Source organism: Molothrus aeneus, chromosome 6 (assembly GCF_037042795.1).
Source record: "Molothrus aeneus isolate 106 chromosome 6, BPBGC_Maene_1.0, whole genome shotgun sequence".
Lineage (NCBI taxonomy): Eukaryota > Metazoa > Chordata > Aves > Passeriformes > Icteridae > Molothrus > Molothrus aeneus.
The window spans coordinates 30,159,462-30,682,070 of NC_089651.1; the positions used below are offsets into that span (position 1 = coordinate 30,159,462).

Genomic DNA, 522,609 nt, shown 5'->3' on the forward strand with positions numbered 1-522,609 from the left:
CTGATCCTTGAACACTGCAGTGACCTCTTGTACCTCCCGAATGCCTTGAAACAGAGTGCCTTTTGTGTCTAATTACAATCTTAGATGTTTATTTTATTTCTGACTACTTTAGCCACCATGACAAATCTGTTTAATATGAAGTAATATTTCAGAGAGTGCTGCTGTTCTGAAATAACAGCCTTTGCTGTACTGTCAGCATTCCATGACTCTCACTAAAATTAAGGTGATGAATGTGGGCAGAGCTGTGAGCTGTGATAAGAAATACAAGGTAGACTATAGCAAATAAACAAAAGCACTCGTTGCTATGCTAAGAGTCCAGAGGTCAGTAAGACTGACTCCAGTATCAAGGGGCACACTTTCATTCACCAAGGAAAAGGATCAAACAAATAATTTCTTTATACAGTTTTGTAACTTTTAGCTAGGAATAGCAAGACACTGAAGAATTGAAACCAAAATTGTGCTAGAGACAACCCAGAGAAGAGTCCTGCAGAGGCCATAAGAATACAATGGGTGACTAGCCACTGCTGGAAGTTAGAAAAATTGATTCTATATAAAGAGAAAACATGCTGGCTGAGATTTCAAAAGCAGAAGTTACCTGTGTAGCTCCTACTGTACACCTTTTGCCTCTTGGGAAAAGGCAGACAGCAACCAGGCAACAGTCTCAGTAAGTCATATCCCAGTATGTTTGTTCTTCAGTCCACCTAAAGTACAGTAACAGAACACTTGGAAAAGGACTTTGTGCTGCTGGTATATCATATTTTCAAAGTTATCAATGGAAATTTTTGTAGTTTTTAAAAATATAATTGTAACCTTAAATACAGAAAGAAATTAGAAATTAACCAAATGGCTTTTTGGTAATTTACATATATATATATATATTTGTAGATAAAAGCTGTATTCAGAAGCAGAATCTTGGGAAAAAAAACCCTGATAAAGCCAGCAGGAAAAAAAAAAAAATTCAGCTCACCATGTTTTGTACTTCAGAATTACACTGGAGGGGAAAAAAACCCCAAAAACTTGAGTCCAGGTTCACAAGAGACATTACTGCTGCATGCATTTCCTGGACATGCACTCTTTATATAACCAGCTTCAAGAATACAGTGTTCCACAGTTTGGTATTTGAGGTTTGACTTCACATTGTTCAGCTTGTTACTGCAGGCAATTTAGTCAAGGTGCTATTTCATGCTAGGGAGGACAGGTAGAAGCTTGCAGGGGGCTCTGGCTCAGACAGTGATCTCAGAATTGCTCCATAAGCAGTCCTCACTGAAGATCTGACAAGCTCCTTTTCTCCAGCATGCAGACCACCCACAACCCTGCAGACAGATCTTGGCAAAATTAACATTAGCAACAAAGAATTATATTGTCAAACTGCTAGTGAAATGTGAAACAAACCTTGATTCAGCTGGTCATTAAATAACAGGTTTTGTATCAACTACTTCTTATATAGAGCCTTCACTTCCTTCAATACCTCGACTCAAAAGTCTTTCTTCAGTACTTTGGATATTTATGATAGACACACCCCTTCCTCCCTGTCTCATTCTGTAGTTAATCAAGGTTGAAAAACTGCATCTGTATTGCTCCCTGGGGCTGAGTAAACACAGATCTTTCAGGGTCAGGTAGTATAAAATGAGTCAGTAGATCTGAGCTGTCGTATTCATGCAGGGGCCGGGAATGCAGGTTCTGGCATTGAACCCTTCCGGTGGAAAAGGCCATGCTTTATCTGGATAAACTTAGGGAGCTCTACATCACATCTTCTGTGGGCCTTAAAACTCACTGCAGAGAAAGTACCCATTTCCTCAGGTAGGGTCCCATTCTAGCATGCTTTCCACATCAGTGTAGTATTGTAACAAAAAAAGAACAGTTGAGTGCTTGACATTTTCTTGCCTTTGAAGTGACTCCCAAATTCTTTATATGCTATAGAATTTGGAATGGGATGGCCAGAAAGAGCCACCTTCAAGACCACAGGATGGTACTCAGGCACACAGGGGAGGGAGGAGCAGCCACCACAGTTCTGAGTGCAGGCTGTGCTGTTTCAGCTGGCAGACCCTGCTGGCACCTCCCACTCAGTCCTTCAAGAAGTCTCACACAGCTGATTCAGGGAACCTGCCCAAAGGAAAGCCCCATCCCATGCTCTGCCGTGCCCAGCGTGTTATCATCATGTCACACACAGCACTGGGGCACTACCGACACCACAGTTTTCAAAGCAGCTTCTCAGGACTTTGCCCTCCAGTGCAGCACTCTCAAATTAGTTCCTTTAGTGAATTAGGGATGAAATATTATGAAAACAAGCCACATCAAAATAAAGCATGATGAAACATTTCTAGATAGAAGTGAAAGACAACAAGCATTCAATAGTATTCTGACATAACAGCAATTTTAAAATTACTGTAGAAAGGTGGAAGTATCTGGAAACAGTACACACTTAAAAATCAAAGTGCAGGTTCTGCTATGAAGAGCAACACACCAGGTCCACTGCACCTAAAGAAAAAATCTATGAGCCAAAATCAGAGAGAAAACAGCAAGGATTTGTCACTTTATTAAAAACCAGACAAACTACAACCCCAAGGAAGCAGGGAACCCCTTTTTAAGAAACCACTATTTTCCCTCATTAGAAATGGGATACTGGGCTGTGTGTTACCAGACCTGAGCCAGTATACCCGTTTGGGTTGGATTTTTGCACTAAGTCCTTACTAGATATTATAAGTAAAACTGTTTCCAATCTGTCAATCTTAGAAAATCAAACTGAGGTAGGAAAGTCAAACTGAGATCCTTACAATGAACACATCAGGCTGAGCCCTGTCACAGGCATTCCTGTCCCCTTCCCTTCCATTGACTATGTTAGGTCCAAGTGGAGGTGTTGGCCTTGTGATTACAATTGTGCCAACAGCACAGTAGCTAAGGAACAGCAGGAATGTGCTGCCTGGATTTAGCAACTCAACAGAGACATTCATAAAAACCCCTTATTTTAAGCACTTGGTAAGCAAAGGCAGTTTCACAAATGGAAAAAGAGCCAGGTTGAGACACAAGGCATCAGCGCAGCAACTTCCAAAGATCTTTAAGTGGTGGAGCACAGCAAATCCCCAGTACTCCCTCACTAACAGGCCTCCAAAACACGCATCTTATACCTCCTCCTTCCTGCTTCTGCAATGCATGAGAAGGATCCACCAGGTTGTCTCGTGTCTTTTACTTATTCTTGGTTGAAATATGCTCAAGAGAACAAATTGGGAGAACCTGAGTTTTTTTATGCCAGGATGACAAGAGATTGGAACACATTTATCTGAACCTACTTTGGTATCATCCTCACCGTCTTGGTCATTTTTTTCAGGCACCCAGAACCCAGGACTCAGACTTTTACCCACCAGCACATTCCAGCTCTAATTAAAAAATGCTCTGGTAGCTACTGTAGAAATTTAACAAACTGCTAAGTTACTGACAGAAACAATGCTCACCAATTAACACAGCAAAACAGCTCTCACAGATTATACTAATTATAATCCCTTCATTGCACTCCTTCCTTCCTTGGAGCATGCATGGCTCACTTATCAGTCCTTCTTCCTTTACAGAATTATTATGGCATGGAGATCACATGGTGACAGAGTTTTAAAATACTTTGTTCTTTACTCCAAGTACCCACCTATTGTGTTTAGCAGAAGTCAAATCACTACTTTAGTGAATGGGCACAGTTGGAAGGCTGTCACACACAGCTGCTGAAAAGACAATTTGAGAAAAGGATTACAAATATTTGTTTCTTCATTTTGCGAATTTGCACATTCAAGTATTTCCCAACAATCTGTAAAGACTGAAAGTTGTTTACCTTTTCTGGCTTTGCTTTACTATCAGAGTTGGGTACACATGAACTTCTCTGATACCCCAGCATGGAAGAGCACGTATGCCCTTTTAGAATGCCTTTTGTGGCAACACCATGTAGCAAGCAAATAGTTTGTACCACGGCAATCATAAGAATGTCTAGTTAAGGCTCAAGGCCTCATTCTTCATGCATTTTCCCTCTAGCGTAACAAAGTATTAAGAAAAAAAATGGGCAGTATGGGATATGGCAATAACAAAAAAAATAGCAACACATTTAGAAATCTAGCAAGTTGGAAAGATTACTTAAAAAGCACAACTATTTCCCCTCAATTCCCACTGACAAGTAAAACAGGAAATTAAAATTCTTTTAACTCCAGTTTAGAAAACACATCTTGTTTCTCTTCTTCAGAGAAGATAAACAGTTTTTTTTTTAGAGTGAGTATCTCAGTTCAGTGTAAATGGCATACAGGGTAGGCAGAACTGAAGGTCATGTTGCAGTGAGCTCACAGACAGTGGCTGCCCATTTTGAACTATACAAGTTCACTAAAGTTCCTGCTATATTCACCCATCAGAGCAAAGTGCAACTATAAGTAGTTTTTCATTTATTAGCTATGTTTATTGGAATGGAAACAAGCTATTTTCAAAGTTTTCAAGTTCTCGGTCCCTAAATGCAGATGATAAACAAAGGAAACGCTAATTTAAACATGTGTGCACCAACAAACTTGCAAGGAAAACATTAATGTAAAACATTTTGTTCCACTCATTCTCAGCTTGATTTAAAGCAAACAGAGAAAGCCCTTTCAATGTTAAAGAGAAGTCACCCATTGATCATACTGTTCCAGGTTTTATATTCATACCACTCTAGGTCATGTGACAGAAGAGAAGGAGGAAAAAACCCAAAACCTCTGAGTTATATAGCCCAGAAATTTATTGAATACTTGCTCAAATACATTCTGTGTAGAACTGTTCCACTTGCTTGGTTTTGCTGCTCCCAGGAAAGATCATGAACAGATGCACTGAGCTGTAATCACCAATTAGGAATTGTTATGTATGAAAATGTTAAGTAGGGGGCTGAAAACTCTGTCTGGCCAGATCTGGGTCTTGAATTTGACTAGGCACCTTCCTTTCAAAGGGATCAATTTGTGTAAGTTGCTGCACCAAATGTTATTTAGAAGAGCCTTTTACATTTTGGTCTTTTTCAAACAGGAAAACACTTCATATATTTACTTCTGAAGTTTTCAATACTGAAATAATTTAGTCCAGAGTGTTTGCATGGGGTTTCTAATTTTTCATATGGTCTCTCTTCTAAGTATCCCAGAACATTTAGTCTTCTGTTTTGGCTTCCATTTCCTCGGCATCATCATCCCCATCCACTTCAGCATTTTCCCTCTCCAGTCTTTCCAACTGCCTTGCAAGCTCAGTCTCATCTGTGTCAGTGACCACCTTAGGCTGAAAAAAACCAAACCAGAACACACGGCAAACTGTCATAAAGAAGGTCACATCATTTGTAGACTCTGATTCTACATAAAGAGCAAGAGATAAAATACGTCCTGAAGTCACCCAGGAAAATTAGATTTTCTGGCCATTTGTTTATTTCAAGAACACAGAGGTCCTGATTTTTCTAATAACTTTTTTTTTAATAACTTAGCAACTTAACTTTCTGCTCAGATTTCTTGTAGCACTACTGATCTTGCTCTACTTTAGAAATATTGCAAGGAAAAAGGTTGTATTTTAGAATGTAATTTGTTCTTACCTCCATCTGTACATTAAAGACTCCTCTCTTCTCCTCAATTTTTTCTTTAATTACAGCCATGGCTTGATTCAGAACAGACAGTCCTTCAGTTCTCTCCAGTGTTGTAGTGGTCATCACATAACGAGGAGGGGCTATCAGATTAATCTACCACATTGTAAAGATTGGAGAAAAAAGCAAACTCAGTAACAAAGGAAAAGATATTATGCCTAGTTGGACCAAAAATTAAAAGCATTAAAACCTACATGTTTTCCTTTTTTGTGATGACTGAATAAGTAAAGCATTTCTTTTGCTACAAGAGACTATTATAAAAAGTAATTTTCAAAGGAGAAAGTACTACCAAGTTTTTTTAAAAACACTTACTCAGTAGTACACTTAACATCCAAAAACTGTTGGGGAAGAAAAACTAGGCCTGGGTACAGTAGTCATTCTACCAACACTCAAATGTCAGTGGAGCAAACTTTCCTTTTCTTACACAGTCTTATACCTGAAAATAAAATTTATTGCTCCCTAGTTAAGACTGCATAAAGGAACAGTGGGTATGTTCTGTGCCAATACTAGACTTTAATAAATTGAACAGAATAAATACAGCTTCCCAAACTTTGAAAGGCACTGCACAAGCACAGGAAGGACTGCCAGCACATGGCTGAAGGAGTGTGTTACAGCTCTGCCGGAGAAGAGCTGAAAATCGGGCACATGGCTTGATGGGGCAGAGCAATTGCAAACCCCTGGTCCCTGAGGGCATCAGAAAATTTTGCTTTTGATTCCATTATTAAGACTTGACACTTACTTTGATGGGCATGTTCTCTGTGGAACAGTTCAAGCCTGCTCTCAAAGCTTCTTTTACTGCATCTATGCCTTCATAACCATAACAGGCCACTTCAATATCTACAAGAGAAATACAAATAATAAAATTTTACCATTACCAAGAGCTGCAAAATATCTAAAGCTTAACTTAAACTTTAACAAATCTTTCTAGCAACCAATGTTTACCCACAATGAGAGCCTCAGTAGCTCCCAAGTCTGAGGAAGGCGTTACATTTGCTTGACTTTTAAGTTGAAATAAGAGTCTTTTTAAATTCTTTAGATAATGCAACATTTTACCTTACACTTTGAAAAGCAAGGATACAAAATTATACACTCATATTCACTCACTTCTCATCCAACAAATACAACACCAATAATTATGTACTTCACACGGGGAGATGAAGATATAAAAGCAATAAATACCAGGGAAAAGGCAACATCAGGAAAAATGAAACGTGAAAAGGAGCACATCCACAAAGTTACGGAATTCCATCAGCAATTACAACAGAGGCACAGAGGGATCACTTGAGGAGCATTAGAATACATTTTTATAAGGTTAACATATGGTTAGAATTATAGTTAGCTACAGCCTTTTGTAGGTATTTGAAAATCAAGGCATAAACTCATACTGCTGATATCTGTAATACCCTGACCAGTGTAAAGACAAAGATTTCTTGACCTGCATAGCAATGGCACAAGACTAAGCTACACAAAGGAGATGGTTTCACTTCTGGGTGACTCACAAAAACCTGCTAATTCTGAGCTATCAGGAACAAATTCACAGAGGAACATCCCAGTCAGCCTGAGGATGAGAAGAGAAGCCAATGGCAAGATTCTACACTTGTGCTGATGACAAAATTAATGACAGACCATCAGAACTAAATAGGCAGCATGAAGGAAGTAAGAAGACATGCTCTTTAACTTTATTTTCAAAAGTAATGAAGTGCTATTCATGTTAGTAAATGCACTCTTCATGGCAAGCACATCAAATTTTTGAACTGTTAACTCCTGGCAGTCTCAAGCAATAGGTAGAGGAATTTTACATTACCTTACTTTTTGTACTCTCTTCTTGATTTCAGAGTGGAAAAGGCTTATCTCGTCTCTCCACAGTAATCAGCAAGTGTTAATGCTCTTCAATATACACTTGCAGAGCAGAGGCAATTTCTCAATCTAGTTAAAAACATGATTTGGCTACACTATCTGTTTAATGGCAAGTGTGCCTTTAGGCTGTTCTGTAGAGCCAGATTTACAGTTTTGAAGTATGTCTTCTCAAGTCATGCAGTCATGTGCTTTTTCTGCCACACTAAATTAGTAAGAGACAAACTAGCTCATAGATTAGACATGTCCTAGGCTTGAGCAGATATATTATACTGAATTATTTGCAATCAATCTGTTAAAAATACTATTTTCACATATTTATGAACAAGTGACTAAGGTGCATGCTGTAGCTGTACTGACAGAGTTCAATTATCCTGTCAGGGAATCAATGAATGTAAAACTCTGAATAATGAAAAAGAATATTGTAGATGCAGTAATAACTATAAAATATTTAGTTTCATTGTGTGCCAATGCAATATGACGGACCACATTATCTATCATGACAACCAGTCCGTGTTCCAAGGAATCTGCACTTCGGGAGGAAAAATAAAAGCCAAACCACCTTGCACTTTGGGATAGAAGCCACACAGGCAATTTGAAAGCAATCCTTGATTAAGATGTCTTAATTCTGAACAGCTCCATTCAAATATCAGCATTATGAACCATTAGTTTTAACTGAGTTTATGGTTTGCAACAAGATACACTATCTCAACCTAAGGATCGAGACAGGTTCAAGGAGCACGTGGGAAGAACTCACCAGCTCGGATTTTGACTGCCTGTGGTGTCAGACGTCTGTTAATATTGTCAATCAACACACGCCTCTCTTCCTCTGTCAGATCCAGGCTATCCAGGATTGCAGGGTCTCTGAGCCAAGCAAAGCAACGTTACAGAACTTATACTGAAGAGGAATACAACACTATATAAACTTCTGGTACTATTTCTACTTCTTACAAATAATCCTTGATACCTACTAGGCAAAGAAAATGGAAATTTCTTAAGAACCCATTGAAACACTGCAAGAAAATGAACACATCTATTTTCAAAGCATTTTCTACTGGTAAACACAGCAGTTTACTCAATTTGTTCCTGGAAGGAATAATCGGAATGATTTAATTTTTTTTTTAAAGCAAAGGAATGGCTTTTCTCCTGCTCCCTCTATATGACATAAATAGAATGTGACAACTATCCAGCTTCTTGATATTTTTATATTTTCTCCAAAGTGAAAATAAACTCATACCACATAAAAGCAAATCCATGATGAATCTGGAGTTTTAAAATTATTTTAGTATTTCATTCAAACACAAGATATTTGTCATTCTACAAAGTAACCCACATTCATTCCATGTTATTTGGTACTTGTTTTTAACAGTATCTGTATCACAGACAGACATTTATCTGCTGGCTGCATTCTCAGCTAAAGCAAGGATAAAGGCTTTTTAAATCCCAAGCTCATAGTTTCAAACTCAGAGATCACAGAAGCAAACTCCTCTGCTGTTTACCAACATAAATTAGCAGTTCTCTTTTAAAGAAGTGGCATCAATTTTCAATTGCTGTATTAAATTTACTCCAAATCTATCTGAAATAGAGAACATAACCAAAAAGTTCATCACAAAAACACCTCCTGTTCTGCAGAGACAAAAAGTCACAGTTTTCTGAAAAAAACACCAGATCACTTACAATACTACCAGCAGGCAAACATGAAATAAAATGGCCCAAAAGCCAGTGGTAATACTAGAGATTGGTCTCTGCTGCTAATAAAACAGCAACCTTCATGTTTTTGTATGCTAAGTATAGAGAGTAGAAGGGCCAAACAAGCAAACAGAACCCAGAAACATGACAGGTTTTACAGATCAAAATATGAACCTGTATGGCAGAAGTGATTTAGGGTATATACAAATGCTGCTTTATTTCCAAACTGTCCTGTTAAATGCACCTGTTAAAGCATTTGTTAGGCTTTCAACAATAGGTTCTCAATATATAATTTTTACTGATTAGAAGGTAAATATATTGTCCAATTTCTGCCATAGGTGTCATGCTGTGTGAAACTCCAAAACACTAATCCTCAGTACAAAGAAAGGAATAACAAGCCAAATTCTTAGCGGGAATTCTAAACTTCACACAGTACTCCAGCAAAAACAGGAAGGCAGCAATATCCACATTGTTCTACTCAGCTGCTACACATTTATGTAGGGGCACAACAGGAAAAAAAATTTGCAGATCACAGTCAGAAATCTTAAGGCATTACTGATGGAAAGATGTTTTGAGAACAGACAGTTTCAGAAGTTTGTGCTCCAAATTGAATATTAAGTGAGCAACAAAAGGCCTGTGCTCAGGAGTTTTCATACGTATACAACTGAAGCTAAAACAGCCAGTGTAACTAGAGGTGTTTTTTTAAAAAAAATTCTATTATACAGATGTTTAACTAAGTATTTATCAGTTAAGAGCGATCTGGAATTCCTTTGACGCAGTATGTCCAGATTTGGCCTTTACCAGTAAATTTGCTATCACCAGAAAAGAATCATTACAATATGAAACAAAACACATTAACTCCAAACGAGGACACAAGCTGTTTCTTCCCTCAAAACGCAGAGCTGGTTTTCAGCTCCCTAAAACACTACCGAGTGCCCTGGCTCCTAGAGTCACCGCCACTTCTGACAGCATTATTACTGCCATCTAGCGTTCAGCTCCACCTCATCACGCACACACCTCGGTGCTGTGAGAGAACAAAACTGGAAATGTTCACTGAGAAATCCAGTTTAGGATTGACAATTTCACAGCAGGCTCTGTAGAGGGAAACCAAATACTTCGATTCTGAAAGCAAATTAAAATATCAGACTCCATTTAAAAAATAACAGCCATCTATCTCAGTGCATATTTCCTTAGCATGACAATTTCCACCTCTTTCTTTTCATAATTCCATTTCTAAGTTTAGGATCCTATTCTTTAAGTTCCGAAGTGGAGAGAAGTAACAAGTCAGCTTGTTGCATTTAGAAAAAGAAAAAAGCTGCCTGTGCAGTGGAAGAGTGACAATCAGCTCTGAGTAGAAATATCCTCAGACATTAAGCTAGGTATTTCTGATAAAATCTGCCTGGGACTAAAACCAGGCAAATTCTGACAGACAAATGAAGACCAGTGGTTCTTCCTCTATTAGACTGATGTCAAAGTTTACTAGATTTACTTGACCAGTATATTCTTCATACTGATTCTGGGAAAGAAACCAAATGATACAACCCAAAAGAATGCAGTGACAGATCTACTGCAGGAAATACTTGTCTGCAGTTTGAAACAAGCCCCTAGAAGCAAAGAAGTCCTTACGAGACTGCATGCTTGAATGCATCATAAGCACCATATCCAGGTCTTTTGTACTTGTCATCAAACACCCAGGCAGTTCTCTGGAACAGGCTCTCCAGCTGCTCATCCTTAGTGTACTCCAAGACTTCAGCAACGTGGCGAAGGATGCTGTAAACCTGCAACACCGGACTGGTAAAAACCCCAAACCAAATATTGAAAGTAGATGAAAATTTCTACTTGGAAGCGTTAAGACCACACAGCAGTAAGGATGGGAGCCTGAAACTACCTGCACATGTTTTCAATAAAAAGTTGCCCACAGTGTGCTAAACCTGTATATACTTTTGGATTTCTGACCATTTAAATATACCCATTTACATCATAAGTTCTCAACTTACACCTTTCTTGATCTATTAATTACTTAATAAGCAGCTTACCATGTAACACTCATGGACATAAGCTGGTTATATATCTCTGCAGGGGTAAATGAGAATCACAGTATGCCTAACACCTGGATGCTTTACTTTTATCTTACAGCTGTGCATTTTGGTTGCTCAAGAAAGAAGCTGGGAATACACAGGGCCTAAATATAGAAAGGCAACTTACAGTCTTTGATTTTGTGAATTTGTCTTCACATTTGATTGCCTCCTCTGGAGAAACTCTTCTTTTTGACAAATCAATATAACCTGTTGGGGAAGATGATTTTTAAAATGTCAGCCATTGTGCAATTGAAGTCTGACTCCTTCAAGAGAAACTCAAGAACAAACACAGTACTGCCTACAGTATCCCCATATTTTGCCACAGAGAGAAACAAGACCAAACCTTGATGAATTTCAGCAAATTATGATCCAAATTAGGATACAAAATTCTTTCAACTGTAAATACTTACAGTAGCAAAACTTATCTCAGCAACTAGTGATCTATTTTTATGTTTCTGTACACAGTTTGGGAAAAAAAAATCATTCCAGCATAGAAAGAAGCAAATTTAATGCACATTTTTGTAGTGCTCAACACAATTTAATTCAAGACTGGCACCTCATCACTTTAGCTCTGAACAGTTTCCTAATAAAACAGGCTCAGCCTGAAAGAAATGCTCATGAAAAAAATTCTTTTGAACTCTCTTCTAAATTGTAAAAGGCCTCCACCTATTTCTCACAAACTATATATTCTCCAATAAGTTCAATAAAAGACCACTAGATGAATTCAAGATGTATTCCTCTGTTAATATGAAAACAAGATTAATTTGTAAAAGTATAATTTCATTAGAGATGTTGGGAAACTTATTTCACTTCAGATTTATCTGCAGTAAGTTTATTCTTGCCCCTCTTTCATCTCTGCTTTTCCTTATTCTGTCATTCATTATTTATTCTCAGTTACCTGGAATTTCAGAAATATTCTAGAAAAGCATATAACTTGAAGAACATAATACCAACAATAATATTTCTAGGAGACGTGCTCAGTGTTTATTATTTCTGTATAGCTGGATAGAGATTTTAGAGATTGCATGGAACAGTATTATCAAAATCTGAAATGTTCTCAATAGAAATTACATTTAATAAACCTTCAAAGATTCAAACATTCAAAAGGCAGGAAAAACCAAAACTGCCTGTACAATCCTAACATGTACCCTACAGAATTCACAATGATTATGTACTTGCCATCACCTTTATCAACAATGTTAACAAACAGGATGGATGGTAAGCACTAAATGCTTAGCATCTAGATTTTTACTTCTATAGCAAATGATCCTTCCCTTCAGTTGACTTAGAAAATCTACATAACCATCAAAAGAAAATTCCACTTCACTATAATTCAGTGACCGATCTGGTGAGGACCCACTTAAATCTTTACTGATGTGATTTACTTTCATTAACCCAATTCCCAAAGGACACAGAGGAACAGAAGAACGATCATAGGTATGGCCAGTGATGGTCTATTTTATTTCAATGCTCAAAAAAAAGTAGCCCTGACAAAACCCACAAACACCTGCTTAGTTTATCTGCATTTCTGTCTACAAATTCAATCTTGACAGAGCCCAGCACACGCCCAGATACCTTTCTCTTTGTCGACCCTTATGACCACGACGCACTCGTTCCTGCCGATGCGGATGAGTTTGTTTATGGAGCGGATGCGCCTCCTGGACAGCTCACTGAGGAGGATCATGCCTTCAATGTTGTTGTACTCCAGCAGGCTGACATAGGCTCCCATTTCAGCAATGGAGCGAACGTTGACCATCACCACATCCTCCACCTCGGGGAATTTATGTTGGTAGAACCTACAGCTTAGTCCCGGCATTCTGGAATTTGAGCAGAAAAAACATTTTTATTTCACAGTATATCACTGCCTCCTCCTACAAACATGGCAAGAAACCAGCAAGGATTGGGGATGATAGAGAGGAACAGTGGCAGGAAATGTAGCCATTAGGATAAGGTTGTGCTTAGGTTTTAATAGAAATTAAATAATGAATTAACTTGTATTTCAAGTACTATTACCACAACCATTTCCTAAGATGCTATTTTTTTGCAATTCTGTAGAAAAAGCTTTGCTACCCAGACTTCATTACCCACTTCACCTGTCATACACACCACGCTGGAAAGGCTTCTTCAAGTGCTGGAAAGGTGGCACTGCACACCTCACACCCATCTAAAGTCATGAGTGTGTAACATTCTCACAGATTCACAGAATATGCTGAGTTGGGAGGGACTCTCAAGGATCATCAGCTGGACTGCAAGAGCAGGAGGACATAGAAGAGAAGCATGCAGCGCTCATAAAGTATTTTGTATGCACATAATAAGACAGCACGTAAGGCTAAGAAAATAAGAGGCAGATGGAAGCTTCTGTAGTACTGAGAAGGAGACTCCGTATGACTTTTAAACTCAGCACTGTATGTTCAGAGTAATCCTGCAAGACCTGCTCCAGACACCAATTGTCAGCAAAGAAAGCAAAGGCATTAATCAGAATAGAACTAGCCTGGCCTGAACTACCGAAAGGGGAAAAAAAGTGCCCCACAAGACTGCTAGTGTGGAGGGGAAAAACCCAACAAAATTACATGAAAAGCCAGAATTTCTTCATTATACATTCAAAATCAAAAAAGGGCAAAAGCAACATTTAATCAGGTGGTGCTAAGAAGAAATGCTTACATTGCTTTATTTTTCTGACAATGAATCCATATGCTCTTAAACGTGTAACTAGATTAGTTCAGTTGTCTATGCCTTGAAGTTTCACACAGAAAATTTTCTACAGCAGCAGGAGCCCAAGATGCCAAGTCAAAGGCATCACTCCTTCAGAAGATTTTAGTCACCTTTTTTAAGTTTTAGTCATGATCTTTACAGCAGCGCGAGTGCTTCCTAGCTATGAGAGAATTTAAAATCAGAGTAGGAAGGTAATGCCAAATGCTATGTACACATGTCCACATAATTCAGAAGGCCATGTCCACCCTTATTTCCATTCTTAACTTGTAAGAAGAGGAAATACAGAATAGCAAAACATTATAAAAACACTCTGAAGGTTTTGTATAATTCTGTCTAAGCTGAAGCTGAATAAACAACTCCAAGGTTAAAAGGGAAAACTTTACAGCTCGGCTTTCCAGCCCACTCAATGCAGCTCGGCTCGATCCCGCCGGTGCTTAATGGGGTACACGAGAAAGCTGCACTGCAAAGCGACAAACGGGAGGCACAGGGAGCAGGAGCGGACAAACACCGCTCAGCCCACGCAGCCCCTCACTCCTCTCCCACAGTCACAAGGTTTTCATTTCGGCCTTCTGGGGAAGGTCCCCAGGAGCAACACTACGCCCACCGCGCCGAAGCTGGAATTCATCTTTTCCAGAAGCTGGACACGCCTCAGCCCAGGCCCTCGCGGCCGCACAACGTCTGCGGAAACCGAGCCAGTCGTGACCGGCGCAGCCGGCATGGGCGCTGCCCCACGACCGCCGCCGCACCGGAGAGGGGGCCGGGCAGAGGCGCCGGCGGGAGGCCCGGGGAGGGAGGCCCCGCGGGCTGCCGAGCTGCGGGCGCGGTGCCGGTGCCGTCACGCCGGGCCGGGCCCCGAGCGGCGCCGCTCCCCGCGGCCCCGGGGCGCGCGGCGGTACCTGGCTACGACCCGGGGGGTCCCGCGCTGCGCTCGCGCCCCGCCGTCCCGCGCTGGCCCCTCTCGCGCCGCCGCGTGCGCCCGGCCTCTGCCGCCTTACTGCGCAGGCGCAGAGACGCCGCGGAGAGAGGGGCCGCGCTCCCCTCGATCGCCCCCTGGCGGCGGGCGGCCGGAACCGCGGCCTCAGCCAATCGCGTCTCCGCCTGTCGGCCCCGGGGGACACGTGACCACAAGCGGCGCCGCGCGGGCATCCGGGTTCGGTCCCCTGCGCGCGGGCACCGCCTCGCGCGGGGGCGGGGCCGAGTTACGTGACGGCGGCGGCGACAGCCGGTCCGGGCCCCGGCGGTGACAGCGGCGAGAGCCCGAGCCGGCCCCGCCGGTGACAGCGGCGACAGCCCGAGCCGGCCCCGCCGCAGCCATGTCGGCCAAGGACCGCATCGAGATCTTCCCCTCGCGGATGTGAGTGTCCGCCGTGACGGGTCGGGATAGCGCCGAGGGGGGAGCGCGGGGGCTCCGTGCCGTGCCCGAGGAGGCGGGAGCAGCAGGAGCGGCCGCTCTCGGGCGCTCAGGGCTCCTCATCGGGGCTCGGCCCTCCGAGTCGTTCCGCCGGTTGTGCTGCGCCGTCGAGAGGGGCTCCCCCGGTTCTGTGGCGGAGCCGCTGAGGGCCGCTGGTCCTAAACTTCACATTCTGCTTCCAGGCTCCACATCAGCTCTGTTCGTCCTCACAGGGCCGTGGCAGGGCCCCCGGCACCGAGATGCCGGGTGTGATGTTTAAAATCAAGTGATTACGCAAACCTGACTTAAAAAAGAATAATTTTTAGAGTGTATGTGTAGGAAAAATGGACAAACGGAACCACAGCTTCCTCTAACTTTGCAACAGAGGGTACTGCTTCGTGAGAGGTTGGCCATAGAGCGTTAAAAGAAGGAAGTAACTTGCTTCCAGTGTAGTGGACAGTCAGGTAATTTTCCAGCTCCAGACAGCAAACTATTTGTCATGAAATCAGATGTCTCCTGAGAAGGCTTAGAAAGCTGCCAACATTGGAACTAACACAAACAATTGAATAAATTGCTGTTTTAATAACACTGTTTAGTTTGTCTTTGGAACCCTCCAGGACAGACAAGACTTTGCTTAAGGTGAAAGGCTGTTTTAAATCTTCTTGCATAAAAGTGGGTTGCCTGCGCATAATCTTTATAATAAAAAGGATTCCTTGAAGGACAGAAAACCTCAAATATAAAATAATAATTATTCACTCTGTATGAGCTCAAGACATATAAAGTAACAGTTTATATGGAAAGATTAATACATTACATGGTAAATGTTCTGTTTTGAAATTTAGTTTGGAAATAAACTATTGCATACACAGTAATGAATTGCTGCAGACACTAAGTCATCTGGTCTCACTCCTGCTCTTTGGTAGTGCTTTTTTCGGTTCAGTTTAGGTGTGCAAGGAGAGGGCACTTCAATCACTTTTGAAAGGTATCTGGTTTTGTGAGGTGATGTGTCACTGTGGCGTGAGGGTGGTCATGTACAATGTTCACAAGGCTGTTTTCAAACAAGGTGACAGACAATAATGTGGGTGCTGTTCCCAAAGGAATGTAAGTTAGAATGGCAAAATAAAGATGTCCTGTGTCTGCAACAATTAATTTTCTTAACTGACAGAAGAGTATTTCACAAGGTTTACTTTTTATGTTGGTTTGGGGGTTTTTTTGTTGTTATAAAGTGGCTTGCTGGTATCAGTCTCTTCTGTGCTGGAAATCTTCAATTCCAGAAGCTGCTCGGTTTCCTTGAGAGTAAACAAGACTTTGTTTATTGCACTCTCAGAGCCAGTGAGATCTTGCTCGAACTAGAAGGCCAGCCAGTCTCTGGCAGGTGGTGAACAGAGCAGACAAGTCAGTCCAAGGTGATGACAGGCACCTGCTTGTTGGGAAAGTAAAGTTGCCTTTTTACTCTCTGATTTTTTTTTAAATCATAAACATTCATAAAGTATTCATGGTTTTCAGTTATACATATTTGGGAGATGTTAATGGAGCTATTCTCATCACATGTCAGTTGATGTGGCCAGTAATGGATTCCACTGTGTAGATAGAATCTTAATTATACTTACTTTTTCCAAGGTCAGAGAGGAAGTGTGTAAGAACTTGGCTTAAGTGGTGTCCTTTGTGCACAGTGGCTGCATGTAGAAAGTAGTACAGTTCCGAATTTTATACAAGAAACCTGTAAGTGTGCTACTGGATGTAAAGGTGAAAGCTACAACTAACTCACTAATATCCTGTTTAAATTGTTGCTGCTTTTGATTGTCTTCGATAGCTTGTAAATCTCCCATGCAGCATATGAAGCTAAGGGAAACCAGAATGTACAACTGCTGCATCTTCTTGCTCTGTAAAATCAGAACATGGCATCAACTGTTATGATCACATGAAGAATTTGCTTTGTCTGATTTTGAGAAGATGACGTGGCAGTAAAAGAACTTAATACCAGTGTCACAGTGACAGCAGATATTTGGAGTAGCTTGATTTCTGGTACTTCTAAGTCATGAAGAAAAATGAAAACTCTTATTTCCTATTATAGAAGCACTGAAAGATGTCTTGTCAATTTTCCTTGAGCTTTGATTTCACAGATAATAACCTTGTAGTTTTCATTGGTGATGGAGATAAATATAAATTCCCTTGATTTTAAATCGGAATCTAAAATTCTGTCCTGAAGTGTCCATCTTGTTTTACTGCAATGGTGTTTCATGGTTGCTTCATCATTTCAGTCATATGCACGTCAGAAAACTTCACATAAGTTTTTTCCTAATCCCTTCAGATGATGCAGGATGTTTTTTCTTTATTCCTCTGCTTACCAGGGCTCAGACCATCATGAAGGCTCGTTTGAAAGGAGCCCAAACAGGTCGTAACCTCCTGAAGAAAAAATCTGATGCTTTGACGCTTCGATTCAGGCAGATCCTTAAGAAAATTATTGAGGTAGGTAAATTAGAATTTTCCTTTGTTTGGCTCACTTTACCGTTCTGTCTGTTGTGCATTCCTGTTCTCCTAACTTCATTAGATAAGGCTGGAATACAGGATGACTTTCTGGCTAACCTGTTTTTTGTAAGTGAGACTACTGAGCAGAATTCTGTTTTTTTGGCTGCAATGATACAGAAACTTGGAAGAGTTAATATTCTTCACCTCTTTCCAGACAGCCTTAGCCTCTGCTTTCTTTTGTGTCCCAAGTTCCCTATCATGATGCTGCCAAATACTTTAGGATTGGTGTTAAAATGTTCTGTAGTCCCATTTTTATTGCTTTATCTGGCTTGAGGGGATACTGCACATCTGTAATGTTTCCTGCATGACTAGGTACACTAGCAAGCAGAAGTTCTGTTCAGATGGGACTTGTTCCTTTAGGAAGAAACAGAGTCCCACTTCTTCCTTTGTAACAAGGATGACAAATCTGAGATAGTCAGTAGAAAATCTGAGATAGTCAGTAGAGCCTACTATGTGTTGTTCTGCTCTGCCATATCAGACAGATTGAGTTGTACTGTTTGAGTTGCAGCTGCTGCAGTGTCCATGGTTAGCAGTGGTCCTTTGTTGCCACGCTGTAGACAAGCTCTCATCATCTGTCATTGCTTCCTGTACATTGTCTAACACACACAGGCTGGTGTTTCTCAATAGTTTTTAGCTACAAGGGCTACAAAGCTGTAAAAATTGGGAAAAAACAGAGTGGGAGGAGAGTGCAGCTTCACAAAGCTGTAAACATTTGTATGTTGAAAACCAACTTCAGCTGTCTCATAGTATTCCATACAATGTGAAACGATTATTTTCCTACTGAGCCACTTTATTGTTGTTATTTAACCCCCATGTAATAGAATTTCATTATTAAGACAGATCTTTTGCTTTTTTCTGTGAGTTCTACAGTGTGAAACAGCTGAATTTTTTTTGCCAGTCACCTGAGAATTACAATTTTCAGTTTGAGAGTAAGCTATGCATATAGGACTTTCTCACTCTCTTCAATTTCTTCTCCTTATGCTGCTAGTTATTTATCCTGGAAAAGGAGTAACAATGTGCCTTGTATTTGCTGCCATTTTTTTTTGTTAACAGACTAAGATGCTGATGGGTGAGGTGATGAGAGAAGCTGCCTTTTCACTTGCTGAGGCAAAGTTCACAGCAGGAGATTTCAGGTGAGGATTGCTGGGCTTCCATGAGCATATCCTACCTATGGGAAAGAGCTATCAACAAATTATTATTTTCTCTTTTGGAAAAAAAGGTAAATTCTTAAAGGCACCTAAAAAAAGATGACAGTGGAGGGGATGAACGAAATTCTGTTATGTAAAGGCAGGAGAGAGAGAACTTGCACAATGAAAACTCTGTTGGAAGCTAAACCAAGTGGAAACATTACCAAAATTTTTTGTCCTTGGTTTGAGAAGGTGTTGCTTTTTGCGCCTTGGAATAAAAAATGTAGGGAAGCAAGAATTTATATCAGAGTATTGGACAATTTGTTAATTTGGTCTTTCTTGAGAATTAGAGGGATAGATGTAATGTGTGCTCTTTTCTGCCAGTAAGTCACACAGTGATTTTACTAGTTGTTCTTATCTCCTACCTTGCTGACCTTTATCTCACTAAGGATAGAGAGGGCTGTATGCAAGAGGGGAAACAGATCCTTTTCTTCCAGCAGGATACTTTAATTGTATTTTAATAAATTACAGTTTTGTTTAGGGTGTTTGTGTAATTCATTCAGGTGTGCATGGGGAAGGGTTAAAGATTCATCTGATGGTACTTCCAACTAATGGGGAAGAGCCAAGTGATCAGACACAGTAGTAATCTGCGTGCTGCTAAGAAAAGTCTTTTTGCCCTTTCATTTGGATATAGTGCTGTTTCCTGTCCTAACTAGTCACTGTGTTTAGCCATAAACAAGTCAGATTCCACCCTGTAAGTAAACTGGACTTCAGCAGAGGAGTTAGCTGTAGTGACCTGTTCTTGGAAGACTTTAAGTTACTTTGGAATGCTTCAAGATGAATTGTGGTACAAGTCCAAGTTTGTTAATATGGTAGTGGGTGAATAATCTCATTAATGCTCTGAAAGAGCAAATACTTAGAAACTAAAATGAACAAAATGTTGTGGCTTCGGTTTGCATTTAAATCCTTGAAATTCCTTCTCTTTCATTGTGAAAGAAATCTTACAGGTCGATTAGACTCAATGGTATTAAAATAATTTGCCAGATAACTGGCTAGTTTTTTAGCTATGCTTTGTAAATTTGGTCTAAGACATTTTTAAAGTTATATTTCATAGACTCTGCATCTTTTCCAAACTTTGCTGGAAACCTGTTTCTTTCAAAGCTTCTGTGTTACCTTTGAAGACTTTGCAATGAATTGCAAGGAGAACTGAGCTGACAACACTTTCCAGGTCCTTGCAGCTATTTGGTAACTGATTCATCTTGTATATAATGATGAGTTAATGAACCACTTCAATTTTCCTGATCAGGATCTGTGTTTTCTTCCTTACAGTACCACTGTGATTCAAAATGTGAACAAAGCGCAAGTCAAGATCAGAGCTAAAAAAGACAATGTAGCAGGTGACTCCTTTCCAGGCCATGAGTACTTCAACTCATAAGGGAATTGTGGGAGGAGACTTGGAAATAGGCAGGAATGTATCCAAACACTGTCTCCTTTTTTTCTTACCTATCTGTAGGAACAATTGTAATTTGTTGTTTTTTCACATACAGCTTATGATTTTTATATTTGGTTACTTACCTCTCATAAAATAAAATGAATGTGTGTAAACTGCAGTCCAATTTCTGAATTTCTGGACAAAGTATAACTTCCATAGAGCTTTACTGGAAAACAGATCAGGAGTTAAGCCCCAAAGTTAAATAAATTTCAAGCAATTGTCTATCCACACAATTGTCTATAAAGAAAACAAGACAGATAAATCAGGATTGAATGATTGAAATGTTCCTTAAGCAAAGAGAACATAGTACTAAACATAATAAAATGGAATGAACCAGAATACTTCCCTGAATTTTTCATGGGTCTTGATCTCTGCAAACTCAACACAATTCTGAAGTTCCATATTAAATGTCAGAACCAGCATGACTTAATTGTTCCAAGCTATGTAGGAATATTTTGTAAACAAAGCTTCTGCCATTACATAATCAGAAGGAAATGGGGTAAAAGTGAGCTGTACTTCATAAATCTGTAACCCTTCATGTCTCTTACATGCATTTTTCTTCGTTCTCTTCAGGTGTAACCTTGCCAGTTTTTGAGCATTACCAGGAAGGAGGGGACAGTAAGTACAACCCAAGTATTTTCTGTTTTTATGTACTTACAGCCATTCCATGCTCACATAGAAATACTGTCATGTCTTAATGGTAAGTCAGTTTACATCACAGGCATAGGGGTACTTACCTCCTTTGATGTTTTGCCTGCTCCTGTGACATGGAGGGATTATTAGGAACTGCTAACAGATTCTGCTTTCGATAATCAGTGAGTTCTTCAGGTGAGGAGAAGACTTGTATTTCCAGATTTTGAGACTTCTAAGTGTTACTAGAGACATGTACAACATAAACCACTAAAAAGACAATTTGTTAATGGGCAAAGGCTTTAGCTTCTCACTTGATAAGCTCTTTATATCCCTATAGTGGGTAAAGTATTAATTTTTATCTAGTAAGGAAACACTATAAGTGCAATAGTAATAACAACTTTTGGTTTTTTTCAGGCTATGAGCTGACTGGCTTGGCCAGAGGTGGAGAACAGCTGGCTAAGCTGAAGAGGAACTATGCCAAAGCTGTGGAGCTGCTTGTGGAACTGGCCTCGTTACAGGTTGGTGAGAGTTAAAAAAGAACAGATCATTGGTTTCTCACTTTTCTAAAATGAAAGTATCATCTCTCAGTAGTTGTAGCTTAATATAGTCCCAGTGCTGTATAAAGTTGCAAACCTTTTTTAGCCATATTACTGCTTCAGAGAAATCCTTGTTCTTTAATGCTCAGAAGAAACTTTTTGGGAGAGTTGGTATTTGTAACTGTGCAGTATTTAGCATGCTAGTGACATTAGTAGAAAACATTCTACTTCTATCAAGAACATAGTTTTTAAAGCTACATTATAGACTTGGCTTTCAAGTGCTCTTTGATTTTGTGTACAGAACTGATAGAAATGTTGAATTTGTCTTGTTATATATTAACTACTTAATCCCATTCCATCAGACATCCTTTATTACTTTGGATGAAGCCATTAAAATAACGAACAGACGTGTGAATGCAATTGAACATGGTGAGTATTTTTCCATTTGGGATGCATAACATTTTCTGTTTCTATGTAAGCTGAGGAGCAGGGCCAATGAAGCCATTCTTTCTTGTTAGAATTTCTCACCAGTTCAAGAATGCTTTCTAAAAAGCATTACAATTAGGCTTATTGCAAGAAAGAAAAAAATTAAAAGCCCAGTGGAATGGACTGGAGGACACAGAGATAAATGAATAGGGAAACATGAGAAAGTAATCAGGAAATTGTATTAAGAACCTACAGGACAAAAGTTTAACAAATATTCTGCAGTCCCTGCTAGTGACTTTGACTTAACTGGTGAAGCCTGTTGACTAGAAGCAAAAGATATGATGTTTCTATGTGTTAAGATGTTCCAATAGGTAGCATAATAAACTTCAAACAACTAAACTATAGTTAAGTCACTCTAATGAATTTTGAAACTGTAATGGTGGTGCCCAGTGGAGAGGCTGGTGACTTCTTCATTTTGGATGGAACAGTCCATATGTCAATAACCTGGTATTTTTCTTTGATCTGAATTCTTTGTTCTTCATGTTCTTGTTTGTAAATTTGTTTCTTGCCATTTCTTAAGTACTGTTACAATCACAACATTGGCTGTGCTTCCTTTTGCCGCAGTGTCCAGAGTGCTTTGCTTTGACTGTTTCAAGTTGCTTTCTAAATTTTGATGTCCTGGATTTAGTAACTTTTGCATGTATACAGTAATGTATTTCAGTCCATGTTTCCAAATCATCCTTTTCAGCAGTTTTTCATAGACTGGTTTCTTTGAACATACAGGCCTTAACTGCAGCTTATCACTGAGAATATGACTTAGAAAAAGTTTCCTCTGCAGCCTTCCAAATAATTTTGGTAGTGCTGGTAACAGGTTTCTTCTTTCAACAAATGATTCCGATACAGAGCTTGTGCAGTTGGTGTTAAACCTGTATTTAGTGTCTTACCTTTTGTTTTGTGATTGTGTTGTATTTGAGTATGTGTTTTCATGATAGCCTTTTTAAATGGATAATTCTGAGTAAAGGTGGTATACTGAAGTTTCTGAAACAATGGAAGAATGATGGAAGAACATAGTTTTAATTCAAATTTGGCTGCTTGTCAGGAGTTTTTTATATTTTGTGTACTTGTCCATCAGGAAATAGTATGATCTTCCATGAAAGACAAAGATTTCCCCTAGCCAAAAGAATTACTAGATTGACATCAAACAACATCTGTGCAATACATTAGATACTTCCTGGCTAATATAACAGCAGTCCCACCTTCCTTATATTTTTTTTAGTGATTATTCCCAGGATCGAGCGTACTCTTTCTTATATCATCACAGAACTGGATGAACGAGAACGAGAGGAATTCTACAGGTAAAAGACTAGTCAAAAGACTAGAATGGTCTCTTCCTAACATAGACCATTCCTCAGAAGGGAGTTAAGAGAACTGTTCACCAAATGTGGAAGCAAGCATTGTTAAACATGACCTCATTGTTGCTGCACATGGAGTTTCCAGAGCTAGGCACTCACCAATTACTTGTCTGAAAGTTATAAATGAATCCCTTCCATTAATTTGTACATAGCTGTCATTGTTCTTCCAGAGGGAATGATGTGGTACAGTACCCTGAGGTATTCTGCTTTAACAACACCTTTGCCAATACAGTCAATGTTCTGGGCCGCCTGAAACAAAAATGTAAAATCTGAAATGAATGAAAGAGGAATGAACTTGATTAAATACAAGCAGGATAGTATAATGCAGTGTTTAGGGTCAAGAATATAATTTATAGTTTGGTTAAGTTTTCCAATTGCAGCAGCTAGCAATAAAAACCTTTTATTTTTGCCATTTTGCCAAATTTGGTATCTGTTAGAGAATTTTCGTTTCCTGTGGAACTTTTCCAGGTAGCTTTATCAAGTTCAAGTTGTATGGTATAGCTACTAACCTGTTGTATGAAAACATTTTTCATGTTGTATGAAAATTTGCTTCACAGATAAAGCTGCATTTCTCTTCACAGGCTTAAAAAGATCCAGGAAAAGAAAAAAGTCTTGAAAGAAAAGTCTGATCAAGAACGGGAGCTGCGGAGGGCTGCTGGTGAGGAAAGTGAGCCAGCCAATCTCTTAGCAGAAGAGAAGGATGAAGACCTTCTCTTTGAGTAACCCTGCACAGTTGCTGGGGGCAGGGGACCCAAAATACAGAATGTCCAGTTGCAATATAATTCAAGACATGTTGCCTCCAAGATACTTATGTGGCTTCTCATTTGGTGTCCAAGTCTTGAGTTGAATGGATTGTGGATTTCTCCTGGGAGATTAAAAATCTGGGAATTTGACTACAGCATAGGAGGGAAGGCAGAAATGGGTCAGATGCTTTACTATAAGGAAAGCCTTCTAGTCCATGTTCAGCCTGTTTGTTCTTAGTAGGAATGACTGTTGATAGTTGTATTTTTTTTTGAAGGATGCTCCTGGATTTGCCTAATAAGATTCATTCATCTAATTGCTCCCCTTCCTAGTACAAGCAGAGAAAAATGGTACTTAGGGAGGAAGATGCATGTGATGTTCTTTGCTGCTGAACCAGTAATGTTCAATTTGCTTAGATCCAGTATTGGCACAGCTGAAGTCAAATTCCCTGTAAAGGAAACTCTAGTTTTCTAACCTGTTGATGAAATCCACAGTCTTCTGTGATATATTTTTCTTGCACGATTGTTACCATTGGCCTAAAATATCTACGGTTTTAATTAGAGGTTCTGCCAACTTGTGTACTGTCTGTGCTAGAAACAAGTGTAAATTTTAACTGCTAAAATACCTGGTGTCTGGCTCGAGTTGCTAGAAGATGAATCTTAAAAGCTTGTTGTGTTGATTTCAAAATAAAACCTCTGCTTCATCCTTTCTCCCTGACATGGAAACCACACAGCATACATCTCTTACAGTCTGTGCCCACATTTCGTGATCTTTAGTCTTTAAATAAGTAACTGTGGAGAAGTGGCTCCCTCCTGCCAAAAGCACATAGAAAAAATCATCTAGCTACACGTTGCTGCAAATCTTCATTGCTTCAGTAGGCTGGCAAGCAAAGCAGGGTTGAATGCACAGCAGTCCATCCTTCCTGCAATTCTCAAGTCCAAGGTTGATGAGTGGAGTCCAGGAGACTGGCTGACCAGCAGGCTGTCACTAAACCCTGCTCAGTTTGAAGAGCTGTTTTCCTAAAGACAGAAGCACAGGATCATTTAGGTTGTAAAAGACCTCGAAGATCACCGAGTCCAACCTTTGACCAGTCACCACCTTGTCAGTCCACAGCCATGTCCAGTCATTCCTTGAACACATTGGTTGTGTTCTTTTTCTTGAAGGCACTGGTTTGCAATCAGCAAACTGAACACATGCCCCAGAACTAAGGCTGGGTCATAGTTTCCTAGTACATAGTACTAAAAGTCTAATCTATTCAAGGTAAGCATCTTGTTTTAAACACGACACTTAACTGCAGATACAGGGTAACTGCAAGGAATAAATGAACACCTTTAAAAATAATTTTAGACTTGTATGAATAATAAGGCCATTTCTTTTCTCTTGTGTAGAGAAAGCTGTAGACAGCACAGCTAAATGGTAGGTCTACAGATTTAGCTGTAGACAGCACAGCTAAATGGTAGGTCCATAGTCTGTTGTAAGCTTGAAAGAGACACTGGAGCTCTGCAGACCTGTTGTCTCTCCCACAGGATGGATGGTGTCAGAAGGTACACAGAACATCCTGCAGGGCACTGATGGGTCACAGCATGTTTCACACATTCAGCAAAGTGGCAAAAAGAAGACTCTCAAGATCCACTACAGGAAGTAAAATTGTACAGTGATTTATTTTAAATCTAGAAATATGTTACATTTTTACATTAGTGTGCAGTTCGTGATGTCTCAAAATAGAGAGTGCAGATATATGTAAAAAAGTAAAATATGGGGCTAACCACAGGTCTCAGTAAAGTTACCTTAATTATTTAAGGCATGGAACCCCCCATCTAATATTTTTAAAAGTCACATTTAATTACATTCAAAAATTCTTTATGCAATTAATTTAACATTTATTTGAATTAAATCAGGACTGGTAAAAACGCAAATACCCTCATTTCAGTCTGATACAGCTCACAACAAAGCCTGGGATAAGACTGAAGAGTTCTACCAGTGATGTCTATGTATTTTCTGTTATTCTTGAGGGAACTAGCACACATTCTTCATTAAACAAGACAGAATGATTTCTTACACAAGGTAGTTCCAGATCCAAGCTGGCAGCAGATGGACAGCCAGATACATATTTCAGTGCTGCTCAAGCTCTTCCTTTCAGCAGGAGGGAGACAAAGCTAACACTGCTTAAAAGCTATCATAGCACCTCTCCATGGATGTCAGCGAGTTCTGTGTGCCTCAGGAATTAGGAGAGTAGAACTCAACTTTAAGCAATATGCTTTAAGTCTACATTCACAAGCTCATTTGTATAAAACAGATTCTGTACACCATTTCAGAAAAACTGGGGAGACAAACATGAATGAAATAACATTAATGGCATGATTTGCTGAGACTGATGCTGCCTATAAACACTGAATACCTAAGGGGGTTCAGCAGCCACCTTGAGCTGATTGTGACTGGCAGAATTTTGGCAGCACCTACACAGCTGAGCTAGGTTAACCTTACTCAACATGTTTTACTGCTTTCCACCTTGTCCAGAAACATTCAATACCCAAAAGCCTAATGCATTTACAATAATCTTTCTTTAAAAAGGGTAGAATCAATACAGTTTTTCCAATACACCTGAACACTGTTGTTGTCATAAGCTATGGATGAAACTGAGAACATGCCTGCAATGTGAGGCAAAAAGCCACAATTTTGAATATCCAGCCCTTAGGCCAACAGTAGCACAGTATTATTTCTAATGCTGACTTGAACTAAGATACTCAAGTTTCACCCCATTTTCTTTCTGAAGCATCATTACTTATCCCCACTAATAGCTTAATTGCTTTTCAGCCCTATATATTAATTAAACCAGCAAATAATTTCCCTTTCTAGCAAGACAGGAATGCACTCTATACTTCAATTTTTCAACATAAAAGTGTACTGATTATTAGTTCAGTACCTAGGACAGTTATCTGATAATTTCTTTATATCTGCTCTATACTTTCAGCTCTTTAACTATGGGTGTGAATTTGTTCTACTAACATTTTAAGAAAGAATATATGCAAGACAGAATGGAAAACAGTAACTACTTTTTTATCCTTCAACATTAGACAGGATTGACTTACACATTGACATAATTCCAGTGTTTTACCTGTAGGAACAAAGGAACTCTATGGCTAAAAGAGATATTCACAGTTAAGGTTCTTTGTGCTACCCAAACCAGCCAAGATACTACTCATTTAGTGTCAGTAACAACAGCCCCACTGCAGATGCACAACCACAGTAGTTAAACCTCCACAGCCAGAATCATCTGAGGATGCAGAGATGTTCCCACCTGCTTTGCAGAATGCATCAGGATACATACCTTACCTTTTGTTCCCTTATTTCAAGTTTTTTGTTTTAACCATTAAAAATATTCCCCTTTCTTGTGACTTCTCAGTCAGTTACCAGTGTTTTACACATTTTCACTGCAGAACTGAGCAAATGCAGGGCAATAAGTTGGCTAGTGAATTACAATACTCATAACACAGTAGCTACATTCAGCTATTTTAATTCCAGTTAGTTGTCCATTAGTCCAACAGCCACAACATGAACCATTTGCAGAGATTAAAAAACCCCACTGTCTTCCAATGTTCAGCACATCAGTCTGTATTAGTCAGTATTCTGTTATAAAACATGAGAATTTTAGTTGACTTTCAAGCAGCATGTCTTATAACTATATATTTTCACAAAAATATAACCTCTGCCTTTCTGTCTCTACAAGTCTGTGAAAAACAGCGGCTCCAATCAGTCGGTATGTTTTAAAGAAAATACCGTAAAAATACCACATCTAAAAGTTCAATATAATAGTCATATTTGATTGGACCTAAAATTACTGTGCAGTCAAATCTGATTTTAAAAGTCTGACTAAAAAGACACAAGGATCGAAATATTTACATTATACACATTTTTCAATACAGTGCTATTAGAAAGTGGAATGTTTGAGAATTAAAATATTAACTCAAGCCTCACAGGGCAGCTCCAGACCAGAGCAGCATCTTCATTCTGTGTATTTTTTGAACAGGAGAGGTTTCTCATTGACATTTTTCATGTGTAGATTATTCCTCTGCCCAATCATCTGTAGAATTACGCTCCTGAACTAGCATCATGTCCCACAAACTCATTAAGTTAAGTGTTAAATAACATTCATATTTATAACTATATGACAGCATGGACTATATATATACATATACACACAAACACACTTAAAATCTTTGTCCTAAGGGTGATCCTAAGTTAAAAAAGTGGATTTATGTATAAAAGTAGTTGCTAGAAAAAAAATCTATGTAAAGCTTTAGAATTTAGTACTGATATGGTCTCCATTTCTAGACCACAGAGAAAGAAAACCTGGACAATCTTTAGATCAGTTAAACTGGCTCACAAGCTGGTCAGCGTATTTTTCAGTAATACGCAATTTCACTGGCAAAGGATGCTGCCACTGAGGTCTAGAGCTCACATGCATTTGTACTAGAATTGGGCAGACCTACACATGATCTGCCTGGAAAGGGAACTCGATTGAAGTCCTTTTGTCCCTTGGAACTGCTCTCATCGTAGCCAGGTGGAGGGCACCCACTGGGGTTCTGTGTCGAGCTTATTTATTAACCGAAGTAACTCTTGATATGCCTTATCAAGATCAGAATTCACAATTGCTGTATCAAAGTAGTGGCCATTGTTCTGTTCCATCTCCCTTGTCTTCTCTATGATTTCTCTTAGCTCTTCTGGCTGCAATCAGAAACATAGGGTTAGTGTAGGTGTGTAAGCCTCTTCCCCACAGTAACAGCAGGGAATGGGAACAAATCCATTTCTTTACACAAACACTCCTGGTGTTGCTACTGGCTTTTGAAAAGTTTACAGGAACACTTAACCATGGTCCATATTTGAAAGCTAAGGGCATTCAAGACAATCCTGACTGATTGGCTATGAGTGGCAAAGAGTAAATAACTAGCCAGGCTAAAGAAAATGGGGAAGATTAGCACTGCTCATTGCACAACACTGATCTCATCACTGAGGGAGACTGGACCCGTGCAGAACAAGGCAGCATTCTGCTGGGCACCACCAATACCTAACAGCCAAAGGAGACAGCTGACACTGGTGACACTGCTCAATACACAGCAGTGAGAGCCACACATTTAGGTTGACCAAATCACCATAACAGCAGGTGAATAACATTGCAGAAATATGGAAAACACCACTTGGGAGCTAGAAGAGCATATGTTAAAAGCAAGAATATTGCAGTGTAGATAAATGATATAAAGGCAGAAGCAGAAATGTTTTGATTTCAGAATTTTTCTTACACTTAGATTCTAAAAGTGTGTTTATTTTTCTCAACTTATTTTTGGATTGTGTGAAGAAATATTCAGGTTTAATTTTTGAGATAATATTCTAGGAAGGATATTTCAAAAGGAACTTCAGGCCTTCAGGATTTTTTTCTTAGTCATAACACACTCTGGATAAAATCAGAGCAACATTGGAGCATACATGCAAGAAATACCCTTTTCTTTATCAGGAAAGGGATTTAACTTGGTAGCATGTACCCAAATGAAATAAATACAACCCCAACACAATTAATCAGAAAGAAAATAGGCACAGTGTAACACCAAGAAATGCACCCCTTTTTATTGCAAATGGATTCCTTGACTATTGCAACAAAAATCCAGAACATAAGATGCAATATTTATATAAAATAAAGTTTTCTTCATGGCATAATCGTGAAGGAAGAAACACCCATTTAAAGACTATGATTATATTTGACGCAGGGGAGGAAAGGAAAAAAAGGAAATTTCTTCTGTTTCAACACTTGGACTTTAATGGACTTTTAAATCTTGCACACAAGTAATGAATCACCCTTGCATCAAACAAGGAGAGCAAAACAACACAGCCATAGAACACAGTGAGTTATAATTCCTGAGCAACAGCCATGTCAGGAATAACTGCGAGTTATCTTGGGAAGATTGTTTTCCCTTAGTATGAACTGCATTATGCTCAATTAGTACTTTGAAGATACTGTGGTGGCAAAGGGCACTTGCCAATCACTACAGGGTAGATTTCAGTTAAAAAGGTGATGATGAACCTATTCCACTGCCTGAGCAATAAGCACTTGGTATATCATAGCCTGATAAGGAACTTTTCTAAGCTTTCGGATGTCCTGGTTTATTTGGCTTTCAAGTCCATTCTGCAGAACTAACTTCTGAGAAATTAAATAATCTCATAAACTCAGATCTTTGACATGACTGGTTAAAAATGAAGAGTGATCCCACAAGATCAAGAATTAAAATAATTTTAGCTGAAGAGTTTTGGATTTTCAAGTAAATGCTTTTCCAAAGGCAGGTACATTCTGAAATGAAAACCAGTAATGCTTTGCTCCATTAGAATTACTCCCAGGTTTACCTGAGGACAAAACTGAGTTTTCCACAGTTTTGAAATGAAAGGTCATGTTTTTGTACCCAAATGCAGGGACCCCAATGCAGACACTGTACCCCAGGATTAATGAATTAGCAGTGCATTCCCTTGTCTAATACCTCTCACATCCCTTTATGCAAGAGCATCCTGAATGAACCCTTCCCTTAGCATTGTCTGCCTACCAACCTGGAGCACAACTACACTGGTTCACTGCAGTGCTAACTGCCAGTACCATCACCGTGACCCCATCTCAAGGAAGGGGATTTATCTGCATTTATTTGTTCACCAAACCCAGCATGGTTTCAGAAGAAGTGTAAGACACCTTACCTTAGGATTTTTCCCTTCTTTGGCCAATAAAGCACGTAGTCGTTCTTGTGAAGGTGGTGCAACAAATATAATATATGGCTTCAAATCAGAGTTACGTAGTGTTTTCAGTGACTGCAAAAACAGGTTTACATATTTAAGTTTCACCCAGGAAAAGGGCATTTATTGATGCACTATTCACATGCTATAATAGACAATACACTCTTCAAACACAACAACTGTACAATATATTAACAGCAACAGAATTAACTGTAACAGCATTCAGAGTTCAGACACCATTTCCTACGAAATTTATATTCCAACATTTTCAGCTTCATGAAACTGAAATATTTACTTTTGTTCAAGAATATTCTTCATAACTGAACTGAAGGAACAGATCTTTTGGTATCCAAAAACAATAAAAAGGTTAGCTATATTGAACTAGCTGTTGTACAATTCTAAGAAAAGGTATCAGCTTTGAACAGGGAGAAGAATCTTTAAGTATTACAGATTACTTGAAAAACTACAGTTTAACCTTTTCTGTTTTGAAGATTAAAATACAAGACATCAGATCCACTATTACTGTATGTGTAGCATTTTGTTTTGTCAGGTTTGTCTTGGAATAAACAACTTGTCTCGAGATAAATTTTTATAGGCACAGAATCAGCTAAATTTTAAGAGTTATGAATTTTCGTCTCATGACATGCTTTGCAATGTCCATGAGCTATGCTTGTAAAGTATCACATGGTCCCAACTGGTGATGACTAGCTGATGACTAACCATAGCTTCAATACTACCCCATCTTACTGATATGGCTGGGTTTTAGGGCTTTTTTTGCAGCATCTACAACAGCAGCAGACCTCATACATATCATGTGTATCAGGAAACAGGCTGCATTCCAGGACTCGGCCTCTTACCATGTTTGACTAAATTTCCAAATAGAGGTATGCAAGCATAGTTTTTCTCTTCATAACCAAAAGGTCACAGCTAAATGTTTTTTTCAATACTGTTGATGTGATGTACTTAATTTCTGAGCTGTATTTGGAAACGTGACAAACATTGCTGAAATGCAGTTTCCAAGTATAATCACAATGTCCTCTCCATCTTCAAAAGCCCCAGAGATCACAGAGTAATTGGAAGATGGAGAGACACAAATTTTATTTTAATTCATTTTTAATTTTAGATGGTTTCCAGATACTTAAAGCTGGTGAAAACTAAGACCCCTATCAACTGCAGCACAGATAAAGATGTGCGTATTTGCAAACAAGGAACTGAATAGAATCAACTGAGCATCCTGGCATAAACACAAATATGGATCTTGAAAACACACTCATTTTATAAACCAGAGAGACAGATAATTCACAGCAGCTTCTACAATGAAAACATGGCAGGCAAGAGCTTTGCCATACCTGGGTATGAAGATTTAAAAGGCAAATTTTGCCCGAGTTGATGACTTGCCGCACGGAGTCGATGCTCGTTCCATAGAGGTTCTTCTCAAACTCCCCATATTCAATGAACTTCCCTGCAGCTATGTCACTCTCAAATGCCTGTCGGGAGATGAAATGATAATCCCTGCCAGCTGCCTCAGTCTCTCGCCTACTACGAGTAGTATCTACAAAAAAGGAATTGAGACAGTGATACATGTATAGAACTGAAAAAAAGAAAGTTTTTTTCTTAGCAGGCATATTGCTTATCATGCAAACACAACCCCCATGCCCTCCCCAGCCCAACACAGGAATTATCCATGAAGTCTGTGTATTTTATTTTCTACAATAAATGTCCCTGGTCAAATTAAGTTGTCAGACTTAATTTAGAGGTCTCTTTTACATTAACTAGAGGAAAAAAATAGTAAACTACAAAAAGAATAGTTTTAACTGTGCAGTTGTGTTCTGAATGTGAAAACAGCTATTAGTTGTTTTTCAACAAATATGTATTGCTAAATGGTTTGTAAACATAATCTAGGGTACATTAGACATTAAAAATACAATATTCACTGAAATACAAGTAGTTTGGGAGGGCACTAAAGCCACCTAAACTTAAATTTATGCAGGACATTTGATTAAAAGTTTCTTGTCCGTTTATACTGACTTCTTTTTGAACTTCTGTAACTCACTCCAATTATATTCAAACCGATATAAATGCATGTCTTATAATGCCTCTGGAACACTGTGTTTGTAACGCTGGATTTGCATTAACTTCCCTTTTTTCAAGAGCACAATATATCCTGCCCAAACCCCCAAGCTCCCAAATGACTATTTCCAACAGAACAGGATTTCCCTGCAGCCCAGGCTTGGAACAAGGGTCCCCATGTGCCGTCACACTCACGGGGCACGGCGGTGGCAAAGCGATCCACTTCGTTATTCATCAGTCTCTGCCGCAGCTCGTTCTGCCCGCAGTTCTGGGGGCCAATCAGAACAATGGGACGTTTCCTATTTGCTGGCTGATGGTACAGTGACATTTCCTCGTAGGTCAAAATTTCCTCATTGTCATAATCTTGAGAGAGGACAATAAAACAGTCACAAAGTACTCTACTGCCAGTTTCATGTATTGCATGTCATGCAGTATCAGATTTCAGACAGTTCCTGAGTCTCTGCCCAGCATCTGAGTCACCAAAGCAACGGAAGCCCAAAGACTATCATGTGCCCAAGTATGATGAGAATTTTTTCCCTTTCTTGCAGGGAAAAAAAAAATTCCACTTATTACTCTTCATTACTCTTCATATAACTAGTAGCACAAATCTAAGAAACAACTTGTTTTTGCAGAAAAAAAAAATTTCTAGTACAAGAATAACACTTTATAGCCAAAGGCAGCAACTATCATCCCCATCCCAAAGTACTTTTGTAAGAACATAGCCTATAAAATCTGTCAAGAAAGTTTCCATTTATGAAGTTTAATTATGCAGAGTGAGATTATATTACAAAGCTGTAATAAATTGGTTCATCATTGTAAAATTATGACTGCTTCTATGCCTAAAAAGTTATCTGTTTTTTTCTCTTATTATCTGATCTTTAATAAAGACACTACAAATCCTTTCACGTCTTTTACATCTTTCACTAAATGCTACAATACAACATAGCATTGCCCTTACACAGAACTTACTGCTAGCATTTCTAACATCATATCTCAAATTCACTTCACAATCTTTTATAGTTGTTTATAATCACATACATTGTACAAAAGTTGTTCCTTACCATCATTTTTATTTGCATTGTATAAAACCTTTTTCCGTTTCTTTTTGTTCTTCTTTGCGCACCAGAGTTTTCCTAAACAAAATAAAAATTATGACAATCAAACACCCGTACAACAAAAATCTTCCTATTCTGCCCATGTTTTGGATGTTTAAAGTGGAGAATTTATTCTGCAGTTTTCAGAAGGCAAGATATCCTTTTATTGATTACAATCCTTTAGTGTATTAAGCAAATGTCAAGGACTTCAACCAAGTCACAGCAGACGAAGTTCTTTATGAAAAAAGGGGCTTTCCAAATTCTCAACATCATCCTAATTACAGCACACATAGCTGTGAAAAACCCACGTGATTTTTACAACAAAGTGTTAAATTCAGACTTTTATTTACATGAAGAATTTCAAAGAATCATTCCACTTGTATTACAAATAAACAAAAACTACACCAGGAGATTTTTCTACAACTCCACCATGACAAGATTCTGTGTAACACTAATTAACACTGCTACAAAAGATTTTTTTTTTTTTTTTACTTGGGAAGCATATATCCCACCTGATTTTTCAGGCTCCTTGTCTTCTTCTATAGTTTGCTTCATTGCTTCTCTTTGTTGCTGAAAACTTTTTCCTTGATGCATTAAAAAAAGCACAAGAGTCATTAACATTTAGAAACCATTTCCATGCTTTTTCATAATGACTTACTAACTTAACTCTTTCCTAATCTTTCACATTTCTGAAGGTTCTAGTAGAATGTAACATACAAAAGAAATTTTAAAAGAGAAAGCAAAATTGCTGCAAAACTAATTTATTACTTCAGAAATATATTCATCAAGAGAGACTTGCAGAGTATTTGTTGTATACTAGACAGTTTTGCCTGGAAAAGTGAAAGTACAGGAAAGACTACATTTCCCTACTATGATGATGTAATTTTATAATTATTTTTGTATGTCAAATGTGCTCTATTTATATTAAATATTTTGAACTTCAATTTAAAATAGATTAGCCAGTATTTAAATCAGTGTTTTTCTCAATTTATTCAAGCATCATAAAGTTACAGTGTGATATTCTATGGAATTTGAAAAGTCTTTTGTTCACCATGTTTAACAAAGCAGCAGGTCCTTAATGAACTAGGCTACAACATATATTGCAAAGCAAAAATTATGAACACATTTCAGCATCTGAAAATCCTGTTATCCAAAGGCCCTCAGCAGTGAGAAAGGAAGTCTGTCACAAATAACTGAAGCCCTTAGTTAAGCGAAAACATGCTGAAAAGTGACCACAAATAGGTACTGTGTCAAGTGGTTTATTTGGAAAAGGTAGGAAACCTCAGAGCAGCGCCCATCTCCTGAGAGCAAGTGGGCTGCAGTCCCACATCTCTGCTGCAGCCAGCAGAGGGAACTCTGAATCTGCTGAGTCCCCACGGTGGAGGAATAAGGGAAGAGGAGAGTAGCTCCTGAAAGGGGCAGTGAAAGCAGAAGTTTTGCTCTGCATTTAACTCCAGACATGGTGATGCCCAGCAGTAGGCTCTGTTGCAAATGGTTCAAAGACACAGATATATTTAAGGGAACAGATGTTTAAGGAGTACACAAGTCTTTGAAAACATGAGTATTGCTCCTGTGTGGCTATAATAACTAACTTGACTGAGCATCAAGCTTTTTCTAGAGCTTTATTTACCAGGGATAAGGCCTGCCAATGGCTGATTATCTTCATCTCCATCTCTGTAAGCCTGCCACCAGTTTGGATCCTCTTGACTAATCACATGGAGTATGTCTCCTTTTTGAAAAGACAGGCCTAACTCTCGGCAGGGGACGTAAGGATCATCAGAGGGATCGTAGTCAAAATGCGCTTTCACGTGTATCTGCAGGACATCAAATGTTAAAAAAAGGGAAAACACCCCAGCGACTTCTGAAGAATTAAACCTTCTCTTCCTGTGATTGCATTAGAGCTATGATATGTAAAAACTCCAAGCTTCTATAAAATGGAAACTTTATCTGGAGGCACTGGAATGGAATCGTTAGGTTAGCAATGGAAAAGACACAGTTGTGCTAGGCTGGACAGAAAGGGTTGAATTTAACATGCAATTTCCTCAGCACTGTAGGAGACAATCGCCCCAGCTACTGATTTAAGTTCTCTGCATTCAAAAATCATCAGAGGTATTGTGATTGCTTAAAGTATCTAATAAATACACAGACTGAAACTCATTTGCTGGACTTAAAGTGAAGTTTCACTTGTAAAGTGTTTTGTCACCAGTCATTTAAGTCTGGGCATTCTTTCTTGAAACTGTTAAAGCTATCTTTTCCTCCCAATGCATATTCTCAAGTTTCGACAACCCAAGTTTTTTTAATACAAACATACATATACATACATATACATATATATATATATATAGACAGACACAAAATACAGAAATTCAAAATAAGAAGCTCAGAACCTCAGAACCACAGAAGTTCTACTTTTACAACTTCTTTCAGAAATGGAGTTAAAATTGTACTAAGAGTTTCAGTTTAAGATCATTAATAATTTTCAACACTTAATTCAGGTGTTAGTCTGATCACAAGTAAAATCAATTTAAATGGCTACGTTTTGGGTTTGTTCTACAATGTAAAGGACCTTCAGAAGAACCTTTTACACACTACTGGTAAAACTAAGTACGTTTCACCAAGCACACAAACACCTGTAGAGCTACTTACAACTGTCTCCTTTGCAGGGGGTGGCTTGCTCTGCTGACTGGGAATCAATACGAAGGTCAGAGTCCCATGCATGTCAGCCTGAGAGAAAAAATAGGCTCTTCATATACAGTATCAAAATATGCCTTAAGGTTAAGAATTTTAGTAAATAATACATTTTAGAAAATGCTTTAAAAATTCCCATTAGAAGTTGTTCCTAACCATGCATCATCTGGCCGTTAGCTGGTTTAAAATACAGAGTACAGATAAAGATGCAGTGATTCAGTAAGACTAGAAAGCTAAGTGTTGATACTCAGATTTTAAAAGCCTAGCTTTCTCGAATATAAACTATTTCTATCTGAAATGGAGCAGCTGCTGTTCTGTCAAGCAGAGACGTAGGAGAAACGGATAATTGTTCTGTTCAAACAGAACAATTGTTATTGTTCTGTTCAAAAATACCAACAAATGGGTCTACTGGAATGTAAAAATATATTTTAAAAATTTAATTTTTCTAGAATTGTTTTGATGGAACAGTGCTTTCAAATCTAAACATTTCTACTATGATTTTATGCTGTTGACATTACTAAAGAATTCAAAACATTGTTTAAAGATTTTGCTAAGATACTCAAATCTTGCATATGTGAAATGTTCAATACCAACATTGTAGTCATCCTTGATAAGAAAGTAGAACATAATAAATGTCTTGTCTTCATCTTCTTTGTTTACATACTTCCACTTGCAGAATGTGTCTGCACACATAAAAAATATCTTGATAAAATGCAAGTGACAACCTGTGACAAGGTCTACAGGTGTTTCACGTCATATACACCATTCTGTGAAGCTTAACAAAACAATTTATCCTGTATAAAACAAGAAAATGCACGTATCTTAGAAAATTCAGAACTAAGGCTTAAATATAGTAAATGTAACTTGAACAAGTTCCATTGCCTGCAAGAAAGGAAAATTCATTATTTTCAGTCCACGAGGAATGTATATAATCTCACACTGATTATGCAAACAGCCTAGTCTAAAAGTCAGGTGTAGTTTAATATCACTTGAGTAGCAAGTAGTGAGGCAAAACTAAGGAGGGAAGTAATTTCTTCCTCCTGTGCTTGAAGTGTTTTGGGGTGTCTGAAGTATTTCTGAACTTCATTTCCAGATTACAAAATAAAAATGACAACATATAAAGGATTAAAAGTATTATTTTAAATTAGTTGCATTAAAATATATTCTAAAAATCCACAAGCTTGTGTTTATTTTATTTTTAATTTGCAGCAAATTGATTTTCTCTTATGCTAATGCATTGTGGCTTTACACCTTTTGTTTTTTAACTCTAGGCTGCAGGAGCTACTCAGGAGCAGAATAAGCTCTCTGAAGAGAACTAAACTGCCAGACTTGAACTACCTGTTAATCACCTCCAAAACACTCTTTTCAGGAGTTAGCCAAATATGGCTTTAAAAAAATACAGATGGCAATGGAGACAATCACAAAACATGAAAACTCTCAGATCTGATCTAAAAAAAAAAAGGACATTCAAAGCTTCTCAGAGAATTGTAACCATCTTTCTAATTGATTTAAAAACAGTAAAACAAAAACCCCCAAACCTCACACATTTCTGCCTCTACTTCCTTCTACTTTGATCTCACTGCATGAAATAGATGAAAAATTTTAACAGCAAATTTTAGGAAAAAGTCCAGCTGAAGATGGAAATTGTCCATTAAAAACCAGTGTCTAACTGTACCATAAGACAACTTCATCTATGGACATTGCTGTCTACTATTCCTACAATACACAACATACAGCCAAACTTAAGTCTTTGTCCTGATTCTGATTTGTCTCTAGAGCATAGATCTACTAAGTAATTTGAAGATATACTTAATATGTTTCTCCTCTTTTTTCCCCCCCTAAAGTCCCTACTGTGTAAGTCCTAGTTGATATTTCCAATGTTTTGTGCTAAAGTTATAAATTGACCTCTTAAAAAAAAAAAATTATGTTTCCACTTTGACAACATGGTCTTGACTGCTGCAATTGGATCAAAGATTCAGAGCTGGGTTCCAGGTGTCTTGGACACTAATCCAAAGCAGGTACCAAGGAAAAGCGTGAAAGAAATGAAATTGGGCAACAGAAAATACTGGCAGTAATTGCCAGCTTTTGACATTTTTCTCACAGGGCCTTTTTGAAATTGAGTTAATTTACTGATTCCTGATGGATTTTCTTGTCTAGCTGCTTTTAAACTAAAGTATAATTTTGCCATGAATGGTGTAATAGACAAAAAAATGTCTATGCAAGTAAACTGCTAGACAAAAGGGCTTTTACCAGGCATGAAAGAGTAGTAAGTCTAGTCACAAAAAGGTTCCATGTGATACAATTAGTGGTGGGTTAAGTCCGGCCAGCAACTTAAGCACCAGCCAGGTTGTAACACTCTCTTCCAGCAGGTTGAGGGAGAGAATTGGAAGACCAAATGCAAGAAAAAAAATCTCATAGGTCAAGGTAAAAACAGTCTAATAAATGAAGTGGGAAAACCCCAACCCAACAAGTGATGCAAAAGCAATCGCCACCCAGATTTTACTGCTCAGCCTGATGTTACATGGCCATTCACATCACTGTGGTCAATTTGGGTCAGCTGTCCCAGCTGTGTCCCCTACCAACACCTTGCTCACCCCAGCCAGTTGCAGCCAGCAGACAGAGTGAGAAACAGAGAAGGCCTTGACACTGTGCATGCACTGCTCAGCAACAGCTAAAACACTGGTGCATTATCAAACTGTTTCAGTCTAAACCCAGCACCATATAAACTGCTATGAAGAAAATTACCTACGAACCAGCCACACATTTATTACTTGTGGACTGAATCAGAGACAAAGATGAAAAATTACGGTTTTCAGAGCTAAACAAAGTTTTCTTAGAAATCATTAGAAGTAAGTGTAAAGATAACAGCTTGATGCTTCCACATTTGTAGGCTTCATTTTTGCAGGTAACTGCAATTATACTTGTCAGTATCATCCTATGTGTCAGAAAGAAAACTTGAAATGTACCTCCAGATGTGAACACCAGCTACCAGAATGAAAATACTTCTGAGGCTAAATAAGAGTAAAATGACAAGCAGAGTCAACAGGCTTGAGACTTATGAAATGAGTATTTATTGCAAAGGAAACAAGAAGTGTTCCAACTCACCAGCAAGTCAAAAACTTCATTAACATCTTTTCCACGGATCTCAATGCCATTGATCTCCAGAACTTCATCCCCTTCATGCAACAGCCCACTCTTCTCTGCAGCACCTCCTTTGACTATGCGACTGATGATAACAGAATCCATTTCATTGCGAACAGTAGCACCCTGTGTAGCAGAAACATTCTGAATTTATTACATATATGAAACTCAAAGCCATCTATTGTATATATTCCAAGCACGTGGAAAAACTATGCTGAAAAAGAATGCAAATAACAGCTTGGATGCATACACACAATGCTCCAGTTCAAAAAAAACGACTGCTTAACTCCTTCAACCTACACTAAAGGCTGAACAATTTAATTGCTCTACACCATAAGATTCATAATTTTTTTATAAAGATAGTCCTAAGAAAACACTTATTTGAAAGGTGCAAATAGCAGATGATAACTGCTAAACAAACTCCAAAACCAGAAACCAGCCAACCAAGAAAACCTACACCTGGTTGGCACAAGGTTTTAAGCTCCCTTGCAGCAAGCTTGAGATAGTAACTCTTGCCAAGAAGATCTTTCCAAACCCAAACTGATAGAAGTTGTACAGATTTTACAGGGTAGTATGGCTACTGCCCAATTCAAATTAAACACAAGTTTACTGTCTATAACTGTTTCTCATTTTGGAGGGAGGGAGAGTGTTTACAAGTTAAACACTACCTTGGCATTGGAATTCCTAACATTTCATAGCAATCTGGAAAGGACAAAAAGGGTTACTTCCTCTACATACAACTGAGTAAGCACCAGTACTTACCAAGGGAATATCCCGAGCTTTCTCAATGCGAACTATTTTAACCGTCTCCCCTCCATACATGCCAACATTCTCATAAATCTTTTCATCTGTCATAGGCTCTGGTTGCATTTCTTGTTCTGCAACCTTATCATGAGCCAGTAGAAGTGCCTAGTGTTAAACAAAATCAGCTCAGTTACAGAAAATATCACAGTTGATATGCATACAAAACAGCAGATGAAATTCTGCAATTTCAACAGTCTCTGCAGGTTATAGAACTTTGAAAACTGACTCAAACAATAAAAAAAATCATTTATCACAGCTACATAGAACCTATTTTTTTTCAGAACTTTCAGAATAGAAAATAACATAAAAGCAATTTTGAACACAACTGTGACTGTACTTCTATCTTATCTGTAGTAAACCAATGTCTGGTTTTTTAATATGTATGTGTCTGCAGACTCAGATTAAGTTTTGCAGAGAAAACTACTTTTACATCACCACCCCAGGACAAAATTTCCATTATGCACCTTAAGGTAAGCATGGAACAACTGCCAAAGGTAAAAACAAATAAACAAAGCAGCTCACGCAGTGCCCTGTTCCCACTGACCTACTGCTACATTGTTTATGTGTAAATCACCCTGTAATACATATAGACTGTGGCAAGGGCTGAATACAATCATGTACTACACTTCATTAAAAAGTTCCATTAGTTTCTGGAAATTGCAAGTTCCTTATCCTAGAAAAATTAGAGTTGAGGAATAAAATTCATACTTGCCCAGTCAGCAAAAAATAAGTTACACTGAAAACAGCATCAAGAAATAGATCCATTAGATTAGAAGTTTCATTTTGTTTTACCTGCATGTGAGGGGCATTCAGCAAAGCATTAAGCTCCTGTCCATCCTTATGGTGGCTGGGTTTCAAAACACTCTGTACCTAAAATGAAATCAAGCAGTAAAACTAAATCTAGCCAGTGATTTATCAATCCTCCCTCTCCTACTCAAGCACAACCCCCTACTTGCAATTACTCATTTTACTGAAAGCAAAGAATATCCATGTAGTTGTTACACTACTGCTAATTAATTAATCTGGTACACATTAGGAAAACATGCAATGAGATCACAGGACTAACCCAGCACATCTTGCCTCAGTAACAATCTACCAAATCTAACTTGGTATGCAGTACCTCACACAGATATCAGAGACTGGCAATGAGCTCAGGTATCACAAAAATGCACACAAAAAAAACCTCTAGACAGTGAAAGTTAGTGATTTCATGGCAGTGAAATCAGTCACAATGAAGTGTTTTATGAGACTATGCTGGGCTTTTAAATTGGAGTAATTTCTTATTAATGTTACTAGCCTTCCTCTTCCTTAAAAGTAGACTATCATATTCTTATTATGCAAACTATTTCCACCAACAGCAAGGCCAAAGATTCTGAGACAGGTTTTGCAATGCATCCTGGAGCCCTTCTCAGGAGGTGCGCAAATTAAAACTTCAAAAGGTCCCTCCCTGGAAACCTGATTTCTTTGGCTCCTTCCAAAATAATCCACACTAACACAAGGATAGTTTTTGCTCAAACAGCTTCAGCTGCCAAAATAAGTTTTCCTTCTCATACAGTTACTAAATGAGCCTTGTCATCATCTCTTGCAAATACTGGTATGCTCATACAGAGAGCCAAGACCAGGGAAGTGCTCTTACACAGAAGAGAGGCTGAAGATGCTTTCCAAAGCCATTATCCTCTGGCCTAATCTGACCAAAGGCACACAAGTGCAACAGCACAAATGAATCCAAAGACATCAAGAGTAGATTATACAAATCAGAGCAGCAGCTTTCAGAAAAATAGAAAACATTTTGTTCAAGAGCTTTTGACTCTTACAGATGAGGTAATGTGACATCAGAGAATCAAGAAACCAAAAGTTTCAAAGAGAAAATAATTCTGCTTTTTGTATGATCTAACAGTATATAAAGGTCAGAAAAGCATCTGTATTAGGAGCAATTATCTACAGAAATGCTAACAACTATCTTGGATGCTATCAGAAAACAGCACTGAAAACTTTCATGTCAAGACACTTTTAAATTCTATGAGAAACCACTAAACAAACGAACTGTGCCCATAGAGCAAGATCCTCATATTGCCAAGACAAGTGTCACATTGAACATGCTCCTGTGCTTTGCAGTAAACTTGGCACAATCTCCAAAAGCCTTTCTTCTGACATCTCTAGAGCATGCCTCATGGTGAGCAAATGTAGTATACTTTAAAACAGTCAGAGAAGAAGCCAGATTTACGTAGTTTTTTTAAGTGGTTTCTTTAAAATCATAGAGAACAGAAAGAGTTCAGCTTCACAAAGTCCATACTTCAGTCATATGTCTAAATTAGACAGGAAGCTATTACACCTGGCTTAAACTGAATTCTAGGATGTCACACAGCAAACAGAACACAGCAAAAGACATATCTCACTGACAAGTTTTCCTCTGTTTTGAAAGAAAAGATTATTCTATACAAAGGACTTTCTCATAAAGGTTTATTTAAGGTCTCTAGCTTTCAAGAGGCTTTGAAGAAGCCAAAAGAAGCCTTAAAGCTTTATTTATCAAATCTTTATGATCTTTTAATAGGAAAACCTACTCAGAAAGCAACTTGGAAGTCTTGCAAGGAACACAATTTTCTGAATGCTAGGTCAGAGGCTGGGAATTTGACAGTGGAAAAGAAAGTAATCTGGTTCAACCAGTTACTCTGTGTGCAGTAAACATTTGTTTATTCAAGTTGAATTTCTGCTTTGAATAATTTGATTATTAAAAATTTTAATATATCCCCCACCCCCTTTAAGAAAAACACAAAACTCTCATTTGTTTATTTAATGAAGCTCTAGGAAAGCTTCAGGCTGCCCTATAGACCACTTATTACAGCAGTAGTGCAGCTTGCCAGAGTCCTTTGTAACTCATGGTAATAAATCCCAGAGCTTTTTCAGACTAAGAAATTTGAAGAAGTCTGTCATTCCAGGAGTGACACACTATACACAGCACAGATGATTCACACTGAGCATGTGGAAATACCTGTATTTTCTTAACTCTTCAGACTAGATTTTATTGTTAATCATGTTACCTTTAGATCAAGAACCTCCCCCTCAACCCCCGAATTAGCCATTTGGTTTCATTACAGACACCACAATTTGTAGGCATGTATGATGGAGGCATGTGCTGGAGTAATATGAAGCATTCAGAAATTAACTGCAGCTGCAAAATTCTGTTGTTGCTTACTGGCATGTGAGCAGGACTGTCAGATGGAACATACACACACATTCTAGTGCACTTACACCAGAAGTTAGGAGCTTTCAGTGCATCCCCTCAACAGTATGGATCTAGTTCATTTGTCTGATTTTGCAGAAGAAAACAGTAGCACGTCCAAAACATTTAGGAACATAGTCTATATAAATTGAGCCTATTAAGTATATTTAATAGCAGGAACATCTTTAAGGTACTTGGTATGTGCTGTTACAGGCCAAGTTATAAGCTGTCTTGAATGCTGTATCAAATATTCTTACAAGGTCAAGATTCAGACCCTGCTCCCATAATCCATGCCCCCATCTTGGTCAAGTTTAAATGGATTTAAAATCAATTTAATTACACTTGATGTTTACCAGCTATTTTTATTTGAGACTTGGAGTACACCCCATTACATGAAGATAAGCTTTCTCAAATAAATTCCAAGTGCTTCATTCTGCCTTTTTAATTCAATTGAAGTTTCTTAAAAAGCTGAGAAAAAACTTGAGTTATTAGTGGCTGGTTATCAGAATTGGTGGGAAATTAACCATACATGTATACTACCAATTTTAAGAATTTTCTAAAGAGGACTAGAAAATTAAAAAACCCTAAATAATATTAATTATTACTTATTTTTAAAGGAAGACTCTTTCATGCTACATTGTGCAATTGTGTTGTAAAATGCCTTTTCCCATTAAGAGATGTTCTCTTCCACAGTATAAAGCCACAAACAAAACATGTCTGTAGCTTTAAACTGGGGTACACACTCCAAACAGTTTCAGAGCTGTACACTGTTGCTCATGACCTGTGCACTAAAATATGCACACTAGCACTACTTGCTATTTAAAATTAATGTTATGCATGTATCTGCTATTTTTCTTTCTTGTAATGTCTTCTGGCTTTTATCATCAAGATGTTATCAGTATCTTAAAAGCAGGCTTTTGCAAGTGTCTTTTCAAAAATACCCTGAAGTAAGTAAATGAGCTGCTTTCTGGGGGAGTTTCTTATGCCTGTGCTTAGAGGTAAAAAAAGCAAAAGACAGCCAAAAATGAGAGTACAAGAAAAAACAGACATGCAATATAAACACATTGTCAGGATTAAAAAACACCCCAACAACAAACTCAAAAAACCAAAACAAAAACATCACCAATTTTTCTAAAGCAGAAATAATTTCCTTCCATACTGCTACATAACTAATACAGAAACTTTTCAAAAATGAATAAAAGATCTGAAAACCAAGCATAAGATCTTCTACATAGGCAAGACAAGGAAGTACAAAGTGATGTGAACGGAGGCTTCAAGGTATCCTCTCGAGACACTTCTGTCAGACACAGAAATATTTGTCCTGAATTTCTGGCTCTATCATTTCAGGATGTTATTTAATATATTGCAAAATACAAGTCACTTAAATACACAAGAAGCTGAGTCACTGAGAAACTAGATTACATCTGAAAATGGGAACAGACATTTGCAATATATTGAGTTTTCAGGAATTTCAAGGCTGGAAAAGACAGGGATGGGAGATGAAGAGTCAAAATGAGCACAGTGATGTGTCTTTTATGCAATAGTCTTGTGGATAATGATCAAATTCTGTTCGTTTAAAAATTTTGGATAAATGAAAGATTTTCCTTTTGCTTAACCTTATTCATGACTGGTAAGAGACACAAAACTGGCTTTGCACCACCTTCTGATTTTAAGATTTACCAAATCACCTGAAAAAAAAAAAGAATTTGTTGGGAAGGTAAGGGGTAGTGAGAAATGGGGAGAAACACAAGAGTTTGGAAATAGACCTAAAGTTTTCCTAGGCATATTTTCTTATTGGAAACTTCTATTAAGTAGCAAATATTCATGAAGGGAAAGAACCAGCTTTCTTAAGGGTTACATCTGTAACGCCTTGTATGATAAAAGGAGGTTCAAAAATTCTAGCCTGCATCTGAATGAAATCCTAAACTAGGCCTATGTAAAGTGGATGTTTGGGGGAGCAGCTTACAAACAGAAGGTAACTGAAAAGGCTCCTTCAGACTCACAGACACAGTGAACAAGCCCAGTGAGGAGTTTGAAGTAGGCTACAGACTGATGAATAAGCAAGCCAGAGGGAAGCTCACATGTACTGCAAACGTATGATTACAGTGGGTTGATTAGAAGTTTTCACAGATTCACAGGATACTCTAAAGTACTTCTACCTGCTTTTGGCACAGTCTTACTGACAAACCTAAACAAGAAAATCCTAAGCTGAAATTTAATCAGCACCTGCACCTTTAGATTGCATTTAAATTATGTTCCTCCTCATCATCAAGAGTCAGTAATTTCTTCTGCAAAAGAACTTCAAGCTTGCTACAATGCTGCTGGGCTTACAAGATTAAAGTCTAGTAAAAGAAAGGAGAGTGGAAAAAGCTGTTGAAAAAAATGCTTCAGGAAGAAAGAAAATCAGATCCTAAACCAAACAAACTAACCAACCCAAAATCCCACCAACACCCACCACCTGCTGCCATACTGAAATACTCCAACCCATGTACCTGAGTCAGTTTGGTTTGCTGGGTGCTAAATGCTGGAGCCTTTATCCAGCCCCTGGATCTGGCTTTGCTGAACACTTCACTGCTAGGCTTGCACTGATGCTGGTATTCAAGCTACCTAGGCCAAAGCTAACAAAATTTATATGGGTTTAAGATGTAGACACCCTTCACTATTATATATACTTGCACCAGACCATAGAAAATTGTGACAAAAGTTACTGAGTGACCCTTTAGAATATTTTAACAATTTCTAAAAAATGCATCAGATCTTATAAAAGAGCTGTCATCTGTCAGACCAAAAGAAGTTTAATCACAGCAGTAATTAAAGCACTGAAATTAAGTATTAATGGACCTGTTGCTCACTTTAAAGGAGGAAGCTTGTTTCCAGTATGCTTGTATTTTCAGAGATGACTCCCAATCTAAGAACCATGGCTCAGCTTAGAGGAGAGTCACAATAAGAGAGAACTGTAACTCAGTTCCTGAATGCTTGAAATAAAGAACACCAACGGAAAGGGAGTTAGATTTTCACAACCACTCCCTTTTCCTATGTTTAAACATAGTACCTTCTCTATTACATATCCATCCATGCTAAAGAGGGAGTTCCTACCTCCAAAATATTTTTCTGGTTACTGTTTGCTGTATCTGGTTTTTCCAGATTTCCAATCAGTGGCTATTATAACCTCTTTCATATTCAACATTCAGTCAGTCAGACAAGCTTAACAAGTATGTATTTCAACAGTAGCTATGATTACAGGTTTCATGTATGTCACAGGGATGCATACTGTACATACCTCTTGTGCTAGTTCCTGTGCATTGGAGCTGAGAGGATATGGAGGGCTGGCTTTGTTCATGTGGACTGTAACAGCGTTGTGGATCTTAAATGCATTCTGAAAATCGCTATTTTGAACAAGCTGTAAAATGAGTGAGATATCCTCTTGACTCTGAGGGTCTACCAAAACGTGCTGGATATGCTTAAGAGAATTTAACAGTTCTTCCACTTCTAGGTAAGAAATAACAAAATACAAATAAGATATGAGTTAACAAGAATGATAACTAAGTAATATTTATATTAAGAGTTATACAAAAAATTTTTTACTGTTCGGTTTTTAAACCAGCAGTGATATATGCAAGTTTATTAGTTATCTGTTATTCCAACTTTTTTGAAGCAGAATGTAACTGAATTAAGAGTAAAAAAAGAAGAAAAAAAAAAGACTTCAAGTCAGTAAGAGCAGTAAGACTTTATTGCCAAGCTCATCTTGATGCACTGAATATTCACTGATACCTTGGTTCACCTTTCTGTGTGTACCTATAATATATGGTAGAAATCTATGTATCTCAACTATATATTGCTTACTTATAGAATGAATGTAAGATAAGTAAACTACAATCAATTTGTAAACATAAAATTATGCTCAGTCTTGGCACATTAAAATAAAAAGTATGAAAAAATACCATCTGTGAACATCTATGAGTTTTGAAAATTATCTACAGCAAAAGAAAGTCCACATCTTTTACTTACACAAATATGAGTTCTGCTTGGGCAGTAAAATACTTTAACATTTTAATAACCAGTTTCTATATGTTTGCAGAATACTATACATGTACTACATTCTTGAGTTTCTAGAACTGATCTGATGCTTTACAAGCACTTTTCAAAGACTTTTATATTATTTTAATATAAATATTTAAATTTCAATTTTTCAAATTTAAATTTTGAATATTTAAATATAAATATTTAAATATTTAAATATTCAAAATTTAAATTCGAAAATTTGATATTTAATATTTAAATATTCAAATTTATGCTAAATAGGTCACTTCTCAAAATTAAGTACTTCAGAAACCACCTAAACCAAGGAATATGAATCAAACCCAGGTAAGATATTCTGAAGCAGACAAAAAACCAATTCATGTTCGGAGCCTTAAATAACATACATGTTTTCACACATTATCTGAAAAAAAAAATCTGTTCAGCCACAAGAAGCTGGTCAGCAATCTAACATTTTAATAAATTCAAATAAGCTAGAACTTTTGAACCCTGGTACTTAAAGAAAACGAACAATATAGCAAACCCCAAATTTTAAAACTGTCAGTTGATACTGATACCAGAATACCAGCTTTGAGAATAATTTTAAAATTCTAGCAACCTTCATTTATTCATTATGAGCTAATAAAATCAGGAACACTATCAGCTAAATTGTATTTTTAACATGAAAAATCCCAGTAGATACTGATCACTAACATGATCAGTACACTGAACACAAGCCTAGACTCAAAATTTTTGAGCACAACATAAAAAATGGTTGATAAATGGACACATAAAAACCATAAAGCCTAACAAAATATGCATTTCCAAGAAGTTCAATTGCTTTAATTTCCGGCAAACCATATCTACATACAAGCTGTCTAGTCCGAGTCTGCAAGTTAAGTCTTCTGTACTATAAAAGGAAACAAACAAGCCAGGGCTACTACTCTTGTACGTTACAGTCTGAAGGACAATAAAAAAGTAATAAAACCCCTCCAAAACCATTTCACACATGCTAAAAACATCCTACCCACCAAAGGTCAAGGACTTCTTCCTGTAACCACCAAGGAAACAAAGGGCAATAGGACAAAAGCTGCACAGAAAGCTTGGATACTGGATGTGCAGGATATTCCACTGCTGATATCCAGTACAACTCACAACACTAATTATGGTAGCCAATGTCTCACTAGGAAACTGTATACACAATATACTGCTTATCACACTGGGAGAAATGCCATTTGGAGAGAAGGCTAAAGAACACTCCACAAGTGAGAATATTTGCTAAACAGGACATTGTCAGCTGGCAAAATTCTCATCTAATGGAGAATGCACAGTACTGAAGTATCTCTTCAACTCAATCTCCCAAGTCTGAGGAAGTGCGTTATTTTCAAGCATAAAGGAAAAAAAAAGTATGTGAAACAGATGTTATTGTATAGCTCCTGACACCTGCTTGGTTAAAAAAACATACTAACTCAAAGTTCTGCTATTTGTTATGGTTATTTGATTTAAAAAGCAGTGAGATATTAGAGAAGAACCTTGCTACTTTTATGTCTTCCTAATTATTTTACTCCATTATTTCTGAACTCTCTCTTACATATCTGAAAATTCAAATACATACACATATATACACACCCAATTCTAATACATGTTGCATGTAAGATACAAATTCATACAGAAAGACAGACATCTTACTCTCTATCTACAACAGACATCCTGTTCCTAGATGTCTTTACATATTTTCTCTTTTTAGCCCTTTGCTAGTTCCTTCTGTGCTGCCCTTTCTTACAAACTACCACAGTACTCTCTTTCCTGTATAATTCCCTTCTACACTGAGGCTTCATCTGCTGGAAACCAAAGGTTTATACCAAGTGATTTCCCCCCACCACAAAACTGTAAAAAAATACCCACCTGAACACAGTTATAAAACAGAAATAATGCTTCAAAGGAGTGAAGTTAAGTATTCGTCAAAAGGCAGCACTCCATTTCCTTGTCACTTGTTTTAATAAAAAACCACACACATAAACCCACACACAAATCCTGGCTTTATGCATGCCTAATTCTATATTCCTGCTTCTGAAGTCTATATCACAGATGAGATTATGATGCAGGGTTCGTTTTCTTTTTTTTTTTTTTTTGTTTTGTTGTTGTTGTTGTTGGTTTCAGTCTTTTTAATGTACCAACAATACAAAAAAGCACCAGGTAACAAAAGACTCCAGATATTTCCTATAAAAAGGGTTGTCTTGAAGAAAAATAAGTTCAGTAAGACCAACATCTGCATTTACTCACAGAAAAGTCAGGGTTCTTTTGCAGAACAAGTCCATTTTTTAATTGCAGATCAATTAGCAATCAAATACTGGGTTTTGTCAAGTCTTCTTTTACATGAAGTGCTGCAGCCTTTTTCCATTAGACTATGAAATGGCTGGAATGTGACTGAGCACTGTGAGATATACACATTAATCAAAAGACTGCCAGGGCAAAAGTATGCAGCTGCAGGGGAGGATGTGCAGTCACATGTTAGATTAGAAAACCAAGAAAAGAAAATAGATGTTTTTTATTACCTTAAACAAAAAGTTAAGAAGAGCAAACTTAAGAAGATAGGATTTATTATACCTCAGTACCAATGTCTTCATTTCCAAACTTTTCTATAGAGTAATCTATGTGCTGGTACTAGTACTTTAATGCTTCAAATAGAACATAAATCACATAGTTAGGAAAAGTAGTTTTGGATAAAACAGTATTTCAGAAAGTCTATTTATAACATATTTATAAATAAGTTTTGGCCAAGGTATAAAAGCAAAAAATAGGCAGCTTTAAAAAATAATCATCAATGTAGCCAGAAAGGGCTTACATATGAAAGGCTTACTTCCATGAAATGTTAGTTACTCATTTAACTGAATTAGCCGAATGAACTGCAGAAAACCAAAGAAGTCTGCATTTTATGGAAGCATATTGCTGTGAAAAAGCCAGTAAATACTTACATGCACATGTGCTAGGTGCAGAGACTATTACTTCCATTTAAACAGCTGTCTAAATCATATACTGTTTTGATAACAAACATGCCCTTTAACATTCTTTTGGTTAAGTCTCCTGTTTTATTTTGATATATAAATTCCAACTTCTTTAATCTAGTCTGCTTTCTTTTATGACGATAAAAACATTAAAGACTTGGCAATGATCTGCCAAATTAGACACTGGCACTTACAAAATATTTTCCAAACTAAAAATACAGACACATAGGTCAATATTCTTACTTAAGAGATGTATCTTCAGGAGAAGCTCTACGGATTAACACACACACACACAAACACACACACACACTCACACAAAAGAAAAATGAAAGTCAGTATTTTAAAAAATACCTAAGAAGGACAGTTGAACATCTCTGTCATTCACTAGCACCTGTCCAGGTTTATTTGGGGTTTTCCTAACTAATCTCAGAGATTTGTGAATGTGACTAAGCACTTTAACCTGGACAGTAAAAGTAGAAAGAGGGAAGAGCCAGATGCTGTGTTACAAATTTTAGAAAGATTAACCCAGAAACTGGAAAAAGGACAGGCTTAAGAGTAGAAGAAAATTTTGTAACAGTTCAAGTTACTGCAGAAGCACTTCACTGAATTTAAATTTTAACTGTTTTTGACAACACTAGTGACTGAATACAGATTCTTTAGGGACTATATAGGTTAAAAAACCACCATATTTTATTTAGAACTATTTTTTCCTATATTTGCAAGAATTCAACATCATAGGTGTGTATAATCAAAAGCAGTACTCTTAATCACAGAATCACATAGCGGGTAAGGTTGGAAGGGAGCACAGTGGGTCATCTGGTCCAATCTCTCTGCTCAAACAGGGTCCTCCTAAAGCACACTGCACAGGATTGCATCCAAACAGTTCTTGAGGACCTCCAGCGAGGAAGGCTCCAGAGCCTCTCTCAACAATCTTTTCTAGTGCTCTATCACCTGCACAGTGAAGAAGTTCTTCCTCATGTTCAGGTTGAATTTCCTGCCATCAGTTTTTGCTCATAGCCTCTTGTCCTCTTGCTTGCCACCATCAAGAAGAGCTTGACTCCATCCTCTGACACCGTCCCTTCAGATGCTCACAGACATTGATGAGGTCCCCTCTCAGTCATCTCTTCCTGAGGCTGAACAGGCCCAGCTCCCTCAGCCTTTCCCCAGAACAGATGCTCTCTTCTTGCACTTCACTGGATCCACTCCAGGACCTCCCTGTCTCTCCTGTCCTGAGGAGCCCAGAACAGGACACAGCACTCCAGGTCAGGCTTTACCAGGGCTGAGCAGAGGGGCAGGATCCCCTCCTTTGACCTGCTGCCACAATGCTCTTCCTAAGGCAGGATCTCATCAGCCTCCTTGGCCACAAGGGCACTGCTGGCTCATGGAATGTTGAACTATAAATCTTCTCTTCTTAAATCTTAAGTTTACTGATCCAAATGACAAGACCCAAATATTGATTACCGAAGTGGACCAAGTCACCTAGTAAGTTTTCTTCAAGATGCACCTCATACCATATATTATTTCCTAATTTATCTCTTTCCAGACACACACCTCTATAATCTTCTTGCCCCCGATGTCTGGCATTTCTCTTCTTACACCAAGTATTCAAAGAATCCTAGCTTCCATTCAAAACCAATTTCCCATCTTCTATTCCCATCTTCTGAGCCAAAACTAATTTCCTCCTTCTAGCTTTTCACAAATACTTGGACAATCCCTCAGCTTCTCCCACAGCTAGTACCCTTCTGAATTCCCCACTGAGAGATTTTAAAACCCATTCTTCATCATCACAGTAATTTATTTACTGTTATTTCTCCTGTTCAAACACCTTCAGCTCCTAGCTGGTTCTGAGGTGTGTCAGACTGAGATATTACTCACTTCTAATCCCTACCAGCTTCCATGGGTAGCTGCTTTGCCCATTGCTTTGCACCAATCCTCCTCCATGATCTCAGCACCTCCAGCATGAAACCTGGCCCCAGCTTTCTAATTCCAAGTCACACTTTCCTCCCTTCTCTAGTTTCAATTTCCAATTCCTTCAGCCGTCTTCACAGCTTTAGGCCACTGTGGCTAAACAACTCCGAACTGCAGACACTTTTACTGTTTGACATCTATTTTTGTATCTTCTGCTTTGTGTTCCCTCTAAGGAGAGAATTTTACAATCAAATACCTAACACTTCATAAAGTTAACTACAGAATCTGCTTCTTGCAAAGAGATCTCTCAGCTGACAAGCCCTGCACTAAAAAAGGTACACCCTCCTTGTTTGTAACTGACCCTGCTATCCACAGGAGGTTGAACAGATGACTTCCTGATGACCCTTTCAATCTAAATTTTCCTAAAGAGGGATTTGTACAATAAGGATTACCAGAGGTTATGGAGCAGAGACATGTCTTTAGCAGAATCGCTGCTCAGCCACACAAATATTAGAGATGAAGTAAAAAAGAAGAAATTAGCAATTTCATAGCTATATTTCACTCTGTATTCTCAACTAGCTATATTTCACTCTGTATTCTCAGCCAATAGGAAAGGAAAGAAAAAAAAAGAAATTTTGGTGCAGCCCAGAAAAAAAGGCCGCCTTTTTAAAGAAATCTGGATCTCTGAACAGGTATGGATTTTGAAATCTGAACAGGACTCTCACAGATTCCTAGTGCATCTTTTTCACTCCAATGTCACACATTTTATTTAAAATACTTATGTTTGAGGAAGAAAGGTTAGAAATTTTCACTAAACAACGAAAAATTTTAGCATCCATTTCTTAAAAAATTATTAACATCACATTTTCTTCAATGCCTAAGCAGATTTTCATTAGCAACACCATCACCTTAAGAGATGTATTGGTGCGACATTTTAATCAGGTGGTAATTGATAATGCAAGACAAAACAGGAAAAAAGCACTAGCATGTTTCTCCTTAAAGTATCAACAACTTCTTATTTTAAATGTCATTCTGTGTTTATTCATTCCTTATTCTGGTCTACAGTTCATCAAACATCATAAAATTGGGTATTACTTACATGGTTTTTCCCAGCCTTAAGAAGATAGAGACATTGACCGAATTAGTTATTATCCACAAGGTATTTAATTGTTTCCCAAATGAATCAGTTTTGAAAAGCCACTTGCTGAGGAACTTAGCCTGATGTTTGGCTAAATAAAAATACCCCAAACCACCACAAATCTGAAGAATAAGAAGACTTTAAATCTGTTTATGAAAGATTAGCTAAATTAGGTTTTCAGTGGCCTAAAAGAGTATTAATATCAAACAAATCTTTACTCCATTGGCCCACTCACTGCATTTTACCTACCTAGTGTTTTCACAGTGTAATGAGGACTCTCCAAAACAATCCCTTCTTCTGTGTCAAATATTGGATTATCTATTCCAGTTTTAGGAGGAATTTGTGCTAGTTTCTTTAGCCTCATGGAAGCAGTAAGGTCCAGTTCTTGTTTCCTTCCCTCTTCTTCTCGCCTGCGCCTCATGTCCTCCTGCTGCTGACGGATCCGCTCCAGCTGAGCACTGCGCCGCATGGGCATCATCCTGGAGCCCAAGTCCCCAGGGCAATCAACAGCCATTTCTCTGTGCTTCTGAGGTTCCTCAGGAGACATAAGATCCACATTTTTTGCTTCATTGTCAGAGTCTTCTGTGATATGTCCATTCATATGAGAAGTTGTCATGATTATCTGTAATTATGCTTATGCTCTTCAAACCAAAATGCTGCTATTTGCTATTAGGCCAGTTTGTGTTACGGTATTGTGTAAAATCCATTATAGATTCAAATATATTTCCCTTCCATCACAAGACACTCGAAGAGGCATCCAGGAGGAAAATCTAATGACAGATATTAAAAAAAAAAAAAAAAAGAAATTAGTGAGTAATTGGAAAATAAGAAAACACCTAAGGTCCCCAGGCATCAGAACAATGAAACTTTCCATCCAAATTTACATAGTGGTTCTTCCCCTACTAAGAACTACAGAATCCTCACAAATCTGTTTCACATATTTTGGTAGACTTCAGGTACCAATGTCAGAAAAGGAGCACTGTTCCAACTAATGTTAAAATCTCTTTTATTCCCAAGTGAAAACCGTGGTGATTCTGTACTTAACACAATAGCAAATAAGCAGTTTTCAGAGAGTTCCCATTCAAGTTTTAATTTGTATTTGCATTCTTAAAAATTCCAACACAAACCACGCTTACAATCCTACAGACACTAAATTTGAAAAACTTGTTCTAAACAACACATTCTTAAGTAGCTGAGTATGCTGAACACCAGTAAAGATATTTGCATTTATTGTTTATAAATTAAGGCATTTATATAAACATTGCTTCCTGGATTCAGAGAAGACAGGTCTGACATAGAGTTCATCTAAAAGATACTATCTAAAGCAGACAGGAGCTGCACTTACACAATTACAAGTACAGATAAAGTCCTAGGATAAGGGTTTGGACAATTCTGGTTAGCAGCTACTCTTAATACTTCCCATAGGTATGCATTAAAGCAGGAAGGATTACATACAAGAGTTAAAATCCTTGTGTGGGAGTACAGACATACAGCTTTGACAGAGAATAATAATTAATCTCCACAATCGACTATGATATTCCACTATACTACACACATTTTAATCTGGTTCTTATTCCTGATGATTCAGGCTAAAGAGCTTAGGTGTACTGATAAATATAGCCACTCATCTCTTACATATAATTACAATTAATGCACATGTAACAGAGTGTTTTATACCACACTGCCTTTCTGTCAGTGTTCGTTATCCACAATCTGTCCAATTAAAAGGTCATAAAATTAACAAACAGTTGCATACAATATCATCAATATACTTAATTTTTCAAGCTACATTTTACCACTTTTTTTTTTTTAATTTACTGAAAGGAAATAGTACGAAATATCTCTAAGTTCTATTACACACTGGAAGACACCAAGACAGAAAAAAACCCCAAAAAAACCAAAACCCAGAATCACCTACATTCTTACACCAAATGTTTGTGTTTGGAGGAGGAAGGGAAGGATGTTTATGCTGTAATTAAGTTGAAAATTAAATATCTATAGTTCTGTTTGGGAAGAGCAGCAATAGAGACTCCTACACAAGTTTTTGCCAGCTTGCAATTCTAAATATGTAGAGCTATTCATTTTCATGAGGAGTAGCACACAGCATACAGCAACAACAGAATTATTTCCTTTACTTGTTTCCTCTCTAGCCCCTGCTACTAAATAGTTATTACTAAAATCTTCCCAATAAGAAAATTAAATTAAAGCATTTCTGTGGTAGTAAAAATTCTTTTTTTTTGCCCTTATAAGCACTTAATTGTACTCCACTGATATGCTGAACATCCAATACTCAGCATTCACACATTCAGAAAAAAAACTAAGCAAAAAAAGCTGATCAAAACCTGCATCGTACTGGGGCTAGCACTGCAAGTACCCCACAATTACTCAGCGCCTGTAAATCCTTCAGTTACTGCCCAACTTAGAACAGCTTTTCAAAGAATAAAGCCACATAAAATTAGTATTTAAACAGAGTTATATAAAACACCTATATAAACAGAGTTATATAAGAAAAAGTTCTCTGAAATTCAGAAAAAGGTGGATAATAATTTAGCAAAATGATCCCCAGGAAGCTGCACTTCCCCTTCTGAAAAGGCAAATTCTCTGTACAGAAATTCCAATCCCCAAAAAGGAAGCCTCATTAGGAACAATAAAATTCCAAAGACCACTACTTTAACTGTGGACTGAAGATAATTCAAATTCTTTTAAATTCAAATTGTATTGGCCATAGCTTGTCTGAACATTGAAACTTTTCAAAGCTACATTCATATCTTTTCAACTCTGACAAGCAGAAAGAAAGCTCACATTCCTGAGTCTATAGGGTACAACCAATAGGTGCTGAAACAATGAATAAGGTGCTGAAGGGATGAATAACATCCATTTAATCAACACTAAAAATGTCAAAAACAGGGTGTGAGGACCTGTAAGAAGTAAAACACAATTTTATACTCAATATTCTGTAAGCTAAATGATGTCACACTCTCTAGTGAATCTTAATCAGAAAGATTTATCAGAAAATTGAGTTGATGGCCAATGCTTAAAAACTGGTCAAGAATATTTACAGTGGGATTAGCTACATATCCTCCATCAAATTTCAAGTGCCAGTTACATAAATGACCCACCAAAAACTCACAACTGTATATAGAGTGCTAAGATTTAAAATCTCTTTAGTTTAGTAACATGAACTGAAGACAAGAGAAACAAAAATATAGGCTGGAGTAACAGGCAACCTTAGTAACACTGCTCACATTTTCAGTATAAACTGTGTGCAAGACACAAAGGACATATAAACTCTTTGAACAGGGTACCAAGACATTTAAGTCACCTGTGATAATAGCTCTCTATTTTCTGTATGCAAGATCTGAGTCAATCAAGTAAAAAAGAAACAAAAGCTACAGAAAATCAGAGCTCTCTTGCAGCAACAGTCAGAAAACAGTGACAATTTAAGAATTTTGGAATTTTAAATAAAAAGTATTTCTGGTGTCCCAGAAAGCTAGATACTTCTAAAACCAGCAATAAACAGTACAGCAAATGACTCATGCTCAGATTATACAAAATATCATGTTATCAGGCAACATAAAATTTGACCTTATGGAAACACCAAACCAAATATGCAAAAACCTGACCCCAGATATAACGAGCTGGTAATCCATAAAAGCATAAGCATGCTGCAACTCTGGAATGCTGAACAACTTCCTTTAATCAAAGAACTTCTGACAACGGGTGACCCCTTCCAAACCTAAGCCCCTCTCCTCCTTCCTGTTGTCTCAGGTCTGCATCAGACATCACAAATCCTCATCTCCAACTGTTTTGGAAAAATGCTATTGCCCAACTGCAATAAATGAAATAAACATGTAAGGAAAGAAAAAACCCAGATCAGCTCTCAAGTCCCTCTACACAGTGGTCCTAAGGATGCAAAATGTAATATATTACACTGGTAAAACCTTTAATTTAGTTCTCAAATGAAGGTGTGGCATAGCTGAGATTAAAAATAAGATTCATCTTAAGGGAGGTACTAGGAACAGAAAATTTTATTTTAACTAATATGCATGGCATCAAAAGTCATAAGATGGATAATTCCAGAAATGTTCTCTTAGTTTTTCTTTCTGAAGGTTTCTTCTGCAATTTTAAAAATTCTGTGACAGCAACAATAATGGAAGGTTGTTACACCAAGTCTGTTCTTTGCAAATTGTGTATCCAATATTACAGATTTTCAGTCCAAGAGAAGCTTGTTTTGCCAAATTAATATTTAGTTCTATGGAGAAAAATTTGCAGACTTACTCAATAACAATAATTTTTACTAGTTCATATGTACAGTCTATATAACAACATTTGTAATTGAGAATTCCTTTCCACTTCGGAACTTGGTAGTAGCAGTTCCTGTACTTTCTAGATATGTACAAGAGTCTGTTACACAACTTGATTGCTCAAAGTTTAATGGGGTTAAATGATGGCTTTGAACATCTTGCTTTGAATTGCTGATATCTAAGTGGGGAATCTTAGTGTTTCCACATGACACGTAGAGCTTTCCAAAATAAACCAGATTTATGACTCTCTCAGTCCAGCTTCCTATCACAAGTCTTACCAACACAGTCCCGGAGAGTGTACGTGAAAGTCTTTTCTTCACAGATTACTCTCATTTTTGGCCTCCAGAGGAAGATTTCTAAAAACTGATAATTTTAGTACAGCTATTAAAAAACAGCACTTCATTCATTCTGGTCACTACTGGGCATCATATAAAATTCTGACTGGGATGTAATTATGAGCAGCAAACAAACAATATCTCTGATGAAAGTTCATAACAGCAAAATTAAAGAAAAAGCACAGCTACTGTTTTGGTAACTATACTAACTATTCTCAAAAATATTGTATTTTACAAGCCACCATTCTTCATTCTTCACAGCTAACAATGTCAGGCTTCTAACATCTTTTTAAACATACTGAATACACTAAACAAAGCACAGACCCCAAAAACTCTGTAAAAGAATAAACATACATAAATGCAATGATTTTGGTGTGCAAGGCAGACGCTAGAAAAAAATATATACTAACAGAGACTGAAATAGAAGTGCTGTAAGGTGGTTTAAGTTTTCATGTGCTTCCTGGGGACTGTGGCTGGTGTGCATAGCAATCCTAATTGCTTTAACAACTAAATTCTGTACAGTAAAATTAAATTTGTTTTGCTTCAGCAACTTCCAAAGAGTAAAAATGACATTTTCTGGAGGCTGAGGTTGTGTGTTACATTTCAGCAGTGTTTAAAATTCTTTCATTGCTAGAAGTATGATTAGACCTGATAGTTCCCGTTTTAAAATTCATTAAAGCTGCAAATTCTGAATGAGTGCAAGAAAGTTCAGTGCTTACCTCCAGTGAAATTTCATTAGTTTTGGCACAGATTAGAGTATAAAAGCCCAACCTACATTTGTAATTTTAATATAAATACAAGAAATAGATATTAAACATTAGCACAGTGCAAGGATTTATCATCAGCTTAAATCCATATACCACAACAGACATGGTATATTAAAATATTAATTAAAAACAACTGGAAGATGAATTCTAGGTTGCTGAAGTGGATTAAAAAGTAGATTAAAATCACATACAAGATGTTTCCCAATATCTGAACTACTAATAAAATATGAGCATAAAACTACGTTACAGATCTCTGCCATGTATTATTAATGGCTAACATAATAGTGTGTCTTCTGGTATTTTTACTCAGTACTTCAGATTCTAGGCAATCAAAACCTAAGCCACAAAAATCACAAAGTACCAAAGTAAAACACGTCAATAATTCTACAAATGGAAGCTCGGTGTAGGAAAATAAAAAATAATTCCCAGCTTTCCTTGCATCATCTCCTATGCACCACTTTTCCTTCAATGGGATTTCAGTGAATTTGCAAGATTAGGAAACTTGGAAAGCAATCACATAAAGAAAACACAACACAAATAATGTTGCACCGCATAAAAATGACTACCACTACTTGATGATAATTAATGATTTGCGTTTATGACAGAAAATACTTCACAGATATCTCCTGTGACTCTTAATAGTACCTGAAATAATTGATATAGCCTGGAATGGACTGATGTTTTGTAAAAATAAGTAAAAGTTACAAAATTTATGGCAACTTGATACCTCTTGTCTTTAGTTTACAAAAAAAAAATCTGTAATGAAAAAAGAATCTTTACACTAGCTTTGCAACATGTTCAAGAAAATTACTTTCTGGCATGGTTTGTTTTTTCAGTCTAATATTATTATTTAAATTATTCTTTCCTATAACTAGATATTCTAGCATAGACTCTAGTATTGGGAGCAAACTCTTCCTTTAATATCCAGCTGACACTTGTTTTAATAATTTCAAAACAAAGTTCATTATAACACCTGTCAAGCACAGTAACTCAGTACAACATGTGAATTTCAAAGGGCTGTCAGACATGCTGAGAGGTTTTAGCATTCCACACTCACTTAAACGTGCAAGATATGTGAATCAAGAGCAAAAAGGGCTAAACCCTCGAACTGATCATTATTTTCACTGTTAGCAGTTTCTAAGTCACATTGGTGATTTAGAAAAGAACAAAAAGCAATGTTAATTTGCAGCATTAAAGCACAGAGAAATTGAAATGAAACGGAAAATTCAGATGCTAAGGTTAGATTCCAGTTTTATAAATGGTATAAACAAATTGCACAGCCTGCAAACCTGGGACATTATAAGCACACTTTTATATCACACTGGTATTACATCTAAGAACCGTGGTCTATTTAAGACATCAGATTTTATTAGGCTTGTTTATCTCTGAATGCAATGTCACCAATCAAAAAAGTCACAGCTTGAGAATGGGCCTACAGTATCAACTTCAAAAGACACAAGAGGCGACTCCCTACAAAAGAGATATGAACAAAGTGTTTTCCATGAAAAACAGGCACCAACAGGACACGTACATCATGTCAATCAGCAACCACCTCACTCAGACCTCCTTTCAGTAACTGCACCTTTGCAGTAAAATACATGCAAGATCCCTCTTCATACAACTGCTGCAGAGGTAGGAACAATTAAGGCTTATTTAAATTCCTTCCCACCTCACTGTGAAAGACAAATGCTGCCTGTTCTATCAGCAGCAACCTTTCTTGGTTAACATAGCAACAGCGAGCTCCTTTAATCAGCTAAAATTGATAGCACAGGTCAAGCCACACACACGATAGCAGAGAACCACTCCACACAAAGCTTTCTCTAGTAGTTACACATCTTTCTATTGCATTTTTCAACATTTTTCTTTTCAGTTACACAAACAAAGTGCTTCTTAAGTTGACTGAGATTTGAAACAATTGTTGAAAACACTAAGAATAAACATATACCACGATTCTCTTTGTTTTAAATAAACACTACTACTTACATATAATTGATTTCTGCTTTTTAGATCAAATGAAAAATGGACAGGGAGGAGAATAAAGTTACAGCTGGGATGAGAGGGAATGACAACAGAAACAAACTAGAGTCAGTTTCAAGAAGCTTATTGCTAGAAGTCACAGATAGACAAAAAAAGTTAAAATACTTGTGGACGTCAGTTAAGCAATTCTGTAACATAGTATTTACGTTCTAGGTTCTGTTCATATTTTGTATCCTCGATAAAGCTTCAACACAGCTGTGCTGACAAGTCCTAAACCAGTGACAAGCACAGCAGAGGGCAGTCTCTGCAGCAATTAGTGAAAACCTGAAAAAAACCCCAAAGCTGCTTCAAAAGAGAGCTCACAGAAACATCCAACACTACAGGTCGTTAAATGGTCTGAGCCCACATCACCCCAAAACAGCACACAGATATACCACCCCAGCATTCCAGCAGGGCTTAGATTAATAGGCTACAACTATGCATACATTTGAATACTGCGTTCCAATCAGATCTTTAGCACCCATAATCCCGGTGAGAAAACCCCGTTTATTTTATATATAGATATGAGTGGATAACACAGATGCCTACAAGATGCAATGAAAACATGACATAATAGTATGAGAAAAAAGGAGTTACCTTAAGTGAGTAGTTTTTTAAATGTTTAGAAACCTTCAAGCATAACAAATGAAGAGAAAAGAAATTCCTAGAATTCCAGGGATTGTTAACAGATCTCACAGGACAGCCAGAAGCATGCTAACAAGTTGGTAATTTCTTATCACCCATTCACAGCTAAGACTTCAGCTTTCATTGTCTTAAAAGTAAATATGCCTGTCCTCACTTTAAATGGTGGTTATAGTCCCTCTGAAATTAAAAACACTGCTGCTATTTTAGTTTTCTAGTAAGATTGCTCCAGCCCCCTTCAAACTGTGTCCTTGTTGGCTCAGGCTCTTGCATTCTGGTCTCATTTTAACCCCTCATGTTTTTTAGCATGTTATTTTTAATGTCAATGCTTGCCACTGCTTCTATGTGAAACATAGTATTAATAGCAAACGTTCATGGGTACTAGTATGTATGTGACACTGTCACTTCAAAGAGGTGACTGAACCAAAGCTAAATTAATTAATCCCAAATTAAATTGAAGTTACAATGTTCCACAATTTACATCTCATCTGATGCCTAAATTCACACAAAATGGCATTAGTTTAGTATTCCACAGCAAGTTATTCTTAAGCCACATTTACAATACTCTAAAGAAAGTCTAACTTCTTCTTTACTCATTTTAATACTCCAATATCTGCTGAATTCAATTTAGAAATATCACCTAAAGAAAATGGAAATACAGCTATTCATCTAAACCTTCCATCCAAAAATGCCAAAATGTTAGCTATCTAATTCAACAGTCTTCTGAGATTATACTGGGACCAAGACTGTCTTCTAATTTTACATGATTCAGCTATAGGTTCAATCATATGAATAATTGAGCCTATAGGCTTTGGAAGTTCAAAAAAGCAAAATCTTACAACATTATGTAACAAAGATACATGTGCTAGCTTCTTTCATGTGGCCATCCTCCTCAGGCTCTCTTTTCAACTCTATTTTGCAAGATTAACTGGATGCATGTCAGGGATGATTTTAAAAGCTTTTTTAAAATGATCCCCAATGATATAACCTGATTAGCTGTGTCACTATGTTACTCACAGGTATGTGGAGGCAAAGGGGATAAGGATCTTCTGACTTTTTTTTCTGACCACAAATATAGGTTGAGACTTCTAAAAATTGACATTGTGAAAAACAGGACATCAATCACAAACTATACAATTATTCTCTCAGCTTCACAGGACTCACAATCACATACCACAAACTCAGAACAACGACATTTCATTTGAGCTCTTCTCTCGTTATTTATAGGAAAAAAACCCCAGTGCACAAACTATTTTAGCTACTCAGGTCTCTGATCTCACAAGACTTTCATTCCCAAATTCATCTGAGATGGTGGTGACAGTTTCACTGAGCTAATCCCTAAAAAAATGCTGCATAATTTAAAAAAATTTTCTTCCAGAAGTATTTTCTCTTCATGGGTGTAGGATTTTCTTTGTCTAATTAGCATAATCTGTAGGTGATTTTTCTGAAGGAAACTTTAAGCAAGGTGTACAAGCCATGGGAGTGTGTATGAATTTTTTTAGCCATTTCAGTATTACTAGTATGATGAGATGCCCTGCTAGACATAAATGACAGAAGCCCTTGCTACTATGGAAGAAAGAAACTCTCCTCAGCCAGGACAAGTGCAATGGATAACTACGGCAAATGTATCCTCTAAAGAACAGTGACAGTTGAAGATTCCAGAGGATTATGCTCAACCAAATTCAGGTCCATGAAATCTGCTGGGATGCTTCTCAGTTCTGAGAATACAAATGGCAAAGTCAAAACTCAACATTTTGAAGGCTGAAAAAACTGTTGAGAATTTGCAGTATTGTAGTTTCTTTACATTGTGTCAGTCACATTACTTAGTACTTGCAAACACTGCAGTCATTTTTTCAGGGAACTCACATAATTCATATGTTTGTGCATAACTAACTGCCAACTGCTAGAAAAGAACAAAGCTGACTAGGCTTTCAAGTATGCCCTACTTCTGCAGCCTTCCAAACACAATCAGTAGTTCATGAATTTATGACAAGAACCAAAAAAGAGACTGTCAGTATGATTCCTTGGACTGTTAAGCTGTGCTACTTTGCTGCTGCCAAAGACCTGCAGTCTCATTACTCTTGCTCTTGACTGCTCCCTTATGCTCTCCACTTTTGGGTTGTACAGCCATTGCCTTCTCTGACAGTTTTGAAGCCTGTCAAATCCGTCACCAAGTAATTTTAATTCAACAAGATTGCAGAATGTCACAACATACTTTTGTTTGGTTGGTTTTGGTCAAATTGGCATGCCAGAATAGATCACAATAATCTGAAAGGTGACAAGATTGGCAAAAGGGTCTGGAGCACATGTTTTGAGACCAGGAGGTAGAGAGGTAAGAATAAAGACAAGTATAAACTCCTAGCCCTGGCGGCAGGGAGACAAGTCCAAACAGGACTGCATCTTATGGGACCATATTCTGTGAGTTCTCCTCACCTCCCACAAAAAAATCTCATCAACACCTACTGATTCTTTTCATCCTAAACAGCCCAAACAAAATCTACCAAAAAACTCCCAAAAAACAAGCAATCAAAAAAAAAAAAATCAAAAAACAACACCACCACAAAAAAACACCACAGAAAAGCAACCACACACCTACAACCATTTGCATATCTTCCTGATGATGTAAAGAGGGCAGTTAAAAGGGAAGTATTGGTTTCTCTTAAAAAACACACTCAAACACTGTGGGTGTAAAGCACCACAAAATTTACATTTATTTTTGAGCATATTTCCTCCCAAATAAAAATGGTAAATTAATCACCCTAGTGTTTAACATGGTCAGTTTAGTATCTGAACATCTCTGCACATTCATTACTTGAGGATACTCACTAGTATTCTCTATTATCTTTTTGTAAATAGTATAATCCACAACTCAGAAGCAAGAGCTTTCCCCCCCCCCCCTTTTTATAAAGGACAGCAATAACACAGATCTTAATTTTCTGCAGCAGAAGGCATTAAACAGACCATCTACTGATTAAACAGTACACCTACTGGTCAGCATTAATACAAACAAAAGTACTACCTTCAGGCATACAACAGAATTCATATATGGATGACCACTTAGGAATGGACAAAAACTACAAAACACCTTTCCCAGTACTTATCACAATGATCTCATAAGCTTGCAGGAGCAATGCCAAGCATGACCAAGGAACTCATGCTGATTCCCGGGTCACACTATAAGGGAAACCTGCTGTACATACCTACACCATGCAGTAACTTAAAACATAGGCCACATTGAAAATGTGCAGAAAAATATTTTATGTGAAGTATGACCAAAATTTCACTATAGGATGTGAAAATCAAATGCTCTGTAAATAACCTACATTACTAGACTTCATAATAAAAATGCATAAGAAAACTTCACAAGCTAAAAAGACAACATTAGAGACCTTCTGTACCTTATAAAAACAGTCTCTTTCCTATTAGATCTAAGGGGACTCTTGGGCCTAATGTTAGCAATCTGTTTACACAAATCAAAATAAAATCCTGACAGGAACAAACTCACTTCTGCAAAGTGAATTCAAGTACCTAACTGACTGCAGAGCTTTCCCTAAATCAAAGAATGATCATTTCAGTTTCAGAAACTTTGTTAAAGCACATGTTCTTTTTATTAAGAAAACATTAGAAATTTGGGATAAATTCACAGGAATTTAAGACTCCTACATGAAGCCAGGCAAATCTTTTTAGTATCTAATAGTGCAATAATCCTGTCCAGAAAACTGTGACATCACTTAAGCTGTTGAACCGAGATATTAAAACATGACTGTGTAAGCCAGGGAAAAACACTGGCAAGGTTAAGTGACGTAACTCCCCCCATCAGAACCCTCAAATCATGATAAGGAACAAAATTTGAAGACTTAGGAAAGTGGAATCAGCAGAAACCTTTCTTTGCCTAGGATGATGGAGTGAATCTTTTAGTGTAATGAACTTCCAACACATCATTTGAACTTATGGAAGTATGTCTTCTCAACTGTTATACTAATCAAACTAAAGATGACTCTTTGAGCAATAGTGTTATAAACTTGGTTTAAAATGTTTTCTTTCTTTGGTAGCATCTTTAAAGCCATTTTCCCCACCCAACTCATGAGTTGAAAGCTGAATAATGAACTTTGGTTTTCATATAAAAAAAATTCCCAGTCATGCTTAATATCCTCTGCCAGTGAAACAGATGAACAGTGAAATGTATGTTAACCTGTACTTTACACTTGCTTATAATAACATATACACAATTACTTATTTTAAAAAACCCAACAAACCAACCCCCCAAAAACCTAAACTAAACATACTTTGCCACATAGTTAGAACGTTCAGAGGTGTCTGACAGCTAAAAGTGGTTCCATAAACTCATATTACCTACTATGACCCACTGTAGAAAAGCAAATGTTAACATTAACAGTATTAAAGAAAATGTTAATAGCAAGAGAAAATGGAAATCACAATACAACAGCTAGTCAGTCTCCCAAGTTTTATGTGCAAATTCAAAATTCACTGATTTGTCCTCACTTATCTTTCACAAATTTTTACTTTGTCACCTGAAATAAGTTTCTATTTCTCAAAAGAAAAGTATAAGAGAGGTAAGTTATTAGGACATCACTTTTAACTGAAGTGAGTGTGCACAAAAATTAAGTTAAATTAAAATAAAGTTAAGTAAACTTAAGCTAAGTTAAAAAAAAAATGGATGCAAGATAAGGAAGCTTCTCTTAAGGAAAGATTTCCTCCTGGTGCTTATGTCAGATCTCAGCAACTGAGATATTTTTTAACAAGAAAATGGGAAGAGAGGTAAGAATGCATTCAACTGATGAATGCAGGATATCTCTGCATCACAAACGGGCAGTAAACATTAAGAATACATTCAAAAAAGTTATTGAGCAATACCTGGAAGAATCTATCACACACCCAACCCCTTAAACAAATACCTAAAGATTAAGTTTGTACAAGTTATACATACCAGTGATGCAAACACATATATATGCACTACACCAACATACCTGATAAATCTCTCTAAAGAGAACATCACAACATTTTATTACCCAATATTTATAGCTTGGCCATCAGGCACTTCTGAATCAGAATGTAAGAACTCAGTGTCCCAAAATAATCCCAAAGACATAAACTGTAAACTCTCTCATTTATAGTCACTTGAAGTAACCGTGTCTTCACTAAGCATTCCAGAACCAGCAGAGCATAGACTCCTTTGGAACACACTTGTCAGAAAGCTGAAGCTTCATAAGAACACAAATGTTTGTATTCCAACTGAATACAAACTACTATTAAATTCAGAACTCAGAGCCAAATTTCCCTAATTAAGCTTATCTGAGAGTGTTAGCAACATATTTGGCAGTTCTTCTTTGGGTAAAGAATAAAGTCTTCTGTAAATAAGTCTTTGACTCCTTTAGTATACTAATACTTTGAATAAAAAGAGCCATAATATTCTGGGCATACTTTCTTAAAATCATGTTTACATAACTGTAAAAGTATCAACTTTTGAGTGAAAGTATTACTTTGTAAACCCTTCAGCAAAATGAGAATCCTGGATGCTGCCCTCATGCTGAGACCACACAGACAGGGGTCTTCCTCTAGAGGTGGAGACAAATCAGCAACCTAACACTAGTCAATGTACAAGACTGCAATTGGCACTATGATACTGAAACATTCTGGAAAACACTGTTACAATTATGAAGTCAGCCTGAGAAACACTGATTACAAAAACATGCCATAAATGATGGCATACACCATCAATAAAAGTCATAACACCTGGAAATATTCTCAGCACTTTTGACACAAAATTGTCAGTCTTGCCCTAATGCAAAACCAGGTGTCATGGCTTCGATTGCTGCCCCAGACTACAACCAGAAGCTGTATACAATATGAATGCTAAGGAGGACCCACCTTGTTTTTTCCTGAGAAAAACCGGAGAAAGGAATGAAAACGTAGAGGACAAAAATTGGGAGAAAAAAAGGGGAGAGTCTAGAACTAAATGATATAAGGAGAAGCCAGAGTAATTATCCATTCCAGCAATAATCAAACCAACAGCAAAGTCAAAGTACTCTAAATTCCCTGCTTGTATAAAAAGCAGAATCCCTTGTCAAGGAGCAAGGCTAGGATGACAGAACAAACAGCAAGAACACTAACTGGATATTGGGCTCAGGGCCAGTATCAGCATTTCTGTATGCTGCTCGGGAAGCTGCCACTGTCTTTACACAAAGTTTTTCAGATCAAAGAGGTCAGCCAAATGGTAACAGTAAAGAGTGAAAGTTATGGTCCACTGGAAGAGATAAACTGTGTTTTCTCTCTATGACAGAAGAGTAGATAGAAAGCAAGCATATTTTCTTTGATTCTGGTATATGAAATGTGATGAAAAGTCAACTGAAAGGGATATGTATGTAGAAATTATAACCACCCAGTCTGGTGCATATATCTTGTGAGCAACAGGAAAAAGCAGCAAAATTAGAAGACAGAACACCTAATATCACTGTGAAGCACCAGATCCATCACAGACCAATCTTAGGCCTTCACTGCAGTCATCCTAAGAGACAGGTTTATCCTGACCCTAGCCATGGCATCTGACAGGCTGCAAGCACTCTAGTTGCTACAGTTATGTACATTTGTCACTGTAAAGTTTGCAAATATTTGGTCCTTCTCTCGTCTAGCAATTTGAAGAGCTTTGACCAGCTAAAACAGAAGACTACAGTTTCCTAAACATACTTTTTTCAAGACTTCACAGCAGTAAATTCCCACAATGCACTGGAGCAGCACAGCTGAAAAACTTCAAGGTGCAGCAATACACACCACCCATCCCTCATCAAGTATATATATATCCATGTTTCAGAGCAATCAAGTTACATCCTCTATTTCCTCCTACCAGTTTCCCCACTTGAACTTAAGATATGATTCTGCAACATGGAGACATCCTCTACATTATATCACAGTGCACAAGAGCCAGCTTATCAGAATGAAGCGGCAGAAAACAAACCAAAGAGAAAGGTATCTACCATTCTCAGTAGCAAAAACCTCTGAGATCATGAGATCATCTGCATATAAAACAGTGGTCTCTCTTCATCACCAAAATGACTGCAATTTTTTATGAATTACAGATTTTTCAAAGTTAAATTGTAGAGTAGACCATACACCCAGAATAGGTTTTGCTCATCTTAAAAGAATCAGTACTGTCTAAAGACCAGTAGCGTAAATTAGAGAGACACGACATGATTTACACATGAAACAAAAAAATACACAAAGAGATGTAGAGATAAGGAACAGCCTACAGGAGTTAAAGAATTCATTTTTAATTAAAAGGCTATTTGACAAAAGTTAAGACCAAAAAAGTGGTTTGCTTACAAAAGTAATGAAGGGCAGCGCACAAAATGAACCAAATAGTTGCATGAACTGGAAAAGGCATGCAAATACAAGAGCATGATTTTAGTCAAGTCAAGCTATCACACACCTATAGCAGCTAAATAGCATTATGAGAACAATGTTGCTGGCTCCCTTCATCCCCCATGTCAAGGGGAGACATGTCAGGACCTCAGTAATTTTTGTCACCACAGAGGCAAGAGTATGAGGAGGACTGCCAGGACCACAGGTCAGTTAAAAACAGTCTTCTAGCAAATTTTCAAAGCACCACTCAGTACAATGTCTGGAAAAAAAAAATTGCAGTAGAGATATTTTATCAATACTCCCACTAAGCAGTAAGAGACTGGGAAACTGCATAACAGCAAAGTCTGCAGATACAAGTTTAGAAGACTAAAATCAAATGACATGGTGAAGTTCTTGGGTCCAGCACAAACAGCAGTGGCCTAAAATTAATAAACCATGATAAATTTAATTTCTGTCTCTGCTGTGCTAATTAGGCACTCCAAGTTCTTGACAACTTATTATCTCAGGCACCTGCATTTTAATCACAAGTATAGAGAACAGAGCTCTCAGAAAACAGATTGCTCCCTCCCTGGCATACCAGTGCATCAGGCAGTATGGCTTTGCAGGGTCCTGGCCAGGTGACAGGTTTTGTCTGGGCACAAATCTTGAATTCCTTCTTTATTCACTAGAAGATGTGACTGTTGTTTTTAGGGACACCAAAGAGTCTAATTATGAAGCCACTGAATATGGTCTTTCAGGCAAAGTCTGGTAGACTGAAAATACTTCTAGCAAAGAATTTTAACTGAGATTTGCAATGCCATATATAAGGCAAGTAAAATCAGTTTGGGAAATAGTTTGTCATAGTAAGAAAGTGCCAGAAGTAACAGTAGATACTCAGTTTTGTACCATTCGTCCCAAGGAACAAAAATCTTTGTGGCTTAGAGCTCCTCACGAGAGGTTAGCAGAAATGTGAAGCAGTATTAGTTGTCTGAAAAGTCCAATAGGTTAGCCCAACCTCTAACCCAGCAGATACACCATGAACAGCACCAGTTCCTCACTTGAAAGCAGCTCCTCTCATATTGTCTTAAAGCCTTACAGACAGAGGTTATTCACTAACAGCCCTGCACATTACTTTCTTTTTCAGCAGCCCTTCGGAACACTTGTTACATGCATGCTGTGCGATAACAAGAAACAAAGGCAAGGTTGTAAGAACACCCTTTATAGTTTTGCACAGTGAGAACACAGGTTCTTGCCCTAAGGAAGCATTTAATACCGAGATTTTTTCAGAGGTGGGAGAATTGAACAGACCAAAACCACCCAGATACTTTTTCTGAACAAGCCAGGAACACCATGGTGGCTTTACCAACCTGTCTGGAACCAGAGCATAGAGAGCAATAGCCACTTTTTCAAACAACATGGGAAAAGTACTGACTAGCTGAATAAGAGCTGCAGCACTGTTCACATAGAAGGGCAGGTACTGATCTCTTCTCTGGTCACCAATGAAGAACCCAAGGAAATGGCATGAAGCTGCATCAGGGGAGGTTTAGGTTGAATTTTAGGGAAAGGTTCTTCGCCCTAAAGGTGGCTGGGCACTGGAACAGGTTCCCTAGGGAAGTGGTCACAGCACCAGCCTGACAGAGTTCAAGAAGCATTTGGACAATGCTCTTGACACAGGGTGTGACTCTTGGGGTGTCCTGTACAGGGCCAGGAGCTGGACTCCATGATCCCTGGATCCCATCCAAATCAGCATGTTCTGTGATTCTACACGTGGAATAGCCAACAATCAATTCTGGTCACTGGGTTTAATCCTTAGTGCTGAATCAACCAACAGTATAAGTGAGGCAAATCAGAGCAGAGAGATGTGATTTTCACAGAGTCTTGATGAAATTTCTACACTTTATTGTTACTTTTCACCTTTGGCTACTAAGGAAACAAACTAATTTTGGGATGTACATAACCTGTTATCCATTATTTCTGTTTTGTCACTTCAAACTGTCACTTTCACACTTACTACAATGCAGTTTACGATGGGCTATAAATCCATTTGAAATTTTCAAAACAATCAATGCAGCAGTCATTGATGATTATCAATGGAAACAGACTAATTAGACAGGACACCCAATGTTTACAACAATTAATTCAATTTTTTTCAAGTCTGTGATTTTTGCTTCAAAGCTGCAGAAACTGACAACTTTTAAAATCAAATCAATTATTATATTCTTAGGAACATATCTGTTTATCAGAGACATTCTGTTAATAATATCTCACTTAAAGTATTGGAGTGTAGTTGTAGTTCTTTGGTCCCCAGAGACTGCAAATCATCTCAGCAATGCAGGCAGAGAATTTTGTTCCACCACTACCAAGGCTACAATGCTTGACATAACAAAATTTATTTTTGCAAAGCAGAAATAATAAAGCAAAATTAGAAAGGTTTAGGTATCCCATGGTTGGGTAAGTTTCATGTACCCCACAGGTAGTCCATCACTTCCAGGTGTTTTGAAACTTGAACCAAAAGCTTCACATGCCTTTTTCCAATGGACCAATTCATTGGAAGATACTTGTCTAAGATGTATTTTCTACCTGAAGCCAGCTCACATTTTATATTAAAAAACTCTTTAGTCAGATTTATCTACAGAACTTCCAAGAGAATTGGCATTCATAACCATTTTGTTCTTGATGAATTCTGAATTCATGGAAAGAAACAGTATTATTTCCATATATTTATTTATCATTCACAGATTAAAAATATGCTGAATTAGAGAAAAAAATAATGTTACAAATTAGGTACTGAAATCAGAATCTATTATTTGAGGTCAGTGAGATTTATGAATACCTTCATGCTCCACTAACTCAAATCATTCTAAGTATGCACCTATGCTCTTTCAAGACCAAGTTCTGGAATTCTGAATACAAACAAGGGGTATTTATTAGAGAACTTTAAGTTTTAGCAAGCTAAACCCATAAACATACTTTTAACACTTTCTTATTCCTCTAAACTTTAGAGCACCCATTCACACAGCTCCCATGCACAACATTTCAGTCTTAAGAGTAACAGGTCTTACACTTTTTACTGCTGTCATTATCTGGCTTTCAGTTCTGTACACCCTGTGGTTCTGTACATTAAACTGATGCAGTGCATTTCTGCATCGTTTACCTGCTAAAAAAAATGTTCAGAAATATACCTGCATGAATATACTAAAATAACAACATATGAATCCATGATACCTGAAACAGTGTAATGGTCAACAATAACAAGCTACTTATGGATTTCTCAAAGTAGAAGTCACAAGTTTAATGTGGAATTTGTTGTGAAGAGACCATAAAATAAGGTCAATTATTATTTCTCCTTGTGTTTTTCTCCCAAATAAAGAAAAAATTAAGACTTAAGATGAGGCTGAACTAAAAGAACAGCGAGCTTAAATTAAAGATGCTGATAGACAAGCTCTAGCAAATCTTGTTGTAGCAGATTAAGTTACTATCCTCAGCTGTAGGCTGCTGCCATCAGAAGTCACTGATCCCAAAAGTAGAATTGTCAGGGGGGAACATGTGCTGCCACCTCAGCCACTTCATTGCTAAGACTGGCATGGCAGTTTGCTTCAGATATCACACCATGAACCATAATGTCTGAGGAACAAGCACTTGTTAATTCTGCAAATGAACTAGAGCAGAGGACTTGAGCAGGAAAAGGTCAAAAACTGACATCACAAAATCTAGGATTCCCCAGAGCTGTAGCTGCCATCTAAATTTCTTCTAAAGCAGAAGGAATCAGCTGGGCCAATCCTCACAAATCCATCCAAGAATAAAAAACACAATCTCACCAGAAAGTATCAGAAGCACAATGTGAACTGTTGAACAATTTGTAAATAAGTTGAACAGGCAATGATTAATCATGTTAAATACTTTAAAGTCTGAATGTTCAATTTCAAATTAGGTTTAAGAAATCAAGAACCAAAGATTTGTATGGAATTTTAATTATCACAGGAAGTCCCAACTACGTAAGTTTTAGGGAGCACTAACACACATAGTATCAAATGAACAGCATTACATATCTAAGACTTGACAAGAGTATGCACTTAAGAGGGAACACAAACCAGTCTACATTTACTACCCAACCATTCAGGTATGCAGCTGCATTCATTAAATATTTGTATAGAAAAGGCTTCAAAAATATTGACATAAGGAGAAACTCTATGAAGTTCTCACCAACAGAGGTCAAAAACTGGCTTAGGGGATAAAGTATATATAAATTCAAGTGTGCAACTCAAGTTGTTAAATTTTAAAGAACATATATGCAAATATTTAATATTTCCCTACTACAGAAGGCTTCAAAAAGAGGTTGGTACATCATAAGCAGGTCTAACTTAATTTCTGCAGATCATCCCATCTCAACTTCAACTGAGGTATTTAAATTCTAAGGCTGCTTTCTCAAACAAGGACATCATGCTGATTCCAAGTTCAGCATCATACAGATGAATTTATAACAGAGGGCCCTACTGCTGATCAAAGCTAAGCCATCAACAGACTCATCAATGACATTTTAGCAGAAAGGAGTCCACAGTTTTGACATTATTATATTGTAGTATGGTTTTGTTAATATTGTTCAGTTATTCCAGTTCTTCAGTCCCCCCTTTTTGAAACCAAACCAAGCTCTTTACAATCTTGTAGCCCAGTGCAGCACAGCATCTAGCTGAGATAACCCACCACATTTTTACAGGACAAATTTCATTAAGTGCTTCCCAAGGAAATGTAGGAATTGACAAAGTAAACGTAACTTGTCCTTCTTCCCAAAAGAAAGCGAAGTAGTGTGATCCAACACACAGAACCTTTGCTCCCCTCCCAGTTTTGCTCATCTTCCCTAAGCAGAGGGAAGAGACAGACTCATGTTTGAAGGTCTGCAGAAGGAAAGAATGCAAGAAGACGAACAAGGGGCCAAAAAAGCATGGTCAGGAATATAAGTCCACATTAGGTCAGGAAAGACCTATGGAAAAACAGTATGACTTTTCAAAAGTGATCCTAAGACTAATCCCTAATAGCAGTAAGTGTACTAGTCTCAATGAATAGACACAAAACATTAGCATTTAACCTAAAAATTACTTCATAAGCTTTAAGCCAAAACCAATTCTTCACTGCTGCTTCAAAATATATTATTAGGTGCTGAGTTCCCTTTTTTCAGTTAAGAAAAAATAGCTCTCCATTGCATATCATTTTGACTTCTCCATACTTCAAAATTAACAAAAGCCTAAAGAAATAAATGACCTACAAAATACACAACAATAACCAGACTTTAGCTGAATAGCTTCTCACCTGTTATCTTAAAATCATCCTCAGTATTTTATCTTTTGGGAGGAAGTACAAGTGACATTTACTTTTTCAGTTCTTAGCTTTTCTTGGGATACACTTTCAGTCTTTACTATTTACATGTTGCTTGATGAGCTAATGAAGAAAGAAGAAATCTAAGTAGGCTGAAAAGCAGAAAAGAGTCTTCCTGACTGCAGAATCCTCAAACTGCTGCTCTCTTTCCACTGAAGCCAAGCAACTTGCCTCTTCAGAGTTCTAGCTGGCCTTCATTATATCAGCTTGAAGGAACACACTTCACCAGAAGTATTCATGACAATAGTTGAAATCTTGAGAGAAGATCACAACACACACTAAGTTAATATTCTCTGAACAGGAAAGAATTAAGTTGATAATTCTATTGAAAGAGTCTACAAATCTAACAAGAACTTAGGCTCAAATGGATTTTCAGTGCTGTTTATACTCTTAAAAACATAAATATGAAACAGACTATTCCACTTGTCAAGAAGAAAACCAATACCGTGAGGCTAGCACGTCATTTTAGTCAGTCAGCCCAAGAGGACAATGTTGAGCTGATCAGCTTTTACCTCACTTTGCACTAAGACACTGTGCTAATTCCTGCCTGTAAGTAATTAGGTTACTAATTTAGAACTTATCTTGAATACTGAAACAAAATTAAATGGTAAGAGTTTGTTTTATGTTGGTTTTAACTCTTGTACAACAATTACCATCTTTAAATATATGTACCCAGTTTCATTTTAAACCAATTTCCTTCTCTCTTGCATTTGAGAATTTTTAATATCACTCAAACAAAATGTAAATGTCATTGCACAGTGGCACTAAGCAATTCCATCACCACTTGATCCTACAGGAACTGATTCTGTGAAAGCACGTGATGTCCACTAATGCTACACTGTCCCAGTAAGAGAGGACTAAGTTTCTCTGCTGACATCACACAGCCTTGTAGACACTGGGAAGAAGAGATTAGTTCTCTGAAAACAATTATATACATTTGTGAGAAGTACAATCAATATCATACAAACCTATCCAATCCAAACCCTCACCCAATTCAAATCTCGATGTTTAACCCAAATGCTTGAGCTTTGCTTTCAGAGATGAAAGAACATTTAGAAAACAAGACATACCAGAGGAATTAGCAACATGCTCTCTTAGCCAATACAAGACTTGCCATTTTCTACAATGCACAACGCAGTTATCTATAACACAGTTTTTCTATAAAAGCAACTTTGATGATCTTAGCCAAGGTACACTGAATTAACCTATAATTAATCTGTCTTAAGTTTAATTAACAGTAGCTGACAAGTAAATGGCAATTTGATAAAACAAGACAAACAAGGGCAATCACAAGTTCTCAACCACAACATTGCAGGAACACTGCATGATCTGATATTAAGGTGAGGCCTTAGCTTTATACACAAAGACATCACATTCAAAAGAAAAAGTTGCCATGGTATCTGTGACAGTAAAGAATTTAACTCAGTACCACAAACACCATGCAGACAAACTTGCTTCCCTCCTTAGTTTTCTCCTCTGCCACACTAAAAACCAGTGATTTCTAAATAAGTGATAACAGCCAAAGCATTACCAAAACATACCACCTCCACTGACCTTAATTGTAAAGATCACCTCAGTTAAGAAACACTTGGGTTTACACTTGAATATTCAGGTTTGAGATCCAAGAAAACATTTAGGTTTTTACCTGAATATTCAGAGAGCTGACCCTGCTGATTTCTCTGCCACCCAAATCAAGATCAAAATTTGGCTCCAGAAAACCTCAAAAGCTAAGTAATTTCTCTCAATAGTGATTTTACAATGACATCACATCAGTTATATTTTATCTACCTTCAGATAAGCTCTTTGAAGTTTCATTCCTCTTTAGTATACACAAATCACTCCCATGACATCACACAGCTCACATACTCTTCACAATATACTATTAAAATGAGAATTGACTCCTTCGGGTACTAGCATACATTGTCCTCCTTTGAGCTCACACATTTGTACTTTGAACTCCACTCAAAACTACTGGTACCTAAATGAATACCTTTCCAGCCTCTCCTTCCTGACTTTAAAAATATACAGTTATCCTTGGAAACAGACTCGGAATGCATACCAGCCACCTCCCAGCACCATCACCAGGTCAAAGACCAGATGCTGAGGTTGCACTGGCACTTCCCAGTTATCAAAGGTTTATGGTTTTACTGAATTCAGCTTTCTAGAGAGCTTGAAGAAACCACTGAACAACTTCACACAAGACAATTCACACTGACTATTCAGTTGATGCATGTACTCAGGTTGATTTAGATCCTAACATACTGACTACTACCACACTCAAGTGCTCCAAATACCTTTTGTACAGGACCTCTTAACTGTCCTATCACTTCTAATATATCCTTGCCAGAAATAATTTCTGGTTTTAAACTGCTTTTCCCCAGAAAAACTCCCACATTTGAGAGTCTTCTGAACTATCTGTTAGAGCCAAATAACCACACATAACCTAAAATAGCTTCCCCAGAAGATGCATCCTGGTACAAGAATGAAAACTGTGGTTTGGTTTCTATCTTCTATTTCTTAAGAAAAGCTGTATTTTCCCAGATTTTCTGTTTAACATCTATTCTTTTCTTAGACCTCTGCAGGACATGAGGAGTTTACTGTCTATGCTGATAAATTATAGCAAATTCAGACTCTAAAGACCATGAGCTGTATTGTCACATGTATCAATAGTCAAGCCTTTTCTCCAACCATAGAATTAAAATTTTAACAATAGAACACTAGAGGCAAAATCAAGTATTAAAATGTTCAAATAAAACCTATTAGCTATTTCTTATTCTTTTTTTGTTGTTGTTGTTAAGAAAACAATTATTGCCAGAACTAGAATAGATACATGATGCAACAGGCAAATAATTTAAGGAAACACAAGTCACTGACCAGCCCTATTATAGCAGATAATAATCACAGGTATGTTGAAACAATTACATTTCTATATCTAATTATTTGGTGTCTTAGAACAAAGCAGAACTAGATCCACAAGGGAACATAAATGCCATGCCACCTACTAGACTCCACAACCCACAAATAACCAAGACCTGCTTTAAAATGAAAAGGAAGTGTTACAGGTACGGTTCAGATATTTAATATTCAACTTGAGTAGGAACTGGCCAAGTCAGATAAGAATAAACATAAAGATCAGAGATTTAAGTCTTCAAAATTTCACACCATGCTAGGGAAAAAAAAAACGTCCCCAAGAAAAATCCCTTTCCTTTACTCTTTTAACACTTTGTCTGTAAGAAGGAAAGAAGACCTGAATCCATATCATTATTTCGTACTTGATCAAGCAAGTCCCTGGGCTACATATTCACTCTCTTCCTGAGTGACTACTACTCCTCAAGAATCAAACCAAACACTCACTGGTCTGGCAGTTAAGGTATTCCTTTTGGGAATTGGCAGCTCCCCTAAAGAGTAGAAGGATTTGAATCCAAATCTCAATATGGTAGGTACTCAAAAAAATTTCCACCTCTTTAAGGAAATGCAACATTGCATCCTTTTTCTGCCAAAAGAGAAGTGTGCAAGATTAGGTCTTCACAGAATTGGGGCATTCCTTTTAGAAGTGTGCATTACTGATGGTATCTGTGTTTGCTTTCTAATTTAACTGCTCCAGCCTTTGAGAGTTACAGCATTTTTTTCTTCCCACACAGCTATGTGTTAGTGTGCAATTAGACAGCATTATAAAACAAGTCTTTACCAACAGATATACACAGTTGATCACCTCCTGTTAAAAAAAAAACAAACAAAAGCTTACTTTAAAATAGTCTGAGATATAAATTTAATTAGTTATAATTTCCTCTTTCTTCTGCTTCATACTTTAGCTTGAACTACACTAAGACATTTTGTCTAGCTTGTCTAGCTGTACTGGGAGTGAAGGAAAGGGGATGTGTACATAAAGTGCCCCTGTTGTCAGAACCACCATATTGAAAAAAGCTCCAAGGTAGGTAACCACACCAGAAAGCAGCAGACCTGATTTTAAACCACCACTTAAATTGTTTCCACCGAGTTTTCTACCAAGGACACACTGCAAACGTTTTCAAATACACAAATGCCTCTCTTTGCCCATTAATAAAATGAAAACAATAGAGCAGTATTTAATTAACATTTACAAAAAGTCTTGAGGTTTTCAAATGCATGATCAAGGCAGTAATTAGTCTTCCAAATACTGTAATGTCGAGCATTTCTGCAACACTGACTGAGAAAGTACTTTAAAAATGTCAGTTGCTAAACATTTAAAAATTTTAAACGTGGCACATGAATACAAACACAAATTCTGCTATCTAGGAAGTAGCACACTCTTTGAAATTTTAGCCTTCAGCATTCTAAAAGCCTAACACTGTAAAAGGACTGCACTTCAAAGTACAAACTGAGAAAAAAAACAGTAGCTGAAACAGTTAAAACAGTTAACTTCTGATGTTAAGATCCAATCTTTGAAGAGACATAATAGAATTTGCATCTAAAAATGCTGTAAATTTTTTAAAAGCCTGCAACTTTTAAGTACAGCAGGAGATTCTAATTAAAGCAGCAAATGAAGTATTAGGAAAATTTAATCTTTCTATCACAACAAATGTAATTATAAACAAGGGTCAATATATGGATGCACATAAACTTCAGACTACATTAAGTTTTCTGTATCCATAACTCTTGGTATGAATCCCAACCTCTGCACTGCATTTTCCATGGTTCTTTATCATATACTGTAGTGGTACTGAAAGATGCCTGTCACCCCTCAAAGGTCATAAGTAACTCCTGCAGATTGCTAAGCCAGATATATCAGTCTACTGATAAATATTTTGATGCACACTTCGAAGTCCAGAACTTTTGAGAAGAAATTCAATAAAAACTAAGTAAAATTATAGTCTTTACCAACAGCTACCTCCATACAGAAAAACATCACCATCCAGTGTTATTCCACACATTGCAAGGTAATATGACATACATTAGAAGAATGTAAACTCTGAAAAAAATACTTAAAAAAGAGTTCTGTGACCATGGACTAACATTTAAATCTCTATTACTTTATTAACAATAATGATAATTAAATGTAAAATGCTATTTTTGATGCCTTGTTAAAAGTGTCTACAATACTAACCATTACTTAAGCTTTTAATGTGTAAAATACTGGATTTTTTTTTAAGCACAGCATGTTGGAAAAGAGTTTACATGTGTATCATCCAGCCAGACTCTAAATTGTTTGGCATTCAGATGTGTAGTAACAGCTCTAATATGATCATAAGAAAAAATAATGTATTGTGAAAATTTGGACAACATGTCCAAACCAAAAGCTTGCAGACTCACATGTCTAAAGACAACACAAAGATACCTTATTTTTTTAGAAATTCATGAAAAACACCTCAATCCTCAAAAAGGACAGAGAGATCAGTTTAAGGCATAGGCAAAAGAAGCAGCAAACACATAGAAGATCACTATCACTATCACTTGTTAGAAGCCTGACTGCAGTCAGCTATATATCATCATGTATCTAGAATGAAAGTATTTTGCTCTATTCAGTGAGCTATGAATATAGTGTATGCCTAAATAATTCCAATAGAGGCTTCATTTTTAAAAGAAAATACCCTCATATCACTTATTTACCCCTTTTAATATTCCTCATGAAGTTATTTTCGTGGATCTGTCCCATGTGAGACATCTAACAACATTATTATTTTAGGCAGCCTTTGTTTGTATATAAATATCCCTCAGTAAGGTCAAATGCAAGTTAATTTAATTTTCTCACGCGGTCTGTCTCACCAAGCTCACAGTCACGGCGTCCTTTGTTGCCTGGCTGTAGTGTCTCTCCCTCCCACCACACAGGTTCGATGCCTCCGCTAGGAAAGCGGCAGCACCGCAAGAGCATTTCCACTCCAGCTCTGGGCAAACGGAGCCGCTCCAAGCGGGATGTGCGCTACCGACTGCTGACTGTAAAACACACTGCAAGTCGCTCACGCTTAACCTGCTTTAACTTAGCTCCGCAAAGCTTCATGAACCAATACGAAGCAGAAACTTCAAGAGGAATCATTTCCAAACACAGAGCTGCCACAGCATCAGAAGTGCACGGGAGGGGGGCCTAAAGTTCCTCCCTCCCCCTTGTTTAAACACGTACACAACCCACTACAAGTCCGCAGAGAGAGCACACAGCCAAGTGCGGGAGGTTTTCTTACAACTCCTGGGCCTAAGCTCCCGGGAGTCACCCCAAGAAAGGGCGGCAGGGAAGCCGCAGGAGCCGCTCTCGGGAGGCCCCCCGCGCTCCCGGCAGCGCCGCCGGCACCTGTAGCCGCCGCGGCCGGGGCCGCCCCGCCCAGGACCCGCGGCCAGGGTACAGCCCGGGCTGCCGCCAGCGGGGTGCGGGGACCGGGGCCGAGCCCCGAGAGCCGCCGAGCCCGGCTATGCCCCGCCGTCCCGCCCGGCCTTGGCCCGGCCGGACCCCGGGGCCTGCGCGGGCGCCGTGGCCGCGGGGGAGGCTCCGGCCAGCCGAGACTCGCGGCTCCGCGGCGGGACCTGTTGCTCGCACGCCGAGCACGGGCGCTCCGCTCACCGTTCGGCTCTCTCCGCCGCTGACACGCTCCGCTCCGGCCCGGCCCGGCCGCCAGCTGGAACTCAAGAGTCCCCGGCGTCCCGAGGCGTCCCCGCGCCCAGTCCGCGGAGCCGCCCGGCCACAGCCCCCGCAGCGCTGCGCAGCCGCCGCCCGGCCCGGCCCGGCCCAGCCCCGCGCCCGTCCCAGCCCCACCGCCCCGCCCCGCCGCGCAGGCGCGGGGCCGCCCCACGGCCACCTCGGCCCGGCGGGGAGCGCGGCGCTGCTGGTTGGGGCTGCCCTCAGGTGGAGGGGACACGTGATACGTGCACTGCTTCTGTGTCTCCTTCCTCGAAGAATCACTGAATCGAGTAGGTTGGAAAAGACCTCCGAGATCGTCGAGTCCGACCTATGACCGAGCACCACCTTATCAGCTGGACCCTGGCACTGAGTGCCACGGCCAGTCTTTACTTAAAACACTTCAGGGACGGTGACTCCGCCGCCTCCCTGGGCAGCCCATTTCAGTCCAGTCCATTCCCGCCGTCATCTCCCATCTCTCTCCCACGGCTTTCTCTGCGCCCCCGAGCGGGACCACCTCGGGAGCCCGTGCCCCGAGCAGACCCAGCTCGCCCGCCAGGCCACTCGCTCCCTCCTGCTCGCCCAGCTCCGGCTGCCGCCCCCGCCCGCTGCAGCTCCGCTGGGCCCTGGGCACACCGGGCCACTGCAAGCCCTTTGTCCTCCACCCTCCCTGGCATCCCCTCGTTCGCCTGCTGCTGCTGCCGCGTCCTCAGCCCGAGCTTGAATGCCCCAAACAGGCTGGAGCCTGTGTGGGGGAAAAAAGTATTTAATCTCATCGAGAGTCCACTCTGCCTCTGGGAGGCTGAGGCACAGAAGGTGCCCGTTACACACCGTCTGGAACGATGAAGAAAACAGGAGGTTACAAGTAGTTTTACCGGGTTGTTTATATTCTTGGCTGTGTTTTTCAGGAACAGGGAAACGTCTTTTCAGTGTGCCACAGCTAAGTTTGACTTTGAGCTGCAAACTGCACTCACCTCCCTGGTTTTTCAGGCTAGCCTGCCTAGATCATTGCTCAAGGCATAAGAAGAAATGTTCTCTGTAACCACACTAGTAAAGAAAGGCTTTCTTAGATAACTAAATCCTAAAGAGATACCTGCTTTAGTCCATCTCTTCTTGCTTCCATTTAAACCATAAAAAAATCTGCCATTTAATGCTATCATTCTTCACAGTGAAATCCACAATTTCTATAATGGTACCCTCTATATCATTCTTTCGTATTCGGATTCTTTCGGATCTGTTCTAAACACTGAGATACAAAAATTAATTTTAGAAGTCCCAAAATAACGTTCTTATGGTTTTTCTTACTGTGTGAAAAGGCTTAAGACACTAAGGTATGTCCTGCCCAGTTACCTGCAGAGGAAAGTCTGAAAGCCTTTTACCTATCCACATTGTGGCTCAAACTCCCCAGGGCAGTAATGCCTTGTAAATGCATTTAACATCTATTAACATCTATTAACATATTAACATCTATTTCTGTTCTGACCAATAATGAGGGGCTTTGCATCAAGTGAACACAACTGGAGCACTGCAGGAGACACAGATGTTTGTGGACCGCAGAATTATTTACTTGGGAAATAAAAAAGAGAGGGAAACCATGACACTGGTAATTTGTGGCTGAGCAGCACCAAGCGTGGTTCTTCTTACCTTCATATGAACATAGTTCATGAAAGTTCACATGAACCCTTTTTTAGAAAGCACTTTGACAAAGGACCTTAGAACCAAAGGGCATTTTCAAAATGTGATACTTTCCTAGAAAATATGGCTGCAAAAAGTAGGTAGGTTCATCAGCTATCTGTTCACTGTTGAACTGTTTTCTACGTCCAAGGTTGGGATGGTCAGACAAAAAAAAGGCACAAATTCTGCTTAGTTTCCTTCAGCTGATAGCATTTGTACATTCCTTTCCACAAAAAATCTCATTACCTCCAATTTGCATGTTGTCCAGCAGCCATTTTTAAACCAGGATAAGGGAATTTTCTTTAATATGGTGTATAATTTGTAATAAAATAAAGGAGGATTCTCATCCGGTCTAGAATTTGCATTTCTGTCCTTTACTGTCTTGTACCTGTAGCTGAAGTTTAATTTTTTTGCCAGAAGGGGTTACCAGACCAGGTTAAGACTGAGCTTGGGATATCTCTTGGATATATCTGCTTAAAGATCTGTTTGTTTCTTTGGTAACCAATCTCCTCCCTCTGGCTTTCGCAAGGCATCACAGAAACCCTAATATTAGCCCGCGCCCAGCTGGCAAATCCATTCAAATGGTGCTGGAATGAGATGTGCTTGGCTAATTCTATCCAACAGATTAAAATACTCTGTCCGGCCAAGAAGTGTTCATACCTGAAAACGATTCACAATAGAGCACAGGACCAGCAGCATTATTTGTAAAGACCCAGATAACCTTTCTGTTTTGAATCACTTTGGCAGACAGCTTTTACAGTTCATTTTGCCTTGTGGGTGCTGTTCGGTGATATGCTGAGAACACAAAAATTACTCTGAGAAAATAAACATTTTAACTTTAATCTTCAAATTAAAAAGAAAATATACAGAGAAAGAAGGTGAATGGGAGGATGAGGAATGACAATGGAATGATGATTGGGAAGATCAAAGCTTTTAATCTTCCTTTGTTTTGTCTTAGCTGATTAATCTTTCATATGAGGATCTACAAAGACAGCTTTTAAAGGAAATGAGAAAACTACTTACCAAAGTAGTAAAAAGCTTTCTGTTCCATCTCTTGTTCAAAGTGTTCAGTTATTATCTTTAAGTAGAAAGGAACTGAAAAGAAATATCCAAGTGATACCTTTTGTGAACTTGGATCTTTGAACATTTTAATTTTAGACAACATTTTTTCTATGTTTTTACTATCTGGGATTATGGAAACATTAAAGCCTGCTTGCAGCTGCAAAATCAGTGTATTTAGGCGACTTTATTTATTATAGAACTTTCTTTTAAGATTGGTACATTAACTCCACAGACAAATATTTTTTAACAAAGAAAATGTTTATCTTTGATGAATTGAATTTGACATGAATCGGTGTCACTGTTTGCCAGCAGGGTGCAGATATACTTGTGATCCATCTAAATCTGGCTGATTGCAATCAATAGAAAGGAGAAAAAATAAATTCAGACTCAAGCTGAGGAACCAGTCTAACATAGAAAAAAATGTTTTGTTTGAAACCATTGCCCTCTGGAGGGGAAATGAAAAATCACCAGGGGAACATGTAAAAATTCCTTTTTATGTCACTGTTTAACTATAGTTATGCTTTGCAGTCTATGAATGGTTCTACAGACAGTTGCAAAAAAGCAGTGCTGTCAGAAGAGCCTCACTGGCCCCAGTGCTTATGTCAGTGGGTTGGAGAAGTAATCCCCATCTGTCTGCCCCATAACTCTCCTCCCCTTTATCTCTAAACTCTTTATCTCTAAACTCACAGGAGAATCAATTCTATAGCAGATGTACTTTCTCTTCTAACTCCACCTTGGATCCCTTCCAAGCTGGTGTCATCCCTCTTTATTTGCCAAAATACTTTTTTTATGCAATCCCTAAGGCATTCTTGTCTGCCTGATGCCAGATTCTGTATTCCAGTCTCTTTCTTGACCTTTCTGCTGTTTGTTTGTTTGGTTAGTTCTTTTATTATCTTGATTATCCTTTTCTTCTTGATCTTTAATTCTTGTGCAGCTTTGAGAAATTGTGTTCTCTTCTTTTTATCTCTCTACTTTCATGTCTGACATCTATTGAAATAGACTTTTTTCTTCCTGTCTCTGAGAACTTCACAGAGATTTTTCCCTTGGCCTTCAGATATTGATAGCTTATATCTTGGATAATCACATTTAAATGTCACCTGTAATTGAATATGAATGAAAGTGAGCTCCTGCCTGCTCAGACTTTGTCTATATATTCTCCCTGTGTTGCTGGGGAAATGACAGTATCTGTCAGTGAACTTTCCAGTCTGATTTACAGCAATCTGATATCTCATGACTACAAATTTGATGATTAACTCTTAAGTGGACACATGCCCCAGCCATCTGAAAGAATGTAACAGCAGCACTAGTCCACATGTAGGGCTGGTTGCATTCAGTATCTAACGTTTTGAAGAAGCATGCAAAACACCAAAGTCCATAAGCCAAATTCTGCATTAGGCAAGAAAAATAAAATAGAATTCTTGGTCTCCATAACCCAGCAATAGAAACCCTAAATTTTGAAATCAATACAGGAAACCAATTTTATTTCAACGTTTTTCATTGTTCAGGACAACAAATAACAAGGATTCAAATGCCGTTACGTTTTTCTCCTTGATAGCATCTAGAATTTTTGCTTATTTCCTATTCGATAATCTCATTTTGCATTCACTTTCATCTGGGTAGGCAGAACATCTCCCTCTCTGGTTTCTAGTGTCCTCTGCCACTCCTTAAAATCCTTCAGATAAAAAAATTGTACAACTGCAAGTAAGGTCATAATATTTATGGGTCATAAACCCAGCAGCAGTTCAGCTGCAGAAAAAGGTTAATCTCCAGGAGAGATGTCTTAAATCTGGGAGTACTATCCATCCCTCAATGTGGGGTTTTAAGCTCAGAAATAGGAATGGTTCCCAGAAGATGGGTGCCCAAAATAAAAACTGGAAGTGAAATTGTTAGTGTAACTCTTTGGGGCACTATTTTTAATCCAGAAAAGAAAGAACAGGTAATAAAAATTATCCTTCTTCCACTCTTTTCCCCCACTAAGTTAGTGATTATCTGATCTCTCTGTATCTGTTTGCTGATTCTTGTTTTTCCTCTGTTTGTGAAGAAATAACAACCTATGAGATAGCTGAGGGATCTGTGAGAAAATAGGGGAAGAACCAACAAAAGTTTCAGCAGTTGATACTGCCTAAGGAAAATACTTATGTGGTAAATCCTATTGAAGTAAGTCATTTGAGGTTTTTAGATTCTTCCCAGGTACAATCATCTTTCCTGAAAGGCAGCATAGTAGTGGTAACTATGTTGAAGACAAGACCTTCCTATCTGATCATGCTGCAGTGTAAAGCTTGAGCTTTATATATTTGTCACTCAAAAGCGTGACACTACAGTTCACATATTCTGTAAACCTGAAATGCAATAAATGTTTCTCTTCAATGCAAACTAGATGTACAGTAGGACAGGTGTAAGATACTGTAAGACAAACACAAACATCATAATTCTCCTTGTTCCCTTTTTCTAAGTTTTCACTGACATAATCTTGCATGCTATGCTTTCTGAGACTTTTTTAGTGTAGACTTGCAGTTTGTGCATCCCAGTATGATAGCTCTCCTCTCCCTTAATTACTGACACAAGAAGATTTGTGGCTAATCTGTGTTGTACCTTTAACAACATGGATGTCTGAATACAGCATGAGGCAGAATCAATTTCAAAATTGTTCTTTTTAAAACCTTTGCTTGAAAATTCCTCTGTTTTTTCCAGCTTTCTTTCAGCAGATTATAAACAACATCTGGGTCAATTAACTGCAAGCCAGCATGTCTGTTGTTCCCCAGCATTAAAATTGTTGCTCAAAATCTGCTTTATTTGGATCCCTAATTCTGTAGGTTTTATTGAAAATATTCAAAACTGAGATCAACCTTTTTTTTTCTTTGAGAACCATGCTTAGAAAAATCCTTCTTATCTCATTTCATCATATGCTATAAAGCTGGAGTTCATGGCACTGAGGTAATTCAGGTATGGCATCCAGTCCCTTTGTAGAAGTCCATGCTGATTCCAATATAATGTCTTCCTTATAAAATGCCAGTTGATTTCATTTATCCATCAAGCAATGGAAGCATAGCTGCTTGATTTGTGATAGTGAATTATGGGGGATACCACCATGATATTCTTGTCATATGTTACAGCATATGTCTCATATGCCATAAACAAAACTGGTCTGCCTAATACCTTTAAGAAAGCAGTAGCAGCTACACAATTGCCTTTAAGGAAGGAAAAGGTTGTTTTGATACTAGCAGAACAATCCTTTCCACATAGCTGTGTCAAGCTATATGGATGGTCTTCATTACCCTTGGATAAATCTCTAAACTGCAGTGCCAATTCCATACCGTTCTCATGAAGCTGCATCTTGCCAGAAAGTTGCAAAAATTGCTTTGGAATATACTGCATGAATACTGCTCAATTTTGCAATATTTCCTAAAAAGCATAGTCAAAACCATTATGCTTGGTAGCTCTACTGCTTGCAGGATCTTCAATGACTGTCATTCTCCCAGCAGTAATTTTTCTTTCATGAGAGCTGATAGACTGTATTGGCTCGGTGAGCCAGCATTGCATGCCAGTCTACTGAATCAGCTCAGTATAGGACTGTTTTGGTATGTAACCCAGCAAGCATCCGTGCTGAGTTATTTTTCTTTGCTCCAGGCACAGCAATTAAGAGGTATTTTTTACTACATTTGCAATGCAGGCAATTCGTCCTTCTTCCCACTGTTGTAGTCTGGGAAACACTATACTCTGATGTTGTTTATTCTTTGCAGCATTGCCTGAGAGCATTTTAGATGGGATTCCAGTAAACTGAGGCTGAATAGCAGCTCCATTTGCATGGGGCAGCAGTCCTTTGCCACACTTTTCCTCTTCAAGGTCTGTCAGAGTGACAGTTTTAGTCAGCACAGGATATTCTCAGTGATCATGGTTTCTGCAGTTAAAGGACCATATCTACCTGTTCAGTCAGTCAGAAGCACAATGCTCAAGAGTAGTTATTCTGGTTTTGCTTTGCCAAATTAATGATTTCAGAACAAATGTCATGAGCTTTATGGTCACCGTTGTCACATTTACCACTGCAGAAAGTCTTTGTGGAAGTATTTTGTTAATTCTTCAGTCCTGTCTCGTCAGCTTATCTAGGGTTATGACATACTTGTAATTGGGGCAAATACATTTACTTAACAACAATTCAGCTCTCAGAATTTGAAAGAGTATATCTCATTAATGTAATTTCTCATGAGAACAATCACTCCTTGCTTGGCATCTGATCCCTATATTTTGATGGATTTACCATTTTTCCTAAAGATAAGGTTATTTCTGATGGCCCTGTCATTTGCATCCAGACAGGTTGTTTGAATGCAAATAAATGTTTTATTGTAGGCAGTGTGCAATGCTCCTCCAGATGTGGTATTTAGCTTATGAGGGAGGTATTCCTAATTAAATATTAAATTTATTGCATTCCATTAGTTACTATGTGCAGCATATCTTGGCATGAAATCATTCATACCTATTACCTCTGTTAGCAAAATGATAATTTCTGATTAATATAAACAGCTTTGCTCTATACAAGAGTACTCAAAATCCGTATACCAACATTGTACAATTTTCATCTTCTTCACTTCTAATGTGTAAGTTTATGTGAAGACTGATGGTAAGCATCTGCACCCAGTCTGTGCATTGATGAGTATGAAAATACTGTTACTGATCTGTATTTTTGCAGCATTTTAAATTTATACAGCAACACTTCATAAATTTTGTGTCATCCAAGTACTTGCTTGAGCAGAAGTACCTTGAGCAGAAAATATGCTGTTACAACCATTTTCTTTGGGACCACCTTGTCAGTAAGTGCTGCTTTTCTCTGTTGATAAACAGAATCTAGAATTATTTTTTTTCCCCCATGGAAAATAATGTTGGCATTTCCAGTTATACTGAATGCTATTTCACTCTTCTTCACAGTATGGATGCTATCAAGAATTTGAATTTTCCACTCACTAGTTCCTTACAGTGTTCCGGACTGGAATCTGATTACAAGTGAGCTGCCCTCAAAGAGTATAAAGTTAGTTTATATTCTCAAGTATGTTCTCAAGCAGGGAATAAGCACAGGGTATCTTCTAATAATATGGCCAAACAAATGCTGATCTATTGGCAATGAGTACATAGGAAAATTTGTTCTAAAGAACTTGCAACCCATGAAGTTTCAGCTTCTCTCATCTATTATTAAATTAGGAATAGCAATAGTGAATAAATAGCAGAAAAACTGTCATACCTCAAGTCTAATATTTTTTCCCACTTTTTCCTTCATTGTATTCGACCTAATAAAAGCAGGGAAAAGGATTATACCATTTCCAACAAACTCAGGAATAAATAAGCCTTACCCTAGTAATGTCATTATCTACCAGGATGAGTATGAAATAGGTGCTCTTTTAATCTCTTTTCTGTCTGCAGTAGAAACATGTATTGGTAAATTATGTAATAATCCTTGTTTTCAGGTGCAGGCACACTTGAGATATTTGAATGTTATGGACTGCACATATATATGACACATCTGAACATAATACACATCTGAGCACATCACTTGATGTGTACATGTAGCTTGGGAAGTGATAGTGGTGAAGCCTTGTTCTTTGCTGTGGTGCAGATGCTTATATAAGAGACGTTTTCATTTCCTTCTGCCATCTAACTTTTACTTGCCTAGTTTGTGCAACACCACCGAGAAAAAATCTGCTCCTTTTCTGCGCAAGCCAGGGTGCGTATGGCAGTGCAGGAGACACAGAAAAGACAGATTTCTGGTGCCAGGACATACTGCTGATTTTGGGCAGAAGGGAAACATTGAGTGAGCCTCACACTATATGATTCCTTCACATACTGGGAGTCTAAATCAAAGCTATCTGTATGCGGATCCTTCAGCATTCAAGGAGATCACTGGCACTTCAGTCACTGAATATTCATGCACTTTTGCTTGATTTCCCATCTTTGTGAACCCAAAAAGTTATTGCTGAAATGTTCTTTCAAAAGCCCTGAACATCTATCTGGGAAACCAAAGTCTGGAAACTACAACCTGTATTCTACAGTAAACCTGCAAATGTTTTGCAATAGCATCTTTTCTGAAGACAAAAATATGACACATTTTACTTTTCAAAGTCAGCAGCAGAAACTAAATATATTAGATTCATTTTCCAAACATACATACCTAGCCTTCATGTTTTCTGTGCTTTTGCTCTTCTATTTTTGCTCCTATTTGGAAACATAAGAGAGATAAATCTTTGCTCTCTGCCCATCCAGATTTTGACACCGATCCCTACTAAAATCTTTCTGTCTTCTTTCAAGCAGCTGAGGTAGGGATACCTGTGAATCTCCCATGTGCAGAGAGATTTCTGTCTAAACAGGAAGAGAACAGGGAGGATGTAATAATACAAAAGAAAATCCAAACTTAAACCCCAGCAATAAAGAAGACCACACAGTAAGAGCAGGTGGACAAAAAAGGAGGTTGATTGAACAAGGGCTCATGCATACTTTCATGACTTAGCAAAATGGAGAAGTGTGTGAAGGAAGATCATTAAAGTTGAGAAGTCAATAGTGATCAACACCCAACACTTCAAGCTATTAAAGCTCTACTGGAAGTATGACTGGAAAAAAGACATCTATTCTGTAAAGAAAAATAGAGATTCTAGTTCTGGATCTTGACTTTATTACATTGAATCACTAGTGACAATGGCTGTACCACAGGAGCTGACATTCATGTCAGGTCAGCTTATGTCCAGAAGTTGGTAAAGGATCCAGTCTTTGACAAGAGAAGAATGGTGGCTCTGTAGGTATAGTTGTAGCAGGAAAATATCAGCTAAGAAATTTTATAACCCCCTTACTTACTTTCTCACATTCTCTGCATTCTTGTCTCTACAATGCCTTTATTCTACTATCTTATTTCCTGAGAGTCCTATATCCCAATCTTGCTACCAGCTGTCAGCTTCTGATATATTTGGAGAAAGGTTTATTATGTATTAGTAGTGATTTCTTTATCTATATGAATATGGATAGCATTGGCCTGAAATGATTACTGGAATGGGGCCAAAAGGTGTGTTTTAAATTTGTTTCTCCTAACTTTATGGTGTTAGTGGTGAGACAAAGAGCCAGTGTAAATATGAGCTCTGTAGAAGCTGGCTTTCGTCTCAGGGTCACAAGGTCTGTTAATAAAGTCACCCTTAAAAGAAGAAAAACAGTGTATGGAAATGGGAAATACATTCATATTTCCTAATTAATCTTCAAAGAAATATTTAACACTTCTAGATGCTAACTCACTTGGTAGGTTCCACATATTTCATGTGGGATGGCCATTGTGAGAATTTCCAGAAGCTTTTCATGCTTTCCTATGGGAACATGGGTGTGCTGCAGTATCACATTAGGCATTGGTGAACTGGGATTGACAGCACAGGGATCAGTGATCACACAGTTGGGTCAGTTGTGGACAAATGGGTTCTATTTTTTTATTAACCTGAACAAAAAAAAAATAAAAGCTCCATCAGTGCTGACATTTGCCATATGGTCTATCAGAGACCACACTACCAATAGATTTCATAGTGGCTTGGTGGCCCTAGAGCTTATCTGCTGGGCTGGTAAGGAGAGAGGAGAATGTGGAATAATGAAACAGGACTATGCATAAATGAAAAGAAGGGAAAGAAGGTGAATAAGGATAAAGGATGATTGCAAATCACTCTTCATATGTAATTCAAAACATTGGATATCTGATTGCTCTGGTCAGAAACCTCTTGAGTACTATTATCAATAATTTCTCCTAGTATAAACATGATGGAAGAGACACTGTTCTGATGATTCACTGTCTTTCTAGCATTACTGTGATGTTAATGGTTTTGAACCAGGATCATGCTAAATGCTGTACTAAAAACAGACTGGAAAAATATCCCAGGTAATTTAGTGTGAGACATGAAATTACAGAAAGAGAAAAATGAGAAAATACAAGAAGAATAAGTTGGTAAGTATAACCATATGATTAAGTTGATAATGAAATCACATGTTATGTACCATTGCCAGAGCTTGGTTTTGACAGGGATCAGAGAAAAAATGTCCTAAGAAGGAATTTGAGGAAGGGAAGTGCTTTAAATTTCTGTATGTCTAGTAGAATCTCCTCCCAATTGTGAGACACAGTATGTAAAAAAGATCAAAGGCTACTTTTAAATTTTATTTTAGTGTAAATGAATCAGTAATGGAGCTATTTTCTTGGGTTGATTTGTTAGGGCAGCTGCCTTCTTTGTAGTAAATGAGGTCTGATAAATAAAGCAGGAATAAATCATAAAGTACCCTGAAAAAGGAGACTCAAAGCTCATTAACATTCTGCAGGTGTATCAACAATGCAAGATTTAATTAATCAAGGTAAGACCAAAGGATGTCATAATTATCACAAAGGGAGGGAGTGAAATCCTGTGAAAAACACTGTTGAGGTACAGCATGTAAATAGAATTCACTTATATTAGACACACTGTGAATGCAGAATTGTAGGGGTGTAGGCTGTTGCCAGGGTCCTGCAGGGCTTTGGCCAGTGCTGGATGACGGGCACGGAGGGTGGTTACACTGCAAGGGTAGGAGAATCTGCAAGTGGTGAGAGTTTGCCCAGGAAGGGCTGGCTTTGATTTTGACTGGGTTGAACTGCCATTGGTGGCTAACAACCTTAATGAGGTAGCACAGAACCATATTTTTTTATCTACAACAGTTCTAGCTGCTGCTACAGGAAGGAGTAGGATCTCATAAAGGAAAATGAAAACATAAATCTTTGTTCTTCTCTAATCTGCAGCATTGCTGTTGCTGGGTTTCTGAACTATTGCCTTTAAAATGTGAGCAGACTGAGTCTATAGAAGAAGGGAAATATGTCTCTATGTGTGTATTAAACACAGAAAAGCAATAGTGAGAATAACTGAATGAGGAGTACCTGTTGAGCTGAGGGAGAAAAAGAAAAATTGTAATAATTGCAAGTAATTTTATCTTTGGCATGCTAAATGCTTTCATTTCAAGGGCTTTTTACCTGGACAAACTTGCTTTTGAAGATGGGAGTAGAAATAAAAAGAACATATTCTCCTTTGCTAAGAAGTCTCTGAATGTCATGCATAATGGGCATCTGACTGCCCTGTACCTGTGTCCTCCGCTGTGCCTGCAAGTGATGGGCCTGGAGAAGCTTGGGCCAGGTGTTATTTGAGTTTGCCCACCCACCATCCTCTTTGTGATCATTAGTGTCTGCTTTTTAAAGTCTGTTTTTAACAAGTCCTTAACAGTCCTTAACAAAGGACTGTTAACTTGGCTTTTTGTTGGTGTTGTTTTGGTTGGGGGGTTTTGTTTGTTTGTTTTTCATTTTAGGTTTTTCTTTGGGTTTTTTGTGTGTGTGGGTTTTTTTTGTTTTGTTTTGGTTTGGTTTTGGTTTTTAGTTTTTGTTTTAATCTAACCCTAGTCACCACCTCTTAGCAAAAATCCAGTTAATGGAGAAAGCTGCAGCATGACTCCTTTGCAATGCAGACTGCCAAGAGCACATTAAATCCTATCTTCTGCTCTGTTCTCTGGCTTTTCATAGCACATTGGGCAAATTGATTGGATTTGGCCTTTAGGGAGTAAATTACAGAAAGTCAGTCATGGATATATGGTGTCAGCTATCTTTTAGTGAGATGGGCTCAAGTACCATTGCATCTGCATGTGTGCCTCTCCCCTCCTAAGACTTGCAGGTAAATAGCTCTCAGGCCATTTTTATTTTCATTATTCAATATCTTTTGTGATGAATAGCTATCTAGCTCTGACACAAAAGTCCTGGCAGGCAGCACAGTACACCACAACCAATGTGCTGTCATCAGCACTGGCTCCAGTTCACTCACCTACACAACTCCCCGAGCTCATTCTCTTGAGTGCAGCCCATGCCCTGAGCCACAAAGCTCTGCAGAGCCACATCTCTGGAGACTGATCATCAGCCTTGACCATGAACAAGCCTGTTCCAGTAGCTTCATCCAAATACAAGAAAGCTATAGGAAAATATTAAGCCTTTTTTTTTTTTTCTCTGCAGTATCTCCATGAATACGAGAGGATGATGGTCTTGGCTGTCTGGCAGTACTCCAAAGCAATGCAACAGCATCCTAAAATGAGCATAGCTGAAGAGACTGTCAGCAACAGCAAGAAATCTAGCTGGCAAGAAACCACAAGAAAAGATCAGGCATAATAAGGTAAAGTATCAATATTACAGCATAGTTGTCAAACCACCAAAGCAGGTCTTTCCACAAAACATAGAACAGATCCTCAGTGGAGGTAATCACTGCAGTCTTCATTATCAGGTTGAACTGAAGGCAGCTAAATTCCAGGAAGATACTCATTTACCAGGAGCAAGAACTGCACAGGGATTGCTCAAAATTGAGTGGAAGTGAGTTAAAACAGCTAAGGAAATTTAACACAGATAAAAGTAAAGTTACTCATATGAGGAAATTATTTTCTTAAACTGTAGTTATAATTACTGTTCCCAGGTTGGATACTACCAAAAAAACATGAGAATTTAAGGTCATCTCTTTTAAGAAAATAAGAATATTACCAATAAAGCATGATATTTTTAAAATCCATAAAAACATATCTATCAGAAGTACTGAAGAAGAAAAATATTAGGAAATAGAGAACAAACAGAAGTCGTCATGATGTGGTTAGTACGAGACAGTGGTGCCTTTTAACATGTATGCAATTCTGATCTCCTTGTTTCTGACAGAATATAGTAAACCTGAAGAGGGTGAAAAAGGAGCAACAGGGATGGGTGATGTGATTTAGGGATAACAGTGACAGTGCTGCGTTGGTGATTGGACTTGATTTATTTTGAAGGTCCTTTCCAACCTTGATGTTTCCATGAATCTGTGATGGAAATCATCCAATGACTACAAAGGGCAGACCACATAGATTAGGACATTCAATTCATAAGATAGCTATCTATAAAATTATGGCTGGCAAAGTGAGGGTGACTTCTCTTTGTCCGCTCCAACAAAAACACTAAGAAGCATCAAACAGAAGTAGGAGATGGCAGATTCAGAATAAAACAGAGGAGATGCTGCTTCACACTGTGAAAATGTGGGTGTTTTTCCCACAAACACTGGGTGTGGGTAGAACTAAGAAGCTGGATAATTATCTCCTTGCCATGCATTTATACTTCTCTGGAGGTGTGAACTATTGGCCAGTGTTTTGCAGAGGGCCAATTTGAAAAAAAAAAAACAAACCCAAAAACTAAAAGTGCACAGGCCACACAGTGCATGGATGATTCTGGTGTTATGTTCTTTCCTTCTCAGCAGTTTCTTAAGTAGTCCCACAGAAGCTTCTCCTGCTAGTATCAGTCATTGCCAGTGTAGGGAGGTGTGTTTGAAAACATCCATGTTGGCTTCTTGGCTCAAGGTCTGGTCTTGAGGTACATGGTCACAAAATTGGGTCCCCCTTCGTGGTCCAACCAGCACAACATTTCAAAATGACTAAGTCACTGGTTACTTTGCCATAACAGACAGACCTAAATAGGAAAGGCTCTTGTCAGACACATTAATGTGTTATATTGTCTTGGGCTACAGTAATATCTGCATGAGGAGAATGCCAGGTACTGACAAAAACCACTTTGCATGTTTCCTTGTCAGTCCAGTGGGGCAGTTTTTTGTGTGCTAATATATATGTGTGTGTATATATTTATATATACACTTACCTTTCATTTTATCTTACACTTTTCTTGAAGTAACTTTATTTTTCAATCCCTGGTTATCAAGGTCAGGGTAATACCTTTTTCTTCTGTGCTATGCTCAGATAATCTTCAGAGTTAGTAGAGTACAATAAGGTTTTTTCAGTTTTGCTTGTGAATTAACTCTGCAAAAATTACTTGGTTTCTTTTTTAAACACAACTTGGGTCCATGGAAATGCACAAGTCCTTGTATGAGGACAGAGCATGCTTGGTATTGCTGTATGGTGCTGGGATAGAGCAAGTCTTCTGAGCCAGATCAGTCTAAAACTAGAGAGCTACTGAGCCTCTGTGCGTCACCTTTTGAAGGCTTTCTATTCCAAGAACTTTATCAGCTTGTGTGCGATATTGCACAAATGCAAAGAGCAAGTCTTAACTGAATGCTGAATATGAGTCACTGAGCCCTTCCAGAAAATATGCAGCTAGCAGCAGCTCATGAGGCTGTAACATTTGCAAAATGTGCAGGCTTTTCCTCCCCACAAATTACCCCAGATTTCAATGCTGACTTTAAATCCAGCATGACAACTCGTCTCTCTGAGTGGAGGCTAGGATAGATTTACTAGAAAACAACAGTCAAGTTTGAAAAAAACCCAACCAAATAAAAAACCCCATAAGAAAACACAGAAAAAACACCAGTGTGGCTTTTTTCACTTGGAGTAAATATGGAAATCCAGCTGCTGACAGTATCATGCTGAAAATGCTGTGCTTTGTCTCTTGAGACCAGCTGGCACTAGGAAGGAGAAGGGTTATAGTTGCTAGAGATCATGTTCTTCGTTATGAGGATAAGGCACTTAATTGTAACTTATGGACCAAATACAGATATGGGAAGCTATACTTTGTTCTATAGACTGCTGCTTTAATGATCACCAGCTGCAACAGCTGTTCTGCCCATGCAAACCCTTTGTCATCAATAGTTGTGACTTTGATTGTCCTCCTCTCCTAGAGGAGTCTCTGCTTTTTTTTGGTACATGCAGAAATGCTCTTCCATGTCTAACCTGTAGTTCTTAGGTTTCACCTTTTACATGGGAGTAACACCAGCTGGCTTTAAAATCAAGAAAGAAGCAACTGTAGATACAAAGCATTCAAGCAAAGAGTTTTTTACCTGTAATTTTGGGAAATGTATAAAATACCCTCACAAAAGAAATGTTGGGTTGGGAATATATTCCTGAATTTATTTGGGATAAAAGTCTATCAGAAATGTTTGGAAAGCACCAGCAAAAATGACAGACAATTTTCATTATTTTTTTCCTCCGATACTAAAAACTAACTTCAATTTGCCAGCTAAGGCAAAATAAAGGTTTTGGCAAATTTTGTGCTTGAGCATTTCAACATCTACTCTCCTGTTAGTCTTAGTTTCCTGTCAGTTAAGAGTATAAGAATCATTAATTGTCAGGTTCAACTTTTGCTTGATAATGTCGCCTCATTTGAGCTCTGACTCCTCATTTTTATTTCCTCTGAGGAAACAGAGGTGGGAGAGTGTGAAAATGTCAAAGTTCTATATCCAAATGTATCAAATGCATGTACTCAAGGAGTAGACTTTGCCTTTAAAACTATTGAACTTGATTGCTAGTGAGACTTTATGTTATTTGTGCCCTTTATAAACTTCTGATTTTCATTAAACATGCTGCCTATAATAACCCTTAACTACATTATAATAATGCTTTGGCTTATAATGGGCAATGTTCTGCATTATTTCTCAGAAATGAGTTAACCCACTTCTCTCTTCCTTCTGTGGTTTAAAATATTAGTACAGTAAAAACAGGCATCCATGAATTTAATTTGCTACCACCCTGCTGCTACATAGAGAGATCACAAATGTGGACATGTAGTCCAGAACAAAAAACCTGTGATGAGGAAGTTGTGTTACTGTTTCTCTGAACAATCAATCCCTGGATTGCCTCCAAACACAGTGTATGCCTACCTGCCTTCAACCTTTGCAATGGCCCACACAGGGAGGCCATTAAGTTTGGTTTTAAAACCAGCCTAGGGACGCCCTCTGCAGATATCATAAAACTACGGCTCTGGTCCACTGCGGCAGTCAGGATTTAAATTTTCTGTATTCTCCCTGACTTACTCTTCCAAAAATACTATAGATAAATGCTCTGGCTTCACAAATGGAGTTGGTGGAATAGCATTTTACCCATGAAGTCCAAGAAACAAGGTGTTGTAGGGCACTGCTATGGTCTTAATCCCAGATGAAACGTGAAGCTACCAAAATACACCATCTGGTGGGACTGAAAAGTCCATATCTCAAGGGGAAGAAAAAAAGAAAAAGAACACTTTATCAAATTCCAGAAAGTGCAGCACAAGAGCTGTTTGTGAATGCTATGCAATTTATATGGGGAAAAGAAGTATTCTCCAGCTTAGATTAGTCTGATTGTAACCCCACCCAACCTCCAAGTGCTGCTTCTGTTTTGTCCCTTGGGAGGTGTGAGACAGAGCTCACTCTGTAGTTTCAGTTCACTCATGACACTGTACATGAGGGAAGGCCCTAGATTGGACATACTATTTCTCTTCCTCCCTACACTCTTCCCCCACCCCAAATACCCTCTTAAATCCCTGCTTTTTTGTTTCAAACAACAAGGCTGAACAGGTGAAATTTTAAATAATGATTGAGGATTTTTTTTTATTCATTTAAGTTTCAATATCATTACAGAAAATGTTATGGTACAGAGTTGTTTAACATTAGTTTTATTTCTTTGCTCATTTAATTTCCACACGAATGCTGGTAACACTAATATCTGTACAAGATCAGTCTTTGATTTTTTTTAGTTTTTAGTTCTGTACATTTTTAAATGTATTGGTTAAAAAGGCTGTCAGCACTTAAGGAAGCAATTTTTTTGTTTGTTGAAATAAAAGGTATCCAGTTACTGCCCAAGAGTACTGAGCTGGGTGGCTGCTGGGACAAGAGACATCCCTGAATGCGCGGCGAGGTGGGAGAACCTCGGGGCTTCATTGGGTTCCCAGCACAGCCACTCTGCTTTTGGCACTGTGCACATCAACACGAGATACAAGATAAAGAACAAGCAGAAGCTCTCTGTGAAGCGGTTATGAAGCATACTAATAAGGGAAATCCAAGTGTTGTCTACGCTAGTATAAATAAGCAGACAGCCTTGTTTTAAGAGCGTAAGTAGTTGTATCTTAAAGATGAGAAAAAACACAAGTTCTGCAGGCACCTACTGCTGTCTACTAAAAGCTACCGCTATTGGAACTAGCATTGAACACACAAAGCAATTGCAAGAAAAGGAAAAAGTTGCTTTGATATAATCAGAATAAATTTCTTTGTTAAGATTTGTTTTAAAGTTTTTTTTAAAAGGTATTTATTTAAATTCCATTTGAAATATATTTCAAGATGTTGACTATACTGATCAACTTTTATCCAAATCGGAAAAACTAGCTGTGCCGTTGCATATTACAGGATACAGTCAATGATATGTGGACATGCATCAAAGCTTCACTCTTGCTGGTGACATCATAGCCTTCCAATGACCATGACATCCACCACCTCCCCCTTGTGAAGCTCCACATACTGCTCTGTCTTTGGAGGTAGCATCAACAGTCCATTGGCACTGCGCATACTCATCAGACGACTGCTCATCTGATTCCCTACAGGAGAGAGGCAGAACAATTTCAGTGCAGTCTTCAGTTAGTTCCAAATGCTGCAACACGGTACAACAAACAAAAGCTGTTATGATGAAAATGTTTATGTGACTAACTTATTCATGTAGCTTGGGTCTTTCTATTCCAAGGTGGATGGAAACAGAGAACTCTGTGGAGATTTAGTCACTGCACTGGCTCTCAAAATCCTCATTCTCTTTTCTGATTGTTATCCTCTCCAGCCTTCCACATTATCTGTACCATGTATCTTGTCCTAGTAAATTGCTAATCCTATTGAAATTACTTTATTTTTCAATTTGTACACCTATTCCAGTTATACAAACATTAAGAGCAGCACAATCTAGAATGTTTTTCATATCCTCTTCTAGAATAAATTTGATTAACTCTATTCTCTTTGAATAGAATAATTTAGGCTGAAAAAACCTCCGAGATCATTAAGTCCAACCTTTGACAGAGCAGCACCATTTCAACTAAACCATAGCACTAAGTGCCATGTCCAGCTAGTTGCTCCTTGAACTCTTCCAGGGATGGTGACTCCACCACTTCCCTTGGCAGCCTCTTCCAATGTTCAACAGCCCTTTCAAGAGGCAATTCTTCCAGATGTCCAACCTGAGCCCCCACTAGTGCAGCTTGAGGCCATTTCCTCTTGTCCTGTCACTTGTTGCCACCCCCACTTGGCTACAACTTCCTTTCAGGTAGTTGTAGAGGGTGATAAGATCTCCTGGATTCTCCTTTATCCAGGCTAAACACCCCCAGCTCCCTCAGCCACTCCTCACAGAACTTGCTCTCCAAACCCCTCCCCAGGTTCACTGCCTGTCTCAGGAAATTCTCCAGCACCTCAATGACTTTCTTGTAATGAGGGCCCAGAACTGAACTAATATTTTCCCTGTGGAGCCTCACATGTGGTGCTTTTTGTTGAACAATTTGGATGTAGCAAAAAGACAGTTGTTTAAGGACCTAAATCTCTTGCAAAAGTGTCACAGTCAGCTTTCTAGCAATACATAGCTGAACCAGTATTCAAATCTAGTATTTACCTTAACTGCAGCTGAGTATTCAGAAGTATTCCTAGGTGGCAAACATGACTAATAAATCCTTACTCTGTTTTAGGAGAACATCTATAGCCTCTGCTATCTTTCCTACTTTTTCAGTTCAGCTAAAATCACATTTTTTATTTGTGTTGCTCCTACCTCTGCCCCAACTTGTGTACAACATGCACAACAGCAAAAGGAAGCAAGTGTGCCTGACTGCAAGTAAGCTTAGTGGAGGTTTAAAAAAAGGAATGTATGCACATATTCAAGCATACACACGTAGTGTGTATGTGTATAAGGCAGGTTATTCAAATAAAGGATGCTTTAATGGTTAAATTGACAAGCCATATCAGCACTGAATTTTGTACTAATGTATGTGTATGCACGTGCACAAATGTGTGAGTAAATCAGCCTGCATAAAGTAGGTTCTATGAAAAAAACCTGTGCACACTCTTGGTTGTTCCCAGACACCTCTTTAGGAAGGCAGGGCTGTGAGTGTCTGTCAGTCTGTGTAACTGGCACTGACCTGTACTCTGTGCCCAAGGTAGTGGCTCTTGGTGATGCCAAGTCAGAATGCACCGATGATATTCTGGGCGGGGGTCCAATTTTACATCACATGATAACTGTAGGATTAAAAAACAAAGGATGAACATGTCATGCATTCACATTGCACTGTCTTAGACAATGGAATAATCTGCTCGGTTGTTTTTCCTTAAAAACAGTCTTTTCAAAAACTTGCATTTTGAGGTAAGATGGTGTGTGCAAGATTAAAAGCTGTAGAAGGCAGAGACTACAGTATTTAAGAGACTGCAGTCTTTAAGGAAATACAACTGTGATATTACAGTATCAAAGTATCTGAAGGAGTCTCTGTGCATTAAGTGGAATATTCCTAAACTGTTCCTTTACTGAGAGTTTACAGATAGTATTTCTCTAGAAAAAAACCTGGTCTCTTTGGATTACATTGCAGAAAGATAAAAATGGTATTTGCATTCAAAATCCTCCTAGCTCTGACAAAAGGAAAATGGCCAATCTTTGAAATGAAAAGACATACGGGCGATGGCTCATAATGGAAAATACATGCAAAAGTGAAGGTCACTGCAAATTGCTCTCTCTTTTAGAATATTTTAGCCGTGAGATAAAATCTGGAGGCTTAAGGAAGGGCAAAAGAGAAGACACGGGATAAGCTGAAAGAGAGGAGTGCATAGCCAAGAACACTTAGAAAACTACAAAAGTTGATGTATGCCTTGGTACTTTATTTGAATCAAAAACAGAAGAAGACATTATAATAACATGCCTTAAATCTATATTAAATACAGTTACACTATCCATGATTTTTTAGAAAAGTGAGAAGAGTTTAAGGAATTTATATTTCTTAGGGTGGGGATCATGTGGGTTTCTTATATAAATAACTCAACAAAAAGGCTTTAAAGTTTGTATTTTCTATTGCTAATACAGAACTATCCAGCTCTAGATATTCACAGATTACTTTGCATTTTTTACCACAGCCTAAAACAAATGTCTTTTTTAAACAGGAGATTGTCCTTGCTGCCTGATTGGCAAATGGCTGCCTTGGCATCTATATATCTCACTCCATTAGATGGCAATCTAACTCTAAAACATTACAGGACTTAATATTACCATTAACAGAGACTGAGAATGTGCCTCTATTTGTGTGAACATCTTTCCACTGCCATAACTAGTCTAGGGCTCAGATTCCACAAACACAACAGTCTTTCAGAGCCCAAAGAGCTGGGCTTCAACCTCTTGTGAGAATTTTTAAATAGAGGACAAGCTTCTTACCCTGGCTTTGATGATGGTGGGCCGAGGATCCAGGATACCCTGCATTTTCCTCAGCGCAGGAACAACAAAGAGATTGCAGGTGACAACAGCTGACACAGGATTGCCTGTAGGACAAAGAACAGTTGGTGGTGATGCTCTCTTGGTTTACTCTGAAATGCTGAAAGTGAACTTATGTTTTATAGCAATTTCATTTTAAAGGACTCTACAGAGCTTTCCATGCTGCATACAGTACAGACTGCAGAGGTGTGTGGCAAGGAGCATGTGGCAAGTCCATCTGCTGAAAGCTACACCCTGGATGATGTGTGCTGAGGTCCTGCTCTGACCAGAATTGCCCCATGTTCCTCAGGCCCCACCATTTGCCTCTATTCTTCTGTTACCTTTGTCCTATGCCTACAATTGTCTGGGGCTGGAGCAGAGTTAATTGTGCATAGTTATTGGCTCTACCCTCACAGGGCTCTTTATTAATGACTAATGGTTCCCAGACACCAAGGGAAGAATAACTTTCAATTCCCTAACAGAGTAGCAAAATGCTTAAGGACAAATTCTGAGGAGAATTCCACTGATTTATATGTTTTCTGTTGACTCACAAAAGAGGTGTATGACCACCTGTCAAACACCACTGTCTTACATATCTGGTCTTCCCTAGACAACAGTTTTAAAATAAATACTATAATCAGATGGATGATCCACTGATCTCTCCCCTGTAAGAAAATGTACTGCAGCAACTAGAGCAAGAGAGGGTAGAAGCACTAGAGATACATCTGAAAACCACCAGCTTATCAAGAAAACAAGGATTGCTTGTGTAGTCAAAATTCATGGAAAGCCAGAGCAATAAGAATAAAATTAATTCCTCCTCATTTAGAAGGACAGAAATCCATAAGGAAATCTCTATTCTAAACAAGTGCTTTCCCAGGGCACACAGCCAGCAGTGGTGCAGCCGTGCTGCCCTCTTTTGGTTCCACAGCATGAGCATGATAAACAAAAATATTCCGTGACATGTTCCTTGGCATTCCCTCATTTTTGTTTCCATTTTCAGTATGTCAGAGTGGGTGCACTGACTTACACCCACAGGATATTTATGGTGAAGGTGCAGGGAGCTGTAGGAAAAAACACCCCTGTGAAAAATAGAAGAAAATTGTTGGATGGAAGAAATCCTAAGACCTGTACCAGAAAATCCTGAGGACACAGACAAAAAAGAACTCTTTAGCACATCCCTGTAAGTCCATATCTTCTGGAAATTTCTGAGAAAATCTTACAGGTACCTTCCTTAGGGGCCAACACCAGGCACAGGTGCTGTGAGGTGTCACTATTCTGTTTCATGTCTGACATCTATGCACAGCAATAAAAGTAATCCACAAAACATCTTACCTGGAAGCGCAAAGATTATTTTTCTTACGCCGTCAATATCCAGAGTTGCAAAAGTTGTCGGCAGGCTATGGAGAAAGGAAGATATTTAATATCTGCATTAGAATTTGACTGAACATTATTGTATTATTTAAAACATTTGCAAAAGAAAATAAAAAAAACAGGACATCTCTCTCTCAGCAGCTCATTAGAACCTGCTGGTTATTCCATACTGGAGGTATAATCCTCTCTTTATGGTGACAGAATAATTTTTCTTGATATGCAACTCTGAAGTTTTAAGTACACAAATTTGGAGAGGAAATATCTAAAAGGAAATGAACTAGTAATCAAAAAATCTAAATCTCGTCTTCATGCTAGAAGCCAATTAACAATGAAGTAATACTGGAATTATGCAATTACAGAGCTGTGTTTGTTTTTCATATAAGGGTTCCCAATTTTTTATAACATTGGTGACTCTAATTCTCTTACTCCAGTCTCTACAACAGTACTACAAGGAAGCAGTATTTCTGAGCAGCTAGTCTGCAGATGAACAAATTCAGATACCACAGGCAGAGCTGCAGCCAGGTGACTCCCAGGTCTATCAATGAAGAGCTCTCTCTGCCTTTCAGAGCTGCTCAGTGATTTTGGTGACTTGCTGTGAGGGCAACTACTGTTACACAAATAGGACAATAATGTGACAACTCAAGAATATGGCTGGCAAAGAGAAGGGACTCATCCATGAAAAAAGAATTTTATATTAGTATAATCCTTTCAAACGTTAGAAAGTATACTAGCAGCAATAATAAGGTTAGTTTCCTTGGCTTTATCTTGAGCTGACCATTTCCAGCTGGTCAGCAGATGACAGTTTACAACTTTGAAGACTTGCTGCACTTTGATCATTATCACCTAGTTTTGTATCTGTTAAGACTCATCAATATCCTAGTTTACAGGGGAAGTTAGTGTTTGATGTTCCTATTTTAAAATGCCTCTAACATGATGGGAACTGTGTGCCAGACCTCCAACTATTATAACCAATGCACAAACCAATGGACAAAAAATTGAATTTCTAGTTCATATTTACTAGAAACTCTGAATTCTTGTATGACACTTCAGCATCATCATTGGTAGAATTTTCAGTACTTCCTTCTGTCAATGCAGTTAGACAAGATAACCTTGCATGAGCTCAGCAACTTTCAGACCAAGTGGAGGGATGGCAAATCCCAAGCACCACCCTGCACTCATGAAGCACATTAAATACAGGCATACAAAAAATTCTGACTTCACTCTTGGAACTTACTCAAGGGATTTTTTCCCTATATAATAACTGCAATCTACAATCTTTTAAAATGCATTTAATAAAACCCAAGATACAATATTTTCTATTGCACTACAGCTAATGAAAAAGAGAGTGCTTACATTCTCAGTAAGAACTGATGAGCAAATGTTTTGGTAGCAATAAGAAATACCTTTCTTGTGGCATAAATTGAAAAGGGATATTTATGGGAAAAACCTCATTTCTTGAAGTTTGTCCAGCTAGTTATTTAAAGTTCATTGCTGCAGGTCTACAGAGGAGTCACCAGGAGAAAAAATTATGTTCTCTTACAAGTAAGCCAGAGCCAGAATTTAATACTCTGAATTCTCTAAATTGAGTTATCCATTTTTGTCAGCAGCAGAGACTGGAGTGCAGATTCTGCTTCTGGGGCTTCCCTACCTCGGTTGTAGCAGTATGACAGAAGCAGTGAGCAATTTCCATGCTTGGGCTACATCCACCACGGGAAGAAACAAGCTTTTCCTCACTCATTCCTTTTGTGGAAAGGAGGTGGTGGTAGGAGCAGCACAAGCAGCAAGCCCACACGCAGTTCTTTACCAGACTGTACGCAGAGACAGTGAAAGTATTTGTCTGTTTTCACAGCAAACACCCACTTGCAGCTCTGCTCTGTGACAACAGTTCTGGGCTAGAGGGAATCATCCTGCAAAGCTGTGCTTGATCTTGTGTAGCTGGACCATTCTGACCCAGCTTGCAAAAAGTCTGCCCTCCATGGGGAGTGAGGCAGAGGTGCAGACATCTTTCTGCTCTTGCACTGTGGAGAAATGGGAACTCTCTGTTTTCAACATGTGTGATTGTCATTCTCTCTGCAGAGCACACGTTCAGACTCACTGATGAGCAGTGCCACAGCATAGAAAAGTAATGTTGAAACAGTTTTCTGGAGCAAACTAAACACATAAAGGACTCTGCTTACTTTAAAGTTACTATGCTCAATATGCCAATTAGACAAAGCTTTGTCAATTACCTGTCATTCCACGTCTCTCAAGGAACTGCTTGTAGGAATATAAATTATGCAAATTTTGAAGTGAAATGAGATACTCTTTAAGCAAACTGCCCATTTAATATCTTTATATTTCCTGGTTATTTCATGGTAATGTCAATGTGAGCTCTGTGATCGCACTGAAGGCTGTGGCAATGTTTAAACCATGCTGGCTGCCCACCAGTCCCCAAACCTGATTTGCAACAGTTATCAGAGAAATATCTCTTACTGATAAAAAAAAAATCTCTGTTCCAGTTAATTTCACCCATAAAGATGATGACTAATCTGAAGAGCACTAATTTTGCTGCTTTTCCCTCATATATCTATTCTGTGGTTTATAATATATTTGGAAAAGTGAAATCTACTGAAGTACTTCACTAGGATATTTGGCCCAATGTAGCCCCTATCTAGGCTGCCTAAGCAGAAAGATTTCTTACCCAGGTTTCATAAAAACTCTGCCAAAGTGAATCTGTGCGTGAAGATCAATATCCAGCACCTGTTTAAGATAGTCCTGTTTAATTAAAAAAAAAAAATTAAGTAACATCAAAGTGGCTTTACATCATCTAAGCATTCAAAGCAATTAATTAGTATCAAGTGAAGATGAAAATTTGCATATCCTGAAAGCGCTACAGCCCAGTGGGGAATTTTCAGCATTTGAAAGAAAGTGTTTTGCAAAAGAAGTAAAGAGCAGACTCATTTAGGTGCCAAACCTGACTCCAGGAGAACATATATTTCCTTTAAATACATCTGCAGCATCAGAATCTTAGAGCACCCCACAAATACCTACTACTAAAACATTGTCCATGTCAAAGATGGAAAAAACCCTTTACAATTCAAAGCTAAGACTTTAAATGATCAAGTTATTTAAATTTTGTCATGAAAGCTATCAGTTGTAGATTTGGAGATCTCCTACTACTTTTGAAATCAATACTGTACTGTAGAAATCATAGTTTTCCAGGATACTGTAATTATTGTAATTTCTTGGCTCTAATGGTCTAATTCACTGTAGTTAGTTTTACATTACTTAGAAATAAAAACTGTGGGTGGTTTGTGAATGAGTTTAAGCTAAATGATTTTGCATAAACACGATTGATCCAGTTATTAAAACATGGAATTACTTGTTTAATGTTTATTGACAATTGCTGTGCCTAAAGATGTAGTACCTTATCTGTTGTGTTTAGGCTAAAGACTTGGGCCATAGTAGTCATCTGTGAAGACAGACTTTGAAAGCAGTAAATCTGAAACTCCCTGGCAGTTAGCCCTTTTTTTTTGTGCATGTATGTGTTCAAGTACTTGGAAAGCAGCAACTCATTTCAGCCAGGTGTTAACTCTCAATTATTAATTGCATTAACCCCTCCTTTACTTTCTGTTTACTGTTTGGATGTTCATAGCTATTTCATTAAAAATGAAGGAAGCTGCAGAAAGCTCAGTATCAGAGGGCAGACCATCAGTGGAATGTCGAGCCTACTGACTTTAGGCTGTTGCCTCAAATTCAGACTGGGGAGAAATGACCTGATAGTCTGAACGTCTGTAAGACCAATCAGCAGTTCAGCTACTTCTTAGTGGTATTGTGTCTATACTATGTTGCCACAATCCCAGTTTAAAGACCAGTACTTGTCCTTGATTATTTTTCTAGGCATACTAGAGACAATGGGAATAATTGAAATTTATTTGCACTGGTTTAATTAATTATCTATTTTCAGTATGTATCCAATGATATGATTTCTACCCTGAAAAGTAAACAAAACCAGCACTCATGTTTCCCACCTCCTAATGACCGTCTTTAGTATCTGTTAGTTATAAAAGATGTTTATTTTACCTGCCAAACTCACAGATTCAGCTTGGGATCAAAAAGTAATTTGAGTTTTCCTTCGCATAAGTCATGATTAATAAATGTCCTGCAGGTTCATCTATGCCCCACCAGCATCTGTGTATCCCTATTTTCTTTGATGGTTTTGGCACAGGGATAATCAACAGGAACTCAATCAACAATTCTGTTAATGATTCAAAAGGCAAATATATCAGCTCACTGGGTCTCATATGTATTCTCTGTAGGACTATCAGGTGCAAAATGTGATAAAACTATTTTTGTAACAGATAGAGCTTTGGCACATTCAGGAAACAGATGTGCTGAGTAAAAAAAATACTATTTATATACTCAGGTTGCTTTTTGAAGTACTTTCAAAGTACCTTAAATCTATCTACATTTTACCTGCTCTAAAAATAAAGTCTATTGTCTTCATGTGCTATTAACCCAGCACCTTCCTCATCTACATAAATCATCCCTTAAATAAAAACACATTTATAAATCCCTCACATCAAGAATTAAAAGCTTCTCTGTTATACTATGTCAACTACACTACAGAAACAAGAATGAACAGAATGAGCTTTGAAGATTATTTTCTTAAGTAATTCACATGTAAGTGTTCCAACAAAAGTAAGGTCCATTTTTAATAAACATTAATACAAAAGTAGTAGCTTGGACGACAGACTTTGGTTTGAAATTCTTACATATATTGTAGGAAGTCACTTAAATTTTGCATACCTTTTCCCCCATAGATACACCTCCTGATGTAATGATCACATCAGCACGGCTGATACCCTCATTCAGTGCATTCAGTAAATCATCTGGGCTGCAGGAAAGAACAGGCAAGCAGATTAGTGGCATGGAATTATTATGAGTTGTAATATAAATCTGTGTGCACACATACAGATGCATATACACACTTGTTTTAAGAGAATAAGGCAAGCTCTTTTCCTTCTTAAGATTCCACACTGTTCAATTCTAGTCAAGAGCTGCAATCTCATTAAGTGAACACCACACTGTTTGGCACCTTTCTGTCTAAAGTTTGCAACAGGAACAGTGGGATACTTTAGACTGGGGCTGAAGAATGCTATTATAAATGTCTAAGAGTATGCAATTGGCACAATAGGTAGTAATACAAATTGTGACTTAGATGAACTGACAGGGATATATAAAGGCACCTGACACATGAAAATTACTGACCACCAAGCAGGCTGCAGTACTACCTGTCTAGCTTATCTGATGTGTGCAAAAATGGGGATGAGGCTCCACTTCAAACTTTTGAAGAGTGGGAGTAAATCCTTTGTTTCCCTTCTCTGTTAGAGGGTTCTGCAGCAAAGCCACCTATACATATCCACTTCAGCTTGCAAAAACACAATCCATGCTGTTAAAAGGTCTATTCACCTTCATGAGAAACAGTGCAATGGGAGCTATGATATTCTCCTTACAAAGAGTATAACTGTGAAGGAAATTAGTGTCCTAACTCTTTTCTTTCCATTTTCGGTCTAAACTGGAAACTTTGAAGCAAGCATTAGATATTTAAGAGCAGTACAGATGCTAATTCAGAGCTTCAAGGCACGCAGTGGAGAAACTCTGTAATACAACTCACACAGGTCCAAAGGAATCAAAACCAATTTCCAATATATTAAATTCATACTTTGCATTTAACATTTGTGAACTGACCAGAAGCTGACCGGCTGCTATGAACGTATTGCTTCTTCAACAGTACGTTTTCAGTTCAGTGATCCTGAAAGTTTTTCATGGGAGGCTGTTCTTATTAGAATGCCATTGAAAGAATGGGCAATAAGGCTAGTGACTGTATGAAGGCCTTCAGCTGGAATACAGTACCTCAGGTAAATACCACACTACAACTACAAAACGCCATTGTGGGTGATGAATGCAGCCTGAAAATGGCATGAGGGCTATCCTTTGAGAGCTTGGGCTGTATTTCATCCGAAAGTAGATCTACAGCAGTAATTTTGGAGTTTGAGCTGAAAACACAAAAATTAGGAATATTATGCAAGTTCTAGTTGACCTTTCAGAGACTAGCAGAAACTCTGTGTTTCCAAATGTCTCAAAAAGAAAAATCCTTTCCTCTGAGCATCCTTCCTTTGCCCATGGTTCAGCGAAATACAAGCAGCAGTTAGCATGATGTGCTGCTGTGTGTACTACAATTTATGGGATGCAAGAATGAGTGCACTCCCTTACTGAGTAAATAGCTCAGCGCATGCAACCTTGCACATGCCTCATCTCACCAGAGAGCCCTCCAGCATCCTCTACCCTGGTTATGCCTTACAGGCAGGAAGACTCAAGACTCTTTCTCCACAATGTCCAGTGACTGAAGCACCATGTTCTTGGGCATCAAAGTGTAGTCATCCTGCACAACTTTATTATCTATGCTGGGTTACACCCCTCTCTAGGGTCAGATTGCTTTGTGAGAGGTAGGCAACAAGATGCAGCAGAAAGAAGGGCAGATTGCTGTAGACTGCAATCAATAGGATAGAATTATACACAATCCCTTTTTAAAAGGAAATAGTGGCTGCAGTTCTGTGGCATGCCATCATGACTATTGTTTTGGGTACTGGGTATGTTGAATACTCTTAATGGCCAACAAAGAATGCCTAAACTGTTTTCTTTGGGAGAAAAATAAATGGGCCCAAGCAAAACCATCTTCTTTGTTCTTTAGGAAACTGAGACATTTTATCAGCTGCCCCTTCTGAAATCCCAGGATCATTTTCTCCAAAATCCAGCACAAGTCTTCACTAGTCATTGAAGGAAAGCAGAAAGGAGCAAGTCTGCTGTTGGCTACTTCAAAACCAATTATCTCATATTGATCCTCTAAGTAGTATCTGTACGTAACAAGATATTATTTAAGATTATTATAGAGTTTGTACCAGGAAAAGTCTCTCAAGATCTAAGTATTCTTTAATCCTTGCCACTGAGGCTGATTGGAATGCAACAAGGAATACATATTCATTACCTAGGTCGATATTGGCATTCCTGAGGCACGGCAGTCAGACATATGCCACTATCGCCAGCCTAAGATTGCTTTCAGTACATTTTTCTCATTAGGTTGTGATGGAGCTGAGGACCTTATCTTGAACTTGCTCCAGGCTGTTTCATTTTATCTTGTTTAATTATTTAAAAGTTATTCATAGGTAGCAAGTCTACCTGTCTGGGGACATGCTAATTCTGGATAATGAAGTGGGCTTGCTTTCAGCTGTGGTTTGAGAATAATTGAAGGAACAATAAAAAGCAAACAAATATATATTTAATTGTTGTTAAAGTTAAATAGAATGGAAAGGCAACTACTTACATATGGAATATATATATATATATATGTATGTATTTGTATATACATTAAATCACTTAACAAAGGAAAAAAAAATCCCCTTCCCCCTCCAAATAAGCCTAAACTCAAACCAGGTGAGGACACAATTCACGTCTTTCCTTATGAGGACAGCATACCACTGGACTAGTTAATCAATCAGGTATTTTTATTTTGTCATGTAAAAAGCTGTATGTTACTGGACTTGGTGCATTTTTAGAATTTCCAGTGAATGATCTGTATAATATACTTTTCTTCAGCATTTTTAAATTCTTTTCTTTACCATCTGAACAGTGCAAGGCATTAAAAAATTCTATCATTAAAACTTATCCAGGCAATAGCACTGCATATCATCTTTAACATAGTTACAGAATGAATTTAATTATTTCAAAAGGAAAGATGGGATAGAAATTTTGTTGCAATAAACTGAATAATTATGTTAGCTTGGTTTTTATTTTGAAAAAAGGAGACATAATTCCCTCCCTTGCTGTTGCAGAAAATGTCTCTTTTTGGACATTTTTGGCAGACCTTTTTTTGTCACTCAGGTCTGCTTAACTTTATGTTGTACTTAAAGCTAGTAGTTCCATGACTCTGCAATTAGCACCAAACACTCCTTACAGGAGTCCCCTGTTGCAGTCTCCAATCAACACTGTGAACATTTCCCTCACCTTTAGTGGATTTGATGCAGAGAGTTATTACTCAAATTGCATATTAACACTGAGTGGATACAATCAGATAACAAGATACTACTTCTTGTTTCATTTGTTGTGTAACAGTGAGCAGCTGCTCCTTTAGATTGAAAAAGTATATAAAAGGAAAGGGAATAAATAACAAAAACAATTAGATTCTGAAAGAATAGATGACTTTGGCATCTGAGTATAGCATAACAAGATTGTTTTAAAAGGCAGGTGACAAATTGCCATGAAGCTGAGAAATAGCACTCACTGTCTGAGCAGGTACAAATCAGAAGCTATATTCTGAAGCAGGGCAGGATACTGGATTAGCTAGATTAAAGGTCTAATTTACTACAATAAATCCTTTAAAATATCCTGTCAAAGTGCTATTCTCGGATTTTTTTCCTTCATGGACAGAACTGTAACAGGTGCTAAAATATAATGGTGAATACCTTAATCAATATAAAGTAGATTTTGATGGGAAGTCTAATTTCCAGATGGCAAAATTACTCAATTTCATTTGGTGATTTTCAAAGTCAGAGTGACATTGTGCACAAAAAGGGAATGTGCTTTTCTAACATGCTGCAACTTATTAGAAAAGTTATACTCAGGTATGTTTCAGATCATATCTGATCATCTCTTTTTAACACCTCGAAGAAAATTTGTTATTTAAGGACTGCATACAGTTTATGAAACTATTCATATACATAAATAAGGAACAAATCCAAACTTTCTCTCAACACCTGGAGCAGATTGTGTCTGCATAAATATTATGTGTATTGTACATACATTTTTGAAGCTGCATAGTAATTTGCATAAAGAGTGCATGTATTTTTAACTACATCTTTATGTTCTCTGCTAATTTTGTCAGTCTGATAAACAGAGTGTCTACTCTACTATCCCAGTTTCCTGATCCTTCTTGTTCAGTTTGTGGAACAGAATGAGCAGTACAATCTGGAAATTGGTTGGAGGGTAACTATTGTACAATGGCAGCAGCAAAAATCCAGTAAGTAGATGTGTGACATTGCAGCTGACTCTTGCTTTCATTGATTTGAAGAGAGGACTTGCAGGATGGCAGTACAGCAGGAACACCTTCTGGGTTCATGAAAAATTCTGGTTATCAAAGTTAGTTTGTTAGTTTAAGGAAAACTTATTCAACACTTGAGCTCTCAATTGAGCTGTCTTTGAAATGAAAAATATACAAGAAAGCTTAAGAGCTTGAACAAGAAAATGATGCAAGCCTCATTAAAATAGACATCAGGCATGTAAATTTTCTCCTTTCTACTCTCAAAAGAAATAGCTACATTATAGTCAAGACCAAAGAATTCTCTGTGTTTTAAGTGCCAGTCTGAAGTACCCTAAATTACAGTGTAATTTTCTCTTTCACATAGAAATCAACACATGTTAATTCACTCTTGTTGATCCTATTGTTGTGCTTCACTGTCATTAATTATCAATCTGTCAGCTTTTTCTGTGATACAACCCTTAACAGCAGCAGTTTGATACATGCAATTATACCGCTCAGTTTTATAATTTAATATAGAAAACAAATAACAGCAAATGTTCAAAAAATCACCTACCACTCCGCAATAAAATGAGAGATCCCAGTTAAAATGGGACTAGAATCTTTAGTTAGGACTGACTTATCAAGCCATTGTCACAGTACAAAACCCATAGTTCATTACTAATTTCCAGGACCATTTCCACCACGTTCTTTGCCACAGGAGTCTCGTTCATTCAATGCAACCTCATTACCTGACAGTCACTGCCTGTCCTCGCTGCCCACTGCCACATACAGCTGCTGCTATTGGGTGACTAACAGAAACACTCGTGGTTGTTGCATTTCTCTATGCAGCAGCCTGGGCTTTTATAAACCCAGGTCTTCTGGTAACCTTTGCTTGCAAAATGTGTGCATGCACCATCACAGTCAGCACCTTGAACCTGTGTGCTTTACAAAGATCCTGGACACAGATACAGAAAGATACACATGCACCATAATGCACTAGATGCATGCACAAGTGTCTATTGTGAGTTCAAAAGCAGAGCTGGCCAACCTTTCTCGCCTGCTGTTTTACTTTATTTGAAAGTATCTCAACTGTTTTAGTTATATTCTGAAAGACATGATTCTTCACAAATTCTGAGGAGCTACAGATTCCTGGACACACAGTGAAAATGGAAGTGCTTAGCAGTGATCCTACACAATCACACTAGAGACCAAAGTAGTCCAGCTGCTCTCTAAAATACAATAGTTGACTGCAAACTTCAACTAGAGGTGCCCTGAGCTTAGCACATTCTGGATATGTTCCCACAAACTGGCAATAGTGGTTTGTACTACTTTTGCATCTTAGGAAGTCTCTTCCCTGCTAAAGAGATGTTCCAGAAGAAGAGGTTTAACTGAGGTACAAAGACCTGCTAGAAATTCCCATTGCATGCAAAGATCCCAGTTAAACTTCTAGTTCTACCTCCAAAATAACAAAGAATTTGCCAAATTAAAATTTTCATCAAATGGTCTACTTGTTGTATTCAGAGATCTCATCAAGCTCAATGACATTTCTTCTTGAGGAAAGATGGGATATGGATTTGATCCTTTAAGATTAACTTTCATTTTTTAACTGCTCATTCAGCTGAGGTGACAGATTTCAAAATGAATAGATGAATGCAGCGAGGCATAAAGACAGAGTCTGTCACCCACTTCTCACCTCATGGCCAAGAGGAATACTTTGCATATCAGTAATTTGCAGGATGCAGGATGGTGCATAGATGCCATTATTTTTAGCCAACTAAAATCCACCTTCTGTAGAATATAATATTGAATGTAAACCGATGAATACATTTCACTGAATGCAATTCAATGAATGAATATTTGACAGTAATAGGAATTCTGTGTTTTGACTTGTATGGTTCTTGAAAGCAGAAGAAAATCCAATTTTGATGGTGTATGTAGTAACATATGGACACACTTCTGAAACTGTATTTGTTTCAAAATTCTTAAGTGTATTTCATCATGTTCTCATAATGTATCTTCCTTTTACCTTCTGTGGTATTTCCCTGGATCACTCTGAACAGATGCAGTATGTTTTCCCTAGGAAAATAGGCCAGCTTGTGAAGAAAGCTGGAATAATTACAGCAGCTTTTGGCTTGTTTGACATAATTATCTAAGTTTTTTCTATTTGACAGAAATATTAAAGAATCTGTCTTTGGTACTTTTTGCTGTTCCTTTAATTGCTGCTGCAAATATAAATGTTATTTAGCAGAATATTCTTTTTCATGTTACATGTATGAACTTTTAGGGATTTTGGTTAGAGGCCTTCAATTAGAGGTCTTCAACTTTTTGCTGAAGTAACCATGAGAGCTGTCTAATGCCTTCAATGTTTTTTTCTATATCAGGATGATAATAAATTTTCTTCCACTGTTTCGTTGATCTGCTTCAGAAGACTCCCACTCATATATATGCCAGAATGACAAAACATCAGAGAGGTCAGAAAAACAGATAGCCATGGGAGTGCTACAGGAAAGTCTCATGCATAGCAGCCAGGTGCTTATGCACTGTGGGCACATTCCTGCATGAAGGGTCCTTGATCACATCCTTGTCTGCTGTTTGTGTACATTCAGCTGCAAGCATTTCAGTGTAAATTGTAATTTTTCCATAAATGCTAAAAGAACAAGACCAAAGCTTTGATAACAGCTGTCTTCAGTTGCTGTGCCATTATACTGACTCTTGAGCACTGAATTCTCTCTAAATCCAGTATAGTGTGTGTCCTTTGAGTGTGAGAAGCAGCCTGAGAACTGCCAGTTTCCACTAATTAAAAAACTATCCCTGGCTATTTTTGCTGGCTGAAGATAATGAACCTTGTCAGTACACTTACCAGAAATCCATTAGTTTTTCTAAGAAATTGGACGGGATTACACAGGTAAAGATTTTTAGTTTATCTTCCTTCTTACAAAGGAAGTGAGTCAATATGGAGTCACTGAAAAGTTTTCACTTTTTCAGTGCACTGGTGAGTCTGAAGGGCAACTGTGGTTCTGCAATTGTTTCATTTAGAGCACTCATGAAATGAGAATTGGCTTATTCTGACACAACTGAAAATAAAATATATGATGGATGTAATTAGTGCCAGTTGTTTACATTTAGCAAATAATATCACCAAATCTGACACATAGTGAAATGGCATTGTAATCACAGAATTTCTTACTTTTTCATTTTACTTTAGCTTCAACTGTAAGAGTAAATTTTAAATAAATTTAAAAGGTATTTAAAATTATTTCATTCTGTTTACCCCTGTAAACTGGTGTAACTGCTATTGATCTACAGTATGGATGTCTCTTGGACAGGTAGAAAGGCAGTCCCTAAAAGCAATGCCTCACAATGAAGCAGTTACAATGAAAGCTTTCTCTAGGAAACTCCAGCCCTTACGGAATCATAACTTAATCACTTGGAAAAATGTCTGTCTTCAGAACAAAAATGATTGGGAAGCCACAGGTTAGAGACAATATAAAAAGATTCTCTGACATCAGCTGTGTCCTAAAACAAGTAGTTATTTTTTAGAAAATACCAAATGAAATATGGCATTGATTTTTGTTTCCTAAAAAAAATTAAAATTCTCCATGAAGAGTAAACTAAATAAGTTAAGAGAAGGAACTGAGAAACTTATCCTGTTTGAGACCAGCAATTTAATTTTTTTGACAGCTGCTAGTTAGTGGAAGGAACTAGAACTTCATTTGTCTCTACAATACTGGATCATATTCCTTCAAGCACAAAGATGATTTAAACATAACAAAATGCCCATTGCCTTTTCTCCTGCTCTGGAAGCAGAAACATTTTTTTATTGCTCATGCTTTGGGTAGGAAGACTTATTCTAGGGTTGGTTTTTGTTGGTGCTTTCCCTCACACTACCTAGAAGAGACTAAAGGCTTATTTAATGTTTTATGCAGTAGCAATGAGTTGTGAACTGACTTGTATGAGGAATTCCAAGTCCATCACCTGCTGGTAGATTTCATCTTTTAAGTAATTTCAGATGAAGCAGACAGTCTGTATCACGTTCTTCACATTAATTTAAAATGTTTTAAATATAACAGATTCTCATAAATTTTTTGGATGTGTAGTATAGCTAAAGGTTTAGTCCATTACATAATAAAAACCTAGATTTATAACAACCTGGCTTCAGCATGAATAACTAATTGCTAAACAAGAATCAGTTTTTTGAAAGCCAGGGATATGGCAGATTGACTCAGTCACGAGAACAGCAATTTGTTTTGTTTTCCAGTATGCAAACATTAAGCTATAACCTAATCCTCCAACTTTTTCTTACAAAAATGAGCCCATTTACCCTAGTGAGGATCCTCACATGTGAAGTTTTCAGGTACAGTCTTCAATAGGATTTTCATTCCTTTTCTACCCGTTTTTATTTCCTACGTGAATGAAACTATATAAACTCATTGTTTCTGTTTGTTAATGGAGAAAATGACAGGTTGTTTGTTCGCCCTCTGTCATCACTCCTGTTCCTTAGGCCTGTCTATATTAAAGGGCAAGTTCTGAAAATTAATCTATATTATTAAATTATCTCCCTAAGTAAGACATAGTATATAATTGCATATGTATTTTGGAAAAAATGCATAGTGCATAGTTTAGAGATTTCCTGAGTGTTTCAGTTAGCCTGCTTTAGAGATGATCAGCATAGTGGTGGAAAACCAAGTATGCAGTATTACAGATTCACAGAACACCTTGAGTTGGAAGGGACCCACGAGGATCACTGAGGTCCAACTCCTGTTACGACTGAAGAATCACAGCAGTGACTTCCCTGGATTCCACTACTACCTTCAAGCAGGATTTTTCCTAATTGGCTCAGTTTTTAAAAGGGAAAAAACCTTGATGAATAAAGATGTTTGCTGCTACTGATGATTAATGTAAACATTTTCATTTTAGCAATGTTGTGGAGCCATGTAAGTCTACAGTGCGCTGGTGCATAAGAACTTAACTGAAAAGGCAGTGCTACTTAATGGAGAGAAATAACAGACCATCTGCTCCTGTAGGCAAATGTTGGTAGGAATTGTGCTCCAAGCTCTGCCCTGACAGACACCTGGCCGAGCCTGCCTGTGAGCATGCACGTGCCTCACCGTCCCAAGTGGTTCAAAAACAGTGCTCACCAATCTGGTAGGCCTGTCTCCGCAGTGTTCTGGAAGCTCTGTGTCCCTTCTTCTTTAAAAACATCTGGCTTCCTGAGGGTAAAGGAAGCAGAAGGGGTATAATAAAGAAGCCAGGGAAGGAGAGAGTCTCCTGGGGTCAAAGGGAAGCTCTGTGCCCAGCTGTGTCCCCCTTGGTGGCTCTAGATATTCAAAATCACCACAGGAAATGCTTCCTCTTTGCATGGCCAGCCAATGGGAGAGAAAGGGAGCGCACGGGAACATCTTTCCCTTACAGTTCGGATGGGCTTCTCCCAAGAAATGAAGAGTAAAGTTATGGAAGGATTTAGGCTCAACTGGGCATGCCAGCAAAGCATAGTTCATCTTTCCTTGCAGTGTCTATGGAGAAACTTCTTTACTCTTGAATTCAAAACAAAGCAAACTGAAGTGTTAAACAGCTTGACGTTTTGGAAGGAGGATTACAGATAATGGGAAAATATTTGGAGATAGGCCCCATTGAAACATTTTTACTCACACTTTTAGCTTCTTATTCAGCAAATAGGTCTCAAGGCATAATAACTGTCACCATCTTAACTTCAAGGGGGAAAGAGCTGTAATTATCCTAATTTTTTAACTCCATAGTCAATAAAGATGCCACTTCATTCATGAGAAGCTTCATACCCTGCTGCAAAAGGCAGGATTAGAAAAAATGTCCAAAACTGAGAAAGTTACTCCTATCAAGACCTTATTTAAAACAATTAATGATTTGTTATGAATTCTCAATTATGAAGGCAGCAATACCTTTTACATATACTTCTTCCAAGTCAGTTTTGCTGTGAAAAAACTATTTTTAGATAGTGTCCTTTGTAAAAGGAATATGAAATCAATAGAAATGATGTTTTTATACTCTTAAATGTAGGGCAATTAAATGCTAAAAAATCTTCATTAGACACGAAGATTTATAAATATACCTTTAAAAAAACCCTGAAATCAGATATTCATGATTGAAATGGACCATGACATCAGTCATCGCTGTGTGACTCTTGAGCCATTTCTCCATATCAGCTGTCTACACCGTTAACAACAGCAAAGTCAACCTCCCTCCCCAGACCAGCTGAGCCTGCACAAGGTGGCTTCAGTCTGGCATTTCAAAGATCATTTCTGTGCTGCAGACACTCATGTCCTGTCTGACTGGGGAATGTGAGAAGAAGATTGGGCCAATGTCCCTACACTACTGTTACACATGCCCAAACTCACTGCTAACACGATATCTAAAATCCTCTTTTGTCACCTTGTAAATCCACGCCATGTTTCTCCTCATAGTTCATAAAGAGGGTCTGTCAGATTGAATGTATACTAATGTTGATAGGAAGAGATGGAAAAATATTCAAATTATTCAGGTTAAAAGTTTAGATGTCTATTTCTTTCTGACAGGCTTCCCAAGAAAGCCATTTCCTAAAATGGCTTCAGTCTCTCATTTTCTCTTCCATTCATTGCCAGAGTAACAAAGTCAATCTCTGTTTCTCAAAACAGGGTTCCTGTGTGATGAAGTGACACATAAAAGACTTTGGGATTTCATGAATGATCCCAGATTCTGGTTTAACCACCAATGTTACAGACAGCAGTCTCAACAATCCAAAATCTTTTCCAGCATGATGCTAAGCTCTGTTGTGTAATTTCTGCTGGTACTAGTCTTCTGATTTTATGCTTCTACTATGTATTGTCCATTAGAATAACATAAAAATGAATTTAATTCTCTGAAATAATACTTAAGAGATTATTTGCAACCAGGAGAAATAACTCTCTTTTTTTATGATTTAGTATTTAAAATAGTGTGAGAACCTCCCTGAACTCGCTTTTGTTGGAATTGTAAATAAATATGCAATCTCACTTTGATATAAATATCAAAGCATTCGATTTAGTTTCCTAATAACTAATTACTATCACTGTTAAAATTATGCTTTACTTCCACTCTGAATCAGTCTAACTTGAATACATAGGCATTGCTGCTGAAATAGAAAGCTTATCAAGTTTGTTCTCCATGTGGCTCAGTATTACTGGAAGGTAATCAAGTGATCTTGTAAGAACATCTGTTGAACTAAACAGCCTGAGTTCTGAGTACTTTAGTACTCAGTCCATCTTTTAACCACTTGAGAAATTTAATGGTTCTTGTCCTGGGAATACAAAGGTGAGGGCAAATTTCATCTTCTAATTCTAGAGGAGATTAGCTCTTTATATATATATATATATATATGTGCTAGAACTTCTATTTAGATGATTCACAAATGTTTCCTTAAATCTTTACTTCTTAGGATATAAACCTCCAGTCTGTAAATCTTACTTATATTCTTTACTCCTCTATATATCAATTAATATTTGGTTGTATTAACAGCCAAATATTACTTAACCCAGTTTTGTAAGTGATTCCCATCACTGACACAGTGAGCCATCTTCAGTGTTCACCACCTCTTTGACCATTCTGTATCTACTGCCTTTATTAGTTTTCATTACTTTCTTCTAGGATATTAGTAAAATTTCAAGCCTCAAAAATTTCTCAGTGACTTGGAAACTCAAATTCCTTTTTATGCTCTAGGCATTAAGAAAGTTGAAAGTCATTTAAGTGAAGGATACTTTGGCCTCTAGAAGCTGAAATTCTCTTGAAAACAGAACTTATCTCTTCAAGGACTTTTAAAATTGTTAACTTAAGCCTCAAAAATGGACCATAAAAATAAGTAATTTTTATTTTCCTCAAACAAATAGATTCTCTCTGTTTTCAAAGATAGGATTTTCAAAGTGTTCTGTCCTCTTTATTATCTGCTCTTTACTGTCAATGTGCTACTACTGAGCTGTGATTCTAAACATGCTAATTCAGGAAGGAGCCCATGCTTGTGTTGAACACAGTTAGGAGAATGACACACTGCTGTGCATTAGCTTTGCACCAGTCCCCTCTACAGCATGAAATTTTATTACCTGACACACTATGTAGTTTCCTACTGGTACAGAAGACTCCCTAGGACTTGCACTGTCCCATTTCACAAGTTTTTTTTCACCTCTGTTTTGGCTGAGACATTCCTTTGTGGTTTTGGAAGATGTGCATTAGATGAGATGACTTGTCAATATGACAACTTATCTGAAGATTTCCCTAATGATTATCAAGAGTTGTTGTGACAGATATTAAACATTTCTGCTTGAAAAGGAGAATATTCTTGGCAGGGCGCAAGGAAGGAGAGGACATCTACATCTGAATCACCTTCAAACCATTACTCTGTGTTCCTGCATTCATTAGGCTGTGATCAAAATTTATAACAACATCATTTTTTGAGTAGAACTGGAAGTGAAGTCACTTTAGCAAAACCTAATACTGTGACATTTAATGTACTGTCTTTTCTCTAGCATGCGTTTTCTTACAGCCATTTGTTAAATGATACTACTACTACTAATTTGGTTCACAGTATATTTGCTTTTACCCAAGCTGGCATTAAGCTGGAGCAGGGAGAGACCAGGATTCTGTGCCTGGATTTTGCCCATAACTCATATTCTAACTCGCATGATGATATATATCAGGCTGATATTGCATGAAAAATTTTGGAGTTGGAGCAGTTTCTTCCCTCTCCTCCGTCTACTCCAGATGTTCCACCAATATTATAACAGTAGTAATTACATGCAAGCCTCACAAATACAAAAGATTTAAACCTTTTTTTGGGATGACAAACTTAAAATTGAAGCTGACTAAATCCTTCAGTAAGATTTCAGTAGCTATCTATCAAAGCTTTTATTTTAGGGATATCACAGAGTAATGCTGTTACAACAGCAAGGGTGATTTTTAATAGGTTTACCTGTCATTTAGGAGCTCTATGTCTAATAGTATGTCAAAAAGGAAAGGTAAACAAATAAGAAACGAAACACTTCCCATGTAGAAAAGCTCTCATAAACTGCTGCTTTAATAACTATTCAGATAAATCTTTCAAGCAAGTGATGAAATAATATGAATTTCCTGAATTTTTCTCCTAAAGAGAGTGTCTCTCCACTGTGAAATCACAGTTTCATAAATGAAACTGTAGGAAGCAACTAAATATTATACATGCCTCTGAGAAAAATGATAAGGGAATTAGAAAATAGGGAAAAGAATGCAGAGAAGGGGGAAATGCACTCAGGTAAACAAAGGTAAACAAAGCAGAGGAAATTGAATTCATTACATACATGATCAAAATTCCTTAGCAAACCTAATAAGTCTTTCATAGAAGAAAAGCTGTCAAAACTGAAGATGACTTTGTAAAACAGAGGCCCATACTGCAGCAGATTTTGCTAGGGCTAAATTTTACACTTTAAACAATGGAATACAAAGAACAACACAAATGAAATAATCAGACACAAAAATATCCTGACAATTAGACTTCTACAGATCAGAAATGCAACTTATTTTTATAATTGGTTTCCAAAAAAACAAATAAATTCATAAACTATAAGATAAGCAACGCAAATGAAAGCCTTTTTAACTTGGTCTTGTTATTAGGAGGCAACATTGAAAAGTACATTGGAATACCAACTTTAACTGGCCAGTTGTTTTTTTAATTTTAGCAAGTGTCAGTGAGATTCAGACAAGAAATGTAAGACACAACAGTAACAACAATATCAGAAGGTTCTTGCTTTCCTTAGTTTTGCATTTGTTTCTTGTGTTTGCAGTAGTTTTGGAAATGGATTTATCTTCCATTTCTACTCAGAGATGTGTGCTTTTGAAACAGCTTGGCTTTTACATGCTAAGAACACAAATAGAGAAAATTTTGGCTTCTGGCCAGACCTAACTTCAGCTGTATCACATTCCCAGGTCTGTTCCTTTCTCCTATTGCTTTCTTCTAGGATTTCAACGGTAAACTTTATCTATAGGTTTTGGAATGGCTGTTTTTTATTTTGAATATTGTGTGATATATACAATTTATGAGAACAGAAATGATGGTGACAATCTCAGAAGTCATTAAAATACTCCCCCAAAAAAATATAATATTGGTTTCAAATGAAAGTGCAGCTTTAGCCTAAGTCAGACTTGAGTGGTCAGTTCAAAATGTAACTTCATGTATGATTAATATGCAAAGGCATTTTAAAAATGCTTCTAACTACTCTTCAGAAACCCAGACATTCAGTGTGCTTCCCCATCTTTTCACACTCTCTGTGTTTACAAGTATCACAATTCTGGGCTTTAAAGCAGCTGGACAAGTTATTTTTTTACCTAAACACCTCTGAGTGATTTGTATGCTGAAATTATATATAGGAATAACCTCTAAATTTGTCTTTGCAAATAATACTCTAAAATTTTTTTATGCTTGAATATTAGAACTGCAAATATGATTGAAGAGGATTCACATGGTTGTTAGAAACCTGACCCATTACAGCAATTGTAATACTCAACTGTGCTCCCTATTAGCTTCTGTCTCCCACTCCATTAGTGCTTATGGTGCACAGGAAGTGATACTCCCAGTAAAATGAAGCAAAATTTGCTCCATGAAATTTGTTTTGAAAAAAGGAAATAGGAAAACAACCATCTAAATCTAAAGTATGGGAAGGAAGAAATATATACCATGATACATTAAAAAAATAAAAAGTACAAGTTTTCAACTTTTCCTTCTGAAAAGTATGTTTGCCAGTATTTTTACTACACCAGTAAATATTGCAGGCATATAAAATCTTCCTGTTTTTCAATGTCTGGATACATATTATACACACAAAATACACATATATATGAGCACACACAAACACACATAATCTATGGTTTAACTTCAGTAAACCATAAAACAGACACTGAAGGCTTGTTCCTCTCTTCAACAAATATGCTAACTCAAGTGTCAAAATTGCACCCTTTGTAACATCTTTCTGCTAAGTCTCCTGCATTTGTTCAAGTGCCACAGTACTCCATCAAATCAGTCATGTTAGTCCAAAAATATGTACTGAAATATTTGTATGGGCAACACTCTGTTAGCTTTATTACGTTATGAAATAACACCGTACTTCTTATCAAACTGATTTACACAGTCAGAGTTTCCCTTTGAGTGAAACAGAACTGCTGGTGCATTTTGCTGTAAAGATAAGGATTGGGCATGTGAGTGTGGAAGAATGGCAGAAGACTTGCTAGGACTGAATCCTGATATCTGGTGCAGAAGATTCTTAGCTAAGTCAACAGTGCTGAATTATTCTTTCAAAAGTTACTGCAAAGTACACTCTGTGATTGGAGGCTCATTATTTCTATTCTATGAGCTAAAGTAACTACCTCTGCAGAAGCTGCTTTGTTAGCATGGAACAGAAAAAAGCAGAAAACCAAACATTTAAAAAGAACTGTTACTACCTTTGCCAAGGTAATGCTATCTCAAGACTCAGAGATCATTTTAGTAGCTAAGATTCAAAAGAATCCACCTCTCACATAACAGAAAGCCAAGCTGCAGGCACTTTCTTAGACTGATATATTTGTTTGTTGCCTGGTGTTCAGCTAGCATCTGACAAGTAAAAACAGGTCATAAAATACATTTGTAAAAAATATAGAAAAGCAAAAAAAGTTCTCTTGGGCCTTAAATCTCCCTCACTGCAACAAAGACATTCCAAAGAAGAACAATGAAGCTGTTGAAGGATCTGGGGCACACGTCTGATGAGGAGTGTCTGAGGGACCTGGAATTGTTCAGCCTGGAGAAAAAGAGGTGCAGGGGAGACCTTATCACTCTCTACAGCCACCTGAAAGGAGGGTATAGCCAGGTGGGGATCAGTCTCTTCTCTCAAGTAACTTGTGATAGGATGAGAGGAAATGGCCTCAAGTTGCAGCATGGGAGATTTAGATTTGATATCAGGAAAAATTTCTTCTCTGAAAGGTCCTTCAAGCATTGGAACAGGCTGTCCAGGGAAGTGATGGAGTTTCCACCCCTGGAGGTATTTAAAAGACATGTAGGTGTGGCACCTGGGGACATGGTTTAGTTGTGGACTTGGCAATGCTGGTTGGACTTCATGATCCTAAAGTCTTTTCCAACTTAAATGATTCTATGATTCTAAAGCTGTTTGCTGTTTATGACTGAGAGCTTTCAAAATTATTTATCTTCACAGACTCTCCATGCCTAGGAGGTCACAGAAACAATTCCTGAAGGCAATGGAATACATAGCTACAGTTTTGCACAATGACCTTAAGTTAAACTTTTTTAACCTTTTTAAATTTTTGATAGTGTTGACTTTACAGCAAAGTTGAGACTATAGCTATTTGATTAGGACAAAGCCATAAAGAACAAACAAGCTTTACACTCTTTTTCAGAGGGGACTACCAGGGAAAGCATCTTTTCCACTGCATAAAGCCATTGGTAACACAGGATGTAAGATGTCATTGACAATAATGTTGGTAACAGTAGCTATTACTTTTGCTCCTGCAGCTGGTAAAAAGTTCCACCTACAGTATTTTGCTGAAGAAAACCTCTGACAATCCCTTTACACAGAGATGACTCCCAGGAGGTAAGAGATTTTTTGTGGCTGTTTTCTTTTTTCTTAGCTACACAAATATAGAACCTGATCTCTGGATATAATACTTTCATTTGAAAACTTCTCTACTTGTATTTACAGTTTAAAAAGGTCCTTATAATATGGAAAGCTCCAGTGATCCTGGAGCAATTTACCTATCTCATTTAGATACCACTCCTGGAAAGAACAGCCTCATGAGTTTAGACTCTGTATGGCATCACCACCTGAAACTGGAAGCATTCATGGGCGGGAGGGCTGGGTATCTCTTGCTGGTTGGAAATGCAGTGGTGTTTTGCTAGGTTACAGAAGCAAAAAAGGATACTTGGATGCAGTGAGAGTATCCAGAAGGGTTTACCTTCCCTAAGATCACAACTGTGATGTCACATTCCCTGTATGAGTACTTCAAACTCAACTGCATTTCCTGCAGCCACCATGCAAGTTGGTTTAATTATTGCAAAACCATGCAGGGGCTGGCCCATTCATATACTTTCTGTCAAGCTAGTCATGTTTTGTATTGAATACTGCTTTAGGGAAGACTGGGTTGGAAATTACCTGCTCTGTAATAGTAACCTGGTTGGATTCCCTTTTAGTCCCTGACTGGGACCTGGTCATCTGCTTTTCTTTTTTTTTATTTTTACTTTTAATTACCCACTGGGATGACCTGAACAACTCCCTGTCAAACCAAGCCTGTCAGTTGGTTTGATACCCCAACTGAAAAGTAAGAAAGACCTTTCAAAGCCTCCAGGTCGCAATACATTGAGGAAATACATTATGCTGAGAAATTCAAGCCATGGATAGCAGTCACTGCCCAGTCTTGGGAAGGACAGAAAGCTGAACACTTCAATCACTTATCCCAGAGCTCTCAAGAGATGTCACTTCACTACCACTGGGAAACAAGGAGCAATCACTGTCAAATGAACAGAAAGACTGATCAGTAGGGTGCTACTCTGGGGCAATCAAAGTAAAGACCATTAAAGTTAAAAAAAAAAAAATTCTTCCACATATTTCTGGAAATGATGACCAATATGCAGCAGTGGGTCCTTCTTCAAAAGAGAATTACTCAGAATATGACAAAATTGTATAGTCTAAATCAATTTTGGCATGGAAAATAAACTCTGAGAGAAACTTTCCTTCTCCCTTTATTTGACCAGAAAAAAGGGTAGCTGCTGTAGAATTGTCTCCCTTTATGTGTTTTAAGTATAGTGCTTGGAAGGATACTGCAACAAAAAATTCAATTTGCAACAGGAAATAGATTATCTGTTTCAACAAACAGAATGCAAAACAAATTAAACACCATTAAATACTATTTTTTTCAAAATATTTGTCCTAATATTAAAATAGATTTATTTCTTGCTATAATGAAAAGGATGAAATACTTTCTCCAAGATGTTCCTTGTCACAACACTGTGACATTTGTAATGAGTGACATTTTCTCTGGTATTTCTTTTTCCCATGGATGCCATGAAGTGCATCACATGAATATGAAGTGACATCTTTACTAACATGTGGTACTTACTTATCACCCACAATTCCCAGGTTGATTGTTGGATAGCCGTGCTCTTGGATTGTAGCTAGCAGAGTTGAACGGTTACTGTCCCGAATCTTGCCTGGCAAGAGGTCATCCTCAGGATTCAGCAGCTATAAAACCAGAAACACTCAGTCAGTCTCCTTGGAACACTGTGCTTTACACCAGTCAAGCGAGAATTATTTCTTCAGGTTGGACAGGATATTTTTAGACACATATCAGGAAACATATGTATAAAGTGATTAAGTGAATTTAAATTAATAAGATATGTAATGTGCTTGTTTAGTCCAATCCTCCACATTGTTTAGTTTGTTTCTACTGGTTCATGTCTGCAAAACATTCTTACTCCTTATGAGTACATGGCTTCTAATCTCAGACTTTAGCAATCAAACAAAACACTTTCAAGTTTTCACGTTATTCTTCCTCTTTAAATGATTCTAAGGGAACCTCATTGATGTTGTTAACCAGATTTAAAGGCATTAATGAGCATTTTGAATTTCCTTGTCTGCTCACCAAAAAAGATATCTTAAATACAACAGTCTGCATTGGATTAATGAACAGAAGCCTTGTGCTTAGTTCTTATATCAATTACTGTTTTGGATTAAGAACTTTCTCTTAAGATAGTCTGTTGTGGCAATTACCTCAAATGTGTCATGTATTTTGGAAGCTAAACTACAAAACATACATATATAAATGTATGTTTTATATATATTAGAAATTCTAATGTAGGGCACAAAAGGACAATACAATATTGACAAGAGGTAAATAATACTACTACTAATAAGAACGTATCTGTCAAAATCACAGCATTAGGTAGTAAGGTAAGAATAATGAGAAGTGGAACATGGGTAAATTTTATGCTTTGGCTTGCAGCTCTGTTTCTGTGAAGATTGTCATAGGATGTTAAAGAATGTTTTAGCATTTTACAAAAGAGAATGTCTACATCAGTAAAGGACCCTTTAATGACATGCAAGAATCTTCAATCATATGGAAGCTACCAGTCAGAAAATCACCACCTGTAATCCTTGTAGCTCTATGGATTTATTCCTCAGTTAGTGGTTTGGTTCCTGCATGCCACACCCTGTTTATGTTATGAAATCTGGCAATAATCTGTGCCCCAGATGACAAAATTTAACCTATGAAAAGTTTTCAAAGTCTTTCAAAATTGAACATATTCAAGCTGCATGAGAATACAGCTACTGAGTTAATATTTGAGGCTGGATTTCAATAAGTTTGTCTTAAAGGACAGTCAAAACTTCATGCTGTCTTAAGTCACATATCTCAACCCACATGTTCTTTAGATTCTGCTCTTCCTATTCTTTGTCCTGTTGCTGGAAGAAGTAAGAGGGCACAGTGGCTGGCCTGGGTCAACACACAACGTATGTAAAGTTAGTAAATTAAGTTAATCTTAAACCTGATTTTTCTGATGTAGTTAAAGCAATTATAAAGCTGGTCTGCAGTTCTACCAACAGGAGAGTGTCTGGATTTCAACATGTGCTACTATAAGAAAGAATATTGAGGCACAATACTGCAACAAGGCATTTGGTAGAACTATTGAGTTTTCCAAGTCAGTTTGTCTGCCATTTGTGTTATAGACATAGAGGATGTTGCTTAAAATAAATTACTCTTCAGTCAGGACTGGCAACATGAATTACAACCCCAACTACCCCACAGGTTCTTCCTTGCTGGCAGGAGGAAAACAGTTGGCACATGGTTGGATACATTACCAAAATTTTGGCAAAGAGAGTGTGAGACCTGTGAGAAAGCCCCTAAGGGAGAAAACACAAGCAGATTATTATGGGTTGATGCCTCACAGAAATAGCTCATGTCAGCATGAGTTGCTGTCAAAAGTGAGTCTGCTTGGGAGTAGGGTGGAAGTCACTAATCCAAAACATTGCCTCAAAAAAAAGACAGTATTTCAGACTATAATTCTAAACAAACTTTTCTTACCTCATTCCCTGTTGACATTACTGCAACCACTGGAAACTTGTTAACTTCTACTTCAGTTACTCCAACAGTTGCTAAGAGACCAATCTCAGATGGACCCATATGGGTTCCTTTAGCCAGCACACATTCACCTCTTTTAATGTCATGTCCTATGGGTCTGAAAATCAGGACAGAAAAACAACATGAAAGAAAAATAGGATGAGATCCAAAGTACCTTTCCTTCACTGGTCCTGCTCCAGTCTTAGTCTGACTGTCAAAATGTCAGTACTACTCATGATTAAAAAATTACTTTGAAATTCATTGGACCTTCAATTCCTAACAGATATTTTAATAAATACAGACCTGATATCTTGGCCTGGCCGAGCTTGCACCAGGATTCGAACTTCTAGTTCTTCAGTGCCCTACAAACACAAGCACATCACATATGGTCAGCTGAACTATTCAAATAAGATTAATGTTTAATTTCTCAGAAGTCTACACAGCACTCATTACACTGAGACATTATGGCTTAAGCATCATGTTGTTCTCCTGATTTGTTTGTAAAGGTTGTAACACAATGTGTGCTAAAACTGAAAAGCATTTTAAGAAATGCTCTTTATGATGAGCTCACTAGGGGAGGACCAGCACTGAATATGTAGTTTTAGCTTCCCTTTTTTTTTTTTTTAATGATACCTGTGTTTATATAGATTTCCTGTTTACCTCTTGATCTGGTATACTGAGTGGATTCTTTCTACTCCTCTCAGCCAACTTGATCTGGTCAAACCATTTCAAAGATGGCACTTCAAACAGACCATTAGTCTGGCAGACATTACATTAGCGGAAAGGTGGAAAGAAGCTGTGTGCTGCAGCTGTTTCAGGATTCTCATGTAGATTCCTGTGGTGGATACTCCTACTTGAGAGCCTTGTATGAATCAGAAAGGGGCTCATTCACCTTGTTTATTTACTGTGAACAAGAGACAGTGGCCTGAAGAGTCTGATGCATTTCCTTGCTCAGAATGTCAATGGTTTGGTGATTCATTCAATGCCAATAAATGGTACATGACCTCTATCATTACTATTTAAATTTAAGCCCTGCAAATGGGTTGATGATATATACACTCAGTTTTGAGATAGTGCCAGCCTGTCAGTACCACTAAATCTAAACTTAGACTAGAAAAAATTCTGGTTTTACATTATGATGTAGTGCTTATATTTGCAATGTGGTAGTCCTCTGAAGATGAGATGGGCAATGGCCACAAAAACTTGCTCAGTAAGGCTAATGGAATTGATTAAAAAGCAGTGAAGGCAATGGTGTACTTTGCAGGAAGACATAATCTATACATATACATCTGTAACCTCAAAGCAGGATTGATAATTTCAATAATTTCCCTGCTAGGAAGAAGGACATCTTCAACAGCTTGCTGAGTTCATTAGATGTAAAAGTCTATGCATTTAATAAGATTAATAAGGCATGAGAAAGGATCCTGAGAGTGAGTTTCAGTTTTTGCAGACTTTATCAGTTTTGAACACTAGAATTCATCTGCTTATACCCCAGCTGCAATTACAATGTTGACACTGAGCTGTGGTGAAGTGCAACAGCTTGTCAGAACAGCAGCAGTGGAGCAAAGGCTGATCTGAGCACAGAACCATACACATAGTTCATTCCAAAGCTGAACTTGGAAGTTGTGTCAATAAGAGACACATCTTCTCGCCTTGAAGTCTCTCAGATGACAGCAAACATGATGATTGTGCCTTGAAATCACAGCTGGGATTCAGAAGCAAACACAGCAACACAAAGGAAGTCTAAAATGGACTCTTTGGAATAAAGTTGTTTACAGAGAGCTCCTCTGCTTCATAAAAAGCACATTTCATATGTTGAGACAATGGTGCATACAGAATTAGTACTACAGTATTCATATTTTTTCTGTGGGTTTTTTTTTCTGTGTTTTCTTTCTGTGTTCTTATTTGCAGCACCTGTAAGGTAGTCCACTATTATGATGTAAAGGGAGGCTGGAAAATCTGTTCAAAAACAGGTTTATGCCTACAATCTGGAGGATTATGCACCTTATCCATTTCTTGGTTTTCAGAGGTCCTAAATTCAGTAATGTTCTCATTTTAAAGGAGCACAAACTGTATAACTGTCCTTATAGCACAGTTTAAAGAAATCCAAGTCCTCCCATAGATTTTGCAGCACTTAAAACAGAAGTGCAGAAAATCATATTCAGCTTTAATTACATCAGCAGTAATTCTATTCTAAGATCATAATGTAATTTAAAAAAATATTCCCCTTCTTATCTGGTGAGATTTCCACTAGCCTGTGTTTTAAAATGTAATTACAGTAGGCAATTGAATTGGACTGTGGGCATGGATTTCCAAGAGGCATCTGCCTTTCACTCAAATCATGCTCCCAAACATTTTAGAGTCAGCACTCAACAATTTTGATGAAAAATCAGTCAGAACAGGAAGGTCTGTGGTACTGTTATCACAGCCTGAAAAAGTGAGAATTGCCACTAGGAACTGATGCAAAAACCCTCAAACTTCTCAGATTACTGAAGCGCTTTTCTGTATGACTGACTTTCATATTTACAGGATTGTATCATGTGCCATTTGCTGCCACACACAAAAGAAAAATGAGTTTTTTAACTTGTGACTCACATCATCTGATTCCCTGATGAGCTCTGTATCTTCCACCTGCACCACTGCATCAGCACCACATGGAATTGGAGCACCAGTTGTAACTCGCATTACCTGACCAGGCATCACAGTCTGAGTTGGCTGAAAAATAAAAAAAACAGAAATTAATCTCTTTTTGATAAAAAAAAAAAATCAAGCCACTGGAACTTTATGCAAGTAATCTATCTGAAAGACCAGAATTCTTATTTGCTGCATGACTTTTGATATATTGTGAGCAATATCAACAGGTACAATAAAGTCCATTTCATACCTGGCTTTATTTATATGGCCACATATTAGGTGGTTTCAGGTTTTTCTCCTCATATTTCTATCACATGAACAACTTTCAGAAGAAGGAATATACTAATACTCAGAAAAATATTTGGCACAGAAAAATAACTGGCTTAAAAATTTAACTGTTAGATGGAAACTTCCATGAACAAAAATCTAGCAGGTCTCAGTACATAAATATTTTTGCAGAGCACTCTGGCTGCCAGGGCTGAAATTGCTTTGGTTGGATTTTTGTTCTGTTTTACCAGCACACTATTTATGAAAAGCCAACATATAATAGTAATGTAACCAACTGCTTAATTTTTAGGCACATTTCTTAACACTGAGACAGCTCAATACTAGTTCACAGACAATATCTATCGAGGGTCAATTTAGAATTGCCTAAAATTGATAATATTCTACAATTCTATAAAGTCACAAGACATTAAAAAGTTTCAGCAGAAGCAGTACAAAGAACAGAAAAATATCTGAACAACACGATAAAACAATTATATGGTTTTAATAACACTTCTCACCAGGCAGACTATTTTAATAAACATTTGTCAAAATCAAGGTAAAACTGTAATTTGGCCATAACTACTTAAGAAATAAATAACAAAAAAAATCCTAAAAAACGAAACTAAAAGAAGCTGATATGACGACTGAGATTTCATTGCTGGCTGCTCCCAGCAGGGCAGGAAGCCTGGCCTATCTAGGTTTCAGCGTTATAAGTGAACATGTGCTACACCGAGATCTATGCAGCTGTGATCAGAGTGAATACTCTGTACGTGCCACACGTATAACTCATGTGCACATTGATTCTAAACTCCATATGCAGCGCTGGACTTCATCCAGGACTTCTCTAACTGTAATTAGCACACATTTGGCAGCAGCCCACAGGCTGCAGGCAGTACCTCCCGGGACTGTTACCTGCTCCTGCCCAGCAGGAATTTACTCCATGACTTCTGCCAGGGGCTGACAGACACGACCAAACTCTAGACCAGTGGTCAGCACTTAGCTGCATAAAGCTCTTTGCCTTGCCCATTCTTCTAGTCCACTTCAGCACTGTCATAACCTCTGAAAGGCGAGTTTTACTTTTAAATGTGTGTATTTCACACATTTGGTACAGAAGCCATAGGAATAGGGTGGGATGGTTTTTATCTGGCTTACCACAGCATCACAGCGACCTTTGTATTCCAAGAAATAACTGAGCCTAGAACTGACTGAATCTTAACCCTTTTCTGCAGGTAATGGAAATCTAATATCCTTGGAGATGAGAAAAAATAAACCCCCACTTGCCATATGTCACAGTTAGTGTATTTTTAGGGCAAGATTCATGCTATCATGTAAGTATCTAAACCAGATGACATTAAAAAAAAACTTTTAAGGAAATGGCATTTATTCCTCACCCCAGACTATACAAGGAGTTGTGGATGGATAGCTGAAACACTGCCATTTGTACTAAAGCTGCTTAAAAGGGAAAATAATGCTATCTAGTGTGTAATTTTGATTTTTATGAAATGTTACAAAAGGCAAAGCTTACACCTTGGATTATTGCATATCATTGTAGATATAATCTAAAGATACATTACAAATAGATAATATTGTTTTGAACTTAGTAAGTATTGCTGGCTTAAATTTCAGAGGAATATATTGCATAAAAAATTCTGCCTATTAAAATGCATCACAAAGAATACAAAATGTCTACTACTGCCACAAACCACAGCCTATGGTGATAAAATGTGCTGTAACTAACCATATTTTTGGAGTTTATTGTTAGATGAGTTAATTTTTGAGATGCAATGATGCGATACATTTAAACAAATTCATGATACAATTGCTTTTAGAACTGGTCATGTTGCTCATAAATTTAATTTCATTTTTGTCTGCTGAGAATTTGATCAGATTAACTTTATGAACAAAAGTCAACCATTAGATTTATTTGTGAATCTCCAGGGCTGTGTTCCTCTATGATAGATTTTTTGGAGATAAAGAAATGATTGCTTCTCAGAAAACATATTAATGTGCAAAAATTTCACAGAAGCTCTTGTAAAGGCCTTTGAGATCTCACTTTTACCTGCAATGGGGCAATACTGGTTTCTGTCCTTTGCCTTCATTACTGATCACCTGCTCAATTTTAGTCACTGAATAAAACCCAGAAATAATTTACTAAGCACAACCCCTATCGCAGGCAATTTCTCCTGCACATGATTACCCCTCTCCTGTGTCATTTAGAATGATCCATGCTCCTTTCTGTAAAAAGGCACAAGTTAATGGAATAGTGGAAAATGCCTGCTTTTCATTCTAACATTGTAGCTGGTTAGTTCTAGTTCCTCTTACAAACACCTTTAGGAAGTCTTGCAGGAAATGCTATGGTCTATATGAGTGTACAGAAGGAAAACCATTTTTCCTATGCTGAGTGTTCTACACACAGGCCATTGTGGATGGCTCGTGACCAATAATCTCAAGTGTGCCCTAACCTTCCCAAAGCAGGGTGATGCCAGAAAGCTTTCCCTGATATACAAAAAAAGGGTTAACATAAACATGACCATCTGTAAATGGAAATCAGAAAACGTACAAATTAAAAATTGACACAGAAATGTCCAACTTGGCTATATGGCCTTCCTGCAATTCTCAGTCCCATCTTCTTCCTTGCTACTAGCATTTATGTAACCTTTTTCCCTACAGGAGGAGCCAAATCTAAATCTGTTCTGAACTCCCTGCTGTGAATCATTCTGTTAATTGGTCTGTAACATGAAAAGCAGAATGTTGCTGCTGAGAGTGACTGAAGGGTGAAATGAGACTGAGGAGCCTTCCAAGGCTATAAATAATTTCTTGGGAAGGAGATGAACCTTAAGATGTGTTTGCTCCAGAAAAAAACTTTGACCAATTATTCTGAGGTCAACAGCCTTGTTTTTCTAACTTGCCATTGGTATTTTCAGAAATAGCCTCTCTCTGCATGCCTGCTTCCCACCCAGTTTTTGCTCCTTGCCAGAGAGCCTTCCTATTCCCCGTAATCTGGGAGGACAGACTGTCCCTGTAGAGACATTAGTGAGCTCTTGAACTTTGTTGGAGGGAAGCAGCTTCCATTTGCCCTTTTATCTTTTGTACAAACCTGCTGAACTGATTAGGACATTGAAACACTTCAGACCTCTAATGGGAAGTAGTCCCCATTAGAGACAACTTCAGCAGTACTGCTTTTAAGCAACACTGTGCTGTGATATTTAACTAGCAAAATTATAATATTGATGACAGGGGAATAGTGATAGGAGTGAAAATTCAGTGGGTTGCTCTGCTGGTTCTTGCTATTTTATAGTGATCATAAAAAGGCTTGTAAAAATAGTTGTCTTTGAATCTTTTGGATTCTGGACCAATGCTTGAAAATGCTAAAAATACAAGGCAGGTTAAAAAAACTGCTGAATTAACTTGCCTTTGTTTTTTTAGAATTGAAAGTAATTTAACATATTTTTTGCAACTGATCCATTAATCTAAGTTCACATGAATATCAATACTGAGAAGATGTCTATTATACCAAAGTATAGTTCATGATGATGGATGGGACCTAAAACAAAAATAATTTTTACAGCTCTTCCTGACATGATTAGCCAAATTAAATGTCTATTACACATTTAGAGACAGTTCAAGCACATTAAAAAAAATTAAATCATCCTGCAACTGGTAATACTTCTAAAACCTGATACAACTTTTGAAATATGTTGATTTTACTTGGACTCTTTTGTTTAGCAGTCAAAATGGACATACTACAAAATCCTAATTAAAATTGATTAATTCCTTGTTTTGCCTGTTACTTATCCCTTTGTCCATCATTTCGCATACAATATACAGAATTATAAATCAGGACTTGAAACAGCTGGAAAAACATTTTGGACTAACTCATGTTTTCCTGAACACAGCTGCCAGGTATGATTAAATGGACAGACTAAGAGTAGTTGAACATAACTTTTTTTCCCATTTCCCCAGTATGAGTAAAGAAATTTAATGAAAAAATCTCTTGAATTTGAGAACAAATCACGCAATGTGTCTATTAATGAATATTTATAGAGCACAGCAGGTCACAAACAGGTCATGCCTCAACTTGCTTTTAAAATCAATCCATGTATCAGCTAAGTTGCACAAAGACTCTTCTCACAAACCAACCTCAAACCAGGCTGCTGCCAGGCTTCCTCAAGATTGTTCTGATCATTACCTATCTGCAAAAGCTTAATAAAACATTTATACACTTCATTTTGCAGCTATCAGTGTGCAAATTGGAAGCATCTTATGAAAACTGTTATTGGGATGACATCCTTAAAAAATCTGTCAGCAAGAGGGGGTTAAATCACTCTTTTCTCTGCTTATGAATTGTTGTACCACTAGAAATCTCATGTCCTCAAACATTGGACCAGGGCAGAACGTTAGTGTATGCACTCCTATCAGACATGTCAGCACAATGCTCTGAAGTATTTTGGGATATCCTTGTTAGCTCCTTATGTAACTGTACTACCTCACTTTCTGAAATCATGTCCCAAGGCACATAGCAGGAGGGTCAGTACAGCTGTGTCCTACTTCACACCACATCCAAGACTACTGAATTTTGGAGCACTAGCAAGGCTTGTAAAAATACAAAACAAAATCTTACAGAAGAAAAATACATTAAAAAAAGAGAAAAGAAGTTGTGCTCACCTGCTCACCAGCCTGGGATTCTCCTATGATGAATCGATCTCCTGGGCCATCAGCAGCTGTTAAGAGGGACAACATAGATGGTAAACACTGAACCAAAACAAAAGGTGGCATTATAAATAAAGAACAGGAGAAGAGCAAAGATGATATAATGGTCAGTTCTTCAGTGACTTCAGTTCCTCATGACTAAGGTTATAGAAGTTCTGTAACCATTTTACATTTTAGGTCCATTTGAGGTGTGTTTATTATTTTGAAAAACACTGGTTCTAGAAAACAGAGTATTTTTAACTGAAAATTTCTGGGCAGTATAAGGTCATGTAAAGGAAGACTAGGAGGAATTACATTAAAAACAAAGATTTAAGGGTGTTCATGATACTATTGCAATACTGAAAATTAGGAGTCTGAGATCACTAATTTAACAACTCTTCAGGACTTCCAATTTAGCAAATCTGCATTTTTACAGGGACGAGGAAGGCACAATTACTAATGACATTTAAACTCCCGCCTGCCTCAAAGGCCTTTCAGCAAGTTGCATTAGTAGTATGATAGGCTTTACCGTGGTGTAAAGCATGTGTGAAGCACAAGCTGCTCTGCCTTACCAAGCACAGCAGAGTGCTCAAGCAAACTAGGCTGGAAAGATCACATTTAAATCTCCATTATTACTAATTTTAAATCTGTAGCTGTAAAAAGTTGATTTCCTAGAGATGAAGTCTCACCAGTGACAACCTTAATCTTAATAACTTTGGTTTAACTTCAGGAGCCCTGAATGTACACCTAGGTAACCTTGTATCAAGAAGAACTACTTTAAGGAAGGATGTCCATTCAGTCTATGATTTATCACATTTGTACTCATGCACTGGCTGCAGCTTTGCAGATCATTATGGTACTTACCCATATTTGAAGACTAATAATTAACTTAGCTTTAAAAGCTTATCAAACAGACTAATCTATGAGCTTTAGAGTGAACTCAAAAAAGTAGAAAAGGACTCTTCAACTAGATAGCCTTGAATAATGCATGTAATATTACTAAAAACAGTTGTTAGGCCTGCACTGAAAAAAAAAAGTGCTTTTATGATCCAGCAAAAGAAGAGAAAGAAATCCCTAATAGCCAAATTATTTTAAACCTGATAAAATGCTACTGAATTAGATTTTATTCTCCCACTAATAATAATATGGAGATAAAGTTTATAGATGATACACAACTGATATAAATGAGAAAAGGACAGGGATTTGGGCAGACATGTCACTGAGAGCTAATCCTTATATTTTTGTAAGAAGCATCCATTAACGTAGTCAGTGTTATCTCTGCCTAAAAGCTTTTTTTTTTCCATATCCAAAGATAACAGGTTCACAAGAATAGAACAAAACAGTATAGAATAGAATAGAACTGCCTGATCAATTCAGGGCTAACCAAAATGTAAAACAAATTATTAAGGGCACCGTCCAAATGCCTTTGACACAAAGATAGGCTTGGGGCATCAACCCACTCTCTAGGAAGTATGTTCCAGTGTCTGCCCACCCTCTTGGTAAAGCAATACTTCCTGATGTCAAAGCTAAACCTTCCCTAGCGCAGCTTTCAGCCATTCCCACACATAATGTCACTGGACACCCTGTGCCCTTCCCCTCCACAGGGAGCTGTAGGGAGTCATGAGGTCACCTCTCAACATACTTTTCCTCAAACAAGACAAACCCAAAGTCCACAGCTGCTCCTCACTGGACATTCCTTCCAGCCCTTTCACCAGCTTTAGTGCCATTCTCTGGATGCATCCAAATATCTCAGTGTTACTCTGCTTGAATTCACCACCAAAATTAGGTTTTGTGTGTTGGTTCTGTCAGAAGTTGCTGGAAATGACATTCATGATCACTCTGCTCATTCTGTGTGTTTACTGAGATTGTACTCGTGCTTTGCCTTACCCTGCAGCAATCAGGTTGCAAGACAGCTTTGCCTTGATCCCAAAGCCCTTGTCACTCAGCATTCTACTCAGAACTCACTCTCTTAGCTTTTCTCAGTGCTACATTACCTGTATTTCTCTGGCTACATATGCACTCTCCAGACCACATTACTAGTCATTTTGGTCTGCCTGTTTCTCTTACACACTCATCTTTTGGACCTGAAATTTTATTTTTATATTGAATGTATGGGCAAGCTACTGGATTTCATCCGTTGCCTGGGTCTGCAGGCAGTCTATTTCATGGGCAGTTGCTTTCCATGGTTTCAACAGCCAGTAACAAAAAAGATATTTTAATGTCACTAGAAGAAAGTTGGCTATTGTGTACACATTTCAACATGGTGTTATGATTTAACCGCTACTACAATTAAGTCACTACTAGTATAATGTTTGATTCTGTACATTTTAAATTTCCTTCATAGACATATGAGGTGAGCATCGTTATTCTTACTTTACGAAGGGAAAAACTGACACACAGAGAAGCAACTGCCTCAAAGTGATGTGGCACCTAGTGGCAAAGCAGAGTGTGAATTCAGGTCTCCTGGGAAATCATATTTGCTGCTTGAAATGAATACAGTCATAAAGCTAATTTTATTTATATACGGCAGCTGCAGTATTTTTAAAGTAAGAACCTCTGCTTTTGAGGTGTCTCCATAAGAGAACATTATGGTAAGTTCTTCGAAAATTCTCTGATGTAATCAATATCTGTAACAGTTCAACAAAGTAAAATACATATAAAAAATCCTCATTAAATCTATAACAGAGGAATAGAAGATGAATCCATAATTCAGAACCAGATGTTCTGTTATTGTCCAGAATTTTAAATGTTTCCAAGTAATGCACAAGCAACAGAGGTGTACACACATGGGTGTACATTTGCTCTTGTACACCTGCATCCACTTAAAAGATCTGAACTCAGCTTTGTGGCCTTCCTTCAAGACAGTGCGTTTTATATAACTGTGACCCCAGCAATGATCTGTATCAAATCTAAACCAAAATAACCCTTGCTGGATCCCAAACAGGTGAATTAACATGTTATAAAGCAGCAGACACTATACTACATGTCCAGAAAGTGAGCGTTTACCTCTGACAGCGTAACCATCTTTTACTGATGCTGGAAATGGTGGCAGATTATCTTTTGCATATACATCTTGAGCAAGGACTCGCCCCATTCCATCTAGAAAAAAGAGAAAAGACTCTGTGTCATTACAGTGGGGGAAAGGGGGAAATGAAGTTAATAGCTGTGCCCTCCAATAGATGAAACGTATGTGTATGGGATAGAGAGATCCCTCAGGCTTTAGATTTTTGACCCTACATAGATAAAGGATTTGTTTAAGTCTGTGCTCCTGGTTATGGTGAAATTGCTGACAATAGATTTGAATGCCAAGTATCCAAACCCAAAGGTGATAGCTCCAATTAAGGACCAGACAGAAAAAAAAGTATTTGTTTCTTCAGGACAACTTTTCCCCCTAAGATCTCTTGAATATATGCATTTTCTTTATTTTCCTTTATTTGAATTTTTATTACATTAAAAAAAAAAACAAACTTGTAAAATGACATTTCAAAAGTGAATCCTGTGCACAGAAGGTGAGAGGTGATGAATTGAGAACATTAACAATGAACCAGTTTTCATAAATTGACAAAGAAGTTTGGCAATAGATTAGCTTCACCTAATTGCTGAGAGCATTTCTGCTAAATGGAGGGTGAGTGCACGTAAGTGTCAGAATTATTTATATAAATTTACAGTGTTATAGTTCTAAATATTTTAATAGCTGTTTCAAACATACTCTTTCTCTTCACTTAGCAACTATGGCTGCTGAGCTGTAATTTGGCTCAGCCTCGCTGTAGAGACTGATAGGAATTATTTCACCTTCAGTCAAGTGGCTGGTACTTTTATGGAATCAGCAAGAGCTTTATTTTTTAGTATGACATGCAACAGAGTGGAAAATATGTAACTTGGCCCTTGATATAGTGTGAGAGAGAAAGCAGATTTATTATATGTGTGATTAGATACTGGGAAGGGACACATGGGTCAGAACTACTGAGACTGGCTTGATTCCAGCATGTCTAAGTAAAAGAAAGGGAAGCCCTGCTCATAGTAGAGGCCTGCTCTTAGTGTGCATTGTGGCACTGGAAGGCAATATCCTGCTGAAAGTATGATGGAGTGAGAGAATGCATGATTATTTCTGCCAGGAGAATTTGCATGGATACATGCTTTAGGGATTATGGTCTTTGAGACATGCCAAAAAAGAGAAGTGCATAAAGTGTGGTTCTTATTTTACAGAAGAGCTAGTGCTGCACACTAAATGGGCAAATTTTGTAAAAAAGTTCACCTACTTGATTTGAAAACGTTCAGCTCCAGTGAAGTGGTATTATAATGAAGATTGTATTTTACTTATTAACACAAAGTGATTTAGTTAGCAATTAATTATTGTAACTATAAAAACATTGTGCTCACATCCTTATGTATCAACTTTCAGCCTGAAGTTACTGTTCACGCTGCATTGCTGAAATAACTATTGCCATGAAAATGCTGCTGAAACCTGTTAAAACAACTAGAAAAGCACTTTTGTAATGGCCATTAATTCACCTGTGCAAACCTGCATATCAGTGCCTGTGATACACAATACAGAAGTTATTAGAAAGCTCACAGAAGCTTGTACGCTTATAGTGAGTAAAAGAATGCAGACACAGACATTTTAATTATAGCACAGAAAAGGCAGCTATCAAAGGCCTAGTAAAAACACCCTTTGTTCATACATGCACGAAATCTCATACAAAAGTGATACTACCAATTTTAGCAGGCATGTTGTGCCTTCATTTTGCTTCTTGTCTGCATGCAAAATCACACCAATTAGAGCAAAGTTGAACAGTATGTTCATGGCTTACTGCCATGCAATGTTTGAAAGGAATAAATGGCTAACCAGTAATGGGAATGAATTTCATTACAAGAAGAAAAATGTAAGAATTATTTGCTGAAGCACCCTTAGGCATTTAAAATGAAGCAAGTCAGCAACTAGAGGGCAATCTTAAGTACCTCTGCAGTCTCTTTTAAGAAAATATTCTAAAAATACTGTTTGAGCCTATTTTGATTAATTGTAATTCAGAAAGATGTTCTGAATTATTTTAATGCCATCAAACTGCTCCTTATGATGCTCATGGCTTTCTGACACAAAATGGAGAATTACATTAAACTGACTTTTCAAATATGGGTATTTGTAAAGCTGAGGTGGTGAACCTGGTACAGTTCCATGAAGAACTTTGATTTCTCTGGGGCACAACAATAAGAGACATCTTGTACTAGGAAGTGATGGATTTTGTAAATCCTGCCCTGGTAGCACTGCAGTGTGATATGAAAAGTCAATGCTACTAAACCAATCAGTTAGGCTCTTGGACTAGACAAGAATAAATGTGCTTTTCTCTGGCTTAAGCTCATAAAATATAAATTGCCTCTGTATTTTAATTTTATTATCAATTAAACTTCTGCATCTTAGTTTCAGAATAATAATAATAATCATGTTGTCTAAAAAATTAACCTTATGTGTCCACAGACCTATACTCAGGTAATTGCATTTATTTGGAATAAAAGCCTAACTGGGGGCTTTGTACCAGATATCAATGATGCCAGGTGGGAAATATACTTCAGATGCCTTGGGTTTATGACACTTCCTTAAAATGCTTTAGGACAGTCCATTTTTTTAACATATGAAAGAGGTTAAATTATCTATATGGTCACTGAGCAACACACCAGTGTGAAAGTCATGTTTCAAAAGACAACTTTAATAATTCTCTCCCTTATGTTAGGAGAGAATAGGTAGATCTGTGAGACTACAGCCTACCTTGACTTAATCAAGAATAAAATCAGGTCTGTACTGGGTATTTGTACAGAATAACATTCAGCTGCTTTATTTATGAGGATGAATGCTATGAAATATGTTTAGTTTTAACTAAATCAGGTTAAATTATTTAGGCAATTAGGACTCCTAGAATTTTCACATTTCACTTTCCTTGGAGAGAAATTGTGTTCCTGAAAGATAGTTCAGAAGCTCAGTTGTAATTCAAGACACAAAATCACAAAGAAAACAAACACAGCACAATAGGGCTTTTCTAAGTACAGTTTCAGACCTCCAGAACTAAATTTATACAATTTTCTGAAATTTGATGTATATTAAAAAAAAAAAAGAAAAAAAAAGAACCTGTTACTAATTTGTCTGTATAACATTGTGGTGAACCTTTAAGAACTTCTGAAAATGCATTTCCATCTTGGGATTTGTAGATACAAATTACAAATCTACAATGTAGATTAAGAGAATTGAATTTGCAGTATCTCAGACACAGACATGTCCTTTAGGCTGTCTCCTATAGGCTCAATCCTGAAATTTCATAGGATATACTTGGAAAACACACAGTGCTAAAATGAGCATATACTACTTAAAAAATAAACTGCAAGATAAAATCTTGCTCTACAGTGCAAAAATATGAAGGAATTGTTGGTATAATCATGTGAACATTAAATCAAGAATCTGTCTCTGAACCTGCTCATAGTACCATCAATCTAATGCTTGTGTTTTGGGTGAGAGGGAAGAGGGTCAAAACTAAAGTGACTCAGCAGACTCAGTTCATTACTTTTGAAAGAATAAGACTGTCAGGAATAACAATACATACATTCTGGACTTAGAATCTTTTATTTTATTATTCTTCTTTTATTCAAAGAAGAATAATAATCCTACAGTACCTTAACTGTATCCGACATACCAAAATAAATATATGATGTGCTTATCAGGGAGGCAGATGCCAGTCTTTCATCCTTTATTTCAGGAGTTCAGGGTTGCATACGCATTTATTTGGACTAAATGTACCCAACACTGCAGCTCATCATATTGTTCACAAAGGGCTGTCTTAGAAAAGACATTTAACTGACAGCTACCCAAAAGGCCCAATAGTTATGCTCAGGCATTTATGCCTTAGTGCCTTCAAATCTGCATGCCATTATGAAAGTGCAGGATGTATTATGCATATTCCTTGTTGATCCAGTATTGGTGCTGCTCTGAATGCAGGGTATGGAGCATTTTCTCAGAAATCCTGCTGCCAAGGCATAGAGGAGCACTGAACTCTGCTTGGAGTCAGTGCACAGGTGTGATAATGCACAGGTGTGATATTGCATACAGTCTGCTAAATCAGTATGCCAATATGAAGACATCTTGAAGGCTTCTGGTACCACAAAGTTTTGGTAAAGAACATGAAAACTTTGAACTTCCAAGCCAGAAGACAGAATATTCCATTCAGTAACCGTTTGTGCCTCTCCGCTGTCTGTAGCGCACCAGTGTCCCAGATGTTTCTGCCTTTTGAGGTTTATAGTTCCACAATCTCTTCACTCACCACCTTACTTTTGGACTGATCTGAATCTGGAAGGATCCCTGGAAGAGGTTTCTGCTTCCCTACCTAGTTTAGGTTTACTTGCCAGCATGGTTTCTGGCAGTTTAGGTTTACTTGCCAGCATATTTCCTGTCATGGTTTTGTTATGTGCCAAGAACATCTCCCAGATAACGTCTAGGCTTGATGCAAGGAATAGCAGAAGCATAGGGAGGCACCTAATAGACATTATGAATACAGTATTTCAGGAAGGAGGATAGTTTAGCTGAATAAACATGAGAGATGCCTTGCTAATTCCTTTCAGGGCCAGAAAAATTACTTCATCTATCCCTACTTATTCATGAGTATAGATACAGTCACAAAGTCTGATATTTTGCTTGCTTTTTGGTGCCTTTGAAGACAATCTCACTGTATAAATCAAAACGAGTTACTCTTTAATTACAAAGTTTCGAATGATGAAACATTAAAAGGAAGTAATTTCAGAAAATGATCATGTAGTGTTAGATTAGAAAAGGAATTGTATTTATGAGAAGAAGAGGAAAATTCTGGAATGACTAGCAGGCTAACTAGAAACTGGAAAAAGAGACTGAGATGAACTGTTAAAGATAAAGACATGGAAAAAAGTGATCTGGAATCAATAATCACTTTGCTTTGATCATTAATCTCGGATAGGAAAGGGACTTAGTGAGAATCTTCCACAGTGAGACAACAGAGGGAACCAATCACAGTAAAGCTTTCAGCTACTCGGCAGCTACAAAAGTCCACTGAGGCATGTTCAGGTTGAGTATAATATGTTTCCTGCATATAATACAAACAGGAAGAAAATCAATTTATGTATTTTATTAGTGTTCCATTACAGACTCCTTCAGGGAGCACCACTGAATTCAACTAACATTCTCCTAACTTTGAAAGGTTTCCCCTATTTCAGGTAGTTCCTAAAGCAGTTTCTCCTGGAAAAAGCACTGTTTCAGACACCTCACAACATTAAGAAAAGAGAAGGAAGTTTGCCAAATAGGGAAGAAATCACCCTCAAGCTCACAAAGAATCCAATTTAACATACCTCTGTAATTGATGATTTCTGTTCCAAGCACTGGGGTCATCTCCAGAACTGTGATGAAGGCCTTGTCCATAGATGTCAATGGGAATGGAGACATGCGATGTCTTCTTGCTACCTTGGTAATGTCAACAGCACTGTGACCTGCAATGAGAAAGAACAAATTCATGTAGACTACAGTGAGCAGATTCATGTAGTGATGTTAATTTAAACCATTTTACTGAAACTAATCAGCACTTTGGAGCAAATTAAATGAGTTAGTTATCAGTATTGAGCTTGCATGTCTGACCCTGGGAAGACACTGTATTCAACTACAATCAAGAGAGTGTATATCCTTATCTGTAGTGAAGAACATACCAGAAGTCTCAATGAGCATAAAAAGACAGGTTAATGTACAACAGAAGCCCTGCCAGGTGATGCAGTATTTTACACTGAGGATGATAATCTGAGACTAATTCAGTTCTATGAACTCAGGACAATTCACTCCGTTCTGTTTGCACAAACACATCTCAACATACTCTGATAAAGCACAACAATGGACACTGTGCCAGTGACCCTACAATCCAAGAGTGAGATGGGACTCCAAAGGTTTGAAAGGAAGATAGAGAGAGCACAATGAAATTACTGGGCAGTCAAGGCAGCAGACAGTGTCTCCAGCTAGTGGGCGTCCTATCCATTGTCAAGGTTTTGTTGTCACCATAGCAAAGTGTTTAAATGTATGATTGGAGTGAAGGCAGTAGGACAACCTAAGAAAGCTTGCTTTTCCTGGATGTGAGGGACAGGTAGGGAGAAAATATGACAGAAATTGTTTGAAAATGAAACCAGCAGTGTGTTTGATTTCATGATACTTACTGAGAGATTAAACAAGGGGACAGCAAGCTTTGAAGGATTTGGAAGTGAAGATGAGCAACTGAAGAGAGAACTATTGCAGGAATATATAAACAAGAGCAACAGATATAAACTGAAAGATTCAGATAATTGCAATTGCAGAGTATCTTGAAAGGATTTACCTTGAACAAGAAGGTATTTATGAGAGCCAAAGTGGATGATGTTCTATATGTGATATGTAATGATATTCCTAAGTAACATAAACTACAGTACAGAAAGCATTAGATAATAGAAACTAATTTTTAATGACATGATTTTGCTTTGCAGTCACTACATAAATATCTCATTTGTTGCTGCACATGCCTTCAGATTCTGAAAAAAAAATTATTGCTTCAAGGGTAGTCTTCTAATAAAAAGCAAGTAAAAAGTAGCACAACAATCATGCAGTCTAAGCCCTTCCTTCAGAAGAGGAGGTTTCTTAATTAATCTATATATACAATACTTGTTCAGCACTAACACATGCTTACCTTTTCATGTGAGACATTGTTCACTAATTTTTTTTTTGCTATTAACAGAGTAACTACCTTTCAGAGGAAGAAGTAGAGACAAGTAAAACTGCCCACCTAATTCTTCCAGGAATGATTCTGGAAGAAATTCTTTGAACAATCTCTTTGTACGTATTTAGAAGATAACATGATGAAAAAAGCAGGCACTGTGAATTTGTCAAGCACAAATAATTTTTAATTGATTTAATTCTTTTCCTTAAGATAGCAGTTGGCATTCTGAAGAAGAGAGAAACAACCAATGAGACATTTTCTAACTATATTAAGACTTTGCAAACTCAAACCTAACTTTCACATAAGAAAACTAGGGACAAATGATCCAAATTAAACTATTGTAAGGTAAAAGTGTAGCATGGAAAAACTGCATTCCTGGTTTTAACAATGGGGATCTCCCTAGCAAGCTTACATTTCTGAGTTATCATGTCTGTTTTTTGTTGACAACATCATTAAAGAGGAAAAGGAAAGCATTTGTGAAATACAGTTAAACTTCCCACACCTGCCTCTGCATAGAGAAAGAAGCCCTGCTTTAACAGCACTGTAATTCCTGAAGGTCCAGCAGATTCCACACAATACATGCCGAAAACCTTCTCCTGATGTTTTAAGTTGGAAATTATGAAGGAAAATGCTAAGAAAAAACATGTCACAGCAATGAAAGCTGAGGGAATTGTGTGGCAGTGAACAACCTTTATTCTATTGCCACTAGATGCTTTTACTGCTTCTAGCAGTAATTTCACTGCTACTTAAAACTCACTGTTAGCTACTTCAGAAACTGACATTTCACCTCTTTAAACCTTAAAAAGTGATAGAATTCACAGGTTTTCAGTGCTTTGACTGGTCCCCAGAGAACAACCTTCAGATTTACAAGTCTGTCGCTAATGCATGTCATTTGCTTAAGTCAAAGGTTCTGTAAAATCTTCTGAGAAATGCATTATCCAACATAGACTTTTTGGAAATAGTTAAAATTCCCTAACCTCTGACATCTTTTTTCCAACACCAAAAGTAATACCCATTATTTCTGCAAGAAAAGTCAAGAAAATAGAGCCCCTTTAGGTTTAATATTAGCATGAATAGCCTTTATGAAGGAAGGAAGATAGATGCTGGTGTAACTACTAACCTTTCTCTCTCCCATTTCTTCCTACAAACAAATGCTAACACTTCTATTAGAGGTATCACAGATTTAAATAGACCCAGAGACAAACAAATGATTTTTTAAAACTGTAAAACTACTAAATGGCACTTTAATTACAAGCAAATGACATTAAACAACTCCTCAGACTTCACCAAGTTATCTTTCACTAATGTGAAATGTCAGATAGCTCTAAAAATAACTACTTACTTTAAGCTGCACTTTGTACAACAAAATAATCCTCTAGCTTTGAAGCAGCTAATTCAATTGGTTGCATAAGGTAGAAAATTCTTGACAGCCTGCTCTTTTACCACCAAAACAACTTCCTAGTCCTGTCATTATACATATACATGCACATATGGTGGATCAAATTTTAGACTAGAAAAGATTCTCGCAACACAAAGAAAAAGAATTGTGCAAATTAAACTAGACATCATCTGGATCAAATGTGAACTCTTAACCTTTGCACTTTTGGTTTGGTTCTATGTAATCCAGCATTCAAATTCATGTTTAAGTATGAAATAAATATATGTACATTCAAGTTGAGAATCTCCATTTTCATTGTCTTTGAGTGTTAATTCTTGCCCATAAAACCTGCACACACATGATCATTTACAACAAAACATCACAAACAACACAGACCTCCATGTCATTAGAAATACAACTTGAAAAATAAATTAAAAGGTGACTCTCCATTAATACATGAACACTATGAGCTATTTACAGTTTTACCTTTGGACTGGATTTCTCTGTCTTAAGCTACTAAATTTCTGCTGCAAACCCACTTAGTCCCACCTCTGACCTGACTATCATTTACTGTCTTCTGAGCAGTTCTAGTTTCTCAATAGAGCTAGGAAGATTCTGCACTTACTTGCTCTGAGGATGTTCTCCTTGCTGCTGCACCTAGACTGGACCTGCAGAGAGAGCACAGAGTCTGTGAGCTACAGAAGTTAACAAGAATGCAAAATACAGAGATAAAATGGGCAAGCTCCTGGGATCTAAGACAGAGGCTATACATATTTTCAGCAACATTTTTAAATATTTTGCATGAGATAAGTATATTTAAGCAGAAGGGTATATTTAAGCTGATGGTCAGAATCTGATACAAGTAATTTGATTCTACACCCCTCCCATAAGAAACAAGATGACCTAAGGACAGTAAGTGAGAAAAATCAAAGAACAGTCCTTAAGATTATGTGTTAAGCATCAGTTTTCAACAGAAAATCCACATTTTCTTATACAGCTGTAATTACAGTAGCTCTGAATCAAGGTCCTGTTTTATGATTGGATAGAATACTAACAAAACTATATGACCTGATTTAAAATTCTATAGCTAACATTTTCAGGTATTGAGAGTTTAAAATATTTAGTTTCAATTATGTTGATTCTGAAAATGTTTAGTAAGAAATCTTCACAATTGTATAAGCAATACACAACTGTCTAAAGGGCTCCTGGATGGAGCTGATAAATTTACTCTGCTGTTCCTATTTGTTTAAAAGAAATGCTATGTTCATTTTGAATTTTGTAGCAGAATTCTACTTTAAAAAGTAACTGTGTGAAAATGACATGGTTTCTCAACAACCCCTATTTTTTGATGCTTAGCTACCACTGTGCTATTCCAGATAGATTAGTCTGACTACAGGGCAATTGGGCCATTCACATGGGTCTAATATTCTAGTAACACTGGATATTTACAATTCTGTTTACTATGCAGATTTTAAAAAGATTTTTTTAAGGAGTATCAGCCCTGTAAACATCACACAGTTGAAACTTGTAATTCTTCTCAGGTTTGGAAAGACAGCACCATGTATAATAACCCTGAAGTTGCAAGTTTTCAGATGGACTACTCTCAGGCCAGATGACTGAACTGGCAGCACTTGAATAGAAAGCATTTTGTATGGACAAAACCCCAGCTAAAGTAAACTTCACAGTTTAGACAAACCTCTGAGATAGTAAGAACTGAATCCTTCTCTTTTTTACGTTATTGACAAAGGTCTTTTAAATTTCAATGAGAATAAAGTAAACGTGTGTACATGTAGTGAAAGATGTGGAATAGCACAGGTGATGCTGAGGGTGCAATTTCCCAGCAGAACATCTGTCTCTGCTGCAAAAGCAAAGGAGTGAATCCAGATTATCTTTCAGACCTCACTCTGGACTTGCAGTCACAGAAAAATTGCCTGGAAAGTGAATATATATTATCTATCAATTGATGAAGAATAATAAACCCCCAACCCCTCAAAAGCTGTCTTCAGAAAGGAACAGCCATTTAAGTCTGAAACAAATGGTGCCCCAGCTTCTAAACCTCTTTCTTCTGTTCCACAGCAGCTTGCCCCAGATAGATAGTCACATAAAAAAATTGGATTCTACAGCGCAACACAATCTACTTATTGTAATGGAATAACTTATGGAAAGTAATGTTGCAACTTAGAGTGGTTTATGGAGTCCTTCCCTGAAAAAAACTCTTGTTTAACAAAAACAAACAGAAAAACCCCACACCCTCCCCACTTCCCACCAAAAATACTATACAAGAAAACTGCAAACAAAATAGTAATGATGCCCAAATTTGGCCCAGAGTTGTTTTACCAGATTTCAAAGGCATAAAATGAACTCTCTTTGGAAGAAATAAATATTTACCTATAATTTACCAAAGGACAATTCTGGACCAAAAAGGTGGTATAATGGCAGGAAAGAAAACACAAAAGAAAGAGAAGCACAGTTTGAGAGGGAGAGAGAAGCAGGATGGATGTGGCAAGGCAGAAGATGGTGTATGCAAAAGGAGACATGGGCCTATGTGTGTAAGACTACTGTTTAAAATGGAAGAGGCTCTCTTATTTCTCACTGAAAAACATGAAAAGAGAAAATGAGGAATGGACCTGCTGCAAAATAACCAAGCGATTCAGCAACTGTGGAATGAAATTCAGTGAGATAACACAATCCTAAAGAAAAAGGCAAAAAACCAAAAATACAAAACACAAACATTTGAAACAATCTACTAAAACAAACTAAGTAAAATATGTGATCCAAAGGACACAGATAAAAGCTACTAGAGAAGGAGGAAAAATGTTAGCAGACAAAGACAGTGCTAAAGAAGTAAAATGGAAGTCAAGAAAGAGTCTTTCAACAAAGTGGAGGAACAGAAGGAGCCCAAACCCATAGCGCAAAGCAATGTTTGCGAATGGAAAACAGCTCCTTTGAGCAGTAATAGTTACTCTCGAGTTGTAGCCTCTATTCCTCCTCAGTTCATCTTTAAGCCCTTCCAACCTATAGTGGAGCTAGTGTATGGACAAAAACAAGAGATTTATAATGAACAGAGCAGCTGAGATTTGCAGATCAAATCTTCTAATATAAAAAAACGTGCTGACAAAGTTTTGCTCTTAAAATGTCCAAATGACAATGGTAACAAAAGACAGCTGGCTTCACATACAGCCTCTCACAGGTCATTTTTTTAATTCTGTGCACACAGAGGACTTCATATTTACTTTTTGATTTCTTACACCCAGCCTAAAGTTTCCATGTTATCACTCACCTGATGGGCAACATATGCAGTATGAGAAATAATTTGCTTCCCACAAATTTTAAAAGCAGCTGTGGAAGAGGAATCCATGATAATAAAATAAAAGGCTTGATCAGCTAGACTTGATCGTTTCCCAACCTATGCTCACAGCTGCAGAATACAAACCATGTTTTAACATAACTGACATCAAAATTAGTTATTACATAATACTTCTGTTTAATATGAATTGCACATTCTTATCCTAAATGTTATTTTTAATCAAAACTCCAGTAAAATGATTTTTAATAAAACCCACCAGTTCCCTAACACATACAGTTTTGGCAGCAATGGAGCTTTTTATAAACGGGGTCATGTGCTTTAAGTGCCTTTTAAAATATTAATTATTTGTATGTTTTACTACTTTGTTATTTGTGACATTTACAAAAAATCTGTATTCTTTTCACAGCTATTGTTAACTGAGGAAACTGTGCTACATTGCATATAGTACCATGACTGACTAGGGAGAATTATTATAAGGAGAATTTACTGTAATTCTTCTCATTCACAGGTAGTTACACAAATTACAACCTATGGCTGTCTTTTCTTTCACAGGGAAAGTATAGACTTATTGTTTGTCCATTCTACAGCCTCTTGGCTCACAATCTATCTTCGCAGAAGATACATTGGGCTACCAGCCAGTACCATTCCCTTGCATAGTTCAGACAGAATGTAACCAAACCCAAAGCATTCAGTTCACATTACTCTGTATTTTAAACAAATTGGATTTTATGTTCTCGAAAATGTAACTTCATCATGTTGGAATGCAGAGTAAGCTTTCTCCCATAAGCTGAAGTAGTAAATAGAATGTGAAATACAGTACTCAAAAATAAATAAAGGGAATGGTAAAAATAAAGAGTCCTGCTGACAACTTTTATCTATTGGTCATGATTGGTCTGAAAAAAAAACCAAAACAGTGGCTGTACTAAATTGGATTAATTTAAATTTACATAATATGTTTTGCTGCAAATAAAAATCAATCTAAAATTTTTTTTCAAGAAAAATAGAAAAAGACACAAAGAAAAGTTCATGCTACGAGTGAAAAATTCATGTGAAAAATAATGAAAAAAGAAAACTGAGAAACCCTTTAACACTCTACACCATGACTGTTAGGAATTGTTAGAGAAATTACTTACCTTTTTAAAGTCATAACAAGATTAGCACAGAGTATTAAGTCAGCTCTTCATTATGGGAGGTACAATTAAAAGCCATCGGTTATAATAAAACAAATTGCTAGACAAAGGTGAAGAGTTTCCAGCCCAATATGAAAAGCTAACTCTTACAGGAGTACATTTGAACTCAATACTACAACATGAAGAACAATTCAGAACAACGACATCAAAACATGAGTTACCACCAACAGCAAGAGCCCATTTCTCAGGAATACAGAGCCTGCAGGAGGCTGGCCCATAACCTTTAGCACTTATGGGGAAGCTCCACTCTGAGGAAAGCATGCAGAAGGTGGAACCACCAGCAGAAACCCAGACATAGGCAGACACAGAGGACTAAGGTACAGCAGCGGGAATGAGTTTGCCAAGCTGTAATGAAGGAAGCAGGGGAAGCAAAGCACAGCAGCTGTTTACAATTTCAGAACTGCATTCTCACTCTCCCAAACACCAGGCAGGCCTGAACATGAGGTATTGCACCTACTGCACTTTCTGCTGGCGAGAAAGTGCATAACTCATGCAGCCTTTCCTTAAAACTTCAGCAGCTTCATGAAGACAATGTATCTGCTGGGATGTGGGAAAGTTTGCTGCTGCTGCTTTTGTTCTGCATGTGATTTAGTATTTCATGACCCAAGTTCTGTACCATAGACACTGTGCACGTGCCATTTGAATGGTCTCTGAAATATTTGCCTGCTTTAAACAGATTTCAAATCACATGTGATCTGATTTATAACTGTAGGGGTTTGCACAGTGTCTTCTGCCTAAAATACCTTCTATCCTCTAAGAGTGCAACATACATTATTCACTGTCTCAAAATAAACAGAAAAAATAAACTAAACCATGAATAACAATGTCTGAAGCTGCTCTGATAATACTTAGACAAACTGATTTTGGCATGTTATTCTAAGCAATATCCATAAGGTTAAACTAGGAGAAAATAAAAAACCCAATGAAATAATTTTTGATTTCACTGTGTTAAATCTACCCTGATTTAACAGGATTAATCTATTAATTATTATTAATGATTATCTCTTCTCTGAAGAACAGAGAGAATAGCTTTGATTGAATTAATATGGAAGTTGTAAAAATGAAGTTGTAAAAAAAATATTCACAAGAATGCCTTGGGTTGGAAGGGACCTTAAAGATATCTAGTTCCAAAAAAAAGTGCATCTGGAATTGTGTACTTCACAAAACATTCAATAAGGTATGTGAGGTTTAAAAAAATCCTATTACAACATGCAATCTTCCAATTTCAGGAATCAATTCTTATTCAAACCATGCTTTGACACTGAACTGAACACACAAGGTCTTAAGAGAATGCTTTATGGCCATCTGAATTAGAGCTAAACTCAGTTCAAAACAACAGAATAATTTTTTCCTATTATACTGAGACTACTTTTGAGATGGAAAGAAAAATGAGCACAAGGAATTTGACAGCAGCAGACATTACTCATTAACACAATTTTTAAAACAAGCACTAGTGATGGTGGGATTCAATTCACCAAAACTTAAATATGAATATTAAATAATGTGGTATTCCACACAAGAAATCATTCATTTGGAGTGTGAAGAAATAAACAGAAAATTATTTGAAGCCAAAATAATTTTAGGAGCAGATTTTTACAACTTACTAAGTGTTATGTTTGGTAGATGGACACTGAACGAAAGTCAATTTTAAATTTTGAATATGTCACTATCTTCATCTATACATTACTGAGTTCTCTTTTCTGAGCCTTTTTTTAATCACCTACACTTTACATACAGATTTATTGAATTTGATAATTGTTTCCCAGTAGACTATGAGCACACATATGGAATTCTATGGTCAGATTAGGGCTCATCCTAACTACTATTCAAACAGGACAGTGGAAGGGGATTGATGAATACACTTAGAAACATAAGGGTTGAAGTGGTTCCTTTTACAGGAGCAGTGTTCAAAAAAAAGGTATTATCCAATATTTCAAACAATATGGATTGAAAAGGCAAAGAGCAGTTTTCTTAGATTAGTCACCTCTCAACAGAAATTGACATTGTCCTGGAGAGGCAAAATCAACGCATTTATTTATCCTAGAAGAAGATTCAGAGAAATCTTACATGCCAACTAAAATTGCAAGCTGAACACCTCACAATGAGAAGACAGGAAGAATTGTGATATATACAGCAAAAAAAGGAGACAAAATAGCAAACCACAGTAAGCTAACAGGAAAGCCAGCTGGCTGCTACAAACTGGCAATATAGGCTTCATAGTTGAGAACTAAAAAAAGCAAAGAGGGATTTCTTCAGAGCAGTTTTAATGAAATGTTTACCTTAGTATGAAAAAAATATATGAGCTGCATTTTGTGTTCTTAGGAGGGGGGACAGCATACAGATAATGCTGTATGAGTAACACTGGAAAGATGGCACATTTCAGTGATATTTTAGGGGTGGTTCAGAACTTGTTCAAGATCACACTGCTTTTTGTTCCCAGAAGCTGCATTAATTATAATACCTAAATATGAAGAGATCAGGTATCTTGTATAAGTTAAAGCCCATATTAATTCAAGTCATACACATTGCTAAATTTGTCCACAAACTCCACCATCTATTTCTAACCTGTGCCATCAAAATTCAGGCAGGATTTGTAAGACACAAAAAATCTCTAGAAATGCTGCACTTGAAAAAATGAAACATTCTACTACTTGTCTTACTAATTGTGAACAAAATCTTTTATTTTTTTGAATGAAAATCTTGAACATTCTCCAAATGCCCTGGAAATAGTCTCCAGTTTGAGAAGTAGATAGTGTAAGCAAAGGCAGAGAGAATAAGATGTATTTCCTAAGAGGTTCAAGGGCAAAAATAATCCTGTTATCCTTGTTGTTTGCCATCGAAATGGTATTTACTTGCCTATTCTCATATAATTTCACATCCTGGCAATTTGAGTGACAAATAACTTCGCCTTATGAGTATGCATTGGATGTCTGAGTTATATCCTATCTGACCAGCTTGAACTCCTTGTCCCAGATTAACCAACTTTTTAAGCTGTTTTCAATCAGATACATGAGTGATATATGGAAATTCTTTTCCTCAAGCACACCATAAATTACTCTCTCACCCTTGACTAGTATAGTTGACATTTAAAAAAGCTTCGTTTCTATTACAAGTATTTTGCTTTTCAATGAAATTTCAATTATTTTCACATTTTTATTTATTTACCCAACAACAGCCAATTTCAATGCAGCATTAAATAGTGAAATATCAACATTACTGAAAAAATGGGAACTACTTTTATTGAATTGCATGAACCTTAAAATAAAATTTTAAAATAAATTCTTTATTCAAATGTAGTAAAGTAAAATTGGCAAGTTTAAGTGAAACATTTAGGGCAGATCAATGTTATGTGGGCAACTCATTTTTCCTTTGACAAGAAGGCATCGTAATTTCATCATAATTATTTTCAGCAGGGTTTCTGCATAAGACAAGGCTACTTTATTTTAATCTCCCTGCTCAAAGATTAGTTTCATGTTTTACTTACTAAACATTATTCAAACTGTCTGCTAAATGGGTAATTATTTAATTCTGTATAGATTTCTCTGTTTGGCTTGGTTCTACTAAACAAAACCTTATAATATGCACAAAGGAATTTATTCTTGCACAATCTTTGTGAAGCAGGGGGATGAGTTGATTTTAGAAATGGGAAACTGAGACCCAGAGACATCTAGAGTAAATTTAACCTAACATGCCTACAGTAGAATTGCAGAGATTAGATCCTCAGTTGCCATTTATTTCAACTGCATTTGGAATGTCCGGTATAGAATCACAGAATGGTTTGCATTGGAAAGGACCTCAAAGGTAGTCCAGTTCCAACCCCCTGCCAAGGGCAGGGACACCTTCCAGTAGAGCAGGTTGCCCAGAACCCTGTCCTACTTTGCACACTTGCAGGGATGGGGCAACCACAACTTCTCTGGACAACCTGTTCCAGTGCCTCACTACCCTTAACATCTCATGTGAACCTACCCTCTTTCAGCTTAAAGCCATTTTCTCTCATTGTATGAGGGAAATATGCCATTGTTAAAAAATCTCTTTTCAGCTCTCTTGTGGTCTCCTTAGGTACTGAAAGGCTACAAAGGTCTTTCTGGAGCCTTCTGCTCTCCAGGCTGAACAGTCCCAGCTCTTTTAGCCTGTCTTCACAGGACAGATGCTCCAACCATGGAATCACCTCATGGCCCTCCTCTGGACCCACTCCCAACAGATCCACGTCCTTCCTGTGCTGGGATCCCAGAGCACATGGGATCCCACCAGAGCAGAGCAGAGGTGCAGAATCCCGTTCCTCACCCTGCTGCCCACACTTCCTTGGATTCAGCCCAGGATACAATTGGCAGTCTGGGAGTGCAGACTGCCAGTGTGGCATGACACGAAAATCAAATAATATGTGTCTCAAGAAGGACACACAAAAAATGAATACTCCTGAAAGTGCTGCAAGATGTTTTTCCAGCAAGAAAAATTAAGTCAGCACTAATGTGGAGGCAGAAAATGTGACAGAGGCTTCCTTGGCACCCTTTCAGGCCTTCCCGCTCCAAAAGGAGGAGAGACGGAGTTGCCATTCACCACATCTGCTACTGCTGGGAAATACAATTCTGTTTTCTTAATATCTAGTTATTGTCAATATCTGAATAAATGCTGGTGAGGAATTGGCAGAAGCATGTTTGGAATTTTTAGCATTACTGCTTCTTCTTCTATCTGCTTCTAGGCCTAATGACTCCATCCCTTTGATCCAAGGTCTGTGGAGCAAAAAAGCATCTCCCCACTGAAGTGTGACTCAAACTTGTAGGCTAACAAGCCTAAAATACCCATTTCATGCTTACAATCTGGTCTTTCTGAAGGCTGACCACACTGGTAACATTCCTTGTATTCCTATGTTAAAGGACCATGAACACACGTAAACAGGAACAAAGCAATCAAAACTTCTAAACTCCGTTCTGTGACTTTGTGGCTTCAAAAGCCACCAATCAAATGAGCAGTGCCCAAAGAGTCAGCAAAAGCCACCACCCAATTTCTTATATTTTTTAAAGCATCTTTAAAGTTAATTTTCATCTTTTTCTTGTTGGTGTTTACCAGAAATTTTGGTTGGAGATTTTTATAGTTATTATCATTCTAAAGTGAATGGTTGGACTACTTTTTTAACTATATGAGCAGGAACAAAACATGTTTCCCCATGTAGTATAATCATAACTTCTGTACTAGCATAACTTCAAAGAAGTTGATTTTAGTTAATATTTTTATTTGAGCTAGGAAGATTAAATTTGAAGGCGTTCAAGGACAAGAGCCAAAACTAGTAAACCCAGGGTAACAATAATCTTATATCTGGTGTATATTATAGTCTCCCATGTATACAATATTCAGTCAAAACCTCAGACTTGTACACTTTAAATAAATAAATATTTATCTTAAAATATATAAATATAAATATATATTTATATTTATATATAAATATTTATTTTAAAATAAAGCTCTTTAAAGTTTAAGATTCAAACTAGGGAACAAAAGCTGCAAGAAAAATAAATCTTCATTTCATGAATCCATCTGAATAGTAAATATCAGACAGGGAACTTGCTGTATGAAGAGGTAGATTTCTGCCTTTGAGCTGAGACAGAAATACAGACTATATTCCTCTGAGGAGAATCCTTAAAGTGAAATCAGAATAGTCATGGATGAATAACATGAAGAATTCAGAGTATTCATAAACTACAGAAAAGAGAGGCTAGAACTGAACAAATCTTGCACTAAAAACTATTATGAAACCCAAGTCAGAAATTATTTTTGAAAGTAACCAGAAATGCAAAAGTAGAAAGGGGATTTGCATTTCTGATTTTGCTTTGAGCCTCAAAGGCTCAACAGGATAGGATTCCTTTAGTGTTGTCTTGAATTTGGCAGTCTGGATTGCAAGGTCCAGCATAACAGCAATCATGCTCTCCACAGCAGATATGCACCTGAGAACACAATAATAATTGGGCTGGGCTTGTAGCAGCACTGAATTTTGGAAACTCAAAGATGACAAAGGGAAATAGAAAATACTGTGAATAAGTAATAGAAAATACTGTGAATAAGGACATTCATTCTGCCCTCCAGTTCTTAAAAAAACCCCAACTTTATGGCAAGAATGCTTAGCAAAAAGATTTCCACGTTAAAAGCAGCATTTGAAAAAGGGGAAAACCAGGAAGATAATTGAGGGAGCGCTCATAGGAACCCACTGACATTTGAGCTGTGCATTACTGATACTGACACTGCTGTGAATATCTAACTTGATTTCCATGCATTTAAATGGACTGGCCACTAGAGAAAGATGTAAATTAAATCACATGCGTGGCATTTTACATCAGCGATTTCTCCAGAAGCTTTAACAGCAGTAGAAGCTTTCCTCTACTTTAATTCATTGCTATTTCAGACTTTAGACTAATTTTTTTAAAGATTCAATTACTGAAGCTGACTCTTCAGAGTTAGATTGCTTTGGGAGCTGGAGCTAGAGAACAGTTGCACTAAGTGTTATTACTAGTGAAACACAATGCAAAATAATGTCTGGCTTCTCAAACAAGTTGATTTAAGTAGTAAGCAAATAAATTCTAAACACTGTATGCTGGTGAGCAGCACAATACTGGATTTAAAAAGAAAACAGTGGTTCTCTAGAAAAAAACCCTCACAGTTATATCTAATCAAGGCAATTTTATTGCCATACAGTCAAAGGTATGGTATAGCATAAGAAAATGGATAAAACCCCCTTTGGCTTAAATGGACATATTTACAGTGAAATAATGGCAAGACTACCTTCAGAAAATGTGAAGGAGCCTGTATAATCAAACAAAATGAAAATGACATTGATAGCTCTTTGGCTTGATCTAATTTGTTTCATAAAGCATTGCACATCACTACCATAAGGCAAGGTGAAATGTCTTCCTGTTTTGCGGTACAAGAAACAAGGGAGAATAAGAATTAAAAATTGAAATGTGAAGATTTGTCTTGAAACAAAAAGTAGGGAATTTTAAATTCCAGATGGGGAAGGACAGAAATTATTTATTTGCCCTTTTTCTATCAGAGCTGATAAATGCAGATCTGGAAAGCATTTCACCATAACAAAAATCAACAAAAAGTATTACAATTTTGTTAGGTTGAATAGATAAGGTTTAAGTCAAAATCTGCAACATTAAATGAGATGCTGTTCAAAACCCTATCTTTTACCACTCTCCCAAAAGTTAAATAGTTTTTTTGTAAATTAACTTAGTGCTTGAACTGAACTTATTAGTACTGAATGAAAGTGCAAAATGTTAATATGAAGGGATAACTTTATTTGGCAGAAGTCAAAAGCTACGTACCATGCACAGAGAAGGTGTAGGCTTAAGTAATATTTTGCTTGTATTTTGAATGTATGAACTAATAATGGATCTAATTTGAGATTCAGCAATGGCTGAGTAAAGATAAATAGCATTTAAAGCACAAATATAACAACATTGGTTAAAGAATTAAAAAAAAATCTGATGTCATTAATCAAAGTTATTAATGCATGTTTTGATCAGATTATTGCAATAACACACTGTCCTTCCTGATGTAAGTTTGAAATTTTGCCATACTCTATTCTTATATGATAAAGAGAACACTAGAGAAGATGTTCATAATCTTAATCCTAAACTAATCCTAATATCATGAATGAAGACAGCACTAGCAAAACTATTTTCTATGAATAAGGAAGATCGCCTTTTTCATATATTTTTGCATTTTAATGTGCATTGAGGAAACTGTGTTTCTCTAAAAGTAAGAATTTGAATTAATTTTTCTTAAGCATAGAATAAGGTGGTACTGCTAGCAAATCAAAATGCAATCCTTTAAATGGCAATTGCCAAATAGAAAGCTCTGAGTTCTTGCTCATGTTCAAAAGAGAAATACCTATAAATTCTAATTTTACTTAAAAACTCATTGTTCTATTTGCAGCTAAAAAAAAAAAATCAAAACCACAGAAAGCCAGGAGGAGATAGTGCCAACATATTTGGAAAACCCCCAAATGATTATGGGATTGTTACTGGCTCTATTGTGTTCATTTATTTCTTGCAAAAACATTATTTCAAATTGGAAAGAGCATCTCTATAAAGTATATGGCATTCCTAAGGCAACAAGATAGGGAATCTGAATTTAATGCAGAAATTTCTGTTTAATGCCTCAGTATATTTTTGTATGTCAGAGGTAATGAACCAAGTTCTCTATCTGCTGAACTTCTACATAAAATCAGAGAAAAGAACAGGGGACCTGCTTACATTTACTCAATTTGGGCTATGTAGAACAAATTTACAACAGATATCAACAGGGAACTTAGCATCCTATACCTAAAACTGAATTCAGGTTCTATGCTTGTGGTAAACATCTCCTAAATGACCTCCTGTTCATTCAGCACTGCCTTCTAGTCAAACTAGTCTAAGCAGAAGGAGAACCAATTCCTTACCTGGCTTTAATTCTGAAAAACAAGATTCAGTTATTTACAACATTTTGCAATGTACACTATATAAAATACTTTAATTTACAGCACTTAAAGATCTTCATGCGGTCTCGGAATGGTTTTCTGGAGTCAACTACCTATTGCAGAAAATGGTATTTCCTCTTGTTCTCTGAATACTGCTCCTTAATTCCCTGTACTGGTGACCCTCAATGAGATAATACAGGTCTCTGCTGTGTAATTAACAATGATAATTACACAATTAAATCCCCTCAGTATGCAGCCAATACATTTTTCAAACCTGTCTTTATAGAAATAATATTCTTTGAGGGAGAGAGAACTAACACAGTATTTTGCAGATCTTTCACAATAAAAGACAGCATGTTCTAAGCACTCAATAAGGCTAAACAAAATGCGTGAGATGCTATGGACCTGAGTGTCTTCCTCTTTGAAAGACTTTATTATTTGGAAAGAAGGGAGTAGCACTGCAATAAACATTTTGTTGCCACTATCCTTCCAACAAGCAGATCAAGAGGTTTCCTTCATTACGCTTTTAGCCAAACACACAGCGCATGCAAAAGCCAGAGGACAGGGAGAGAGAGGGAGAGAGAAACTGATGCTGCTAATAGAAAGTTTGAGATACAAATGAGAATAAAAAATGGTGCCACTGCATAACACTAACTAAATGTAATTTTATAAATTAGGAGACTATGGGCCTTTATTGAATAATCTGTCCAATTTAGATTGTGAATATTTTTGAGATTCATGCTGATGTCAGAGTAGTTCTAAAAATTTAAGTGAAGCTGATTTGATTTAATATCTTAAGTGAACTACTACTATTTAAAAATAAACTATGTTTTGTGACAACTGAATAATAAGTAAATTACATATCTATATTACACATACCATACTGTGCATCTGTTAAGTCATCATAAGTCCTACTTAATAATTTAACTCTTAGATAAACCATTTAAGTAGTCCTGCTAACATTCACAAAAATTACAGGCATGAAGCTAACTGGTTTTCATCAAGGATGAAAAATTCCATTACACACATTGAAATTTAAAGAGAATACAAACTTATATTTTATCATCATTCCATTTTACAGAATTAAAGCCTTACTTCTCTTGACAGAAGGAAATCTCTTTTTAAAAAAGCTCACTTCAATTTCACTGAATTGTACCAAAACCAAGACCTCATTACAGACATGTGGAATTGTAAAGGGGCTGACTAGGCCTAAGAGCGTGTATCATACTCCTATACCATAATGTCTGCAACTCTACAAACCTCTCTGTACATAAAAGTAAGTAGAAGTTTCTAAAATCTTTCTGTCCATCACTCTCAAATAGGCATCAGTTGACCACATTTGGAGTTCCACTCATGCTACTGGTGACAATAAAAAAGAACAGATGAAAAGAAGCTTTTTCTAATTATTGGACTCTGAGATGCAAAATAGCCTCTACAAGGATGTTTTCTATGAACAAAACAGGCAGCAAATTCTACCTCAAATACTTCACAATGCAGAATACACAGGTCCTGTTTGGCTTCTGCTGGAAGATCTTTTATTTCTTCATTCAAAGACCTTCTATGTGACAGGAAATCATTGATAATAGATTGACTTTCCTTTTTTACAATCTGAGCTCTACAAGTGCCAGTTAATCCAATTCCAGACCTTTGCTCAACAATTAAAATCACGATGAAATTTTACAATTAACCTAATACATCTATTTTCTGAAATGAGATTTCAGAAATCATTTATATGAGGTTATCTCTTTCATCTTTCATTGTACCTTTGTCAGAAGGCAGCTTCACCTGAAATCTCAGCACTGATTCCATTTCTCTTGCCATTTTGTTCCAGGTATCCTCTGAAGGTCCAAAGCTATCTGATGATGACTCAGATGCAGAAAATTAAGAAGCTCTTAACTTGGTGCTTTAAGAATTAAATTAAGAAAATTTTTTTTGGAATAAGAACCACAGAAATAAGTGTGAACACAAAAAAACCCCTTGAGATCCTATCAGAAGCGTGGTTCTTTTTTCCCCCAGGTTATGAGACATCATGTAATACACCATTACTAATTTTCTTCCCGTGATCGAAATTACTGACAGGCTTCGGGAGTTGATTTAACAATACTTCAATTTGGGAGATTTTCTATCTTATAATTTAGAAGTCAAGATGTTTACTCATAGCATCCTTTCCCATTTTCCAAAATAATAGAGGATGATGTTGAACATTGTTTGACGTGCATCCTGATATGAAACTGTATTTTTGAATGAAGAGCCTGTTAAAGATAGAAACTAGACTACAAATCCTTTATGGACCCCAGAGAACCTCCAATCCCTTCCTGCCTCTTCAAATAATTACAACTGCCACAGACATCTTTAGTTTCAATTGGTTTATAGCTTTGGCTCTGGTTAGCGGTTTGCAAGTTCTGCGGAAAAACACACAGGGTGGTAGTCTGCCACCAGAGAATAATGTATCCATACTTTTTATACCTTGTGCTTTTTATATCTTGTACTGTGTGTTTTGTGAGCATGAAATTCCAATCAGCTACTGCATCACAAGATCTGGTTCAGCAGACAGCCAGGCTATTTGTAGTTTAGATATGAATATCTTGCCTTTGGACAGAGTCTAATGGATGAAGTGCTTGCACAGTCTTGCAGTGCCACTTTGATTCTCCAGATAGCAGATTCTTGAGCACAAGTTGCAAGGCAGTGATAGTTTTGGAGAAGGCAAAAAAGTTTTTGGAATCTGATCAAGCAGGAGATCCATATATGCTGACCAGTCACCAGCTGCAATATGTTGGTTTGTACTTCTGAAGACAGTGATCCCCCCATAAAGTGATGGACAAATGGCTGAAGTTCCAGGCAAAGCAAGAAGACTCTAATTTCCCTAAAAGTGTGTCCTGGTTCAGGACAAATTTGGAAAGGAACTTCAAAGGGATGTCTCCTAAAGGGCAAAATTCAGTGGCCCTTCCCCTCATCCATTTGGGAGAAAAAACTGTGCTCTTCTTCTCCCCCTCACTTCACTGTAGGAACCAGCCTTAAAAGTGCAACACTTACTTTTGGGCTAAACAGATGAATGGGGATACAATTCGGCATCATAAAGTCGCCTTAGGACAAAGTGACTTATTGACTCCATCATGTGTAAGAGCATGTTCATCACTTTTGCTGACATGAACTATGAAATGCCTGTTGATCCACTCCTTTTTCTTAATTTCATTTAGAAAATCAGAAGAACGGAGTGAGGATGGCTTCTGTCTTGCACCCATAAGCACTAAACTTATTTGCTTGTTCTGGTGTTAGCTTAGAAAAAAGTGGCTTTGTACGCACGTGAGTCTAACATAACTTATTTATTCCATATTGGCGTTTTGATGATAATCATGATAAAAACAGTAAGGCTTTCATATAGTACAGTGGTGAGGCACAATGAACTGCAGAATACATATTAGGTGCTTTTAAGAACATGTACCTGATTATTTTTAAAACTACTCGTCTCCCAGTAGAGTCAGACAGATCTGACAGAAAAACTGGTAAGCATCTTTCTTCTTAAGAACTGTTCTATTACATCTTTTGCCTATTCATAGACTGAAACGATGAAAACCTTTTAGTACTAAGGATAAGGAAGTGGAAGGAATGATTATTTGAGAAGCTGAAACTTTTGAGAACAAATTACACACACAATCAGCAAGGTAGGGGTCTTTCTGCTTAGGGACAAGGTGATTGAGTAGGTGAGCTCTTTATGTTTGCATTTTTTATATTGCTCATGAATATAACATCCAGATCAGGTCTAGAACCTGGCCCATAATGCGAGGTAGAGCAAACTGTTAATTTCTTATTAAGATCTTAAGGGATCTTACTAAGATCTTAAGGGATCTTCTCACCTTTAAACGATTCTTTTAAAATACAGAATAAGTAACAATACGTGCTCAAGACTGATTCAGTATAGCAGGAAGCCTTAAGTCCATCTTTTTGATACTCATCCATTTATCAACTATAATAATATGCTGAAACCTAATCTTTAAACAGCAGGCCATGGAATTAATTTTACAGTATTTTATAAACTTTGTTTTATCCCATGATGTTGTGAATTCTAGTTTATCTTAATGTATTCCTTCTTTCTTTCCTATTCTAATTACAACTGAAAGCATTTTCATTTTTGATTCTTCTTAAGATGGTACTATACCTCATTATAGAAGACCATCATGAAGCTGATACAAAAGTATTTAAAATGGTACATGCATTTTGTCAGGTAGTGACTCGAGCCAGAGCATTGGAAATTAATAATGAATTTATGGTATCATAAACCCACCTATATCTATTCAGGTAATTAGCAATCATAACCTGATGGCCATCTTTACAGAGTCCTTCCAGTTTCACTGTCCGAAAATGGGTCAGACTAAAAAGTGAAGCATTTTACAGCCTCGGCATCTGTAAATTTGTTGTTTTTACTTAATGCAAGAGATAACTAAGGATGTTTTTATAATATCATTTATGCTCATATGCTATGTAGTAGTTGCCTAGCTACTGGACTATACATCATGGTGGTCTCAGACTGGTACAGTGATTTTAAAACCACGCTTAACATGGTTGCAGATTGATCATGCAAAATCTGCCCCCCCCAGCTGATTTTTCCCCACTTGTGCACAGTGCAATGCAAAAAAAAAAAAGAAAAAAGTAAATAAAATCAAAAAAGTGTGATGGGTGAGCAGGTCGACTGTGTGAGAGAACACGTGCAAAGTATACCTCAGAAACACTATAGGTGGATGAGCACGAAGGGAGTCGAGCCTGGTTGTGCAGTGGGGAAAAGAAAACATTGTTAAAAAAGAAATGGTGGCACAGTAAGGGTCTCAGAAGGTTTTCTGTATAGGTGGTGCCAGCACTGAGATAGTGGCAGGGGGTTCATAAAGTTTCCATGACCAGCTATTTCAGAAACTTCAAATTTATGCCTTTTAAGGTGGAAGCTTCTTTAAAAGGGGAAAAAAAGTACTCTATTTGAAAATAATTAAAACTAAAGATGAATTTGAAGACAAATATAAATTCTTGGTCCTCTAGATATCTGACAACACTATATTTAGGACAATAAGGTATTCTAGGACAAAACTTTACTGATCCGTTTCATTTAAAAGTATTAGTCTTATTCTAACTCTAAAAAGGACACAATCTTATGGGTGAAAACCCATAAGAGGCTGTGAATATCTTTATGTGTTGACATACCAAGAACCAGCATTGTGACAAGGAGGTTTTTCTTCAATCTCACTGCCCTAAAAACCAGAATAACTTGCAAAGTTCAATGACTAATGGCCAGATATAGGTCAGTAGAAATCTGCAGATTAGGCCCCTAAGCAATGTCATGTGTGTGATTCTTGAGGGACTCTGTCCACTGTCAAGAGCTTTCAGTGCAAGTTAACACAAGTTAATTGGTAGTCTTTAGTTTTATTGATTGCTTAAGACACATTTTGTTTATGCAAGATACCCATTATTCCAAACTAGTAATCACTCAGACATAACTCGAGTATTAAAAAAAAGACTTGCTAGTAATTTATAGGAAAATCCTTTCTTTAGGTGAAAATATTTCCTGTTTCACTGTCTGAAGTAGGGGTAAAAGCAGCCTAATAAACAAAATGTAAAAAAAATGGTTTTTATAAATGTACTAAGAATCATGTCTTGATTTTTTTATAGGGGTAAAAAAATAAATTATCAGAAGCGTTAGCAAAACTTCCTTAGACTTAACAAACCGTACAGCAGTTTGGTTACATTTGTGGTAAAGATGAATCCAGCAAGGATTTCCACGCAGGTTATTAGTGACCACTTGCTGACTTAGGTATATGATGGACTGAGCAGAGGACATAGTATTCACAGAAATTTCTCAAGAATATTTTTCAGTTTCAAAAGTGTATTTCATATTTTTTCACTGAAATAGAAAATATTACTTCCAGGAAATTTCTACAGTCACATTGGTCTATGCTAATTTGTGTTTCCATTAAATACACAACTTGTTTTTTCTTCCTCAAAAAGTTTTAATACTCCAAAAATATTTTTGCTCCTTTCTGGCATTCTGTATTTCATTTGCTCTTCTAGATAACATTGCTAAGGAAATTTGAATCCCACACACTCAGAATTTTCTTCAACTGATAAAATGTTTTCTTAAACTGAGATGAGTTGCAGAAGAATTAAGAAAAAAATAGAAAATTCCTTCAACAAACAGCATGACTGAAAAACACAGTTTTAAGAAATCAACTGTTATTCTTAAACAGTCTATTTTATAATTAGAGAAAAACAAGAAAAATGAAAGATCTTCTGACACAGCAAAAAATGTTTCTAGAAATACAGCTTTAAAATCTTTCTAAGAAAGGTAAGGTGTGCTTTTGCTCAGAACAGGGGTGCAGCTATTCACCTAAGACTTTTGCATGAAGCTCTAACCAAGATTTTCACAAATAATGTCCAGCCATTGTTCCCATGGTTTGTCTTTCAACAGCATGGAAAAAAACACTGGCCTCAGTTTTGCAGGTGAGGATCCAAAGAATGCATGATTAGCAAGAATCATCATGGCATGGAGTTTTTACATATCAGCAACTAGATACACAGAAACAACAATGATCAGAAGCTTTGGAACTATACTCCACAAATTTTCAATGGCCTTTGAACTCAATCTGGAAAGAATGTCTTTGCAATTCATTCTGAAATAAAGGTTCCACCTTAATGGTATTTTGCAATAGCATTTTGTTTTCACTTCTGGGGCTGGCCATCAGATACTACATGCTCCCCCTCCCATACCATTCAATACTTTTGCCACATTGTAGAAGTATCAAAAACCTACATCTAAAACCCTTTCCAAAAGCAGTATGGAAAAAATGAAAATTATTTTTAAAATTAACTATTAACTGATCCGTCTTTTTTTTTTCTCCAATTGTTCACTATTTCTTCTCTTTGATCAGTCATTTGTATATTGTCTTTTAAAATGATCTTATCTAAAACATCCATTATTCCTGCATGAATCAGAGGAGCAGTGACAAAGCAGCAAATTTTAGCAATGTGTTCTGCTTGTTCTAGGAAACTTAGAGGCACATGCAGAATACATGGAATATTTATTTATTGACTTACTTACATTCCCTACTAATTGACTGACTTCCATCATGGAGGATATGGTAATGAAATAACAGATGAAGTGGCACAGAGGAACAGGACAATTTCATGACAACTCATGTTGTCATGCTGCCATGGCTAATGTAGTCACAGCTTTTAGTTTGAAATCTTTCCCCATGTGACAATCTGTGAAATAATGTATGATTAGAGCATATTTTTTGTAGTACCATGTTTCATGGCATTCTTTTTTCTGGCTTTACATTTATTTTTAAGTACTAAATCAGGAATTTAACACAAAGTAGTTTAATATAACTTGCTTTGTCTTGATTGTGAGTTTTCACAAAGTCTAAAATATGACAGTTTCCCCCCAAAACTTGATTCCTAAAAGATTTGCCAGGATAAAGATATCAGATAAAGGATAAAGATATCCTTTAATTAACTTTATTTTACAGGAAACTGCAAAATATTAGCAGCTCAATTTCCTTGTATTTGACCTGCAAAAGATTATAAACTCAAGAATTTCTACTTGACAATAAGCCGTAATCAACTGTATGTCAGATACAAAGCTGTATATGCAAAAGCATCCAAAAGGGGCAAAAATTATCAAATAATTTTCATTACAAAAATTATCTTGCACTCTATAACCTTAGTGGATTATGCATTAGAATGATAGTTCTGAGGATGACAACAATCATAGTGTATGGAAGACATAGAGGACACGAATCTAAAGAAATTACTGAGAGACCCTTCAGTGGACGGATGTGCAAAGGGATAAAGTGTTATTAACTTTCACATTTACTCTGCTACAAACTTTTTCCTAATTTTCATGTTATGCAAAATACATGGCTTAAGGACACTTCTATATAGAATTGCTGAAAAGCTATTCTTAATTTATGAGGTGAACTACTAAACAAGAGGTACTGCTGTCTGTGTTGTTATATTGGATTTGACTTTATTAAATAATTCTGTGAAAACTGGGTGACTTTTATAGGGTGTCATGACTGATATACTAGATCCTAATTCTTTTTTTCAACTTTTTTCATTAAAGAACAAATGTGACACAGAAGAAACATGCTGCTGTATTTTTTGCATTATTCTGCTAAAAAAAACAAGCAACAAAATTTGCATAGGTGTCATTCAACCAAATATTGACCTATTTTGTGAGATAAAACAGGGACCCAAAAAGATTAATGGCAAAGACAGAGGTGCATGTGAACCTATATGCTTTTGGGTTACCTTGTATCAGCCACAGTTTTTGGTTCAGGTAAGACTATCACTGGCAGAAAGCCTTAATTTAAAGAATAAAAATACTATCTGTTTTATTCCTTGCTAAGTTTAATATTCAGGAAACTTTTAGATATGCGACTTCGATTTTGGAAAGGGATTTTTTTTTTTTTAGTTTCTGTAAAGTCAAGCAGTTTGATTAGCACTCATTAAAATGCAGTAGCATATTCTTTACAACAAACTGTCAATCAGGTCAGGTTTCTCACATACATTAAAATGAAACCCCAGCTAGAAAAGAAAGAAAACACAAAGGAAGAAGTAGAGAGAGAAAGGAAAAAGATGAGGATGAGAGGACAAACCAATCAGATTTGGTGTTAGCAATCAGTAGAGGTTTTTTAAAAAATGAGATCACCGAGTGAAATCATACATTTACTCGGAGAGAGCATCCTTTGACATTGCCTTCTGGGTGATCTCTGAGCTCCTCCAGCTTTCAATGGAGCTACATGTAAACATCAGAAAATGAATTGAAAAAGCAACCTGCTCTCTTGTCACAGTTGTTTTTACTTAATTTTTCTTTTGCTCTTTGTTTTTGTATTTTGTTTTTAATAAACCATAGCATAATGCATTTCTCACTGCCTCTGCCAAAACATTTCAAGATATCAAAGTGATTTGAACAACACAGACATACAAGGCTCAGTCAACTTGGTATCTGAAAGCAAGGTATCTTTGCTTAACATGGCTCTTTTTCACTACAGGCAAAAAAAAGAAAAATCAAGGGAACTATAAAGCTACTGAATCTCTGCTACATTGCCAGGGTTTTATTTTTGCTTATTTATTAGTAAGGATGTGTTCTAGAATTTATTTACATAAAAAGAATTTTAATGGAAAAATATTTTATTTAATAAAATATATTTTATTTTATTAAAATATAATATTTTAATTTTTTTTATTCCTGTAAAATGAATATTGTCATGTTTGGGATCCTCAGTTAGGATTTCCCATTTTCTATAGCGAAGATTTTCTGTCTACATATATATTTTAAGCCATGGCATTAAATCACAAAGAAATATTAATCCAAAATGAGCTATCAGCAGGTCTTCATAATAGCAGGTGAAACCCACCATCTAAGTGAGCTACATCTTCTGCATATGTGCATGCATTATGCATCTAGATCTGTATGTGATCACTGATGCCTCGAAATGCATGGTCACAGCAATCACGAACAGAATTTTCAAAAACAGCACAGAAACTGTGGCTGTCTTGTATTTTTATCCATGTAAATTCAGTGGTCCTGAATGTCTTCCCCTGAAACAGAGCCTTATTCACGTACACTGCTCTTCTCATCTACACTGTAATTAAAACATCTTCCCAAAACACAAGATGAAAAGATAAAGCCTCACAGACAGTGAGGAATGCTAAAGATGCCCCTAGCTAGAACTTGTATAAACAAGTAGCAACTGGCTCCTTTTTCTATGCTAAGATCAATTTAAATGGAGGCATTACCGGAATGAGGTGCATAATTAATCCTTTCCCTCCCCTTCTTTGTGCTCAGTGAAATAACATTTTCACAAAGAGCAGCTGTAGAACAGTGTTAGAGAACAGAGAGGATGGCTTGTCCTGGAACAAATGCAATACACTTACATACAAAACCAAAACAAAAGATCATAAACCAAGAAGACAGGAAAGGCAAGGAGAATACAGAATAAAAAATAAATAATTAGGGGTTGAGAAAGTGCTAAAAGGAAACAAAGTAGGAAAAAAGTGAAAAACAGGATAACTGAAATAGAGGCAACTCGAGATCAAAATGGGTAAGACTGCATATGGTCAGGCTCTTGGTTCAAAATCATTCATCAGGGTGCAACACTGTGTATGGTGGGTACTAGTTTAGATATCTGCCTGTTCTGTTAAGCAACCTAAATATTTCTGTTTGTTTATACAAACATTAAAAGGCAGAAGATACTATCAGCAAAACAGTGGCTCCATTCTTATTAGTCTCCTGTGACTATCTTTCATTTGATCTTTATCTACTTTTTTTTTTCTAATTTAAAGGCTATATATATATATATTTGAAATATTCAACTCTCTTGAAATGGTCTTTTGCAGTATTAAATGCAAAAAGTGTGAAGACTATAAAAGTTTAATTATGTTTCAAGATGGGAAGCAGTAGTTTGAAGATGAGTAAATCACTTCTCTATGTAACAGGCAGATCAGAGAAGTGGTTTAATCATGATCACCAAATTACAGGCACTTAAAAAAGATTGTTACTATTTCTCACTTCTAGAGACACCCAAAGCTACCTAACTGGCAGCCTGCCTTCAATTGGTTGTTCTATGTGTAGCACAGAAACAAACAAAATGTGACCCAACAGCAATAAGAATACTGAAATAAAAATGATGTGATGGTGAGAAATGGAAAAGCCCCTTCCCTCCCTCCCCACACCTCCCCCTTCAAAAGGAAAAGTGTAGGCTATAGAAGAAAACTTGCAAAATAAATGTTAGAAACATATTTACTTTGAGGGATCCAACTCTACTAGCAACTCCTTTGCTTTCATCCGGCCGTCTAATTTGCTACAATGGAGGAAGATGGGTAAAAAAGACAGAAGAATAAAGAAAAAGTGAACTTAAAAAAATTTCCACACAATCAGTTAGCAGTACATGCAAGACATCAATTTGACTCTCTGAGACACCTCTAGAGGACAAAGACACAGACTCTAATTTCTGTAATAAATGACGCTTTACCATGGCATTTTAAACTTGCTTTGTTGATCACTTCTTTCTTAGTATATTACCAATCTGGCACATTTGTTATATGCTGAATTCACTAACATTTTTGAAAGAATACATGTTACTTATCTGATTTGGATATTAAGAATAATGAAATTCTACAACTCTAACTGAAGAAAACCCCCCCCATACCTTCTATAAATTATATGAGCAGAGTATGCTATAGCTGGGAGCCTGCAAGTATCATGACTGATACCTGACAGAATGCAATACAGATTCCTATTGACCCAGGCCTAGAGATTTTAGCCACTGCTATCATGATTCCCAGTTAAAAATTATGCTGCCCAACCAGAAAATTTTAATGCCAGACCAATATTAGATTTTTATTTAAAATATTTAAATATCTGTGTATATGACCCCCAACATCTCCTATCTGATTACTTTTCCTTTATTATGTATGGTTTTTCCTAGATGATGCAGAGGATGTAAGAAACAAATGAGGTAGCTGCTCAAAAGGCTTCATATTTTTAGAAGCATGCAAAATAAAACATTCATTTACAGCAAAAGTTATTTTCAGAATTTCTTAATCTGGTAAATATACCTCTTTTACCACTAAAGTGAACATGAGTCATTTGAAGCAGAGAGGAAGAAGACAATAAAAATTACTTTTGTGACAACCTACTAGTCTGAGCCAAGACTGAACTGAAAGTTCTTATTATCTCAACTAAAACAAAATCCCACACAACTGAGGTGAATCTTTTCAAATCTCAGTAACTGGCTTGAAGAAATCTCAGCAAGGAAACCAAAGATTGAATGAACCATGGAAATTCAACTGTGCTTTATGCTCTCTGGAGCACACTAGCAAGGCACAAGTTAAATTGTCCTGTTTGGTTTTGCCTGACCCACGCAAAATAGAGAAATTCCTCTTCAAAAAACAGTCAACTAAGTGTTTTGTTTTTTCTACTTGTATTTGATTCTCAAGGAAACAATATATTAACAATTTAAGTATTTAATTCTGATAGTATGTCCATTAGCAAAATACACTGGAAACATTTATGTTAATTTTTGCTTTCCTTCCCTGGTCTTATGGCATTAAAATAGCATCCAGTTTGAACTCTCAAGTGAAACACTGTCACTACTGCTATCATGGGACTTCAAGAAAATCTCCAATCAATACTAGTATACAGACCAAAAAGAAACAGCCATTCTTAAATAAATTATGTCTCCTTTAGAAGACACATTCAATTAAAATATATGCAGTTGTAACTGAATTACTACAGTAATTTGTATTTCTACAAATTTCTAGTAATTTGAATTACTACAGCTTTGTATTTCCTAATTGAGGAAAAAAAAGAGCACCTCAATTTGGAAAAAGATCATTATCTGAACAAAAAACATTGTGAGTTAGAGCAAAGATGCTTTCCCCAACATCCTGGTTAGGTACTACCATCCCAATAATAAGACAATCTAGAAGAACTGCAATTCATTTTATCAATTGGAAACTTTTAAATGAATAATAAATTTAGGTTTGTTTGGAAAATGAGAAATAGGAAAAAATAAACACTTATAATCTCACATAATGACATGGAACTAGGGCATTAAGAAAAGTAATACACAACACAGAAACTTGAGGAAAAGTTGTGACAGCAATATGCACTGCCCTTAAAGGAAAAACTTTTTCTTGCATTATTCACCAATAGTGGCTGCTCAAGTTGTTCTGGAGGTTTAAGATTCAGTTAGAAATGAGACTGGAGATATTACAGGTGCATATATCTAATATTATCTGGTCTTTCTTCAAAATATATGTAGAAATACATACACAATGTGCACACCGTGAGCAATGAAGTTCTAAATGCTTGCATATATAAATTACAAGGAGACAGTCTAAGTCTTGTTTTACATCCATGGCACAGTTAATATACATGACAGCATGTTTTCTACAGGAACATTGCAGAGTGCAACTTGAATGCTTCTCAAGGGATGAATGAGAATTACATGGGTATTGCACAAACAATACCACATCTGTTCTGGGAGTTAAATAGGGTATTACCAAGGAGGCAAGGGATGGCAGGAAAAAACACCCATATCTTTTTCATGGCGAATACCACAAAAAGGAATTCAGGTGCATCCTTATCTTTCTCTGGTCAACTGTAGGAAGGTCTAGAAGTTATAATTCAGAAAATGGCATGGATTATTTATCCCTTGTTTTTCAGAAACTCAGCTAACACACACCCCATGACGGATGAACATTGGTAAATAGAAAAGATTATGATGAAAAATGTGTGTAAGTGATTTAAATCAAAAGTATCTATACCACAACACAAACTAAATAAGTGGATTAAAAGATGAGGCAGGAGCAACACCAAGTAGTCATGGGAAAAATGTGACCCAAAAATCCTAAGAGTTTGAAGGTGACAAAGGTTTTGAAGGGTCTGAAGGTGACAAATGAAGATACTTAATATAAAGAAGGAAGAAGGGTGCTGTGTGGGGAACATTCTAGGAAACTAGGAGAGTATAATGCACTGACAGCTCATAAATGCATTATATTTACATCCCTTTCTTATTCACAATGGAATAGCAGCAGGAGTTAATAGCTAAAAATTAGCTATAGCTATCTCTATCTTTATATCTGAAGAACAAGGTGAAGTTACAGTTGGAGCAGAATGAGATTGGAAGCCAGTTGAAGAATACTTCAGAAACAAGGAAACCAGAACCAAAGAGTGAGCAAAGAGGAATGCTCAAATATGGTTAGTGGATTTTTTAGAAGATGAGAGAACAGAAAATGTTTTCTAAGCAGAAGTCTCGTATGGTTTCAGTGTTATTCCACTACCTTCTATTTAATGAGAAATTAACCTGTTATCTTCATCCTTGATTTACTCCCTAAAACAGAATTTTGAATACCTTAACCTTAAATACTTATCTAATGTATCTAATCTATCGCTTACACTTGTCATAAAGGAAGAACAGCTCTGAACAATTACTTAATCTGAGACTCTGCCTTTGCTGGATTTATTGAAAGGAAGAATTCCACAAGAGGAGAAATAGCCTCAAACATTTAACACTATCCATCTTAGACGCCTTCTCCTTTCTGATAATATATTCCATTTGTGCTGCCCTAAAGTTTCCCTGCTCACATTCCAACAAAGAAACTGGAATTTTGTGGGACTCAAGTATTTCAGAAAAGTGCTTTCCTATCCACATTCACCAAAAAGCCATATCTCTGTCCAACTTTTTTCCAAAATCAGCATATGAATTGTTCATAGTGACATCATCTTTTTGATATGATTAAATTACTTAATTCTGAAATTGAACAAATGCAAAACTCGCAATAGAAATTTTTTACAGGAATAGTTTAAAAAGATGTCAAGTACCTTATTCAATGATCTAGGCAAGCAATGGTGGAATTACGGTAATCAAAAGTAAGAGATTATACTACACAACATCCAAATCAAGTTCAGATTATTTGCTGTACACATAAGAAAAACATAACTGTTCTCCCACTTGATTACTGCTGCAGAGATCAAAAATGAATGGTGAATAAAGAAAAGCATTATTATTACTTGTGGAACGTCATGGAGTCTGCAAAGAGATGTTTTGGCAGGTATGTTATACCACATATCCCTGACAACTTGTGATGACAAGTGTTTTCTGTTTCCTTCCACAAACACAGTCCCTGTCAGTTTCTAGCCATTGCCTCTTTTTGCTGCCTTAGGGAATGTGCACTGCAATGGAGTGAATATCCTCTACTGAATACCAAATCATGAAACTTGCTTGCATCATATTTGTCAATGTGAGTCCACATGCTGTTATGAACTATTTTATGAAGTTGTACATTCCATAAGACCTTCCTTGGTTTTTTTTTTCAGTTTTACCTGCCACGATTTGCTTCCAGTTACTGTTTTATCTCGAGGGGCAGGGCATCATGCTGAAAAAAGGATGATCAGTTTTGGAAATCCAGAACAAAATTGCACATGTGATGCTCCTACTTTGGTTCATTTCCTTCAGCAGAATTTCACAACATGCCCTGAAATTGCTTTTATTTTTTTTTACCCCCAAGGGCCATTCAACTAAGCAAGGAAAATATAGAAGAAAAACAAGAGAATAAGCTCCAGTCCAGCTTAAAGAGGTGTTTTGTGATTCAGTGAAAAAGTAGGTGGATGTATTAAAAAACATATGAAAATGATCCTAAAGATAAATGCATTAAGAAGATAAAAACCATACCAGAAGAGAAATTAAATATGAGTCAGCATATATTCAAACAGCCCCCACATAAAGGAGTTCTGAAAGAATACAACACATAAGGAACAGGGATTTTTAGAGGCCCTCAGGAATTTGTTATCAAAAGCTTGGAGATTTCTTCAGCTGATAAAGTGCATTCAACAAGAGAAGGAGGCCCAGTTGATGAAGAGAAACTACAAAAGCTATGCTATGCATATTATTATACCATTATGTTCCAAATAAATGTTCTTGAAATCTCTCACACAAGTTCTCACACAGTTCATCTTAACAGAGAAACATATCTCAAAAGTAACTCAACTGGTAATGATTTCACATCAGTTGGCCAGGAACAAAAAATCTTATGTATTCTTATGTATTGGCCAGATCACATAAGGGAGCTGAATACAAAGGAGATTAAAACTTGGGAAGATGGAAAATGCATTTTCTGACCCTAAAGAAGGTTAATCAAGTTCAAGGTATGCAACAAACTGAAAAGAAGTGAAGGGCAGTGACATCGAAGTAAAAAGAAAAAGAAAGAAACTGCTAGGCATATTCCATGCCTAGCAAGAAGTAATTTTAATTAGTGAAGTAATTACCTACTACTTCTGAACAACTTTGATGGTGGGGACAGTGACTGTCAACTTCTAAATATATAATACAATACTGGTCTAGGTGGCATGATTTACAACCCTTACTTGCCCAATCAAGAGTGGAAAATTCTGACAGAAAACCAAACTTCACCTTGAATTCTCTTCACTGATAAGAACGATGTTCTACATCAAGCGAGCAGTTTCTACTGCTAACAAAGAGCTTAATACATTTTTAATATAGCAGCAAATCAATTTAAGTTTAAAAATGCATTATGTATAACTTTTACATCCATGCATAAAAAATAGATTTGCACTTGAAAGTATTTTTACTTCTGCAGTTTTATGGCAGACAAACACCAATTAGAGGGGGCTTCTTAAATGGGGAATATTTCTAACAAAGGGAATACAGGCTCCTATAACAATGACATACATTCTCAACCAATAAACATAGTCATGTGTGTGCATTATACCACAGTTTGGCATAAAAGTTTTTATTAAGGTTGCTGCACTTATTGATAACATTAAGCCCCAATGTTAAACAAAAGTGTAATGTATGTGAATGCTAATGGATGCCAATAAAACATCATTGATCATACTATCTCAAAATTTTGTTCACACTACCCACAATTTTTTTTCATATGGGCACTACTACTCACACTGTTCCATGTGCACATGTAGGAATAAACATAGTGCAGATGGAACAAGCAGTTGTAAAAAATACAGCAATTTTCTTACTGTTTTCAAACTTGTATCATCACTAGATCGAATGCTCTGTTAACACACATAATGGCAAAGATAATGTAACCATGTCCTTACACAAAAGACTTTGTATACTGATAATTTTACACCAACATTTGTCAATTCTTTAAAAATATCTATTGACTTCAGTGAAATTTAATGTTCAGAAACAAAATCTAAAATTTGATAGGTAAATGCACAGCCAGGTCAAGACAGACTACAATAAATATAAATATTACATAATGTACCTCTATTTGTAGTGACCTAAAGTCCTAAATCTCATTCAAACTAGAAATCTGGGCATATGAGAGCTTGGTCCTTACTGACACTATAAAGTGAACAGTTGGACAACTCTCCTGTCACACAGCTAAGTTTTGCAAATTCTTCTACCAGCTCAAGGCTGCCTTTCAGACACTTCTTCCTGACCACAGCCCTTCCTTTTCTCATAATGCTATTGCTGCATCCAAGCTACTTCCCACTCTTCTCTAAACACTCGAAGTCCTGCAGTCTCATCACTCAAGAGTCACAAATACTGCACTGGTCTATTATTAGACCTTTACCATTCAACCTTTACATCCAATTTCTCCTCAATATTTTCAATCCTCTCATTTCAGACCCATTTTATCATTTTTTTACTGTCTGCTGGCACATTTTGCTCCTTACTTATGCCTGCAGCCTCAGTGATTCTCTAGCTTCCCTACAAAAGAAAGCAAAATTCACACCTCATGCTCTGGTAGAGTTTTTCAAACCTATTCCTTATATCAGAAATCTGTCTTGGCATGAAGGAAAGGTCATATTTAAGGCAAAAATAAAAACATTCTAGTCTTGGGTGGTGAAGATCTCTATTCTTTTTATACACCTTTTCCAAACTGACAATTCACTTCTGAATGTGCTATTTTGCCTTGCTGTCCTGAGCTGAACTTAAGTTTTAAAAGCTGCAGCAGATACAGGCTTATAGCACATACAGTGGTGGACGCTGTCCTTTAAACTCTTTTAGACACTAAGATAGCTCCTATCAAAGATATCATCATGGTCACTGAGAAAATTGTTGTACCAATGAAATCACTTAGAAGTGACCAGATGATGGGACAGGTAAAGCAAACCAGCTCTCTGGTAGGGTTATAAAGCAAATATCTGCTCTCTTTGACCACTTCTAGCACCAAAATTAAGGGAGAGATGTTTGCATTGGGGCTCAATGTAACAAGGAACCTTTCTGAAAACAGATGGGGCAGTGGGACTTTAAAGGGAAGAGGACAAGCACCTTTAAGGTTTCTTTTCAAATATCTGTAACAGCCTGCATTTTATCCTTTTGACTAGACAGGGCTGTGTGTAAACACATCTTGTCACATGTATTTCCTCATATTTATACATCCTGAAGAGTTCAATAATCAAAGAGGAGCAGAAGGGTTGATAAGGATATTGGAAAAGGGTGTACCTACTAAAGCCACAGGAAACAATTAAAGCAGTGAGAGAACAGTATCAGAAGATTAAGTTAAGGTGGAAAGATCTGGTGTGCAATTCGCTTTGCAGAAGCTTAAAACAATATGACCTTTAAGTGGCCAAGTACTAACAATAACCTGGTAAATGGCCAAGGTCAATCTTTGTCCACACTAACAGTGCTGCTGAGTGACACCATTGTCCAATGAGGCTGTCTGCAAACTTCATAAAGCAAACACCGTGTTGCAAAGGACTGCCATGCAAACACCTAAGAACTCCTTGCTCAAAGATGCTCCTCACATTTTGAAAAAACTATATATAAAAGAAAAAAAGGAGTTGTAAGAAATAAACTGCAATGGGTGGTGCAGATTTGAAAAAACACCAGCAGCTGGTTTGAAATCTTGCCAAACCTGTTACTGTTTCTTACAGAATGATTTCCATAAATCTACTGTGAGGTAATCAAATGGGAGGCCCTGTTTCCAACACAGGCATTAGAGAGAAATATGTTCCAGCTGTAAGTGCTTTGAATGTCTCACCTTAAGGATTTCTGTTTTCTCATAGACTTTTTCCATATAGACTTTACTATTGCTAGTTTAAATAAAAAGCAACACACTGAATTGTATGAAGGTTTCAGTAAATGTAAATATCAATAAATGCCTACAGAAATTCATATCCAATAATGTGCAATGATGGTGTGGAAGCAATCAGAAATAGAAAAAATCACTTCCTTTCAAAGAAATAAACATACTGTTGAAAACTAATTGAAGAAATCAAATCCTACGCTACTCATAAATGCCCCTTATAAAGAGATAATATATGTTTTGCCTTTTAAAATAAAACTAAATTGGTGAGCAAATTAAGGGCAATTAATTTCAGCATGTAAGACTTTGGAATGAGTTTGTTTAAAAGGACAAAAATGAGGGAACTTGACTTAGTTAATTAATGAAAGTAAAATCTGAACATTTTTACACATCCCTTTTGTCTGGCTGTGGAAAGAATACAAGCAAGGATCGTCCTATTTAAGTTAAAAGGCAAAAAGACAACTGAGTGCAGACTGACCAATGAGATAGTGAGATTAAAGAACAAGGCTTGAGACAGCTGTGCAGAAGGGAAAAACTATTTTTAGTTTGCTGATCTTTGATGGTATCACATATTATAATGTTAAATAATATTAGATATTGCTCAAAATAAGAGTTAAGATCATAGAACAAGTAGGTGCTATTTACTTTCAAATCCTCTATTTCATAAAACCCTTTTCCAAGGTGAAAATGGGCTTCAGAAACTATTAATGCACTTGCTAAAGAGCCTACCACTTGAAGGGAATTGCATTTATACATCACGAGAAAAGCAACATCTGTGCTTCAGATTCTTGCTTCCCTCTCAAATCTTGCATGAGATAGATGTTACTCCTGTGATGAAACAGCAAACTTTTACTGCAGATGATACATTAATCACTGAATGCTTTGAATGCATGCATTCTGTATGCATGCCTTGAAAGAGCTTTATTAGCCTAAATATCAGTTTTGGTTCCTGAGAACACATAACTGCCTGCTGCTAGACTACCTTCAGTTGCCTGTTGTGCTGGCTTTGGCTGGGGTGCAGATAATTTTTTTCACAATAGCTGGCACAGGTCTGTGCTTTGGATTTGTGCTGGAAACACAGTCAACAATACAGGGATGCTTTTTCTACTGCTCTGCAGTTTTTGCAACATCATCAAAGCCTTTTCTGTTCCTTCCCACCAGCAAGTGGGCTGGGGGTGCACAAAAACTGGGGATGGGACACAGTGGAACACCTGACCCCAACCAGAGGGATATCCCACCCCATATGGGGTCATGCTCAGCATGTAAGCCTGAGGGAAGAAGGAAGGTGGGGACATTTGGAATGATGGTGTTTGTCTTTCCAAATAACTGTTACAAGTGATGGGGCCCTGCTCCCATCGGTACAGCTGAACACCTGCCTGCCCATGGCAAGCAGTGAATTAATTCCTTGTGTTGCTTTGCTTGGGTGTCCTTTTGCTTTCCCTATGAGTCTTTGTCTCAACTGACAAGTTTTCTCACTTTTACTCTTCTGATTTTCTCCCCCATCACACTGGTTGGGGAGAGAGTGAACAGCTGCAGGGGGCTTGGTTGCCAGCTGGGGTTAAAATGCAAGAGTCCTTTTGGCACCATACATGGAGCTCAAAGTATTTGAGATAATGACAGATCTGACTGACATGTGCTAGATTGCATTTATAGCTGCTATTTCTGTTCAACTAATAATCAGGCTCCTGTGATTGTCATGGGGCTCACTTGCCTGACTATTAGTCTAGTGCTCCTTAGTGGCTGTTTTTTGGTTTTGCTGCTTGCTGTAGTGCTGTGTAGCCTCAAACCAGCTCTGCCCCAGCCAAAACCAGCACATGTGCATGAAATGTAGATGATGATGATGATGATGATGCAAAACTGTAGAAGGATGATACAATATCAAACTGTGACATGCTTGCTTCAATAGCAAGGTAATATAGACCAGAATAAGAACCCTCCTTGAATGTCTAACAGGTACATTAAGGGTGGCAGACAAAAGGAGGACACGTATGGATGGGGAAGCACCAGAAAGCATAGTGGAGGGAACATAAAAATGTTGATGGCATGCAGATTGGTAGTTCATTTAGTTCACAGCACTTCATGTAGCTTCTGGGGATACCCAAGCAGTAAAATCAGACAACCTAAAATAATTTACAGACCAAAACAGAGTTGAGCTGTTGAGATGAAATCAGAATGATAAAGAGCACATTTACATAAGGAGAACACAGTACAGCAAGAAAATCTTACATATTCAAGAGGTGGAACCAGATGGAGAGACAAATATCCCCTTTACTGTTAGGTTCTAAAGAGTATAAAAGATGCATCCAACACTGACTTAAAGGATACTGGCATAAGAAGGATGCTAGAGAAGAGTTGTAGAGATGCTAGAGTTGTAGAGAAGGTCATAGCTGATGCTCCACATCCTCTCCATCATTTCAAGCTATCCTGAACAGACCAGCTGGGTACACACATATAGATTCTGGACAGACTACTGAATGCATGTATCTTTGTGCCTTTGAATACATAGATATGAAAGGGTGAATTAAACCCTTTTTGTTCTAAAATAGCATCACCTATCTCTCCTATAACATCTGGCACTGAACTTTGCTATACCATCATTAAATTGTTTAATAAAAAAGGACCAAGAAAATTGCTGCTTATCCTTACAGGTACATTTTTAAAACTTCTGATTATTTCATCAGAAAAGAACACAGCAATAAATGATGTGGATTATTTATTACATCAAGAGTCAGTGAAGAAACAGAAGCTGAGCTGTTACTTAAATGAGATTAATGTATGAATGGACCAAGACACTAAAGAAGAGGAACAAAAGAAAACCAAATTCCTACAGACGTAAGACTATATGAAAATTCAGCCTATAGGATGCACAGTTTTCCTGCTGAAACCATTTTTCATGAAGAAACAAGTTTTAGTCAGTTGACATATGTAATAGGAACTAAGAGCCCAAAAGAAAAAAGACTGAATGGAAAAGGAAAGCCAATATTTTTCTGATGCCATCTTCAGCAAGACATAAAAATGATTTTCAGGTGCCAGCAAACTTAATAAGCATCAGTGACAAAACCAGAACTAGATATACTGAAAATGTAGCCTGAAAACAATTCTGTAGAGGTGCATTCACAGTAATTTCTAACTGAAGATGCTGGATAAAATCAAATGTAACAACATAGTTGTTGGTCAAAGAAACCCAAACTGTTAAACAAACCCTAAAATCCTCATCTTGTTTTACGTCAGAATTCAAACCAGAGATTTGTTTTGGATAGGAACTGAAAAGATCTCAGTAAGGCTTCTAATGTGAGAAGAATGCACATCTTCTCCCTATCTTAAAGAAATGACAAATTGAAGTTACCAGAACTTGAAAATAACACTTGGCCTTGGAAGACAGAATAGCAAGAAATGAAAACTCTTGCTCCCAAAGTTAATTGAAAAGAACATTTTAAGGAGGAACTGACAATCTGATGCAGTGCTAGCATACAGAGACTAGAATTCATGCAATGCATATGTGAGCCAGGATGTACTGAAAGATTGTTCTCTTCTGAAGGAATACATGTACAGAATAGTCACAATTTGAGAAGAAAAAGTATTTCTAGGGAAAGACTGAGTAACCTTTTCTGACATGTTTGAAATTTTTCAGTGGACTCAGGAAAAGAATGAAATTCTGTAGCTTAATAAACATGAACTAGTAATTAAGACATACAAATGTAGAGAAATTTTGCACATTAGAGCTTCTTTATATGATTCAATCTATAACAGGTCTGAAAAGTAGCTGATTCTGTGACTGCAGGAATTGTTCTGGATGTTCTGGATCTGAAGCTAATTCCCAGCTACTCTAAAATAAACAGTTCTTCAACATGACTACGGGAAGAGAACTATATTTTGGTGCTGCTATACTATTTAATACTGACTCCAGGTATGAATAAATAAAGTACTACTTGAAGCACACATATTCAATAAAGAAAGCTAAGACAAATAGGTAATTCTACTGAAAGCCAATGTTCAGCTTGCAGTTTACCCCAGTCTGTCTTCTCCAGAGTTGACTTGTTGATGGGTCTATTTTGGTACTAATAAAAATGCTCAAAAGAAGTTTTTGCCCTGAAGTTTTTGACCTTCCTACGAAAGTGTATCTTCCATTTTTGAAAGGATTTTAGTAACTATGATGTATTTGAGGGATTTTTAATATCCTAAGCAACCAGGTTGCTTCTTCCTTAGTTAAAATGTCTCACTCTTGAAGCTGCAGCATGCTGTTAACTACCAGGGTTCGTAACCAAAATGTAAACTAAAAATAAGACATGCTAGGTCTGCATTATCCACATGTTTTGCCAAGACTATACACTTTAAACAATGAGGGTAAAAGGTAATGAATATATGAAAATATTCTGGTATCCTGATTAGTAATTATCTGAAAACCACTGCTGCATTGTGCTGAGAAGAACCCAGGAGGATACAGTAGATTGATGTACCTTAGGAACCAGGATTCATCCTAAGGCAACTAGGGCCACTTTCTACTCAAATACACATTATAATAGCATCTCTTTTTACTAAACATGATTTTCTGTAATCCTGGAATGTACATTGAAAAAAACTAAGAGGAAATTAAACCTAGCAATAACAATTGAAACATTGGAAATTTTAGCAGGAACAAGTATCGAACTACATCTGTGTGTATTTTTAAAAGAAAAAGCAAGAAACCCTAACAGTGCTTGGAGTGTGATCTCACCTATGTAGATCATCCTAACAATTTGAAACATTCTTTGCACTTTTCTGTGCTCTTCAACCTAATCACAGCTAAACAGCCATGCCAAAGCACTTCCTACTTACTCAAACAAGTTCCTAGGAAGAATAAACTTCAGCTATGCAAACTTCAAAAATAAAAACAAAACAAAATTCACTTGGAAATTTAGCGTATGCATTCAAACTTTAAAAATACATTCACACACTTGCCATATTTCACTTTGATGACCACCTTAAGGAGAAAGAGTAAGTTTCAAGAAGAAAAAAATATTATGCACTCAAATGAACACAAAATACCTACACTGTGGATACCAATACAGCTTACTAAAACACACCTTCACCAGCATCTTATTAATAGCTAAGAATTTCTGGTAAGGAATCTGATTTTTCTTTTACTGATAAATATTGAACATAACTACTGAAAAATTTCTAACAAAAAAAATTGACAAAAACTTCTTGCCAACTCCTCCTGCTCCATTCTGCTAATGTGCTTACTTCACATAGCAATTCTATATTGAAAAAATAATAGACTGAAAACATAAATATTAATTAGATTTATCATTAATTTGTAACTCATTTGATCGTGTGGATGTCAATGTACACATTTCACATTAAAGTGGTGGATCATGACAGATAATTTTTTGTTAGCAGTAAGCATAAGAAATTACTGAAATCAGTTTTTTTTTTTGTCACAGAAACAACTTTCATCAGCATTTTTTTTCCCAAAAATGTTTTAAGTATTTTCCTAGGCTATTTCATTTCAGAAATTCTCTGCAACTGGAATATTTATATTTACATAAATTACATGTGTTATTCTTTCTACATTGGGAATATTAGGTCTTTAGATGAATATCTACTTATGAATGATAAAGACAATAGCTTTTCATAGGAGACAGAGTAACAGAAAGTGACCAACTAGCAGAATTAAATGCACCGTTACAAAGAAGGTGTTAATGGACGGAGCAGTGGATAGGTGAGATGACTGTTTTGCTAGACTTGAAAAAATTCTGAAAAGTAGCCTTGCTTTCTCATTTTAGCTGTAAAATAGAGCCTATAGACTTTTATTACACAGGAATCAAAAGTTATCTATTTCAACTACAAATATGTAAGGATCTAACTTACTACTGAGGGTTTTGTCTGGTTCAGTGTAACTAAACAATGGATAGCTAGGGAAGGGAGAGAAAACAAGCAAGTAGAGAGAGACTTTCTCTTAAGCAAAATGTAAGGAGTGAAGGGAATGAAGCAGCAAGATGGAAAAAACCCCACACTTTCATCTTAGAAGTACTATAACAAGTTCCTTAGGATCATTTATGATCAAAGATAACACTGGAAGAAACTTTGCACATTGAAGTGAAAGAACTGAACATCAGTGAGACTGATGATCTTGCAAAGTGAAATACTTTGAACATCTCTTGTCACTGAAATGAATTCCTGGTGATAATTAAAAACCTGTCCTTGGTCTGCTAAATCTACTTCCTTTGACTTTGACATGCAACATTGCCAAAAATTAAGTACTGATTACATCATATATGTATGGGAGAAGTGAAGACTTCAACTTGAAAACTGCAATTTTCTTTTATGCTCATATGAACCCCTTAGGAGTAGAACAAAATTCAAAGTTTGAAATAATGACTCAGTCATTTATTCTGGATATATTCTTTTGAGTTGTCTGAATTTATAGATCAAAGGTTTTATACTGTAAGCTTAAAAAACCCCCAAGAATCAACAGTAATGCAAACACTAAAAAAATTCTCCATATTTCTAAAAGTATTTTACCCTAGGTACCCCTACTGCTTTTGTGTCTGAAAAGAGCATTGCATTTTACTTAATGAAAATGCCAACCCCAAACGCAGACAAAAACATAGTGAGATCTTACAATCTGAGCAGCTTCTGGAATGACAAGAAAAACTTGTAAACCACACTGTGTCATCCTAAGCTTCTGTGAGTATTCAGCAAATTTATCTAATCATGTTAAGAAAGCTGTGTAACTTTTAAACAATCAAAACTATATTGAACAAGATAAAAATATGGCACAATCACTATAAACTTTATGGCTGAATGATTGAAAAGGGAGGAATGTTAGTGCAGTTTTCCTCTGAGTAAAACTTGATTGCCACTATATGTGAATCCACCTACTACAAATATGGTTTAAATGCTCTTTGTGCAGTGGTCGATGTTCTTTGAAACTCAAATACAATTATAGAGAACAAGAAAGGTGTTCTACAGAGATTTATTAAAAGCTAACAAAAGCTGGTTTGCTTACTCTTGGGGATGTACCTAATCACTGACATAGAGTAGTCCCAATGGCAATTTGTCTTAAAAAGTTCCTACCTACCAAGAAATATAATGACTTCTTTTAACAGAAAATTACATTTATGAAAACTGATTGAAATATCCAGGTTCCAACTCAATATTTATCATTCAGTACTTTGTTTGAAACAGAGATTTTCAGAAAACATGGATGATAAGTTGTAAACAGTAAAGCAAATTTGCAATTAAATGTTGTATTTTGTCTACATGATCTGGTTGTATACATAAACAGCATTAGGTTTTCCAAAATATGATAATGAAAATGTGCATTAGTAATCAGGAGCATTAGTAACCTGTTCTCCCATACCTTTTCTCCAATATGCTCATGCATTAGTAACCTGCTACTTACATTCATTTAACAGAGGTGCTCCCGTCATTGCAGAAGCTTGATTTTTTTTTTTTTCCTGAGACACACAGAGCTTTGTGTTATTTAGCAAATTCAGTAAAAGAGATGTAAGGGTTCATGTACACTTAGGACAAAAAAAATGCAACAAGAAAACGGTACAACAAAATAAACTGGAATATGCAGTTGACAAAGAAATATAGTGCCACGTGCTCTGTGGCTAGACCAAAAATAAGCATAATCAAAGAAATAATTTTTTTCCCCTGCCACTTCCTTTTCTTTGCTTCATGTCATATATCCATGTTTTGGAGCCCTGAAATGAGTTCCTAAACCAGCAAATGAGCATATTGAAAAGATACACACAGATTAAAGAAACAAAATCAATAACCTCAGAACATCACCTGGATGCTGAATTCTATTTATTTTTATTCTCATTACTGTGTGGGGAAGAGGCCAGTATAAATTTAATTCATATTGCATTACTAGAAAGCCAGGATCCAAAAGGAAAAACAGAGCAACTGAAGACATTTAGACACATTGATAATCTCGAAGAATCTGAATGAACCACATTTCTTGATAAATTCAGATGATGTTTGGAAACTTGGGGATACTGTAAATGACTGAACAAAAATATAATGAGTAGTTTCTTTGTTTTTTGAAAGTAATATATAAAATGAACCAAGAACTATCTAAGTGGTAAAGAAGCTTATGTGCAAAATCCAACCTCTAAGTAATAGGAATAGATGCCATCTCCTGTCAAGTTTACTTTCCAGTATGTTTTTTTAAATTTTTCCCTATATCGGCTTGTAACAAACCACCATCAAGTACACCACAGAAAATCTCATCTAACTGGCTGTTGCATGGCAATTCCTGTTATAAAAGTGGTGTGGTCTCACACATTTTGAACAAAACCTGATTTTGCAGTCATATGTGAAAAGCAGGTCTCAACATGAAATACCAAAGCATGATCTAATTATGAAATGAGCTCACCTCCACTAATTGCCCAAACACAGTTTCAGATTTTCAATCTGTTTCAAACTTCTAGTACATTCCTTCTATAACCTCTGAATCTATCAAGAGAGTTTAGAGGACTACATTCTGCTTCATAGCAGATAGACTTTTCTCCTTCCCACTGTGACAAACTTCCTGAAAACATATAGGTATCACCTAGAGCTATTTTCAGCAGAGCTGTCTCTTACTTATGCCTGTTACTTGGTCACCTTTGGTTTTCTTTGGACAATTTTGTTTTATCAACGGGCATAAGGCTCAGTGCAGTTTCTCTGTTTTGTCTTGCTCTTCTGCTCTGAGCATTGTAATGTAAAAAGTTCCATGTTTTTATTTTTAAGCTATCAGACAAGATACAATTTTTTAGGAAAAAAGTGAAGGAGATGCTTACAGATAGAATTCGCTGAACAATCTCTAAGAAAAGCAGACTATGTAATGGAGCTCAAGTTTGCTGTCCATCAGAATAATTTTGATTCTATTACAGTGAAGCTAAGTAGTGCATAAAACAATCCCATAGGTTAAACCAAAATATTTCTATGGGTGGTCGCCCATAAATCTTGTTTGCCGACAGAAAAGAATGAGACAGTAGGAGAGAAGAACTAGCAGATGCTGGTAATCATTTTAGCAAGCAGAATAATCTTCAAGGATCATGAGTTAGATAAGGAAGAATGTTATTATTTGCCATCTGCTACTGGTTTATTATTATGTCAGCATCTGGTGCCACAGAAAGATCTCTGTGATGTGAACACACAAAGCAAATTTAGACAGTTTTCTTCTGCTGAAAGGAATTCTGCTGAAGGTAAACATTACAGGCCTTGCCACTGGTCAATTTGCTTAGCTTTTGATGTATGCTATTTAAAGCCTGATAAAAAGTAAACATATAGAGTTCACCTCAGTGATTAAATAGTATAGTCTAATCACTAAGAACTGAATAATAATCCCACAAGGTTGGCATTAAAACTTTCTATTAAATTTTGTCTGGTTTTTGTTTCCAAATGTCAGGCAGCAAATATCTAAGTTTGAGCAAAGCCGGTTGGTTTGAAAGTCTTAAACTGAACAATAATAAAGTGGGGCACAGATCTGCCCCAGCCCAGGCTAGAAGTTTGCACATATATTTTTTTTATAAAATACTGTTTGCTTAATGTTGTTACTCAGTGGCAGGACTATCTATGTTCCTGGGGATACTGAAGGACACTAAATACATTCAAGGTGCTAACATTTCATATTCATGACAGGTATTGCAAGAGATAACATGAAACTTCAGTAACCATAAGGTGTTGGTGGACCCACAGGTTAAACTGTGCACCAGTACATGTGGAAGCAGCTACACTGTCCTGCATTTATCTGTTATATAGAATGACACAACCCTTGCATGCGAACCAACCTTGTTCAGCAGAGGCAAGACATGAATCTGATAGATTACAGGGCTGAGCATGGAGCTTGCAAGGCATAAATGTACTTACTTTTGGTGTTGGGCAGGATGCAGTGGAGAGGCGAGAGGTGGCTTGGGCACGAGGAGATTCTGAAGGAGTAGTACTGAGGGAGGCTGTATCACGTGGGAGAACCTGAACACCACGAGAGATGATGGAATCTGGAATCTTAAAAAGAAGAGAGATGGAATTAATAGCAAAAAATATACTGTATGTGAAACTTAAAACCCTACCTCAAAAACACAGGAATACCCCACTCCTCAGTTTGTACACCTCCTCATACTCAGTATTTGGCAGTGGTTAATGGCATACTCTCCTAATTTCAGTAACAAATGCCTAAGAAATATATAAGGTCACATTCTAATTGAAGTAGCACAGAACATACTAGTCTTTCTGAAAAAACTATGAATCAAACATACTACAACAAGAAAGAATAAGAAAATAATGGTTTCCTCTTAAATCTTTGTTTCAAACTCAACAATGATTTCTACCATGGCATGAAGGGAGGTAGACTTTCCATTCACTAACTAGGGGGAAATACTCTGAAAAGAAAACCATTTGCTAGAAATTTACTGAAGCCCTCTAAAGAAATGTCATGCAATGAGAAAACTTCTCACAAGAAATGTCATGCATTGAGTAAATACTCTTTATTCCATGAAGACTTTATTTCAGCTACAAAAATTCTAAATGTAAGGCTTGTGCTGCAAAAGCTACAGGAATGAGCGAAGGCAAAAGCATTAGAAACCACTATCCAAAGCCAACACCTGGTTTAAAATACACTCTGTGGGGAAAAATAAAAATTCAGTCTTTTTTTACTTTCCACATAATATATTCAAGTACCAGTTAGGGAAGCATATCCCTCCTGATGAACAACTGGCAAACTAGTAACAATGGACGAGGAAAAGGCTGGGGAAATCAACAACTTTTTGCCTCAGTCTTCACTGGCAACCTCTTCTCCCATACTTCTTGAATGGATGGACCTTAAGCCAGAGGGACGATTAAGCCCCACACTAAGGGATGATCAGGTTCCTGACCACCTGAGGAACACGAACATACATGAGTCTGTGGGACCTGATTACATGAATCCCAGAGTCTTGAGGGAATTGGCTGATGTAGTTGAGAAACAACTGTCCATGGCATTAGAAAAGTCATGACAGTAGGATGAAGTCCCAGGTGACTGGAAATAGGGAACACTGCATCCATCTTTAAAAAGGGTAGAAAGGAGGAACTACTGACCTGTCAGCCTCAGCTCTGTGCCTGGGAAGATCACAGAACAGATCCTCCTACAAGCCCTGAGAAGGCATGTGGAGGACAGGGAGGTGATTTGAAGCAGTCAGCGTGACTTCACTGAGGGAAAATCCTGGGAAAATTCTATCACAGCTAACCAGAAAATATAGACATTCAGATCTTTGAAGGAATATATATACACATGCATATTTTAAGATCTTTCTCCTCATTAAGAATTTCTTCATTCAGCCTGATGTTCATGTTCTAAGAGGAGCATCAGAAGAACCCTCGTGTCTGGGGAAAGTGTCAGTAGCAGACAATAAAAGGAAGCAAGAAAGGAAGATCCAATGACAAGCCAAATCATGAATGTTGGGAATTTCCAGGCAGGATTTTTTAAATAAATGGAGATGTTGTTACCCAGTCTGCATCTAGGCACTTTGAGCATTCTTGCCAACTAAGACTTTAGGGCAGATAGAAGCCACTGGTAAGTATGGCTTCCAGGAACAAGCCTGAATCCTAGCTTAAATAGGTTACATTTACATGTAACATGTAGCTGTTACATTTTTAAGGACATTAAGAGAGCTTCGTTGCTTGTCTCAGTATAGTTAAAATGACCAATCCTTATACTTGTGTCATTAAATACATGTCACTTCCCACTTCCTTGACTTCCTTGGTTCCCCTCCACAAATAATGACTATGTCTAACTTGGCAACCTTGACCTAGAAACACTGCGTTACACCTAGGAGATCTTATTTCACCATATACCACCCTCCTCCTGCTAAGAGTTTCTTTTGTTTCTAACTTGTTTATAAGTTGTGTGAAACCAGATTTTGTTCTCAGAGCGCCACAAACTGCCTCCTTTCTGCTCTACCATGTTTCTAGACTTTTTTTGCCAGTCAGTTTCTATCAGCTCTCCTCAGAGGATCTTTCAAGGCTAATACCTGATGCTACAATGTCCACTGTAAAATTCTGAAGTCAGCAGAGTTTCTTCTCACTGTGGACAGCTATGCTGGGGATATCTTCCTCTTCAGAAGCAGAGTCTAATTGGCCTCTACATGGAGTATTCTGACTTGCAAATCACATCTCAGAGATGTATCTTAGAGGTAAACTGAATCAATAATATTCCAAATGCTCAAATGGTTTGTAATAGAAGCATGATTTCCCTTCTGTTTACTTTTTCTCCTGAAATCCCATCTTAAATTCATTAAAGCCCAAAACCAGCTGACAGTCCCCAAGTTTTATATTGGCATAGATACTCCCTACAACTTTCAATGCTTCTTTTTAATGTCTATGGCTAAGGAAAATACAGCAAAAAATATAGTTTCAAAGGTCATAAAATAAAAAAAGACAAAATGAAAGAAAGAATAGCTTCAAGTCTTCAAATAAGGTAAATAAGGTACCTTTTTACTACTTTCCTTTGATAAAAAGCTGCATGCATCTTGATATGATTGTGTATGGGTCTATTACCCCTTTTATGTACTCCTAGACCCCACAACATGAATAACAACATTGCTTTTGGAAATGATATCATGATTCACTTCTCCCTAGGTTTACTCTGGGTACTCCAGAGTACCAGATACTTCATACCAGATACTCATACCCTTCAGGCAAGAAACATTTTTATTTCCCACCATATTGAGCAATCATTGCTTCTACAATTTTATCTGATATCACCTTTTTGTAATAAAAACCTCTCTCTGCGATAAACTGACTGATACAATCCCAGTTTTCCCCTGACCTGCATGTGTAGTATTAATTTTTGCCTGTGAGAAAATTAAAATTTAAGTAAAATTTCAGCCATGATATTAATCAGAAAAGAAGCTGAAGATAAAGGGAAAAGATGATCACAGGCACTTAATTTCAGTAAGAATTATTTCCAAATCACTACCTTTACATAAAGTGTAATTATCAGAAAATAATTAATATATAAACCTATCTAGATTGTAGAGCAAAATTTCTCACTGAGAGCATAAAGTTAGGTCACAGTTACAAATTTTGCTCTTTTTCTAATATGAAAGTGGAATGTGCTCTATTGCTAGATAAATTAGCACTAATATTTTCTTTGAATCACTACAACCTGCTGAATTTTGTGAATCTACTAGAATGTCTATTCCATTAACAGAAACATATAAAAAAAATAATGTGACATGGGGAATTTCTCATTTTTCTCACCTACATTTAGAGAGTTTTTGAATTTTAATATTAAAAAATTAAATTTAGGCAATATAATCCTCTAATCAAGCCAGCTTCTTGTTAACTCTGTTAAAGAGTTAATAAACCCATGAGAAATTTCTGTGTGTCCTGGTGCACAGAAACCTGGAATAAAGAAGGGCAGGAACATTACTGTATTTTAGATAGATTGTTCTTTTAACTTTCACTAAGGCACACTGAGGATTTATGATTTGTCTCCCTAATATTTTTATTAATTTTTCATTTTCAAATAAATTGAATACAGAGCAGATATCTCAAAACTTTAAATGGAGTACAATGAAATTCTTAGTTCTTAGTGAAAATTGTTTCTGTTTGTACTAGCTGGAGTGGAAAACCTGTTGCAACATACTGACAAAGACAGAAAGAAAGAGAAACGGATTAAAGTGATGGAGAAAGATATTCACCATATCCATCAGTCATGGCTTCTACAATTTTTATCTGACCTGGCCTTTCTCTGGTGTACTTTTGTTTTGGTTTAAATATTTCTGTTTTCATATCAGAGAACTTTGACAAGATCATTGATAAGAAAAAGGAAAATATATGAGTTCTTTGTTCTCTTTTACTCAGAACTGAAACAAATATTGACAATAATGGTGAGGTAAGAAAACACTCTGTAGATGGCAATTATTATGACTTTTGTACAAGAGAAAAAAATGCCTTAAAAACATACAAAAAGGACAGCTTAAAAACCCCAATGACCTGTCAAAAAACTAACCACTTTCTGCTTTGAATTTGAAGATCTGATTTGGATTATATAATGCATAAAACAATAGCTCAAGAGTCATCTGCAAAAGAACACAGAAACATGTATGACAGTTTAACAGTGTTCTTCCTAGAGGCTAAATTAACTGTTCTACTGGTACTGAGGAATTTGGCGCAAATTCTAGTTTAGTGACCTCAACTCAAAAAAAACCCCACCAAAAAACAACAACAAAAAAACCACCCAACCATGTATATGTACTATATAGCTTTATCATCAGGTGTATGAACTTTAAAGTTTTCACATTTCCTAAGTGACTTTCCAAGAGACACAGAATCATGTTTTAAATACAGAGGCATTAGGCTATTTGATTGATGGTTTAAATTACTATTTGCCTAAGGGAACAGATCCTTTATTACCATTCATTGGAATAGTTTTCTACTATTCACCAAAACCCAGTAATTTATAACAAGTCCATTGCTTCCTGACTCCCAGAGTCTTCTGTTTTTGAGAAATTCTACTTCTACACAAGAAGCAAAAATGAGGCAGAAACTGCAAGTCATGAAAGCAAACTATGAACACCCAGTGCAAATGCTGTATTATGTTAAGAAAAAAACTGAGAGAAAAGCAGCAAAACAAGACAAAGAGGAAAAAGGTATCATTTCATAGCTCTAAAGCAGTAATTTTAGGAGATTATTTTAATTATATTCAATTATTGAGTATATTTGATGATAAAACCAGTGACTAATGAGAAACATAGGCTTTATAGCAATTATTATATCTCAGCAGATAAATGATTCAAAGTGACAACACACATGACCTTTACCTTGTTTAGCCCTTTATCTTAAACAGATATTTTCTGTAACATGGGCTCTCAAAGACAGCACTGATGTGTCTTTGTTAGAAGAAATAAACAGCTTTGTCTGTGCATACATAGACTAGGAGGCAGGCAGAGCATTTCTGGTTAGTGTTAGTGCAAAAGCCTCTTGGAAGTGTCTCTTACCAGTTCTTCTGCACTGCCTGCTGTGTGATGGCAATAACTGATGAGACCAGGGATGGGCTGTTGACCTTTAGCCATGATAACAGCTGGACTGGTATAGGATGGATGCTTCTAATGCACAACACATAACAGCCATGAATAGAGTGACAGGAAAACATGAAACTGTACAAGCAAATGACCAAAAATAAATGAGGTGAAAACAACTGTGATACCAAAATGCCAAGCTCATATGAACACAGCCAGCTGAAATCTCAGGTTATTTCCTGCCTTTAAAAATGGCACATATTATTTATCTTTGCCTACATCAAAAGAAATTAAACAATTTAAAATTTGCATAATAAAAACTGATACTTGCAAATGATAATTACCTTAATTCATCCCTGCAAAGACATATGTAATCAGGATTTTCTGTATATTGGGAGATGATCTCCAGCTGCAGCTGTCTTAGAAATGTCAAGATGTCTCAGACCTGAATTCACATTTCTGGAGTTAGAATGTTGCTGCTTTGGTTTAGAAATTGTTTAATATAATTTTGAGATACTTAGACTTTCAGTTCTCATAGTAGGAATTAAAACCACAACTTTTGGAGTAGATATGGAATAACGCAGTTTGGAAAAAACTGTTTCCAAACACACAGGGATACATTATCTTTCCATTCAAAAACTGAATCCATAAAACTGAGGTAAATATTTATATATTGTTTCAAATAGTACAAAAATTCTGGGGAAGATATTTAAAATTTGAATTCAAATAATTTACAAATTATTTACAAATTTCAAATTATTTATTTTTTCTTCTTTTGAAGTTTGTGATTTATTATTTTAGTTTGAGTAATGCTGATCTATGATTACTGGTTAAAGCAAGGCTATAAAGACCTTATGATATTTAGTTTGTTGGCAGAATTTCACATCTTTTATGCAGACATGCACATTGGAATACAGTAATCAGGATCGTTTCCTACTTAAATTGTTACCTGTCTGTCATACTTTTACCAGTTTTCAGAAACTAAAATTTTAATTTCAAATTAGATACTATGGCTTGCAAAGTTTTGTCGTGATTCCTTAACATGCCGCCTACTGGACTTTGCATGTTCAGGCGTGTGAATACTTCGAATTATAAAAAGCCACTAAAACCAGTCTGTCACATCAGAATGGTATCATAAAACATATGTTAACACCAAGATAATAAATGATATTTCTCCCACTGGAATTTGAAATCACCTACCAAAACAGAATTAATATATTTTTATGAAGTTCTACTTCTACAAAATGTACCTGAAATAAATCTGTTTGAGATGAAGACATCAATGTAGAGTCATAACATGCAAATGAACATTGGTGGGAAGTGCCTGAGACAGAAACTGAAGGGTCTCTTAAGGAAAGAAGCTAGACTCACCTTAGCTGCAATGGCTGCTGCTGTTATATGTGAAGAAGAACTGTCCTCTGTTGAGGCAACTCCGCTATCCTTCTTCTCTTCCTCCTCTTCCTCACACTGCACTCCTTTGTCTTCTGTCTGTTTGTGAGGGCTGGTGGTTGGAGGAGGAGAAAGAGGAGGTGGTGGTGAAGGTAGATCTTCAAGCTCATCGTGTACCTCCTTTACTTTTACAATGGCATCCCGCAAAAGATCAATGGCGTGAGGTAGGGCTGGCAGTATAAACTGAAAGCATTCCTGTGCGGAACGAGAAGACAAACCGCTATGAAAAGCTACCTGCACTTGCAAACAGGCATTTACTCTTTCAATATATTTGGGATTTAACACATCTTTTCATGTGATCAGAAATAAAACCTACCATGTCCTTATGCAACTGGTCTTAAAAGATAAATGAACTTAGAAACAGATCTGGTGACTATTCTATAAATTTCCGCTTTTTTTCATGCAAATACAGTAAATTGCACAACAGGGCTATTGCAATGAGCTAATACTGAAAACAAGAGTTGCATTTCTGTGAATATGTAATACAGAAAACTGTTCACAGCAACTGGCAGAATGCTACAAAAATACAGAAGAAAAACATTAACTATATCCCTGCAGGGATATTAGCTTCAAATCCTTCCTATTATGCTCCCTCGCAATTAGAGAACAATTCATAAGGGTTTTCATAATTATACTTTTATATAATTATATCCTTTTTTATTCATGGATCTATTTTACATACTGGAAGAATGACAAACTACACTGATGTCATTGTAATGGCATGTAACTAAAAAAACCAAAAATTCATAAACAAGCTATTTTTTTAAACCTCTCCTCATTCTATAATCTTACAAACAATTAGAACATTTATTTTATATGGCTGGAGAAAGCAAAACTGCAGATGCTGTGCAATTGCTCTTGCTCCATAATGGGCATACATATAAGTACCATGTACAGCTACCTGTGCTGCTAAAATACCCTGGTGCTTCATCAGATCAAAGCAGAAGCTCAGGATGGAATGTGCTGCAGCTGCCTGCTCTGACCAGGATGAAACTCAGGCTTCTTAAGGCTTATTCAGTAAAGTCTTGAAAAACAATCCAACAACAGAGACTCCACAACCCTTGTTGACAACATGCTTTAATGCTTAATTACCCTCAAAGTGTTTGGGGGTTCTTTCAGTTTTGTTTTGGTTTTCCATTTCTTTTCTTTTTCATCTGGAAGCTACCTCATTCATTTTGTGACTATTGTCCCTCATTCCTCTGCCAGGCACCGCAAGAAAGTTTTCTTATGTCATTTGAGGAGACTGCATACAAACATTTAAATATTGGAAAATGATAGCAGGGTCACAAGAAATAATTGCCATGGCAATGCAGTCAGGAACACACAGGTTGACCGAGAAAGCTGGCAGTACTCCTTTTGTTGCCCTTCAGTTTTGTTTCAGGCATAGGAAAATTTTAAAATATGTATTCTGATATTTTAGATTATCCAGAAAATAAGTAATAATAATAAGTTCATAAATTGATAATGAAATAAATATTTTCAATAAATAAAAATAATAATGTAAACAAAATAACAAGCAAAGAATCCATCAGAAATTACTGGAGTTTACATATCCCACTTTGTTAGTAAAACATGACTCACAAGCATTGCAAAGCTTCTAAGTAAGAGCACATCTTTCAGTTGCTTCTTTACGAGGAATGAATGACAAGTCAGACTACCTCATAGATTTATAAATTCTTTAAACATTCAAGTTGGTAGTGCAAACAGCTGGAGTAAACCAGATGAGTACAAATGCTGTATATAATGAATGTATATTAAAACATATTTGTAAAGATAATAAAGATGATGACTTATAATGTAACTGCAAACTGCAGTTATTGTGCCTTTACAGTATTAATTTTAAAATGGTTTAAAATAATGAAGCATACAACCATCATTACTTTAGCAAAGAAGCAGATCTCAAGTAAGTGAGAAAAAAGAACAACTATTTCTGACATGACCAATAACTGTAATAATTGACTACTCAGAGAAGCACATTCCCCACTCCAGCAGTGAAATAAAGCCTTGCGGGCTTCAGTGTTAATGCCCAGATTCCCAGTAAGTCCTCCAAAAGCTCATGTTACATATGAAACTCATTGTTTTAGGCAACTGTTATTACAATTATAAAATGTCAAAGACTTAATAAACATCTGGTCATTTCACACTTTTCCCTCTTCCATAACATTAACTATATTTTGCAAGACTAAAAACAAGCCAAAAAAACCCCACAAAAATGGAAGATTTTTGCAGATCTGGATTCAATGGTACATGCCACACAGATGTTCTCCGGTGAAACCTGCATGTTTGGCATGCAGTCCATTTTTCAGGTGAAGCATTTACACTGCTGTTATTTTCCATCAATATTTTATTAAAGAAATATGTATACTGCTGCAAATTCATAGCTTTATATAAGCTTCTCATATGATCGTATTTATACAATGGAAAGGAAATTAGCAAGTGGTAAAAGAGAAAAATGAGGGAAATTCCTGGTGAAAATCTGTCCTTTTTGGTTCTTGAGATTCAGTCTTTTATGGGGCAATTTTCTCCACTCTTCTTAAAAGTCTTTGCTGAAATCTGAGACTTTACAGATGTCTCATACTAAAAGAAATCTCATACTAAAACGACAGGACAGATCATCATCATGACAGGAACAAATAAAAATCAGTTATTATTAGAAGCTTGCTTGTATGATGCAATCATAGGACTTTTTTCCAGCAGAATTACCTTTTTTATTACTTAACCCTATATCAAACTACTCTTAAAATACTTATTAATGTTTTTTTCATTTCTTTTCTTCATTCACTTTCTGCAATTTACCTATCTTTAAAGTGTGATTACTTCAGGACAATGACAATTGCTTCTGTGGGTTAGGAGTGCTCCTGAACAAAATAAAAACTATTAGAGATTGTAGGCTATTTCACCTCTCTCCTAATTCAGCAAAAGAAGTATTTACTTGTGAAATAACCTTCTTACTGGTACATCACTTCTTTAAAATGGGGGGCCATTGCTATGTTAAATACATGTACATACATATGATTTCTCATGTGTAACTGGCAGAATTTCAGGAAGGTATACACCCATCTCATCATCCTCCAATGCATCTTGTGTCTTTTGAAGGCTTTTAAATTTCCTTTAAGTCACAGTCTCACTAGATTTCCAGAAATGCTGTAAGGAATGGTAGAATCATAGGAGGGCTCACACTGAGTCCTTGAACTGAAACACATCGACAGTGCATCTGAAAACCTATGGTGGCTGCTTTAGACCATACTATTCAAAACATCTCCTCTTCAACTTCCAGGTGACAGCCCATATAAATGTTGTTTTTGTATCTCCAGACAGAAGTCTGAGAAACTGGGACTTCAGGGTTATGCTAAACACATCAGTACTGTCTGCTCCGTGCCTGGGTACTACAGGTTCATCAGACATGTACCAGGAACACATTTCTTAGAGGCCAGAGGTAAAGACACTTATTAACAAGGCCAGATGTAGTCTGAGTCTGGAAGAAATAGATTCTTGTGACTGATGGGGGACCTTCCTCAGCAGTCTTGTATCAGGTTGTACAGATCACTATTCAGCTTAGCAGCCATTATTTCTGTGGAGAAGATTGTTTTTCTAGCAGCCAACTACAAAGAAATTAGTGAAAGATCTAGTTTTACTAACACACACAAATCCCTGCTGGAGTTTAATTCTCTTCCTCTCAGCTATAGAGTCAGACAGAAAGCATGGATAAAGACAAAAATTCTAACTTCTCCATCCAAACAGAGCAAAATGCAGGAAGAAAACAAACTTTATAAAGGGTGAAAAGTCTGATATACCCATATAGAGAAGATTAAAAAACATTCTCAAACATTATTTCCCTTTCTTCCCTCTTGCTGATCAAAACCACAAATGCTCCAGTAAGTTCTACCATATACTATGCATTCCTCTTCTGTATAAAAGACAATGATTTCTTGGAAGCTGGAGACAACCCAGAGACAAGGTACAGCTTATTAGAGAAGAAAGGGAAAGTGTAAGAGATCATCAGACTCTTCACTGCCTGCTCAAGTGAGTGCCCTCTTGCACTACATGTAAAGTTGTCCTGGTCACACAGCACCTTCAATCAGATTGGAGTGGGATGGTCCTTGGCTAGGAGTGATGGTGTGGTAACTTTACATGAACATGCATTTCAATTCATTTTGGTGAAATTTGTTATAGTGGACACTTTCTACCATTTGGAACAAGGAGAAGTGCTCATGATAGTTCCTTCCTAGCAGATCAGTAAGAATGTTTCTTACCTGTGACCCTTTCTTGCTACCTGGAAGATTAATTATGAGAGTTTTCCCTCTGATTCCACACACAGGCCTGAAATGAAAGAAACACAGACTGAAATTCTTGCATGCAACTATCTCCACTATCAAAACAAAAGGAAAGCATTTAAGATAAATTCTATGATTTATCAGATTTTGTAAACTTAATTTCCAATATATTTGCTGATTATGTTCTCATGAAAGAACTTGGGAGAAGCTGAGGTGAAAAAGCATAAAACAAGATTGACAGGGTCTAACCTTAATTTGATATATAAACACTGGCTAGATTTCCATCTTTTTGAGATCTGTGTAGCTCCCTTAATTCTACTGTTTACTTGTGCCAATACATTATTAGATATAGTCCCTTTTTGGTCATACACATGGTTCCTTTGCAGTGTAGTTGACTGTGTCAAACATTATGTCCCTGGCCAGGTAAAAATACTAAGTTGTGCCTGTTGCATTAATTCAAATAGGTTCTTTCTATTTAAAGATTAAACATAAGAAAAGCAGAGAAGGAAGTTACTCTTAGGTGAAAATTTTATTTATGCAATTCATATATAATTCTTCCTAATAGTTTCCCCTCTCCCTCAAGAAAAGACAAAACTAACCATCAAAGACAGAAGCTTCTATTTTTTTTTTTTTTGGTCTTTTAGAAATCCCTTTGGTATTGATTTAAGGCTGAACACTCAAGTGCTGAATGTTTTCTGTTGGCTAGAGTTTGACTGGTCCACATTTTAGCTAAATATTAAAAAAAACCCCGAAACAAAATCACAGAATTTTGTGTTGAGTTTGTAAAGAGTGGCTTACAAAAGCCAAGGTGAAAATCCCAGGGCTGGGATATAAGTATAAGAAAAATGCAAAAGGACAAAACTAAACCATGAATATAGGGAAGTTACAGTTTAGAGAAACTATAGGACATTCTCTTTATTGAATTAAAACCTGAACTATAAGTGAAGACAGAACAGAAATGAAAATAATTTCCAGGTATGGCATTAGCAAAAATTTTGAGCCCAAGGACATGGCATGTTGGGTAGCCAAGTTCCCTGGATTTTTTCTTATACAAATAATTTTCTGTGATTAATGTCATTTATTGGTTGCATGGCGTTTTTTAGCAGGGTAACAAGTATTTCCATGACAGCTGGCACAATGCTCACAAGTAAATAGCACAGAGATCATCTCTGTGCCACTGTATGAACTTTTGATATCACACTCAAGCCAGCCTGAAGTGTTGTTTTCAAATGGCAGTTTGAGTATTGCCTGACTCCCAGCCTCTCTTTTCTCATATTGCCTTCTTTCACAAGATGTATCCCCAGTTTAGAAAGAATTCCAGCTGAGGAATCTCTACTGCAGCAGAGACCAGCCTAAATTAAAGAAATGTGTTCATTTACTCCTGTTGCAGTAGTCAAGTTTACAGAGTACAAACTCAATCCAGCAAATCCCATACGTGGGTTACAGTTTATGGCAGACTTAAAACAAAGGAAATAAGGACTGTCCACAGAGGGATAAAAATGGAATAGTGGAATTGTGTTTGGCAGACAGCTCCTTTAGTAGTCATCTTCTTGGCTCTCCTACTCTGCTTTAAATATTTTTTTGAGCGATATAAGCTAAATGTCCAGTACAACCAACCAATAATCAAAAAAGGAATAAACCAGCAGCCCGAAACTCAAATTTCAGCTGCCAATAATCAGACCTAGTGGCTCAAGAGAGAAATGGAGCTGTCAAAAATTCTCAAGAGAGTGTGCAATAGTAAAAGTGCTTAGGAACGGCATCGCTGGCAAAAGTATCACGTGCGCTTTCAAGAAAACCACACAGATTGTGCATGCATTGCAGGGACTTTGAGAGATAAATTAACAGTATTCCTCCAGAGCTAGGGTAGTACAAATCATTTGTCTTTACCAAAGGGATTTTTTTTTGCCAAAAAAAGCATCTTAATACTTGATGAACAACACACACAGAAAAATTCTTCACTCACCTCAAAATGCAACAGTTCTAAAATGAAAAGGCAGCTATTTAAGAGTGTGCATCAATATTACAAATTACCTGGCACAGAAAATACAGGAGGATACAGTCTCTAATACAGACAACAAAGGGAATTTAATGAGACAGTGCAATTAACATTATTTGAATTTGGCCCCTTCTCTGAAGTTAAGACTTCTGGTCTTGATAACAATGATAGTGTTCAATGATTTCTGCTCAGTCATTGGATAACAATAAGCAATTCTGTGGAAAGAGTTCACCTCCTCATATTTTGAAGGAAGCAGCCTTACCTAGAGAGCATGCCCAGAGGTGTAACATTAAGTGATCCCATCAGCATTGCCAGGGCCATCCCCGGGGCTTCTCGTTCTATTACTTCTTTAGTGGCCTGCAATCAAAGATTAAATAGCAAACTGAGTGAACACGTGGAAGGATAAGGCAAAAATGAAAAACCAGCTAAAAATTAAGTAGGAACATCTCATTTTTTTCTGCCAAGAAATGCTGTTGCTAAATTCTCAACTGAAACATTCTATAGAGTTTTCTTTTGGTTGTGTAAAAGCAAGGAGTTGGGATGAAGGACTGTTAGCAGCACTGTGAAGATTCCTACAGAAAGTTATGAAAAGTCAGGACCCTATAAATATAAAAAGTGTTAATCAACACCACAGAAATAACAACAGCCTCCAACAGAAAGGAAAGACTTTGAGAATAAACAAAGAATGTAACTGCCTTCTCTTCCTCATCAATCTTGTGCATTTTCCTGTTGAGATTTTCCCAGGCATGAGAAGGATGAATCAGTCTGCGCAGAAGATACAAAAAAAAATTTGCAAAGGGAAGCCCATGTAGCAGGCAGGCAGGAAAATAGTCAAATGGTAATGATAATGGCCAGAGGCTGAGGCCTTCCCTTTTGATCATGTCAGCAAAACAGCAGTTCCAAACAGGCTGGTGGCTTTTACTCATAAGCAGTCCATACACAGTGAGCATTGGAAAGTCTGGAAGCAGTCTGAAAATTCTTGTCTTTTTATCCTTTTCCCAAACAGGGAATCAGATGTAAAATCATGCATAACCTTCTCTCCTTACTTCCTAACAGAAATTTTCTCAAATACACAATATGTCCAGTCTACCAACATCTAACTTAGGACACAACATCTTAAAGACAGGTTACAGCCCTATCCCTCTCTTCATTTCCCCCACAGTAGCTGCTGTTCAGTGGATCACATTGCTTCACGCTCTGAAACAAGATTCTAACTTATTCAGCACAACTAAATTGATAGCAATAGTGATAAAACTGTGAAATCCATGGTAGAACACACAGCCAAACTACAATGCTTTAATGGTACAACTATCAAAACAGAAACAGAAAAGAACATCTTAAGTATAAGGACACCCTGAATAAGCTGAATTTTCTTTGCAGTTTGATATAGAAAAAACCAAGGCAAATTATTTTGTAGGAAAGATTCAATTATAAATCACATACTTGTACTTTTGTAAGCTCTGAGTTTCCAAATAGAAAACTAAAGCACTAGAGAAGGAAAATGACAGAATTAACCCAACAGCATCCCTTAAAGAAGGACGCTTACACATGTAAGGGTTCTTACATGAAACAATAAATGAAACAGAAAAAAAATCCATCAAGAGTACAGACATTCAAATGGCCATATTCTCAGACACAATCACTAGCTTTTGACATTTTTAAAGGAATATCAGAATATTAATTAATTAGAAATTAATATCAGTATTAGAAGACATCACACAGTGCTACCATGTAAACCTTTGAGTGCTCTATTAATAAACAAACTTGTGTGCTCAGTTATGGGAAGCTGGAACTTTGGTTTATAAAAACCAAGCAATTATAATTTAGTAGCTGACGCCACAGCCTCCTGTATTTCAAGCATAGCATGTTGGTTTTTGGATCTGCCATCCTCTATGCAGAAACAGAAAAGTCATATAAATACAACTCAGTGACTTTACACAGGGAAAATAAGAAGTAGTGAGCTTGGAATGATGTAGACAAAAATAAAACTCCTCCATGGAGAGAGATTACCTTAAGATACCTTAAGATTTCATACCTGCTGAGGTATGAAATCATCAATTACAATAAAAATTCTTAAGACATCCATAGACCTAATGATTTTTATAATATAGAAGATAAAGGCATTGCAATGGTGAAGAGACACTTTGCTGACCATGAAAAAGGTTAGTGAAACATGGAATTCTCTGAGTGTGCATACATAGCAAGACTGTATCTATGCCTTTTCATTTCAGTTAATACCATGCTTCACAGCTATTCAAAACTGTTTTTAAATATAAAGTGCATTTTGAGATTTATTTTCTGCCCTTGAGCACAGCAACACTTTGAAGATATCATTAGTTAAAATTCTAAGCAGGCTTCAAAGGTAGTACAAGATGCAAGACAGTCCATGAACAATGATCCTGCAGCTCAGGGATTCCTTCAATGAAATTCAAGTCCATTCTCCAACTTCATAAGAAAAATGACCTTCACAAAATGTCACTGCTAGCAGGCAATGTGATTATTAAAAATGTATAGACTAAGCAACAAAATCTGAAAGGGCATGAAGTCCAAGCAGCAGTACGATCCTCAACACAAGTTTCTAAAAATAGTTGTTTCAAAATATATATGCTTATGTTTATTACTGATGGACCTCCACAAACAAGGAAATGTTTCCTGTTTTCATGTTTACAGGCTGACTGGACTGGATAGATGTAACCAAAAAAAGCTGCTGCTAAGTAAACCACTGTCACAGTGACATCTGCTCTTGAAATTAGGCACTGTATAGTCCACTTCTGGGATGTCCTTAAATAACATGACTTAACATGTGCCCTCAACAGGAGCTGAAATCACCATCACACTGAGAAGCAGACTCTAAATTTGCTGTATGTATATGAATGAAATCTGCAATGCTGCAATCTCTTACAACTTTTTATTTTACCTAACAAGGTACCAAAGTCCCAGTGGCCAGGTTTTCTCATACTTTTTTCAGTATTTTTTGCTTGAAGGAAGGGTGGAAGAGAGATGTCAAATCTAGATTTTCATGTGTGTCCAGTTCAGGAGTTAACTGCTGGGTACCAACACCTGCCTCCACAGAAACTATTAAGGAATTAATGACTCAGCACCATCACATTTTACCAGTACTGTAGCAAGGCTGAATTAAGGCTGTTCAATCTTGTTTCATGGGCAATTTTTTTTTGTTGGTGGTCTCACCATCAGTCAGCTGTTGCACGCTGCAGGGGGCTATAGTGTTGGCACAGGATGAATCACAGATCAAGGCTGTTGCCCTCAGCTCTCTTACAACAGCAGTGATGACACTGTTGGGCAGATGCAGGAAAAAATGATGTTTCGTTCAGAGCTGTCACACTGATGTCTTAATCAGGACTGAAGCTTTACATTGATTCTTGGACCTGAGGCTGGTGACTCAGGTAGGTGGAAAATACTGGAGCAAAACTGCATAAAACACTAAAATGATACCAAAAAGCGTCCTCAGTTTCTGATGGACATGATGATAGTGCAAAGAAAACAGGTCCACATAGGAGGGAGGTGGAAGAGAGGGGTTCCACAGAAACAAAAGTACTTGAAAGTAAAAGCCAGAGCTCAGGAGAAAGACAAATGCAGAAAGTCCAGCTGGGAGGTTGCAAAGAAAGACAAGGTTTGTAGTTTAGATAGGACAAGGGAATGTGGGAAGAAGGAATCTAAAGTAGAAAGGCAGAATTGCAGGAAATCCAAGCAGTAGGATTCTCAGAAGGGGAGATATGAGAATAATGTGAAGGCAAGTGAATGAAGTGAATGGGATGGAGAACAGCAAGGAGGTTAGAAACTGAGAATTTTTAAGTTTCCTTCAAACCCAAACCATTCTATGGTTCTACAAAGAAAGACTGCCGAAGGCAGCTTTGACAGAAAATAGATGAGGGAGAAACTCAGGAGAAGCAAAATGGGAAGACAAGACATAACAGAAGTGTCAGGACGTGGGGGAGCCACAGAGAGAGACAATGGGATTGAAATAAAATGCAAGTTTCCACTCCAAAAAGGAGAAGTAGGGACAAACAATTTAATTATTTAGGATTTACTAAGAACATCTATGAGAGCAGTACTTCTTATATTTCATTGCTATATGAATAAATGCAATTGATTTTAAAGCACATTTTTGATTGTTTACAAAGTGCCTTTTTATTGGAGTTAGGGCATTATGTTCCCAAACCAACTGGTATATTTTTAGATATCTTTGACGTAGTTGCGGTTGCTTAACAGATGGCTCACTGCCAATTGGTTTCACAGAGTTCTCTGCTGCTTCACTGCCTTTCTTTACCTCCACATAAATTGTTAGTTCAGCTTCTAACCTGTGGAAATTCTCCCAGGCAGTTGTTGGAGGATATACCTAATGCAGACTGATTTAATTAAAAGACCTAGGACTACTCTTCTGGAAATGTTCAGAAACTCCTTATCTTTGTCTTTCAGGTATTAAGCATAGCAGAAGTTGACCTCAATAGTAAGCAATTATCTGAGACATTTCATATAAACTTCAGCTGGTTTTAGGCAGTAATATAGTTTTACTTCTTCAACTAAAATGCAAATATGAGACTTAGAAATCATAATAAATTCAATTAAATTAAGATGACAGAAACTGCCTCTTGGAAAATATTATTTCTGTTGAACAAGTTAAAATCTATGACTCTGCATAGTATATAATAGAGCTATAAATGAAAATTAATGGACAAATTTGCAGATAACTTATATTTAACAGACTACAGCATTAGCATCAATAGGATTTAATTATTTATTTGAGCTTTCCACTGAAAGCTGAAATCTTGGAAGGGCTTTACCAAAGAAATACCTATATAACCTCTGCCACAGACCTCACGGACCACAGAAGAGCAAAGAAAAACTAGAGAGATAGATCAGTCAAATATGCAACAAAAGGGTCGGTCACGTCTGTGTGCACTTTAGGAATAAAAATTGCATCTCTTAGCCTGGAGATAAGATACCTTCTTCAAAGTTATTCAGAATTCCTCTGCTGGAGACAACACAGGTACCAGTAATTTTTGTTCACAAATCAGCTATTTCAGCTTATTGTCTACTTTCCTAGTCTTATTTGGCAGGAAGAAAACAGAGCTTACATGGAGCTAGATTGATCAGAGCTTCTCACCAAAAAACTACTAATCTATTTCTTCTCCATGAACAATAAGAAATACAGGTTTCAGCAGTTGGCTTCTTTCAATACATTGGAAAGTTTTTTGGATAAGGATTTTAACTCATCTCAGTTTGACCATTATGCTGTCTTTCCTTGAATTCTTCCTGTTCTTTGCCACCAATAACATGTATGGTGATTTTCAGTATCTTTTTTTTATGGATAAGGCATGATAGGATTCGCAGTCTTTGATGTTTTCCAAAATTAAATTTCTTTGGCCAATTGCTCAGTTATCTTGACAAATGGATGAAACTGATCACAAATGCTAGTGCTGAAAAACAACCAAAATCAAGTAGGTTTATAAAAATATAATGCTAAAGAGTAAGGCTAAAGTGGTTGCTGTCTTTGGGCTCACAGGATGACTGGTGGTGACTAGGCAGACATGGGGACAGTGCTAACCCTGATGCATGTGTTTGTTCCTCCTCATGCAGTGAGCCATGCCAGCTTTGCCAATTTTTACTTTACTATGAATTTAAGAAACTCATACTGAGACTGGTAAGTCCTTGTTGGGAATTTTTGATGTTAAATGCAGCTATGTCTACACACATGAGTCTATAGACACATACTAAGAGCACTCTCAGACTTTTGTAGATTTTTTTTGCATAAAAGAAAACAAAACATGTCTAATCCTATTAGACATGTTTACCCTAGTGCCTTTCCCTCTTACCAGTGATAAACTTGATACATACTTCTCTGCTGACGATTCCATTTTCTTTTACCTTTTTTTCTCCCAGCTCAAACCTACAAACATCCAAAGTTGATTGGATCCTGATTAATGTAGCCAGCTAAAACCGAACTCTACAAACTGGTGTACCTCCACACAGTAATAACACATTTCCACTGACAATAATTCTGCAGCACAAGAATGCTGCTTGTCCTTTCAACACATCTGCAGTGATTCTGCTGCCACCCAGAACCTAAACATCACAGAATGACCCTACAAAACGTATCGGTGCAAGGAACAAAAATGTCACAGCAGTAACTACTGTTAGATTAAATACAGACTCGGTTTTCTCTATTTCTCGCAGTCATATCCATGACTCCCTCTGCCTGCAAACTGCCTCCTCTGAATTCTCTCACTCCTTCCACTGGGACCCACCGTACCATTTATTGCAGCCTAATGCCTGGCAGAGACCCAAGTGCCAGAAGCTAATTCAGTGTCTGCCTTCTTTATAGACTGGTATCAGCAAACGAGTCTGTCAGAACACTTCCACTGTGGAGATGACCACAAAAAACAAGTGGCAAATACAGGTACCTCAATGATTTATGCATGACCAAGCCATGAATATATTTAATTCCCAATAGCTGGATTCCAATAATAATTACTTTTATAAACAAATTATTATTAATATCATTATCATCAAATAAAGTGTATATTAATTAATAAAAAATCTTAGCGTTCATTGTAGCTTTCCTTAAAAGTCCTTGTTTTCTTCAATTGAAATCAAACTCATTAAAATATTTACTTGATAACACTCAGTTTCTTTTTTACAAAGAAAAAAGCTTGCAAAACATTTGGGGGAAGATGCTTCACCATTTATACACTACAGAGAAGCTTAAAATTTAAATTAATATGCTAGAAAAAGCAACCTTGTGGAATTTGTAAATTATTCGCCAACTTCTGCAGATCTAGATCTAAATTTTTAGCTAAACCTGATTGCATATGATTTATATAAACTTCATAGATCAGTGATTTGCTTGCCCCATTTGTGTGATTGAAGTGTTAATGAAATTGATGTATCCAACCATGCACATTTTCTAAATATCACTTCTAATATATATTGTGGCAATAATACCTTTTTATTCCCGATTGCTAAACAAAGTTTTAAGATCTGAAATGTGTATAAAATATTTACACCATAAAAACTGATCTTAATTTTATGATACTGCCTATCCCCATACATTGTCATAAACCCACTAGAACAATCATTTGTAGTAGCTGCTAAACAAACAAGACACTAAGTGCTTTTCTGTACTGTAAGGAATGCATTTTGGCTGTACAGAGTTGGACACAGCCCACCACATGCAGTACATTACAGCTGTCCAAAGGGGTGTGTTAGGCCAGCCTCAAAAGGCAGAGTATTTACAGTGGTGGGGACGTCAGGAGGAGCTTGGTAGAACAACAGCTGGAAACAAGCCTGCCCTTTGTACAAAGAAGGGCCAGGTGTCTGCTCCCTCTTTCAGCCCTCTTTCTATGTGCAAACTGCTGTGCTTCCCACTGCAACTCCACTTTGTGCAAGAACAAATCCCTTTCTGTCCAGCAAAACTAGTATAGCTGAAGACATCCTGGTAATGACAATAAAACTATTCTGCTATTCCAAAACTCTGTTAAAATGTTATGTGTTAATAATTACTATTATTTTAAGTTTTCCCTCAGTTATTTCAAACTGCTTTGTATTAATATAAAAAAGGAAATCCAGCCCAACCTTTTAACAATTCTCTAAAATTTGAAGAAAAGGAACAAAACATGAGAAGTCAAAGATTTTGTTCTCTGGAAAACAAACTCATGCAGCACAAATGAGAGAAATAAGCATGGGTATCTACACTATGCCAATAAGAATTCTACATGACTGAAGTGACAACATAATGAGCTTTAACTAATAGAATAACAGCTAGAAAACACTGTCTCATAAAAATATACCCTAGACAGTGTTTCTGGTTATGTGTACTATCTTCTAGACTATATTTCTATACTACAGTGGAGTCAGGCTACAGCCAACTTCATTTCAAAACTAGTGCCAAACTTAGATTCTTCTATATGGGAAGAGTGGGTGTATTTGTGGTTTGGGAAGTATACTCAGCAATTAACCAGAAAAGAAGTAAGAACCAGAAGTTTTAACTTGCAATTGCACTTCTATAAATAAATAATTTTGCAATGTTTTAGCTGAAGCATACTAGTTACTGAAATTGAAATGTGAAACTCTTCTCTTTCAAGGATCTCGTCTGATGTTTCCTAACATTTGCTACCTTTTGCCAAGAACAAATATGGCATTCAAAACACTTGCACTTCTGAAACTTCAGTCAAATTCTTCCACAGTTTAAGTAGCTCCTCCAAACACTTTGAGATCTCAAATCTTCAATGTTGAAGATTTAATAAAAACAACCCTTTCTAAAAACACCTTCTGTACTACAAAGGGCAGACTAATGAGTGAGAACTTTTCAGGAATACACCATAGCAACAGAAGAACTACAAAAGAATACTTTCTCTTAAGGTTCTCTTACACCATATCTTTACTCCCCAAGTAAATGATAAAGCATCTCTAATAACAGCAACTTTAAAGAACTTTTTCGATAACTTAAAAATTCATAGAAATTATTCTTTTGTGACATCCAGTTATGCAATTCATGTGTTCAGAGTCTGAGCAGTTGTCAGTTTTGGCACAAGCAAATGACACTTTCATTAGAACTGAACAAGCAAACACATTTTGAAAGCCTACTGTGACCTACTGTGCATTCTGTCAAATGATTTCCTATATAGGACTATTTTAACTTCTGGCACAAGTCACATTTTTTACCTCCAAGATTCTCATGGAAACAATTGAAACAATTGTAGTTTCTCAAATTGTTTTGTTGAGACCGCTGTAGCACAGAGCACTAAAGTGAAAGACAGTAGAATTCCTAATCTATATTGAGTGAGGAATATTAAATATATCAAGTTTACCTTTTCCTCTGGAATTGTACTATTTAATTAATGGCTTACAGTAGTTTATAGTAATAGGTAACTATATATATATATATATACACAAAACCCCCAGTGTAGAATATATTCTCTCTGTTGCACTGTCCCTAAGATGTTTACTATGCACATTTCCAAAATACCAGTTTTTTTCAGTTTTAGAAGATGTTAAAACATCTTTCATGCATTAGGTAAAACCAGTTGAATCATTTATTGACACTACTCAGCTGAGACAGAGCAACGCTTTCACATTATTACAACTTTGCACTGTATAGAAAAATTCTGCCAGTTTACTTCCCAGCTGCAGAACTCAATTTTGAAACCCTCAGGATTCCTATACCATACACAATTTTTCATTAATATAGATATAGCAACACAGGTATATAAGCACCTCCCCTCACATACTTTTCTGCTGTGCTTGAAGCAGCAGACCATGTTGTGCAGAAAAATCTTTTTGCTTTTTAATAAAATTCCCCAAGTCCAAACTTTTTCAGCACACAGATTTTTACACTAGCAGTGTAAGTGGATCACTGAGAAAAGGCAGTAGCTATTAAGAAACGCAAGGCGAAAGAGATTCTTGGATGGGCACAGTGAACAAGTTAGTTCTTGCTCTGTTACTCAAAATGTACCCAGGACTCCTGCACTGAATGTTAAGCATCTCACTACCACAGCGAATGTGCTCATGCTAAGTGTACAGCAACTACTAACATCACACCTCTAGGCAGACTAACTCAAGTGAAAAATCAGACAGTATTTCTGTATAAATTATATGGGTGATGCAAGACCATAATTCAGAATAACACAGAAATCAAATGCACCCAAGGTTAGCTGCCCAACACTTTGTATCTGATGAAACAAATTACATCCTAAATAATCATCTTTATTTAAAAGAAAAGATAAAAATGAAAATAAACAAAGACACAAAATATTTCTAGGAAAAATATTAGACTGTCTAAACAGTGTAAAAGCTATTGAGAAAATCCCACAGTTCTATCTAGACTGGAAAAATCCATCTTTGCTAACCTTGAAGTCACAGGAAAATTCTACTCTCTCTTTCTTGTAAAGAATGATGGCGATTTAACAGCAGCTTCTCATTAAGATTCTGCAGGAAATTAGATCCCTAGGAGACAAACACATCTAAAAGAATTTCATGCCCTTCTCTGTTCTTTTTCCAGGAATGTCCAATGCTGACCAGCAGAAATCAGTAAAATATGGATGAATTGTAAAAGAGTTTGAAAGACACCATAGTGTTAAGCCTTGCTGTTCATGGATTAATTCTGTATACCACTGGATACCTAAGCATTACTTGGTCTCAAAGGAAGAACTGGTCAGCTTACAGTAGAAAGTAACAATAAACCAACAATTTTTCACTCTTAAAAAGGGAGGTGTAGGCCAAAAATTCAGCCAAAATTAAAGGTGTAACACATAGGTTTCATTCAGCTTTGAAATCTACAAAATCTCCCACTTGAATGTGATGATGGTTAGTTCACTGGAATGAATGATGTATGTGATTGCAACATTACACAAAACATAGCTTATTTACTACTCACTCAGTCTATCTGCAGAAAGGTTGCAAGAAGAAAGCCTAATAAAGGTGTACAAATATTTATTGAAAGCAACCAATGAAGGTGAAAAAGATTGATTACTGTTGCTATGACGTTCCATGAGAGCAGCAAAGGCTGAATCAAACGAAAGCTTTGGTGCAGTCTCAGATAAAATTTCCAAACAATTATTTAGATCTGACTTCATTAAACTCCCAAATGAAGTGAAAGAAGCTCTAGCAAGTCATAGAATAGTCTGAGTTGGGAGGGGTCTTTTAAAGGCCATTTAAGTCCAATCTGCCCTGAAATAAGCAAGGATATCTTCAACTTGATCAAGCTGTTCACAGCCCCATTGAACCTGACCTTGAACACTTCCAGGGATGGGGCACCCATACTCCTCTGTGCAAGCTGTGCTAGTGCCTCATCACCCCCACAGTAAGGAATTTCTTCCTAATATCTAAATCCACCCACCTTCAGTTTAAAATAATTTCTCCTTGTCCTTCCCCCTTTATGTCCTGAAAGAATGCAATAGGGCCTCCCTGAAGCCTTCTCTTCTCCAGGCTGAATCTAAAACCTGCCTGAGCAGAAGAGCAACAAAATGTATGGGGGGGAACAATCTGCAACAGTCACCGATGCATTACTCTGCACTTGCATCTGTACGAATAAGGCCTAAAGCCAGGGGAGATGCTGTGAGATGTGTGGTGAAGGAATTGATGTGGGCATGATGGCCTGCTGCTAGGGGTGCAAAACCCTGCCTTTATATACAAACAGCTGCCCCTCACCATTGATGAAAGCAGCAACAGGATATCTCCACTTCTCCCCAAAGTATCTATTTTGCATTTGAAATCCTCTTTCAGAGGCAAAGGATGAGAACATGATCCCATTTTGCAGACAAGTCAACAGGCTTGCTCCTCTCTTCCTTGCCAGAGCTGGGGTACCTCTGTAAGATTTGTGCCTCTGCCTGCCTTGGACATTACATGTGAAGAGTTGTACATAGCACTATATGCTTACATTTTGTAGATCTAGTGCATCTATTATAGTCAATCTAACAAGAATGTATAACATGCTGCTTTAATGAGCTACACTATCTGTGAATCTGTGCTCATGAAAGCTCTTACTGAATGTGACCAGACTTAAAGTGCCATATTGGCTGCAGTCAGAGAGTTAAGCTGACTGCACCTACACCCTCTTGATCTCTAGCAAGGAAACAAGGGACTGATCTGCTGACAAATTTTTATACTCTAAATGCAACATCATCTCCTCATTTTTCCAACAAAAGCTATAGGCCAACTAAGTTAAGAGGCAACATCAGAAAGACACTGGAACTTTGTATCAATTAATTGCAACAGCAAAAGCCTTTGTCAGTGATGACAAGCATGAAGGAAAAGGCATGTATGTTCTTTAGTACAACATGTATCATTCAAAGCATTCTTGTCTAAAATTAACAAAATAAACTTTTCAATCTGAATCCAGAAGCAACATACACACATTATAAAATCTGAACTCCAAGTTGACACAAGTCACTGTCAGACACATTATTTTTAAGAGTGGAAAACATCAACTGAAAGTGAAGGCAGTGATTAAATGGATCAAGGGAGTGAAACACCTTCTGGAAATCCCAAGGTAGAAAAATAACCATTTATCTCTCTCTTTTTGAGTGCAAAAGACCTGTGTTAGTTAGGAATTTGTTTTCTTCTCAGAAACAACTGAAGAAATTAGTTGCTTAGAGACTGCAATGTTGCTATCATCAGAAAAGATACCTTTAGAAAACAGAGAAAAATAAAGAAAGTGAACTGTAAAAAAATAAATAGCAATTAAAAAATGCATTGAAGTAAAGAGAATATACAACAAACACTCTCCTGATAAATAATTTGCAAGATTTAGATATTTTAGTTCAGGAAATGACTATGAGAACTGTAACAGGGTTTTTATCAGAGATAATAAGGAAGGAAAAGAGTCTGAAAAAAGAGGAATAAAACAGAAATAAAATTGGGCTGATAACAGGAAATTTAGTTATTCTGGAAAGGAAAACTCTGTGAGCTGGAAAGACTCATACTGCTCACAACTGTTTTAGAAGCTAATTTTTAGTAGAAAATCAGCACAGGATAGGTTAAAGAATAATTTCAACCCCCCACCCCACCGAAAATAAGAAGGACAAAAGACTAAAAAAACCTCCCCAAAACCCCTATAAAAAAAAAAAGACAAAATCAAACTTTTCTCTAACCAAATGTTGACTCATTTATAAGACAAAACCTAAAATTTATTCTTTCAACTTACCACAGATTCTTTTAGAACTAATTTGAATATTTGTACCAGGCAGAAAACTGATTTAACTTGACATGTTACAGTGAAGCTGCCTAAGACAGCACTGCATCAGTTCTGCCGTAGTATAATTTTCAGTGAAGCAAATTCCATGCATTCAAGAAAAATCTCAGTGTTTATTTTTCTCCAGTTTCTGCTTCTTTTCTGTTTTAAAACTCATGTAACTCAAATATTATTTAAAAAAATCCCTGCGTATTTGAGGTAATATTAATTTAAAAAAACCCTATATTAAAAATAACTGAAATGATACACTAACAAATTACTTCTGTTTCTTGGGCTAAGAGGTGAATTCTAGTAGTATCCTGCAGCCCCACAGTGCTAGAGGGAATATTCCTCCTCCCTTCCAGCCCCTGCTATGCTTCTCAAACAACAGCCTAGGGAAGCATCGATGTAATACTGGGAGGTAAAGTTTGGAGAAAGAGATTTGCCATTGAGACCTGTTCTTGTCACCACACCCTTCAACAACATGAAGCTGGTGGGAAGTGAGAGACTGACAGCCTACCATCTTTAAGAGTTTATGAAGTTGTGCAAAAAATATTCTTGGAAAAGCAAGGGAAGGTTGGAAAGGCTGAGACAAGAGAGAACAGGAGAGCCCAGCAGACAGCAAAGGACTAAAATATAGGTGGACATTCACATCCTCCAGCTCCTTGGAGCAGAACACAAGTTAACTGGTTTCTAGGCATTAATGTGAAAACTGGGAGAAGGGTCCTACTAGCTCTTCCTCTGAGCATTCCCAACTGTCCTGGGAGCCATCCTCCACAGCAGCAAGCTGGCACTGGGGGCATGGGAACAAGGTGCTCCCTCACAGTGTCTTTATCTGATTCCACAGCTGGTCCCACACTGGGGAAAGCTGCTACTGATTCAAGGGATGCTGCCCTGCCTCTCTGCTTATGATGCCTCAGGTTTTAGCTTTTATATTTTTTGGATTCTCTGCTGCTTTAGTGTGTAGTTTTGAGCTTCAGATTAAGTAAGCTCTTTTCACAGTGTAGGTAGACGAAGCAATTCCTTCTCTACCTGGGGACTAAGGACACATGATCCAAATCTCAGGCCCAAGAGCATAAACAACAGTGGACTGAAGAGAGAAAAACAAGAAGGATGGGACTTCATAACCTAAAGCTGTAATTGGACAATTAACTCTAATATGCAAATGGCCCAGAACTTATAAAAGTGAGAGACCTTGTGACCGGTTGTCCATTTTGTGACCATTTTGGTTCATCTCAGGTGTAGCCCAGGCTGGGCTCTTGTGCTGCCCAAGGTGCATCCATTGAGGCCTTTTAATAAATCCCTACTTTATTCTAACTCTGTCTAGCCTCTGGTCTAGGTCAGCCTTCACAAGGCATCACTTAGACATAATTTCACATATTTAAGGTACCTTTGAAGATAGCAAAAGCAGTAATAATATCTCTGAAGAAATTAAAAGCTAAGGTTAAAAGAACATTACATACAATTTATTTAAATATAGTAAGAATTTACTATGAAATTATGACAGGATTCATAATGACAATATTTTCTCCAAGTCCTAGTTGCTACTAGTTTCAAAACCACAAATGCAACAACACTTGTAATAAACTAAAAACTGCGGAAGAGCTAGGAAAAGAGGTCAAATGAGTTGAATTAAAAGAAGAGCAGGAAATCCTGCTTCTTATTCTAAGATGTGACAATGATTTATTCCCTTACTATGGATCTTACAGATGTAGTCAAGTCCTTGCTCTTAATCTGAGTGACAAAAGGTTTCTGTAAACTAGCAATTGACCATTCTCCCAGTACAGAAAGAGTAGGAAGCAGCAATTAGGACACATTTCAGTTTGGCAACACTGTACTGATCCAGTGGTTCATTTAGATTAGCTGCAGCCCTCTGTTTTAAATAAAGAGACCTGTAAAATTTATTCAGCTTCTTTGATCCACTGTGTTTCATGAACACAGTTCTACATTCAAACTTTAATCTTTCTGAGCCTGAGCAAAAGATTGTTTTTCCCTCCTGTTATTACCTACCTTCCATGGATTCTGAGGTACCTTAGGTAATATTAGGGTTATAGTACTTAATTACTATTGAATTTAATACTTAATACAGTACAACTTAGTCATATACCTCTTAAATAAAGTGATGGAAGCAAAGACTAAATACAATTCAGTTTGGTTTGGGTTTCATTTCTTTTTTCATAAGATGGGAAAGGGTTTTTGAGTAGTTCTATGAAAAAGCTGAATGCTGGTACTGAGATCAGTTTTTGGCTGGTGTGTTAAACTGAATCAGACCATGAAGGAGCCAGACAATAGTTTTTTCCCCATTCCTTACAATTCTTCTTAACCTTTTCAGACTGGTGCATATTTAGAAATAAAATCTAGGCAGATGGATAGGACAATATGATAGAAATGCCAGGCATAAAGCAAGTGGACAGGACAGTAAAAGAGCAAGTATCAGTGAGTAAGCAGACTCAAGGAGCAGCAAGGGGACACTATATTCAAGGATCAGGTGAAAAGGCACGAGGAAAATGCCAAACATTCAGCAAGTTGCTAAAGCAGTACCAAACATTCAGCAGGTGCCAAGCAGCAGAAGAGCAATTCCACAAAGTCAGCAGATGCACTCAGCAGGAAGGCAATGCCAGGCACTTGGAGCAGGAGACAGGGCAGCAGGAAGCCAACGCCCGTGTACAATCCGACTGAAAGGACAGTGAGGAGGCGACATGTGCCGGTCAACAGATGGACAGGGCTGTAGGTAGTCACTGTCAAGCAATTAGCTGCTCAAGAGGCAATGCCAGACAGTCAGGCAAAGGGCCAAGATTTCTGCAGGACAATGCCACACAGCCAGCAGGTAGAGAGAATATAAGACAGCAGTGAATGCCAGGCAGTCCCCAGACAAGGCAGAAAAAGACCAAAGCCCACCAACAATCAGATGCAACTGCTGGCAAGAGCAAAACATAAGCCTGCCAAATGACTCACAGGGCAGTAGGGTGGCAGTGCTTTTTCAGCAACTCAGGATACCATGAGTAAAACAGTCCCAAGAGTCTAGATGCTCACCCTTTGGTAATATCATTGATCAGAGTGAACCATGAAAATCCACAGGAGAATAGCACACAAATGGAAACAGCAAATGAGTCTGACCCTAGCACTTGGGGAGGCCATGGGACCTTCCTATAAAACAAAAATATGAGAATCCACAAGAAAATCAAACAAATGGGAAAAATGTGTCTAAAAACTGTTTCTGATGATGATTTAAAAAGCAAAAAAATACTAGCAAAGAATTACTTTGGAAATGATTGGGTGGGATTGAAGATGTTGCTTACCCCTCTCTGGAGCCCACATAATGGGAATGTTGGGAATTTCTGCAGCAGAAAAACAGAAGAGAAAAGGGATTTCTGACTCCCAGTTCAAGGAAAGCATGTCAGTTTAGGACTGGGTAATCTCTTTGGGCAAAAAATAAGAATTCATCTGAATCTTTGCCCATCCCCAGATACATGCCTTTATGGAGGTTTGTGAAAAATTTGAGAAGCCCACATCACTTTCATCTCATGACCTCCCACCCTTGTTCCCCAAAACCACACTTACCTCTAGCACCTCTAGTATAAGAGTGGAAAGGGGTTGGTCTTGTGAGCTCATTCCCACATCCACTGCAAAATGGCTTGTGAAGTTGCACAGGAGTACCCATGAGCCACTGCTGGCCATTTGTGAGATAAACGGAAGTCATCATTAACTGTTACTCATTATTAGTGCAGGTTGGTGTTTGAATTATGCTTGGACACACCCACACTCTGTGCCTCTAATTAGTCTTATGAATCTTGTGGGGCAACCCTCTTCTAAGTATCAAACTTATCAGCACCTATTTGTTACCCTGAATATTCTCTTGTCTTTAACTTAAGCATTTTGCTATTTAACATGGTTGATTTTTTAAACAAATGAAACTGTTTCAGAAATCTTAGCTGCTGTTTTATTTCAAATACATGCAATGAACTCTGAAATGTAAGAGATGAGAAAATCCCAGCACTAATAAAGTTCAGAAATTTAACTCACCTGTCATTTAAATAATGAGACTTTTTATTCAGTATTCTTCCTAGAAACTAAAAGAATCAACTAAGAATCAAACTTCACTATTTCTGTCTACTTAGAAGTCCACATTTTGTGTGCATTTTTCTGGCTGCACATTAACTTTTTATTGCCAGCACTGAAAACCTGCACTTCACTTTTACAAGGCAGTAATATGAAACAAGAAGCCAACCCTTCCCTCTTCAAACTGAAGAGGACTTTAGATAATAGAAAGGAAGCATGAGCTTTTTTGTGCCATTGCTGAATCAGGATTTGGAAAGGTTGCAGAGACAATCTGTATGAACTTGCCATGCACTCATATGCAACAAAGTTTTTAAAGAATACAGTAGTGATAGGCTAAGCTGATGGAACTTTATTCATACTGATCTCTGGGTATCAACCACTCATTCTTCTCCTAGCAGAGCAAGGCACAAGAATAACAGAGGTTAATAGAACTTCAAATTTAGATCATAGAATAGGAATTTTTTCCATACCCAAACTTTCCCATATTGAAAACTACTATTTGGACTTAGAACAAAATGGCAAATAATTTAGGCAGAGAAGACCAAGAGACTTCCATCATATGATTAGTAATGGCATTAACCAGCCAGGAACTGCAAATACTGCCTGAACCAGAGATACCAGAGTACAAGGTAAGGGCACACATAGGCAGTTTTATAAAATCCTGTGATTTTGTGGCCAGCAGGAACTACAATTAGCTGCATCACATCAAGAACAAAATTGCCATCACCTTCTCTCTGAAGGCACATCTTTCAAGCTTAATGAAAATGAACTATGACAAACTGATCTCAGTGTACCATAAGAAAATGCTTATTTGTGGAGGAAAATATGGACTTTAAAAATCCAGTAACAGTTTAAATGTCAACAGTAAATAACAGTAGGTTATGCACCTCACGATTTAGGTATTCTGATGAAAGAGTAACTAAGAAAAGAATACATGCATGAAGGGACAAGAAACTAAAATATAGTGTAAATAAAAGTTAGAAAGTAATTATTGTCCATAACTGATAAGACTTCCATGCCTAAGTGTGACAATAGTCATTTTGTTTTCTATTTTGGTACTTATACTGAGTCAACATTTTGCTAAAGCTTCACTGCTCCATGTGGTAGCAATTAGCAGAAGCAGGAGAAGAACTAGTTATAATCCTAAGAATAACTCCTGAAGGCAGCTGCTTTCCAAGACTCTTTTAGTTTCTTTCCACTTAGTGGTTGGAAAAGCTCCTACACAGCAGGGAAGAAGTAAATGAGAAATTCTCTATTCTTTAATAAGTATTAGTTTTAATGATCAACTATTTTAATAATGAGTCATTTTGCTATTCTGGTGTGCTAATGTCAAAAGGACTAACTCATTCAATTTTTCATACATCTTAAATCCAAACTGGTATTTGCCATCTAGTTATTATGTCTTGAAGCTGCCTCCACAGGGAAGACTTCCTAACATGTCCACATTATTTTTTTGTTAATTTTCCCTGTATTTAGCTTTAACTAAACTCTTTGTAATAGACCATGACCAGAAAAAAAATCACACTTTAAGGACAAAAGTTTCAGGCCTGACACTATTTTCAGGATTATTTTGCTTGAACTTGATGTTTAATTTTGTTCAGTTTCCTATTATCTTCTCCAAAGCCATGCTTTAATGGAAACTATTTTTAAAAATGCCTAAGAGGAAAAAAAATTCCAAAAGTTCCAATTTGAAAATTTCATTATGCAGAAGTCCTATGGCAGGCCTATTTTTCTTCCCTAGTTACAGAAAGGACTGTAAGATACATTCACTGTTATGGCTACACTGCTAATAGGAGACAAGCCAGTTTATTTAAACTAGTAGAGAAATGTCTACATGAGCTGTGGGCTCTACAGTGAAAACACAGCTAACAGGCATCAGTAAAACCAAGAGGAGGAAAACCCTTCTCTTTACCCCATGCAAAAAGCACACCATAATCATATTGTTCATCTGGGTGTACTTTTGAAAGTGCTGGGCTTGCTCATGCAGGAACCATTTGCCCACTCTCAGGACATGCCAGCCTTCTTCCAACTGCCATTCCTAAATTACCTTGGAAAAAACCCTTTAATTTCAAAATTAAAAAATAAGTTGAGATTTCCAGGCTCATTTCTATGGCTTTGTTTCTCATTTTATGAAACATTCAAATTCCTTACTACTGTTTTACTGGTCTTTTCAGCAGAGCTTGCAAATATTTCCTACATGTTTGAAAGTCAAAAAACACAGCCTCTATTTGCTATTCAAAAGTATTAAGGACACCTTAAAAAAGGCAAATAAAAGCTGATCCTCAAATGAGCAAAAATAAGCAAAGGCTTAATGGAATTCTATTAGCATTATCTTTATCATTTGACAGTCAGACAACTTTACACAGAAGGTTAATACATTAATTAAGTAATTAAAAAGATATTTGCCCCAGCATTTTCAGCCAATATTAACAGGGTTTCACATTTTCAAAAAAGAGACAAAAGCAGTTCATTAATTCCTTTTGAATTCAGGAAATAAAGTAGTTTCATTATTAATTTCAGGATCCATTTGATTCAAACTATCTTCTCATCTAACATATACAGAACATAAGGCAGGACAACTCCTTTAACATCATCCATGATTTCTACAAGAAGTACAAGATAACTTGAGTTTAATAAGACATTTCTCCCACTAGCCAACTCTTTTGATTTGACAGAATTAAAATGAAGAATGCAGCTCTTTAGGAATTTGCTTGTGTGATTAATCTCTTAAACCAACAAACCCTAACCCAAACACATAAAGCCTTTCATTATGAGGATTTTTTTAGATTTTTCTGGCTCAAGATTTCTATTATCAGCTATTTTTACAATTCTCTTTAGTAGGTAAAGAAAGCCTTTGGTACCTTACAAAGCCTTTAGTATTGTACACCATTTCCCAAAGAAAGTACAGGCAAAACCAAAGTTATTTATCAGTGTTCTTCATGATAAACTAAACAGACTGAGTTGTGCAACTCTCACAGAAAGCATCTCTCTTTTTACTTTCATATTTCTACCATCTTTTTTTTTACCTTTTTCTATATCCACGGTGGCAGTTGCAACTTTTTAAAAGGAATGTTAATAAAAATATGCAGCTTTGCATTTTAGACACATCAATCCCATATACAGACAAGTATTATCTGTCTTTTTTTATGGTCTTTTTTTTTTTGATGACCTCTGATAGCTGAGTAATGTAGCTGAAATGGAATCTGCCTTTCTTGCCCCTCACATTTCTCACTAAAGGAGTCTGAGCAGCTCGCAGGTGTTTCCATGCAGAGACTGCAGTTGATGATAGCACAACCAAGCCCTTCAGTGATGAGGGTGTGCTACCAAGTTTCCCTGAGTAACGGAGAGGGAAGGAGAGGGGAGAGGAGAGAGGAGCTCTCTTCAGCCCTTTGTAAGTCAGCTAAATCAGAGTGGAATTTCTCAAGACACATGTACTTCTGTAAACTGACAGTGTGCTATGTGGTGCAAATAATTTGTATACTGCTGCTTCTCAAAGAAACTGGTAATAGATGTTTAGTGAAAACTGTTCTGCAACTAAACATATAAATTCTGCTATAATCAAATACATTCCAAGAAAGATTAAAAATCTAAACATATAATTTTAAACTGAAGCACTATGGCACATAAATATATTTGAATTTTATAACACCAAATACGGCATATCAAATAATAAATTTTAATGAAAAATAAAAGCAGACTAGATAAAGACCTAACCATATAAGCTAGGAACTGCCTGGAGGACTAAGAAAAAGGGGATGGTACTTTACAGAGTTGCTGATAAATTTCCAAAAGAGTAGCAGAGAATTTGGAAGGGTCTGTCACAGAGCAATCTGCTCCATTTAAGCACCTCTGTTTGATAAGATGCACGGAGCAAGGTTTCGTAATGTCAACCCTCCAGGAGCAAGCTGGGCTGGAAACAATTTCCTAAGAACTATGAAGGCCTCAAAAGGTCAGATGTCATCCATACACTGCACATGTTGTTATACAATAGCTCACTGCAGAAATCAAACTTAACTCAGAGCAAGACCTCTATTAAGAGATATAAAAAGCTACAGTTTTAAAAGAGACTACAGAAATATTTTCTTAAAATAGCTATTAAATTGGAGGGTACCTGGAATACTGAAGGGTGAAAAACTGAAACATTAGCCTGGGTTATTAGAGGTTGTACAATTTTATATTATTCCTACCATAAAATTACTTATGTCCCATGTGAGATGTAGGCTTCATTCCTCCACACTATGGAGCCATCCTGAAGTGACAGTTTGTAAAATAGAAATTATTTTCTTTTGGTCCAGTGCCAGTAATAATATATTGCTGAGGAAGAACAGAAGTAGTCCTATATCCACAATAAAAAATACTAGAAATCCTGGTGCTCTGGAAAGGCAGTTTTTGAACCAGGGAGAACAAAAACCTCCTATGTATTATTTCTAGTTTAAGTTGCTGCCTATTGAATGGAAAATGTTATTTGAAAAGTTTAAGTCTCAGTGGATTTGGGTTACTTAGATGGAATGTGTTGCTGTGAGAGTATGGATACAACATGACTATCCCATTGTGTCTTAAGCACCTCATTTCATTAACAAAGTTAAAGTGGAAGTGAACAAAGAGAAAAAAAAACCACATAAAAACTGAAAATAATAGAGATCAAGAGGGTTTCCAACATTACTTGAGACGGAGGAATGGAAGAGTATAGATATTAAAATAGTCTGCAGAAGTAAAATGTAATTTGAGGAAAAAATCCATGAGAGATACCTTAGATAATGGGGAAGAGTCAAATGATAGAAAATTTGCATTTGGCAATAATTATAAAAATGCTGGTGCAATTTTGAACTGAATATAAAAAGACATACTGCAGAAGAATTGAGACTTTCTTCTATCCAAACATGGCTTCTCTGTGGTATGTTTGGAGTATTTGTTCATCCTGAGCATGATTTTTCAGAAACATTGACAAATAGAAGGGAGTTCCAGACAACAATGATTTCTTTTCATGAGTTCTTACAGAACTCTGATGAAAGAATAAATAAGCACGCATATATTTTCAGACTAAATGAAAACAAGTATGTGTCTAAATACATTTTAAACCAGTCCATAAATATTGAAGAATATAAACAACAAGAACTGAAAGAAGATTCACAAATTTTCCAGAACACTCAAAATGACTGTAAGGAAACATCTGTCCAGTGTTACATGCTGGAAAACAGCTCTTCTGTGTTTTTTATAAAGTATTATCTTAAAATCTTAGGGCTCAAAATTACCTGCAGTGTGGATGAACTACTTGTGAATACACACTGTGACACAGTTCAAGAATGTCTGTCATCAGCTGAGGACAATACATTGATTTCCACTGCTATTATCTAAGTACATAAAATCAGTCTCATAGATGGGCAAACAAGACTCGCACAGAATCATACTAGAGACAAAGGATAGGACAAGAGCTAGAAGACTGTTAGCAGACAGACAAGTGAATTTCTTGAATGTACAATTTTGCAAAAGAATAAATGTAAAAATATAGAAGACAGAAAACTGAGCAGAGCACCCATATACATGAGATTTTTTCTTTCCCTTTGTACTGAGCAACAGCAACAGAGAAAGTACATTAATATTGCAGAAGGGTTCCTAGTGATTGATAAAAATGCTGCAAAATTACTTAATTTTTTTCACAAAAGTTAATGTATACTGTTACCAACATTCTGTAAGAACTGCCACTGAAGTACTGTAGTTCCAAGAAATAAATGTTTGCATATGGAAATACAAAATGAAAGTTCCCTAAATAAACTCAGGCCATACTTGGATCTCTGTCCAGCACAAACACTTTTAATATCAACAAGCAGACTGTATGAGCAAACTCCAGCAGAGATTAAAGGACTATTCCCATAAATTAGATGCAAAATTACCTTGTAAAAAAAAAGTGTATGTACAAAATTAGGCTTATACTTCAGCTTTAGTACAAATGCAAACTACCACCAGCTACCGTAACAGTTAAGAATTCCAGCATTCACTAGTAATGCCTATAACACACTAACTTTCAAATTCAGCCATCCATTGAGTGAATTTGGTTTTTTAAATATCCACATGCATTTCATCACTTCTACTTGTGCAATCAAGAAAGTGAAGGATATTCACACTGCTTAAGCAAACTGACCTTCGCCCCTCAAAATGTGAATCGTAGGAACTATTTCAAAAGCTCCTCTCCACACAGCAACTAGACTGAGGCTATAAATTTATGGATCAGAGACAGGCAAGGAAAATCAGATATGGTGAATATTCCTAAAATCTTCTATTCCATTACAAGAAAAGCTTTTACTACACAGGACTGAAACAACCTGGAATGGTTCTGATACAGTGTTCAAAAGACAAAGTGAGTGGGGAAACTACCAATTTTTTGGGATGCTTAATTACATATTTCTGAGATAACAAGAAGCCATTTTAGCTACATTATGCTAGGCACTTAGTTTGATTTTTATCAATAATTACAAAAGTCAATTAACATTAAGTCTTTGGTTGCATTATTATTGGGAACTACCTTTATTTTGTACGTACAATTATATATCTATAGAAAAGAAACAGAGAAACCTGCTTTCTAATCCAAAGTACAGGGAATTAAGGAGAAGCAGGACTGAAACATACCAGTGGAAGGATGATTCAACAGACTACTGTCTTTATTCTAAGGAAAAATATTAAAACATTTTCCAGTATCAAATTCAATTCCTAAAAGTTTTAAATTGACATCTTAAAGGTGACATCTCTATAGCACAATACCATGAGCACATCCTTTCATTGTCAGCTCAGTGATGAGAGCGTGCTGAACCAGCACCATACAAACAAAGGTTGAAAACCAATTTCTACATAAATGCAAGTCTTCCTAAAGGCTTGTTATTGCACATTTCATGTTGACATAATGAATTTTCCATTTTTGGTTTTCTCATTGACCCAAAAGACATAAAATATGGGGACAAAACTTAGGCTTCTTAGTATGTTTTTGGTATGACACATACTGGCAAACTAATTTTCCTCCCTTAAAATAATTTGTTTGACTGAATGATGTAATGAATCCTATCATAGGAACAATGTTTGTCATCACAGTTTTTTAATAACCTGGGATTCTATATCTCCACTGAGATTAGACTTAATCCAATTTAACAAAGTGAAAAACAATGCAGATTTTCTTCAGTACAAGTTATTAATGATTTTTATATCAATGTGTTTTTATTATACAGAGACAGTAACAACTCAGATAACTATCAGAATGGCTTACTCAGCAAAACTGATGAAAAAACATTCCTGTGTTAATTAGTATGAGTAACAGCAATGCAGAGTGAAGAAAATACTAGGTGTTTGTGCATAGAGCTCTCATTTGTTTATTTTTTGTGCCATATGCTGCTTGAGAATCTGTAGCTAATTTTCTGCACTGGCTACAATGCTTCGTCTGGCACTGCTGCCTAGGCTTGACCCTGCACAAAGGAAAACTGAAGCAGAAATTCATCCCTCCTTCTACACAGTCCTGGTTACACAACCTTCAAAAGCATTATGCTAGTTTGCAAGCAAGAGACAAATTTAACCAACTCACTTTTCACTTGTGGTGCCTTTAGCAAAGGGAATAATCTGCAAACTAATTTTCACTATGTACCACACTGTGTTCATCTTAACACTGTTCCCATTTCCTGATACACAGACTGCCCCCCCAGGTTTTAGTTACTCTAGTTACTCAAGGTTTCTATTTCCATCAGAAGTAATGAACAGGAGCATTTCATTTACATGTTTCTCCAGTTACACAAATGTTATACAATAAATTAAAAAATGTTTTTAGATTCCTAATGGAAAAAAAAATTTGAACTTCAGGCATGTGACAAAACACACTTGTAAGTGAAAAGCATTGTATATATGCTATAAAGAACTCAAATCAACTGGAGGGTCTAAGAAATCGAAAACATACATGAGTACTTAAAAGAAATCTAGGTAGGTTTAATTGTGCAAATAAACACAACTCACTCAATCTTAGTTCTGCCCTTTAGTGAACAAAATTACACCAAATGAAAGATGTGATTTTAAAAGTTCATGTTAATCTAATTTAGAACCATAAATAACAAAATACTACAAGAACAATCACACAGTCATTTCACATGACAACTCATGGCCATAAGGTCATTAGGTTAAGCTTCTCATTTTTCCCCCTTACTTTAGCTTCATGTAAGTGTAATGTAGGCAAATTTCCTGAGCAACATTTACTGGCGCGTTACCTCCACCTCTGTGTCTGTTTAGATTTTTCTGACAAGCAGATCCATCTCTCTTATGCCACTCTTCCTTGCACAAGACACAACAAAAGCCACACAAAATTTTGCTTAGCAGTGTTGTACTGCAGTACTAAAGAAAATGACGCCACAAAGCCATTAGAATTTTGTTTTGTGAGGGGACTGGAAAACCATTAAACTGTACCATATTATAGTTTGAAAATTGTTTTGGGTCAGAACCCAAGGTCAGAGTAATTCTCTTGTGCTATATTTTCTATTACTTTTTTCTGATTCCAAGTTGTGTAGCACTTGACCCAGCCACAGATACTGCAAAGTAAAGTTACAGAGAAAATAAAAAAAAAAATAACCCTCCCCTCCTCCAGACTCATGCATTTTTGCACCAAAGGGCAGATTTTTCTATTCCAGGACTATCTCACCTCTGGAGTAACATCTCGCGGTGCAAACCCTGTTCCTCCCGTTGTTAAAATCAAATTGAGTTCCTTTTCATCACACCAATCTATCAGCGTCTCCTGAAAGAGAACATGAATCCTGTCAGATCCAGCAAGAAATGGTTATATCAGATAATACCTGAAGACTTGAAATGTCTTAAAACCGAGTCATACACAATATGGGGAATTATAAACCATTCATGGCTTTTTATACAAAGATTTTAAACCAGTATTTATAGCCAAGATAAGACAGAATAATGCAAGTATCTACATAATATTATTTTGCATATGGAAACTGAAATTCAGTTCTCTATCTCTTGACCTGAATTGGAAAACAAGAATTCACAGTTATTAATTTCTACCATTGTTTATTTTGATATATAAATATAATATCCTTCAATACATTATCAAACTAATAGAGTATGTAAATTTAATTTGCATTACATAATTGATTCTTGTAATAGTAACTTTGGTTTACATGCTGCACTTTTTGATAGCCTGAAAAAACCAAGAACCATGGATCTGTAAGCCTAACTACCAACAGATTCAATAATGCACTTGATGCAGCAGGTGATGATCTACAATCATCTTTCCTACATTCCCCTAATAACAGGAGTGTGTATACCCATTCCAAAGCTGGACTGAGAAATCTGTCATTTAAATTCAATGACTTACAATTCTGGGAAACTCATGATACTAGAGAAGTGTTTAATTTGATTTGATATATTAATTTACAAAATGACTTTTTAAACTAGTTTTCAAACTATGACAAAAATTTGACATAAGCAGAAGACTTATTTAATCTCAATGTGATTATCTCACTTATCCTTCATATTCAACTGTGGGCCAGCACAGCAGGAGCATGTCTGCCTGGAGTGCAAAATTCACTGTCTTACCTTAAGTACACTCATTACACAGTAAAGTATCATCTACAGAGATCATATCTATTATTTAGACAGTTATCCATATTCTAGCAAAGAAACAACATTATTTGAAAATGTTAAGGACAAATTTAAGTTTTGGGAGCATTACATTGGGAAGGAAGGAAAAGTTTTGGAGATTGTTGGCTTAAAGCTTATTATTTATCACAAAATTAGCTCTGAGAAATATACTGGTTTAAAAAGCTTAAAATAAAATCTCTGGAACAACTGAAAAAGTACAACCAATTTAGGTAATCCTCAGCTGTATTTTTGCAGGCCTAGTACTCCTATGCAACTCCCATTTAACAGAAGGATCATATACAGACACTTAAAAATTACAGCTAGAATAAACCTATGTCTTACTGCAAGCCCCACCACACCAATACATCCAAGGATTACTTGAAGAAGTGGCAAAACCAAAGGTTCTGTCTTTATTTCTCCTTTCTTTACTCATTACTTCCACTTCCTCTTTTGTATTCTCTCTTGTCTTTATTAAAATCATATTAATCTTTTTACTCTACCCCTTTGGAGAATAACTCTCTAATTCACTGGGTTGTAAGTGAACATCCCAGAAGTTTGTTATATGAACATTTCAAATAAGCTTGAGAAAGGAACAAGGATAATGCCTCAAAGTTGTACATAAATAAAAGAACTAGTAACTATAGCTCTTGTGTTACATTTTGAAAAAAATGTGAATTATGGTAGTAAAAGGATTTTAGGTCTTAAAATTTTTTGCTTCAATAACACAGTTACACATTAGGAAATTTCTTTCAAATAGGTGGCATCTCTATCATCTAGAAATATATTTGTCTTGACTTAAACAGGTACACATTTCAGAGAACAGTTTGGAGAAGCTCAGTTTTTGGCAAAGTTAGACCTTAATATTGCAATTATTTTAAAAATTAATATGGTCAGGGAAAAATCTTCCTATAGAAAACAGGATGGGTAGGTTTTCGGCATTTGGTTTGGTTTTTTTAAAGCATAATTTAGCTTTGGATAAAATAAAACCTCCCAAATTTCTTTTAACAAGAAAATAGATCCTTCCTCTGTTCTCATTTTGCTACAGTTCAGTAATACTTGCATTAATGAGGGGAGAAAAAGTCATGTGATATCCTTCAAAAAACTAAAGAAATTAGCATCCTAACTCTTCAATTAAATCAAGCAATAATTAAGTGCCTATTCCTGCTACTGCATCAGTGTACCTAGGCAGACTCCTAGATAGAATTCTCAATTAAGTTCTAGTTATAGTAAAGAAACTTTCAAGCTTTCAAATAGAAGACCTTTAACCACAAGGCAGTGAGTTTGGGTTTCATTGTACTTTAGAAGTGCAAATTCATCACTTAGATATTTTAAAACCATGGAAAAATAGCCAAGGCTTATATTCAACTTATTTATTTTCTCTCTAACCCAAAAAAACTGTGTGCCATGAAATATTCTCATTGCGGTGAAAGTATCTAAAAAAGGAAGCCCCCACGCTCATCTATTATGAACAAATTGTGGACTCAGAACAGGTAGATTCTGTACTGGCTTTGCAGGGAAATGAATTTTCTCTGTCTTCAAATAAAGATTTCTCTAGGCAAGTGACCTGATATTTGGCTTTACTGACGCTATACAAGCAAAATTATTATATAACATTTCAACCAAAGAAAATTTAATTTAATATTTTTTATGCATATTTCTCCTCTTCTGTTGTTTCACTGATGATAAGCTTTCGAGAGAAAATGGCTAGGTCAACAGATTATGTAAAGCACTATTATTTCATTCAAGCCATTGGAATGATGCTGATGGATACAAAATACAGTAGCTGGCTCTGAAAACAGTCCAGTAAAATTACCACCAAGTTTTAAAAAGCCAGAACAAAGCTACAGAACTCCAGGGGGGAAAAAACCCCAATCAATAAATAGCTTAATACTTTTAAAAATTAGTATCCTAAATTAGGCTTTATCAGTTATTTTCCAGGGTCAAGGTGTAACAGAAATGAAGTCATTACAGACAGTTCCTCCACAAATAATTTTATTTCAAAAGGACACAACCATTTCAGATTTCACTGAAGTCCTAAAATAATTATATTAATTATGTCTTTCTGATGCACAGAAGTAAAATGTCAGGCCAAGTTGTCTCCTTAAGCTTTAGATTAGATCTAGTTCCCTGTCCTCTTTACCTAATTTCTCATATTTTCTCTCTCAAATACATTTAAATTTCCCTCATTCAAATGAGTAAGAAATCCTTAGGTAAAACAAACAACTTCTTTCCATCTCTTGCTGCAAAGAGCTGTTGCTACTATCAGCTCCCTCTCTCCCACAACCTGGAACTACTCATTGGACTTCCTATGCACTGCCCGGTATTGAAACTACTTCAATTATAACACTACTCAACAAAAACTTTGTTTATGATGCTTGGAATTGTCTCATGACCAGTGTTAGTTTTACCAGTGCAGAAAAATCCTGCCTCATTTTTTCTCTTAGTCTTTCACACGTGAATTTATTGATTTAAAGACCAATAAAGAGCCTACAGGTATGGCTCAGTGCAGACACCCTATGTATTTGGCAGGTACATGCTTGCAAATTCATAAAGGCACTACCACATCAGGATACACTAAGCCCAAAAACTGTACAGATGCATTTTGGTGGCACCATACTTAAGCTAGTGCTACCTGACATTTCAGTCAGGGAACAGCTTGAACACTCACTGACATATTTCCTTCTGTGGAGGTAACTTAAGCATCTCCATGTCCAAGATGCAAACCTGCCATTAGTCTAAGCTGCAATGAGCAAGCCATAAAATTTTGGTAATTTTCATTTTGTATTTAAAACTAGTTCCAGGGCTCTGACTCTTCCCTACACCACACCCTGCCTTGATCTACTGTGTTCAAGCGAGAGAAAATACATTATGCTTTAATTTGGTAGGGTTGTCCAGCAACTCTTCATGATTATCATTAGGTATTGTTGTATTTCTAGCAACTCTTCTTCACACATAATTTCTGTGGGATAATGCCCCACCACGATGCACAAGAAACCTGATCACAGGATACACAATTACAATAGACAGGGAAGTGGGCTATTTCATACCTCCATCCTTTAATCTCTGCATAAGTGAACTGGAAAAACAAATAGAGATTCCTTTCTGGAATGAGAGGAACAATGTCCTGATCTTTAAAGATAAATAAGGTTTGTGGATTACTTATCTTAGCCAGAAATTTAAACTTGAGACAGGCTGCAAGTCTCCTCCAGTCCTCCTAGCACTACTGTCTGGTGGTTTTTCACAGACATTGAGACTACAAGCCTTAACGGGAGCAAAAGCGCTACAAAGCACATGAAAATGGTCATTGTGCATCAGATTAAATGCCTACACAGAAAAGCTGAAGTCCTGATGACTTTTCCTTTTCTATGATGCTACAGTCTATGGCACTTCTTGCCTTTTTTTTTTATTGTCCTATTTTTGCCATCACTGCTCTGAGAGTGTGGTAGCACTCCCACAAGTTTATGCTTCCAAAATTACTAGAATATCTTCCTTCAAGTCAATATTCTGGTGCTTACCATTTAGATAAACACGTATATGTTTTTCTGATCGATACATAGTTTACTTCATAACACAAGGTTTGTAAAAAGAATTCTCAATACACATACGTATTTTCATATACCACAGCCACTAGAACACGACATGTACACTGCTATAATTTAAAACATCCAGAAAGAACAGGGAAATGCTAAAAACAGTATAAACAGGGCAGGATCCATACAGAATTCCTTCATTCTATATTCAGTATTGAAACTAGTTAAACAATTCTTAATTCCATAGTTAACAAAGATGTTTGACATTTTGGCCCATGCTAGATTTTTCCAGCACAGTGCAATTGTGAAGTTATTTCACCTTATATGCATCACTAATCACACAGTAATTAAAATATGTAAAAATTTAAACTGCTGAACAAATATAAGTGTTAAATATGAATCTTAATTATGGAAAAAATATACATTTATTTACATTGGATTTTGAAACAGAGGTAAATCAGTATAAGCTGGTTTACAGACATGCATACTTATCCAGAAGTATTCTCAAAACAACTTCATGTGACTTAAAAGATCACTGTGGCTCCCAGGACAAACTACTGACAATCTTCAGAGATGCAGAAGTCTGTGTTCTCCAGAGCAGACCTCAAAATTACAAGCTTTGTAAAATTATTTAAATTCTGTATTTGCAAGCAAATCCTGTTTACTTTAGGAAAATACATTTTTAAATGCAAGGAGAAACATAGAACAGTATGCTTTTAAATGAATAGTGATAGCTTTCCTTAGCAAAACAAGTTAAATTAAAAAAAATATTCATCTATAAAAAGCCATAATAAATATCAATCTATTTTTCTTTCACACTTTTTGGGCTCAAGCTTGAAGAGTGTAAAAGATAAATTTCATGTATGATGAGTTAACATCATCACAATGAAGAAACTATAATGAATGACAATATGACAAGACAGATCAAAGAAGAGAAATTCGGCATAGACACAGATTTGCTAGGAAAACTGGATGTAGTTTCAAGCACTAAGTTCCAGGAATATAAGAATTAGCACATTAAGATCTCATTACAATCTTAACTTAGTCATGTAGCTTGGACTACTCCAGAGCCCAGCTCACTAAAGTTAAGCCTGGTTCTACAACAGGAAAGAACATACATGAGTCAGAAATTCATGTCACAGCACACAAAGCAGGAGAAAAGAAGAATGAAAAGTTGAAGTAACCCATTTGTTCCTCATTGTATTATTCAGGAATTTGAATCTTCTCTATTCTGTGGATCATGGCCTGTACATTATTTTAAAATATAGACTGGGGACTATGCAAGAACACGAATACCCAATAAAGAAAGGCAATGAAGCAAAGAGTGGAGTACAACATTAAATTTGAAAAGCAGGGAAGGTCTTCGAAATGTCAGCGTATTCTTAGAATTAATTTCATATATTTTTGCCCTACTTCTTGTGAGGGTTTTATTTCTTATGCTAACAATCCTTTACTTATTGTTCAAAAGATTCCATGAATTGTGGAGGCCTGAAGATACTCATGAGTGGAGCAACAACTTTACAAGAAATCAATTTCAAAATTATTTAAGAATTTCATAAAATTAAACATTAAAGCAACATGAAAACATGTGTGTTGTTTTCTATTATCTCTATTCCTTTTATCCCTTCCTCACCAGCAGAAAGCAGAAGGTAAGAGAAATGTTAGGAATATGTTCAGTGTAATCACTGTAGTCAAGAGACTTGAATGAAATGCAATTATGTATCTCGCTGTGTCTAAATACAGCTTTTCAAATTTTGAGATTTTACAGAACACAGTAAGTCATCTTTCAAAAAATTCTACAGGTGAATTTCCAGTTTTCAGCATCACAGTCATGTTGCAGTTGTTTTTTTAAATACTAAGCTAATGTATTAAAAGATGTCATAAAAATGTAACTATTTTATTGAAATGCAAAACTAAAGGAGGAATGGAATAAAAATGTACTCTATAAATGGCTGACTTTTTAAATGGAAATTTAATTACAGGCATTTTCCATTTAAAGTAAATTGCAGCTATCAAGTATTTCAAGGTTCAACATACCAATGCAGTCTGTAACATACTTTTTAAAAGTACTTCATGTCTTCTAAAACCTACTATTCAAGGTAATTAGCCCTAAAACAGAGGGGGGGAAAAAAAGTAGGTTTTGAAGAGCAATCATCAACAGAGTTCATCTATGCAAACAAGTAAGGAAAGTCTAGCAGAGAGATGTGCAAACACTGAAGTGTCTGGTCAAACCATCATGACTGGAAGAGCCAACACTTTTAAGAGCTGAGACTGGCAAAAGAATTTCTCATTATTTTGATGGAGAGAGGTAAAGACAGTTGAGGCCATGTACACGGTTGATTTCCTCTCAGAAAAACAAAGGTAAGATTCTTATTGCAACCTACCTACCTTGACATACTAGTCTTAGTATGTCTATACTAAGTATGCCTACACAGTAATTAAGAAAAATAGTGAGTTGTTGTATGATTTAATAAATTGCATTAAAAACTACAAGTAGATTTAGGTCAGAACAAACCATGCACCTACATGCACACAAAGGCATAAAGACCCTTTTCCTTCTGTACAAAAATCTGCTCCCATCTAATGTTGGTGCCACCGGATCCTCCTAGAGCCAGGCTAAGGTTACTCACAGGAAAGGATTGGGCACTTGGCATAACAGCTTTCTACAGATGCTTGGAGGAAGAGATGGAACTTGGAATTAGATACTTTCCAATGTGTCTGTGTCACAAAAGACCTTTACTGTTGACTCTGTATTTGGCAGATATATACATAAGTGTAGGCCTATGTGCTCATTTTTATCTAATAAAAATGTATTAGCAAAAGCACCAAAGTTCAATGTGTCTCATTTCTGCCATGTATAAAAGGCATCTCTCTAAAATACAATATTTACTCACTAAAATAAATATTACAGAGTTATAAAAATTCTGGTTTTCTTAAGAATTGAAAACAATTAAAAACTTAAGAAAAGACAAGCTAACAACAGTAGAAGCTAAATAGCAACTGGAATGAAAAGGAAAAAGAAAGCATATAACCAAATAAATGAATCTAATACTATTTACTAGCTACAGATAGACAGAAACGTTCTCTCTCCATTTTTAAAATTTTCTCAAATTAAAACAGCACTTCAAAGACCTGTTATCACAAGAATACATGCTTAGTTTTGGAGCCATAAAATTCAGATTATTGGGCACAACAAGATGGCTTTTCCCACATTTTCTTCCCCTTTGCATACATAGAGTGTTCATCTAAGGTTGTTTAGAAAACTATTCTTTGGGTTTTCATCTCAGAATGTGCAAAGGCAACTTGATGTTACACACAAATCAGTTACTTTGTAAAACTAGAGCTCTTCATAATATTTTAGGTATGTGTACCAATACCTACAGCACATGTATCTCATGTACCACAGACCAGAAGCTTCAGCAAAGTTTGCAGGCTGTAACTAAGCCCAGATAAATTACACCTCAATCTTACGGAAAAGGCAAAGTGATAGAAAACCAACTGTAAATTTCTTTGAGCTGCCACAGCAACATTAATTGCTACAACCTTAAGGAACTGGTAAAAACACATCTACCATATTTGCAAAAGTGACAGGTCTCAGAGAAGTCCCAGTACAAATGCCTCAGAATCATATTTCTGTAACAGTCTTCAACTCACTTGAAAATAATCATTTGCAGAATTTGCATGTGAATATTTGCATGCACGGACAAGTACATCTCCAGTTTAAGCTAGGTTATACCCCATGTCTACTTGTTTAATTGGCAGGAAGTGCAGTGAATTAGAAAATTACTACAAGGCTTCTATGATTAAAAAGAAAAAAACACATGAGGTCAGCTGTGGAAAAAATGTTTAAACTCAAATGTTGGCTTTCCTGCAACTAAGAAATTTTAAAGATCAATACACTAGTATAAATAAAACGGATTCTTACAGAATCCTGTTCCATTTCTAGCCTCATTTTCTAATAAGAATCTTACATGTTACTTCACACACTTAGCTACAATTGTGAATGACATTATTTTATTTTTTAAATTATGTTACAACTTAGATGATCTCAAGTTTTCATGTAGCTTTCAATGGAAATGACAAATTGAATAGAATGAAGATATTTAAATATCTAAATAAGGTTAGGATGGGGGGAAAGACAAGAGATGAAACCATTAGAGAGATAGGGAGCTACTCAGTGTAATGCGGTTTGTGGTATAAATTTCCCCCCATGTATTGTTCATGCATATCATCCATGGAGTCAATGAATTAAATTGGTTTTTAAAATAAAATCTACTGCTTTACCTGTGAGAATACAGTAAAGAAAATTTACCTACCAATGAACAGCTGCAGTACTTTGAGACACTTAGTCCATACATATATTCTAAGAGTGGGTGGGCTTGTGGTCTGCCCTGGAGTGTCCCGGGAGGGGCACTCCCACTCCTCCCCTCGTCCTGCTTGAGGCATTGACACACTGCCACCACTGCAGTTCCTCTTAAATGCACAATCAAACCTGAAAGAGATTCAGAAAGAGGGGAAAAGCAGGTAGGAGACTAATGTACATGCAGACTATACCTCTCAAAGAACACCAGTTACTGATGAGTAACCTTTCTTCTTTGAGTCTGCATGTACATTCCCACAACGACTCACTCTGATCAGTTACCTTTGCCTTTTCCCATCCAGGAGAAGGCCTGAGGACTCCCACAAAAGACTGCAGCATCACTCCACTGAAGGCTGAAACAGCCCTGGATCCTATTAGACTAAGACAATGCTGGGTGAAAGCAAAGAGAGAACTCCAGGTGACCTTACAGCACATGTCTAAATACCATACAATATAGATACTAAGTTTATCCAGAGATCTAATAGAATTTGGTTTGGCCACATGAAATTCCTTGAGTCTACTCAGAGACAGAAAGGCGCCTAAACAATTATTATGTGAAGTCAGCCAAACTTTTTGATATTCCCACTGTGCAACAAGAAGCAAACTAGAAAACTTGGATCTTTGAAGAGAAATTATAAAGGCCTTATGAAATCAAAAATATAAAGTATAAAATTCAATCAAAGAAGGATAAGATCTGGAAATAAGTATTGAAGGACTAATTTTCTTGTTACTCTGGATCGTCAGCACCATTTCAAGAAGGATTCATGGATGATTGAAGAACAGATTTTCTGCCCATATATAAGTAGTATGTAAAATAGCAGCTATTAGGACCAATATGCTTCACTAGCTGGCTGAGAAAACTATTTCCAAATGTACCACTTTCCTAGACACAAGCAGAAGGAGTAAGCAGAAGTAAGAATTAAAGAGCTCAAAAGCAGAGAAGCAACCACCGTAATACAGTGGTTTTCCACTGCATGAACAGTGGGAAACTGTCATCAATCATGAACAATTCAATACATCCTGATCATCTCTTAGGAAGATGTGAATTGTGAAATGTGTGAACATCAGTGTACTCAGAGAGAGCGACCTGGTAACCTCACCAAAATACAGAGAGAAATCAAAGCAACTACATATCACAACTATTCAGAGAGCTGAGATCAAAGCAGCAACAAACATGTCATACAGACACTATCATTTTCTCATAGAGTATGCATGCCTAGGTTATACTTTCCTGCTACTAATTATCATCACTCTGGAGAGAAGCAAAAACTGACTGCCCTAGAGATTGATTAATGTTTTGGCTTGGGAGTCCCAAGATTATCACAGACTGAAGAGCGAGGGAAGAACTAAAATACAATTTCTATGAAGACTACAAAAGAAGTATACTCATAGCTGCCCATGATTATACCCACTATCAGAACAAGGTGAAATCACAAAACAAAAACCCCACAGTTTTGTCTTTACTGAGTATTTCTCATGTTTGCCAATCGTGATAACTTACAATCAATGCACATAAAAGGAGAATCATCTTACAAGTCTAATCCAAATAAAATTGCTGTCTGGATCTATTAAACCAGGCATCTGTATGACATGCCAAAACAATAAGTATATTTTCGCACAACCAAAGGCAGCATTGCAAAAACTGTAACATTCTCGAGTACTGAGAAATAAGGCCCTAACCTAAGATAATAGGTTGCTCCTGAGGTGAAATCATTGCTATCTTGTAGCATATGTAAAGGTTGTGGTCTCCTTCCTACCCAAAATGTTCTGTATGTTTAAATAGTCAAATATAGTGTTATGTTTCACTGCATGAAAAATGAAGCTTCAATAATGCCTGAGTCTATTAGTCCAGATGATCATGTGGGGGGGGAAAAAGGCAGTATGACTATAATAGATGGTTACAAGCTCCTGAATTCCAAGCACTGATACTGTTCAAGCCAGAATGGAGTGACTGTGGTGACACAGACACTGCTTTTTTCTAACCACAGCAGAGTTAAGGGTATTGATAGATAAGCACCAGTCTGAAATGCATGGAAATCAAAAGATATCTCCCTACCAACTCAGATGCTCTTGCCCTCTAGAGAAGACATTTTAATTTCTGGATGTTATGATAGATTAATTAATCCTTGGCGGATAATATTGTCAATACAATTGCCTATTTAAATATGTAGAGAAATTGCTGTTAAGAAGATGTGCCAGCATATTTTGAAGATCCTGAAAATCTGTAACAATTATTTTATGTCAAGCACAACAGCTCCATAGATGGAGTAATTTCATGCTTGCACCTCCATGCTTACTGCCACAGTGCACTATGATGGTGCCATTCACTAAAAAAATCACTGTTCTGAGCATCAGCGTATGGATCCTGAACAGCATTCTGATATTGCCTGGTAACTTTTATTAGAATCATAGAATATCCTAAAAATGCTGCTCTTGTGCAACAAAGAAGCCAGCCTAGCTGACATCTCTACATATTTGTAGTGGATCCTGCTACCAGCTGGGAGACTTAAAGATTACTATCTATCACCTATATTAATTCTCTAACATCATCAATGCTAGATTTAGCTTCCAGAAAATAATAAACCATCAGTAAGGAAGCCACCTCATTCAAAACAAAGAAATGTCTTTTAGTTCTCTAAATATAAGGAAGATATGGACATCCTGCTCTGATATATTCTTGTGATAGGGACACACAAACAAGAAAGAAAAAGGTATACACAACTAAAGAAAGAAGTCTGGAGTATTCTGGATCTGATTAGATTGTCTGCACATCTCCATTTTCTGTTGAGTAGGAGTAATACTGAAGACCCTGAAAATGATTCTCAAAAGCTATAAGGAAAGTATAAAAATCAATTGAAATTCATTGACAGTTATTAATGCAAAAAACATGTTAACAGCTCTTGCAGGCAATGAAAAATGAGTAACTATGATCAATACAGAAAAAAAAGATTTTTCCCTATGTGCCCTGGTTGTTTTTTTCTATAAAGATAGAGCACAATAAAAGAATCATAGAATGAACTAATAATAGGCTGCCTTGCTGATTAAGTTATTGCTTATTCCTAAGTGAGTGTAAGCATCTAAAGAGTAAAATGTAAAGAACCTTTTTACACTTCTAAGACTGAACCAAACTTACAAGAGTGACTGAATTACTGAACTGGAAAGGCCATTCTCTTGAAAGGAAAGACATTTTCAGAACTGAGTCCGTGCAGAATCTCTTTTATAGGCCCAAAGGATTATAGCTATTGCATAATACTGGGTGAAAGCTGTTACCATAGAATTTGATGAGCCATCATCTGTTTCCATTTCAGCTTGCAGAGCTGTCTTAGCATCAGCCAATCCCGCTGCAATCAAAGATTTCAATTTTTATACTCAGGAGAAAACTAATGCAGAACAATTAATATCAGAAAGACTTCTTTCCCTAAAAGCTGAAACTTTTGGGTCATTTCTCTTTTGGAATATTTTTTAAAAATGCTCATTTATTCTTGATTTTGTTCTTTTCAACAACAAAATTGCTTGCAATCAGGAGGCAATAAAAGCATTCAGAATACTAAAGAGATTTCAAAATCACCTTTGAACTGTTTCTGCAGCTGGTATAAATGAAACTAAAATCTGCCAGGGTACTAAGGTTCTTCAACCATGCCTGTATGGTATTGTAAATCTCTCAGGCAAAATAATATATAGAATTTCAAACAACTTACAGCACTTTTGAAAAATTCTTTGTATTCTTATCCTCATTGTTTCTAAGGTCCTAAATTCTCAGAAATTATTTTATGCTCTAAATAAAGATATGCTGTCACTGTTGTATAATAAAGACTATACGTATATAAAAATAAAACATATATTTTTCTCAGCCAACTAAACTGGAGACAAGTTTGTAAGAAGTCTTCCTAAATTGATAAAGTTGATGAATCTAGAGCAAACAGAAGCTTAATAAAGCAAACGCTTCACAGAACAGATCTAGCTCAACCTGGTTTCATAATGTTAGCAAAGCCCCAAAGGTTGACTAAGACATGAAGAAAGTTTAAAGAAATACATGAAAAGAGTTGGAAAAGATGATTCTTAGCAGAATCACTCGTCACCTCTTGTTTTTCTAAAGACAAATACCAAACTTTACTAATTAAATCATAAAAGAAATACTAATCATTAGTATCAGAATGAGAGAAGCATAGAATACTTTCTCCTTACAAATGTTTGCAGCAATCATATTGAGTTTCTTGACTGCTGCAGAGGTATTCAAGAATGACCTGGACAGAATCTTGTGCAGAGGAGGGAGTCTCCAACACCCCTTTGGGCAATCCCTTCCAATGCTCAATCACCCTCGCAGTAAGGAAGTTCTTCCTCATGTTCAGGTGGAACTTCCTGTGCATCAGTTTCTGCCCATTGCCTCTTGTCCTATTGTTTGGCACCACCAAGAAGAGCCTGGCTGTTGGTTATGGGATCAAATGCAAAGAAAAATCTAAATTTAAGAAAAAATCTAAATATAAAAAATCAAAATGTCGGTATCAAAATGTTGGCGAAGAAAAAACACACTGGTGCAGTGCAGTAGTTTTTAGTTCCATAGGTGTTGTTTTTCTCTTCCTACACTCTCTCCCATGTGAGCTCCCTTTTATTTGATTTCTTTACAGATAAACCACTGCTTTCTAATTGATCCTTAGGGCCTCTTGCTAATTTTGTAACACACAAAACATGTCTCAAGCATTCCATGCATGTGATTGTTTTCAATCACAAAAAGTGACATACTCACACAGTGGTTTTCCACCCAGATTCACACCATCCTCAGCAAACACACAAATTAGCTGGGCCTTTAGGGTTAACGTTCTCTTGTTCTGGGTGGTAGGGGTGCCAGATGTTTGGCACCATTCCCATATAAGGCTCCATCCTCAGACACCCTCTCTTCAGAGACTGATCGACATTGATGAGGTCCCCTCTCAGTCATCTTTTCTTGAGGCTGAACAGGCCCAGCTCCCTCAGCCTTTTCTTATAAGAGGGATGTTTCAGTCCCCTCATCATCTTCACAGTCCTTCACTGGACCTGCTCCAGGAGCTCCATCTCTTTCTTGTCCTGAGGAGCCCAGAACTGGACACAGCACTCCAGGCGAGGCTCACCCGGGCTGAGCAGAGGGGCAGGATCCCTTCCTTGACGTGTTGGCCACGGTCTTCCTAATGCAGCTCAGGATCCCATGGTCCTTCTTGGCCACCAGGACACACTGCTGCCTCAGGGACAGTTTGCTATTCACCAGGACCCCCAGACCCTTCTCCACAGAGCTGCTTCCCAGCAGCTCAGCCCAGCCTGTGCTGGCCCACAGGGTTATTCCTGCCCAGGTGCAGGACCCTGCGCTTGCCTTTGTTGAATCTCAGGCAGTTCTTCTCTGCCCATCTCTCCAGCCTGTTCTGAAGGGCTGCACAGCCCTCTGGGGTATCAGCCACTGCTCCCAGCTTTGTGTGCTCAGTGACCTCGCTGAGGGTGCATCTGCCCTTCATCCAAGTATTTGACGAGTAAGTTATTGACCACTGAGCCCAATATTGAACCTCAGAAGACTTCACTAGGACAGCCCTCCAACCAAATCCTGTGCCACTGATGAGAACCCTCCTTGTTAAAGTATGAGTAATTTCTAGAAGTAATTTCCAGAACTCATGGAAAGCCCTCTGGAATACAAGTACTTATTTGTTATTTCAAAGATTTAAGAAGACAAACACTGTAACCTTTACCAGAATCCAGAGTTATTTATATAGTTCAAAGAAGAGTTGCATAAGAAATAATGAGTCTTTTCAACTGTGTATCACCTGCTTTATATATCATTATTCTAACATATGGTCTGTTACATGAAAGTGTTTATATAAGTGATTTTTGGTTATTTAATTGGAAAACTTACCTTTCTGGACAAGGTCAAATCACATTACAGTCAACTGCTTACTGCAACTTAGTATTAAGGTTTCATTACCATAACTAAAAATAGCATATTGCCCCTTTCAAAGAGTTGTATCATCTCCCACACATCCTACTTTCGGGATTATGATGCATGCAGTATATGTTATCTCTGGACTACTGCTTTCCCTTGTAGAGACAATTGCCACTTTAGTGCTAGAGAGTGATGAAAAGCCTACACAGGCAGCACAGTCATACAGATAGTATTTTCAGTAAGAGAGAGAGTAGGTGGCATTAGTGGATGAGGGAGACAGGCAATAAATTTCATCTGTGAGCAACAGCTGGGCAACTCCCTCTGGAAATCAAGGACCACACACTGTTCTGTTGATAACATTTCTTATATTATAGTGCTCCTGACCAGGAGGCCATTGTACATCAAGGAATTAGCAATCCACATAACAGTTTCCTTGAAATTCCTACAGAAGGCTGCCCTGTGCTTTATGTTCAGCATGGTTTTCAGGAATGTGTTGTGCTACACAAACCTCTTTGGCCAAAGGACAGACTCATCCACCTCATTGTAATGGAGGAGCCTGTAGGCAACTCCAATTCAGTTCTGGTGATGACACCACCAGCATGGCTTTCCTTTATCTAAAAGAGTAGCAGAAATTTCTCACAAGTGGAGAAATCCATCCACATCTGATGCTGCATGAACATACAGTTCCCAGCATCTGAAGGGAGTAAGATTTATTTGCTACCTATATTCCTCCTCATCTTTTGCTTTATGAAAGCAGATATTTCATTCAGCTATTTGCTGTCAGGCCATTCTTACTGAGATACAGACAGAACCTGGCACTTCCCTCTCTCTTGCTTTCTGCCCCAGTACAGAAAACACACACAGAGAATTCCCTTTTCAAGACCCATCATTTCTAACTACAAAAGGAGAGGACTTTGCTTTTTTCTTGCAATTACTATTCAAGTCTTTTCTGTCCTCTAAGAGTTCTCTCTCCAGGTCCACTAACACTATGATATTTGAAAACATTAAAAAGAAATAAAAGATTTTTTTTCCTCTGCTGAGACTTATAAATCTGTGGTTAAATATCAGGTCTATCAGGAATCCAGTAATTCTATAGCAGCAATCTTCCAAGAGCCTTTACATTTGTACCAATGAGCCTAAGCACACTATGTTGTTTTTGCAGCTGTAACTATCTATACTGATCAACTTGAAAAAATTTAGCCAATTTTCAAGCCACCATAGCCATTCCTTCCTGAATGTCACAGATCATTTAGTAGTCCCTTAAGTCTTTCGCTCCTGTTTCAGCTTTCACTTTTGTCTAACCCCAAAAGCAGATACATTTAGAAGGAAACTCTATTTTTGTCTGTTACCCAAATTTCAAAATATCAGCAAGAAAATGTAGGACTACTGGCTACACTAAATATATTTTATTTGAATGAACAGCATACAGCTTAACAGTGATAAGATTTTTTTTTTCCAGACAACAACTAATCTACCAAATTTTTTGAGTTTGGGAAATTTTAATTTCCTGTATCTTTTGACCCTTAGGAAAGAAAAAACAAACATGATAATAAAACCATGATAAAACTGAGGCACAGGAAAATAGACTACCACTTCAATTAAATATACTCAGTTGAAGGTCTTAACTAGCAAGTTAACATCTGGCCATTCTAACTTAGAGTACTGACAAGAGAATACTATTTTGCTCAGGAAATAATTGCAGGCTAAAAGAATAAACAGACTTCATACCTTTAGGCTCCTTTTATTATAATGATGTTTTTGTAGGGAGATATTAAATTTCTCACTGACCTACTTGTACAAAAAATTTCATTAGTAATCTCTGTTCTTTGGCTTGATTTCAGTGTCTGACTGAGGTCTGATAAGAAAATGTTTAATTCTTTTGCAAACTCTGTACTTTGGATGTTTCCTTCAGTTCCCTGCAGATAATCTACAATGGCAAAGAGCAAAAAATTAGGCTTCCATGGAGAGTTTTGCATGTAAGAAATACCAGTGATCTAGAAAACCATTTAAAATTAACTGCTTGTACCAAAGTTTCAATTTTAAATTTATTTTGGTTTTTTTAAATTTTATTTGCATTACTAAGCTATTATTCACCCTATGTATAAAAGAAACTTGTTATTTGCCAGTGGGCTTGATGTCTTGCATCTTATTCCTGATCTTGAAACCTACACGTAGAAGTGATTTAAGTATGACATTAAATATGCAGTCAGAGAAAAACTTGTGCCCCGTGCATTAATTTAAAGAACTGCGTTGTGACTACTGATGATGTATCCAAAGACAGGCAATGAAGTTGGTGAAGGATCTGGAGCACAAGTTTTTGATTAAGAGCTGTTGCGGGAGCTGGAGGTGTTTAGCCTGGAGAAAAGGAGGCTCAGAGAGACCTTACCATTCTCTACAACCATTCTCCTCTGAAAGGAGGCTGTAGAGAGGTGGGGTTCTGTCTCTTTTCACAAGTAACAAGGAATAAAGAATAAATAAATTACATATTTATGTCATATAATATAAAAAATATTACATAAGAAGAATGGCAGCCATTTGAAGTTGTGCCAGGGAGGTTAGATTGCATCTTATGAAAAAATGGCTTCACCAAAAGGGCTACCAAGCATGAAACAGGCTACTCAGGGAAGTGGTGGAATTACTCTCTCTGGAGGTATCTAAAAGGCATACAGATGGGGCACTGAGGAATATGACTTGAAGGTGAACTTGGCAGTGTTAAGTTTTACAGTTGGACTTGACGATCTTAAAGGTCTTTTACAACCTAAATGATTCTATGACAGAACAAATTCTTAATTAAAACCACAAGAAAGGACAATATTTGAAAATAGCTGATCACATGTTAATTCCATGTTTCATACACATTCAAAATACATAATTATAAGGACAGTAAGAATATTGCCTTTGGTTTTCTTTCCCTATTATTTAGCCATTCTCAGAAGGCAATACACGTGCTCAAACATATCCAATAATCTTTTCATTGGTAGAGATCCAGCAGAGTGAATTAAAAAAGCTTTTCAACAAAAAGCTGCTCTGAAATTAGCTATTTATTCTACCAGTGAAGAAGGGCCTTTTTTATTTTTTTTCAATTTGTACATTATGAAATTGCCATGGTATTAGATGAACTGCAACATCATCAGCTGTTTTTCCTGTTGCAAAATTAGGACTCTGTTAAAATACTATTTCTCCAAATATAGGATTGATTTTAAAGAGTTTAAGATACTGAAATTGTGCAACCAAACATTGAAATGCAAAATATTCTGAATATGCACACACATACTAAAATCTATATAAAATTTTATATGTTTCATATAAAACATTTAAGTATAATAACACATTGTAAAAATGCCTGGCTGTCCAAATACATGAGGTCTAGCTCAGTTGTTTTAATTAAAGCAAAATGGCAAATGTAGGGAACTGTGTCATTACGAAAAAAGCTTCATGCTTGCATATCAGCTATTGGCTAAATGGTCAAAATGTTTGTAATAAGCACTTTTAATAATCAGGTCTGCAGAAAATATTTAATCCCAAGAAAACTCAGAATTTTGCATTATCTGTGAGATTTGATTTCTTAGTTCTTTTGCTGGTTGTCTCAGAAGTCAACTCTGTAGTGGGTACAGTGTTTGCAAAAGCTTTAATTACACTGAGAGCATACTACTTCACAAATATTCTTTTATTTTCATTTTCAAAACATAACAATCCATTTAGATTTCTCACCAACATATGCATTCACAGTTTGTAACACTACTTAAAGGCATTTGGAGCTTTTGTATGTAAAGCAGTTCTTTATAGCTCTCTGATTTTAAACTTGGTCATCTTTCCTTCAAAACAGCCTGACCATAATTGTGTGCTGTCATCTAGAGCCTCAAGATACTCCCTAAAACTCAAGAGTTAGCTTCAGTGTCCCAAATGACAGCCAGCTTTATTTTTACACATTGCCTGTTTTATGTAGCGTTATTTCTTAGAAATACTCCTTAAAATACAGAAGACAATCCAAATAAATAAAGAAGGGTTATTTTCTGCTTTTTTAAACAAGGACAAGAATTTTAAAACATCTTCATGTTAAGCTCTTAGCTTCCTAAGGTACCCCCAGATACATAGATACATAGTTTCATTTTCCAGAGTGATACATCTTGGGTAATGCTCACTCATGTTAAATTACGTTCAACTACCAAGAACACAGAAGAACCCTTTAAAATGATGGAACTGAGCAGTACAAATTTCCATAGGGGATCAGCCTATTTGTTAAAAGAGAGGTTTATGTCATCACGGCTACAGAAGTTACTCAGAGAAAAAGTTACCATATTCGTATTTTAAAATCAAGGGTATTTTGATAGAGCATAACAATAACAAAGCAGGCGATAAATAATTAGAGAAAACAGAAATGTCATTCTATGCAGAAATGATGAAAGAAGTATATGTGTTACCTTTGCAGTCTTAGGATCCCACCTAATCTTGTCCTAATGATGAGGCAGATGAAATTGAACGCAATCATTTTTGCCAGAACAATTCTAGAAATTATTGTGTCTTTTTAATAAGAACGTATTTTAAAAAGTGAAAAACTCTTCAACCACTTTACCTTTAACTGAACTTTGAAGATTGGATGGCATTCCCCCCCTTATACCTTTTCTTTAGGACAATTGAGTCACAGAATTCCCAAAATCCTACTATAATTGATAAGTACAGAATCAGTATTACACTAAATAATATCAAAATGCTTCCTACTTTATCATGGCAGAATCCAGAAAATGAGCATATCAAAACCATAGGGGAAATGAAAAGGAAAACATCAAGCTTTAATCTTACATGAGTCCTTAATTTGAAAAGAATTGTTTCCTTTGCCTAAATAGGTGCATGCTAAGACACACATCAGTAGGGTGCTCAAAGATAATTCAGAAGAGCAAATATTGTGACCTCAGACACAACAAATTACATAATTTGTCTTGCAATAGCAAAACATTCTGTTTGGTAAAGCACATAATCTTGCACCCAAATATAAAATACTACTGTTGTCCAGTCAAATACTTAGTGTTTCTTACACACATCATGGCAAAACTAATTGGTTTTTGTTAGAACTACAGCTCTGTGAGATAATTTGTCCATATAAATCCCACTTCCTTAAGGATCTGATGCCTCCACCCAAGATGAGTCTGCTCCTGTATCTGTCCTTTTCTTACATGGTGGCATTGCTTATTAGTTCCCTTAGGTAAAAACCATGATAATTAATAGTTCCACAAACTATTGACCACAAAAACTAAACAGCAGATAAAATATAGTGGTTATGAATATTAATGGACACGATAAACCTTTTTATCTTGGAAAAAACCCCAACAAAAAACAGAGGAAGTTCTTGGGAAAGCTTTTTTATCATGATACAGAAGCAAACTTCAGGGGAAGAATTTCTTTCAGCCTGATAACATATCTGCTGGACTTACTTCCTTAAAACGGTTGCAATACAGACCAATGTCTGAGGGACCTGGGGTTGTTTAGCCTGGACAAGAGGAGTCTCAGGTGGAATCTTACTGTTCTCTACAGCTGCCTGAAAGGGGATTGTAGCAAGGCGGGGACAAGTCTCTTCTCTCAGGTAACAAGTGACAGGACAAGAGAAAAAGGCATCAGGTTGCACCAGGGAAGGTTTAGATTGGCTATAAAGCATTGGAGCAAACTGCCCAGAGAAGCAGTGGAATCACTATCTCAGGAGGTGTTTAAAAGACATATACATGGGGCACATGGGGACAGGGTTTAGTAGAGGACTTGGCAGTGCTGGGGCTGATGTTTGAACTGGATGATCTTTGAGGTCTTGTCCAAACAAATGATTCTATGATTCACTGTAGTTCAGGGAGAAAATATTAGAATATACATTTTTGGAGGCTAAATGTTCAAAAATTCTTTACTGATGAGGTAGATGATCAAACCATTTGGAGACTACTGGTCCAGAAAATAATTTGGTTTTTTCTTTGAAGAGTCTGCCAGAAGGGCTGGCACTCTCTAAGTACTTAGCTCAGACAATAGAGTTTCACTAGTAACAAGGGCACTATATGATGAATCTCACATTTGCAACCTGACATGCAGTGTTATAGGAACACAAGTGCTGGCTGAAGGCTTGGGACACATCTACCACAGCCTGTTAGTACAAACCAGCCCTTTTAATATCTCTGATTAACAGACTTTGGCTCAGATTGCAGAGTAGCCTTTGATCATATGAACTGGAATCCTTTCAGATGAAACTTATTTGGAAGACGGACTTCAGCAGCATGTATAATCCACTCCAGCTGTTAACAGGCACACAGAATAATACCAGAAGTAGTGTGAAATAAAACATATCAAAGAACATATGATGTATGCTGGATCTCCAGCACCACATGCTTTACTTTATAGATAGATGTGTTTTATTGGTTTGCGTGACTTGGGAACACAGACACGACTCAAGAGAGACATTCATTTCTTGGCACCAAGGACAGTGTGGCTAGGGCTAAGGCAGGCATTTTTAAATTTGTCTCTACACATTTGGCTATGATTTTATTTTGCTGGAAGACATCCATTTCTTGAAGCCTTTAGGACATCAGCTAAGCCAACATTCCAGCTCTGTGCACTATCAGAGATGAGATGATCCACTTACCCAACATACTCAGTAAAACATAGAATTCACTTCTAATTTTTCATTTTACATCAGTGCTCAGACACAGCTAATCAGCACAAAATCTCACCTAGACCAATCTTGTGCAACTGATATAAGAAAGTATTTGGGCAAATAAAATGCCTGTAGCCACAGTTCAACATGTCAATACTTTTATACCATTCCTTTATGATATCTCCTTGAAGGAAGTTTTTGTTTGGTTTACCATTAAAAACATTTCATGTCTCATATTCTGTTTTAGACAGTGGACCTTATACATGACAGGGTCACTAATAGGAATAGGACACCACAAAAACCCTAATTAATTAGCAGAGAAGTTGAATGAGGTGCAATCACACACTGAAGTACTAAGCATCAGTCTATTCATACAGTTTACAAACCTGCATGTCACAGGGAGGCTTGTGCAGCTCTTGGTGTCTTCCTATTGTGCTTTCCAATCATTTCTTAAAACACAACCTTAACAATCATCTGAAAACATGTGATGAAAGCAAAATAAACTACGCTATCCTGGCAGAATTATTTACAGTCTGCCAGTTGCAAATCTTTTTCAGGAAAACACAGTGTATTAAACTGGTTTCTGCTGTGCTGTGTGTGTTCTTTCTTTTTTCCCCCCCTTACAATCAGTGTATTATCAACCAATAGAAAACACATAATCAAAACTTTGGCACCTGTTTTCAGGCAGTCTTAAAATTTGCATAAATTAAGAATGAGAGTTAATTTTAAATGTGCAGTATAAATAAGGAAGAATGTGTTTGAAATGCAACCAAATGTGCCACTTGTGAACATTTCTGTCCCGGTCTCTTTATCTGTTCCCCACATGAAAGTGCTTCTATAAATTAGATTATTTTTATAATCTGACTCTAAATATTTTTCAGTGCTAGTGTGCCATTTTTGTGATTAAAGGAACAGCCCCTTCACATTCCATTGTACATGCTGTGGCACCAAAGGCTCATGCACAAGAGAAAAAGTTCAGTGCTCTGGCCTTGGTTCCCTTCTCCTCAGTCCATCCCCATGACTCCCATGCCTCTGCCCCTTCAGTTGCCCCTGAACACTCAGCTAATAATAGTAACCACACTGCTCAGCACTCGCTCTTGGATCATAGTAGTCTAATTAGAGGCTTCTATTTTATATGCAAATTGGAATTGGGGATTTTTTCACATCTCCTATACACATAATTTAACATTAATCTCTGCTGAATTTTATCAGGTGGATTGTCACCCAACCACTCAGTATTTTAATGTCCTTATTTGCAGTAATATTTAATTTCTCTACAAATAATAATTTTCTTAATTCACTAAGATACAACCTGTAAATAGCTGTACAACTGAGGGTTATTAAAAAAAAAAAAAAAAACACCAAACCAAAAAACCCTAAACAACACTCCTGATCTCTTTTTCTCTATATACAAAGAACCAGCATAGAGAACGTGAAGGTTTGGGGTTTTCTTTAAAAGAAGCAAACCAAAACAATCCTGATGGCCTTCTCTCTTATATATATAGGTCTAGAATTCACCTCTTGTGACAATCATAAAAAGAATAAATTTCAGAAATAAATTTACCACATGAAATGAACCTAATATTGATCTCCCTCAAACTCAGTCAAGCCCCTAATTACTTATGACATTATTAGTTTTGATAGGATAACATTAAATTTTCTTCATAGACCTCAAATAAGAATCATCAGAATGCATTCTTACAGGGTAAATAAAACCATCCAAAACTTAATGTAACAGGTCACGTGGAAAATTATTAGGGCTTTTATATAAACTTGATTTACTTAAACACTTGCCAAAAGCTATTTGCTGCTTAATGAGAGGAGCATGTTTTCTCATCTCATTCATGCTAAGTGACATCCCATTTAAGAAATTACTTTTCCAGTGAGAACAGAAGGCACTGAAAACATTGCCCAGTATAAGGAGTCAGATGAAAAGTACAAGAGCTGGTCAGAAGATGCCCTAGGAGACAACTAGGTTTCAGCTGACGGCTGGGACAAAGATAGGTATTTAGCAAAAATGGAAAATGAAGGAAAGCCAGGAGGAATTTAGACAAAATCAGTTACTACAGCCACAGAGAGAGGCAGAGATTTTTTTATGCTGGAAAACAAGAGATTTCAATTCCTGTTTCTGACATATTTAATTAAGAAAGAATAAATAGACAAACAGGTCTGTGGAAATGAAAAATCTGATACACATTAATGTCCCCTCTTAAGGGCAACAGCTTAAATGCTGGGCAACCAGAAATGCTTAAAGGATGATGAAAAATAGGTTTGTCCTGTAAGCTAACTTACAGCTGTTTTTGTTCTCTATTTGCAGGAGAAATACAGAACTATTTTGCTTGTTTTAGAAAGCAAATAATAATATTTCTAAAGTTATTTTGTCTTGTTAGCATTGCATTTGAACTTCCATGGATGCACAGTCTTCCTGTCCTTCCCTTCCCCACGTGGCAATATTCCATGATCTGCAAATCACAGGGTAAACTTTTGTATGTTCATAAGATTAAACCACAAAATACGATACAAAATGCATTCGCTTAAATTCTACTCACATCAGGGGACAGGAATTTATAACAATGCTTCAGCATTTTCTATATTCAAGACGGCCTGGAAGAGTAAGATAACTAGGTAAGGTGGTCTCGTCTGTCATTTCTAGAGACATGAAGCCTCTGAAGCCACAAAGCCTATGCAAAGTAAGATGGAAGACAGCAGGAAAACAAAAAGTGACAATTCCTATTTTCATGTGGAAAGTTAGTGAGTATACTCTTTCTTCCAGAGTGTCTGGACATTTGATGCCCATGCCAGGAAAGCAGAGGAATGTTTTTGACACATTCAGCAGTCCTAAATCAGAGTTTGATAGACACCTCAGCCACCTCTCATTTTACATTCTTTCTGTAAAGGTGTTTTTTTTTGTTGAGAGTCTGTGACTCCAGTGAGTATCCATCATCCACAGAAGATGAGAGAAACAGATGAAAAGTCCCTTCAGTGAGTACTCCCCTAGGGAGTTTCTATACAGAAACTTGAGATAGCAAAAGTTATAGCATGGAGAACAGTCACATCCTCCAAGCAAAAGCAGTCTCAAACCTATCAGAGCAGAAACAATCCAAAAAGTCAAAACTGATATTCACAACTACTAATGGCTTCATAGGTGGGAGAAAAAAAAAATCCCACAACAGAAAAGGCATTCTTATGAAACACTCATATTTCACTGGTGTGAGACAGTGCCTGGACTAGTCAGGCTTGCACAGCCATGCTTGGCACCAAGCAAAGTCAGAATCCAGACTGCACCTTCCAGAAAAAGGTGGAAAATCAGTTTTAGAAGAAATAAAATGTAGATCAACAAAGGACTCATGAGAAGAAAAAATTACATAATAAAGCAGATAAGGAAATCACAGTCTAGGAGCAATATAATATGATTCAATATAATATAATCAACTGTGGACTAGAACTACAAGAGTGAAGCACAAATGCATGGCCATTATTAATGCTGCAGGGGTTGCAAATCTCCAGGTTGTAGCACAAATGCATACATGTGGATGAAAAATTAAAGCAAAGTAAGTTTTTGTTTTATATAAAGTTTTGGACAATTTTGTCACACAATCCCACACACAAAACTTTAGTTCTCTCTAGCATGGAAATAACATCTGTAACAACAGATTAATTATTAAGGATTAATACAGCAAGTAAAAACTCAGGTTTTTGTCATCTAAACAATGATACTTACTTGAAAAAGAACACTAGTCAGTGACTGACTCTGCTAATTCAGGATCTGGAAATTAACTCAGGAAGAAATTTGTGTGTTCATCAGGTGAACTTTGATTACAGGGAAATATGATGAGACAAAGTTGTTTTAGCTTAACACATCCCACTTCTCAATTGTCCTAGTTAGATTCATGTCCATAAGAAAGTCTACTTCATGAAAATCCAAGAAGCAAGTAGGAAAACCTAATCTGCAACTTTATCGGGGATTTCATACACTAAGTTGACATCTCAGTGTCAACTTTTTGTTACTGGTTAGGACACTTGCAAAAGGTTTTAGAAACTTTTCCTAGATGCAGGAGTATAATTAAGCTGTCTACTGGATGGTCAGACTCTGAGTGCATGTTAAGAGAGGTAGAAGACAAGTCCTCAGTTTAGTCAACACACATAACTAGCAATCTAATGGATGACATGTGACATGACCATCACATTTACCTTTTAAATCTTTTTAAACTTGTATCTGTAAGCTTTAGAGTCTATGGAGATGCTACTTAATACTCACTAGACATTCAATGGATAATACCCTTTTATGTCATGCTTAGTAAGAGTTCTTGTGCTGAGAGTTAGTAATTATAATTTGAGATGCAGAAGAAGGAAAACATGAGCAGAAAAACTGAGAACAAGAATTGCCATTCCTGCAAGGTAAATAGCAAAGTTTCTTGGTGCTCTAGGATTAGTGGGAGTACACACTTCAAACAGCTTGAGCCTCTTCAAAAAATTTATTCTGAGTGGGGAAACCTTTTTCTTTGTGCTGGATCCCAACAGATAAAGGAACAATAATCTCAGTATTATCATCAAATTCTGATTCCTCCCATCATAAACTTTGGAGAAACTATTTGTGAAGCACTTGGCCAGTGCTGATAAACTTGGCAAGTGAATATCCATACAGTGATGAAGTAAACCAGATCCAGGACTTAACCTCCTATGCAACACTGGGATGACAGCACACTTCCTTGTTCATGTAAAGCAAGGCTGATTCTGTAGAAGATGCAAAAGATATCTAAATACTGCCCCACTCTCCAGTGTGGAGACATATTTTCATAAATATTTTCAGGCACAACCCTGCTCTTGTGAACTATCCACCACAGTAGTTACAATAACATTTCTTTAGTGATTTTTTTTTAAATATGGGACTACAAACTGGCACTTACTGACAAATTACTACTTATTTTTGCCACATGTTGATAATTATGAAAATGCTTTGATAATGATCAAGGCCAGTATTTCTTGGCTGAAGACAAAGTTTGTGTGAGTTTCATCAGCTACTCTTATCAGCAAAAAACCCAGATTCTGGGATACAGCATTATGTAGGTATATGACAACACAAAGTGGGCAAACCAAATGATTTCTGAGAAAGTCTTGGAATAGACTGATTTTAATTGTAATCCTATCAAAGCTGCCAATTTTTGATGGCAGGGAGTACAGCTTTGCTCTGAAATACATCTTGCTGACACTGAAATCAACTTCCTTTGTTTCTAAGATGTTCCTAAAAATGACTGTGTGGAAAAGTTAAATCTTTTGAATTCCTAAGTCATATAGAGCAACTGACCTCTCAAGAAGACACAGCATTCACCATTTCTGGCTACTTCGCCCTCCCTCATAGGTTTTATCATTTTTTACTCTTGGATTATTATCACTGGAGTCTACTTTGTCAAAGACTGAAGACAATCTGAGAAGAATGTGCATAAAAATTTTCATGTATTAAACTATTGAGTTAACACAAACTCCTAAAGAAAAAAAGAGAGCTATACTACCATTACTCAGGGGAAAATGTCTGTAGTTCTAAATGCAACCTCTACTACTTTATGCATATATGTTTTCATTAAAATTGTATCTATAGAAGAATTATGAGTGTTCCTTGGGGAGCATAAAGTGTGTCTCTGTGAGAAAGGGTGGTTAATGGAATTAAAAACCCTCTCTCAATCTTGCTCCAGAACTGCTTTACATCTAAATTTACAATTTATAACTAACAAAATACTTCTAACAAGATTTCTTAAAACTAACTACCACAGGAGGGAACCACTTAACTTTATTCTCTACACTGGAATATCTGTCTCATGCCACAAATATTATAGGAATGAAATGTTCTGGCAATGTCTTTCTTGTGCATATTACTTTCATGAATTAAGGACCTGCTACAAAATCCATTTCTGGTCTTGAGATGAGATGCATGAATATGTCTACATGAAAAGTATATACGAAAGCACATAAAAACTCAACACAAAACAATTAAATTCCTTTCTGCTCTTGACTTGCAAATCCTAGCAAACCAAGTTTTTTTTTTTTAAGGAATCTATTAAGGAGTGGTTTTCTCATTCACTGAGTCTTCCCCTATAATAACCACCCTTCACCACATCATACATTTCCTTTGCAATGGCAGAATGTGGAAATCAAAAAGACCACATCTCACTATAAACCATAAGATTATACCGTTGACATAAATCTATAGGCACATCACATAAACGTTCCCTAATCTGTAACAGTCATAAATTGCTCTTTATTCTTGAGACAGTCTCCACGTTGCTCATCAAAACCAGTGTTGCCTGATAGGCTTGCCAGGTCCCATGCACACAAAATCATTTGGCTTGGAAGACCTCTCCTTTAGGCACATTCTATTACAGTAGGTGAGAAACAAGGCTGAAATCTGACAATGCTTTTTTGATAGTTTGAAAAGCTTCTTGCTTAGAGGATGAATATTCTGATGAGAATAGAAGTCTAGAGGAAGTTGAAACAATGACACTTTCTCAGAAATGTGCTGCAGTTTCTATATTTACTGTCTTCATCAGTTCTGGAAGTATTTTAAAACCAGCAGGTACTGAAAATGAAGTGACCTTGCTTTAACTGGTGTGGAGGAATGACAGGAATGCAGATGGCAGTATATCCATTTATGCATTCTCTGAAAGCTTCTTTTATTGAAGTAGAAGATCATATGATAGAGGACATACCTACCTTCTGGAAGAGTCTTCAGGGGGGAAACCTGAGATGGTATCTAGGTAAAGCTACCTGTTGAGTGTTCTCACTTTGGGAACCCAAGTACCTGTGACAAAAATCTAGGGAAGGTAGGCTTCAAGACACTTTGTTTCAGACTGATACAGATGTTGTGGAAGTGTAGTGGTGATTGGTTCCACACAATCCTTCCTAACCTTGGTATGCTGCATGAGATTAGTGAGGGTACATGTTATCACTTCTGCCATAAGTACTCCTCATTCACATGCCTGCAATAGTGTTCTACCTAGGATGAATTAATGAATTAACAAAATCAATACACTGGTTTTCCCCATAAGTTATTCCGAGCTGCAAAAGAGGTTAATCTACCACCTTTCCTAGAACACATGCAAATGCTAAGAGACTTATTTATTTGTCAAAATAACTATTGCTCTCTGTCTGATGAAGTTTCTCCTTTCCCATTTAAGAAAGCAGTTTACTTTTTATGGACTATCAGAAAACATGAAAATACAATTCACATAAATATAATTCAACAATCCATCAAGTTAAATCAGATTTTAAAAGTGAAGCTATTATTTTTGCATATTTCATCAAACTAACTTCCTTAATATTTCACGTTTAAATAGGGGAGAGGTAGTTGCAAGGCAAAATAACTGAATTAAGGTGCATGGAAGAAGATTCTGTTCTCTCTAGAAGCAAAATTCCAGTAAGCGGATTTGCCTTCTATTTTCTCCTCTCTCATTTTTCTACTCAAATCAGCTAGGAGAGCCTTTCAGATGTTAAAACTACCCCCTACATTTACTGCAAGGACACTCCATCTCGCTGTTTACCAGCTGCTATTCAAAACACATATGGACGAAATAATACTTCTTGATATCCAATATATATTTGTCTGTCTTGGTATCTTCCAGTAGTGCATTGTTTAATATAAATAACATATATTGCGGTTTGGGAAATTCAACCATTTAAGGTGTGGGAAGTGGCCTGACTTCTGATACAACCTCAAAACCCCACTACCTGAACAAGGCAGGAGAGCTACCAGAAACAATTAAAGGGAAGGATTCTTCCCCAGAACTTTAAATAGCTCTGACTTTGAACAACAAAATCCTTTTCCACACTTACATCCTGGCACAACTGAGACTAAGGAGTAACCCATCCTTTGATGCTTCTTAGGATCTCAAGCACTTAAACACCAGCTAAATAAGAAAAAGCTGAAAATTCAGAACAGGTGAAGATTCTCCTAAGCAGGTGAAGATTCCTGTGACTACTAATCTTGCAGTAAGTTCCTAAAAGTAAAATTATTTCCTATCTCCCAACATTCCATTTTTCTTTTTTCACTGAACTCAGTTTAGTACGATGAAGTCAGAAATATCAGCTTTCTTCAACATTAACAAAATATCAGTGGTATTGCTTTTCTTATATTAAAGTAAAAAGATTGTGGTTTAGGGTTTTTATAATTTTTAAAATAGTTTTGCAACAGTTCTCTGAGCATCATGAAAATACCCCTATTTAATTTTGAAAGCCTCTTTCTTTTATTCCAAGACCAAAGTTTGAATAGTGGATCTATCCAGTAATAAATCATGCTCCCCTTGATAAAATTCACGATAGAGAAGTCCATGAATCTTAGGTGATGAAAGTAAATTTTGATCATGATGGTGTGATAACTTTGACTGATGCAGACACAGGCAGTCACTCTGCAGTGAGTTGCTTGCAGTGGGTTTGATACTAATTGAAGAGGAATAAATTCTCACCATTTGCACACTGCAAAGTCATGTCTACATCAGATATTGCACAGTCACTTCCCTTCACAAGATTTTACAACTATTCTTAATTCTCTTTGCACAGCTGAAAACAAGTATGTGAAACAGTACAGTGGGTTAAGCAATCACAATGAGCAAGCAATATGTGAGACTGACCTACTAACAACCAAATGAGGAATCAGCTACACAAACTGTGCTATCAGGTACAGGCCAAATTCCCCCAGTACCCATCTTTCATTCCACTGAAAAACAAAACTGACACAAATTGCTGAAGCACATTTCAGGAGTGGACTTGGCTAAAGTGAGTTTTGTTACAATGCACATTACTTTGAAAGCAAACTTCAGTATTTATTGCTATCACTACTCAAAAACCAGTTTATTTATAACAATTTTTTTGCTTATAACAATTTTTTTACTTCATACTATCCCCTTCATAAGACAGACAATATTGAAAAATATGGATGTGCTTTAGATCTCAAAAGCAGAAGGACACTATATATATATTTTTTATGAAACTATAACTCAGTGTTCATCATAGTCCTCCATCTGTCTTCAGGTAGCAAAACAGAAATAGGTTGAATTACACAGGTTTCTGGCATCAAACAAATCCTGCTGAAGTCAGCTTAAGCTGAAGGTAAACTGTATTTGTAAAAATAACTAAAATTCTATTTTAGATGCATAAATATGGATCTAATAATTTTCCTTATGACACTTTCCTCTCTCTCCTATGACACACTTCAAAGCAAGGAATAACGTGGCTTTTTAATGTAACATTTCTGTAATTTTTCAAGGAAAGAAAATCAGTGTTGAAAAGCAGTAATACTGTACCTTGATTTCTTCTATTTCGTCTGGCACTATCTTGTATGCAGATATAGTCCCACCCAACCTGAAATCAGGAAAAAAAATTTCTCAAAATCAGTAACAGAAAATATAGTATGTTAAAAGTCTTATGACTTGTTCCAAAACATAACATTCCTTCTACCAATTTAGAGGTAAAACCTAGTAAGTCCCAAATCAAAAGCAAAAACCCTCCTTTCTTTATCCAACAAAAAATCCGCATGTGATTAACATAAATACTAGAAACAAGGTATCTATCACCTTAACAATTAAGTCAGCCAAGCAAAATTATCATCATCAGGCTGGTATTTTATATATTAATGGCAATCATCATATTCTATGATTTCTTGTTGATTGTCTGAGGCACATGGATGAGTTTAAGTGTTTGAAGACTGATGCACTTTGTGCTATTTCACTATGCTGCTACACAGTCTGAAATGCATCAAAATACCATTCTGGAAATTGAATTTTTTAAATTAAATGTGTATGTACAGACATCACAAATCACACAGACTCTATAGCCTCCATGTTTGAAAAAATGTCTGCAGTTAATGACTGGTCATAAAATTGGGTGATGAGTAATATCTGGCATTGACACAGAAAAAATAGAGTGTTTTGTCCTACATGAAACTCACTGAAATTACTTTTTGAAATCCTGCAAAAATCCTGGTAAAGAACAGCTCATATACTGAAGATGTATGAATAGCATGTACTATAAATGGTGGCTAATATTACATTTTGCCCAGAGACACGCAGACATGGCTTCTTTTATTTCATGAAGCAGTCTCATCGATGGTGACAATTCAGACCTAAAAATATAAGTGCACTAATGACCTCCTGCTGGCTCTACACAGCAATACTATTCATTTTCTGGATCCTACAAAAATAGAAGTTACATAAGAAACTATTTTTTGTAAACCAGTAGACACCTATCAAATGTGCATTTGAATTACCTCCCTCTTATTGGAATTTTTCTAATTGTCAGCATTTCTACACAGATGTATTTTCTTATATCTTGAAAATATTATAAATATTGTTTAGTCAAGAGAAAAAGAGAAGAGGAGACTAACACAGAAAACACATTAAGATTTTCCACGGAAGTCCTGCCTTTCCACACTTCTCCTGTAAATGAACTGTTTGAAGGTTTTACACAGAGGATGAAGTTGTGCATAGGAAAAGTCTGAAGTCCATCACTGCTCCAGGTAACATCAGCTGTGATTTCCAAGGTAGAGGCAGGGCTACATCCAAATTCATCATGGACAAAGAGTGTAGCAATTGCTCTCTCCCATTTCCTCTCCAACTTCCATTGCTGCCATTCATTAATTGAGGATAAAGTTGGAGAAAACTGAAACTTTTTTTGCCAGTGCAAGTACAAACATGAACTTTTATTTTTCATGACGTTGGTTCAACTGGTGATTCTAGGGATAGCTACAATAAATTGGCTTTAGCATCACAACGAAGGATTGCTCCATCAAACCGTGACAAGCAGTGGCTCAGGTGGCACGGTGACATTGCACCTGACCAGTCCCACAGCTACTGGAATGATGTCCATAAGAAAGAGACTTTTATGTGCTTCTTTGAGATCCATTCCTGGCTGCACTGTGAAGTACCCCAAAAATCACTGACTTTCTACCTCCTAGCGGAAGGAGAATACAGAACCTGTACTGCCAGCACTCCAGCAACATGGAATTTCCCCTGGCACATTCCTTTATTTGCCACCCTTGGCACAACTATTTAGAACTTTCTTGGAATATCAGAAAAAAAAAAATCTACTCAGTAAACTCATCTGACTCATACCATTAATTAGCATCACTACGCAAATAGTTCTGCAAAGTTTTGTGTTAAAAGTTTAACAAACTCTGAATCTGCCAAGTTGCAGCTCAAATTGTACCACTCTTAAAATGTAAAATGTCAGCTAACACAATTCCACATTTTTGAAAGAGAAAGACACATTAAAAATTCTGTTACTGTTTAAATAAACAACCTCTCACTGATAGCTCCAGCTCACATATCTCTTAAATTGTCCATTTACAATCCTACACTGACACCTTTATCTTTAAAATCCAGTCTACAAACATAAACAAATTTGAAGCTGAAAGAGAATCAGAGAACATTAATATACAATTTTATCAATGTCTCAGATTTGAAATGAAGTTTTTAGGGAAGTCTATACTTTCTTAATTTCAGACCATTTGACTGAAATCTATCTTATAACTTCTGAAAGAGATTCAACACAGCAGATTACAGTACCAGATTTAATTGGTGAAAGACATAAAAAAGACATTTCACTCTGTATATAAAGTTTGTCTGCGAGTTTCACAGAAGTTTAAAGGCATCTCACACACTGGGGGGATGCAGCTAACATAGTCACATCATTATTAAAAATCTCCAGCAGTCAGTTAAGTCTGAAGTGTAAGGGACTGGACAACATCGCACACACAAGTAACAGAGAAAATCAAAACCACTGTGGTGATTGCTAAGAAAAACCAGCAAAATCAAGGTAAATCAAAAATCAATGCAATAATGGATATGTCCAGCTTGGGGAAAAATTTCTATTTCAAGTGTTTCTCTGAATTACATTTAAGTGTAACCATCAATCGTGGCCTGTCTGGAAGCTTGCTTGTCATTTTGCAATTCCTTGATTTGATTACTGACATCTGAAAGGAGACCAGACAATGATAAACAGGAGATTTCAGCTATAGGATGATACAGAGACCATGACAGAGGGCTTGCACATGGCATATTTTTTCACTTTGTTGTGAAAAACCTTCCTCTTCAGGTTTCTTTTTTAGAATAGTTTACAGTACCATTCTTAATCACAATTAAGAATTAATTCTTAATCACATTTTCAAGAAGTAACTGTGATCAGAAGAGCAAAGGATCAGCTAGCCTGAGTGAGTATACACTGACTACAATGGACTTTGAATGCTAAAATATAATGGAGCAATGAACACATTAGAATGGCCAGAATTCAGATCACATTCTGATCTCTGTCTGAATTCAGATAGGGATGCAAATTTTGTGCAGAGTCACTCTTCATCTTTCACATATTTTACTTTTTTAACAGATTTTATTACACTGCTCTCCATTTGAACAACTCAGCATCCAGCATCCTCCAATAGAAATGGCATTTTCTCTCTGATAATACACACCCAACCAGGAATAAAGCTAAATACCAGCCAGTTACTTCCAGTACACTGAAAATATGGTCCTAAGCTTCACCCAGAGAAACCTCATGTGCAAAGTCTTTCTCTCCCAAACTGCAGTATTTTCACACTATAACAAGACATGCTATTTAACAGTGAAATTATTTTAAATACTAGTTACCTTTAATGTTTCACTTGTATTTGTGAGAGATAACCTCAAACATACCAGAATTTGTATTCAAACTTTGACAGACATTAATCTTATCAACTCTGTATCATACCTTGAATGTAATACAGAGAGCCCAATTCTCCAATATCTTTACAAAAGAGAAATGAAATTATTCCTAGATGTAGAAATAAGAGCTGACACAATAATAATGAAAAACTATCTCTTACACTGGGCTAAACTGGTGAAGGTGTTTGAGGCAAGGATCAGAAAAGATAAGATAGAAATTCCATAAAAATAATCAGGAAATAATAAATATAATTATTTTATCAGAGGTTTTAAAACCAATAGAAATGTAGTGGTTTATCTTTCCAGACTGGGCTTGTGAAAGTTCACAAAAAGGATTCAGGAGAACAACAAGGTTTCTATAGCAACCTAAAAAATTAGCAAAATACAGGAAATAAACTGAACCAAGGCCAACACAGTTGTATTGCAACAGATGGATGCTTTACTATTTCACAAATTAAAGCTGAACATGCGAAAAGAGAGAAAACTACATCCAAGTTAAGGGAAGTTGAAAACCAGGAGGAACTGTGCTCAAATGGAGACAAGAAACCATGAACTACAGCTCAAATAAAAAGTAAACTCATGACAAAACTAAAAGAGAAATACATTTACATTGTTACATTAATAAATTTACTCTGTTACAATATTTTAACAAGTTGACCTGTTTGCTATTTGTGTTTCATCCCAGATAGCGCAAGTTGGACTTCTGGCTGATTTTCCCCTGTGCCCCTCTATATATCCATGCTGGGAGGGTCTCAGTGGAGTATTATTGCACAATAATACTGGAGTATTATTCCATTTTGTGCAAGACACATGTGCACTTGGACTGAATCCATATGGGTCAGCTTTTATAATTTGAATTCTGACCAAAGGTATGAACACAATCTTTATCTACAGTTCCACATCAAGGGACTGCTATAAGAAGCTGAGCTATTGATTCATCTGTTAACTTAATAAATGAGTCATACCAAATGCAATGAAGTAAATTTTCTAAAAATAGCTTGTAACCAGCTTGGCTGCTGTCATCTGCTGAATTTCTCCAATGCCACTTTAATTAACATTAATCTTTCTTCAGATAGATCACTGTCTAAACAATATCAAGTTGTCACTAAGCCTCCCAAAGAAACTCTCCTTCATCTTTTAATGAAAGCAAAACTCAAAATTCTCCACTTGGCATTTTTTTCCCAGAACCATCTCACAAACATGTTTGTTACCTGCCATCAGGATATTCTGGTTTTTTGAGTGATTCATAAACTAAGCAGATTATTCAAGAGAGCCTGTTCTTGGGAGGGGATCAAATGACTGGCTATTTCTAACTCTACAGGCGTGCTCATTTCATCACAGGCTACTGGATGGATACTTCCTACAACACTTCTCCTGCCAGAGCAAACTGACCAAGTCAGCATTCTTAGCCTGCTTATCTGGACTACCTTGATGTTGACCCCTATGATATCAACAAATCAACTGGCCTTGGATCCTCACATCCTCACAAAGTACTCCAAGGACAGAGGTAGCAGGATTTGAAAGCATTTGAAAGCTTTTTTTCTCCACTACCTGCAAGATACATTAAAAGCAGAGAGAGAGCGCTCCTTTAATTGATAACTAGTTTCTACTGACCTTTGAGAAATTGTTAAAGCACCCTGAGGGAGGTAGTAAGAAGGCTGCTATTCTGGGCTCCTTCCTACACAACAGAACACTGGCAGCTACAGCAAGCTGGGCTGCAGCTCCTGGCGCTGGCTGCTCGCCAGCAAGGAACCGTGCAAAACAGCTCCCAGAGAGCATCCTCATGACAGCTTCACTTACTCAAAGGTATTAAACTATGCCATGAAGAGCCACCCCAGGTTTATTGTTTCTTTTGGGAATATTATTATTTTTATTATTATTACTATTACTATTTGAATGGATTCAATAATTAGATCCTTGAAAACTTACTTCCCTCCTCCCCCAGTCTTTGGCTAACTTCAACATGCTGTACAGAAAAACATCAAAGAAATCAAATTATTGCAGACATGCCCTCTGTCAGTTCATGTCTCTCATGAACAACAGCTCTGAGATTAAGACATCACTTTACAGGATTCTCCCTCTGCCTCACCACATCCCAAAGATTCCTTGCCCACACAAAAAAAAAGAGGGGGGAAGGCATTAACCCAAAAGTTTTTATTCCCTACCATATAATTTTTTTAAGGGTAACAAGTATACCACATTTTCTGTGGCTTTCAGGCTTTTTTTTCCCCAAGAAAAGCAATAAACAACATGAAAATATTATTTTTAAGGAGGAAAGCCATATTATTTTTCTCGTCCACCCTTCCAAGTTGGTTTGTTGCTTTGTTTTTTTCCTTTTTTTAAATTTTAGTACAGGAAAAGCAAGACTAAGTCAGAAGAGGCTATTTTTTCAGACACTTACGGCAGGAAAATATTATCACCTCAACAGTCTAATATTGGAAAAGAATAGAACAAGAATCTTTGTCCTCAACATATGCCAGAAATTAGTGATGAGGTCATATGTAGGTCATTTGGCAATCAGAGGACCAGGAGCCACTCTTCCCTTCTAGCAGAACTAATCTGACTTGATTTAATTTTGGGGAGGAAAGTTGGAGCTGTTATCAAGTGCATGAGTCTAAAATACACACCCTGTGTAGCTACAGGGCCTGGAGAGCACACACTCTGTGCAGCTATTCAGGCCCACGTGAGTTCAGAGCTTAATGCAGTTTTCGAGGGGGGAACTTTGCTTTACCTCAGCACATGGGGCACAGCCTTGTATGGCAGCTTGGGGTAACCCTGCTGCCAGCCTGAGACACATCCACAGATGGGCTCCTCCTCTTGAAAATGTTCATCAGCTTGATTACTGCCTAATAAAAACACACCAGGGGAGCGGGAAGGTACTGTCACCAAAAAGTTTTGGGCTCGCAGCACGATCACCCAAAACAAATTGGATGAAGAGAACACTTAGAATACTGGGAATACACTCAGAATACATACTTTTCAGTGGTGCAATTTTTTTTTTTTTTTTTAATCTCAGCATGGGGAGGGGCATTCTGTGCAAAATCAGGAGGACTGCCGAGCTTCCATGAGAAGCAAAAACTATTTAAGTTTTGATTTTTACTCAACAAATTAATTATTAATTGCTCAAAAGTCCTATCATCAATACTTACATGCTTCATGGCAAGAATTTGAAGCATGCAAATAGCAAATATTTTAATACTTTTGAATAAAATGAAATTAAGTATAAACAATATAGATATTTATAACATCAGACTTTTAAAAAAGATTTTAGCATTTAACTAGTAAATAAATACTTCATCATTTGTAATAGGCTATTTCGACCAGATTATAGCAACTGAAACGGTCTGAGAATAATGTACTGAAGACTAATTCTGCACTTAGGATTTTCATTAGAGATTCAAAATTTTACTTATAATTAAAACTGACTTATAAAGTCTTCCCAAATGCCAGCAGAATCTAAAACCACTCTTGTCATGTGGACCAACAGCAAAAGAGCCCACTTCCATGCAGGATGTATGCGTGTTTATAGTGCAAAGGGATGATTGTACTATGCTCCATCTGATTGGTGATCTAAATATGGAAATCATACATTAAATCAAACAGACAGAAATGTCAGCTAGATTAAGTAAAAATGTGCTCAGTGACTTTGAAAGTTCCCACCGGGGCATCAGATGCTTGACCAGCCAGCTCATTAAACAACATGAGCAAGATTTGAAATTTCCTGAGAGAAAAAATATGCAGAAGCAGACAAAAATCATTATCACAAAAGCAGTAAAATTCTCACCATTTAGACAAAGAAAAATATATTTAATATCCATGTTGGGATTTAGTCAGTAGACTGAGGACTCTAAAACACTGTATAAAAAGAGATATTTATAGTAAATGCCAAGACAATAATATATGTTGATCTTACTTTGTCCTGTAGGAAATACCATTGTAGGGCAAAGTATGTATTTGCATTTTTTTTTCCAGCAAGTAGATACCTAAGAGAGATACAGAGCATTTGCATATATATTGCTGGCAATTGCCTGTCAGAAAATCCTCACCTACCTCAACTGAAAGCAAAAATTTTGGGTACTGGAGAGTGACCTTTTGCCTACCTTGGAAGGCACTGCAAATTAAAGGATTTAGGTGATCTGATAAGGATTGCAATGATCTGCCTGGAAATGAAAGATTTCACTGGTAAATTACCATAGCAGTTTGTAGAAACCCATGCAGGAAGATAAAGCAATTTTTGCTGACACTCCTGTCATTGCAGTTGAGCTCTATTTTCTCCCACCCAAATGTAAAAGGGAGACCATTTGAATCAAATATGAAGAAGATCCTTCCTCGATAATAAGTTGACCCACAACTAGTAGAAACCATAAAGTTAATTTTTGTGGAAATTAACATTGTCCACCTCCCCTATGGATTTACCCAACAAGAAATGAATTTTAAAAATATGGCATTTCCCCACAAACTCCTCAGGCTTTTTTTATTTATATGCTGCTCACATTCCACTACAATATTATAATTTTTTTCCAGTAACTTTAGTGCATTTTTTCTCTTCCATTTTTAGACAGTCAAGCATTGAACATGCTTGTGAAGCCTGGTTAGAGGTGCTCCACATGTCTGTCTCCATGTGTCACTTTATGCCAAGGTTAAAAAAATTAAGTATTTATTTTAAAAAGAGGAAGTTTGAGATACGTAAAACCAGGAAATGGGACCAGCAAGAGAGGAACACTTGATGAACAGGCTGGAATGAATTGCAGACCACAGGCTGAAAAGTGCAATGACAGTATTTTCTATGATTAGGCAAAAAGACATCCAGAAAATATCTTCATTCCAAAAAAATCAGTAAGAATTGAAGGTGAGACCAGAATGATTAAAACTTGAAAAGAATAAAATGTGGAGAATATGTGGGAATGGTCTAATCGTTCCAGAGTCTAGACCAAATTTTTTCTTTACAATTTAAATCACAGGGCTTATGGACAACCATCAGAACTTTTAAATAACTTGTTTTTTAAAAAAAACCTTAATCCTACAATACTGAAATGACAAGAATGAGAGAGGAGTCTCAGAGACAAGCAGCATCCAGAAAGGCTAATAAACTTGTTCACACAACACTTCCCCCTCTGGAAGCTCTAACACCTTACTTTGCTCCACCACATTTCAGAGAGATGTTAAGTATGAGTATGATCCAGCATACAACCAGTGGCAGTCTTGTTACATCTGTATTTCTCCAGACAGTTAAATTCAAAAGTAAAATTTGCTGGTTTTCTTTTTTCTTCATACATTATTGTGCTCACATATATATACACATATATTGCCCTATGTGGCCTAAATGAGTGAATGAAATTCTGTTTAAAATAGTAATCTGACTCAAGGGGAGTTTCTTAGTGTATGCTCTGTGCTGGGAATGGGAATGGGAAAAAGAAAAATCAGTTTAGCCACAGAATGGAGTCACAGGAATAAAACAAGACCACATTTGATCTATCTGTCTTCATACCTAGAAGGAACTTTCTATAGACAAATAGTATTACTGACAATGCTGCAAGTGAGATTTTATTGCATGTCTCACACAGTTATCTCCATTCCAGATAACTTACAGTTACTTTTGACATCATCATCATCCATATTCTACAGTTGCTTATAAAATAGCTGTATAGTTCAAACTCAAGAAACTGAAAAGCACTTCTTTGTTATTCATATATTAGCTGTGGGTTTTTAGAACTAATTTTTGCTTTTTGTAGTTGTCACTCCCTTTTTCTTTGCATCTAATCATTTACATGTCAACAAAAAGTTTCTAGATTAATTAAAAAACCATTTGATCTATTGTCTCTGCTATTCATGCCACAACATACTACAACCTGACTCTTTCATTATTCAGAAACATGGGAGGCTGGGGACATGTGGATCTTGGACAACTTAAGAAGGCTTTGATTAAACGCATTTATGCATTTTGTTCCATTCAGGTCCCAGAAATAATTTCTACTTTTAATGTTTAAATAGCTCGCACAAGCATAATCCATTGGCAAAATGTAACTATTCACACCTCCTTACTTGCAGCTTTAATTTACCTTGTAAGTCCCTAACAGCTATGTTCTCCTTCCATCTATTCTGTACAATGTTCTCTTAAAAGCAAAAATAAGATAGAAAAATCCCCTCTGGTTCCATCTTCCAAAGCCCTTCTCTCTTCTTCTTGCTCCCCCTATAAATATGACTTTAGGAGGAGGCTGCAAGGTTACTGAGTACACCACAGCCCTTACTATCACATCCTGTGGGTGACAGTGACCATAACGTGCCCCATAACTTCAACATGCCTCCAGCAATTCCCGAGCTGAAGAACATGGATAAGGCAGAGATTTATCTCTTGGTCAGTTTCTGCCCCAACACAGGAGTGAAAACAGATAAGGTGAATCCTGGAGCTTACATTCCTGTAAAATAAGTAATTTTCTTTAGCACTGGCATTCCATGTCAGGAAGGCCGGGTAAATTTGTCTAGATAAATATAGCAAAAGTAACAGGAGGTGGATATCTTATCCAAAGCAGAGATTTAGTCTAGAAGTCTCTGCCACTTATCAGTGTATTGGGAAATTATAACCCCACAGATGTTTAAAATCAAAAAATTAAAGTAGGGATCTTTCATTTGCCAGAATGTTTGTGTTGGTCTTTTCTCAAATCAACTTCATGTATTTGGAGAGGAGTCTTGAAAAATGCTTGACTGCAGTTCTACCAGCAAGTACCACACAGAGCTTAGATGTGTTCCTAGGCATCTGAAACAGCGACTATGTAAACTGTGATCATAGAATCACATTGGAAAAGGTGAAGCACCGTGGATTTTGCTTAGACTATACGCAAAGAACCATGTTATATTAATTAACGCTGAATTCCTGACTAGCAATGGGCAAATGACAAAATGCAATGGGCAAAAACCAAAAAATGGCTAACACCTCCCACAGTATACTCACTGAGCCCTGGTGCAGAAAGGAAATCAAAGATGGTTATGGCAAACTGGGAGCGAGGACAGCACAGCGCATGCACAACTCTCGGGGATAATGATATAAAAACCAAATACAGGAGATTTGGGCTTTATGATAACTGGGCTTTATGAATAAACCACTGTAAGAAACTGCAATGTTTCTTGCCCAATCACAATTTACTACTTTACTCCAAACAAGCAATTATTATCATGAAACCTGCCTTTTCCTTCCAGAACTAGCAATAAACACCCTCACCCTTTAGACAGTAACAGTAATAACCAAAAAAGCTAGTTACACAAGCCCAGAAATAATCCCAATCTATACTGAAATAAGTTTAAGTGATACCCAAACTTAGGAACCGAGCTAAACTGCAGCATTGCATTAAGAAAGAACATTTAAAGAACTGATAGAAAAACCCTTACAGATAATGCCAGTACAATATATTTTAGGACCTTAACCTCTGGTTAAACTGCAAGATCATATTATGCTGGCAATGCCATACTATAATTACTTTACTAAGTTTTGTTCTATTTTAGAATTGCCTTTGTAATCAAAGAACTTAGAGGTAGGTGGGTGGTGCCATCAGGTCAAGCAATGGAAGAATCTCTTGTATTTAAAACATAAAAGGTAGATCTAGAAAGCTGGTGGAACAAAGACCATTTACAAACTTAAAAAAACCTCCAGATTTTTTATCTTATAAATATTCCCCCTCCTCTCCCTCCAGCAGAATATCATGGGTAGATTTTACTAGGTTATTTTAACATAAACTATATTGTCAGCTATATTTTCATCCAAACATGTCAGGACAAATAGTGATGCTATCCCTCCACAACAGCAGTCAGTGCTTGAGCTCCTATTTCCTCCAGCCACATCACCTGACTTTAAATGCTCACTGATGCATAATGTTACCCTAGATAAGTGTCAAGATACATTTCATTGCTGCAGTGCCTCTATACCTTAAGCTGCTAAGAAGGCCTGCTTCTACAAATTCAGCAGTGTTCTTCAGAGCTGAGAAACATGATTACCCAGTGCACATTTAGATGGCTTCATAAATCAGACAATAATTGTAATAAATGGCTTTTTCAAAAAAAATAGACTTTTCATGCTCTGAAGATGTTTTAGTATGAAAAGCAGAATATCCTCTTTCATCTTACTTAAGGAAAAGTAAATACACAGTAGAAGCATTCCCTCACTGCTTCACCTTTGCAAGTCTTATGTAATAATTTGTCCGAAATCCACTCACACCGAATTCAAAACCATTTTAATGAATAAATAAAATGTAGGAGAAGCCTTTTACAAATAAAAGAAAGTAAAAATTGAGTACCTAATACCTAAACATGTCCATTCCAAGGTTACTTTTCTGTCACATCTATTGATTAGCTCACAGTTCAGCTGATCTTTACAGTCAAGCACAGTGACTCCACTTGTTCCACATATGCCATTACAACAAAAAAATTCCACACTTAGATTTTAAAATTTCTCTTTGAGTTTACATTGATAAATTAATAACTGTATTGTAGCATTATTGGCATTTCTGCTCTTGCCCCAGCTCAGTTTCATCCTCAGAACTGCACTGATCCATACACGAGCAAAACACAGAACAAAAGTTTTCTCAGCATTTCCTTCCCCCCGGTCTTTCCACCTTCTAAAATCCACTGAGGAAGTACCTATAATACAGAACTATTTCAGGAAGAGCTTTCATATTATTGGAGAATTCTCTTTCACAGAGCAATTCAATCCGTGACACAGTTTTGCATTAAACCGCATTAAAAGAAGTATAAGGCCTAGAAGTCTTCTGATTTTACAATAAATTAAAATAATAACCCTAACTCTCAACAATTGTTAGTGACAGATACTTGAATGATGCATCATAATGCAAGCTTGCTACTTGTTTTTTAAAATGTTTACTACCTCTTACTGGCAGAATTCTCAGCTTTTATTAACAACCGAACTATTAAACGTAGGAGATAAAGGAAGAAAAAAAACCAACCAAAACCCTGGATCTATTTTTTATTTCCAGGGAGCTATACCAGCATCCCACATGAGATCACAGCCAACTCTGTACCACAGTGAGAGTGGCACTGAGCCACAGCTAATAAACCATGCTGAGAGGAAGAGCGTGTTGGCTTGTACTCATCACTGTGCTACAGACATCTCTTATAACCAGCCAGCTCAGAGTACTCACTTGTCCTTATTTGTCAAAAGCTACTAACTAGGGAGTAAGTAAATTACATTAATTACATAATCTAAATATAAAATGTATAAAATATGTTGCATGTTATAACAGTGTAATTAGAAACAGTGTGTTATTCCATGAGAATGATGCAAAGGAATTGTTCTTAGTAGCAAATATAACTCATTAATACCCATTTGATATCTTTCAAATTAAAATTGGGAAAAAGCTACTTGACAAATTTTCAGTGACTTTTTTCACTTTAAAATGTAATGCAAGTAAAACTAAAATAGTTGTGCATCATAAAATTTTATCAAAGTTCCTCATCGAAAGGTTCTATAAACACTTCAACATGAAATCAAATATTCAATTTTTTGGTTTGCCAGTTTCATTTCATGTTAAACTTTCCACTCCTTTTTACTGGCCAAGTACAAAATATTTATTGCTTAGTTCATCCTCTTGGACTTGTGTTTTCTCAGTATTTTTAGCTCCACTTGATCACAGGGCATCTCAAATTTGACTTAAGTTATCCATTCAGTATTTCTCCCTTAATTCACACCCACGCCCCCCCCAACCTATCCCACTATTAGACTTTTTATTAATTGAAGTAGTAAACAAACAGAAATATGTCTTATTTCATAGCTTTCCTTTTACAAATTAACAAACAGTTCCATGAGAAAGTTTTATTTTCTGCTGCCTGAAAACATGATCTGTGAAACAGGCTATTTAGAAAGGGTCTTGATTATTAGATTCTGGTTAGAATAACTCATTTTTAGCAATTTCACCAAGAGCAGTCTCTTGCCTCTGCTCAGCACAAAACCATCAAACTTTAATTTTCCTTTTCTCAAGGCTGAGTACCATACAGTACATCACTTTCCTGCAGTATTGTTCGATTTTCCTCCTGTAACTAGCTACTGCAGAAGATGGCTATTTATCCTGTAAGATTGTTACAAGAGCACCCTTAAAAGAAGGAAAAGAGGCTGACCTGCTGCTGAACTGAACACAGCATCAACACAGGCTAATGATCAATAACTTCAGTTAGCATTTTCTTCCATGGGTTTTAAAACGCAGCAGCAACAGAAACAGCTGTAAAATCTGAACAGTGCAGATGTATTTGAATGTCTTATTTCATCACTCACTCCTGTTCCAGAAAAATAGAATGTCAAAACATTTTCTGATAAAGCCTCTCCTCAAGAGTAGCTTCTGCTGAGGTAGAAAGGACATAAACCAGCATGGAGTCCAACTTTGGTGAAGGAAGGGACATAATTTCTGGAAGTAGTCAAATATGTACATACCTCCTTTTCATATGGCTGTCAGTGGTCTGATCCTTTGCATTACTCAGTATTCCTGTGTCTTAAGAAATACATTTCTTTGTGCCACTGTAATTGTAGAAACTACAGATGCTTACCTATTTGTGGATACACTTAAAGTCACAGTTCTTCTGCAAATACATTAAGTTTCAAAACTTGCCCTAATGAGCCTGAAAAATTTCTTATTAATGATTACTGATGTTTCATTTATCTCTTCTTTCTTCTCCAGTGATGATTTCAACATAATCCTTCTGTAAACTGAATAGAATTAACGAGTACAGAGCAACACAAAAGCTTGCTATTAGGGTAGCTAATAATCTGAGATTCTAATTTCTGTTCAAAATATTCAGTTAGTGTCCTGTGCAGAAGAACAGAAATAGTAAAAAGAAACTATCCTTTCATATGCCAAAGTAGCAACAAAAATTCATGGTCTTAAGAAGCCTCTGTATATATGGACCACTGCCTTAAACAAAGAGGAAAATCATGGGAGAGACTGACAGAAAGAAAAGATGTGAAGAATGAAGATGCCTCTGATAAATAAACAAACTCTTTATTAATAAGCTCTCATTTGAGAGCTGCTTTTCCACATAACACAAGATTTTGGACAGGAACAGTTCTAATTAGTCTCAAGTTAAAGGGTATTAAGACCTTGTTAAAAATGGAGGCTTAAATTAGTTCTTTGTTGGGTAATGAAAGTGATTGCTAAAATGACACTGAAACAAATTTTAAGATAAATTATTGCTGCATTAGAGAAATAATAGGAAGAAAGCATTTCTAAGTACTGCTAACTTTGAACAGATTATTGCTATCCCTTCACAGTAAGTCAGTGTATTAAGCTATACAGAAATACCCAAGAAGGCCAGCTAATTAAAAGCTTGGATGCTGGTAACAGTGTGTGACTGAAATCAAAAGTTATGACAAAACCTTCCTTGAAAGGCTATTGTTATTAATATAAGAATACTATCTGACTATTAAAAATAGCTTTTGTATATACATGCTGCAGTCATCACACTGTTCAAAATGTTTATTTCCTCATGTACACAATGAAAATAATAGTAGCAAATCAAAGATGATAAAACCCATGACTGAGGAAAAAAGAATTTCAATCCAATGAAACTTTTATCTTATATTAGAGGTCCTGAGCATCTTAAACATTCATAAACTGTAAAAGAACATAAGCAAACCCTTTAGTTTAGCATATACAATATAAATTACATTAGCATATACAATAAATTAGCTAAAAAGATTAAAAGGCTTAAAAGTGCAGATGGCAGGACAAGAGAAACTCCTGAAGGAAGAAAGAAAAAAACTCTCCTCCTAAATGTAGAACTCACTGCTATCACTGGGATTTCTGAATAAAACCTTGAGCTGATAATCTCTTTTTCTATTATATCTGGGGGCATTTTTGTTTCACATATATATCTTCAAAATGTTCTGCTCAACCATGCAGGCTGAAGCAGACACACTTCTCAAAGGTGTTTGAGACAAGCAAAACCAGAAGATTTTTGCTCAATTTTGACTTTTTAAAAACACACTTCCCAAAATATTTTAACAACATAAATCTGAATTTTTCATCTACATGCAAAATATTAGAATTAAAAATAAAAAATTGTTCTGAAATCTCCAAATCTCTATGAGCTCATCTATTACTAATGCCTATAGAATCATCAGCAAATAATGAAGCACATAGAAGCACACCACCTATTTGAACACAAACATTTTCTTTAAATTTTACTCAGCTTTTGAGCACAAATTCATTCCTTGAGGATTTATTTTTAAGGTTGGTAGCTTTTAAAAAAACGATACAGAGCACACCGTTAAAAATATGAATCAGTCTGCGAAGTGTGTTTCTTCATCCCCTTATAGGCAGAACTATCCTTGAAAAGCTATTTGCCTAAGGCTCATGGCAGGCAGCATTCCTTCTTAAGCCAGGGAAAAGTAGTAAAAAACCTAAAATAACTGGATTTCTTTGCATTTTTCTGCCAAATTCCTGTTTTTAGAAGGGATTCACTGCTGAAAGATTCTGAAAAAGTGCATTTTAAAGTAAACTGTACTAAAAGAATACAGTCTGAATACAGTATCATTCTCATAAACTTAAAATACTTTATTGTAACTCTACTTATGTCAGTTTTGAAAATAAAGATTCTGAGAACCATTTTAGATGGATTTTGGGTAAGGGTATTTATTGTAGCTTGGTGGAAAGCAAATTTTGCACTTATACACAAAAAACCAAGATGATCCACCCATGTATGGGGAAGACTGGATAAGCATCACCCTATTTGGGATGAGCATTTTCTGGGTTTTGTTGCTTATTCTATGAAAACTCATCTTAAGAGTTTTAATGTTTCAAGATTATTCAAAACTCAAGCACCTTCTGGAATTTTTCTTTATGGTTTGGACTTTGCAAAAGAAACCTGAAATACGATTGTATAATGCTCTTGAAGCCTCTGATCTTCCCCTGAAATTCATGCATGTTTAGATGAAGATGAGATTCTAAACTGTATAAAACTGTTAAGATAGGTTGAATTAAAATTCTTTCAAGTATTGTTCCCTAATTTTCACAGCACTGAAAACGCAGTAGAGTAGGCACAATGCAGAGTTTCCTGAACAAAATGCCAACGGTGTGGGTACAGCTCGAGCTCCAGGCACAAAATGGACACAACAGCTGCTCATGGTACCACACACTGCTTCTCAGTCCTGAATCCTGCAGCCATCCCAGAACTACAGTGCTACAAATCTCTCAGCCACATTGCCCTCTAATCTGTTTTTCTGGATGTGAAAACCAAAACAAAATTACATATTAATGTATTTCCGAGATTATTTGCAATCTATATAGTGAATGTCTTGCCTGGTTCTGTTAGAACAGTATTTTTTATATTAGCAAAAAAGGGAAATACGTTAAAGGAATCTTTATGTGCACCTTTTGGAAAAATGGAACACAGTAGACTAAAAGTCACCACCTCATAAATAATAATTACATCTTTTGTTAAAATGGAGAAGAGGTTCCAGTCATGCATTCCCACATTTAATAGCTCCTCCATGAACTATTCTGGTTTTGAACACTTGCCACTGAACATTTCCACACACTATATTAAGCTATAGAGCATATTAATTGTGTAGAATGCTTGTGACAATGACAAAAATACTGAATGAAGAGGGGTTGAGGAAAAAAAGAACCTGAATGTGCATTTTTAAAATAGGTGTTACAATCATGTCAGTCAAATGACACTCACTCCAGAGCAACCTGTATTTTCTAAGTCAATCACCTATCTGAAAATGACACCAATAACAAATTCCAAAAGGATGCACTGGATTTCCAACCACAAATGTAGACAGATACATTCTTGTATCTGAAACCAAATAATGAATACAAAATAGAATTTTAATAGAGTAAGACTTTTTCCTTATTACAATATAAGGAAGAGGATAAAAATGGAGGTAAGAAGAGAGATACTATAGTTAAAGAAAGACCAAAAAGCTTAAAACAGAATTAGTAAGGGTATATGTTTTAAATGGAAGCATTTACTGCTGTAGTATAACTGTGTTTCTTTGACATAGTCTGTGGAAAATCACTTGAGGTAACTTTTCAACCCTTGATACATCAGTTTTGAGCTCAATGCTGTCTTCATACATAAAAACTACTTAAGTCCTGGTTATACTCTTGTGGTGTTTATATGGTAGCATGGATAAAGGGCAAAAGAGTAAGTGAAGAATCCATGGTAAAATTCAAGCTGTAGTGAAAGAATGTGAGAAAAGCATACATTAAAAACCCACAAGATTTACTGTAGCATAGCTATACTTTTCTTTCTTAAGCCACCCTCTGTAGAGATTTCTACTGTACACTGCTAAGAAGTGATTTTACAGGAGTCCCCCACAAAAGTTATGGCAGGACAATTCTAATTAAGAAAGCAATCTAGAATTGAAATGCAGTGAATGTTGCATAAAAGCATGAACAGATCTGTGCATAGCAATTTTCTGTATATCAGTGTCAGAACCATTCCTAAGGTGTGCAGCAATGGCTTCCTTTACATCTCTATTCTATTACAATATTTCAGTAGCAGATGATGCAATCCCCCAATCTATACTGCAAAGAGGCACACAAATTTCACAGAGACCTTCTCTAAATAAGGCATTCCTTCAAGTCATTATAGCTTAGACAAAAAGCAGCCCCTCATACAAAGAGAGGCCAGGGGTCAGCTCACAATTGCTTTTCAGAGCAGTTCAGAAGATCATTTAGTAATTTTTACTAGTGAGATTAGAAAAGAGCAATTTTCTATCATGTAGTAAATTACCAAAAGCCACGTAGAGATGGTTTTGTTCCTCCATTTCTGGGAGTTCCAAACTTCAGTTTAGCCATGTCAGGGAAGCCTGCTCTACTTTGAGGGAAAAGTGTTTGCTCACGCAATGGAAAAATTGTTCAAGTTTGTGGGTGCTCCACTCTTTATGAAAGTACTACTCCTGAAAGAAGTATATAAAAATTGCCATAGCAGTTCAGTCTAAATGTGCACACAAGTCAGTATGATGTTTCTGGTGCTAAGAAACAAATACTTAGGGAATAAACACATGACACAGAACATGATTTGTTTCCTGGTACACACTTTTCACCTCTTGCTGCCTTCAGTTCAGGAGCTTTCCTGACCTAGATGCTGCATGCAGTTAAGTGGCTTTAGCAGCCACAGTAGGCCTATCAGCCTAATTCCTTTATTTGTATCTATCATTTATACTCTAGGCTTCCATATGATGTTACATCAATTATGAAACATCCAGTTCTGCTACACTTGTACAAGTATGTAATTTTATTAATTTTAAAACTGCTGCTCGATTTTTTTCCTGTCACAATTTGTGATCTGTGAAAAACAGTGAATAATTGCCTCTGACTTTTTTTTAATGCTATTCATTCTGTATGCCTCTGCCATATGTTATTTCTTCGTTAAAGTGAAAAATTCTAGTCTATTTTGTTTCTTTGTGTGGAAGCTGTTCCAAATCTCTGCTTAATCTTATCATCCATACCATACCCCCAACTAGAAGTTAATAAAGTAGTCAAGACTTGAGCAGATCTGAGGTTTATAGTCATATAAATAGGTCTTCTGTTTGGTACTTGATTTTTTTAGTAAGTACTGTTATTTTAAAAGTTCTTTTCTGAGTATACAGAAACACACTTAATGCACTATAAATCCTTTCAGAGCATTATCTTAGGAAATGCAGTTTAAGCTAAGATCAGCACTGGACCACTTCTTACCTGTAGATACATACACAAAAAGAAAAAGTGTAGACACTATGAGAAGACAACCCCCTTTAAATACCCAGAAAAGAACAGATTATAAATAGAAATAACTAAAGTGTGAAAGCATGAAGTCAGGTGAATAGCCGGGCTAGTGTGATTCGGATGAAGTCTTGAGGTGGCAAATAGGCTACAAGAAACTGTTTGAGTTTTGAAAGTCATAGATCCTCAGAGAGTGGAAAGCTGACAAAAATAGCAAATGCCATAAAAAGACCCCTCCAAAAGAAGCCTGAAGTTAAAAGTTCAAGTAAGGCAAGATTAGGTCACCAAGAGAAGACTAGAGAATACAGCTAGAAGCTGTGGTGGATTTGGGTTGGACAAGAAGAAAAAATGCAAAGCCAGAGAGGTGTACAGCAGAACGCCTCAAGGAAATCCCTATTATTACACATTAAGATTTAAAAATAATTTGGACTGTGGTTTTAAAAAATGGAATATTGACCAGGAAGCTGAGCTGCTATGCCATTATATTCCAAAGCAAATGATGGGCTGTAAAATTTTATTCAATCAAATGACCATTTTACATTCTACTCCCATCTATTCTTATTAATTATTAGTGCAAATGATTACAGAAAGAAGTCTTCTGGTACTTAATTCTGAGACTGCGACAACACTTGTACATACTCAATTTTCCTACTTCTTCTGTAAGTCATTCTGGTCTGGTCCTGAATATACCCAAACACACAGGAAGCTTGTCTATATTCCTTCCAAATGCAAAAGGAAAAAGTAATTACAAAAATTATTTACAATTTTTTTAATTACAAAAAGTATTAAAATTATAGTATTACTCACATGTGACCTAAATCTGATTGGGATGGAGTTGTCTTTATTCGCAGAAGGTGCTGCACCAGAATTGCTGTGTTATGGATTTGTGCCTGAACAGTGCTGATAACACACGAACGTTTTCCCTGTGGTTGAACAGTGCTTGTTAAACATCAAGACCTTTTCTTTCCCTTCTCTGCCACCCTAGTAAGTGAGGCTGGGGATAGGAAAGAGCTGGGAGTGAGCACAGCCAGCAATGCTGACCAAATACCATACTCTATACCATAACATTGTGCCCAGCAATAAATGCTGAAGGAAAGGAGGAGGAAGAGGAGTAACATTAGACATTGCAGTATTTGTCTTCTCATGCAATTCTTGTGCGTGCTGAGGCCTGGCTTCCCAGAAATTGGCAAAGTATCTGACTGCTGATGGGAAATATTAAATCTCTTTCTTGTACTACTGGAGAATAATAGTTATTAAGAAAACAGGATTTAAAAATTGCATTTGGAAAAATAAAAAATTGACATGGATTTGAAGTTAGAAACAGAGAGGGCAATTTTAAAATGAAGGTTTAAATCAAACATAGAAATAACTTTTAATCAACTGTGATACTGGCTAGACTAAAACTTGATCAAGATGTCTGAACCTGTGTCCTATGTATTTCTTTTCAGACATCGAAGAGCAAACATAATGGAACAGAGCAGGAAGGGCATAGTTTTTCTTTTGAATCCTTAAAAAATTTTGTAACATTTTCATTTATTTTCCTAAATGAAAGTTTAAGTACATTTAATAATAATAACAACAAACCTTAAATCTGAACATGAAGGATCTAGTAAATCTCCATAACCAATGATGAAGTTTCTTATTTCAACAAACAGGATATATTCTTACACATCCTATAAGCAGAGAAAATCCCTAAACTTGTTAAGATAGAGGTTCCTGGCAAGCAAGCTTGGAGTAGCGCATCCCTGCAACACAGAGAAGTACAATACTTAATTCTGAAACTAGTACTAGAACTGAAAAGAGAGATAGAATACCCAAGATGCAGCTGCCATGCAAACAACCAACCCTCTCCCCTCAAAAATACTTATCAGCCCAGACACAGTTCTGGGGCTGCACAGCCTCTAGTTCTAGAACAACTTATGCAGCTCCTTGATTAGCTCATAAATTTCTTAATTGCAGGCTACCACAGGGTGTTCCAAGAGCAAAAAGAGGAAATTTCCTTCTAAGAATTTGGTAGCTGTGTGATAAGAGAAGACATGTTTGTCGTAAATGTAACTACTATTGGTAGATAAAGCTGACATGGAGCTTTAAAGAGGTTACAGGAGACTGCTTTGGGCCAAGATCTAAAAATCATTAGAGTTGAAAGTTACTAAGTGCTTAAAAACCACATTTTCTTGTGTTCTGCTTTGCACAGTCTGCTTCTATGGGTTTGCTTCAGACAGATGAAGTTGTTGCTATAGGTTTATGAGTCATTAAGCTTAAACAGCCAAAGGACACAAAAAGGCTATATTAGCCTTTTTTGCTAGAAACTGCCAAGGAATCTTGTAGGTTGAGAATTCTTTTTCTTGAAGTGCAAGAAACAGAGAAAACATTTAGGGACTGGTTCATATGACTGGAGGTAAAAAAGATTTGGCAAATGAACAACAAGAACATCCTCTGTGATACATTTGGTGGAGGCTGGCTGGACTACAGAGAAGGCAAGCGGGTAAACTGGCTGGAGAAGAAACCCTAGCCACTTAAGGTCTTAACCATATTTTAATTATCTTGATGGAAGAGCAAATACAATTTTTTAAGGCACACAAAAACTCTGCTTGCAGTTGAAGCAGATAAAGGTTTGTCTCAATCTCTCAGATCAATGAGAAACCATAAGGATAGCATGAAGCCAATTTTATATATATCAACTTTTAAGAAGTTACTTATTAGATTAGACTCATCCTCATGAATTCCTTTATGCAGGTCTCAGATCTTTGGAAGTTTGTCAAGTACAACTTTTTTCATTAGATTCAATGGTTAAAATAGGCAGCACTTCTGTAATGCTCAGCATTGCTTCTCTGCATAACAGTCTGGGCTACCACAGACAGCTCTCCAGCCATCCTAATAAAGATAACCTGATAAAATCACCCAATGTTTAGAGATGACCTCAGGAGGCAAGAGAAGCAGAGAACTATTTTTGTAAGCCTATCAGGGAAAACATGCTAATACAGTCAAATAATGGACAAAAAACTGAGCATGAGCTCCCACTAGAAGGTTGCTGCACAGCAAGATAACTGTGGATAGAATTACCAAATAAATGTTTCCTCTCTCTACAGCATTATTGAGACCAGCAGTTAAGTAAAAGATACAGGCGTGACATTCATATATAGTAACAGGCATTGAAAAACTAGAAAGGCTGCACAAAGGGGAGAGGGTGTGAACTGGTATCCTCACAACACTGAATTTGCAATCTTCAGCAAGACAGAATATGTCACTGGTTTTAAAATGATGAGCAAAACACAGAAAGTATAAGCCACAATACTTCCAGTTTTCCTCAAAAATTGCTAGATAGGTTCCTCCATGTGAAGATGGAAACTTACTAATAGGTCTATTACCATTTTGGTTGTCTTTCTAATGCAATTACATGGAGAGTAAACAACATTTTCTTCTCACAATTTTGTCTTCTCTGTAGTACACACTCATTAAAACAAGTTCTAATTTCCTGTCAAATTTACCTGTTCTTACATTTTATATTTATCTACTCTCATAATCGGTATGAAGGAGACATGAAACACAGTTTAGATGTGATGCGATTTTGCCTAGAAAGAAGTTATTCAGAATCTCTTGGATATTGTTCATCTCAAAGAAGCTCTGAAGATGTTTCCAAAACAAATGCATCAGTGATTATCTGCAGCTGCAGCTACTGAATTGCACAGAAAGATTAAAAGCATCCTCTTTTCTGATTAGACAAGTATTTTATGAACTTTGTGTGGAAATACGGGCTAGAACTGAAAGGAACATGTTATAAAGTGATGCTAAGAACTAAAACTTTGGAATCTCTATACACAGAACTTCTGTTTGAAGTAGGTGGACCTATACACTTAACATTCTAATGATCTGATGGTTCACTCTTCAGGTGTATTTAAGTAACTTCTAGTGAGAAAAAAAAAAAAGTAGTAGTAAAAATCCTAGAAGTTTCAGGTGATAGACATATTGCATTGTACGTATCCCATTTCTCTCCTGAGCACAGATTGGCTATTGAGGGTGGAAAAGGACAGGAAGACAGAGGAGTGCACACACTTCTGTCTGCTCATGAGCAAGGGGTCAAATGAACTCATCAATATGTTTCACTTTCCTTGAGCATGAGCCTTTTGCCTTGCTAGAGAGCCTCAAAGATCTCCCCACAAAAGCAGGACTCTGCTAGCATCTTAAGCTGTTTCACTGCATTTTACTTCAGCTGATTAAAGTCTGAACCATCATCTAAGAACCAGCACCCTAGTCCCTCCAATTGCACCTGCTCTCTGCAGCTCTGCTGTTTAGGACAATGAATGGAAAAATATCTCTAGTCTTCTCCCACAGTCTGTAACTCCTCACTTCAGGTTAATTTGATATGCTTGGTGTTTTGGGGTTTTTTCCCTTTAGCAGAATTTTCATTTTTATTGACACACAGTAAATTGTGAGTTAATCGCATACAAGTATACGTGATCAAACTACTGATTTGAGCAGCAGAGCCTTTATTAGCATTGCTGAGAGAACTGAAAGCAGATTAAGTTTACAGTCCTGCTCCAACTGGGAAATCATCTGGAGAAAAAGGGCTACTCTGACAATTATGCATACTTGATATAAATCAAACATTAATGAAAAAACCAACAATGCTAATTTAAAGTTTCATCTCAATGTAAAGACACACTTTCAGCTGTCCAAAAAAAGGCCTTCTGCAATAACAAAACAGAAGTAGTCTGTTGCAGAGCCAAGAGTGGCAAACTAAGAGGGACAGAGCCATTTGCAGAGAAAGCATGAGAATTTATGTAAATCTAATGTTTGCATCTGAGATTATAAAGAAAAAGAGGCAGTGCATCTACAGTCAGCACAAACAAGCACTTAAGAAGTCCTAAAGTGTAAATATTAAACAGGTTAGAGGATTAATCAAATGCTATTTTATGATTCCAGGCATTATTACAGGTATCAATCATAGCCAAATAGGCATAAAATTTTAATTAAACTTTATTCTTTATTGCAAAAAAAGATTAAAACATCTCTTTGTCTGGCACTCCCCTGCTTCATCCCAGTGCTGTCCTTTGCATAACAAAGAATTAAGATCCCATGGGATCTTAAGAGTCACCCACAGAAGGCTGGGTTGGACAATATTGCCTTAGATGATTTCTTCATTTTGGAGATTCACACACACTATTACACATTTTGCAAGAACTCTTTATAGGTGTTCAGTCATAATACAGCAAGAATTTCAATTTGGAAAGAAACCCAAGTCTATACATTCCTAGAATTCGTCAGGAAGAGGACATTTTTCTTGCACTGTAATGTCATATAGCAAAGTATCATAAGCAGCCCTTGAAACCTAACATATATTGATACTTTACTTAGTCTTTCAAAGTGACAAAAAAACAAAAATACTCAAAAAACCACCACTCAACAGGAAAAATTCTGAAAATTAAGACCTTTAAAATAGCCTTGACTTCAGCACTTAAACAGTAACTATTAAAAACTTATCTATTGCATTCACTCTGTACATATCAAGCAACAATTATACTTGCTCCTTGTACCTCTATCATTTCAGATATATAAATCATCAGTTACATACACATAGTCAAAATTGCCCGAGAATGCATGTACATGTGCATATATGTCATTTACCTACAGGAACATAACAAAATTAATTCTGCATCTACCTCCCTCCCAAATAAGATGCCAAATACACCTTATTTTTCACCAGTTCTCAATCAATACTGAAAAATCTGCTCTTTCAGCAGCAAGGACCATCACATTAGATCTCACTGTGGACTGCACTGCCATTCATGTTAAAAATACGTGAATTTTTTTTCTCTTTTTCCCTTCCCTCATAACAAGTAGTACACTCACACACTAGCAAGAACATTTTCAGCTACTACTAAAGTTAACGGACGAGAAAAAACCTCACAAACCCAAAAAACAAACAAAAAACTGAACGACAAAGGAGGTCTGATACAATTTCAAGTCTGGCTCAGAGCTCATGAGATTGAATTTTATTTTAGAGAAAGATCCAATACTGAGATAAGGACCAGCAGTCTTGCGATGAAGCAAAATTTAGACCATGTGCACATATACTTAAATTGAAACAGGTAGTAGAGGAAGAAACACACATCAGCTGTATGAAATCAGATACAAAGAAAACAGATTCTAGATGTTAAGGTAATTAACAATAACTTCGTTACTCAGTAATATTCTAATTTATATGCAATTCCTCCTTAAAAAGGGAGGGGCAACAATGTGCATACAAGTCCTCTATAGAAATACCAGCATGCACAATCTGTTACCTCTGATGACTCTTAAACCTTTCACTGTATGTGCTCTCTGGATGTTACTTCAGAATTATATTAGAAACAAGGTGGTTTTAATAATACTTGCTTGTATTAAAGACTAACAAGTTGGCAAGCATAAACCACTAAAGCATTATGTGTACTTCATCATACTACTTCTGTATATAATTACAAAACTACTCACAAGGATATCAGGAAGAAGCTTTCTTTGCTTAGCAATAAGAGCCAGATACTCACAAAGAAGGGTCTTGGACCAGATCTTTAAGGTTTATCCCACTACGATCCTCGGCAAGGTTCCTGAAGCAACTGTCACTCACTAAAAAAAATAGAAATAAAATTTAAACAAAACAAAATGAAACAAACAAAATAAAATAGGAAAAAAAGAGGTGGAAATTTAACAACAGAGCACATTTATTTTGATTAACTAAAAATGCTTTTTGGCGTTGGCTGGAATTTGAACAGTCATATATAAAGTTTGATTTTCACTCAGGTTCCACCTAATTCAAAGAAAAGTCAACTCAATGGAAAGTGAAAAACACTGTATCACAGCTTATGCAGAAATAAACTGCATAAATTCCAGGTGGTGAACTTACTACTTGTCCACCTGAAGGCAAAGGAAATCTCAAACACGTGGATGCACAGGTACACACTTGTCCATACATTTAACAGGAGAGTCTTTAATGCACTGATCAATATACTTAACCAGAAACAGTGAGAGCTCCTATGTATTTAAGTTCATAGTTATTCATGGGTTAGCAAAAATGTTTAATATGAGCAATAACCAAAACAAGTAATTAAGAGCAAAATTTACTCAAGCAACTTATAAATAACTTATAAAGTTAATGTAAAGCAGCTAGTTACTGTAATAACTGAAATTACAGTAAATGTCACAGAAGTTCTAAAGAGTATTAGTGTGCTTTCATTTTCTTCACTAATTAAAAGAAAAAAACAACAGAAGAGACTTAAACCTCAAACTCCAAATTTGTTCTCTTGGCTAAGTCTCTCAGCACATGTACTCCAAGTCTAAAAGCCATCTCATTTCTCTTAAATAACATCACAGTCAGTTGGAGAGGTGGAAAAAGAGTAGTGGCACTAATACTTTTAGAACAACACAGTATCAGTTTAAAGGAATTACTTATTTCTGACTACAGCAAACTTTCTGAAGGACTCAGAGGTTGTGATATGGAGAAATCAGTGTAAGGATCAATTTCCCTTAATGGGCAAGGTAATCTGTGAGATAAAGTTTATGAAGAAATGCATTATTGAACATCTTACAACACAGAATACAGCTTCACATTTGGTGAACAGGGATGTGTTTAAATCACTGCAAAACACTGCAAAAACAAGTGTTCCTACTTTTTTCTCTCTAAATGCAAATTATTCTCTTTAATTTACATCTCTAAGTATTCATGCACATCACCAGCATCAAGAAAATGTAAATCATTCCCAAAATACATTGTTTTCACAGATTACAACACGTACAGTGACAGACCTACCTAACATACTACAAAACTGCAAAATGTTTCTACTAGTACCTCTCGTTGGCAATGCATCTCACAAGCGTGAAACCTGGTAAGGACTGGAAAAACTGGAAAGGACTGGAAACCTTTCTGCTGGAAAGGACAAGTCTTGGAAGAAAGCATCCCAGAAGAAGAGGCTGGGGTAGCTGATGAAACAAGTAGTAGTCCTGGCTCTCATACAAAGCCTGACAGCTTATGACTGTGAGAGAGGTATTTGTCAAGTGTTGAAAACACTCACCTCAACAGGGTAATAACCAAAGGCTATCCTAAGCTTCTCTCCCCCATTGTCTCTGAAAACTGTACCTAACAATTGCCTGCTGCACACAATCCCTAGGGCTCTCTTGTCTTTGAGGTACTTGTCTCAGATCTTCATTTTAAACAACAGCTACCTGTGCTAACTAAGCCCAGACTCTCAGCTTGTTCCTCCCATGACAAGTTCATAATTGCCTGTATAACAAACTGCAAGTTACCTGAACTGAGCTCACAAGCACTTCCCCCATTGCCAGGCAAGCTCTGAGTGAGCAGCTTGAGCCTTCGGGAATTTTTCATTTCCATCCCCACCTATTACACTGAACCCAAGACCCTTAAGTGGATCTCAACTCTTCAGTTAAAGGAGTATTTCCAAGATCAGCAGATCCACAAACAACCAAATGTTGGATTTTATGAGAGAAAAAATTCCCACCTGCATTGACATTTGATAGTTTATATTTGCTTCTTGTCAAGTTTAGCAACAAAACAGCAAACAGAACATTTTACCTACAGTCTTGTCCTAAATCCTACACTACCCTGTATCAGCACATCTCCCATGCTAACACAATACATCATGAATAAAAATTATGCTCAACACTGTTTTTTCACTACTGAAAAATCAAACATTTTTAAAGCATTAAATATTTAATCTAAATATGCTGCATTTCTCTATTGTCTCCTCCAATCTCCTCATGGCAAGCAATCACCGTGATAATTGAGGAAACTAGTGTCTTCATCTCAAAAGTTTTTTAAAGGGAAAATGAAAAATGACAACATAAAATTATCAGTAAAACTGGCCATTATTTATCTGTAACTCATGATGTTTAAAACACAAAATGTGTTTCAAATAAAAATGTTTAAAACTAATCCCTAAATTTGTCAGAGACAGCCTTTGTTTTACTTGTCTCAACATAAAGCCAATATTATAACACTCTTTTTATTAATGAATCTTAAAATTGCAAACCTTCCCTCTACTTAGTAGACCTTGGCAATGAAACCATTTGCTAGTAAGGCTAATTCAACATCAAATATCTACAAACTTTGAAAAATGTATAAATCTTGTCTCCCTTGTTTTCTTCTTTGATTGTAGGAGAGTTAGATTAATGTGTAGCTGCAAACTGGTAAGCAAGTCTCTACTTAGGGTACTGCTCTAGCTGGATTTAGAAAACACAGATGCTACAGATAAATGTAAAAAATTCCATATCTGGTTATAACAATCAAGAATTCCAAGAGTTTAGTTAATATTAACATTTGACTATAACTACTAATAAAATGACTAGTATGGATAGCAACAGGAGAGTTTCCAGTGAGTGGAAATAATTCATTGGAATAGGCTGGAATAAGCACTTGGTCTGCATACAAGCACTGCCTTGCTCCTTCACATCCTTGCAAACTCTTAGCATAAATAAATAAAACAAATGTTCAGCAATAAATGCAAGGTGGAAGCAATCAAGCAGAGCAGGTAGTCTATTTCTCACAGCTTAGAAAACTTTAAATCAACACCACACATATTTAAAAAATAACATATAACCTAACTGAAATGAGAGCTATTTATTTTAAACAGGAGAGTGAAACTGTGATGGTATGGCAGAAATATCAGGGTGATCAATGGCAGTTTGAGGGAGACATGGACGAAAACTTTGCATCACAGCCACAAATTGTACTACAGATGCAGTAAGGCCATGCCTGACTTCTCTTTGAAGCACAACCAAGGGATACTTTTGCATAGGATATCTATATGAACACAACTCCCATACAGGGTTTTATTGCCTTGCTCCAAAATTAAATTTTTATTTTTTAACCCTCCAAAACTTTATAAAAGCTAGTATTTTAAGCATTGTTGGGTGGATGGTTTTTGGAGAGATACAGAACTGTTAGCTGGTCCTCTCTACACACACATCAAGTGGCTGAGCCTCTGGTCTGCAGTACACCCCCACAGGTACTTCCTCAGACAGGTGGCAAATGACTACAAAAATAGCACCCTAAAGCATATTTGCTTCATGGAGTATTGCAAATACAATGACAGTCTGTGAGGTGCCAGAAATGTTCCTGATATACCAAATATCGGCACAAACATCACAGGCATCAACTGAACAAAACACATAGTCTCAAAAACATCACAGCGAGGCAAAATCCCTGAACATGCATTGCACAAGTTTGACTTCCAAGTGAGCTGTTACATGTATCAAAGCAAACAGGATTTAGCAATAGCTCCAATTTTCCCAACATTCATCCTACTTCCAGCTCCTGGTTTCCATTACTGATGCTCTGTTTCTCACCCCTGCCTAGTCTTGTGCCTAGGAAGTAACAGAGGTGGGAAGCTAATAAGGGAATATAGCTCTCACCTGTCAGTTACACGTACAAAATTCCCGATGGAAAGGTTAAAATCAGCATTCACACTCTAATGTGCAAACATCCAATTTACAACAGTTGTGAAGCCTTCCCACTTGGCATTTGTGAACTTCTAAATTTGTCCATGTGATTTTTTTTCCTTTGCTTTCTTTAGCAGGGTTTTAAATGAGACCATACTGAAGAGAAATAGATTATTAGCCTGTTGATTTCCAAAATGAGAAGCTCTGTAACTCTGAAGGCAAACTAATATTTTCTTCAAGTAGTGGCAGGTCATAATCTGTTGCAAAATGTATCCTTATTTTAATTTTATTTTTAAAATGTCCTACAATTTGAAAACCATGTAGCTCCTTAAAAACATCATTTAATCTCCTACCCCACAGAAAGTATTCCCAGTAAAGAAGAGGCCTCTTTAGATCAAATCAATTCCAAATCTACAGCTGATAACAGTGATTTCATATTTATATGAAAAAAAATGCAATAACCACCCTCAAAAACTGAATTTCTATAGTTTAATAAAGAAAATTACCTCCTGTTACAGGCCCCCAGCCAGGTAATAGCTAGCACTGACTCCATGCTTCTCAGAAGGTTGATCTCTCACTTTAATGTACTACACTTACCAAGAAGCCCATCACCCTTACAGACAGTCGCAACACAGATGGACCCAATTGGTCCTTCAATCCAAATACCATCACCACTGGCCAATTAAGAAACGACCCTTGGGTAAACAATTCTCTGTAACACATTCCACATGTGCACAACAACAGGTGCAGCAAGTGAAGATAAGAATTGTTTATCTCTTTTTTTTTCTGATCTTCTCACAGCCTTCCCCAGGACAATGCCTGGGAAAGTTGTGCATTGCTCTCTGTGGCCAGAGAGCTCTGCCACAACCTCCCCCATACCTAAATATGTGATTCCAGAAAACTACTACTACCTGCCAGATTTTCCTCTAGGTTCCCAGAATTCAGAACTACTTTTAGATCAGTTGTGACTGCCTGTAAATAAAAATCATCTTGACAACAAAATCTTGTCATGAAGACAGTCACCAATGCACTGTTAGTTTGAAAATACATGGACTACTACAACCTCAAACAGTATGGACTGAAATATAAGATATCAGTTTCTTACATTTTTGTCCTTTAGAGATAATACCTCCTAAGTTTACTTCTTTTTCTTAAGACCTCTTCATCTACCAATAGTATTTTTGACAAGACTTTACCTTACCCCTCTTTTTACAGGCTCATTTATGTATTTAGGTTTTATAACAGATTCAGTCACCAGTTAATAAATATAAAAATATATTTAGTACACTTGGGATGTTCTGAAAAGTACTGGTCTAGCACAGTGTAGTACTCCAGTCTGGATTAGCTTGCTTCAAGAATTATTCAGAAGTCTCGTTCCAGATTCAGGTGGTGCTGTTCCATACAAACGGTCCAGGATTGAAGTATTTTGCTTTTATGGGCCCAACCTTTTACACAAGGCAGCAAGCACCTTCTTTACCTATTATTCACATTGTTGACTTCAAGAAAAAACAAACTCTGGTAGGGAAGCTTAGGGTCTTAGGGTTTAGGATATAACAAGTAACAGAATTTTTTCTCAGACCTCAAAACATCTCCCCTTGAAACCTGTTTTCTCCTGCAAACACAGAATCCTTGTCCTATACATGTGCTATAGATGTCCTATAAGGCATACTTTATGGAAGGCAAAGGAAAGAGAAAGCACCAGAATATTGATTCTCTTAATATTAAAATGATTTTGAGGTATTTTATGGGTCCCATGGACAGTAACACCACAGATAAATAATGCTGCCTTTTTTCTCTGCTACTGTCACATTTTTCAAGTCAGTGCATGTCAACCAGAAAACATACACAAAACAGATGGCACATTACAGAAATTTTGTAGCACCTTCTCCAGATCTATCAAAGAAGACAGCAAATTAATTTTAAGAGGAGCATTTATACCATTTGTATATCTGCACACAAATCTCTGACGTATTTGCAGAATAAAAAGAACTACGATTCTCCATGCAAACTGCAAATGCTTAAAATTGCCAAGAAAATATGTTGTCTGTGAGTAGCAGAAATAAGGCAGGCTGATTTCCTAAAAACTCGTGATCTAAATGCCATTTGCTATCACCACATAAATCCAGAATGGTATCCTCACAGATTGACAAAGAAGTACTATCATAAAAAGGGAGATAAGGTACTGGAACAACAGAAGGGAAAGGTTCAGGTGACCTACTGAAAAACAGGATGATCATAAACCAGAAGTACAAGTTAGACATGTGATCCTATGATTTTTCTTTTTCTAGAAAACAGAAGCAATAATGTCACTTGTAAACCAGATGTAAAGGAAGGCTGTTGTAATGATAAAGAAAAGTAAGATAGCAGGGGAAGTGAAAAGAACTTGATTAGCTTAGCAAAAAAAATCATTAGATGGTAGCTGCTGGTGAGTTTATCTAAATAGAACAGCAAAATAAATTTCAGAAGGAGAAAAGAATACTATTGCAGAAAAAATTTAATTGTGAGGAAATCATAAGAAACAGAGCATAATTTTCAAAGAGTTAGAGAGGTGAACCCTCACTAAAAATCATTCAATAATAATAGTGAGGGCAAGGAAAGCACACAGACTTGTTCTCAGCAGATTTAAGGATAAATTAAATGACACAAATTGTTCTTGAAGACCTGAAGCATTCTGCACCACAGCAGCTAATGTTGTGAAATCTATGTTAGAGTTTCTCTGAAGGCTATGAACTTCTAAACCTCCCCAGGGTTTCTCCCATTTTCTAACAGCAATTAAATGAGGCATTTTTTTCTGTGTATCCATTAGTCTAGCGGGTTATGCCTCTCTCAAATGATTTATCATTTAAATTTTACAATATTTGTGCAGCCTCAGGCTACAAATTCTGTACTGGGTTTTAATCTAATATTTAACAAGCTTGAGTTTCAACTCCATAGCACTGTCAGTGTAATCACTGCAGTGATCAGGTGAACTTCAGAAGAAAAATATCAAATCATTGAAGACATTCAACTCTTTGGAGAGGCAGCATTAGCAATACATCTAATTGTTTGTACCCAATAAAAAAATTAGGTTCCTTGAAGCTATGAATACCAAGCACTTGATGAATTCTCTTCTTTGGGATCTTGTTGTTAGAGATAAATTAGTTTGTGTTTCATGTGGATTTTTTTTCCCAACATGTATTTCCAATAAGAAGTTTCCAGAAGTTACTATAAAACCATAAAAAATTCCAGGATGGGAAGGAAAAATATACAAGGCAAGCACATCCAAGAGAGGGGAAGAGAAGAATTAAATCAACAATAACAACTAAAAGCTAAGTACCTTTGAATAGTAATATCTCAGACTTCTGTGAAATTTTTAGTTCTACCACAGGTTAGAACAGCTGTACTTAGAGCAGCCATGGAGAATCCTTCCTCTAAAGAGCAGTCTTTACAGGAGATAATGATTTTCAGCTTTTCTGATTTCTTTAGAGGATGTCTGTCTCTAAACGTAGTTTTCTTGTATGTTATTTAGTTCAGGAAAAGAATATGTTTAGTTTTTTAGTTAACAACACTGGAAACCATTTACAGCACCTTATATAGGCCCATTTTAAATGGGTCCTTGGTTGCAGAGTACACAGATGAAGGATACTGTCAACCTCAGCTAGATGCACTTTTAAATATGACAAAGTATGCTGATACAAGATGTTAATACATTTCACAAATTATCTGCCAGCTTGATTAAGAACCACCAGAATAACATGAAAAAAATATACTACATTTTCCTAATGATATATTCTATCTATAAACACTGCATTTAAGTGAACCACTCCAGTATTAGGGACCGGTGACCACAGGCTTGCACCATTCAGTAATGACAGGATTTAAAGGATTCATGAAACTTCACATTGTGGCTTGGAACAACACCCCTCTTTGCACTGCTGCATTGCTGCACAGATAAATGCATACAGACCTGCTGATAAGTAGATAATCCTCCAGGACCAACCCACAGAGCCCAGGGCCTCAGTGTCCTGTCTATCTTCTGCTCACATCTCATACAGCCCCAGGCACCAGAAATCAGGTAACTCTTCCTCCTTAAGGAAACTGAGGTATTCTCTGCACTGTTCAACATAGCCTATCAAACACTGTCCAAAGAAGCCACCTCAGAAACACGTAGTAAAAAAAAGGGCAGGAAGAAACAGAAGTCACTTTGTGCTTCTTAAGACACCCATTGTGTGATGTCCACGTCATGCCACACTGGCAGTGTGCACTCCCAGCCCAGGAAGCCAATTGTATCCTGAGCTGCATCCAAGGAATTGTGGCCAACAGGGAAAGGGAGGGAAATTTGCCCCTCTGCTCCACTCTGGGTGGAGTGCTGCTGCACCTGAGTGCTGCATCCAGCTCTGGGGTCCCAGCACAGGAAGGACATCAACCTGTTGGAATGAGTCCAGGGAAGACCACCAAGTTGATTAGAGGGCTGAAGCACCTATCCTGTGCAGACAGACCAAGACAGCCGGGGTGTTCAGCCCGGGCAACAGAAGTTTCTGAGAGGGAAACCTTACAGCACCTTGTAGTACCTAAAGAGGGCTACAAGAGAGTGGGACAGGGAACGTTTACAAGGGCATTTAGTGATAGGCCAAGGAGTGATGGCTTTAAACTGAGAGTAGGTTTTAGATTGGATTATAGAAAGACATTCTTTACTGTGAGAGTGGTGAGATACTGGAACAAGTTGTCCAGGGAAGTTGTGGATGCTCCCTCCCTGGAAGTGTTCAAGGCCAGGTTGGATGGGGCAGCCTGGTCTGGTGGAAGGTATCCATCGCAGGGAAGTTGGAATGAGATGATCTTTAAGGTCCCTTCCAAATCAAACCACTCTGTGAATCCATGATTCCCCTAGTCATTGTATCTATGCCTTGATCAGATGCTTTCCCTGAATCCACAGGTACCACTATGCACTACAGGATTTCCAAGAAGGATTACAGGAAGGCACACGGGAAACATATAGACAAGGTATGGAGCTGGAGGAGATCCAGGATCAGACCACAAAGCTGCTCTCTTACTGAGGATTTTGGGTTCATCTTCTGAGTTGAAGTAAAAGCAACTAAAGGTCATCAACAGTACTGGACCAGGGGAGTGATGCAAGCCAAGAGTCACAGAAGTTAGGAGAAATTAGGAGAAAGCAGAACACTAAATGTACTAGTGAGCTAATAAAACTGCAGAAACCCCAGTGACAATCAAGTGCAACTCCAGACTGAATGGTGTTAAATCATATACAGCTATAAGACTTCAAAGCCTGAAGATGTAATCATAGCAAAATAATGCCAGTTAGCACATAAACCAGAACATGTATTGTAGACAACTCCACTACAGGCAAGGACTTAAAGAAAAAGACATTATCTCTTTTATTTTTTAGACAAAATTAGCACCTGGGCCTAGTCTGGTGTGCCTGTCCCCTTCAGTTTGCTTGATGAAGAAATCACCTGGGACAGAAGAGCCTCCTTTACGCAATTACACAATAACCATTTATTTAGCACAACTCTATGTGCAAAGCTCTGAACTGAGGCCCTACAAACACCATACTGAGGTATAAAAGGCATAATTTTGTACTGTTAGCAGAGATGATGAAAATATGTTGACATTAAAATTCAGTTGTAGGTATTTACTTATTGGATATAAGGATGTCCATTCATGCAAAGGGACCTTTAAATTATTAACTTTCACAAGAAGAAGATTAAATATTTAAGCAAATCAGTATAATTTAATAATGTAACATGAGAATATGAGTAGAAAATTTTATAAAACTACTAATATACTTTGTATAATTAAATATTGTTTAGATTACAATGTAATTGTTTTATTCTATTTTTCCCTAAATCTCATTATAAAGCAAATTATATCCATATATTTAGCATTTTCAATTCATTAAATGTGAATTCTTGACAGCTTATGGGAAAATTCTCATGAAAAGTGGAAAAAACCAGTATTATAAAAAGTGGTTGCAATAATCCTTAAAAATAGGACAGTTCCTCTCTGTCCAAAACATAAGCACTTCTTAAGATATCTTTTTTGTACTAGTACTCTTAAGCCTCCTTAAAACTAGTGGCAGTACAAAACAGTTTCAAAATAGAAACACTTTAAGGAGCGATTTTCAACTCTACCTAGAAAAGAAAAGCAATAAACACCCAATAGCAGAAGTGGTCAAGAAAAACAAAGGGCATTACAACAAATGCTACTGCTTGTTTAAAAAGCCTACCTATGGATCTACCTCCATATTGTTTTCTTTTTACAATCAACTTACCATTATCAGAAGTCAAATAACACCTCAGGTAGCGGAGGGAAAGAGCCCTGCAGACAGTTATCACTAAGCACGCATAACATAGCAATCAACAGAGCCTGCTCTCTTCCCTGGGTTCAACCCAACACTGTTTCTGGTAGGTCTCACTTACCCACATGCGGCATTTGACTGGCAAAAGAGCTCTGAATTGAAGAGCCTGGCTAAATCTAGACCATAAGGCAGAGACACCCCATTAGCAGCACCAGCTTGGATACAGCAGGACCAGCACTGGGGCACATAGATGAAATCCTGATCAGCACTGACTGACCCAGACACTCTAATTCCACTGTGTGGGCTTAGGTCAGGAAATGCCAAGACACACACACCCAAGCTAACCTCACATGGTGCCACCTCAGCCATGACAGGGTCTATTAGCCCAGATTCACAGTGGTATAAAGGCATCTAAAGAGCCTTCTAGTTCATGGAAGAAGCACGGTCACATTCACACAAAGCTGAACCAGTCATGCTGTTTCAGATTTTTGCTGGCTTCCCAGGGCTCCGCAATTATCACAAGCAGTGGGAAACTGTTTCTACAAAATGATCTGGAAATGTACCATAGGTCTTTCCAGAACATTGAGCTGCCATCCACAAAAAAGTGCTGATAATAAACCCTACACAGGAAAGTGCAGATTCTAAAAACCAATATTTTCAATATTGTTTACATTTCATTCACTGCTGTCTCTAGCGGTAGCAGTGGTGAAGAGCTCAGTGGGACAAGCTCCACTCAGGTGTCATGGGAGGAGAGGATATCTCACCAGAAAGCCTGTAGCTCATGGAACAGCTCTAAAAGATTTATCCCTTACCCCCAGTCTCTAAAATCTTTCCTTTTCTTTAGCTAAACTTCTTTCAAATATTTTGTTTATTTTAACATCATGCTTATAAACTGTGCCTACTTTAACAGCTCTGGAGCTGACCACTTTTCATGCAACTGGCTCAAAGACATTACATCATCAATCCTTCATCTCAGGGTTCATTTGTTTCCACATGTCTGTTCCTAATGCTTATTAATAACTTTGAAAATGGGAAGCAAAGCTTCTTGTCATTTCTTCCAGGCAGGAGGATGCTGAAAAAGCTGCAAATAGTTGGAACTAAGCCAATTATCTCAGTGAGCTGTGAAAAACCTGGAAATCAGTTTAATGCTAAGTGTTTTCATCATTCACTCATTCAACTAATTATTAAAATTACAATCTCAAATTATTCCAGAGTACTACAAGTCATGCTTCATATACCAGTTGAAACATATGCTCCACCAAACCTGAAATACAGAGAATAAAAATAGGGACGCTAAAAATAAGCTAAGAAATTATACCAGGAGTAAGCTTTACATTTGTGTACCTTTGTTGATGCTCAGTCACAGAGTTGCAATATTCAGGACTACAAAGTCTTGATGGCAGCCCTGATTACACGGTGAAGTTTGCTGTTCATTCTCTTTCTGGAATCTTGCTATACTTTTACAATCAGATATTTTAAACAACAACTCTATGTGGCAAATCATGGATTGCATTTTTTTTTGTTTACAATTTACTTACTTTAATAGCATGTGTAAGGCAGTAATAGAAGTGCTTTCCAGCCCTATGCAACCCACATCTGACATGAGCCCAGAGAACTGTAGCCCAGCTTTTCCCCCTGTGAATGGTCCTCCAAATGTTTAAGCATGTTTGTTCATATCATTCTGTTTGTAGTAGACTTTTTTTTGAGCTACCGTACTTTAGCCATGGTCAAAATTTCATTCCTTATTAGTTACAATGAAATTAGAAGTACTGATGCATTAGGTAGCCTCCATTATTTCTCCTATTTATCTTTGCTACCTAAACATAACTTTTGACATTATCTTGCTGCTGATTTACTTTGGTTTGTCTTTCAGGGACTCACTTTTATTCCTCAACATCTTATTCCTAAACACACAATATTGTCATTTTATTGCAGCCGTGTTCATTAGATGTGAATAAATACATCGTCTTTTCTTCACCTGAACAGGGAAAAAATTATATATTCTGGAAATAATCTTGTCACACTCATATTTTACTCCTTTTTCTTAACTTTTAGTTCCCTCTCTTTGCTGATTCCAAGTCTTTAACTATATTTAACTCTAAGCCTACAGCAAGCAACAAAATGGGAGAAGTCTTTAAAGCCTATACAGCCTGTCATGTCTCATATGTTTGCTTATCCGGGCAATGAATCAAATCAATCAATCAGCTGTCAGGACCATACCAAGCCAAGCTGGCATTTGTAGGAGAATGACACCCCATATGAACGCTCCATGTAAATTTCTTGCAGCTCAAAAGCAAGCCAGCAGTTGCCACATTGGTAACATGGCAACGTGGAGCACCCTGCCAAGGGTTCTCCCTCACTGGTTTCTGCCCTACGCCCCCAGCCCTGCACAGGAGAGCAGCAGAGCGATCCCGAGAGGCTCCCGTCAGCAGAGCCCACAGGAACAGCATTCCCAGGCAATGCTCCCGGGCAATGGCAGAGCCCTCCTGCTGACACCCTGCCGCTGGTGCCTCTGCCTGCTGGCACACCGCAGCACTGGGCACCACAGGCTGGGGTCCAGCCTCAGGCTGGGAATTTGTGTGCCTGGCTCAGTCAGGAAGGCTAAACAGGTCGTGATCCATTGTCTGGGCTCATTTCTTGCCACCATTACAGCCCTATCAAGAATAATGTTCTTGTGGGTGTTCTGAAACTCCAGCTCATAAATGTATACTGGTTTTCCTTATTTGCTCTGAGTTCTTCTTGCTTGATCAACAATGAGGGGAAGGATGACTAGAATGATAGGATTACCATTATTTTTTACTGCACCATCAGTAAACCTCATCGTTTACTCACAAATGGCCAACAAAAATAGATACAAATCATATATGCCATTGAAAAGTTTGCTGTCATTTTCTATCATTATATAATTACTTTTGTCCTTACTGAAACCTTTGAGCTGTTATGTTTTAAACCAGCCATTTGAAGATTATAAAAATAGAATGGACATCAGGGTAATTGAACTGGGACACTTCTCTACCAAATATTTTTTCCTTTTTTTTCTTAGTGTATTCTGAAACCTGCAACATTATTTAATTCCTCCTTAAATGCGCTGTTGAGTGAATGGGAGACCCAATGGATTGCACCTTAGTTTATTCTGCAGTTCTTCTTAAAATCAGTAGTCACTTAAAAAAAAAAATAAAAAGGTCTTAAAATTTATAGGTATGTCTGACATCCATGTTTGCCATGTAGTTTTCATGAATTCCACAAATCATTTCTGTGTATTTACACAAGTATAATAAGAAAACATAACAGATATTGAAAATGTTCCTAAGTACCTAAAAAAAATCTAAATATCTTACTGAAAACTACCAATATAACCACTATTAAACAACGAAAGCCCACATTTGCAACTTCGCCAGTTCATTGAGAAAGGCCATTTTACTCCTCCAAAGAACTGTTCCATCAATATGGAGCAGGTAAGCAACTAGACTTTTAAAATTGTCAACATGTATAATTTTCAACAGTGTATAAGGCTTTCAGCATTTCTATGACAGAAAAAAACAGACAGCCAAGCATATACACTAAATATTTTCTTAAAATTCTTCAGGAAGAATGCCTTGTTTTGCCTATAAAAATTACTTGAACGCTGTCCACCCAGTTCTCTGCCAAATTCCCCTTTCCCCTTCTCGTGTTTCCTTCCTAACACAGTTTTTCCAACTTGATGAGTAACTCCAAGTGAATTTTACAAAATTAGAGCTGTCAAATCTTGTAAATCATTACAGAAAATTAGAGACATGAAAGACAGTATGATAGAAAGCATGGGAAATCAATGGTTGGAGAGAGGAAAGTCAAAATGGCTATTTTGTTCCTCCTCTTTGTAGATAAAAATATTCATATATAACCCTTTTTTAAAAAAAAATCTCATTACTTTGCAAAACTTCATATACTTTTTCGATTATGTCATAAATATCAGGGAAACCAAGATAGGGCTCTTATCTATTCTATTCATCACCTGTCCAGCAGCAGACAATCATGCAACATGCACGTTGCCCTGAATCACTGCAAACAGAGATCAGTCTGGAATTACTGTGTAACTTTGAGCTACCATTTTCAGCTTGCTAGTGTATTTATAATTGAGTATTTGACTAATTCCAAATGAAGTAATACTCGAAACAATGCAAAACAATTACAAAACCAGAAAACACTGAAAACCAAGAATTATTTCTAATATTTGACAACTCAAAACGTTGGTGCAATTATAAAGCTGCTGTTCAACTACTTACTATATACATATTCAGCAATGCATTAAAAAACTCAGTATCAAAATGAGTACCATTGAAAGGGAAGTTAAAATGTATTATGGATAATGAGAAAAGTTCTAAATTGAGACACAAGCAGTGCTATATTAGGAAGTGAACAGATGGCTACAGAAGAGCAGACCTAAAATCAAGAACAATGTATGGAGTCAGAGCAGGGGGCTGGAATGAGGTATAACTGGGGAACTTGCCTTTCTTATTTTATTGCACACTTTTTGACAGGCTGAAAATACTACAAATCTACAACAGAGAAGACCTGGATCACTTTTTTGGGTATTTTAAAGACTTGCAGAGCACTGTTAGCTATTTTGTTCCTCCTCTCTATCCATACAAACATTCATATGCAACCATTTTAAAAAAAACCTCATTACTTTGCAAAACTTCATATACTTTTTCTATGATGTCACAAATACCAGGAAAACCAAAAACTAGGTCCAAAGCGTGGCTTATTTGCTTTAAAACATTTCTAAACAAATATACATATTACAAACTCCTAAAGAATTTGCTAAAGCCAAAACAGTGCATACAACCTACAATACTAAATTTTTACCCCGCTGTCAAATCTGTAGTTATCATCCTCTAAAATTTGTAAAAGATTTGAATATCAATTAAATGTGCAAAACCCCCTGTATGTCAATAATCTCATCTTACATTTCCAGAGAGAAAGGCAGCACTTCCTCTTCTTCCCAAACATGAGACACATCCATGTCTTATAAGGACTACAGGATATCTCAATGCATTTAATTTTAAACCCCAGTAATTAAAATTTACTTTTCCTGAGGAAAGGCAACAACTGCTGTTATTATTTTGTGGTAGTTATTAGTGTAACCTTAAGAATAACTTATTTCTTCATATTTATCAAATGGAATCATGAAGTATTTTAATTAGAATGGTGAAAATTCTTACCAAAACCAGTAGATCTTGGCTTCAGAGACAAGTTGGCTGGCTTATTTCTCCAGCCTTTTATAGTCCCAGATGGAGGTATAACCCTCTAACACAGCAACCACTCATCCCAGCTTTGTGTCATCTGCAAACCTGCTGCCAACATTCAGATTATCAATGAAGATGTTAAACAGGGCTGGAGCTAGTATTGACCCCTGGGGGATCACAAGGTCCTGTCATCTCATTGCAAAGCTCCCATACATTCTCGGTGATTTCTTATGGGCAGCTCCTCGCAGCACTGACTCCTTCTTCTTCACAGTACAGCCAACAAATTCCACCTCTCCTCACAGCCCAACCAACAAACTCCAGCTCTGTCCTCACCCAGCTAACCCACTCCTTTGTAGCACTCTTCTTCTTATTGGACAAAGCTGTGGCCTATTAAGGGCAGGCCTGTTCCTAATCTTTGGGGATTAGTACAGCTGCAACTCCTCAGGTGTGAGACTACCTTCTGCACCATCTTTATTTTCTCACATTCTATCCCTCCACAACTAAGTCACCAGCCTCCAACTGGATTTTGGGCCACAGACCACTACTCTCTGCATCCAGCCAGGAAGTTCCATATACTAAGGACAGTAGTTTCTGTGTTTCTATTTTAACTTTGGGTGAGGATTTTACAAACTTCACATATCTCCTAAAAGCTCTTTTTTTTTTTTTTTACAGAAACAAGCAAGACAAAATGGCTGTTGCCAAAAGAGATGTAAGAAATTTGTTCAAACTAATGTTCCCTAGGTGACTAAATGGAAAACTGCTTCTGGAACAGAAGTCCAAAATCACTAATCCTAATCCATGATCAGTATATAAGAAAACTAACCTGAAATATGTAAAAAAAAGCAAAAACAAAGCTCTGTACAGCACAGAAAGTCCTTTTGAAGCCTACTTAAATTTCTGAACAATGTCATCTGAAACCATTGACAATCTACAGTGTGTTAAATACCCATCAACAAAGGTTATCCCTTATGATTGTAAAGTTGAATTATTTTAAAAATCAGATGTAATGACACTAAAACAGTGCAGAAAGGGTTAAACTATCTCCCTGTTGATAATTGAAAATCAAATAAAAAAGATTAATGACTTTATATGACCACCCATACAAATGTATATTAGTCATACTTTGAACTGGATGGACGAAGCAAGACCTCCTCCAAAATCCAGCCAGACCACTGAAGTGGTGCTAAGCCTGAGCTGAAACCACACGTCTGCCAAGGTCAGTTCTAGAACTGAACAACCACATTAACAATGACATCAGCTACCTAGGCTGAAGGATGGGCAAAGCAACCCAGGTGTGTCTACAAATAAAAATCTAAATATATCCAGCACAAATATTCAGTATTAGAGTGACACTAAGCATATATCTGTTTTGTAGTTCTAAAGTAACTAAGTGCTTCATTTTTCCCATCCAGTGTTGTAATTATATTGCAAAGGTTTCATATTGTTGTCTCCTTAGTACAAGAGTTTCATACCTCCTTGATGTTTCTTGTGGCAGCTCCTCTAAGCACTGACTCTTCTCACAGTGGCCAACTGACTCCAGTTGTCCCTCAACCAACCAATCCACTCTTTTAGAACACTCTTCTTATTGGCTACAGTGTGGCCTGTTAAAGGTCAGGCCTGTTCCTCATCTCTAATAATTAACCCAGCTGCAACTCTTTCAGGGGTAAGATAACTTTCTATACTACCTTTATTTACTTATATTCTATCCCCCTACAATTAGCTATTTCCTAATGCAACAAGGCATTTCTCTTTGTGTTGTAGAAAACAATATGTTTATCTCAGCCTTGTGATTTCAGTGGCACATCCATGCTTGGAAAGAACCACCTCTAATTGTTATCAGAAGTTTTAAGGTTTCACAACTACCAGCCCGTTTTCTTTGTTTCTGTACTTAAGTACTTACAGAACTGTAAAGAAAAAACCCAACAGATTTACTTCCTCAGCAGAGCTTCAGAATTTCCATGGTCTTGGCGGTCCTTGGTGCTGGTGGGGAGCAGCAGAGCTGGCCCTGTGCAGGACAGGCAGTGGAAGCTCTCCCAGCAGGCATGGCAGGGGTTCTGGGGCACACAGCCGGGCACAGCCTCCCAGCTGATGCCCCTGAGCAGCCGGCAGCGCCTGCCACAGGAACCTCTTGCTGGAGAGACACCACTCTGAGACCAAACCCAACAAAATCCTGCCATTAAGCAGGGCTAAAAGAAAATGCTAAGTCGAGGAGACAGCTTCTCGCTTTTCCCATTTATTTTTGGAGGGCTCCTTGGCCTCTAGGGCCAAAGGCAAGGTGATTGCAGCATGCTGTGAAGTGAGACACCCTGGGAAGCATGAGATCATTAAAACACTCATTTAGGCTGAAGGAGAAAAGATGAGCGAGTACAAATTCTAAGCTGAGAAAAAACCCTCTTTGTATAACATCTTTATTACTGTAACAACTAGTCACTTTCCCAAAGTCAATTCAGTAACATGATTTAGATTCTTCCCATTTTAATCCACATTTTCTTTTTCTCCCCCAGACACTATGTAGTTTTTAGGATTTATTAAGATTACTTTGTTCCTTGTACTAATCCTACACTACAAAAAAAAAAAAAGAAACAGAATGCAGATGTTCATATCTGCAGCTCTCATCTGATATGAACTCTCATAGCCTTGGATAAGCACCTGAGAAAAGCCTGTGTGTGATAAAATAGATTTTATCCTTGCTGTACACACTCCACTGTGGCAAAGGAACAGTTACCAACCATACACATCATCTGTAAACTTCAGGTGAGAAGCTAGGTATGCTGAGCTCATTCTGTCTGCATCTTCAAGTTGTTAAAGAGCCTTTTTTTTGAAGACTTGTACAGAGAATAGACTGAACAGAATGACTGACCCTCACAGCCTTCACTGCATTATTAAAATGCTTTAAAGCAAACTTTCTTAAAGGCTTATGTCTAACTTTTCCAGGCATTATTAATGCAATATTATTATTTAGCTAAAAGGCAATGAATTCCACAAAAAGCACACTGGTTGCCATGATTCAGCAGTTTGCCCAACAGTGTGCTGTGATAAACACTAACATCTGATAAAAAAATAGAAATCACCAATAAGAAATTTAAATACCTCCAGCCTTGAACACTTGATGAATTTTGTATGTAGAATTCAGCCAATAGCACCTCCAGATGCAGGCTCCCAAAAGTTTTTGCTGCTCACAGCTTTTATATCATCATCTTGTATTCACTGTTTTAGCCTGCTGCTGGCTTTCTCTAATCTGTTCTCTACCACAATGAATTAGCTGTTTTCTAAAAATGTGAGGTAAAGGAAGAGGGGAAAAAACTGGAAACCCTGAAACTGCTACAGCAGCAAAATTGTTGCATAACAGAAAAAAAAAATGCCAGAGTAGGGCCTTGGGTTTGATAGTTGTGCTTCAGAAATGCCTTTAATAAATGATTTTGCAGGGATTGAAATATTGCTTCTGTACTGTTTGAAGAGCAGTAGTAGTCACAGTAGGACTTTAAATTCACCAGAGCTTTCAGAAGTACAAGTTCTCAAAAACAGCTTAGAAAATGCAAGTTGGGACACAGTTACTGCTTGTGTGGATCAATGTACATGTAATGAAAGCAGCAAGACCCTCCTTAAGCTATATGTTTACTGACAGGATCCTATCTAAGGCTCAGACACTACAATAAAATAGAGTGAGCCACATCAGAATCAGTGAGCTGGTACTCTTTGTTTTGGACTGAACTGCAAAGCTGCAGAGCTTTGTTTAAATCTGTATAATGTTAGAAATAATGCATATACCTGGCAGACAGGCTCGAAGCCTTTTGCATCTGTTCATAGCTGTAACTGAGTAGCAGCAAGGGAAAGCTACCACTGCAGGGCCAACAGAGGCTTTTTCATCCTCCTACCAACCAATGTCTAATCCACAGCAAAATTACAATCTCAAACTGCATTAGAATTGGCTAGCTGCTCCAAGGCTTTCACTTGGAAAGCTATCACCAAGCCTTTTTTCTGCACTTACTCCCCCTCAGAAGAGATCATCCTCCTGCCCATGTCAGGGGAATCAATGTGTTGGGAGCTCACTGTGCCTGAGGATTTAGGGATCCTGAGCTGGCAGTGCCCACTCTGTTGGGCCCCGTAGTCAAAGCCCAAATGCTGGCACAAGCAGCGCCGCAGGGACCCTGCTGGCATGGCCCAGGTGCCACTGGGGGATGGCATGACAGAGATGCCCTGCCAGATCTTAGGAAAAATGACTGCCTGTTACACAAAATAAAAGGCACTGTACAGGGAAGAGGAATCCATCCACAGGCAGCAGCTGCACAGCATGCTGTGGGAAAACCCACCTGGGCTCCATCTGAGGCTGTGCGATCAAGAGGTTCCAAATCTCTGAAGGGACACAAGATTTAATTGCTGTGTTTCTCTTTTTATTCTCCCCTATTAATAAGGCTACTGTATCATGCTGTTCATTGGCCAGTTTTTCTTGGTGAGATCCAAATAGAATTCTACAACATCTCCCTCAATCCCATAGTGCAGAATTAATACAAAAAGTGAAAAATAAAAACAGCTGAGCTATATGGCCCCCATGTCATCTGTTTCATTTTCATTAACTTTTTTCCCCACTCTGCACTCATTTTACTATTTTTAGGCTATCAAATTCATGTACAGCTATGAATGCAACTTTAGATATGCTATATAAATACAAACTTTATAAAAGCAATACAGTTTAATATATGTATATACTGTTTAATAGATCATTGTTTGGATCCTCCTGCTATTATGGAAAAAAAATTACAATTCTAACGACAGATATAATGAAGTTGGAAATAGCACTTAGTATTATCACTCTATATTAATAACATATTAAGTTATATGCTCTTTAAAACCATTAAAAAATACAATAAAATTATGTTCTGCTAAAAGAGAGGCTTACAATGATACATAACTGCTGATTAAATCTAAGTCCAAAGTTATCACCCAACAATTTACAAAGTATACCTTCTGCCAAGACATCTAGACTATGAACAACGAAAGGGTAAATCCAAGACAGTACTGTAAGACTTCAGCCAAAATTCCAACAGACACTCTGTTCTCTTCTTGTAAAGTCACATGTTGCAAATAACTACTTTCAATATCAAATGTAAACAAAATTTTGTGAGTAATCTTAAAAATATGTTCAACTCATAAATCAAAGTGTTTATTAAATCCTATGCAACTAATTGTAGACAACTGGTCATTACAAGCAATCTTAATTTTCTTAATAATGCTCATCAGAAGATCCAGAACACCTACCACTACAGCCACAAATCTAAAATAGTCATGGAAGGGAGACATAAGCACCTTTGCTTAATTATTACAAAAAAAGTGGAACACATCACAAAAGACAAATAAATTTCACAAGAACAACAACTGTAAAAGTAAATGACACAGATTAAAATAGGTTTCAGGATACAGGCTCTTCAAAAATTAAGCTACTAATGCTAACACTGTGAATTCAAACCTCACAAAAGTCATATCTGCAACCATAACTATGATTACAACCTGTGTCATCATAAAACACTGACACACAATTTTCAGTACAGTAATGAATAGTTACATATCTTATAAAGTGGTAAAGGGGTAAAAAAAGTAAAAAGAAGGCAGCAAGCTAGTTTCTAAAAAAACCCTACCCATAAGAAGAGAGGGAGATAGAGGAGAGGCAGGAAAAATTAGTACAAAGTGGGTAAGTCAAACACCAGAGGCTGTTTTTGCAGAAAAAACTCTCCCTTCTAAAGCTCCTCATCTTAAAATAACAGCAGAGCTGGCTTTCTCACTTCTGTATGAATGACAACATTTATAATCTTAATTTACATTAATTATCTTACCGAAGCCAATGGTAAGTGCTCTCTTCTCTCTGTAAGACAACTCACAAAGTCTGGTATTATACGTTATATTTATGATTACTCAGAAAGGGACTAAGCATTCACACAGGCACACATTCTCCAGTGTTCTGGAAATTAACATACTGCACTTCTGTAGTATAATTCTCTTCTAATTTTACAGTCTTTATTTCTTAGAACTTGGCAGGAAAAAAGGGGTAGATGTTTCCAGTCTCTCATTAGGTTCCAATCAATGGACACACCACTGCACGACCTGCTCCCACCCATGCAGCAGGTATTGACCTCAACTAGAAATCCTGAATGACAGAACAACTTCAGAGCATTCAGGCAGAGCCTGAAATAATAGCAACACACCATTTTTCTTCAAGCATGACTAAAGTAACACATGATTGGTTCAGAAGCAGAAGTTAACTTGATTTAAGGTGAAGTGTAAATGTAAAACAGAATAATAGATAAATCATAAGGAAAAATGAACTCTGACTGCATTGATAGTCATCTGGTAAAACTTGAATGTAGCAGAGAGTAAGTTATTGGTATGCAGTAATGCTAGCCAAAAACTAAAATAAATACTGTGGGTAAAGTCAATCCCGTCCCTCTGTTTTGAAAAAGAAGAAAAAGCCTCTTTCAGCTATTCCATTCCTTCCTTGTCCCCCACCTACCTGCTGTCAATTGCTTCTTCTTCTGGTACTTTCTTGCCTAAGAGAGATCATGAAGAGGGCAAAGGGATGAACACATTTGGACCCCCTCCCCCAGTAACCAGTCAAAGCCCTGCCTGTGCCGGTGAAGCTGCCTGCTGCCGAGTGCCTGCCAGGCACAGCTTGTGTCCCCAGGTGAGCCAGCCTGGTTTGCATTAGCTACAGCCCACAGGCATCCTGCCACACCGCAGCCAGGGATACAGCCCCACAGCACTTAATTATTCACACCTGACACTCCTCATCCTCCTTGGTTTGTTTGATAATTACAAACACATCTTCTTAAGGTTTGAGCCCTTTGGGCTTTACAAGTTCATTTTTTTTCTCCATAATATTAACTAGAAATATTCTAGTTTTATAGATCCCCCTGTACACAACCCCAGACTTAGGCAGTTAGAGAAGAACATTCCAGTATTTCAACAGTTTATTGCACTGAGTTACTATCCCAACGTCCAGCTTTTGGGATAGTAACACAGCCAGAAAAAAGCCCCTAAATTAATCCAATACTTAATAAACTTATTATGCTAATTTAATTTCAAATTACACAGTATCTGTCTTACTGTTTTTAATCTTTCCATATAAGCCTCAACAACTAATCAATCAGGAAAGCAATTTATCAGACCCAAATATTGGCCCACATTGCATCATGTCCAAAATCCAATGCAATCAGTGTCTCTACAACACATAGAATGCAAAGAAAGTACACGTGCAATTGTTTTAGCTGCACTGTAGTTCTCATGAAATAATGTTTGAAACATAATGAAAATGTTTCCATTTATAACCTTCAGTCTTTATATTCATATGCTAATAGCAAAGTCTACCTCAATTTTGTCTTTGAAAAGAGAACAGTAAGATTCAATTCACTACAATCTTTTGACTAGAGATACTCATCTCCTGAAAAATAAGACCAGCAAATAAGCAATTAAGAGGTTAGCTTTTTAAGAGTAATAGTTATTAAAGTCAACAGATAGCAAAGGTTAAAAACAAGCAGTCTACAAATCAAACTAAGAAAAACATGGTTACTGCTCAAAGAAAATGAATTCTTTATTCCAGATTTATTGTAAATACAGTTTAAGAAGCACATGTTTCTAATATACCAATTTGAAACACTGTTTGCAACACAACTTTGTTTTGAATTTCAGTATTTGCAATATATATTTATTATTAAAAATGGATGCTGTTCCTAGCAGAGTGTTTGTAAGGACTGGCACAAATTCTCTGTAGAAATGGGAGAAAAAGCAAGAAGCTGTGTTCAATTTACAGAATTAATATATAAAATGGAGATAAGATTGCTGTGATTGGAAATAAATCCTATGTGCTAATTTTATGTGCACTATTTAGTGTTTTTAAAAATCATGCCTGCTTCTCATAGCCTTGTCCATAATGACGTATCTGATGATTTCAAATTTAAAACTCAGATTTAAAGAACATAAATAATAATTTAAAAATGACACTTTCATCCAAGACTCTTAAAAATTTTAACAGGTAGACAAAGATAATATAAGAATGAAAGCTCAATGCAAAAATACACCACAAAAAAACCCCAATGCAAACAACCCTCCTCCAACATACAGCTTTTTCAGTTCCTGTTGTAGGATACTCCACAACTGCATAACCACAGGTACATCCTAAACTTTGAGCAATAAATATGCATTATTGAGAAAGGAAATCCAAGAGCAACAGACATTGTAAACATTTTTTTGTTTCAATGGTAGCAGTAAACAATTGTCACTGCAAGACCTTTACTCACAAGCTCATATACATCACTGTGAATTTCAGCAATCCAGTTTTCTGAGTGCTCAGTGAAACAGTGCAATAAACAAACTTGATTTTTATTAAATTAACACAAGTTTTCCAATCTTTGACATAATTTATCTTTTTGATTTGCACTAAAGAACTAACTTGAAAAACATAAGGAGCCTTTGCAGTATTTTGAAAAAGACTTCTGCAAAAGCAAGACATATAAATGTACTACTACATACATCTCTGTCTCTCTTACACAAAAACTAATTCATTATACATGGCAGTGATTTTCCAAGAAATAACAGGGAGGAAAATTTTTTCAGATACTCATTACACGACTAGAAGTCATTCCAGAAGACAGAATACAGTTATGAGAGCTATACTAGGAAAGTAAAAATGAGAGCTTCTTGCTGACCTTAAAAATACAAAATGTTCCTACAGTTTAACAGAATTGATGAAGTTCACATCTTCCAGTTACTCATCTCATTCATCCTCTTAATCTTTGCTTGCCACAGATATTTTTTTTGTGTGTACATGGTAGTAGCCACAATGTGCTAGAATTTTCCAGAAGAAAGGGATGGTCCATGCCCCAGGGAGCTTAGACTCTGAAGACAGCAGGCAAATAGAAGTCAGGAAAAACAAAATTAACAAGTCAAGCTAAACATCTACATTTGCTACTGGTATTGCAATGAAATTGACCTGTGAGCTGTGAAGGTGACAAGTTGGAAGGGTGATGTCTGGAGGGAAAGAACCAGCAGAAGAATTCTTCTAGATTGTGCCATGCACTGATGCTGCAGAGCAGAAAGCAAAACTGAGTCTGAAAAACGCTGACAAACAAGCAAGTAGGAAGCTTGACAGGAGAAGCATAAGCAGAAAGAGATAGTTTTATACTGTCTTTCATGTTCTAGTTTACCTTTTGTCACTTCTTAGCTTCTAAGTAATTCCTTTAATAAAGCCCTAGTAGTATAATAAATCTAAATCATTTGGGTTCTGTCAACATTCTCAGAACAGTAGTTCCTTATACCTCAACCACACAAAAATGGCTATTTCAACAGAAAGGCCATTCTGTTTCCTTCATTGAGGATATCCATCAGAGGATGTGCTGGACTTAAAATGCAGTCCTTGCTGTGAGACTGGAAATCCAAATTAAATTTGTATCTTATTTTTTGGAACAATTTTTTTCAAATTTAATATGTTGAGTGTTGTGCAAACATTGTTATATAATTCTATGTAGTGAATGATGCAACACATTGGGTTTTCACAAGGCAAAACAATGATCCAAGACCCTCAGAAAACTAGCAGAAGGGAGCTGCATGAAAGCCAGGTTTGTGCCACAAGTATGGACACCCTGTTTCTGTCCTTAATTTTTCCCTCTTAGTTGCCAATGAATCATGACTAAATTCTGCTAACACTTTTTTTTTGAAGATATTTTTTAAAAATAAATTTTTAGGAGTAAGATCAAGGCTCTGATCCAAAAATCTCTAAAAGCTGCTCAGATTTCCATAGTATTAAAAATGTTGTCATATCAACTTCCTGTTTGAATGAACTACAGATGTCATATGATAGAATCACAGAATGTCTGGGGCTGCAGGGACCTCTGGACATCACCTGGCCCATCCCCTTTGCCTCAAGCTGGACCACCTACAATCCAGGACCATGTCCACATCCCTTTTGATTCTCCCCAAGGATGGAGAGACCAAAACCTCCATGGGTAACTTGTGCCTGTGCTCAGTGTCCCTTACAGTAAAAAAGTGTTTCCTGATGTTCAGAGGGAACCTCCTGTGTTACAGTTTGTGCCAGTTGCCTCCGGTCCCATTGCTATGCAGCACTGCAAGAAGTCAAGCTTGGACTTCTCTGCACAGTTCCTTCAGATACTGATAAAAATTGAGCCATCTCTTCTCCAGGCTATAAAGTCCCAGCTCTCAGCCTTTCCTCATTAAAGAAATGCTCAAGATCTGTAACCATCTTTGTGACCCTTTGTTGGGCTCTCTCCACTGGACCCACTCCAGGTTCCCCCCTCACCTGTCTTCTACTGGGGAGCCCAGAAGTGGAAACTGCACACTAAGTGTGGCCTCCCCAGTGCCGAGCAGAAGGGATGGATGATCTCCCTCAACCTGCTGGCAATACTTTGCCCAGTACAGCTCAGGCACCACTCATCTTCTTTGTCATAGGGCTGCACTGCTTATTTCACCTTGGTGTCTACCAGGACCTTCATGTCCTTTCTGCAAAGCTGCTTTCCAGTGGCCTATGGTTGTTCCTCCCCAGCTGCAGGATTTTGCACTTCCCCATGTAGAATTTCATTACATTCCTGCGTGCCCCACTGTGTGCAGTACAATCCTCTGGTATATCAGCCACTCCTCCCAGTTTTGTGCCAACTGCAAACTTGCTGAGGGTACACCCCGCTCCCTTCTCAGGTCCTTGATGAAGATATTAAACAGGACTGGACTCCTGGAATACACTGGCCTCCAACTAGACTTTGTGCCACTAGTTACTGGCTGTTCTACCAGTTTTCAACCCAGCCACTTAATCACAAAATTTATCACTGGTCAAGCATTACTTCCCCTTGGTGAATCCATGCCGACTGCTCCTTATGACCTTATCCTTCATATGCCTGGAAATTTCAACTAAACTCTCTTTACAGACTCCCTTTCAGAAGGTCAATCCAGTTGGAACACTAATGTACACTAGATAGTTGTGAAGCCTTTAGAGCAGCTAAGTGAGAGAAGCTGCATGCATTGGGATGCAGTGAGCAATCTTAATGCCATGCTCCAAATTTCAAAGGATGATATTTCACAACAGGTAATTGGGCTGCAGTATTTGTTCAAATCTGACCAAAGCATTACAATTATAGACTTCTAACTAAGATTAGAAGCAAGCAAGTATATCCATATCCAAAAAAATCCATTTTTCAAAGGCAATGAGAGAACAAGACCTAGGAAAAAAATGTGTCTCTACATAAAAGAGAAGTAAGACCCTTTATGGAAACTTGTGTCTCTTGCTGGCTGTACCTCAGCTCTCCTGTAGTGGCTTAAAGACATCTCCCTGTTCTCTGCCATGGCTTCCCATATCCTCCTATTTCCATTCTATCTACTTTCAATTAAAGCTTTCCCAGCAGAGATCATGTGCCATGAAAGTTCATTTCTGATCTTAACTTGAACCACTAGGTGCTGCTGCAACACAGACAATAAATAATTACAGCATAAACTGTCCCATAAAATTATTTAGGATTTACACTGTATGTGACAAAACTGACCTTAAGACAGTATGTTAGAACTTTTAGTAATGTTATCCTTTTACCATGCTGCAACAGAAAATGAGCAGTTCCCAGCCTGGGGACTGGTCTTCTGTTTTTCTTGGACTACAAACTTTATTCACTGATCCAGGATTCAAAAGCAACACATGAAAATCAAGCATAGATCAATCTGTCTGCCACTGTGCTCTCCTTCTAAGCTAAGTGTATAATGGCCAGAAATACTTAAAAAGCTCACTCTCAGAAGTGAGATTTCCAGCAGAGCATGAAGCAAGTAACATCCTGAATATTGCTAGACAGGGTAAAACACTGGCAGCCTGGTCATCAGCCAGGACCTTTCCTTTGCAGCTCCAATCTCCAAGAAACCCTGGTGATCTAACTCTTCCCTAAAACAACATTGATCAGCATTACTAGCTTATCACAGGACAAGGAGTCCCAGGATGAAGAATTCTATTTGCATTCCCTCAGGCTGTATCAAGTCTATCTGGTTGTTAGCAAGTTTAAAAATCTAATAAATGGAGAATGGGTTTCCAGTACCAGAATGATCTGTCCAAGAAATTGATGAAATTTGATAGAAATGTTATAACACTAATCTATCAGGTATGTAAATATGATATTCTATGTACTGAGTAACATTATCACCTCTTTTTAGAATGACAAACACAACACCACCACTAACTGTAAGAGCTGAATGAATGTACTCCTAATTTCCTTGTAACATCATGGACTAAATTAACTTTTTTTTGGGGGGAGGGCTTAAACTTTTCACTGCTGCTACCAAGACACTCAAAATCATTCTATAAGGATAGGGAAAATAACAGTGGATTATGCTTTGAAACCTCTTACATCCCAGTGAAAAGGTACACAGCACATACTCATGCTGTCAACCTCCCTGCCAGTTTCCCTACAAGAAAGGAGGGGCTGGAAAACCATACAGCTTTGAGTTCAGGTGCTAGCTGAGACATGACCAGAAATACAGGCTGGTTGCAGAATGGATTGAGAACAGCCCTGCCCAGAAGGACTTGGGGGTGCTGGTGGGTGAGAGGCTGGACATGAGCCAGCCATGGGCACTGCCAGCCCAGAGAGCCAAACGTGTCCTGGGCTGCATCCAGAGCAGCATGGGCAGCAGGGCCAGGGAGGGGATTCTGCCCCTCTGCTCTGCTGAAACCCCACCTGCAGAGCTGCATCAGCTCTGGGGTCCCAGCACAGGAAGGACATGGAGCTGCTGGAGTGACTCCAGAGGTGGGCCATGAAGATGATCAGAGGGATGGAGCAGCTCTCCTTTGAAGACAGGCTGAGAGAGTTGGGGTTGTTCAGTTTGGAGAACAGAAGGCTCTGGGGATCTAACAGCACTTTCCAGTACTTAAAGGGGGCAAAACGAGACATAGAGAGGGACTTTTTATAAGAGCAAGTAGTGATAGAACAAGGAGAAATTGCTTCAAACTGCAAGGGTATTTCTAGATTAGATTAGATTTTGGGAAGAAATTATTTACTGTGAGGATGGTGAGGCACTGGGACAGGTTGCCCAGAGAAGATGTGGTGCCCCATCCAAGGGGGCCAGGCTGGATGGGGGCTTTGAGCAAGCTGGTCTGGTGGAAGGTGTCCTTGGCCAAGGCAGGGAGGTTGAAATGAGATGAACTTTAAGGACCCATCGAATGCCAACCATTCTGTAATTCTATGATCTTTCCTGCTTCCAACGTAAATTATTCTGCACAGAAGAGTTGAAGTCAGCTGTCATTTCTGGTCTTATATCAATTTTTATCATGTTGTTGACAATTTTTTGATACAATCTGAGCTATTTGGCCACATAATTTGATTCATCTGTCAACAGGGATGCATTGACTATTCTGAAGAATCTGATCCACAGCTCTTTTCCCAGGGAACAGGGAAGAAAGACAGGGAACAGTTGTTTAAGGAGTGATAAATGTAGATCAAACAAATTTTAATTTTTCTCCTGCATCCTCAGTCTGGGTCTTACAGCTGCTGAAGGACAAAGAGTTTCAGTGGAGACACCTACCCAGAGTCCTGAGATAAGTTATTTCAATTGCCAATTATCCTAAGTCTTCTGTATTTCATTCCTGAAACAGATTTATTTGCTTATGGCATTTGCTTATGTAGACTCCTGATCCACAGTGAATATGTTCTAAAGAAATCCTGGAAAGGAATCTGGAAATACTGATCCAGGAGGACCTGATTACCATGCTCAGGGTAATTGCCAAGTGTCTGACTTTAGATTTGGAGTTCAGCTCTTTTCCTTCCAAGACTCTGGGACAAAATAAACAGTGTTGACCTGAAGCAGACTATTTCTCAAGGCTTTAAAAAAAGGCTTACCATAGCCTAATTTTTTAGGTTTATTTTTTTTTAGCCACATCACACTGACAATCTACAATTATGTCACAATCAACACTTACTCATTTCTCAAACACACTCTTCTCCTCTGCCATTTTCAGTTGATAGAAGAAATTTATTGCAACATTTTTCTAGATATCAAGTACATTAACCTGCATTTTGCATTGCAACACCTTAACCTTTTATGCCAGTCCAGGAAGACTCATGCTCTTCTACACAATATTTTGCTCTATATCTGTGGTGTTTTCTGGCTATTTTTGTCCCAATGACAACACCATTATTGTACAGACCTAGAAGGACATCCTCCCAAATGTTCCAACCTCTTCTATTTGTGTCATATTCAAGTTCTTTCTACACAACAGGATAAACATATAAATGCAATCATACAAACTTTAAATTTTGTGCTTAACCAGTATAAAGACACTGTAACCAAGGGATGCTGCAGGATAAGGAGCAGTGGCCTACACCTGACAAATTTAACTAAGTTCCCATGTACTACCATTACTACCTGTTTGACTGAAGATCAGGCACATTAAATCTAGATTTTACTTTGCAGGAAAAAGAAATTAACAAAAGAAAGTTTACCCTTAGTGAAATCTAGTTGTCAATGCTGAATTTCATGTTACTTTTTTTTTGCCTATTTTAAAATATTCTTTCATTAATATTTCAATATTACTGCCCTTTAGTAAAACTAAAATGCATGGCAATTCCACCCCTAGCTAAAAATTTATTATTTTCTAGTTATATGGCTATGTGCCCAGCTTATTAAAAATCCCCACTACATACCTACAAGACTGAATGCATAAAAAAGATTCTTTCTCTACTCCACTTCAAAAGAAACTCCTGAGATAAAATTTACATGCTTATGCTTCAGACTGCAATCATTTGGATCTTAAGTGCGTCTTTCATCATCTTATTTTTGTCTAAAACAGTAAGTTTCTAAATGTGAGTCAACATCACCTAAATAGTGCAGAAGAGGTCTCCCGGATGAGAGAAGAAATGGCTTCCTTGGAGCATTTATTTCTATCCTTGCCACCAACTTGCTACAAATCACTGGGCCAAGTCCGTTCATGGGGTGTCTGACACAGGTCTCCCCCTGCCAACCACTCCTAAACGGCCATGCCCTTTCAGCAGCTACAGCCATCAAGAAGAAATCACTGAAGAAATGAAATACATTACTAATATGAAGAACTTAGAAAACTAGGCATTCTCTAAGCAAACAAACTAATATGATGTTTTTGACTACACAAACTTTAAATCTCCACTTCTGTGTTTGCCATTTGTGAAAAGGAGAAATACTTCCCTATATCAGAGATGACAAATAAATTCCACTTTCAGACAAACTGATACGCAGAAGTGAAAAATTATAGAAAACCTGCCAGCAAAACTTGTTTCTTTTAACAATGTAGCCTGTGAATGATGAAGCCTCATTGCTCACAAAAAATGATCACGTTATAAAGAAATGCATAGCTACTCATTTACAGCATTGATAAAGTTCACCAGGAAAGGAAAAAAATTACCATTACAGACTAACATGATATTCAGCCTTAAGGAGACAGACATTTTAAATACAGACTCACTGAATTTCATGCAATGAGGTTAAAAACTACAACATTTAACATAGCTTTTAAATGCATAACTAAAGGCTGAATAAGGCTTCTAGATTCAGTAATACATGACAGAAGTGCACATGCATTAAGTTTTATAGCATAATTTTGTTTTTTCTCTAATTAAGAAGATACACTTTGCATTATCTTTTGAGTTTATAAACACAAAGAAATCCAAAGAAGCCTTGCTGGTTTTGACTAACAACCTTCTAGGTAATTATATTTCTGGCGTTGACCATAATTTTACTTTTATGGACACTCCTTGTAAGATCTTCTATGGCAAAAATCATATTCATTTTGCCCTGATGAAAATTTTAATTTAATATTTAATTACACATATGTTAGAACTGTATACTGCTTTATAAATCAATTATCATAACTTTTGGAGAGGCATAAGAATAAGACTGAGTAGTCTTAGTTCAAAAATAACTCTTTGCAGTTTACAGTAGACAGCTGAATGAATAGGAAAGTGGAAAACAAAAGACTAAAGTAAAAGTAGCTGCTAAACACCTGTTATCTATATCCATACTATTATTTTCCCCATATGTCTACACACCTCTTCGAATGATAATTGGAAATATTCATTTCCTGCAGTAAAATTTTTCAAAGTACCTTTCCATGTCTTGAAAGAAATGTTGACATTAAAAGAAAATAATTTAAAACTATTCTTACAAACAGGCAAAAACATATTCCTTATTATCTGCCTAAATCCCTAACAGTTCCCCTATGTTCCTGAGAGAAACCACCAGGATTGCTTGTCCACAGAGAACTCTGCTTTTATCAGCTCCATCACCGTCACTAGCAACTTAGTGCATCCCTACTCTCATCTCATGCACACATCCCTGCAGATCAGGACTGCAAAGGCAAACACTGCAAGAACAGTGCAGCAGTTTTGTGTTAGGGACTGCAGGAGGGTTTCCCACCAACAAACATATCACCCTGTCTGAAAACAGCCTAAACACAAATCAAAGTAAAACATTTACTTGCAATATTCCAAATAAAAGCATCCCCAATCCCATGGGTTACAAAGAATGATTAACAGAAATTTTAGCAAGATGCTCACATCTCTGAGCTAAAGTAAGATTTTTAAGACTGTTCCTAGTCTTAAAGCAAATCTCCTTCTTTGCACAGTGAGTCAGATGCTGAGACGTTTCCCATCCATGGAGCTGATGAGTCTTTCCTATGTAAGACTTGCACCCTATGTTACATGAAGATTTGACAGATTGTGATAAACACACATCAGTTTGTCTTCTTTTTTATTTGGATTATAGCCCTCATTTTCTTTGTCCCAGCAAGATTATAGACCACCAGCTTTTTTAAAAAGCAGTTTCAAAGCACTTCTCCTGGATTACTTAGTGACTCTACCGTTCTAGAAAGAATAATTACCATTTGGAAGCCTGGGTGCAATTGCCTTCTGTCGTGACAGCTACCAGAACCTTTTAAGAAATATCCTGACATCCAACTAGATGAAGCTATAAGTGAACAGTGGCTTTGCATTGAAAGAAAACAGTTTTCTTTTCTACCATGGGCAACATTCAAAATTCAGTGCAAAGTATTTGCAGGATACAATTTCTAAAATTTGATATAGTTCATGTTTGCATTTCATATAAAATCTTGCACAGCTCATAAATTAAGAGACACACATTATACAACCTACAGGTGGGATTAATACATCCAGTTATCACTGGATTTTAATTTGGGTCAATACCAGGAAAACCCATAACTTTTGACTGATAAAGCAGAAATAGGCCTGAGATTATGCAAAACACATTACTATCTACCTTTGAAAGAAGGAGAAAGTGCCCAAAACATCTTTCAACTGTTTGCATGTTTTCAGAATGCTTTACTAAAAGTAAATAAATACATCAGAGGGCCACATAAAAACCCACTCACTGAGAACTTAAAATTTTATTCAGTAGTTCTAAACAGTCTCAGATATAAAACTTGCTATGACCAGTTACTGAATCTTCAAAAATGCAAGAGAGTAATATCTCAGACAGCTTAGATATCTCCACTGGGTAAAAGGTAAACATTCTTCTAATGTAAAATATCTACTCTGCATTAATAAAATGCTAAGAAAGCATAATTTTTTTATTAAGTATTTTATTATTATGGAAGAACCCAAATATCAATCTCTACCATTCAAAATAACATAATTATTATGTTATTATTTCAAAACATTTCCCACCTGCAAACTGTTATTCCAAAACACAATGGGTATTGAAAAACTGACACTTTGAGATGGTAAATAGATTTTTTCAACCATGTAAGAAGCCAGTATCTACAAAATCTTGCCTTTTTAAAAATCCTAGTCCCCTCAAAATAAGTTTTTTTCAGAAAATTAATAAAGTCAGTTGTGAAAGTAAGGTATCAGTTACAAAACATCACACATTACTACAAAAACAGTTCTTGGCAACATCAGAATTCTCTGAAGGAGATGGCTAAGAATGGAGAGCCTTTAGAGAGGAAGAAATATAAATAGGCAATAACTTTTTCTAAGAGAACACTACCACAAAGTCATTCACCTTCCAAAAAGGCTTGCAAAGTTTCTTCAGCTGAAAGAGATATGAAAAACAATGGCCCTGCCAGAAGTAAATATTCCTGAATGGCAAGATGCTGTTTCCATCTTCCTTGCATAGGTTTGCTTCCATGGAGCAATGGCTTCATAAGCAAATCCTCTCTGCACTGTGTAACACTGCACATGTGTAACACTGTCCCCCTCAGTCTGTGAAACAGAAACAAATTACTGCATCCTGTTAAATGAAAACCATCAGGCAGGAGAAAATATGGGTTTTTTACCTCCTGTATACTCACACACTAGTTTAACTTACACCAAGGGGAACTCTGAATCAAGTATCATATCAGATATGAGAGTATCACTCAGTATGGTGAAAGAAATACAGCTTTCTAGTTATGGGGTAGCTGAAACAGACATGAACCCATTTGGTAACTTGGACAAATTTTCTTTAAAATCATATTTTAAAAGTGCTGTGAACACTCAGGAAAAAAATATCACCCCAATAGTTTTAAATATGTAACAGAGGTAAGGAAATAGCAAGATCAGACTGAATTATCCCTGCAGATTGTCAGGTTAAAAAAATAGTAGATGACTCCACCACCCACCTCCTCATCAATACTTTTTACACTGAACAAGGCTGGGAGTGGAGGCAGACACAGTGTGTGTACACTGTGTATTCTGTGTTTGCTGACTAGAATAAACAGAAGGCCATTGCCTTTTCATATTTCTTATACAATAAGAGTACTTCAGAATAATGGAAGTAAGATTTGTTTGCAAAGGGTTCAATAATCAGATCCCTAGCAAAATTTCATTGTTAAAAAACTTACCATGATTACAGAAGAAGCACTAAGATCACTAAGAAGTACTTATTGAAGCTGAATGACAATATTTTATTTTTGTAATTTACTGAATGGTTGGAAGTGGGATCCACAAAAAACCCCAAATATAAAAACCACCCAGACTCAAAAGTTCTCATACTCTTCTAGAGCACATCGTAAATGCAAATAATTAATTAAACCAATTTCAAAGTCAGCCAATTCAGTCAATTTATGGAACAGGAAAAGAAATGACAATGTGAGTTTCGATAAAGCATTTGCTTCAGAAATGGCAAAACTATGTGTAAGGAAACAAAATTAACTTCATTCCTCAAAATAGCATACTGCTATCAGACATGTAGATCATAATTAACAACACATAAAGCCTTCTGGATGGAAGGAATTCAGGACTTTATGAAAAAGTAGTATCTCTCCCTCTCCCACCTTTAATTCATGAAAATTGGAATGGGGTATGTGCACTGCAGAGAGATACTGACTTTACAGGCTGATAAATTATTTTTAAAACAAAAGGAAAAGTACTGTCTTGTCAGCAACTATTAACTATTTTATTGGGTTTTTACAAATTGGACATAGTTTTTACTAAATCTGTATGATTATAATGAGCTTTCCACTGATCTAACTATAGCTTTATGTCAAATTTAGTTTTAGCTACCTTAAACTACTAGATTTAGGGTGTGATCCCACTCTTGAATCACCCAAGCAGAGTTAGATAGCAAACTTCTTTCCAAGTTTAAGTTTACAAAAATAGCACATCAACTACACGCAACTGCTTCTCCTGGGTAGGTCAAGCCTTAAAGGACAAAGCAGAAAAAGTGAAAGATGGATTTCAAATTAAAAACTGCATTGTTGGGAGGATATTTCAAGAAGATTCAAGTTTCACTTCAAATGGAACTGTATCTTCACCTGCAAGTTGACTGAAAACCTTTCCTTTTCATATTCATCCTTTTTTATTACAGACTGTTCTTGCTTTCCAAGTGTTTGGCCATTGTAAATCAGACATTATTTGTGGGAGCACAGCAAAAGCATACAAATTATTTACTTCTGATGGACACCAGTTATCTTAAAACAAGTGCTCATTTATGCCTTGTTCTTGTACCTTGATACTCCAGATACAAAGCAGTAATGGTTTACTTCTAAATTTAAAAACGTTGTATTTTTAACACTGCATGCATAGAAAACCTTGTGGGAAAAAGCATTGACCAAAAAATCCCCATAAGTGATCAGGAAGAATGTGAAGTGGCTCCCTAGCTAATCCTGCATGTGATCTCTTGGTTTGCTCTCACAGTGTTTTAATTGAACAGAATGAAGGATCATTATCTACGAGATGCACGGGGGGAAACCAAAACCAATTGCAGTTGCTAAATGAACTGTACTGAGAATACTGTAACAATGACAGCAGTAACTTTTTTCTTCTTTAACATCAGATCAAGAGCATTCCATAACATGAATGCCACTGCTGTTCCCCACATATTTAAGCAACCTTACATTAAGAACAAAAGAATGATTGTGCTGTGCTAGACAAATGTTTACGGAGCTCACGCTCTCTGACGGTGGCAAACAGTAGACATCTCAGTAATATTAAGCCCAGCATGCAGTGATATTGCTAAGGAAGACTATGTCAGGATCCGAGTTTTCAGAGCCCCCAAAGACCAGAAGAAGTATTTATCCTTATCTTCTCCAGTGAATGTTTCTTTCATCAAGTTGTTAAATGTAAAACACTTGGTATCCACAAGACCATACCACAAGAAGCTACATTCTGTGATGTATGCCAAGAACCATCTCCATGTGTTTGAGTACAACTATGCTAAAATCTCCTTTTATTTGATGGTCCCTACTTCTAGCAGTAAAAGTCAGGCAGAGCAATGACCTTTCCAACCCAGGGCACAGTCCCATAACAGCCAGGTTAGAGCAGAGCACATCAGGAACAACCACAATCCAGTGATCTATATCTCACCCAGCTGGCCTTCACCATGGCCAGCCATGCCAGCAGTGTCTTCATTTGCACATGATGCTTTCCATGATGCTGATGCAAGGAACAGGCAATTATGAAAAACGCTGGACAGAAAAAAACCAAAAAAACCAACCCAACAAGTATGGAGCTAGTATTGACTAATGTTCTTGAGCAGAGGGTTTTTTAAAATTTATTTTAATGCTCTGTGAACAATCATATAATTTGCAGAAGGAGTTGCAGAACCCATTCTTAAAGCTGGGGCTCCAGCACTAGAAGTAGCAGCAAAATCACTATCCTGCATCACTGAAAAATCATCAGGAAACAGTATAGCAATTGGCAGCCTGTAACAAAATGATTATAGTCCAAGGGAGCCAGGAGAACATAATTAGTATGCATGGTTTTTAAAGCTGAACTAAAAGAATAATTATTTAAATACCAGAAATTAAAATTCTTTTTATTGATTTATTTAAAATAAAACTTGTATCTTCTGTGATGTAAGAGAGGAAATTCTTACCTAGGAATCCCAAACATGCATTACAAATTATACAAATATAGAGACCAAATGCAACAGGAGGAAGACTGTCTTCAGGGAAATCTAGAGGGTAATTAATCCTTGAAATCCATGATACGAAAAAGCAGAAACTTCATCAGACTCCAGATATCTAGCGAGCTAGGCACCATGGTTAGAGTTCCTACTGAAAATTTCAAGGCAAAGCAACATGCATCACAGATGAAGCAGCATGTCTTAAAATGCTTTCTCCTTTGAGCTATCTACACTATGAATTTACTCTTGCTAACAGTATTATTAAGGGAAGTACTGCAGGAGAAAAACCACTAGGTGAACAAATTCTGGCACAAGGTTACATTCAGTCCACATGTTCTGTAGTCAACTTCACCACATCAATTCCAAGCAGCAAAGCTAAATGAAACATATGAAGCAAACACACAACACAAAGCCTCTTCGCTCCCCAGAAGGAAACCAGTCCATTCCATACAATATTTCAAAGGCATTAACATTTTTCTCAGTCCTTCCAATATTCGTCTCCATCCAGTGAGAAATGCTAGCTTACAGAGACAGAGAAAATAAATCCAAAAATATCCTGCTTGAATTGTAAAGTCAGGAAGAAAACTAGAGGAAGTATTTGACATCACCCAACAAAATCAGAAGTTTTCACTTAAACCAAAGCAGTATTCTGAGATTGAGATATTTAAGCAAATTTTGAGGAGGAATTTTAAAAAGCCAATGCAGTGACTAGATTTTCTTTCCATGCATAACTTCTCAGCAGATAAAATGTATTACAAGTGCTTGAGAGAGAATGTGACAGTTGAGTAGTAAAAAACCAGTAAGGTGGCACAAACAAGATCAGAAGCAGTGTCAGAGAATATCAGAATAAATTACAACGAAAGGAGGTATGAACCACAACGTTACTATGAAAAAATATGTACAAGAGATGAATTTGCTTATACAGTGGTGTTTCAGAAATGTTTGCTTTCCTCAACATAAAACTTTTGATTATCTTTTTTGTCTAGAGATTATGAAAAGTATAATAATTATTTAGAAATAGTCTGCTTTGATTTTGATTTCTGATTAAGTAACCTGCAACTTTTTGTAAAAATTTTAGTAAAACTGGCTGGCAGTCAGGCCTAGCAACAGTAACATATTAATTAAAATTATCTAGTCTCTCACCTGTCAAGACCTTAAGCGTGTCTTTAAAGTGATGATGAGACAGCCACAAAGATATTACATATACTGGCTTTAGTTTAGACAAATGAGTCAGTTCACCACTAGTATTTCAAGAACTGGCAGTATAAAGATAATAGCTACAGATATTTATATGAACATCCTTCCTGTCATTGTCTAAGATCAAACCTTGTGAAGAAGAAAAAAAAATTAAATTAAAAATACAAGTAAAAGACAACAACAAATCACCCAAGGATTTTAAGGAGAAGAGTTACAAAAGCATATGAAGCGCAACAGAAAAGCAGAAAATTATCACAAGATACAGAGAGCTCAAGGACAAGAAAGGGGTGAAATTTCACAGAGTAAAGGACAGCATTTTCAAGCTAATTGTTTGCAAAATTGCTTTTAGAATTTGCAATGCCTAAGCAACTGTTTGTGAAATTTTTCAGGACTGGTTTTTGATTAGTTAAAAAGCTAAAGGAATTAAGAAAATTTCTCTTTCTCCTACAGAAGTGGAACAGTACATTTGGGAATACTTTTTTTCTGGTTTAAGTGTTTTACAAAGACTGCTTTTACCATCAAGAGCTACTAAATGCATATGAAAGACTCCTGCCTTTACTAACAAGGCAGATAGAGCATCTGCTGCTACAACAGAGATTCCTTTCCCTGCAGTGAAATTTTAAAGATTTCTTCCTCATAAACAGCAAGATGACTAATTAGGAAATTTCTCAGTACAAATGCTAAACAGAAAATGTTTATGCTCTTACAATAGTTAACACTTCACTCCCAATAGGGTGTAAAAAAACCCCCAAAAATCCCTCAAAAAACCAAAACTCAACCAAAAATCTGTTTAGCAAATGCAAGATGAATCTCCTCTGCCGTGATTTTAGCAACTAAGTTACACAACAAATGAATACTGGAGTTTAGTTCCAGGCCCTGAACAGAAGATGGTTTGAGAGAGGCAGCTGTTGGACATGACAGCTCCCACAACACCCAAAGCAAGGCAATGAGCTACAGCTCAGATACACGATGGGGAGGCACACAATGCTCACTGAAAACACATGCAAAAACCTTGGACAGTGACTAGACTTGGAATCAAACTGAGATTAAATCCACTTTAAAAATAGACAGGAATATACAATTTGTGACTTTCCACATTTGTTACACTAAAGAATCTGATAAAAAACCCTCTGAACTGTGATGGCAGGACCACAAGCCAGCCAACACTTCAAGATATAACTTTTGAGAATTTTCTCCTTGAAATGAGAACAAAAAAAAAGAAAAACCATTGCAAGAGGTCTGCATCTCTACAGCTTTTTTTTTTCAAAGGAAATAAAACTATAGCAAGGAAGCTTTGAAATAATGAAACTCAGATCTGCTGGATATAATATATTAAAAGCAAAGGATTTGAAAACAAACTCATAGCCTGTGCCTTTGAGGGGATGGGATCTTCCTTTCAGATTTCCTCTCAGTTTGGCAACTGTCATCCATTTTCTGGACTGAAACAAGCATCGTGCAGTTCTTTGAGATCTTCTGGAAACTCATCACGTCTTAGCAGCCAAGCGAAGATTTGAGGTATTTTTCTGAGTCACACAGCTCACTCATTAGTGTGCAACTGTTCATTGCAATAAACAAATTGCTGTCAGCATTCTCAGATCTCCTGCAGCAAGCAAGTATGCAAGCATCCCACACATTGCTGGATTCTGAGCTGCACATTTATGAGGTTATCTTTTCATTTCAATCTAGCACAGCAAGACCCACTTCAATTCCACGACTATCCAGATGGGGCACTTATGGACTTAAAAACAAACTATTTCAGTAATGAATAAAAACATACACACACAGCATCTCCCCACTGTCAGCAAATTCCGTCTAGGCATGAGGGGAGTCAAAACAAATGAGAGTGTAATTATTCCTTAACTTTTGTAAGCTACTATTAATGGAATAATGCATTACAACCAAGATCATAAACTTTAATGAGGCATTAACACTGTTCACATAATATTCAGAGCAGCAATATTTACTTCATCATTATTCTTTTCATGAGATGTTGGTAACTTAACATGGGTGCCCATAAACTTATTACTCAGAATTCACAGTTCACAGCACTAAAGCATCAATTGTTCTCTTCACTACAAAACAAATTTATTAGCAGAACTCAAATACCACAAAAAGCTTTCTAGAGTTGCTGATAAGATTCAAAATAAATAAACAAAAAATCCCTTTGATCTCCACTGCTTTTAGAGTCAACCAAGCGTCACCATAAAACAGTGCTGCAGTTAACAGATACTAGAACTGTTACAATTCTCAATGAAACACTGAACTGTTTTCCAAATGTAAATTTTGACTAGGGGAAGAAAAAAAAAAGAAAAGAACACAAGGAATTTCCTTCTCTCTTAATGGGAATGATACTTTACCAAAACTCAGTAATTAACAAAACCAAAACAATACAATATAAAAACACAGTGCTGTTTGTTGCAAAACAGTATACTAAACTGTCCCCAATAAGAGAATCACTAGTTAAGACTGTATTTTTTGAAAACACTCTTATTCCTGCTACCAGCTCCTTGTGATAAAAGCTGCTGGCTTCACTGGCCAACAGTTTTGCTGAAAATCCCCCCAAAAAAGAGAAGTTGTGCCTAAAATCCAATGCACTTTGCACGGGATCAAAACAGTTGTATTTCACAAATGAACACTCTATGATGGTCAGTTTGCATTTCAAGCAAAAAAGCATACCTGCTAAACTGAATAAGTCTGCAAACCAATAGGCTTACTTTCTAAATCCTGAAAGAATTTTTAAATTTTTAGAATTCACATACCATTTGTGAGCCTAGGCATGGAGGCAAACGATACAGCCTCCAATGAGTCCTCCTCCAAAAGGAAAGATAGATTTTTTTCTTCTTTAAAAATCAGCTTGCACTAGGACTAAAAGTCAGTTCATCTGAACAACCTTACTCACCAGTCTTCCTGAAATAAAGCAACTAATACCATGCATTTCTTAAGATAAAATGATGAAATGCCATTTACAAATTATACTTATTATCTAAATTATCATTATTCTTACTGGAATAATTTTCTCTTTTACCTTACTGTTATATATGATTGCAAAGTCTGCCTTCCTGCACTTTTCCTTATGAAGTACATAAAAACAAGGAGAGAGCATATCTGGAAGGCACATTCACTGACAGGCTGGAGTTGTGAATAAAACATTGAATTATGGGGTACAGTGGAAACATTTCTATTACCATCCAGTCCTTAACTATTGCAACTAGACATATTCTTTAAATTATTTTCTTGGGTCATTATTTACTCCAGCTCTCTACATTGTGTATTTTATTTAAAACACTGCACAACCAAGAAGGTTCTGTTTTTACTGTGTCTTGGTGCTGACTTTGGCTCAATTCCAGCCTCCCCAACAGGAACTGGGCCTGGTAAGCTCTGCAGGACCTTCTCAGCAGGGAAGGAGAGCTCGAAGGCAGCTAAAGGGAGAGTCTTCATGCCCGTGGGGAGCTGAGCTGGGTGTCTGTAGCAGGTACACAGACTGGAAGACTCGCAAGAAAAGGCTGTTGAGGAATGGCCCAGAAGCACAGTGAATTAAAGTGCTCATGCAACCATAGCCTCCAGCCTCCATCACAGCGTGATTTCTTCTCTAAGAATAGCTGAAGTGGGCAGAGCAAAGGCTTGCCTGTGATTCAGTGTGATTATATGGCTCCTCAGACCCTCACCAATAACAAACACCTAGGAAGGTGTTACCACCAAAACCACTCAGACCTTTCCAAGGGTATTTCTGTACCTCCTGTTAGGGCTGCAAGAAAATGGCCCTGCTGCCAACCAGGTCCAGGCATGAGCTTAAGATAAATGAGCAGGACACAAGAAACTGTCACTATCTTAAAGCAGTACCATATAAATGTGAACTTCCTGTGGCAACACCATCAGTAATACCAGTTTCAGCACCCGTGTGACTAAGCAATCAGGGAGAAAGTAATTAGGGGTGAATTGATATCTTGGAAGAAGCCTGGGTTAGAGAAAGATAGGTGTAAAAGTGGAACAGAGGGTCAGAAAACTGTAAAATCTGTATCAAGGCATGTAAATTACATGATCACTGCTGCCTGGGAATATATGCTGGCTGGCTCTGCCGCAGCCTGAAGCTGCCAAACCAAACCATTGTCCACATGCAGTGCAACCTGCCTCTGCAGTCAGGAAGGAGGAAACAGGAGTTTTCCCTGTTTTGCAGGGTGGATCAAGCATCTTGACATCACTGTGTCATCATGCCATACCTCAGCCTGTCTACCCACTACATCCTAATGTTTCAAAGACCACACCCAGTTTCCCAATGTTCTGCTTTAAGGACATCCTGAACAAGAAGTGACACCTGTGTATTAACTGCACTCAGGGATTTTTCTTCCATGCTTTTGTCTCATGATGTCTCAAGGTGGCAGATGTAACATCCTGTCGCAAAAAATACCAGGAACTGAACCACAAGATCTACAAGAGCATCCTAAACCTCTAAGTAAGCAAGGTCTAAGCGAGAGCTGATGAATGCAATGCACTCTCCATACAGCAGACAGACTAAAACAATACTTTGTCCTTCAAACCTGTACAAATGCCAAGCCTATGTAAGAAATGCATACTGGATTCCATGTATATGCTGTGACAATCATCTGTGCAAACTGACAACTGCTCTCCTGGGAGCACCAGTCCCGTAGTGCTGGAAATACAAATCTTCCTTATCTATTTTGCATTCCACCTCTGCTATACTCTTCCTCCACAGAAAAATGGATATAAATATACCCTTTTAAAAAATATTCCTCCTAAAAATAGTTATGAGCATTTATCTACAGATTGGTGAAATGGCCCAGCTGTACAGTCCAGCTTGCAAAAATAACTTCTGATATGGTGTGAAGGATCTTGACTAGTAGGTGAAAATAGAAGCATGATATTTAGAAACCAATTCTAGTATTCTGAGTAACATGGACTAGCTTCAGGTTTTAGAAACTGCTAATTTAGACATTTAGAAATTGCGAGACATACAGCTAGGGCCTGAAAACTGTGCATAGTCTGGTCATCTGGAATAAAAATGAAGACAAGAGGCTGGTTGCCCCTGTTTTTTACAAGTATTAAAACTAGGGTGATTATATCCTCTACTAAACATCAAAAAATTTCTGCTATTAATTTTGCTCCCTAGCTCCTCAGCTCCTCTCCCTGTCCATCAGTGACAATACCAATACAAGCTTCACGTGCAATAACCCAGTCACTTGCTGGGCCAACAAACTTAACACAGAGTACTGTGGGTCAGGTTTTAGTCACATCAGCAGGAATGAAAACAGGCAAATGTCAGGAAAGAATGGGAGCCCTCTACCAGTCATTCAAATGTTTTAATACAGTGACATTTAGATTCAGTATTTCAGTTTCCCATTAATCATGCCAATCAACAAGATGTAAAAGTGAGTGTTCTCCCTTTAAACTCCCCATGAATTCCACATTTCATTCGCTGCATATTGTCACTACTCATCTCCATGGAAACAGTTGTGATGGGAAAAACTCACTGGTATATTGTATCACCAAGTGAATCAGACAAGACTAATTAAAGACAACTCTTTCTAAATATACATACAGCCTGCAAACCCAGAATACTAAGAAAATATTTTCAAAATGGTTTTACAGGCAGAGTTTTATTAAAACTAGTAGGACAGTCTTATGGACAGATGCACAGGATTACAGTACATAGTACCCCTATCAAAAACCTTCTTTACTTAAATCATAACAGTTCAAAATCTCTTACTGATATATAATGTCTGTATTTATATTATTTTAAATGGGAGATGGCAGTTAAGACCATTTAACCACAACAAATTTGTACAAAACTATTCATACAATGTACTTCACAAACCATCCACATACAATGAGTCTCCTACATTTTTTCAATTTTTGAAGACATCCCATGATATTTATTACTAAGAAAAATTGCAAATATACTGTAGAAACAAACTCACAAACAGGAAACAGGCCCTGGGTGCGATTACAAGAGAGCACTGCCAAAAAGTGACATCCATACAGACATCTTAGCATTTCTCTTGGTTATCTTCACAGCTACCTCACTGTTCTTTAAACCATTTACTTACCAATTCCTGTGGTAATCATAGAATTCACTAAATATGAAAGGGAATGAACTAAAAAAAAAAAATCACTGTAGAAATCTCCTATTACATTATCTCTTTTTCAGTTTAAGTAGTCACTCAGCATATTAAGGGTTACTTAGGGATGAAAGATATTCCACAATTTCAAGCTGACAAGCAATTCCCAAACAGCTTCATAAGCATTCAGTTAGTATTTTTGTTTCCATATTAATTAAAATTAAATTTAAAAACAATTGTAAATATAGATTTGGGGTTTTTTTACTTTAATTAATATAAGCATTAATGTAGAGCAAAGAAAAAGTATCTTTACTTAAATTAAAAATGACATCAAAGTTACAAGCCATTTCAAGGTCCAAAAGGAAATACATAAAGTTAGGAGAGAGGGAAGGCACCTTACACAAAGAACATCTAATTAATGCAGCCTAGTTCCTAATTAATGCAGCAGAACTTTGACAACACCTCTTCAAACACAAGCCACTATCTCTTCTGGAAAGGGCTTCTTACCTCAGGCACAGACCCAGCCTAATGCAATGGACTGATCCCATATCCTGTGCTATCTTGGGCCCTCATCTGCCACTTTCTGCGCCACATTTCAATGTACAACCTAAACATGTCCTTACACATCTGTAGACATTTTTAAACACATCCTAAGAAAACCAGGCATTTTAGATTATTGCATTCATAGCAGCAAAATGAAAAGCCACCTCCAATTTAAATTATATGCTATCAAAAATACACATTTGTGCTTCATATTAATAAAGATGATACTACAGAATACAGTATTTATCCAAAAATATATAGTATTTGGAATACGACATATTCATCTGATGCAAGACACTAAATTTTCATATCTACACTTATATGATAAAAATTTTGTGTAAATGGAAGCAAGTTGTTCAAGTAATACATGTGCTTCAAATTTGACAACCAGAAGAAAAGACTACTGTAAGATTATTTTTTCTGCTACCATGTTAGAAGGGATTTAAAACTTTTCTGCATGACTTACTGTCTTCTTCACTCAAAATTTTAAATTCCATTAATTTAAATGGCTCTTTTTATCAGCTCAAACGCACTCTGTGCAAATAATGCAACAAACACACAGTTATGCAAAATAAAATAGCTGATTTCATAACTGAAAAAAAATTCAAAGCAATTACCAATGACAAGCGCAACTATTTTATTGCAACGCCAGCATAAACAAGCCCTATTCAGAAGCTTCTTAAAAACTAAGCATAGGTTATCTAAGCAAAAATGTGTCAAATTACTAGGAAGATAGAGTTATTGAAAAGAAAATTAATAAAACTGTATTTGAACAAAAAGATAACAGAATAACTGGCATCTTAAGTGCTTCCCATTCAATGCAAAACAAGGCATTCATGAAGACAGAAAATTCATAAGCACACAAAGGAAATATACTGGAATGCAGTATGATACATGTGGGCAAACTCTCACAGCCAGGAACCACTAACCAAAAAGACAATCAGTCCAAAAGTAGTTTGTTTTTCCTTGTAACAGTCTCAAAACTAACACACAGCATTTTATCTTGACATGGGGCCTAGATGCTAATGTCCTACAAAAACATCAAGTTTGTGGAGAAGTAAAGAACCTTTCAACTTTAGAACACTTCTGCTGTCTTCTTAAGCACCTGTCATTGTGCTTAAGTGACTTGTCCCAGTCACTATCAGGACTGGGACAAGTAAAGTAGAAAGATGTGAGATTTGATGAAATATGAAGATTTTATGTTCTTATTTATTATAAAATTATGACCAACAGTAGCTTTGCATGACCTGCAAAATTAGCTCATTTAATTCTGATTTCTGTATTTTCTGACTTTTCTAAATAAAGTATTAGGCATATTTACTATGTACTACAATTTAACATGAATGCATGGCTCAAAAGAGTTAGCCTGTACTGTTAAACATGATGTTCTAAAAGAATATTCATTTCACAGTGAAATATGAGCACAAAAGAAAACAAACAAACAAAAAATATATAAAGAGAAACTAATCCCCAACTCATGAACAACAGTATGCAGAACGCTGTTTATGACTTTACTATCCTCCTAGAAGTCAATTATTTTGGATGCTTATGCAAATGCATCATATTTCTAAGAAAATACTTAAAAGAGGCCTTTTGCTTGACAGAAGTATGAATCACATAAAAATTAAAGATCCTCTTCTTGGCAACCCTAATATTAATTTTTCCACGTACCTTAAACATTTTAATATGAAATTCTCCTTGCAAAAAAAATCTAATTTTTTTAATATAACCAAAATGCTAATACTAAAAAAGCCTACATTATTAGAAGCCATGCACAACACAATGTAATAATGCACCACTGTATCTCTAAAAATGAGTCTCACTAACAGTTGCACTTGTAACATTTTTAGCTGTTCAGCAGCATTTGCAGGGTGTTCCATTTTTGGTAAACACTTGCATAAATCAACAGATTGAAAATCAGAAACTTAAGGAAGAAAAGTGGCAAATTCTAGTTAAATGGATCGGAACAGATTAAAAAAACCCAAACTATTTCCTGCATATCCAGAAGTTTGAGATATACTACTATAAACCCAAACTCATGAAGTTAATTTAGAACACACAGCAGTGATTCTCAAGGAAAAGAAATGAAGCTTGAAAGTAAATTTTTTTCCTTCTCTTATCCTGAAAATCTAGTGCAGTTTGCCTACATAAGTACTCCCTAAGAGATCAGCAACTGCAGGAGGCCAGTGCAATGCCAAACAGCCCCAAAACATAACCATATTTTCATCTTATTGTTTATAGAGATCATGTAAGACCTTCAGGTCAACATCTGCCTTTATTGCTTCATTTTGCACAAGCAAAAAGGGAGTTCTGTATCTTTCTTGATCCCTAACAGCTACAAGGACCATCATGATTTCTCAAACAGTCTTTTCCTCATACACAAAGCCTACGTGCATTATGAAATCAAGACATTCTCATTATTAAGTGGTATCTCAAATTTTACAGTATGCAAGTTAGCACCAGCACCAATTTTCAAGAATTTTCTCTGTGCCAAAATTCTGACATTTGATATACCTACAGCTTACTTTAAACAAACAAGTAAAACCTAAATATAAATATATGTATACACATAAACATATACACAAACACAGAACTATAACAATTATACCTTACAAATGAGAATCTGCGGCAAGTTTATTGATCCACAATCAAATAAAGGATTTTGGTTGTTTCAAACTGCAACTAAAGCTTTTTCACTCACTTCTCAAAATCATGTAGAAATACAGACATAAAAATAGATACCTTCACCCTTCACAATTAATCCATATAGCAAGCTGTATTTATATTTGTTGCAGCCTCTTTTTTAATAATTATGAATGACTCAATTGATAAGTTGCCAGCAAGGACGACTTCCCATTATCAGTCAGGTAACATCCTGACAGTGGCAACCATTACATTTCTGTGGAAATACAGCAGATCAGATCTACCTTGAAAATTCTTATATTGCATTATCTGGGTACCCAAAGATACTAAGCCTATGTAGCATGAAAGCGAGTTTGTTTTGTATCTGCTGTCACGCTTTGGTAAGATGATGCAAAAGCATCAAAAAAGCGCCCAAACTACATCCAAAATTTTGTGGTAGTCTTGTAGGTTGTGGCCCATTAACCTCTTTCAAAACTGCTCGAAACAAAATATTATTCTCACCCAAAACTTGTTCTATGTTACATATCTCAGTTAGGAGAATACATGCCATAGCAAATACCTCAAAGAAGTAAAAATGCATGTTTTAGCTGCTGCCAACATATGCATGGCTTGCTCAAAAAAAATTTACAGATTACAGGGAAGTAGAGATTAATAATTAAGAAGCTTAGCAAGGAAATAAAAAATTATGACAGTAAATAAACTACATAGGAAATAAGACTAACCTGTCAAATCCCTCAATCTCGCTTCTGAAATGGTTTAAGGGGAAAGAAGTAATATCAATGTCCTCTTGAGACCATCCACTCCAAAAAACTTCTCATTCAACGAACCCCTATCATGGGCAAGGAATGGAGAGAAAATGGTACCCAAATGGGTGTTTTAAGTAGTACTGAGGAGCAAATGTTTAATTTCCTTCTTTCTTATAGAACTAGTACTAACAAATTGAAAGCACCTTTCAATTCTAGGGATCAGAGTTTCAAGGAAACAAAGCAATGATGAAAACTAGACATATGCTGGAAGGAAGCAACATAATATAATGAAATACTTTTTCCTCGAAGGACTCATTGAACAAGGAGACAGACTGAAAAGATCCCCTGGATCAGAGAAGTCATGAAGAATACATGTTTCCACTTGAAACATTAGGCCATATGAGTGGAAAGAAGAGAAGGGGATAGGCGTGACTAGCTGAACAAACAGCTAGAACAATTTCTAGAATATCAGACTAAAAAGGCGTATCTCAAAAGTGAATTTAGAAGAGTAGAAAGGAAATGTCTTAACATCAAAAAGTTTCCATGGGATGCAGAGAGAAACACACGTGGGCTGCTATCTTTTTCTTTGGCAGATGTTCCCAAACATCAAGATGAAGTATTTAGTGTTTTGTGAAAAACCTGTTGAAGACAAATTTCTGGCACCAAGCATGAGGCAAAACTCGATTCATTTGCAATTTTTTATTATAGCTTCTGTTCTGCTTCAAAATCGCTTTTTTCTGATAAAAAGCCCTCCAATCCAGCATGCTTATTTATGTGGAACACATATCCTTGAAAGAATCACCAAGTACCCAGAGGTCACATACATGCATGTCCAGCAATTGTTTACACTTTTGTCCAATGGAACAGCTTATAAATATATTTTTCCCATTTACAGCCCAAAGATGATTTTCCTTTGGTGGGCAACCGATGTGCTTTTCATAAAGACGAAAGAAGTTTGTCACACTTTCTGAGATTCTTACATACCACATATGTTCCTAGGATTCACCATCACTAATGAATGAGTGGGCATTATTCCACAGTGGAGGTTTTCAAATTAAAAGAATTATCTCAAGAGACACTTCACTTGTCTGTATTTCAGATCTAAGAGAGAGACAAAGCACCATATATTTAGACTAGGTTTTACAAGGTACTCTTCTAAAATAAACTTCTCAATGGTAATTGAGTACTTTTAATAATCTTAGTCCAACTTCCAAGTTTGGTACTATTGATCTACCGCTAATCACGTAGCCCATGTAATTGTCTACTGACTTCTCTATTTACTTTTATTATTTTTACCCCAAAAGGAAAACCAGAAGTCTTCAAGTACTATTTTAGGTTCTGAATAAGCAGTTTGTTTTAAACATATTTTTACTACTGTACTTCAACCTGTTGTAAGCAGTCCTGATTAACTGACAAAAGCCTAGAGGTGTCCTGACCTGTTCCACCAAAAGGGAGATGGTCAGTGGGGAAAAGACAGCCATTATATACCAAGACAGACAACAACCACTACAGACCACGTACCAAATCACATAATGAAGCATCAGTTCTTAGAACAATTCAAAAAGTAATTTTGATGCATCTTGGAACTTCCAGAGTATTTTTAGGGTCATTTAGATCAGCTAGGTATTGCTAGGTCACAAGCCTCCCAGGAATATTCCTCAAATACATAGAGAGGTAAGCAGGAAACAAAAGACACTAGAGAATAGAATTCCCTTCAAGGAGTTTATTTCTTCCTGTCAGATAATGCAGATTCTAACATCTTTGCCAAGGTATTCACCTGGCAGGGTGGAAGAGACACCAGCATTCCAAATACATAGACACCCTTTTTGTCATATATTACCAAGGAAGATTTCATTCACTGATTAAGGCATTCAGGATGGCCAGGCACACAACAGATTTATGTGAAAGTTCTGTGGTACATTAATTTTAATCATTTTCTCTCAGGATACGTGTAGAAATATAGGTCTTTTAAAATTTGATCAGATGAAGGAAGTAATTTGGAGCTTAAAGGTTTCCACAAAATGTTTTTTGTTTGTATCTTAGGTTGCAATGCAAGATGCAACCAAAAGTATGTATTCTATCACCATCTGTTGAAACCAGGTGGGCAGTGTTCTTTATCTCTTCCACAATGCATCATCCCTTCAAGAGATATCTTCTGTTAATGGGCCATTGGGTCTCACTGCATGACTGATAAAATTACATCATCCCACTGTAAAATACTCCACCCAGGGGGAAGAGCCAAGCATTTCTACCTGGATATAATCTGAGATTTGGAACACCACAGGCAGCCTTTTTCCACTGGATTCCCAGAGGAAGACCAGGCCCATCTACACCACCACTGGACCTTCAGAAGAAAACCACACCCTTCTACAGGATCACTGCTTCAACAGAAGCTCATCTATCACTCCAGGAGGACTGCAGCCACCATTTATTCAGACTGCTACCAACACCCTGACCGACAGAGTGGCAGGCTGTATTCTGACTCTATCAGTGGTTTTGTACTACTGCATTTTATTTGCATTTTCCTATTAAAATTGTAGTTGTGACTTAGGATCTCCCACTGGTTTGCTTTTAAACCAGTACAGCTAGTTTGAAGAAATGGCTTTCAAGACCAAGGAATAAAGTCATGGGTACACTTTGTAACTTAAGTTTAGCAGAAATATCAGCTTAAGAGTGTCAAATTCTTGTCTCTTGCTCTCACCTTGACTGCCCCTTTTGCTGTGCCAACAGAACAATTTCTGTAGCAATTTTATAAACAACAGATAAGTCAAACACAATCATGAAACCATCAAAAAAATAATGAAGGATACACTAATCTAACTTACACTGCAGTTCCACAAACTGCTGTACTGGCACAAACAGGGAGTTGGACTTGGTGTACAATCACCCAGTAAAGGGGAGGGAGAACAACAATTGCTACAAAAGGAAACGTCCTACTTTCCTGTTCAATCTTTCTGATTTTGATGCTCCTTTATCTTTGAGACAACTCCTTATCAATTTTCAAGCAAGAATGAATACATTTTAATATAAGTAACACAGGATACAGACAATAGTCCATAATCCTTGTAATTAGAAGAAAAAAATTGAGTTATAAAGCTGACTTTACCTACTGTGGGATATAAGAAGCAGGGTGTGATATTAAAATATGACTCAGTGACCCAGGGGATATTCTGTATAAGGTATGTCATGTATGCTTGGCAATTCAGAGGAGAAATACTAATCTCCATACCAACATTAACTGTGCCTGGTTCATATCCCTGTTGTACAATTTCTAGAAGCATTGCCATTAAAAAATTAGTCATGCCTCTGGAACAGTTTGCAGGTTGCAAAGACTAATTTACTATCTGTAATTAGAGCTTTGCCCATGTTATCAAGATGTAACACCAGGCACAGGAAAACAATCCTGGAATAGGAAGCTTCAGTTGTAAAGTTCTCTGGAATAAAACAATCCACTTAGAATATTACATAAAAGAAAACAGCATCTGAAAAAACTGTTATTATTTCAGAAAAAAAGTAAATTTAAACAAGTCAGAGAACATAGCAAAGGCTGCTCTGGACTCTTCACAGCTCCCTTGAAAGTCTAACATCCAAGACCCACTCCTCTCTCTGCTCCTGCCAAGGTAATGTTCCACAAATCAGAAGTCCTTTTCTGTCCCTGCCAGCAATTTCAGTGAATGAAAAAGCAAAATACCTGGACTTATGAGGTTTTTTTTTAACATTAGAAGTTGAGAAATGGACCTAAGGGTGTCTGTCTGCTGCAGAAGACAAGTCTGGGAATTGCAATGTTTTAGGCAAAGCATAGCAACAATAAAAATGGTAAAAGCATGTCAGAGATAAAATTGAGTTATTTGATGGGGGTGGGGGGAGGTCCTTATTCAAAATTATTCATATCACAAAGGCAAATGCATATGCAATAGCAAATCATCCAATGACGTACTACTAAAAATAAGACTTTTATCAGAAGAAAATTTAGTTGCCTGACCACAAGCGTCAAATTCAGCATAACAAACCCAATTTACAGGGATTTAAGAACTTCATTACAGTAAACTATCTCCGTAAAAATAACTTTTTCTTTCACTTAGCAAAATTGAAACTAGTACTCTCTCACAGCTTGTCCCTTGAGGGCTACATATATGACCATCTTTCATACTGCATGAAAGAAATTTTCAACTCAACAAGTAGATCTTCTTTTTCTCACAGAAAATGTATACAGGTATCACTAGTGGGATTTTGGTAGTAGAGGATACTGAAGAAGGCAAAATTCAACAAAAATGCTATGTTAAGAAAAAAAAATAATTACTACTACTGCTGATGACTGTAAAGTTATGTTTAAAAAACCTCTCTGCTGGAAAGAAGATCAAAGGAGTTGTGTTGTTAGAGTAATTTTTGAAAAACAGCACACTATTAGCATTCTTAATTTGCTGCCACATAATATATTTTATGGCCATGTAAATATCATGGCTCCTAGAAGCACTGTTCAATTTCTGGCTGGGCAGATCTTCTTTTTGTCTATATAGAAAATATCAATTGATCCAATGCAGTGTGATGTAATACCTGTTTCAGCTATCCCAGTTCCAAGACTTCTCTGTCCATTACTAGCAGATAGGACCAAAGAAATACAAGAGCTTCAGTTCAGTCTAATGGAAATCTCTAGTGCTCTCACATCCCAAGTACGCTTGTTCTACTGGTGCCTGAGGCGTGGACAGGGAGTAGGCAATAATCAGAACAGGAACAAAAAGTCCACTTTGGAAAACAAAGTTCTATTTGCTTACTGTTATGTTCTACAAGGACAAATCAATAGCAAGCATTCTACTTCTTTTAATGGATAAATAACAGTCATGTGGAAGGGGAGGACTTAGGATTTTAAGATTGCACATTTCTATTCTCAGAAAGATTAAGTATGAAAGCGATTAATCCGGAAAGAGAAATCAATAGTTGAAGGAAGAATATTTAGATTTTATTAAAAGGCATATAATACATTGCCACTTAAAGCTGAAACCTCCTCCATAATGCATTTTTCTCAACTAAAATGTTTTCAAGTCTAATGATAATTGGTGCTATTCAGCTCAAACAGTAAGTTCAGACTTCTAGCCTGCAGAGGTAAAATGATGTTCACAACTGACTAGAAATACAAGTGTGAGAAGCTGCTTAAAACATCCTTTCCAAGCCCTTCACGTTGATAGGAGTAGGAAGGTTTATTGTGAATATTTTTCCAAATTCCTTTTACATTGTCACGATTTGTTTAATTACAGACAAGCCATATAAAAACACTAAGCCACATTAGAGTTCCATTAACAAAGCAAATCCTAAAAACATTCTCCCCTCTGCCCTTCACAGTAATTTGAAACATGCTTATCCACACAGTTAGGGATAGGATGCTCTCTTTCTACAAAATGACAAGAGTAGAACATACAAAAAGAAACAGGCAACAAAGGAGGAGAATAAAAGCATCACTCACTGACAAAACTAAGGAAGACTTGTTTTGCTGAATATAAATGACAACAAGAAAATATCCTACGGGTATTGTTAGTAAGAAAGAAAGTTCAGGAAAACAAGATTCTTCTGGTGGATGGGTAAAAACAGCCCAGTAATAGTGACGCAGAAAAGACTGAAATGTCTCATTTTTTCCTGTTCCATAGAGAAAGCTTGCTCCCAAATAACTTCAGGTACTGACAGGGTTTGGGAAAGGGCAGGGAAACTAACACTATGGGACCAACAGTTTTGGAATACTTAGTGTAGCTGTATTCAGACCCTTGGGGCTACAAGGCATTCACCTAAGGCAGCGGAAAAGGTTAGCCAATGTGATTACAAGATTGCTAATAGCTACCAAAAATTCTAACAGATGAGGTGTTGAGGGTTCCTAAGGCTTCAAAAAAGGCGGAGACCCACAGAACAGGCCAGACAACATAAACTACAAAGTAGCAAAGCCCATATGGAGGATGCCCTGCTAGAGTCAAGTTTCAAACACAAGATGGACAATAAAGCACCAGAAACAGCCAAAATTGTTTTACCAAGGTCAAATTACCAACCTGACAGCCTACTTTAATGATATCACTACTTAGGTAGCAAAGGGAAAAACTATGGATTACACAGAACCAAATCTCAGTAAGGTTTTTAGGTACCATCTCATACAGCATTGCCTGGAAGCTGAGAAGCACAGAGTGGAAGAGCAAACTGTTAGGTTAAAAATAAGGCATTCAGCCTAGATCAAAAAGCAACAATAAATTAGTCAATATTCACTTAGCAGCTTGTAAAGACCAGACTACCAAAGAGGTTAATATTGGGGCCCAAATGGTTGATTTTAAATTGTGTTGCAGTTTTTCTTTTTTTTTTCTTAAATTAGTACCCTGAATGATGAGACAGCCTGCACACTCAGAAATTTGTCGAGAGCATTGCATCACAGAGAGCAGCTGATCAGATCAACGTCAGAGCTTCAACCCAGACAACCTAAGCAAAATAAGAAGGGTACTCAACAGATCCAGGCAAGTTACTATTCCTTCCTGTTGTCATCATATTGCAAAAGTTCCCATGCCTTGTCAGTGATTTATCATGTGCAGCTCCTCACAGCACTGACTCCTTCTTCACAGCCCAACCAACAAACTCCAGCTCTCTCCTCACCCAGCTAACCCACTCTTTTGTAGCAATAGTCTTCTTATTGGACACAGCAGTGGCCTATTAAGGGCAGGCCTGTTCCTAATCTTTGGTGATTAGTACAGCTGCAACTCCTCACGGGTGAGACTACCTTCTGCACTATTTTCTTACTTTCTATCCCTCCACACCTTCCTACTCTGCATCCGAACAGAGTGTTCAGTTTTGGATCTCTAGCTGAAGAGTAATGTTGAAAAATTAGAGAGGGTCTAGCAGAGACCATCAAGATGGTCAGGAGCCAGAGCAAATGCACAAAGCTAGATTGTGGGAGTTAAACTTAGTCAACCTGGCAAAGATGAAGGTAAATGCTACCTAGTAGCAACTCAAAACTATCCAAAGTGTAATTCCAAATTATTGCAACTACAATAAAAATGTGGCTTGGCTATTCAGATTGAGCACAAGACCTCCAGAGGTTTTACTCAAACAATTTCTATGATTCCATATGACAGCTCATTGTTCTATAAATTCTAGAGAAACTGATGACTCATTTTTTAAGACAGGGAAAATTTTCATTTCTACAAATGTAAACTTGGGTTAAGTTACTTTAAAAGCTCTCCCATTATTAAAGAACTCAGTCATCCTAAGTAAATATCTTAACAACACTTGAGCTTAGGAGACTACAAAGAGATTTTTTTCAAAGCAAAGAAGCACATTTGTTACTTGTTAAGAGTCCTTATATTTGTCCTGGTTTCACCTGGGATAGAGTTAATTTTCTTCTTAGTAGCTGCTACAGTGCTGTGGTTTTAATTCAGAACAAAAATATAATGTCGATAACTCATTGATGTTTTAGTTGTTGTTAAGTAGTGTTACTCTAAATCAAGGATTTTCCAGTTTCCTATGTTCTGCCAGTGAGGAGATGCACAAAATCTGAGAGGGAGCATAGCCAGGACAGCTGACCCAAAGGAGTACCATCTGGCTAAAGGAATACCATCTCACTGAAGCTCATGCCCAGTATATGAACTAGGAGGAATCATTTGGGACAGGCTGATCACTGCTGGGGGACACACTGGGCACCAGTGTGCCACTGTATTGTGCAACACTTGCTTCTCTTCAGTTTTATTCTACTTGGAATAATCAGGAATTTATTCCCATTGGGACAAATAATATAGGAGGGTTAATGACTTGGGGCGGGGGGGTTGAGATTTAACAGCAATAGCTTATCAGGGCAGGCCTTGGAGAAAAGCCAAGTAGGAACTATTATGGCATAGATTGTGCTTTTCTTGTCTTTGTGTTTTGTTTTGGGAGGATTGGCAGTTGGATCCAATCTTTAACCTTATTATGGGGCAATGGGTTTGGTGATGGCCTCTGCTGCAGGGTCAGGTGGCTGTTGAGTTTAGCCTCCTTTGTATCATTAGTGTTACTTATGGGGGTTTTGGGTGGGATATTGTTGAGTTTTGTTAATTCTTGTCTCTTTAGCCATAATTAGTCATAATTAGTATTATTCTATTCTATTTTGTTTCAGTCATTAACCTGTTCTTACCTTAATCCATGAGGCTGTTGGGTTTTTTTTTCAGATTCTGCTCCCCACAGCAGGGAGAAAGGAGGGGAAAGCCAGCGAGCAGCTGCATGGCTACTTTGTTGCTGACTCGGGTGAAACATTAAGGTACTTCATTAAATAGACAAACCTGAGATCTGCAAGAAGCATTAATACATTCTGCTACAGCATGACCAAATTCCACTGAGACCTTTTCATAATCATTGACCTTAAAATTACTTTAAAAACATGCAAAACACATTGCAGCAAAAAAACATAACTTTGTTAACAACGGAGAAGTTACTCAGCACATTTAGATGGGGTTTTCCAGAATTTAGAGGTAACAACTGCTATATTTTAGAAGAATTTGCTTACATTCAAATCACTGGTGAGTATTGTGTCAACTGGTTAGAGTGATAACTATCAAGAGGTTTGAACAAAAGGCAAGGATTATTGCATTCGAGAAGCAACAAGACATATTCCTTTACCCTGAAAAGCTACTGAAAACAGAATGCAGTTCTGTCTTCAGAACTCTAACAAAGTTGAAGGAATAAAGTAACAAAAATGCACATCTGTTTTTTCTCATGGACAGTATTATATAATTGCCTCTTACCATCTTTAAACTATTTTCTTATCTTCCTTTACAATTTTAATTCAAGAAATTACCACTTCAAAAATCTAAAACGTGCCAAAGGCATTATAAGAAAATTTTTACTTCTAACACATGCACATCTCTCAAAACTCTTTTGATATCATCTCTCAGACTAACTCTAAAATTTGATATAGAACTCTAAAATTCTGAGCAGAACAACAGCCTGTGTTTTTTAAACCAAAGCCCTCCATCTGCCTGCACACTCTAGACCTGTTCCATGCATTCAAGTTGTCCATGGCGGCACAACCCCACCATGGTAAAAAAAACCCAGCAAAATAAATCCAGACCTTTAAAACAGACTGTTAAGTAAAATGAATGTTATTTGTTCAGTCAGTCACTTGCATAGAACTGCAAGCTGCAATTCTTCTTGAAAAGCATCAGCTCCCTTTCATAAAACTACCTACAGCCTGCCAAATTTAGGATGGCAAAGTTTCTTACTTTGTAAGAAGCAGACCAACTTTATTATTACTGATGGGGAAAGCATACCTTGACAACAGGCTGAATTAATGGGATTCTTGAGAGCAATGTTCAAGTAAAAATGCTGGAAATTTTTTTGATAAAAATGTTTATTTTGAAAATACTTAAACCTCATGCCCATTGAATAACTGGTATCTATTATAAATTTTTCTTTCCCATGCCTAGAGATCAAAATTGTAGTAGAATGATGGTTATACACAGCACAGGGAGCTTATATTGCCAAAATGTCAAGGCCAATATTAGAAGCAGGGGAATGGGTATCAAGAATACTGCCAATCCATCTATTACTAAACTGGCAAGAATTTCTACTACTTGATGAAAATAAAGCAGAACTCTTTTACCTCCTTGCCAAAATAAGGGCGAAGTCTTTAGCAGAAGGCAAGAAGTCAGTATTTACAGATGGCCAATGTGCTGGGCAACCCTGTTCTGGTTGAGATCTGCATTTTCCTGCACAACCCTATCAAAGAGTGATGCTACAGATGGACTAAATAAGCCAAGGTCTACCCTAGAATTCTGAAATGCAGAGCTAAATCAAATATAGTAGCTCAGGTTGTTATTTATTGACAGGTATTTCAGATGACATAACCTGTAAGGGGCTGGGATTGCTGAAGACACAGTATGCACACACCACACCACAGACCTTTCTGCCAGATCCAACTGGCTCAAATGCCTCATCAGCATTTCACACCTTGGAAAGTTATGGCACAGATTCTGCCCTCATCTCTAATGGCAAAAGAATGCATGGAGAATGCAGGTGATACTTCTGGCATCCTTCATTGTCACACTACATTCTTACACTGCCTGCACCTTTTTCTCCACTTTTATTAAAAAGAATTATATATTCAAAATCTTTTGTTTGGGAAACATAGCTCCCAGCTTCAACTTCTCTAGCTGTTCTGCAGCCCAGAATACTTTCTGGTTTTTTACCCCTGATTTTTGACCCTGATATATGACACTGTTTCTAAAAACTTGTATATACTTTTAACTCATAAATATTAATGAATGTAAATCCTATTAATACCAATCACAAGTAAGTAGCACAGCTTGACAGCAGAGTAACACTGTATGAGAAATCAGGGTACTAAACAAATAAGACAGAAGAGTTTACAAATAGTTAGCTTCTGAAGTATTTTCAGACTTTTATCTAATTCTCAGTAGCTTTTAAAACATCAACAAAATCCTAGTGTAAGTCATTTGCAGTTAATATCACACCTTTGTTATTTGCACTGAGTTCAGAAGATGTATGTCTATGATAATCTGAAACTGAACTTTATTTACCATTTAGGGTGCAAAATATGCTGGCTGTTTGCTCTGTCGTCCTGCAATGAAGATCACTTGCATGCTCTGACCACAGATAATTACGCAGGCAAACATGTGCTGTTTCTTTGCACTCTGCCAACTGTATTCACTTGTTCCCTCACCACCTAAAGCACAATCCTGTGAAGACTTACATATTCATTTCCACTGAAATGAGAGCACCAACATGTTTAATTGAAGTTAATGGGAAAACTCACAACAAAATGCTAAATATGTGTAAGTAGTAAGTCTTCACAAAGCTCTTCCACCCCTAAATTTAGAACATTTAAGCAGCATTTTTTCTAGTGTAAATATACTTACAACAGTATTTAAGCATCTGTAAAACAAATTAGACATTGATAGTGCTTCCTAATAATTCTAAATATGACTTGCATTGCAAAAGTAGTTGGTGGTCCCAAGATTAGGATTTCTAGTCTGAAAAACAGACACGACAAAGACAATTAAGCAAAAAGCGTTGTGTTACATAAAGACTGAATAAAGAGTGTAATGTTTTGCATTCCTATTAGCTTCAATGTAATGGTGCTAATTAGAAGATACTTCTGCAAGGAGCTTAGAAAGTAACATATTAACATTCACCATTCAATTTCTCCCAAGTCCTTGCATTCTATTTGTCTTTGGCACCAAGTATCCAGCCTATTCTTACAGATACCTCCAGTGATTCAATCCTAGGAAAGTGAATCTCATTCACAACTAAAGACTAAAGAAATACAACTTTTTTCAACCTAATCTGTTAGACAATTCCTCCCTGACCCCAAATTAATAACCCTGATCTTAAAACTAAGATTACTAGTAAGGCCATGCAGCTCTTAGTATCATTAAGAACAATGGGAAAATCTCAGTTTTAGTGGCAATCAATATGAAATGTGCTTTACAGAATAAGAAAGTGTTTTCAAAATCTCAGAGAAACCAGTAGAATCCCTAAGTATTTGACAGTTGCCAAATTATTTTTTTCATACTTGGGCAAATCTATGTAGTAATTTCCATAAAATTATGTAAAAATAAAAGTGGCATATGCTACCTTGATTGTAAAAATGGCAAGCAAAGTCTTCTAACAGCTACTGTAAAAAAAATTAATTGATCACTACTACATAGTAGAACTATAAAGACTAGAAGTACAAATTTTATCAAATATAGGTTAACTTTGAAGACATTGCAATGACCTGTATAATTAAAACTACTAATCCATAATTTCATTTATGCCTCCTGCAACTTGACATATGAGAAGCAATAAATAGTACAGAAGCTGGTTTGTATTATCTTATGTTAACCATCACAGCCTGCAGAGCTGATTCCTACATGATTCTGTTTGTAAATGCCTCTACTGAGAAGTCTGACAATTTATTCCTAAACTTTTCTAAATACTAACCGACTATTAAGTAGATAAGACTTTGCATCTTATTGCAGGACACTTTAATTTCTTTAAGAGCCATTTGAAGCATTCTGAAAATGCATATTTATATCATATGCCTCATATTGAAGGCATCATGACATATTTAAAAAACCCTCCGGCAGACTGAGTGAATTAACCTCAGGAAAAGCTGTATCAACCCTTCCCCAGTACACCAGCAGATATGCTAAAAACATACTAGTTTCTTCTATAGCTTCTGAAGTGTGATCAATGCAGAATCCAGACTTCTTGGCCTAAAGTTGCTATAATCACCATAAATAGTCCCTCAAGAAAAGCAATCAAACTCTTCCATTCAGAGTTCTGTTACTTCAGTATCAGTAACTCTTGCTAAAAACCTTCAAGGTGAAATAATATGTTGAGGAAAAAAAAAACCAAACCAACCCCCCAAACATACTTAACTTTTACATGACAGTTTTATTTTTTTCAACTGTTACTTTTATATCTTGATCAGCTACTGACTCCACCAACACTGATAAACTTTCAGCTCCCTGATATCATGAACATTAGTTACTATTAGGTATAATGCCTTTAGCAAGTTCATTCTCAACAGTCTGTTTTGGGCTTGCCTTCTTACTTTTGCATTTAACTTGACAGCCTCTCTGGTCTCTTTTCCCACTCTGCATTACATCCTTTTATTATGAACAACTTCCTTTTTCCTGAAGTTTCAAGGTGTCACCTTTAAGTTTTGTTCTGCTGGTACTGTATCAAAGCCTGGCAAACAGAGGAGTGCTCTGCAGTCCTTGCAGAGCAGCACTGCTGATGGCTACTTGCCAGTTCCATTCTGGGGGAAGCAGGAGCGCTCCACACCTTCACAGCTTGGTTTCCACAGAACAGAAATGCAGGTACTCAGGCTACAAGGGAGATGCAAGGCACAGTAATGGCCTTCTGACCTAGATAAAACCAACACTAATATATTGCACCATTTGAAGAAGCTAGAGGTCAGCCAATTGAAGCCTTTTCTTTTGCAGCCCGCATTCCGGTTCCGAGTCTCATACAATGACTTTAAACAGATTGCACAGCATCACAAACCATTCAGCTGCTCTTTCTGACTTCCCTTTAGCTAACTGCCTCAATTTATATATGCTCAGTATGACTTTTTGGGTTTTTTCCCCTCTTAAGCAAGCTGAACTTGACTAAAAATTACAGAGTACACCTTCTGTAATTAGCAGACCCTAAGTAAAATATTATTTACAGTTCATCAAACTGCTTCTTACTAGAAGCACTCACTTAAGCATCTAGAATTTTGATCTTTGCATTCTGCACCAATATGATCTTACCTCAGACTGCATGGGAATAACCCAATTTCTTTTTACAACTACTTTTTCTGCATGTTTCCCCCATGAGTAATTGTAGTGGGTGAGGGAGATGATGTGAGTGAAATGAGACATTATTGTTTAGGCTGATGTTGGTATAACTTGAATAAAGTAGAAAACCTCATCACTCATTTAATGTTATGAACTTCTATAACACTTTTTAGAACTCAGAAGGGTTTTTAGAATATCTTTTACAGAGAATATGACATTTTGAATAGCTCATTAAGCAGCTTATTGACATCTGCCAGCTGCCACTCAGTTTTTACCTTTGAGCATGGACATTGCATGGAAAATAACAGCTGAGTGTTATTTACAAAAATTAACTGTTTTCCATAGAAAAAAGTTTTTCATAGAGACAAGAACAGTATATTAAGAAATTCATAAAAATCTTGAGTCATTATTTAAAGTTTTAAAATGCAACATGTTGGGAGCAAAAAAGTGTCAGCAGATTTGTATTTGTATTTGGCAACTTCAAGGAAAAACATGCATAACGAATTGTGCAAGGAGAAACAAGAGCTAGAACACATGGAGTATATGCCTGGATTTGCTCATTAATTTTCTGTAAATTAATAAAACCAAAAAGAATATCCAATCTCACAGCATGGTTTATAATCCTTTACTGCCCAATCATAGATCAAACCCAATATTTAGTTTTGGAGGAAAAAAACCATTCAGCCACTTACTTTCAGCTGTCCTGTGCTCGAGTACCCAATGAAATTTTTAATAGGAACCTTTCTTTTTTAAATTTAATTTTCACCACTTGTGCAGAGACCTCCTTGCCTCTTCCTTCATGGTGCAATGTCTTCTCATTTACAACCCATTGTTCTTTCTCATTTTACATTGCAAGCTGATGAGATGCATTCAGTTTCGGTCACATATCTTTTGACAGCACAGTCCTGCAACTGAACATCCTATTCTAAAATAATAATTAACAGAATGTGTCACAGCAATCAAGAGCTTAGCAGGACTGAAACAGGCAAGCCTTTACTATGAAAAAGCAGAGAAAATAACTATATAACATATTGAATGCACACACTTACATCCTCCACTAATCTACTGTACTTCAGAAGAATGTTTTTTTCTGGATGTGAACTGGCAGTAAGTTTGAAACATTTTGTACTAGTCACTGTCCACTAGTAAATTATGAAAAATATTTATATCGTTTAAATTATGTCCCAATATGGTTTAAATGATGTCCCAACAAAAGGAAGGCAAATACATATTCAAATCCTCTGTGTTTCTACATTCAGTACAGTTCATTCAGTAAACTGAATTTCCATGGGTGATGAAATAAATGAAGTGCCATTTGTCTGCGAAGGGATGAACTTGCACAGAAGTCCTTTCCTTGCTGGATATTCCTTCTACCTTTCCTTCTGGATATTCCTTCTACCTTTCCTTGCTGGATACAATTTTCAATACTGCTATTCCTCTATCAAACTTGATTGAAAATAACCAAAGAGTTCAAAAATAAGATAACAGTTCCCACTTGCAAAAGCCTCTTCCATAGGAAACACAAGCTGAAAAAAAGAAAACATGCTGCTAAGTAGACAAATAGCAAGATTTTTCACAAATATATACATAAATTGATCAAAACATTACCATTGATATACTATTAAATGAAATTATGGCTACCAAAGTGTTACAATTATAGAACTATAAATACATTATCTAAAGATCTATTGACTAAAAAATCCTGAAAAGATATGTCTTATTTGTGTTTCAATAAGAGGTTAAACTGAGACACAAGAAAGGGAAAAGCAAAAATGCTACGTAACTAACTCTAATGCCTATTACAACATGGTAGTATGCAATATTGATTCTAGTCTGAGACAGTACTGGAATTACATTTTCCTATTGGACACCAAGAAAAGAAAAAATAAGTGTTCTCTGACCCTGGATATTAGTTTTATTTTTCTAGTCTAAATAGAGAAATAGAAAACATATCACATGGACATTAAACTATGATAGGACAATCCAATGAGGAGATTACTTATATTATTCAATTTAAAAATGGCAGGCTGGAAAACAGAAATTTATCCTATTAGTGGAAACTGAAATAAGTCAAAGTGCATGCTCAATTTTTTTCAGATGAAGAGGGAGACTTCTCAGAAGGCAATACTCTCTTTCACATTAAAAAACTGTACATACAAGAACTCTGACTTATTGACAGCTTGACTGAGATACAATGGAATCAGACAAACATTGTTAACTCACATTCAGGCAACCAATTCAAGAGGCACAGGTTAACAAGCTGACCTCACCAGGATTCCCTAGTTCCTGGGAAGTCCAATTTCCCACTACAGTCTGTTACACAGTACTCATGTTATCTGAAACTGAGATTCAGAAATGTACCCCCATACACAGTGTCAGTAAACAAGAAATGTTTTTCAAGCTACACTTCTACAGAAGATGAAAACAACGGCATTTCCATACCTCAGGTAAACCTTGAAAGATTAACTGTTGAACAGAACAAAAATCAATATCAACCATACTAAATAAAGCAAGTTATTGCACTTACAGTGTTACAGTGTTTCAAAAATCTTATCTCCAATATGCTTTCATTTGTGTTCTGCTCACTTGAATGCTCTGTCAGTCATGAAGGAAATGTTCCTCTTCATGTTTTTGGTATAGTTTTGGAGCTTTGTTTATTTGGGTTTTTTTCCTTTGAAGCTATGAAGTGAGTATTCTGTGTACAATGCACCTTTAAACAGAAACCTAACAATTAGCTTACAGGCTACCTGGTCACAAAAATGAGCATGACCAAAACACCATACTGTTTGGAGACCTGGGAGAAACTGCATCCTCCAAGTAATTTTCAAATTCTTGATTGGATTTGAATCAGTACACTACCTCCACCAGAATTACTAACATGTCAAGCCTGCTGCTAGGAAGGAGCTTGCCACAAAAATATGTATTCCCTATAATTATGTAGAATTCCAATACTTACAGAGAGATTATTTTATTACATGTATAGAAAAGAATGCTTTGCAAAACTGGTATATCTATTTCCAAAGAAAGAGCCCTTTTTTACTCACAGCAGATCCCCACTAATTAAACCTTAAAAATGTAATGCTGCTTTATAGGTCAAATTTCTTTCGGAAGTTTCTTTGTTTTTTAATCATGCAGTTCTTGCTACACACATATTCACTGCACTCATTCATTAAATACAGAATCCTAATTTTGTAAGTGAAGACTGCAGAGACCTAAGGATTTCTTACCTACATTTTGTTAATGCAAAAATAAGCAATCTAGGTGAAGTCAGTCCCCTTTGTGCTCCATTTTCCAAATGTGTTAATAGCACACTTGAATTACCTATATTCAGAAAATAGGAAGCTCATAGGAAAACAGCATAGAAAGAAGATAAAAATACTCTAGTCCACCAGAAAATGTTATAGCTCATGATTTAAAATATTTAGGTTTGTACTAGTTTTTCTTCTTGTATTAAAACTAATCTGTATAATGGAAGTACTCAGCTACTCTGTTTCCTAAGTGCAATATAAGGCTATAACAAAACATTTTCTATGTTCAGTTTACAGTGAATGTAGCTGAGTGATAGAGATCTTGGGTTAAAATACAACTAATCTGAACTAACAGGTTTATAAAAACTTGTGCTCACCTTATTAAGGCAAATTCAATGAACATTAATTTTACAGAGTATCCTCAAACACTTCAGGATCCTTAGATTCTGGGAAAACACAGTTATCCAAGAGTAGGTCAGTATTTACAGAATCCTGAAGAGTTTTCCTCTTAAGACTTGCCCCTTACAATCATTGTGCTCAAATGAAATACATTTTCTTGACAAACTGAAACCAGTATCAAAATAGGCACATTTAGCATAGAGATCAGATACTGTGTTACACAGAAAATTTAATGATAATTTCCAAATCACAGGCTGCAACTTCTAACGGCCACTACAGTGTTAAACATTAAATAGTCTCTGAAAGTTCTGCATAATTAAGTGGGACATGAATTTCCTTGAGAAAGTCTAGTATTTCTTCTGCTGTGTGAATCTGTTATATGGACAGATGTATAGACTAATATTAAAGGGAGAGATTATGCTGCTGAAGCTTTTTTCTGCTAAGTTTTTTTTTTTTAACTATACAGATTAAATAATTACTTTTCCATTAGTTCTCTTTTGATCTCCAGAAAGAACATTATTACTTTGTAGACTTTTTTCACTCCAATCCAGTATTTTTGAGTACGAGATTACTTATAAGAAAGTGCTTCTGTCCTTTCTTAAAATAGATTCTGAGTGGGAGCACATGCCATCATGATGCTGTAACTCATCAGGAAATTATGATGCAGTACCATCTTATTCTAAAGACACCCGCTAGCTAAGATATGGACAAGGTCATATCAGCACTTTTTGTATTTTTCAGGACTATTTTCCTTATCAGATTAAAAGAAGTCCAGCAAACAAGCAAAAACACAGTATGTTTTTTCAAGAAGAAACAAACAAACATAAACCCACCACCAAAAAAAACCCAACAAAACAAAACAAAAAACCAAGCAAACAACGACCAAAAGAGCCCCACCAAAACATAAAACCAAAAAACTTGACACCAATCACTTGGAGTAACTTCAATTTTGATTTTGCATACAACCATTGCTACCAAAAAAATTAGGATAGAAAATGATAATTGTGAAAATACTAAGTGTACATAATTTTAAAATGCCATGAACTACCATGGAATTATTTATCTAGGAAGGCAAACTAAGGGGAGGAGAACTGATTTCAAATATTTTTTTCTTTCTTCTTTTTTTAATCATATGGCATGTCAACAAGATTGTGGGGAAGACTGGTGGGAAGAGCAACCCAACATGTTTTTCCTACTTGCTACAATCTTAAAGTATACCCAAATAATTTTTTTATGAGAAGACACTGAAGAAGACTGCATCAGAGAAGCCATGAAAGAAAATCCTTAAGTAAAGCAGGCAGTTAGTTATTTCGATTTCATTAAAGAAAATTTTTTTATTATTATTTAACTTAAACAACTGAAAGGAAATCTAATTGTCCAGCAGCTTTACTCCTTCAGATGTGTTAATAAATCATCCAGGCTGGGTGTCCCCAGATCTTTCTAACTGTTAGATATTTTTACTTAAATGGCAACAAAAAACAGTGTTCCTTGCTATTACCATATCCAAATACTTGATAAGCATGATGTTTTCTCCTCATCTCACTGTCTGAACACTTGGCAGCATGTAATAAACGTATTTTTGCATATAAGCAAAATTCAGGCCCTCAAGTCCTTTACAAAGTAATCCAACAAACACCACAGGATTTCGCTAGAAATAGAGATGATAAATGCAGTTAATTTTTCTGGTGGAAATTTTAATAGAAGGCTGAAGCTGCACCAAGCCACGCTAGGAGGCTCATTCATGTGCAAGGTAACACAGAGGTGACACCTGAGGCAGCAAACACACCCCCTGGGAAAGGCACACGGTTAAAGGGGCTGTGGAACAGCACTGCAAGGTGCACAGGGGTCTGCAAGTGGCTTGGGACCACCAATGCACAGCTTCTCCTGTAGATACATACTGGATTACAGAGACTACCACAGAGGCAAGGAACTTGGCTTTAATTCCCTGTTAGCATATGGAGATTCAAACCCATGCATTTATTTCCCAGAAGAGCACTTTAATTAGGAAACTAAAAGGATGGATAGTAACAAGCTTCTTGTCTGCTAAATCTAGGTAGCTACCCAGCTAAGAATTAAAATGCTATGGCATCTGGACAATTAGCAAGGATCACACTGTAGCCTAATAACCAGGGTGCTCAAGTGGGAGAGAAGACCTAGATTCTAGTCCATGCTCCATGGACTATTTCTGTTTGTTACTTGCCCTTTAACAGGAGAAGCAAACAGGAGAAGCATTTTGATAGTTCAAAATGCAAACATCTGAACCCTGTTCTCTTCCCTCCCACCACATGCTCCAAACTACTAAAGTTTAAGGCACTGAAGCACCACCACATCGATGTCTCTCTTTGGATCTAGCCTGCAAAGTGTTACAGATACCTGGTTTTGATTGAATATTTATCTCTCTCTTCAGAAATACAAGATTTCATAGAATTTGGGCATCCTTCCAGCCATAAAGCTTTTTTTAATTTCACAAGTGTGTAACTAGGGATATAGCTCCTAATAGCACTGCTCCACAGAGAGAATAAAGGCAATGCATTCCATTTTACAGAATATTTAAAGCTGCTTCTACTTTTAATACAGCATTCCCTGGAGCAACCAAAATATCTCCAAATTACTGGATCAACAAAATATTCTCTGCTTAGGGAACACACAAACTCTAGTAAATCCACCTCACAAGTCTAAAACAATGACTTAACACCCTCCTCTGCCCCTGACATCCATTATCACACTATATGTTAACGCTAGCCACCTTCTTGTGTCAACTGCAGCTTTTCTTCCTTTTTTTTTTTTGCAACTTGCATCTTTTGGATCATGTACTATTTTTTTGTTTGTCTTCATTCAAAAATCTTCAGCCCACCCTTAAGACACACAAGAAAGGCAATGTTCACCTAACGTTGATCAATATGATAAAATGAATTGCGAAATGTTTGTTCATTTTTTAAGAAACTGTTACATACTTTCAAGTACCACATTAAGTTAAAACTACTGGAGCTTCTTTGACTTCCCATCTCAAATTCTTATCCCTGGAGCAAGAGCAGATGCAGCCAGAAGTAAACACTCAGATGTAAGAGGAAGGCAAAAGGTATTATTCCATGTATGTAATTTCCAGTAGACTACTAGTGCTTCAGTAAATTAAGAGGTTTGCAAACCTTAATTACCAAAGGAATACATAATTATTACTTTTAGAATACTCTTTTTAAATATCATGTCTTCCCTTTAGTTTAATGACTGCATTTTAGGCCTCATCCAGATAGGTAATGCTTTGGTAATATTAATATGACAGACAGTGAGGGAAAATCCAAAGCTTATTGACCCTCTTAGAGCAAAGTATACACGAAAATATACATTATGAAATTCAAATGTACAGACTATACTTCTCTGAATTAGCTAATTTGAACAGACTAGTGAGTTCATATGGGCATTCACTTAAAACAGCGTAGACAAACTGAGCAGAATATTAGCTATTCGGCTAACAACGCTATACAAAAATATTCAGTTAAAAAAACAAGGAACTAAAAAGAATAAGTCCAAGAACAAAGCTCTGTCCATGTAATGCTTTCAACACATCTGATCCTGGTTGCCTGATGTGAAAAGGCTTAGTAAGAAACTATATTCAAGCACAGAACAATCCTAAAAAACCACTCTCTTTCAAAACAGAAAAACTGAAATAAAAGTATCATGTGTGTTCTAAGAGCATCTCTCAACTGCTAAATTCTGTTTTTATAAATGATATGTAGGCCCTTGATACAGAGACTGTTATATATATATTTAATAAATGACATCTCATGTAATACTCAAATTGACTGTGTCCTCTAGGGATGTCTTAACTCTTACATTACATTATACTAGTTCTCCTGAAATTCTTAAATAACCAATGGGTGGCTTTTACCTTTTAAGATATATTTTAGAAGTCAGGCTGGAGTAGCCAAAGTTAATTATGAGTGAGTCCAAGCTAATACAAGAATCCAAGTTTATTTCAGGACTTTGCATATCAGTTGAGTGCTGGCTCCTGTCCCCAGAGATGTAAAAACTCTTTTTTTTTTTACTATGTAGTCTATGTAGCACATAAGTTTCAAGATTACCTCTTTACCTGAGCATTTGCAAAGTACTTACGTAAAAGTAAGTAATAAAGTAATAAAAAAACCCTGCATAATGTATAAATAAGTAATGTATTTTGGCAGAAAGAACTTAATGCACAGTGAATAATGTTATCAGTCACAACCTAGTATCTGAAATTGCATTTAATATAGAATAAATCACAGAACCATATCAAGCTGTGAAGTACTGTGAGCTTTAAATATCTTTAAACCACATCCTTACTCAAATATTCACATTTGGGCACTCAATGAAAGGATTTTCTTCAATTACATTCACTTACAAAATTTTAAAAAAACTCGTTTGTATCTTAAGATGCATCATCCATGCACGGTAATTGGCATTAGATAGTTGTGTAACAGATCAGGGGAACATTGCAAACATATAATATTGACTCAAATGTAACTTACACTTAAAATGTATATGTTTTTTCGTTATGAAGGAAACTCCTTGAAAGTATAGAAGCTGAATTTCCATTTCTGAATCCATTGAAGGGACAAGAAAAGGAGATGAATCACCAAAGCTTTTTCATCAACTACAAACAGCTCACACATGAGAGAAGTAAAAATGCTACTCACCAATTGTAGAAAAGCCAACAATGTAAACAGACAAAAAATGTTCATAAAAATCTTTCTTCATCCTAGAGGATGTGTACCAGATGGCAAAGCCATACAGTGGGGCATTGCCTCCTAGCACTGATCTACAAAATGCCTGTATTCCTGAACAAAGGGGGCAGATAGATTTGCAGAACAAGCTATACAATTTCTTATTGGAGCTTTTTGTCTGGTAGAAGGCCACATACAAAGGAAAATTAGACTTTTATAACTCTCTGGCTAACAGGTAGAAAAAAAATTCAGCAGAAGACAGAGACCAGCCTAACAAAAACTTTCCACCCGGAGATGACTGGCTTGGTAAATGGAGAGCAGTGGCTATGTCTGGCTTGATCTCAGTGAGGCACACACCTTTCCCTCACTTATTAAACTGCCTTTATCTCAACTGATAAGTTTCCACACCTTTGCTTTTCTAATTCTGTCCCTCCTCCTGCCTGGGGACAGTGAGAAAGCCCCTGGGTAGGGCTCAGCTGCTGCACAGGGTCAACCCACCACAATATTCTTTAGTGATTTCTTTCAATTACTTCCTTTGTACAGCATTAAAGCAGTACATTCTCCAGATATATCCTCCTGGACAACAGACTATTAGAAGGACCACTGGCTGCAAAATGAAAGAAAAGCAGAGAAAAAAAGCCTTGAAAGAAACAACCATGGTCAAAAGTGGTAATATTTACAAGGAATTATAGACAGAAAACACATTCTTCTCATAGCTATTCTAATACAGGAAAGATGGGCCACGGGAAAAGCCTTTCACAGAGTTGCCTATGAAGTCATTCAGGAATGTGAGGCAAAGTGGAAGAAATGCCTTGTTATCTGTCAGATTTAAGAAAAAAAAAGTAAAAAAGAAACGAGAAAACAAAGGTAATTATGACTGTTGACCTGATAATGAAATCCTGAGATTACAGGTGTTAATTCTGGCAGGTACAAATTTAAAAGTTGCAAGAAAATAAGCACTTTACATTTAATAGAAATTCTGTAAGAAAACCCTCAATCTAGTTGCATTCAAGAGGTTGACTTTTTCATCTAACATCAAAAATAATCTGAATTAGATATATGATGTATTTGATCAACAAACTTGGTATCAAGACAAATACATTCAAAAAAAAAAAACAAGAAAACAAAACTGCTGAGAAAGATTTCAGTATGACTTGTCATGTTACAGGCAACAAAAGATTTTACAGTTGGTCCCAAAGAAAGTATGCCTTTGTCAATTCACAAAAGAATAAAACTCGCACTAGAACAGAAATAAAAGTCTTTCCAATGCAAAAAATAGCAGAAAAGCACTAAAAAGCCATTTCCAATATTTAGCCAGCATAATCTACACCAAATACAAAGATGAAAAGTCAGAAATGGAAGAAAATAACAGCAAAGGAATCTGTTGGCCTCACATCTTTATCTTCCATTGTTTTTAAAGAAGAGCTAAGGTTTTTAATGCTTTCTTTTGTTGCAGTCATTAAGAAAGTAGTAACATCTTGCTCCATGTTGAGGAGATTTAGGGGGGAGAAGGAATGGCTGAAACTCTTCACCTTTTTTCAAAACTTTTCCCTTTTTTTATCAGTTGTAATAAGAGCTGTAACTAAATTCTGAAACCAAAACAAATATCCAGTAATTCTATACAGGTTAATAAAGAAAAGTAATGAAAATAAACAAAATCTGATGGTCTCCTGAAGGAAGATGAGACATTAGTAATGCAGGAGCAGATTCACAGATCAACCAGACATCACCAGAAGTAGCACAGTTACTTCAAAACTAGAAAGCCAATCACTTCACACCCCAAAAAAAGAAAAATATCCTACAGACACACAAACAGAATATGCTTCTGTGAGCATGATTAAGTGAATGACTAGTAATTGAGTTTTGGAGCATTGTATGTAGCCTCAGGTCACCGACTCTGAAACTGAAATCAGCGGCCAATGGGTGGTGCACAAGGCTACAAACTGTAATCGTATCCACGCAATCTTTCCAAAGAATGTAACTTCTGATTTTGATAAAAGTGAACTACAGTAAAAAAAAAAAGTTTTGAAGGCCTGGCAACAGTGTGCTTCCCAAATACATGGGCCACTAATGTCTTGGCAAAAGATCAGTTTTTCTCATGCATTATTAGCAAAAGAAAAAAAATCCTACTTTCTTTACACTGGCAGCAACTTGTTCCCTTCTCTACTGTGTGGGCACAACCATTTACTCATAGTAAATTGAAAGAAATTCACTGAAAGCTGGCTTGGCAAAATACTATCATCTGGATCAGTTCACATTTTGTTTACCATACATAGGAATAATTTTGCTGGGATAAATGAGAACTCGTGGACAGATGAGAGCTCAAGGTGGGATTAATTTCACTATTGGTACAATGGAGTAAAAAACATATTAATAAAGAATTGCTAAAAGATTCAATACTTTTCAGCTTTGAATAAGGCTCAGTGAAGGACTTTTAAGGAAAGGCTATTGGGATTATGAACATCTAGGATATTTTGTTTATTACTCTATTCGTCTCATAAAACCAATTTGCTAATTTTCCTCTTGTTAAGCTTTTTCTAGTGAATAGGATGCTTGCACATACCTACAGATGCATAATCCTTAAGCACACAAATGTTTTCCCTGTTGAGCTTGTCTGCTGTCCATTAACAGCCTTCACACCTCATTTGTATAACCCTGGTTTCTATATTATTTGCTAGAAGCTGTCCTTTATAATACTGTTTTGATTTTACATAATGTGGTTATCAATTCCTTCTATAGTTTCTTTTTCTCACACTTCCTGTAAAATTCCATTTTTATTATTAATCCTTAATTTTTTTTCCTAGCCAAACTGTACTTTTATGTTATGATTGCCTTTATGTCACCCTGAGTTTTTAAGATTCTCTAAGCCTTCTGATGTTGACATTCTTGTAGTGAATTTTCTCACACACTTTCTGTAAATAACTTATTGTTTTGCATTCCTCTATGGAGGAGGAGAGAGTTGATAGACTGTTAGTTTAACCAGTGGCATTGGAGAGGTGCCACTGTCACCCTCCAATCCACTGTCACTTTTGGAAAACTATAAATGTTGGAGTCAGAAAATAAACGGCCTTTTTTTTCTCTCGTTCACCTTGAGAACGGTGTGAGCGTGTGTTCCTTTGTGTCCTATAGCGACACCTTTACAGTGACTACAGCATTTCAGTATTTTCTGCTATTTCAAAAATCACACTTCCACTATAGATGTACCTTAATATTGAAGATGTTACTTACATTTGCAATTTACAAAACTCAGTTTAGCTAGCCACCTTTATCTCAAAACACTGCCTTTCAATACCAAAATCATGGTCTGTACATAATTAGTAGCCATGGAGACCATGAAAACACATATTAGACAAATGCATGGACCAGCAGGCTTCTGAGCTGCAGTTAAAGACTTAAATAAGTGCACATGGTCCACTGACCACAATTATACAACTAAATTATCTATCCTCATCTTCACCCCCAACCCTCTCCCATTTTAAGGGGGATTCTTGATATTTATCAAGAATCTCAAAGCCTGACTTACCTAAACAGCTGATGCCTTTGACTGGCTGGTCCAGTTACCTCCATCAATCACATGGATAACAGCCCACTCAAGAAAAAGGTAATGACTCTGTTCACATCAGCAAGAAGATATGCAGGGCAGAAACAAAATTACATGATGATCTTGCATGCAGATGTTTTAAGTACTTGGTATACAGACTGATGAAGAACAGAAGAAAAATAAGTCAGTAGCACATCATCTGCCATTTAGTACATATCAGGCCAGCAGCCTCCAAGTTAGCATAATAGCTAGACTGAGCTAGAGATAGGCTTAGAAAACTATACTGAGTGCAAGTAAGATGACAGATTGAATGGTGCCAAAGAAATCCCTCAAGCAAAAGGGAAATCAGAACTGGCAAAAGTGTGCCACTTTTATTTTTTTTTAATTACTGATATACACTATAATAAATGTTTATGTGGGTATGTATATTAATTACATGTATATAGTCTTCAAATTAGTTGTTTCAGGCAAATTATAGTCAAGATAATAAGTGAGAAAAACTAATGTTAGAAATTTTAACTATTAAAAAATTAATACCTTCATAAAATGACCTTCCATGCCTGATAATGTGTAACATAGTGTTTACCTTTTCCCAAATTTAACACTGCAGGAATCTAATGTTCAGCATTTCTAGTTACCCACCATGCAAGTTCTCAGATGTTCAGCTCTTTGCTAAGCATAAATGCCTAGCACAGCCTTCATATTCTCCTACTTCTACATGAATCAAATATCTTTACATACAAAATGGAAAAATATATCTTGACTTACCCTCTCTTCAAAAAAATTTCCTGTAACAGGCAAATCCTTCTCTTTCTTCACCATGTTTTTTTTACTGCTTATTATTGAGCAGAGGCAGTGTCTTTGCTTGTCCATGAGCACAAGCTAGTAAATACTACCAAGAGGACACCTGGCCTGACAAAGCAATATCTGCATGGAAGGAGGCAACACAGCCAAATAAAGGAGTGTCAAGACTGCCTTCCCAATTTATGTAAGTGAACTACACAAAATTAGCACATGATTACATCTGTTTGAGCTGTGTTGAGAAAACAGAAGTCCTATCTCCCACTTTTTCCTATCCTACCTGTACAATCCAGCTCCTCCCTCAAACTGGCACTCCTGAGGTCTCTTGCCAAGTTGTTCAGTCTGTTCCGGCAGCAGTAAACTAATTCCTCAAAAGAAGAGCAGTTTTTCCACTAGGTTAGCCAGTTAAATTTGTTTTGCACAGAGGAAAGAAATGGAAATGGCAGGATAGAAGTAAGACAGAACAGAATTGAAAAAAAAAAAAATTACAATAGAGGTAAAAAATTGCCAGCCTTGTTCACCATTCACCTCCAGGAGCAGAAGTCTGCAGAGCTCAGTGCTGAACCAGATCCCACAACTGATTCTGCTCAAGAAGATCCGGGTTTTTTTTTGGCAGGGTAGTTTTCAGCTGTTTCAGTTCCCTGTCTGCACAGCCACACAACAGGTTATGCCAGCACAGCACGGCATGGCAGTGAACAAGAAGAGTGATGATAGAATCATACCCAAGATTAAACCTGGACAGAGTCCTGTGGGGTTCTAAAGCAGTGGCCACTTATAGCAGACTGCCTGGTACACCAGATAAAAATTCTCTCAGTAACTCACCTTGAGATGTAGTGAATGCAGGAAGATAAAATCCCTGAAAGGGTGCTGCATGTATTTTCCTAACAGACAAGTCAGATACAAGGTACAAGAAGGGCCTGTTCAAACTAAGGATTAATTTAAATATACTTTTTCTGTCATTTCCTCAGCTATAGCTTTTATAAAAATTTGTAATTCTATTACTAGTTTTGGACACTTGAAATACTTCTACATACTACTGAATTTTGTGCTATCTTAAGAGTCATTTCAAGGCTAGTTAACAAAAGACATCTAAATTTCTCTAGAGTATCCAAATATTCAAAGGTTCTGCCCTCACCCACATCACCTTCACAAAATGCGCAAGAGCATTTCAAGAGCCAGCGTCTTCCTGGTCACCTTCCATTTCTAGGAAGCTCTCCTTATTGCTACCTACAGGAAGACCCCTCTGGCATGCACAAGAATTTTAAAAGGCACACACAACCCTGTGGAGGCAAAAAACAACAGTGTGTCTGTATTAGTTTTTTGTGGTCCAAAAATGTGGCTTTTAACTTGTCTCCCAAGAGTCCCCAGTTACCACACTTTGGTTCACACTGCAATGAAGAATCAAAGTATGAATGTGGAATTCACTTTGGACAAAACTAAACGAGATGCACTCCACAAGTGCACCTAATGCACTCCAACAGTTACTGAGTTCACTCCATGGGTTCTGAGCTAGTGTGAGGCAAAACACACTCAGCAGTCTGCAGGTGAAGCCCCCAGTACCAAGATCTGTTTCTCTAAAGCAGCAGCACTTGATATCAAAGATTTTACTTACATTGAATGAAATCACAAAAGGTAAATTAACCTACTAAATTACAGTCAAAAGTCTTACATAGGTACAGAACAAAATATTTTTTAATTGTGTACTTATCATTGAAGAATTGAGAGAGTACCTAATTATCCAAATATAGGGAATTTCTACATCTGAGGGGTTGTTTTCTTCAATGGCTGCTAGTTGGAATGTCAGCATCTAGGGGGTATTAGAGTTTAAATTTGTACTTAGAAGGAATGAGAATATGTATTTTACTATCACCTCAAATGGCTCCAGGCTGATGTTTTCCCAACATCTAAAACACTGAAAAAGCTCTTGAATGTGGCCTAATCATTAGCTGCTTTCTAGATGCTAATAAGATCTCAACCATTCATTTTAAAGTAGTTTTCATATGCACAGCTGAATTTACTTTCTGGAGGCTGAAGCAAAGGTAGAACATTTTTAGCGGGTGTTTGTTCAGTGCAAAAAAGGTTCCTAGGACTCATCTGAATGTGAAGACCTGCTAAAATTATTCTGGGGTATACTAAAAGCTGCTACTATTCTGGTAAGAAATACTGAAAATTATTACTACTTCACATCTAAAATCTCCCTTATGATTTGATGAGTCCTCACAGCAACTTACACATAACAATAATGGAATACAAGACATGCTATCAAGGAATTAAAAGATTTTTCTAATATTAAAGATAATCCATGATGTCCCAGTTTAATGCTATACAGAAATTTGCCTCAGATGGCTTTTCCAGAAAGATGTTCTGTTCATCAAAGCACTCACAGAAAGTCTACTTGAACCCTTTTCTGACATAACAATGGTGAAATGACAACTAGTATTTTCTCTAATTCTCTTTGATCAACTGCCAAGCCAAAGAGAAAAGTCATGTACTGAAACCATTGTGCATAAACTAGAGCTATACCCTTTGGAATAAAGAAATAGGAACAGGCAGGTGAGCTTCCTTGAAGCTTAACAATCACAGGAAATTCTTCATCAGTTGCTTTTTTCATCAGCTTTTAACATAAACTTTAGAGTTTCCATTTTGATTTTTGATGCTTAGGAAAAAAACCTGAGTCTCACTCAGATAAGAAGGTCCTGCACACTGGAGACATTGGTAACAGCTTTAATTCTTACCATGCTGGAATTTAACTGCAAGATCAGACCTTAAGGCTTCACAGCTTACCTTCCTATCTTCTACAGCTTACCTACCTCTGTGGAACAGAGCTCGTTCCTAAAAAATAGATTTCAAAATAACATTAGGTTCTGAAACATCAGATTCTGGATGGATTCAAACATACCCAACTTGAACCACATACATTTTACTAATATGACCATTCCCAAATTTTTAAAGCTCTGTGCCTTGCCTTCTTTCCAAAGGATTATGTCATACAGCACTACCCTGTAGTCACATTTACTTGAAAAAGTTTAGAGGTTTCTCTCAAAAGTCTCGAAACCCTCCTCAGTCTCCTGGTTTATTCTACATATCTTTTACTGGCTTCTTATTTTCTTTATTTTGTTAACTCAATGCCATGATATATGTCCACATGACCAGAAGGGTTTGGAATCTCTTGCAATAGAAGGTTAGGAGGGAAAGAAATTCCCCCTGCAGACTTTTCAGTCTGCTTGATTACAGCACTCATTAAAAAAGCCTACCATCAAGTACATTTTACTAAAACCAAAAGTACTCAGATTTAGATTCAGCTAAATTCTAGTTCTGAAGTATTAAATTTTGAAGTATTAGATCAGTGTACCAGCAATGAGAAGTTTTAATCAGCAGGAGTTACACACATAGGAACACCTGTTGCAACTTCATCTCAGCATCCCTGGAGCTTTGTGTGTATTATCTACAGAAACACTTTGTCCCTGTACTCTCTTTTAAAGGTGTTTCACAACTTTTTTCCTCACTATGCTTAATTTACAGCATATTTCTTCAAGGAAGTTGATTTTAAGAACCCTTGATTTGCTGTAGGCTTATTTAATTCTTGCCTTGAATATTCATACAACTAACACAAGAAATTTTGCTAAAAAAGAGGAAAGGAGAACTACATTTTCCCTTTAATCTTATGGGTTGTTTTTTTCTGGTTTGTTTTTTTTTTTCCTGGAAACAAGCATTTTTCTCACCAGATATGTACTTACTTTAGGCATCTTGCTGCTTTCTCCCAGTTTTTTCCAAGGTGAAGTTTCTGACAGGGAATCCATAGTAAGCCTTTGGTTTCTCACCATTTACACTGCTATGCCACTACTCTACATCATATGAAAGAGTCATGTCAGTAGGAAACTGTGTCATATCTGCTTGAATACCTGGAAATCTTTTTTTTTTCCAGAAACTTACTGCCACTCACACTTTCCCAGGACAGGATTTGTGAGTACCTAGTAGAAGGATACATACCTGCTCAACAACATCTCTTTGGCAGTCTGATTTGTCTTCCTGATCCCATGAGAACTGTTTTAAGAAGGGGTAAGAAATAGCAGTGTAGAAGTGTGTTGGTTTGCAGAATTTCTAACTAGTACCATATTCAATGTTTCTTCAAGAATTAATGGATTAAGATTTTACAGACTTCACCTCAGGTCTTGCTATCAATTCCTTCCTAAGGGGCCCATCTCATGGCACCAAAAGCAGCTTGATAAGAATAAAGGGAATTTCTTTTTTTTAAGGACAAGCATCATTTGTAGAGGTTCTAGAAGCCTTTCCATTCTGAGTCAGATCTGCAAGACACTTTACTGCAATTCATTTTAATTCCCAAAGAATGTGTTTTATTTTTCATCCATACAACGTCCCATAAAATGATTCTGAATAAACAACTAACTTCCTAGATTTCAGTATGCATTTAAATCCCTTCCAACATACATCTAAAAAAAAAGAAAAGCACCTATAATCCCACCTCCCAAAAACTCCAAACTATAATACCTGGAAAAAAAACCCAAAAACCACAAACCCAAATAAAACCACACCATATAATTTAACATATACTTTAATTCCTACTTCCCACTTTTAGATCTCAAAAGTCACATACAATAGCCAGAAAAACCAACAAAATACATGCATGGAAGATTTTTTTAAAGGAAAAATATTCCACATAAATTCCCTACAATATACAGGACAACAAAGAAAACTAACAATTTCATAACCACATAGTAAGTACTAAAAGCACACAAAAATTTTATAGTTCAAATCCCAAGTGTATTCTGCTTCTTCACGTTCTTCACTTTACTATATAGTAAGTGATATAATTGACTTAAAAAGGAAGAAGTAAAAATATGTATTTCTATACTTGTGATTGTAAGTGCATATGCAATTCTTAATACATTTACTTATTTTATAGATCTACTTATACAATCTGTATGCTGAATACATAATGAAACATCATAATACGTATGTAATTATTAAGATTACTGTTCTACCTAACATATATAAAGCTAAATTAATGTTGAGTCAGTTCTTGAAGGTCATGGTGTATATCAAAAAACATTTTACTGCTCAAAAATAGGTTTTGTTATACATAGCTATTCCCTAACCATTCAAATCAGACAGTGGAAGTCTTGTTGCTTATTTCATAGTATAGGGAACAGACAATGCATTTTATTCTTTACATCATTCACCCACATTGTAACTGTAGGATAGAGCCCTGTTTTGCAGGATATTGGAAAATGTACACAGAAGATTATTCTTAAAGGTTTATGCTAATTTTTTTCCACTTGACAAGTTAGGCATAAAATAGGCCTCAGTAAATTAGTTTGAAAACAAAACAAGTAAACAAAACATCACATACAAGTCTCTTACTTGCAAAATGAAATTTTCTAAGATAACTGCCTAATTAGGTCTATTTTACCCAAGCACTTTTTATGCAATTACTGTTCTTTTTAAATTTTAAATTATTTTTTCAATTGTTTTGTGATAAAATAAAACAGCCAAAGGCTATGCTCTTTTTTTATTAATTAAAAACACTCCACAGGAAAAAGGCTGCTACCTGCTCTTTTCCCTTATGGTTATTACCCTCCAGTTCTTCAAGGAGACCTTTTTCAGGCATTCTGTTAAACTTTCAAGAAGAATTCTGTCATACACAACACTACAAATTATAAGGCCATTTCTGTGTAAGAGTGGAGAGTTGCATAGTGCATCTACATATATGAACAGAATTTAAATTATTTCTTTTCCTTAATTCACACATCAAGACATTATAAATATCTAACAAGAACTAAAATTTGTTCTCATTTTTAGTTATTATATCATCTTGTTACATAAGAATCTCACAAATTGCAGACAACAGAATCTATTATTGCTTACCTACAAAAAATTCCAGACAGCTACGGCTAAATCAACATTAAAGGTGGAATTCTGTGTCTGTGTATCAGAATTTTGTATGCTAGACTCTCCAAAACACGGCCTGATGATCACATACTCTGTTACTGTCCAATTAACAAAGCCAGCAGACCAACTAAAGGTTATCCCAGAACTAAGCTGGTCCTCATGAAATTCACAATCAGTAATTTTTAAGGTAAATAACATGGAAAATTTTCCTGCAGTACTGGAAAAGGTGACAAATATAAACGTAGAAAAGCAAATGAAAACATGCTGTAATGGGTATGCTCTGTGCTGCTAAATATGAACCACAGACATGGAGCGTGGGTGAAGATGGAAGTCTTTCAACTGTATTTGGATAAGTAAACTCCAAATCAAGAAACACCGAGTACACAAGACTTCTTACCCCTGATCTATAAAAACACATAATTCTCCAAATTAATGCCCATTTCTTAAGCAAGTAGGTATTATTTCCCAACTACACATGTATGACTTCATCTCTTTCTTTAGGTGCTTTTAGTTTCAGTGTTTCTACCTCCCATTCAAAAGAAACAGTACTATAGCAAGCAAGTTACATTTCAAGTACAAGAGTCCACTGTATCAGAGAGATTTCAGCCACCTATTTTTGTTCCATGCCATACACTAAAAAGTGTGTGTGGGGGGGGGGAAGCAAGGACTTTCTTCCTCTAAGTTTAAAAGGTAAAGCACAGTTAGACTACAAAAAGGAAATGAGGCAATTTTACTCATCATGTTCATGAGATTAAGCTCATCATCCTAGCCATATAAAGTCAAAAAGAAAAATGTACAGCTACAAATGGCAAATGGATCTCCTAGTTTCTATGGATAAACTCAACATTAGGACAGTTTTACAGGTGAGAAAGACTAAAATCAATGTTACTCTGAATCCAGAGTGTTTCAATGGAAGCACAGCATTTCTCTAACTAAGGCTCCCAGGAGAAGGTACTGCCTTTAATCTATGTTTTGAAGATAAATGCCCAATAAGGTGTAATTCTGGACAGAAGTCAGATCACAAACAAAAAACTAAGCAACTTCAATTTAGACAATTAGGGCAATTTGACGATAACTCCTGGGAAACCTAGTGTCCGTCCTCCTCCTCCCACAAGCACCTCTGTAAGAAAGTTTCCCACTAATTCCAAAGCATGAACAGAGCCACCATCACTAAGAGACCTTGCAACTTGCATGTTATTAATGAACAGTTAGAGGAAAGTCATGAGAAGGTACCTCATAAAATAAGAAAGAGGCAAATGACTTTTCAGTTGGGAAACAGACAGCCTATACATTTCTAAAACAGTCTGACCAACATATAGTGACACCCTAAGTATTTTGTCACATTCCTCAAAGATAATTTTTACAAAACATTCATATCACTGAACTTCAGATCTGCCCAGGCAACTTCTTTGGTTGCAGCTGTCATGTAGATAAGGGCCTAACCATCTCAGAAGAAAGCTTACTTCAAAGTGATACATTCAGACACAATGTCCATGCTCAGAGTCATTTCAACCAACTAAGGAGTCTCAGACACAAAGGCAAGGCTGTAATCTTCCACACTACAGGGTTACCTGGACATCAAGGTCTGAGTCACACATTCAGAAACATTGGTCTGCTTTACTGTGTAGGTTATGGCCACAGTTATCATTGAAAATGTTTTAATCTTTACACAGAGGAAGAAAGGAAGAACAATGTATCTGAAGAGAAATTTGCCTAAACTCCTTACTCGCTTTATGAAAGGGAAAGGCTGTACCACATTGAAAGCAATACTGAACACAATAAAACTGGCCTGAAAAAAAGTTAGCCTGAAAGTTTTTTCCTAAACAAGGAAGAAACAATACAAAATGAGGAGCAAAGACAGAAAATGGTGTTTATGTCTGGTGAGGACTTTCTCACAGATCTGCCTCAAAAGCAGACAACCTGAATGAAGAATTATTAGCCAACCCAAAATCTGACAAATTTTTATCACTAATATTCTGAAAAAACCAAACATGTAACAAGACCTTGAGTTTTGGCCAGCTACATTAAATGCTTACTGGAGAGAAAACAAATAGAGAAGCAAATAAGAAGTTAATGGGGACGGAGAGGAAAAGAGCACAAAATAGGAACTACCAGAGAGAACCAGAGTATGTTTTTTTCCATTGAGCTAGTGGAGATGGCAACATCATTCAGAACTCTCTGGATGGTTCCAGTCAAGGGTCTGCTTTAGTCACTGACAGAACAAGAAAGGTCACAGATTATATAACTGTTACCGATGCCACCACCAGGATGAAGGATGACCTAATATTGATTCAACTCTGGCCAGAGCACACAATTTCTCCTCTTTTCTAACCAACTTCAACATTACAAAATTCTGTACTTAGTACACCAGGTCCAGCAGCCTGACACCACTGGTAACTGATTAACAACTGTTCTGTTAGAGATATCCCAAACATGAAAGGCTTGCAAGGGGCAACCAGAGTAATTCTGTACGTGTACTTTACTAAGGAAGCACTGATGCACAACAGTACACACAAAGCATGCATAGAATCCAGCCTTTACTGTAAATGTGGAGATCTCTCCTCTTTTTCATTTATCTACCCCACATTTCTTCTTTCTCCATGACTGTTTTATTTTTAAAAGAAGATATCCAGAACACTTAAATGACAAAGCTTTGGATATTGTTCATCCAACTCTGTTATTCCATCACAAAAATCTCCCAATCTGACATTTAGCATCACAGCCCTTTTAAAATGCATTTTACCATAAAAGTAAACTCACAACAACAAAATACTGAAGCTCTATTAGTAGCTCATGTGCTTGCACTACATATCAGAGGTAGCAGAGGGAAAACCTAGGTTTGGAACCTAAGTGAGCAGTATCTTTAATCTGAACACTTCATTAAACCCTGGTGCTGAATATGACACTTTCACAGTTCCACTCTTCACTAATTAGAAAACTTATTGAAATGATAACACACAAAGATTAGAATTCATATTTCTATCCACAAACCAGTGAGGCTTCCTATGTGCATAAGACATAACCCTGTATTTCGCAAGTTTCACAGTTTTGTAATCAGTCAGTTGTATTTTTCCTCCTGTTTCAGTAAAGAAGTCTAACTCTACAACTTTCTATACAGAGACTCAAAAATAAGCATGAGTGTCATCTTCAACTCCATAGATGCTGTATACACCAAAGTATTTTTCCTGATTTCAGGAAGACAGTTCTTTCACGTTGAGGAAACGTCCTAATTATGGATTTTGTTCTTATCATTGACTCTTAACGAAAAGACCTCCACAGTTTGGGAATAAGAGAAATTAACAAGTAATTTCTGTAAAAAAAAGCCCAAGGTGCTACATTCTGCATAAATTTGCATTTGAACACAGTTACTTTAGTAAACAATAACCAAGATTTCTATTTCTCTAATCCACTATACCTGTCCAAATCTGCCACAAGTGAAAAAATAAACATTTGTTTCTAGATGAAACTAGAGATACATACACAATCACAGAGGTCTACCAAGCAAAACTAAATACAATAACTTAAAACAAAACAATGTAATGAAACTAAGCCTTATGACAAACATTACTCACTCTCAGTATTCTCTGGAGCCATGTGCATCAGTCTCTACAACAGATAAGAATAACAATGTGCCCAAATAATTTTTATATGTCCTCATTTAAAAATAAACACACAACTTTACACCAAATTAACTCAACAGTTACTCCTTCCTAAATAAATTTAAATTCCATCTGAGTATGACCATAAGGTGCAGTACTGATTATTTTCTAAACTGAGCATACCAAGTCTAACAAGAGCATAAATCTGTATGCCTGTGCTGATAAGACCACAAGTATATACTGCTAAGAAAACAAACATATGCCTATGATCTTAATTAGAAAAGCTAAAGGAGTCATGTTATGTTAATGATCTAATTTCTGATCACTAAGCTATTCTAAATGTTAAAAAAAATAGTCCATATACCTAACCTTTTCATTTCTACACTTATTCCTCCATACAACAGCATGTATTATTAGTTCATTTCTATGAGAAAAATTCAGAAGAGTACATTTTTAATTTGTCTTTTCATAGCTGAAACAGCAGAAATAGCAGAAACAGCAGAAACAGCTAGGGGGTCCAAATCCCCTCAAAGTACTTCTCTTTCCAGGTTAAAGGAGATGCTGGAGCAGAAAATAATATTTTATTTCAGGTTTACAAACAAGGAAAATTGTAAGAAACCAAGGTGTCCCCTTTCAAAATAAAAATAATTATTTGCAAAAATTGTTAGCCTGAAATTCAGAACAACCACATTAAGGTGAAAAAAACTAAAACTGTTCTGTTTGGCTATGCCTCTTGGATTTCCTCTAAAAAAATACTAAAATTAGGCCAGAAGCTCTTCTCAATGAAATTACAAATTATGATACAAAGTTAAAAGAGTTTAACAATGATCAAACAGGATTTACAGTACAAAATAAGTGTATTCTGAAAGACTATCTGAACCTATTGAGAGACTAAATAGTTATTTTAATTATTATAACACCATATGTGCCTGGTAGTGCATTCGATCAAAAGAAAATAATAACCCACGTTACACACCATGAAGTTGCCCACAAAATACAAAGAAAAATATGCATTCTGCTTGCACTCCCTCCCCACTTTAACTTTTACAATAATAGGTAGCGGCACACATGTCCTATCCTTCAGGGACAAAGGGAACAAACCCCCCCATGTGACTTTTGCATCTGGTCCAACACGCTCTACCCATACAAAGGATCTGACTGCCTGGAATTTACAAGCACGCTAAGGATTTCCACTTGCATCTACCGTGCTTTTCTAGCGGTTTATCGTCACCATCACCTTGCGGCCGAGCGCTTCCCAGGAAGGGAAGGAGGGGAAGGGCTCCAGCCTTCGCGCCATCCCTCGCTCCCGGCAGCGGGATCAGCACCGGGCAGAGGAACAGCGCCGGGGGCTGCCGCGGGCTCGGAACGCGCCGCTCGAGTTAAACACCGCTAGCGGGAATAAATAACTTCAGGGTTAACTCCAGGCCTCCTCTGCCGTCAATGTCCCCTCTCTCACTCCAAGCATCCTCCTACTCCTGAGCGAGCTCACAACGCTGCTTTCCATGAACAATCATGTCTTCCCAGGCTCCCGGTGAAACCTACGGAGCTTGACGCCTAAAAAATTTCGCCGGTATCTCTCGCCCCTTCCTCGCACGGAAGAGGCGCTGACGCCCGTGTACACCGGAACCCCCCGGGGCTCCGCTCCTGGGCGCGCCGCCCGCTGCGCCGAGCTCCGCGGGGCTCCGGGATCCGCCGAGACCCCGGCAGAGGAGCCCCCGGCCCGTCACACCCGCACCGACTCTGGGAGCCCTTCTGTGCAGCCACCGCAGGTCATGTGCCACGGGTTTATTAAAGGATCATCCGTGCGCTATGAGAGGCAGCATCATAAATGCCCTCCTCCCCCTCCCAACAGAGAACACACAGGCACAAGCATCCCCACCCACCCCCTCCCGATCCCCAAAGTAAAGGCCAGGGAGGGGGAGGGGAAGGAGCCATCCCAGAGGAGCTGCCGTGCGGAGCGTGCCCAGCTCGGGCATTCCCGCGGCCGGGAGCTGAGGCCGCCTCCCGCCCGGGGAAGGCAGGCCCGGCACCTGCCGGCCCGCAGCCTGCGCCGGCCGCGGGCTCCCTTCTCCAGCGCCTTCGCACTGTCGGCACCGCCGCGCTCAGAGGAAGCCCGGCCGCGTCCCGGCCCCCCATCCCCTCCGGCATTCGCCCACCCGCGCACTCCGTCCCCTTCGCGCGGGTTATCCCCGGGTCAGTCCCCGCGGCTGCGGCGCCCGCCCGCCTGCGGCAGCGCTGCCCAGCGCCGGCCGGCCCTGCTCACGCTGTCCGCCGGCGGCCGGAGCGCCGCCCCCACGCCCCGACCCCGGCTCCGGGCTTCGGGTACCGCACGCACGGCGGAGGGGCGCTCCCTGCGCAGCGGCGGCGGCGCCGCCACGGGAGAGACGGACGGCCGGCGGGGCACCCCGCGGGGCGGCCTGAGGCGCGCACCGACCCGCGGCCGCCCCCCGCGCGTCCCCAGCGCCGTGCCCGGCGCGGCCCGGTACCTGTGAGGACGCCGACGCGGATCTGGTGGTCGTGGTTCGTCAGGATCATCCCCTCCGACGCCATGTTCGCGGCGCAGCACCGCACTGCCGGGGGGGGGGGGGGAGGCGGCGCGGGAGCGGCGCGGGCGCAGAGTGGGCGGGGCAGGGGTAGCTGGGCGGGGCTAGGGGCGGGGCCAGGCCGGGGGCGGGGCCAGGGCTACGACGGCGCCGGGGGGGTGCGAGACTAGCGCGGTGCGCGCGGCGCAGGCAGCACCAATCCAGCGCCGAGAACCCAGCCCGCCCCTGGGCGTCCCTGATTCCGGGCGCTGGCAGGTTCATTCCCGAGACTTCGGAAAACGGGAATAGACAGATAGCACGGGTGGTCATCATCCCTGCTCTTGGTTAGCGTGAAACCACAGAGCCATAGATTCAGTTTGGCTGGAAAAGACCTGTGTGATCGTCAGCTATGAGCAGCCTTGTCGAGTAGAGCATGGCCCTGACACCACATCCAGTCCTCTGTCAAACCCCTCCGGGGACGTGGCTGCACCTCCTCCCTGCGCAGCCCGTTGCCACGTCTAATCTCCGTCTCTGTGAAAAATTTCTTCCTGACATCCAGCCGGAGCCTCCTATGGTGCAGCTTAAGACTGACAGACTGACAGACTCTTGTCCTGTCCCTGGTTGCCCGGAGAAGAGGCCGACCCGCACCTGGCTGCGCCTCCTTTCAGGTGGTTGTGGACAGCGAGGTCACCCCTGAGCCTCCTGTTCTCCAGGCTGGAAATAAAGACATACATTTTTTCCTCCCACCAATTTCCTCAGCAGGGCTCAACAGGATGGTTTTTTTACCTTTCCAGGCCTCTTCTCTCACCTGGGAGTTCTTCCCCATTACTCTGAGACTAAAGTTGTTGTTACACAACAAAGCAACAGTTGTTTTGACAAAGTAACTTACTGTCATCTTTTTTTGTCTAACTTATGTTACATTGGATACTCTCAGGAAGCAAACATTTAAACTCGTTTTGAATAAATATGTGGGCAAACGTCTTCCACCTTGATTAGCACCATCATCAACTACAAATGATAATCCATTGTCAAAATTCAAGTCCTCCGACTTCTGCAGATCTTTGTATTTTTGGGTATTCCTCTTGCATTTTCAATGCTATCTTACTGATAGCAGACTTTGTATTAGTCTCCTTCTGACTGCCTACTAACAAGGAATTGTTGAAAGCATTTGTAATGTGTATGTACATAAATGAACCACTTCAGTTTTCTCCTTAGCATATCACTTTCTTCGATGAACAACCAGCACCAAAAAAAAAAAAAAAGAAAGGGCTGAAGAAATATCCTCTGTCTATGGGGAAGTCGCACTAGTAGCACTTTGGTGGGGTGTGCAGCAGCACACGATATCAGTATTTCTGTATTGGCACAGCAGTTGCAGTGTGTGCAGCCATAGAGACTGAGAATCCAGGCTCCAGGGATCTCTGGTTATGCAATGGTATAATACAACATATGTGGGTGGGTGTAAGCCTGAACCCAAAACAGCATGGTTACTGAAGATATACTGCATCTCTGGTGCTCATACTGCTGTTCCCTCACGGGTTCAGACACTATTTGTTGAATATTCTGCTGTAGACAAGGCAAAAAGATTTTTTTTTTGCAAACGTATCTGAAATTATCTAAAGTGAGAGCAAATAGCTTGACATTTTGTAGTTCCTGCAGAGGATTCTCACACCCTAAAAACAGTATTGTTTATTCAGAGCATCTCAGTCTCCCTGTGTAGCCTGTTGATTTGTTGCTCTTGTGGATGGTAAGAAGAAGAAGAAGCAAAATTCAGATTTCACTGGCAGCGTTAGGTGTATTATTTCTGGACTTATAAGTACCTACTAGAGGGATTTGTATGAGAATTTTTTTGTACAGACATGATGATTGTATTAAAGCAACAAAATAAGTTTACAAATTTTTAAAACACTGAAATTGATGAGAAGCTGAAATTTACAATAGGGGTTTTGTTACTGTGATGTGAAAAGCCTTGTAAACTGGTTGGTAGATCCATAATAGTTCAAGAGAAGGTCAGTGAATGGGATGATGTCCTGCAGTCAAATTTGTGACACAACAAGAAAACAAGTGTGTGTGATGTAGAAGCCTTTTACTGCAGGGACATATTCTAGGTAGTTGTGCTAGCAATCCACACTGGAGTTCACATTGACTATCCAGAGAAAAACAAGTTTTGCTCATCAAAGTCAATATAAAACTGATAGTCACATTTTGCCCTGGTCATGTCAGAGTTGAAGTATACTCAATTCAGTAACCTCTCAGCAAATTTTTTACATTATTTTGTCTGCCAGCTGGTAATTATCAGTATCTCTCTGTTAACTGAAGCACTGCCTTTTCATCAAGCTGGCTCTGCCAGCCATGCTTGTTCCGTGTGGTCTACTGGGAAACAGAGTGGCTTTCTCAGTTTATCATGAGCACCACTGAAATACATCTTTTACTCATTTGGGGAAAACACTTTGAGCAGACAGGAGGCTCCCATACTAACCTCCATAGTGACCTGTAGAAATCTTAATTATTAAAAAAAGGAGCCTTCAGTATGATTACGGGAAGATTGCAGTTTGTTTTCTTCATTACACTGTGGGAAAGGATGATTTAAACTCTCAGTGAAAGTGATCAGACACTTCATATTTAGAATAAGGATTCAGTATAATTTCTATAGTTTTGTTCTCATGTGGATCCGATTTTTTTTTAGTAACTCCTTAACTATAACTTCTTAACTCTATTCTGTTTTGTTTACAACTGGTTGGATGTTTGGATCAGCAGTAGGACGTGGCTCTTCAACTGTGTGCCATTGGTGCAGATGCTGCTGAGGACATTAAATGGCTGGTTTAATAAATCATTAATCAAATTTAAAACATTTTAATTTGTGCCACTGGTGCAAGTCCAAGTAAGGTCAAGAGACTAGCTGGCTCAATGGTTAAGTAATAGGAAACAAAGTTGTATCTCCAGCTTATTCATGTGAGTCTATAAAGAGTCAGGAAACTAAGGCTGAGACTTTAAAATAAAAAGATTTTCCAATTCAGCCATTGTTTTAAAGTCAGTCTATTACAGGTTATTACTTTCTGATATGTTTACATACTCTGTGTTGATCTACAAATTTTGAAAAAGAAAAGTAAAAACATTTTATGTGTAACTACTGTCACTGATATAGCACAATATTCATCACTCTAAAAGATGGTGCAAGAAGTGATTTCTCCAAACAATCCATTTCCTTGGGCAAGCATCTAGGAAAAATACAGAACATGCACCACATTTTAGCTATGTAGGGTTAGAAAGGCATCCAAATGTCTTCATGGCCTATACCATAGTCCATCCTTGCCACCTGAACATTGCCAGAGGCCTTCTGAGAATCCTTTCTGGATTTCTGCCTCCAGTCATGAGTAGGAACCCAATTTCAGTGATTGCTCTATCTATTAGTGGGAAGCAAAATGTGTTTTGCTTACAGTAAAACTTAATTACTCCTTGCATTGCACCAATACTTGCAAGGTCAAATTTGTCTAATAAGCAAATAACCTATGTCTGTGAGACTACATGATAAGAGAAGCTGTTAACTCTTCCACTTGGTAACAAACTACATCACAATTTAGCTGATTCCTGTTTGCAATGTGGGCATTTGCAGCAATGACAGGCATGTGGAAAACTCCAAAGGAAAGGTGGCCTTGAGAGACATCCATGCATACTCTCTCCCTTCCTGCCTCCTCCCACTCAGCTGCCTACTGTGGTGCAACTTTTGAAATGGCACCATATGCTCTAGGATACAACCTCACATATATTCTTAGAAACAGCAACATCTGGAAGAGTGATATTTACTGAGCTTATGTGGTATGACTTTGATGGCTGTGGTAGTGACAGACATTTGAGCTGCCTCCAATTCAAACCCATTGCAGCCTTTTTTCTCTTACTCTCATACCAGGTCAGACCAAAAAAGCTCTTCCTTTCCAGTCATCCTTCCTGTGATAAAGGTTATAGCAAACCCCTGTATTCTCATTATTTAATGCACAAAGTAGGTCTATCCAGCTTGTCTTTCTTTATCTGAGGTTTCAGATGTTACTGTTTTGCTGCTCAGTTGAATAAATGTTTCTGTTTCTATGAGTCTCTGGAAAAGAGTGTTCTGTAGATCTTTGTCCAGGACATGTTGGACCACTGTGGTTTTTTTGCATTATGCAGACACACAAATTTTTGTCCAGACTTTCCCAGACAGAATTCCTAGGCAGGGAAGTTCCAGATTGAAGTATATCCTCAGCATGGTAACAAGGTTTGAATCCTTCTGTAAGGAGCAGTGAAGGTCTTGCAGATCCTGTGATAAGGATTATCTTTTGATTCATCATCTTTATCTTTTTGTCTTTATCCATTGAGCTGGTCCTACTACTTTCTTGGTTCCACCTTGAAAATTATGCACCAGATATTTTGCTGTAGTTATTCTGTGTTAATCTGACAAAGTAGGCTTTTCTTGAATAGCACTACACTAAAACAGGGTTTCCTTTCTTCTAGAATAATTTGGAAATGGGGCCTGCCAAAGGCAATCTTGATGCTCCCAGGTGCCAATTCTCCTGGGTCACTGCAGCCCTTACTGCGGTGTACAGCCCATTAGAGAGAAGAACCAAAGCCTTTGAGATAGGCTTGCAATATGTGTGACATCTGACTACAAATGCAGTGCCATTGATTCACTACTAGTATGGGTGCCTGACAAAAATAAATGAATCTTAGCGTGACTCCACGAGTGGTGTTGACACATTCAATTGTCTGTGCTTCGTTTGCTGCAAAACAGTAGCTATTTTCGAAAAGCATTTGATGAGTTTAGCATACACAAAGAGTAGACAGATTTAAAAGACATCTTACTGGAACATTCTATTTTTGAGATTTCACTTTGACAAAACTGCCTCATTAAGGACTTGGATATGAAAGGCAGGAAAATGCTTTTGGATCTCATGTAAACTAAATTCAGAATTCTGATGAGCTGAATCAGTTCTTTCCATACATTATTTTTCTTTATCTGTATTTCTCCTTGTTTTTTTGTAAGAGATGACATAAAACCTTAAGGTATCTTGATCTTGATTAATGAGCAAGATGACTCCAAACTGTATGAAATAAGGGAGAAAGAGGAAAGAGAAGGTATTTTGAACCCAAATTAAATTATGATGTTTTGGAATGAACTAACCACAAATAATCATCACATGTTGTGGCCAAAAATGAAAAAATGACTCTCCTGCAGGAAACCTTGCTCTTTAGTTTCCTTTGACTTAGTAGAAGCATTAAAACTATTAGAATAGATCCTCTAAGGAAGAAAAGGATTCTGTATGGCAAAGGGCAGCTGCAGCCTCCTGCCAGCTTGGCTGAAGGCAAATTCACCAATGTGCATTTTCGAATATTGGATTTCAGCTCTGAGCAATGTGACAGTGGCTTTCAGAGGGTCTGTCCACCTTCAGACATATGCAACTATATAAAAAAATAAAATTCAGGCAAAAAGCAAGTGGCCCTGCCCTCTCCAGCCTTGTAAATCCTGATTTAGGTCATTTATGTCATATTTATGGTATAAAGTGGTTGGCTTGTAGTCAAATTGCATACAATGGGACACATGAGACTCCTTGTACCCACAACTGCCTTTGTTCTTTGATAAATGAGTCTTGGAAAGAACACCTGTTTTTCATGTGTTAACCCCATGATTGGTGTGCATCATTCTCACTAGGTCACTCTGCACCTTTGTGGGTTTTTTTGCCAGAAGAGTTCTTGGCCCAGATGTGGTTCAAGCCTTTACCTTCTTTGAAGTCTGTACCAAAGAGTTGTTTGAGTTGCCACCTGTGTGACTACAAAATTACCAAGGGACACAAATAACATAGTATATTTGCAAGCCATTTCATGTAGTCATATTAAATGCAAAAAAAATTTAATATGCATCCTCTGTGTATTATTAGGGTTTCATATGTTTTTGGTTTAGACAGGGCTAAAAATAGTTGGATATACTTTGTAGTAGATCACTTAGTCTTGCTCTAGAATTCTTTTTTACCTCAGGTTCATCTCAGATGCTTCCTAAACTTCCAGTATAGTCAGTCTGTGGTAATCAATAGACTACTACAGTTAATCAAAGTTCAAGCAGAAAAACACATAGAGAAAATAAGCTTTCTGGTAAAAAAAAAACCTTTATTTTTTGTATTTGCATTTCCATGACAGTCTTTAGTCCTGTATGTACTTATCTTCCCTCTGTCCTTCTGCACAGCTTGTTTAAAATGCTGGTGTAATAGCCATTGCTTGAGTATCCAGGTATATCACCATCAGTGTGTTTATCCTGATTATCCACTATTACTCTGGTTTTACAGAGAGGAGGGTAACAGAGCTGCTGGCTGCATCACAACAAGCTGATGGATGCTGTGGTATTATGGTTTCCTGATTAAGGATCTGCTATAGTCTCCTTGGCTCCTGCTGAAGCAGCATATGGACACAAACTTGGGCTTCATATCAATAGAAAGACAAGCCATTCAATTGGGACCTGAGAGTTCAAAAGTGTTTCAGCTCTCCAGTCAAAGAGTGGCTGAAATCTGAATTTAAATCTAGAGCTCCAAATGTGCCAGGGAGCAAGCTGTCAGCTGCTCTGGATGTGTAATGCTTCCAGGTCCTTCTTGTTTACAGAGTTTGTACTTTGAGTAAGTAAATAATTATTCTTAAGCCAGAAGGTGAATACCCAAGCATGACTGACTATTCAAGGTATTAAAGAACTCGCCTGGGAAAAAAGAGACTTGGGTTCCAATCACAATTTTAGTCAACATTTAATCTAAAACTGGAACCGAGACTAGAAGTAAAGTGTTTCTGTTTTAAGGTCCTTGCTTCTAAGAGAACTATGTTAATGAACTAAACAAATTTTTTCTCTCTCCCCCAGTTAACTGAAATCCTTCTTGTCCCTTTTGAAAATGTTTTTTGAAAATGTTAGCATCTCAGGTTCTAGTGTTGCTGTATCTGAGATGGGATTTATAGCTGCAGGTGCATCGCTGCTTCATCCTATTCCACTCTTCCTGCCCCCCACACCCTCTCTCCACACCTGATCCTCACTCCTCTCTGGCACTGCATGCATCAGACTCCTCTATCAGCCAAGGCATTTCACTCCTGTGGCAAAAATCTGGGCAGGATTTAATATGGTCTGGCAGAAAACTCACTCACAGATGGGTCTGAGGAGTGCCAGAGATAGCACAGCAATCAGTGTGAATGGGAGGAAGGGACCAATGAAACTTGGAAAGGGGAAACAATCTTCCTCTTTGGTTTCTTTTATTGGTTTGCAAGACTTCAAGGAATGACATCACAAAACAGACCAATTATGGGAAAAAGGTGGTATTTCTGACTACACTCAAAGTTTGCATGGTAAAACTCTTGTTCCTTTTAGCCAGTTTTATTAGAAACATTGGTATTTTACCACTTCATATTAAACTTGTCTCATATTTAATTACAATATTTAAAATTTTTGTCTATTTTTCCTGTGGCTGTAGCTGTTTATCAAATTTGAAACAGAGGCATCGCTTGAAATTATATTTTAAAACATGTAACTTATTCATCTATAAACAGGAGTTTCAAGAAGTTACTGATGTGCATATTTACCTTTATGGTATAGTTCTGATGTATCAATTTTCACTTGTATGTTTTGAAATGTTTAGAAATTACTGAAATTTATTATCTGTCTTTAAAAGATTAAGAAACTTAGTCAAAATTATGTGTGTCCAGAAATCTTCTATCCCAGTTCAGTAGCTGTTTAGGCAAGCTGACTCTTAAAACCCCTTAGAGAAGGCAATACATTGGTACTAGGAGGACCTTTCTGAATGTTTGTCATAGTCTCAAACTAAATCCAAAATATGGCACTGTACCAGCTACTAAGAAGGGAATTATTATTATTATTATTATTACTATTATTATTATTAATCTCCAGGTTAAACAGGAAAATATTTTACTACATTGTCTCTCTTAAATCAAGTAAACTATAATGTAATTGTCAATTTCTATTTTGGCTAAAAATAATTTATTTTTAGTCTTACATACTGACAAAATAATGCATTTTTTTTTAGTTCTCAGCAGCAAAAAGCTCAGCCTGTCTTTTGATGTTGGTCCTAGAGTTTCCAAATGCTTACTCTGTAGCAGTGTAGCTCATTTCTGCCAGGTAGCTTCCTCTCTGATTAGTATTAGCATCCCAACATCCATCAATCTAGCAGATTAGTTTCCTAGAGCAAGAATTTGTTTCAGCCATTTACACAGTACTGTCTATTTTATTGAACATAATATTCCCAAGCTACATTTAGTACAGAATTTTCCAGTTCTTAATATGAGATATACTAACTTCACTTTGGAGATTGCTTGAGTATTGTTTTTTTTTGGGAAACCAACAGGAAAATATTCTGCTGACAGAGTGGAATTTTATCCTTTCCACCTGCTCTTTCCACCAGTAAGTAAAGCCAGTTGACCTAGAACTTCAAATTCAGTATTTAAATATAGCCAAGTAGTTCATATTTATTTTATTTAGGATCCTACCTCACTATTTGAAAATACACTTTTCTTAGCCGTACTTGAGTGCAATTCTTTCTTGAACTTAATTTTGTAAGAGATTGATACCAGTCATGTTCTGAGTATTTCAGGAGAATATCTTCATATCTCTGTAACTCCTCTTCTGTCTTCAGTGATCAGGCTGCAGTATAACTGTTAAAAACTGCTAAGTATAGAAAAATATCTGTTTAGTAGGTGAGACCTCTGAAGGATTTCCATCTTTATTTTGTAGAAACAAACTGGATATTTTTTTTCTTTTACTGTTATATTGCTAGGAATAAAGGAGCTAGCGTTTCAAGTAGGAAAAAACCCTGGTATTTCCTCACTGTGTCATCAGCTATACAAATAAGATGCCTTTACAGATGCCCACATAAGAGATCTTCTAAAATATGTTTTGTATATTGATACAAAGTATAATTAATAATTATATATTGTATATACAATTGTATAATTAATGTTAGAATTCAAGTACAGTTGTATAAGCTCTTGTGTTACCTGACACTACAGGTTCTGGTAAGGGCAAATACTATATGCAGTCCTGAGTTTTGTATATCATTGAGTTTTGGAATTATGGATAGGTTTTTGCCATCAATTCATATCAATTCACATCCATTCGTCAATTGGTGTTAAATTCACCAGTTCACCAATTCACACAAAGTACTTTTGTGCCCTTCATTGCCTAGGTCTTTTAGGGATTCTCTGGGCCTTGATAGATATTGTCAGTGACTCTGTTGCGCAGTGCAGGGTAGAACATACTGCCTTAGGGTGTGAGGTGATAATGCAGCCAGGCTGCCTGATTACAGCAATAACTCACATGTAGACTAGACTATGTAAAATAACATTTTCTTTTTCATGTCTGATAAATTGCACTGGTATCCAATTGAGCGTGGAGTTATTGTATCAATGAGTTGGTATAACTAATGATGGCAGTAATTAGAAAAGAATAGAAAGAAGGAAAAGGTGTTGGAGGAGAAGAACAGGCTTGTCCCCTTCATTGGCAGCATAATGTGAAACTTTACCTCTAAGAAACCTTATGACAGTGGTGTTATTTTTAAATGTAGAACTGTAATGTGAAACTGCACTCTGTGTCCACTTTAACATAGAGCTCCTGTGACCTTTCTTGGTTTAATCTCTTTTTCTTCTAATTGTCCACTTTTCTTTTGTTGTGGGAGTTCTGATTTACTTCTAGGATGACTTGCAAGCTGTAACTCCCTTTTCACTCCACAGACCCTATAAATGGAGAATTTTTGCAAGTGCTTGGCCTCTTTACTCTCCCTTAATTCAAATTCTAAAATGAGATTCTTTACACCTTTGAACAGAAAAGTCACCATCTGCCTTCCTAAATCAGCATGGCTCACTTCAGTGAACTAGAAATCTGTACTCCACTCTTACGACTCTTGGAACTATAGAATGTTCAAAGGCATCTCTGGACATCATCTGGTCCAATTTTCCTGCTCAAAACAAGATCAACTAGGGGAGGTTGCTCGGAGATATGTCCAGTCACATTTCAAACATCTCCAAGGGTGGAGACTCTGCAATCTCCCTGGGCAGCCTCTTCCATGTGCTCAGTCAGCCTCACAATAAAACATCTTTTCCTTATGTTTAATCCTTCTGTACTTCAATTTGTATACTTGTCCTTTCACTGGGTACCACTGAGAAGAGTCTGGCTCCATCTTCCCCCATATGAGAGATGTTCCAGCCCCTTAATGATCTTCATGGCACTGTGCTGGACTCTTTCCAGCATGTCCACTTCCACTTCTGTCTTGTAGAGAGGAGCCTGGAAGTGGACACAGCACTCCAGGTGTGTCTCACCAATGCTAAGCACAGGGAAAGGATCACCTCCCTCAGCCTGCTGGCAATGAAATGCTCTGCCCAGGGCAGCCCAGGATGCTGTTGCCTCTCTTTGTTGCAAAGGTGTATTGCTGACTATGTTCATCTAGCTGTGCCTCAGATCTCCCAGGAGTTTTTCTGCCAAGCTGCTCACCAGCCCCTCAGCTGTCCAGGTACATGCAGTTAGCTGAAGGCCTCATGCAAATCTTTAATTAAAAGATGAGGAAAAATACTTAACAATTAAGAGTCTTTTCCTTCTTGTTCTCTGGGTCATTGAAAGAGAGTTGCAAGCGTGATGATGATACTCTGGAGGCAAACATACTTCTGTAAATACTCACAAGTAAGAAAAGCAGGCTAACAGCAGCAGTTAGCTGTTCTGTGCCTCAGAATGTAGCCATTTCTAACAAAAATTATTCTCTAAATGTATTCAGGGATATATTATACATAAGTTTTAGAGGTTTTTTAGGCAAGAGTGTTTTCTGCCTAATAAAGTATTCAATAGCACTTTGTCTTTCTTTAGCTGGCAAATAGATATAAATACACTTGGTTTCAAAGGGAAAGCATGTCTGATATGTATATCCTGTATAGGATCAGGAACACTCTCATGAATAAGCCAACAGATCCCAACACAGCAATTCATATAAATGAATGCTGTTCTGTTTTGAAGACAGTACAGCAGCAGAGATGGCAGCCATGGTTATTTAATCACAAATCGTGTGATATTTTATTAGATTCCCTGCTCCTGGAAACTGAATCTCAGTTTGACTTCCAGCATTCTTGGCTGGAAAAAAATTTGAGAAATTGACATGACATTTCGAAAATAGAATCAAAAGAAAAAAATAGCTTAATTTTTCCTTCAAGGTGTCTAAACCAAACTCTTTCTCAGATTTTGATGTCTTAGTTTTGAAATGTTCAGACAGGTACTACTGGGCTGAGATTGAAGGGTTACCTCTACCCAGTTCTGTGGGACCACATGCAGCAGCCCTCTGTGGCCAGATTGTCTGATCCTGAGCAGCTCCACAGGAGTGCTCTAACTGTTGTGACGTATGATATATAGTGTTTTTGTGTTAGGCATTGGCACACCATTTTCAGAGAAAGGGACTCGATGGGGATCACACAGTTTGAGGGGAATTCTCCCCACCATACCGACTGGCAGAGGAACTGATCTCAGGCTTGGTGTACACTAATGGTCAAGATTATGATTACAGCTCTAAGGAAGGGAAATCTAAGACTATTGCTCAGAGGAGGTTGCTAGTATAATTTAAGGCTAAAAGCAAAAGAAACTCATTGTTTCTTACATGTGCATTTATAACTTTCACAAGATTGTCAGCAGATCTTTTATTCTTATATTTTCTTCCTTCTTTTGCATTGCATGTCTGTACGTGATAGTGCATGGCAGGTTTTTTTCAGTTATGAAGCTCAAGAGTCACAGTTCTGATGGATCACAAACAAAGGACCTAGTGTGGGCCAACTGAGAACTAAATCCATCTTGCTTGTTTCAGATGGGTAAAAGAAATTGTACATCAGTAATTAATTCTTACTTTTTAATGCAAGGCCTCAAGGACTTGTGTGAACTTTACTTACAGAGATTTCATCTACCTTTCAGTGGTACGTGCAGGTGGTAAAACAACTTTAGGAAAATGAGGCAGAATTTTTCATAGAATTTTTGGAATGTACATGTCCTCCATGTACAAAATGGGCAAGTTGTATAACTTTCATTTTACAATTGAGGAAACTGAAAGGGAAAGTTCAAGTGACTTATCCAATGTCATAGAGATAAATAACTTTGGAAGTGGCTGAAGAAGTTCAAAACTCTGCTGTTCTATTTTCTTTCCTATGGACAGTTTTTACAGATAATAGAACTATTCCATATTTATGAAAGAAAAAGGGGTTTTAGATATGCACTACAGTCTTAAGAGAGGAAGAGGCTTCTCAAATCAAAGCTTGAATTGAATGGATTTGGGTAATACAGGCAAATCAAGGTATTGATTATATGTCCACAAAGATGTAGGGTACCCTTTCCCTCCAATGTTATAACACAGTTTAGTTGTTTCTGACTATTTTTGATCATCTTTAGAGCAGAGGCAAATGGTGGAATGTCAGTATCATTCCTTCATCCATTCACATAGCACTATAAAAGAAAGCAAAACTAGTTCCAAGCACTTCAATATTTTTATGAGAGGTTTTGGGTTTTAGGTATTCTAGTTCTTCTTCATCGGACTAATTCCCTTTCAAATTTTCCTGGAAAATTATGCCCACTAGTTAAAGTTTCAAAGTTTTGAAGCCCCAAACTAATTAGACTAATGGCATTTTTCAGTTGTTTCTAGAAGGCTATGGATTATGGAGAACTAGAAGTGAGGAAACAGGCTATATGATTTGCATATCCCAAAGGAGGAGATAGGGAGCTGTGGAAAGGGACTTATGATACAATTGCTCTGGGGTAATGGAGCCTGTGATCTGCTTAAAGGTAGAAAGGAAAGAACCAGGAGAGCAGTACAGGATTGAGAATGAGAGAGAACAAAGTCATGAGGATGGCATGGAGCTGTTACAGTCAAAAAGTCAAAAGACCGAGCAAGAGAAAAAATCATTACTAAAAATGGGCATGGAGGGAGGGGTAAAGGGATGGGAAAGCAGTGAAAGTGCTGAGTGAAAGAGTGGGAGAGTGAAAGAGAATTCTGCTGTTGCCTTCTGGTCAGAAAGTAATGTGAAAGGGAAGTAAACAAAAGAAGATGGTTAGGATCTGGAAAATGTCTGAAAATGCAGAAGAGGCTACAGTGGTTAAAGACAGGGGAATATTACCATAACAGTAATTTTGACTTTGGCTCTGTGAGTTGTAAATAATATATAGCTTCTCTGAGTGGAAGTACATTACTTCTTATTGATGGCATAGAGGATCTGCTTCTGCAGTTACTGCAGCCATATATGAGAGGCAGTTTTTTAAGTTATCCCTTTTCTTTGTTATGCTCTACTGCTTTTTCACATTTACAATTTTCCAGATGCAGGCATCCCTTTGACACAGTAAAGGAAAAAAGACATACACAAGGATTTATCTCTCACTGATTCCTTCAAGAATTTTGATGGATTTTTCTTTCTTAAGAAAAACCCTTGTTAGAGCACTTTAGATGGAAGTGTATGGATGCTTTGTAGTAGTGATTAAACCATGCCTGTCAGCTATAAAAAGCTTTTTTAACTGATGTGGCATGGGTCATTTTGCCTGTAATTTGAGGACAGAAGCAGATTATACTACCCATTTAGTGCTTTTTTTCATCTGTAGAAGAGAAATCTGCAACAAGCCTCCAGTGTGGAGGACTGTTTGCTATACAAAGAAGCAAAGTCAGAAGGTGCTTGACACTGCAGACTAATTTTGCTCTAAGACATAAAATGAAAATCATGATAGGGTGAGGCATGTATACAGCATACACCCAGATCCTGGATCAGAAACAAGTAATTATAAAACATTAATGATTTTCCAGGAAAGGAATATTCTGAAACAACTAGCAGTGTTCAAAGTGGAGATTTTCAGAAGAGCCTTGTTCCCACACAGAGCATGAGCTTTGGTCGTTAATGATGTGCCCAACTCACAGTTCTGTCTTCAGTAGCCAGGAGCCTGCTCACTCCGAGGGCCCCTAAACAGCACATTCATTGCCCGGGCAGCTCACATCAGGCCCAGTGGCCATTGCAGATGAGATGAGCTTCCTACTCCCTCTAGTGCAGCAATTGTGCACTCAGGCACTGCCGGCTACAGCTTTTAAAAAAGGTTCAGTGATATGAATGAAGTTAAAGAATAACCATTTTTGTGATAGAAGTTGAATCAGTTGGTGTGTTGATTTACAAAAAATTCAGGAATACTGTCAAAAGAACAATATTTTTGTCAACTGATTTGATTGACGTGGTCTTTAAAGGTGCTTATGGGCTTGAAAAGGGGAGCTATCCTGGCTAAAACCAGATCTGAATAGTAATGAAGGGCTGGAAGTTAGAAGTTGTGTTTCTATGGTGCCATAACGGGGGAATTGCAAGTCAGATGCAGATATCTCAATCTCCTGTACAGAAAGTAAAGGAGAGGCCAAAGCTGAAGCAGCTGGACTGGGGAGCTGCCTGCAAGCAGCAAATATGGATTTGGATCTTTAGGAAAGGGAAAATATAGGCCCAGAGTTAGCTCCTGTCTCTCACTTCCCTGTACCCATGCTGGCATCACCTGTGTAAGTGGAACTGGAGCATTTTTGTATGCAGATGAGTAAATCTCCCCTCCAAGTTATTACTGGACCATGAAAGAATAGGGTGGTAAATTAAAACATCTTTTAAAAGGTGATAAAAGTGCCTGGTAGTAGCTCTAGAATCCTACTCCATTCCTACTCCATTCTTACATTCAGCCTTTTGAAGACTCCCCTCTCTGCTAGTGCTAGTATCAATACCTTCCCTTTCCACATCACCTGCAGTCCTAAAAAAGGCCCAGAATTGGTGGTATGACAGAGTGGGCTGCAGAAAAGCCAAGAGAGCACTAAGAAAACCATTTCCTTTTTTTATGTTCTGGCAGTACATTTTATATGGACAAAAATTTGTGTGGAAGAGGTATTACAGAAAATACTGATACCCTTGAACTGCCAGAAATATTTTACATTTCAAATTGAATCAGTGTTATTATATTCTTTCCCTTCCTTGGGTTATTGCTTGTGTGCTTCTTTATAATTCTCTTCCAATCAAATATTTTTTTCTACTTCCAATCAAACTCCTGTCATCTCCCTGGCATCTGGTGGCTGTCTATTGTGGACACAGCAGGGACAGACAGATCTTATTTTGCCATTAGCTGTGACCTTAAGGGTGATTACATTTGCTTTCCCTTCTATTTCTAAATTGTCCTTTGTCAGGCTGTTTCTGTAATTTATGTATTTAATCCCTTCTTAGAGATCTATTTCTGAGTGCTTAGTATCATATAAGACATTTTAAACATATATTCTGCTAAATAAATGATCTCCAGCAAAGATCACACATCAAGCACTGGCAACATGGATGGCCTAATGCTTACAAGATTCTTTGCTTGACTGTTCTCTCCCCAGCTATTGTCAGTAAAAGGGACTCTTTTACTCCATTCTCCCTTACAGTAAATATTTTATTACCTGAGGCACCTGTTGTGTCACCTATAAGAACGTGCCCTGGAGGGTGTGGGGATATGATTCTCAAAAGTCCCTGTACATAGCACTTCGCAGGGATTCACTATCAAGAGGGACACAAAGTGAGGCAGGCAATCATAACTTGTCATCAGACATGGCTTTTGGACAGCAAAACAAAACCAAACAAAACAAAACCAAAAAAAAAGCAAAAAAAAAAGAAGATTTTTTTTTTTAGTTATAATGTTGTGATGATCATAAATGCCATTAGTTTGGTATCAAAAAGTAGACCATAAATGCTATTACTTTGGTATTATTTTGGTCTTTTTTTACATTGTCACTATTTTCGCACTATCTAGACAGATACTAGCAAGTCCCTGAGACTTCAAAACTTACCAGGTAGAAGTTATTTTGTTACTTTCTTAAAAAATACTTTCCCTCAACTAAACAAGGCACAGTATATGTTCTGCACTTCTTTTTTCCAAGTTCATACACCAGTTAGTGGTTAGCATAAGGTTGTTCTAACATTTGAATTCTTTGCACAGTATGTGTCATCTGGCTTAGCCAGTGAATTATGAAACATACAGCATTTAGATGGTTTGTCCTGAGCTGGTCCCACCCCAGTACAACACAAGCAATAACTCTGGGCCATTCTGAAGATCTATTATACGTTTTCTTCCTTGCCACTCTCACTCCCTGACAGGCTCGTCCCTCTTGGGTGTTTTTTAAAACCTGAGAAAAACTTGAAAGTCTCATAAAAGTTCCATACAATGTCACTCCTGTCTCTCCACTTTTTCTGTACAATTTTCCTGTGTCTCCATTGAAGACTGTGGCCAAATGTTTAAAATTGAAAGGATAGCATACATCTACAAGTTCCAGGTGTCCCCAGAAACCTCAGGTACTTAACATCTCAAAATCTGGGCCATGATTTCTATATTTATGAGATTCAAAATTTTCTCTGAGTTTTTAACAAAACTAAATTGTGTTTTGCTGCCATCAGAATCCACTGTGATAAAGTGAGATCTGATAAAGCACTAGGAAGTTTTCTCATTGTGTATAAATATTTATGTATGTAAATAGGTGTATGGTTAATTATAACTGACAAGAACAGACTGACACAAACTCAGATCCTCTGTCCCCATGGACAGATACAAGTTGCTTGTTGAAGTGTTGTGGCATATCTCATGGGCTGTGTACTGAATCATTGATTAAATGCTGCAGCATGTGGATAGCTGAAATGCCAGTGACTCTTGAACAGGGAGGGAGGAAGGAATGTGCACTGAATAAGAACACAGAGAGATCATCTGGTTTGTATTTCTTGATTTTTCAGAAATTGGTCAAGAGCTGAAAGGTTTCCCTTTATATTTTACTAAAGTTTGGACAGAAACCTTTACTGAACACTGCACAGGCTGTCTAGCTCACATATGCATACGGAATAGAATTCCTCACGCAGGAAGGAGTTAGAAAAGGATTTAATAGGAAGATAGGACAAGCTGCACTTGAGAGGCACATCAGGGCAGTTTGAAAACAACCCTCAAATCTGACTCTTTCAGCACAGGCAGAATCCCTGAATCTGCTTATATATTTGGAAAATATTTGCATATAGCTGACTTTTGAATGAGGCTTGCATTTTTTTTGTTTCTGTTTTGTTTTCCTTTTTTCTTTTTTCCCTTCTAATTCTTTTTTTTACTGCTTTTTGCTTTTTTTTTTTTGCAGGTAAGCTTATATCTCTTCTGCCAGGTACATCAAAAAAAAACTCCATTGTACTTCTGCTTTTGCCTTTTAATAGATTTACAGTGCTAGTTGAAGAGAAAAGAACTGTTTAGATTAAAATTACAGTGCTGCTGAAAATCAGAAATGTCTATTTAATTAAAATATATACCTATTCAATAAAAATATAAGTAAATGTGTAATAATGTGTAGCTGAAACCACAATTCTTCTGCTTGACAATTTGGGACATAAAGGAGGGGTATTTCCTTTTAGTACTTCAGCTTTTTTTTAGCATGGCATCATGCACTGCTTATGCATACCTTGAAACAGTATTGTTTTTAAGTGTGCTTTTTTTGTGGGTTTTTTTGTCATTTCACGATGAAAAGCTGCATAGTTATGATAACAACATACTATCATCATTTTACATGTTTTCTGCATGACACTGCTTTATTGGATGAAGGCTGTTAGATTGGCATTTTTTGAATAATGGTGTGCCATGTGGTCTCTTCCTGTTTGGGAGGGAAGTCTCAATTTTGTCTTTGGAACCCTGCTTCAAGGAAACCTGGAAACAAAAATGGATCATACCAAAACATACACTGGCATGAAGTTTTTTCTGGAACTAAACCTCTGAAACTGTTTTGAAATGCCTTGTTCAATAAATGTACTGCATGCATGTGTAATATATGTGGATGTAAGGAACCTGGTAGGTAATTTGCCTTCTGTATAGAAGCAGAGATGTCTACTGATCAAGTGCATAGCATTTTCCCTTCCCTTTCCCCGTATATTTTATTTCTATATGTGGCAAGAGACAGGTTCATCAATTACTTTTCTGAAACAAAATAGAACTAAAAGACCTCCAAGCAACAAAGTCAGCTTGTGCTCTTAAATATCCAGCATTTTGCCTATACTGAGTTATCAATCTACACAGTCTTGGGTAAACAGAAATTGGTATCTGAGTGCTAACAAATCTAGAAGTGCCTGACAGGAAAGAGAAAAATATTACACTGCAATTGTTGTTCAGTTTTGTAGTAATTAACTAGAAAGATGTCTCTAAAAATTTTTGCAGCTTACTGGTAGGTATATTCCTGTATTGCAAAGACATTGCATTAATAGGTTCTTTGTTTTACTCATGGAAGGCTTAAGTATAACAGCCTGCACCTTCAGACTTTGCTGAAACCCTAGTGAGCCTAGAGAGGCAGAGTACCTCAGGTGTTACATTCCTGCAAAATTCACTTGTCTTAAAGCCAAATGGGTTCTTAATGCTAAAAATTATTTGCAAGGATGATGAAAGTGCACCTGACTTCATGGCCCTTATTCCACAGCCCTTCTTATTGCCACCTATACTTGGCAGTGCACACTTCATGTCAGCTGGGCTGTCAGTCTGTCTTTTTGTGCCCTTCCAGAAAGTCCTTGCTGTGCTGGGTTCCTTGGGTCACTCCTTTAGGTGATTTTCAAGTCAATCTCCCATTTGTCCTATTGCTGCTGATGGGGAATCTGCTGCCATGCTTTTACTGTGTTCTTCTCACTTTAACTCCTATCGCCCATATTTCTTCTTACCCTCCTGAGCAGAGGTAGCTGATGGCAAAAGCTTTTATTTTCTTTCTAGTCCCTATCTTCATATTCTTTTGCATGTAGCTTGTCTGCTTCTATCACATAGCTGTCTTCTAGATCTTAGCCTCTTCTGCTATCTTTAATGTATAACCATTCCAAATGACCTGCATTCCAGTGCAGCTTGAATATTATACTGCTGGATTAAGGGGCTTAAATGAGTTCATGGAATCATATTGTCTTGTGCATAATTTATTTTAATTGGAATCCATGACAGAAGATGCACACAGGGCAGCTAATGTTGATTTTTCTGTTGACTTTGAAGCCTCCATTTGCAATCTACTTAAGTGCTCTTTTTTGCATACAGGAGTGCTGAAGAAACTTATGCACTGGGTATAGCCAAAAGGCCTTTTGCATGTTACACATTTTAGGAAGATGCATTAAAATATTTCTATGGAAATTCAGAAATAATTTTCTAGAGTAGAAGATTATGCCAAGATATTTGAAGACTTGTCGAGTCAACTTCAACTTCTTGATTTCACAAAATTGGTTCTCCATTGGCCTGTATAAATCCCACACTGCTTTTAGAGCCAGCTCTAAATGTATGAGTGTTACTACCTACATGCCCTCATAGATTCAGTTGCAAATTACTGCCCAAGGGAAAAAGAGATAAAGGCTCATGAGGTAAAATCATTAAGTTGGGTGCACCTGTTGGACTTCACTTGTAGAAAGCCAAATTCAATACTGTTTTGACCATAGATTCAGGATTGCAAATACATAACAGCTGAAAAAGGAGAGGGACAGCTTAAATTAGCAGCTAAAGCTTTATAAGATGCCTAGTATTAGATAATAGCAAATACTGCCAGTTAGGATGGAGGTTTAATATCAGAATTGGGCTATGACTGTAGCTATGCCAGAGGAAATAAGGATAGATGAAACTGAAGAGCATTGGTAAGCAAGTCTGGAGATTCCACAAGTTGATAAGCAGGAGTCAACAGATGAGAACTGAAGCAGTGCAGCAGATGTAGGTAGAGGAGGAGCCTCTGGACCCCTGACCAGAAGACCAGAGATTGTTGTGAGTTTCTTTAAGATGCATTATTAGAAAGTAGTTTTGTAACACCTGCAAGTGAGAAGTACCAGTTGCGATGGCTTACATTTCAAGTTTCAAATTTAAGATTTTTAATCCATCCTTTTTGATGGAAGAGGAGGTGATTTCAGTCTTAAAATTGCTAAACTGGTTGTTGCTGCTCCTGTCTAGTAGCAACAATGGAATACAGAATCTTGCATGATCTTACTATTTTTTTATTTTATTTTTTATATAAACCTTCCTAAAAATAGAAATAGAAAAACTGAATTTGGCTTTCACTGTTCCTGTTTGGAAAGTTTGGTCAAAGGCCTATGGCAGAACTGTGCAATATCCTCTGAACTAAAAGAGCTGTCTATTAGAGTGGTTGAACTGCTCTTTTCTCTTACAGAGGGAATACTTCTTACATAGGTTACGTCTGCTTCAGTATCCACAGACAGTAAAATCATCCATGTTTTTTATTTTAAAAACAAAATAAGTAGTCATTAAATTTACCTGTTAAATTTACCTGTTTTGCAATAAACCAAGATGCAAGATATTTTGACAGATGTGACACTGATTACATATGAAATGGTGCCATGTAGGCTTCTCTTTAGTGTCATTCCAGATGAAAACATATGGAAGAGGTTTTTATTATTATTTTTGAAACACATAATTTTTATCCCAAACCTGGATAAGGTTTTTCACCCTAAGAAATTTACAGATGTCAGGAGATGGACAACTACTCATAACATTATTTTCTCATGTTTGTGCTATCAGTTTTCCATGAATAAAAGATTCTCTGAACATCCTTGGGAAATTTATCACTCTCTGGTTTTTTGTTGTGGATGTATTTGTAATGTGTGTTAAACACGATGTGGAGTAATAGAGTTTGTTTAAACTGATCAGTACTTCTCTACAATTTTCTATTTTGTGCTCTGAATATAAGACAGACCAAATAAGTCACTTTACAAAACCAAAAGACTTCTGTAGTTTGTTTATGTGTGAAGTCTGTGCCTGTCTTGCCTACTACCCATCTCTTTTAGACTGGCCCGCTATTAGATTTCACCAAGTAAAGGATCTTGTTTCAGCTATTTTGTGAATGCTATTTCAGTTGTAACAATAGGGATTAAGCTCTTTTCAGAACAGAAGGAAACAGCCTTTTCCTCACTGGCTATGCAGCCCTTTTCTCACTAGAATAGTATTTAGGACATTAGCAACCTTGGGTATTAATGTATGCTAGTCAGCTAAATAAAGCTTATCTTTTATAATGGATTTTAGACCACCTAACTTTTCAGTTACATGATATGCTGATTTTTGTACTTAATCCCATGACATTTTCTGCAAGAATTGGATCACAACATAAAAAGGCATTTCAGATAGATAAGTTAGTCACATATTCTTTTCTTTCTCCTGCTCTCAACATGTTCAGATTAATTTACTATAGGTATTTGTGAATTTATTTGGAAAATATTTTCACTGCATGAATATCTTGTGAACAGTTTGTTGTGAATATTTATTATCTAACATCTATATTAATTCAGTGTTGGTTAGTCATTTGACAGTTTCTCTACTGAGTTACTTTGAATCTTACAAAGACATTTCACATTCAAAGTATTGTGAAAAATCTAACTCAACATACATTTTGCTATTACTTAAGATTTTGCTTAAATTCTCTATGGCAAATGAAAGTAAGCCTTGATTATTTCAGAACTCAGGTAAACATCAGAGGCACTTTTCTTATTGCTCAAGCAACTCCAGTGATTGCAATCTTCTGACCCAGATTCTCCCTGCAGACTCAGGTCAGTACAACCTTCTTCACTTGGTCTCTTACACTGCTGTGCAAAGTCCCCATGGGCTGTGAAGGAGTTGTCACAGTCCACTCCAGAAATGGTTTCATTGCAGCAAAAGACATTTATTAAGTCTTTTGGGATCCTTCCATGTAGGGCCCTGAGATGTAAGGTTTCTTTCACATGCTTTGTAACTAAAGAATACAGTCAAGCAATATTAAGCCTAAGGTATTACTTCAAATCAGGCATTTACAGATGGATTTACACAGTTGAAGAGAGTAGCTTCATTTGTCTATCTTTGTGTCACCTTCTGGTTTCTGTAAATCAGTGACAGACATACATTTAACACTTACTAAAATAAATAGGGCTTCAAATTGTTGTATTTAATCATTCATGCTTGATAATTTTGGCTCTATCTTATCAGTGTTTCTGTTGTCCTAACTGTAAACACTACAATTCTATCATTACAAGGTGTTGTGAGGGTGATATAATTGTTTAGAAAATACTTTAAGATAATCAAAGGAAAGAAAATTACACCAGTGCAAGGCATTTTAATATGGTTTCTCTAAATATTGGCCATGGAGGCTATGCTATAATAATAATTTTTCATGGACAATATCTTGAATAAAGTTTAATTGAATCTACTTTGACTTTTAATTTAATTGTTAGTATCTGAAAAAAAGTTTGTATTTAGGGACTGTAGATGGGATATCCAGTGGTGGTATCCAGATAGCTGTGAAGGATTTCTCCTGAAGACATGGTACAACAGACTCTGAGTGATGACCATTCTTGTATCCAAGGTGGCCAAAGTCATAACTGCCAGCCAGCACTGCTGGGTTGTCTCTGTGAAGTTAAGAAACCTTTCTCTTGGGACAGGAATATGAAATTAGCAATGCCTTGGAGTTGCTTTCTAGATGTTGGAGGAACCAACAGGGAAGGCAGAGTAAAGAATTTGGCAGCAAAGGGGAGGGAGCAGAGTACTGAAGGGGAAGACTCTGGTGTTTTCAGTGGAAGGCTCCCAGAAAAGAATAAATGAGACACACAAAGGCATCTTGGCTTTTTAAGGCTGAAGTATCTCGGGATACTGAAGCTCAGGAACCCTGAGAACAAATTTTCTGCATACAAAATGAATTCTGGAGCCATTGATTATTTCATGTCTGAAATTTTGTCAGCAAGAGCATCAGAGAATAAATATATCAGTGTTCTTGTAATGTCACTAAATATTTTGTATTTATGAATGAAGTCTCTTCCTCTGATGTTCTCAATTGATATATTCACTGCCTTTTATTGTCATATAGGAAGATTATGCCATTTATGCACCAACCTGCATCTCATCCATCTGCAGAACATCAGAGCATCTTGCCAAGATGCATCTGACACACACAAACATGTGATTTCACTCCCTTTGGTTGTTTTACTATTTATTACACAACTGCAGCAGCAATTTTTCCCTCTGACTTACTTTTTATCTATAACCATTGGGTATTCTCCTGGATATTGCTGCTGCTTTGCTTTAATAGTCTTTAAGAGTCAGAAGAGAGACTGAAGAAGATACCAGAGCAACTTATGTTCTCTTGGCAGATTTTTTTTTTCTGCATGAGGACATCCATGGCCATTTTAAAAATTATTCAGGTGACTCATGGTATTGAGTAGACAGAGAGCAATATGGTGGAAATTTTTACTGAGGTTTTTGCATATTAAGACTTTCAATGGGAGTCTTTCTGTCAACCTGCAGTCCTTTTCACTCAGATTCTCCCCAGATATTTCTTCATGCCCTTGAGTTTGAGTGTGTCCAATGTTGAGGGGATTTTCACAGGACATCCCCATGAGGAATTGATATCCAGAAGTTGACTCTCCAGTTGTTAAACATTAATACACAGTGTTCAATACATCTATAGCTCACTTTTATAGCATTTGTATACCCCTTCTTATGGATACTTTATGCAATATCACTTCCACACCACCCCTTCCAGTGCTGCCTAAAATTCAGTTTTGGTTGCCAGTCCCAGACAACTGTTTTGAGAACAAATGCAAGGATGTGTAGTTGTCAGTTTTTGATGATTTTTCCTTAAATACATCTCTGTTTCCATTTTGTTTTTCTCCACGCAGTTTAATTCCCATATTACAAACACCAGTTTTTCCCAGCCTTCTTGTTTCTACACATACAGAAGAGCTGCACTCCTAAACATTTTGTCCTGGGGCAATTTCATCCAAGCACTTGATATTGCTGGGTAGTTTGGAGTTGTAATTTGAGAGGACCACCATCAAATTTGAGTGGATGAGGAGACATGAGACATTCCCATCAGCCTCTGTGTGAGAGAAAAACTTGGATAAGAAGGAGGAAAGCTGGCAGCCAAGTTAGTGTGTGTTGTCAAGTTACCTTGTTGGAGCCTATCAGTGTCAGCCTGTGCACAGAAATAGAAGCCCCTTGGTAAACTAAATCTATTAAAACAAAATAGGTTAGAAGTAAGGGGCACACTTAACCTCCTGAACCTATTCCTTAATTTTAGCTCAGTCTATTTTGGACAAAGCATTGTTTTTCAATGTTTCCATTAATTGAACAGCTGTGTAGTTTATTAAGCTAAGAAAAATAGTTGAGGTGAAGATTTAAACAGTTTAAGAGCTGCAAGTAGTGGAAACATTACAAACTAGGAAAAGCAGGAGAGAAAAACTAAGAAGAGAGTAAAATGGAAACAAGAGACACATACCACTCATTTTCTGCTTCTATACTGAATAGCTTTCCCTTATTCCTTTTTTGTTTTGTTTGAAGAATTGCAGTCCATCTGGCAGAGAGGTGTATCTTCTCTTTTTGTGGCTGATGTAGTATGAAAAAAATTTTAAGCCAACATCAATATTTTAGGAAGTTGAACTAAGACAGCATGTGCCCCCATCACTCCAACACTTGTTTCTTTTACCAGAATATGTGTAAATTATTTTAGAATGTTTTATGGCCAGTGATTTTATTTACATAAGAGCCTATGCAGTTACTGATGCTTGGCCTGATCTGGTTTCTTGGGCTCTGTGCCTGTTCACTGAAGGGAAGAGACAACCAGTAGGCAGCTATTGGCAATGAAACAGGAGCAAGGAATCCTTCTGTGAGTGGAAAAGACACACTCTTGAGCCTCTGGAGGCTGTGCCCAGCTGACCACACTGGGGATAGAGACAGCAGCTATATATAGGTGTGGCCTGAGGCTGCAGGGGACCACACACAGGCACAGCGGCACTCCTAACAAGACAAATAAAGCTGCTGCTGCCTGTGTGAATCAGCTGGTGAGTCAGCAAAGCCTGTGCCAGGAGAGCAGCAGGCACAGAAAAAGGAACGCTAACTGGGTTTCCTAAGTAATAGCTTTTTGTTGTGCCTTTTGGGTCTCAGAAAGTGAAAAAATGTGCACAGTCTGCTGTTTCACTGAGTGATTTCACATTTAACCTGGCAAGTTCTTCAAAAACATGAGAAAAAACAAATGACAGAGAAATGTTGCAGAGCTATTGGGAACATCTGAAGGCATTTGAACAGTGCCAGACATGTAAGGTTAGATGTGTTTGGCTTTTGAAATTTGGAAACTGTTGTCAGAGAGACATAGGAGAATCGACTGGAGTGTTCTGGAAGTATCTACATCCAGGGCAGATGAGAGAAACTGACATCTAAGAACAGATTTAGGTGAGAAAGTTGGTTTTGGGGAAAGCAGCATTTTTTCCCAAGGCAGATGGTCATGATATTGGTTTTTCTTTATGGTCATCTGGTCATGGTGCAAGGCCAGTAGTGTTCACCATGTAGTTGTGCCTGGGTTTGGCAGGTGCAGAAGTGGAGGAGCTTGCCTTGAGACATGCAAGGTGAAGAGGAAGCAAGGCCAGGTTGTGTGGGACAGGGCAGCTTCTGCAGCCAGGATGCGCATCTCACTGGGGAGCACAGCTTCCTGGAGCCAGGGGAATGGCAGGCAATCAAGCCTACAGATCCGAAGAAGGATTATGGTCATAACTGGTAAAGAAACACTGATGTGAAAGAGTGGGCTCTTAAATATGTCTGTGAGAGTAGAAAACACTGTTTCGCTCTCTGTCATGCACACATCTTCCTGGAGTATCCCATGCACATCTCTGCATGGAATAAAAACATACTCAAGAAAAATCAGAAGAGCACTTTGCATCTTCTTAACTGTGCTTGCTCAGTCTTCTGATTTGGTGGTATGTATGCAGCTCCTTTGCATTATGGCTTAGGACCTTTGTTCTCTTTGATTTAGCAATACTGAAATAATTTCCCAGCTTACACTACCTCAGCTGCTGGGGAGTGGAAGTGATATTGGTAACTGACATTCATCCTCAGGGACAATCATATGACCATAAAATCAGAGCCATTCCTTCTGCAAACATCTGCTGCCCTAGCAGACCTCTGATCTATTTTGTCCCCACAGCTTTAATTCTAACAGGAACTCAGAAATAAAACAAATCAAATAATTAATTTTCATAGTGATCCACAAAAATAATAAGAAAAATAAGAGCTGTTGTACTTAAATATTTGACTACAACAGTTCTCCTGGCAACATGAGGCAGCTCAGTCTAGATCCCATGGCTGTAAACAGCAGAGTGATTCCCCTGGCTCTTGATCCCCTTTTTCCTCTTTGCTGTTCCTGGGAAAGCAGCTAGAGAGCAGGCAATTGTGGCTGGCAGTAGCCACCTGTTCTCAGCTGTTATTTTGCCAGGATGCCCAGCTGCTTTCCCCAGCACACTGGACTCATTGTGCATGAGCAGAGTAGTACATGGGCACAGCTTGTCCTCTGCCTCCTAGATCACAGAGTGGCAAGCAATTGCCCACAAAGAAGAGAGATTCGCAAAACCTCCTCTCACACCTCTTTTCCTTGGTCTGGGCAGGGCAGATTTGTTGAGGACATACAGAGTAAAGGGCACACATACCAAAAGCAGTGGACACAGTCCCCATGTGGCAAGCTCAGGCATATGGTAGAGGGGGGCAGTATGCATGAGGTCCACGGCCCTGGATCCTCCTGGATAAATAGTCAACATAGGTTAACAGAAAGCTAATAATTTTGCTCTTTCTGTGGCAGTGGTTGCAGAAAAATGGAATTGTCTTGCTCATGAGTCGTGTCATTAGCAAGTATTTGAGTGTTAGCAGCATGTACTGAGAACCTTCTCAACCTCATTAAACTAGACCTAGGACTTGCATAAACATTTGGGTTTACTGGAAGCACAAGGGCCTTAGTTGGCTGCAAAGTGGTAAATTAATTCAAAGCTGAAACTACCTTTCAGCTGCAGACAGTGTCATTTGCATTCAAAAACAATGTTGTAAATAACACTCTTCCAATGTTCTTTACCAGCAAATGTGTGATATTATTTTAACTGAAAAATTGGGAAGCCTTCCCAACATGAAGCAGCAAACCATTTCTGTCTGAAATAGATTATTCTTTAAAGCTCTGAAGATTGGAAAGAGATTTATTTTCTCTTGAACAGCTGCTACTAACAACATGGATGGCAATAAATTGCTTCTTTATTTTTAGAAGAAAATTATTACTAAACAGTTGTAAGCTTGAAAAAATAGAACCGAGGTCTCCAAGTATTTGAATTGTCTGACCTGAATGATGTAATTTTTCTTAATTCTGGTAAATTCTTTAATAGCATTATTATTATTTAAACAAAAGTCTTAAGACTTTGAGTTTTTCTGCCTGCTGACTTGTAAAAGGGATGATGTTTTATTTGGCTTTGAGATTTTAAAGAACACAACAAAAGCCTTGGACAAATTCTGCAGAGCAACTAAGAGATACCTATGCCTGAGCTTGGAAAAGGTGTGGGAAGTGGATGACAGATGAACAAACATCCCTTAAATTGTTATACTGCATGAGGAAGTAGATAAGAGCAATTAAAGGTGGCAGGGGATTGCAGCTGAGATTGTGAGGTAGGAGAGGTCTGAGATACAGGACACAGATATGGGAATACTAACAATAGATACCCAAACTACTCATTGTCCTTGGACTAGAAGTCCAGTTGTGAGCAGTCCATGGGCAATCTACCTGAACTGCTGTTTAAACTGGAGATTCAGAGGTGCCACAGCTGTTTGCAAGCAGAGCTGGCCCAGGTCCCCGGGGTGGGTTAGCTCCCACCAGCACCACATAAGCACAGCACAGCTGTGGCCCATGCACTGGTGTTTGAGGAGCATCACTTAGTAACTGTATGGCAGATTAAATCCATTTTTCCTGCACAATATATAACCACGTGACCATGGGGCTCTTATTTCTTCAGCTTATTTCCATTGCACTTGACTTTCTTTCTCTAACAAGGCAGCCACACTGTCCCCCAGACAGTGCTTACTTACTCTGCTATATACTGCATCATCTCCAGAGCAAAAGTGCCTGTGGAGGAAAAACTAGGCATAAATTAATTTTGTGCCATTTATTTTGCAGATGCGTATTTGCATGTTTCATGTATAGATGAAGTAAACTTTATAAGGGATTTAATGCAATTGCCTGTGGCCCAGCTCTTGGAAAAAGCTGAAGTGACTGGCTGAAGCATCCAGGAGCTGCATTTACGAGTTTGCAGTTTCAGGCTGGCCTCAGTCAGATCTGGAGAACAGCATGTGTTCCAGACACTGTCAAAGGCAGCAAACTGCTGAAAAAATCCTGCCAAAGTAACAGCTGAAGCAATGAGAGCTTTCAGTTTCTTACAACTCCATTTAACTGCGTGCTTAGGAGCAACTCATTAAGTAGCAAGCAACCATGTGAGGGGATGCCAAAGATTAAAGGAATCTTGTCATGAGATAGTGGTGACATTTGCCTGCTGCTTTCCAAGTGACAGTGCTTGCCAAGCCCGGGGGAAGCCAGTGACAGCCCACAGTAGCAGCATCAATTTAAGCAGCAGATTGGCAGGAACGGTGCCTGCTTTGAATATGAATGCTTGAGCCATGCTCATGGTAGGTCCAATTTGTGAATCCTGTCAAGAGACAGAGTGCTACAGAAACCAATTACCTTTTACACACATTTTCATGTGTGTGCACACATCCAGGTGGATCTAGCTCAAACAAGACTCTTGCACTGATAAATCAGTGCCTGCAGTGGCAAGCACAAAGGGACAGGGGCTATTGTGCCGCTGCCTCAGAAGTGAGCACAGGGAGCAGTTCTCTTCTACTTCACAAGTTCCTATGACTGTTGTGACCTGATGGAAACAAAGAGCAGCTCTGAATTTCCCACCTGTGGGAGGTTGGAAGGCATTCAAGACACCAGCAGACTCATCAGGACATCTTCAGCCCTCTGAGTGGCTTCCCTGTGCTCTCCGAACCCCAGAAATTCCAGGCTTCACTACCTCTGCACCTGTGTGACTTGGCAGAAGGATACCGATGTCTGTGGAGTTCACTGGCCATTCTAACAATCCTGCAGGCTTGGTAATCACCTCTCATCCAGGAAGACTGAGAGCACTGAAATGGACTTTAGCACAATTACAAAAATTTTGCAAGAGGTTTCTTTTTGTGGTTGTTTTTCTGGTTGTTTTCTTTTTCCCCTGAAGTACTATGCTGCTACTACACAGAAAAGCCTTGCTGAATTTATAAGAAATATGCCTTACTGATGTTTCTTACAGTTAGCCTCAGGAAAGTGGAGCTTTTTTAGTATTCTTATTGAGATGTACTGCTTGAGAGAAATAACCTGGAAAGGCCATGAATGCTATGCAACTACTTATATCAAAGAGCAACACTGCAATTAATAAATCCCTATTAACATCTCTAATTCTAATAACTTTCTAACATTCATAGAAATCCCAAGCCTTCTCCTCCACTTACTGTTTTTATGTACTCTCAGTTATTTTAAGGAATTTCAAATGCTCAGTCCCAAAGTCCCAACATTGTGTAAAAAGTCCTTGTTCTTGCTCTGTGCAGCAGAAAGTATTAATTTAGCTTAGAGCAAGAAATCTTGTGAAGAACTGTAGGCTGGAAAATAAAACCAAATTGCATGGTTGCTCAGAAAAGGGTAACAAGGTCTTTGGAGATTATACTACCACCTAGAGAGTGAAAGCAGCTACTTGAAACAATATGTGCATAGCACAACTACAAACTCCATTTTTTCTTCCTGGTACCTATTTGTCCTCTAACTTCTCTGTCCTGTTTGTTACATCTTTGCCTTGTATTCTCAATATAAAGATATGCCCAATGATGTTACAAAATTGTACAAGCTAAAGTAGTTGCTAGAGACCAAGCAAGGGGAGGTAGTTTCCAACTTCCACAGCTCTTTCTGTTCTGAAGTCTCTAAAGCCCTTGTTTTGTTTTTTCAGCTGGTTGCTACAGTTGTCTTGAGCTTTAGTTAGATTTTTCTGCATATATGAAACAGAGATAAGAAAAAAGAACACATTTTTCCTGTAAGAGCAAGAAAGAATTTTCTCTCCGTCTCTAGCAGCATTAGCATAGATAAGTACTTGGGTTTTAAAGAAATCCCAGAGTATTGCTTTGGTTGCTCAGATAAGAATGATTTATCTTCTTAGATAATAACAAAAATCAATATATAGTGTTGGTCTAGAGAGCACTTTTCTGAAAGTGGGAGACAGCTCATCTTCTGGGTGACAAGCAAAACTAATATGGCTTCCAGAGTAATAATTCCCTTTAAGTTTACATAAGAGAGAAGGCAGTTTGTGATTTGTTTTTCCATTTGCCATAAATTTCATTTGACTAAGAATGGCTCATGGTCACTTGTCCCAGTCTAGCACTGAATTTGTATAGTTACAACAGCACTCCAGCTGACAAATTGAAGCTGTATTTCAGCTGCACTTCAGTAGTGGCTTTTATTCCCATTCAGGAATTAACCCCATCTGTCTTCATGCAGCACTTCAGTGAGAGCACAAGATGACTGCAGGATCAAGATAAATACCCTGTACATCCAATCTCTTTTCAAACACTTCTGAGTGCAATTGCAACACATCCATCTTTGGCTGCAAATTCACCAGCTAGGCATCTAAACACACATAATGGCAAGCACGTACTTTTTTTCAAGAATGTTTTACTTACCTTTATTAGAGACAAACTGGTCTGGCCTTGTTTTGGACTCAGGTAGGATTTTATGATGAAGGCTCAGTAACATTCCTGCATTTATGTCAATCATTTCAGGACTCTATTGACCATATTTCACAGAATCACAGAATGGTCAGGTTGGAAGAGACAAAAGTGATTCATCTGTCCCAACCTCCCTGCTCAAGCAGGGTCACCCTAGAGCACATTGCACATTATTGTATCCGGATGCACATGATTGTATCCCCTCCCTCGACCTGCTGGCCATGCTCTTCCTAATGCAGCTCAGGATCCCATGGTCCTTCTTGGCCACCAGGACACACTGCTGGCTCAGGGACAGTTTGCTGTTCACCAGGACCCCCAGACCCTTCTCCACAGAGCTGCTTCCCAGCAGCTCAGCCCTCAGTCTGTGCTGGTCCACAGGGTTATTCCTGCCCAGGTGCAGGACCCTGCGCTTGCCTTTGTTGAATCTCAGGCAGTTCTTCTCTGCCCATCTCTCCAGCCTGTTCTGAAGGGCTGCACAGCCCTCTGGGGTATCAGCCACTGCTCCCAGCTTTGTGTGCTCAGTGCACTTGCTGAAGGTGCATCTGCCCTTCATCCAAGAAATCAGTGAGTAAGTTAAAAAATTTCCAGTAAACAGGGAAGGATAATGAGGTTTGTTATGAAGTTTGTTCTGCAGTTCAAGATTGCAGTGCCTAGTGATTACATCACACAGATTTAGAGCAGGAAATTATTCCTTATCATGAGCTTCTAAAGCCTTTTTAATTTCAAATATTCTTATAGCTCAAGTTTGTCACAGTCACAAGCTGCTGTTGTTTATAAAATTATAAAAATAAATTTAAATAAATATTAAATAAAGCAGTTTTAAGAAGAAAAACCCAGTTATGAAAGAAAAATTTAGAGGTGAGAATTACTTTCTAATTCTGTCTTTTCAGTTCAAGGAAAGAGAAATCTTTTTCCTCCTATCCTGAGCAATTGTCTCTGATGTGAAAGTGTGCTTGTACTGAATGTACAATAGATGGAGAATCCTTTCAGAAAATATCAGGAGGAGACACAAAATGACCTGAAACTGAACTCCTCAAATTAGAAGCAAAACAGTCTGTTAGATGCCAAGAAGTCTACAGGGAGTCAGTAGTTCATTTGTCTTCTGTGCTTGTTGTTCAAGATAGGAAAAATGGGATCTCTTCAACCATCACTTCCACGGTATAAAAACAGATACAAAGCTAGAAGTGTTCTTATTTGCCATGCAAGTGGGGGATCTCCATCATTTGTTACATCTTCACAACTCAGACACAATGGGGTCATATTTGCAACTCATACTCAGCCAAGTGTTTGACCTCATTACTTTTAATTTCTTTTATGAATGCCTAGAAGAACTCTGACAAGGAACTTTTGCCAAGTTCTGTAATCCCAGGGTTTGAAGGACTTCATGCCTAGCATCTTTAACTCTCTGCTACATGTTATAGTCCTGAACTGTGCTGCTGAGTCTGCCCCAGGCCCAGTGATCTTTGTACCTTTTCAGTATGCTCAGTTGTTCATCACATTCTAGTATCCAAAAGGTTCACACCTAACTCCATATCTGATTTATGTGCAATTTCAACATCAAATACTCAATATATCCTTTTTCCCTCCAATTATCAAGTTCTCTCTGCCTCAACATGACCACAGTTGCAATTCTCATGCCAATGTTTCTAATTGCTTTTGTTATAGGTTGTATGAGTTACATCTTGCTTTATGCTCTACCAGTATCAACCTTTCTAATAATGTTTGATCAGATTTACAAGGTTTCATATTGACCTGGTAGTGGTCTTTTACAGTACTAGAAATAAGTTTACAGGAGAGATGAACCTTATAAAGAAGGAAATAGAATAACACATGGCAATTTCATTATGACTACAGATGGAAAGAATCCCTTTGAAATATATTTTGAAACTTTGGTTTGGAGGTATTTGGCCTTTGGAGCCTATGAAAGGACAGTACACAGCAAAAAGCCATCACTATGGAGTCTGACATGTCTGATGGGCAAGTTTCTGGAGAATATTCTGTTTCTGATAAGCTCAGCAATAAAGCAGGGACATGACATCAAGTCCTACCCCTGCAGATGGCAGCAGTACTTCAAATTTCAGTTCCACAGCACAGGATGTGGGAGAAGCTGAGTCAGATTTCCAGAGTGAACGTACTGTTGACTGTCAGGCTCCTAAAGTGATGTGTTGCTACTCATCAGCAGGTCACTGACAATTTTTCCAGTTGGAAGATGACAATTTTAATATTTGACAAGTAGCAGAAAGATGTTCCTGAGCTTTGTGGAACGCCTCTTGGTTCCAAGCATAATCAGCTCTTATTCTGCTTTATCTCAAGTACTGCAGGTGTTATTTTAAAGCCAATTTATATTCTTCAAGCTAACAACAGCATTTGGCTTTGTTGGCTTGGAGGAGCACAGCACAATAATAAAAGGAATACTTCAATAATAAATTTAGCTGTAGCAAGATGTTGCTAAAAGAAATCCTTTCAGTGGCAGATAGCTAGCCCTAACAACTGCAGGATGAAGCAGGATGATCAAACAGAACAAGATACCTCTTTATTCATAGCATACGAAAAAGGTTTGAAGTACTATAATTCAGCCATCTGGAACTTTCTGTGCTCTGCATGGATCCTGAAGGGTTTGAATTTAGATATAAACAACTTCACCTCACATCCCCCAAGATTAATTGTTAACATTAAAATATTGACAGTAAAAAAGTTGTTAATGTTAATAAAAATTAACATTAAAAAATTTCAGTCAAAGCATCCAACAAATTGGGGTTTGAATAATGTGAGAGGTTTGTACAGAGCCACATCCTTATCAGCACAAGCAAAGGGAAGACCAGCGGTACATACTGGGATAACGCTTTCAGCAAGGTCCAAACCAGGTACCTACTCTTGTGTCTGTTGAGGTGTCTGGAAAGAAGGACAAGTGAAGAACTATATTCTACCTACAAATCTGAGAAGCAGCTGCCCAAAAGCCCTCAAGCTGTAGAAAATACTCCTAAGTCAGCTCCACACCTGCAACTTCCCAGTCCAAGCCTGAAAGTGTTGCTTAAAATTTAAGCCTGGGAAAAAGTCAAACTCCCAACATTCCTACTTCCCAGTGACTTGTGGAGACTTCACCTGGACAGCATAGTCTCAGCCATATGAGTCTGTCAGGCAGAAACCCAACACCCTTGTCCTTGTGCCCACCCTGCAGCCAATAAATGGAAAGATGCCAGCAAGCAAAAATAACACAAATTTCTGCAGTGGTTTTGGAGAAGAACCAAGAACTCCTGTGTGAATTACCTATAAGGCATGATGTGAAAAACAGTTCAAATGAGCTAAAGTTACTGGTAGTTATCCATATGCACCAGCTTTCCAAGTCCCAGCAGCCTGTGAGGCACATCTTGGCAACAAACACTTCATCCTCCTAAATTGCCATGGGCAGCTTTCATGGCTGTCTGTTGCTATTAGAGAAGAAAAGACTGTTTCAGTTGGAAGGGACTACAACAATATTAGTTTTCATTCAGATACAGATAATGAAGGCCCTGCAGAGCAGTACAAAACAGAAGAAATCAGTGTTTCAACTCTGCATTCCTGACAAAATATCTCTACTTATTTAGAATATGAAATAGTTTCCCTTTCTTTTTCTAGCTTTTTTGACCTAAGCTGACGTTTTCAGCTTTTATGATTACGTGGGCTCTTCTTCCCTCTGATGTGTCTCTCCTTTTATGTCATCATCATTAGAGATGAATAAAAATTCATCTGTAGTTTTTATTTCCTGCATTTACCTCTTCATCATTTCTGCAGTTCCTAACACTAAATTTTATTTTACAAACAATCCAGATATACAATGAGCAATCAATATCATACAAGTAAACCTATCTAGGCAAGCTTACAATTTGTTTCACAGGAGTTCCTCTAACTTTAGGGCAAGGATTAGGAGCTTATTACATTTATTATTTTATATCTATTCAAGACTTTGGCTGTAAGCTTTGGTTTTTCATCTACCTCTGCTACCACTAGTTCATTGCTATGAGCTACTGTTTTCACAAGTGCATTGTTTTGTGTTACCTAGTGTCTTTTCATTTTAAGCACATTTTGCAAGTAAGCACGATGGTGTGGCTGATCCTTAGTGGAGAGTTGTCTATTTCAACATCATTACTATAGTTCATGCCATTTCCCAGCTTAAATCAGAGGCAACACAAGCACAATAAACATGAAATCATTTAGTAGCAGTTTAAGTAAAACATGGACTGTGAAGTCTGAACATTAGATTGTTGTGTGGATTTCTGCAGGACAATTTCAAAATGGATGGGTTGGATTTTTTTTGGTTATTCAGAAGATTTGTGACTGAAGCTGTAAATTCTGCCCACTGCTAAGATCTGTTTAATAAAGAAGTAATTGCTAGCCTAGTTTAGACTCAGCACTTTTGTGTTCCATCTCCTACCATATACCATTTATAGGATTGCTGGGTGCTTTGTAAGACTGTGCTTCAATAGGAGGGGAAACTATCCCTGTAAAGCCTTGGCATTCATCAAGTGAAAGGTGCTATGTAAGTTGCTACTGGTTTTCCTGTTTAATATTCTGTGAATTGATGAAAGAGAACAAGAGAGTGATGGTTATCTCTCAACATAATATAAAATTTGCCTTAGGTGGAGACACTATTTACTGAATACTTCTTTCACCCAAAGAGAAAAACTAATGATGGCATTTGCTGTTTTCATAACAACCCAGGAGAGAGCTGACTCTGACAGGCTGCTATTCCCTGATGGCTAAATAGCTAAGGAGAAGTAACGTGAGAAACAACTCTGCTGAAAATAACTCCAGCCATCATCACTGAAGCACATGGACTCATTCCTGCCATAAGCTTGTTTCCCCTGCAGCAAAATCCCTCTTATTTCCCTCCCATGGTGGTGGTTTGCTGCTCAGGCTGCCTTTAACATTGTCACTTTTGGTTTTTTCCTTTATTCCACTGTGTAAACCACAGGACAAAGGGGAAGGGAGGAGCTGTCAAAACCAATGTGCCATGCTGCTGCTGAACTACTGAGCAAAGGGGATATTAGTAAAGAAAACTAAAACTTAGGTGCCTAGGTGTTCTGGGAACTGGATTCTGAACTCTGCTTCTGGAATATTTTCATTCTGGAAGTCAGTGAGAGAGAACAAGAACTGCACTGTAGCCACCTACAGTGATGGAAAGGCAGGTGGAAAAAAATGGAATAAACAAAGTCAAGAAGAAACAATTACATTGGAAATCTACCTAGGATTAGTAGTACAACCCCAATAGAAGACCTCACCAGTATACATTTGCAACAGTTGATTCCAGGGAAAGCTATGTACTGTCCACCCTAGTCAGTCTGCAAGTATACAACTTGATGAACCACTGGCTATGTTGACAAGTGGAAACTTACTACACATGGACACTTGGATAGTCTAGTATTAGTGGGGTAGCTAATTGGCTAATTGTTTCATAATCATCCAAACTTTAACATACACTACAATTTTTGGAACAAAAAGCAAAAGGATTGATATCAACAAAATGGCAACAGGGTGAAGCATTTGGTTGAGAATTCCAGTAGCTGCTGGTGACCATCCAAAAAAGAGTGTCCCAACATCAGTGTTCTCCATCTTTCTTCACCTGCTCCATCACACAATGCATTTCTTCCATATTGTGAAGGACAGTAATCAGAAAGTTTTTGTTTCTAGGTTTTTATTAGGATGAATCTAAAAATAACAAACATTTTGTTCAGTATCAAGACAAATGTCTTGAGTTTTGATGGTGCTACTTTCACAATGGAATCCTTTTTGCTCTCATATAGTCTGTCACTTTCATCTTTTTGGGCCCATACTCCATGCTCCAGAGGACAACTCAACTTACTTGAGGAACCATGTTGGGCTGAATAGCAGCTGCTGTTGACCTGTTTTTTTGATTAAGTAGGGAAAATGTTGGAGATGTGAGGAGACAATAGGAGGCTGAGTTATTAAGTAGGGCTCTTCAACAAAAATTTCAAATTGAAGGCCCAAGTTCAATCAAGAGTCTAAAGACACACCACAAACATTGGATGGGGTATTTTCAAGGTATGCCAGAACTCATGCTTAAAAGACCAGGTATGTGTGTTGGTTTTCCCTTTGGCATAGTTTACAACACTTATTTCCTCGACATATCTCACAACAATGTGACAACAACAGTTGTCTGGCATTTAGTATTACTTTGAATTAGGCATCCTATCGAGGTGATGTCACCTTTCGTTCCCTTTAGAGATGGGATGTGTTGATTTTCACTCTTATCTGTGATGATCCACTCTAGCTTATAAAAGAAGATGTTATATTGCAGTGTCATTGCAAATAAATTAGGCCAGGCATAGATATGTCTACAAGTACATATTGTTCTATCCATGGCTACCCTGTTATACATAAATTTCACAGTTTGTGTTCTACAGTTAGGAAATCAAGTGACAGTTCTACAGCCCGTTTTTCCCATAACAAAATGCAAGCACATGCTGTGTAAAATTAAAATTGTAACAGGATTTCTTATTGTTACTTGGTTTAGTAAAATCAGTGTGGTATATTTTAATTTCAGTGGGTTTTTCATGAGTAGACCCATTGATTCCTCTGCACCCTATTTTTATTTCTTCCCCAGGCATTGCTTGAAGCGCTGGTATTTCAGAAATATCATGGTTGTCATGAGTTCCTTTTCCCTCCCACTCACTTGTGAGATATAATTAATCTTCATGTACAACCACAACAAGGTTCAGGTTGGCCTTACTTTTGTGTGGGATCCCAACTCTTGCTGTATATTTAACATCAGCTTGGGCACCATTGCCATTCTGTACCTTGATTATGAGCCAAGAGGAATTGCATTGTCATTATGAATAGAATAATATAATAAATCCAATCTATTGATTTGCTATCCTCAAAATTTAGGTTTCCATACAACTATGCATAGCAAAAATAGTATTACAGCCAAAACTAATGACAGTATTCCTTGTAGACATTCATGGTTAGTGTTGGCTAATCCAACTGCCAGCACCCGTGAAGGTCTCACACTAAAAGTTTACAGATTAACTCTCTTTATTAATAGAAAATTGTGACAGGTAAAGATTTGAGGATAGTTAGTGGTAGTATCTGACTGCAAAAACATATTCAAAGCAATACAGACAAGATCTGGTCCCCCCTAAAAGTATTCAGCACATATAGATCATGGTTCTTATCCAATGGGCACCCCTATGGGCAAGAAGACGGGTTCAGCCTGTCAGCCGATCCCAGTAGTTACAATGGAGTCTTCCCTGAATTCTTCCCATTCTCAACTTAGTATTATACTATTTTTTTATGTTTAGATGGAGCTTGAGTGACTCCAGTCATATATATATTTGTTACTGATTGGTGTAAAATTCTGTTGTTTCACTGCTAAAGAGCCAATAAAATACAGGGCACTTGCTCAGTGAGGGGTGAGTAACTTTGGCATGGAGGTGTGCGTTAATGTTACAATTAGGTTCCAATGAACCAGGTTCCTCTGAGGAGAGCAATTTCTTCCCAGCTGTTGGCTCAGCAGCAAGATATCTTGTCCTCTCTGCCCTGGCTGACAGGTGCTATGCAGTTCATGAGCTAAAAAGCACCATCCATTCCCCTCCCTGCAAGGCTTTCTGTAGAGCCTGGCCACAGTATCTGCGCTCTGCTCCACCCTCGTTCTTCTCCCCTTAGCAGGTGCTATGGTTGCAGATTGTGTGTATGGGCAATCATTACGGAATAGGTTTCAAGGAATAGAAATAGGTTTTGAGCATGCCAACCACATTCCATACAGGGAGCATCAACTGCATTTTATCCCATAATTTCCATACCATTATAACTTCTGGTAGGATATGAATAGAGCTCCTAGATTTTCTCTGATTTTACCCCCAGCCATTTTTCCACAGCCACAAAACCCAGGACCTCCTACAAAGTAAAACTGTGCTGTGATAAAGAAATGTAGCAACAGCTGCCTGAGATGAAAAGTTGTCTGAGTAAAACCCTTTTCAGCCAACAATAATGGATAAGGCAGACAGGGAGATTACTTAGATTGGGTGGTTATTCTGCAGTAGTTACATTGAAATGTGAGAAGACCTGGTTATCAGGAGTAATAAGAAATTCCAGATGCATCAAAAAAGAGCCATAAGAAGAAACCAAAATAGCCTCCACTGCCTCTGAACAAAGAGTTTCTCTTAATTCTGAGAGAAGGAAAAAAGCTGGCAAGTGTGCCCAGCAGCACTGAAATATCTGAAGATATTCCTGTTAAAACACCTGTCAGTAGGGGCAAGAATGATTAAACACAGCTAGATCTGAGACAGGAGTTTCAAAAACCTGAGCAGTCAAATTTTGCAGACTGGTGTATATGTGGTTGTTCACAGTTATTTATATATATTATTCAGCATAGCATAACTGGATGCAGCCCTAAAATGCACTGCACTCAGAGTCAAGAAATAAAGCAGAACTGGGCTATTATTCAAGGGAATAACTTTCTAAATGACATTTCCAGAGTTTTAAAAGGTGCCTCCTTATGCTCAAATTACAGTTGCCCCTCTGTATGAATGACTGTGTTTTGCCACAGATACTTTGAAAAACGTTGATGGAAGGGAAATTGCTATACTGGTAGACTGGTTGGGGGTTGTTTTTAAATGACTATTAAGAATTTATATTGCTTCATGCAGAGCAATAGGTGCAAAAATTGCAAAAATTGTATTTTGGCTGCTGAGTTAGTCCAGGAACTGAATTTACAGCCAAAGGATAAACCTGCTTCAGGAATAAGAAAGAAAAATCCCTGAAGTTATTTACAGTGCACATTTCCAAGCCAAGAAACACAGATGAGCCTGATACCGGCCATCTGGCATGCTACAAGAATTGTAAACATTATTATAGAAAACTGTGCACCTGGGGAACGGTTGAACCTTTTGAAGGGGCAAATGGCTTCCCACCAAATAGAGGGTTAAAAATCCCATTGCTGGACTGTTGGTCCCATCTGAATTTTCTCAAAGTTGATGGGCTAAAGGCTGCAGAATGAACACATGTTCATCAAAATGGGAACAGCTTAAAATTTGAATCCATGTGTTTTCTAGATGCGATAATGATCAAAGCTGGAAATCTGATGAAAACCTAATTTGTGCTTTTGAAGGTGTTAGCTGTTCAATCTGAGACAGCGGGGTATGGCTGAACCGCACAGTCAAATTGATAGGCTCATCCATTACTAAGTACTCATATTTTCCATGCTTTCCTTGCATCAGCACTCCTAGGATTTCTGTAAAGGAAGCAATGAGGGCACCTAGAAAAGTGTGAACAGGTTGGGAAATAATTGCAGTGACTGAGCTGAAATTATTTCTGAGTAAAAGTACTCAGCATGCCAAAGTGATAGCTAATATTTAACTAGTCTGGAAGTTATTTAAGAGAAATCTGGTGATGTTCATGGCTGCAATATCTCTGTCAGAAATATTCAGTTGATGGGGATTTCTTGGGGAGAAATGATAACTACACAACTAGGGGATAAATACACTTCTGCCTTGAACAAAATATAATAAAACTCATGCAAGGATATATGAATGCATTTTAAATACTGCAATTTTGTGTCTTACAATCAACCATAAATAGGAAAAACTGAGAAGGTGGCTTGGTGCAGTGCAGGCACAAGTATGCTGCTAGAGACTCACTGAGGATGTACCAGGGGACAGAATCACAGAGGGAAGAAAAGACTGGAAAAGACTGGGAGGGAATGTGGTGCTGAAAAAGCTCTGGCCAGACAGCACAGAAGGCAGAAGCTATAGGAGTCCAAGACCCCTGGGAGCTCTGCTGCCCACAGCTCATAGATGCTCAGCCATGCCTCAGCATGTTGCTGTCCCAAGGCTCCTTGGGGGATGCAGTAATATTTATTACAGCTGTGGGTTCCTTCTGCTCTTTGCCTTTCCCAGTTTCTCCTGTAATAGTCTCTTGTTTCCTATATCCTTCCCTAGTCTACAGATTCCCCTTGGTTGCATTTTTCTTGCTCTTATGTCTACCTGCCAGCCATTGATCTAAACTTTTTGGGAATAGAATCATACAGTATAAAGTATTTTCAGATCCAATGGATTTCCAAATGTCATCAGATTGAACCCGTTGCTCAAAGCAGGGCTATTTGTGGTCAAGTAGCTCAAAGACTTAATCTCTAGCAAGGGAGATTGGACCACGTGGCCAAAGAAGCTGCACAATATTTGATCACTCTTATTGCAAAGAATATCAGAATTTCCCTTGTAAATGTGGCCCCTGACTTTCACCCTGTGGTGTTTCACAGAAACTTTTAATGGAAGAATCTGATGCAATCTGCAAGTGTAATAGACACAAATAGACAGTTTATTTGTTTGCTATCTTTTAAAGTTTGATGAGCCATTTTATAGAGCCTCACATTGATTTGGACAGCTTAAGTATACAGTATAGGAAGCAGGGGAAAAAATATGGCATATCATCCTTTATGCAAGTTTATCACAGTTGCTTTAAAACTTGCAGAAGATTTTAGATATAAGGTGAGGCTCTACCTAGACTCTTTTCAGGCCCCTAGAAAGAGACTAGAAACATGGGAGGGGTTATTGTCTCAAAGTGCCTTCTTTAGCAGAGTATAACATCTTAGGCTAAGCCAGACCCTCAGTAAGGAGCAGAGATGAAAACTTCTGCCTGACCTCCTTCCTTGTCCACTAGTTAGCTACAAGAAGGCAGGGAAGATGGGCAGGTCTAATACAAGCATGTCTGGAGACTGACAAGGATGCTAACTGCAGTTTTCTCTGTGGGATGATTATGGATTGTGATGGGAACAATGAGTGCCAATTTTAGCTGGCATACTAGTCCTTAAGCTTCAGGTAAAGGTTTTCACACAAAGCAGAACTTCGTGTTCGATTTTGTGGAAGGACAGAAATTCCTTCTGATGCTGAGAAGTGTGGGCATTTTGAAGCAGGTAATTAAGTGTTACAGTCACTTAGTGGATGCTATGGTGAATCCTAAAAAAAAAAATTCAATTCCTTGCACTGATATTTTTAATTTGCTTGTATGTTCATGAAGCTCAGGTCACCTATTTATGTGCCTCTCATCTTTCTCTTCCCATTTCAGGGATTAGCTGCCCTAGGAAATCCACACATTTTTCTCCATTTTTTGAAGTTTTTAAGACAATCACCATAAGCAATCTCAACAAGAATTAGGTACACACAGGATAATTTTAATCAGTCAGTGAAAGCTTTCAATAAGCTGAATTTGAAAGACCTAACAACATTTTTTTTACTACTGAATGGCTCTGTTGCCTTAGCACAGCTCCCAGGAGGATCTGTTCTGTGATCTTCCTAGGCACAAAGCTGAGGATGACAGGTTGGTAGTTCCCAGCTCCTCCTTTCTACCCTTTTCTAAGATGGATGCAATGTTCCCTACCAGTCACCTGGGACTTCATCTTACAAGACTTTTCCAATGCCATGCACAGTGGTTTAGCAACTACATTAGTCTATTCCCTCAGGACTCTGGGATTCATCTCATCAGGTCCCGCAGACTTATATATGTTCTCCAGGGTGTTTTTATTCTACTTTGAGCACTACCCTTCACAGGTTTTAACAGGCAAAGCTAACATAGGCATGAAACTACTGATAAAATCAATACCTCACCACCTATCCCCAGGCACAGGGCTCTGGACTTTGGTGCTGCTAAGACCTTTCTTCCCTCTAATTACCAGTTTCTGGGGTATCTAATTTAGGAGAGCTTCCTGAGTCCCACCCATCTGAGATCCTAATTGAGTCTATTGATTCATCCCTTTATTACTTGATTCATTCCTCTGAGATCTGAGATATATGCTAAAGGCCTGCCTACTTGCAAATTGGTCTGAGCTCTGCATCTTACTGCAGTTAGGTTAGAGGAGAACACAAGCAATAAATATTTAGCAGCTCATAGCTATTTCAGCTTCTGTTGTCCTCAGTGGTAGGTTGTCGCTGTTCATCCCTCAAACTCCTTCAGAGTAAGTTGACTCCCAGCAACAAGAATGCTGCAGAGATCATCCACATCAAGAAGCATTTGCGAAGTTTCTTTCCCATGCTAAGGGCTTATCTGTGAGTGGAAATTTACTATACTTGGACATTCTGAAATGGCTCTTGGTGTGAATCTAGGCTTGTAATAGCTCTAGGCTTATACCAAAGCAGTTATTCCCTAATGCCTGTCGTGATTATTTTAAGTGCAGACGAACTGTAGCAGTAGCTGAGGCAGAAGCAGCAGCGAGTGTGCTGGAGTAAACACAGTTCAGGCAGCTGCTGGTGTTTTATAGAGCAGGTCACAGAGCCCTGCTTTGAGGCTGGACTGCTTTAAATATTAGTTGCTGTCTGGAGCACTGTTTACAGTAAAGCTCACTCCTCTGAGGTGAACTGCTGTTAGCAACAATGGAAAATTCTAGTTGAAGAAAAAATTAAATATTATTAGACACAGCAAAAGAAAAACCATTAAAGGAAATTACAGTAGCACTTTTAGAGAAACACTGTTATTTGGCAGTGATGTTTGCAAAGATTAGTTACTACTTAGATTCAATTATGTGACCTCAGCTATTTATTTCAAGGGCGAGGATAATTTTCTATGTGTAGTTAAACTACATACATTGGCTAGAAAAAAGCCATTAAAGATGCAATTTACATCAGGTAAACATTGTTTTGACATTCTCTTTTCCCCCTTTCTAGGTTGATGACTCTAAGTCCAGATGCCTCCTTAGCAGGGAAGGGCTATTAAGCTGAAGGCAAAAAATAGTGTCCCTGAAGTCCTACCCCTGAGCCTTCCTATCTCCCAGAGCTCTAAATTCAAGGGTAGTCACTTGTCTGGGGTCCTCAAACAGCCAGTGGCTGCTAATGGGCCAGGCTGTCATATGTGACATTTCAGAATTTATTTTCTTGAAATACAGGCACTGAGAATCTTCATCTTCCCCATGCACAGAGGGGCTTGCCCTACAACTTAAGTCTTCTCTGCCTTTTGATGCCAGACCTTGTTTTGACCCTCACACTGAACTGCAGTTCTGCTCTCCCTGAATGACTACCCCACTACTTGCTCTGCCCCCATACTGAATGCTGCAGTGAATGTATACATTTGAAGGTTTATTGCAACAAAACTGTTTTGAAGATGTGGAGTTTGAAAGTATTAAATTACAAAGCCACCTACTTTCAGATGAGCTTTCAATAAAGAAGCTTATGTTAGAGAATCAGCCAAAAGAGAAAGGTGTACTTCTACAGGAAAGGAAGGGATGAAATGTTATACCTTAAAGCTTGAAGCAGGAAACAAAGGACTTTGAAGATCAGGAGGCAGTTTGGAGGCCTCAAAAATCCAAGTCCCTGATGGACAGTATCACCCTGCATGTGGACATAGGTTGTGACACTACAGTTGCTTTCTTACTATAAGTGTTATCCAAGCCAAGGGTGATTTAAAATCCTCTTACCCCAAAGGAGTATTCAATTTTCACCAAGTAAGACACTTAATTACAGCTGAAAGCCAAGCTGCACTGTTATTTTTAGAATCTTTCACTATTCAGAAATACTGAACAAATTCCAGAGCAAGACCTCCTAATAAACACAGAATTTTCTTTGAACTTCTCACATTTTTGAAGACAGCTTAAGCAGATTCAAGCCCAGACATACATACTTATAAATGTATAGGCCCTACATACAAGTGAAAAAACCCCAATATTCCTCAATTAGGACATTAAATGCTATATATCTTGAGTGTTTCTCTTTTGTAGTGTGCTGTAAAGTCTCCAGTAAGTAACACAGATGAATCCTACAAAATTATCCTAGACATAAAGCTTAGTTTCCGTGGCTATGCAGAGAGCTTTTCTGGAGTCAGGTAAAGAATACACAGAACTGCAAGTAGACTATAGGTTGCTCAAGTTGAAAGTGCCCTGTGATAAAGGGCTTTGGCATCTCTTTTGCCCTTTAATTACAGAAGGATGGAAATTATGTTTCTGTGGCACTATAAAGCCTGGAGTTCTCTTTTAATGCCTGGCTTGTTCTCAGCTGCTGACCCTACCTGGCAATATAAATTTGATGCAAACAGGTCAAGCTATGTTTGTGCCAGCTCTACACTGATGGTTTTGATATTCTTAGACCACTGTATCACCTGATCTGGCACACAATGGCTGGAATAAGTCAAATCCAAGCCAGCATGATGATTTGGAGAGGCTTATCTTCAGTGAACCAAGACTGCAGTCATAGCTCACCCTGTCTGCAGCTGGAGCTGCCTCTGCCTGCCTTTAACCACCTGCTGCTTGGCTTCCTGAGTCACAAGAGAAGCCACATGTTTTCTTCCTAGCCTCCCCCAGCTGGGGTGATCCAATGTTAAACACATTTATGCTAGCCCAGGTCATTTTGGCTGAAGGTGGTGAGGGGAGCAGTACTACAGGTAGATAGCAAAGGAAAGTAAGGCTAGGAAAAACACATATAGAAGTGCAGTACTTGTTTGTCTAAGACCTAATGTCTTATTTAGAAGACCTGCTGAAACAGCAAGACAAACAAAAACAATTGCTGAGTGAGTGTTCAAGGTCTAAGCTGTATTGCACAGAGAAAGAGCAAGACTTAATACAACTATTAAATTATGTTTACTTTTATTATTACAATTAATAGGTTACTTGGAACTTAGCTATGGAGCTTATAGGACTTATAGAAAATAAAACCACTGTTATAAAAGGTTACAGAAGACAGGTCTGTGACATTGCATATTATAGAGACAGGGAAGTTGTTCGGTTTTTCTGGATCTTCCACTAAACATCACCCCCTTGTACTCAGAATTCAATACAGTTATACAGAACACAAAAGGTCTTCTACCCAAACCGGCAGGACATACTACTGGAATGAGAAGAGCTATTTTGGAAGACTGACTCTGAATGAGCTCAGGATCATATGGCATGATCTAAAGGGGACCAAAAGTAACCATGTACCACCCAACACAACTATGGTGTTGCTACTACCACAAAACAGGCAGAAGAAAATAAAAAATGTTAAGGCACTGACCAAGTAGGATAAGATGCCTCTTCGATCTTCCAGATAAAGCTGCAACAAAAATTCATTCAAGCACATCAGGTTGAATTCTTTAAATCAAGATAAGACCTTTGTGGAAGGTGTACTAAATTCTGGTAAAAGTTGTAGGCTATCCAGATGAATTGTTTAATAAAAATTACCAGACTATCATACACAAAGTATGACAAGATTATCACAAGTCTTCCATCTAAAGAGCTTCATTGGGTGGGTTTTGGTTTATTTTCTTGAAGATTTTTTAGGCAGGGTGAGGATTTAGTTGCAGAGCCACAGAATATCTCCAAATGTCACAGCCCTGGGGACTTGATCTATGTGATGTACACATAGCAGATAAACCAGGCACTTGTCTCTGAAACAGAAGGAGGTGTATTAATTGAACTACCATTTACACTACCCAACATTAGACAAACAAGACAAGGCCTGTCTTCACTGCAGTTTAGTACCTGGTACAGGCCACTGAGGCAATGTACACAAGACCATTTTAATGTTGCAATGCATTTTCTTAGCACCCACATAGAAAAAAAGTGATTTTACCTATGATTATACTTGCAGCCAGTAGGTAGTAAATAGTGAGTCACTGTGCTCTCTCCAGCTGCAGCTTCCTTCCCTTCTCTGGCCTATCATCTAGGCTTACTCTGCATCCAGTGTTTTTCTCCATTTTCAATGGAATTAGCACAAATCAGGCCCTTTGTCAGCAAGGGATTGAAGACTTGATACAAAATTGGTATTTCATTTCCACAGCAGCAGCCCAAGTTTATTTTGACAGGGGAATCAAATCCCTTGTCAGGAAAGGGCAGCAGGCTGGGATGGCAACAGGGCAGTAATAAACACTTCCCCCGGCCCCCAAAAAGGGTTCTGCCATGCTGTATCTGAGCAAGAAAAGCCAGGGTACCCATGGCCAGCAGTGTCAGGGTCACTGAAACCCCAGGACAGCACACAGACACTCCTGCTCTAGCAAGGTCTAAACCCCCATCCCCTGAGGTTTGAATGCAGCTCCAAGGCCCAAGGGTGGCTGGTGGATCAGTGGGGACTCACGTGAGGCTAACCAGGTCAATCAGTGCCTGCTGACCTGTTCAGGGCCCTGTCCAAGTCACAGCCCCCTCCACTTCCTGTGGGAAGAAAACAAATCCCATTTAGGTCTGAAGGGAGTTAAACATGTTTAACCAAAGTTTATGCTTTACTGCAGATTAGGCATAAAAACATTTCTGAGGTGTTCCTTTATAGATATGCTTGTGGAGGTTATTGGTGTGCTGAACCTCACGAGTGAAGAAAAATAATAAACGAATGCCACATTTAAAAGCTGAAAATACTTAGACATCACTTTTCTTCTACTGATTATGCTTTTCATGTACCTGTCTTCCTGCTTAAGGTTATAATCTGTTACAGATTCACAAAGTACTGAGCACAGGGGAAAAAAAGTCATCCATAGGTAGGCAGCTGGCCCTGAGATGTCAAAGGCAAGTTTCCAGCTGCCTAGATAAGATTCTCCAGACTTTTAAGAAGCCATCCAGTCTATGGAGCATGTGTTGATGTCTGTGCAGTGTCCAGTGCATGACTGTTTTATGATAAAATGCTTGATGTTGGTTGAAAAAAAAAAATCAGAGATTTATCTATGAGCACTTTTATCAGCTTAGCCTTAACTTGGGAAAGGAATTACAGCTCTAGGTAAGGCACTATGTTGACTTTTCTGGTTGAGTCTTTATTGAGCGACTGTTTTTCTGGGCTGAAATACTGCTGCATTGACAAGTTGACTTGAAACACAGCCCATCTGCCTCAGCACCCTCAAGGGAATTTGCTGTAGCTTGAAGCTAATCTTTGCTCACTTCTTTGAACAGCATTGGAAAGATGAGCTGACCCTCATTTTCTGCCTTGGAGACAGATGCTGGTTAGTAGTGCTGCATAGAATTTGCTGTAGTGCATTACATAATATCTGCAACAATAAGGTACAGCCCCTAAACTATCAACCAATAATTATGCTAACAATAACAGATAACAGATTAAACTGAAATAGAGGTAAACCATATAGCTATATAATCATGTATAATGCATACTTATTCATGTATCTCTGATAATATTTATGGATAATAATTTTATAGATTAAGAACAGTATCCTATATAACAATGTACAGATATAATTCTGAGAATCTCTGTCAAGGTCTATTTTATATTTAGATAGAGAGCTGAAGAACTCTTTATCTAGAGATGTATAGATCTGTATGTACAAAAATTGTATTCAGGATCTTCTTCAGAGTATTGGTTGGCAGCTTGCAGTGAGAATATCCTGTGTCCTACAGAAAATATCCTGTATACAAGAATTTCTACCTCTTTTTACCTGTATAAATCATCTTGTCTGTCCCTAGGAAAAGAATTAGAAATTACTCATTTTATCCTTACCAAACAAATTTACATTATGGAACTCATTCCGTGTTATTTGGGCAATCTACTAAACCATCCTTTTATAAGACCTGTGTGCTGAGTAAGAAAGTCAGGAATCTGGTGGTTGGTGGGTTTTATGGATTCTAGCAGGTGATTCACTTCAGTTCTACTAAATCTGGTAAAGTCTCTATATCACTACATTTCTGAAGAGGAATGACATATTACACTGATCTAGCAGTTCTACCTTGGGCAATGGCAATCTTAATGGCTTTTTAAAACTATCTAGAAAGTCTTGTAAAGGTTGATATGAAATTTTGTGCTCTTACTGGCTTGTTTATTTTACCAAGCCAAATGATTCAAGCTAGATTTGAACCACCTTGTGCTTGCAAGACATTCTGTCTAATTATCTAGCATAATATTAACTACCAAACAACTTTGAGACAGTCATGAAACATCATAAAGCATATCAGAAAGCTTAATGTAAGGACTGATCTCTGGCCTATCAAAAACCTTTTGAAATTTGAGAGTATAAATGGCTATGGCTCAGTCTTTGGAGGAAACAGGAACATATGAACCTCTCTTTTGCAGCACTTTCCTTGCAAAGAAAGTAATTAGATGGCAAGAAATTGGGTTGCACTGGCTAAGTCTTATTAAGACTGTCAAGAGAGACTGGCAAGCAAGGCAAACTTAGTTTCTTGGGCACAGCAAGAAACATCTTGTGCTGCAAAGCTACTGACCTGATTTCAGATGTTGATTGCTAAAAGTGAATTGGCCTTTGACAGCTCCCCTTCATCTGAGCTGGTGATGGCTTGGATTTGGAGGTGATGGCAGGTTGCTAATTGCCCTCTCACAGTGCTGTTTGGCAAACCTGCACTGTCCTGGTGTCAGCCAGATTGGCACCCCCTTGTCTCCAGCTTTGAATGGGAGTTATATACAGGAGGCAGAATCCCAAAGTGCTTTTTTGCCAATTTAGTAGGCCAGCAAGGATTCACGGTAATGTTGTTTCTAGAAAAAGAAGATACAAGAAAGGATGTAGGACAGGCTTGCACAGACAGTAAGTTCCTGCTTGTTATTAATTTTTTTATAGTGGTCGCTCAAAGAAACTGCAGTCAAGAGAATTAAACTCTCCTTTTAGACCTGCAGGTGTACTCCTTCAGCTAGCAGCCTGAACTAAAGATGCCAACTGATTAATTGTCTCATGGGCTGGATATTGTGTACTCAAGCATATTCAGAATTTCCTTTGAAAGGAAACTTTGCAGTTACTGAAAAGATTATCTTTTAGATATACACTCACTGCCAAGTGGCACAGAGTTCCCTTCCTAAAGCTACAAACTAGATTAGATAGGGACTGAAAGCCATGAATCTCTTATCCCTTATTTAGATAATTGAATTATAGATGTATGCCCCTATATCCATCTACCTCCATGTAGTAACATCATGCTTAAGTAGTCATACTGCTTAAAAATGATACTAGTGTAGGTAAAGTAGGTCTAATCTTGCTTCTCCTTGATTTTGAGTGCAGTGGGAGAACATAGCAATTTGTTACTGCAAATTGCATCATCCCTAACTTATATCAGGTAAAACAACCATTTCTCTTTGGTTTAAATATTCGCTCTGAGAGAGAAATTCAGAAGCGAACCCTAACAAGAACCAATTAGCTATGTACCTCTAATGAGTTTCAGTAACATCCTAAGAGTTATAGGGGCCTAATATCCTATGGGAAAGAAGACAGAGAAGAATCCTTTGGCAAAGCATAAATCTCATTTTAAATGAGATCATAAACATGCTGACTAGCTACCCTAATTTTACTTCTGCATATAATACTATGTGCTTTTCCTTGCTTATAAATCTTAACTCCTGTTCATGTCATCAATAGCAGTATTTAGTTTATTTCTAAAGCAAGAGAAGCCATTTTTTGATACCATTGTTGCAAGAAAATTCTGCAGGATAATATGATCATATTTAAAACAATAGGAAACTAATAAGTCTAGGGAATAAACACTTCAGGGATAAGGAAAATATTCCACAATTTAATCAGTCGGGTCTGAACATCTACATGGAAAACACAGTTTCTAACCTGTGCTCTGAGGGAACTGGGAGGGGCGGCCAGAGAGAAGTTTTAAAACTGCCAGATGAAGCTGACACCTGAATGCATCTCTTCTACTCTGTTGTTGTGGCCACTGGTAAACTAAAATCATGTGTGATACTTAGGAAAAAACAACATTGCATTAATTCAGTTTTTTCATTTATCATTCTCAAACTGTGGCTGCTTTTTTGAATACTTTTAAAAACCTTAGAAATTTTGACTTTTGTGATAATACACTTTATACTCCTTCAGATTTGGATTTTACTTACTACCATTTCTCCTGCTTTTTTCCCCCATGCTTCTACCTTATTTGTTCCACAAGTATTATCTATCTGCCTTTCTTCCCTTGCTTCCTTTTCTAAGTGGAAACAGATCCACTATGTCTCAGCCTGATGATCATCTCTGCTTTTATTTTTTCCACTCTGAGATAGTACTTATTGCATGAATAAGAACCTGCCTGTAGAATTATTTCATTTAATTAACAAATAAGGTTACTAAATTCCTCGTGTGATTGAAAAAGACAGGGAAAGGCAGAGAAAGCAAAAATAGAAGTCTTGTCCGGAGCCGTGCAGCGCTTGTGAGCTGTTATCATCAGTACTGGCGATGTGCCCTCTCGTGGTCATACTGCTACAGGAGCAATGCCTTGCTTTAATTAAGAGCCGCCTACTGTTCAGCTAGTACTTCAGCATTTTAGTTTGGTGAGACTGGTTTTAAAACATGTCAGTGCCTAAAGTGTGAGCTGGCTGGACAGTACAATGTTACAAGCATAGAAACAGTTAGGAAAAAGTGAAGTTGTGTGTTGAACTGTCTGCACAGTATTGGAGTACAGTTCTTGTGGCAGTATTCTGGAAATACAGATCAACTTTCCCTGCTGAGAAATACAAAGACCTTTATCAGATTATTTGATGCCTGATGTTATGTATCATAAAGCACAATAAGCAGACTTGGAAGACCTAAGACATAATGGCAATATTTAAATTCTTTCCAAATATCAGATGTCATTTCTGATCTACAGTTGAATATAGATCAGAAATACAGATTTAGTCTACAGGTAAATATTATTGATTATTTCCACAATTGATTCTGATTGAAATTAACAAGGTATTCTTGTTTTCTAGGATAAGGTACTCTGATTTAATTAGGAATATGCAATTATGTTACTTTTTGCATTTGAATAGATAGTGCATTCATTTTAGAGACTGAATCCAAAATTGTCCACACAAGATGAAATAGCTACCTCCATTTAGTCTGAGCTAGGCATTACAACCCTCAGTCACTGCAGTTTCTGCTAGAATCCTAGTCCCTGGTTGCTCTTGTACAAGTGTGCTGAATGATGCAGAAAGCAACATTACATCTGCTATTACACTACAAATTAAAATGTATTTTAATCCCCTAAAATATTTTATCCTCTGTGCTTACACATACCAATAGTGCACAGACAAGAGAAGACAGTTTTATTTGCAGCATAGTATCTCTGAAAGTGATCACTGTGATGTACATAATTTCACAGAGCACCTTTTGTGCCCATTATTCAGGAACTTGGCCTTTGTGGCTGCTGCAGTCACATACAGGAAGTTGCAGTGGTTGAAACGTAATGGCCTTTATGCTAGAAAGTGTGCTAAAGGTTATTAAACAACAAATACATAGATAGTCACAAAACACAAAGTCAGAAACTCTGTAATTTCATTTTTGTCCATCCCATGTGAATTTCTTCCAGGAGAACCATATATTTCTTGTAAACAGTGTCCCAGTCTGGGCACAAGAGCAGTAGCAATACTGCACTCTCCCTCTTAGTATTAGGATTATATAGCAGGAAGACTTCCACTCAGTGTGAAATCCACAACAGCACAATGCCATTTTCTGCCTATTATTACCCCCATTATATGATTTGTTATTCTTACTTCAGTTTTTTTTAGCCAATGTTTGTCTGTCAGATTTCTCTCTTTTTTTTTTCCCCAGAGCTTATCTCCAATCTTCTAAATGACTTTGATGTCTGATTCTGCCATCCAGCATTTTTTTCCATCAGGATTTAAGCTCAGTCATTACATCAACCCATGTACCATGTCCACATAAATGTATATCAAATTAATCAAAATTTTTGTGGTCTGGGGAACTCCTAGCCACTGTTGCTGGAGATCATGACCTCACTGCCCCAGTGAAGTAGATAACTCCTTGAGTCAGTGTCAGCACAGCCTTTTTTGTTCTCTTTAAGAAGTGTTTTCTTCAGGCTAGTGTGCTCCTGCAGCTCACCACTGTACATAAGCTCACCATATGCACACCAGTGCTACAGCAGGCTGCTGACACTGGAGCTTAGGGAGTCCTCTCTATATTTGCTGCTGCCCAATTGCCTTCCCTGCCAGCAGCCTCAAGGGGAAGAGAGAAGGGTCTAATGCATCTCTTTTTCCATGCCAGTGCCTCTGGAAAATGCCTCCAAAGCAATCCTATGGCTATTTCTAGCAGCTGTGAAGCTTATGTCTTTACAGTACAAGATAGCAAAAATTCCTTACTTCAAGGAGTAAGGAATTTTCTTGCTGAAGCAAGAAAAATTATGATAATACAAATTGTCTACTAAACCAAACTTCCATTTTTCATAAATATATCAGTAAAGCAGCTTGCTGTCGGTGGCTGGATTACTGCAATTACCAAATACTTCTAAAGAAAAATGTCCCTCTATAGTTCTATTACTAAGAATACTTTTTTCCAATAGAGTAAAACAGTTTAGACTCACAAATCAACCAAAAAGATTTAAATAGATGGATTTAAAATAAGACTGGAAGATAAGTGCATAAAACAGTTCCAGAAAATCCAGGCCATAATTCATATATCTTTGATTATGCACTTCTAAAGATGGGAAGTGCTCATTGAATTTAATGAATATTTTGATTCTTTATCAACTTGTGGATCAGAGCCTTGATATAAACACAGCTGGTGTGTGTTCAACGACATCTTCTACTGCTTTTCCAGTTATAGGATGTTATTTAATGGGATCTTCTGAGGATGTTTATCAAGTTAGCTTGAGTTTGGCAGAAGTAGATTATGTAAGCATCTTGCAACAGAAACATACACAAAATATGCCTAAAGCTTTAAAACTTCTTCCCCAAAAAATGCAGTTGTATATTACATATTCCATAAAATATCATCATACTTATAAATTCCATGCAAAATTTCTGGGACAAGGTTCATCTACGACAAAGAAATAGCTAAGATTTATATTTAGTTTCACATCATAGTACATCTGTTTGATTTGATTTTTAAATTCTCTTACTACAGATTAATATTTGATGTTTATCTAAGTTGTCCATGTGTAACTTCAACGGGGACAGTGGCCCCGCCTAAGATATTTCCATGCTGTACCATGTGTTGCAGTGAAATGGATGGCTAATACATAAATAGTTCAATGCTTTCTCAAAAGAAAATAAATTAACATACCTACTTATGGAATTTCTGGAAAAAATATGGAGTTTACTTAATCTCAAGGTTAGGCAATATAAAAAAAGTATGAAAAATACCTTGGATTGGGGTTTAAGTGGCTGAAGTCTGTTTTCATCACAGGGTAAATACCATTTGATATTTATTTTAGGAGCACACAAAACAAAGGATAGGGAGATGCTGCCACTGGTAGAATCAGCTGATGTTAGAAATTTCCTGTGCTTAGGGGTTTCTGGCATCCTGTACAAAGGTGCTGCCTGTCACCTTGGTGCTGCCTCACCAAGGCATGGCTACTTGGTTAGCTTAGTGATGTTAAGGTGAAGGAACTAATGCATCAAAGGTGATTAATAAAACTTGCTGAATGCTCTGACTGGGTGACCTGTGAAAAAGAAAGAAAGCTCACTGATTGCTCATATGTAAAGTGCAGAACTAAGGCCATTTCTGATGGGAGCACTGATTTTAGTCTCGACTGAATTCTGAGCCTAATATCTGATGTTCCTGTTCTTGGTGTGTCTGGGTGAATTGGCTAAACTCCCTGTTTAGCCCTTGTAAGGCAGGAGGAGAAGGGAGTAGCTGTTTTTGTGGGCAAGAGACAGTATCAAATTGTTTTTAATATTACCCATGGCAGTTAGTGTTGGTTCTATTCATCTGAATGAGAACTTTGACTTTCAGGGAAACTTGGGAAGGTTGTGCTGAGTGTGTCTGAAAATCCCACTGACAGTGTGACTGTTCAGAGTGAGAAATGATTTCTATGTATATGGTATCTCTGCTTCTGCATTACTCTCTTCTCTGGAAATGCAACTCCAGTTGCATTGCCAAGTTCCTACAAATCTGGACTGGAAGTGATGTTTGTAAATTAAATTAATACCATACCATCCACAAATAAGTCTCCTTTAAGGAAATATTGATAGCTCAATATGATAAAATATAGTCTAGCTGTTCTTTCTGTTTCCTACTTGCCACTGCAACTTCTGAGAAAACACTAATGGATGACTCAGAAAAGAGGAAAATGAAGTTTTATCATATGAGAGGTGAAATATAGGAAACATTTCAATAAGGCAGTATTCCAATGGCAACTTCTAAGCTTTTCTGTCTAATGCAGAAAACCAAAGTGATAGTTTCAGCACGTGCACAGGAAGGAGTATGGGGTGGGACAGAAAACAGGCACAGATATAATCTGATTTTAACATTTCATTGTCATCATTCTTATAAAGTAATAATTCTTTTATTCTCAGAGTGAATGCCTGACTTAAGTTTGCTCATTTGCTTCCGTAGGTAGGAACTTTACTTTCTCTTTGAGGGAAACCCCAGCCGAGGTTGACCTGGCAGTGGAGTTTTCCCTCAGGCCAGGGATGCTCACACAGCTCCACAGCTCTGGATGTTCCCAGCCTCCAGGCAGGAGTGGGCTTTTTTACATTAAAAACAAAACAAAGAAAAGGCCTTAAGCTAGAAGAATACCAGGGGAAAATTTAAAAAAAAAAATCGAAAAAAAAATCAGGAATTTCCAGAATCAAGTCATGTAGGTTGATTTGGTCCATATGTGTGCACATGATGACACTCATTAGATTAATAATCAGACTTTTTCTAAAGAATGTGCACATTTGGTGCACATAAAATGTTAGTTGTTTATTTTTCTTCACTTCAGCACATATATTCTGCATTATTTATTGTATAAAGCATATATGCTCTGTTTTCAATATAGAATTCTCTGTATCTCTCCATAGCATCTTCTGTGTTCACAGTATCCTCATTTTCTGCCTGGTTAATAAACTTTCCACTTTTCTGGATAGCACCTAGAAGGCCAGATGATCTTATTCTGATCTCTGGATAAGAAGCTGAGCCATGGAGGGTAAACCCAGCATTTCTCAGTGCAACTGTTTAATCTCATATCCAGTACAAGAAATCAGTTCCACAAACGTTGGTGCTCTAGAGCTCTAGAACATGCACCCTATCTTCAAAGCCCAAGTTGTTTTGGTTACTGCAAGGGCTCAGTACCTTTGCAGGATGCATCCCAGATTTGGGAGCTGGAAGGAACAGTGTTCGTCCCTCTGTGATGCTGAACAGATGGGGTGGAATCTGTTTCTCCAGAGAAGCCCTCAGTGCTCTTGGCTAGTCCCTTCTAGCTTTTCTTGACACCCGTGGCCTGGCCTGTCTGTTTGGGTCCTTCTGCAACAAATGAATTATAGGACACATTCCTGGCACGAAGGCTGCTCTCGTTGCCCAATTTAGAGGTCTCGCTCCGAAGCAGCGGCATAGCAGGAACCGAGAGCGGTGTCAGCCCTGTGCTACACCACGATCACATCACCAAGGGGCACTGTTGCCTTTGCTTAAAGCAGCGGCCCTGGAAAACGACGGCTCGGTGCGTAAAGGATCTCCGTCCGTCCCCAGCCCTGGCGCTACTCAAACAAGCTGCCCTACTCCATCAAGAATGCGCTACCCTGACATCCAGGAATGTCAGAATTAGAGAAGTAAAGCCTAGTGCTTGGGCTTTTTGCTGAGATTACCTCTCACTAACAGCTGGGAAATTGCTGCCCAGAGTTATGCACCGGGCACTAACAGAGACCAAGTCACTTTGCATTCCGTGAGTACACGGTATGATTCAGCTGATCTGAATAAAGGTAGAGTTGGCAAGCAACATCTCATTTCCAGGCTCTCATACGTTCATTTCTCAAAGAGACACCAAAACTTTAATTTAAAAAAACCTGATTTATCCATATAATTTCAAACACCTTCCATGAATGCTGCAGGCAACTGCAGCAATCAGATCCTGATCTTGCTTGCTGTGATTGTAGAGTGAGAAAAACACCAGTAGCTTCAACAGATTTTTATTAGATTAGTTCCATTTGTGCTGAACTACCACAAAACTGTTTTAGCCTTGGAACTGGCAGCTTAGTTACATGACTGTGAAGGTCCTGGTCACTACACTAGAAACAAGATTACAGAAGGCTTTTCCATTTAATGGCATTTCTGCCAGTTTGTACTTCTGGCATGAATATTCTTTTAAAATAGCTCTCTGAAGGCAATTAAGGAAAACAAAAAAAAATAAGGAGAATAAAGAGACTGTCATTAGTAATCCAAGAAGGGTTTCATTTCTGAGAAAGGATTAACAATGAAGACAAAGAGCAGAATGAGAAAGCAATTGCTGTTGTCATTATCAGCAATTTCTTAAAATTAAGTTGGCAAGTCTTGTATTCAGTGTGCAATATTCATTGTGGATTGGCATTTGAAAAGATTTGTAAGAATTAAAAGTAAGTCTTTAGAGCAAAGCAGCAGCAATATGGTCTTGGATTGTGACCTTGGGTAAATTCCATCAGGACTTCAGTGCAGCTCTAGCCATGTAATATATCACTTGGTCCTGGGGAGATCCTGTATCTTTTCACTGTTCTACTGATCCCTTAGAGAAAAGTTAAGCACACAAAGTTTTTTGCAGACCAGCCAAAACTTTGCTTTCTGCTTTGCAGATCTATGTAGAATCAACATAGCAAATCTCTGCAAAACTAAATGAGCAGACTGGTTTAGAGTGAAGGAAGCATTAATAATAATATTAGGGTGAAAGAAATTGAGCTGGGACTTTCCTTCTTTGCAATAGTGCAGAGCTTCACCATGTAACGGTGAGTCGTAATAGGGATGGCTGAAGAACCCCAGCTAATTTATATCATAATAGGATTTGCTTGGTGGGGAGCTCACTCCAGTGGGAGGAATGAAATGTCACTGAACATATGTGATTTCTAAACAAAAAATAGTAACCAATGCACTATGGTGCAATATTAACATTGATTCCTTCAGCTCATATCATCAAGCAAGTATCATCAAGGAGATGGGAAATGTCAGGGTGTGGCCTATACCCATCCTTCATGATCTAAGATACTGCCCCAAAACAATTAGGCTGGCGGTTCCTCAAATCTGCCTTTCCCTGGCTTTGCCAAGAATGCATTGGAATACCTTGATTTCACCTGATGCAGAATGAGAAAACTGCATAAAGCATCCCAGGCTGTGACATTAGTTCAGATCATGCCATCAAGAAACCTGATGCCTTTGTCTCTGTCCTTTAATGTCTTCCATCTTTGCTTAGCCAAGGCCACTGTGTTCACAAAACAAAACGAGACCTTGCTATTGTCATTCAGCCTCACAATTGCTCCTTGCAGTGTTTCTCTTGGCATTTCCCATCATTCTTTCACGTCCTGCATCTCTGCTGCTCCTGCCTCTTTTCCCCTCTGCTTTCCCTGCTTTATCTCCTGCTTTTGTCTGCTGCTCCCCACTGTGCCTCTGTTAATCCTTTTGTTGTGTCCCTCACGTCGGTGGTGCGAGCACCACTCCTCCGTCAGCCTCCTCTGCTCTTCCTGCTTCTTCTCGCTGTGCATCCAGCCACTTCCCCTCGTCTATCTGCCGCTCTGCCATACACAGCTGCTGCTCTTCTCCCCACCTCCACCACTCCCGCTGCTGCTGCTGCTCCAAAAACAGTTTTGACCAGCTCTACTTCCAAACAATGAGGCTTTGACCTCTTTCCCCTGGGAGAAGATTTCACAGCCAAACACGTCTCACTGGCAGGAGCTTTTCCTGATATTCAGCCTGTTTCCTTCTCCCATTGCTCCTACTTAAATCTCTTTATATTGAACTAACAGCTCATGCCCCAGGCTAGGTGTTTTACCCCTCCTCTTCTGGCTGTTGCAGAGAAGGGCTGGATACAGATAGTGTCGCCAAAAGGAACAGGGACACCCTCCTAATATGCAGCGCTGTCTGTCCAAGTAAGCAAGCTCCTGTTCTACCCAGAAGGAACTGAACAAACACTCTTACCATAATGAAAAATAGGCCACATGCCTTACAAAAATTCACCAAGGGCCAAATCTTGATCAGTTTTTATTCATCTGAAGGAAAGACACTCGTACGGACAGCTGTGTCAACAGCCTGTGAGCCAGGGGCTGACTGAATCTGAGCTCCTGAAGGGGAACAGGGATCTGAAATAGGTGAATAAGGCCCAAACAGAGTACATTTGGACATGGGGAGAGAGGTTTGAACCCAGGAGGCAGAGGAGAAAAACACTGAGCTCGCACAGAGTGCAAAAGCAGGAGACACCAAGTTTAATTAGTGAAGAAAAAAAAATGAAGAAATAAAACAGACCATATATAGAAGGGAGAGGGGTGGGAGGGGGGTTCAAGCAGCTGGATGTGGGCTGAGGTGCATTAGGTGACCTGTAGTGGGATGAGAAGGGTTGAGTAGGGCTAAAGGTGAACGCACCCACACACAGAGCGAGAATAACAAATTGTGGAATGACTGAACACAACTGCAAAGAGACTTGTGTTTTAAGGGTGAAGACTGTCTTTTAACAAAGTATCAGAAAAGTGCTCAGTCAAAGAGGAGATTAAGACTGATCGTAAAGCTCCACTTAGAGTCTAAGTCAGCCAACTGATGTCTAACACAGCTCCATGGCTGGTGTGAAACAGAAGTGGTCATCTATCCGCACAACCACTGAGACTCCTCCTTGCTAGGTTCAACACACATACCAGGGATAGAGAATGCAGTTTTACCGCGCAGAGGGAGCCAATTGAACTGCTGAAGAAAGGGGGAGATTTTCTGTTCCTTCCTACCCTCCCAGCTGCACCTTCTGGACACTTTCTGGGCTCTGGCACTTCTTCACACCTTTCATCTACGGATCTCACTCACTAAACTATCACAAACATGTCCATTTCTTTTTTTGGGATCAATTTGCTGCTGGCTTAGTGAATTGGTGCTAGCAAGGGTTCAGAGAGTACAATTTTAAAAGCACAAATCACAGCTGTTTGGGCACAGGATAATGAAGATGAAGGGAAAATGGAGCATTGTTTTTCCTCATCAGAGTCAATATTGAATCTAGCTGAGTGTACACGGCACTATAACCTAAGTGAACATCTTCCTTTTCTCAGGTGTTTTAAAATGTGCCAACCGATATGTTCCCATTAGCACGTTGTAAGGGCTGCTCATTTTCCTAGTCTAGACAGGCCTTTCAAGCAGACATGCAGATCTGCCTTCAGGCATTTTGTCAGGGCAATCCTCAAAAGCACCTTTCAGAGGCTCAACAGACAACTTCAAATGGCAATTTGGAATCTTATTCTTGGTGGTTAAAATAGCTTATTTTGGCCAGTCCAAAAGCTAAATTGTTAATACCAGATGAATTAATAGCAGTGAAAACTGCTCATTAGAAATTATAATGGCACTGAACACCATAACAAATCCCCTATAGTGTAAATCAACCTGGTCCCATTTATTTAATGAAGCTACAACCACTTACAGCAGCCAAGGACCTGCCCTAACATTTTCATGTACCTAACATACCATTGCAACCTTCTCCCTCAATTTTTCTGCCATTCTTATAATTTTTCCCTTAGAGGGCTTCTTTAGACATAGCAAAGACTGCTTGGTAATTTTTCTGTCTAGCCTCCTATTTCCCTTGCTACTCTCCCGCACAGTAATTTGTGTGAGGAAAAGGTAAATCAGAGCCACATGTTCCCTTTAAAAGCCCGAGATAAAGGACAGCAGCAATATTGTTTGCTGTGAATTCACTGGGATTAGGCAAAATGCTGTTTACTATGGAGAAGACCACAGTATCAGCATGCTTCCTCTGTTTTGCATGTTATTTGTTGGGACAAGCACAGTTTCTTCTATCAATATAAGAGGCAGCTGAGGGTGGTGCATCATGTCCTGGACTTTCTAGGCAGTGTCCCATTGCCCTCCAACAAGCTGGCACAATCAGATATCCCACACTTAGCCACCAAACAAGCTGTACCTAGTGAAGGCACTAGCTGAAGGTGTGGAGAACATACAAATATTTTAAAATTCTTGATTACTCCCAAAACAAAAAGAGCTAGTCAAAATCAGAGTTTAGTTTGTTAATGAAAAAATAGGGGAGGGGGATTACTTTGAGATTTTTTTCCAAGTAAACTGTAATACTCATGTAAATCTGAAAACATGACATTTTTATTTTGAAATGCCACCACTGTAGTGTGAATGTGTGTCCTAATCTGTTTTGTCTCCTGCAGTGGAGAGGGAGTTGTGTATCACTTACATCACTGGTGACATCCCAGTCAAGGGGATATCAGCAAGGGAGATACAGTCCAGTCAGTTTCTGCAGCTCCAGAACAAAGATGGGCATTATTACTGGATCTAAGAAAAACCTCCTTAGTTAATTATCACATCTAGGGTCTGACAGTCCACCAGGCCACAACACAAAGAACCATGACCCATTCCAATAAAGTCAAGAGCATCACTGTGGAATTACATTTACATGAGTGCAGACTAAAACTCTTGTTCTTATTCTGGCTGTTTTATCTGTTCCCAGTTACACTAATTAGCAATTCCCTGAGGAATGATTAATCCACCTATCTCCAGCTGAAGAGTGCAAAGCTGACTATTTGAACATAAATTTAATGCTTCCCACCAGATATTTTTAGGAACTATTTATTTCATGCCACATTTCCTTAGTTTTGCATCTATGTTGGACTTACCTATGTGCAAAAAAGTGTGTATGTCCTGTGTTTACATCTATTCTGGAAATAAATTAAATCCACAAATGATTTTGGCATTTCAGGTAATGGTCTTGCACTAGAGCTGCTGGCCAGTGCTTGTTTGTAACAATTTGCTTAAAATCAGTGTTTTTCAGCGTGTTTCAAGAACTAGTTACCAATAACATTTAATGAACACTCAGCAGTCCTGGAGTACTCAATTCTATCACCTGTAGCCACATGGCTTCAAAGCTGACTCTTCTGCCACATTTGGAGTGTTGGAGGCACTTAGGCATTGTTGATACTGGTACTGGAGCAATTTAGCCCAAATCAATGCTGTTCTATTCATCTAAAGCTTAAAGACTTGGGGGGTGTTTTCTCCCACTTCATTTTGGGCTCTAAGCCATGCAGTCTTTCCTGAAACTTCTAGCACTAAATCTCAGCAAATGATACCTGGATGTGTTTGCTTTGAAGACAGAAGAAACTCTTACATACAGTGGGACCTCTTAATACTTCTCTAGGGCACTTCCACCACCTGCCATAGTTTTGCTCAGAGCCATGGTTTGCTGTAGGCCTTGTTTGATGGAAGATGCTGCACCAGAGGTACAAAACCATAAAACGTATCAACATAAATATCCCCCTTGCAGCAGAAAACTAACCATAACTGCTGTGTATAACTGCAGCAATATTCCCACCAGCTTGCTGGTGTAAATGAGGATAGGGACATATCTATTTACAGCACAAACTGCTGGGCTCTGAACAGAAGGGTACCAGCACCATCTGCATGGTTCTTACCTGTCCAGCAGTCACCCAGCACAGCCCAACATGAATGTGAGGTTGCTGCCTTTCCTCCTCCTCCCAGGACCCAACAGTCTCAGGTTACTCCATGCTGGCTGTGGGCAGGAGAATGTCTCTGCACTGGAACTTTCACAAGCTTTGATGATTTAATGTGTCTGTACCCTGAGGACAGGACTAGGTATTCCTGGTTTTCAGTCACAACCTCTGATCTTTTTAAAACTTGCTTAGCTCTTTTAAAACTTGCTTAGCTCTTCTTTACTCATTTCCTTTCCACCTTGCTGGCTTAATCCAGGCTTTGGTCAGGTGAGATGGCTCTGGGAAGCTTTCCCACTGTGAGATAGCTACTCCATTACCTCTGTTACTGTACATTTGTTTAATTAATTGCTCATTTTGTTCCTGAGCTGTTGTGCTGGCCCAGTACACTTACTGTATGCATGAGTGCCTAAAAGGTGACGAGGCTCCTAGGGATGACTCTGTCCCTTTCATTTATTTATGGAAGTTGGGCACATGATCCCTTATAAATTGCAGGCACCACTTGCTCAGCCTGACTGTAGATACAGTGCCACAGGCTCCAGCCCCTCTCAGCTGGCACTGACAGCAAGCAAGGAAGGCAGCAAGGACTGTGCTGCAGAAACCAGGACTGATCAGCCTGGATCAGGAAAGCAATTAAACTTTATGTGGCATTTGAACTGTGGACCTGGAGGTGCACAAAATAGCCTTTGGCCACTCTAAGATCTTTTTTTTAAGTGCTGTGACTACTTAACAGAGGTAATTGTAAGAGCATAAATCAAGGGTTCTGTTATTCCTCAAGAGGCAAACATTTATTACAGCAGACTTTAAAATTATTTTGAAGCGTAGAAATTATGAGAATTTAGATAGCAGATTACTTATTGTCAACAGGCAATGTAGCAGAAGCTTCAGCAACAGCAGCTGAGACAAGCAGCCTCATCAGTATATGGGCTTATATTTAAGCACTGAACTATGATGACAGATGTTCCTTCTGGTAGGAATGCTGGCTTAAACAGCCCAAACCAATGGTTCTGATCCCTGAGCTGCCTTGGTCAGTCTGGGTCACCATCCAACCCCACAAGCAGCTACAATGAAAAGGAGGAGGGGGTGGCACATGGTGGGAAGGAGAGAGGGTGTGAGGGCTTATCTAAGGGTGACTTGAGCCAGCAGTGCTGCTAAAAGCCATCCTTGTCAGACTAGGTTCCAGCTGTCTGAAGCCCTGGGATCTTTGCTTCTTTTCTGCCTAGAGACAGCTTTGAAGGTTGCTCAAGTGTCAAACTGGGTGTTTCCAGGCCCACTTCATCCACCTTCCCATCTCTGGTGTGTGAGCAGGGAGTGTGTACAGTGGGATATTGTAGGATATGCTGCACCTGTGTAAAACAGAGTCAAAGAGGTTTCACTTGGAGGATGGGATGAGGGAAGGTACAAGCAGTTGTCCTCCGCAGTAGATCCGTGTGTTGAGGGAGTCCACTGAGGCATAAAACCTTCCTTGCCAGGCTACCTCAAGTCCAGGGCAGAGAATTTATTGTCCTGTATCCAGGGCCAGGAGTGCAGCTCTGGCTCTGCTGCGATTTGAGTAGTCTGGGACCAACAATTTACCTGTAGCTCACTTTTCACCATCTGTTAAACATCTTAAGACAATTGTGCTGAATGTCAAACATGTTGGGTTCTGTATCAGCTGGGTTATAATTGATGAGTGGCTATGATGTGGCTGTTGGAAGACTTCCACAGAAAGTGGAACTTCTTTTATCCACAACTGTGCTGCCCCCATTCATCCTCTGCACTTCCCCTGTGGGTATGTGTAGCTGAATCACTGAGCACTGATCTGGTTTTCCTTGTTCATAAGCACTGCTTTTTTTCCAGTACAAAAAGGAGACACCAAAGAAGTTGTTGACTTCATGTAATTTCTCTGAGGTGCTCAGATACCGAGTTGCTGCACACACTCTTGATAGATGAGATTAGATAAAGGAATGAGGTCAAATAGCAGTTTTCTGCTGCTATCTTCCAGGCAGTGGAGATGGAGCTAATATGATGGGCATCCTGGGAACACCTAAGAAAGATAGGTCACTGGGAATCAACTAAATAAACCATTTTCTTCTCCTAGAACTGCAACTATGCAGACACTGCCCCCCATCCCATTCAACTCTTCCCTATTCTTGAGATGCAGCAGTCTGAGTCTCTAAGTACAATATTTCTGGATCTTTTTTTTTCTTCTTGCAGTGACTGTTGGAAAACTGAACGTAAAAAGAAGTATGTAGCAAAAAAGCAAATTTGTAGTTATGAAACTTCAAAAATTCACTAGCAAAAATGCTATCCTTTTTTAAAATTAGCAAGTATGATTATTCTAATTCCAAGATATTTGATTGGAGAGCTAGAAAACTTGCAAAGTATACTTCTGCTAGTGGATTGAACTTGACAATGTTTTGTGAACTAATCCTATGCCTTGGAAAGGCTTGGATATATATTTTGTTCAAATGAATTGATTCCACAGAGCGCAAGTTGTCAGTAGCCTGTTAACAATAAGTAAATTTAGAAGAGTACTGTTCTATTGGGATTTAAATCTTTATCTCAGCAGTAACACTTGCCATCTAATTTTGATCAATGGTTACAAAGCCATTACTTACTTCCAGGAAAAACTTCACAAAAGCTATCACTGGAATTACTTTTTTTCTGAAACGCTTGGAAGAATTTTTGGGAAAGACATGAGGAAAAGATCGAGAATCTAGTCATCCTGCACAAATACAAAATATTAGAGAAGCATTTCAAGCAATTTCATTCAGAGACTTCCCAGGTTATCTTCCTCCTCTTTCCTTTTCCCCTTGTTCCCCAGTAAACCTTTGACACTGTCTCCCATGGCACCCTCCTGGATACACTGGCAGCCCATGTCTTGGAGAGGTGTGCTTCTCACTGAGTTAAGAACTGGCTGGATGGCCGGGCCCGGAGTGATGGTTAATGGTGCTGTATCCACCCAGTATCTGGTAAACAGTGGTGAAACCCAAGGCTCAGTGTTTGGGCCAGTCCTGTTTAATATTTTTCACAACCACCTGAAGGAGGGGACTGACTGTCTCCTCAGTCATTCTGCTGGTGACACCAAGTTTGGCAGGAGTATTGATCTGCTGGAGTGTAGGAAGGCTCTGCAGAGGGATCTGGACAGGCTGGATCACTGGGCTGAGACCAGTGGTATGGGGTTCAACAAGGCCAAGTGCCACGTTCTGCGCTTGGGTCACAGCAACCCCAGGCAGTGCTAGGCTGGGGGAAGACAGCCTGGAAAGCTGCCCAGCAGAAAAGCAGCCGGGTGTGCTGGTTGACCCTCTTTGCAGAAGTGGTTGATTACAAAGGCTTCTGCTGCCTTCTTGAAGAAGGACACCTTGTGTGCCACAAACTTCTCTTCAAGCTCCTTCTTGACTGAAGTCTCTCTGATTTGCAGTTTAGCACACAATAGAGGCCATGCCAGCAGCAGAGCAAAGAAACATTCCCCTGCACTGAGCAAGTGCAGTACCCATGTCACTAGTTATTTGAATAAATTGCCAGTCAGGGTAGCCGTACATCTCTAGGCTGTGACACTTCTGAGGCAGTATTGCTGTCTGTACCATTCAGAGCTGCAGTGCCAAAGAATAAAAATATCTCTAATATCATGTCATCCCGCTCTTTTCAGGGATGCTCAATACTGAACTGAGCAAGAGGAGATTTCTAGAATCTCTCATCTCCTGTGGTATCACAGCTTCAGAAATCCTAGAATCTTTTCCTCTGGAGGAAGCTTCTGAATGATCCCTTTGTGAACTTGTGTCCAGGCCCTGGACCAGTGCCTGGTTTTCAAATCCCATATACTTTGTGCTATGAGGGGTGTCCCTTTTGACCCTGGAGTCTCTGTTCCACCTCAGGCTGAGACTACAGAGGGTTTGGCCAGAAACTTCTCCATTACCTCTCCAGTAAGAGTCAGTTCTTCCGATGAGACCTGGTCTCCAGAAGTTCCCGATGTGGTGGTGTGCATTCCAGATTCCACTTCAATTATTCACACGGGACTGCTCTGTGCTACTTGCTACTCAGACAGCCTCCCTCTCTCAGTTTTCTTTTAAATAAGACATGCTCTCCTCTAAGCACAGAGAAAGGTCTCAGGAGCTGACATGTATTTACTCTAGGTGGGGTTCTTGGTCCTACCCTTTTGAAAAGGAAATCTCCTGTATCAGGTGCAACCCCAAAGACAGTTTTAGTGGAGCAGGAAAGACTAGGAAAGACTTTCACCACTTGAATTGATTCATCAATTAAACAAGAGCAAGTCTGTCCCTCAGACTTTGGGGACCTTGGGGCTTTCACTTCAGCTTTGAGGCATTTATGTTCTGTATGTTTCCTATACAGTGTTTTCTGTCTTAAGAACATGGGGCCCTGTCCTTGTAAAGCTGCTTTTTGTGCTGAAGGATTTGCTGTCCTTGATCCTGAGAATCCAAACCAAACTATTCCAAGTCTGGTCTTAGGAGTGCTGCTAGTTCCTTGTGACCTGTCAGAAGCACTTTGCTCTTGTACTCACACACCTCAGAGAAGATCAATGATTGGCATCACTGCACAGGAACCCTGCAAGCAGCAGCCAGCTCTGTGCAGCACAGCTGGGGTTATTAAATGTCCAAATGGTTAGACAGAAAGTCTTCCTGGACTACTAAAAATTATGTGATAGATTAATTAGAGATGACATTTAGAAAGGATCTTCAATTGTAGTCCCAGAAAGTCTCAAATTTCACCTATAAAAGGGATGCTCTGACTGGCAGCTCAAGGGCCACACTTTGCCCAGAGAAAATTCCTTTGCTTTGCTGGAAATGGGGAACATCTGCTAGTACTGCACATAGGGCCCAGCAGCTGAATGACCCCTGTAGTGCCTGTACATAATCAATTATTAAGAGTCAGGGCCTGCCATTCTTGTAACCACATGACCAGCAAGACAGGTTGTGGGGAGAGGGGCTGAAGAGGGAATTAGCCAGGATCACCTGGAAAGGCTCCATTGTCCCACCCATGGCTAGCATGTGTGGGGGGAGCACACAGTTTATTTTACACTAGGCTGCTGGGTCAGACAGGGTCAGCAAGACAGTAGATCATACAGCTTTTAACTGTGTTCAAATCCTACAGAGCCTTGTAGGAGATAGAAGGGCAGGCTGTATCAGTGCTGATAGAACACGCTGGCTTTTTTCTGTGTAGTAAGGGATTGTTTGCACTAAGAGCAGCTATTATACATAAGCTGGGAAAAAAAGGTGCATTTTAACACACCAAGCCCAGACACAGTAAGTCCTGGTTTTGCCAAACATCTTCACAGCTGCTTTCCAGGCACTTGCTTTTGAGTTCCTGAGCCCCAATTAGATGGCCAACGCCCCAGAGCAGCTGATAGCTGGAATGAGATTTACAGCAGCCAGGGTGCTGAGCAGGGGAATACCAGAGGAAAGCAGGAAGGCTGGGGTGAGCGTGGAGCCTTATTGTTCCCTAGAACTTAAGGATTTGAGTAGCCTTGAGTTAGGTACCTGCTGCTTACAATGGGTATTTATGGCCACCGAGTTATTTCCTTAGAGTAGTCATCCCTTCGGACACGAGTGGCTCATCAGGCACGTACTTGACATTGTAACCAACCTTATCATTAGAGCAAAGCACAAGATAGAGCAGCTGTAACCACTCTCATTCAAAAGCAAGGCTAGAAGATGAGAGAGCCACATGCCTCGTGTGTCATTGCTGGTGGATAGCTACTGCGCCGGGAAGTGTCAAGAAACAAAGAGGCATCCTTGAATCCTCATCCTGCTCATCTTCACAGCTCCTGCAAATTCTGTTACATTAAGTATGGTGTGGCACGAGCCTGGCAGTGACTCAGTGTGTGAAAGCCATCATGCTGTGTGAAGTCCTTATTCATGTCCCTTCCAGGACATCCGTAAGTCAGTCACACTGTGACCAAAGGCACACATAAGAAACATTAAACTCTTGGAACAACTTTTCCTTAATTTCCATCTCTTCAAAGTCTGTGTGTACAGTCAGTCTTGTTTAGGTTATACATGAATAGCACAGACTCATTTGTAACACTCTGTACTCTTTGTAACCCTTTGTACTGCACACCTGCCTGACCACACAACCTCCTTGCACCTCTGCTCAGGCCATCTCTGGCTGTTCTAGTTGAATCACAGCACCAGCTTTGCTAACAGTATGTTTTCACTGTGGTTGTGGGAGAGACTATCAGTACCAGCAATGCCAAATACCTAGCAGCCAAGAATCAAGCCACAAAAAAAAGCCAGAGTTTGCTTTAAAACTACATTTATAAGAAGTAATAACAGCATAGTAGGATTCATTCTACCTGACTTCTTGCATTTCAGTATTGAGACTTCCTTCCAAGTTTTCTCCTACATCACCATGGTTAGAAATAATATTTTGGTCCATGCTCTGGGTGTGCCAGAAACCACTAGATAGCTAGAGACTCACAATGGATTGTTTGAATTGACAATGTTGTTCAGGTGTTTATAAGACTATCTGGCATTTAAATACAGTGCATGAAAAAATCTGAAGTGGGTAGAAAATGCTGTCAGATTGGAATGGTAGCTGACTTTGCAAAGGTGTAAAGTGCAGTGAAGGATGAGTGGTGCCAGCTGCCTGCATGGTCCCTTGCCTGCCATGGACTTCCTGCATGGCCCTGGGCAAGTCACATGGCTTCCTTGGGCCCAGCTCCTCATCATTGCAAAACATAGAGCATCTGCTCACTGCACAGAGGTGCTGGGGAGATCCATACTTCAAGGGAGACGTGCTGAGGCAGTTGGGTTTCTAAGATTTATTCTACAGGGTCAAAGCAGTAGAGAGACTCCAAAGTTTTGGTTAGCCTCCACACAGAAATGGAAATTGTTTATCATGTTAAAACTGTTTCAGGAAAGAAAGATATTAGAGTAAAATACTTCCCTTCCTCCCTCTCCCCCCCCCTCCAAAAAAGCTACAATTTGATACTACTAAAACAGCTTATAAAATCTCACTTGTCTTTTTCATTAGCTTTCCCTTCAGTCTTTGCACTTCAAGGGAGATAGCTCCACAGGCCTGTAGCACTGCCTTAATTCAGGTGAGATGTGTCAGTTATGCCTTCAAACAGTCAATCTGGTCTCGTGGCAGAAAAGAGAGGCCAGGCTCTGCCAGTGAGACTCTGCCCCACGAGCCCCAGCTGGGGAAGTAGCTCTGTCTGAGCAGTACCAGGGACCCTGTGCCTCAGAGCACCACTCGTGGTCTGGCTGCCTCGGAGCTCACCTTACCTCCTGTCAGCGTCTTTCACTTCTCACCATGGGTCGGTAACAAAACTGAGTTACAAACACAATAAAGATGAACTTAAAGGACCGTGTTTTGTAATCAGCCCTCCAAAACTTTTGTGGGTTAACAACACGGTTCCACTTTTGACTCATCTCTAGAAATGAGTCTCCTTTCTTTCTGCCAAAAAAGGTGACCTGCCAGCCAGTCTGACGCAAGGTAATTTGTCCTGTTTATCTGATGACTTCGATAAGGCATAAAGATTACTGCTCTTCCTTCATCCTGAAGTACCAAGTTGTTTATATACTGTAATCCCGAGTGACTTTTTTTTACAGTGAGAGCTTGAATGTGACCATTATTTGGAGAAAAATCTTTGTTGTAAAACTAAAAAAGCACTTTAAATATGTTCTTGGTCTATTTTCTTCCAGCTTGCACATTATCCCTAGTCCTGGCCCCTCTCAGCAGTCACGAGATAAGCTTCGAAGAAACAAGGTTGTTGATTGACGGCTCATTAGAAGTTGCAAGAGCAACAAAAGGGAGCCTGCAGCAGCCGGAGCTCACCGCCCGCCTGGCTGTGAGGACGCTGGTCAGCACTGGCCTGAGAGGAACAAAGACCGCGGGAGACACTGGAGGAAAACAACATGAAATTTTCATGGTGTGCGAGAAAGGCCAGGTGTAATGGATCAGGGCCAAAGCCTCCCCTGCCCCCACGGCCCCGCCGCATAGATTGACTTTCTATATTTAGGCACTCACGGAGAGCATAGGTTGTGCCACACGGCACGTACACGTGCGCACAAATCCAGGGTACCCTGGCTTCTCTGTGCCAAACTGAATTATCTGTCAATCCATTCAGCATGAAGGGCTCCAAGTACATACAGTGTTAATATCTGTACATATTAGATGTCACGGCTCCAGCCTTAGATAAGGTCACACACAGAGCCAAACTCACCCCTGCAGTGTAAGCCAGGCAAGGCTTACGAGGAATGAATTTGGCTTAATGTGCCTGCCTGTAGCTATGTTTGTTTTTACAAATCTTGTTTATCCCTGGCGTAAGCATTTCCTCGTAGTGTGGAGACTTCTGCCAGGCACACGCCAATCCACCTCCAACCCACAAACTGGCGTGTCTGCTTCTTTAGCTTCTCACAGGGGTCTTCCAAGCCCCCTGATCCAAGTGCTGAAGGGCACTTGCTCATCAGACATGCTGGCTGGTGACAGCCTTCCCTCAATCCTCTCAGAGCTAAACAGCAGAGACACGTTCATAACAAATGGATGCAAAGAAAATTAGCCTTTGCTCTTTGTATAGTGTCATCTGACAAGAGTTGCAAGTGAGTTTTAGTTAAAATTTTTCAGTGGAATCTTTATGCTCAAATTCCCTCTTTTCCATGCTGAGGAGAATTCTATTTGAGGCATAGGTAGGTGTGCTTGATGTCAAAAATAATATTTTAATTCTAGTAGGTCACTTAGACTTCTTCAGTAAGTACTCAAAAAAGAACAGTTGTCTGCCTTATCTAGTAGTTATCTAACTTTCAGTTATGTGCTTTTCATGAATAGTCAAATACAGGGCTTTAAATTTATCTCTTGTAAGATTTCATACTAGTACAAATTCACTATGAAAGTGGATCAAAATTCCTGGATCATCCTTTTTTTTTTTTTTTTGCATTTTAATACATTAAATACATGCAGAAACATTTGTAGGATTCTCCTAAATGTGGAACATCCAGTAGAAACACTAGACTTGAAGAGAAAATCAGATTGTAGAGGTGTGCAATAAGGTGCCATTAATTATTTAACTTAGAAACTCACATGCTGCTGGAATTTAGGTAACACTTCTGGTTATATTAAGACTTTATAGGTCGAGGAGAGCCAGTGTTTTGTGAAATGGATAAAATGACACCAAAGACATTATTCTGCCATGGGATTTACTGATAAAACCTAAACCTATTACCTCTGCTCTTCAGTAAGCATAAATCTAGTATTAGATTTCATAAATTTAGTAGTGTTACGTGAGCATAAAATTGGGATAAACACAGATGTAATTTGCAGCTTGACTTTAAATTAATAAAATTCCCTGTCCTATAACACACAATAACCATTTTCATATCTTTAATATGTTTTCTCGTCAGTTCCTGAAGAGCTATGAGGGTAATGCTTAAAACGGAATCTTTATTTTAGCAATAGAGAGTTTGAGTCCTGAGTCCAGGCAAGGTGATTTGCCTAGGATTGCCTGTAGATTCCTTTTGAGCCATCTTTCATTCCTTTGTTCTGCCTTTGGCTCATGCCAGATCTAATTTTGCTTTCACTTAAGGATTGAATTTACTTGTAGTTAGCTCTTCAGAAAAACTTCCAAAGTGTTATCTGCTGTAAACCACAATAAATTACTAAGGACTGAAGTTTGCATACAGAAATCTGCTGATTTCAGTAGAAGTGTGGGGATGGGGAAAGGGAGCCCTGAGAGAATCACCTAGCACGCAGCTATAGCAGAAAGCCCGTACAAAGTTGCTGTCGCAGCACAGCTATACACAAAAAGGCATGAGATGTAACCTTTCTCCTGTATTGTAACCCACCCCTTCCCAGAGTGGTCGCAGTGAATTGAAAGGAAATATTGAAGCAGGCTGTGCATTCTTCAGCCGTGGGGCCGTGTGGGCTTCCTCGGGCCCTGCCCACACAAAGGCCAGCGCGGCTCTGTGGGGACCCAGCGGTCCCGGGGGGGCCCTGTGCGGGAGCTGCCATATCCCTCCATTGTGATTTCCCCTGGAAAATAGTCCTCTGCTTTACAAAAAGCCCAAAACACAATAGTGTGACTCAGCAGTTCGGACCTGCAGGCCAGCAAGCCGGCTCTGTAAAGGTGTTGTTGCTTGTGAGGGAAGGAGGGAAGATTCCAGCACTGCCTGCTTTTGGACCTCGCTTTGCTGTCAGCCTTGGGTAAAGGTGACTTCTGTCAGTGCTGTGCTCAGCTGCCAGGGGGCCGCAGACACATCAGCCTGGGAGATGCTGGAAGAACAGGCATTCAAGGAAAACTCATAGAAATCACACAATTGTCAAACCTGCCCCGGGATTTTGGAAAGCCAGCTGGCATCTCGGACTGATACCACAAATCATACAACAGGCAGATGAGGCAGCTATCTCGGCTTTGCTGTCAATAAAGTAGGTCAGACACTGGCTTGCCAGCCTCTCAGTTACCATAACAATACTATTTGTAACACACTTCGACAACAAACAAAAAGCACAAAAGCTAGAAACTACAGCTAGTAACACTCTGTGGCCATGCTTGGGGTCAGTCGCTGGTCCCCTTCCTGGGCAGGAGAGAGCAAGAGAGAGACAAATGAAAAATGAGACCAGGTAGTGGTAGAAAGCAAAGAGACTGGCAGAGCAGCAAAGCAGATGGGAGGAAGAAAAGACAAGAGGGGAGGCAACATCAGCAAATAAGCAGAGAGGTGAAAAAGTAGCAGAAAACTTTAACAAAACAAAGGGGGAAAAGAATATGAAAGTCGATTTAACCAGAAACAGTCCCTCTGGCTAGTCCCCCTAGAAGGGGAGTGATGACTTAGGTCAGAAGAGGGGCTGTGCAGCACCAGAGGGGAGGGCAGGGTGTGAACAAACCCACTTCCCCAGGGAGTGAACAAACCAACCCAGAGTCACAAATACAGAGAGGCAGGGTGCTGCCTGCCCATCTGCTCAAAGCTTCCCCCTGCCCCTTGCCTTGCAGCCACTGAAAGGTGGGATCCACGTCTCTCAGACACTGCCTGCCTCTGCTCACCCTGGCTTCTCCCCACTTCTACACCCTCTCCTCCTGCCGTTCCTCGGAAGCCAGCAGTGAGCCTGCTCTCTATGTGAAATGCTCAGGAGAGCTTCTATTGCCTCAAGCTTCTGCACTGTTGCCTGATTACCTTTCAACCTCCCCACTTTTGTTCCCCACTTGTTTTCCCCCTCAGTTTGCCTCTAATCAGAAGTTCTGGGCAAGATTTTAAAATCTGAGGCAATGCTCAGATGGGACTTCTGTACCCAAGGTCAGATGGGCATTTAAAAAGCTGACCATTCAGGATTTGGGACTTTTCAGTAAAGCAGTCCTTTGAACTGCTGTGCCATTTGTTCAGTTGCAGACTGTTGTTAAAAGACATTATGATTGAGTCTCCCTTTTAAGAGCAGACAACTCTTGTACTTCACTGTTTTTTGGGGATTTTTTTTTGTTTGTTACAGACCGCTCCATTTTCACTGAGCACCCCCCAACATTTTTTATTTTTCTTTTCTTTTCTTTTCTTTTCTTTTCTTTTCTTTTCTTTTCTTTTCTTTTCTTTTTTCCTGTTTCCTTTTTTCTTGTTTCCTTTTTTCTTCTCTTCTCTTCTCTTCTCTTCTCTTCTCTTCTCTTCTCTTCTCTTCTCTTCTCTTCTCTTCTCTTCTCTTCTCTTCTCTTCTCTTCTCTTCTCTTTCAAAAATAGATCATTCAAATAATTGGAAGTAAGTAATGAAAACTGGTCCAGAGAGTTTCATGTTCTATTATGAGTTTTCCACATGTGTCAATCTGCTCTGCTGCTGCAAACCCTCAACACCAGGCAGGGAGGGAGGATGGGAATTTGAAGGAAGACAACCTCCCTTTAACAGAATGGACAAAAGTACTACTTGCCACCTGCTGGCACCTTTTGAAGGAACTCAGCATGTTTTCCCCCACAGAATTGTCCATCTACTACTGTACACCTGTAGAACCTGAAGCACAAAGCATGTGAGTGGATCCCACTGCAGTATTGTGTCTTTTGCAGAGGTGGGATGCAGGCATCTCCTCACCATTTCTCTGCCCTCTGTAGCTCTTCCTCCCCTGTCTGTCCCAGCAGTGGATGGCTTGCTGGACTTTGATGAGGTAGCCACAAAAATGAAAAAAAGATTGCAAAAAAGAAATAGCAAACACCTCTCCAGATTTAAGGAGATACTTTACTGTAGTTTTGTAAGAGGATCTCATCTATCTCTTTAATAAGTAAAGAATTTGGGTGACACAGGACCTTCTTGTCTCCAGTGGAGAACATTTTTTCCCAGGGAACCTGAAGCTCAGTTATTAAAAATGAAAATCTGTCTCAGCCTTTCAACTCTGTTCTTGGAAACACCAGCCCTTAAAAAGGGGAGAGTTAAGAAGGAGCCAAACAGAGGGACCTTTTCCAGATAAGCTTTCCTGTGATCTTGGTATCGGGACGGACGGCAGCACTCGGCTGCAGAGAGGAGAAAAGGTGAGCTGTGTTGCTTTTTACATATCACAGAAAATGCTGTGTTTCCTCTTCAGAATTGCTGCCCACCTGGAGTGCTGAGCTGCACATGCACAATTAAAACCCAAAGAAAACCCTTTTCCCAAAAGTGCCTTATGCAACTCCCCAGGCTGGTGTGGGAAAGGGGATTTCATGAGCATTAGAGATACTGTGATGAACTGGTGAATCGTTAGTTGCAAACATTCCTTCAGGAAAATTGTAAAGCAGCATCCTGTTCTGCCAAATTCTTTTCAGACTTGTTTTCCAGAGTTTGACATTTGTCAAGAACTGTTTTTTTTTTCCCCCACCCACATTGTAAAGTCTATCCATTCTAGTTGTACTGGCATTTGGAGATGATTTGCCAGTGGATTCAATGGAAGAAGAATAAGGTCCTCAGTTTTGTTAGTTCTCATAAGTATACATTAAAATATACTGCATTTAAAATGAATACAGTGGAAACAAAAATTCAAGGCAGCAAAAGGAATTTTTTCTACAGAAAGTAGGATTTTTTTGCCTACATAGTAAACTTAAACTTTTGGGGTTTATAAAAAAAAGTTCCTAACGCGAGGAGAGCATATTAATGTCATTAACTGAAGAAAATAAAGACAAAGATCAAAAATTACTTGAAGAATATTCTCTAGGTTGTGAAACAGGGAACACCATAGATTTACATAGGAAAATAGAGGGTTGGGATTTGCAAACAAGTGTCCCTAGACAGACTCTTCATAAACGTATTCTGAGCTGACTGAATATTCAATGTCCTCTAAGCCCTTAAGAAACAAAAACCTGCAATTGGAGAAAAAAAAATATTTTTCTATTCTATATTTTTAATGTTTATCTTTCTTTTCATATATTTAAATACTAACAATGTGAAGTACTCAGCAGCTTCTAACACTAGATCCTCCTTTTGAACTATTGACAGAATTAGGCAATTCTGTTTTTATATTCACTTTTACTTTCTAGTTTCAGTTTTAATTTTATTGCATCTAGGACTTAATGCTCCAGTGTGCTGAACACCCTGAATGGTCCTGTATTGCAACATAAACAGTCAGCACTAGGCGTCAAATCTCTCTGCTTTACCGTCACATTCAGGATAGCTGAGTGCTACTTTTCCACCATTTTCTATCCAAATATGAATGATTTTGAGGTCAAACCTCAATAAATAACACTGAATATTTACCAAAATAAATGAATTCTCTGCTGGTTCCAGCCAAAGGTCCACACAGCACAACACACAGTCTCTGGCAGTTGTTTGCCAAAACATGTGACACACGTAAATGTGATGTTCTTCTTCTGCATGATGACAACAATACAACATCTACAGGATGACAATATCTGTACGGGGATCGTGCACAATGTACTTTGTTAGGACCTGATACTGCAAGGACTTCTCTATTTGATGACCTGTGAGTAGCACTGAGAATAATGAAAAAGCTGAGAATCTCGAATCTGTGCATGTGCCCCTAGATAGGAACAATCACTGTCATTAGTTTTAAAATAAATGAAAGAAATAGATTTGGGAGTTTTTAAAGGGTGTAATAAAAATGTGTCCCTTAGGTATTTTAAACTTAGAATTCCAAAAGAATTTTCCACCCTAGCTGATTTGCACTGGCCCAGGTTGGTAAGGGAGGTAATGGAGTTTCCATCCCTGGAAATAGTCTAAAGGCATCTGGACGTGGTGTAGGTTTAGGTGGCCTTGCCTGAGCAGTGGGGTTGGACCAATTTTCTCCAGGGACCCCTTCTACCTCAGCAGTTTTGCAGATCTGTGATAACTGAGCTCCAAAATCAAATAGTCTCAACCAGGCAAGGAACCCTTGCAGGCAGTGAAGTGTGGTGTCAAACCCCAAGCTTACACATGACCCACCTGTGACATTTGGCAGCACCATAACTTTTCATGCAGTGAGATAAAGATCTGATTCTGCCCTGCCCTGAGTATATCTGGGGAGTCCTGAGTATAGTCAGTGCTCATTACCAATCACAGTCAAAAATGTTCTTGATCTTACCCCTCTGAAGTCAAGTTTGTCTTTGCAAGGAGTGGATCAGGCCTTTACAGAATGAGGCTGCAACTCTGTAAAGATCAGATATAGATTTTCCTTTAATATAGCCCTTATGAAATCCCAGTAGTGGAGTCAAACATCTGAGGAAGTTTATGCTGCAGGAGTTAGCCCAGAATCCAAGAAAGGAAGATGATGAAGAAGAGAAGTCATAAGAACGAAATGGGAAAAAGAAGGAGAGAGTGCAGAGGAGTACAGAATTAGAAAGAAAAACATGGGCAATGGAAGAAACCCAGAGACAGGAGAAAATGCTGCTGTGTTTGGTCTCTCTTTTAATTTTTTTTTTTTTTCAAAAAAAGGGAAGAGAAATCTTGGGAACTTCCCCCTACATCATTAGCAGGCAGAAGAAATTCTATTCTGTGCAAAATCTCTAGAATTGGACAACTACTTAGAGAAGATGAAAGTGTATAGCAAGTGCTTTTGAGAGGAGAAGAAAGGAGGAAGAGAAAGAAGGAAAAGAAAAGAAAAGAAAAGAAAAGAAAAGAAAAGAAAAGAAAAGAAAAGAAAAGAAAAGAAAAGAAAAGAAAAGAAAAGAAAAGAAAAGAAAAGAAAAGAAAAGAGAAAAATTCAGACTGACTCCAGTATACAAGAGCATGTTCAGTAACACACAGAAACACAGACACCTCAAGCCTGGTTGTCAGTGTTTCCCTTAGCCCAATGTCTCTAAGGCATGGCTGAATTTGCAGAGCTGACTGTAGAAAGGCTATATGGAAAATGCAAACTCCTGTCTTCAGTGTTTGCAGTAGGAGCCAGAGCACTTCAAGAGAGGATGAAGCCTTTTCCCAATCCAATGACATTATCTGGAGAGAAAAAGTGGCCTCAGTTTTGGTTTCAGAAAAGCAAGAAGGAGTAACCTTGGCAGGCTGCCTTAAACTTTGCTCCCTTCAGAAGAAAACCCCAACAGCAATATCCTCTCACTTTTATTTATAGACAGCAAGCAATCCTGTTCTCACAAACACTGATTGAAATGTGCAGCACTTTCTCCTACCAGCACTGGATGCTGAACACAGGGAGCCCTTCCATCAGGACGCAGGCCAGAGTTCCCTCAGAGTCTGGCTTATGTGAGAAATACACAGGGATGGTCAAACATGAAATTCAAGACTTTTTTTCTGCCTCACACAACAATAAATTGTGGCAGAACACATTTAGTAAAGCCACTGATATGTGTCAGGGCAGAAGACACCGTTTTCCACTCCTCTGCACTCAGACTGAGCCCCCTGAAAAATCACCCCATTGACCAAATGTTTTTAAGATAACAAAATAAATAGAATCAACCCCGTATGTTTTTCTTGTTCATCCTTTGCTTTATGATCCATGAGACTACCCTTAATTTCCCTATTCCAACCATGAGAGCTACAAAAATAGAAAAATAGAAATGAAAACTGAGCTCATCAGACAAGACTACCCCCACCAAAGTCAAGTTGGCCCTGTGTGGGTTTTGGAGCCCACCCAGGCAGAGCAGCTTGCAAGGCCTGTGCCTAAGATCACAATGTACTCTGCAATTACAGCACAATGCTGACAATAGCATTTTGTCAGTAAAATAAGAAATAGTTGTGAAGACATGTGAGGAGTACGTAGGGCGGATAACTAAATAAAAGAAGCAATTTTGTTCACTATTCTTTTGAACAGTAGAGCAGGCTGACAGAAGGGTTACAGGATGGTACAGTATTTCCATCCACAGATGTCACAGGGACACTGCTGCACGTGATTTAAGATTAATCTCTTGAATCAAAATGTCACCATGTACACTAATGAGCAAAAACTCTCTGGCAGAGAATCTGTCCCTTGGGCTCCTGTTCCCAGGTAAGAAGCTTGTCTCCATACTATTGTAGAAACTCTCTCAGCTGAGAGCAGTGAGGTTGGTGGTATAACTTGCCCCTGGTTCACAATTTTCCATTTCAGACTCGCTGTCTCTGTCTTGGTTTCGGTCTATTTACTCGGAGCCATTTCTTAACAATGTCTAATTTCCTCAAGGAATCCCTCTGAGTCCCCTCTCTTAGAAATGCTGCCATATCTTTTTTTTTAATCACTGAAAGGCACAAATATCCTTCCTGAGCCCTCTTACCATCCACCCTGATTATACACATAGATTTCAGTTTCCATACATTTTCTACACAGTAGGAGTTCCCAAAATGCAGCCTCTGGGGATATAAAGTGTGGCCCCAACTGCAGCTCAATGAGATGAAAACAAAGCCGATCAGGTACTGTTCTTACTGTTAATGAGCCTAACCAGCAGGCAGTTATTACTCAGTCTGGAAGACATAAGTGGTTGGAATCATAGCACATTCATTTTTTATTTATAGTGATACACATTCAAATTAGAAGTAGCCCTCCAGTAGCTGGCATTTTGTCAGGGTCTGACCATCAGTGTGATAAAATTTGACTATCTTGATGATATAGAATGCTTTTGTTGCCTTTTGTTTTTTTTAAATATCAGTTGCCTCTTCTCCTACTTACAATTCCCTTGACTATCAAAAGCGAACAATGAGGCTTAATTACTTTAAGAACCTTATCCTCTTGTCCTTTACTGAAAATGAAAGAAAAGAGTATTTTTTCTTTCTTATTTGATGGTGAGATACAAGTCAAACATGATCTGACCTTCTCGTAAATAAGTAGACTCAAGCCTTCTGGCAAATAAAAGAGTTGAAATGAACACTTGGACGAGAACCACAAAGAAATGGATTTTTGGAGACAATGAACATTATTAGCCTGTTAATCTATTAATGGCAACTGTAAATACCTCACTCAAAATCATAGGGACTCTGAAACATTTAACTGGAGAGGCTCTGTGAGCCTGCCCAGGACAATGTGATACGAGGAAAACGTAGTAATTCGCCTCACCTTGCTAGCCATCGGTTTGCAATCTAACCCCTCCCCTGAGTTTAAGTTACAAACCTCAGTAACTGTGTGGCAGACTTGACAGCAATTAACATTACTCAGCTGCCAGCTGGGTTTTAAAACCTCCTTTCCAGGCGATCTTGTTACGTAGGTTTTAAAAACAGCCTGACAGGGTGCTGCTCTGCGCCAAGGAGTTGGGTCCTACCTCTCTTAACATGGTGAGATTTTGCTACTGATTACAGGGGGAGCTGATAAATCATTGGCAGAGTAAAGGTAAATGCACCGAGCTGTTGTTCGCAGCATGAGGCTTGGGGGTTTTATGCTGATCTCATCGAGGGGGCTTCACAGAAAGCACTGTGAAGAAATTATCCTTATTAGTTTGATTCTTTAGTCCTGTGCAGTCCTGTAGTCGTACTCATCTACAGGAAAGAGCACAACACACTGCGAAGAACTCCTAGACCTTCACACCTCAGGGCTCAGACTTTACAAGCCACGAAGAACTTTGTAAGTCATTGAAAGCCGAAAAATCAAAGTTTTGTTGGAAATCAACTACCTGGAGTGGCACTCCCATCAGATTTAAAGCTAGCCCAGCGCGGCTACGGCTCAGTCCCGGCTGGGGCTGCCTGCCGAGCTGCGGGAGCATTCCGAGGTGCGAGCAGCGCGTCCCGCTGAAGGCGGACAGGCACCGAGCCCTCGCCGCTGCACCTGGACCGGGCCGGAGTGGGCCCGCGCCGCCCCGCCTCAGCCGCGCGCCGGGCCCGCCCCTCCCCGCCCATTGGCTGGCGGGCGGGGGCGGGGCGGGGCGCGGCGGGGGCGGGGCTGCCGTCAGCTGTTCGCGGCGCGCCCGACGGCGCTGGCCGCAGTTTGGCGGTGCGGAGGCTGCAGCGGAGGCGGCGGCGGCTCCTCCCGGGACGTCCCGTCCCCGAGGGACGCCCGTCCCTCTTCTTGGTGAGTGTCCGGGAAGCGCCTTCGCCACTGGGGGCCGGCTGCTCTGTGCCAGGTTGCCGGTGAGGGCGGTGCCGAGGCCGGGCGCGATCGTGACAGGGAAGGGCGTTCGCCGCGGGGCCGTCCCGGCCCGGCCGGTCCAGCCCGGAGTCCCGCGCCTGCTGGGGAGCGGGAAGAAAGAGGGTGCGGGCGAGGAATGAGCTCGGTGGGCGCTGAGAAAGCAGCTGATTCGCTGATGTAGGCGATGGCTGATTCCACAGCCAGCGCTGCCCCTCCCGGGCCGCCCCGCCGAGCTCGGGAGTCTCGTCCCACGGCGCTGCCCGGAGAAGCCGCGTTAAACCTCTTGGCCGGGGGCACATCTGCGGGGCTAGAGTCCGGGCGGGGAAGAGTTAAAGGCGGCCAGCGGTGGCGAAGCGAGGCCGGCCAGCTTTGTTTTGGGATGCTGGCACGCACGTGTGCGCTGAGCCCTCCCTCCGCTCCCGGCCCGCCGCCTGTCAGCGCGGGCGTGCGGCTGCCCCGGCCCGCGGCTGTCCCCGCTGGCGTGTGCGAGGAAGTGCCGTGGGCAGGACACGGCACCGGAGACGCGGGGGCTGCCCGGGCAAAGACCCGTAGCCCGAGCTGTCCGGTGTCTGTGGCTCCTAGCGTGAGCTGCGTTTGGAGGTTGTAGAAGGAGTTCCAGTGAGTAGTAGAATGAGCTGCCCTTCGCGCTGCATCGGCATTCTCTGAAAATCTCTGCAAAAGGGTCGGGCCGTATTGCAGGAGGTCGAGTTAAACTTCTTGCTCTTTAAACCCTCTTTTGTTTGGGGTTTGCTCTGTGCCTTTGCTGCACTTCCCTTGAGGAATGCCCGTGTCCCAGTGAGGCTGACAGATGAGATCTGGCAAACTTTCCTGCAAAGACAAAATACATTCCCGCCTGCTTCTCTGTCAGGTGACTGATCCAGCAGAAAAGCTGGCAAGGAGATCATCCACGGCTGCCTCTTGGGGCCCATAACTCCTTTCAGTGTGCTACTTTAAGCCATGGATGAGAATGTTATGAGTGCTCTACCACTGTTGTCATCTAGCAGAGTTGCATCTGGCTGTGGGGCTGGTACCTGTTCTGCCCTGCAGAAACTTCTTTGGGAGTTGTGGCTCAGTTGAGTGAACTGCTGAGATGCAGCAACTTAAATAGCCAGAGTGCCCCCCAGCCAGAGCCCTGCAGAAACAGTTCTTGCACTGCTTGGTCCTGTTGTCTCTAGCTGGTGTGCGGAGTGCTGCTCACCTGGGGGGAGATGGGAGCACCAAGGGCAGCGCTGAACACATCCTTATAAAGTTATTATTAATGTCTCCTTCAGGCCTGAAATTCCTCTTGCTAGTCTTCCATTCTGTTAAATGCTTCGCAAACCAGAGCAAAGGAAGAGACATGAAGAGTTGAATTTCACTGCCTTGTTTGGAACTGGGTGGAAATCCTGGAGATGGATCTCTTAGGAGTCTGTCTTCCAATTGGGTTAGATGCACAGGTAACAGTAAAGGGACTTGTGGCATTTTTGGTAATACTGCTTCTAATTGCTTTATGTTTGCAAAGAGCTCTGAGATAGTGATTTAGGGTTCATGGGGGTTTTTCCCCTCTACCATCTTTGTTCAGCTTTGTGCTGTAACAGAGCTCAGGAGTGTTTACTGTGGCAACTACAGAAATCCTGCTTTAAACACTGACACCAGCCATGTTTTTCTGTAGTAGTAGGGATGAACCATTGCACTAACAGTGCATGTAGGCTTGAGGGTAAGCAGGATAAGGAAGTGACTACATTGCCAAGTTTGGGACATGTCTTAGGTTGAGCTGAGGGGAGAAATGAGAAGTTTAAAGGAAAGTTGGCCCTCATAGGGAGAAGTAATGGAGAGCTTCACAGAAGTGGCTTTGACAACTCTTCAGTTTTGCAACCACTTGGGTTTCTTAAAAATCTGGCCTTGCAGCCTTATGATTACAAGAGCTTTTCTTTATCAATAAGAAATAGGTGGGAAAAAGTGAATGGGATATACCATAAAGTTCAAGTATAGCCGGCCAAAACAAAGCAGACCCCAAAGAAGCTGAGTGGCCATGGGGCTATGAGAAGAATCTGGGTTGCTTTTTGAAATGTCTTTTCAGTTTCTATGTGCTGAGGTTGGGGCCTGGCTCTCTACTTGTGAGCAGGTGTGGAATTGGAGCTGTGGACTTATACGCGTGTGAACTTTGTCTCTCTCTGGCCCAGCACCTGAGGACTTTCTGCAAAGCCTTAACCTTCACCACAGGTCGCTCACCTCTCCTGTCCACGCAGATGGGCAGCACTGGGAAGTGGGGAAGAGGGAAGGTGTGGTAAAATCGGTTGTGTTTTACTGTTGGAGCAGAAGGCGTTCTCTCCTGGACAACATTCTTGCTGTGTCTTAGCTGTTTCCTCAAATGTCCCTTTATTGCAGGAGCAATGGATCGCCCCAGCTACCTGGAAGAGGACTATTCTAGCCTGGATGGGCTGGACGATGACGTGTTTCACTCTGATGACTTTGGACTTGCAGGTCAGCCTGGTGAGATGACTGCAACTGGCTTTTTCACACAGAACCAGTCCTACAGCTGCCTTCTGGGGAGGTTTCAACTATTCCCCCTCACACACTGCTGTGGTCCCGGTATCAGGCATCCTGAGCAGCAGGACAAGGCAACTCAAACACTCAGCCCATCCTCTTCCAGTCAGGATGTTATGTTGCCTTGTGGAGTCACTGAAGAGCCACGGAGACTCTTCTATGGTAAGAGCACTCCAGTGTCACTAGCTTTGCAGCAAAGAAACTGTCCCTTTAGCACTTCCCCAATCAAGCAAAGTCTCTTTCATTAGGGTGTTTTATTAAAGGACTGAAATTATTTTGCTTTAGTCCTACTCCCTCAAGAAAGACAACTTGTATTTTCTTACCCTTGCTTGTCCACTGCAGGAACCAGACACTTGCTCATTGCTTCTGCTGTCTTTAATATTCCCTCTTTCTCTCTCTGGCTTTATTCTGTCACATTTGATTTTACTGCTAGATGTCTAAATGTTCACCGTACTTCATATCCTACAATTTGCCTACATTTTTAACCACCAATGGTCTGTCTCATCCACATAGGAAGTGGAAACTCCTAGGAGTTTTCAGTGGAGAGAAGATGCAAAAAGTTACAGCTTTTAGGCTCTTCACTGGAGTTAAAATTTCTGAATAAGTAGCATGTCCATCCACTATTTTACTAGTAACTGATGGGTCACCACTCAGCTTTGTGTATCCAATTCAGCTTTAATTCAAATCACTAAAATCACTAAATGACAGAAAACTGAGAAAAAACTGACAAAAATGTACTTCTACCTTTGAGGGGAGACAACTTGAGGCAGAGATCCTGTAAAACTGCAAAACTGTCCTTAAAATTCCCAAGCCACAGCATTTAGCTGAGCTGTAAACAAGCAAAAGGAATCAATTTTAAGATCCTGCCACTCATTTGACTATGGGAATCAACACATCAATGCTCTGTTTAATCAATATAAGTTTATTTGAAAGCTGGGCAAATCTTTTACTGCACTGTGTTACAGAATACACAGTCATTCTTTGGCCTTCAGAAACTAGACTTCAAACATCAAAAATGTAGGACTATGTACAGCTCTTTCCTCCATGAAGTGCACTGAGCAGAAAAGATAATCTTTGCACTGGAAGAATGACTCTTCTGCTCTGTTTTGTAGGGAGTGCTGGTTACCGTTTACATGTCCCTCCAGCTGGCTTTGTGTTGGATCCGCACCTCCAGGAGGAACCTCAGGAAGGTCAGCGGGAAGCACGTGCTGAGGTGCAGATTGCACGGAAGTTGCAGTGCATTGCCGACCAGTTCCACCGGCTCCACATACAGAGGGTAGGGTGTCTCTGGAGGGGAAAGTGGGCTTTACCGGTCCAAGAGTGCTGCTCTGAAGACTGGCTCCAGCCATCAGCTAAGTGAACTGTTGTCTAAGACAGCAGACTGCCAGCAATGATAAAATGGCAGGAGTATCCTGATGCATTTTGCTTATGCTAGATTGCTTACTCTTCCTAAAGACTGGCAGGTGGAGGGAAGAGAATATGAGGGAATATGAATATGAGCATTTACTGTCCAGGAAGGGAGCTCTTCTGTGTTAGCTGCTGCTATTCCAGCTCTTCCTGTTCGTCAGCAGTGGGTTTGAGGCTTTTCCCAGGGATCTTCCTCTTGCTTTTTATTACAGCTTTTACTCTTCGCCATTCTCCTCACCACCAGCACCTTCTCTTCTGTAGCACATGTAGCCATCAGTGGCTTATGTCAGCTCATTGTCTTGGAGATAACAAGCCTGGAGTCTGTTCTGACACTCCTTGTTGTCCAACGGTAGTTCTATGTAATGTTGTAAAGAATATTTAGATCATACTAGACTTACTAGCAGCTACTAGTAAGACAGTAGTAGCTAGTGTCTCAGACTTGTGACTAACTTCCTCACCACAAAATACACCTGCAAGATGCTATCAGGTCTGAAAAACACACTCCAGATTCTTGGTTTCTTAAAAAAACAAAACAAAAAGAAAAAAAAACCAAAACCCAAACACTGCTGTTCAAAGAAACAAAATAACCATTACCCCCAGAACCCTTGATTCTTTCTTCCTTGCTCTCCTTCCCCTTTGACTAGAGATAAAATGGAAATCTCAGCCCATACAGAGATGGTCAGAGGTGACAGAAGCTTGGCAGTAGGCAGCAGTTTGCCCCTTCTATGCAAGCCCAACAAGGAGGGTGTGCATCTGCTTGTATATGAAGAAATTTTGCTGACTTCAGAAAGGGACAGAAAGTTTATCCTACTCCAAGTGAGTTTGTCCTCTGTTAACTGTGGGATCGTTTGCAGCCCCTCTCTAAGGTAAGTGAGGATCTCTGTCCGGGTCAGGGTGTGTGGCTTGTGGCTGGGCAAAAGCTTGGTCCTCTCTGTGTCACCTGAGAGATGAGGAAATTCTGGGATTACTCATCTCCTAATAGGTGGATGATTAAAGAAGGAAAAGGAAGATTAGGCTGTAGAAATGTAGATGGGGCTATGAATGTCATTTAGCAAACTGCAGGAATAAAGAGCTACCACGAGATTTTTAACGTGTTGTTTGTGGTTGAATGGGGTTTTCCCCGGTGGCGCCTTTTCGCCAGCGTTAGCTGCAGGCCCCGCTCTCTCGCCAGGCTGTCTCTCAGGAAAGGGAAGGTTTAACCAACTTGGCAGAGGAGCCCTGCACTGAACTGGTGGAACTGGTTGTAACTTGACCCCTTTCATCTGGGGGGAGTGTCCCTATCTGATGCCCGTGCCTTGGAAACGCGTCCCGGAGCGCCCCCCCGCCCCGGCCCCAGCAGGGCAGGCGGGGTCGGGCTCCCGGTGCCCGGCCGCGGCTCCCGGTGCCGGCCCGGCCGCGCAGCCCCGGCCAGCGGCCAGCCCGGCGTGTGGAGCCGTAGTAAACAAAGGCGTCCGGCTGTGCTGGGCGGCGCGGCCCGGCCCGGCCCCCGGGGCCCGCCAGAGGAGGGGCTCCGCGCTCTTTGTTTGAACTGGAACAGCAACAAGTTGTAAAGGGGACGGGAGCCTTCAGCCATTTAAATTTGAAAACAAAACGGGGAAAAAAATACCAAAATCAAACCAACTCGAAAACTTAACCCGAGGACAGAGTAGTTCAGCCAGTGGTTATCCACAGCCTGACCCTGGGATAGGCCTTGGCATTTGTATCTGCTGAGGGATTCTTTCTTGTTTGTCAGGAAAACTGAGTATTGAGCCACATACTGGTGTCCAAAGCACTGATCCCTGTAGAGTGTTTGGTTGTCATGCCCAATCCCTTCCCTCCTAGTCCTGCATGGAGGATTTCCTTTGGCTTTTGGCATGAATCCCCCGTGGAGAACCCCCTCTGTCCTATGTGCAATGTCTCTGCCCAGCCCGTTGCTGAAGGAGCAGGCGGTCTGCCCCTGGAGACACGTGAGCCGTTCTCAATGTGCTGTGGTTTGGAAGGGGCAGTCTCTGAGGCATGGAAAACTGGGCTGTCGTTTATCTTGCTGTGAAACTAACCCCTGATTTGAAAACCCCATTTCAGCTTGTCTAAAACATTTGGTCAAAACCAACTTTCCAGAGTGGTGTCTTGAATCAGATTTAGAATACCACAAAGTTAGTCACACCAGTGTGGTCTTGTGAAGTCCTGAGAGAGAGCAAGCTTGGTTTTCAACAAGCTGTGCCTGTTTTCAGAGCCTACAAAACATTTATCTGTGAACCTGTAAAAAGAAAAAATGTGTGCCCTTTCAGTGGAAGTTAGGAAAGGCTTTTAGCATTGGAATGGTGCATCCAGCTAACTCAAGAGCTGCCTTCCCACGGCTCTTGACTTCTGTGAGACTCTCCAGCAGTTCAGGTATCGCCCCCATTCTGCTGCTGCAGCAGCAGCAAGGCTGTGTTGACACAAAGGGTGCTGGTTAATGTACATCCCTGGCTGAGAGAGAAACTGAGCAGGCAATTGCTGCTGAGGCTGACATCACTGAGTTGTCATTGGACTCTGCTGCATGCATGGTCTAACCCCATCCTACACTTGGAGCTCTGGAGAGTCATTGTTATCTCTTCTCTGGGCTTCTGGAGCTAAATGGTATTTATTCTGTGGTTCTTGGCTATACAAAAGATTTTTGGGTATACATCTAGCAAGAATAAGAAAATTGGCCGCACCTATACTTGCTTTTGGAATGAAAATCACTTTCAGAGTTTCATTTCCTATTAATATGTTAAACAGAAAACAGTAATATAAAACCTGGCTATTTCATCCTTAGAACAGTGCTAGAGCAATAACACATCATTCCCTAGAACTCCATGTCTTTCATCTCCTCAAGATGCTGAATTTCTTGTAAGAAGACTTGAGCAACGTTCTATGTTCCTGAATAGCAGAGCCTGCTACAGATTGATCTAGATTGCAAGGGCTCTGCAGAATGACTTGTGAGACCCATATAGATGGGGTTTTTTTGAGTTCTTTACTGTCTCTTACTTGATTGAGGCTGTGTAGCTTCTAGCAGACTTCCCTGTTTTATTTTTTTCACCCTGCCCCTGGAAAACAAAGGTAGAGGCAAGCCATGCTTTCTGCAAGAGAAGCCAGTACCTGCCACCTCCTCCTTGGTTTGAAGCAAGTATGTCTTTGCTATGGAATCAGTGAACTGCTGCTGTAGCTCAGCCTGTGGCTGAACTTCAAGAGCATGCTCTGAGGTTATGGAGAACAGAGCTGAGCTTATGGGTTGGTTGGGATATGTTTCCCACACCCCACATGTCCAGGCTGTGGCAACAAGTGCTTGGGCTCTGCTTCAGGTCCTGAGTGCACTTGGGTTTCCTTGTCTTGAGGAGGGGCTTTGAGCTGTGCTGAATGGAGAGTGTATTTCATGACATGAGGGGCTGTTAGATGGGGTTGTGTGAGTACACAACCAGGAATGGTGGCAGCAGCAAAGCCGTCCCAGAGGAGTAGGGGGTTATCCAGGGGTGGGGTGGATGACACTGTATATCAGGATCACACCCCTTCAGTTTGATGGGCTCCAGTGAGGCACTGGAACTCTATAACTTTTTCCAAATAAAATAACTCTTTTTAAGCAGGCTGCAGCTTTGAGGGGACTGCTTTTATCATATTTCTTCTTCGTGGAGATAAGATCACTTCACAGGGGATAAAATTGTCTCTTTAAGAGCCAAGGAGTGGTAGCCTTGAACAGTTCTGGGCTCAGGTCCAAGCAGAGCCACTGACTTGCTGTATGACCTCAGACAAGTCTCTTGACCTCCTTGTGCTTCAGTCAACCCATCTGGAAAGCTCAGTTTAAAAAAAGCTAAGCCTCAATGAGAACCAGATGCTGAATCAGAACTGAGCTTTCTTGAGTAAATAAAGTGCGTTACAAACAACAACAAAGTCCCTTTCCAACACATCAGGAATCCTGCAGTTGATTTAGATATGCTGACCATGCTCAAAAATCCTCGGTGGATCTAGCTATAGAAAGCTTTGTTTCTCTAAATTCCCCAGTTGGTTCAGCAAGTAAGTCTTACCATCACTGCAGCAGGGTTCAGCAGCCCATGGAACACAAATGCCTGCATCCACACTGGCTGTGGGCAGACAGCTAGGCACGCACCTGTTTGCCTCAAGCTAATGACACTGAAAATGTCCAGAAGGAAATGTTATTTTCCTTTGAAAGTGAAACGTGTTATGTTTTGCATACTTCTTCCTGTCTGTCTCTCATAAGAGTTATCAGGGCCTCCTCTGAGACACTTCTACTTATGCAACAGGGAGCCTGCATCGCTTGTTGGAAACTTACTGGCGTGAGAGAATGGGTACATAGTACTACATGTGCATCATTTATCCCAAACTCCGTCAGGCTTTTTTCACTATTAAGGATATTCAGGGCATTTTTAACAGTTGCTTTTTTACATTGGAATTGTTTGCAGAAATCTGTTCTTTATGATGACCTTATATTTTAGGAAAAATGGTCAGGAAAGCTTCCTAATAATAATGCAGAGATTCAGACTGTTCTGCAGCTAAGCCTGTAGCACCAGCAGCTCCATTCTTCACTTGTATCTACAGTCTCTCTGAGACCTGGGGTATGTGTTTTTGTTCATTTGTTTCTTGAGTAGGTCAGTGTGTTTCAGGATCTTCCCTGCTGGCTGGTCCTTGCTGCTGCTCTGCACAACAGTGGGTCACCTCTTCGGCTCTGCTTTCTGTGCATTGCCCCACTGGTGCAGGACTCGAATCTCCAGCTGAGGATGCACTAACATGGTGAGGGAGAGAGCTCCTGAAGTGAGTGAACCCAATTTAAAGGGCAGGGGGTAGGGTGGGTGTGAGTTTGGGAAGCTTGAGATGTAAAACAAAGTTCTTTCAGGGCTATGGAACTGGAATCCTACGCTCCATTCTTATGGTCAGCGGAGTAAAAAATTTCATATAAGGAGGTAGAAACAGATTTTTTGCTTAATGTTATTAGATTTTTTTCCCCCTTTATTTTCATTTTGACAAATGACAATGAAGGAAGAGGTGGCCTTGGAAGTGTACCTTCCCCGTGCATACAAATGACAGAAAAACTTGCTGCCCCTTGTCTATCACCTGTTTTGAAATCCTGCTGCCCATGGAGCTGATTACTTGACATGTAGGTTAACAGAAATGTGCTGGACCATTTCACATCTTGTCTGAAATGGTATTCTCTGGTATGTTAAGAAAAGACACTGAGAACAAGAATGTAATTATGCCACTGTATAAATTCATGTTTCTACTGTATCTTGAATGTTATATGAAGTTCTGGTTTCCTTCATCAAAAATGATGCAGCAGAACTGGAAAAGGTTCAGAGAAGGGCAAGACAGATGATAGAACTTCCATATGAAAAAATGAGCTAAGGACTGCTAAGCCTAAAAAAAGATACAAACCAAGAGGGAAGCAATATTAAACAGAAATCAAAAGTGACATGAAGGAGATGAATAGACTCATTTCTCCCAGTACAAGAACTAGGCAAAATCAAGTCAAACTAGTGGGAGCCACCTCAAAGTAAATGAGGTCATTTTTCATGGAACAGGTGAAAGCTGTGGAGCTCCTTGTCAAGGCATATTGTGCATCCTAGTGCTTTATCTGGGTTCAAGGGGAATTGAGACAAGTTTATGGCCATTGAAGCAGACATTAAATAAACAGAAACCAGATCTGACTCAGAAAATCCTAAGCTCAAACTAGTTAGATGCTGAAAAAGAGTACTAGTGGAAGCTATTGCATGTACTTGCCCTTAGCTTTCCCTCAGGCAGTCATGTAAGGCTGCTGCTGGAGGCTGGGCTATACAAACTCTTGATGCAAGCCACATATAATCATTGTGTATCAGTTTAATAAGACCCACAAAACTTCTACATCATCCTAATCTAGCCTCTTCTATGTTTTCAGCTGACAAAGACTTAAATATATTACATGTATGTTCCTGCTTAAAATAGGGGATAATGTTAAAAAGCAAAACTTCCTGCCTAGCTCTGATAGAGAAGGTGGTTAGAGGATAAGGGAGCTGGGAGGGAGCTGGGTGGCAGGAGAGCTGTCTAAGCTCTGTGCAACTGTGTGCCATGAATCCTGCTGGACACTGGACTGTCTTGAGGCAGTGGGGCCACGACCTCAAAAGACCAAGATTGCCCAGAATAAAGAGCACAGAACAGTTCTTTGAGACAGTGCAGGTGAATTGTTCTGCAGTATTTCTAACATCAGTGTTCAGTGCTGCTGTCTCTCCTGTACAACCCCTTCAGTCTCCGCAGGTTCTTCTGGATCTCCTCAGCTCTTGCAGCACTGTGACAGTGGTAACATGCTTTCTGCTTGAAGCAGTGTGACAGCTGAGAAATTATTTTTGAATTAAGAAATAATTGTGGTAATGCCCCACTTATTTTTTATTGTGGGAGAGTAGAAAATGCAGGTTATAACTTGACTGAGATCATACAAGGATTGCAGATAGGAACCTAGTTGTTCTGCCTACAGCCCTCCGCCTAAGTTGTTTGATCTTATTAAGATAGTGCCATCTCTGAGGGGGATGATGAGATATTTGGACTGATTATTTACAGAGAGGAGTGTACATGTTTGTATTTTACTCAATTAAATTTTATTGTGGAAGGGCAGGAAAGCAAGTGCCCAAATGCAGAGTTCTCTTTTGTTTCAAGCCACTGAGGAGGAATGTCCTGCCAGCCTTTATAGTCTCCGTTTGGATGTTGGGTTTTTTTTGTTTGTATGTTTCTCCTCACTAGCCGCCTTGCCAATTGAAAAGGAATTCTTCCGAGGACCGGACCATGGCAGAAAAAAATAGCTGTCCAAAAACAAGCAGTGAGGCAACTCCTGTTAACCCCAGTGGGGTTTTCCGTGATGGGATCCAGACCCGAGGGCGCGCTGGCAATGGGGCCGGAGCCCCCGGGGCCAGCGGACCCGGCCGCCGGGCGCGGAGGAGCGAGCGGTGCGTGCGAGGGCCCGGCCGGCCGTGTTTGCGCTCGGCGGCTGTGTTTATATCGCTGGCTAAATTTAGCCTCTGACTCATCGGCGCTGCTGACGAGAGTTTGCGCTGCCCACAGGCTCCAGCCCTGCACCTGCCCTCCCGCCGCCTCCCCGCGCAGCCGGGCGGCCCCGCGCCCACCCCTTCCCCCCCGCGCCAGGATATTTTTCCTGTAAAAACTTTTAAAGTGTTATTTTAAGCAAACCCCGAGGCAGACTTTAATCACTAGGGGGGGTCTCCGCAGCAGTGAGCAGTTTTGGGAGCGCCTCCCTTCTGCTGGTGAAGCAATGGATGCCAAACACAGGTCAGCAGGTCCCGCGGCCCGCGCAGGGCAGGCACGAACACCGGGAACTGTGGAACAGCCCTGCCCCATCACACGCAGGTTCAGTCAATAAACCCTTAAAAAGGTCAAAAACTCTTGCAGCTGCCGGCTGTGGCTGGGCGGTGTGGGGTGTTCTCTCCTGGGTATCTCTTCCAGCACTCTCACACACCCCACACCCAGAGCATGGGACCGAGCCGTGCCGGACCCCGGGCCGCAGGTACGGAGTGGTATCAGGCACGGTTCTGTGGAAATGCGGGACCTTTATTTACCATATTTGTGGAAAATAAGCCAGCGTGCCCCTCGGGATGGGGAAGGAGGGGAAGGCCGAGGGCCTGGGAACGCAGTGGCCGGTGGTTGCCCTTCCCAGGTTGCCGTCAGCTGGCTGTTGCCATGGCGGCTGTCTGCTTCCCCTTCCTGCCCGCGCTGGAGAGGAAGGCGCGAGTGGCTGCGTGTTTGTTTTTAAACGCCGAGAAGGCTCAGAAAGGGCTCACCTGCGCAGCTGCGCCGGCAGCGGGCTTGGGGCAACAGCCGCTGCTGTTTGCTACTCTGTCCATGCCCTCTCCCGTGCTTGGGCTGGGCAGCCCATGCATTAGTTTTGGTGTTCCCCTGCACCCTACGTCCTTTTGGCTTTGCCCAGTATTGTCTATCCTCTCTCCATAAACACACGCGTTGCTCGTCTTGTTGCAAAGTCTGATGGAGGCTCATGAGAAAGGAAGCAATACTTGACATGATGCCTCCTTTTACTACAAGTTGAGTCCCATGTAAGAGTCATTGCAAGACAGAAGGATGGAGTTTCTGGAGGAAGAGCTCTCATCCTCTTTATTGTGTTACCATGAGAAGCCATGTGGCTGAGCTCCTCTTTCATTTTTTTCCTCTATTACTGCCTCCTTTTTTTCTCTGCTGGTTCTACACATGCATTATACTTTGGTCATTAGGAATCACAGCTGGAAAGATTTGTATTTGACTTCCAATGGCCTGCATTTCTCTCTCCAGTGGGGGACACCTTCTGTAACCTCTGTTGCCTTGGGGACTGTGACTTTCTAGTCTTTGTAAACTGAAGCATATTTTGTGGTAGCACAATATGCCTCCAGCCACCTGGCAGCCAAAACAGCCTTCAGCGATGAGTCAGCAACTGCTCCTGGTGTGGAAGTATTTTTGTATTCAGTGAATAAATACAATCCCAACAACTTGTTGCTGATACTTGTATTAGTCATTAAAAGAAGAATAATATTTTTATGTACACATATGCAATTATTCTTCTTTTGCTCTCACAGCACCATTTAGGTCCATATTAATCCTTCTAGTTAAGATGGGATCAGAGTATGACCCTTAATTGTCTGGAAGCTATGAAGCAAAGTCAGAAGCTGCCCATGAGATCAAGAGGGTAGATGGAATGTACCAGACAGACCCCCATACAGCACATGCATATGACAAGCATATTTACTTTTTTAAACAGGGCTGTTAATGGCACGTGTATATCAAGTGTAAAAATGAGTCTTATTAATCTGTTAAACATTTATGCTCATGGATTCAAGGAGCTGTGTCAAAGAGACAGCATTTTCTTTGAAGTGCATCACCTGTCCTGATCTTCCCTTTGATCACCCTGTGCAAAGGGTTGGTAGGAGTACAAAAGGTTTTGACGTCTGGGGTGCTATTTGCCAGATATGTATCTGTATGCTTACAGTGTGAAACGTATTAGGAATTAATTATGGGGAAGGACTAAGTGTCGGGTCAGTCATGTTCCTCTTTCATTTGCTTCCAGTAAAAGTCTTGCATGTTTTTTTTGTGTTTGTTTACAAGTAGTCTGGTTTTTAGTTCAGCACAGTTCATGGAAGAGGCTTCACTAATGTACTGTTGCTGCAGAGAACACTTTTCCTGTAAAATGGCCTTTTCTTGTGACTCATTGAAGCATTCATGCTAACATTTCAGACAGACAGTCTCTTAAGGATATCCCCTTTAAAAAGCAGCAGCTGCAATAGGAAATGGTTTTATGTGTTTCCAGCTTTGTGTTGACTTACTGTATTCACAAGCCTAGTCTTCTTTAGTTACAGTTAGTGTGGAGGGCAAAAGGGGCTTCTTTCCTTCTTGGGAAGGAAGCCTCAAAAGGGTTATTTTGTTGCTCCCACATGGAGGTGGCAAAGTGTTCATCTCTGGTATTTTTGTGCAGTAGTGATTCTGAGGATTGAATTATTTTGATAAAGGGCAAATCAGCCTTGTGAAGCTTAGGGAAATGATACACCAGTATCACAGTAGTTATGAATCTTAGAAAAATGTCTCAAAACATATCACATTTTAAAAAAATATATATGCCAAGTTCATGGAATCACTGTTCTGGGTTTTCTGTCCATCCTGAAAGCTAAATTATACCGCACCAAAAACTCCTCAGTCTTGAAATATTTAAGAATTTTGGTCTTGGCTGAAGCATATCTGGGGAAGAAGACACAGAAGCTTGTGAAAAGGGCATTTTTTAGTTATTTCCATAAATTGTTTACTGCAAATAATGTCTGCCATTCCATTCTGTGACTCTTGTCCCATGCTGAATTAGTACCACAGAAAGCAGATCAGCCCAGAAGCAGAGGTGTTAACTCCAAACCCCATTAGCTAGGCTTGCTGCTGAAGCATGGAGTCCCAGGTTGCTCCTCTTCACAGGTCATCATCTTTCTGTTGTCCTGGAGCAAGCATCAGTCTGAGTACACCATGCCATGAATCAGATAGTTTAGGATGACCTGTTAAACAGTAAGGGCAACTTCTTTATCGGATTAGTTCTGGCCTTGATCGTTGTGCTGCTCTAGTTCACTTTCCAGCACTGCTGTGGGGAGAGGACATCGTGAATGAGCTGCTCCAGTATGTGGGCCAGTGAAAGTGTGTGTGGGACCACACCACCACGGAAAAAAATGCTGGCTGGATACAGACCTAGGGAAATGCAAGCAAGCCCTAGATCTAGGAATAAAACCTGGAAAGCTGCCCTCAACATAGTGCTCTATTTTTTACTTCAAAACAAAATGGTGTCAACATTCTTAAAAAAGTTATTTGAGATGATATGCTTCTTATAAGCAAGGAGAACCAAGGGTAAAATATTTCCTATTCTGCTCTTGCATGGAAATCTCCTTGAGTGTGTTAGGCAAATACATGAAACAATTTTAATTGGAAAAGGACAAAAATGCTGTACCATAAGTGACTTCAAGAGGCAGTGAAATAAACATAAGAGAATATAAAGTAAAATATATATTAGAGTTCTTCTCAGTATTTGTCTTATCACATCCCACTGATTCTCTTGCAGGCCTGTAAACCATCATAAGGTACAGTTCTAAAACTCTTATTTACCAGATAAAACCAAAACTTAATACCTTCCTCAAAAAAATTTAAAAAAAAAAGGCATACGACCTTCTTGTGAAAAAACAGTTCTTCCACTGTTTTTTCCAGAACATGGCCTCCTTTACCTATCACTGGAAAGAGCAGCTAATCCTTTTCTCCTGAGGTGAGGTTTAAAACTTGAGGAGCCAGAATAATTAGAAATCTGCTATTGTATGAGAAACACAAAGCAGCCTCCTACATGAAGGAGACATCAATATGGGGGTTCTTACATGTGTTTATGCTCCCAACAGTGTGAAATAGTAAAACTGTACATGCCAGATCAGGACTCCTCTTGTGTGCCCCCAAATTAACCCACTTTATAAAAATTCCATAAGAGTTTCCATTAGAGAGGGTCTGCCAATGAAGCTGAGATGTATTTCAAGCTTAGGATTTCTGTACCAAGTTTTAAACATCCTTTTGCCTTTCCCTTACTAAGTCTCTATAAGACAATTTTTTACCCTCTTGGCTGCTAATAGAATAAAATAATCTAACAAAGCAGATTGTCTCCAGAGCATCTGCAATATGTTTGTCCAGTATGCTCTCCTAGCATAGTTCCTGGCTTGTGGAAACTGCAGGAGACCACTTTGTCCTTGCACACCGCTTCGTTGAGGTCATACCCAAAGATCTCTGTTTAAGGAATCTGCCTAAGCTGTAATAGCTTGATAAAAACATGGTATCTACATGTCACAGGGACGTTGTGGTTCCCTGTGCAGTTTGAGCAGTTTTAGGAGTGTGGCTGTGTGGAGGAGAGTGCTAAGAATCTCTGGAGTTTGATGAGGAAGGGAAAGCCTGGTCAAACTGAGATGCGAGTAACAAACCAAAAACTTTGCTTTTGCTTTTTGAGACCAAATTAGTGTTTTTTAACCCAGTCCTACAGGACAGTTTATAAAAGATTGTTTTCCCCTGTAAACCTAGCAATGCCTGTGCAATCAGTAAGGACTAGTTACTTTGAAATAAATAATAGCAGGCTCTAGAGCCACTTCTTACAGGTTATGCTACAAACACAGTGCTCTTGAAATGTGTGATGAGATCTGTGTGAACTTTTTCAAATCCATTTCTTCTTCTTGTTAATTCTTGAGGGCAAGAATAATGACCCACTGCTAAGATGCAAGATGAACACAGGTTTTCTGGAAGGCTCTTTTGTGTGTGCTTGTGATTCAAATGGCACACATCTACTCACTCTGGAATACGAACATAATTTAATGGCTATCTGGAAGGGCTTTGAAGAGCTGTCTATTGACACATCTCCAATACACCAACTCCAGTTGCAACTCTCTCATTTGTGATTATGTGAAAAATGCCTTGCAACTGTGTTGTTCTGCCCTGTTGGGCTAATCTGAGTTGAAACATCTTGTTCATATAATGTGCTTCAGTGCTCTTTTATGAACTCCTGTGTACTGAGGCAAAGTTGTGGGAAGCCAATCTTCTGTTTCCTCGTCTGCTGGGGATTGGGGAGGGGGGTAGGGGGCGGAGATTTGGGCTGGTTTGTTTTGTTTTCCAGAAATGATCAAGTCTGCTTAGCAAATATGGAATTCTGGATGAGAAAATGAAGACTGACTTCTAATAGAGAGTCGGTTATTGAGGTGAAATAGTATCCCAGACTGGGCAATGTAAGGAGAAACCCACCTGTTTGTACGAGATGCCATTAAAGTGCAGGAGGGTGGGGGTATAATCGGAGCCACTTTTGCAGGGGTGATTACTTATAACAAAAGGAGGAACAGCGTCCCTGTCCCAAAGCTGCATTATGTAGTCTGGTGTCCCCCTGAAACTCAACTCCCATGTTTCTTCCTTGACAATGGGACCTGAAATAACCTCTTGGTTTTGGTTTTTTGTGTGTTTTCAAGTATGTTCTTGCTTAAGGTTTAATTGGCTCCAGTCAGTAGGAAAGGGCTCCAAGGCTGATTATTTATGGCTTACTGTCAAAAGTGGCTATAAAAAGGGCAGTATTATCTTGGAGATGCTGGGAAGGAAAATGTGGTGGGGGGAGGGTGGGGGAGTGTGTGTGTGCACGAATGTGTTTTCTTGTACTAGATGAAATCAGAGTTTTGCTGTCTCAGCAGTGTGGTTTAAATTGAAGATTAACCCTTTGACCTTCACGGTGTCAAATCACTTACAGATGGATCACCAGTTATATTTTTTCTTTTTTTTACTTTCGGGGTGAAGGGGGGCTTTTTTTTTTTAAAAAAAAAAGGTTGTTTGTTCATGCAGCTGGGGCTTTTGAAAGGCTCAGAAGCCAATCTGATTAAAAACAGCACTTGGCTAAACTCTGCGAAATCCTACAAGCAAAAAAAAAAGTTTAATCCTCTTGTGCACAATGCATAAAGGGCCTGCTCTTTTCTTTTTGTAATGTTAGAGCTACAATTATTTCTGGAGAACTTATCATTTCCCTCTCTCCCCTCATCCCTTGCTGCACCCCCTTGTTATGCTGATGGGATTAAAGTGTCTGCTCTTGAAAAGTGTAACTGAGTTGTTATTGGAAAAGAGAAGTGGTATGTTGCAATTTTAGAAATATAAATAACCTTGCTTTAACTGTTCTTCTCTACAGCATCAGCAGAACAGAAATCAAGTGTGGTGGCAGCTTTTTCTCTTCCTACACAACTTGGCCTTAAACACAGAGGTGAACAGGAACCACACTGGGCAGAGGTGAGCTTCGCCTGCCTGTTTCAGGCCACATCCAGTCTGCAGGGAGCACTGAACAAACACTGGTTCGGGGGCGAGACGTTGCACACCGCCGGCCGGATGTGAGGACTCTGACTTTCTGATACTTGTCTTCAAGTCTGGGTGTTTTCACGGACTCTTCTTTGCTGCTGCCTGCCTTGTGAGGCAGGGAGCTCTTGTCCAACACTGTTGAAGGAAAGCCAGAATGTGGGTGTGTTTGGTAAAGCTTGCTGCTGGCTCCCTGCACCGGTGACCTCTGTGCAAGGGAGGCAGGTATTAGACTGACGGCTTCCTCTGCCCTGCGTAGTAGGGGATGGTAAGAGTGCAGGAGTGTCATTTTGGCTGCTAGTTAAAAGTGATGCCTGGGATTGATGACTAAACATACTTGGAGTATCTTTTAGAGCAGAGGTGCTCAATTCCTCCACATTTTTAGCAGTGAAAAACATTCAAGTAGCTTGGTTCCATCAGGTTACTTGTTTTATTCATTGGTTACTGTTTATTTCATTGTGCCCTGTGTAAGAGAAAATCACAAAGAAATCTGACCTTTTCGGCCATTCCATTGGGCACCACTTGCAGCGCTCTCACAAGAAAAGTTGTTCTTTGTCATTGCCATCAATTAAAAAAAAAAAAAAAAATCAGTAGAACAGGCTGAAAAAGAAACCTTCTTGGGGTTGCTGGTGGCTACTAGCTTCTGCCTGCTTTCAGTTCAGTGTTCTCAGTGCCCATGAGCCAGCAGGAAGCCAAAATCCATGGAATATGGCATGTGTCATTCTTCTACAATGCTAATGTATATGTTTTTAGTAGTTTTATGATGGATGTTTATTTTATTTTGGTTTTCTTTTCTCCTACTATATAATGTGGTTGGTCAGGAAGGCTTAGATCCCAGGCATCCGATAATTTTGCTTCAGGATTTGACAGGGAAATAATTTAGCATCTAGTCTGATATGAACACTGTACAAGCAGTCTGTCCATTACTCTAGTGTGTAGTATTTGGAGGCTGCTGTAAGCCTATACTGACTAGCAGCAGTAATGTTATTTCAAGGGAGATCTTCTGTCAGTTTGTATGCACTCAGAGGTTTGTCCGTATGGCTGACACTATTGGACCAGCACAGGGAAACTACCCTACCAAAAGGAAGTAGCCTTAAATATTGATGGCTGCTTCTCTGTAGCCTTAAATATACTTAGTTCACAGACCCAGTGACAGCTAGGGTGAAACATGAACAGGGAAGCAATACAGACCTTATTATTTTTTCTGAAAATTTCCATATTGCCACTGTACCTTGTTGTAGGTCTCAAATGATACAACCAACTTGAGGAAGAGCTGTCCAGAGAATTGCTCTTCAGTTGTGTTAGAAATGTTCAGCTGCAGGTGTTGAGAAATTCTTGATCCACTCTGAAAAATACTCATTACTGTAGGGAAGAGTAGTTTACTTGCACATATGCTTTCCTTCTCCACCCCTCTTTGCATATTTGTCTCTAATTCCTGCTTTCTCTGGAATTTGTAATCTAATCATTGCACTGTAGTGTCTGGTAACAGTTTGCTGAACAGAGTTAAATTTGGACCTTCTTGCTTTCTCTCAGACCCACTCTTTTTGATTTTCATCCTGCGTCTACTGCGGCAAAATGTACTTTAGCTCCCTGAAAGAGGTTCCCAAGCCTTTTTCACCCTCCTATATTCACAGTCACTCTCTTTAAACATAAGGAGAGCGTTTATGTGAGAAAAGCTTTTTTTCTCCTTTTGTGTTATTTTTCTAGCTAGAGCTAGAGTAATATGTTTGTCCATGATGGTTAATAATTCATATAAATGAATCTCAAGTAATATTTTCGGGGGTGGGTTTATGGAGAGGGAGGGTGGGAGGTTTTTTTTAGGACGGGGAATTGTTTTTGGTTTTGTATTGTTCCTTTAAGCATGTGCACTACAGAGTTACCCAGAGTGATCTAAGTGATAGCTGTTGCTGACTATGCTGCAGCAGGATGGAAGCTGCTCTCTGCCCATGCTGCCAGAGACGAGGCTTTCCATACTTTGCTTTGCACAGTCTGCTTGATGTAAATGCTGGTCATTGGAGAAAGAGGACTTAAATGGTGGGGAAAGCCTGAGGTGTAGTGCAAGCACAGATTGAGCTGGCGACCCCTGAGAAACCAAATATTAAGGAGAAGACTCTTAAATAAGAAGCTCTTTAAGAGGCAGTAGTGGAAGTGTGGAGGCTCAGGAAGCAATGCAGCAATGATGCCTCCCCTTGTGGCATGCCCTTGGATGTGATGCATGCATTTCCCTCTGCTTGCCAGGACCTGTTTATCAGGAACAATCAATGCTACATCATAACCCTGCAAACTACAAAAAATTCAGCAACTGCTTCTGACATTTAAAAATCATTGTGAGCTTTCCCCTTTCCCTCTGCCTTGACTTGATGGTCAAACAGGCTAATAAGGCCTGTCCTCTGGATGCATAAGCTGGAAAGATAAGTCTGGTACTGCCACTTTCTAGTGTTAAGATCTGACCAATTTATCTAGGATGAGACTCTTCTTAACATGGAGAAGCAAGTACCTGAAATGGTTCCTCAGTCAGGCTGCTGGCCTCAGTAAAGTCATTTGGCTCAGGGAAAGACACATCTTTGCCAGTCCATATTTCCCACTGCAACAACAGACTTATCAAAATTGGTCATGCCAGGGTCTCAAAACCTCCTTGAACAACAATACTTCATTGGAGACATAGAGCTAATGCTAGACAAAGGCCGACTTCCTGCAATATGTGTGTTGGTTACTGGTGCCAGAGATTTACAACCACTGATAATATATTTTAATTATATTCCATATCTGCGTATCTCAGAGAAAGGAAATATGCTCTGTCAACCCAAAAGTATTACTTTGCTTCATGTAGATTTGGAGGGGCAGGCTGGTTATTTGCTTAGGGAAAAGCAACTACTTCATACTTAAAGTCTCACCTGTTTGGGGAAATGGTTTCACACATTTAGCAACAAACACATGGATGCACAGCTCTCATGCATGTGTCACCCATTCTGTGTTTGTAAGGCCCCTTTGAACACCTGCTGGGGAGATCTTGCCGCAGAGTTGCTAGCTACTGCAGCATGGCCAGGGACATACATTGATTATTTGGAGAAATGGTTCTAAAGAACATGATTTAAATCCTGTGCTGAAGGATTATGCTCAGGTTTTTAGATATGAGTTTGTTCTGGTGTAAGGAATGGGATGCTTTCTCTCTGTGCTGTTAAACTATAGTCTAGCAATTTAGAAAGAAGAGTTGGATCTTTCTCCTAAAACAAATTCCTGTTTTTAATGAGCAGTTCTTAAGAAAAACTTGAGCTGCTGCTCATGGTGCCAGCAGCCTTTAAATATCTTATTTGCCTTCCCCAGATCTCCAAAATGGCTTCAGAACTCAACTGTCCTTACTTGAGGGATGGAGTTCTTTCCATCCCTTCCCAGCTTCCTACTCTTTTGATTATCTTGTAGCCTGCTCATCCTAGGATCCAGCAAGCCTGGTGCTAGTAGGGAATAGTTAGCTTTATTTTTGTTTCCTGCAATTTTTGACAGCTGAGCCAGTAATCACAAAGTACTGCCCAGGGATAGCTGCAAACTGCTGCAAATAGAATACAAAAAAGGCAGGAAAGGATGAAATTGCATGGAAAATGCTGCTGCTGGGTCTATATCAGGCTGCAGCCCTCTCTCAAGGTGCTGATGATCCCTGGTAGCATTGAATTCCTGCATAACTGATCACATATTTCAGTTTAAATAGGTTGTTACTAAATATTTGTTGGCTAAACTCTTTGAGGAGTCCTGAAAGAAACTTCCTTGTCAGCCTTTGTTTTGGAGCTGTGTATCAGCAAGAAAATAGAGGCGAGGAACCCAGCCTTTCTTGGTGTAGAAAGTGCGATTGCAAAGACATCTTTCTGTCTACTACTGTTTATTTTGTCCCCTCAAGCCTGGATTAAAGGTATAGGCAATGTGTGTATGTGAAGTTACTAGTCCTCGAGTTGCTCCACAGCAGTCACTGGAGCTGTACCCAAGGTGGAACCTCATTTGGTGTGGCACTTGGCACTCTTCTGGGAAACAGCAGATCCTGACCATTAGTAAACTAGGAAGAAAGGTTGGTTTTTTGGTTTTTTGTTTGTTTTTTTTTTTTTAAGAAAAAGCAAAATTACTTGAGGCAGTTATTACAATGTGACCCTATCAACTGTACAATGAATTCCACCCTTCTGCTGCTGGTCCTGACCCATATCTCTGCTGAAGCTGTGGGAGTGGTGAGACTGTGACATGCTGAACGGTGTGATATTGAGGGTATTTTTAAAGGGAAAAATAGGGAAAGCACTCAGTGTATGTGCTAGAATCAAACAAGAATGCAGATTTGTGGAGCTTTGGCCTTGTTCTACCAGCAGTATTTACTGCGGGATCATAAATAAAAGAATCATAGAATGCTGGTTCATATTAATGGGAGGTCTGCCCATGAACCAAGCACTGTTGAGTATTAGCATAATTTGACAACAAAGGTTTTTATAATGTCCTTCAAGAGACTCTGTCTTTCAAACTGGCATTTGTGATCGTTTGCAAAAATGCCTACCTGTTGCCTTTGATCGTTTTAGCAAGAAGAAATACCTCAAGGAATTGATAAAAGATCCTAGGACAATCTTTTACAGTTCCTAAAGACTTCAGTGGTCTCTGTTTCTTTGGTTTGCATGTGTTCACACAGGTGTTACACCTGTGCTCAGCTCTTCTCCACCAGGAAAAGCAGAAAAGACCAAACACATCAAATGCACTGGAATGTAATTGTGTGGGTGTGCGTGAGTGTGACTGTGTGTGTGTGTTCTTGAACTGAATGCAGTCTGACATCCCCTACCCCTTCTTTCTTCCATGTGCCTCACCTTCCCCCTTAGCCACAGAAAGGAGGGTCTCTTCCTGCGAATCCCATGCTGGAAGTTGGTTTCTGGGAAGCGAAACCTAATGTCTGTGGGCTGTTTTTTAAAGCCATGTTTCAGTTCTGTCTTCAGACTTTTTTGCTGCCTTTGGGGAACAGAGGGGTGGGAAGGGTAGATTGTTAAACTGTTTTTAAAATCTATTATGGAAATTTTGCATGTATAAAGTTATTCTTAAATCTAAAGGAGTCTCCCCAGTTTGCGGACATGGCTCCAGGAGAGCATCATCACAGATTCCTCGACTCGGTTTTAGATGAGACCATCTATACTCAAATAGTCTATACTCCTGAAAGTATAGATGACAAAAGTATTGATGACAAAAGGAGGACGGATTGGTGTGATGGAAGGACGACATTGTCAGTATGTCCTTAAATACATATCAGAAGTTAGGCTTGTAAAAGGGAAATTTTAAAACAATCCACAGGATATGTATGTCTATTTCTACTGGGTGCATTTGAAAATCCTGCCACTAAATTTGATTTTGGGTATGTAGATATTGGGGTTTTTGGTTAAAATAATTGTGGCTCTCTTCTGTTCTCTTCCATGGTATGTAGTACAGTCTCCCATGTTTCTAGGTGAAATTCACTGATAAAAATACTGTGAAATGTGGATTCATATTTTCCTCTCTTCCTTCCCCCCCTGCTTCCTGCATCACTGTTCTTTGGTGGGATATTAAACAAACAAACAAACAAACAAACAACAGCAAAGTTGTTCAGAGTCCTTCATCTGGAAAACAAAAAGGGTAAGACGAGCTAGAATTTGCAATGTACTTAATAAATTTCCTCTCAGTGGAGGGTTTCCCTATGACTTCTAATTTTCACCAGAATATGATACTGTCCTGCTGCAGAAGTAAACCCGATGCTCTCCTGTGAGATTTCTGTCTGGATTAGTCCTGAAGTGCACACACCTTCTTTGCCATGGACTGAGACCCAGTGAGAATGTAGCATTTTGTTTATCCTGGTTGTGTGCCTCCAGGACTCCTGCCTATACCAATGGTGACTGGGCAGAGCTCCTTTTTGTATCTGTGCAGTATATTTGCTTTCTGCTTTCTTCTTTGGTGCTTTTTAATACTTTAATACTTGGATTTTTTTTCTAATAACTGGTACAATTTTTAATAAAATTGTTAAATTTGTCTGTGTTCCTTGATTTATTTTTTAAGGGATGGAGGGCCTTTACACAGCTGACCTATGGAGTTACCTAAATCAGTGATACAATTTGGGTTGTTCAACTTTGAAAATATCTGGTGGGTCATTTTATGTGCACCCTAATACCAGGCCCTGGAACAAGGACAAGATCTGCTTTTGAGATTGGACTGCTTTCCTTGGGCATAATTTGATTTATAAAATAGTTTTTCAATAAGATATATTTCCATGCTTCGACAGAGAACTGCTGCTGCTTGGAACTGCACAGTTAACCCACTTCAAATCAGGAAGATCTTGTTAAGATACATGAGGTACATCCTCCAAATTTGCAAAACGTAAATTTTGATTGATGACCACTTACCTACTGCCTACACAGGTACATTCAAAGGCACTGAAGCCTTAAGAATAAAGACTCGTTGCTAGATAATCCTGTTAAGGAAATATGGTTCTCACTGGTCTTCTGAGGCAGCAGAGGAAGGTGAGAGTGTTTGTAGGGTGGTAATGACTCCTTCAAACACAGACTTGTGAATGTCTTGGCCATCCCAAGCACAGCAATGTCAGGCCTGTCTTCAAGTTTTCCTCTGCTCCTATTGGGAAAAACTACCTCCACTAAGTAAAGGTAGCTAAAATGGGTGGAGCAGCAATCACGATATGTGTTTTGTGAATTATTTGTAATATAGCTGGTCAAATTCCTTCAACCCCATTGTTCCTCCAGTGCAATGCTGCTGCAGTGAGCATAGGAGGCTTAGGGAACCAAGTTAACAATCCTACCCGATGTTAAGTTGCCTTGACTGGTGTCTGCATGTTACAAAAGGGCCTTTCATTCCAAGAACACATGATGCGTGTGGTATGAAAAGCCACATGTGCATCTAAGACCACAGGGGGAAAAAGACAGTTTTTCTTTTCATTGTATTAGATCTAGTGAGAAGTGTGTCCCCTGGTCAGCCTCATGTGACCGTGAAAGAGTCTGTTGTAACACACTGATACAAGGGGACAGACGTGAGATTGACTTCGATGGGTGGGTTTGCTCAGAATTCCCTCATTTTCATGGTTAAGTTCTCACCGTTAATTAAACTCTCACTCTTAGACGCTTTAATAATTCTTGTACCAAAGAGAAGAATGGCTTTTAAAAATGAATGGTTTGTAATGCTACCCCAGAAGCATTTGCCAAAGCAGCAGCATGCACTGCACCTTGCTCAAAGTAAAGGCAAGCGTGCAGATGTATGATCAACCTCCCTTCCTCTGAGACCTGCTAAATTACTCTTGACTCTTTGGTTTGGCTCTATCATGACCTGCTGGCTGTTACTTGCCTAAGGCAAAGTAGACTCAGGGTGCATGGAAACATCTTCAGGGTTAGGCATCAGGACCAAATAGTACAGGCTGGAACATTCCTATTGCACATGAATACTTTTTAATTTATTTTATTTTATTGTTAGTTTGAAAGAAATTGAATATCCTAGAAAATGTGCTTTGGAAAACTTTCTTCTTAAAGTACTAAGCCCTGCATACTAACAGGGCAGCTTTCAATTTATTTCCAGCCATGGCCCCTTTCATGACAATCACATGTCCCTCACTTTCTATACTAACATGACTAGCACTTTAAAGGAAAATGAGTTCTGTTATTAACTTCCTAGCTGCATGCTGTAGGGACAAGGTAAAAAGTTTAAGTAGGATTACTGCTTCAAGGAAAAAATGTTTATCAAGAAGTGCTCAGCCTGTCTCGTTAAAAATAATAAAGCACTCTGAGGACAAGAAAGTTCTTTGGTTGCGCAAGCTACTGCACAAAGCACTCTATTTTCATGACTCTGGCTGCTGAAGTTTAGAAGCCACTATAGTGTATTGATTGGGGAATATTTTTCAAGCACTCATAACACTGTTTTATGGTGCAGTAAATGTGCTTGTCCTCAGTCTCCGCAATGTATAGGCAAGCTTGGAAACAACTCTACTAACCAGCTTTCTCCTTGTGCTCTCATACTTAAGTAATTCTGACATGATACAGCCCCATTTCTTTAATTTGCTTGCACCCCCCCCCCCCCCCCGCCTCCTTGTTTCTGGTTATGAAGAGATGGGGTTTGGGGAGGAAAAAGCATCCTGAAACCTTTTGACAGCTTTGGGAGATTGGTGTTAAAATGCAAGAGCTACAGTTGTTTCATTGTTCATATTACTGGTTTCTGTCAAAGAAACCTGTTTCCAATGGGAATCTAAAAACGAGGTGACAATAACTTCTGATAGTGAGTTGTCTTCCACCTGACATGATGCATGATGCCCTAACACAGCTAGAGTGTCTGACAACAAACCACCAGGCGTGACACACTGACATCAGTATTCATATTGCCCTCTATAAGTCCTTTAAATCTTGATTTCTCTTAAATGAATTATGTTCTCTGTAACGTTCATAATGGACTCTTTTCTTTCTCCATTAAAGTCTGTGTCAGCATTCTCCTTCTCTGTGTTTTGCCTTAGGGCTCTTGATGTATACAAAGACTCCTCTGTTTTCTGCTCTTAGTCACACGCTTTCACTCTTAACCTCAGCGCTATAAACTAAACATCCACCCACTATGGCTGGAGATGACCCTGTTTACGTCTGCTGCTGAAATCACGACAGCAGCAGTCATGAAACTTTCTTTTCATGGAGACAGCTCTTAGTAAGAAGACAATAAGGCTTGACTTCAACACTGCAAGTTTTTGAAAAAAATTTAACAGAAATAAATAGCCAGGAAAGATTAATGGAATATATAAAGAAATTGGTTGTCTCAATCATTTTACATCACCAACCTTTTAAAATTACCGTATCTGAATTGTTGTAGCAGTCTACTATGGTATTGGAACACACCAACTCAATCTGAGACAGCAAGGGCACAAGCAGGAGAATGGGGCTGATTTTTACATTTCAGGGCTGGTTATGATGATCAGCCTGAACCATGACTCTCTGCAATCCAGCAGTGAGTGTAGAACAGCAGGGGCAGCCACACCACTGAGAAATTCCCATTTTCAGACACCTGTGCTACCAGACTTACTGCCATGACTACTGAACAGAGAGCTGCTTGAGAGGATGGCTCTTCCTAAGGAGACCAGCAGCCCCTTAGTAAACAGGGTGACGAGTGACCGGTTTGAGAACATGAAGGAAAGTGTAAGGAGCACTGCTAACTCACAGTGGAGTATCCCCTCCCTCAACCTGCTGGCCATGCTCTTCCTAATGCAGCTCAGGATCCCATGGTCCTTCTTGGCCACAAGGACACACTGCTGCCTCAGGGACAGTTTGCTGTTCACCAGGACCCCCAGTCCTTCTCCACAGAGCTGCTTCCCAGCAGCTCAGCCCTCAGCCTTTGCTGAGCCATGTGGTTATTCCTGCCCAGGTGCAGGTTCCTGCATTGTTGAATCTCAGGCAGTTCTTCTCTGCCCATCTCTCCAGCCTGCTGAGGTCCTTCTGAAGGGCTGCACAGCCCTCTGGGGTATCAGTCACTCCTCCCAGCTTTGTGTGCTCAGTGACCTTGCTGTCATCAGTTAGCAAGAAGGTGTTGAGATGCTCTCAATAGAAAATATATTTCAGTGTCTTCCAATGAGTCTTCCCTGTGACCCTGCTCAACATTTCCACTATTGGAGCAGCAGCTTCCCAGAGCTCTCCACACTACTTCCCGTCACACAGGGAGGCTCAGGGCTCTGCAGCTGGCAGCCAGCTTGCCCAGTCTCTTAGGCATTTGCACAAAGCCCTCCTTCGACAGGACAGGGTCACAGAGCTCATTTTGCCTCAGTGCAAGCATGCTCCCTATGGAATCTTTGCTGGCACTTTCATTAGTCTAATTTTAAATATCCCAAGTGAATGGCTCTCTACTATTTCCCTTGAGAGACTGCTGTACCTACTAATAAATCTTACTGACAAAAGGTTTTTCCCAATATCCATCCTAACTTCTTTCTCTCTTAATTATATTCCAATACCCCAGTTGTATGTCCTTGTGTCACTTTGCAAGGAAACCTTACCAAAGTCATTTCTATAACTAATGCAGCACTCATTGAACTCCTTGGCAAAAGCTCCTGCTGACTTCAAGGTACTTGCAGCCAATTTTTGGGCAAAGCTCTGCGTTCCCCCTCAGTGCAAGCCTGTAATCCTAGAGCCAGCACGGTGTGCCATAGCAAGGCTCAGTTAGTGTTGCTACCCAACCCTTTCACTGCTGCCCTCAGTCTTTCTGCCTGAGACCACCAAAGACTTCAATGAGGGTAGGAAAGTAGACAAGATGTATAACCCAGGATATTCTTCAGGCTTTCTGAGGTGCATAACTCCCCTGCTTGCTGGCACTGGCTCCCCCAGTGGGGCTGGAAGCCTGTGGGATTCAGGGCTGAGGCTCCAGTAGGATGGTTTGGTATGTATATATTGGGAGCAGCTCACCCGGGAACAGAAACTTGGCTGCACCACCCAAGTTCTGCTGGTCTGGCAGCCTGGCTGTGTCCCTGCATGGCAATATCCCTGCCTGGGGTTACACTAGTAACAACAACATGACATTAATTCCTGCATGTTGGATGTAGTAAAGCATTTCCCCTTCACTTCCTTCCCTGTATGATTGTGAGTCATGGTTCTTGGGAGCCGATAACATGGGAACCCAAACGATGCTTCGAGCTGTGCCCAAACACGAACAAATACTTGATCAGTCAGGGAATTATCAGAAAAATAAATGTTTGTTGATGTAAGCTGTTATTTGGAGCTCATGTGCTCATGTCATGTTATGTGGTCTTTATGCCTCCATCTGAACTAGGCACTTTTCCTTCAGGTAAAGTTTCCTTCCTCATCCAGAGAAACAGAACCAATCCCCTCCTCACTTCTGCTGCAGTAGTTTGCTTGCCCTTTGCAAAAGGAAAACCAAAGCAGAATATCTATCCAGCTTTGTACCAGCTGCCCGTGAGGTTGGCCAGAGGGAGTTTCCCTTGCTGGAGGAGGGATTACCACAGGCCACAGCTACAGCTGAACTCTCCTTAACATGGTAGATATGGTGTGTAATTGTAACATCCCACTCTGTTGTGATCTTTAGTTAAAGGTGCATGGAGTCAGTCAACCATTTTGACACTTTATTGGAGTGGATACAACAGAGAATGATGGAAGGTGGGCAAAGGGATTTTTACTCCTGGTTGTTCTCTTGTAACATAAGGCACAAAATCAGATCCAGCAAGGTGCATTGGTGTTTACCTATCCCTTTTGAAACTGAAGTCCAACCCCAGAGTCTCATCCAGCTCCTGCCTAACCCTGGAAGGGATTTTCACATTCCCCACCATCCTAAAATTCTGCTGGAGGCACTGAATATCTTAGGACCAATCCCATGCCACAGTCCTGTGTGATCTACCAAGCTGGTGCTTTTCTGGCTCTCTCATTTGAGATAGCTGTTGGGGCAGCCTGTTTCAGAGTGTGCCACCAAAGCAAGGTTGACAAAAGATGCAGAGGAGGGTGATCCTTCCTCTGCTGTGAACCAATCACTCTCATTTGAACTCTCACCCAGAGTTGCTGTCTACTGCCAGACAGGATCTGGTGCTCTCTGTTCCCAGAGGAAGGCCCTACACATGTGAGGATGAGTTGCTCTAAGCTCCTTCTGTCACATCTATAACACATTTTGGAGTCCAGAGAGTGAGAAAAGAGAGTGAATACAACCATCTTAGGGCTAGGAAAAGCAAGGTGTGACTGTGAATTCTGTGTTTCTGTTTACAATCAATTGAATTTGAGGGTTCAATCTTTGAACCAGGTTGAGAGAAGTTCTGAAGACCAAGGTTTTGAATACCTTGTGAAGTATTCAAAATCTGGAGAGAAGTGTTTTATTGACACTCTTCTCATGATCTCTGTGCTTCAATGGCCTTCCCAGCTGTCTCCCTGCTGAGGACACCAGTGGATGTTCTCTGCTCTTAGACAACTGCTGCTTCCTACATTGCCTGAGGGGCAGCTCAGGCACCTGGTTCAGGGCAGTGGAGCTGATGGAGGAACCTAAGAGTTGGTGCTGTAGAGCTCAAAGTTAGGATGTTAACTGCCTTTTATGCTTCTCCTTGATCATTACTGCAGAAAACAGGGTAGTGCATTTTGTTAATCTCAGAACAGACACAGTTCTATAATGGGACATTACTTTTGTGCATTTCACTTCTTTGTCTGAGATAAGATATGGTCTCTAATGTCTCTTTTTTTTTCCTTTCTTCGAGTTGGTACTTTTCCAGAGCACTTCTTCATCTTGCCAACTAGTGATTAATTGGCTGTACTGAAAGGTTCAACACTTTTCTGTACGTTTACCAGAGGAGGCAGAGGAATGTGTGCTCTATCTAGAGTAAAAGCATGCCCTAAGTGAATTTAAAAATGGGTCATCACTTGCTCATTTTAGAATCTGTGGCCTTAAAGCACATAAGCAGAGATGCCCTACCTTTTTGATACCATTTAAAAAAAATTCATGGTGAATGGGAATGTCAGTGGGAAGTTCCAAGACTTCTGTTTATCTTCAGTCAAACACCATACAAGCAGCTCAATCACAGACTTCTTTGTGCTATGCTGGTGTTGCCAGCTGTCACATAGAATGTGGTTTTGTCCCTTGCTGCTGGAATTTCCATGCTGATTATACAATTTTACCTCCTGACAGTCCAGGGGGAAAAACATTACTAAAAAACATCAGCCTAGGCAGGGTCTTGTCAGCCCTAGTTTCAGTTCCAGCACCTGGTGTCTTTCAGCATTTCCAGCCCTACAGTAAGGCTTTGGAGGGTTAATGGTCCACTTAACAGAGAGACTTGAGAACTCTTTGAGCAAAGCTTGGAATGGGACTCATTTCTCTGTTTCACAGAACTGCATCTCTGCTACTTGCTACATATCCTTTAGAAAGGAAATCCCAAATTAGGGCCTTCTACAATTTGTGTTGTCACCCTTCTGCAAGAGAGCTTCATGAAGCAATTTGACCTTGTTCCTACTTCTGTGTTAGCATCTGATTCATTTGCCCTTCAGTTGGAAATTCATGCTCTTGCAACCAGACATCCATGGTTCATGTCTTACATATGACCCAAACATGGGTGTGTTTCAGCTGGCCATGATGCTTGTAACCACCAGACCACAATCTGCTCCCAGAGCCAAGAATAGCAGCAGGATTTCTGATGTTCAATTTTCAACAAAGCTGTCTCCCTTGCAAGACATTTTGGAGTGTTAGCAATGTTGGTAAACTGACAAGGACCCAGGAGTGGGCAGGTTGAATTGGAAATGAAAAGACAAAACAAAAAAAATGGTATTTTTTAAAACATTCTCTGTGGCTGCAGCTCTCTTCACAGAGAGCAGCAGGCACAACTCATTCTCTAGTCTTGTTTTTAGTGTTTTGGTTTTGTTTTGTTTTTGTTTTTTTTTTTAAGTGACTCACAATTTTTAAATTTGTGGTGGGTTATAGTATTGCCAAATCTAATAAATCTTATCCTTCATCTAAACCTCTCTCCAAAGTTTTCATGCTTATTCAGTCCTTGATCTGTCTTTTGGGATGGCTTCTAAGGACACCAACCAGTAGCAGATGTGATAGTATTTTTATTTTTATTGTGGACATCTCCTGAAAACATTGTACCAAAATAACAAAACAGCAACAGCTCTTAGGGGCTACCAGATAGTCTCCAGCCAGTCACTTCTTTTTGTCCTTGCCAGCCTAATTTGATTTGAACAGACAACTGATAAAGGAATGCTATCAAGCCCAGGCAAGTCGTGTTTCTGCTTCTCCATCTGAATCATTTCTTGATTGCCTGTTGAATGATTGAGAGCAAGTTGGGGGCCTTCCAAAACAAAGCAAAGATAGCCTCCCTGTCCCAGAGAGGTTACTGTGCAAACAGAGACTGCCCAGCATGTAACAGCAGCCTCATGTGCATACGGGAAGCAGTGGAGGCAGTTGATCATATGGATTGTGTAGGCAGGACTTAAAGATAGATGTGAGGCCATATGAGTTGCCTGTGTGTGCTGTTGGCCTGCTGGAGCTCCCAGGGTGCAGCCCTGGGCAGCCCTTCCTCCCAGGGGCAGGGGGAATGCAGCCCAGGCAGGTCACTGGTCCCAGACACGTCCCACTGGGCACACTGTGCTCATGTGTAATGCTTTAAACTGAGCTTAAAGGGGTTTGCACGGATATCCCACGTGATCCAAGTGACCAAGACTAAATTGCCAAGCTTTTCAACAGGAAAGGAGGCTTCTAGATCAAAAATTATAATGTTTCACCATACATAAATTACAGGTTCATTTCTCTACGTACTGACAGTTATAAACAACACTTTTTTGGCCCTAGGTCAGAGGTATGGCTTTGACCATAATTGTATTCTTTGTAGATAACTTATTTTTGTTTTGGTTACCAGAGCTTTTGCAATGGATCAGGCCTTTGCATTACTGTTTGTGTCCCATGGTTCCATTTTTCTGCTGCGACAGCCACCTCCTGTCACCAACACTACCTGGGTGCTGGGCACAAAGGTGGGGCAGCATGGGTCACCATGGGTCACCATCAAGGGGAGGGGAGCTCAGCAGAGAAAAGCTCTTCAGTTTTGAGCAGGACCTATGATGGCAGAGTAGTGAGAAGCCCTGGTGTGGTTGTGTAGTGCAAGGTGCTTTGCCCTGCCAGAGGAGGAGGAGGAGGAGGAAGCAGTGTTCTTTATCACTTTTGTTTCCCACTATCCTGCAGTCAGATTTTCTGCTTGTTTTTCACTGTGCCCTTCATGTGTTTTCCATCTCTCCAGAAATCACTGGCTTTGTTTAAAATAGACTTCAAGTGGCTGCCAAGACTTTATCCAGAGAGGGAGAAAAATGCACGGACGCCAAGTTCCTATAGAGTTATCAAAAGCTTTCACTCCCCATCAAGAATACACCAGAAGCCTGGTCTTCTCAAGAAGAGTTCTGAATACTCACTACAAGTCATCCTGCAAGAGCCACCAAAGCACTTCTGCCCAGGAGAGCTATCCTCAGATCCCAGTGGTGTCTGCTGAGATCTGCTTGCAAGTGGCCTCACAAATCACTCACATCCTGGGATGTTTGCAGTGTATTGAATCTACAGAGAAATATCACAAAGTTAGAGGAAAATGGATTAAGGATTTTTGATTCAAAAATATTTAAAGGTACCCTGTTCATAAAGTCATAGATTTCATCAGAGCACAACTTTGTGCTATAGGCTTGCAGCCAAGGAAGATTCACCTTGAGGGGCTTTGCTGGCTGTATTTGCTTTCTCTTTATATTTTACCACCTTTTTCTAACCCAACCCTAAAGGGATTTCCTGCTCTGTCTCCAAAAGGAGATGCTATTGTTAAGTAATTCCCAGCTTAGAGCTTAGCATCTCCTTCTCTCAGCAACAGTTCAAGTCAGCAAGATAAGTACGTGTAAAATTGAAAACAGGATCAGCTCCTTCATCACCAGGGCAAAAGGTATTGAAATAGAGACAAAACCAGATATTCTTTGCTTTTAGGTAGAGCAGTGTGATTTAACTCTGGCTTTTGGACTTGATTCCTAATATTTCTTGATTAGAAAAGCTTACTGAAAATACTTGAGATGGCTGGTGGGGAGAGACTTTCTTGACAGAAGCAGCTTTCTGACAGAACGTAAACAATCCCAGAGCAGGCTTCATGAACAGTACTCCTCCCACCAGGAGCAAAAACACACCAGCTCAAAGCCAGCAGCTCTGATGCTTTGGTTGCTACAAAAAGCTGTGGTGTGTGTCTCAAAGATACCAGGAGCAAAGGGCTGTCCTTGCACACTTTGGTTTCCAAGGGGCAGCAAGGTCTCATTTTGACTAAGTCATGCAACAGCCTCTTGTCACCTGCTCTTTTACCTCCCCAAACAGCATCAGGGAGGGAAAGCTGTCTTGGCTGAAAGAAGTGTGTAGTGAATGCCAGACTTCCTGATGTTTTAAAGGAGGGAGAGACTTACAATTTTAGATGAAGTGAAAAATGATCTCCTGTTTCTCCTATTGCTCATCTCCCTGCTCCCCTTAGAGGCTGTCCTCTGCTCTCTGCTTGGTCACAGGTAGTCTTGGTTTGCTGCAGCTGCTTTTGTTATGTTCCTCCTCTTACTCTTCCTAGGAAAATAACATCAACTCATTACTTTTTTTTCCTGCATGTTGAAAGAGACTGATACAAAGTCTTCTACAAATCCTGGCTGTAGATTAGTGAAAGCCATGTAGGTCTTTCATGAAGCCTGTGGGAGCTGGATGCTGAGGTCCTTCCTCACTTCACCACCAGCATGGATGCAGTGTTTTCAGGGAAAAAGGAGTGTCCCTGACTATGCTACCCCTGTACACATGTGTTTCCCTACTGTGATTAAGTCTGCAATTATGGTAAGCACACAGAGAACTCAATACACAAAATATGAACTTGTTTTGAAAGTCTGGGCAATAACATCTTGATAACTGACTTTATCTCTTTAAATAATGACTGAGAAATACTCCTTTCTCCATAGTATTGTGACAAATCACAATACTCTAGAAAGCATCTTGGGGGAAATTGCTGCTCCTATCCTATTTAATTTACTATTGTAAATTAAATATTTGGTCATTCACCTCATTCATGGTACTGATGCTCCGTAGGGAAAAGAGTAGTACTTTCACTGCTTTTTTCCTAATACTGTTTTACTGCCACTTCCTGTGTAAGCAGGGAATGCTCATAGAGCCCAAAGCAGTCCTGCATTACAAAATATCTTTCTATCTAACCTGGTTCACTGAATCCCAGAAAGCTGAGTATCCACTGCAGGAGTTAGCCTTAGATGTTGTTAAGACACACAGCTACTCCCCAGTTCATAGTGGGGAGGGGGGAAGGAAGGGGGAGACCGAGTAACAGAAAACCCCTGGTGCTGTGAAAAATGGAGTGAGATGTAAGAGGGAAGAGATGCAGCACCCAAGTAACCAGCAAGAACAAAGGACAAATTCAGCCTTTGCACAGCAAGCAGAAATTTATAAAAGGCATCAGACCAGGATGCTTCTTGCTTAGTTCCTTTTGAATAGCTCTGAAAATGAAGTGAATTAATAGTTTCCAAACCTAACAGGTAAGTTTGTAGCAATCAGAAACATGAGAATAAAAAGGGTGGTGAAGCAATATTGAGAAAGAAGATTACATACTGGAAATTGGGCTCTGTGCAAAATCTTTTTTCTGTCTTTTTTTTAGTTACTGTAACTATAAGCAAGAAATGTGTTCCAGAGGAAATGAGAATTTAAGAAAATATGGACAGTTTGGCAGGGCCACAAAATGAAAGCTTTAAGGAAAGAACATTTAGAGAACAGAAGGAAATATTAGTGGGAGAAATGATAGCAGCATAAAAACATCACCTTTTGAAAGATATCATTTTACACCCAACCTTTTAACATCATTTAACATGCATATGGTAAGTTTTATCATATTGATGCTAGAATGGGAAATTATGAGCATGTGTTTTTTTTAACCTGCTGGGAGAAAAAAGTGCATACAGAAAGGCAGGGAAAGAAAAAAGCAATTCCAGCAACTTAATAGTTAAGGTGTTGGAATAGTTACCAGACACTGTTTCTGTAGGAATGATGAAGCTGAGATTTAGAAGACGTTGAAAGAATTGTGATTCTGAATGGCCAAATACACATTAGTGCCCCCACCTTGACACAAATAAACCACAGCTGCCTGGACAGCATAATTCCCTTTTGGCTTGAAACTGTATATGTTATTTAGAAGGCTCTTTGAGAATAGAAGTAGCCCAGTGAAAGATTCATAGAGAAGCCAGGGATCTAAAGCTGACCCAGCAAATAACTGCTTCTTGCTGTCTGTGCTAGAAAACTAAGTCAGTTGGATCCCTAGCAAAGGTAGCTGGAAATACAGAAAAATAACTCCTGATCCTTTCCTCTAAGAAGATAACAAAGAGATAGCAGGTGCTTGGAAGTTGTATCAAAAGGCCTCATTTTGAATGCCTGCGAGCACGGAGCTTGTGCTGCCATGTTTGCCTTTGGTTGGATGTCAGCAAAGAATGGAATTTGGCTCCTCCTTATTCTGCAATGTGTAATTTTTATCTCTCCAATATATGAAGTCACCAAACCTTCTGATCTGTTTACTCAGTGCTTCCAGAGGCCGTTCATTTCAAAACATTACCATGTTACAGGTACCTGGAGTCCCCAGTTCAACCCTTTTTAGCAGTTATTTATTACTCTGCTTTGGTCTGTAAATGCTGAAAGCACAGTTTTTTCTGCCCCAGCTGGCCCATTGCAGGGCTTCACCCTCTTCAGCCTTTGCCACCCAAAACCCCCTGGTCCTTGTGCAAGAGTAGCTTCAGCAATCATTCAGACAGCTGGTCCTGGCTCCACAGCCCTCAGCCTGCACATCCACCTGCAAACAACGTGCTGGCCAGACAGGAGCATCCATGGAAGGCATCATATGCATCATGCCAGAGGTGTGGACATCAAACGTTCCCCAAGGCCAAGGATGGAAAGGGCAGCCTGCCTGTGGTTGCTTTTCATGAAACTTCACCAAAAGTTTCTGTAGAGCATACTCAAGAAAAAAGGGGAAGAGCTTGGTGGCGTGGTGGGAATTTTGGATTGTTTTGTTCTTGTTCAACTGGTATACCAGTTTCCAATCATTGATTGAGAAGTGAAAGACTGAACAACTCTTCTGTTCCAGGACAGTAGTGGAGTTTGTTTAGGCGGGATCTGTCAGAACTTGCAGTCTACCGATAGTGAGACTCAGCCTTGGATGGAAAACTGGCCCAAGAAAACTAAATATTTGAGCAGCTAATCTGTGCTGCATTATCAGTATACCTGAGATAAATAATTAAAGCTGGCTCTTGCAGAGCTACAAAGTCTCTGGCCATGCCTTTATGTTGCAGTGTTGGCATCCTCTCAGGTGCCTGAGAAGCTTTGCTTCCAGCCTCCCTTTGGAATTACTTAGTGCTAAATGCACCACATATGGTGGTGTTTGTTTAGTCAGACGAAAATATCCCTGTGGATATCATGGAGACCATTCCTTGATGCAGATCACTGCCATTCATGCTTTGGGATATTATAATCCAAGATGCTGCACTGTGCTGGGACAGGCAGGTCACTGCTTTCCAGAAGGATGCAACCTCAAATGCACTGCACTCGCCATTTGTCCCTTTTGTTTGCCCTTCAGGCTGCCAAGTGCTTTGGTAGCCTCACAACTGCAGGCATCACATGAGCAAATCTTTGAATGTTTGCTCCTGTCAGGACTGTTGGTTAAATATTTGGGAAAGGTGGCTACAGTGTGCAGGTCACTGAAATGCAGGAAGGATCCCAAAGTGTTTTACAAATGGTGTTTAACTCATGGTTCATCCCATCTAATGTAAGGGTTTTGCCTGGAATACTTAAATTGAAGCTTTGTCCCTCTGGCTTAGTTTCTGTCATCCAGAGAAGCCTTCTAGTTCCTAGCAATTCATAACCCACTGATGGGATGCTGAAAACCCAGCCTGAAACACCACCTACATCCTGTGTGAAGAGGATGAGGACCAGGAGGCACTCATCTTCATCCCACTGGGAACTCCCTTGCTTGCAGCAGGGTGGGTGGAGGAGGGGAATGGTGTCTCATAGAATACCCAGGATATGGGCAAACTCCTCTGGCCTTTACTGCTTCACATCCTTGTCAGGTGTGATCTAGGGCACAATAGTGTGTATTCCTTGAAATAGTGTATATTCCTGGCAGCTCTTACAGCTGGAAACTCCCTGGGATGTTGGCTTGCTTAGCCAAAGCTGGGAGAGCAGGTTGTTCTTTCACAGAAAGCTAGGGAAACCCCTGACTGCAGAGGGAAGGGTCAGAGGTGCTGCCAGTGGAAGCTACAGAGATGAGCCTGGGTCAGGTAAACCCACTGGCCCATGCAGGAAGGTTAGAAAAATGAGTCAGGAAGTGAGGAACATGCTCATGTAAGCTGTGGCACCAGTGTACAGAAAGGCTCTGTGATTCACAGGACAAACTATGAACTTTTGGAAACGGGTTCTGGACCTCCTCCTTCTACCTGAGCCCAGCTCAGAGCTTCTTCTGCAGTGTAGTGGGGAGAAATGCTGGTGACATTCACTACTGTCACCAAGGCCTACATATTGTGCTGTCACTTGTTTTAAGGTGCTGGGGAAGGTCTGCATGCTATGTGCTGTATTCAGTGTGTGCTCGGTGAACATTTAAACCATCCTGTGACACAAGCCGGGAGGTTTGGGGCAGGGTATGCTGGAGATACCATGGGTCTCTGGAGAGCTGGACTCATCCTTGAGGCTTAGGGCAACTGGAGGTACCAGAATTTCTGCCTGGAAGAGGGGAAGAGAGAAAAGCGAAGCCAGAAACAGTGCTGTGGCCATTTCAATCACAGGATTCATAGATGAGTGGATTACAGACCAATACAGCCACCAGGCCCCCTTCTGGTCTTACTGCAGCAGCAGTGCACACCAAGCACGCCTTGCTCAAGAGAAGTGAGTCCTCTGTGCTCTTTTATATGGAGCTTGATGGCTGCTTTGGGACTGCCAGTCCTGGTGGGCACACGAGGGATGCCCTGTCCTTTCAGACCCTACTGGTCTGGCAAAATGCCCCGCGTTTGGCATTGTGTCGGCACATCTGCAGTGAGTGTCTGTGCCTCAGGAGGGATAGAGGTGACTTCACTCCCTTTAGTGCCGTGGTGGCAATCCATTTTCACCACTGCACTGCTGGTCCAGTGGTGTGCTGGACCACCTAAGCACTGCCTTTATTTTTCAGATACAGTATGAAATTAATCAGCAGACTTACTGCCACATCACTGTGTCCAAGAGTGAGTAAATGAAGCTAGATGGTCCTGTGCAAGAGCATTGATTTGCAACATTAAATTAGAGAAGTGATATGAAAAACATAAATCAAACTCTTGCTACTGGTAACAGAGAAGCAATTTTCTCCAGGACAGATCACTATAGAAGATTTCTTGCATCTTCTGGAAAAAAATGTTGGCTGCTGCCAGAGAGATGATACAGAGTAAACAGACTGTATGGCAGTTCAGGCCCCTGAATGACTGGGCCACAGTGCCAGCAAATGGCTCCCACCCACTGCACTGCCCAACACACTTCTTCAAGTGAGAAACAAATACCACTGCCTGTGTCACCAAACTCAGAGGTAATAAAGATCAGCTGGCCAAGTGAAAAGCTACTCTTGCTTTTTCCTTCCCCTATCAGCAGCAAACAGCCTGGGCTACGTGCACAGGAGGGCAACAGGCCCCCTGTTCCTCAACACAACTGCTGGGGTCCCCTTACCCCCAGGTTGCCTTCTGCCCCCATGGCCAGGCTGCCTTCACCAGCCCCCAGGTGAGGGGAAAGCTCGGCTGTGAGTAATCTTTGATGTGATACAGCTACAGGCCCAATTAGCAGGTACAAGCAGTGAAGGTGAATATTAAGAGCTGCTTAGAGGATTGATTTTTCATTAAGATGAATCTATTGTAATTAAGCCTAACAGAGATGTTTGCGCTAATGCTGCATTATTAATTGCCTGAATTCAATCCTTCTTTTTTTTTAAGTTTTTAAGCACATGAAGTTTCTTTACCTTTTTTTTCTTTCAGTCTTGTATTACTTCTCCCTCTAGAATATATATTGGTGTGTCTTTTCTTCTTTCAATGTCTGTTTTCTCTCAAGACCATTTTTTTTCTGTTGTGTTTAATTGTTTTTCTCCTGATTTATTATTCCAAGCCCATGCTAGGCAGTCTGTTTATTTATAATTTGGATTATTTTAAAATGGATACAGAGCTCTAGGTCAGTGTTTAAAAATTAACTAAAAAAATACACAAATGAGGCCCAATGGTCAACATAAGATTACACATCCTCTAGGATTCACATGCTACTCCAAATAAACCACTGGGGAATACCAGCCCCAGGCCCCAAAAACATGGAAAATTCCCTAATCTGGACTGAAGCGGGCTGCTATAGAACATATATATGGGGAACCCCTCACAGAAAACACCAGGCCACTCTTCTTACAATTGAACCAGCAGGTGTTAGTGTGAGCCCTTAGGAGGAGTGTCAGTGATGGTGTGCTATGGCAGAGAAATGCTGGGCTCTGCCCAGCCCAGGTACCCACTTCCCAAGAGCTGATCCTCTCACATTTAGGCATTTTGGGAGAATGCAATTCCAAGAAGAATAAGATGGCCCTCACAATACATATCAAAATGACCAGAGCATCCTGAACTTCTACTGTACCTTCCTCCTTCCACCATGGAGGCTGCCGATTCCCAGTGGAAAGGAAAACCCAGGGAAGGTGATGGGTGTTGTTCTGCACAGAGACAGAACCCCCCCATCAGCTCCCCCCTGCTTTGGCACTACCCCACGTGTGGTACCCTGAGGTTGTATCCCTCTCTTCACACTCCATTGCAAAACTTCTCCAGTAAACAAACAAACGTTGTCAGCCACTGTGTGTGTTTGAGAGGCAGCGCTGCGTGTGGAGGAGGGGCAGCAGCCCCAGATGGCAGCGTGCAGTGCAAGCAGGCCTGGATGGCAGCAGGCAGAGGGGGCGGCCATGCTGCGGCCTGCAGAAGGGGCGGCAATGCCATCACACCCCCACGGGGCAGCAGTGCCGTGGTCAGCTGGCCACAGAAACACCATCACCCCCCTGCAAACAGGGCTTCCCACGGCTGCTGCCGTTGGTGCTCTGAGGTCCCTTGTCCCTGCATAAGGAGTGCAGCGCTGAGGGGTGGCCTCAGGCAGCAGGGAGCGAGCAGTGCCCTTGTTCATGCCCGGAGGGGCCTCGCTGGCAAGGCCCAAAGGAGAAGCACTTTGGGCTTTCCCGTGCTGGCTTGACAACTGGGACATTGAGTTGGTTTGCACAAAGGTATGGAGCAGTGGCATGGGGTAGCCAGTGCTGTGTGTCCTGGTCATCCCCCTGCAGAGGTGAGGGCATGTCCACCAAAGACAAGAACACTGGAGATGCAGGAATGAAATCCACCTGCTCTGTCAGTCACAGCCTGGGCTGCTGCTTAAGACACTCAGATCTTTCACAGTGGTGCAAAGAGGGAGCGAAACCTTCCCCAGGGAGGGCTGTACCGTGTGCCCAGACAGAGGCAGGGCCGGTGTGTGGAGATGCTGGTGCTGGACACCAAACCAGCACCGCTCCCACTGCAGCACAAGGGTGATTTAGCTGTTGCCCCAATGAAAACAAGATCAGGCTTTTTAGTGCGGTGTTAACAGCTATGTTAAAATCCTCACACTTTCCAACAAAAGAAAGGCCCTCAGAGAAACCCAAACAAACACTCACACAAGCAACACTGGAAGTTGGCTTGAGTTACAAACACAGGAAATTAAATACAAAACCATGTTACAATAGCACTGAGAATCTGACTTAAAACAAGCCAGACTAGAGCATGCACTGTTCAGATGGCCGTATTTTTCCCTACCCCCACTCCCAGGGGGATTGTCTCTATAAATATACGCATGCATGTAAGTAGCTGTATGTTTGTATATGCACATACATGTATGCGCAATTCCTACCACATTGAATAAACCAGGGAATTAAAAGAATACAGTAGCCTTTCCCTGGACTGAGTTGGCCCAGTATACAAATACATTAAGGTGTTTCAGTCAAGACTGCAAACATAGTATATTATGGGGACAAAGTTTGTTTGGCTTTTTTTTCTTCATTCCCAAATAGAGATTCTTGCAAAGATTCAGTTCACAGCACAATTTCACAACAAATGAAGGTGCAACTGAGAACAGTGTGAAGGTGAGAGCAAGAACAAGAAGACAAGAGTTCCTTAAACAGGTTTTATTACTGAAGAAAACATCATATTTAATCATCAGTTTCAATTACATTAGCAGAAGACACATTTATTCCAAGAGAAATTCACACCAAGGGTTATGCCACTACAGCAGGATTACCTGGAAAAAATACTCTCCAGACTGACAAAGCTTTAATGGGCTTTACAATTGGTCCTCTTGTGTGCCCCTTGGTATGACAGCCAGCATGCTGCCATCAGGTGCCATTCCATGTCCTCAGCAGGAGGCTCTTCTCACCTCCAGTTGCAGCCTCACGCTGCTGGAGGCCGGTGGAAAGGGGAGGGTGGCCTCAGGTTAACATGTCTTGACTTGTCCCTTTCTGTAGGCAAAGCCCTTTCCCTTTGCTGCAAATCCCTATCTCGTGGCCTCAGTCCTAAGGTACATGCTTGTTTTTCTGCTTTTATCTTCAAAACACTCACAAATGTATTTCAAATGAGAACTCTATTATGTTTTCCTTTCCTTTATTACACTTTGCTACAGTTTGTCAATACTGGCTACCGGTGTTATTTGAGGCCACTCTTGAAAAAAAAAAGAAGGTCCTTCCCGAGCTCTGCACATTTATCTGAAGTTCTGCATAAGGTCACATGTCTCCTCCAGCAGAAGGTCTTGCAAAGTTAAACAAAGTCCCCTCGCTTGCTCTGTCTGAGTAAATACAGACCATATTGGAGTAAATAAACAGCCAGGCAGTGTCCCAGACAATGGGCCTTGGCGATGAATTAATAAACTCTGCCTCTCGCATTAGTAGAGTGTGACTGGAACTGGCAGGAGGCCCTGGCGGCGCTCCAGAAACGATTATTACTAGACAGAGCCAAAGGAGACTTGGCACGGCGCGGAGCCCACAGCTGGAGATTAGGTAACAGAGTCCGCCCGCTGGCCGAGCTGCCAGGGCGTTGGTTACCCTGCCTGAGGAGAGGGTCAGGGCTCTGCTTTTGTACTCGTATTCATGTTGGGTGCCTATCTCTGAAACTCACGCTGCTCCAGTCTGTAATCCATGGCTTTATTCTACAGGATCAAACTGCCATCCCAAACCCTGGCAGCTGACCAGATACCTGTCTGGTGAAACTACAGAGGATGAGCCTGCACCATCCCTGTCCTGTGCAGCACCCAGAGAGTCTGGTACCTGTGGGGAAACAGGGCTTGGTGGCACTGCACAGGCAGCACAGCAGGGCAGCGCTGCTCTGGGTGAGGAAGCAAGAATTGCTTCTGTGGAGAGAAGCCGTATCTAGGCTTGTCTTTTGAGCTGGAAGTTGAATCCAGAGCTGGGAGGTCTGCTGAGGATGTAAAGTCCTCCTGATGGCTTGCTCTGGGGGCTGGCTGAAACCCATGGGCAGCCACTGCTCTTCCTGAGCTAGACAAAATTGTCAGCCAGACATACTGATAAAGGAGTTGTAAATAGGAAGGGACCATGGTAAGCCATCCCCTCTGTTCCCACCTCCAAAGAAAAGGTGTCCATGTTGCTTCATGAACTGTGGTGTTGCAGCCCCTGAGCTCTCTCCCAAACCCAAAGAACCATTGCCTTGGAAGCCTGGCAGCCATGTTGGATGAGCACTGCAGCAACCTCAGGTAGCAGGTTTATCATCTGGGCTGCCTCCAGCATGGATGCCCTGCTGACACAGCTCTTCTGCTTCCAAGAGCTGAGCTACTTTCTGCACCCAGGGTTATCCTGGTTTATTTAGACCTGCTTCTTGGATCTCTGACATGGGGCTGCTCATTGCCATGCATAGACATGCCTGTGTTTGCAACTCACATCCCTGCAATCAGCTGTCAGCCTGTTAGCAATATATCAGGTAGGCCTGGCACTAGTGTTCTGGAGTATAGATGGAGGGGGAAGTCATACCTGCTCCTGCTAGGAAGCATTTTGAGAAGTATGAATGCAAAACTCAAACTTTTTCAGTGTCTGCTGACCAAGAGAGGCTGTATGCTAAACTACTCTCTTCTCATTCATATATCCATGATGAGAAGATGGTGGTCTGAACTCCATCCCTGAGGGCCCCACACTATTCTGATGACCCTAATTTCAGGAACATCTCTTTTTGGTGCCCATGTCTTTTACATCTCAATGACTGCAGCTCTGAAAATGAAAAAGTATAAATCAGCCTTTCTGAGAGCCATTAGCATGAATAGAACTACCTGGATTACCTCGGAAATACACTTTGCCAAATATGAGGTGGTAAGAAAAGTTACCAAAATGAAGAGAATGAAGTCTTTTATTTCACATATATGCTATGGTAAATGGCATTTTCTTATCCTCATTTACTGCTGAACTCCAACCTGTCCTGGACTGAATGCCCCCAGAGAAGAACAATAATAGTTCCCAGCTCTGAATACTGCCTTTTGTCATCAGGTTTGAAAGCCCTTCACAAAGGAGAGGAATCTCATTTTCTGTGTTTTTCCACAGGGAGAAAAGGGGTCACGCAGGCAGAGCCGGAGCACCGCTGCACTCAATGCCAGCCCGCTGTTGTGCCTCCTTCCCAGGACACGACCGTGCCCTCGGCTGCCACCCCGCTCCGGAGGCTGCAGTGCTGCAATGCTGCAATGCCCCTTGCGCGGGCTTGTCCGGTAAACATTCGCTATCTGCGCGGGAGACTGCGAATGCCCCTGGTGTGAGTGACTAGCTGCTGGTCGAATCAAACGGAGCAGTTTCCACTGAATGCGGACCAGGGCTAATGTAAAACCGATTCCACAGCCCTTTGCTCACTCTCCAAGCTCCTCCTTCCTCAGCAAACAAGCGGGTTTTTTCTTTCATAACAAAACTTGAAGCGAAGACTTGCTTTCCGTTACCTAAAGTGCAGATCTTGTCCTTCTCCTTAAATCACCTTCAGCTTGATGAGCGTGGGCACTCCTTGCTGGTGCCTCCAAACATCGCCTGGAGAGAAAACCTCTGCGGAAAGTGAAATTCAGAAGAGCTAATAAAACATTTTCTGAAGAGTTTGAATCTCTCATTCCAAAGAAAACAAAAAGGTCGGCTGACCTTTCAACCTGACCCTTTTCTCTTTTTTTCTAAGGCATTAAGAAAAACATTCTGCAAACAATGAGTGCTCGTGGTAATTGTCCCTCCCCTGTGCCCCAGTTCTTGCCAAAAGCAACATTTCAATGGCTATGGGGGGTGGAGGTTGAAAGCAAATGAGTGAGCAAGCAAATGCTGGCTTTCACACATCAGTGGCTGGCTACGCCCTGACCACATCCAAGGAGGTTCAAGGTGAGGGAGTCAAGCTCTCAGGCTGCTCCTCACTGAGTTTTACAGTTGCAGAGTCTGAAATACTGCGTTTCAAGAATGGAAATCTGTGTCGGAAGCATTCAGAAAGTCCAGTCAAAGGGTAAGAAAAAGGGTCATATAGCCTTAAAGTGAAGTGTAATTTAGATCAACATCTCTTCCATCGGCTGTTGAATTCCACCTTCACATCACGTGCCACATCTACTCATTCCTCAGTTTGTCACTAGTGTTAGGGAGAGGCCTGTGTGAGAACAATTTCATGTTAGAAAAAAAAATGTGTTTTTTATATGAGAAAAGCCTTCTTGTACCATTTATCTCCATTGTTTTCCAGCACTCGGACCTGCGGTGGATCCTGCTGTGACATGTTTCCAGCTGCAAAAGGAATCAAAAGATTTAGGGTTGAGTTCCCTCCTGATTCTGGAACATGTTCCACTGTGCAATCTTTTGTAATATCTCTCTGCAATAAAAGCACTAATGCTCTCCAAGAGGCCTCCCCCTTTCACTTTCCTCATAAGAGGTGATGACAAGCTCCCAGCCCAATTGTCTGCGCACATCCTTAACTGTGTGAGCCAGAGATTTAGCTACCTTTCCTGGTTCTGACACTAACCTGTACACAAGTCCAGGGCAAACCATTTAATCTTTACCCCACCCCGGCAAAATGTCCATAGAAATCCCTTTTTGCTAGTACCAGAGCAGAAGCATTAGCACTGCTGGGAGATGGTTTTAAACAGGGGGTTTTCAGCTGCCTTTGGGACTCAACTGCCAGGAAAAGAGACCTGCCTATGCCAGGGCTCATCTTGCTAATTCTGAGGCAGCTGAATCCATTCTGTAAAAGCACACTGGTAGTGTCAAGGTCCTGCCTTTGAACGTGTTTCTCCAGCTGTAAAATGTGGATAGAAACACTGAGTGAGCTCTGTAAAGGTCTGCTGAGATTTAAGCTATGTTGGCATTCTCCTCCTCAGTGTTAGTGGAACTGGCAAACACTAGGAGAGAGCAGGAGGGTTTCTACTTTTCTCTGAATCGTACTGTAAATCTCCACAGCCCTGAGAACAGACCTTGTAATTGCCAACAAGCACACAAGTGGGTTTAGGTGCTGGTGTGGGAGGAAAGAAGAGGGCCGGGGGGGTGGTGGTAAGGTGGGGGCTGGGGGGGGTGTGTGTCATGACACGATAAGTAAACAGTGCATCCAGAATCTCTTCGTTACCATCCAGATTTACTTCTCCTCTTCAGTAGGGGTTTGTACAGCAAAGTACAGTTTTGTGGCTCTTCTTCAAGACCATTAACTCAATATAAAAATATCAGCACTGTTTTTATTATCTGAAAAAAGAGCTCAGAGCTGAGTTTTTGTGAGCAATGCTTGGTTCATTATACAATGACTCAGACTAGGTTTTGTGGTGGAGGATTCAGCTTTTCCTTAGTGGTAGGATCAAGATGTTCTGTTTCCATGATAATCTACCTTTCATCTCTCTCATGTTGCAAAATTCATTTTTACCTTGATCCCACACAAACGTCTTAGTTTCTTGCCTTTGTTATTGTAAATTATTTACTTTAGAAATGCTGAATCATGACACTGAGGTTAGAGAAAATTGCCCTTGTAATTTAAAGTAAGAATTGTTCCCACATCTTCTGAAGATTCCTGGACTATTATTTTTGTGTGTCCTTACATTTTATGGTTCAAAAAAGTTCAAGTGGCACTCGGCTTGACCCCCCTCAGAGAGGTCCAAGCCTGAACCTTTTACCCTGGTGGAGATATTTAATTCTAGCAAATGATGCCTCCCCAATGCTACGTGGGAGAAGCTGTGCCTGTGTATCCACAGAAGAGCTTCATACTCAGTGACAGTACTGACTTCCTTCAGCTTTCCTCGAAACCTGGGTGGCACTGCACCACCCAGGTGGGTCCTGGGGGCAGCTGTGTGGGCTCCTGTTTCTGTGAATGGTGTGGCACCTGAACAAAGGCTTCCTGCAATTCAGAGAAGTGCTCCAGAGTTTGTGTGCACACCTGAAGCTTACATTCACACCTAGAGCCTGCAAAGATTGGGATAAATTCTCCTGAAGAAAAAGATGATCATAGTTCCTGGTTTTTATTTGAATAGAAACACAGGGAAAAGGAGCCAGAGCCCCAGACCCAAGCATGCACTGCAGCCCATCAAGAAGCCTGGAAATACATCACAGTGTGATGCCATGGCTTGGTTATTACCCTGCTGCAACCTGGCCCACGAGTGGCAGGGCCACGTCTCGCCTCTCCATAAGCTGTGTTGCAGTGGCTGAATGATAGCAGTGAGCAGACATGGTGCTGTGAGCAGACATGCACTGCTTGCCCGTGCTCCTACGGCACACAGCTACCAAGGCTCCCTCCACTGTGGTCAGCAATGGCACTAGAACTCGTTTATGTGTCACATCCTGCAGTGGATGTGAGTGCTGGGACAGGCTGCTGTGTGGTGTGTGCTGCCTGCCGTACTGCAGTGACTGGCTACCAGCAGCTACCAACCAGTCTGACCCAGTAATCTTTCTTTTCCCATTTTTAACAGTTTTTAAGAATGCAAGGAGGAGATGCAGGAGAGTGGTTAGAAGACAGTGTGCATATTTTCAATTTTCTTTTCAATTTCTTTTTAAAGCCATAATTCACACATTCCTGTGTTACATATACTTACAGGTGTCTGTTTTACCACCCTGTGCATTTTCTGTAGGGTTACTGCAACACTGGCACTACTTTGAGAGTAAACTCTGATGAGATACAACCAGTGGGGTGGGGCCAGTGGCCTGGGGCTGGCATGCACGGCTCCTGCCCTCTTTTCTCTGAGCCAGCTGGTCGCCCACTGCCTCTACCAGCGGCCGCCACCTCTGCTCCACTGAGCCCAGACAGGGGCCACCTCGTTAGTCATTTAATGAGTAAACAAACCATTTCTTCAGCCTTCTCCAGGATCATTCAGCCTGAGCCAGAAAGTGAGCCTGGCAGAAAAGGGTCTCTTGTTCTGGCCCCCCTCTGCAGCAGGTGACGAGGGGCTTCTCCCTTGAAGTGGTGCAGGGCTGCTGCACAAGCAAGCCCACTGTGTACATAGCACATGGGACCACAGTGCCAATGACTTCTTCCAGAGGCCAGCTCAATCTGTATCAGTTAATCCATGTTTTCTGTGCATTAGACCTCATGTTCTTTTATATTCCCACTGATAATTGAATTCTCCATTTTAATGGCTCTCATCTTCTGTAGATGTCAGCAGTGCTCTGTAACTGTGGATTATTTAAGCCTCAGCACATCTTTAAGTCGGGTTTAATACCCTCCATTTAGAGAAAGGCTGGGCAAGGCCAGGCAGCAGTCAGAGGGTATGTGCCAAACTGCACCATGGCCAGGGATAAAGCCCCATTGTCCTCTGTTTCTGAAATGGGATGTTGTCTGTTTAATCTAGGCAACTCTGTCAAAGGATGGGGTTTCCCATCAGGATGATGGGATGGTTTCTGTGCGTGTGAGAGCCCAAGCCAAAGTCCAAAGCTGAAGTGCTTTTGGCTTTTCCAGTGTCAAAGTAACTATTTTACCTGTTAGTTGCCCTGCATTTTACAACCCTTCACATCCTGCATGACCTCACAACTTCATGGATGGACTCTCAGGAAGTGCTAGCCTGCTTACAGGCACAGCTATAGGGCAGCCACTATCTCAGCTCAGGCTGGAAGGAAAGGTATTGGAGTGCAGAGCTGTGGGGAGTTGTAGGACAGCAGGAACATCACCCATCTTCTTTTCTCCCAGAGTTTATTAGGATGCCATGAAGGCACTTGATGCTTGCTCCTGCTTCATGTGTGAGGCTTTGCCACCCTGTGCAGGAGTCACATGGGTGCTGTCCCTGCCAGCTCAGAGGCAGCGCTGCAGGCAGGCAGACCTCCCTTGCCCTGCCACCCGCTCTCCGGAGGGGTGCCGAGGGGAGAACCTATTCTGGAGGATTGGAAACAATGCAGGATGAGGGGGAGAGCATGAAGCAGGAACATTTGGGTCGCGTGTTAGCACTAGAAACCTGCCAGAAATGGGACAAATGCAGGAGTGCAATTAGTGACCCGTATTCCTGGCTGTTTCCAGGGAGCGTTCATTCCCCCTTCCCAGCTGTGCTGGGGTGGAGGTGAATTTGCAGTGCAGCGGGAGCACTAACAAGTTAATGTTTAACATTATTATTACCTCATCTTCCAGAGGCTCCTTCTAAACATAACAATTGACGACAGGCTCCTGATAGTTCGGAGAAGACCGACCTCAGCCCTAAGACTATGATGAATATGATTTCCCTTCCCCCTCTGTTTTGATTTTCTGCTCTGTTACTCCAGAGCATTGGCTGGCCATGACCCCTGGCTGCTTTTTCTGTAATTACCAGCTCCTGCCAGATTTACTGTGGAAGTTAATGTCTGTTCCAGCCAAGTCAGCCCCACTGTTATATTGTACGAGACAGTAACCCCTTCAGTACAGGCAGAGCTCTGGTGAAGCAAAACAAAGAATTGGGAACAGGGCTTCTTGAGGCCCTGGGGAAATTTTCACTTGATAGGGGTGCTGCATTAACAGGAGCACTGTCATTGTGCAATCTTCCTTGGGGTCTTTCAAGTCCTTCAGAGCACAAGGGGTGCGCAGTGTGGAAACAACAAGAAAGCAACTTGTACAAGAGTTTACTCTGACAAACTCTCAGGATTTGCTCTCAGTCCGCTATGTGCCTCTGGGCCATTTCTTCAGAGCCTGTGCATGGTCTGGTGGGACTTGCTTTAATAAATTAACATTCTGGACATTTACCCTTAAACTGGAAGGATTTTTTTCAGATGTTGTTTTTGCAAGTAATTTTTTACATGCTCAAATGAAGCATGCTAAAAAGGGCAAGGCTCAGATAGCTGTCCAGCAGATGCACAGGTCTCAGCTTCGGTCCAGCCATCAGAAACACCCAGTTCTGCACCAACACGTTCTGCCCAGCTGATCAGAGCAGCTCCTGGGCTGCACTCACTGCAGCAGTGTGCAAGTGCAAGGGCATTTTAAATGTCTGTGGAAGGTGAAACATAATTGAAACATAGTCAGGGGCTAAATGTGGTTAAAATACAGTCCAGATTCTGATAGAAATTATATTCAGCTATGTCTGGAATAATTCCATCTAAGCCATTGGAGCTGTGGCGTGCAAATCCTGTGCCAGGAGGTCATGGGGAAATTAGATGAGTAGCCTTCATACGGTGTGCACCACAGGAACAAGAAGTGGCCACCAGTGCAGTGAGCAAAGTCAGAAACTTCTGCTTCAGACACAGTTGGGAGATAATAATGAGGATTCAAAGAGATCACACAAGTACCAGTCTGTTAACATGACCCATTACTGTGGAGGGGAAGGCACTAAGAATAGACCAAGTAGGCTTGAGTAATGCATTTGCACCAAATTCTGCTCTAGGGCTCCCGTATTTCTGTTTAAGATTTTGCAGACAGATGCACAGCATGTGTGTGTCCTGTCATTCTTTGCGTTTTACACTGCTATTTAGGTGCTTGGGGCAGTACACACACATTAGGTCTCTGCATTGGACTTACTGGGGTGACTCCTGGACACCTGTCTGAGACTCTGAGATGTGCTGCAGCACAGTAAGGGGCTTTTGACCTCCTGGGCCAACCAAATATTCAGAAAACCATGAGAAATCTATAAAGTTTAAAGAAAAGAAAAATATCCAAAAATATCTAACTGGAGATATTTATCCATAGAAAAAGAGGACACATCTGAAAATGTGTATGGATGGCCATCACTAGTCTTCACCACAATTTGAATCTGTGGTTCCTGGCAGATAGCCCATTCTTGAGGGAAAACCAGCACTCTCTTCTTCACCAACACCATCAGAGCCCGCTTTTGGGTTTGTGGGGCTGCAAGTGGGACTGGGCACCTGAGCTGCTTGGAAGGAGAGGCTCTCTCTTTATTCCCACTGTGGAAGCTGGGACTGGAGCCATGCCAGGACAGTGGGGCTGGAAGGAGCAGTTTGATGTGTGGGGACTCACAGAACCCAGCTTTCAGGTAAAAGACCACCAGTGACTACAGGCACAGCTGAGGTATAAAGAGCTACTGGCTATCTGCATCCAGATTTGCCAGGAGCTCACCTGCACCACTGTCCCAATGTGGTCAGTGTGGGTCCTGAGCTCTCCTGGGCTGGCTGCCTTTTGGCACTGATGGAGAAGGGAAGGTGTACACCCTGGTGATGTTGGCAGTGGATTGCAAAACAGAAACAGTGGATTGCAAAACAGAAGAGTAAATGCAGAGTATCCCTATCAGAAACATGGGGAGATGAAAATCATCTGCAGCACCCTGGGCACCAATTCTTAACCAGAACCAGGAGAAGGCTCACCTGCCAACCCCTCCAAAGCCCAGGCTGAGTGAGGACAGTGAAGGGGACCCTGCATGGGCCTCTCAGTGATGAAGCAGACCTTCTCAAATCTTTTCTAGCCTGTGAAACAACCCAGTGGCCTGTCACGCGACGAGGGGACGTGTCTGGCAGGCTGGCCCTGCGAGATGCAGGGTCTGTGGCAGGAGGCCACGGCGTCCTGGCTGCCCGCCAGCCCGCGAGGCTCCCTCCTCCAGCAACCTGCCAATCTGCCGCCCCTGGACGTGCTGTCGGGGAGCCGAGAGCAGCCTGGCCCCATGCTGTGCTCAGGCGTGAGGTATTTATTATCCCAGCAGTGAGATGGTGGGAGTTGGATCCGTGAGGAAGGCAGGGATTGGCTCTGCCCTTGGCACAGGGGATGCCTGAACTGGGGACAGGAGGGTGCCACAGGAGCCATGGATAGCACTGTGGATGGAGGTGTCTGTCTTCCAGTGTGCACAGGTGCCTGTTGTGAGTTGGCTGAAATAATCCACAACACCTCAGCTTAGGTCCCAGGAGATCACCCCACAGCTCCTGCCCTTGTCCCCCAGGCTGACAAGATCTGCAGCACTGCCTGCAACATGCTGCATGCAGTGTGCTGGACACACTCAGGCACATTTGCCTGCCCTCTGGATGCCACCACAGGTTTTTGGCAGCACCCCCATTGTGGGAGGCTGTGCAGACATGAAGAGAGGCCATCGGTGTCTCTGGGTGAACTGTGAATGGCGTCGTGCTCACCCTCACTGCTCTGTAGATGCAGAAGCCCCGCATGGATGGTATTGCATGAGCTGAGTTGTTTCGAGGCACGCTTGTGAAACAACCCACAGGGTGTCAGGGATCACCAGGGCAGGGCTGACCACTTGTCTGGTGCAGCTGGCTGGGTACCTGCCCCTGGCTGTGGCTTGTACCCACACTGCTGAGAGGAAGGAAGACCTGATTCCTGCATCAGAGCAGTGATGCTGTGCTGGACTTTGCAGGCAGGGAGCACCCCAGAGTGCTGTCCACCTTGTGAGGAAACAGGGCTCTTGCTTCTGTCCTTCATCTCCTCTCCCTTTGGTATGAAGTACATTGCTGGACATGTGGGAATCTTTCAGGTATTTCCATGTGAGGAATAGCACAGGATAGATAAATGTGTTACAGGCCATTTGCAACATCTTCACTTTACCAGTGCAGAGTTTGAGAGTCTCCAACAGCTGAAGCCTGGCATCCTCTTGAGTTCTCAATTTCCAACCTTCAGCTTCGCAATACTGAGAGAGCTGGATTGGCAAAAAATTAGTTAGACTGTCTTGATTTTAAATCACTCTCTCTCTGATTTTTAAAATATATTTTCAACCAGTACTGAAATGTGAAATACATTGTCAGTGTTTTCTTAAGTGTCTTCAGGTGCAAATAAACATGACTGGAAGCCCTTGAACAAGGGCAGGAGTGGGAGGTAGTTCTGTCAGTTCCATTTATGATGTTGACTGGGATTTGCTTAATTTTTTGACTTTGACTCCAGTTTTCTTGCCATTTTGCGGTGGGTACGTGTTTTGTTTGAGTAACTATTTTAACAGTTACAGCTTAGGATAAGAGCTTTCTGTGTCTGTAAATTATTGGTATAGATGGGCAATTTGTCAGCTTGAAACACCAAAGAATTACACCTACACTGCTGTGCTGATATATACAAGTACCTATAGGCAGACTGTTTATTGTTTATTATTGGCAATTACACATCCTGGAAAACCTGTGTAGTGAAACCCTTCCTGTCATAAACACGCTCAGCTATCTGGTCATCAAGCTGTGGGATTTTTCATGTTGGGTTGGAGGCTGACACCAAACCCAGCAACAGAACAAAAGCTTGGTCAGAGGGAAGAGGGTTTGCTGTGTATGAAGTGAGTTTTGATTCATTCCCAAGCTCAGATGTTGCTTTGGGAAATATATTCTCTTCAGGCCTCTCGCTGTGACTCTATAAACAGAGGCAGCAACGGGCATTTGGAGGCACTAAAAGTGATTTAAATGATCCAGCCTGGGACTTTTGCCAAGCAGCACTTCCTTCTGTTTGCTGCGGGGGCTTTTCTGCCCTCCCCCTTGCTGGTGGGTTGGTTGTTGTTTTTTTGGTTTTTATTCTCCTTCCATGCAAAATTTTTTGAGACTATCCTTTGAGACAATCTCTTTCTCCTAAAAGAAGAAGGAGGAAAAAAAAAAGCTTGCTTCTCCAGATGGACAGCTGCTCCCTGCTCCTTTTGATGTTGCTTTTATCTGCCAGGCCAGTGCTCTCTCACCCTCTCCTCCCCCCCGGAGGCAGTTTCCATGGGGGTCTCAGGGGAGCTTTGTCTCTCACATGTGTTTAAAGAGAAATGTGGAGCTGACACAAAGGCTCCACAGCTCGACCTTTCGCCCTCCCAAGTTATGAGGGCCATAAAGCTCGAGTCCCTGGTAACAGCGCCGATGACCAGGGCAGTTCTGGACACAGACAGAGCTTTTTTGGCAGAAAATTGTTTAACTAAAAATAGTTCTAGGAAAGAAAATAAAATCTTGTGCAAACTAAGCAATGTCTTTTATTGCCTTATTTGGTGTTACTGGTAATATGAATTTCTTTGGTATGGCCAGAGGCAGATGGCTTCACTGCATTTAGTACCAGCTTTGAAATGCGTGGGGCACAGATAAAAAGTGACACCTGCTGAGGTGCTGGGGAACGAGCCTGTGCTCGCTGTCCTGCAGATGCAAGAGGTGAAGGCTGCTCTGCTGCAGCACCTGATGCTGGGCAGAGCTCAGTGGAGGCCCTGGCTGAGGCAAAACCTCCAGGCATCGAGGCTTTCTCCACCAGGCAATGGGAGACCCTGCTGGAGAGGAGGAACCTCCGAGTCCAGCAAAGGGTTGAGGAGCTGCCAAGCCAGCCAACAAACAACTTTTAGCCTCAGGGGTCACAGCCTTAGCTTTGCTCCAGAACAGATGAAGGGATTGCTCTTCCCTTACTGCTCACACCTGTGAGGCTGCCCAGGACTAGGTGTGCCCCCTGGGAGCCTCCCACCATGATTTGGGTCATTAGTAGTGCCATCTTTCTCTTCCTATTTGGCCTGGCTAGCAGCAGATGTTGGATCCAGGTGCTCCAGAGCTGACACAAAGGTTCACTAGTATTTGCTTTCCTGCTGAAGCTCTTGCCTTTGCCTAAAATGGGCCAGATATGGAATGAATGGGAGAAAAATTCCCTATGCATGAGTTGTATCAAGTGGAGAAGCTTGGAAGCTCACAGGCAAATGACTTGCCCAGGACAGCTGGAGCCTAATGACAAAGCTGCTCCCCTCAGAGCTGCTGAAGACCAGAAGAGGAATTCAGAGGTGGATCCTTCAGTTCCTTAAGGGAAACTCTAATGCTTGAATGTGAAAAAGGGCTTGTGACAATGAAGTCCTGTTGCCCCAGTTTTCTCTCCTCAAAGTCAAACTTGCTGCACTGTGGCCTGACTTTTCAGGCAGGGGTTTGACCGCATGCATGAAGACAGAAAAGGAGTTTCAAAATTTTTATGGAATCTAAATATTGTGAGAAAATGCCTCACTGTCTTTTGGTAGCAGGTTGTTAGGGAGCAGTGGCCACCTGTTCCATATGTATGTGTGGGTGTATCAGCTTGATGGAGTTCTTATCAAAGCTTAGGGCTGTAGCAGTAATAAGACATTTCCCAGGATCTTTCCTATAACTTTTGTTCTTCTAAACCAGATAAAGTGGGGGTCACTTGCTGTGCAACATAGGGATAGGCTTTTCCTACTCAGAAAAAAATTCAGGAGGCTTTTATTTTTTGGGTTAAATAAAGCAAAGCCAAGAAGCAGGGGGGAAGGGAGGAAACCAAGTCTCTAAAAGAAGGAAAAACTTCAGTGATTTATGCTGAGACATTTTGTGTTTTTAACCTAAATACAGCTACTGTTAGAGCAGACAGGGAAAATTTTTACACCAAAAGGTACACACAAAAAACAAAGACAGCATCTCTTCCACTTACATGATCTCTCACCCTGGTAGTTTTTGCTTGAAATGAGTAGCTTTGAGCGTCAACCTAAGTAAAACTCCCTGTGCAACCTTGCACCAACAACCACATACAGTAATTCTTCATGTAGCCACGTTTGTCTGCCTGTCTTGCATGATAAGGTGCACATATGCACTATCGTATTTCTTCCATAAATCTCCTTTTCTTTTCAGAAAGTTGTAAACCTAAAGATAACAGCACACATTCTCTTAAAAGCAAGGTTGACATTGAAATCCTTGGCTTAAAAATGTTGCCTGGGGGAAAAAAGTCTCCATCAGTCCAAAGGCAGCAGATTTGGCTCATGTGCCAATTGTCACTCTCCCACCACACCACGGGGAGCCTGCTGGGGGAAGGAATGGTGCAGAAAAGGAGTGTGAAGAGCAAGCAGTCCTTTGACTCTGGCGATCCTTCAGTGGTATATGAGCCTTGAGGGGATCACATGATGGAAATAGAGCAAAACAACCATCTAGCTCCTCTAAATCACATCACCTTGTGGAATCAGTGAACACAATCTCTTCCCTCCCATATATCATCCTCACACCAGACAGATCTCGAATGCAGAGGAGAACTGAGCACTTCTGCTCCAAAGCATGCGTCTGTGGTTAATAACAGGTGATCCTAATCACTGCTCCTGGAGCCCAGGGCTAGCTGATAACTCTCTCTTCTGGCTACTGACCCCCATAATCATCTCATTCCTGAGAGGGAGCAGATATTGTGAATGATGGGTTTCAGCAACTGGGACAAAAATAGTCCTCCTTTTGCTTAAGAAATTCAGATATCAGCAAACTAAGGGAGAAGCAAAGAGGCTAAACAGCCACACTGCAGGGCTGGGAAAGATCTTCATCATGTATCTGGATCTGTCACAGGTCTGCTCTCAGTGACCCTAGGCAAATTAGTTAGTCTCACAGCCTCATTTTCTTCCTCTGGAAAAATCAAGATAATAATATAAAAAAGCAGCTCGAGAATGGCACTATGAGGACACATCATTAATTGGTATATTTATAAGAAGTGTTGAATTTTCCAGAGATATTATATTAACAGCTGAGAAACACACTTTGCTGAACCCACTTCTTTCCTCAGAGAGTGGTTTCAGTGCTTCTGCAGCAGCCCTTGAGGCTGCAGTGCCACTGAAGGGCAGCCTTACCAGCTCTCCACTTACACTTTAAAACCTCTGTGCAGGCAGCAGCAGTCACAGATGCAGCTGCAAGAAGAAACCACATACCACACTTGTGCAGGTGCATGTGGGCCCCAGTGGGGAAGAATATTAACTATTTCCTGGTAATAGGGACACAGAGGTCCTTCACAGCTCACATAATCTCAGCACAGTTCCAGGACATGGCCCAGTGTGGGAAGCTGCTATCCAAATGAATGCACAACTGTGCTTAACAGATCCTGGCTTACTTAACTGCAGACTGTATTCTGGATTCTCTTTCAAATTCATCTAGGTTTGTGCATTGTGCCTTGTGCCTTGTGCCTGTGTATCTTCAATGTGGCAGGGAAAACTTTCATCCTATGACTTCCATTAGTGTTAGTTTAAAGATTAATTTCTAGAAGGCATAGTTGATATTTACCCCAGTATTTCAAGATCAGATCCATTTTGTGTAGCAAGCTAATCATATTATTTGCATCTCTCCTTGACAAAAAGTTGCAGCAGGATCATTCTTTAGTTTCCACTAGGTACCTGGGAACTAGAAGAAAAATTTATAATTGATGCTTTTTAAGAACAGTTTTATCTCTTTGGGAGAAAATTGTTTAGTTATATTCTTCTAATATGTTCTGCAATTGTAATTATTGTATGAAATGGAAACTGCATGCTTATTTGCAGAAGTAACAAGGCGAGTTTCCCTTCTCAGAAAAGACTGAAGTGAGGATGAGGCTTCCACTATGAATGTATGCAGCTACATTTAAAAATAATTTTCTATGAAATTGCTTCCAGTTATCTGGTTTTCTAGAATATTAAGATGCAAATCTAGGCAAAGTAGATTTTTTTATACACTAAATATCTGTGAACCTATTAGGATTGGCTGAGCTGAAGCTGCTAGAGGAGATAATGATGTTCTGCTGAAACGCAGCAATGCTTCAGTGAACCCTGATGATGACAATACATTGAAATAACAACATGTGGCGTTGCAATCCACCCACACTTCATCATGCATCACACCAAAAATGTCACGTTATGCTGATGGTAAAGTTTCTCTTCTAAAATCACAAAGCTGGCAGTTCTAGCTGCAATGCTCACAACAAAGTGTCCCTTTTCATTTCATGTCTTGCTGGTTTCAACTGTAGCCAGGATCTTTCTTGTTGATGGTGGATGCCTCAGAGCATTTAAAAATGGGATTCAGAAAAATACTTAACCATCCAAGTTTCTGCTCTTACAGAGCCCCACCTGAACAGTAGGAGGCTGTAAAATGAGGCAGAGAATCCAGCAAGAAAGAAGTCTGGCACCAGATTTCCATGCCATCTTGCTTTCAAGCAAGAAGTGGTCTCTGTCTTTCAATTCTACTTGAAATATACCTTCTTCAGGTGTTCCAAATGCTCTTGCACTTAAAAATCTTTGAAAGCTGAGATTTGGCATGAATTTCAGAAAAGGATTTAGGGTGGTAGTTATTGCTATTATAGCAGAAATGGGATTTTATCTTCCATCTATGCCATCATAACAAAATAGTTAAGAAAACTTTTTCTTTTTGTTTGCCTCCTTGTCTGTTCGCCTCCTTGTCTGATAAATAAGACAACACATTTTTTCACAACCACCTTCAACATTCTACCACTGATGGAGCTAAAGAGAAAGATTTTAGGGAAAAAATGGCTGAAATGGATCAGGCAAAATCCAAAGAGGGCCTGCCTGTATTAAGGTTGGGATCTGGAAGGAGTTTTGGTTTTCAAACCATAAATTTTAATGCTGATAACCTCAGTTATGCTTAATTCTGCAAATACCTGCTTTTAACAGGTGTTTCAACTCTTAACATCCATAGAAAAATCCTATCTAAGCACTCTTACAGTGCTTACTAGCACTTCAGTGTTTGCAGGCCAGCAGCCTATGACTTCTACTCCATATTGACAGTAGTGGAGATCCAGACACAAAATATTTCTTCCCTCTGCCATTCCCTCCTTTTCCCTGTTGGGCTGGAGGATGATGCTTGCTGGTTTTTGTTGGGGATATTCTTTCCCCCCAAAAACAACACTGATGATAACAACAACGATGATGATGATGAACCTGTGTTTTTCACAGCAGAGCTTGGCAGTTGCGAGTCATCCCAGGATGTACATTAGATGCCACAAAGTAATTGACAGTCTTAAACATGGTTAAGTCCATTAGGACTTCTTCTATCTAACCAAGGAGAGAGATCTCATTTTATATTTTTAAGGCACTGTGGAGATGGACATAATTCCCTTAAAAAAGGGTTTAAAATTCACATTTCCCACCTCCCTAGAAAGTGTGACAATGATCAGGGGAGAGGCTGGGGTGGGACATTTCTTCTCTTGGAGGTCTTCAGCTGGGAAGGGAAAGAAAATTGGATATGTCAGAGAGAAAAAGATTGACTATGGTTATGATGCCTACTGGCTAGGACACACAATAGCCAGAGCCTTGGCTTCCCTGCCCTGCTCAGGATTGCTCGTGCATTTCCCTTACCATCTGACTGCAAACTAGACAGCTATAAACTTTCCTTTTGGTCCAACTAATATCTAATCCTTTCCTAAAGCTGGCTTTCCCACAAGAGAGTTTAGGAATACCCCCAGATTTCTTGTCTGGTGGCCAGAATACTGTAAGGAACTGTGGCTCTGTGGAGGGTAGGAAAGGGCAATAAGCAAGGCTCCCCTGCATTTCACACCTCTGGCCAGTTGCACCTGCTAAGATATCACACACATGAATTACATGATGTGACAGTGGCCATGTGACTCACTGTGTGCTGCATATTTCCCGCTGCACTTAGATCTGAGTTGTGTCTGTCCCTGCCTCCTGGAAGGTCGGAACCTCCTCTGGCTCCTGGCTTTTGCTCAATGGGACTGAAAATTAGGTATCACACAGCCTCACCCTGCAGTGACAACGTTTCTCTTTTGGACTCAGAAAGTATAGTGTGTGAGCGAAGCCATTCAGCCCTCAGTCTTTCAGGTGATACTGCCAGTAATATTTGCAGTGATTTAGTTAGGGCAGTGATATTTTGTTGCGGGAACTCCCATCCAGTGGCCCCTGAACTGAGCACACAGGTTTCACACTGCAAAGGCAAGAAGCAGTTCCTCAGCAGAAAGAGCTTTGGATGGCTATTGGGCACAGACAGATTTAGAACCAGGGAAGAGTCTTATGGACCCCATTACTGATCAATAGAGCCACTGTTTCCTGAGCTATGGCATGGCATACATCTAAAAACAAAGATAGTATAAAAAAGTATAAAAATAGATGTGATGCAGTGCATGGACTTCTTAGCAAAAGGACTTTGGGTTTGGGAACTTCCTGTACAGGCACATGCTGCATCTTCTCCTTGTTCATATGGCAGGGGAAATGAAAGATGAGAAATACCAAGGGTGGCAATTAAGACTGTTTTCATTTCCTCTTTCTTGTTTGTTACTTGGTCCTTCTCTGGTAAAAGAAAAAAACCCAAAAACAACCCGACAACAAAAAACACAGCTGCACCTGGGGTTTTACATAAATGTTCTCTTGCACTTCAACTCGTTCACCTCCTGGCAACACTGAACTCCAGCAAAATACAGTGTACTCTCTCTTTAAGAGAGACTGCTCCCTGCCCAGCTGTTGACTTGCCTGAAGGTGAGACCTCTGCTTAAATTCATGGCTCCAGCTGTCAAAAGCAAAGAAAAGCAGCTTTTCCTTGGCGGCTCTCTGCTTTGGGTAGAATTTGACATCTTCCTCAGTCAGCAGAATTTAATCAGCATCAAGTGCCCACAGCCACTCAGCTCCACCACTGCTGGGGCTGGGGCTGGGGAACCAGACCTGTGAAGGAGAAGAGGGGGAGAGTCTTCAACACAGCAGGCAAAGACACAGGCACAATCACACATTTCTATGGGAAATCCAAAGCTTGTCACCATCTAGGGAGAGCTTCATTATCCCATTTGACTTAAGAATTGCTGTTATCATGCAGTAACCTTACCCAGCTCAGAGTCTGCCATGTCCTCCTGAGCAGCTGAGAGCAGTAAATGGAGGGAGTTATTGACAGCTAACAATTATACTGATCCAAAGTAAAGCTGGTGAAATGGGCTCAGGGGTATGGTTTCCCAGACCTGAGTTGACAAGTAAAGCCAAGGGAGCAACTTTTGATATTGTTATGCCTTGTTAGCCTTTCTCCTGGGGAAAAGAGCACCTTAAGTTATTGTAACATAGATGCCAACAAACTAAATGATCCAGCACATGTCAGAAAATTGTTAGTTTTCTGAGTTTAATTTCCAAGTGCCTAACCTATAAAGCCCAGCATGTGATTCATTGATGAACCTCAAATGATCAGATCAGACCAGTGTGGGCGCACATAGGTATGCTCAGGCCTGCCTATGGACATACAGGATGGGATCCTACATAAATGCAGGAGGGCATTTACTTTTTCTTGGTACTGTCACCTGCTTCCTGCAACCAAGGCCCCAAATCCTGCAGAGGGAAACACACTGGGAAGAGATCAGAATAAGGTGAGGTGAGGGAGTGGCAGTTCCCAGTCCAGGGAAGAACAAACTCTTTACTGTGAGGGTGTTGAGACACTGGAATAGGTTACCCAGAGAAATTGAGGATGTGCCATCACTGGAAGTGGTCAAGACCAGGTAAAATGGAACTTTGAGCAACCTGGTCTAGTGGAAGGCAGAAGGGCTGGGACTAGATGATCTTTAACCCCTTCCAACACAAAGCATCCTATGATGTTGGGGGACTTGCTTGGAGCAAGACAACTGCTGTTACAGCAGAACTGTGCATAAGGTGCTTTGTCAAGGAGACCTTGCATTAGTGCTTACCTATTTAGAATAACCCATTCACATTCAAAGTTATTTATCTGTATATTTTCAACACTCAAACTCCAGGCATTCTTATACATGTAGTTCATTTTCTAGCACCTGCAGCTATTACCCATTTCCTGACAATATCATCATGCCCATTGAGGAGAGGAAGGACATGTTGGGTTGTTGGGAGGTTTTTTTTAATGTTTACCTCTTCCACCTGTGTGATATTAGCCTGTATAATGGCCTGGAGTTAAAGCAAAGGAGGTGGCTGCTAGGAGCAAACAGGAAATGAGGCAATAGCCGAGGTAAGGCAGGCAAGGGCAGCAGAGAAACAAGCCTGGGGGGATATTAACTGGTGAATATCCACATGCCTCCAAGCAGAGGGGTGATTTAGCTCTCCTTAGACCCAACCTATGTATCAGAGGGGCACCAAAGACCAGAATGCTCTCAGCTAGGAAAGTAGAGGAGTGAGAAAGAAGGAGATGGGTAGGGGGGGAGATGCTGTGAATGCAGGTGGGAGTGCAGGTAAAGGCTTGCTGCTCAGGGACGGGGGGAGAGCTCGCAGGTGCATTGCAGGCTAGCAGCTTGACAGTGATCAATGGAGGGCTCCGGCTGTGAACTGTGTACTCTTGCAGCCTGTAGCCATGAATGTGGTGGGTTTTTTTCCCCTGTTCCTTTGTATTTGGGGAATGAACTTCATAAAACCTGCATTCATCGTTTCTGCTCAGCCACATGACAAACTTCTACTGAACTGTGTCCTGGAGGGGCGATGCAGCCACAATAACAAGATCCCTCCTGCCCCAGTCATTAGGAACACTGCATTTCTCATGTCACAGAGCTGGGGGAGGGGACCGAGAGCAGCCGAGGAAGCAAATCCCGCTGAGGATACTGTTTCAATATGAAAGAGACCATTAACCCGGTGTATTTACCTACAAAACTCATCAAATGCCCTACCAAAAGACATACTTTTAATCTTATCATAATATCACTCATCTTTCTCAACTTTTGCCTTCCAAAAAAGCTGTTACTGATAAGCAAACTTACAATCTAGCTCCCCTCTTTAAGCCTCTTTAAAACTTTGTGGTGCTAAAGGCACAATGCTGATCTTGTGTAGTGTCTGGAACCTCTTCTTCTCAAATGATATTGCCTGTATAAAGCAGCTAACTGAACACATCTGTTGAATGTAATTTGAATGCTGCATGTTTGTTCTATACGTATTACCTTCTATATTACTTAGAAATAATGGGTCTAATTTTTTTTTTTTTGACCATGGTATTATTTGTGAAGGTGGTTTTCTACTGCCAGCCAAGTTCAGTGAGGGGTCAAACACTGTTTGCATTTTTTTAGTAAAATTTTGTTATTGATTGTGTATGTAGATGTATATGTTTAATTATTTTAATAGTTCTTATATATATGTATAGAATATATATGTGTTCTTACATATATGTATGTAAGAACATATATATACATATGTATGTAGATGTATATGTGTATGTTTAATTATTTTAATAGTTCTTCCCTGCTTCCTTTAACTAGAAGAGGTGATATGCTCATTCACAAGCAGATCCTCAGTTATCATTCACTATAATGCAGTTTCATGGAAGGAGATGAGCTGTGACAAGCTTTGTGTCTGTAGGATTACCTGCTGCACATCGCTCTGCTTGTAGGAAATGGGCCAACTAATAATGTTGGATTACAGAATAGATGGAAATGACTGAAATGTATTTTCTTTTGGGATCAGAAATATTTTGCTAGAAGTCTTAGAACTTTCATCAAATTTAGTGACAGCAACTATTTTAAAAAGTACACATTCAGCAAATGTCTGCTGAGAATTTTTCTCTACCAACTCCATTTTATCTGTTTTCTTAAAGAGGTCCTGTAGACTCTGACACAGCCAGATTGCTGTGGCATGCAAAAATACTAGTGTTAGCTGAACCCCAGTAATTGTACAAACATGTGCTTTTAGCTGGGGCAAACACAGGATAAATGACATTAACACTTCTCTTGGGTATAGACTAAACATACTTCTCCTCTCAGGAGGAAGCCTGATTGCAGGTCCAGCAGGGCAGCCTGGCTAATGGGCAGTAACTATCTGAGCTTAGCCTGAAGATGTGCCCAGCTTGATGTGAAGCCCAGCTCCTTCCCAACAGTGACAAGGGGCCTTCCTTCCCTCGTGCCTGACCTGGTGAGTAGAAAGGGAAAGTGTATGATAAGTGTTATTTAATTTGCATTACTGTGATACTTAAGAGCTCTGGTTTGGATTAAGGACTTTGCTGTGCTAGGCTCTGTTTAAACACATGTAAAAACATGACACTGTCCTCAAGAGCTGCCTGCCTTGCACAAACACTCATGGAAGTCAGGTATGGTTTCCCCCGAGGTTGGGCTTTGTCTTCTGTAACACCTTGTGCTGTGCCAGGCATGTTGTCAGTTGTTGCAGGCCCTCCACAACTCACAGCCCACACCTCTGCCTGCTCCTGGCTGAATTGGTAATTCAGCAAGTGCCTGTGTTTGTGTAGTATGCAGTAGGGTACCCAGAAAGATACTTGACGCCAAGTGGGACAGACCTCCTATTTTAAGGGTAGCTACAAAAAAGACCCCAAGTACTGCAGTTCTGAGTGGAAACACCTTGAACTGGCTCATCATGGAAAACAAGCACCTAGCACTAGGCAACTCAGGGGTCAGGAGAAGGCAGAGCTGAGCTGGCATGGGCAGTACTACAACACCTCTTGGGAGTGTTGCATGCTTGATGCATGCAGGATGACTAAAAGGCTGCAGGGCTTGTCATCCCATGGGAAGTATCTCTCCATCAACTCTGAGGCAATCTGTTGAATAACAACAACAAAACTGCCTTTGGAGGCAGCAACTAAAGTAGGACCAGTGAGAAGCAGTTAGTTTACCCTGTGAGAAATGTGTATTTGTTTTGCCTGTAGGCTGTTCATAGGACTTCTGGCTTTAGCAGAAGTACCACAGAATGTTAAGGGTTGGAAGCAACCTTAAAGATCACCTAGTACCAACCCCTGCCTTCCATGGGTAGGGATACCTCCCACTAGACCAGGTTCCTCAAGGCCTTAGAAATCCTACCATGTTCCCTAAAACTTCCTCAATAAAGGTGAGTTATAAGCAATATCTGTCTTTCAAAGCAGCAATCCTTCCTTTATGAAGGAATGGTGGTGTGATTCCTGAGAAGGAATTGGATAAAAACCTGTTTGTGTAATACCCAAGAATGTTCAGTGGCATATAGTGACAGACTCATAGTGGTGTGTGTCCAAATGGTATTTGGATTTACCATTTTCTGAAAGTAAGCAAAGACTTCTCTTTGCAGTAATCTTCTAATTTGCCCTCTTTCTCTCAACATTAAAGGCCTGACTACATTACTCCTCATAAACCTACGCTCATAGAATGTGCTGAGTTGAAAGGGACTCACTAGAATCATCAAAGTTCAGCTCCTGGTCCTGTGCACATCACCCCAAGAATCACATCATATGCCTGAGGGCATTGTCCAAATGCCTCTTGAACTTTGTCTGGCTGGTGCTGTGACCACTTCCCTGGGGACCCTGTTCCAGTGCCCAAACACCCTCTGGGTGAAGAACCTTCTTCCTGGAATCAGTCTCGGGCCATTCCCTCAGGTTTTGTCATTGGTCACCAGAGAGAAGAGATTGGTGCCTGCCCTTCCAATTCTCCTGATGAGGAGGCTGCAGTCAGCTATGAGGTCTTCCCTCAGTCTCCTCCTGGATGCAGACCAAGTGATCCCACCCACTACTTTTCTGGTTTCCCCTCTAGACCCTTACCCATCCTTGGTGCCCTCCTTTGGATACTCTCTAACACTTTATATCTTTCTTATACTGTGGCTCTCAGAACTGCCCCCAGCACTGGAGGTGAGGCTGCCCCAGCTCAGAGCAGAGGGGACAATCCCCTCCCTTGCCTGGCTGCGATGCTGTGCCTGATGCACCCCAGGACACAGGTGGCCCTCCTGGCTGCCAGGGCACTGCTGACTCATGTTCAGCTTGCCACAGACCAGGACCACCAGGTTCCTTTCCACAGCATTGCTCTCAAGTGTCTCATTCCCCCATCTGTATGTACACCCAGTTTTTCCTGTCCCAGGTGCAGAATCTGGCACCTGTCTTTGTTGAACTTAATTAGAAAACTTATTTAGAAAATCTATATTGCTTTTTATAGATAGCCAGTCAGTTTGGTTGTGTTCAAGATCTACAGAGTGCCCATCTGGACAAAGTTCATCAACATGGTGACAGCATCATTTACATGTAAGTTGTATGTGATGTGCTGCTTGCAACTACTCTGTCTTGTAGGTTAAAAAAGTTATGTGTGCAGACTGATTCCAGGAAAGCATTTACATATCAAAAGATGTCAGAATTCTCAAAACTGGTATAAGCTTAATAAACAAGGGTCCTCAGGTGTTGTGCAGGATGGTTTGGTTTTGTTCAGAAGGAAGGATGCAGTGCAGTCGAGGTGTTGTGGTCTGACTGATAAACCAGTTCTGGTCAAGTTGGGGCACAGAGCTTACACCACTTAGCTAACCTCACAGAAGTGAAGCAACTTGCCTTTTCTTTAATGTATTGCACTCTGGCTCACTCCTGTGATCAGTCACTCCACAATAAAAATACATATTTTTACTCTTGTAGACAAAATGTATAAACATTTGACCCCTGGAAATATGATATACAGCTAGAGACAGCGCTTGAAAACCCTGGAGTATGTATGTGCATTATAAATTTCCCCTATCTCACAGGACCAGCATGGTAGAAAGAAAGATAATTGGTTGTCTCTCGGTCTCCCTCTCCACCCCGCTCCCTCACACCCTTGCACCCCTCCTCCCCTTTACTGCAGGATGTGCCAGCACTTGTCTTGGCAAAAGCCAGTCTCGGATGTTAAAACTGAAGAAAGTTCAGTTTGTGTGTTTGTGACTAGCTCAGCCTTTACCAGGCCCCTTGTCCTCCCACCCCAGCCTGCCCCACAAGCAGGGTATGTGGTGGTGGGTGTGCTCTTGGGAGATGCAAGAGACTTCTCTGAGCTCAGGGCAGGTAACATCAGCTGATGGCTGTGTGATTGCCACCCAGCACCCTCCACTACACTGCACACAGATACTGGTTGTTTGTTATCCCTATCCTTTTCCATTGCTAGAAAGACTGCCTGCAAATCTTACCACCATCCCCACTTTTGGCAGTGGCGATTTTGTGACAGAAAACTCCATTTGGAGTTGCAAAGCAGCTCATTTTCCAAAGAAGCTACCAACCAATAGTTGGGTGTTTCTCCTTCAGCCAGACACAGTCTGGTCTGAATTTCAACCAGGAACCAAGATATGACAGCTTCCCATTCTCACTAAAACCTCACAGTGTCCTGTCCTGATCATTAAATTGCCCTGTGAGTAAACATGCATGCTGTTCTTAATGCACATGCATCTGCAGTCCATGCCAGGACTTGGTTTGGTGGAACCTTATGCATCATAATATGTTAATAATTTGTGAAGCTCCATCCTAAGCTTGCTCTCTCTATTTCTTCCTTGTTAAATTTAATGGCAATTTTTCATATAAGCTTGTTCCCCATGTCATTATTTCATATACCACTGAGGAAGCACATGTTACTGGTGTTCTGCAATACATAGCTGTAGCCTTTAATCTATGCACAGAAGAGGCTAGAAAAAAAACAAAAACAGTCTCAAGTTTGTGTGGCAGCTCATCTTCAGTCTGGTCAGTTCCATGGGAGAAGTCTCAGGGCTTTGAGTGCAGCATTTCCAAACACTGAGAACAAACCCTAAGCATCTACAAAAACCGCAGAGTGTACAGTTAATACACCCAGATGTGCTGTCAGCTCCACAGTACTGCACTGGAGTGGATGGAGTGTGTAAATCTTGGAAAGGTTAAAGCTGAGAGACCAGTGATATGCATAAAGACTCATGTTCCTTCCAGGAGAAAGAGGAGGGGGGTGAGGTGTTATCATTCTCCATTAATCACTTACATCTCCAACCTGCCTAAATCCTCTGAAAAGAACCAGCAAAGAAAACACCAGCTGCTGTAGCTCCTACTTTTTCCTCTGTAACCACCGGTCTCCCTCCCTCCTCCCTGCCTTCCCCAGACTGTTTATTTTTACTGCTCGTGAATCAGCCAGGAACTTGCTCCCTGCAACAGGATCAGCTGAGAACAAGCTGCAGATTGAATGTTCCCTGAAATCCTGGGTTTGTTTTGTAGCTTAGGACCAGGAGCAAAACAGAGGAGAAAAGGAGAGAAAGTGATACCTGTCTTCTTTCTCAGCCAAAGACTTTCATTCTGCAGAGAGCAGGACTTTCCCAACTTGCTCTTCAAATGCACTGCAGCTTTCACTAGAGATTCTGAGCATGCTAAGCTTATAAAAGTCACTTAAGCTGTGGGTGCGTTGGGTAGGGAACCATTGTTTTGTACAGATGTGCCTACAGCAGCCTGAGCTGCTGCACCAGAACACCACACCACAAGCAGCACAACACTCTCCCTTTGGACACGGCTGTGCTGGGATGTGAGAACTGCCCTGTCTTGAATAGCAAAAAGATTCACCTTCCAAGCTCGACTGCACCATGGCTACTCCAGCTCTGACATTATTGCCACCAGAGGCAGGGGCAGGATGTTAGTGAGGTCACTGCCCTGCTTAGTGAAAGCCATCCTGGGTGACAGCTGGTACATGACTGTGATAGAGAAGAATGGCAAGACCGAGAATGGTGAAGAATGGTGACAGAGAAGTGACTGATAGGAAGGAAAGAGCTGAGACAGAGGGAAACAAGAGAGGAATTTTTTTTTTTTATGTGAAAGGAGAAAAAGAAAAGGTAAAATCATTCTTGGAAGAATGAGTGTCTTCCTCAGCCACGATGGGGTTGCCTCTCTGAGCCCACTCTAACCACAGCACCCATGAGTGCAAGACCTGTGCATTCTTCTGCCACACTGCAGTCCTGATCCCTAGGAGGATCACACTACTGATCCACAAGCAGTAGAATTTGGGGAATCAGTTTGGAGTCCTGTCCTCCACAGAGCAAAAAAAACCAAGGAAAACCTTATTGACAGAGCCCCCCAAATATTAGCTTTCTCCAGACTCTTGTGTTCAAACAGTCCAAAGGCCACCCTGACATTTTCCATCCGACACATCATGTAATCTGATTTAAATCAAGCATTTCAATTTGTTCACCTCCGAAAGGCACGAAGGCATTCCCTTGTCACCGAGTGGAATGGAAAAGCACTTGACTTGTGCTGAGGGGTGCATCCCCCCATGCAGCACTGCCACAGCATGCACCCCAGGCTGAGCTATCACTCGGGCTCTGGCCTGCTGCAGAACTGCTAATCTCACACCGAAGAGGCTACTTGCTGCCAAGACTTCTCTGCCAAAAGATAACTTTATAATACTGATAATCAGGTGCCTTGTGATGATGAAATGCCTGTTGCTTGCCCCTGTATGAGGAGTTTCTTGCTGACATGCTGCCTATTACAGCAAACCACATTAATTACAGAAAAAGCAGTCTTTTACTGAAAAGAAGCAACAAAATCTTATCTTAGCCTAGAAGTGGAGAAAGTGCAATTAATTAATTTGTTTCTGAGTCTAACCTCTAGACATAATAGATTTTCCAGCACAGCTATATATTGTAATTACAGGATGGAGCATGTCTATACTGTAGCTTGTATTTGAGTGTGTAATGAGGAGTGAAAGATTGATGTTCAGTGTGGTCAGATGACTAATACACTGTTAAGAGCTGAACTGGTCGAGCAAGAGTAACAGGCACCGGAGATAGCATTTGGTGTCTTGCTGAATAATGATGTAGTTTCCTATGTTAATTATCTTCCTTTAACCTGATAATTAACTTGTCCTAAGAGTACTGAGTGCAACACAACATTGAAGACACTGCTGCTCCATGGGTAGCTGGTGTCATGCCACTGCTTATCCCTATGGTCCTTATTCTCCCTCAAGAACACTAGGGGATTTTCCCAGACTGCACACAGTAGGCATGGATATATAAACACATGTGACAGATGACAGATGCCTTCTGAGAAATTGTGTTAATGATACTCTTCAGTCTTGTCTGGGAAAACAACGAAAGGAAAGACCAGGGTGAGAGAACACCATACCTTGATTGCAAAATAATGTTAGGTAAACCTTTAGCATACACAAAGTCACTTTCATCCTAGGATTTGTGGGGGCTTTTTTTTTTTTTGTCAAACATATCTCTTTTGCAATGTTCATCATAAAGACCTAGAATACTCGTCCTCCAATGAAGTTCAGTGGGGTTTTAGCTCTCCTGCTGTGTTCAAATGATGATAAAACAATGTTGGGTCATTATAAGGTTTAAGCATGATAAATGCCCTACATTTACTGTGTCTCACTGGCTGAGTTCTCTGTAAAACTTCTCTCTGTGCTTGGCAGTTTAAGTCCTGAAGATTTAACTGCTTTTTTACTGGATTTATAACCCAATCATAACTTCTCTGAAAAAAAATCCCACACAAAAACCAACAGGTGGGGTTGAGGTTTCACTACAAAAACAAGCAGGCAAACAAAAATTTTAACAAAATAAATTCTTTGATAAGGAGGTTTCTGCCACAGTATTCTGTAAACTTAGCACAATACTTGCACGCTCTATGTCCAAGCAATGCCACTCCTGAACTTTGAAAGCTGTAGGGGTCAGTTGTTGCAGAATTTTTTAAGGCTACAGGCAATAACAAAGGAACTGCGTTTGTAATATCTGCATTGCTTCTGATAATTTCCTTGTCAGGACTGCATTTAAGGCTCTGTGAGCTTGATTGGCAATGTCTAGGTTACCTGCTCCTGCAAGCGGGGGTGACTCACCTGTGATTTCTATAGCCTGAGCACTAACAAAGAGCCTGTGACTTCCAGTCTGCCTGGGGCTCCTGTCTGCTGCCCTGTGTGCCTTTGAAGACAACATGTATTCAGAAACAGGGGGAGGCAGAAATAAAGGGACAGGGAGAGCAACAAACCCAGATTACCGTCTGGGCACCTGCACTTCCTGTTTCTGAGTGGCTCCACTCACAGTAACAGTGCTTAGATTCTTCTGCTTTACAGAGGTACCCCCTGCAACCCTTAATCTCAGAAGAAGCTTTTGATAAACAAAGCCAGTAAGTGAGATCAAATTTGGATATGGAGAGACGTCACCGGAACTTGTCAGGGTAGCAAGGGATGTTGCCTGAATGTGTAGGCAGTAGGAGGCAAGTAGGAGAGCAAAAACACTCCATGAGCTGATAAGAGTGGATTAAGGATTCGGCACTGAGCAAACCACTAGAGAAGAAGGACATGTTTCAGAAAGACAGAATGAGAAATCATGGCCAGTGCTGTTCCTGCCCTAATGAACTGACCACTGCTGGAAATGGTTATCTCAGGATGGTGTTGAAAACCATCTACTATGATGGACGAGATGTTTTGGGTGTTGTAAGAAGGCACGAGTGATGCTTGCTGACACTGAAGCTCCAGAAGCTCTGCACATGATTCTCATTTTCTCTCTCACAGGAGGCAGAAGAAAAGACACAAGCTAGTAATATCCAGCCTGCTGTTTCAGACTCACTCACATGGAGTCCAGGCTGTTTATATGGCAGAGATACCTTCAAGCCCTTGTCACCTCAGCCTCGAGTGTCTCTGCCTGCTCTCCTGTGCTGCCATCCACCGGGGGATGGTGTGTGAGGTGGAGGTGGCTGGAGCAGAGGGGGAAGGCAGGCGGACAGCTCATGTAGAAAACAGCTTTGCAATGCCTAGATCCTGCAGTTTTTCTTTCCCCCTATTGTTAAGTGGCATTGAGCACCAGCAAAACAGGAAGCTGCTTCCTCCAGCCGCTGACCCAGCCAACCCAGGGCAGCTGCTGGCTGTGCAGACTGGCCTCCCCACACCACCCTGTTCCTAGAAAGTGTTGGGACATTTGGAAGAGTGTTTAAGGAAGAGCAAAATGTACCACTAAATCTTGAATAAGTAGGTATGCTTGGTAACTCTTACAAGAAGGGGATCATACGGGAAATATCTGGTTAAAACAGTCAAAAAAAACCTCTCTGTTTTTCCAAAACTAGGGCATATGGTAGTGAGAGCAATGATTGTCTAAGCCAGTCTCTGTCACCTCACTCATCTGGTAACGAACTTGACTGTCTTTTTTTTGTGATGTGCAGATCTTGTATCGGCCATCATTGTTTGAGTTATGAAGAAACTGTTGTTTTACAGGCACTGCAGCTTTTGTTGTGATCCTTAAGCCTCAGAAGTCCAGCCAGGTCTCGCTTTGCTAGGCATCCTCAACAGAGGCAGGAAATAGTGCTGGTGAGGTGGTAGGTGACCCTTTTCTTCCTGAGACAGCAACACCTCATGGTATCAAGAGAATACGTGCTGCTGGGGTTTCTGTCCTTCTGATGAGACTGCAAATGGAGGATAGCAATGACATTGTGGCTCCCTTTCTAATTACACATCCCCAGGTGATCTCTGATACCAAGAACAAGGTTATCCTCCCTGGTGACATTCTGCTGATCTAAAATTCCCATTGATTTGTTTTGGTTTAGTTTTTGGTTTTGTTTTTTTTCTATGTTGTGATATTCTTCATTTGGTCTTTTAAAAACTCATATAGTTAAAGAAAATTCCTGAAACTTCACTGGGAATGTGTGGTGGAAATTTTTCACAAGTGCATTTCTGTCTTTCTGAAAGTAAGACACATTGATGTGAAAGAAATGATGCTCAGCCTAATCTCTGTCACCTCATTACTCTTGAGCTCCAACTTAATTACCTCCCTGATGCTTTGCACAGCTCTTAAACAGCCATTTTGTATCTACTTAAAAAGCTGCCATACTAAATGACGCGATGACTAGATATACTCTTACCACTGGAGAGAGGAGATGTGAGGTTTGGTTGGAGTTTAAAATACCATTTCTAGAGCACCCAGAAGGTGCTTCATATTGTACAGGTTTAATCCTGCATTCAGGAGTTCACAGATGACTTACACAGACCCACTGAAACCATGCTGAGCGCTTACGTCACAAACCCATGGTGCCACACTCACGGCCACACAGTCTCTGGCTGATGTCTGTGAGTACAGTGCAGTGTCACTTCCCAGCAGTGGTGGCAGCAGCCACAGGCCAGGACTGAGAGCAGGAGAGGACAGGCAGGACAGCTCAGCTGTGTCACCTCGCAGGTGCACTCCTTCAGAACAGGCTGTTCTTACACTCTGCTCTACTCACGGCTGAAAGTTACCAGGACCAATCAAAACACAGAGTGGATATTCAAGTTGCATCTCTCTCCATTTTTATCTGACCATTTTCTTCCAGTGTTTTGCATTGGATTTGGAGGTACGTGAGATTGTCTTTTGCTTGTTCTGCCCTTCAAACTAAACACATATGATAACATGTTGCTTCTTGTCCCTTGGCCCTTCCACCCTTTGGGAGTTAAATGAATTGGCTCTTTAATTTCCTTGTTCCCAGAAGCATGTCAAGCACTACAGCATTATTCATGGACTCATGGACTCAAATACATGCCATTGCAGGGTCCTAGAGAGCAGAGATGACACCATCACTTGTACACATGAACAGCTCTGCATCTGGGCTTTTCTTCCAGCCTTTCCCCCCCCCCCCATTTTTTGTGAGATGGGGGCTTGTCACAAAACCACTTCAAGCACGTGTGAGATACTTAATAATATGGTAAATATACATCCCTTATCTTCCTTGACAGGGAAGCTTTCTAAAATTTGGATGGTACTTCAAAACCATGTAGGTCTTTTCCAACAAAAAATCTTTTTGTGTCTCACTCACATAGGCTTTGATTTGCACTACAATAGTAATGTGGTGCATTAGAGTTTTAAGAAATGTGTCCATATCTATTTCCTGGTCTCCCTCACAAAATATAAATCCCTATTAACATTGCTATTACACAATGAAAGTCAGTGTCTGTTGAACTCAAGGTTACACTTAACCTATCTTGAAACTCATTATGTGTAAATATGACATGATAATAAATAGAATAGGAGGGATTCACTAAAATGAATAGAAATGCTTAGGGAAGAGCTTAGGGTAAATGAATCGGCTCCTAAAACAAAAGGAACCTGATTCTTGAGGAGATCTTCTCTTTAGAAGCTGGCTTTTTCACCAGGAGAAGCTTCTCATGCAGCAGCTTTCTGGTGGTCTCAAAAAGATCTTTCTAAAATGCCATGTTTAGTTCTCTGTTGGAATCTATAAGGTATTCAGAATCATTTTCTTTCTCAGGGTTACCAGCTGATGAATCAAATAACATTGCTTTGTGCCTCTGATCAACACGTTTCTTGATCAACAGGTCTCCGATCACTGTCCCCTTGCATGTCCTTTATTTCTTTTCACAAGGGCCACTTATAAAGTAGGTTAGGACCCAATCTCAGGACTGATGTTCACGTGTAGAAATGTAACCAAATAATTGCTTTGTTGGAAATCCACCTAATACCAGAAGAAAAGAATAAGTGTTCCTTCCTCTTGTTAAAATTTTTCTGCTCTACTCCCCTGGCAGAGGGCTTAGGGATGTTATGGTAGCTATTCCAGGGTTAATAGTCTTTCTGCCCAACCAGCCTCTGTTAAATGTTGGCTCTAGAAGGCTTTTCCTTTGCCTATTAATCTCAGATCAGGTGAGGCCAGTAAGGCAGTGAGGTGAG

The 522,609-nt window shown here is 38.7% G+C and overlaps 5 protein-coding genes across 26 annotated transcripts; 2 read left to right on the plus strand and 3 right to left on the minus strand.

Annotated features, from left to right (window-relative positions):
* Positions 1-4,713: 4,713 nt before the first annotated feature.
* Positions 4,714-14,954, minus strand: EIF2S1 (eukaryotic translation initiation factor 2 subunit alpha). The gene is made up of 8 exons (XM_066552282.1): positions 14,838-14,954; positions 12,805-13,046; positions 11,357-11,436; positions 10,778-10,929; positions 8,220-8,326; positions 6,348-6,445; positions 5,561-5,704; positions 4,714-5,256 (listed from the first exon to the last, which is right to left on the minus strand). Exons 2-8 carry the CDS (start codon positions 13,043-13,045, stop codon positions 5,131-5,133), a joined length of 948 nt encoding a protein of 315 aa, XP_066408379.1. The 5' UTR covers position 13,046; positions 14,838-14,954; the 3' UTR covers positions 4,714-5,130.
* A 183-nt stretch (positions 14,955-15,137) lies between these two features.
* Positions 15,138-24,944, plus strand: ATP6V1D (ATPase H+ transporting V1 subunit D). Of its 2 annotated transcripts, XM_066552341.1 has the most exons (10): positions 15,138-15,195; positions 15,230-15,295; positions 17,683-17,800; positions 18,914-18,993; positions 20,317-20,384; positions 21,053-21,097; positions 21,527-21,630; positions 22,011-22,077; positions 23,351-23,429; positions 24,068-24,944. In XM_066552341.1, exons 2-10 carry the CDS (start codon positions 15,255-15,257, stop codon positions 24,207-24,209), a joined length of 744 nt encoding a protein of 247 aa, XP_066408438.1. In that variant the 5' UTR covers positions 15,138-15,195; positions 15,230-15,254; the 3' UTR covers positions 24,210-24,944. The 2 variants fall into 2 exon arrangements, with proteins under 2 accessions (XP_066408438.1, XP_066408437.1); XM_066552340.1 differs by having other exon boundaries at positions 15,155-15,295.
* A 925-nt stretch (positions 24,945-25,869) lies between these two features.
* PALS1 (protein associated with LIN7 1, MAGUK p55 family member) lies at positions 25,870-81,504 on the minus strand. The gene is made up of 14 exons (XM_066552187.1): positions 81,394-81,504; positions 54,327-54,847; positions 47,290-47,498; positions 41,582-41,659; positions 40,748-40,894; positions 39,950-40,111; positions 36,803-36,880; positions 35,787-35,970; positions 34,669-34,740; positions 34,124-34,195; positions 33,258-33,425; positions 32,342-32,544; positions 30,957-31,067; positions 25,870-28,952 (listed from the first exon to the last, which is right to left on the minus strand). Exons 2-14 carry the CDS (start codon positions 54,691-54,693, stop codon positions 28,776-28,778), a joined length of 2,028 nt encoding a protein of 675 aa, XP_066408284.1. The 5' UTR covers positions 54,694-54,847; positions 81,394-81,504; the 3' UTR covers positions 25,870-28,775.
* Positions 81,505-98,472: 16,968 nt separating this feature from the next.
* GPHN (gephyrin) lies at positions 98,473-369,498 on the minus strand. Of its 21 annotated transcripts, none has more exons than XM_066551450.1 (28): positions 369,414-369,498; positions 283,493-283,571; positions 257,872-257,929; positions 227,215-227,307; positions 217,793-217,831; positions 202,068-202,162; positions 199,789-199,855; positions 195,458-195,730; positions 194,066-194,173; positions 188,958-189,092; positions 171,332-171,388; positions 165,258-165,299; positions 150,556-150,618; positions 148,218-148,260; positions 144,836-144,973; positions 139,487-139,579; positions 136,457-136,512; positions 131,486-131,605; positions 129,194-129,252; positions 128,855-129,008; positions 126,896-127,017; positions 117,925-117,996; positions 108,520-108,607; positions 106,412-106,485; positions 103,693-103,757; positions 102,325-102,428; positions 101,051-101,147; positions 98,473-99,484 (listed from the first exon to the last, which is right to left on the minus strand). In XM_066551450.1, exons 1-28 carry the CDS (start codon positions 369,475-369,477, stop codon positions 99,351-99,353), a joined length of 2,592 nt encoding a protein of 863 aa, XP_066407547.1. In that variant the 5' UTR covers positions 369,478-369,498; the 3' UTR covers positions 98,473-99,350. The 21 variants fall into 21 exon arrangements, with proteins under 21 accessions (XP_066407547.1, XP_066407550.1, XP_066407548.1 ...); XM_066551453.1 differs by lacking the exon at positions 369,414-369,498 and adding an exon at positions 345,425-345,539; XM_066551451.1 differs by lacking the exon at positions 217,793-217,831.
* An 81,397-nt stretch (positions 369,499-450,895) lies between these two features.
* BMF (Bcl2 modifying factor) lies at positions 450,896-466,938 on the plus strand. The gene is made up of 4 exons (XM_066552522.1): positions 450,896-450,995; positions 451,927-452,247; positions 453,198-453,361; positions 466,670-466,938. Exons 2-4 carry the CDS (start codon positions 451,932-451,934, stop codon positions 466,769-466,771), a joined length of 582 nt encoding a protein of 193 aa, XP_066408619.1. The 5' UTR covers positions 450,896-450,995; positions 451,927-451,931; the 3' UTR covers positions 466,772-466,938.
* Positions 466,939-522,609: the final 55,671 nt, after the last annotated feature.

Coding starts and splice junctions, on each gene's coding strand:
- EIF2S1 (XM_066552282.1), bottom strand. CDS start 13,045: ATGCCGGGACTAAGCTGTAGGTTCTACCAACATAAATTCCCCGAGGTG. Junction 8,327..10,777: donor GCATTCAAGCATGCAGTCTC/GTAAGGACTTCT, acceptor TGCTTGGCTCAG/AGACCCTGCAATCCTGGATA. Junction 6,446..8,219: donor GGCAGTCAAAATCCGAGCTG/GTGAGTTCTTCC, acceptor TTTCTCTTGTAG/ATATTGAAGTGGCCTGTTAT.
- ATP6V1D (XM_066552341.1), top strand. CDS start 15,255: ATGTCGGCCAAGGACCGCATCGAGATCTTCCCCTCGCGGAT. Junction 18,994..20,316: donor TTCACAGCAGGAGATTTCAG/GTGAGGATTGCT, acceptor TCTTCCTTACAG/TACCACTGTGATTCAAAATG. Junction 20,385..21,052: donor TAAAAAAGACAATGTAGCAG/GTGACTCCTTTC, acceptor CGTTCTCTTCAG/GTGTAACCTTGCCAGTTTTT.
- PALS1 (XM_066552187.1), bottom strand. CDS start 54,693: ATGACAACTTCTCATATGAATGGACATATCACAGAAGACTCTGACAAT. Junction 41,660..47,289: donor CACAGGAACTAGCACAAGAG/GTATGTACAGTA, acceptor ATTTCATTTTAG/GTACAGAGTGTTTTGAAACC. Junction 28,953..30,956: donor AAGAAGGGAAAAATCCTAAG/GTAAGGTGTCTT, acceptor TTCTGATTGCAG/CCAGAAGAGCTAAGAGAAAT.
- GPHN (XM_066551450.1), bottom strand. CDS start 369,477: ATGGCGTCGGAGGGGATGATCCTGACGAACCACGACCACCAGATCCGC. Junction 131,606..136,456: donor AATCCCAGGCTGGTGAGCAG/GTGAGCACAACT, acceptor TTTATTTTTCAG/CCAACTCAGACTGTGATGCC. Junction 117,997..126,895: donor CTGGGAATTGTGGGTGATAA/GTAAGTACCACA, acceptor CTTTACCCTCAG/GAAGCCAGATGTTTTTAAAG.
- BMF (XM_066552522.1), top strand. CDS start 451,932: ATGGATCGCCCCAGCTACCTGGAAGAGGACTATTCTAGCCTGGATGGG. Junction 452,248..453,197: donor GCCACGGAGACTCTTCTATG/GTAAGAGCACTC, acceptor TCTGTTTTGTAG/GGAGTGCTGGTTACCGTTTA. Junction 453,362..466,669: donor ACCGGCTCCACATACAGAGG/GTAGGGTGTCTC, acceptor TCTTCTCTACAG/CATCAGCAGAACAGAAATCA.